The sequence below is a fragment of the Triturus cristatus genome, chromosome 6, assembly GCF_964204655.1.
Source record: "Triturus cristatus chromosome 6, aTriCri1.1, whole genome shotgun sequence".
Taxonomy (NCBI): domain Eukaryota; kingdom Metazoa; phylum Chordata; class Amphibia; order Caudata; family Salamandridae; genus Triturus; species Triturus cristatus.
In genome coordinates, this window is record NC_140589.1 from 1,379,962,884 (window position 1) to 1,380,539,599 (window position 576,716).

Below are 576,716 nucleotides of genomic sequence, written 5' to 3' on the forward strand. Positions count from 1 at the left end.
TTCCCGTCCAGGGAGGACCTGGCTTGGCAGATCAGGTTGAACTGTTCCCATGAGGCACAGGGTCAAGACTGATTTGCATATGGCTGGGTCTAAACTGGGGTGGCATGGTGAGCAAAAGAATGATGGATTTAACCCAGATCTCTTGACTGGGAGTGAATGTTTGATATGCTCTGCATTCCGTCCATCATCTGTGTGTCTTTTGCTTTCTCGCCCTTAGTGTAACGGGTATGCCCAGACATGGGTCCTGGGCTCACGGTGCCACTGGATTCAAGCTAGCTTGACTGATGGGGGGGTGATGCTCCAAAACCAGTCCCAGGATGCTTGTTTCCGGTCCAGGGAGGTACTGGCTTGGCAGTTCGGGCTGAACTGTTCCCATGAGGCACAGGGTCAAGACTGATTTGCATATGGCTGGGTCTAAACCGGGGTGGCATGGGGACCAAAAGAATGATGGATTTAACCCAGATCTCTTGACTGGGGGGTGAATGTTTGATATGCTCTGGATTCTGTCTATCATCTGTGTGTCTTTTACTTTTAAAAAGTTGGCATTTTCCTGTCCTTAGCCCTTTTGTACCTTTAGCGTAGCCTAGGTCACATGACTGGGTGTAACTGACAGTAAGACTTTGAGAATTCGCCCCAGACAGTCACGCAATAGAGGGATTAGATGTGCCTGAATGGGCTATCTGTTGGCAGGATCTGCCTCTCAACCTATCCCTTGGATTCAGAGCTTGATGTCCAGTCATATTTAGAGGCAGAATATCCACCGGCAGGTACCACCCACAGGATTATCTGTAATTATGTTAGGGACTGCTAAAGCAAAAGAAACCTAAAACATGTAACGTTGATCAATGATGATGTCAAAGCCATCACAATGGATAAAGTGCTTCATATGAAGGTGTATAATGAGGGGAGCATGGTTACGACTAAGATGGAGGCAGACATATCCGGGTAGAGCTCCGCCAAATGCTCCCCCAAACAGGCCCTGCACTCCGCATGTAGACACCCACGCAGGCTCTTGCCGGGTGCTACCTTAACAAGAACACAGCCCGGACCTCCGCTGCTGATTTTGTCCTGTCCGGGTTCTGCTCCGCGGACTTCGCCTGTGTGGACCGCCCGGTACACGATCCTTATGGCAGGCACGAACTAAACGAGCCCGGGGCTTGGCTCCGCCCACAAGGCCACAAAAGATGGTGTAGCAGAAAGGCCTCAACGGAGCTGGGCTGTGGCTACTCACCCTGCCGCCACCTCACTAAACATTTGCAGTCGGGTGGCGAGACGAGATCGAGACCCCCGCTGCATCGCCTACCTGCCTTCGCTGTGTGGGATCCCTGGATCGACTGTTGGCTGCTGGATCGAGCGGGGATGAAGCGTGGGCGGTGGCGCCGCCTGGACTGCCCACTTTGCCGTTGCCCTCACGGTGCATTTGTGATCTGTGAACCCCCCTGACAGAAAACACCTGAAGCTGCTCACCCTGCTGCTGAGGACAGACACACCGGCGAGCGGCTGAGCGGAGTTGATGCCCCTGCCGGGCCGTCTACACATATTCACTGCGCGGCACCCCTTGTGTCGACTACTGGTCGCCGTGGTGTGTGGGGCAGAGTGGCGGATGAGGTCGCTGCCTGGATAGCCAGAGCTACTCTCACACCCGCATTGCGGTGGAGGAGTCCCCGAGAACAGTAAGGAGCTGTGGTTGCCCGCCCTGCCGCCAATCTGATTGCTGCCTACCGCTGCATGATAAGACGTGGCCGGGGCTTCTACTGCTACTGCCCTGCCTATGAATGGCTGCAGCGTGAGACTCCCGGGAGGGCTGCTGGCTGATGCTCGAGCAGGGGGAGGTAGCGGGCGATGAAGCTGCCCGGATTGCTGCCACTGCAATTGACCTCATGGCATGACCTAATAAGGTGAGCCCCCACCACGGAGCTGCCTGCTGCGACCCACAGATCTGTTCTTGGCCCGCCAATGCCCCCATGATGCTACCTAAGAAATTGCTAACTACGGGGCAGATGTCTTTAACTACACTCATGGCTGTGTGATAGGGAGCGGACTGCTGGTGCCCCTGTGAGAGCTGTATGGCAGTGAATGGCAGAGGTTCGAGGCCGCCCTGTCTGATGCCCAAGAGTGACGGCGTTTGTGAATTTCCTGAGCTGCCGCAGTGCGGACACATAGGCGTCATCCTGGTATGTAACACACCCCAAGGCCTGTGTCGGCGAAGAGACACATACTGCTGCCCTGGCAATTATTGAACTGTTGGCGCGGGAGCATCTCTGCACTGGCGTTCCACACCTGAATGATCCGGTGCAGGTCGCCTGGGTGGTGTTCAGAGGTGAGTCTTGCTGGCGCCCACGGACAGTCACACCGTCGGCGCGGGCTGCACTTGCACCTTCCTGAGGCGAGGATCAATGCCGCCACCTGGGGCAACTCGAATGACTGCGAGATGTGGATAGAGACTGTGCTGCGGAGGTGATACCTGAGCGCTGCGGAGGTGCCCTGCCACTAAAGTCTCTGGCTATGAGATAGTTGCGGCTCATGACTCACCACCGTCGACGTGGGCCCCGCTGTGAAATATACGCCCTGGGATCATCGGCTTGGGAACCTGACATACACGGAGCGGGGTGCGGACTCAACGACTTATGTCGGGTGGCCCCCGAGCACGGACCGGAACGGGAGGAACACAGGCCCCACCGCTGCCGCCTAAGCCTAAATCAGACAAAATGGCGAAGCACGGACACACGGATCAAACTGTGAATAAACTGTATACGGTGCTAACTGCGATGGAGCGACTGGAAGAAACCGTTAATCAGACCCGCACCTCCTTGGAATCTAAAATCGATAAGGTGGCCATCAACCTCACTCATCTACATGCAGTTCACCGGAAGCTAACAGATCACACCACCGTTCTGGAGACCGCGCTTGCCGACATCAAACCGTTTCTGGAGGATAGGGCCGAAGATGCTGAAGGGCGGGCACGACGAAACAACGTGCGCATAGTGGGTGTGCCGGAATGCTGGGAAAGAAGGGAGCCCACCCTACGTATGGAAAACTGGCTCAGGGACCTACTACCGGAAGGAATCCTCTCACTTCACTTTGTCATAGAACGTGCACATAGAGTCCCCCTCCCACAGGATCGAACCCGCGGCCCATGCTCCTCTGACTTCTCAATTACCGAGATTCCATCCTACAGGAAACCAGAAAGCTGCAGGATATTCAAATAGACAATCATAAAATAATGTTATTCCCGGACTATACCATCCAGGTGCAGAGGCAAAGATTCTCAATTATGGCAGTTAAGAGGCGTCTTCGGCAACACAACCTGAAATATTCTCTGCTCTTCCCGGCGCACTTGCGGGTAGTTGCAAGTGATAAGACTCATTTCTTTGCCACACCAGAGTAGGCAGAGGACTGGCTGGACACCTTTACTTCTGCGGGACCTCTGCGACGACGACCCTACCGAAACTAAGAGGCCCCTTCCGCCACCGCCGGAGAGAGCGAAGATCGTCAGGGGCCCGGATGCCACCCTTGCCTGCAGTGGGACCACACACGGCTTTGATTCTTAGCTGACAGCGAGACACCCTGCAGGCGGTGGCAGAGATCAGTGGCTCTTTGGTGACTGAAGACGCATCTTACTCCAGCCAGCATGACCTACCCAGTGATGACGAGCGAATATATGGCCTGCAGAACTCACAGGACTCGACTGAGCAGCCAGATGTCACTCCGCAGACAGCCGACATAATAATATGAACATTGCGAGATTCTATCCTTGATTGGACTGCAACTTGAGGTATTGTGGGTTGTATGTGGGGGTATGCAGTCATCAATGATGTAGTCACGTGTAATAGACATTGCTGTGATTCCGAGTACCACATGGGACAGTGAGTGGCATCATGGTGTAGGAGAGGAGGGCAGGATTTGATCCCGCGTTTTGTTACTGCTGCGCAGGCACCGGCACGCTGTACGCCTGGCGGGTGTTCCTGAGCTGGGGCGCACAGATTGCTTTCATTATACTGTGCTATGCCTGAAGTCGGGGAGCCTCTGAAACACTGGACACACATATTGTAAGTTACCTGTACGTAATACGCAGCGCACCCCCCCCCCCCAGGTTGTTTTTGGCTGTTATCTCTATTGAGAGTTTGGGCGATTGCTGGATGCACTATCGCCCTTTTGGAATTCTTCATGTTTATGCCCTTGTTTTGGTTTTATTGTGAGATATCCTTTATTCTATACCGTTTCACACAACGTAAAATTTTGCTCCGAGTCGGTATGCTGGGGAAGTTGTACATTGCTGGGCCATCTGAGTTGCATGGGTTTGTTGGGCTGCTACAGATACATGGCCACTTAATACATTGTAAAAACTATGTCTGCACTTAAAATTGGTACATGGAATGTGCGGGGCATGCACTCACCGTCACATAGGTATCAGATATACTCATACCTCAAACGACATCACATACAAATAGCTCTTTTGCAAGAGACACACCTGGCCAAATCAGAAATTCAACGCTTGCAACGCCGCTGGCGGGGTCAACTGTATGCCACGGGATATTCAGCTTCTGCGCGAGGCGTGCTAATCTGGGTGCGACCAGGGGTCCCACTTAAAATCACACACTCACTGATAGACAAGGAGGGCAGATATGTTGTGGTTAAGGGCACTTTGGATGGCCGGCAGGTTGTAATTGCATCACTATATGCTCCCAACACAGACCAGGTTGATTTTTTCGACAATATGTCGCGCGTCCTGATGCCTTGGCATGATATACCTATGTTCTTGGGAGGAGATTACAACAGCGTACTTGACGTCTCACTGGACCGCTCCTTTCCACCCCTTCTGGGCACAAACACACACATTGCCATGAAGGCGTTAGCTAACTGGGCAACACAATGTCGTCTCAGAGACGTCTGGAGACACCGCAACCCCCACAACAGGGTATATTCCTACTACTCCAGTGCTGCTCCCACAAATAAATGCAGTCTATTATCTAGGCAGGACACATTCAGACCACAACCCGCATATATTGGAGCTGTCGTGGGAACACCCCCAGCCGCCGATTCCAACCTGGCGTTTGCAACCAGATATATTATTGAATGCACCCTTCCGAAGCCTACAAGCCACAAATATCACAAAATACTTTGAAGAAAATACTGGCACTGCCATGACGCCTCAGATAGAATGGGACGCGTTTAAACTAGTGGTTGGGGGGAATGCCTCTGTGTACAAGCGGGTATGCGGAGACAGCTGAAGGCTGAACTCACACATCTTGAAAATGAACTGCTCCAAGGGGAGGGAGAGGCACAAGAAGGCGACGATGGGTCCTTGCCGCGGAAAAGAGAGGAACATTCCAGACTGCTAGACATGCTCCGTAATTTGAACTATGCAGCACACTCGGCGCGCACCCACTACATGGGAGACAAACCTGGCAAGTTACTGTCGTGGCTGATATGACAGTATGCAGTCACCACGCCCGTGACGTCCATACAAAACGTACACGGCGACACAGTACATACCCAGAGTGACATACACAATGCCTTTGTAGAACACTATTCCACGATGTACAGGTCTTGCCTGCAAGCTATAGACGCGGTCATACGGGAGTTTCTTTCTACCCTGAGGCTGCCGCAACTGGCTAACCATCAGCAAGAGGAATTGGGTGCCCCTTTGCTGCCGGAAGAACTGGATAGTATTTTCTCTCTATCAAATGGCAAATCTCCGGGTCCAGACGGACTACCGGCTGAATTTTATAAAGCCTAGTCGGATATATTAATACCGGAATTGTTGCGGGTATACATAGCGGCTCTAGATGATTCGGCCCTCACACTCACGCAAAATGAGGTGACACTGATCTCCCTCTTAAAGCCGGGCAGAGACCCTGAACTCCTTGGCTCTTATCGTCCACTGGCTCTGCTGAACACGGACTATAAAATTCTTGCCTCCGCCCTAGCTAAACGAATAGCCCCATTTGTACCAGCTCTGGTCCATAACAATCAAAACGGATTTGTCCCTAACAGGAGCACCTCTCCTAATATACGCATATTATTTAGAGTTCAGAAATACGCAACGAAGAACTGGCCACAATCTGGATGCTTAGTGCTAGACCTAGAGAAGGTCTTTGATTCGTTGGAGTGGCCTTATCTCGCAGCGGTCCTGCGAAAGTACGAGCTAGGAGACGGGTACTTGCAACTGGTGCAATTACTGTACCAATGACCCACAGTATGAGCTTGCACAGGCAGGCTCATCTCTGACACAATTAGGGTCAGACGCGGAACTAGGCAGGGATGCCCATTGTCCCCAATGCTTTTCTCCTTTGCCATGGAACCTCTAGCGGCTCTGCTCCGAGAGGGTGGCACGGACTGGGGTATCCCCTTGGATGATGGCCTCCACATGGTGTCCCTATATGCTGACAACCTGTTGCTGTACATAAGAGACTTACATGCGGTACCGCCGGCCATATTCTGTAGTTTCGAGGAAGTGTCAGGCCTTAAGGTGAATTGGGCTAAATCGGGCGCCTATTCTTTCCACGAGGATGTGGTTGTGACAGACATAGTTTTCCATGGGACTGTGCTTACTTGGTACCCGACCACGTTCAGATACCTGGGCATATATATTTACAGATCCCGACAGACATACTGGAGGGTAACCTGGTGCGCGCCATCTCCTCCGTCAGGGCGCAGATACAATTCTGGAAGACTCTACCGCTCAATGTGATGAGCCGTATTACTTTAACCAAGATGATAGTATTACCAAGGCTGTTGTATTATTTTGCAAGCCTCCCGGTATATGTTCCGGTGCGACTGTTTCTGGAGCTAGAGGGATTAGTCAGAGGTCTAATTTGGAATGCGGGGCGGCCCAGGATAGCACTGCAGAAATTATATGCATCACCGGAGAGTGGGGGCTTAGCAGTTCCTCATTTGGAATTATATTACTTAGCTGCGCAGCTACAATGGGTCGCAAAGTGGCTGAGTGGCAAGAACCTGATGGATACGGCGACTGAGTCATCATCATGGACACAGACTCAAATCTATAGTTTGTTTCACCCACTGGCGAAACTTCCCCACCCGACACAGATACATATAGAATTGGCCCATAGATGCTACCGGAGGAGCCTTCAATTTACAAAAGACATAACCCCCTATGCCCCAATACTGCCACTTATCGGGACGCCCAGAGGTAGAGATTTTGTAACAGACGTAGTACTGATGCCCTGGTCAGAAGCAGGAGTGGAGACGCTAGGAGACCTATACGCGGACGGTGCCCTTTTGCCTTTTGCAACCCTGACGGCGGATACTGGTTTACCAGTGGGTGAGTTCCTCCTGCATGCAGCCATAATACGGACGCTGACACTAACATGGGGAGACTTGACAATTGAGCCACCGACACATCAGTTATTGCAGTATCTGCATGTGATGGGGGAGGGGTCACATGTAATCCACTGGCTAGTGCAGGCCCTGCTTACTCACGTGTTAAAATCACCACAGCGACTCCGTGCACGATAGACTGAGGATAGAGGCCGACCCTGGACCGATAAAGAATGGAGACGTGTCTTAGCCGGTGCCACACACATACCAAGCAATTCAAGATTTAAACTTATACAAACATACATATTGCACAGGGCGTATCTTTCGCCAGATAAGATCAAAAAATACTTTAACATCACCACCTCTGATTGTCCAAGATGCCATCTTCTAGACGCTGACCTACAGCATATGCTGTGGTCCTGCCCCTACTTCTGTCCTATTGGCACACGATAACAGAAACACTCACAAGCAGCACTAACACTGAGGTGCCTAACACATGGGAGGTTTGTATTCTGGGATTTTACAAACGAACAAAAGCTAACAAAGTCAGCTCTAGATTTCGTGACTTAGGCCTAATAACTGCGAAACGATTGATAACCAAGAGATGGAAGCACAAAGACCCTCCTTGTGGTTGAAATGTTAAAAATGAAGATATCTTGCAATTAGTTATGACACGCGCTTCTTATTGCCCATGCACCATTGATTATTGCGATCCTAAAGCTGAATTACGTATGGGCCATGCACCTCTGTAATAATCGGCATATCTGCATATGGACAATCATTGTTGTGAGTTGGTACATGTGATAAATGAGCCCTGCTCCTCAATTAGAGGTGACGGTATGCGTGGGCTGCAGACACCTATGCTAATCTGCAAATGAACATCAACTCCTGCGTTGCAGCTACTAATTGTGATGTGATTATCGGATAGAAATACCTAGATTTGAGTACCCAGTGGCAAAGCAGCAATGTTCTTTTAAAAAGTGCGGCATGTACCAATGCTTAGTTTATTTGTATCAGGAAAATGATGAAAAACGCAATAAAGATATTTTTTTTTTTTTAAAATGAAGGTGTATAATGAGTACATTCAAGCAGTAATGGTGGTCCACCAAGAAAATGGGGAGAGAAACATCCTGGAAAAAACTTGAACGAAACAGCCAAAAATAAGCTACAGGTCCTCAAGACTGTCAGATAAGTGCCATACATGTTCGAAGAAGGGCTCCTGATGAGAGCCAACAGTCTTGAAATGCCAATGTTTACAGACAGCCGAGTACACATTGCATAGATCATACATCTAGGGATCATGAATACTAAGATGATAATAATGTATGGATCTTAGAGGTATATAACATGGCAGTAAAAATGATCGCCAAGGCACTTGGCGATCATTTTTACTGCCATACCAGCTGCCAATCAAGGAAACAGAGTAGTATCTCTCACAATGGTGGGGAAACAGAATGAAACCGTGGAAGAAAGCCAGTGCAGATTTCTACAACACTCTTAATGGAAGATGAGATGAAGTATACTAAGATTATACCTTGAAAGTGGTAGGTGAATAGAGAAGTGAAATGCTTTCTATGTACAGGGAAAAAGACTCTTTGAATCCAAAGCAACAAATGATAAACACAATATGGTACTTATTTAGGGCACAGAGAGAATAAAAGAACGATCACACTTTCTACTTGGTAGGGGGGATCCTAGGCTGACCAACAGCTTGTAAATCAAAAATTCTAAACTTAAACACCTTCCATTAAAGTGGCAGCAGAGAAGAAGAGAAAGCACCACAGCAACATCCGCAAGGAAAAGAGTGAAACCATATGAAACTTAACCCAGAGATCAGATTTTGCATGTTGTTTAGGGGACAGTCACATAGAGGCAAGTTCGGCCCTTGGTCACTGTGCCACAAGAACCAAACTACACCCAACTGATGAGCCACAATCGGAGCTAAATCAATCTTTGGCTCCTTGTGTTCGGATTTTGGAGAGGACCTGGATTGCCATCTCAGGCTGGACTGTTCGTAATGGAGCAGGATCAGGATTAGCATATGCCTGAGTCTAATCTGAGGTTCTATGGTGGGCAATTGAACTATGGCTTGGAATACTACCCTGAGTTATTGTCAGTGGTTAGACAAATTGCATGCATTTCTCCTATCACTTTTTGTGTTTTCGATCTAACACCCTAAGTGCTCAAGGGTATGTTCAGACATGTGTTCCTTGCTCACTGTACCACTGAAGCCAAGCTACACCTGACTGGCTAGTCACAATCAGGGTGAAACCTGCCTTGAGTTGGTGGTGTTCAGGCTCGGAGAAGACCTGGCTTGGCAGTTTGGGCTGGACTGTTTCTATTGCAACAGGATCAAAACTGATTTGCATAAGTCTCTGTCTAATCTGAAGGTGTATGGTAGGCAACAGAACGTTGGTTTGGAATGCTACCCGAGAGATTGTCAGTGCTTAGACAAATTACAAGTTACTCTCCCACCATCTCTTGTGTATTTGATTTAACACCCTGAGTGGACAAAGATATACCCAGCCATGGCTCCCCTGCTCATTGTGTCACTACAGCAAATCTACACCGGACTGATGAGCTCCAATCAGGACAAAACCAATTTTGGGTTGCTTGTGTTTGGGTTCGGGGAGAACCTGGCTTGGCAGTTTGGTCTGAACTGTTCCTATTGGAGCAGGACCAAGGCTGATTTGCATATGGCTTGGTCTAATCTGAGGTGGTATGGTGGGCAAAAGAACAATGGGTTGGAATACTACGAGAGTGATTAATTAGACAAATTGCAAGCACTTCTCCCATCAACTGTTGCGTGTCTGATGAAATGCCCTAAGTGGATAAGAGTATGCCCAGATGGGGGTCTGTGCTTACTGTGCCACTGGAACCAAGTCACACCTGACCGCTAAGCCCCATTCAAGGCAAAACCGGTATTGAATTGCTTGACTTCTGGTCACAGTGGTCCTGTTTGGCTTGCACTGTTTTTATTGAAGCAGGACCAAGGCTGATTTGCATAGGGCTGGGTCTAATCTGAGGTAGCATGATGGGCAAAAGAACAATGGGTAGGATACTACCGCAAGCGATTGCCAGTGGTTAGACTTATTTCGAGGATTCCTTCCATCACCTTTAGTGTGTTAGATATTTCATAGGCCAGCATGGTGGAAAAAGCCATAAAGGCCCAAAAAACCTCTAGACAATTGGAGGACTGAAAAGGGAAAACAGAAGTTAAAGAAATACCAGACACTAAACTACTCTGCAACAATGTAGTGAAGGATCTGGAAGGATAGGTTGGCCTCAGAAGCATCCTGGAAAAATCCTGGAGCAAAAATAGGGACAAAAATCATGATCAAGGAGACAATGGATGCATAAATAAAAATGACTTTAAAAAGTGTTGCGACATATCTGTTCATTGGATGGATTCTCTGAAATAGGAAGAAACAGGATGTGACCTCAGTAGACAAAGGACAAACTCCATATTGGATTAGGAAAAAGAGGTTGGTTAAAAAAGAGGAAAAATAACTCTTTGAATGGGCAATATGTAAATAATAAGACGTATGTAGAAATGATCGATCTTTCACAAGCAGGATATAAGGTCTTCCTTTATTCATGTACATTAGTCCAGAATAATAAACCCCATCCATCAGTCAGCAACTCTTAGAAACTCTTCACTTCTAATAATACCATTCTTCCCTGGAGTCTTGATTACATAAACCTTCCAGAATGTTGTGGCAGGCATGCAAGGCCACCACAAAACCCATAGTATAGTATGGCACAGCAGACACCTCCCCCGTTACTTCAACAAACAGTAGCAGACACACACATAACTACTAAGATAAGACATCTGATACTCAACAACCCTATAAGCTGCAAGGGATGAAGAACATTATATACATTATATTTAAGAATAACATTACACAAAATCTTGGAGATGTGTAGGTCCCTACTAATATGTTGACTTTTCCTGTTGCTTGTTTCCATAATATTAGTAACACTGGAATGCAAAGAGTGCAGATCTTGCTGCCGTTTGGAAACAGAATTAAGACCAACCTCAGATTCAGGACTGATCCCAGAGTTGGCAGCAAGACCCTGTGACCCCGCTCCCTTCCACAATGCAATTCTACTCATTTCCAAATAATATGACCATCAGTCTTGATTGGATTCCTGAATAGTTTGGTAACCCACACGGATTGGAAGAACTTATCCAGCAACCCACCTTTCCTTGGTTTTTTTTATTTTTACCCAATCACCAACCTTAACGTTGGTACTCTTCACCACCATTCTTTTATCGAAATACTCCTTTCGCTTTCTCATAATCTCTTTCTCTCTGTTAGCTCTCAAACTTTCACACAAATCTTTACTTGATGGGAATAATTTGGTTCCAGGTGCTCTCACTTTCTTTATCCACGTCAGACCAACCAAATCCTTGGGAGACCTCTTCTGAAACAGTGCAAAAGGTGTAACTTCCGTAGAAGAATAGGGAGTCAACCTGTACATGCAAACTTTCTTTCTTAGTTTGTCCACCCAATTCATCCCATTCACTACTGCATGCTGGATCCACTCCCTAACTACCTTGTCGAAGCGCTCCATCAAACCGTTGGCAGCGGGATGATATAAGGACGTAGTCCTGTGCATGGTACCCCTTTCACACAAAAACTCCTCCATAATCCTCAATGTCAATTGTACTCCATTATCGGTTAACAAAGTGACTGGAAATCTTTCCATACCAAAGACTTCTTCTAAGAACAAAATCATATCCCGGGTCACTACACCATTGACCACTTGAAGTTCAGACCACCTAGAAAACATATCCATGCAAGTGATAACAAACGTATCACCACCTGAGATCCTGATAAGACCTACTATATCCAGGGCAACGCCAATCCAATGTCCAGTTACAGGATCCCTGATTAAGATAGGTTGGGTTCTGCATTTCAAGATCTTGTAGCTTTTACTGCACTCCATGCAATTACCTACCACTCTCTCAATTACCAAATCTATGTCCGTACACTAATAATTCATCCTTATTCTCACCTTTGTTTTGGAAATCGCTGTGTGGCTCTTATGGACATTCTCAATAAGTCTCACACTCACCTTCTCTAGAGGAATCAATCTTCCACCTCTCATTATTAGGCCATTCTCCAACGAAAGCTCATTTTTCATCTGCAAAAACCTTTGATACTTTCAGGTGCTTTAACCCCACCAGACCTACCATTTTCCAACCTGTGAAGTATGTCCTGCAACTGCACATCGTTCATCTGTTCTCTTCTTCACTCCTCTTCTTCACTCCTCTTCTTGAATGTATTGATCTCCTTGGTATTCATTCCATAATTCCCGTTCCCCTTCTCCTTTAATGTCAATCTCCCCAAAAATGTCTTGTTCTGTCAAGTTCAGTTTCCTCTCTCTGTATGTTACCTTTGAATCGCTCCCATCCCCCACCCGACCATTAAAGAACGGTATTTCAAGATCCTTGGCATATATTATTATCAATGCAGTCACTATGATTCTCGTAACTGGGGATAATATCGCCGGCAGCACCGCTGGCCACTTTCTTTTCTCTTTCTGTGTTCTTGGCATCTTGGTAGGCGTTTATGCAAATGTTCATTATGTCCAAAATTATTTCCCTAACCCTTTCTCTTCTTTCTTTGAACTGTCCCTAATTTTATTCTTCTTCCACTTGGACCTATGCTATCCTTTATGAAACACCTATATACATCTCACAGTTCAGCTGACGTCTTTTACAAGAACTGAGCAGTGACGCACTGTAAAATGTCAAGACAAGTTTGTACAATGTCTTGGGCCGGCGGTTGATATCCAAATGTCGGGAATGACAGATCTTGCAAAATCAAATTTCGCAAGCCACTCAAATGGGGGTTTGGTAAGTCAATATCAGTGGTCCAAATATTTCTACTCCAGGGACTAACAAATTGACCTGAATAATCAGTTCTGATTCTCTGTAAGCCACTCGTGCAGTTCTCAGCCTCCCGGACTTTAGAGTTCCTGGCATTTATAATCAGATATGTCTACTCCTGATTTAGCATACCCCTTTGAAGTTGAAAACTTTTGTAGCCTCTGTGCGAAGCTGTTTGATTTATGTATCTAACTAGCAGGTCCTGCACCCCTATTGATGTATTGGTGCTAGCGCCAGCAACACTTTAAAAGAAACCGTTGGTGCTCTTACTGTGTACCGTCAGAGGTTTACCAGCACATGACATCACTAGCACTTGAAGAAAATGTAGGGGTCCTTGGAAAGATGATATCCGGAGGCCTGGCCTGCTGTACGCAGCAGGGAACTGCCCCTGTGAAGTTTGTGCTTTCTGTTGGAGGCCTTGCCTGCAGTGAGCAGGGATCTGCCTCTTTTTAATCCTTCTTTGCTGGTTCTGGTCTGCTGGAGCGAAGATTGTACCTTCGGGGTACCTCAGATGCCACTGGTGATGCTGGTGGAACTTGCCCTCCTTGGTCCGGCCCTGCTGCTTTCTTGGTGTGCCAGCTGTTGATCCAGGATGTCAGCCCCTCACACTTTATGGCTGTTGCAGTCGACAGGAGAACCTGGTGAGGGCCTTTCCACCTTGGCTGGAGGCAGTGTCGTCTGGTGTGAGCTTTGACCCAGACCCAGTTGCCTTGCTGCAGGTCGTGTGGCGGTGGAGTTGCTGCTTCTGGAAGAGCCTACAGGACCTGGCGATAAAGATAACGCAATGTCTCCGTTAGTTTCTTACAATAGCACAAAAGCAAATCATCTGCTATTGACAGTGGAGCAGTTGACATGTGGCCTGCAATGTTCATGGGGCGGCCAAACAGAATTTCGTGAGGGCTTAGCTTGGTCACCCTATCTGGTGTGCTTCTCATTGCCAGCAGAGCTAGTGGCAGCGCGTCTACCCATTATAGTTCAGTTAATGCAAAAATGTTGCCAATTTTGTTTTTCAACACCCCATTCTTCCTTTCCGTAGCACCTGCTGCTGGTGGGTGATAGGCACAGTGCAGTTTTTGTGTGACCCCGAGCCCCTTGCATATTCCCCCTATTAGATGGTGAATGAATGGAGGTCCATTGTCTGACCTCAGAAGTGCTAGAATCCCAATTATTGGGATGAGATCTTTCAACAAGCATTTAGCAACAGTGTGTGCATCACAGCTCTTTGTTGGGTAAGCCTCAGTCCATTTGCCGAACATGAACACAATTACCAACACATGTGTGTACTTCTGTGTAGGAGGCATGCTGATGAAGTCTAGTTGGAGGCTTTCAAAAGGTCCGTGGGGTAGTGGAAAGTGGCCAGGTGCAGTTAGTGTACCCTTCCCAGTATTGTATTGCGCACAAACAGTACATTGCTTACAAAGTCTCTCTGCTATTTGATGGAACTTGCAGATTGTGAGAACAGCCTGATCATGCCGCCGCGGCCAACTTTTGAGGAACCATGAAAGAGACGTGCCATAGAAAAAAGCATTGATGAAGGTAAACAAATCTTTCCATTTGGCCCTGTCCATAACCCCTCCTTTGTTTGCACACACCCTCCCTTGGCCCACTCCTCCTTTTCATGTTTCTCAACCATTTCCTGAATGTGCATAGGAACAAAATGTAGTAAGTCATTCTTCACATGAATGTCTTTGTTCTTGTCAATCATTGGTACCATTGTTAACTAGCGCTATTCTCTTAGCTCCACCATTGATAAAAGCGTTGCCTTTTGACACATAATATTTTAAAGAGGTGTGTGCTCTACGTTTGATTATGGCTACTTTTAGCGGTAGTAACAATCCCTGGAGAAGGTCACTTATCAGTTGTGCATGCTGTATTTTCTGGCCTGTTGACGTGAGGAATTCCCTCATTGACCATAGCCGTAAACAGCGTTTACCATGCATGCGAGACAACGCATGCCATTACAACACGGCCATTACAACGACTGCTTTGTTACATCGCATACATTTGCAATGCAAGTCGGAACAACGACTTATGTTAGGCGGCAGAAGGTGTTGGATTTAAAATCCAACATCTTCCCTACTGTGGCACAGACTGGAGTTGGAATAGTAAATTATACTATTCCAACATCCAGCGCCCCCTACAGCAAGTCGTTGTTCCGACTTGCGTTGTAAAGGTATGTGATGTGACAACATGGTCGTTGTAACGACTGTGTAGTAATGGCATGCGTTGTAAACGCATGCAGACTAACGTGCCATATTCACCATAGCTGGCCGAAGTCGTGGACCATCCCAAAGGCATACTGGCTATATGTATATATGTTTACTCTTTTCCCCTTAACCAGTGCCACTAAATAGGCAGCTTGCGCACTTTTGGCCGCTGTCAACCTTCCCCCTTCCAACAACTTGTTAGCAGTGCCCACTGCATAGGATGCCTGCCGTGTTCCATTGTCATCCCTGAGGCATGATCCGTCTACAAACAAATCCCCTTGGGCATCTGGCAGTGGTGTGTTTTTCAAGTCTGGGTACACCTTTGTATTTCTGTCTATAGCCAGTGCACAATCATGAAATGCATCATCTGAAGTCAGATCATCTAGGTCATGCTCCATTGGCAAAAGGCATGCTGGATTCAGAGTGATGCACTTCTTGATGACAATGTGTGGCATTAGTAGTGTCAATTCATATCTGGTAAGACGTGCATTTGTCAGATGCTGGGTCTTGGTGGAAGGAAGAAGTGTGTCCACTGAGTGGGGAACGTGCAAGACCATGGCGTGTGCCAGTACTATATTCTCTGACTGCTCTACTGCCAGTGCTGCCGCCGCAACTGCTCTAAGGAAAGGCGGAAGCGCTGAAGCTACTGGATCTTAGGTGGCAGAGTAGTATGCCACTGGGGGGGTAGAAGGATCCATGCTTTTGTGTCAGTGAGAAATGGGTGATCCCATGCCAACAGTATGCCGCCACCCCCAGGAAAGCCTGAACCTCTTTTTCTGTGCGTGGTCGGGGAAAGTGGGTGATGGTGGATATTCTGTCAGGCAATAATTTTCTTGTTCCTTCAGACAATTCATGGCCCAAGTATTTCACAGTGGTGAGGCAAAACTGTAATTTCTTTGGGGAGACCTTGTCACCCTTGAGCGCTAGATGGCACAGGAGGGTAACAGTGTCCTTTGCGCAAGCGTCCCTGGACGGTGAAGTCATCTATGTACTGGATAAGGGTGGATAAGGGTGGAACCCTCCTTTAGTAATAGGGAGTCCATATCTGTCTTTAATGCATTTGTAAAGATGGAGGGGGACTCTCTGTAGCCCTGGGCAAGACGACGGAAAAGAAGGTACCACTATTTTTGTTGAATGCTCTTAGGTCTTGGGTAAAACGAAATACAGGGGCCCCGCCTGGGCCCTTGGAAGCCTTCTTTACAGAAAGTATCAGTGTGTTGTATGGGCTGGAACATATCTCTTTTATAATTCCATGCTGGAGGAGGTCTTTTATGACTGGTCCTATGCCCTCCTCCCCTTCCTTTGAAATATTGTACTGTGGCACTCTTGGGAGGGGGGCTCCTGGCTGTAATTTGATCTGCACTGGTGGATAGTTTAACACCTGTCCAACGTCATTGTTACTTCGGGCCCAGACCTGAGGTGGCATGCAATCGCGCAATTCTGGCAGTATGACGGGGTCTGTGCATGTCAGGAAAGCCTGCAACATCAAACCGTTTTCCCTGCTTTCTAGGAAAACCCCTGTTGGTGAACAGTGTATGGTGCATTGTAATTTACAAAGTAGATCCCTACCCAGTAAATTCATGGGGCAGTACCTGCTGAGGATGAACTGGTGGTTGACAGTGAAGGTGCCTACTACTAGTGTTAGTGGCTTTGTGAGATATTCATCTATTGGTTGTCCTGTCATCCCGACTGCCATTGGCATTGATCTTTCAGCTCCTGTGTCTACTAAGAATGGAACAGTTTTGTCCAGCACTGTTCCCTCCACATATGGGCCATATTGGACCACTGCTATTGCTGGGGCTATTAGGCAGTCTTCCACTCCCAGGCATCCCTAGAATGTGCCTTGAGGCAGTGGTGGGAAAGCACCATTGTCTCCTTGCACCCATTTGTCCCCTGCCACCCAATCATTCCTGTTCCTTCTATTCGGCGGTGGTGGAGGCATGTCATTTGATGCGTACCCTTGCTGAGCATCATTCCTGTAGTCTGCACCTTGGTATTGTTGTTGGCCCTGCACTCTATTCTGTGCTGGTCTTGTTCTATGATTCTTACTTTTTAGTATAGGGCAATCTGCTTTCCAGTGATTGAGGTCTTTACAATAGAAGCATGCAGTTCCCGGTGGGGGTAGGGACTTTGTTCCGTCATTTTGTTGTAGGCCTGTGCCCTTTCCTCTTCCTCTCCCCCATCCCCTACTTTGCTGGCTTGTGTAAAACCTCTCTTGGGCTACCATCAATCTGACTTTCTCTTTCTTTATTTTCTCTGTCTCCATTGTCTGTGCATGTGACTGGTAGTCAGCGCAGTATCTGGTGCTGCCAATACCTTTTCAATTAGCTCCTGTTGCCAGCACAAACATTATGTTTGCAGGTGTGCTTTAATAGGTGGCCTCTGCCCTTGAACAAAAGTAGTAACAAATGCAGGCATGGCATCTCCCATTGGATTCTTTAATCTGCTATTCTGCTGGTAGACTTGCAGAAAACGGTCAAAATATGAGTTCAGACTCTCATCTTTTTCCTGTTTTGTATGTGTTATCTTGTTGCAGTCTACCTTATCTTCTTGGACTTTTTCCTTCAAATATTTCACTACTTCCTGGTATTTCTCACCTAACTCTGCTCCTGGAATTCCTCCTTTGCCCCTGTCTGGCTCCCTCTTTGGCCAATCTACTTTTCTTTTGCAGTCTTCCCATAAGTCCTTTGGCACAAATATATCGAATAGGACAACAAAATCCCTCCATAACAGTCCCCCCAGAACAGCCATTCTGTCTAACTCTGTGTACCACCTCCTTGGTTCTTCTCTTAATTTAGGGAAATCTTAAGTGAAGCACATAATGTCTTGCCTGGACAATGGGACATGGACAAATGCTAATTCGTCATCGTTGCTTCCTGGTGGAGGAGGCACCTCTTGCAGAGGCATAGTCAATGCTGGTGCTGAGGAGGGGTTGCTATGCGGGATAAGTGCATGGACTTCCTCCAGGACTGCCATTCTGATTATTAATTGCTTCCACTGTTGTAATTTGTCTACTGCGTATTTTAAAGCCGCTGATATCTTGTCATCGTCCCATTGTTGCAGGTCTGAATCTGTGAAGCTAAATTTAGCTATATCCCAACCGAACTGTGGGGGCAGTAAGGGAGGGTCTTTTGTGTTGTCATTGCTTTGTTTCTTGGCCTGTTGTATAAACGCTTTGTGTGCTTGCGGGCCTGTATTCATTATATCTGCGCGTGCCAATGACAACACCTTATCCTGATAGGGTCTGCACTGTGCTGCTGTGAAGGAGTCTACCTGTAGCGTCCTCTCTACCATCTGGCGCAGTAGCTCCTGGCATTTAGTGGTGTCTGTTTTCAGCATTATTTTCCTCTTATTCACGGGTGATTGACCCGGGGACGATGTGGTGGAGTTTGGATTGCTTACACTGCCTTTTTGAGCCTGTGGCAGGGCTCTCTGTGTTCCTTCTATAGCCTGTTCTAAGGTGGTGATAACGTGGGCTGCCGGTGTTCGTATGTGCATATGTCCCATAATAACCCCCCCCCCCCCACTTTTCAATCGAAAACGTGTAATCCACTGATGTGTCATCAAAAAGTTGTTCCCACGTTTTATTTATATAACGTGGGACTGTTATCTTTTTTTCTGCGCATTTTGTTATCAACTACTGTTTCTTGTCACAGTGTTTTGAAGCTACGTGTACAGCTTCCTGTCTCATTACTGCTAATGAGGCAATGTCTGGGACGGCTGCCAAGTCCATTTTCGAAACGTCTTCGTTCAGAAGTTTGCGTATTTGAGCTATGCAAGCTGTTTGTTTCCTCTCTGACAGCTCAGTGTGTTGTGCTGTAGGGGGCGGAGGGTGTGACGGTATCGTCTGTTTTTGGAATGTGACGCTGTTGTGTACCTGTCATCCTCCCCATTAGTAGGTCTTCGAGGACTGTATCCTCCTCTCCCTCCCCCTCCTTTTTGAATCCTGTTTCACTGTCAACTGGAATGCGTGGAAAAACTCCTACTCCATCTAACTGTGTCTTTCTCCAGTTTTCACTTATCTTTTTCGTTGCCATCTCATTCAGCAGTTTGTTCTTAACTTCTAACAATTCCTTGTGCACCTAACTTTTCACATCGTTTTTTGCACACACATCACGCAGAACTAAATCCCACTCAAAAAACGTCTCCCACTCTGTGGGCCTTTTATTTTTTCCTTTCAACTTTAGCATCTGTCTCAAATATGACAATCTATTCAAGTTGTAAGTTTCGTTACACGGAAATTGCAAGTCTGGTCTCTTCGCTGTAAGGTCATGCCATTTATGTATAAAGAGTATGGAACCCAGTCCTTGACGTAGGGTCACGTGGTATGCTGGGGAGTCTTTTGGTGGAGCTGGCTGGCTGCTATTTAAATTGTTTTTACTCTGAGGATTGCCCATGGTGGAAATGATGGTGTGATGCAATGCTGCTCTGGTATGTGTTCCAGTCCCACTCACCTGAATCGCAGGTACTGTGGAAACGAAGAGAGTCCCATTCACCCACCCTGTACCTTGACCCTTCGTGCCCACAGAAAAGAAAAGCACGAGCGGACAACGCACCGGGGAAAGGTAGGAAGGAAAAGGAACCAAGGATGGGAGTAGAGACACTAGTCTGCTTTTCACAGGACTGTATCAGGATTTCAGGCACACCAGCAAATCCTAGAAAGGGTCACACTGCAGGGAAAGAAAGAACAAAGAACAGTAAGAATTATTCCCAAAAACACAGCAGTGTAAAACATAACACATAACCAATATAGAGGGTTCCCTGCTTACCCCTCCTTTGTTAGGTGCTGGCCTCCACATAGATCCAAGAAAAGATTTGTCCTTAACGGGGTGTTGAAGGCAAAAATACAGTGAAGCCCCTCAAAGTAGTTATGGTAAACAGACTGTTGTCAGAGGTAAAAACAGGGAATTACTGAACAAACGGGAAAAAGCATGTATTGCAAAAAACTCGTTCTTCGTTCTTTTCAAATATTGCAAGCATCAGGAGAAAGTCCATTCCAGTATAACGATGACCCTCCAGTGCACTGGGAAAACAAAACGAAGTTCACTGAGGTTAATAAGCACCTCGCAAACCTGATCACGTCTTGCCAGTCCCAATTTTCATACAAGTAAGGGTCAGCCCCAGCCGGAACCAATGTCTCCGCAAAGAACCGAAGAGGAATCCCAATCCAGGCTTCAGGAGCTCGGTAAACAACAAGGCGCCAGCAACGCCGGCAGCCAGAATCCTTCCGAGCCAGGAACCAGAAGGGAACCCAAGCAAGGAGGAGCAGGGAGGCGGCTCTCATATACTCCCCAGGCCCGCCTCCTGAACCCACCATGGCTGCGCTGTAAATAGAAAACAGCAAGACGCAGCACGCGGAAATAAACCAAAGAAAAGACCCCTCCCCTGCAAACGGAGTGAAAATAAATCGGAAAGGAAAGCACACGCAATCGCTGCAAGGCAGAGGGAAACCACGCACATGGGACAACAAACAAGGTCAGACCGTATCAGTATGCAAGCACTAACCCTTGCTGCTTTGTAACAAGAATTTCAGATATACCAGACACAGGGGGGCTTCCAAGGTCAAACAAGATTACTTTAGAAGCAATCCCAGAGTCATTGGATGATCATCCAACTACTCTAGAAGTCATTTTCACATCATCAGACATCATCAAGCTCTTGAAGTCATCAGCAGAGTTTAGAAACTTGAGCTCGATGACTTGTGGATGACTTGAAAATGAGCATCTGATGACTTCACAAGGTGTGACTATCCCTGATGACTTCAGGAGGATTTAAGAATGAGTATGCGATGACTTCACAAGGTGTGACTATTCCTGATGACTTCGGGAAGACTTAAGAATGAGTATGCGATGACTTCACAAGGTGTGACTATTCCTGATGACTTCAGGAGGATTTAAGAATGAGTATGTGATTACTTCATAAGATCCAATTGTGCTTGATGATTTGAAAATCGCTCTATAATGCAGAGAGATAACACAGTGGGTGAATGAATGTTATTATATGCTTTCAGCTAGCCTCCAGCGTTTGTGACAGCAGAGGAAGCCATTTGTCAGTCAAAGGACAGTTCAATCAGTACGAGTTCACCAAAGCATTCACAAGTGAGAGAGGAAATATATACATCGTGGGCGCTAGTGACATGGCGTTACTTGCCCCATCGATAGATAAGAAGGTGACAGTAGAGTAGGAAGAAAGAGTAGCATTTCCATCCCCTTGCAATCTTCTGGGGTCCCAAAAAGAGCAGGAGGGGCGGCTAGACGGAAATGGATACCCTTAGGACTATGCCGTGGTGGTCCAGGCATTCAAATAAACAGGGCAGAAGTGGTGAACTTCTCATGCAGTTGATACACACACATAAAACATAGAAGCAGTATTTGGCAACCCTGAGCTGCAGCTCTGTATTATGGGATGTTCTGCAAATTGGTGCAGTATGACTATGCTAGTCAAATAATAATAACAGGGGAAATAGGAAAAGTATTATTGGTACTTCAAAGGACATAAGAAGTAACATGCAAATGGGAGGTAAGGTACAGTATAGGGGAAATATTAATAGGTCTGCCAGCCAGTCCATTGTAAGTGGGCGGGAATATTAAGTGGCATTTTGTTAGGGTAGCAATAATTATTAAAGGGGTATTCAGTTTGATGCCAGCGAGGTAGCAGCGTATTAATGTCAGTCACGTAACATCTACAATACCCAAGTAAAATGATAGTCTGACAATTACTCTGGACACCCTACAACAATAGGAATGGTAGGTGCAACGCAAACAGTATTTGACCACAATATATGATAGGCACATAACAGTAATACAATAGAAAAATGCAATGAAACCCAAAATGATAGAGACTAAAATATTTCTAAATGTGATATGCTAAAATACTTACAGCTAAGCAGCATCCTGCTCTGTTCTCATATCTTTCTTGGGCATGCCTTGCGTTACAAAAGCAGCTTTAGTTGTAAGTAAGGAAATAACAAGCATCTATATAATGTTCCTCATGTCAACTTAACAGGGCCTGGAGCCTTAAGCATTTGGTATCACTAATAAAAGATGGTTTCCACACCGTTACATCTTCAGCAAAACTAGGAATAAACTTGCTGTAGCAATCTGTTGTTCCTAAAAATGTAACCAGCTCTTCCTTGGAAGTGAGACTTGGCATATCTCTTATAGATCTCACAAGTCTTGCCTTGAGACGAATCCCATCAGCAGTGATTAGGTGACCAAGGTACTCTTTCTGTCACTCCAAATCTACATTTCTCTAGCTTCAAAGTCAACCCACTGGTCTCCAATCTCTATCAATACCTCACATACTCTGCCACCATATTCCTTCTTGTTTTTACCATATACTAGTACATCCTCTTGATACATGTTTACACCATCAACACCTTTGAGAACACTCTCCGTGGCTGTATGACAAACTGCCAAAGCAGAAATTAAGCCAACATGCAACTGTATATACTTAGAGCTACTAAATGGTGTAATAAATGAGGTAAAGTCTTGGGATTGGGGATGCAAAGATATTTGATGGTATGCTGATGTGAGTTCCAATGAGGTGAATCGTTTGGCACCCCTCAGACAGTACAACATCTTTTTAATGTTAGGGAAGGGATAGCGGTCCGCAACTACTGTCTTGTTTAACTCTCTCATAGCCATGCAAAGTCTGGCCTCTCTGTTTGCGTTTCTTGCCATAACCACAGGGGACACCCATTCCCTCTCCTTTATCCTTTACCTCTTGAATCACTCCACTCTTCTGTAATTTCTTTATTGCTTCCCAAACTATCAGAGGAACGTTTCTCACTTTCCCCACTTTGGGAATAGTTCCCGGTTTCAGTTTTATGCGATGAACATAGTTCTTAAGATAACCTACCTCCTTTCCAAACACCTCAGGAAAACGTGCTTCAAATTCCTAGGGGAGTGCCGAACTTCCACCTCTGAGACCATGACTATTTTTCTTGCAACCCAGCCATCTCTTAGTTTCACTGATGGTACTTCGTTAGGATCTAAAAACACCAACAAATCTCTCTGGTGAAATCAGCTAATAAATGGATCACCTTTGTATCATACATATATTTTGGCAGAGATTATTCTCTCATAAAACTCAATCAATCCCCCAAAATAACTCATCAGCTTAATGGGCTGCCTACCATAAGCTTTAGGCTTGATATCCGGCTTCATTAACTTTACAGATTTTGTAGACATTCCTCATAGAACTTTCTGGGAATTAATGTTATTTTAGCTCCAGAATCAAATAACATTTTTACATTAAAGTTATCCACTCGGACCATCTCAACTGGTCCTTGGCATTCACTATCTCTTATCTGCAAAACAAATTCCTCAAATTCTGGGTCTGAGTCATATAACACTTCACTCACTTTCTTGCTTTTCACAGTTCTGCAACAGCATGTAAAGTGACCGTTTCTACCACATATATTGCATGTGGCCCTCCATCCTGGACTTTCCTTGAAGGTCACCACATGCCTAACATTGCCACATCTAAAGCACTTAAATACAGGCTTCTTTCCCATCCTTCCTTCTTGTTTACTCGAGACAGCGGGGAAGTGCTTAGATTTTACCACCTGCACCACTTATTTTTTTTCAACACTCGACTAACTGGCATCCACACATGCTAGGGAATACTCACAAATCTTGGCTGTTGTCAACACCTCAGTAAGAATGGGGATGTCTTTCAACCAGAGAGCTTCCCTAGCTTTGTCAAGCGTACCGCCAAGCATGAACTGATCCCGCAACCTTTAATCGTTCGCTGCGCCAAAATTACACGTGGCAGCTAAATTCCACAATGCAGGTATATAACTCTCGACTGACTCTCCCACATGTTGCATCCTATGTTTAAGGTGAAATTGCTCCATAACAGTGCTAATCTTGGGCAAATAATGTAGATCTAGTTTTGCCAGACATTCCTCATATTCATTGAGATCATTAGCCTCTTCTGCTGACAAGTCTGGCAGATACTCAAAGACTTCTTAATCCTCAGGGCAGGAGCAGTACATTAGCAATGACATATTTCTCTCCACCCCCAAAGAGGTTCCATATACTCTAGCATAGTGCATAAATTCTTCCTTCCATCTCTGCCACTGGAATATTGGCTCACGTGGAAATGAACAAAAGAAAGGTGGGGCTGTCACGTTCTGCATCTTAATAATAAGAAAAACAACTATCCATATCCTAAGCTGAAAATAAATGCTACTGGATTGTAAATGCAACTACCAAACCAGGATCACTCAAAGCGTTGTAGAAATAAGTAGGTTTACCTCGAATATGGGTATTATGGCAATATACAAAGTAAAATGATAATCACACACACAATCGCACACACAAGAATGCAAGAGAAATAAAAAGTAAAGAAATTGCCCCAAAATTGTTTCACCAGTACCCTGATAGGTACTCGAGTTACTTGTAGTTCTTGCCCTTGTTCAATGAGCAGTACCTAAAATAACTGGAATCCAAGATGAGAAAATAATGCTCATAAAAATAGAATAATCCAGATAAAAATGAGAAAGAAAATGAAAAATATTGTCGGCACATTCCAAACTTGCCCTCAGTGACGTTTCCAATAGTTTATCCTCTGATTTGTGGAAGTGTTTCAAATAATAAACACCATGTTTCTAGTGTATCAAAATGAGGTTAAGACCAAACTAAGATGGCCGCCAGTGATGCTGCAGTGTGAGTTAGGGTGTCAGAGGGCAAGGAATGCCAAACAAGGTGAAGAGCAGCTTTGTCATCAGATGGCTTCCACGCTCTGCACTCTCATGAAGCCTGCATCAGAATGCCTCACAAGAGTGCAGTGGCAGCAACAGAGGCCTTAAAAACAGTAAGAGCCACGCGCAGGTACTCGCCTTACATGTTCAGTTTCTCGTGCTCTTACAACGAAAATTGCGAGGAAAACAAAGTTTCACTAAGTTTCTGGCCAAAGTGGGCAATATTAAGCAAAATTACATGCAGCTTATGTGCCCATATGGCCTCACACGTGCAGCACTGCACTCTGGCATAGACGCTGATGGAAACTAAAAAACTGGCATGCAGGGTTAAGTAAAGATAATGTTTGCCCAGAGAGGTTACTCACGGAGGGCTAAAAGTCACCTGCCCCTTAGTAACAACAAGCGAACTGTAAAAAATATCTTTAATGTCCTTGTAGATGAATGTGTGTTCTTGAAGATGAAGCAATTGATGTTGGGGCTTGAAGCATGGATGACGTAGCCTAGTTGTCAGCAATGTAGAAATGATCAATATTCATCAAGCTTGATATAAAGTTTCCTTTATTCATGTTCGTAAGTCCAGAATAATAAAACCCATCCATCAGTCAGCAGCTACTGGAAACCAACTGCCTCTTCACTTCTAATAATACCATTCTTCCCTGAGCCTTCATTACAGAAACCTTCTAGAATTGTGGCAGGCTAGCAAGGCTACCACAAAATCCCTAGTATAGCATACCACACTGCTCTCATTAATAGAATCTTCTAGTCAGGATCTCTGCAGAGGAGAATAAGGGCTGTGTTCAAGTAAAATATTTAGGTGCCCAAATACACCATTCCAAATTTGTCCAATGTCTACCCTCAATTTAACCCAGATCTCTTAACTGGGGGTGAATGTTTTGATTTGTTCTGCATTCCGTCCATCAATTGTGTGTCTTTTGTTTCCTACCCTCAAGCAGCACAAGAACGTTAGTGCATTCTGCTACAGAAACACCTGAAACCCGATATCCGTTGACCTTAGAAGGTAATGGCAAATCACAGAAAAACTCAGTTTCTGAAGGTGAGGAAGACAGAAAGGCAGCAGAGAATGGCAGTGGGTGCTAAATCCAACACTCTCTAACAAGAACGAAGTATAGAAAAAGGATTCAATAAGGGTGAGAGCACTAAGGATGGCAATGGAAACGTGCTTGGATAAGCTAAATGGTGCAGAGTCTGCAAAATTTCTCTTGTTATGACATGCAACAGATTTGCTGGGAACCCATGTGGCGCAGGAGCACTGAGTGTCACACAATGTGAACTGTGAGTTGTATTACAAAATATCATCTACAAAAATAGTGTAATGCAGAAATATTGTTTAAAAAATATCAACAATAATATTGAGTTTACATAAATTGTATGTAAATTACAAAAATATATAAAATTATGCCTATAGTTAAAAAAACGTTTTTAATTATTTATGGAAATTAAAAATATATGTAAACAATATATATTTATAACATCTATACAGATATGTATACATATTTGAAAAAATACGTAAACAATACTTAAATAATTCAAACAAAATACATTATTAATAACAATAATTTAAATGTTACATTTAACAAACTTATATTTAAAAGCAACATATATCAAATTTAATTAAAAATAAAATACAAACACAAGAAAAAATACATTTAAATTTAACAAAAACAATTATTTATTTTTATAAATAATTTAGAAATTAAAATTCAAAAATAATAATAATAACAATCTACAATAAACAACAGTTGAGAAAGTGTTGGACTTTGAAGGAGACAAATACTATTCCAACTCCAGCATAAGCAAAAACATGGAAAATTCTGGACTTTGGAGAGGTTACATTTACTATTCCCTTACCACTCCAATTGGAGCAATCCGGGAAAGTGCTGGCCATTGGAGTGGTTAGCTTTACTATGCACACTTCAATCTTAGCAACAGTAGGAAAAGTGTTGGACTTTGGAGGGGTCAAATGTAATATTCCCACTTCAATGTAAATAAAAGCAGTGAAAGTATTGAACTTTTAAGGGCTTGGATTTATTATTCCCACCTCAATCTAAATAACAATAGGTAAAGTTTTGGACAGTGGAGGGGTTAGATTTCTTATTCCCACTCAAACATAAGGAAAAGCAAGGAAATTATTGGACTTTGGAAGGGTTTGATATACTATAACCACTCAGATATAAGCAACTGTAGGGAAAGTGTTGGACTGTGGAGGGGGTTAGATGTACTATTCCTAATCCAATTTTAGCAACAATAGGTAAAGTGTTGTAGTCTGGAGAGGTTTCAGATACAATTCCAATTCCTAAATGTTTTTAAAAGAAAAATATTTAAACATACCTAAAATAAAAACCATATAAATTAAATCTAAAAAATACAAATGTCATACTACAAAAGTAATTTAAAATATATGTGAAATTAAAAATATTTAAAAGAAAAACACTTTAAAAATGTTACAATTAATTAAAAGTAAATAGGCTAATCAACAAGTTTACAATTACCCAATAATGTGCTTCTAAATTTAATACAAAATAGTTACATTTAAATCAATTAAACTTAGATACTGAAAATTACACACTATACTAAAATAATTAAAATAACGTCCAATCAATTAAGTAATGTGCATAATTAATTAGCTAGTATTTCTTTAATTAACATACAAAAATAATACAAAAATATAAAACAATCATTTATATTTTATACAATTCACCACCATAATCTCCTACTAACCCAAGAACCTGCTACTAAATTAAATGAAATTAAAAATTACTAAATAATTAACATTCTAAAGTTTTCGGAGAAAATATAGTGCCTAAAAGATCAAAGCACTAACCATGGGTATCTGGTTGCGAGAGGACCGGGCACAGTCAAAGGTTTGGCTTCCCAAGGAGGATTGGGCCCAGTCTTGGCTTACATACTTAGAAGAAATGTCAAAGAAAATCTCCTGAGAAGATAAGGTTCAACGGGCAAAGGTATCGTAATCGGAGAGCTGCGGATGGAGTCACGGTGAAGATTTCTACTGTCAGACTTTGTCACTTTTTTGGACGTTTAAAATCTCTAGTCAGAAGCAGCACCTTTAAACCACCACCAAGAATCCAGCACTGGAGGGGCACAACTTGGGGTACAGGTCTTGCTTCAGCAGGGGCCATGTGCAGGGTTCAAGATCTCTGGTGCTTGTTATGTCACTGTAGCTCACACAGGAGGCCATCCAACTTGCCCTTCGAGTCACTCTCGTAGTCCTGGGTTCAAGAAGCAAGGCAGGCATCAAGCAGTTGAGCAGTCCTCTGGGGGTACAAGGCAAGCTTTAAGCAGCAGCACAGTTGTCTGGAAGCCATTGGGCTGAACTCTGGATACAAGGCAGGTGTCAAGCAACAGGGCAGTCCCCTTGGGGTACAAGGCAGTCCTTACGATGTCCTCCGCAGTTTCAGAAGTGTACTAAAGAGTTGGACTGAGGGTCCAATATTTATACCTGGTGCCAGCCTTTGAAGTGGGGTAATCTTCTAGCCTACTCCCAAATCTGGTTCTAGAAAGTCCCTTCTTTCCCCTGCCAAGGCTCCAAGAAGTGTTTTTTGTGTGGTGTAGACAGGCTCCTTTGAAGTGTAAATGAAGCAGGGAACAGCTCCACCCCCACCCATCCTGTCTGAAATGTTTAAGCCTAGCAAATTTGCCAAGTCAAACTGGCAGTTCAAAACTGCACCATATTTTGCAATGGCAGGCCTGCGACATGTTTTAAAGTTTAATGTGTTACTTTAGTGGGTGGTACAATGACTGTTGCAGACTCACTAGTAGCAATTTACAGTCCCTGGGTACATGTAGTACTATAAATTAGGTAGGGACTTATAAGTAAATTAAATGTGCTAATCAGGTGTAGGCCAATTTTACCATAATTTAGGGGAGGGAGCACAAGCACTTTTGCACTGGTTAGCAGTGGTAATGTGCACACAGTCCTAATGCCAACAAAAACAAATTTCAGAAAACAGGAAAGGTCACAGCAAAATGTTTGCGGATGACCCTACAGAGAGTGCCAAGTCCAACGCAAAGTCAACCTAGTTTGTCAGTGAAAGTAAAGCATGATATTACTTGAACTGCGCAAACTTTCCAGTGCTCAGTATGATGTTTGCATCTATTTTCTGATAGCAAGTCTTTTGAAAGGAACCTAACATTCAGACCTTATCTAAAATGAAACACTTAAGTGTGGACTTAGATATACCTGCATTACAAGAGCACACGAGTGCTGCAGTCCTCAATTGAACAATTCGTTAAAAGGGAGATCAAAATTTCCATCCTCAAAACAATGGCTACTAGGTGCACTGTGTGCCTTGAACACACGCAAGAGATGCGGGTGTCAAAAGCCATGATATGGTACAATGGTTACCACTTTTACCAAGGAAATACAATTAAAATAGTAATTGCATTTAAGCTCACACAGCATATGGGGATATGGGTCCGATGCTAAACAAAGGTAGTGTTCCTCAGACTTGCATTACCAAACACCTACCAACGTTCACAGGCACAGGACTAACCAGAAATGAAATCATGACAGACCACTTAGCACCTAAGCTCAGAGCTCTAAAATGTCGAGAATTCTTAAAAATGAAAACGAAAACTAATTAGCATGTTTCGAGGTATCTGGGTCATCACTAGACCAAGACCTAGTCCCAAGCTCACTTAAAACCAGGTAAATCACTCTAAAACAAATCTTGATCCTTTCAACTACTGCCCAGTCTCACATCTTTTGTGGCTAGGTACAAACAGAAAACTCTACAGTCAATCAACTAAACTCCTTCACAAAAACTGAAGGCCTGCTTGAAAATCACCAATCTTGCTTTTAGAACAGGCGACAAAACCAAAATAGCCATGGTGTAAATCCCAGATGAAATACATCACATTGTCTACAAAGTTGATACATGTCTACGCAAACTATAAGACTTTTCAGTCAACTTCAATACAATTGACCCAAACAGGCTACTACTGACACGTGAACAGAGAACGGGATTACGCTGGAAAGTTCGCCAATGGTTATCAATCTACCTAACCAACTGACACCTACTGGTAAAAATAGAAGATCTCATTTCAGCTATAGCTGATATAACGTGGTGTACCAAAAAAGTGCCACTGCTGCACCAACCTTCTTCATCCTGTACACAGAGCCCCTCAGCTTTATCCTAAAAGACTCCGGTATCACAAGTATCAAATTGCCATTGACAGACAACTATATCTGAAATACATCACAGAGGTAGACATGACCATACCAAGTAAATGCCTTTTACTACTAAAATGCAGAAATAACAACTTCTTGCTTCTCAACCCCAATTAGACACAATTCCTAATAATATTAATATCTAACAAGAACAATATTGAATCTTCAATTCTCAAAGCATTAAAGTTTAATAAATTCTCTCCATTTTCCTCTTCCTCTGTGAAGTCACTGGGATTCACGTTGGATCAGAAACCATTCTTCATTCTACATATAAATAACATTACCAGTGCAAGCAACTTTCACTTTAAAGAAATATCAAACAAATCATATTTTTTCTCTGCTGACCGAATGCAGCAACTAAACTTATCAGTGAACCTGTACTTCGATTCAGAAATCCATTTACATATCAGACCACCTTAAAATAGACACTCAGGCATTCCAAATCTCAAGAGTAGATTTCCGCAACACCTTTCGAGCAGGTTCTCCTACAAATCTGGCCCTCTCAAAGTTGTTGTGTTCTCACTCGTCAGGCTTAACACATCCAGAAAATAAATTATTATACCTATTTTGAGGATCCTCCACTTGCTTCCAATCAGAGCACAAACACAATACAAAATGTGCACAAAGTAATCCACAGTGCCTATTCACCATGCCTTGGCCTGATTACGAGTTTGGTGGTCCTCCTGTAGCACTGCCACTACTGCACTGCCAGGAGGACCGCCAAGCCCATGGTTCACCCGCCCGCCGGATTCCAAATTGAACCCAGGGCAGGCAGGGGGAGCTGCAGCATTCTCACGTTGGCAGCTGTGTTAGGCTCATAGAAGAGCCTTAACCGCAGACCGCTGCTGTGAGAGTGACTGCAGCACGTTCCTGCACAGTGTGACATATACCATGTTGTGCATGCCACATGGTGCAGGAACTAGGGTGCAACTCCAGGGGGTCACAAAATGTGCCCCCCGCATGCACTCCCAGGCCCAGAATTGGCAGGCTGCATCTCCGCCACTTGCCATGAAATGGGCGGTGGATATGCAAGTTGGAACATGCTCATCTGTGCCTCATCGGCACTGCCAGCATCTACCTGCCCCTTTCCTTACCACTACCGCCGTGGGATCCTGGATCCTGACTAATGTGGCGGTCTTAGCAAAACAACAAAATATACTCTACCCCTATGATTGAAAAATGTACAAAGTATCATCTATCTAACTCCAAAAAGGATGACACTCAAATTGGAAAAAGAAAATGTGGCATACAAACACATAAAGTCACCATAGAAAAGGATGTAGAGACAGCAAGACACAAAACGATCAATATAGCAAAAATATTATTTCCTTTTATTTGGGAATATAAATTTGTTTCATTTATTCATGTCACTTTATAATACATAGATGAAAAATCTTTTTAGTGGATGCTTCCACCGAAAACAATCACATTAAATCAATCATGTAATACAATAATACAGAAATGGAAAAATTCAATAGCGCACAGAAAATACTAAAAATTAGTACAGAAAGGGATATGACACAAAATGAAATGAAAGGAATGAATAAATAACAGGTTCCCAAACCAGGGGAGAGAGGAAAAGGGGACTGTTTTAGATCAAACATACATACACTCAAATGCAAACAGCTCACATTCATACAACATTACATAATTCATTCAAAAACGACCAAAGACACTCGTGGGCCCAATTCAAAAGCATGGAATGGATGATCCCAGGGTACTTTGATGATTGATCAAGATAGACGTAGAAACTCTTATCAAAGTATACAAATAGAATCAATGGGGGAATGACAGGCTCAATAAACAACGCCGACGCGTGTTTCGGTGAGACAACTCCTAATCAGCAGTACCACCTTCTTCAGGGCGTAACAGACCGACCCCCACAGGCTGGGACCTGTAGAGATAAGAAAAAAAGAAAAAAAGAAAATAAACTGTACAAATAGACAGAAAAATAAATAAATCAGATGTATGCATAGACAAAAAGAGAAAAGGCAGAGAAGAAAAAATATTCACTCACGGACATAATGCAAAGTGTATGCCACATAGCACAAAAACAAGGAATAAATAAACTCCAACCTGAGTGCCAAAAGCCTTAAAATGAATAGCTACAATTTTCTTTTTAGAGCTATTTAATTCAAACATAGACTAACAGATATGCAAAAATACAAATATACATATATACATACATACACACAGGCACCTGGAACAACAATAAGGAGAACTGCCAACAAGAAAGGGAAAGATGAAGAAATACCCAGAAAACGCAAATAAATCAAACAACCCATCAGTAAACCTTCTGCAGAAAATATACGCCCCAATAGAAAAACAATAGGACAAAAAGACAAAAAGACAAAAACACGCAGAAAGGTACACAGATAAGCGCTTACCTGCGTTGAGATCACGAGAAGAGGAGGCAAGATTTCCTAGCGGTAATATTCTAGAGCAGATTCCTCCAAATCCGAGTCGAGGAAAGACAAAAACAGATTTGATACCTAAGACAGAGTAGAGAGATAAAAGAAATGAGCGCCGGCCACTCAAATTCCACAAGAGTGGATCAGGGGATGCTATTCAAGAATTAATAGCTTAGTTTATCCTCACAACTCTGTTGGAGAGAGCAATATAGGTAAATAATATATCAGAATAGTTTACCTAGATTCCACGGGGGCTAAAACAGAGCGGGAATACATCCACCCGCTAGATATAAACAGAAAAGCGATTGGGTTCTGTCCCTATTACTCCCGTTTATATTTCCGGTTTAATCATCAAGGAAAGGTTCCAAAAGCGGTTCTCGTAGAACCTAAAAACAGAAAGCACACGAGGTGGAAATGTTAGAGAGGGTAGAAAGCACTGCAAGCCCCTTAAGAAGAATGTGATGTAATTCAAAAACGGTAAAACAAAACAGTGTGTTAAGGGTGGCTTCAAGTTCACTCCCAAACAGCACGCTGATACACTGCGGGACTTGCAATTCACAGCCGGTGTTGATAAAGATAACGCCTGATAGAGAGAGGTCAGCTCACCTGGGTCCAGAGGACCTTCCCGTGGAGCACACTCTAACAGACAAGCAAAATCAGGTTCTCAGAGGCGTTTTCAACGCAGCCAGACCAAGGTGGTCAGATCGCTAAAGAAAAATAGAGAAAGAATGAAAAACTAAAAATAGAATGACACCCAGAGCGGCAACCTGATACACAGAGCCACAAAAATTGCAAGCATAGAACAGATGCAAAGAGCCGCACTCGAGTCTCTCGAAAATTACCTTTATAATAAGGTCCGATGTCAGAGCTCGAATAGCCAAGGTCCAAATAGCACGAATATCGCGAGGATGATCGCAGGGGAAAACCATGTTGGAGATCAAAAATGTAAATCCTCCAAGTAGGATCCTCCCAGATTGTCAGCGAATCAAAGCGCGAGGCGAGGCAAATTTAGACCAATCAAAAATGCCAGAATATATAAACCAATAGGGAAGGCTGTACGCGGACCAAGACGGAATAAGGAGACATCTATTGGTGTACGGAAGACAAAACTGTAACATATAACTAATGACAAGTCAAAAAAAAATTTTTTAATATGTATATATAACGCAGGAATCAGCTAAACAAAGGGACAAAATAGCGGTCCTAAAAAGTATGGAAATGCCGAGGCAGAAAAGAATAAAGGAGCTCCAAATAGCCAAAGGCAGATAAGATGTACCACAGAAAAAGGCGAAAAAAGACCAAGGAAGAGAAATAGAGAAATAGACATTCCTTAATAAGAGAAAAGTTGAAACCATTAAAGAGCAGAAATATAGATAAGAAAAAAGAAAGGATGAAAAAGGTGAGAAAAGAAAACGACAAGCAGAGTAGAATAAAATAGAATAAAATAAAATGAAATAAAAAGGTCATCACCTGTTGAGTTCAGGGACGCAAGCAAGCAAAGAGCTCCTATAGGATGGCATTTTCCCATGGAAGGGATTCATTGAGGCCTCTGTTCTTCGTGTCAAGGACAAAAATCCAAAAAACCTTGCGGTTTTTACGCAGGTTATCTGCATTCGTGCCTTTTTGAGGTTGTACTCTCTCCAAGATAGTCCACCGTAGATCTTCCTCTTTGTGGTTCTTTTCCGCCCAGTGTCCCACCAAAGGAGCAGCATGCTTGAGTCGTCTGATATTAGATTTATGCTCACCAATGCGAACTCTAACCTCTCTCTCGAGGTTTCGCCGACATAGGTCAATGAGCAGGGACACTGGATCGCATAGACACAGTTAGGTGTCCTGCAGTTGGTCATCTCTTTGAGGACAGCAGTGAAACCATTTGCACAAAAAGAAATGTCAACTATGGCATTGGCACAAGCATGGCATGTGCCACATTTGTGGTTGCCCCTCACAGGGGAGGTTCCTTCGATCGACTTTTGTAGCCATGCTTTCTGGTCAGGGATCTTAGCTTTAACCAGAAGATTCCCAAGGTTCTTATTCCTGCGGAAAGCAAAAACTGGTTTGAGCATAGCCGATGATTGTTCGCCCAGGTTCAGAAGATGCCACTCAGAATTGACAATCTGTCTGATCTTGTTGTTGAAGGGAGAGTGTTTAGTGACACAGACAAGTTTGTCCACAGATTCCTGGCATTTACTTTGAAACATGGAATCTCGGTTGTAGAAACGAGCCCGTTTCATGGCATTCCTAACTAGCCTCGGAGGGTATCCTCTATCAATGAATTTTTGTTTCATATTTTCTGCATTACTGAGATAATCCTTGATGGAGGTACAGTTTCTGCGTAAACGCAGAAACTGACTGAAAGGAATCCCATCCTTCTGGCTCCTTGGGTGGAAGCTTTCAAAATGCAGGAGGGTGTTTTTGGCAGTCGGTTTCGTGTAGAGGGACACCATAAGTTTAGAATCATGGTGTTCCACCCAGACATCCAGAAATTCGAGCCTAGTAGTGCTGAAATGGGCAGTGAACTTGATGTTACAGTCAGCCGCATTAAGCCATTCAATATATTCCTTCAAGGAGTCCTGGTCGCCGGCCCAAATAAAAAAGGCATCATCGATGTATCGCGACCAGTGTCGCACATTCTCAAAAAATGGTGCGACCTCATTGAAGATGTTAGATTTCTCATAGTCACCCATATATAGGCAGGCAATGCTCGGTGCGCAGGCTGCCCCCATGCTAACACCTTGCACTTGTTGGTATAACTGCCCGTCAAACTCAAAGAAGTTCTCTTCCAAAACAATCTCCAGGCTTTTGATCATAAAGGTCTTATTCGATAATGATGGGTCAGACTGGATGATGTTGCTGACTACTCTGCCTGCCTCTGTCTGGGGAATATTAGAATACAAAGATTCAACGTCCAGAGTAACTAGGAATTCATGCTCACAGTTGTAATCGAGTCCCTCAATTTTAGAAATAAAATGCCCTGTGTCTTTTACATAAGATGGCAAATCGCCCACCAGGGGCTGAAGGAACCTGTCGAGATATTTCGATAGAGGCTCCGTAGCGGAGCCAATCGTTGAGACAATCGGTCTCAGAGGGGGATCAAATTGGTTCTTGTGGGTTTTAGGCAGGCCGTAAATAATAGGAATGCGGGTATAGGTAGGTGTAAGAAAGAGAGCTTCAGACGTACAGATGTCACCTCTTTCTACTCCTTGTTCTACCTCCTGCAGAATACGTCTTTTGATTCTCGATTCAGGGTTAAGCGTGATTTTGCAGTAATGTCTGGGGGAACCCAGTGGCTCAAGCATCTTTTCTTTATACCTTTTGGTGTCAAAAAAGACAATACCGCCACCCTTGTCGCACGGCTTGATGGTAAGGCTATTGTCGTTTTTAAGAGACATAAGGGCAGAGTTCTCATCCTTGGAGGTGTTAAAAGGGGGAGCAGGAACAAACTTAATAGATTTCTCAATTTTGCTGATAACAGCTTTCTCAAATAGGTGAACTTCCGTGCCCAGCATGTCCAGCCCCGGGGTGAAACTTGAGGGAGGTTTTAATCCCGATCGGTTTTCGTTATAGTTATTGGAGTCCTTATCCAAATAGAACTTTTTTAACCTTACTTTGCGGAAAAAGGCATGCATGTCCTGAAAGAGTTCAAATTTATTTATCCTTGTTGATGGAACAAATGATAAGCCCTTCGAAAGAAGTGAGACAACGGTGTGGTCCATAATATGAGTGGATAGATTGAAAATAGGAATAGTGTTCAAGTTCTCCAGTACTGCTGTTGACGGGTTTGGATGTACCTCTGTGGTTGTGCTGGGTCCTGGTATTGACCCCTCTGATGAAAGCCCTGAGAACGATTTTGGTACCTTGGACGATAATTGCCTCGGCGGTTCCCTAAAAAACGATTCTCTGGGGCAGACCGTTCAGAGAGGTGTCCCTGGGGTGGGTTGCTATAAGGGGAACCCTCACTGTCCGAATCTGTTGTGTCCGAGAAAGTAATGACCCGTTTGTTACCCCAATTAGAGTGGTTAATGTTGGGTTGGCCCTCGTTGTTATAGGTATAGAAGTTCTCTCCCAAGAATGGATAAACACGTTCTTGAGAGAAATTCCTAATATCTTTCCGGAGTTTATCCGTCTTTCTCTTTAGGAGATATTCACTAAAGGAATCAAGTTCAGAAGCAATATCCTCGAGCCTCTTTTTACATTCGTCAATAGGATTGGATTGTTTCAATTTGTCTTCTAAGTCCTGGATTTCTTTATTAAGGAGTTGGATGACCTCTCTAGCTGTTTCTATAATGAGGATCATCCAATCCCTAGAGCATCTGTTTGAAATGAGTGCCCATTTTTCCAAGAACTAATGTGGCGGTCTTGTCGTGGTCCGACCACCACACTCGGAATACTATAGGTGGAGCCACAGGGGTGGCAGTGGTCAGACCGACCAAGAATACAGCAGTCCCAGGACAGCCGTACTCGCAATAAGCCCCTTAATATTTCAGGAGGATTAAGAAGCCTGAGGAATTAGAGTTCTCATCTGAAAGTTCCTAACTTCAGGACCTCTACTGCTCTGAACAATAGGTCTAAGGAGCAGCCAGCTCCATGCGAACCCTCAACACCTAAGCTATGAACACTTTCATCTATAATGGCCTTCAGGTAACACCTCAAATCTCACTCATGCAGGCAAGTCCGAAAGAACAATAATCTATTCATGTTACTGTTACAAGCCCTCTTCAGACCTCCTTTATTGTTACAATGATTATGGCCTGATTTATATCTTGGTGCTATAGCGTCCGCCGAAATATAAATCTCATAGGATATAATAGGATTTATATTTCAGCAGACGGGATATCTGCTGTGACAGAGTAACCCATCCGCCAAGATCTAAATCAGGCCCGAAGTGTTGTATAATACTTCTCACTCACTTCCCCCCGATGTAGAAATGTTGTTCTGTGAGAGGCGTCCCAACACCCAAAGATCCAGGCGCACTATATAAATCTGCAAAATAAGTAATAAAAAATATTGATGACCTCAGAGGAAGTAATGCCTCACAAACGAAAACATCAGTGAAATCATATGTGCAAAATGAATGAAAGGCCGCCCTGACATGTTCTCTGGGTAATGTGGGACAAACTACTCCAGTTCTTTTCTTTGTATTCTGGGACATGTAGTATAACTTATCCTATTATAAATCCAGGACAACAAGACAGAGAATTCAAAGAAAAACACCTGGATTGAAGTTGTTAGTCATGCGTGAACCTGGGATATATGGCTATGGAAAGAATAATTGTGCATTGGCTAGATATATCATCGCAGGGGCATTTAATCAGTACGTTTGACCAATCATTAATGTTAGGAAAAGTGAATAGATGGTAAAAAATGCCTAATCTAAAATGCGTCAAAACGAACCTGTGATGACAATTCTCCACATAATTAAGATGTGGCTGGAGGCCGTCCGTGACAAGAATCATCTGTTTTTTTACAACACTGCTTGAGCAAAAACAGACTTTGTTTCTTTAGTCTGTTTCTACCAGCCGCGGCCGATGCAGGTAAGCTCAGTGGGGTGGCAGGGCAGGGCGGGAAGGGAGGGGGGAGTCGACAGACGATGGAATAGGGAAAAATTTAATAAATCCCATTCCGTCGTCTGTCAACTCCACAACACCCCGCACCGCGCCTACCTGTACCGGCCGTCGGTGGTTTCTACTGCTGGAGAGGAGTACAACAGGGTTCTCAACAGTGTGTTCACATGTCCATACATTGTATCATTATAAAATCGGCTTAATTCTAATCAGGTAAATTACAAATGAAAACCCAAGTTCAGTATAGCATGCAAAGGAGGGGCTAACTGTAAGGGACAGACAAAAGATTCCTAAAAAAAGCATCTTCTACTGTCTGGATCTGGTTGGTGTTGCTGTAGACCCAGATTCCCACCCCATATAGAACTGCCAACAAATTTTTGGCATTATATATAGTTAGCGTCTCCCTCACAGGCTTCTTGCTGAGCTTGATGGCAAATTTTAGCATTGCAGAAGTAGATTTATTAAAATGCAACTTCCTGTTATTTATGGCCAAATTCCATGAGCCTTGTGCCTCAAATAAAATACCCAGATAAGAGAAGGCTGGAGTGAGGCTTAACTTGACATTGCCAACCACAAAACACAACACTTCCTGACTTTTCTCGCACATTTCATTACAAAAGTGTTCCCTATATTAAAATTCAAGCCTAGGTCAAGCATGGGGTTGATGAAACAGGTGAGTAGCCGCTGCAAACCCAACGAGTTACAGCACACGACTATAACGTAATCGGCATAGAGTAGACATGGAATAGATCTATGACCAAACAGGGGGAGATTCCTGCAGTTTTTAGTCATAACAAAACAAAGGAAATTATTGTACAAGGTAAATAGGAAGGGCATGAGGATGCAGCCCTGTCTGACCGCTCTCTCAAGATCAAAAGTACGAGTGCTGGATCTGTACTCACCCTAGCCTTGCCCCCTGAATACATTTTTCTTAGGAGGGATATTATCGGGGGTTCAACCCCATGGTCAGATAAGGTTTCCCACAATTTATTGGTGAGGGCATAGTTGAATGTGCTCAACAAGTTGACAAAAGCTAAAAACAGCTGACTTTTTTTCATAAAAGTATATCTTCCAATTACCGAATTAAGATATAGCCCCTGTTTGATTGTCCCCAAACCTCAATGGAAGCCATATTGCAAGTCTGAAAGGATATCATTGTCCACAGCCCACTATTCTAATTTATTCAATAATATTTTCCCTGTGACCTTCACTAGAGAGTCAAGTAGCAATATTTTGCGATAAGAAGCAGGGTTTAAGCGTTCCCCTTTCTTATAGATAGGCACTATCACGGACTCTGACCAGGTCTTCAATATTCTGAAACCACAACAAGCCCCAAGCACCCTAGTCAAAATTTAGCCCCACAAAGGTACATTGGTTTTAAAAAGATGAATGGGAACGCCTCCTGGGCTAGGAGTTTTACCACCCTTACTGCCCGCAAGTGCAAGTTAATTTCATCCAGGGCAAAATATAGTTATTGGTGTCTGAAGCCAAGCCTTCAGCAGTTATAGGGCCTGACTAATGGATCTGAGCGCTAGAAATTGAATTGATCTTTGAAAAGTAGGCTACCCAATCAGACTCGTTAATGGCAACCTCAAGTCTGGGAGCACTATTGTCCTTAAGTAGAGGGCCGTTAATTACGTGCTAAAAGGCTGAGGGATCTTTGGTCAAACTAGCTTCAATCAGAGAGTCCCAGGCTGCGTTTTTTAGTTTTTTGTTCCTTATTGTCAGAATTGTAAAAACTCACTTCTGCGTGTTCTCACTTCCAAGGGGCAGCGCAGGATATTTTGAAGGGCAGCCATGAGAAGCTTGTGGACTTTGGAATAATTGCAATAAAACCAGCCTGGGCTATCGAAACTAGTCCGGGGCAAAGATCTAGTTAAGCTATCTTCAATGCATCTGGATATATTAAGGAAGGCTGCCTTGATATTGGCGTCTTTAGCGGCATCATCCAAACAAATGTCAAAAGTATTCCAGTGAACAATAACCAGTTTTTCAAGAAAGTGATGCATTATTATAAAAATTGCCAAGTATAAAATTTAAAAAACAAAAACTCAATAACAATAATTAGATACTAAGGAGAGCTTATCTCTGATTTAATCATGACATAAGCAAGTAAATTCGAAACAAAAATGGACAACCAGCCCTTGGCTCTACCAGCTTCAGAAAAAACTTCAGGATGGTGGAATATCTTGAATCCATTAATATGGATAGGTTCAAAGGCCCAGGTCTCCTGGAAACAAAGGATTTGTAATGTAGTCATAACATACATCCAGGGTGGAAGAAGCACCTTGGAGTGTAAACCTACTACGTTCCAAAATAACAGACTGCAATGTGGTTGGGATCCCTTGGACCTAAAACAAAGGGACTGAGGGAACATAGCTAGCCATGCTAGATAAAAGGCAAGGTTAGGAAAAACTTAGCGTTGTCTAGTGAACCTCAGAGTTGAATAAAGGTGACCCAATGCCCATAGACTTAGACAGGGGGTGGATCTGCTTGGGCCAGTTAAATGTCAGTCTATTCCATCCAACTCAGCCAAGGGAGTAAAACAACTGTGGGTAATGACTGTGGGATTAAATTCAAGGGAGTGTACAAGACCAGTGCTGGAAGCGTCACAAAGCCCACCATTAACATTTAGGGGCTGGTAAAGATATCCCAGTGGGAGAGTTATAATTTGATGAGAAGGAGCAGATTGTTAATTCATTCAGGTTCTATGTAGAATTAGCTCTACCAAACTGGGGGATTTAAAGGGCATGACTGACTACATGATCACAAGGTAAAGATTTATCGCCCCTAACAATCCAACTTACCCTTCTGACCATTTTATGTCATCAAAAAGATCTTTAATAAGTCCGGTTTTCCTGCCCACCGAGCAAATAGATTTGTTCTTAAAGCTTTCCCAGGTCTCAGAGTCAGATTGAGAAAGGGTCAGCAGATTCACCAGGATCACAACATAAGGAGTTGATTCAGGGTGGAGGTCATGAGCTGTGGAAGTACCCTCTATTACAGCGGAGCCAAGGGTGGTTTTAGTATTGTTGAGCTGCATATTAGTGAAGAGGGACAAATTGCCTATGTGATTGCCTATCTGATTAACAGCTGAGAGAGCATTAGCACACTTGAAAACAAGTTGGTACTGGAGGACTATAGGTGCAAGATAATGGATAAAGAGTTAGGGAAATAGAAGGTATAGCACTGGTCGAGTTTGAGTTCTGGTAGGAAGAGAGGAAGACTTTGGATTGCAAAATTTCCAAACAGCTAGCAGTTGTTTTTTCTACTAGGGATAACCTAGAAGAAAAATAATCTAAAAATGATTTAACTAGAGCTTCCAGAGCTTGGACTACAGTAAGTACACAATTAAAATCATCTGTATTTGCTACAGGGACTTATGTGCTTTTGCCCTTTTTAGTGGTAGACCTACAAGGCTTGACTACAGGGACTGACCCATCCTGAATGTTGGTGATTAGCAAGTCAAGGGAGGGACCAGGAATTTTCAAATGTTTGGGAGGCGGATAAGATATTGATTCAAATGGGGAGGTAGGAATAACACCATCTGAAATAGTCTGCACACACCCATTAAACACTGTGCCCAAGACAGACCTGTTCGGCCTCACATCACCACTAGTCAAAGCAATTAAAGGAAGATTACTTTCAATGCCCGTCAAAACGAGATGGCAAGTCACCAGTCTCTCATCCACAGTAGTAATCTCTTTTTCAAGTGCCTCCATTGCACTAGTCAAAAAGTTCATAATCGAAGAGGAAGAATTATCCTGAGGCTTAGGCAGAGGTCATTTTCTTTTCACCATGATGGAAACACACTTTAAAACAGAAAACCAAGAGGGTAGGCATAGTCCAGCCTCCTCCGGGCTCGGACAGGCACAGACTCTTGGGGGCCCATTAGCATGGCGGGCGGATCGCCACCGCCCGACCGGCGGTGGCGATCCGCCCGCCAAAACACCCCACCGGACGGCCTTTTACCCCCTGCCACATTAGCATGGCGGGGGGTACCGCGGCAGAACGAAAGGCCGTCCATATTAAGATGTTGGCGGTTTAATGCTTTTCCATGGCAGAGACTCCGCCACGGAAAGGCATGCATTGTTTACTTTGGGGGCCCCTTGCAGACCCCCAGGGTAGTGGAGGTGTGGGGGTATGCACTTGGGGGGTACACATGGTACCCCCTACATTGGCATACTCAAGGTGGCAGGCACCGCACAGTAGTCAACAACAAAAGGAGACACCCTACTTCAAAATAGGGACAGGGTGAATATAGTCTAAAAAACAAATGTGTCCCTACTAAAAGGTACAGTTTAACCAAAAATATATCATAAACCACATTGGAAATAAACTCATCAACAGTATCAAAAATAATACAAAGGGGATAATCCGAAAAATACTATAATAGTAAGGTACGTCAGGCAAACACACTAAAAATTCAGAAACAATTATTACATAAATGATAACAATCAGGAATTTTAAAAACAAATTTTATACATAAACAAACATATCATCATCATACTTTTACAAAACACAGTCGATGCAGCGTTTCGGTGAGTAGACAGATGTTCACCTTCTTCAGGACAGTTTTCTAAATAATAGAAACAATTTATTATTCATACAGTTTATGTTTTGCTGACCTACCTAATAAAGATGTTTAAAAATCATAATTATCCCTATTCACTCTATATTTACAATTATCTAATACAGTTTTTATAAAAACAAAGACTCCATATAACTTAATATTTGTTATGCAGTATACAATTAGTGTTTTGACATACAGCATTACCTTGGCAGAATACTCATGATACATCTCTTTTCATTCTGCACTATATATCACATAGATTATTATTAAAACATCAAGGTTGATATAAGTAATCCCTACCTCTAGTGTAGGGAGGACTGTTAGTCTTCCTTATTGATAATTATTTAGACAGGGAAAAAGGGATCTTGATGATGTCCTAAACTTTAACACCTATACATCATCCAAAGAGAAAACAAGAAGCATAGAGGTAGAAAAGTTATTTTGAAACTGCCCAGTTCTATCTATAAGGTATTATTTTGATTTTAAGAGGCTGTATAGTATTCACATACCGCTAGGTAAATGCCCATAGGGTATAGAAAATGTTCGTTGGAGCCACCGTCTAATTTTTTTTGTAAGACATGGATTCTCTAAACACAATAAACAAAGGATTATTCCTGTGTCATGAAACCAATCCCCCAATTATGCGTATTTTATATTGTATAATCACAAAAAGCATTTTATAATCTTACTATTCTGTGGTTAAAATTAATGGCCTGTCGTGGATCCTATGCAAGCCAGAATGATGAGTCGTGACTGAATGCAGACCCAAAGATATTATAGGTGACCCTAATGTAGGTTTTCACACTGTACAAAAAATTATATATATAGATTATATTCAACTTCAATTTACAGTTGTTTTCTTTATATCAATGTAATGTTGTTTTAAAAAATTACCTGAAAATGATTTGTCCTTTGGGCAAATCTAAAAGTTCATGGCAAGCCTGTAAAGGTAAAACATAGGTTTATATTAGCCTAACCGTTATTACCATTTCTGTCTGAGATTTTTCTTTTATTATTGGCCAATTTGCCCCAAATATCTGCCTCCTCTAATAAAATAATAAATGAGAATTATTAAATCAAGGACATAGCGTGTATAACAAAGGGAATCATTATCCACTGGACTAAAATTCTGTTGTTTCTCTCCCTGTGTTGATAAATTTAAGGTCACTACGTGCTTTATACGGTAACCTGTTTACATGTTACCTAAATACTAGGGCATGCCTTGCGTGATCCAAAGTAAAATTATTTTTAAAAAACCTTGTTTTTGCGTATTTCCACAACTTAATCACGGCAGTGTATTTTATGGGCTAAATATTGTGCAATTTATGTAGCGCCCCAGATTTTAATTTCTATATGCCTCTGACAGTCTGGGTTGTTAGATTAATCAAAGTAAAGCAGAGAGATTCTCGTTATCGCCAGACCGCTTCAAACATATTGCTTTCTTTTCAAGCACTTACAACACATTATTATCGTGCATATTATCCAGTCCTAATTTATTAATTTTAAATCATCGTTTAATAGTTTTATAATTTTAAACCCTCGTATCATTTTTCATTTGTTTTACCAAATTAGAGGGAAAATAGCCGAGTAGATAAGCTCTCCCTTCCCCGGGATAGCATCCCGCTCACCTGGTATTTAAAAAGCGGCCTCCCTGCATCCAACGAACAACACTTCCAGATTCCAAATGACCTTGTTGTTGTCATCGCGTCTATTTCAATGCGTTACGTACGGTTCAAAGGTCAATATCTACATCTAGTTACGGGACATTCATAGAATGAAGATAAAAACTAGAATGAATATCCAACTATTGTATCTATCGTAATGAAGTTATCTGTATTTGTCCACGAACAAATAATGACAATTCTCGAAAAACCCCACCACTAGTAATTGGGGGCAGAATACGATCTCATAAATGTGGTGGCCATCTTGGAATGGGATCATAATTACCGCGGTGGCCATTTTGAAATGGAGTAACATGACAGGATTGGCATTTTAATAAAATAAAAAATAAAATAAAATCTAGGTATTAACAATGTCAAGCACAGAAGCAATGTTCAAACTCAGGCTCAACATCCCTAAGATCTAAAAAAATCAAAAATGTATTTGATTAAAACGAAGTCTGCATATTCTACTGAGACGGGCATCTAATGACATAGGGACAAAGGCTATTTACATTGTGTAAAATTTTCTAAATAAGCTTTTCCCAATCTTCTCTGCTGTTTAATCCTTTGCGGAAGGTATTAAAACGGGACATATAAAATTGTTCCCGTTTCTTTCATTTTTACAGTGGGGTTACCTCCTCTGTGGTTCATGTGTATCACCTCGATCCCACACCATTTTAAATCATCCAGAACATGTTTCTCTTTGATCCAATGTTCTACCAGGGGGGCAGTTCTTTTGTTTGTTCTGATAGCTGACTTGTGTTCCAGAATCCTAGTTCTAATTTCTCTTGAAGTTTCCTCTATGTAACCAAAATGACAGGGACACATGATGAGGTATATCAGATTTTTTGTGCAGCAATTAATGAAATTGAGGAATTTGTGACTTTTTCCATTTAGAGTTATTGAAGGTCCTTTAATGATGTTTATGCAGATGCTGCAGCCGCAGCAAGCAAAAGTACCCGTTGGTAGTGGAGCATTGGAAATACATAGTTGTGTGTTTACTTTGACATCTCTATATGTATGCACCAAACACTTTCTAATGGTGGGGTTACGTCTGAAGGAGAACATCGGGTTCGGCAATGTCTCCTTTTTCTGATTAGTAATGAGGTGCCAATTTCTATTAACAATATTTTTGATTTTATTACTAATATTACTGTAATTAGTAACAAATATTAGAGGTAAATTTTCATTGGTACCTTTATTTGGTTTGTTCTTAAAAAAGGAATCTCTATTGAAATATTTCGCTCTCTTATATGCATGCCTAATCAGTCTTTTAGGGTAACCTCTAATTAAAATTTTTGGAGTCAGAATATCCGCATGTTTATCATAGTCTCTAGTGCTGGTACAGTTACGTTGTAGTCTCAAAAATTGTCCAAAAGGAATTTTATCCCTTTGGCACGCTGGATGATTGCTATTTTAATGCAACATTGAATTCCTATCGGTGGGTTTCGTAAACAATTCAACATTAAGGGGCCGATTCCGATCCGTTAAAAAAAATTTGCGTACGACTCGTATCCGTATATTTTTACGTACGATTCGTACAAGTGCCCTACAACCGGCGAAGTACGATTTGTACGTTAAAAATACATACGAATAGCATCGGGAAAAGTGTACGAGAGGGAGCCGGACATTTTTACGTGCAAATCGTAAACACAACCGCATGTAAAAGGCCCCGTACGGAGCGAACGCAGTAGCACACATGTACATGGGTAAACTTGTGCCCGGATACGAGTCGTACAGCCCCCCTGCCCCCGCATTTGTCAGCACCGTACCTCCGTATGTCAGCACCGTACCCCCCCCGTCCGCACCGTACCCCAGGCCCGTACCCCAGCCCCACACCTGTACGTGCCGCACCCCAGGCGCGTACCCCAGCCCCGTACCTGTACGCACCATACCCCAGGCCCGTACCCCAGCCCCGCACCTGTACGCGCCACACCCCAGGCACGTACCCCAGCCCCGTACCTGTACGCACCGTACCCCAGGACCGTACCCCAGCCCTGCACCTGTACGCGCCGCACCCCAGGCCCGTCTCCCAGCCCCATACCCGTACGCACCGTACCCCAGCCCCCCACCTGTACGTGCCGCACCCCAGGCATGTACCCCAGCCCTGTACCTGTACGCACCGTACCCCAGGACCGTACCCCAGCTCTGCACCTGTACGCGCCGCACCCCAGGCCCGTCTCCCAGCCCGTACCTGTACGCACCGTACCCCAGGACCGTACCCCAGGCCCATACCCCAGCCCCGTACCTGTACGCACTGTACCCCAGGCCCGTACCCCAGCCCCGCACCTGTACATGCCGCACCCCAGGCGCGTACCCCAGCCCCGTACGTGTACGCACCGTACCCCAGGACTGCACCCCAGCCCCGCACCTGTACGCGTCGGACCCCAGGTGCGTACCCCAGCCCCGTACCGGTACGCACCGTACCCCAGGCCCATACCCCAGCCCCGCACCTGTACGCACCGCACCCCAGGCACGTACCCCAGCCCCGTACCTGTACGCACCATACCCCAGGACCGTACCCCAGCACCTTCACCCAGCATCGCGTATGTACGGACCTTACCTACGCGAAAAAGACTTGTACAGAACCAGGACACTGTAAAACAGCACAAGGAGGGTCAATTCGACTCGCACAACACCACAAAGCACGTCTACATGACAAAATACATCTCAATGACTGACCTGGCACATCCAAACAAGCAAACAGAGGCCCAAAATCACAACCACCTCTTATAACACACCCACCAAAAATTCAAACCCAGCCATACCCACAAATGGATCAATAAAAAGAGCCCACACACACAACCCATGAGCCTTTGCAACAGACCCACTGCTGCCAGACCCCACAGACAAACAACTGCACCTTACTTACACCTTAACTACACCTTAACTTACACACCTTCACACAACCTCCTTCACAAACACCCCCTCTTCACATTCACACACACACCATCACATTCACACCCACACACCCACAACCATCCACACCCACACCCCACACCATGCCTACAGACAAGAATCCAAAGTTCACAAGGGTGGAGCTGGACCTCCTTGTCAACGAAGTCATCAGAGTCGAGCCACAGCTGTTTTGAACATTGGTCAGACAGACCAGCATAGCCCAAAAAACTAACCTGTGGCAGAGGATCATCGATAAGGTGAATGCTGTTGCGCCCATCCGAAGGACCAGGCATGAATGCCAAGCCAGGTGGTACGATCTGCGCAGGGCAGTCAAGCGGAAAATGAACGAGGAATACACCCAGAGCAACATCACTGGAGGTGGGCTGCCCCGCAGACCCATACATTACCATCCCTGGGAGGAGAAGGTGATGGCCCTGCTTCCGCCGGTGGGAGTACACGGAGTCGAAGGAGCCGCAGAGCCTGGTGAGTACACAAACTACTTACGTAACATGGGGGGAATGGCATCCACACCCCAAATACACCAAATGAACGCAACTACCCCCAAGCCCTCACCGGACACAACCACACTCAAAAAGCACGCTCATGCCACTAACATGTCCATGCCCCATTCACAAAGCAAGGCCATGCCATGTCCCAGGCTACACGAACCACAAACCCAAGACTGGATGTCCGGGATGCTGGGAGGGTGGGCCTCACAAAACACATTGTGACACTCAGAAGCAGACACCAATGCCCTCAGCCTATATGGCCTAGGTACATACCCATGCACCATGCCCAAGGCACAGGGACTGGCAAAGTACTGACAACGTAGCTGACACTTGGCCCTGCTGTATGCAGCACAAGGCCCTCCTGTGACCACTGTACACTCAAACACCAACTCCACTAGCTCAAATATCTAGCACAGGAACTCACACTCACTGTCATGCCAGCATGCACCATGAGGGGACAGACACATCACCTGGGAGACCCAATGACAAATCACACTACACACAACTGCAGGCCCGGTCACAACCCCCCCCCTTACACAAGCACACACCCCTGGGGCAGGCAACAGATTTATCCACTCTCACAATGGACATGTGACACAACAAGATCAATCCATAGACAAATAAGCATCCTAGCCACAATTCTACAGGTCAAACACTCAGGAGAACATATCAATCTGTCCCCCGCAACATACCCATCCACAAGTGGACATTGAGAGGAATGCTAGGCACATCCAACTACCTGGAGGAAATGTGCCAACTTGAATATGTATGAAACATGGATGTCGCATGAAACAGCATTGACATTGTCTCTCTCACACACAGGGCAACGTCATGGATCTCCCCCCAACAATGGGGGGGAACAATCACAGTCCCAGGCTCGGCGTGAAGATGATCCCACCGGCAGCGACGACTCTCACCACTCCGTGGATGACCCCGACCAACCTGGACCCTCTGGTGCCCAAGCCCCTGCAGCACCTGCTTCAGGTACATCTGTGCCAACCACCACCCCCATTCCTGCCACATCCCAGGAGACACCCAGGGGCCCTGCTCGCACTGAACAACAGAGCCAGTCTGACCAGGAGGGACAAGGTTCTCCGGGCACCCAGGAGGAGGCAGGCAACCCCGCAAATGCCATCCCTCAGGGGCCCGTAGACCCGATGTGCCCACAACGGCAGGCCAGGCTCGTGTGGGCAGGGGTGGTGGGAGTGGAGGCAGGCGGAGGCGCGAACCTGACCAGCCAGCTGAGGGAACCGGTATGTCACACATATGCCACATCCTGGACACATACCGACGTGACACCAGGGGCATCAGCCAGGTAGTGGGGAGCCTCATAGAGATGAAGGGGACCCTCGACGAGATGAAGAACCTGCAGGCCAAGCAACATGCCAGTCAACAACAACACCAAGGACGGATGGAGGCAAGACTGGCTGAGCTCCTGGCGGTGCAAAGGGACATAAGCCATTCACTCCATCGGATCGCCGACAACATGGGCAACCCTCCCTGTGACACCAGGCGCAGACCAGCACCAGCCACAGGGAGGGAGGAGGAGGAGGAGGATTCGTCCGAAGGAGCGTCCCAAACATCGTCAAGGCCTGCATCTGAGGGTCCCCGGAGGAAGGTTGGTCGCCACGGAAAAGACCGTGAGAGGCAGCGGACCATCCACATCTCCCAGGTCACCTGGCCTGGCACCTGGCCCTCTGGCGCAACAGCAGCACCACATCCAATGACATTCTCTGCCACATGGACTTGCTGGTCACAGTCTGACCAATGATGACCAACACTGTTGTCTGGACTCTGATGACTTCATATGCCAAGGATACCATCTCCCCCTGTAAACTTTGGATTCCATGCACCCGGTAGAGCACCTTATTTTATCTACCAAAACACGTACCCCACCGCAAATAAAAATATTTATTTTTTATTATGAGATGTTGCAGTCATTTTGCATTAGTCCACAACATATGTGTGTGTAAATGTCAAACTATGCCTGAGTGTTGAACTAACTTCACCCATCCATACCCTGGGATCTGAGTCTGGTACAGGACACACATGGGTCACAATGTATCATTCAATGCAGACATGGAGCACAATACTCACCTGTGATGGCCTCAAGCTGCTGAGGGGGGGCTTGCAATACTGTGCGGACAGACCTATTTGGAAGAGTATCATTAAGGCGTAGAGGTCATGGGTCATGAGTCCCAGGTATGTTTTGCCAGGTGGGAGAACTATGTCCTGCATGCTGGAGTACAGTGGATGTGAAGAATGGTGGCCAGGGCAAGGTTGGATGCACGGAGATGGCCCAACGGGGTCTCGGATGACAGTGGTACAAGGTTGGTTTGGGGGTCGGGGTTGTGGCCTGCCTCCTGAGTGTGGGTGGGGAGTCTGAAGGTGATCCTGCAGCACACAGTGATCCATTGCAGCTATCTCTGCTGGATGGTGATGTGGCTGGGGCGCAGGATGTTGAAGCTGAGGTGTGCAGATGCACCCTGGATGTGTACTAGTTTCCCGGGAGTTTGGATGTACTTGCTCCGTAGAGGGCAGGGCAGTATTTAACACGGATGTTGTCGTGGACCTGGGGGATGGTCTGTCTTTCCTTGGAGTGGATCTATCTGTGGATCATGTGCATAATGCAGAGGGTGTTGCAGCCTGAGGTACAGATGCTGGTGATTACCATGGCAAATGTGAGCGAGCAATACATGATGCACACCATCTTGTGTGCGTGCCCACTGGGTGCTTGTGCAGGGATCTTGCGGGTGGGACACAAGCAGTTGACCCAGCTGTAAGGGGACAATCCGCAGATGATTACCTCAGTCCTGTACAAGTCCAGCCTCAGGTGGCTGATGTTCAGCCATTCATCAATGGATCTCATGCATTCTTGAATATTGGAACTGGCAATGTCGGCGTCTTTGGTGATGGTAAGGAGCACCTGGCTGTCAATGGCATACGAGCTGATGATGAGGTGCTGTGCGCATGTGTGATGGTGGTGAGGGGGGTCCTGGACACATTGTAGATTGACACGCTGAGAGATGATACCTGTGCCATGTGCCAGACGACGACACCATACTACATGCAGAAGCCTTGAGTCCCACTCCCATGGCCTTGCTGGGGTACAGAGCCGGTGGGGAGTAGGAGGGACATGACCTGGTTGGTGTGACAGGGCCTGGAAGGCGTGGCAGCGCTGTGTAGGCAGTCGGAGTTGCACACTCATCATGCAAAGGTGTTGTGTGTGCGCTTAGTGTATGCCTGAGAGCAGGCGGTAGATATGCGGATGGACATTGCTTGGAGGGTGGCTGCAACATCAGACTGTAGTGTGATGTGGGTCATGCAAGGACATGAGGGTCGTGCAATGTGCACGTTGCATGTGCAGACGGTCCAGCCTTTGGCACCGCGTGGCTGCAACAGTTGCACAGACAAGCTAATGACAGCCAAATGAATGGGTGAAGAGAGGAAGGGAGGAGCATCTTTGAGGTGTGTGTGTTGCCAAATCCGGAAACTCTGTGTGCCCTTGCTGCAGCAGCAGGCGGCATGTCCTGGAAAATATGCCACAAGTTGCACACAAAGACAAGGATGTCAGAAAGGACAACTGCAACAGGCGTATGTAAAGGAAGGAGTGTCCGTTTTTCCATGGCACACCCAGAGACAATGGATGCACAATCACCAAAGATGACTGACACCGGATCAGGAAACTGAAGGCCGAGCTGTGCACAGGAAACACACCCTCAGCAGCTGTTGAGGGCCCATTATGGGGACCAACATGCCCAAATACATACACAACCATGGACTTCATGCACAATAGAGATTCTAATCCATGAAGAACAGCATGCATGTTGCTAATCTACACATAGACTCATATGCACAATCTTTGACAGAGATGCCGCATGCACAGTGGCAAGAGACCTGCATTGACAGAGATGAGGCACCTTGGAGGGTGAGGAACACCTTTATTACTCAGGCTCACACCTAGGGAAATGCATCAATATGAACAGACTCACAGGTCATTTGGCTGAACATGTGGGACCTACACTGGACACCCCCTTCACACCACAGATGCTGTAAATCCATTGAACTGGCACACAAGTGAAGGGGGTGAGCCAAACAACCCCTGCTGCACACGGAGAGCCTGCAATTCCCCATTGAGCCTCTTATGGGGATGTCCCACACTATGTCCACCCGTAGCCTCCCGTATGTTTCAGAGGGAAGTTTTACACACATTGATGCCTTCATCACAATCCACAATCCCATTACAGATGACTGTCACGTAGGGTGACCATCAATTCATGGGAGTCATGCTACATGTCATGTGCCCCATGGTGAGTCGACATGTATGCATAGTAACAAAACCTGCACAGGAGCAGTGCCCACACATTCCAAACAACTACCACACCCAAAATGCCTTGCTGCAATCCTTACCCAAAGGAGACTTTTCACCATGTCCGTGCATGTAACGCGGATTCAGCACACGTTGCAATACTCATGAGGAATAGCAGGAGCCCAACGATGCCACGAGCAGACAGCATGTGCAACTACCTGGGGATGACAGACACACAAGAAGTCACCGAAAAGATAGTCAACCGCATGCATGGTCATTTACTCTACAGGAATAAGGTTGTCACCATGCTAGTTTTAAATTTACTGTCTCAGCTACAATGTATGGAATGACATCATCACTCGAGTGACACATCAGAACACACCACTAAGTCACTTAGCATACAGTCAGCTGCAACACATGCCACACAAGGCTCAAAGCGTGCACACTCAGACCCAGGGACTCACCATTATGAGAAGAAGTTACGTATGAGCTGACTCCGGATGTCCTCCTCCTCCTCCTCCTCCTCCTCACTTGCCTCGTGACCAAGCCCTTCATCCTCCACGGGTGGATGTTCCTGCTCATCCGGATCCAGGATGAGTGGCACAGCTTTCTCCACTGCCATGTGGTGCAGCATGCAGCACACGATGAAGATTTTGCAGACCTTCACCGGTGCATATGGGAGGGATCCGCCTGTCTTGTGAAGGGACCGGAATCGGCTCTTCAGGAGGCCAAACGTCCTCTCAATCACTCGCCTGGTCTGCCCATGGGTGTTGTTGTAACGGTGATCTGCAGCTGTTCTGGGGTTGCGGAGAGGCGTCATCAGCCATGGTATGTTGGGATAGCCAGAGTCCCCTACATGGAAACCTCATGTAAAGAAGTGGGTCAGGAGATGCAGTAAGATACAAAGATACCGCTAAATACAGGACAAACAGAGTATACCCACCAACAAGACATGCTCGTTCGTTGTGCAGCCGCAGCATCATTTGTGGCACCCTGCTACGCCTCATGATGTAGGCATCGTGTGCTGACCCTGGAAAACGTGCACAGACATGCGAAATCAGCATGTTAGGTAGACACACCACAAGGGCATTAATGGAGTGATAATGTTTTTTTGGTTTCGATAGGCTACCTCCTGTGCCTGTGGTGGTACCAAAGCCACATGAGTCCCATCAATGGACCCAATTACATGGGGCATCCCTCCCAGGGCATAGAACTCACCCTTGACACCTGTCAACTGCTCACGAGTCGGAAAATGGATGAATTCATCCAGGTGCTCCAACATGACTTCTAAAACATCATGCAGGACACGGCTGAACATGGTCTGGGACATGCCACCAACATCAGCTATGGTGAATTGAAACGTACCGGTGGCAAAAAAATGTAGGGCTGCCATCACCTTCATCTTGGGGGTCAGCGCAGTAGGATACCTGTGTAGCGGTTGGAGGTGTGGTTCCAGCCGGGCGGTCAAGTACTCAATCAACTCTTGCGAGAAGCGGTAGCGTCTTATGCAGTCACGTTCCCTCATGGCACCCAAGTCTGGCATTGGTCGGGGGAGAGGCGGTGCCCTGCAGAAATTTGGAAGGAATAACGAAGAGTGAGTACATTACAACACCGATGTCAATAAAATGAGCACATGTTCAACAGCTAATACACATCTGCGAAATACAGAGTCTGGTCTGTGCAATACATCCAGGACACGTATGCCAGCCAGATGAGACTCCTACGAAGAGCCAGCTACAACCGTTGATTGTCAAGTTCTACATTACATGCCCTGAAACAAGCTGTGGGCCAGTGTAAGTGAACAGCCAGAGACATCACAGGAGTGACATACATCCACATATCTGCATTTGAAGGATGTCATCTCATTCAGACAGCTGGCGGCAAGCTAGACGCACAGGGCACATGTCATTAAAAATTAGCAGCTCACACACATTGCGATGAAGGGGTACACGTGAAAAAAGAAAACACAGACATGGAGACGACGCAGATATGTCCTCATGTCAAAAGAACATGTTCGAAGCATCCAGACACACGTAACGTGTGAATCCACATGTGGCATGGTGTGCGTATATGTGTGCCATGGCCATCTACGCACAGACACATGTTGGATGCAGCAACACCAACAGCAAGCTCATGGGAACACATGACACACACGACATAGTCACATCGGGCCACGCTGGTAGTGAGATGTCAGGTGTTAGTGTCCCTGTCCCTGGCATCAGGGGACAGTTGCAGGTGTTGGTGACTGTGCCATACCAGTGATGCAGTGCTTGACACGTTTGTACTACATGCACACATGTGCAAAATGGGAAGGGGAAGTGTGCCACATAGTGCCCCATCACACATGGCATGTGTACACAGGTCATCACACATCTATTGTGCAAAAACATGAGGAGACATGTGCCATATCACTGCCTGACACACATAGGCCCTGCACAAGAAGGACAGCAAACACAATGACTTGATGTACAGCCTTGTGCGAGTCTGAGACCTCCATTCCTTTCCTGTGCACCTCCTATCACCAGTGGAAGATGTGAAATGCACCGTACACACGCTCTGAGGGCGTGTGTACGGTACGTATCACTATATTGGTGTTGGCGTAGGAGTACGCATGTGTGTACGGACCGTACACACGTACGTGTACGACCAGTGTGTACACGTACGTGTACAACGGTAGTACACGGACGTGTACTATGGTAGTACACGTACGTGAACACACTGGTCGTACACGTACGTGTACACACTGGTCGAACACGTACGTGTACACACTGTTCGTACGTGTACGACCAGTGTGTAGACGTACCTGTACGGCCAGTGTGTACACGTACGTGTACTACGGTAGTACACGTACGTGTACACACTGGTGGTACATGTACGTGTACGACCAGTGTGTACACGTACGTGTCAAACGCACTGTGCAACTGGTGCCATAGGGGTACGTGTGAAACGCACCGTACCTGTATGTGGATTGTAAAATTACATAGGGGACACATGAGGGACAAGAATTATGGCCTAAATGCATGCTGGTTGTCATGGAGACCGAGTTTCCAGTTCAAATTTTTCCATCAGGTGGCCAGCAAAAGTCAGTTGGAGACAATATACAATGTTGCAAATTTTGAACCATGCAAAGGCACTCACTGGTGTATGTTTAAAGGGATTGGAGGAAACATAGGATGCCAATGAGTCTGACCAATCACTCTGTACTCCTGTAAATGAAACAGCCCAGCAAGGCAGATATAAGGCAGCCAGAACCCATGAGAGGGCACTTGCCTGCACAACACGTCATTGGACACCACTGATGCTGTCATTGCTTCCTCTGTCACCATGTCCAGGTCTGTGGAGAGGGCCCAGCCATTCACCCAGGAGGAGAATGAGGCGTTGCTGGACGTCATCCTCCCACAGTACCCCAGCCTGTATGGGAGACCAGGGGAGCAGGTGAGTGCTGACTCCACTAGCTTTGACTGTGCATCTTTTTTGTGACTGTCACTTCTGGCATTGTGTCCAGGTGTGACAGACATGTAATGTTGTTTAGAGTGGGTCCCAGGGGGGGGGGGGGGGGAATGCCTTATGATGTAGTTCATGTCTGCACTCCTCACTTGCATTGTGCTTACTGTGACAATCACTGCATGGTGCATGGCACATTCAGCCTGGCTAATCCTCTTGGGCATTTTTGTTCTATAGTCCTGATGTGATTCAGTGCTCCCCCCGGTGTGACAGGTGACTGTACCCACAGATGTGTGTGAGTTGAGTGGAGCTGTGGTGAGAGTGTCCAAATGATGTGTACGCCCCCTGGACATTGATGTGTGTGAATGTTCCTTGTCATGTGGGTGAGTGTCCATGTGGAGTGTTGCACCACAGCTGCATGGAGGAGGCAACTGCTCTACCCATCTGATGTGAGAAGGAAGCCGTGCTGTGTGTCTGACGTGCTGAGCTAGCCCCACACCTGTGACATCCCCAGGCAAGTGGCACATGTGCAGAGTGAGGTTTGTATCCGCTGTTGCCAATGACAGGTGATTGATCTGTGCCTGTGTGTGTCTGTGTACTCTGCTGAGGTTGCGTCAGTGGCCTGGGGCATGTGACTGCTTTGAGGTGCTGTCCATCAGTCTTGTGTTGCTTGTGATGCACAGTGTGAGCCATGATCAGGGAGTGTGTCGCACTCCTCATGCCATCTGTGTACTTTCAATGCCATGTAGTGCATTGGGGCTTCTGTCCCTATGACAAAGGTGCTATTAGTTGGCAGCATACTATGCCCTGTTCAAAAAAATCAAAGATGTTCAAATGTGTGTCTCTGTGACATGGAGCAGGTGTAGTGATGTTATCTCACTTTGTCATTCTCACAGGTAACCACCTACGAGAAGGGGAGAATTTGGAAGCGGGCCGTCAGGGCCGTGATGTCGGTGGAGGGTCACAGTTGGCGCCTACCTCAAGTGAGGAAATGCTGGCAGGACATCCGGTGCTGGACCAGGAGGATCGCCTGGGTCCTGCTGGGGGACTCACCTCCACGCCCCCACGACGGGCGTCGACGACTGACCCACCAGATGAAGCGTGTCCTGGTGGTGGTCTTCCCTGACATGGGTAGGCGGTTACAGGAGGGACAGCAGCAAGGAGGGGGTAGGTACATGTGTGTTTGTTGTGTGTCACCAGCTTTAGGAAGTGCTCAGTCGCATGGATACACTGCCAGGGTTTATATGTGCAGTGCATATCCTGTTGCCCCAAGTCAACCGGGGCTGTTCTTCCTTCCTTCCCCTCCTTGACACGTGTTCCCTGGTCTATGTGTAATCACTTGCACATGGTCATCTAGGCTGCCAGTTAATCCAAGTGCACAATGCTTGCTGCATTATGTGTGGGGGTGATCTGTGACATGTGTTGGTACCTTGCCTGTGCCCTGTCCTGTTCAGTAATTTGGGGGTCCATGATTGTTGGCACTGATGCTGAGTCTCAACATAGGAGTGTGAGGTTTAAAATGAACAGACTTGTAGCATGCATGACCGATGTTGTGGCCTCAGACATGATGTGCATGAGTGGGAGATATGCATAGTGCCGGGACGGTTGCTCATGTTACAGTCAGATCATTCCAGGACCATGGAGCTGTGTGCCCACTACAGTCCCCTGAGACACCTTTTCCTAGGAATCATGTGTGTCATCCAACACTGTGGCCACTCTCGGTGTGTTCAGCATAGGTTGGCCTCTGTGGCATTGTTCCCTGGCCTCATTTGTATTTATGTAAAGTGTGCTACATGTGTCCACTGGTCAGGGTGACCACATTTGGCTTGTGCATCCGCACTCTGGGCAGTGCCTGTGTGTCTATTTACAACTATCTGTTGATGGTTGTTTGTCACTAATATGTGTGGTCAGCCTCACAAGGTGATGTTTAGTACATTTAGGAGTTCTTGATGCACATTTTAGTAAACCCAGATTAAGAGGTGTAAGTACTTGCTCTGTCTCAATCACATTGTCTCAGGTAGGGGAGGTTTATGCGGGCAAGGCCTACATGTCCAAAACTTATGTCTCCTTGCCAGGTCTGACCTGTGTGTGATAATTGTCTGGACAGACACTCAACATGCAGTGACACAGTCATGTTGTGCAGGGTTTAATGTTTGTGCTTTGCAGCATGTGTCAAAAGTTAAAAGACATGGTTCCTGCTCATCCATTTTTGGCAACGGTGTGTGGTCCGGATGCTAAGTAGTTTGGTCTGTGTGTGCTGAAATCTGTGTGGACAATCTTGGTTCCCATGAGGGTGTCTCCTCAGTGCAGGTACTCCTTATTCCGACACAATTGCAGGGCCATTAGCTAATGCATTGTCCTGTGTTTGGACATCTGTGCCACTCCACATGACAGGTAGTGCTTCAGATGTGTTGCCAAATGTGTCATCATGGTACGGATGGCCATGTGACAGGTGGCATGATACAAGTTGTTAGTCAAGAAGTCTTGTACGTTGGCACTCACTACACTTGTTAACATGTCTCAATAGTCGATATGCATGACTTTGACGTTTTGTGGTGAATGACAATAATGTGCCCGCATGCAAGATGTCTCTTAAGGAAGTGCACAAGACACCACCTTTACACTTTTCTGGGACACGCTGGCACATTTAAAACAAAGGCACAGTTAGGAAAAGATTTGTTTAGAGATTATACATATCCATGTTCCCACAGTGTGTTTGTATTTGGGTAAGTCCTTGGTTGTTGCTGATACCAACTTACGAGTGTCAAGTCATCCTGACCACCGTGGTGCCATGTATATGTACTTACTGATACCACATTTCTTCTTTACAGTGGCTTATTTGATTTAGGCTGCCAGCTCATACAATGACTGTGTAAATGTAGTTTTGTGTGCACCTCCTTGTGTGACTTCTGTTATACAGGCACATGTGTGTTCTGATCAAAAAGTGGCACATTCACACATTCCAAACACGTCGATTGTGTAAAGTGTTGTGATTCCCAAGGGTTCACAATGTATTTCTTTTGGCTTTCCAAATTACTCACAGGTCTCTGAGTGTGGGGACACCTTCAGCATTGGCGTCTGTTATTTGCCCTTGGGTGCACCAATACTGTTTCTCTCACAGTGAACAAGAGGTGGCATGCCTTCATAGTCTGGCTGTGCTCAACAATTCCCAGACACCATATCCTCTGTATAAGTGGATATTGAGTTATTTGCTGTTGTGTCCTAATTTTCATTGTTTCCAAGTGGCATGATGGGTCAACCAACTGGGGAGTGCAGGGCTTACATATGTGCGGAGAATTCTAGATGTTACTCATGATGCATTTCCTGATATGCACTGTGACCTATTTTGTTTGGACTCATGTGTCATATGTATACAGGTGCCTGATTATTTTCTGTCTCTTCACCTTGCCCACAGCATCATCGGGGGACACTGAGGGAGAGACCGGCACGGACGTGGAGGAGGGATCCAGCACCGGTGCCACCAGTGCTGGCGAATCTGGCGCAGCAAGTGGCACGGAGGGCGAGGGGAGTCAGGCGGAGGACCTGTCTAGTACCAACACCGACTACGACGCTGACGGGTCCGAGGCTGAACTCCCAGAGGAGGCGGAGGCTGCTCCAACAGCTGGCAGCATCACTACATCTGTCACCGCCCCCTCCATTCCCATCACCGCCCTCCCAGTTGCTCCGGTCCCTTCTGTCCGTGTAGGGCAACAACATGTCTCCTTCGTGCCAGGCACCGCACCCCCTGCCCCTGTCTCCCCTGCTGCCCTCACTGCCGAGTCTGTGGACATTCAGCGGCAGTTGCAGGTTGGCCAGACATCGCTGCTGAGTGTCCTCCATGGTCACACCAGACTGCTGACACAGATGGTGTCATACATGGAGGGCATGTCATCAGCGATGTCTGACCAACGGATGTTGCTGAGGTCCATGGACTCGTCACTGACGGCAGCAGTGAGTCTCCTGCAGCGCTTCGTCCCCCCTACCCCTGCACCATCCACACTTCCCACTCCCATGCCTGTCCCAAGCACACCCAGACATTCCCAGGCACGCACCCCACCAGACACAGGCAGCACACCAACACGGAAGGGCAAGCGCACACCTCCTGTCACGCACACTCAGGGGGAAGAAGGCACACCCACTGGGTCTGGGGCACACAGGCAGACACGCAGCCACAGTCGGTGTCCACATTCCTCAGTCCCTCCAATGTCACTCCCCTCGGCTCCTCTGCCCCACAATCTGAGAAGGAGACCTACTTGGCTGTGCTGGGCCTCAGCCCCACTGGTTCACCAGCCCGCAAACGGGCAAGGCACTCCACGGGTAGGGGAGTTGAGTCCCCCCCCTGTCCACCACCTCCCCCAGTAGCGCTGCAACCCATCCCTCCGACCCCCCCCCCTCCATGGGGCCTGTGGTTTCTTCGGGTGCAGGGGAGACGCTGGACGAGCTTGCAGAAGTGTGCAGCGCCCTGCTAACCACCACCTTTGGTGCTGCGAGTCGTCCGTCCTTGCACCCACAACACCTACCCTTCCCCCTCCTGTCCCTGCGGTGCCTGGTCCTTCCCCACATGATGCCCCCCCCCAGTCGATGAACATGAAGTGTCTAATGTGCAGGCAAGCTAGGGGAGACGCGTGGCCATGTGTCCCCCCCCCCCAGGACTTCGCATCTGGACTGGCCTATGGCCTTTGTAAATAGTGTCCTTTTATACGTTTTAATTTAATGCTGAATAAAGCATTTTGGTTTTCCTTTGAACACTATTGCTTTTCTGGTATTGATGTTGGTGCTGATGCTCCATGAGTTGGGGTATTGATAATGTGTTAGGTGTCTGGGAAATGTTGTAGTCTGCTGCTCATGGGGTGGACCCTGGTATCTGCGTGCCATCACAAGGTCTCTGCAAAGATTCTTTGGTCGTGTATGCTCTTTGTGTTTGGAGACATTGTCCCAAGGAGTGTTCCTTCCTCTGTGGCACCTGACATCTTCCCTGCAGGGAGTTGCACAATTGTTGTGCTGACCTGTGTCTACATTTCCTTGGTGGGTGACGGATCCCTTCAACTATGGCCATGCCTGCTGAGCAATGTCTCCGCCTGCATCGTCTGTGCCATCCTTGGTAGTCACTGTACTTGTGTATAGAGTATGTTGCCATGCCTTCATGTAGAAGTTGTCCCTTTTACGCACTATGCATGTGTGTACTCCCAGCCTAGCACACATATGTTACTTGTTCTGCAGGGTATTTGGGCACATGACTCACAATTGTGGGCATTGTATCTGTGGGAACTCCACCCTATTCCTTCCATGGGAGACAACAACTTGGTGGCTGTCCCAGCACCTATACATTCCTATCAATCCTGGAATGTGCGTGACAGTGTGTGTTCCCTTTGGCTCTCTCCTAGTTTAGTAGGCTTTAACATGACTATACAGTCTTGTGGCATGATCTCAGTGTGTGTATTGTGCTGCATCCGCCAGGGGTGGGTATGCATGTGTCATGTGTCATCACACACACATGTGGTGTGTCATGCAGTGGGGGAAGGACATCCATCCTCATGGGAGTGGGACACTGCTGTCAGTGATGTGTTGTTATGGCACTCTCAACATAGCCGCACATTGGGGATGCGTTCATACACCCATGGAGTTGTGGTCATCTGAGGATGATGTACACACCCCCATGTCTCTGTCCACTGCTGGTATTCCTCTGCACCCACCCCACGTCTCTGTCCACTGCTGGAAGTGATAGGCACCCACCCCTCACATGTCTCTGTCCACTGCTGGGAGTGATAGGCACCCACCCCTCACATGTCTCTGTCCACTGCTGGGAGTGATGGACACCCACCCCCATGTCTCTGTCCACTGCTGGGAGTGATAGGCACCCACCCCTCACATGTCTCTGTCCACTGCTGGGAGTGATAGGCACCCACCCCTCACATGTCTCTTTCCACTGCCTGGAGTGATGGGCACCCATCCCTCACATGTCTCTGTCCACTGATGTGAATCCTAGGCAGACACCCACCCACCCGCCTGCACCCTTGGTGCAGTACACTGCTCTCCTGGGCATACACCCCCCCAATATACTGGTTAGATGCTGCACCAGGCCCTATGACAACATTTCGTGGCGTGTGTACGCCTTGTATCACTAATGTACTGGTGCCCTAGGGGTACGCGTGATGCGGTCCGTACCCACGCTCTCAGAGCTCTGAGGGCTTGGGTACGGGCCGTACCCCTGCGTCACCACAACAATGGTGGTTCGGCCCGTACCCACGCCCTCAGAGCGTGGGTACGGGCCGTACCCCTACGTCACCACAACAATGGTGGTACGGCCCGTACCCACGCCCTCAGAGCGCTGGTACGGGCCGTACCCCTACATCACCACAACAATGGTGGTACGGCCCGTACCCACACGTCACCACAACAATGGTGGTACGGCCCGTACCCACGCCCTCAGAGCGTGGGTACGGGTCGTACCACGCGTACCCCCACGTCACCCCAACAATGGTGGTACGGCCCGTACCCACGCTCTGGGGGTGTGGGTACGGGCCGTACCACCATTGTTGTGGTGACGTAGGGGTACGGCCCGTACCCACGCTCTGAGGGCGATGGTATGGGCCGTACCACCATTGTTGTGGTGACGTAGGGGTACGGCCCGTACCCACGCTCTGAGGGCATGGGTACAGGCCGTACCACCATTGTTGGGGTGACGTCGGGGTACGGCCCGTACCCAAGCTTTGAGGGCGTGGGTACGGGCCGTACCACCATTGTTGGGCTGACGTAGTGGTACGGTCCGTACCCACGCTCTGAGGGCATGGGTACGGGCCGTACCACCATTGTTGTGGTGACATAGAGGTACGGCCCGTACCCACGCTCTGAGGGCGTGGGTACGGGCCGTACCACCATTGTTGGGGTGACGTAGGGGTACGGCCCGTACCCACGCTCTGAGGGCGTGGGTACGGGCCGTACCACCATTGTTGGGGTGACGTAGGGGTACGGCCCGTACCCACGCTATGAGGGCGTGGGTACGGGCCGTACCACCATTGTTGGGGTGACGTAGGGGTATGCGTGGTACGACCCCTACCCACGCCCTCAGAGCGTGGGTACGGGCCGTACCACTACGTCACCCCAACAATGGTGGTACGACACGCGTACCCCTACATCACCCCAACAATGGTGGTACGGCCCGTACCCACGCCCTCAGAGCGTGGGTACGGGACGTACCACCATTGTTGTGGTGATGTAGGGGTACGCGTGGTACGGCCCGTACCCAAGCTCTGAGGGCGTGGGTACAGGCCGTACCACCATTGTTGTGGTGACGGGACGCGTCCACTTCCGTTGTGGCGGGACGCAGGGATTGGTGGACACGCCCCCCGAAGTGACCAGACCCTGGAGGTACTGTATGTACATGATATATGTGGTATAATTTGGGTAGGGGTTAAGTTTCATGCCCCTCGCCCCCCCCTTTGACCATGGGTGTTGTTCTGACATTCTGCGGTGTCTGCGTCGGTTTCTGTGCACCAGGTCGTAGGCTAGGAGGGCCGGGATTACATGTAGGATGGGGTACATGGCTGTCTGTCACGTACAGGTGCTCCTTCTTCGCGTCGTCCTCAATTTCCCGGCAGTTTTTGGCTGCCGTAAAAAATGAGCCGTGCGGAGTGACGTAGGCACGAATCGTACTTGCTGGTCCATAAAACGCTGCCTGACTCCGTCCGGACGTCACGTACGCGATGTCCCGGATCAGAATTGTGGGTATTTTTTAGCCACACGTAGTTTTGTACGAATCGTACGGAAATGGTATTTCTGTACGAATCGTACTTGCTGGTTTGTAAGGAGGATTTCCCGGGTACGAGTCGTACGGAGAATACGCTCCGTACGACCATTCGTACCCGGGTTTTACAGGATCGGAATCGGCACCTTAGTATACCGTCTACATTTTTTATTATGATGTCTAATAATTCACATTTCTTTCTGTTTACAGTTGATGTGAATTTCAGATTGACATCACCAAGGTTAAGCCATTCAATAAAATCTCTCACATATTCTTCAGTGCCAGTCCATATAAAAAACACGTCATCTATATATCGGCACCACTGCGATATATTTTCATAGAATGGTGCCAATGTGTTAAAAATATGTGTTTCCTCAAATTGAGCTACATATAGACAGGCCAGACTAGGGGCAAAGGTTTCTCCCATGCTGGTACCTTTGACCTGTCTATAAAAATCCTTTTCAAATAAAAAAACATTGTTTTTTAATATAATGGAGACACACTCGACAATAAAAGTTGCATGTGGAGAAAGATCTTCCTCATTCACTAAAAACATCTTCTTGATCATATCAATGGTACTGTCTTGAGGAATGTTTGTGTACAGTGCCTCGATATCCAAGGTCACAAGGAATTGTGTCTCCGAAAAAAATCTAGCCTTTCTATTTTCTGAATCATAGCGGTGGTGTCTTTAATATATGCTTTTTGTTGCATTACCATGGGCTGCAGAAAGACAACATATTTGCTGAGAGGTACCGTTAATGAATTGATACTAGAGACAATAGGTCTCATAGGGGGATCTTTCATACTTTTGTGAACTTTAGGGAGTCCATATAGTGCCGGAATGACAGGATTGTCATTATGCATAAAGTTGAATTCTTCAATGCAAATGATACCATCCTCTTTAGCAAAATTTAGTATATCTTTGATCTTATAAGTCAGAGTGATCCACTCTTCTCTATTGACCTGAGATAACGTTGGTCATTATTTAGCAGAGAACACATTCTGTTATTGTAGTTTGTGGTCTCCATCACCACAATACTACCCCCTTTATCTGCCGGTTTAATTGTCAGATTATGGTCTTGTTCTATGTTCTAAAGATTTAAGGGTCAGTTGTTCCTGTTTACTTAAATTGTTGTTTACCCAAATATTTTTATTGAACACTGCACAGTGCCTGTCATGTTGTGCATGCAAATGCACAACATGCATTTACTACATTGTGGCGGGTGCTGCTCACAGCTCCGCCCGCCACAATGTTGTATATGCGGGATGCGACCGCCACGGTGGCGGTCGCATACTAATTGGCAGTGCGGTACCGCCGCACCACTGGCAGCCGGTCCCAGCACCGCTAGGGTGGCGGGCAGACTGTAGTCCGTCCGCCATCCTAATAGACCCCTTGGTCTGGTCTTTGTCTGGGCCGTACCCGGTCACGTGACATGCGCACCCTGGGCCGCGGGGAAATGAGGGTCCTTAAGAGGTGCCCGTCTGGTGCGCTGATGATGAGCCTCACCTTCTGCTGAAAAAGAACTCTGGAGGCTGTATTGCTCACCCCCTACCAGCAACAGCACAAAGTGTCCCGAGATGAAAGGCCCAAGCGCCTGTCTGGCATGATGATGATGATGAGCCCAACCAACTGCAGGTAAAGAATTGACATTTACATATATCAAAAGTGGTAGGACACGGTGCCAATATGTCCACGAATCTTTCTGAAGAATAGCCTAAACGGGTTCACTGACAAAATATAAAAGTTCAAAATATAGAAGTAAAAAATATCGATGTAAAAATACAGAATGCAAAAATATTGACTCCCTATACTTAAACAGGTAAGTACAAAAATATCAGAAAAACAATATCGATGTAAAAAATATTGTTGTACAAAAAATTGAATTTTATATATATATATATTCACTGAAAAAACCATAGGTTTCACACATGTTATAGTTAGCTGGACATTTTACTGATAAAAAACCAATGAAATTCCCGCGTTATAGTTAGTGCAGGCAACTATAACTCACGCGACCGCAATCCTCTGCTGATGCTAATACTGTATTTAGACACTTAATTGCCTATGTCTTCTTCCATTAAATTTTAGCTATACATATATTACAAATATTTTTTTTTCATAAAGACACATATGTCATCAGCAGAGGATTGCGGTCGCGTGAGTTATAGTTGCCTGCACTAACTATAACGCGGGAATTTCATTGGTTTTTTATCAGTAAAATGTCCAGCTAACTATAACATGTGTGAAACCTATGGTTTTTTCAGTGAATTTGCAAGGTTTTTTAAATGCTAATTCCAAACTATAACGTGTGTGAAACCTATGGTTTTTTCAGTGAATTTGTACGTTTTTTTAAATGCTAAGTTACTTTACGCCATTCGTGGCGTGCGCGCCCACTTAACGCAGTTCGTTCCGTGCGCGCACAGTAAGCACGCGGTGCGCTTCGCGCACCGCGCGCCCACTTTACGCAGTTAGTGCCGTGGATGGGCCATGTACGCTCGATGCGCTTCGCGCACCGTGCGCACGTGGTGGACATATTATGCGCTTCGTTGTGAAAGATAAACATTTATATTCAGTTTAAATTATATATAATATGCCATGCACAAATGGTGCCCTACGGGCACCATTTGCACACGGGGTGGGGAGAGTGTGGATAATTTTTTTTTTTATTGATTTTTTTACCGTACGCGTACGGTAAGCGTAATCGGCAAATTTTCGTAAAAAAATAAAAATGAATTTTTGGCCTTGGGGGTTCTGTGGGGACACATTTAGCAAGCCGAGGTGGTTGGGAGCTGTCTAAACAGTCCCTTTACATGTTTATTCTCTTTGTTTTTCATCCCCCCCTCAGAGTCCGAGAGAGAAAATGGCGGCCGCCGCTTCCTGGTTTCGACCGATTCGAATGTTTACTAAGATCTAACAGCCAATCAGAATCGCGCTCGCGCACGTCACCGTACGCGTACGGTAAGCGCACCGTAAGCGCACCGTAAGCTGGCTCAGATATATATATTGATTTAAAGGCTATTTTCTCAGAATCTATTGAACAGATTTACACCAAACCTACAAAAGGCACTTCCTTGACCTGTAGACTACCTCTCTGCCAAATTTCAAGGAACTCTGTTCAGCCGTTCGGGCTGTAGCTGTGTCTAAAGGTCCTATGGAAAAATGCATGGGAAAAACGCGTTTTGGGACCCCCCTTTTATCTCAGCCCCTGCTTGACGAATCCCCTCGAGACTTTCAGGGTAGGAGCGGAGCTTAGCGCCCCACCTATTTTTAAAATTTCGCGAGGATTCGTCGACCGGCGCCAAAGTTATTCAAAATAGAATGTTGCGGTTTTCCTATGGAAACAGGGTCCTAACTATAACTACCTACTGGCGACCGCCAGTAGGTAATATATATATATATATATATATATATCACTCGATCTCGTGACACCTTCCCTCTGCTTCGCTAAATGACGTGTGCAGACCATCAATAGTGCAAATATTATTTTATTCCAGTATTCGTTGCCTTGACGCGTTTCAGCCGTTCAAGCGGCCTTGATCATATATATATATATATATATATATACTAAAATAATAAATATTAAATATGTTAAATAATAAAATTAATATAAAATAATCAAGTAGATTTAATATACATTTAAAAAAATATAATAAACTTAATAAAAGAAATTTTACACACATACATAATAATTCATATATATTTCCTTTAAAACAACTAATAAACTATTAATTTTAATTTACTTTATAATTTTAAAATTATATAAAAATTTACATATATATATATATACCAATAACATAAAGTCTAGAAACCGATTTTCCCCATTGAGTGATTTGGCTGAATTAGATTGACTGCCAACCAATGGGGGTAGGTTGGAGGAAAATATTCTTGATCCTCATAAAACTGGTGTAGGTGCTGCGGTATTAAATGCTAATTTTGGGCAACATCCTTCGAAGTCGAGTCAAGGGTTTGATAAACGCCCTTTATCCCAGCCACATAATATGAGTGAGAGTCTGGGAGGACTGGGTTTAATTACTCCCCCACCAATCAGGCCTAATGGACAAGCCATGCAAGCAACTTATTCCCAACGAAATTGTCACCAGCTACGCCTACTTTCCTGGAATGTAGCAGGGATTATTCCAAAGCTAACAGATGTGGTCTGGGTCCGGTACATTAAAACATTTGATATTATCTGTACCCAGGAAACATGGAGTAGAACGGACGTTAACATAGATGGATATTTGTTGCTAAATGTCTTAGCGGAACCATCACTGTCAGGTAGGGCAAGGGGGGGATTGGTAACCTTGATCTCAGTGGGGTATGAGGCTCTGGTACGAGCGCACTTAGCATCGAGATACATGGTGGCGTCACGGAAGATTTCTACGAAGCAAAAGAAGCACGGAGAGGATTAAATCTGGAAGAAATAGGAACAAGAGAAACACATTCTGAAACACAGACGCTGCCACACCAGAAACCATTTGCGGTTTGGAATTATCACCGCTTAATAAAATCAATTTACATACGGAATATAGCCTTGAGAAAGTCACGGGACGACATCCCCACTTTGCGACGAAACACGTGTTGGCTGTAGAGAATTACTGGGAAGATCTGTACGAAATAAAGAGAACAACAAAGATGAAGGAAGACTAATATTTGCGCATTAATTTGTCTAGTATTTGTGGAAACACGTTACATACTTATGTTATTTTAAAACTGTCACGTGTGCTAAGGAGTGTCATTTGTTACAGAAGGCTGAGGCCTATCCTGAGGAGTAGGGTGGTTCTCCTCACCTTATAGCACCGTCATATATTGGGTTCTTCATAATAATATGTGCAAATAGTCTATACGGCGCCTTTACCTAAATCAAATACCACTGTCTAGATTTATCTAATCAAAAAGGTAATTGACTCACCCTGGTACCAACTGATCATGTGTTTTAATTTGTTGGATGTAAGTTTACTATTAATCAATTGGTACTATAACATTTTCGATGAGCGAAGCACGGGGGTCATAAATGACCTACAAGATGAAATTGATAAAATAGCACAAAAATTCTCCCCTTAATGTATTATTTGGGTTGGAGATTTCAACTGTACTCTATGTCAGCAAAGTAGTAACAAAGCGTGCAGGTTGACTGATCTTGATGATTCACCGCCTGCCCATTTTAAACATACTCCCCAGGGGGACGCATTAAACTCAATTATTCTTGTTAACGACCTATCCCCGGCGAACAATCTAGTGGGCAGTTCGGTGGCATACTTACCGACATTTCAGGGCGGGGACAGAACCAGCACGATTGATTACTAGGAGGTATTCCGATTTCTTCGAAAATTTCCTGGTTGAACCAAACTCTGCCAGTGACCACAATCCTCTAACAGCCTCTCTAAAAATCAAGGCTCGGAAGGGGATGGCCGTGAACTGCCCTATAAAATATAATTGTAACCAAGGGGTAAGGTTGAAATGGAACACTTTGGATCATGTCAAATTTGAGCAGACTATAATTAAGTCCAACTTAACTGACGTGATGACTTGTTTAACCTAGTTAGCCCCCCCGGAATCCATTATAGGGAGTTTTGAAATCATATGTGAAGATGTGGCAAAGAATCTGCTTAAATCAGTAAAAAAAAATGAATCGCCCCGAATATAAATGGTTTGATTTGGAGTGCTCAGCGGCAAATAGAGCTTTAAAAACAGCATTAAGTACAGTGCCACGGGACAGGTCCTTGATTAAGGAAGCCAGACGGTCTTATAAAAATACAATAGAGCGTAGAAAAGAAGAATTGAGATGCCAGGCCTGGAAAGACTTAGAAAAGGCAGGAATGCTAAGAGATTCTAGGTCCTTCTGGGAGGTGATCAATCATCCACTTTTCACGGATGTAAGCAGGAACATGGAAACAAATATAACGGGTTTAGCTTGGGAGTTCCATTTTTCAAAGACTTTTAACCCAAACGATATCAGTCCACAGGACAGTCAGTCAGATATATTTTTTAATCCTGAATCTGCCCTGCAATTAAGTGTATCCCTAACTTTAGATGAAGTGGAGGAGGTCCTTAGAAAGGGCATTACCTCTAAAGCCCCAGGCCCAGATGGGGTAACTTTGGACCTCTTTAAAAGAAATCCGGCACTCTGGGGCCCCGTACTATTAAATGTTTTTAGAGCTGTTATAACGGGCCAGACCCCACAATCTTGGAAGAAAGTCGTGGTAGTGCCGATATTTAAAAAGGTTAAATAGAAACGATCCGACCTGTTACAGGCCGATTTCCCTCATAGATGCCACATGTAAGGTGATGGGAGGGTAATTCTGGCACTTCTGTAGTTATCCTTTATGATCCAGGGGGAGAGAAGACCGAGCCCATCGCTTTGACAGAGGTGGTCCAGCAAGGCTGCATTCTAGCCCCGTTTTTATTTTTGGTCTATACAAATAGGCTGGAGCAGTTTTTGTTAAACAAACACTTGGACTTCCCAAAAACAGTAGGTGACCAAGTACCTTTATTGTCGTATGCTGACGACACGGTTTTGATGGCCCTGACCGCCAATAGCCTTCAGGGATGTTTGGATGCTTTTACCGAATATATGACGTCACTAGACCTGAAGGTGAATTATAAGAAATCCTTTGTCATGGTTACCTGGGCCAAAATTAAGAAAAACACAAAAATACACAGTGAATGGGACAGTTATTGAGAAGGTAAATGTTTTTAGCTATTTGGGGAATGTGGGTCATTGAGGGGTTGTTTCGATTTGCGGCCAAACTTGGCCATAAGTCTGTTGCAGAGCTGATAACCCTGTACAAATCAAAATGTCTGTCAGGAGCAACTTACGGTGCAGGAGTGTGGGGATATCAAAAGAGTACCCAGATTCAAATATTTGAGAGCAAATTTTTGAAGAGACTCTTATTTATCCCGTCCAGCTCCCCTACATCATTTTGCCGCTTGGAGGTGGGTATGGATTATATTACAGACAGAATACACATGGCACCCCTGCTATTATGGGGGAAAATTTGGTCCTCAGAGGAACTTAATTTCTCCCGACTTATTTTAAAAGATTGCATGAATTTAGAAAATGCAATGGTGGTCCCCTGGTTACGGTACGTTAAACAAACTTTTTATAAGATAGGATTAGAAGATTTTTATGATAAGCCTGAGTGTATACCGCCAAACATGAAAATGTCCATAAAAGAAGCTTTTGGATCTGAGCTGAGTATATCATCTAGGCTTACAGATAGACCAGACCCCCCTTTCTTAAAACAGCAATGCACGTTTTTTAATGACAAGATTTTGCTTGGGCACACTGCACTTTCTTGTGGCCTTTCCAAAACAGGTGGGGTGGTGTGAGAGGCTACCCCTCTGTCCTTGTAATAACACAGCCCAACAAAATACTATGCACCTTATGCTATTTTGCACATTATGGTGCCGATTCCGATCCTGTAAAACCCGGGTACAAATGGTCGTACGGAGCGTTTTCTCCGTACGACTCGTACCCGGGAATTCCACCGTACAAACCAGCAAGTATGATTCGTACAGAAATACCATTTCCGTACGAATTGTAAAAAACACCGTACGGCTAAAAAATACATACAATTCCGATCCTGGACAGCGCGTACGCGACGTCCGCACGGAGTCAGGCAGCGTTTTACGGACCAGCAAGTATGAATTGTACCTACAGCACTCCGCACGGCTATATTTTTACGGGAGCCAAAAAGTGCCGAAAAAGCGAAGTACGCTGCGATGCACGAGGAAAAGGGGGCCCGCTACACGACATACACGCCATCACCCATATCGTACGTGTCATCATGTACGGTGCGTACCCCAACATGGCATATGTACGGCCCGTACCCCTCACCCCCGTATGTACGGCCTGTACCCCCCAGCCCCCGTATGTACGGCCCGTACACCCACCCGCGTATGTCCGCACCATACCCCAGGCGTACCCCAATCCTCGCGTATGTACGGTCCGTACATACGCGATGATTGGGGTACGCCTGGGGTACGGTGCGGACATGCGCGGGTGGGCGGTACGCCTGGGGTACGGTGCGGACATACGCGGGTGGGGGGTACGCGCCATACATACGGGGATGGGGGGTACGGGCCGTACATATGCCATGTTTGGGTACGCACCGTACATACGGGGGATGGGGGTACGCGCCATACATACGGGGGTGGGGGGTACGTTGTGGACGTACGCGGGAGGGGTGGGAGGCTGGGGGGCGTACGACTCGTACCCCGGGCACAAGTGTACTTGGGGTAGGGCTCGTACAAAGTTCGCTCCGTACGGAGCCTTTTCCATGCGCTTGTGTTTTCGGACGGGCGGTACGGATCGTACTTGCGCACTCGGACTTCAGTTTTACGATTTGTAAGTAAAACTGTCCGGGGACGTCTCGTGGACTTTTCCCGAGGCGATTCGTATGTATTTTCCACCTACGAATCGTACTTCACCGTTTGTACGGGACTTGTACGATTCGTACGTAAAAAAATACGGATACGAGTCGTACGGGAAAAAAAAAACCAGGATCGGAATCGACCCCTATATAAAGACCCCAGGGCGCGCTTTCTCAAACCAATTTTAAACGAAAACTGTTTCCGCTCCCATAAAGAGGGTTTCAATTATTTACACTCCCTAGCAAATGCTTCCATTTGCAGCTCTGTGCTTAGTTTTATAAAAATTGTTTTTATAATAAGGAAACAATATGCAATGTAAAAGTATGCAATTAGGTGTTTAACTGTCTCCGAAGATATTTTTTATGCTCTTTTTGTAAATATTGTCTTATTTTATGATTGTTTGTTTTCCTTGTGAACTTTTATGATTCATCTGGAATCAAATAAAGGTTTTTGACTGACTGACTGACTGACATAAAGTCTAATCAAAAAAAACATTCTGTTATAAATTAAAACATTAAATTATTTAAAAATCTTCAATCTTAAATTTTCACTCCAGTGAGTGCAACAGTAGGGAAAGTGTTGGATAGCGGATGGGTAAAAATTACTATTCCCACTCCAGTGAGTGCAACAGTAGGGAAAGTGCTGGATAGCGGAGGGGTAAAAAGTACTATTCCCACTCCAGTGAGTGCAACAGTAGGGAAAACTGGATAGCGGAGGGGTAAAAAGTACTATTCCCACTCCAGTGAGTGCAACAGTAGGGAAAGTGTTGGATAGAAGAGGGGTAAAAATTACTATTCCCACTCCAGTGAGTGCAACAGTAGGGAAGGTGTTGGATATCAGTGGAGTAACAATTAATATTTTCACTCAAGTCAGTTCAAAATGAAAAACAAACTAAATTTTAACAACAATAAAAATATTTCAAAAACAAAATGAATTAGAAAAGATATAAATATGTTAAAATTTCAAATACAAATATATTTAATATTAAATATATATATATATATATATACACATATATATATATATCCAAAACTCTCCGAAGGAGAAAATCAGGGTCGCACTCCACAAGATGAATTCAATTCTTTTATTTCTATTTAACCCAATTGCAATCACAGAGAAAATCCAAATTAAATCGACGCGTTTCGGTCTTGCCTCAAGACCTTGATCACGATACTGTTCACCCACTGAAACTCACACATATAACAGTATTCTTGGAGTCCCTGGCACTTCCTGTCATGTGCTAATCAGAGCATTGTGGGAGTTGTAGTTTGCAACCAACCAAAATAAATTGCATTGAAATCAAAACAATTAAACAGTACATCATGGTAAATACGTATAAATACTGATACTAATACAGTCCTGTGTTGCAAAACTATCCAAAATCGGTTCACTTGATTGATATTATACGATGTTATTAATGGTGCCCAACTAAGGAACGGTTCAAACTAGCATGAATTTCCTAGTATTGTTCCTCAGTGTATTGAAACCCCTCCAGTGGGGAGTTCAGATCTACCCTAGGGAACTGGCTCGTATCACTCAAATCCAATTCACATTAGGCACCTAATGAATTAATACGAGACAACTAAAAGAAAACAAAGAAATGGAAAATAAGGTTATCAACCCATGAACAACAACAAGTAAAGACAACAAATGTGTATCGAACTGTATGCGTCTAAGGCATCAGAGCTACATCAGGAAACCAGGATTATGACAATAATTAACTTCAGAGATGGCTGTATAGTTCCTCACTTTGGTTCAGGCCATAAGGTGTTAATGTCCTGAATTTAATAATGTAGCGAGACTCTTTCTGACGCAAAATGTTCTCTCTGTTCCCACCTCTGATGGTTAATGGGATTGATTCAATGCTGTAAAATTTCAAAAGTTTCCAATTGTTTGTATGGACTTGCTCCATGTGTTTAGCTACAGCATTAGTGGCATATTTATTGGTAACTGCTGGAGAGATAAATAGAAAAACATGAAGAAATAATAAGAAAAAGGAAACAAACTAAATTTATAAGGGATAAAAATGACTACACAGATGGACACATCTTTACTTTTGCCAGGAAATATGATTTTTTTAAACAGCAAATTAAGTTCTCAGATGCGACGGGGGCAATGAGCAGCTTATCCTCATTAACATCAACAGAGGCAAGCGACATTGAATCAGAAGAACCAATTGATCCCTCCAAATTGTCTTTTTTAGGGGATATGCACCTCGTCCTCCAGCAGAGGCAATGGGAGCAAAATCGGATAAGCCAACAAAGTTACAGGGGCAGAGGACGATTTTGGAAGCCCAGAAACCAAAGAGAAGAAACAAGAGAAGTAAGCGAAACAACAGAAAAGATAGGGGCCCAAACGAGAAGCATGCGACAGAGGAAGAATTTCTAACTTCCATAAACCCTGCGGATGAATTACAAATTGTGAACTTATCGCAAAGACAAATGACGGGTGCTGAGTTGTCTTTATTGAAACGAGGTATACATTTTTGCCCCATACAACCAACGAATATCTCGCAACTGAGAATTGATTTTTATAAATATGTTAGAAAAATTAAGCTGGCCAAAATCTTCCATGAAAATCAAGATACATGGAAAAATAAAAAAGAGAAAAGTGGGTCCAAAACAGTGTCTGACTTTTTGGCAAAAGATTCGGAAGGCTATGTGACCCTGTTGAACCTAAATGTGGAGAATGATGATGAGAATATTTCATTACAAGCAGCCTGCACCCAGATGGGAGCTGGGTTGAGCAGTAAAAAACCGAAATCTAAATATTATCCTCAACTAACGCCAGGAAACAAAGTGGATATTTTCCAGGAAGCAGTGGTGCAGGAAATATACAAAATGAAAATTTCGAAATACACGGATAATCTAACGAAAACAGAAAGAAAAGCACTTACAGACCTAGCGGAAGATAACCAAATTGAGATAAAAATTGCAGATAAGGGTGGCAATATAGTCATTTGGGACCGCAGTGCTTATGCCACAGAAGCGCATCGTCAACTAAAAAATGTTGAATACTATGAGAAATTAAAACTGAACCCAACAGCTGAGATAAAAAGATGCTTGGATCAAAAATTACTGATATGGTCTCAGAAAAAATTGTTGGATGAGGATGAAGTAAAATACTTAACTGTTCAATTTCCAATAATTGCGACCATTTATTTCCTTCCTAAGCTACATAAGGATTCCAAAAGACCACCAGGGAGACCAATCCTGTCCACAAAGGGAACCCTATTGGAACCTATAGCCAATTACATTGACTTTTTTCTAGCACCTTTTGTATGTAAATTGAGTTCGTACATAAAGGATACTACAAATCTCCTGAGAAATTTACAAGATACTCCTTGGCAGGATAGCTATCATCTTATCACTATGGATGTCATATCCTTATACACAAACATTGAGAACGAAATGGGCATGAAGGCTGTAGAATTTTTTCTAAAGGAAAGAAATATTCCCTACTGTGATCACAACAGCGTGTTGTTGGCAATGATATCCATATGCCTTACGAAAAACATCTTTGTATTTGGGGATGACATTTACCGCCAGAACATGGGTACGGCTATGGGTTTTTTCTTTAGCTCAAACTATGCCTGCCTAGTGATGGGATGGTGGGAGAAAGAAGTAGCCTGGCATCCACAACATGACTAGTACGTCAACAAGATCATTATGTGGAACCGCTTTATTGACGATTTGCTTATCATTTGGGACGGTACCAAAGCAGAATTTGATGAATACTTTCAGATTTTAAACTCAAGTATGGCTAAATTGAAATTTACCTTTGAGATAAGCAATGAGAAAGTAATTTTTCTGGATACAGAAATATATATCAAAAATGGCCAAATCGAGACTACGTTACACCGGAAAGTCACAGCTACCAATGCGACATTACAAGCAACCAGTTTCCACCAGTCATCACTCATTGCTAGTATACCCTACGGGGAATTTTTAAGAATCCGCAGGATATGCACAGAACAAGAGGAATGGAGAAATCAGAGCCTACTTACAGCAAAGAGATTTGAAATGAGGAAATACAACAAAACACTTATCAGAAAATGTTGGCAACGGGCAAATGATAAACCTAGAGAAGAATGTTTGAAGCCCAAACAAGAGATCAAATCCAATATTGAACCCATAAGAATGATCATGGATTTCTCAAATGATGCTAAAAAAATCAGTAAAATCTTGAGAAATAATTTGGAGATACTACAAATGGATGAAACTGTCAGAAAAATCATCAGTATTCACCCATTGATAACGTATCGTAGAGCTCGAAATCTCAAAGATCGCCTGGTCAACAGTCATTTTAAAGGGAAAAAGAATGTACATTGGCTAAAAAGTAACGGATTTTTCAAATGTCAGAAATGCAAGGTATGTGAAATTGCCAAACCTACAACGGAATTCAGTTTAGCAAATGGAAAAACTTGGCAATTCAAACAGCTTATCTCGTGTAAAAATCAATTTACAATTTACGTCATTGAATGCCCATGTGAGAATTAAAATACGTGGGCAGTACCACGTGTGAACTAAAAAAGCGTATCTTGGAACACACACGAGCAGTTACCAATAAAGATGCCACTAATGCTGTAGCTAAACACATGGAGCAAGTCCATACAAACAATTGGAAACTTTTGAAATTTTACGGCATTGAATCAATCCCATTAACCATCAGAGGTGGGAACAGAGAGAAACTTTTGCGTCAGAAAGAGTCTCGCTACATTATTACATTCAGGACATTAACACCTTATGGCCTGAACCAAAGTGAGGAACTATACAGCCATCTGTGAAGTTAATTATTGTCATAATCTTGGTTTCCTGATGTAGCTCTGATGCCTTAGACGCATACAGTTCGATACACATTTGTTGTCTTTACTTGTTGTTGTTCATGGGTTGATAACCTTATTTTCCATTTCTTTGTTTTCTTTTAGTGGTCTCGTATTAATTCATTAGGTGCCTAATGTGAATTGGATTTGAGTGATACGAGCCAGTTCCCTTGGGTAGATCTGAACTCCCCACTGGAGGGGTTTCAATACACTGAGGAACAATACTAGGAAATTCATGCTAGTTTGAACCGTTCCTTAGTTGGGCACCATAAATAACATCGTATAAAATCAATCAAGTGAACCGATTTTGGATAGTTTTGCAACACAGGACTGTATTAGTATCAGTATTTATACGTATTTACCATGATGTACTGTTTAATTGTTTTGATTTCAATGCAATTTATTTTGGTTGGATGCAAACTACAACTCCCACAATGCTCTGATTAGCACATGACAGGAAGTGCCAGGGACTCCAAGAATACTGTTATATGTGTGAGTTTCAGTGGGTGAACAGTATTGTGATCAAGGTCTTGAGGCAAGACCGAAACGCGTCGATTTAATTTGGATTTTCTCTGTGATTGCAATTGGGTTAAATAGAAATAAAAGAATTGAATTCATCTTGCAGAGTGCGACCCTGATTTTCTCCTTCGGTGAGTTTTGGATACATTGTAACGGTCTGGCTCGACCGTCAGGATACCGCACTGGTGTGCAGCGCCAAATTTCACGACGAAGGGAGCCGTCATGTTGGGATATATATATATATATATATATATATATATATATATATATATATATATATATATATATATATATAATGTTAAATGCATATAACAAATACCTACAAATATTATATTAAATAAAATAAAAACAATTTCCAAAAATATAAATATTTTTAATAAGAAATTATTTAGAAACAAAAACATTCATTATTACATAAATTTACTTTTATTTCCTACCCTATAACACTACACAATTCACAACACACATCTAAATTTAAAGAAATGTACTTCCTCAAATAACATAATTAATTACCGATTAAAGAAATACTATTAATTAAAAAAAACTTGTACACATTATTTAACTTCTAACACTTTACCCCTATAATCCCCACAACCCACAGTTAAAATTAAACTATACAAAAATTAATTACACAATTAAAACTTATTTTCAATTTAAAAACTAACAGTAATTAACAACTGATTATAAAGTAAGTAAAATAATGTTCTCCCCACACTGTACCCCTATAACAATAAAACCCCCCACACAAAAAATACAAATACCCTAATTAACTATAAATTAATTAATTAATATTAATGATCACTTCCCACCCTTTACTGCTATAAACCTCACAATCCACAACTAAAATGAATTAAACAAATTCCTAATTAAATTTTCAATGAATTAATTAATATGAATTAACTAATTATTAATTAGTGTAAACAGAACTCAAGCGGTAGGGATTGCAACACTAGCGCACTAGGCGTTTCCGTATATAACCAGATTTTTGTAATCAGGTGCTCACTTCTTGTGGTTTACCGCTAAACACCCACACAAGCTAATACTCAATTATAGGGAGAAGGAGCAACACAACTTAGATACAATAATATCAATATAATAATCAATTTCTCTGAACGAAAAAAGTCATTAGGCAGATGATTCTTGATTTGAATCCTTTCTTCTTTATTATAATTCAAACCAAGTTCTTTTCATAAAACTAGAATGGATATAGGCAGATATGTATGTATACACTAAGATGTTTTCTTTTTGTATTTTAAATTAAATAGTTACATTTGTTATTTCTATTATTTCAGCCCTGATGATGTCCTTTTAGGACGAAACGCGTTGGCTGATTTAATTCTTGCAACAAAGGATGATTTAATTTACGCAACAAAGCTACAAGTCCAAAATATGAAAAATCAAATGATTTTTTATGAAAAGAACTTGGTTTGAATTATAATAAAGAAGAAAGGATCCAAATCAAGAATCATCTGCCTAATGACTTTTTTCGTTCAGAGAAATTGATTATTATATTGATATTATTGTATCTAAATTGTGTTGCTCCTTCTCCCTATAATTGAGTAATTATTAATTAATTAAACATAAATTACTTCCCAACCTTTACCCCATAAACCCCACAAACTACACCTAAAAAAATCACACAAATACCATAATTAATTATCAATTAATTAGTTCATATAAATTAACAACTAATTAATAATTAATGTAACATACATTACTGCCCACCCTTTACCCCACAAACCGCACCTAAAATTAATTACACAATTTCCATAATACATTTTGCATCAATTAATTAATATTAATCAAGAACTAATTATTAATTAATTAAAAATAAATTACTTCCAACCCTTTACCCTATAACAATAAAATCCACACAACCTACACCTAAAACAATCACACAATTACCATAATTATCAATTAATTATTAATAAAAATGAACAACTAATTATTAATTAATCAAAAATAAATTATTTCCCACCCGTTACCCATATAAACCCCACAACCCGCACCTAAAAAAATTACACAATTACCATAAATAATTATCAATTAATTAATATTAATTAACAACCAATTAATTATTTATTACAAATAAATTACTTCCCACAATTAACGCTATAAAATCTAAATTAAATAAATAAAAAAGAACCATCAAATTATTATAATTAAATTACTTCCCACTCTATTCCCCTATAAACCCACAACCCGTTACGGAACTAAAAAATGCAAACTTTCATTAAAATAGAATTCATAACTACTAAAAATGTAACACATATATTAAAAAACATAAACAATACGTATACAAAAACATACATCAAATACATGTCAATAATAAACTAAAATACATAACACTAATTAAAAAGTCAATCAATATTTTAAACATCTATGTTTGTGTAAACAATATTAATGACTTCTATATTTTTTTTAACGATATTTCTTACCTCAAATTCAATATTCTTGACCACGATATTCTTGCTGTCAATATTTCTGACTCACAATATTTCCAACTCGATATTTGTGTAAGTCGACATTTCCAATTCGATATTTTGTCTCAGCACCGACATTCTAAACCTAGTTGCTAAGAATAGGAGTGCACATTAACAGTGGTTCCATCACCTCTGTTAGCAATGACATGAATTAAAATGTAAACAAGGTACATTCATTCATATCTAGTGACACTCTGATGTGTCAAAAGGGACTCTTTCTGTAAGGTGGTAACCTCACTCCCTGTTATCATTGACACATTTTCTGGCTTTTATCTGACAACTTAATGCATTCTAGATGTTGTAGCCTTGATGTGCATTGTTGGACTTGGCCCTTTTCGCAGAGTAATCCCCAGATTTTTGCCTTCTGCTGCTGAACCTGTTTTTGTTGGAATTAGGACTCTGTGCACTTTTTTCCTGCTAACCAGTGGTAAAGTGCTTGTGCCCTCTCCTTAAAACTATGGTACAATTGGCATATACCTGATTAGTACATTTAATTTACTTGTAAGTCCCTAGTAAATGGTATAACATGTACCCAGGGTCTGTACATTAAATGCTACTAGTTAGTATGACGGAGGGAGGAAAAGGAAGATGGTGGATTGACTCCACGCTAAAGGACGCCTCCTGTAGCTCTCCTTGTGGATCCCGGTGCAACCGCTGATACCCCTCTTGCTTCCTCCTAAAATAATCGATAACTACAATTCTTGAGGGGCTGTTATGCGTCAACGATTAAAAATTTGAAGCAAGCAAGTAGTGGTACTTACAATCAATGTGGGCCCGAAGCAGCAGGCGGAGACTGGCGGCGATGCTGGAGGTGGTCAAGAGGGAAGAATGGCACCGCAGCGTACCGCGAGGGGACGCAGCCGCACAGAAGCACCCGCTGAGGCCGGATCAGTCTTGGGGAGCTGGGATGATGCAGGAGGTAGTGGCGGCGCCAGGTCCGCGGATCTGCTGCCTGCTTCCGATGTAGCTCTCAGCTCTGGTTCCCAGCTGGGAAAACCGATCCTCTGGTTGCTGCGCTCTGGAAGAGCGGCTGGATTGCTCCGGTCCTTTGGGTCGGAGACCGCCATCCCGGGTCTTGAGATGGCAGAGGGTGCTCAATGCAGCAGTCCAAGGAAGATGAGGAAGGTTCTGTAAACTGTTCAGCTTTGTTATTGCCGTCCTTGGTCTCAGACCATCAAAAAGCCTGCAAAATAACTGAACTGGCTGTTAGGGATCAAGCTAAAAGTGCTAATAACATGTATAAAGATACTACTGTGGCAGGGGGACCCCTCTTATACTCCAGCACTTCGTGTACTTGGCTTTGATGTCCCCAAGGAAACTGTTGAAATCTCGACACAGCTGAAATATGGGTCAATCAACGTAGGTGCAGGGGATGGAAATGTTTCAAGCAATGACACAGTTGAATCATTGGAACAATCGATATTTGGTCCCATGAATACTCGGACCAACGATGCCTCAAATACTGAACAATCCTTAGACTGTACAGTCTGAACTTATTCGATGTGTGGAAAGTACACAGATGAGTCACCGGGCAGGGCATACACATCAGCGAATTATCCAGACTAACTGCACTGGCAAGGCAGGGGAGCCCAACACTCCGAAAATCAGAATCCCCGCTGGGGGGAAAGGTACAAAGGCGAAAAGCCCTAAAATCACTAGAGCTGCCAAAGGAGGCAAGGGCAGTGGTGGAGCTAAACCTCAAGTCACTGCCGCACTGGGACGGCTTAAGGACTCAGTGGCAAACAGCACAAAGACTGGCCCTGGGGTCAGCCCCCTGTGTAAATGGGTGGCTTCCAAGGGCGATGTTAAGGCCATCATCTCAAGGTGATCTAACCCCGGCAATATGGAAACTGTAATAACGGCGGATGGAGTCGGAGTTGAAGCTGAACATTCAGTACCTGTATCCAACCTCAGTGTTTCATCAACTCATACCGATGGCCCTGATGGCCCCGACGGGATATCAGGCAGATTAAATGGAGACTCTTACAGTCCCCTAGTTCTCCCTTCAGCCAGGTCTGCAGCACCAGCAGTAACACCTGTACTTGTGGTTCCCTCTAAATCTTTGAATCAGGCTTGTAGTTCAGTACCCTCACCCTTGGCCTCATTAGAATTGGGAAACTCTGCAAAGGGCCTGCAACCAGTTGATTGTGAGGAGCCATCACTGTCCACAATTCTGCAGGCGTTAGTTACTCAGAGAGCGGAGGCCCAAGAATACTACTTACAGGCTAAGACAGACAGCAGAGAGATAAAAACAAGCACTGACGGATGTCACCTCCAAGGTTACTCAGCTTTCCTCTGAGGTCACTGACTTACAGGAACGTGTTGCAGCAGTGCAAGAGGCTAATACGTACACTGTGAACTTGACTAAGGTATGGAAATCTCAAATGATGTGTATGCAGGCTAAGATTGAGTATCTTGAGAACCGTCAACGGCGCCAGAACCTAAGGATCTTCGGCATACCGGAAGGAAGGGAAGGCTTTGCTCACCGGGCCTATATTGTTAGCCTTTTTCAGCAAGCATTCCAGACCTAGCGGACTGGGATATGGACATACAGGTCCAGCGTGCGCATAGATTGCCCTTGATTATTTCTCGGGGGAACCAAGCCAAGTCAAATTTTTCACTGCCAATATTGGTGTTTTTGGGCAATTTTTTGCTACGTCAGGCAAGCTATTTAAAGGCGCATCCATCTGATCCTGTTAAGCTGGACACTATTTCTATATTTGCATGCTCTGACCAGTGCAAATCTACAAAGGACAAACGTTGGGGGCTACGTCAATTAATGGACCCTTTTAAGGCAGTGTGTTCACAAGTGTTTTTACAGGAGCCAGCTCGTCTTAAGATTATTAGAAGGAGGTGGGGTTTGGCGGAGCTTTGGGGCGCGGGGGGAGGGGGCGTCTTCTTAACGCTGTTAGTTAGGCACAGCAGAGGAAGGGGGTGATTCCTTTTCACAGGTACAGTGGGGGTTTAGAAAGGGTGGGCGATAGGCAGAGAATTGCAGCCGACTGCCATTGGTTGACCTGGTGGAGCGGCAGGAGGGGAGGGGATCAGGGAGGGAGGGGATTAAATAGCCACACTTTAGTTAAAGTATCACTGGTAGAGCAAAAGGGAAAGGAATACGGAATAAGGAGGGGAGATGACAGAATCAAGCTTATAGATACTGTTTAATGCCTGATTTTAAATATATGTGTGGGAATGTAGCGGGGCCCAATCAGTCCAGAAAGCGCCGCCTAGTAATGGAGGGGCTTCGCCTATTTAAACCTCATATATTGGGCCTTACTGAGGCACACTTAGCTTTCAAGGATAGATCTCAGTTAAAACAGCTTGGATTTGATTTACTTGTTTGTACCTCACAGGCGATCTCTATTCGAGGGGTAGCCATATTAAAATTTAAGAATTGTAGAGCAAAAGTTTTACGTACACTGGCTGACTCTAAAGGGAGATGGGCAATTGCCCAACTGTTGATTTTTGGGCGTAGGACTACAATATATTTGGTATATTGTCTACATACTGATTGCCCCAATGTCATCCTTCATCTATGCTCCAAACTATTGGAGTGGGCTGGTGAGTTGATAGTCATGGGGGATTTTAACTGTATCATTGACAAGAAGATTGACACCACTAACACTGCAACTCGGGCTAGAATGGGCAGGACTAGGGCCGCTATCCTAGAACTTCTCCATATACATCGATTGGAGGATGCTTGGAGGAGATTATTCCTAACTATTCCAGGGTACACGTTTTATTCATCCACGCATAAACAATATTCCCGAATCAACATGATTTTTATTAATAAAACTATGTTGTAAGAAGGGTCTATAGAGGATTGTCCTAAAATTACATCGGACCACAACCCAGTGATGTTAACTGTGCAGATCCAGCGGGGGATAGAGAACCATTTAGGGAATTTTCATTTCCTAGACAGCTCTTTAGTAATTTAGATTTTGTGAAATTCATGCAAGGAATATTAGGAGAATATCAATCGAATAATAGGGGCACTGCATCCACTGCAGTGGTATGGGATTGTTTGAAGGCCTATGTAAGAGGGGCTACGCTATGGTATATCTTAATGCAGAATCGCCATGTTGCTTAGCAGGTGGAGCAGGAACACAGGCTTTATTCAGATTTGGAGCAGCAACACGCAAGAACTATTGCTCTAAAAGATGCAGCAGAACAGCCAATATATCGGCGGCTTGTAGAATTAAGAGCTAAGCTTAGTAGAGGTTTAATGGATAAAGTAACTGCCAATTACCGCAAGTATAAATCTAAGCAATATGAATATGGGGAAAGGGTTGGCCATTTGGTAGCCACTCAGATCGCTGACCAAAGGGCTAGATCTTACATTAAATCAATAAAAGGGGCAGATGGTCTATCCTACACTTGATCAGTAGATATAGTTGAACAATTTATACTCTTTTATGCTGATTTATATGGCGAATCAACATCCTTTAGCCAACAAACCACCCTGGATTATATACAGGAGAGTGCGCTACCTGTTCCGAATCCATTGGACTATGAGTCTCTGCAAAAAGATATTGAACTCGGCGAGGTTGAGGAAGCGATCATCACCCTATCATCAGGCAAGGCTGTTGGTGAGGACACTATCCCGTTGGAATTCTATTAAAAAAATTAAGATATTTTGGCACCTGTCTTCTCTACACTATTTAATAATATTATTCAAGGGGAAGATGCCCCTTCCTCTTGGAATATCACTAACATTATAGTATTTCCTAAGAATGGGAAATCGGTAGAGGACATGAGCTCATATCGTCCTATATCATTGATTAATGCCGATGCTAATATTTTCTCTAAAATCCTTGCCTCTCGGCTGGCTTCTATTATTCATCAATTAGTCTTGGAACAGCACGTTTTTGTCCCAGGAAGAGACACGGCAGCCCATATTAATACAGCTACTTCTGCATTTGATGTCTATGGTCAATTAAATCAACATAAAGGAATGTTGATGCTGGACGCCGAGAAGGCCTTTGACCGAGTTGCCTGGGGAGCACTATGGCCGATTATGTCATCATTTGGCCTGGGTCAAAGGTTTATCTCTGCGGTTCAGAAATTGTATAGCAACACGACAGCAGCAGTTATGCTTAATGGCCTCTCTTCAGCCCATTTCGCTCTACGAAGGGGTACGCGGCAGGGTTGTCCGCTGTCCTGATTATTGTTCGCTCTCTATATTGAGCTTTTTTTAAGGTACTTGCTGCAAAACGTCAGGATTTCTCCAGTGTCTCTTAGTGGTCTGGAATTAAAATTAACTGCGAATGCGGAAGACATCGCTATTTTTTCCTCTAGCCCAGTAGATGCCATAGTCTAAATCAGGATTAACTGGATATTATAGACGCAGATGTAACATCTGTTAATTTGAAACTTCAACAACATAGGATAGTATTTATGCTGTATTATACTCCTGAGCTTATTTCCAAATGGGCTACGACACAATCCTGGTTAATGAGAGATAATGGATGATAATTTGAAACGAAAGTCGGATCCTTGTCTGGTTTTGGGCGAACAATAATAATGGCTTCTTTAAAAGAGCTGCCTACAGTAGAAGTTACCTGGAATTCAGTAATAACAAAAGGAGAAAGGCAAATGGGGGAGCGTTGTGTTTGAAAACATTTATAAAATTCTGCGGGAATACCATCTGGGCCAGGATATATGTTAGAGCTCAGTGCCTTGATTGGCAAATATATTTCTTGAATGACAATTGGGGTGTCAAGTTTGGGTCTATCACTAGAAGAAATTTGAGATAAATGGCAATCTGGTACAAAATTATAAATAATATCAATTATAGGGTTATCTGAAGGCCTGTTATAAAGGGAAGAGTAAATGCATAGGAAACTTTTATGCTATCTCTTCCAGTTTAAAAAGCAAAGAACAATAAGGTTGAGGAATAGCTTGTATTTGATTCTTATCTTTTTAACTATGTAAGTAATTTGCTAAGAATTACAAAGATTTATTGGAGTTAAAATGGTAATTTGGTTTGTCTTTAGATGCAAGTAAACCTGCCATTTTGGTTAGTAGAGTGATATATTCATATCTTCATTTTTTAAGTTTAGATTTATACTGATCATCACGTGAAGAGATAAAAAGTCTTTCTAAATCAGCTCATTTTTATTCAAGCATAGAGAGGGTAGCATAAATGGTTTTATTTTCATGAGCCATAAGGGCTATTGTGACTCCTCTTATATATGGGTTAAATGCATCCCAATTAATAATTTTAGAGGTGTATTCAGAGTTATTGTGTAAAAAATAGTCAATGGTGGGAGTTGAAAGTTTAGTGGAATTTGTTGGATTGAAAACAATGTCAGAGTTCATTCTCCATCGCTTTTTAGGCGACGTCTCGCTTAGTAGCAGGGAAAAGAAGATTAAAGCATGGTCAGAAATTGTAATAGGTTCAGTGGTTTAACTTGTAATCATATTACAAATTCAATCCTAGGTATTACATAAGTGTTTAGTATCCAAAAGATAGGCAATCCTAGAAAAAGTAGAATGTGCATTTGAATAAAAGGTAAAGTCCTTACTTGTAGGGTGTGCCAGTCTCCAAAAGTCAACCAATTTAGTGGTAGAGAAAAAAGACTTTAACATGTGAAGGATTTATTGGGTATAAATTTGAAGGTAGAGGAATGATCTAACTAGGATCATCTATCAAATTAAAGTCTCCTCCCTTATTCAGAGGGGTGTTATCTAATTTAACAATTTCCTTAGTGATAATTTTCCCAAAGGAAGGGTCATGTACTGTGAGAGCATACATTTTAACTAGATTAAGAATATGTTTATCAATTTTAATTTGGGCTTAAACAAATCTACCATCTGAGTCCTTACTGTGAGTCAACAATAGTGCATGAGATTTGTGTGAAGAAAGAATGGCAACTCTATTCTTGCATCCCATAGCCAGTGATGAGACAATGTCATGAATCTATCATTTGGACATTGAATGTAAAATTTTAATTTTAATATATCAGCATTGAATTTTTTAAAAGTATTCTGTTACCTTACACCTCTTGACTGGATGTCGGAAACCATTCACATTAAGAGACACAATATTTAGTTTCTGCTGATGAGCCATAAATTTAGATAGATGGTTACAAGAGAGAGAAGCAACACAGAATAAGAAACATAAAGTAGCCCATAAAAACTCAAGACGATATCCTGGTTGGGTAGGAAAGAGACAGATGCCAGATGGATACACACCATCCAGTGGGAAGGACAGAACCTCACCTCAGCGAGGGACATAGCCAATGCCTTCGCAGGATATTATGCCACACTTTACAAAGCCAAGAAACAGGTGGGAGATGCTCAGATCCAAGACTATCTTGACGGGGTGGTCCTACCAGTCGTGTCCCCTGAGCAATGGGAAGAATTAGAGGGAGAGCTAACGCTAGAAGAAGTAACAGAGACCATTTATAAACAGAAGTCAGGGAAAACCCCAGGACCCAATGGTCTACCCGCAGAATTATTTAAGGCTAAGTCTGCACTTTTGGGACCATACCTCCTTGAAATAGTCCAGGCGGCTCGGGAAGAAGGTACCCTACCACCTGACTTGCGAAATGCAACGGTAGTGGTGATCCATAAACCGGGAAGTCCGGCAACGGACTGTGGTGCATATTGGCCAATCTCTCTCGTAATGTGGAGGAGAAGATTTTGGCGTCCAATCTGGTGAATAGGCTGACTGCAGTGGTTACTTCACTTATACACGAAGATCAGTCGGGACGACTAGCAAATTGGATAAGTACGGTCCAAGACAGGCCGGAGACACACTTGCTGTTGTCGCTGGACGCAGAGAAAACATTTGATGCGGTCCACTGGCCTTTTATGTGGCAGATATTAAAGAGGTTGGCGTTTGGTCCGAAATGTATATCGTTGGTCCAGCTACTCTATAGGGCACTGAAGGCGAAGGTGCGGATTAATGGGACGATGTCAGAGTAGTTTGAAATATAGAGGGGAACTAGACAAGGGTGCCCACTATCCCCGATTCTCTTCGCTTTGACTTTGGAACCACTAGCACGCATGATATGCTCAAATCCAAAGGAAAAGGGATTCACAGCACACGGAATCGAAGAACGCATCTCATTGTATGCAGACGATGTTCTTCTGTACGTCACTGACCCCACATCTACGATTACAACCCTCTTCCAGGTACTAGAGAACTACGGAGAACATGCGGGCTATAAGACTAATTGGTGCAAATCAGTCCTCTATCAGGTTGGTGGGCTCCATGAGCTGTGCGACCGCCCCAGGGAACTGCAAGTACCTACGGAAGGGTTTAAGTATTTAGGGATGCATATATCCACAGACATCACGTGATGCCTAGCGCGAAATATCTGCAGAGTGGTTGCAGACTTCCATGCAGATGTGGAAGGATGGAGACATCTACCCCTAATATTGTTAGGCAGAGAGCGCAATGTACAAGATGATCATGCTCCCCAAGCTTTTATATATTCTACAGAACACACACTACAAAATTCCGGAGGACGTATTCGGAGCAATAGACAATGGGGTGCGCACACTCCTGTGGGATGGGGGCAACCAAGCATCGCACTTCGCTCCCTGCAGCGCAATCAATATAATGGGGTATAACCCTCCCAGACATTAAAGCATATTATCGAGCCATGCACCTCATAGTAATAAATGAGTGGGGACACCTGCCGAGAACACACCCGACAAACGCATTGGAGCAAGAACAATTTGAGGCACACTCCCAATCTACATTATATATATGGAGGGAGGGGAGTCAGACACCTGTTGCCCGCAACTCAGAGGGCATTGGAGGTGTGGAGGGCGGCAGAAAGGCAAATGGGATGGGACAAGAAGATAACAAGGCAGACCCCACTATGGGAAGGCACGCGTCTCACGGAAATCGGGAAGCTGGAAGGTTTCAAAGACTGGGACAGGATAGGAATTTCAAAGAGGGCTCACTGATCTCCTTTGAGGCCTTACAGCAAGAATTCCAAATGGGTGATAGGTAAAGGTATAAATATATGCAAATACAACACGCATGGACCTCAGAAGGAATAGATGTCGCAGGCACCCCTGAATTTGCGCCACTGGTGGGCAGACTCTTGCAAGAAAAATTATCAGAAAAGGCGGTATCCTGAACCTACAAGACACTTATTAATAACACCCCAGATAATCTGGTAGCTCTGAGGAGAAAGTGGGAGACTGCCTTAGGCAACCTGGAGCATATAGACTGGGAGGCGGCGCTAATGTACCTGAGAGAGATAGCCATCAAACTGAGATTACGGTTAATTCAATTTAAAATCCTCCATACAGCATACATTACAAGATCCCGTCTCTCTAAAATGGGGCGAGCGGAATCCCCGGACTGCCTCTGTTGTAAGACAAGACCGGCACGTTTGTACACACACTGTGGGAATGCGTGCATATACAAAGTTATTGGGACAAGATAATGGGAGAGTTAAGCGAGATACTCGGGTACCAGCTCCCGAAAGATACCAAATATGTGTTGCTCGGCATACCTTCGGACATAGACCTGCCCAGGAGGAGTCTTTTCTTATGTAACTTGGGGATGGCGGTAGCTAAGAGAGACATAGCCAAGAAATGTGGTGCCCAAGAAGTCCCTACGCTGACGGAATGGAGAGTAGGAATCGACATGTACATTGGGCTGTAGCGTGTAACATATAAAATGAGAGGATGCCCCCAAAAATGTTGCTAGGACATTATGGACTAGAGCTTGATGACCAAGATGGGTCTACAACTTTACACAGACCTCGGGAAGGGATAAATTCTAATGAACATATATCAGTGGGGGAGGAGGGACGATGTGCTTAGTGTGGACTTACTGCCATGATCTCAAATGTGTGTATATTGACGTTGCCAGAATCGCGAGAATTTTGTAAACAATGGAGAGATGTGAACTGTAAGGTGACTTTCTATGTGCCAAATGTTTATTTGATGTGTACTGAAATGGATTAAAAAAACACACAAAAAACACAAGACAGACAGGACGAATAAAAGAAAAAGAGGTCTTACAACAAGACCCCATATTAAATGGTGAGGTAGAGATGAAGTTGCGAAACAAGACAGAACCTACTGCGTGCACCTGCTATTTTGAACAAAAAGATATAATATGCTGTGAGTAATTCTATATTAACCAGCCATTCCTGAGGGCTGCAAATCGGATAGGATTATGTTGGTTTAGATACTTTTGCCAGGTCTGAGGAAGAGGAAAAGAATTTTGAAATACTGTTTTTCTAAATACACATTGTAGATAAATCAAAAAGTCCATATATATATCCTGTATCCTTCCGTCTGGGCCGTAGTTCCAAAAATTGCTGACAAAGTTTCACAGTCTTCTTCACAAAATCCTGGTGAATAAAAACCTTGTTGCCCTCATTAAGTAGTATTGGAATGTCTCTTGCTGCCTTTCTGATAAGGAGGAGATAATGATGTGGTAGAACTTTACATTTTTTTTGGCTGGGATTGGTTTGATGTGGTTTGCGGTAAAAAGGGATATGGTGAGCCTTATCAATTTCAAATCATTCTGGAAATTTTAAATCAAGCAGTTGATTAAATAGAGTCTACAGTTCTGGCCTTCAATATTTTCTGGAACATAAAATATCCATAGATTATATTGTTGGTTTGTGTTCTCCAGGTCCAGCAAAGCTGTTTGCGTAGAAGAAATCTGGTGAACCAAAGGAGCTATAGCTGTGATTGCTTTGGAATTATACTGTATGTTGATTCCATTATCTGATACCTTAATTGAAAGAGAATCAGGATATGTTTTATGTCTGAGCAAGATAGAGTGTGTACAGAGGTGAGCAGTTTGAGTTTCCTCTTAGATTTTTCTTAGTGATACTTTTTGTCATTCCACTACTCTAGACTTGGTAGGTGGAGGGGAACCAGTGTGTTTCCTTTTATTTGGATGAACTGATGAAGGTTTTGTTTCCATAGTGATTTTTGCTGGTATCTAAATTGAGCAACACAACAAAGTGAAAATCCATTTAAGGCTCAGATATGTCTAAATGAGACAACCCCTTTAAGAGGAACTCAGAATAGTGAGGAGGCAGGTGTGACCGAGAAACCTGAGTCTATAAACCACCCTCTTCATAGAAGGTGGGCCATTGTGTGAAGTGAGTAGCACCGAGGGAGTGTGTCAAAGGAATTACACAGCTCTCACAACAGAATAAGTAGAGTAAATCTCACCGCCCGATCCCAACAACTCCACGAAGCACCAGCTGGCAAAAGAAAGCGGGAAAATGTCTTGTCAAGCAACTTGGCTTCCAGCAGGTATGTGACGGGGCTCAAAGTGCAGCGGCCAGCTTGGTACGCATCTTCTTAACCTTCATTTTTAATACTTATTAGCCACCCCTAGGGTAAAAAGTAGAACATGTGTACTTACTTACATGTCCTGACAGTGAAAAGCTCCTAAAGCTGGTTTTCACTGTTGCAAGGCCTACCTCTCCAATTGAGTAACTAACAATGGGTTACCATATTACATTTAATATGTGCTACCTTTAAATTGGGAACAGATAGAATACTTATTGGTCTGTTTGGAAGTAAAATTTTACATCCTCTTAAAATGGTAAAGTCTTATTTTAAGTTACAATTACAAAAATGCCACTTTTTGAAAGTTGCCAATTTTGTGTCCTTACTAACTATGCCTTTCTGCTAGTGCCCTGTGTCACATGACTGTGAATGGCTCTGCTGTTGGGGTTTGTATATTACTTCCAGACAGTGACACAAAGGTGACTTAAGTGTGGACAGGGTGATCCATCCTGGTAGGATGGCTGGGAAAGTAGTTGTACTCAACCCCTATGATACTTTAAAGTGCTTTGCCGACACACACACAAAGGAACCTGACTCTAGGCCTGCCTTGACTTTTATCACCCCAGACAGTTTGAAGCTATGATCAGGAGAGAGAAAGGAACTTTTCAGAACCAGTGTTTGAGCTTGGACAGGGAGTCCACAAATGCTAGCACCAGGTATTAATATTAGCCCTAAAGAGACACTCAAAGGACACTCCTGGACCAGTGGAAGATTCAGAAGAAGGATTGCCCTGCTGCCAGAGGACTGCTGTCTTGAAGGACTAGCTTGCTGTCTGAGAAGGAAATCTTAACCTGCTTCTTTTCATCTCAAGCTACCTAGTGTGTCTCCAAGGGAAAGCTGGCTGACCTCCTGTGTGAGCTACAGGGACACACCTAGCTTCAGAGGCCACCCTGCAACTGCCCAGCTGCCCTGCTGCAACTGGACCTGCCTTTGCCCTCCTGCTGGCCTCTGCTGGAGTGAGCCCTGATCCTCAAGGGGTACCCCCAGGTCCTGGACCCTTTGCTGGCATTAGTGGAAGATCCTCCTGAAAGAAAAGGTAAACATCCTGACATTCTGGCTCCTTGTGAATGCAAACTGGCCCGTTCACACTGAAACTCTGTTGCCTACGACAACTGCCAACACAAAGCTCTGGTGAGATCTGCTCTTTGCACCAACAGTGATCATCCACGACAACCAGCAATGTGAGAACTGCACTTCTTATTTCAGCAACGATAGCCCACTGCGACGCCAACGTGAAGCTCCAGTGACAACCGGACCTTTACGCTACAGCAATGACATTCCTGACACTCGACCTACTCTTCGCGCTGAAAGCCTTGTGGCCTCCTGCAACGCGAATGGAACTCTTTGCACCAGACTTGAGAAGGTAACTTTTCAGCTGGACTAAACTGGTCCCTGTATCCGACCTGTGCTCCATCGTGGTTGACTTAAACTTGTGACTGTACCCCAGTATATTGCAACTAGATGGACGCGACTGGTGCTTTGTTCTTTTATGCGCTATTGTCACTAAAAACGTTATAACTGAATATTTCCAGTTCTACTGATTGGACTTTTGTTGTTCTGGTATCATTTTATTTATTATGATTTACTCTATTTTTCTAAATTGGTTAGGGATTTTTCTGGTGTTGTGTTTTCAATTTATTCCTGTTTGTGTGCTGCATAAACATATTGCCTCTACGTTAAGCCTGACTGCTTTTGTGCCAAGCTACCAGAGGGGTTAAGCACAGTTTAATTAAGTGACTTTTGTGGTTCACCCTGACAAGGATTGTGGATGTTACCTGATTGGGGCTTCCACCCCCCTCAACAAATAAACTTAATTCTTACATGCTTCCACTGAACTTATTAGACTAATACACCTTAGAAAATTCAAATACGCTGGAGTGGAAGCAGTATCTGTGATGACGTGTAGTGTTAGCAGAAGAGGTCTGTAGGAAAGCTTTCCCTGTGCTGGGATTGTTTCCTGCAATTAAAAAGGTCTCTATAGAATGCGGTAGTTGAACAGATAAGTTTAATCATACATGAAGGAGCCCACGACCAGTGCAGCATGTCAGTCGGATGTCCCAGATCAACTGTCAGAAGATAGCAGTTTACCTGCACCTCAGCAAGACACCTGTGTAAGTAGGTATTTACTTTTGCATTTACCTCGGGTGTACTTAGCTGTAACAGGATTCCATGTTTCAGTTCTAGTCTCCTGCGCATGATTGCGTGAATTGGTATCTTCTAGCAGTTGATCCTTGGCATCGAATAGACTGGCGGCACCCATCATCCGAGGCTCCCTCAAGTATGATCAAACTTACCTTTTCAACTACTGCATTCTGAGGAGACTATTTATTACCTCTATGTCTCTAGGCCCAGTCATTATATTTGAAATAATCCAACCTCCCAGACAGCAAAAAAGTTCAGGAGAATTCTGGAATGCAACCCCATCCACCCTTGTGGGTGCTATAATTCGACCAGCATTCCTAAAATCCTCCTTTTCATTTTTTCCTGTCTCCAGAGACGAGCACGGAGGGATGTGTAGCAGTTGTGGAAGCTACCTGGAAGGATTTCTTCCACCTGCCAGGCCATCAAGGGACCCTTACAACTTGCAGCAGTTTTGAACTTACTACATGGGGCAACGGTCTTCAGTTAATTTTGCCTGCAGCTCTTTTCTCTCCATCAGTCAGGAGACACCTGAGAACGTGAAGCAGGATTGAGCATGCGTGGCGGTTTGGGGAACCATGCATGAGTGAACTTTCGCTTTTGGTCCCTCGCTTCCATTTTCACTAATAAGGGAGAAGCTCAGGCAAGCGGCAATATTGTCATGCATGTATTGTGTTGGCGGCTTATTTTCTATTCTGTACTCCAGTGTTTTTGCTCATGAGGAAGCAGGCTTCTACAAGGAGATATATTTCACCTTCTCCTGGCTTTTCCAGCTGTTCATCTCCTTCGCCCAAGAAAATGAGGAAGGGGAGAAGAGAGACTGAGGACAAAAGGATTAGGAGGATTGTTTTGAGCACCTTAAAGGAATATCATAATGTGGAGTCCAAAACTTCTGACAAGGTGGCCTCAGACGTTTTGTTAGTCTCAGAGATATCATTGGATTCTGAGGTCTATTTTCCTGCACATGATTTGAAGGGAAAGTATATTTCAAAAGAGACTTTACCTGATGGTTTTGTCCATGTGACGGAGAATATGGGCTTAGACCCAATGGAGAAACCTTCCGCATCACAGGATTCTGTTTTGTGCCAATTTCAGAAACCTATTAACTCTGGGCTTCCTATCCATCAATTTGTACTTGAGGTCATTAAGCAGGAATGGAAGGATTCAGAGAAAATCACACTTCCAAATGATATCCTTTGGAGAAAATGGAAGCTATCCTGCCAGATAATATTCATTGACTCAGTGGTTGCCCGTCAGGTAGGCAGATCCTCGATGGTGAAGGATAACATCTTGAAAGATCCCACTGAAATAAGGTTGATTCTTCCTTTGAAAAGGTGTTTTCGGGTACCCACATGGGTATGAGAGCTGGCATTTATGGGTTGGCCAGAATTCAGAGGGAGAATGTAATTCCGATGGTTCACTTTTGGCTTCACCAATCACGGTTCTTGATTCTGAAATCCATATCCAAGGACCCTCCTTTGATTCTTCTTTTATTTCCTTCACCTCTCAGGACTCCCTCCTAAGTCTAAATCTGTCGGTGTGGAGGTTGAAAGGTTGAGTCTGGTGAGGAAGGGTTTTTCGGACACTTTAATTAGTGCACTTCAAAGTTCTAGAAGACCTTCTACTATCAAAGCTTACTCTAAACATTGGGCTTCTTGTACCCTGTTACATGTGCTCTGGTCATGCCTGCAGATCTGGTGACTTTGGTCAGGGATACAAAGTAGCATGTCACAGGTGGTAGGGGACACCCTGGTGCTCACTCCCGGGTTGGTGGCCCTGTAATCTGAGGAGGCAGGAAGCTGTCCCCAAAAGCACAGAAAAATATGGGGCCCCTGGCAAGAGAAAGCGATGTGTCATATGGTTTCTACGAATCAAGTAGGACTGTGTATCTTGACAAAATAACCATTAGAGTATGGGGACTGAGTCCACTCATACCATCAGAGTATTTTGGCCTATTTACTAGCTAGCTCACAGTGCGCCTTCTGAACCTCTAACCTTCCAGGGCAACAGATGGGATCTGCAATTTCAGAACATGACCACTCTAATTCCATAAGGAAATCGTGGAAACAAATCTAACCTTTTATTGTTACTCAGGCATGCCCAAGGTAGACACAAGAATAATACAAATTGGCTTTTCAAACATTTGTTGAAACAATTGTATTCTTGTGTAAAGACATTGAGCTGCAATTATGAATAAAATTAAACAAAGCCTTGTAAACATCATTACAAAAATGTTGAAAAAGATAAATAATTCAACCATTATAATGTTGCAGTGTGACTAGGATTATATTTATACTCCTACAAAATACTACCAACACTATTGAGAGCATAGTCAGAGTACACTCTACCAGATCTAATGGGACAACCCAACCCCCCCATACCTGTGTATGATGTATCAGGAAGCCAACATTGGTGTAGAGCAGGCTACCTTCCTTTGCAGGATGGAGATTAGAGTAATCAGGGCTGCATCTCAGGCACCACGTTCCAGGATAATCAGAAGTGCTCCTCTGCCCAATTTTGCTCAGATGTGTTTTATATAATAAAAACACTGTTCTAATCGCACTGTGTCAGAGAAGCAGTGGTGATGTGATTGTCTGTCTTGCGACTCAGAGCTGTCTACAATCGGACAACCAAATGCAAGGGCATCGCTTTCAGTGTTCCTTAGCCTTGGACAGAGTATACGAAAGACCTGATAAAATGCTTACTACGAAATGTGCTGGAAGCAAAATAATTTCTAAGTAAGTTATTGTGTACGTGCAAGACACGTAATAGTCACTGTTTTGAAAAAGATGCCAATGTTAAACATGTAACTAAAACGGAGGCTGCTGTGCAGGCCCTGTTGAACCTTAGAACAGACAACAAAGTGAGAAAGAATAATCATAACCCTAGAGATAGGGTTGCTGAGAGTCGCCCACCCACCCTCCAGTAACGAGGATAATAATAGTATTTCGGACATGGGAGACTTCTGTGGTTAGAGGCGCTGCAAACCTGTAGGTGCAAATGGAGGAGGGAGACTCCTTGAAATGTATCTGAATCAATCAATCAATAACTTTATTTCGATAACATGTATCATAAAAGTATTGTTTGACAAATGTACAATAAAATAAAAACATATATTCAATGATAGTGAGTCTTTCAGTACAGAGATTCGCTAAAGATATGTTGGCACAGCTTCTTTGGCGTTGTGCTATATTACAATACATAAAACAGATGTCATTAAAAACATTTACCTAAAAATTGTACATGCGAGTTACTTCAAATTCATGACATGTACACATTAGTTAAAAGGGAAGTATAAGAAATTATAAAAAAGAACACAGTCCATCACAGCAGCATTTATATAAAGTGCAGCTGCTGTGTCCATCTGAAGAGACATTCTAGGTTTGAGGTGACATCCCAATGTAAGCTATGATTTAATTAATGCAGCGTCACATAGCTTTTTGACTACCTCCGGTGTCACATAAGGCCTATGGTTGGGACACCCCTCGTAGGGCTTTGTACCTAACTAGCCACACGTGGCTTAGAAGCTTAGCTACTCCACAGGCGAACAAAACGCTTGGGTCGGATTTTAGGATGCGCAGGGCAACCCGGTGGTTGCGGGTGCCCATGTCACTACAAATTGGTTTCAGCCATTTGGACCTTGCGTTGTTGTAAGCTGGACAAGCAAACATGACATGGACAACACACTCCTTCACGGCTCTACAGCAAGGGCAACTTTCTGGTGTGTTCTCGGCTGGGTGCCACTTTGATGTTAGAGCATTGACAGGGAGTGAGCCAAACCTAAACTGAGTATACAAAGCCCTGTCCCGTGGGACCTGGATCATGTCTAGGTATGGCTCTAGACTTCTAGTCTGCTTAAACATGAGAAATTAATCTGTTAGTCTCCCCATGTTTGGCTTACTAAACTCCTGGCTATCAATCCAATCCCAGTAATGGCGTTTAAGTTCCACCTTGCTCGGAGGATTTTAGGTGTCTCACAAATCTTTAAGGCCAAGTAGTGACATAGTTTTCCTCACATGTGATATCCACTTGACCCTATGGACCACATCTGAGTTCATTACCTCCGTTAGGGCTGTAGCATAATTGGTGAGCTCTGTAGTGCACCTTATGCGAGCCCAAAAGAGCAATGGACGAAGCTTAGCAATGTCTCTGAATGGGCGCCTGCCCATATCGTACATAAGAGGTGTTAATGTGGTGTTACGGGGAAGCATCACCAGATCCCTCCAAAACGTATGCTCTGACCGACTGATTTTGTCTACATTCTCGAACCACCATAGCTCTGCTCCGTATAGAGCTGAGCTTACTGCTTTTGCGTCGTAAACTACGAGGGCCAGGGCAAATGGCCTGCTATACGAGGAGTGATGTTCTTTGGTTAGTGCCCCTGCCACGCGTTTATGATTCAAAAGCATTTTGCCTAAATGGGGCCTCCAAAGCATTTTTTCAGAGAGTCGGATGCCAAGGTATTCAAAGGTACAACTCTCTCCAGGGGGTACCATTCAGTGTTAGGTTGTTCTTAAAGGATTTGTGGGGGTTAAAAGCCATGAGTTTTGTTTTTGTGGTATTAATGACTAAGCCCCGGGAGTCACAGCAAGATTGGTATCTGTTTATTAATTTGTGTAGCCCAGCTGGGGTCTTTGACACCAGCAAGGTGTCGTCAGCGAACAGAAGGGTCGGCACTTTGTCGCTCGCCAGGATTGGGCGCTCAGCTGGGTCTTCTTGGAGAAACCTCACCAACCCGTTCACATATAAGGAGAACAGGGTGGGGGCCATGACGCAACCCTGGCGTACTCCCTCGCTAACGGGTATCTGCTCTGTCAGCTGACCTTGGGTTTCCCATCTCACATGGGCATAGTTTCCCTCATGGAGGCGAATCAATCATTTGAGAATTAGAAGGGAGATGCCCATATCTTTAAGGATCTGCCACAGTCTGGTCCTAGGTACCAGATCGAACGCAGTCTTCAAGTCTATAAATGCAAGGTAAAGGCTGCCCTTTCCAATTAGCACGACTTTCCAGTATATAAGCAATAGCCTAAATACCTGGTTGATCGTCCCAGTGCTGGCCCCAAAGCCAGCCTGGTATTGAGAAAGGACATCCTGCTCTTCGGACCATGATTGGATTCTCTGTAAAAGGACCCTGCCTAACACCTTTTCCATTACGTCAATCAAACTTATGGGCCTGTAGGTTGAGGGGTTTTCCCAATCACCTTTTTTGTAAATGGGGACCACTTCAGCGCCCTTCCAGGATTCTGGGACTGGGCAACCTGCGACTATGGCGTTGAACAATAGCTGAAAATAACGCGACCAACTACTGGGGTCAGACAGAAATAGATCTCCTGGCAGTCCGTCTGGTCCAGGAGCTTTGGCAGGGAGTAGTTTCTTAATTGCTGCCTCTATTTCGATCAACGAGAAGGGATCACTATCATTCCCTACTGGAGAGACGTCGGTGGAGCCGCATGGCTCCTCCAGACATCCGTCCTCTGAAGTGGAATATAGTTTCAAAAAGTGGTCATGCCATTCATGGCTGGTGATGTGGTTGGGCAGAGTGCCTAAATCTCTGTTGTTGCCTCACTAATGACCAAAAATGGTTCCTGTTCTTCCCAAGACTTGCATTCTTCAATTCCTGCCAGTGTAGTTCATCCCACTCAATCTTTGCTTTGTGCAAAGCAACCTTATATACCTTCCTGGCCGTTTTAACCGTGGGGCAGTTTTAAGTTCTAATTGCTAAAGTCAGCGCCTGTCTTTTGAGCTTGCAATTCTTGGTGTACCATGGGTGCTGGTTTTTTTAGGAACACGCAAATTGTTGTTCCTACAAGGTGCTTGAAAGTAAGAGCTCAATATATCTACAGTGTGGGAATGGATAACAGGGACTGCTTCCCAATCTGCTATATCCGCAACTGCGGCCTGAAGCTCTGCTGTTTTCTTAGATAAGGTCTTGCGGATAGCCGCTAAGTTGGAATCTTGCAAAGAGACCTTGTGCCACTTCAGGTGCCTTTTGCAATTGGAAGGGACAATATCAGTGATAAAGTTTGAATCCCGACTGAGCTGAGGGTGGGGAAATGAAACCCATGGGGTCTTCATTGTCATACATAGAGGGTTGTGATCGCTGTCAGTTGTGGTGCCCACAAACATGTTGGTCGTCTCGTCCCACAATTTCACGTCGACTAAAATGTAGTTGATGCGTGAGGGGCTGCTGACTCTCTTGAAGGTGTTCGCCCCCTGGGTGTCCGAAGGGGTTCTACCATTAACTGCCCTAAGGCCGAACTCTGTTGTTAATGCATTAAGTTGAATTGCTAAGTTGGTCCATTTTTTGATGGGGGGTATATTAAGTGGAGGGGCAGCCCATTTACTATTGACTAATTTGTGCTCCAGCATGTCATCTGGGCTCAAAGGTACAATTGAAGTCACCTGCAATCACGATTCAAGTACAAGGCGAGCAGCTGGATATAACTTGTTCTAAGAGCGTGATAGTTGGCGATGGGTTGCCTCCCTTAGTTCCTCTAATATAGACATTAAACAGGTCTAAGATATCCCCACCCCTAGGGCCCTTGATGGTGAGTCTAAGGATGTCGTGGCTTAGGATTGAGTGAGTATCAATACAGCAACCTTGAGCAATATTCACCCAGACAGTCAATCCCCCTGAGGGACGTCCTCTCCCCACAGTGGTAGCTGGGGTACAGAAGCAAGCATAGCCTGTTTTATGTAGTGGCACCAAACTCCATGTGTCCTGAACGATACAGATGTCAAATCCCTCTATGAGTTCATTCCAGTGCGGGAGTAGGAGTTTTTATATAGGCCTGCTACGTTCCATGAAATAATCTTTAGCTTAGTAAAAGTAGGGACTGAGGCTGGGTTAGCGTTTATCAGTGGTGATTTGTTTAACTGCATTTGAGGATCAAACAACTCAGCAAGATCTAATGGTATACATGGTCCTATCTTGTGTGTCCTCTGTGCTGTTTCAGAGTGATAACTTGGGCCCTTGTCCTCAGGAACGACCGTCACTAGCACTTGTGTGTCGGATAAGAGACTTTGAGTGTTACATGTGGTGCTCAAGATGGTAGTGCTTGGGTCCATGTTTGATTGGTGAGCTATTTGTAGTCAATCGACTGCTTTTAGGGATCTCCCTCGCTCTAAGATGACAGTTGTCCCACCCCCTGTGTATGCTTGTATGTGCCTAAACTGTATAGCTGAGGTGGGGGGGGGGGGTGGGGGGCAAGTTCGGTATTCTAAGGCAAGAAGATTCTCTGCCAGATCAGCGGTAGAGAGTGTAAGTTCAATGTAGTCATATAATTGCGCAGGGGACGAGCATCTCCGGGGGCTAATGATGTCCTCGCGTATCACCGAGCGGCAGCCCCCGATATGGCGAATCCAGTGAATGACTTTATTTGTTAAGGAGTCATAACTTTCATGGGCGTTCTTTGGGCTAAGCTTAGGAACATTGGCCATTATGATTTTTTGGCCTTGTGACAAGGGAGCCGCGTGACAGTAATGGATCGGCTGGGATGATTTTGCCAGAGTATTCGTTCCCATTAGGGTGCAACTGGAGCCTGTTTGGTCTAGCCGAGCTCTAGGGGCTGTTTGGTTAGGGCGATCTTTAGATGCATTGGCCTTTGGGATACCAGAATCTTTATTTGAGTTAGCCTTTACCTTATCATGGTGATCTGCTTTCGAAACTTGGGAAACAGAGTTTATGGGAAGGGATGAAGGAGAAGTGGCGGATCCGCTAGGTAAAGCCCTTTCAGTTGGAGGCATCCTATTTGTTAATACCTTTTTTTGGTTGTGAGGGAATGACTGGTTTGGATGCTGATAGCAAGGTGGGACAGTTGGTAGTACTGTTTTTACCAGTGCGGTGAGATCTTCAATCATTTGTCTCATGATTGCTATCTCAGACCTAAGGGTGTTGATAAGCTGAGAGGTGTCCTGCGTGGCAAGTATTTGTTCATCGCTGCCTTGTGCTTGTGATGTGCTAGGCAGCCGGTGTGCTTCATCTGTGATGGTGTTGTGCGTAGACAGTGGACCAAACTTATTTGAACGGGGAACTGCAGGGCAGGGTACAGACTTGTCAGCAATGGTGGAGGAATCTGGAAAGTTAATGTCCTCTGCCTGACCTTTTGCCTGTCCTTTTGCATGAGCAACTAGTGTGATAATGCTATGGTCGAGATTTCCCTTTCTAGAGTGTTTCTGGAACATTGTGGGGATGATTGGTGTGCAGGAAGAACTAGTGTGGTTGGTGGAGGATTGGCCATTAATGCGTGGTTCTGTTGGTTCTGATACTAAGATATCCTTGCACTCACTAATGAGGGTATCAATTCTATCAAGGACACAGTTACTAGCTGCATGCTTCTGGACTTTCCTTGCCTTTTTCCCCTAGCCTGCCCCACTATTGTTACTACTTCCCTCCATTGAGCCCTCCATAGTTTTCCGTTTGCCCATATTTCAAGATAAGATAGATTAAGCAATTCACAAATGATGGCCCAGCTCCAGTTATTTTATAAGGGTTGCCTTGTGAGATGTCGTCAAGAGCTCAAATAAAAATTAAGTCTATGGAACAAAGTTCAGGCACATTAGTGCTTAAAGAGTGTCTCACGCTGTATTAAGAGTCTCCATAAACAGAGGAAAAGTTAGGACAGTACCTTGTCTGGGTGTTGTAAGGCTGTGACAAACAGGGACTCAATCCAGCAGTTAGATGAAAGGGGGGTGGCCCTGCCCTGCCTCTTCCTGGCAATGACGGTCAAGGACGGGCCTGCCCTTAGCCCGGGCTTCACCCGCGCGTGTCCCGCGCCGCCGGATCTGGTCAGCCCCAATGATGGCACAGCTGACTCCTCCCTCTTAGCTGACTGTAGGCGGGACACATGCGTTGCACTCTGGGACTTGGAGTACCACCAGAGTGTGTGTCCAGGCGGTGGAACTTGCGATAGGGGAAAGGAAGCGCCCCTAGATTGACAGGGTTTGGAGGCACAAGATGGATGACAGCCCCCTCAGTGTACCAGCAAAAAACGCCAAGACTGCCCTGCAGATGGTTCGAATTTCCTATAATTTGTCCTTTTATGTGGATATATACTTCTGTAACAAAGTTTGCAGCGGCTACCAACAGGAGGGGATTGTATGTTCAATATGTTGCTGTGTTGCACAAATACCAAATTACAAAAAAAAAAAAAAACACTGGCCTTCTCTTGATAACTGGTGTTCTAAGCATGATCTTTCTCCACGCTCTTGTCCTATTGCCTCTGTGTTGAGGGTTTCCAGCTTGAACTTGCTATTTCTCACCTAAAAGTGCAATGGTTTGTAATTAAGGCTAATAGAGAATTTTCTGAACCCCAGCATGAGATCTTAGGGGCTTTTCTATATCTAGGCCTCTACTTCCTACTCGTGCTCCACTCTTGGTTCTTCCTTGTTCTTAAGGCCTTACAAGGTCCTCCCTTTGGGCCTTTAGAATCAATGGATTTGAACTGTCTTTCTTTAGAGCTGTTTTCTGGTGGCTAGTCCATCTAATTGAACACAAGGGTGTGCAGTTCCTGGACAGTAGGAGCAAGTGGTCAGGTCAGTGGAATAGCCTCCAATTAGAGAAGTATATGGGCTGTGATAAGTTGTGTAGTGAAGTGAAAGGGGTGGTTAAAATAGGTTTAGTGATGCTGGGTATTACTAAACTTTATTGGTGGAGATCACTAACCTAAATAAAATGGCCACACAACTTCACAACACGAACGTTCTATAGCTATTGCATCCCACACAAGCTACACTGACCTGACCACTTTCCCCTGTCCCAGGAACTGCACGCCCTTGTATTCAATTACTACAGAAGGGAGTAGGTGTGCTGGACCTAATCAAAAGCTCCAGTTTTCTCTTGTTTAGGTGGAAAGTCCATCTACCCATAACATTTGCAGATTATCAGCCTTGCTCTGTTGTCCTCCTTTTCTCAGATTCTTTAAGGGAGGATGTATTTTGAAGCTCAACCTTTCTTTTATTCTTAAAGTTAACTCTTACTTCCACACTTCACAAGAGGTGATTTTTCCTGCTTTCATTCTTTCACCTACCTCAGAGGTTGAATTCGCTTTGCAGAATCTGGATTTTAAAAGAGTGATTTCTATTTATCAGATCACAGGAGTTCAGACGCTCTCATCATGTCGTTGTGACTTTTGGTTCAGCAGGAAGGAGTAGGGAAACCACCAAGATGACTCTGAGAAAGTGGATAAAATCCACAATTGTTCAGTCAAATGAATTAAGTCCTAGCTCATGACTCTGTCCAATGCAGTTTTACAAGAGGTGTGGTGGCTTATTGGGCAGGAATTTAGGGAGTCTCCATCCAGGAGCTATTTAGAGCTGCATCTTGGGCACAAGACAATAGTGTTGTGAGACATTACAGGCTGAACAATGTGGTTTCAACTTGGGCGTAAGATAATACTTTTGTGATACATTACAGACTGAACAATGTGGTTTGATAATCGAATTTTGGTATTGGGTTTCTGAAATTAGCTATTAATTAGATCACTGTGTGATATTTATATTTTCATGTTAAGTGTGCATTAAATTATGGGTGTGCATTCTAACAGTTGACTTGTCTATTTGATCTAGTCAAAGGCTTTCTTTGGTATACCTCAAAGTTCTAGAAGACCTTCTACTATCAAAGCTTACTCTAAACATTGGGCTTCTTGTACCGTTACATATGCTCTGGTCATGCCTGCTGATCTGGTGATTTTGGTCAGGGATACAGAGTAGGCTGTCACGGGTGGTGGGGGACACCCGGTTGGTGGCCCTGTGAATCAGTGACGCTGGATAGATACACACTGACTCTTCTCTGTAACGCCGTATTAGCGGTGGCAAGGAGCGATGTGCGCCGATGGGAGACTGGACTTCTAACATGGAGTGGTGCGAACAGGCTGAGGAACCGAACCCCATGTAGTGACTGGGACAAGGATTTAGAGGTAATTCACTGATTACTTACTGGTACTTTTCATTACTCCTAGTCCCACTAGTCTTCGTCACAGTCATTAGAAGCCCTCCATTCTTAGCTTTTGACACAGCTTAGTTATTACAGAATTTGGAATGTCGCCCTAATTATAGCACCTGGTGAGATGGGGGGGTTGGGGGGGGGGGATACACTCCAGAATTCTCCTGCACTTTTTTCCTGTTTGGGAGGTAGTATCCCCTCAAATGTAATTATTGACGAGCACGGCTACGCGTAATGAAAATTACCGTAAGTAACAGGGGCATTACATTTCCTTAATCCTATAAACGAGGTGCAATCAAAATCTGGATAAAGTAACGTTAAATGTTAGGTTTTCGAGTAGACCTTCTTACTAGGTGCGGCAGTGACTTAATGTGATGGCTCAACGCACACTCAAAATGTGTCTTTCTTATTGGCAAAAAATTAACAGCTACGAAATCTTTATAATGCTGTTTGCTGATCATGGCAAATCTAGAAATTGCATTTCGGTGTATAGCAGAGTCAAAAACTATTCAAAATACCCGGTAAACGAGGGTGAGATTAAGTGTATACCACAAGGCATACATGCCAACATTTCAGAAGAGCAAAGTGGGAGATTTAAAAAAAAACAAAAAAACAAAATTGGGAGAATGGGGCCTTCGATCGGGTTTCTGTCATGTATGGACTTTGGAAGTGTGCTGCTGCAGGATCGGACATTTGAAAGCAAATTTACGTGTGTTTTTTTTAATCACCTTTCAGAAGCATGGAGCGCAATGGCAGGCAGAGAAAGAGGGGGATGCAAGAGCCGTGCACTGGCCTGGCAGGTTGCGGTCAGTGCATACACCCCCCCTCCCTCCCCCGTCAGCCCGGGCTGAAACAGCTTCAGGGCACACACACAGCCGCCCCTCCCCCCCAGTACTTCACAGGTGTTTAAAAGACCATTCGATTGTTAATGGGGCTTTGTTGGTTTTTCACCCCTTCTAGAGCCCCTGCATCGCCCCTCTGACTATTGCTGGAAGAATTAGCACGTTACACATTACCAAGCCCTGTCAGCTGAAAACCCGAGGAATCGGGTTTTTACTTGCAGGAATCGGGAGGCGGGAGACTAGCCTTCAAATCGGTAGTCTCACGCCTGAATCGGGAGTGTTGGCATGTATGCCACAAGGCTGCGTGCCAAAACACAAGCATTCGAGTCTGCTTATCTTAGGACAAGTGCACTGCACTATAAGCATAATTCGCGAAAGACGTCAGAAAGGGAAATCGAAAGAAAGACACCCCTCAACTCCCCCCCGCCTCAATGTTAACTCCTTCCTACGTTCCTTTGGTTCTGCTGAAAACATAGAAGAGGGACTTCATACACAAAACTATCACTCAGGGTTGAAACTACTAATGTGGCCATCTTAAAGACACGGCGTCATCAGATTCTTACTGATAATTGTCGGGTGAAGAAACGAAACACGTCTATATTTGCAAAATTGTTTCCCTTTCGTTATGCCCAACATCAGTACTTTGCTGTTAGATTTTATTGAATCATAAAGAATAAAAGTGACATACAGACAATATTCTTGTAATGTTCTAACTTGTGTGTTCCGTACATTGGAGTTTGAAAAATGCAAGAGTCCAGGATCCAATTTCCAAAATGTGTAAATAATCGTGCCTTTATAGTAAGACAGGTGTTCTAACCACTAGTCGCAAGGTTTCGTTTGTCCTTCTTCACTTTTCATGGCGGTGTCATGGCAGCCCCCAGTCGGTGTTGCTGCCGTGCCGGGATGTTGCTGTGGCTGCTGCAAAGAGGAGTGGGCGCGAGGGCACCTAGATACCGGGTGGGGAAGCGTGCCTCCGTGTTACTAAGTCAGTTAAGAAGCGCCCAGAGCGGAGCTTGGAGCAACAAACATGCTGCCAGTGTGGAGGTTGACGTGGGGGGAAGGTAAGGAGCAGCAGAGTAGACAACACACATGGGTCAACAAATGTGCTACGTGTAGGGCACAATTCCTAAAAATAGAAGTGGGGGGACTGACCAAGTCAGGTAGTATGCAAGTGAGGTGACATTATGACGCGTGCTATCAAGGCACATGACGTCACGACGCGTGACATTCCACGTAGTATCACAGGAAGTGACCACTGGAAGTGATGCTCTGATATGTGTATGTTATAACATATGCCAACTGAAAATGAAATAAAATGTTGTTTTTTATAGTTGTCTCCTGCAAAGCATATCATGTAACATGCAGATCACATATTTTTATTTTATGTAGATAGGTAAGTGGATTACTGCTATGAGCACAGAGATCCTTTTGTTACTTGCAGTTAATAAATAGTAATCCTTCTAGTAGACCACAGTGAACTATGAAGTATATTTGACTCCTTCACCTTGTAACCCATGACTGTCTCATGTAACACATCTTGAACATTCATTTACACACTTACTTGATTTTTTTGAAATGGTTAATGTGTATGTTATGTAAAGTGCTCTAACACTGCATTGGGATTGGTAGCACTATAAAAGAAATACCAAAAAGTGTTATTTAAATTGTTATTTGTGTAAATACTGAGACAGACCAACCCAGACCAATGCACTTATATGCAACTAAGTAACAAGCATTGACATAGCCAATAGGTCTCGCTTTTGGGACCTTATAAGTATTTAGTTATGTAGCACAATATCCTTGGTGCAACAACATTAACTGTTGCATGGTTAAACACTTATAAGGTCCCAAAGGCGAGGTCTATTGGCTATGCCAATGCTTGTTGTGTTTAGCAGCCTGCATGTGTTTATCCGTGTGCTGGGGAGTGCATGAGCATGTCTGTATGACTGTCTTTGTGTGCGTGCCTGCGACTGTGTGTGTGTATGTATGTTAGCTTGCATACCTGAGCTCGTGTTAAGGGTATGTGCTGACGGATAATTTGAAAGCCCAGGTACACCACTTCCAAAATCCACCAGCCGCCACTGCCACAACCTCTGGCATTCAGCCCTTCATTGAGGAGTGAGGCTTCCTTCTTGGAGGGCAGTGTGCTGGGGTGTGAGGGATGTAACACGCCCAAGGGATCCACAGATGGACAGAAAGTATACTCTGGTACTGTTCAGGGCAGATCCAGTTAGAGACGCAAATGTAACTAGTCCTGAAAGGTAGTTGTAGTCTGAAGGATGCAGGTGCGAGTAAACTATTGTATGCCACTTGTGTACTAAGGACCAGAATATTAAACATTAAAGTATAAAAAGTGCTTTCCTGGTCGTTGGGTGGGTGCTGTAGAGCATGTATATGCTTGTTGGCCCCCTCAGCACTTTTGATGTTCCTGTGATCTTTCGCTAACCTATCTCGGAGCCTTGATATTGCTGCTAGTCCTATGAGCTCCAGTATTCACATTTCTTATTTAAAAAAGATGTGATGAATGCCCATTGCGTGCTTGACAAAACTGTGACTGAATGTTCAAACTCGTCAGCGTAACAAAGGAAAGAAAAAACAAATAAAACCCCAGTTGCCTTGTTAATGTGGTGGCCAACTTTGAATGCTGGGTCTCATTGTATATAAAGTGGGGTTTATTTAGAAACTTCTGCACCTTTACTGGAACTCGGACTGTAATGATCGGTACCATTCTGAAAAGAAAAAAAAGTATGTAATGCTGCAGAATATCCCATAATCAATAGGAGGCGAAGTTTGTTTAGTGAAAGTAAGCACATATAAATCACAGAGAAATGCGATTCGCAAAAGAGCAGTGCTACGGAATGTCTGATTGTAGTGAACCACTTTCAACAGTGAGAGTAGAAAGGAGTGCAGCAAAATTTATTAATGTCTGCGTCTCAAACTTCTAACCACGACACTACCGCGTTTCAAAAAAATATTTTTTTGCAGTGCTGTTTAAGTTAAATACTCTGCTGATTTTCCGTATTGGTTTCCCATAGTAAAAATATACGGGACGGAATTCAAGTTGCTCACGTCAATGTTTTCCTTTGGGCTCTTTGTAGTAAAAGCGGTCCGCCTTGGCATAGACAGCGCTCGGCGTACTTGCTTCCTACATTTGAGATCCTTGAATTTTCTGCGTCCATAAACAGTGTAGGGATGGCACTGAAGAAAACAGATAACATTTATGCCAACTGATTATCAGGTGAAGCATATTCAAAACATATTAATAGCGGATATAGAAGGTTCTGCAGACGTGTTCAGCATTTTCGCATTCAGCTAAAGACCAAGACTGGTTGAATCACAAAGGATTCCCCTCCACACATTTTCTTCCCACTTTAAGTAATTCACGTCTAATTGTTTAGCATCAAGGTTGGCAAACCAATACAATAAATGGTAACAGCATTATTTCCTTTGTCCTGATGATGACCTCAAATGGCTGATGCAAGAGGTGCCATAGACCTAAACAGCTGGGAAAATGATACAAAATGATTTTAAAAACCATTGTACTGTTGGTTTACATAAGTCAAAGTGCTGTTGACACATAAATCAATGTCTTATTTGGTTTTTCTTGTGTTTTTTTTTTCCTCGAAGTTTTATATAGCGTGAACTTGACCCGAAATATAGGTATCCGAGCGCTTTACATGAGCACCAGTTGTGTTACATGAGGACACATTCATTTTTGGTAAGCACGGGGATATTAACTGACTTGCCCAGAATCATTGGATGTTGAGCGTCGTTGCCGAGACTCGAACCTGGTTCCCCAGATTTGTAGTCCACCGCCCTAACCGTTAGGCTACATCCTTTCCCCCCTTGTTGCTAAAAAGAAAATTGTTTATGAAACACAATTAGTCTTTAGAGGAAACAAATGTATCATTCTTACAATAACAGGTCAACTACCTTGATTTCATCATTTGTCGAACTTATTGTTGTGCACCAACATCATATTAACTTTTTTAAATGACTCCACTGGAAACATAGACCTTGCAAGATCCATCACACAGTGATAGCAGTGCCAAAACTGAGCCACTCAACTTTCCTCTGTCACAACGCCCCTTTAAAGATTGAGAGTAGTGCCAGAACTTACACAATACAAGCACCTTTGAACCTTGTGCCCCAAGGAGTGCAGGAGTATTGTACTGAGGAAGGTGCAGTACACAGCTTTTCACCACGATATATCATCGCAAAGTGACTGCAGTGCCAGAGTTGGTGCACTAAAGCTTTCTTCTAGCATAGTGCCTCACCACTCAGTAAAGGCAGTGCCACAGCTGTCATGGTACAGGCGCACACAGCTTGTTTGCACTTGGGTTTATGTACTAGAAGCATTATCATAAAAAAAGCACTGGCAAAGTCAACGGCCTTAGGAATCTAGTGACATGGCCATTTTTTTTATGCGAGCCTAGACCATAAAAAGAAAAGAAAAACAAAAAAAGGCCACAACCTAAATGTGGTGGACAAATGTTTGAAATAAAACATTCTAATTGAAACAACATTCACTTTTATGGTTGTTACATTTTCATGCTTTTAACTAAAAGCGTATGAATTTTATTGGGAGTATTGTCTTTTGAATGCGATGAGGTTAAATCACAACCTAACCAAGCACTCCATGTTCGAAGTTACAATGCTACACTGTAACCTAAACATTGTATAAAGGCAACTCCAACAAACACTGGCAAAGTCACTAGGTCTCACCTTTGTGACTTATTGGCTTTGACAATGGTTGAATACCACACTGTGCAGCATCATTGAAGCTGTGCAGCATGGCTGAAGTAAAACAAAAAAACTTTTACACAGCCGTCTGCATCCTCTCTACAAAAAGAGGAGTCAGATTTTTTTTTAGTTACTGTAGCAATTCAAATCAATAACTAAAAACAAAACCGTTTTTTTTAAGTGGGTGTAAATGGAGTGGAAGCAACAGGAGTAGAAGTAATGGGGTGAAGCAACAGGGGGATCAGACGCAATATGGGGGCTGGTGAGGTCACGGAAGCAACATGGGCAGGGCAGAGGGGCACGGAAGTAGCACAGGGAAGGCGGGGGACGTGGATTCAACAAGTGGAGGGTGAGACACAAGGAAGCAACACGCGGGAGGGCAGGGGGGCACAGAACGACAGGGGAGGGTGGAAGCAACATGGAGAAGTATACGGGCAAGCACAACATGGAAGGGGGTGGGGAGGCGCACACGGGAACAAGCAGCAGCACGAGAGGAGAGATACACAACGGAGAATGCTAAAACAAGGAACAATTCAGTCTTTCTGCAGCGGATAGCTGGAATGAAAGTCACATACTATAAATAACATTCTACAAATTAAATCAAAATATAAAGCAATCAGTGTCTTCAGTTCCCAAGCTCACAAAAAACAAGCATTGGCCGCTCGGCCGTGAAAGTGGCGCGGCCGTGAAAGTGAAACTGGCGTTCAGAACAAGCAGTAAATGCAACAGGGTCCTCTCCATTCACCACCTTTGATCGGTGTCTTTATTTTCCCATGGCAGTCATGTAAATAAACAAGTGATTGTAAATAGAGCCGAGGCTTGTTTCTGTGAAGCAGCCAACATGAGGAGCAGGATGGTGGAACTTCAGCAGGTCGCAGATTTCATGACTAGGCTGCAATGCCCAGATTGGGGGGAAGGGCCAGTGCGTGCTGTGCTCGAGGCTTCTCATAACAGAGACCGTGCAGTGCCCCAAGCTGCACATCCGACATTGTGCATTTCATTAAATTGCTAATCCCTGCATGTTGGTTTTACTGTGTTGTGTACTGCTATTTGCAGATGTCCCTTCCAGTCAAGTGATTGTAAGTAGAGCAAGGGGGGCTTTTACCTGAAGCAGCCTGCTGGAAGAGCCGGGGAGGCGGGCTTCGGCGGGAGGTGAATTCCACAAGTAGGGTGCAAAGGCCAGACCGGGAGGAGTTGCCATCGCGCGCTGTTCTCGAGGCTTCTCATGCTGGAGTCCTTGAATGCTGATAAGCAACCGTGGGGCTCGTTGCTGAGCTAATAAAAGGTGCGCAATGATGAACAATAAAAACGAGCCCTGTGACAAAAATTTACAGCCCTCAAAATTATGTGAAAGAGCAGCAGGGGAGGGGGCGGAGAGGAGACTCTGAGGGAGAGTGACGGCTAAAGGCCGAGAGGAAAGCCAGATGGCGGCTGCGCACATGCGTAACCGCAAGCTTGAGGCCTGCAAAAGCGTGTGGTAGGACTTTTAAAAGCCCACTCACTAAATGTCTCTCCAGAGCAGTGCATGCGCTGACTCAGGCGAGACCGAACAAGCATGCATCTCTTAAGTACCTGTGAAGAGATAACAAACTGTGTGCTTTTGTTTTCTACCCGGTGTGTTTGCATTTGTGAGGTTCCAGGACGCCTCCAGTCCCACACTCGATCAAAAGGAGGCCTGATGGCCCCTTAACTTCTGTCTTTATCATTGCCCAGCTGGAGGTGGAAATAAAAGACTCCTCTCTACCTGCATATTGCTGCTGGGAATCGAAAGCAGACAATGTGCAGGAGCTGATGAACGTGTCTCGGTGTTTCAAAATTACACTGGGACAAGTTCAACATATTTCTGTGGGGCCCAACTTCTTAGCTGAGGGGACGGCGTTCCTCCTGTGAAAAGAGTGGGTGGATGCTGTGTACCTGCGTGTACCCCCGACTCGTGCCCTGGCTACGTGTGTGCAGAGTGATATGGGGGTGGGGTAGATGAGAAGTACAGGACAATACTTGTGCTCTAAATGTGTGAGAGCAGCACTGTAGTAATGTGTAAAAACAGGCAAAAGAATCAACACGTGGGTAATTAATTGATCATTGGTATTGTAGGTTAGCGATAAAAATGAGGGACGAATGTCTTACTCCTCTTTTCTCATTGACATACCCAGACGTGATCTATGATAATATATATGTATGTATTGGATGCAGTTACAGCCTATCCCACCTTCCAGTGTGTGTTTGCTGCTGCCTATTTTTCATGTCAGTCCTTAACTCAACTATCAGAATTGTGATGTAGCTTCTTAGGATGATGGCCTCATGTATTTCCATTGTACCGCATGCCGCCCTCCAGAGGTGCCCCTTACAAGAGTACCTCGCAAGGTAACGGCCACAAATGGAGGGTTACTTGAAGATTAGTGCTGGTGAAGGCCCGCATTTATCGCTCTCTAGGTTGGTGGAACGGCAGCAACTTTTTGCAGGGCATCGCCTTTCTCAGACTCACTTCTTTAAGTGACCGTTACCCCGTATGCCTCCCTTATAGGCTGGGGAGCGCATCTCAGTGCACTTTCTGTGCAAGGGGTTTGGGTCCTTCAATACCGAAGTCACTGGATCAATTACCTAGACCTACTGGCCTATACGATAAGACCTCAAAGCCGCATTTCAGGTAATTCAGGGGAACGTAGGCCTTCACATGACTGAAAATACCACAGTCTGAGGAGGTTGAAGTTGTTGACGATGATGATGAGGGGTGAAAAGAAGTCTGGGATGTTGCTGGCAAAGTTGGTGTGGTGTCCTGGTGGTCTGTATAAGAAGGTTCTGCCCAGGGAGAAGTTGGCTGTGATGCCTATCTTGAATGGGAGGTGTTCCATGTAGCTGGTGGGGGTGTTCTTGTAGGTGGTGCAGCTGATGGTATCTTTGAATATGATGGCGGCTCCACCTCTGAACTTGTGCTGACAGTCTTGCCTGGTATTCTTCTTGCCGGCGGGGATGGCTGAAGAATCGGAATCAAATTGTTCAATTTAGCCATGTTTCTGTGAGGAAGAGCAGGTTTGGAGTGTGGGTGTGCAGTAAATCCCATACATCTGTGGTGTGTTTGGTGAGCGAGCAGGTGTTAAGCAAGTACTGTGCTGTGTGGATGGTTTTTGGTCTGTGTGAGTGGGGTGCTGTTGGCACAGAAATGTGGGTGTGCGAAAGTGCATGAGAACTTGCAGGAGGTGCATTTGAATACTCCTTCCGTCTTGTGCGGTGCAGCAGCAGTGCGGCAAGTGGGGACCAGGGTTGAGAGCACAGAGGAGCATTGCAGGGTAGTAGTGGGCAGGGTTCCTGGCATGGACGGGCTCTTCCACATCCATGTTGTAGCTGCCATTAAGTAGGTCCTGGGAGCGGGAGGAGCGCACAATGCCATGGGCAGGAAATCCAGTGATGTCACTTCCTGTGCAGATTGATGATGGGAATCCAGTGATGTCACTTCCTATGCTGATGGGTAACGAAGCCCCTCTTGCTTGGCCACTTCTTTTAAACACGATTTTTATGGAAACCAGTGATGTCATTTCCGGCACCGATAGATTACTTGAAATGCAGTGATATCACTTCCTATGCAGAAGGATAATGGGAGATCCAGTAATCTCAACCCCTGTACTGAAGGATGTGAGGCGAAGGCCAACAGCGGGGTCCAGACAGGTCGAGTTGCCACAAATCAGCTGGGTACTTCTAGGAAAAGGCCTACTGCAGCCTATTGTCTCCCTGTAGCCCCACAGAGCGTAAGCCAACTGACCCTTGTAAGCCACTCCTTTGTCCTAGGTACACAAGGTAGGAGGTCTGGTCCTTCAGGGCTTCTCTTTGGTCACAAACAGTCAGGCCAGTCCTCTTTTGATCGTCCACAGAGTCAGAAAGGGTTCCAAAGCTGGAGCCTGAGAATGCCAAATATATGCACAGCACCAGCTTGTGGGTAAGATTGTCTCCTACCCCTTCCTTAAACAATGGGGTAAAAGTTTCCAGGCCTATTCCTACTTACTTGTTCAGTAGTTCCTGTTTTCCTTACCGCAAACAGTCCCAAAATGCCACGAGATAGGGCCTTTTCAAGATGGCGAAAGGCAGTGTGTGGGGGTGTGTACTATGGTAATCCTAATGTCCTCTCAGATCTATCACTAAAATCCAGTTTGAGGCAGGCACTGTTCCCACAACAAACCCAGAGACAGAAGTCTGGTGCACAGAGTTCTAAAGCCAGCAAAAATATAGGGTCCAGCAAAAGGTGATAAAAATAGGGCGCCACACAAAAAAGGTGAGTTTCCTAAACAAACCTACTCAGCAGGACACTGAGGATTTCATACAGCTGAAGAGGAAGCATTCAGAGCACACACTATCTGGCACCCTAGAGAGTAAAACTAATGTGCATGAGTATTTTACATTGCAGTAAACTAACATTAATATATTGTCTTTTCTTTTTTTAGAAAGTTGGAAATTTCCTCTGGAAAATTAGCCAGATTTGCAGATGGATGTGCTGTAGTGCAGGTGAGCCTTTTTGTACTTAATGTACGAGTTAACATAAACGGACAACTGGACTAACCACAAAGAAAGTGTGATTTCATTATGTAAGACATTATAGCACACCATTTGTCTGTGTTTCATATTTGCATAATTCCTGGTATTCAAGATATAGTGCAAAAAAAATGCATGAGGGCATGGTTTTTGCTTATATTTCTGAAGTGGTAGCAGTGTTGTGGTTTTAGATTATCATATTTACAGATGGACAGAAAAAATATGTAAATAATGCAAATATGGTTTTAGTGCAGTAGCGCCTACAGATCAAACCGATGTTAGTTTGCAGCTATGATATACGTTTGAGGCCAAATAAGAATATAGTCATTAGCCTTAAAGAAACCACAATATAAAGGTTGATAAACATATATGTTAAATACAAAAATATATAATTAGGCAAAATAGAGAGAGGTTTGAAACAAAGTGTGCAAGATGTATCACCACTGCCCAGTTGTTGCAGCGTGCACAAGTCTCGCACATTAAGGGCAAACCTATTGGTGGAAAAAGGGGCTAAGTCTAAAATGGTGACTGTATATGGAGCATGTCTGCAATTCAGTGAGATGTGCACCCATGTTTGATCCCTGAGAGACAGGGATCTGTCCGGCTTAATTCTGCTTTGTAGCAGCCACTTAGATCCAGCCCTTACCTGAATGAGCGCCTTTGTAATAATCTTTGATTGTCTCTTATTTAAGTCTGGATTTTGATACAACAGCTGTTTAACAGATCCTTTATTGATACATTGAGTAGGATTTGGGTCCACCCCTTTGAAATGTTAATTCTTTTAACCAACCTCCTTCAGCTATTGGCTGGCTCGGCAAAGATGAATATTTCATCTTCCCCTAATGCTATAGGCTGTTTGTATCTTTTCAGCTCCACTTGAGTTTTTGCATTGTAATGTATTTGTGACTATTTTACCTATTTCTTTATTGGTACTTGCTTCTTTTCACCCCCTCCGGGGTTCTCGTGTCTCTTGGCTCCTTGTTCCTCAATTGCAACCCACTATCACCCTTCCCTCTTTCCCCATTGTGTACCCTTTCAGTATTTGCCCTGTCTTCCTCCTTGCTCACAAGCATTGCTGCTATGAGAACTTTTGGAGAAGAACTGGCAGGGCATGCAGCCAGTCATCTAAGGCCTCACGGTACATAAGTCCCTGCACAGACTGAGATCTACCTACCAGCAATTCTCTGTTCAAAAGAACTGTACTTTCTGAGAGAGGAGTTCACTATTTTACTCTGCTGCCAGGGATCCTTTTGTTTTCCTTCTAGATGCTACTTTTGACTGGATCTTTGAGTGCTCGGCTGCCTCAACATATTCCTTGTATTTGCCAACTCCCACTTGTGCGCAGCACAAAATAATCATAACAACTGCTGTGGAGAGGGCCTTTAGACAGCCCAGTGACTGTTACACCCACACAGCAGCAAAAGACACATTGCTTGTTGAACGTTTTGTGTGTTTCCAATCCACGTAATTTGCTATGATCAGACCACAGTATATCTGCATTATGTGTTCGTGACTTGAATTTCATTTAATGTTTGGATAGGAACCTCTTTCTTGTGATGTGAAATCTCATACAAAATATGTTTGACATACCGTGAAAAATCAGTCTGTCCTTTGTTTTCGATAATTAGCACGAAGACTCTTCAGATGCCTCTTCCCTGAGAGTTCATATAAGAATTGAATGCATCCCAACAGAATCACCATTCTATAATATTACATTAGATGCCCAGATTCAGAGGAATACATAGATACCCCTTAATTGCAACACTGCAGGCAACAGAGTTTGTAAAACGTGCAAATCATAGTGCCAATATCGGCAACAGTTGTCACAAAACACATAAGTACATAAATAAACCACACGACACTGTATTGTAAGTGGAGAAATATTGCTGCAGGTTTATTAGCATAACCAATATGCAAACATGGTGGGTTATCTTACGGGCGATCCCAGGGCAGGCCAGCCCCTATGCCGCCTGCCCGTCTGATAAGCCTAAAGTCACCATGGCAACGCCAAATGGTGTGTACCAAATATTGAGAGGGGCCACCCCTCCCATTCATGGACCCCCAGTCCACTTGCTTCACACGCCCCCCCCCCCCCGAGGGGTGGGCGGAGCATACATGGCAGCCCCCGGTTGCTCAGACCTACAACCGCCTGTCGGCTAAATCAGAGAGCCTGGAAAATGAGGTAGGTGGAGGAGCGGATGGGAGGGCTTGAGGCTGTGGGTTAACTGAGCATACTTCACTGCTTGCACGAATCAAATGAGTGGTCACGAGATACACAATATGCCCCCTGCATAAAAAACGTCTTATGTTTTTTAAGGGGTGAAATAGTCCCCACAGCCCCTCTGTCACAAGGAATCAACTTTTACGATATCTCTGGATGTTCCAGAAACCATAAAGGCAAGAGTAGGGGTTATACTGAATGTTTAATCCACTGGCAATACTGTGAAATTATGTTATTTTTTACACTAATTGAACTTTTGCCATAACTTATTGGCAATAACATTTTTTTGCGTTTGCTGGTAATATTCCCCGGAAAAATACCAATTTAATCTATAAAAGTGTTGTACCTAGAGGAAAGACACTAGAGCTACACAAGATAATAAATTACCTGCGTCCACATAATAAAGAATGCAGAGTTGCCTGGAGTTTTAATGGCCGCATGCATCTATCCTACAATCTTCTGCTATCCAGTGCCATCTTCGTTTCTAAAGCCTTTTGCATAGTGTCGTTACTGTTTACCATGCAGCCCTCAGATCATTGATTGTGTGGAAAAACTCACAGAAAATAAAAATTCCACCCTTAACGCTCACCTCGCCAAGAATCTACATGGCCGCGAAAATAAAGCCCCATAGTGAGGCTTTTTCTTGCGGCTGTCTTTCAACAGTTTGGCTATGCTTCATAAATTCTATCCCTGTGCGATCCTTTTTACTTTTAAGGTCTCACCTAAATATAGCTTTATCTGTTTGTTGGTCAAGTACCTATTGTCTTCAATACTAATAAACGAAGTGAGCTTTGGGTCAGCCCTTTGCTTGCTTCCTATCTGATGGTTTTCCGTACTCTTCGTGTGTTTGACCCTTCCCTGGAACATAGCTATTTCATCGTCCTTTTCATTGGATGGCTTGATTCCTTCCTCTGATTATACTTAGCGAACTATTATTTGTTTGTTTGTTGCTTTCAGCACCCTTTGGGTGTAGATGTTTTTTTTCTTGCTCCCTCTCCGCTTTGTGCTGCTTCCTTCATTACATCCCCGCCTCACCACCATGCTCTTCATATTGTTCACCCATCCCCCAGGCTCGTCCGATGATTCCCCCAACCCTTTCTGCCTGGCTTGCATTTTTTTTATACCCCTACCAAAACCCTCTTGCTCTCTCGCACCTTTATTACAACCCCACCTTTATCACAAGTTATTTTTCTGGTTTTATAAGAGAGCCCAGAAAATTCCGACCTGTACTCTCCTGTCCTAAATGGACTTTTGTATCCTTTTCATGATTTTTGTATTAACTCCTCCAAGATGGGTATCCTTCATGTTAGACAGTAAACAAAAAGAAAAAATTGGTGCTGTATGGGAGCGCATTTGTGATGAATGCTTGTGCTCACATACCCTTCATACCGGGGTTAAAAGCCAAAATGGCCACCACGTGATGATGAATGCTGGTGCATACGTCAGCATGTTGAGACTTTTTTGGGCAATTCTTTTCACAGTTGGTGCCTAGCACTGACCAGGCCTAAAGGTCAGGCAAGGCCTTTCAAAGGTAAGACCTATTGGCTATACTAGTGTTTGCTTTTATAGGAGACAAGTATACAAAATGTGGCTTCCTAAAATGTTTGATAGGTGTACTGTGAGCATGCCCGAGCCAGTGGCCATCAAAGAAAGAATAGAGCATTGTTCCTGATGGTGTGTGTTTTCCGTCGCATACGGAACCAGATTACTATATTCCGGCACCATATTTCTGTTACTGAAAAACTCACATCAGCTCACACCCTACAAAGCCAATTAACGAGCCATTCTGTTACCATCAGTCTTTTATAATGCACCCTCACTCACACTACCAATGCCATTCATTCGACCAGCTTCAACATCTTTTGGCCGATCACTCCACAGTTGAGCCAATGGCATGCTTGCATCATGACCCGTCTTATGCTGCTTGGTGGTTAGGTTTCACTTTTGATGTTTGCAGGACTCCGGTGGTAACCCGACTATACTGTTGTTGAAGATGTAGGCAATATCAGGATATCAAAGTAACAGTGTAGGGCAACCCTAAACATAACAGAAAGTAAATAACGCTACCAGCGAATCAGTGAAGAAAAGCAGTAGAGAAGATGATGAACATCCTGAAACATAACAGAAAGTATATTATGCCACCAGCGAATTGGTGAAGAAAGGTGGCAAAGAGGAGACCCCGGAGAAGCAAGAAATATAGAAGAGAAGAAGGATAGAGGGAGCCACAAATAATGGATAAAAACTTAGAACCCTTAAGCCCCCATGCCTTCACCATCCCCTATCCTCCCAATCTCTCCAAAAATACAGCAAAGAAGTTCAAGCACAGGCTAATGAAGACTCACCCTGAGACTCTTTTTAGATCCATACTTCTGCATCAGCAAAGGCATAATATCAATGACCTCATCTTCCACACAAAGAAACGTGCTCAATGGAGAAATATGTTCTATTCTATTCTCGGAATCTCCATTCTAAAAAAAAAAGAAAAACCCACATGCCATCAAACTGTCGGTAACCGCCTCGGACCTATGCTCTTCTAATGCTACAATTTCCATATACAACAATGGTAATATCCTCATACAAGCCTCTAATTCCAGTCACGATACCATAGACCAGATCTTCCCTACTCTCAAGAATGCAGTGAACAGCAAAAAATCACACCCCCAGCCACTACTCATCCCGGTTATCCAGATGAAACACCAACCCTACTACAAAATCCCATAACGATCTCAACTGAACCGAAATCTCCCCACCCCCCCAATTCATCCTACCCCCCCCCCCCGTTGTTTCGGTCCGATCCACACCTGGGTCCCCGGGCCCAGGAGGGACAGTAATACTCTTAGCTACTGGTCACCCCATTGCAGACACACCACTGATTTCCGAGATGTCCATGAGAAAATCCACCAATACGAACTCCACCCAAGTAATTCCTCTCTCCCCAACGTCAATTGAGCTGGCATGCAAAGCTCTCCATGACTTTCCGCATACTTCAATATCTGATGGGCTCCCTACACCCCTGATACTCACTCCACTCATCCAGACTCACCACTTAACGACCATACCCCTAGCACATGCATCAGCCCCTATCTCGCTGTCACATCTAAAGGCCATCCCCCACACTGACTCGGACCTTCAAACAACCCTTCATGATCAACCAACCCCATCGTCCCCTAATAAAGATATCCCCAGGCAAACAGACAATGAGATCATGCAACCAGACCCTCCTGCGGATCTCCCTCCTATAATAGAATACACACCTACACACACAACTATTTATCACAATTCTGATTAGATCACACGACTCAACACACTAGCCACCGGCCTATCTAACCTCAAGGTCGAGTTGCAAAACCTATCAACCATCCTAATCACACACAGAGCCACTAATGCCACCATGAACCGTATCAGTCACCAAACTAGAAGACACATCACCAAGAGCCCGCACCCTGTTCACACTAGGCAGAGTAAGATACCCTCCCCCAACGACCCATCACGCCCTAGGAGGGCAACTGCTGATCTAATCGACAACGACATAGATGACCTCCTCTTAACCTATACCAGTCCGACTGATAATAGTAAGACTCGATGTGAAACTATCCAATCCATTCAAACCAACCCCTTCAGAGAACCCACTCACAACTACAGATCCATTAATAGAGAAAACCTTACAAATATCAACTTAGTGCAGACTACCATCTCCCACTCGACTAGCAGGATAAAATGTGCACTCATCAATTGCAGATCCACCAGCAAACATGCCCCTGACATTTTCGACCTCATCCTCGCGAATGATCTACACATTATCGTCCTCACCGAAACATGGCTAAATAGTTACTCCTCTCCATCCTAGACCTTCTGGTACCCCCTAGTCACGACTTAATCCGCCTAGACAGAAATTTGAAACCCGGCGGCGGGCTAACATGCATTTATCGAAACACAATTTCAGTCAATTAAGCGGATTCCATCTCTTTATCCTCCTGCGAATATCTATGTATCAACATCTCCGATGACAAGCGCCTCGCCAGCAATCTTCACATTATCTACCACCCCTCGGGTGATAATCTGTTGTTCATCGATGAGATAGTGGAAGTCATCACATCCAATGACATCTCACAAGTGCCACAGATTTTCATGGACGACTTCAATCTCCACTGGAACAATACAAATGATCAGGTGTAAGCTGTCTTAAGTCTTTCCTGTCAGATCAGAATCCGTCCCAATTCTGTGACAGTCCAACACATAACAAGGGAGAGACATTAGACCTCCTCATAGCAAAAACGAGCACTGTATTACTAGAATCCATCACCCCATGTGACTCGACGGACCACTACAGCATTGTCTTCACTATCAATATTGAGATAGCTCCAAAGTCGGGCCAACCCACAAAAACAAAACAATGGAAAAGGAATTTACAAAATATTAACCCCAACGACCTGGTAAACCGTTGCAACTCCGCCCTAATCCCCACGACAGACATGAGTGACGTCCATGACCTCACAGTCTTTTCAATTCCACTATGCTTGAAATTCTTGATTCCACAGCGCCCCTAATAGAAAAAAAATGTTTTCTCCAAAATCTCCAAACCATGGTTCAATGAGAACCTGAATTCTGATAGGCGCAAGCTAAGATCAGCTGAGCGTCTATGGAAATCTGCACCCTCCACTGAGCACCTACAACACCTCAGAGTGCTGTGGAACTCATACAACAGAAAGATCCTAAAGGCCAAGGCAGACTTTAACCCAGCTAAACCAAGCCATTAACCACCCCAAAAAACTCTTTGAAATCTTCAAACAACAAGCGTGCAACACGCCGAAATCTTTGGAACTAAACGTTTCGGCTACACCTAACTGTGTTGAGCTGGCCCATTTCTTCCTAGAAAAGACAAAAACCATTGAACTCGACATCCAATCTAAGAAGGCCATTCCACAACCTATTGCTCATGATACTAAATTTTACTCTCAGATCAAGGCCCATTTTAGTACTCTGAAGGAAACCCCAAAAAACAATGCCTGTTGGCACTCCTCCTCGCCCACACCCGTACTAAAGAAATCCGACTCCCTCCCCTCAGACCTTAACAACTACCGCCCTATATCCAACATCCCCACCCTGGCGAAACTGCTGGGAAAATGTGTACAAACTCAATTATGTAACCACAATGAGAATTTCAACCTCCTAGACAAACACCAATCTGGCTTCCGTCAAGGTCACAGCACGGAGTCTTCACTCACCCACATAATGGATGACATACTGTTGGACCCGGCCTCGTGGCATGGTCCTTACCCCCGTGGATTGTGCCCGTTCCCCGCCCCGGCCTTCATGGGCCACCCTTCTGAACTGCACCGAGGCCCTTCATCCTGGGCTGCACGAGGTCGCATACCCCTCGTGGCTCCGCCATCTTGTTGGCACCCACGTGACTCTGTGCACCAGCCAGCGCGACCCCGCTCAACCCGGCCTCGACCCCAGCGAAGCCCCGACATCGAGGCACCACAAACTGGCCAGGGGGTGCCGCAGGAACCATTCATCGCCCCCGGCGGAGGACAGTATCGATGGGACCCCCAACTGTCCTCCCCTCTCGAGGTGTGATCGCCCTGCAACTCCCTTGGGCCTGGCGCCTCTCCTGCTGGGCGTCTGGCCACCTCCACCCGGCCTCTCCGCCCCCACCGGGCGCCTGGGTCCGGACATCAAAGGGCTCCAGACCTATATCTGGGGCGACCCCGCCACAGATCGGTAGTTGTATCCCGGAGTCGAGAGCCCTGCTGACTGCGTCGCGGCTCCTTCTTGTGAACCCTTTGAAGCCACCTGGAACATCGGAGCCCTGCTGACGCTGTCGCGGCCCAACCTCGCTGAAACCTCCCTCGGAGCCCTGCTGACGACGTCGCGGCTCGAGCTGAGCAGAAACCATCTTGAGAGCCCTGCTGATTGGATCGCGGCTCTCCACGAACTGTACGCCAGAGCCCTGCTGACGCCGTCGGGGCTCGACCCCTCCGAGATCCGGAGGTCCTCCAGCTTGAGGATAAGAACTGGGCCCCAGGTACCCTCGTACCGCACCCCTGCCGAAGACTGTCCCGCTACCCCTACGCTTCCAAAGAGACACTGAGACTTTTGGTGGATCCCTCGATCCCTTCGTGTAAATATTGACCTCGTAACCTTTTTATTGCTGATAAAGAATTGCTTATCTTGAGATAACCTCCTTGAGTCCTGTGTGGTGGTGTTACTGTGCTAGTACGTGATAGGAGAAGGATCTCTCAGGAGACTTCTCGGCAGCGCTCGGCTACTTCGTACAGTGGGAGGGCCCCCCTTGGTGGTCTCGCCGACTCCTCGGGGTCCGCCTTCCAACACATACTAAAAATGCTAGACCGCGACGAATCATGCCTATTGATACTTCTTGACTTATCCTCCGCTTTCGATACGGTCAAGCATAACAACCTATGATCCTTATGATCCTAACTGGAACATAGGATGGGCCTTACTGGCCCAGGGTTACAATGGTTCACCTCCTTTCTAAATAACAGAACACAAAGAATCAAGATGAAACATTCACTCTCTCATCCCTCCATGGTCACCATAGGGGTTCCACAGGGATCAGCACTCTCACCCATTCTTTTTAATCTACTCATGGATCCCCTGGCAAATGCATTGAACTCTGCGAACATTCTAGATCACCAGTATGCGGACGACACCCAACTGTATATGAAAATGTCCTCACCAGATGACCTCATCTCCCTCAACGCTATTCTACAGAATACTCAAAGCTGTCTCACCGGCAATCACCTCATGCTCAACACCAAAAAAAACTGAATTCGTGCTCATCTCCCCTCCCAACCACACACCCAAGATAGACATATGGTTGAAACATCTAACGTCCTTTGACTGTGCTCCCCACATCATCGACTCCGCGAAATCCTTGGGAGTCACCATAGACAAACACCTGAACATGCAGGTGCAAATCACTAATGCCACCAAGGGAGCCAATCACCAGATGAGTATACTAAGGAAACTTAAACCCTTTCTACCACAGACCGACTTAAAAATGGCAGTACAAGCCCTAGTGTTACCAAGATTGGACTATTGAAGCACCACTCTATGCGGTCTCCCCAAATACAAGCTGGCCCCACTGAGGGAATCGCTTAACGCTGCGGCCAGACTGGTCTCATGAAATAAAAGAAATAACCACATGTCTCCAACCTTGAAAGCTCTGAACTGGCTGCCATACAAGGAAAGAATATAACTAAAGATCGCCTGCATGACCCACAAAGCCCTGCATAGCAATACCCCCAGTTACTTAGCAGTAAACCTAGAGTGTTCGGGAGGATGCAGGGAATTGCGAAGTGCAAGTTCACTACTACTGAAACCACAATCCTTCCATAAAAAGAGAACTGGTTGCAGAGCTTTCTCAGGGATCGCACCGAAGATTTGGAACTCCCTACTGCCAGTGATACGTGGAATCCCCTCATTTACCTCCTTCAAAAAAGAACTAAAAGTGCTTCTAATGAACAAACTCACCTCCTAAGACTTTAATGCTAAGTCGTCTGCTAGTCACTTATGCTACCCATTTATTACTGTCTATCTCTTTTGTATTGATTGACGACTACCGAATGTACTTGTACTACCTCAACCTCCTAATGTTTAATAGCGGTGTGTTGATCATTCTTTATTGTCTATCAGTCACCCATGCTATCCATATATTACTATCTATCTCTATTGTACTGAATGGTGAATATCGAACGTATGTATATTACCTCAACCATATAACGTTTAATAACTGTATATTGTAAAGCGCTCCGATACCCTTGTGGGTCGTGTTAGCGCTATATAAAACTTTATAAATAAAATTGCTTTGCCATGTGAAAATATAGTCAATAATGAAGTTACATTATTGAGTGGGCGATGGAGTTTCTATTTAGAGGCAATGTTTCTTGGTTTCGGAGTCATGGAGATAGCCTCAGATCCAAGGCCTGACACTGTCTCATTTGTGCATCCACCCATACCACACCCAAAAATTGTAATTTTGAGTGAAGGTTTCTGATAGATTGAAAGAGAATGTGCGTCAGTGTAAATCCAATTGTTGTGTTTAGACGTTTCAAAATGCATTTTGTGCAGTACTTAATCTTTGACATGTGTTATACGTTTGCATTTCTCAATCAAGTTAGGTGATACTTCTGTCATGGTCACAGCCGTCAGCAGAACAAAGCCATCACCCTCTCAGTTCATGCCGTTAGTGGTAAGTCTTTGGCATGTGATATTTTGTTTTAAAAAGTTGAAGTGCTGCAATGGAGTACTTTCATACTTCCCTTTCCTTTTAGAAGCCAGGCATGCTGTTCAGCAATGTGTTTTTACTTGTGTTCTGTTGTATCAATGGTTATTTCTTCATCTAATTTGCAGTTTAAATACAGAAAATATTTTGTATAAGTAATGTAATTCCATGTTTTCAATATTTGTTTATTTACCCGGCTGTCTTCAAACATTTTTAAGAAAGCACTCCGTTTTTAAAACAATACACCTGACATTCTGCATTCCAATCATTACCATCCAATCGCTTGACTGAAAGTAGCCAGGAATATTACAACATATAAAAAGCTCCTTTGCCCTAAAAGGAGAACAGCAACATTAATAGAAAATGTCCAATATTAAATAAAAACATGATGTACCTATTGAAGAATCCTGCAAGTGCTAACACATACCTAATCTATGTTTACCCATCGTATCCTCAGGTTGACTATCGCCAGAAAGGAGCTGCAGCCGGAAGGATTCCAACAAATCATTTAAGGAGAGAGCTTGGCTCGACAGATAATGAAATTCTTACAGGCAGAATCATAGGTCAGGCTTATAATCCGACTTCTGCCTCATTCTGTAGTATTTCTTAGTATTGTATGCAAACTTAACTTCTTTAACTGTTTCCTTTCAGACCGTTCAATTAGGCCATTGTTTCCATCAGGATACTTTTACGACACACAGGTATGTATTTTCTCTGGAGTTATTTTCCTTTTGTATCCTGTAATTTTTTTTATGAAGGATGATGAGGTAGCAAATAACTGAACCTTTGTCCATACCTAAGCAAGTGTCATGTTTACAAAAAAAAAATCCTTTGTATTTTTTTAAACAATTGACACCATGCAACAAAGAAGCACATCAACAAGGTGCAGTGCAGTAGCATCAGAGCCACTCACCGCTCATGTTACTGTAGCAATTAAAGTAGCACGGCATAACAGGGGAGGCAAGTGCTGTATCCATTCTCTATAGTAAATAACACAAACCCAACTTTTTCAGATACCGCCACCCGCTCTCACCTATACACTGCCCCTCTATAATTACCCCTCTTTGTCCATGGATTCACTCTCCTAGGCTTCTCCCACCCGGTCCTGAAACTTTTGACATTGTATGCCGCAGATTTCCACAGCAATTATCTTGTTTATTCTACTGGAGGCTAACATTAGATTTTCTATTCATACCAAAATGGCCATCTGAAGCATAGTCATTTTAAGGCAGTTGTTACAGATTAATAAGTTGTCATCTCTGCTGATGTTGGGGGCATTTGGAAAACTTTTTTATTTCTGCAGTTTCCCTTTCAGACCACAGAATAGAAACATTGGAAAAAAGTGATTGGTGGGTGATGTTGCACAAGTGCTGGAAATGCTCTTTCGGGGCCTGATCTCAAAGGCTTTTGCACACTCAACCTATAATTTTCTCGGGTATTCCAGAATGCAGAATCAAGAGTGATGTGATTTTTAGGTCTCACTTAGGCAGCGCGCATGCGCTGCTCTAAGAGTTGACCTTTAGAAATTGGTCAGCTCTTTTTCAGCGCTCGTGCTTGTGCTGGCATCCACCTTGCGGGGTGAGCCGCGGCGTGCGTACTAATTGAAAAACACACATGGTCCGCGCGCCGCTGCTCGCTCTCGCAAGGGGTATGCTAGCACAAGCACGAGTGTGTAGCACTAGTGCTTAAAACTCGTTGTTTGTCTTATGGTACAGGGAGAGTTGCAGTTAAACGTTGCTACCTTTGTCAACTGTGACCCGGGTGGGCCGACTTTAGAAATAACAAAGAGCCACCCACCCGGGGCGCTGGTCCTCCTAGCTAGAGAGCACGTGTACAGTGCATCACAGCACTCCCTGGACGCTAACGGTGTATGCAGGCGCTATAATGGTGGCATCTCTGATATCTCGCGCTCCACGCTGGCCGCCACTGCTTTCTGTTGCGGGGGAGAGCAGGAAAGCATTGTTTTCCCGCGTGGCTACCGCTTCTCTCAGCAGCAGGCCCCGAGAGGGAATCACGGCGTTGTCTGCTGCCCTTGTTCACACTGTGCCTAGATCCAGAGGTAGCGCTCCCTGGTTTGCCATTCACTATCTCTAGTTCCATTGCTCGGCTCGTGCCTGAACATGCCTCTGGAGGCACGTCTGCTATTGTGTCTTTTGTTCCATTGTAAGCCAGGCCTGTAGGGCAGTAGCTTTAGTTCCCTTATTCTTCCAGTATCTGAAGCTGGCTCGGGAGTCGGGTCTACCGTGCAGTGGTTTTAGATCCCTTCTCCGAGACCTGCTGTGCAGTGGTCTTGGTTCCATTCCCTGAGACCTGTAGAGTGACTTTAGTTCCCTTTCTCAGCCTGTCCCTGGACATGCCTCCGTAGCCAGGCCTGCTGTGCACCGTCTTGGTTTCCTTTCTTCTGCATGTCCCCGGGCTTGGACCCTGGACAGCTGCGCAGAGTCTCTGGTTCCCCTGTCCAGACCAGCTGCGCGGTGTCTTTATTCCCCGGGCACTGGCTGTACCTGGACATGCCTGCGGGGCCAGGCCTGCCGTGCAGTGCCTTTCACTGGCTCATCTTGGACACAGTCAGCTCCTGCAGAGATAACAATGGCCCCTGTCGGATAATCCTGCCTCCCCCTTTGTGTAATGGCTTCGAGAGCAGAGGGAGGAAAGAGTTAACTCGCTCTTGTGGGGCACACAACTAATCCTGCGCCCTTTCTGTTTTGGGCGACTGCGTTTTGAATACTGTGCCATTTTTAAATGGCACAACTAATTACATGTACTACAATGCAGTGTGTGGTTGGAGGCGCTACCGCTGCTATCCCATGAGGCCCCACACTCGTCTTTAGTCGTTGCCCCAGTGAGACACCAGCGTGTCGGGTAGTTGAATATCCATAGAGAGGGGGTGCGTGTATTCGCATAATTAAGCATTTGGAATGACGTTATTCGCACATTGTAATTCAATCAAAGGTGAAGGGTTCTGGTGGCTAAATCTAGTATGGATACGCCCATCCAGACTCGCGTCAGACACCCCTGATTTAAGGCAAAGGATAGAAACGGAAATGTATACTGAGTCCCATCTATCAGTATCGCTCGGCTCTGTCTAGACCACCGCTCCCTGCCGCACTTGACTCCCCCTCATAAACAGTCCCCTCGCACGCCATTATGCAGATGATGCCGTTTCAGGCTCGCGAGACCCTCCCGCACCCCCGCGCACTTGAGGGGCAGGTGGTCAGTTGCCGCTGACAGCCTTTGTCCCATAAAACTTCCCAGAACCCTGGCTGCTGGCGGCAGACTGCTACGGAATACCCCCGCCCTGACCTGCCACAGATGTCCAGCCGCCTGTGTTGTCACAGACTTAAAAACACTTGTCGCCCCCCCACCCCCAAGTTCCCTCGGCTCGTGTCTTTTCTGCAAAAGGCCCTGCCCCACACTTCTATTTCTGAACCAGTATTTGTATTTTGTTCAGAAGGGGTCTGTGACAGTGCCCTGCTGTGCATTACAAACCAATAAAGTGTTCTAATAGTCCTGAATGAACGATATAAGTGTTGGTACGGTTCACTCCCACAGCATGCTTATTTCACATATTGCAGTGCATATGCCCTCGGTCGGGATGGGAGCATTGGACTTGCAAGTAATTTGGACTTGCTTCATGGCTATCATCTACTGAAAGAGTCACAACATCCTGAAAGTGAAAACTGGTAGGCCTTCCATTTGTCTGAACATCTTCTTGGTGGCCGGACGCTCTAGACCAATACCCTATTCGTTCCCAAATGGTGAAAAGTCTGTAGTCCATTTCGATGACAATTTATTTCAAGTGGCAAAGGATTCTGCCACATTCTTTTTTTTCACCTGAAGGTTTTGAATACAGTTCTTCCATTCCTACCTGACCATACTCACTTTAATATCCTTCAGGCTATGGCTAGCTCATTTCAGGGGTTATGACCTACAGGTATCGTTTCCTGCACTCACAGTTTTAACTGCTTCAAAATGCTGGACGTCACCTTCTGCTTCAACTTTCTTGGAAATCTTCTGTTTTCAAACATATCAGAAATCTCCACTGGCTGATTCACAAGTGGTCCTTGTTCAAGAGTCTGTGCATTTGCTGTAAGGCATTAAATAAACAAGCACTGGCATAGCCAATAGGTCTCGCCTTTGGGACCTTATAAGTGTTTGGTTATCCAGCGCAATATCCTTGGTGCAACAACATTAACTGTTGCATGGCTAAACACTTATAAGGTCCCAAAGGTGAGACCTATTGGCTATGCCAATGCTTTGTTCCCTTTCAGTTGGGATTTGGTATCGCAGAAATTCTGCCAACATGGTGGAATTTCCATTTGAGGAAAAATGCTCTTAGTAATGTGTATTCAACATAGGTGGATCCACTAGAAATAGGCTTTGCTGTGGTAATAAGGGGACACCACAAAAATGATGGCTTTACAGTGGAAGTGATTTCTCCAAGTAAAAAATAATTTCTTAGTAGAGAAAAAAGGCTTTCAATTGTAGTGGCACATTTGCTCCACTTTTCCATATGGAGAAATTGTCAACTCTCTTACATTCATGTATATATAAACACCTATGCACGTGCATACTCATGGTAATTCCTTAAAAGTCAGATTTCCTCCAAACTTAGCAGAAATCCTAATGGAGCTAATTGCTTTTTTAAAAATTTCCACCGGGCCTAGAGTCAGTATAAAATTTCACACTGGTGTTAATGGTATGCAGATATATTTAGGGAAAGGGATGCTCTGAAGAGAAATGTTGAAGTCATTGATGATTGAGTCATGTTAGCAGCCTTTTCTTGACCTGAGCAAACCAAGCATATTGGATTTATAAGAAGCAAAATAGGGATGTGTTAATGCCTAGTTTGGAACATGGTGTCTAATAAGTGTTAAATCCGCTAAAGGTCAGTAGTAATATTAATAGCTATTTAGTTTCGGATCTCATAAGAGTGTACAGTGCTAAGCCTAACTAGAATTACCTTGATGTTTAAGAGCGTTTAAACAGACTCATAAAATAAATATGGAGTATTCTTATCTCTGGTGAGAGATAGTGGCATGAAAGCAATTTTTGTTGGGGTTTCCTGTGAAAGTAGGGTTCAACTCTAGGGTTTCAAGGTTGGATTGCCCTTTTTGAGCCAGGCACCCTCTTGGTGGTGGAATCTAGTAATAGTTGTCTTGCAATACAGTGGAAACACTATAATGCTCCATTGTTACACAAGTTTATTTATTCTTTCACTGTCCTATTTCTTCTCATTTAACAGATACTTTGTAATATTTTAGCAGTCGATGGTGTCAATGAACCAGACATCCTTGCAATTAATGGAGGTAAGGAATGAAGATGTCTCGGACTCAACAAACACATGAAAACTTTATCAATATTAAATGAAAATGTGTGCATGTTGAGACATTTTCAATGTCATAATAAAAGGATTAGTCAAATGAGGGCTTGATTTGAGTAACGGAAAAAAATTGGAGGCTCTAAGCATGTGTGTTAGACTATGCTATGCTGCAGTTAGCCAATATATTTCATATATTTATAGAGGTCTCTGTTTTATAAATTAATGTTGCCCCTAACTGAGAGAACATTTAAATACAATCTTGTGTCGCTTGTCCAGAAATCTGTCTTTGAATTGTGAAACTTAAATAATTCCACGTTTCATTAAGAAAATGTAGTGTGCACATATCGTTGAAGGCACCATTATGCCCCTTTCCCTAAGCACCCATATAGATTTCAAAACATAGATTAGGACTGAGATTGTTACAGAGCCAGCTTTAATGTGAAGTTATATATGGATATTCACACTTTTGCCTAAAATAAAATGTTATTTTGATAGAGAGGACCCATCAAGTCTAAGCACAAGGCTTTGGTCAGGTGGCATGGAGCGCCCAGTGCCTTTACAATTCATTGACTACTGCATTCTTCAAATAATTCTGCAATAACTTCCTGGCCCATGACAGAGTGAAGTATTAATTGTTGCCATGGTGAACCTGCATGGGTAATTGGAAGTCAAAATGCCTGTAGTCTCAGATGGCCCCTCCTGACTGTTATGTAGTTGCTCTTAATGTCAAACAAACTAAACTTGACAGCTGTGAAGTGTCTATAGCCGTGTCTAGTCCGTAGGTTGACCTGTTGTGTCATTGACAAGTGCATCGGCCTCACGCAGTTGTAATGCTTCTTTGCTCCTTAAATCCTGTCCCAAATCCAGGCTTGGAGTGAAATGCGCTATTATAGAGTTCAGATATTGATATCACCATTCTGTTTCTTTCCACTAAACTATCCTTTCTTTGTCTTCCATTTTAACGCCTCGTGATGAATCATTACCTGTGGTCTAGTGATTCTTCTTCTACTCAGTTAGATTTGAGTCACAAAAGCTTTTGCGCAACTACATTTGATTTATATGGGATTAATGTATATCCCATAAAGTTCAGAAATCATACCCAACAGTAGGAGAAATCCTAGCATGACCAATTTCTGATTATTTTTATTTCCAGAAAGGATTTGGCAATCAAGCTTTCTTGTAGCTATTTTTCTGAATACTTAATTTGGATTTACAATGTAGGATGAACCTCTGAGTGTATAAGAATGGATTCTAATCACTACTTCAGTGTTGGAATGGATTAAAATCACTACTTCAGCGTGTTGCTCTTGATTAAGTAATTAAAGGGAAAGAAAAATATCAATTTTAATATTGAAGTGACTTGCCAACCATGGCAGAAAGGTGGTGCTTTTGATTTATCCTCAGGAGGAGTTCTGTTGGCAGGTATTTCCCGTGGTGTTTGCACACAAGACTTCACAAAAGCGCATGAAGATCAATACGTTTTTGATTCAAGTTAAGGTGGAAACAGTGCTTTATCTCCAAGGAGCCAGTACTTGTCTTCTGTGATTGAAAGTAACTCACCTTAAATAAATAGGACTCTTTGATGAAAACTTATCGCTGAATGTAACTAAATCTGAGAAAACCTATTTAAAAGATAATTATTCTTTAACAGTATATTTATGTTTGTCATTACTGCTAAGTTGCTATAAACGTAACAGTATTATAACATAAATATCTTAAATTATTTGTTCACCCATTGAAGCCTCAGAGTGCTCAGTGAAGCCCATCTGTCATAATACCCAAGAGAGAGACAACATAGTCTTATGATTCTCTAGCACTTTGTTAATGCATACTGTTGAAATGACTGGTCTTCATCATGAAGGATGTACGTGTCGCTTGTTTTGGCCAACCCTAACCACACTCAGTAGATTTCTCATAACAAGGCCTGCCAGAGACGCATGTATTTGAGTAGTTCCCCTCTCCCTTTTTTCCACACACAAGAAATCTGGGTACTGCGTATGAAACCTTATTTGAAGGTAGTCTAGTGTGGACTACAAATGAACAAAAAGTAAACCATACAAAATCAGCAGCATATTGCACTACTTGAATTCCCTTCTTGATAGCACTGACTACCCGCACAAGGGTTGCACTACATATGCAGCAAACATGAATGCTGAAGGCAGGCATCCTGTAGCCAACATGGTTAAGCTCTATCTATGAAAATTCAGTTTACATCCAAACTTCAACCCTGCTGGAGAAATAACAAGCATTCTAGAAATGCTTTTCTCTCGTTTAAGAGCCCTGAAGGCTCCATCTGTACAATGACTCTTGGAGAAATCGTGAGAAAGCGTCCCTGTGACCAGCGATGCAGAATGAAAAAACCTCCATGGGTATTCCCTTACAATATTATACATACATTGCTCTAGTTCTGTGTTAAAGCACTGCATGTTACATGAGTATACGACTTAAAATCACACAATCAAAATACATACCGCACATATTGCATACAATCATGTATGTAGAAAAAAACAAGTTGTAAATGAGAAGCAGCATCTGGTTCTTATAGGCCATAAAGAAGTTGGGTAGGTACACACTATGGAGGGCACCCAAGCCAACAATGCACAAACTTGGCATACTCTTTATCATTACCAGTATAAGACTTTATCTCAACAGCAAAACAACCACCTGTCAATTAATGTGGTTGGACAGGAAGGACGCTTGTGGTTGTCTGAGGTATTTGAATGAAATAATGTGCAGATTGGGCTATTATATACTGTCTGTTGGCCAGGGAACGAGCGATTATAATTGATATAATTGATAAATATGAATTTGGCCAGGTCCTAATTTTTGTGGTAGTGTAAGAAGTTGTATATGCAATCTGCTAGAAGACATTAGGATTCATGTGCAAAAGGTGGTCGGATCATTGACAAGCAGTGGGAGGCAGAAAGCTGTGTGTGGGAGATTTACCTTTTTTAACTCTTACCATCTTCTGTTTTTACTAGCATTTCTGTTCTAAATTGTCTTTTTGCATCAAAGGGTGGGAGGAGAGAAGGTGTCAGGTTAGCATAGTGTTACTTTGAAAAAAGAGAAAAGGATTTCACCTGCAGTGATATGAAGTTCTCAAATTATAATTGGGCACCCTAAGAAAATGGAATGAAAATGATTTTATATGAATATTTGACATAAGTGGAAGCTGCGTTAAATATATTGACTTGAACTCTTCTGTTCAAGTACTAGCCCTGCTATTGTGTTGAAAAGTAACCCACCTTCTGTGAGGTGGTTATGCTTCAAAAGTATTGAGAGGGTATTGGTTGATTGTACTGCTATTATGTCACTGTCATGCCACATAGATTGATTTACAACTGCAAGTCTTCTAGGTTAGGTTTTTACAACCATTGATAGAGATAACCAAACACAATTTCTAGGATTGTGGGAAAATATGTAGTAATCTTTAAGTCTTGTTAATGTGACAAGCGATGTTTAAGTAGCCACTGTACGTATTGTCAACTGTTACTTTTTCATTTTAACTTTCTACTGCAGTTGTGTGCATATTTTTAAAGGTGAATCCTTGTATGGCTTGGTAAGGGTTACTGAATATATTTCTTATCAAACTACATTATGTTTCTTAAATAAATGTGCCACCATTTAAATTCATAATGAACTTTATAATCTGCTGTTCATCTACAATCCTCAAAGTCTGGACTGAGCTATTTCTCTGACCCATCATTGGTCAAGTAGTCTCTTAAGATTTATTCATCATTCTCATGTAAACTTGAATTAAGCATCTTCTTCTATATATTTTTTTACAATATCACTCAAGGTCGCTATCAGAAACACTCGTACTTCACTCACCAACAAAACAAACTGAATTAATCAGTCTTCGCACAGAAAGCTTCAACAAAAACACAATTTCTTTGCCAAAAATGTCTTTCACTGCGACTTTGTAACTGATTGGAGAAGTAAAGATATAAATGGTCTCTTGAAACCGTTTCATCTCAACCTCTTACTTTGCTCATTGACCTGAAAACCTGTTGAGCAGACACCCCTCAGGCAGACTGTTCAAATGACCACCTTTTTCTTTAAGCATTCAGTGTGCTCACCGAAGACATCTGTTACAGTACTGCTTCCCCAAAACCTGTCAAATCCTTAAAGCTCTAAAAGTCTTTTCCCCCTCAGCTTTAAACAGCATCCATCACCTTTCCTACATCATTTCATGAGGAAGAGACCACAACAAGAACATTAGATACATAATGAACAAAGCCCACTCTGATCCGAAAAGCTAGTCTTCTTCCCCAAGCAACATCTAGTTCACAACTCCACGCAACCATGCAAGACATCCCCTAAGAAAAATAGATTGTCAGTAGAGAATAGAAAACTCTGCATACTCTTCTTGCTACTTTGAACAGCAAGAAAATAAATAATCACTGGTGTTACCAAAGCCAAATATTTCTTCTTTTAAAGTATATTGAAGCTTTGTTTCAAATCAAGAATGACAATGTCATATTCAGAATTATTAACAATCGGCATCCCCTTAAATAATGCACACATTTCTGTGGTCAAGCACCAACCCTCTTAAGGAGCATTGAACGTGGGGAGAAATTACAATAATTCTTCAAAGATAATCTCTTCAAAAACTCAGAACAACCTTAAACCAAAAGGCTATATTGTCCCTCCACCATGACCAAATCTTTTCCCTTTCTCCCCTGTTTGGTGCATGACTTCAAATAATACAGATTATTTTTAGTAGTGTAGAAAGCTGGCTCCTATTTAGCGCACCAAAGTGAGGTACACTGTGCGGAGAGTCCAGGCAAACCTCAAAGGAATTACAGAGGCACAAATGACATACCAAATGCTCTCTTTTGTGGTAGTGTGGACGAGCAGTTAGGCATATCAGAGCGTAGTTCTAAGCATTAAACACACACACAAATGCAGTAAAGGAGACACGCCCTCAATAAAGAAATCCGACACCATTTTATAAAAATGGCACATAATTTAATATAAATTTAGATACCAAGATCATCAGAATCAGGTAAGTACTTCTTGTGTTATGAATTTTTACAGTTTTCTGAAATGGACACTGCATTTTCTGTACTGACAATGTTTTCCTATGGAGGAAAAACATGTATTGCATTCGAGCACTTGTCAGCAACTTATGGGACTGTTCTTCTGGACTTGAGGTGAGTATGGGGCAAGGTTCAAGACCATACCAACAGCTTTCCTCAGGAGGCTGTGGGGCAACCGGGTGCAGAGGTGTGTCACTGCATCAGGTGTCCAATTCACTTCCACAGGTGGACGGTCCGGTCAGAAAGAGGGTTAAAGCAGGGAATGGGGCTTGAGTTTGGGGTAACGCACAAGGTGGCTTGACCCTTGAGATCCTCGGGCACACAGGCACACCCTTGGTCCACTTCTCCTGAGGCTGTGGGGCTTTAGTGCAGTGGTGTCTTTTGGGGTCGGATTCCAGTGGAAGAGTCTCTCCTAGTTGGAGGAGGCCAGCAGAAAGAGGCTGCAGACGGAGACTGGAAGTTCAGTCTGGGCAAACCCATGCGTGGGCTTGGCTCTTGTAGGTCTGGGGACCTCGTTTACACTGTCACCTTCCTTGGACTCGGGCTCTGGAGCGGCGGTGCATAGGTTCTTGGGTGGCAGAGGTCACAGACTCACGTTTTGACCTTTGGTTTGCAGAAGAGAGGCAAACAGGATAGCTGGGCCAATCACAAAGTGGGTCTTGCTGTCCCTGAAGTCCCATGACATGCAGGTTGGTATTCCTCGGCGTTGGTGTCAGGTCTGCCTTGGCTGCTGCGAGAGGTCCAGTACCCCAGGGATTTGCACTATGCACCACCAGTCGGTCCTGACGTCCCCACACTTGGAGGGAGGAGGAATCTGACCTGTGGGAGCACTGCTACATCTTCCTGGGTGGCTGCTGCGTCAGTAGTCCCCATAGACAGCAGGTCTGTGTTTCAGGTCTTGCTTCTTTGGTGCCTGCTGCTGCAGGGGAGTAGTTCATCTACTCTAAGGGAGACTCTTTGGCAATTTGTGAAGCACGGGCAGCCCTCTGGGTTTCTTGAGGTCTGTACAGCGGCAGGACGAATCTATAGCTCCAAGAGGGCTGGGTGCAGCAGACCGGCTGGCAGGGTTGGGGATAAATCAGTCGAGATCGTCGGCTCTTGGGTCAGCAGTCTTCATCTTTGTCCACTTCTTCTTTTAGTCCATCAAAATCTGAAGATCTGGTATGAGGGTGTCCCCTTAATACTCAATTTAGGGATGTTAAGGGGAGTGAGTGTGTGAGGAAACCAGCCCCGAACCCAGATATCACCAGAACGTCTCCACAACACTCAAGTCGAACGCCATAGCCACCGTAATCCCTATTAGAGACACAAAGAAAGAGCTAAATCAGAGAAGGGTACGAAGACAACCTATCAAAAACCGGCACTCGTTCTCTTTAAACAGGGAGGCGGGATGGCCGGTGGAGAAAGCTATTCCAGGCAGCCCAAGGGAGTAGGAAGGAGCCCATCATCCACCAGGAAGGAAGCGCAGGGAGGATGGAGACGCCAGAGGAAGCTGTCCGCCCAACGAAGAACCACCCGCCATTGGAAAAGCCTGCCAGGACGCCGGGCGAGGAGGAAAGTGCCAAGGCCTGGAGTGGGGAATGGTGGGCGCCCCCAGAGGATGCTATTGAGCTGCTGCAACTCAGGAGATTTGCTCCAAAGCGGCTTAGTCCCAAAGGGATGGAGTGGGCGGAGGGTCGGTTGGGTGGAGGCGAGAGTGAATCATGGGTGTTTCATTGTATTTTACTACATTGCACGCCATTATTGTCGACCGCATTACGAAACACGAAGAGTGTTTTCTTTTGGTGGAAATAACTTTGGACACAATTTTTTGGGTTTGAGAGGAATATATATTGCCAGTGACGGCGAGACATGGTTATATTTGGCATTGCCTAACAGTGAGGCGACCTGTGTAAAGTCACCTCCCTTATTGATTCCGTGCCAAGCAGGAGACACATTTTTTACCCTAAACTCAACTAGGAGACTGGCAACCTGGTCAGTTTATATCTGCAGCGGCATGATCCCGGTAGCAGAGTAGGGGCATGTATATTAGACCCCAGAAAGATATCCCTACCTGCCCCCTCACCCCAATTTCTAAGCACAATCGGGTACAGTGACGGTATACCTTACTTCCCTGTTCAACAATATACTCATCGCTATTCTTTTTTTCTCCGAGACTCTGGCCCAACCCCATCTTGAGGAAGATATCTACAGAAAGGAGACAAAAGGACAAACCTGCTGTTATAAATTGCCTACAACCTCATGTGTCTCATCACAGAGAATTATCCTCATCACATTTTTCTTTAATACTGTAAAACCAAATTAAAGCATCATTAAGACACAAATGCAGCCTCTTCTTCCAAACATCCACCCCTTACTCTTACAGAGGGATAGTAGCCAATGGGTTACTTAACCTTGGGGTCACTACGCCCCCTATATGACCACCTCTTGGTGGAAGTGGGCATAACCCTGTCCCAGAATCCCTAAGTTTGCCAACACAAAGATGGCTAACAAAGATTCACCCCTGAGCACTCATGAGTGCTCAGGGTTGAATCTTTTTATTGCTGTATCCCTTCTGTTGTGGGGATTAATGTGGTTGAATTGGTAGCAAACCTCTCTCCTTGGAGCACCAACCTGTACTAGTGCTGAATTGTTACACTGCCCTATATATCTGTTGAGCGCCCGGTCCTTCTTTTCCTTGCCTGGTTACCAATTTGCATTTGTCTTACAAAGATGGCTAACTCTGAAAAGTCATATCCACCTCAAATTAGGCCACCTTAGGTGTGATACTAGCCTGGGGGTGGGCACGACTGCCTGACTTGCTAATTGTCATGCCTGTCCAGGTGCCAAAGGGCTCTGGACAAAGGGGGTCTGCCTCCCCTCTTGTGAGGGAAGCCAGACTCGCATTTCAAAAACTGTAGCTTCTTTGAAGCTCTCCTTCCTTGAAATGCTAATCAGCAGGTCATCCTGTGGGAGGGAGTGTTATCACCCTCTTCCCGAGCAGGCTTTGTTACCCTTGGGGGGGGTCAGACTCTCATCTCTGGTGGCAGGCTGGCAGAAACCAGTCCGCCAACACACCAAGGGCTGGTAGGTTTTCAGGGGGCACCCCTAAGGTGCCCTCCGTGTGCTTGTATTAGTAAATCCAACACTGGCATCAATGTGGCTTAATTAATGCAAGATGTTTGATAACAAAAATCCCTATTTTCAGTGAAGCCATCATGTACCTGGGGAACACATTTTCACTGGTGTCCAGCATATGCTTTAAAATTGCTTCCCTGGTCACTTGCAATATCTAGTAATGGAACTAGACACCACAGGGGCACATCTGCTCATGCAGATCTGTTCTCACATAAAATATAATGCACCCTGCCTTTAGGCTTAAAGGCCTGCTGTGACTTACATATATTTGATGAAGTGACTTTGGCATGACACACAGCAGTGTGTCATGTCGGCTTTTCATTCATGTTTTGCACCATGCCACTCAGCCTGCAATGGTAGTCTGTGTGGAATCTGTATGTGGGTCCCTTAGAGTGGCATAAGATATTCAGCAGCCCTTAGGGACCCTCTTTAGTACTCATGCCCTAGATACCTAGAGTACCATGTTCTATGAACTTACAGAAGTGCTAAAGTCATTAGCCAATTGTAGCACAATTAGACTTTACCTTGTTTTAGGAAAGGAGCACTGACACTGAGGTCTTGTTAGCAGACCTCCGTGCACTGTCAGTCGAAAATCAGCATCTAGTAGCTAAAAAGGGGCAAAAAGGAGGGGGGGGGGGTTGAGGGAGAGCTGCAACCAAAGTCCAGTTCCCTATACATAGTTTCTTTCAAAATTGACCAGTGGGTACCACTCATCAAACAACCTCTACTCAGCCCAGAACTCATATCTAACTAGTGGTCTAAATTATATCTCAAGATTTATGAAAGGGTGTTAAAAAAAAGTTTATCCATCGAGCTCACCAATCTCCTTCAAGAAGCAACCCGTCTACCAATTGGGATGCCTTACAACACATATCGGATAATTGGTTTACCTGCCTGTTCACCTTTTTAGATATATTTGAGGTTTTCAATAGTATTGTTGTGGGGCAATGCTTTGGATGCTCTGTTCCCAAATGGACCTTTGTGGGAAAGTATTGGACTAGTATGTGTTCTTCCAACTTCACTATCACCCGATCACTAGGAGGACTTTTTAGTATTATTTGTGCAATGCAAAACATCCTACAGAACACATTAGAATGAACAAGTGCCACACATCCAACACAGCACAATTAATGCTACTATCACTGTACTCATACCATCATTTCACACATATGTTACACAGTTGTATGTGATATCATAGAAAGACGATTTCATGAAATACCATTACCGAGAAACCATTTCATCTAAACTATTTAATGGACATTTTCAGAATTAATGGCATTTACCTTTTTGTTGAAACCAATTCATAGAATGTCTTTTTGGTTGAAATTGACTTTCAAATGCTTATTTGTTGAGTGTAAATTTATTTATAAAGTTTTATATAGCACGAACTTGACCCTAAAGGGTATCAGAGCGCTTTACAGATTAGTTAAATAAGTAGAAAATAGATAACCAAGAAACATAAACAATGACGATGTCCGTTGCAATCAGGAGTGGGACAGTGAGTTATAAACCAGTACTTAGACGGCACGCAAGCCCTGGTTGGAGAACAGCTGGTCAGATCAGTATCCAGAGAATGAGTTTGTGGTTTCAGGGTAGAGATTTGTTCATTAAAAGCAGTTTGACTTCTTTTTAGGTCTCGCCTGACCCAGCGCATGCGCTGGTCTGGCAAAACTTATTGAGAGGGCTCCAAAAAGTGCTACCAGGCCAGCCTAGAGCTACAGTGCATGTGCGCGGGTGCGCGCGCTGCTTTTACCGCGATTACTTCCACTTTCGCGGCCATACGGCCACTTTGATGTTTGATCGCGATCACTTTCGTGGCCGCACGGCCGCTTGGCATAGCCAATAGGTCTCGCTTTTGGGACCTTATAAGTATTTAGTTATGCAAATGTTGCATGGCTAAACACTTATAAGGTCCCAAAGGCGAGACCTATTGGCTATGCCAATGCTTGTTTGAATGAAGTGATTGAAGGGATCAGTCTGATTTCAGGGGGCAGGGAGTTCCAGATTCTAGGGGCCAATCCAGAGAAGGCTCGGTTGTAGGTTTTCTTTTTTGAAATTTTTGAGGTTTCAACAGTAAAGTGCTGGTGCTTCTAGATGATCTGCCACCGCCGGACAGTTCCTGTTTGTCAGCTAGGTACTTCTGTGTATTGAAGTGTAGGGCTTTGTGGGTCATGCAAGCAATTTTCATCTGAATCCTTGCCTCATAAGGGAGCCAGTTTAGTGCCTTCAGATCTGGAGTGATGTGGCTGTACCTTTTCGATCCAGTGACAAGCCTTGCAGCAGAGTTAAGGGATGCCCTTTGTGGAGCCAACCTGGATCTTGGCAGACCACATAGGTTAGCACTCCCATATTCTAATCTGGGGATAACTAGCGCTTGCACCCCTGATTTAAGGTCATCGCAGGGGAGGAAGGGTTTTATTTTTCTTAGAATACTCCTTTGAGAGTTTGCTCCTCTGGTGGCTGAGCTGATGTGCTCTTGCATGTTGAGATTCTTGTCAAGTGTACTTCCTAGTGTCTCATATACAGGCAGCTCATGGAAGACTGCCGTAAACTATGGCAAACAATAGATACAGAACCCCCTACGCACCCGGTGATTCATGCAGTACTGCAGATGGGCCCCGGGCGCCACCTAGTTACATGGATATATAAAGCCATACGGACCCTTAAGCAACCTGCCCTTACACTCCTTCGGGAGAAGTGGGAGACGGCTTTTCGTAGGCCATTACACGATAGGGAGGGGACACGTGCATTGGCATTCACTAAAAAAGTGTCCCGGAACTATCGTTTTGAAAACATACAACTGCATATACTGCACCGAGCGTACCTTACACCGGAAAAGTTACAGAAGTATTTCCCCAGCAATTCCTTCACCTGTCCCAGGTGCCCGGGGCCTAATGCCTCCTTTTATCACATGCTATGGGATTGCCCGACACTCCACAGCTACTGGGACAAAGTTCACACCACACTTAGGACGGTCACGGGACTCCCAGACCTCTACACATGGGAGGCTAGTGCTCTTGGAATCTGCAAACGCCGCAAAAACATGAAAGTAGAACGCGCTTTGCGTCCTTGGTGCTCCTCCTGGCAAAACGGTGCATCACTATGCATTGGAAAGCACCGGGAGGCCCTCCCCTCGCTGCATGGGTGGGTGCTCTTAAGAAATGGGGCGCAGCCGAAGAGGGAATACTCCGCACGGAAGAGGTTAAAATTTTTTCGTAAACATCCCATTTCTATGCCTTGGGCCATACTACTCCACTCCTTCACACAAGAACCACTACCGACACGGGGATCTCAGTCTGCCGGTTCTCCGGGAGCGCTTGTGGTTCCTGCGGCTGCCCGGGGCGACTTGCGTAGGGACGGGTCACCCGACGGGTTGCGGCTGGCGGACGCTAGCGAGTCATAACTATGTCTCCATGGAGGTGCCTGCGGCACTATCCCTACCCCTTCTCCCCCCCTCCGCAAGCCTGCCTAGCTGCCTGCCCCAATGTACCGATCAGGCAATCACCCCCCATCTGCAGCAGTGTGCGACACAGTGTACCCCAGTTCTATACCCCGAGTTTAAGTTTATATTAAGACTGGCATATCACCATCCCTACGATATAGTGCTAACACAGAGAGCACGCCTTACACCCCAGCGTCCACCGAAGTCTGCCTTGCGTGGGTGCTGACACCACTCCACCGCTCATCCCTTAGACCCATCATTGACTCTGAGGCTATGGGAGAGATTATAGACCACGATGTTACCTACTCTCATGACAAAATGTTTCATGAATGTGAAATGTTTCGTGTCTACCAATGCCATTAATACTACTGTGATGTACGTGAATACAAAAAATGCCAATAAAATATGTCCCCCCCCAAAAAAGTGTTCTTCCTAGTGATCTTGTGGAATCTATAATGTGTGGAATGCAGTTGAAAACTGTTAGGTGTTTCATCCAATCTTCGATGTCGAGGGATCTTTTTGGTGGGGCAATTAAGAGGAATTCGATTTTGTGCGAGTTGAGTTTAAGGTGGTTTCTGGTTAGACATTTTTTTTTTTTTTTGGAGAGTTGGTTGAGTAGACGGATATCCTCAGGGGAGGAGATTTTAAGGTATATTGGGTGTCGTCTGCATACATGTGGTATTGTACATTGGAAAATTTCAGAATTTCGGTTAGAGGCTCCATGAACAGGGTAAAGAGAGTAGGTGATAAGGTGGACCCCTGGGGGACCCCTAAAGTGAAAGGGGTGGTAGTCGACAAGGATTGGTTAACCTTAATTCTTTGAGTTCTGTTGTGTAGAAATGAGGCAAACCAATTTAGGACAGCCCCTGATAATCCCATTCTGTGTTCAAGTAATTCAAGGAGTCTGTCATGTTTTACCGTGTCAAAGGCTGAGGATAGGTCTAGGAGGCAAGATTTGTTCTGATCTAGCATTTTAAGTGCGTCATCAACTATCTGGGTAAAGACTGTTTCCGTGCTGTGACCCGGACGGAAACCATATTGGAATTGGTCAATAAGGTGGAACTGATCAATGTGATTGCATAGCTGGGTATGTACGCATTTCTCAAGGAGCTTTGCCAGAGAGGGAATAGTGGAGATGGGACGGACGTTATTGGGGTTCGTATGATCCGCTGTTGGTTTTTTTTTAGAATGGGGGTTACATGCCATGATCTTAGGCAGTCTGGTAAAGCCCCTTGGAGTAGTGAAGCATTCACCATCTTAGTCCAGAGAGGGAGTAAAGAGGTTTTAATCTCATTGAAAATGTTAGCTGGTAGAGGGTCGCAGAAGTGGTTTGAAAGTTTAAGTGTTGTTAAGATATTAAGAATGGCATTTTCATCAAAGGTTTTGAAAGTGTCCCACGACACGTTGTTTTTGAGGGAAAGTCCATGTAGGTCTGGGTGCTGAACAATCATATGCTGGCCTGGGCTATTCGGGGGTATCATCGGGAGGAGCTCAATTGCTGTTTGGAGACAACTTTCAATCTTTTTAGACTTTTCAAGAAAGAAGGAGGCAAATATGCTGCAGTTTGGCAGCGGAAGGGATTCCATTGTGCAGGGGTAAGGTTTTTGAGTAGATTGATGTTTGGCTTTGTGTAGTTGAACTCTGAAGCAATTTGCTTTGGAGTTTCTCATGTGAATATTGTAGGTGTTCCTCAGTGATCGCAGGTGCTTGAGGTGTTCTAGGGACGGCGAGGATCTCCACACTCGTTCGGCTAGTCTCAAATTGTGCCTTTCTTCATTTAGGCTCCCATTGTACCATGGTTTGGAGTCTCAGGTGGACAGTCTTTTTAGCTGTAAGGGCGCAACTGTATCAAGAATGGTCGTCATGGAGTTTTTGTAGTGGTTTGTAGGGTCATTGACATCAGACATGTCAATGCAATTGTTCAGGTTTTACTTTCAGTTTTGTCCGATTTATTTATTTCAAGGCTTTACTTCTGGGGATATAATTTCATATTTTTATCTTTTACATTGTCATACATTTACTTTGGGTGCTTTTAATTCACTGACCCATCACCTCTTTTAAACACCATCCACCACTAGCCCCACTCAACCCCTAAACACCATTTATCCTTAATCCTTAAATCCTCTCATCACACCAAAACTACACTCATCCCTGAAACCTAAAAGCCCTTACAACCCAAAATTCCACCACCCCGAACAATAAAATGACTCACTACCTAACCCCACCCATTTCGGAACACTAAAAACCCCTTTCTATGCCTAAATCCCACCCATCCGATACCCCTTAAAACACCTCAGCACACCCAAACTCCACCCATCCCTGAACCCTAAAAAACCCTCACCGCCCGTAAACACCAGTAATGCATGACCCATAAGAACTCAACACCCTTAATTACTCCTCCCTGAACCCTAAAAACCCCTTTCTACATCTAAAGTCCACCCTTCCCTGAATCCGTAAGATCCCTCACCACTCTACAATCAACCCCATCCTGAACCCTAAAAACTCTTCACTACCCTAGTCGCTCCCCATAATTGAACCTTAAACACCCTCACCGCCCTAAACTCTGCCCTTCCATGAACCCTAACATCCCTCAACATCCTCACACTCAACCCTTCCCTGAAACCTAAACACACCTCATTCATCTAAACACCACTCACCCATTAACCCCCAAAAAACTCTCACCACCCCTACCCATCTCTGAATCCTAAGAACCTCTTACTGTCCCCAAACACCAATTATTCCTGACCCCTAAAAACCCCTGATCACCCTAAACTTTACCCATCCCTGAACCCAAGAACCCCACAATAGTTTAAAATCCGCCCAAGTTTAATATAATTTAGTTTTTTTCCTTAAAATGATCTTTCCTTTGAAATGTTTCCTTTAATTTTCGATTTTTTTGTTTCTCCTTAAAATTGTTTTTCATGATTTGGTTTCCTCCAATGTGGTTTCTCCGTTTCCTTTTTCTATTAATTCCCACACATCAATGTCACAGACTAACACTCACAGAACACATCATTAGTTGGAATGATTTAACATATATCCAAAATAGCCCAAATATGCAAAATAGTTGGCCATCAATGCTCTCAACAGCACTTGCCACAGACACACCTCCACCCACTGAGGTTTAGATATGTCTGTTGACTTGGAATATGCATTAGCAGTTGGTTAATCAGTCCCACATTTGCACATATGACACCATATTGTAAATTCATAGATCAGTGAATAAGACATAACTACCTACCATAGATTAACGCTAGAAAACAATACATATAACATTGTTGTTAGCTGTATCGGACTCCGGCCTGCACTGAAACCACAAAAACATAAGGAAGTCATCAGACTGTTGGAAACACTACAAGGCAGTTCCTTCTGAACTTCACTTTTGTGATGTATTTTTGATGTCAACATTGTGAAAGATTGGTGTTTTGCTTGATAATTTTATTAGTGGCTTTATTATTAGGTTTAAGGCATATTTATGCAGGACTTTTGTTTGCTATGGTTGTTACTGATCATTTGTAAGACATGACAGTGATGCTTATTTAAACCCATGATTTGTATGTTATAAATACTTTCTTTTTCACTTCATAGCTTCTGCCGCGCTTGCACTATCTGATATTCCATGGAATGGACCTATTGGTAAGTGGAAACAAACAGACTAGAATGCACATAAATAAGTCTTGCAAATTCAAAAACTCCATAACCCTGCTTATGAAGTGTCTTACTTTGGATTTACTGTGTGGGTCACTTTCTTGGTATGAAGGTTTTGTAGAACAAATAATCACAATTAGTCACATGGTCTAACGTTATAATGGCAATAGTCCATGATTATACGCAAATTGTTGGTGTACACAGTTTGGTTTCTATTCCATGTGTTTGTGCTGATTTCATTCGTCGAGCCCCTACAGTCAGTAAACTGGAAATGTTGGTACATTAAAAGATTGTATTCCCCAGTCTTTTTAAAATTATGTTTTTCGTGTAAACATCTCTTCCTTAGTTGATGGCTTTTATTCATACTTGTGTATGACTGTCAATTCATCACTCACATTTCCTCTTGATATCAACTGTATAGCCACAGATCTTGGAGTAGGTGTTCCACTGTGTTAGGACTTTAATACTATCATACTCTACCTTCTCTGCATGTTTTTTGTAAGTCTTCATCTTCGCTTTTCAGTGTTTCTAAACCATGTTGTTGTTTGAAGTGTACAATGCTGTAGCTCATTTGTATGTTTGTGTCCCCTTGGGTGCCATTTAGTTATCATTGGCAGTACAACAAATGTATGCTACGTGGGTACATTGCTCTGTCATACATTTTCTATCATGATGAACTTGTTGTATAAAATGATAATGTTGCTTAAGCGTTATATTGAGGGTGTATGTTCTTGTAGGGGGTTCACAACATTCCATGTAACATGTTGTAACATGTTAGATTCATTTGACTGCCCCTGAGAATCATGTGTGTTACCTATAGCAGTGTCCATATATAAAAGTACAATTCAGACCTTCTCAGAGTAATTATTTTTAAACTGGCAAGGAAATAAACATTGTGTTACCACAATGTGAAATGTCAGTAAATCCATCATAATCTGATTAAATTATGCAGTCCCTGAATTTTTGATATATCTAGAAAACTACATTTGGGAGCCCAAAAACCGTTTTCGCTTGCTGGATTACTTTAATTCCATTGACTTGTGGCATTATCTTGTAGTTCAAAGGTCACTCCTCTCTCAAGCTGTTCTCAAGACAGTTTGTTGACATTGTGAGTTTGCCCGATAGTATATAGTGCTGCAATGAAATTGAGAAATGAAAAAAAATATTTCTGATAGCACCTTATGAATTTCACAGATTGCTCACTTTATGACTATCACCAAACTAGTTCGAGAAAATGAAGGAAGGGAAAATTCTTCCCGTAAACAGCACCACTAGTTTCGCTGGTGTCAGTACGAGTTTATTCTCTGTATTACCGTTGTGGCTGATGAGCTCTTTGTTTTTATGTGTACACTGAATTCAAACTCTGTTGACAATGTCAAAGAAACTTCCCTACCGCATCTGAATGTCATGTGGGGCCTGCCCACGATCCTTCAGCTTGTGACTCCTTCACCTCCATAAACCTCAAATCTACTACGGAGAGGGAAATCAAACTATTTCTGGTTCAGGCTGGTAAGGACACTCTCAAACTAACCTCTTACCACTTTGACAGTACGCATTGCATATCTTCAGGACTGCTTCTTATCCTTCTGGGCTGCTTCTGGCTCCCAATAGTGGGTCATACCTCTGGGCTTAGTTATTCCAGCAGCCCCAATCCCAATGTCAGGTGTCTCAATGCTTCTACTGACTCTGATGCCACCTCCATGGTGAAAGTTGGTAGAAATCATTGGGGCGGTGTAAGAAATTGGGCTGTTGGTTGACTGGGTTGTGAGCCCGGGCCAAGCAGCAACCACAGTCCTTGTCTCAGTAAGGCACAAGCAAACCCCAGATTAACCTGTGCTCAACCACCTGGTAGCTTGGCACAGAGCAGTCAGGCTTAACTTGGAGGCAATGTGTAAAGTATTTGTGTAACACTTCAGACAGCAACACAGTGAAAACACACCAGAAAAGATCCCACAACAGAGTTAGAAAAATAGAGTTAGTTTTAATAAATAAAACCAGACCAAAACGATAAAGATCTAATCAGTAGAACCGGAGTTAGGAATTTTTAGAGAATAAACTGCAGTATAGCGCCTAAAATCATAAAGCGCCAACCACGGATATCTGGTCGTGCTGGACCGGGTCAAAGTCATAAGTTCAAGCCGACCGCGATCAAGCGTGGCTCTGATACATTTGCAGATTAGTCCAGCTGAAGGTTTACCATCTCAAGTTTTGTGGCAAGAGTTCCGTTCATGTGAAAGAAGGTCGCCGGGAGCAAGAAGAGTGTCTATGGCGGTGATCGGCGAGGATCAGGCCAGGCGTCCAGGATGGGCAGGCTGGTACTTCTCATTGGCGGTCGATGATTCCTGGGCGAAGAGATGGGCGGGCAGTGGCTCACGCTGATTTTAGGTGCAACGGCGTGGTTCTGGTGCAAATGGGCTCATTCGAAGTCACAAAGAAGCTTGAATTGAAGAGCTCCAGAGCCACACCACGTGTTCAGAAGCTGAGAGGCACCTCTTGGGGGCCAGGAACCTGCTGAAGAATGGTCCAGGAGCTGTGGGGCAGCCTGTTATGACCCTAAGGCTCAGATCAGGAGGCCAGCAGACTAGCCTTTAGAGTCACTCTGGGGGTCCTGGGTTCAAGATGGAGTTGCAGGCCCAGTACCTCTTCCCCAGGCAAGAGGGCAGCAGGCAACAGATCAGCAGGGCAGCAGTTTCTGTAGAGCTGCAGTCCAGCATAGTGGCAGTCCTTGTAGCAGCACTGAGCAGCCTTTCTTCCTGGCAGAGTATCCACAGGTTCAGAAGCGTATTGAATTGCTGGTGTTTGAGGTCCATCTTTTATATCCTGGTGCCCTGATTCTGGAAGGTGGAAGAAGCTTCCCAACAGTGGCTTTTGAGTGCAAGAAATTCTCTGCCTCCCCTGCTCTAGCGCCAAGCTGGCTAAAGTTGCAGTGCAGGGTCGTTATGTCCTTTGTGTAGGTACAGATCAAAGCCTATTCAGGTGTAAGTAGGCTGTACCCAGCTCCTCCCTCTCATATTGCCAGTGATGGCCCATCCAGTCACACCTAAGCTTGCATTGTGTGTTGCTGTGTAGGAGGAATACACGAATCCCAACTGCCGCCTACACTCAAATCATGTGACCTGAGACCGGTTTCAGCTACCAAACGTCTAAGGCAAGAAAATGACAACTTTCTAAAAGTGTCATTTTCAGAACTGCAATTTAAAATCCGACTTCAGCATAAGTTAGGATTTTAGATTGTGATTTCAGAGACACCAGACATGAACAAGTCATCTCTTCCCATTTAGAAATTACACTTATAAAATGTAATAAGGCAACTCCAAGATTATCCTATGGGCGAGATATGCCTTACAGTAGTAAAAAATGAATTGAAAGTTTTTCACTACCAGGACATGTAAAACTTAAAGTACATGTCTAACTTTTAAAATACATTGTACCTCCCCTCTGGGCTGTCCATGGTCTACTCTAGGGGTGAGTTATATGTATTAAAAAGTTTTATTTTGGCAGGTCAAAATGGCAGTTTAAAACTGCACACACAGGCTCTTCAATGGCAGGTCTGAGGTATGTCTAAATGGCTACTTAAGTGGGTGGCACAATCAGTGCTGCATACCCACTAATAGCATTTAATGTACAGGCCCTGGGTACTTGTAGTACCACTTTACTAGGGACTTATAAGTAAAGTATAAACTCCAATTGGTGATAAGCCAATATACCATGTTTTAAGAAGTGAGCACATGCACTTTAGCATTAGTTAGCAGTGATAAAGTGTGCAGAGTCCTAATGTCAGCACAATGAGATCAGACAAAATGGAGGAGAAAGGTAGAAAGGTTTTGGGGAAGACCACCATAAGGCTGACAGGTCTAACAGGTGACTAGAGGAAACGCGAGTGATTCCTTTGAGGAACAGCCTCTGGCTGACCCTCTTATCAGAGCCCAGAGGTTCGCATGCATTTAAGAACTCTCTGACATAGATTCAGATGCACTGGATATGCCTAATTTGGATTTTTGGCACAGAGTAGATGATGATTTGAATGCGAAGAACATCTACCTCCTTATTTCAGAAATGCTGGGCCCTGCCTCAATCTTCAGAATTCTAGTCAGCAGGATATATCTGCAGAAGGTGATATTGTCTATATCTCAGGCCCACCTCCTGAGGACGTTTGTTCCTTTATGCCTTTTGTATTTAGTGAGAATTTGGGTGCATTATATGGTATGACTGCAGGTGCCTTACTGTGGAATACACTTGCAAAATCACAAAAAGTACACAAACTTTTCAAAAGTTTGTGAAAATTAGCTCAGCTACTCTGGCCGGCTGGGGTGACAAAATCCGACAGGATGGGGGCAATGGAGTAGATTTGGACAGTTACCTGGCCACTAGCGCGTTTTCTAGTCCAGTTCAAGGCTTTATGGCATGACTATCATAAACTTTAATGGAGTGGACTTGATGACGCAGATACAGGAGGAAAAGATGCTCAAAGATGCTCAGATTATGGTGCAGTTGACAGATGTGCCTTTCTTGTGATTCCTCAGTCCACATGTCGTTTGGGGTGACTTTGGCCACAGACGTCTGGGTCGAAGTTCTCTTTGAGACCCTGGAAGGCCAGCTGCGGCTGGGACACCGGTCTCTGTACACCACAGTTTGGGCAAAATCCTTTATGGAGGCTAGTGTCCCTGTTGGACAACCAATCTGGACTCTGATGACACACCTGGGTCCAGGTGAATTGGGTACAACTTTTGGCTGTTTATGATCGATCTCATGGAGTTCCCAGCGGCAGTGAGCAGCGATTACCTGGAAGTGGCTACCAACTCGCTGGTTTGGGCTTCTTCAGCTTTAATGTCCCTGGTGCTGTTCCAGGGGGCCAGCCATCTGACCCTTGGAGTTACTGCTTCGGTGTAGGCCTGAGGAGAGACCTTTCCCCCAGCCAAGGGCCACAGGCACATTCCTAACTTTGCTAGCCCTAAAGTACTAGGGGCTTCGAATTATTTCAGTGCTTGCCACTTGGGCACTGCCAATTTGACATACACTTTGTAATGGGTAAGAACATGGACACTGAGGTCTGGTTAGCAGACCTCCATCCACTGAGTCAAAAAACCAGCAGCCAGTAGTCCAAATTCGGGCAAAAAGTGGGGTGAAACCTGCAAAAAAACGGTTTCCTTATGTAGTTGAAGCAGTGGAGGCACTTGAATTGCCATTGAGGTCCATGCTGTGCTAAAATCTAACAACCTTACGGGAATCCTACAGCCAGTTAATGAAGCATTATTGGTACCAGTGTTGGCTGCCTAGGAGAAATCCTTTTCAAGCCCAGCCGTTAGCAAGCCTGCACCATCTGACCCCCAATTCTTTTCAATGCATCCCTCTGAGAGTGGTTTAAGCATCTTCGTTTAAACTAAACCCTACTCTTTTTCTACAGTACCACTGGATTCCATGTGTCTTGATTCATGGTATATAAAGTCTTCTCTTTGGTCAGTCTGGCTCCAAGCATGGCTAAAGGCATGTTCCTCCATGGACAGTACATTATCTCTTGTGGGACATGGCAAATTTTGCTGCGATTAGCCTTACAGATCATATAAAGAAACTGCTCTCTGAACTGGTGAATAATAGTTATTATTATTATTTAAAAATATTTGTATTGCTTTCCAAAATGAAACCCAAAACAACCAAACATAACAGTAGGCAGGGTTGAAGCATGATACAGTAGCCACCAGAGGGTTTGCGCGATCAAAACAATCAGTTGGAAAAATCAGATGATAAACTTTGAGTTGCCCTTTATACCCTCTATCCTGGCAGTGGGCCAGGGCCCAACGTCCCTTCACATTAGCCCTCTGTAGTCCACCCATGTGGACCGCACTCTACCATTTTTTGTGGCAGCCCTTGCTTTGGTACGTTTTTCTGCCAATATGCATCAGTCCATATCATTCTTCCATCCATTCATACATCCCGGGGCTTGTCCTGCCCCCCATTTCCGAGCGATCTTCCTTTTGACTATTCCCAGTCCACGGGACAACCCCTGTCTGCTGCACCTGGGAGGGGGTTTGTTCCCTTAGATGTTCAACCAACCTCATTTAGCTGTATCAGGTATGAGGCATCATGTCGTGGCCCTCATTATCTCCCTGAGTTCATTCTTATATGTTTGTATCTTGGGACAGCTCCACACCACGTGGAGGAAGGTACCCACCTCTCTGCACCCTCTCTCACAGGTCTCCGCGGGGCACCTGCCCATGGCACAGAGGGCAGTATGGGAATAGTGGGAGTGGTGCAGTAAACCCGATTGCACCAGCCGAAACCCTGTTTTAATAGCAATTTCTTTGACGGCTCCCTTGGCCTCCTCCCGCTCCCCCTCTTCAAAGTTTCCCAGCTCCAATTCCCATTTAGCCTTAAGCTTTTGCAGGGTATCAGGAGCGTTGTTTACAAGCTTTCTATATATTAGTGAGATCGCTCCTTTATGCAACAGCTCTGATAGTGTGCGGTCCTCTAATTGAGAGGAGTCTTCAAGCACCGTATTCCTCAGGATTTGTGCCACCTGTGAGTGCCTGAACTGGATATATTTATAGTTCTACAAGTGAACCAGTGTCGTGGCTTGTTGTTGGTCCACCATATTTAGCTGGGTGGGCCCTAATTTGTTTGCTAGTCCTTTTTAAAGCTTAATGGGGAGTCCATTAGGCCCCATTGCCTTCCCCGAGTTTAGTGATCAGAGGGCTTGGTCAGTCTCATTGGAGTTGAATTCATCATCCAGCATTTGTCTGTTTTACTTCAGAGAGCCTAGGAGCTTTATCACGAAGGGCAGCTTGAATGTCATTTATCTCATATTGCCCCCTCGCTGAGTAAAGATCAGTGTAGTAATTGAAAAATTCTTTCACTGTTTCGTATGGGGTAGTTTTTGTCTCCCCCTTTATTAAGCACTCAGTTCTGAGCCTGGTCGCGCTTTTCCAACTACGCTAATAATTTCCCAGCCTGGTTCACTACGTCTTACAGTCTCCTCTGGTACATTATATAAGATGTCCTTGCTCTCTCTTCTGCTAGGTCCCTATATTCCCTTTGCTTCAGTCTAAGGTTATGTGTGTCGGCCTCAGTTTTGCTACTAGGGGCTATCTTGTCCAAGTCTGCAATTTCTTCCTCTAACTGGTCTAGATTTTTCCTTTCCTCCTTTTTCTTCCCCGCGATGAGGGAGTACGCATGGCCTCGGATCACTGTTCTATAGGTTTCCCGCAGCATCACCTCTGAGCGGGCTAGCCCCCCGTTTGTTTTGAGATGTGTTTCTGTCATTTGTCCCAGCGTGAATGACAGTCTTGATGCCTCTAAGCAATTTCTTAAATGTGACCTGGCCACGACTAACATGACGACTCATTCTATAGCTGTGCTGGTTACCTTCTCCAGACATGGCTGTATGCCTTTCAATGGCTTTTTGACGTATATCACGGCTGACTCAATGCAAAACCAGTTACGCTATGGCGTGCTTGCTGGGGCTAGTTTCCCCAGCCAAGCAGTTATTTCTACAAAATAGACACTTTTGCAGCATATTCAACCCTCCCAGCTGTTTCAGACTCCGCAGCAGTTCTTCCATTTCTTTTGAGGTAAGATGGATCTAAGGGATGTCATCAGCAGCTCCAGTCTCCCCCTTTCTCTGCTATTCCAAAACAAATTTAATTTGTTTTCCCTACACCATCTGCTTCAGGTTAGAGAACAGGTCCCCATTTCCTGGCTTGTTGGTAGTTTATTTATTTTTTTCTTCAAAAAGTATACAAGGGTCAATATGTTCACACAGCTTTTTGCCTACATCCCGGAGGTCGGCAGCTTATTACTATCAACAGCCTTATCGGCAGAACACAGCTTTTGTGCCTACAACCCAGCGGGCCGGCAGCGTTATAAGGTGTAAAGCATCCACTGTGTCCATACGTTATCCTTTAACAGCTGGTTACGCAAATGTGTATATTTGAAATCTAAACAAACCAACATCCCCCCCATCTGCCTTCTAGTGTGTTTCGACGCTACCGGCTTGTTGGTAGTTCATTGTAATGGACCAGTGTGTGTTCCAGATGTTTCGCAAGAACTACGCTCTTGCCTTTTTCTATCCACTCCTCTGGACTGCTTAATTTCTAGAAAGAAGTTCACCAGTGACGGTTCCTCGATCTTTTATGTCAAGGTTCTTACTTTGTTGCATTGAAGGGCCATAGAAGAGGTATCCTTTGAGGAGAGGGAATTTTACCCCCTTTACTTCCTGGGCCCCAAGAGGGACCGTTGAATTTCTTAGTTTGCTTGGAAAATTCACAATGTTATCCCAGAGACAAGTGCTTGTGACTGAAAGCACAGGCCTGGATGGTGTCCCTACATCTCCTGGACAGCTGTCTCCATCTTTAACGCTTAAAAGTTCAGAGGTTTATATGTCCTTCGCTGTGGGATTACAAAACTACCAAGTCATTGTACTACCTTTTGATCTATGTTCGCTCAACAAGCCCTCACCAAAGTGTTGGCTGAGGTGGCAGCCTCCCCCAGGAAGTTAGGAGCCCATGGTTTAATATACTTGGCAGGAATGGTCCGTGCAGGTAAGAGCGGTTGGGCAGGTAGGAAGTGGGGGAGTTGACAGAGGACGAGTAGGTAAAATAAAAAAGAAGAGAAAACCACTTACCTTGCGCTGTCGGCGATGCTGCGAGTGCAAGGTAAGTGATTTTCTTTATTTAAATTTCATTTTACCTTGTCTGTCGAATTTGCCCCCCCTATCTCCTGCACCGCCCCACCCCTCTTACCAGCACGGACCGCTCTTGATACTTGGATAATATTTCCATTAAGGAGGGGTCTCCAGTACTGTCCATGAATTGTTTGAAGCCCACTCACACCCTACTTCATCATCTGGGCTTCACCAACAGCCAGCACAACTCTGACCTAACCCCAATTGATATGGTTGCCTTCAGTGGAACAATCCTGGACAGCGCCTACATGAGGGCTTTTCCTCAAGTACATACGATTACAGATAATCTTGATATGATTCTACGGTTACTGTGCAGATGCAATCTAGGATCTGCTGTTTCTTCTCCTATTGGGCTAAATAGTCTTGTGCAGCCTGTTGTTATTGCATGTCAGCTGGTAAATAAGTTCTTTCAGTGGTGTTTCAACAGGCTGTGGCTTCGACATCTGATGAGTCTCTCTAATCTAATAGAGAACTTCCTCAGCTCTGTCATTCCAGACTTTGATTGATGGATATGCCCCTCTCACCAGATCGTGGGTCCCTCCTTCAGTCCTCCGCAGTTGCAGGACACCCTTATTCCGGAGGTTTCCTAATTGGTTTTGAGCACTCAGCTTCAGGAGATGATGGCACAAGGCAGAGGATGTTGTGCAGGTTTTTTTTGACAACTCTACCGCCATTCATGATCTCAACAGAGTGGAGTTGGTTCTTGGCCCGAGAGAGTGGGTTCCTGGTCCCTGTACTGGAAGGCTTTGTGCTTGTGGTGGTAGGTTCTGCAACAAAGTATTTTCCTGTAGCAGCTTATACAGGAGACGCTCTCAGTGTGAAAGCGATTGCATCGAGTCGCCTGTCCCTGGACGATCATGAATAGGAACTCCACCCTCAATTTGACAGGCATGATCATCTCCCACATAATTGTTCCATGCGTAGGCCTCTTTTCCACAGCTTCAAACAGAAAACAACCTCTGTTCTGTATCTTCCACACAGTTCCAGGAGGGGTGTTTTCAACTCACCTGCTCAAGAGCTACGAGTCCTGCATTCATTCTGATTCTCTTACTCTTATTATTCTTGAGGAATTTGCAGAAAGTGTGAGAGTAATATACGCAGCTGATCCTCATCCAAACCAGAATGCATGAGAATAATTTGGTATGCCAATCAATTGGCACTCAGCAGTAGGCCGCTCTTCTCCTCTCAAACAGAATATATCACCTTTTGCATCTGGATCATCGCTATTAGATACATTCTACTTGCCGTCAAAAGCTGCGAATGCCATCTTTACTACCCAGAAGCCAGCCACCATCTCTGTCTATGTAGGTTGCTGGAGTAAATTTATTTCTTGGTGTGGGGCTGTTAGGTTTGACTACTTTTCAAGCTTGCCTGTGCTGACACTCTGCCCGTTTACTTTTCTTGCTCAATAAAGGTCAGCGTTTCCCACTAGCAAAGGTGATCTGGCTGCTATATTTGCACTTTATGTCTCCTGATGAGTCATTTTTTTTCACATCACCTCTAGTGGTGTGTTTCTTGAAAGGCTTACTGTACATGTTTTTGTCCAAAGCCTTTGTTGTTCCATAGTATCTAAAACTTAGTTCTGCATTTTGTCACAGCATCGTGAACTGATGCACAGTTATTCACTTCGCCTTTTGACTCTTAAGACTGTCTCCTTGATGATGATTTATTTAATCTTTTGGGGTCAGGTAGTTGTAGGTCTTGTTAGGCCAACCACCGTTTTTTGTCAGAAATACTGATTATATGTACCAAAAGTAGTGTCAGCCGTCCACATGGTCCAGTCTATCGCTTTTACTATATTTCTCTTTCCTCATCCTTCCAGGGAAAATAAGTGGCTATACAGGCTGGAAGGTAGGCAATTTGTCTTGTGTTCATCAAACAAGGTCAAAATGTGGTGATCACCTTTTTTAATAGGTTTCACTGGTATCAGGAATGCCAAAGCAGTGACCAAACATACTGTCTCAGATTGGATCACTCTTGGCATTAACTGCGGCGCGAATTCCGCCGCGGTGCGGCGGTTTGAAAAAGTGGACGGGGCGCGTCGGCCAATGGATGTGCGCAGCACTAGCCAGGTAGTGCTTGCGACGACCGTTGGCCGACGGGAGCACGGAAGGGGTTAACAGCTGCTATTTCTTGGCTATAATTAAAAACGTCAGACTGGCAGTTCTGCATCCATTGAGTGCTGTGGCAGCTTCTACTGCTTTTTCCATAGTTGTCCTACTTGAAGATATTTGCCAGGTGGCCCCTTGGTCCTCTGTATATATATATTTGCCAATCACTGCTGTCTGTTGCAGTTTGGCCATGGGCTAATGGGTGTTATGCTAAGGCCGTTTTACATCTTTCCTTTGGTTCTTCAGCACTACTCAGACCTGCCTCCCAGTTGCCACTGCTTTGGGACTCATTCATAAGGTGAGGAATCCATGGGAATAATTATACATGTTTTAAGAACACTGAAATGTACATTGTTAGAATGTGGGTAATGTTTCACAAGGCACTGATGGTCTATTTGTATACTGCAGCTACCCCTGACGAAGGGCAAGGTTCCCGAAATGCATTGGGTGAGAGTGAATATACATATGGTAACCTAAGAATATTAAGTGGATTGTAACGAGTCTTTGGAAAAGGCGTGGATGGGCATTTCTTCTGCACTGAAAGTTTGGAACCAATTGGCCTCCATTAAAAAATTTGAGATTAATGTGGATTAAGGATTGAATAAAAATGGATTGGAACACAAAAATGGATTACAGTGGATTAATATAGTCCATTTGGAATTACGTCATGCTATGATGCATATTCGTATGGCTGTGCGGCTTGAGGCTGATCGCGATGGCGCAGCAGTTCAAGTTTGGATATTTTATTGTCCATGCTATGGACGGAGCATGAGTCAAGCCTTGCACGCCAAAAACTTGCCTTTGAGCAGTTTTCAACTAAAGTCGTTGCATAAAAAATGAATAACAAAATGAATTGAACAAAATAAGGAAAGGTGTGCATTCTATTATTTGTCTTTGAGGCTTCATTGTCAGTCAATCCCACATTTGAACACACATGGACTCAATTGGACTGCACCAACACTTTGGGAGTAAGAGTTTTTTTTTGTGTTGTTTTAAAAGGAGAGAAAATCTCCTAGTCCCAGATAAAAAGAAAAGTTAAGTCTTCAGTATCAGGAGCACAATTAGTACCCTACCATCTAACGAGGTCTACATGTTTCATCAGTCTACCGGAGCCTAGTGGGTCTTCGACTTTCTTCAGGACCAATTCTGTTTTTGGTGACTCAGTTTAATAATAATGGAAACATACCTATGTGTAAAGCCCACACCCCAAACACTCCTGGTCCCACACTCTCAATATGGTCCCGACCAGAACAGATTTCTCACACTTCCCTCACCGTAATCGATCCCCATTGGCCCTCTCACGCTCCAGGTGCTCTCTATCCCCTCACAGGGTACACTTTTCATGTCAAGCAGGCAGAAAGCTGGTGCTCCTGGCTGAGGGCAAATGGTCTTGACTTCCTGGGTGATGGCCCCTCACCCAGCAGGGAGGAGCAGACCTTGAATCCCCAGTCCTGGTTACAACAACTCAAAGTCTTGGTGATCTTCATTCCACGCTGAGGAACCGCTTGTGGGTCTCATACTCCCATTTTTATAGTCTACACCCAGACTGATGTGACTTAGTGTCTGGTCCTTTGAAATTCATGTTGTTGGTGTCATCTCCTTTGATGTGCCCTCTACTGTTATCTGTCCTTTGTCCTAGACATTTTTCACAGTAACAATGTCTTGTTAAAGTGGGAGGGGCACACTAATCACTACCTTAATAGTGGTAGAGGCTACTGCCCCTGCTAGGAGTTAAGTGACATAAGCGCAGTGGTTGCGGCATAACCATTTTGTATCTTGTAGTTATCAGTAGTGTTAATAGGCCTCTTTTTCTGAGTCACTGGAGAGATGCTTACCAACCCACTCATATAAAGTTCCATTGCTGTATACTTAACTCACCCTTAGCCAACATGATGAATATATGTAGTACCATGCAGCGTGTGATGCTTGCATGTGCGTGCCGTGTTGTGTTTACCTGTGCATGATGTATAGCATGGAGGCGTGTGGGTTCCATCTTGGAAGCCCTTTGCCTGGGAAGGCTAGTTGGAAGTGAGGACTGCAATCCCAGACAGGACATGCCGATTGCTGACATTCTAGAGCACCCTTTCTGCACATCAAAGGTCTCTTTGATTCAGAAGGAATTATTGGTCAGCGGGGCCTGGTCTCATTATCAGGAGAGATGGTGGGTTAGATAAGGTTAGCACTGTGGACCAGGGAGCCTTTGATCCTTTGTGGGGCTTATTTCAGGAGACAGATCTATCCTGTGCACTGACAAATGATAGGGGAAATTCTGCCATTTAATTCTAACTATTTTCTTGCAACTATTTTTCCATGCATTTCTCTTTGCCTTACTGTAAAATATCATAGAAGCCCCTATTTCAATATGGCAGGTCCCGTCTGTCACCAGGCACGATGTCTTCACCTCTTTAACCACCCCCTATTTAGATGAGCTCTCCTCCCACCTGACAGGATTCATACTATTTCTCTACCTCACTGTGTCTAGAACCTGGCTGTCTAGAAGGGTTTGGGAATTGAATAGGGTGAGCCCATCCTGACATCTCTAAGTGGAAATAATAAGTGTGTGTTTCTGTCCACTCCCAAATAGCTAATCCCTGCTAACTAATCAACAGTTAACTCCAGCCTGTCCTTCCTAAACTCAGAGGTTAGGCTGTTGTCTTCTGAACCAGGGTTATTAACTTTCCCAGCCAAGTATATATGTTCCATCGCTAGAGGTGTTATGAATAGCGGAACGAGTTGTAAGCCAGTTCTAGCTGAGGTATTTTTATAAAGATTATTTTCTCCTCAATGTATAAAAAAATCTTCTTTTGCCACTAAATCAGTTTTTACAGTATTAAGTAGGAATAACTTTAAATGACTTTGCAAGTATTTTCTCAGTTGGAGATCTAGAATTAAATGTAGCTGAACCTACACAGACAAATAGTGTTTAACGTTCAGTGACAATGTGGGCACAGCTTTTAAATCTAAAGTTTGGCACTTTTTATTTGGATGCACCCTGCCTTGTTAGCTCCTGAGGGGCACTTTAGGGGTTTCCATTACCAGATGGTACTGTTGCGCCTTTTTAAAACTGCAGTCAAGCCAGAGCACAGTGGTTCTCCTGTCAGATAATATTTTTGTTGTGTGTGTATGTGGTGTGGCGGTGTAAATACACCCTCCAGCCCACATCTGACATTTAACCTTTCAAGCCATTGAGGCATTTTCTGTGCCATCTATTATGGCCTTAGAGGAAAATTAAATAGAGCCAAGTGGGTGTAACCAATTTTACCTATAGCTGCTGAGTAGCAGTGTCACAGTGCACTGATTTCTAGTACCAGCAAAAATAGGGTACAGAAACAGGCAATAACATTTGAGATGCCCATGCAGAAAACACAAATTTGCTACAATACATATGTATAAAAGTTTGGCTACGGGAGCAGGATCCTCTGAGATGTGCGGACACGCCTTATTTTGTTAAACAAGAACCGAAATAAGGAAGAGGAGCATCACAGTGCACATGGCAGCCTCTTAGAGCTATGTTCTCTGTCTCTGACGCAGGAATGCCAGGAAGGATGGCAGTTGCTTAAGCGGACTGGGCTTTGGATGTGTTTGGCTGCTGTAGTAAAGTAAGTGGACAGAGCATTTGAGGAGGTTAAGTGTATGTGACCTGAGATAAAAGGTCTTCTCATTATGTGAGGGCTATAGTAGGTGAATCAGGTGTAAATACCAGTAATACCTGGCCAACATCCACCTTGTACTTGTTGAATTTCGGTATCACTTTGCTAAATAGTAGAAGAGACCTGTAAGATAACCACAACAACATTCTATCCGCTTATCAAAGCACATTCCCTACTGATACACCATTCAGGCAAATAATGATTAATGCAGCCTTAATGTGTACCTTTCTAAAAGGGACACTTTACAAAACAGCCATATAACAAGTTGAGTGCTTGGTGATGATGTTCACTTTGTTAGAACTGTTACTCTGCAGGATTTCCTCTTTCTATCATCAGGTGTTCTCCTTAAGTGAAAATGACCGCTCAGCAGACCTATGAGGAAGACTTCCAAATCAATGAAAGAATTGAGTGGATTTTCTAAGGAACCTATCCTCCTTGACCTTTCATTTGTTTTTTTTGTTGAAAATCTGTTTTATTATTTTCAAAAACAATTACAGAGATTCGGCTTACTTACATATGAGTTCCTTTGTCATAACACTCATTGTTAATAGTATTACATATCAAATATGAAAGGGACCTAGTTGCGTAATAGTTTGTAGAATGGTAACGCCATCCAGTTGTTCGGACCCCTTATATAGTGCAGCTCTTAAGCATTTCTGGGTACGGCCCACTACTCCCATATATGAGTACATCAAAATGTCCCATTGGGTCCCTCAGCCAAATCCATATCTACTTCCAACAGATAATAGTGAAACAAGACCCGTAAAACCTCAACCACCTCAATCTAGACCAGCTCCGTTATGCACATCCCTGTTCCCGCCACCCGTCTGTTCCCCTCCTCTCATGGTAGTGTGCAGTGACTAAGTTGTTACTCACAGTCTTGTGTCTAGATGCGTATTCTCACAACGCCTAGTCTAGGTGTAAGTCGTGCGTGGAACCCTACGAGGTCACTCCGGCGGATCCCCTGCTGCCTGTCCTGAAGTCGACCCCCCACCTGCTGGCTCACCCCCCCCCCTCCCACCACCCCACCCGTCCGCCTCCTCAACATGCCTGAGCGCCCGGAGCAAATCCTCCCACTGTGCAGCTATGGGCGTCTTCCTCAACCCTAATGTCTCTTCCCGTCTGATGGCAGTCCCCTCCGCTCCGGCCCATGCAGCAAGCGAGTGCCTCCATGCCTGCGGATGAGGCGAGTCTTGCGCCTTCCACCTCCTAGTTATGAGGCGCTTCGCGACCGCAAGTCCCAAATCCAGGAACCAAGACGTCACCTTAATTGTCGGTGTCCTGCGGAAGTGATGCAGCAGGTGGACCACCCAGTCAAAGGGTATGTCACGACTTGTTATAGTACGCAGGGACTCATGAATTGCATGCCAGTAGGAATGTAATTTGCAACAACCCCACAACATATGTATGAGGTCAGCCCCCGGCTCAGCACATCTAGGGCACCCTGCGTCAGTGCAGCGGAAGTAGCTATTAAGGGCCTCAGGGGTAAGGTACGCCCTGTGTATGACGAACAATTGTATCTGTCGGAGGCGCATGTTTCTAGGTATACGCACCGGGCCTTTCAATATGCGTTCCCAGTCTTTTTCTGCCAGCTGTCTCCCCAGGTCTAATTCCCACTTGTGCCTGAGCGGCTCTAGGGTGATCGCCGTATGTGTCCGTAACGACGCTGCAAACCAGCGAATCAGACGTCGGCCTCTCCCCATGACGTGTAGATACTGTATGGTGAGGTGCTGGCTGGGCTCCGCGGTCATGTCTCCCCACCTGGCAACCAAAGTCCTAACTAAGGAGTGATAAGTCAAGAATTGTCCCGGTGGTAGTCCCCCCTCTTCCACCAGCAAGTCACATGGGAGGAGCACTCCATCCCGGTACAGATCTCCCAGGGTCTGAATATCCGCCTCTCGCCACTGTGTAAGCGCAAGGGAGGTGAGCGGTCCTGTCCACTGGGGGTGCCCTCCAGTGGTAATGCCGGTGCATATGGGATCACGTGCCGAGTGAGGAATAGGCTCCTGCGGAAGCAGCGATATGCCACAGCAAGAAGGAGCGGGGTTGACACTGCAGCCCTAGAGGCTGGGTGGAAGAGCACTAGCAACTGCTCAAGCGAGTATGGCGGCAGCACAGACGCAGTATCCTCACGGCCCCTATCCGCCAACCAGCGATCTATCCACTGCAGTTCCTCCTTGACCTTTCATGCCCATAAGCATAGTTTTACGTTTGTGTCACACTTAATCAAGCAGGGGCAGACTATGTTTGATTCTTCTGTTAATGGCTGGACTGGTTTCTGTGCACTTCTAAACTCTTCCAGCTTCAGTACAACACAACAGTGACTTATCTGAAGTTGAATTCTGTTTAGTTTGTTTTTTTCCTTTTCTTCCTGCATTTCCCTGTGATGCTCCTGTAGTTTCATTTGTGTTTTTTTCCCAGGCAGCACTCGTCTCGCCGCCTTTGTACATTCTTATTGCCAGCAGGCCCACAAGCCAAGAAGTGAAACTCCACAGAGAATCTCCGTAGTTTTGCGCTCTTTCTGCTGCTGCAGCCTACCAGTAACCGTCTTGTCTCTTCAGTATGCGGGGCCATAAAATAAATCCCATGCCACTTTAGCTGGTTTCTGATGTCTTTTTGTGTTATTCATCTCACATGTACCAAGTGAATGGAAACTGTTTTGTGAGTTTTGTAGTAATGTCTCATCGCCTTAGAAAATGGTGGCCATCTTTGCCCATCTTGCATGCTGTAGTAGCCAACCCCTCTATAATACATTCAACTTAGATAACATATATTTCCAGTTATGCACAGTCATACAATACAAGACATCCTACTCCATCCATAAAACATGACTTCATATGACTTGTATCTTGGCCACACAACCTTTTTTCAGTGGAGACTTTTACTCCGTTAGATGATTCCCACTTAAGTCTCTGCCTCATTATTTGGAGCCCTGGTGGCTATAAGAATTCCATCAGCTGAAAATGTTTGGAGTAGTGGCTTTATATGAGTCTACAATAACATAACCTATAACATTAATTAAAATAAATGTTTTATTCCATTCACAGGTGGTTCTTAATCTGTGGTACATGATGCCTGCTCGAGGCGGGGGACGGGGTCTGCGACAGCTCTGAAAATTAAATAATAATAGAGTAATAAAATGTATATAAATAAAGTAGCAAATGTAAACTTGAAAATTCTAAAATGTTCTGTAAATGTGAAGGAATTTGAAACTTGAAGTTGAAAGTGTAGTTTGTGTCCTCAAATTCAGTCGTGGGAGCAGTGCAGGTTCATCAAACAGCATATAATTTGGGTAATGGGTGCCTCAATTGAAATTAGAAAAGCTCCGGTCTGATTTTGTTTAATTACATTAGTTTGAATTAGATGAATGATTGTGTCTGTATTTATTGTATTATTTTTGTCGTTCAAATCATAGATATTCATAAGATACGGGGTCTCTAGCTTCAAGTAACGACTCCATGTTGGTCCTCAGATTCCAAGAATGATTCAGTGGGGGGGTTCCAGATCCCAGTTATGGTTAATTGGGAGGTCCACAGATGTCAAAATATTAAGAACCAAAGCCATACACGATCAAACCCGTTTAGCAAGAAAATCTAGCCACAATAATGAGCAGCTGGCTCCCAGTCAGTGAGGTTTGTGTATATTTTGGGTGCATTTTTCCAGTAAGACAGGGAAGATGAAAGATTGTTAAACGTCCAGGTTTATTTGCCTTTCATGTAGAGTTTACAAGCTGTGAACTGACAGTTAAAGATTTGCCTCCATTTTGGGTTCATTAGGTCTCAGCTCGAAGGCTGCGCTTGCGCAGTCTCGCTCCGAGATCTAATGACTTGGAGAAGAGGGGCTTGAACCCGCCCCTCTTCTCCCCTCTTCTCCATTGGCTGGCCTCTTGAATGCTGGCCAGCCATTGGAGAAGAGGTTCGTCTCTCCGAACAGGCCCCGTTCTTTTCGGATTCGGGGGCGTGTTTTTTGCTACTTTTCTAATTATCTCCTCCAGCCAATGGCAAGAGGAGAACACGCCCCTGAATCCGAAAGCGCCGCTGCCTTTCTCCGAGGCATTTCTGCTTCGCCTCGGAGAAAGGCAGTGGTGTGTGTAGTATCGGGGTAGTGTGCTTGTTTTTCAATCCAACCAGGTCAGAGCCCCCCGCCCCCCACCTGAGATGTCAAATCTGCCCAGCTGTGTCCCTCGCAGGTTGCACCCCACCCTGTAACCCAGGCACCGTTGCCGGCCCTGTCTTCTTGCCAGCAAGAGCTGCGCCCTGTTGCCTTTGTATATTTTTCTCAGGGTTGATTTGCTTTTCCCTTATTTGATGTTTACTCGGCTGATTCGTTCTTTGATTGTTAGCTTACATTTCTTACCTGTTCATTTTACGCTCACGGGCTCGCTTTGTAATCTGAGCCGCAGCCAGACACGCATAGAATGGCCCCCGTGGTTATCATTTACAGTTACAGGTACCGCAGCCTACTTGTGGCCTGAGGGGGCGCTCTCGGCCCCGTGGCAGGGCGAGGGGCAAGTGTTCTGCTGTTCAATTGGCGTCGTGACGGCCCCGCTGGCCTCGTAGTGAGCGCCACAAGGGGCCTTCTGCCCATGTGGCAGGGAGAGTGCCCAGCTGTGCCCTCGGGAGGGGTGAGGGCCCAGCTGGCTTCGTGTCAAGGAGATGGGCGGGGGTTGGGGGCCTGCAAGGTCGGTGGGGGGCCCAGCGACCACTCGACATAGCAGTGGGACAAGAGGCCTCCTTGCCCTGTGCGAGGGCCAAAGAGAGGTGTGGGCGTGCCCTGCTATGTCCGTGGAGGGATGAGCGAGGGTAGGGGGTCTGCTGTCCCCGTGGCAGGGCGAGAGTCAAGTCTGTCATAAATTACACCTTTCGCTTATACGGTTTTATTTTTATCCAACTACGCAGTGCGTTCTGGGAGTTGTAGTTGCACTTTTCCTAATAAATTGTGGGTTTAAAAGTCCCTACAAATCCGACCGCGGAAAGTGGGCTAAAATGCCCCGACGGGCTGAGGGTGGCAAGTAAAAATGGCGCCGAGCTGGAGATAGCGCTAATACGTCACATTCATGGTGGAAGGCGCTACACGAGTGGTGATATCTTAACTCGGGGCTGCTTGGCAGTGAGAGCTCCGAGCAAGGATATGCGAGGGGAACCGAAGATCAGCGGCCGGATTACGTGGCTTGTCTGACACATAGCGCATGAGATGTGAAACTCGAAGCGCCTCTTGCTAATGGGAAGCGTCTGCAGGGCCAGGGAGGCCGCCAGGAACGCATTCATCGGGTCCCCGGGAACCAAAACCCAGAGCAAAATAATAAACCCGTCCCTTCCCTTCGCTGTTTGCAGTTGGAGGAATTTCACTGGGCGAGGGCGGGCGTCTAAACATTTCCAGATGGTGTCTGTAGGTTTCGGCTTTCCAAGCGGAGGGCGAGGCCTGGTGACCCGGGGTGGAAAGTGGGGACTTATTGAGCGGGAGGCGGTGGCACTGAAAGGGGGCGAGTGGAGGGGGGGGTGGGGGTTGGCTCTGCAGGATTGGGGGAGAGTGTATGGGGTGGGGGGAGCTATTGACTGTAGTGTTGAGCGAGAGGGGGGGTGGGTGGAGGGGAGGCATGATTTAAATGCAAGGGAGAATGATGTCAAGTGTGACCAGAAACGCCTAAATGGTGCCATTGCAACGTCACAGATTGCATTTTTATGACACTTACAAGCCCGCCCCCAGACGACAATATCGAATCAGATTTATTTTATAAATTCTGAGTGAAATGGACAGTTCAGCGGTGAACATCTTGTGAAGAATAGGCACAATAAAGCGCTTACAAATGAACGTTTTGAAGTGCTGCACGTCTGCTTCTAAGCGCTGTCTCCCTAGTGAAGGATGTCCAACGTGGGTTTCGGAAGGCCGCATCATGTCAGATTTTTACGTTAGATAATTGTGCAAACAATGGCCATACATTTTATATTTTATATAGTGAATGGTTATCACGATGTGTCATGAGCCCGTGGATGACACCATTCCATTATTTTGAGGTCATCAGACTGTGGATTACTTAATTCCCTAAATTCCGTAATGGCCAGAGCTGCTGACTTTGGATCTGGGGCATTGAGCGGGGCACGCTGCAGTAATCCCCCTCTGGCAGGGGGCGGGGAGATGCAGGCTTCTCCTCAACCGTCGTCTATTTGGGGTGGCTGCGTAAGTCTTCTAAGAAGGGGTCGGATGACGGGGGGTAGGCTCTGGGTAGTAGGGCTAGAATAAGCCACCTGTGGGGCAGGTGGAGAGAGCCCGAGGGTCGGCACATGGAGGAGGCGGGGCTTGCGAGAGAAGGACACTTGGGGCAATGGGAATCTGCAGCAGGAGGGAGGGATTAGTGAGAAAGCTTCCCCCGTGTAGTGCGTGCCCCATGTGGGCGGTGGCCACCTTTGGTGGGAGTGGTCATATAGAGGGATTGGGCCAGGGGAAGGTGGAGTTAGGGAGTAGGGCATCTAGGAAAGGTGGCACACGGATTCGGAGTGGGCTACCTGGAGGACAGAGAAAGATGAGCAGCAGAAACTACTTGGGACAATGCGTATGATGATGGGGGGGGTGTGGCTGATTGGGGACCAGGGCATCTGTGTGTGGATGATGGGGGACCAGGGCATCTGTGCGTGGCTATTGCAGCAGACTGTTGAAACCTCCTGCTTTTAAAGCCAGACGAGATAAACACTGCTTAGTTCGTGTGGTCTCTCTTCAGTGTTTAGTAGCCTGTGCAGGCCCCCATTGCCTACCTGTTGTGATGCTTGCATTTTAATATCCTTGGCAGAAAGGGCATGATGCTGAGGGTGTGTGGGACCTTTGGAGCTTTCACTGTGTGTATGTGGCTCTGTGTATGTGTGTGTGGCTCTGTGTATGTGTGTGTGGCTCTCTGTGTGTGGCTCTGTGTGTGGCTCTGTGTGGCTGTGTGTGTGTGTGGGTGGCTCTGTGGGTGGCTCTATTTGTGTGAAGGTTGCTCTATGTGTGTGGCTCTGTATGTGTGGGTGGCTTTGTGTGTGTGGCTCTGTGTGTGGGTGCAAATGCAATAGGTCTCGCATTGGAGAGTGATTAAGCTATTGACATTGTAAATAACAATGCAGTTTCTTCTAATGTTTTAAAAACAAAAACATAATCAAGAATAATGTCATGAACAATGCCAACAGCTCTAACTTTAACAATGCCGAGACCATTGCATTGTAAATGCTTGTTTTTCTAGTGAAACCAATTTTTTTTCCAGTAAGACAGGGTAGATGAAACAATGTTAACCATTAACGTTTTTTTGTGCCTTTTATGTGACTTTTACAAACTGTGAACTGACAGTTAAAAGTTTGCTCTGTGCTACTCTGATAAAAGCAGCCATTATACATGCATCAGACATCCCCTGCCTCCCACCACAAGAATCTTTTAAAATATCCCACATTGAATATAACCCGGCATAGATGATGAACTGTCCTTCTGTATGGGCATAACAACCCTGGCCCTTCCCATTGTAACTCTTCCATGTCCCCACTCTTTCGTACCTTGCCTGTGAAGCTAGTTAACCCCTAGAGGAAACAGCGGTGACAAATTTACAAAACAAGTAAGTGCCTTATAAGAATTCGTGTTTTGAGATGTTATTTGAAATACAGTGGCTAAAAGTAACTCAGTCAGTTTTGTCTGACAAAACTAGAAGTTGTCAGCTGTTAATAAACAAAGCGGTAGGTACCGTTGTGAGTATATCTTAGCTCCATAATTTACTATCTTTTGTTTTGTTATTTCCATGTTAAGACCTCTGGGTGTTATTATCTATTATAGGTGCTGTCAGGATAGGACTGGTCGATGGAGAATTTATTGTGAATCCAACCAGAAAAGAGATGACTTCAAGCACATTAAATCTAGTTGTCACCGGAGCTCCTCAAAGTCAGATTGGTAAGTGGGTGATCTCAGGCTTAGAGTATTAGGACATTTCTGGGTATGCCAATGTATTTTCAGTTTACTGTGTTTGTCTGCCTTGCACACACACTACTGTATTTTTTTACTTCACTTGATTCAGTGTCACAATTTGAAGTGGAAACGAAATTACACATGCTTGTAGCTTCAATTTGTGTTATGTAAATTGTGCCCCCCTCCCCAACTCTTAAACCCTATTTAATTGCACACAAGGTTCCAGCCATGTTGCTCTACTTGGCTCTGTTAGTTTTGTTTTCTCGGCCTCCCTTATGCTTGTACCGGACGCATGACCAAAATGGCAAACTATTATACGTTTACTTGCTTCTCTGAACACATAAATGCAAAGCCACTGTCGACTGCTTAGTAAAGAATAAAGTGGATACTATGATGCAGGAATGTAAATTAAATTAAATATGTTTGCAAACTAGTTTGGCATGGTTTGTGACTGCTTGAGTTCTCTACTGAGTTCATTTTCAGAGCGTCAGATGTAGTTAAATTTTCAGGGAGCAATTAAGGGCATTTAGCTTAAAGCGAGCCTGCACCCTGATAATCAACCTTATTTTATATTTGACATTTATCATGATGGTTTTGAAAGTATAATTGGACCTGAGGATATTTGGTTTGATGATAGTGATTTTTGGAGTGTGGGAGGGGGAGACTGGCCATAGAAGGCCTACTGCATGATGTGTAACATTTTGATAATAACTTATGGTTATTGAAATCTTACAGTAAAAACAGTTCGTAATCTAGGAGTTTTAATTGATGACAATCTCCAAATGGAGTCACAAGCTAACAAGATAATCAGTACCTGCTTCTTCTTGCTGAGAGCCCTGCGACAGATTCTCCCACTTTTACCTAGTGCAACTAGACCTTTAGTAGTGAGGAGTATTATTTTAAGTAGACTGGACTACTGCAACTCGTTATTTTTAGCAGCACCGCAGTCAGTGCTACTGAAATTGCAGAGGATCCAGCAGATCTTTTGGCATTGGCAGCGTAGGTCTTCATCTAGGGCAGCACTGAAGGATCTTCATTGGCTGCCCGTTAAGGAGAGAATACTGTTCAAATCCCTCTGTACTGTGTTTAAAGCTGTCCATGGTCTAGGCCCAATAGCCATGCAGGAAAAATTCACCTGGGCGAAATCTCCGCTCTTCCAACACATGCCTGGTAACCTTTGCCAGGTTTAAGAAGTCCAGGTCGGGCAGAAGAGCATTTGGGATAGTCGCATCACGAATGTGGAACACTCTCCCCCTGCATATTCGACAGATAAAGCTGCTGCTTCCATTCAGAAAGAGTCTAAAGACGTGGCTCTTCCCGAGGGATGAGTAATTCTGAGCTTCTGGAAAAGGTGTACAGGATATCTGTTTTGCCTAGTGTTATCAGAGCAAGGTGCAGCGTCAGGATACCCGCAGGGTGACAGCCGCGCTATATAAGTACATATACAATACAATACATAAACCAACTTTTATGTGCCCCTGTTATATCTTTCCACCTTCTCGGGAATCCAGTTCACTTTTGGATACAGAATTTGTATGGTTCAGCACACAGTCCTTCAAATAGTTTTTTTGCATAAGTGATTTTAAGGGCAGCGTAATGCCAGTGTACGTATTGGTATTCATCCAGAAGTATTTCTTCTGTCTGCAGGAGAACCATTTGTACATAATTTTTTATAATTTGGGATAAATGGGTCTTACATGCCAGTCATTTATTTATTTTTATTTATTTAAGCGATTTATAGATCGCGCAAATACCCGTGGGTGTCTCGGCGCTACGGACTGAAAAGGAGTAGTCGTTTAGTGGGATGCTCATTGATTGGAAAGCCAGGTCTTGATACGTTTCCTGAAGGCAGGTAGCGTTGGGCAGGCTTTAATGTGCTGATGGAGGGAGTTCCACAGTTTGGCAGTGGCGATAGTGAATCTCTTGTCACCCCAGGACGCCTTGTATGTGCAGGGAACCATCAGCAGGTTGGCGGTTGAAGAACGTAAGGTTCGACTAGGCACATGGGCACAGAAGGCTTTCTTCAGAAAGTCTGGTCCGGTATTGTGAATGGCCTTAAAGGCAATGCAGAGGGCCTTAAACTTGATGCGGCTTGTTATCGGTAGCCAGTGCAGACTCCGAACCACTGGGGAAATTGAATTGTACTTGGGGGTTCCTGTTATTAATCTGGCTGCGGCATTCTGCACCATCTGTAATTTGTTAGTAATCTTTTGCTGGGCATTAATGAGCAGGCCATTGCAGTAATCGATTTTAGACATTACTAGAGTACTGACCAGTGTTTTTCCTGCAATTAAGGGGAGGAAAGGTAACAGTTTTTTGATCATTCTGAGAGTGTAAAAAGATGATGAGACAATGGCGTTTGTGTGAGCTGAGAAGGTCAGTTTGTCATCGAATATGACCCCTAGGTTTCTTGCTTTAGGTACAGGGAGGGGTGGAGGTCCCAAGGTGGTCGGCCACCATGTAGGGGACTATGCTGGATGTAATTTGCCGAAGATCACTACATCCGTGTTGTCGGAGTTGAGCTTTAGACAATTCTTAGCCATCTAGGAACTGATGGCAAGCATGCCAGTTTGAAAACTGGCCGCAATTGCTCCTCCGTCGTTGTTGATTGCAAGGACCAGCTGTGTGTCGTCGGCGTAGGATGTCGGCCTCATCCCATGAGTCTTAATTACCTGGGCCAGGTCCGACACATAGATATTAAACAATGTCGGACTCAAGGATGATCCTTGTGGCACACCACAAGGGAAGGTAAATAGGGGAATTAAATTCTCCGAGACTCACTAGCTGAGTGCGGTTGGACAGGAAGGAGGCCAATAGTTCCTTGGCTTTAAGTTTGAGGCCTATGTTTGAGACCCGGTGATCAGAGTGGCGTGGTCGACCTTGTCAAAGGCCGCTGATAGATCCAGCAGTATCAAGACTGCTGATCCACCTTGGTCTCGGGTGGCTCTGATTTCATCTGCCGCCTTAATGAGGGTGGTTTCTGTCCCATGGCCTTTCCTGAAGCCAAATTGTGTCTCATCCAGGAGATTATTTTCTTCAATGTAGTGAGCTAGTTGCGTGTTCATTACATTTTCAAAGATTTTTGCAGGGAAGGGGAGGTTTGTAATGGGTCGATAGTTTTTTGTGTCTAGCGGGTCAAGATGATGCTTCTTCAGCAGAGGTTTAATAGTTGCCCTTTTCCAAGCTGTGGGGTAGATACCGGTGTCAAACATGGGGTTGCAGATGTCTGTGAGGTTAGGGGCTAGTAGATCAGGAATGAGTTTTAATACCGAGGGTGGACATGGGTCCGTTGGAGAGCCCGATTTTATGGTTAGGATGTGGTCTTTGATTTGTTTGGATGAGACTTGATGGAAATTCAGTAAGGAAGGAGAATTGTCATTATTGTCGGGGGAGGTTGGGTGATCATTTTTTGATTGCGTGGTGAAGTTATCATATATTTTGCTGACTTTGTCTTGGAATGCACTGGCCAAGGCATTGCATAGGTCCTTTGCTGGTGGGGGGTTTACTGTGGATCCTGACAGTTTGGAGACTACCCGAAAGAGTCGTTTAGTGGAGTCTTGGGCTGCTTCTATTTGATTGGTGTAATATTTGCTTTTCTCAGCAATCAAGAGCTGTTTATATTGGTAGATTGCGTCTTTATAGCGCGCTTTGTCGGTAGTGTTATAATCTCTGCCCCAATGTCTCTCGAGGTTCCTGCAGCGTTGTTTTTCTAATCTGAGGGCGTCTAAAAACCAAGGGGCTGATGGTGAGGTTCTGTTTTTAGAGAGATTTTTTATAGGTACCAGTGCTTTAAAGGCATTGTTCAGCCAATCTGAGTATTTGGAGGAGGCTAGTGTGGGATCCGCTGTGGGCTCGTAGTTGGATAATGATAATTGAGAGTTAAGGAGCTGCTGGTCTACTCGGCTCCAGGCTCTAAATTGTGTAGGCCTTATAGGTATGAGTGGGGGGAGGTTTTATTTGCCAGGATGTTGAATAACACTGGCCAGTCCAGGTCAGGGGTAGAGTTTTGATAAGAGATAGATTGGTATTATTTGTAAAAAGCCCGTCTAGCGTGTGACTGGCTCTATGTGTGGGGCTGGTAACCAATTGTCGGAGGTTGATAGCGTCTAGCTCTGTGAGTGGGGTGACGTATCCTTATCGTCAAGGTTTTCTAGATGGAAATTGAAATCACCTAGGATGGTGAAGTCCGCTTCCCCTGCTACGGGTTCCAGCAGGCTGACCGGGGTGGTGAGGAACCCCGCTCGCGGGCCTGGGGGGTGGTATAGGAGGGTCCCTTTGAAGGATTGAGAGTTGTTGAGTTTTATGGAGAATGTTATAGCTTCACAGGTCGTGCTAGGGATTGTCTCTGTCCTTACCAAGTATTTGTCTCGATGCATTATAGCCAGACCACCCCCCTTCTTATTATTTCTGTCCTGCCTAAATACACAAAAACCTTCTGGGGTTGCGGTACAGAAGTCCGGGCCAGATGAGGGGTCTCCCCATGTTTCCATTATAAATAAGATGTCTAAGTTATGGTTGGTTAGGAAGTCTGCTAATTCATATTTGTGTTTGGGGAGTGAGCGCGAGTTTACAAGTGCCGAATGTATGTCATCCTGTTTGGAGTGAATTTGTCGGGTCCGGGTGTCTCCTGAGATGTTATAGATGTCATTCACGTTAAGCCTAAAAGGGCATGCGGGACAACTGAAGGTTGTGTTGATTTCTAATGTCCAGGAGTGGAGGTGAAGGCAGGGGGGATGTTAGTGTAGTGGCCAATATTTTTTAGCTGGGTGCTAGAGTAGGATAAGTACTTCTTGGGCATGACTGGGTTATTTGGGCCAGGGTTCTTGGCCCTGGGCCCGGACGAGGCGCGGACGGGCGCAGACGGGCTTGCCTTAGGCGCACCCGCTGCGCGTCTGGGCGAGCATCCCTATTTATGCAGCCAACTCAACAACTAGACTGCTGATCGCCTGATGACTAATCTGTTGCTGGGATATGGATGTTGCACAAAATACATTGATAGACAACCCACATGAAACACAGAACTATGAAATATTTCACGGTTGTCTGTAAAATACAGATTTCATCATCATAATAACAGCCCAAACCACTCTGAAGATCTGTAACATTGTTAAGGGAGCTTGGAATATGTGCCATGGAGGACCAAATTGTGCAACACAGTTATCTGAATTACATAACAAAATATTCAAATTATGCAATACATTCTTTGGCAGTATTACGCATTCGAAACAACACTTATGGTGAAATCTACATTTAAAAAAAATTATGTGGCTAATATGATAAATCCATATTTATGTGATAAACGCTGCTGCCCCAGAATTGCCTCTATCTACTGACTCTCGACATTCCCCATTGTTTTATGAACACTTAATTTTAGAAAATAAAGTACATTCTAACTCCATTCAGTGCCCATTGCTTGCTACAAATTGGATAAAATAGCTTTTTCTAGCTAATTGCCCAAAGTAAATTGGTTATATAAAAATGCATAGCAAGTACCTTGTGGTTATGGTTCGCTTCATGATACCAGAACTCCTCAATGGGGGGTGTGGGGGGGGGATGTGTGTGCGTGTGCGTGTGTGTGTGTGTGCGCACACACGTACCTGTAGGAAATCCGCAACAGTGTATTTGGAATAACGTTGGCGCCGATTGACGAATCTTCGCGAAATTTTCCAAACTTTTGGCCAGCTACTCTCCTATCCTGAAAATTTCACGGAGATTCGTCAAGCGGGGGGGTCCCAAAACGCATTTTCCCATAGGACCTGTTGACGCAGTTACAGCCGGAACTGCTGAACTTAATTACACCAAATTTGGCAAAGAAGTAGTCCTCAGTTCAGACTCGTGCCTTTTGCTTAATGTCTGATAAAGCAACTATGCAGAAGATAAAGTGCAAGTGCATCTGTGCAAATGTCGCTTAGCATGTGCAAATAGCATAACATTCTAGCAGCAAGAATAATAAGTGCAAGTGCATCTGTGCAAATGAAGCATAACTGTGCAAATAGCATAACATTCTAGCAGAAAGAATAATAAGGAAACTAAAGAGGGGTTTATAACTAAGTAGAATTGGTAACATCCAGAGTTAAAACCTCACTAAAACCGGGGTTACCTGATAGAATACAAATGGAAGCACATATAGAATCATTCCAAAAAGAACCTATAACAAAAAGACCATAGTAAAAAACCAAAACCAGCCCAAAAGGGTACAGTTAGGTAAAAACCACAATCCAAGTAAAGGTAAAAAAATATAGGTAAAATCAAGTCTGCCAGGAGGACTAGTACCAAAAGTGCAATAAGAAATAGTGTTCAGAAACTGAGTCATCAGCTAGCACAGAGAAGCATTCATCTAAAACCTCTATTCATAGAAAATTATGCATGTCTTCCCCTGTGTTAAGGCCATTTGGCATCTTAGTGTCTAATAAGAGTATGTAATGGGTTTCTAATTGTCTGAGACGTTTTTCCCTGTTGCCCCCTCTTGGTAGTTTAGGTACTGCATCAATCACGAAGTACTTTAAATCATTCAAATTATTCTGATGAACTAATTTAAAATGACGGGCAACAGGGTAGCTGGAGTCAGAGTTAACAATAGCTCGTAAATGTTGTAAAATCCGTGCTGATGCCTGTAATTTAGTGCTGCCAATATACTTTAATTTGCAGGAGCATTCAAGTACGTATACTGCATGATCAGTTTTACACGTAAAGATACCTTTAACATTAATAGGAGTCTGATCAAATGCAATCATGAATTCACATGTATTAATACCAAACTTGCACGCTCGACACGAGCTACACTTAAAAAACTGACTGATTAAGTGTATCTTATTGAATACATGGCTAAGTGAGTAATGTTTAAATGTGTAAATACCTGTATCAGTCTCTCACTTTGTGTATAAGTGGCTGCATGGGTTGGTGAGCAGCAACATGAGTGTCTATATAGGTTATTAGTTGGTTTTTTGAGTATCAGTATGAGTGTCTGAGTGTCTGTATGGTTCAGTGGGGGGTATTACGTAGTGCATAAGTGCATGAATGAGTGACTCACTGTTTGTATGTGTTGAAGACAGCATATGTGCAGGACTGTATGGGTGGAAGAGTGTGTGTATGGGTGTGTTAGTGAGTGAATGGCTGTCTCAATAGTGTCTCTATGAGTAACTACATATGTTTTAAACTAGTATATGTGACTATTGGTGTATATAAGTGAGTGTATGTGAGAGTGAGAGATTGAAAGAGTTCCTGTATGAATAAGTATGTGTTTCTATAAGTGATTGTTTAAAAGACTAAGTATGTGTAAGTTTCCGTAGAAGTAAGTGTGGTGGTGTGTGTATAACTGTATATGCAAGTAAATGGATGTTTAATTCTTTATTAGCATGAGTAACTATGTGTGTGAGTAACTCTATGGATGAGTGGCATTGTGTTACAGGATGTATAGGTGTATGAGTACATATGATGTGTGAGTACACGAATGAGTGACTGTACAGGACTGTTGGTGAATAAGTGGATGTTTATGTGGATCTTAGAATTATTGAAGAGGTTGTTGTAATTGGTATTGGTATGTCCATTTTTTTGAAAATTTCAGTCTCTATTTTTGAATGTGTCTATCAAAGGTTATATTAGGGTGAGAGGAGGTCTGCCACTCTATCACATGGATGATGTCATCAGTGATGTCATCAGTGATGTCATTTGAGATGTCATCAGTGATGTCATGAGTGATGTCACTGACCATGTCATGAGTGATGTAATATGTGACGTCATCAGCAGTGCATTGCGGGCGCGCGAGTTATAGTTAGCTTAACTAACTATAACAGGGAAATTTCATTGGTTTTTTACGAGTGAAATGTGCAGCTAACTATAACATGTGTGAAACCTATGGTTTTTTCACTGAATTTGCAAGGTTTTTTAAATGCTAATTCCTAACTATAACGTGTGTGAAACCTATGTTTTTTTCACTGAATTTGCAAGGTTTTTTAAATGCTAATTCCTAACTATAACGTGTGTGAAACCTATGGTTTTTTCACTGAATTTGCAAGGTTTTTTAAATGCTAATTCCTAACTATAACATGTGTGAAACCTATGGTTATTTCAGTGAATTTGCAAGGTTTTTTAAATGCTAATTTCTAACTATAACGTGTGTGAAACCCATGGTTTTTTCAGTGAATTTGTATGGTTTTTTAAATGCTAATTCTTAGCTATAACATATGTGATTCCCATATTTTTTTATATTGATTTTTTATGATTTTTTTATTATAAATTCTTATATTAAATGTTTTTTTTTAAAAAAAAACAAGTTTTTTAAAAACTTTTTATTCTCTCAAAACTGTTTTTTTTCTAAAAAATCTGCAATATTTCAAGTTTTCTCTTTTTTTTTTTTTACCAAACAGGTAAGATATATTAGTATAACTTTGAAAATATATATATTTTTTTTTAGTGCGCGTACGGTAAGCGTACGGTTTACGCAATGTCCGTAATTTATCTACTCTGTTTGCGTATAGTTACGCAATTTGCGTAGCCGCGCGTACTGCGCACGTTACGCGGAAGTGTTGGGGAGTGACTGTTATGCGCATGCGCGCGAGCGCGTGTCTTTTTTACGCGCATGCGTACTTTTGACGTAAGCGCACCGTAAGCGTAACGTACGCGCACGGTGGGTCATGTGATCATGAAACACAACTTTTGATTGGTTGAAACTACTTTCAGTTCTAGAACTCTCCTACACCACACCCATTCCCCTCTTTTCTGCTTGTGATCCCTTAGGAGAAGGAGCTGGGGTGTCTTTGTGATACGATGGCAGAACAGCAGAGCTCTTCTGAGAGTGAGGCTAGCAGCACTACCTTGAGGCAGAGAAGGAGGAAAGAAAAGACCTCTTTCATATGGGAGTATTTTACTTTTCCAGAGGACAAGAAAAAGGTAAATGCACCCTTAGTGACTTGTAAGCTGTGTGGCCGTGTACTTTCAAGAGGGAATCCCAACAAGAAGTATTCCTTCGGGAATCACACCATGTTGAGACACCTTAAAGATGTACACAGAAGGACACATGCTCGACATACTGAAGGTAACCCTTCAGTAAGTCAACCAAGTACATCCACAGCAGCTCAGCCTGGTCCATCATCTGCAGGGCCGAGTCCATCTTCGGCAGGTCAGGTGAGCCCTTCATCTGTGGTGGGAGCATCTCCTTTTTCTTCTCCTCTGGAAACAAACCATCGGTTTGTGAGGGTTGAAATACGGTGCGCCACGTGTCCTGATCTAATTTGTCATAGGGAGACCAGTGTTTCCCTAGTGAACAATAAAATAGATCAGCACATTTGTCGTACCGACTAATATTCCCATTCTTTCTTTCCTCTGTCCCTGCATGAACACAACGGCTCTTGTAAGAGCCAACCTTACCTTTCATCTATTTTTTATATATGTTTTTAAAACTTTTTTTTGATTTTTTTTTTTACCGTACGCGTACGGTACCCGTAATTATTATTTTTTTTTTTTTAAAAACACTAAAAATCAATTATCACATTACAAGGTCCTTGAGAGACTACAATGAAAAACTGAAAATGTGATTGTGGAGAAGTGGAAAAAAGGGACCATGAAATTTTTGACTTACCATACCCACTCAAAAAAATATTTATTAATTTAAATTTAATTTTAATTGCTTTAAAAATGGTTCTAGTTTTCGAAAATTTTCTATCTCAATCTGAAAAAAAAGAAAAAAGTATTAATATTTAATAAAACATTTTATAATACAGTACACATATTTACATATTTTTCAAAAAATATTTTTGCCTTTTTTTTGCTGTTTTCAGAAAATATTGCATTTCACTATAAATTGTGAAAGCAATTGCATTCATCATTTAACAGCAGGCAAAAAAAAAATTAACAATCTCAAAGATTGTTTTAAAAAAGCCCACAATCTCTTTTTGCATAAACATAACTTTATAGAAATGCATAATATTCTTAAAAAATATCATCTAATATCAATACTTATTTCTTTAAAATACCGTCTGACATTTTTGTTTCAGAAGTATAATCACAAAAATATATCTCAAATAACTCCACAATACATCTGATTCCATTTCCTTTAGGCCAAATAGTAATTTTAAAATTCTTTTTTGATTAAATTTCCAATGGTAATCCAATAAAAATCTAAAGTTTAAATTGTACAGATCTCACCGATTGTCTGTAACATTTTGGTTTCCGAAAGATTAATTAAATAAGTCCACAATAGAATTGTTTACCTTTCCGCATGGCCAAATAGTAATTTTAAAAATCTTTTTGGAATAAATTTCCAATGGCAATCCAATAACATTCCAAAATTTAAATTGTGCAGATGTTACCGATTTTTTCTAAATTTTTGGTTTTCCAAAGTTTCATTAAAAATTGAAAAAGTCCACATTACAATTGGTTACCTTTCCATTAGGCCAAATGATAATTTGTAAAATCATTTTTTTTGAAAATTCCAATGGTAATCCAATAAAATGGTAAAATTGTTTTGTACAGATCTTGCCAAGTCTCTCTAAAATTTTGGTTTCAGGAAGATTAGATAGGAATTTGCTAAATCAAAAGACAAACGTTGCTTAAAAATCAATTGGGAATCATTACACAGTGTCCAGCCTTTTTCACATTTAAGATAAACTGTGTAATGACCAGAAGTTACAGTAGGTCCATCATGGAAAATTATTGCAACTGTTACAAAAGTTTTTCCTGAAATTGATAATTGCTGTCCTGTAAACTTCTTTATTAAAGTATCTAATTTTGAACCATCAGCTTTACAGCGTTGCATCATTAAAATTACATACTGTCCGTATTCCTTTAAAATTAACGTTGAAAACATGTCAGATTGACACTCACTGCATTCCATGCTATGATTAGCATCTTTAACTAATTTAGCAAAAGTGACTGTTTTACTTTCTGGCAATGTTAAATAAATAAACCTTTCAGAATCAACATTAGAGCCACATATATTATAACAGTTTTCACAACTATGTTCCCATTTATAAGAGAGACCAAATAAATTTTCAATGGGAACCCCTTCTTCTTCCAGTACCTGAAGAAAAAACATCAAGAATTCCTGTGCGTCTTGCTGTACATTTTGAGAAAACTGTGTTCGTCCTGAACATACATCTAAAAGTTTTCTAATTTCAGTAGCACTTTCTATTTGAGTTTTATCATTACTCAGCTTTTGAAAAAGGAGACTCAACTCAGAACAGAATCTTTTTCCCTGATTTACTATTATCTGCTCTTGCACACTTTCCAGATAAAATGCAACATTCAGCACTACATTAGCGTAGCAGTTGACACCAGAGCTATTTTCAAAATGACATCCTACAACCTGTTCTTCATTTTCCTTTTTCTTTTTTCTTGCAATTACATCACTCCTCTTTTTTTTCCTCCTCTCTACATCTTCATTACAGATATTCTCATTTCTCCTTTTACGAGAAACTACACGTTTCTCCAACACAGGATACTGACCTAAATGAGGAGCATAGCTTCTTCTTAATCTATTATACTCCTTTACACAATTTGTATCAGCACTAACTTTTGAGTCATCAAAGTCTATCATGAATAAACCTGATAATGTTTTCACTCGTGACAAAGCAACATATGCCATACCTTCTTTGAACACAGTTGAACCAATGTTCACAAATGCACAATCTACAGTCAATCCTTGAGACTTGTGAATAGTTACAGCATATGCTAGAGAAAACGGAAACTGCTTCCTACGTACATATAAGTCTTTCACAAGCATGAAACGAACTGAACAACGACAAATATCTTTAACTTCTTCTATCTGATCAAATTTTATTTTTAAACATTCAATTCCATCTTTTTTCTGATAATTAATAAAACCCACAACTCTTCCCATAGCTCCATTAACTAAACCTTTTTCAACATCCAAATTTCTCCTTAAAAATACTCTACAGTTCATGCAAACATATAGATTTTTTTCTAATCCAGCTGTTTTGGAAATGTTCTTCTCTAGTGAATCCAATTTATTTTTCAGTGTGCCTGTTAATGTGATAGTAATTCTTCCATCCTCAATTTTGTCCACTGCTTCCAATTTCCTGATATCTTCCTTTTCCAATTTCAAAAGCTCCTCATTGAATATTGAGCATTCACGTAGAGTTGGCATTAAGCAGATGACACTTTTCTTTTCTGCAATGTTCTTGTATATCTTCTCTGCAACTATTTCTTCCTTTGGAAATAAATTATGTAGCAACCGACTCTGTAATGCTTTTGTGCCAGCTTCAGTGAGTAGTCCAATTCTGATATCTTTCAGAATACTTCCATATTCTTCATCGTTTGCTTGCCTCATATTAGTAGTAAGTTCCTTGTACTCAAAGAAGGACCAAATATTTGCATTACCGATGCTTCCCAATGACTTCTTTGTGTCTTCATGTGTCACAGTATTAAACACTGGTTGTCCTTTAACTGGAGTAAGCTGTAGAAGATCCCCAAAAACTATGACATGTTTTACACCAAATAACACGTCATAGTCTGTCCTTCGAATTTGCTGCATTCTTAAATGCACAAAGGCAAGCATTAAGTTTGATACCATGCTCACCTCATCAATAATGAGAACTTGCATCTTCTTCAATACTCTTGAAACTTCCAAGCATGCTTCTCCAGTTAGCTTGTTGTATTGTATTTTGTTCTCATGCTCCACTGGTAACATTAGCAAACGATGTAAGGTGATTCCTTTTATGTTATATGCTGCTAACCCAGTTGGAGCAGTAACCACACAAGACAAAGTAGAATCCGTTTTTTGCTGTAGGTAGCTTCTGATGACTTCTATTAAGAAACTTTTTCCAGTTCCAGCTTGTCCACTTACATACATCCTGATTGGATGAAATGATGTGCATGAGCACTCTTTTTTTTCATGTAGCAATCCGTGATCAATTTTGTTTCTGATCTCTTCATAAATTTGTTGCTGCTCTTCGTTCAGTTGTCTTTCCAAATTTTGTAAGTCTATAAATTCTTCTTGAGCTTGATTCATAGCCGTTTCCACTTCATTCATGGCTATTGATGCTTCTTTTTCAATGATTGGTTGTCCTAGGGGATCTTGACTGAGTGTTCCTGAACTTTGGCTGTCCTGAGAACTGTCTCTAGCTACTTCTGCTGCAATTGTAGTTTCCTGTTCAATTTCTTCATTTAACATTTGCAGATAAGTTGAGAATGTACTGCATTGTATGCTGTCTTTGCAAGCATTAAAAGAATCTTCATAGCTTTGAAATTCTCCCAGTAGTTCATCCTCTGTACGCCATGGTTTAAACAGCTGTAAAAGAGCCAAGTAGTAAAATTCCTTTTTGTCAGCACTGTCGCAACTCAGCTTCCTGTGATTTATCAAACTTCCTTTTGTTTGCTTCACCAAACATCCTTCCTCACCAATGACTTTATATTTTCCATTGTTGATGTCTTCTGCGGCTTTCCGTGAATAAATGTAGTTCTGCAGCACTTCATACAGACACATGTTCTCCAGATGATGACTTCTCTTTGGGTAATATGTGTCCAACATGTTTGATTTCAAAATATCTGTACTTTCTGGGTCATTCTCGGCCAAATATTCAATTTCTCCAACAGATTTCAGTACCCGATTTCTCATTGCTGCAAGGCCTAAACTTGCCCAAATTATTCTTCTTGATTTCGAGTAGAGACTTGCAGAAGATAACCTATCTGAACATTCGTAGGATCCAATTTCTCGATGCGATAACATCTTTAAACTGAAACTGTACAGCTTCTTACTGACAGTCTTCTCGTGAGAAATCTCTTCCCACATTTCCTTCAATTCTGTTTTTTCTGATTTCGTAATGTAAGACGTTACATATCGAGCAACAGCAATGGAATTGTCAGCTAAATACTGTATATCCATGTTAGCATTCCACATGGATAAAATGACTGGGTTGTAGTCATTTATATTTTTTGATTCTTCTTTTCTTTTAAGGTTGTAGGTATTCTTAGGTGATTTTCTTGTGATAGTATGTCTCACAGATGACATAAAACTGTTTACTCTTCCATTTGAAAGAACAGGTCTAGGAAATTCAAATCGACATTTAGTGTAGTATTTATCTTTGCTCTTGTATTTCCGTCGACAGTATTTTCCACACCGATGACTTTGGAAACGTAAAACTTGCTCCTTTAACTTTTTCTCTTCTGTGCTTTTTGGTATAGCACATGTTGCATATTCTTCAATGTAAGATAACACTGCTTCATCAGCATCTGTTCCAAACTTTGGGGCATCCTTGATCCACAACAGCATATGAATATGAGGAGCACCTCTTGCCTGGTTCTCTTTTCTCCAAAAGAAATCCACTACTTCTCCTAGAGGTGGATTTTTTTTATTGCAGATGAAGGACATCATAGCCTCAAATCTATGATTGAAATATCTGCAAACATTAACCGGATCCAATGAGCACAGTTCTCCTGCTGTCTTGTATTCGATGTTTTTAATGTTTGAATTTGCCTCTCGTAGAAAATCCAGTAAATCATCCCAAGCGTACTCAGCACAGCTTAGGGTAAGGAACCATGTTGGTGTTTCTAAATTCCGTAACATGCATTTTAATTCACCATGGCGTCGGTACCAATATTCATTTGTCCCACGCTGACAAGCCATCAGATTGATCAGTTGTGTTTCCAAATGATCATCTCGGTGCTGCACTTTCTCCATAAAATCCTTAGCAGACACATTTTGTAAATGTACTCCACTTTTTAAAATGTGATTTACTGCATAAGACAGTGCAGACAAGTCGCTTTCAAATAAAAGATGGAACAAATAAGGAATACTTTGTCGAAATCTGGGATCTTCAGCATATAGTCTTGTAGTCCGATACTCAGAAGCTGGAATCTGTTCTGGACGTTCATCGTATCGTCCTCCTTTTCCTTTAGGAAACAGCTGGGGAAAACATCGAGCTTCCAAGCTCTCCTCCCATACACTCACGGGAGTTCCTTTTGCTTTCTTCATCTGAAACAGATCAATATTGTCTCCCATAACTTCTTTTGAATGAAGAGGATGTATGCTAAAATGTTCATAAATTTCTTCTTCCTTTGACTTGTCCACTTTTTCAATTTGTTCAGTTGGTGTTTCTGTGTCTTCTTGTAAATCTTCTTCTTCTTCTTCTATATAAATTGATTCATACCATTTGTTATTCCTTTTCAAATACAAATTTGCTCTTTGTACTTTCCGTACATCTACCAGCTCCTACCAAATCGTCTTATTCTTTGTAGGTACACCATTAACCAGAATAATTAATGGTTCAGTTTCCAAAGTATCCGCATCAATAGTTTCCATATTTTTTTTCAAATCCAAGGGCAAATACACCACTCTACCTTTTAAACCTCTCAGTAAATCTGAAGGAGGTAATTTACCAGTTTTGGGCTCCATACGTACTATGGTCTGGAACGGATGAACACATTGAATGAGTATAGACTCATATGTATTTAAATCAGAAAGTTCAGCAGGAATAGCATCCAATTCTAAATTATTATGTACAGCTCTGGTCGGCATTCTATTTTCCTCTAACTTGTTGTAACAGTATTTACAAATACGCTGATCTTCACCCAATTCAAAACAATTTTCAAGAAATATATATGTGGCAAAATCCTTCCACTTATAATTATCTTCATTTTCACTCTTTCTGTAGAGATCAACATTCCTAGTTTGTTTTCTATAATGAGTTCTGCGGCAACAAATACAAGTAATATTTGGTCTTTCATTAGAGATTATTGCAAATTTTGTTATGTGATCATTAAATGTCTTACTTACAGAGGGTTCTACATTCTCTTCCACTTCTTCCTCATTTACTGTGTCCTTTTCTGCACTGTTTTGTTCAGGACCAAAGTAACAAAACTGAATTTCATCAACAACCTTCTCTACATCTGATACCGATCCACGGAACAGAGCCCTATTCAATTCATCTAACTTTATTGCTGGACTTTTAGCAAAATACAACCGTCTCACAAACTTTCTCATTTCAGTATGATGAACAGCCAGCATTCTAAAATGATGGAAAACACTATTACACACTTTTCTAGATAGACAAGCCAGAGAATGACCCTGCAAACCAGTATTCTCTCTCACTCTGCATGGATCTAGACTTTGAAGCACCTTAATCTTCTGTTTTACACTTTTTTTACTATATTCTCTTAGAAACTCACGAAATTTATCAATAGATTCCTGACGCACAGTGCAAATACTACTACAATTCCAAGTGTACACTGGGGCTTTAGGACGTCTCCCCATAGCCTCATCCGCCATCACTTGTACCTCATCTCTTGGAACCATTATCTCCTTCTCCATTATGCAACCATTTTTCACTTCGTAAGCACGACCTCTGGTGTCAACTGCATGCAGCAAACTATTACTTTGAAAATAGCTCTCTTCATTAAAAAAAGGTTCACTACTTGAACTATGCATCCATTTTCCTAAAAACACTTTACAAAAGTTTGTTCTGTTCACTACTCTTTTCCTTTTGCTTTGTGATTTCAGTACATTAACCATTTTATCTAATGTACGCATCCTATTCAAAATTAAAATGAATAGTTTCCTTTTTAATTCTAATGCCTTTGCTGCAATGGCTTCAATTTCTTTTTTTCTCTTGTAAAATTTAGCCTTTTGCTTATATTTCTTCACATCCTTTATCAAATTGGACATAACTCTTCTCTGAAACATTTTTCTACGTATCTCTTTAAACGCTGTTTTTCTGTTTAAGTTAATCTTTTTAGTTGCAGAAGGTATATTTGCATTAACTAAATTCTCAATTTTTTCCTGTCCTTTTCTATTGAAAACATTCTTTCCAGTACAGACATTTTGTACATTTTTCCTTTTTTTGAATATGTTCTTTAAAAAATCTTTTGTCTGCTTACCAGAAGATTTTTTCTTTTTCCCAACATGAGCATCTCCAACTAACTTAGGTCCTCCAGTTGTCTTCAAATATAGGTTTTTTTGTGGTCTTTCTTTACTCTGGATTTTGTAGGCATCTTAAATTTTGTTCACTGCTCTTCAGCAATACCTGAAAAAAACAAAAAAAAAATTCCTTTATTTTATTTAAATATATTACTACATTTTTTATGTTCTTTAGAAATCTTAAAATACTATAAACCCCTTTCCTATAAATGAAAATCACAATAACACCTTCACAAATTAAATATCTAAAAATAATTCCTGTGTGCACACAAAGTCATGCTTTGAAATTAGACAGAAAACGAAATTTCTTTGCCAATTGCAAAGCATACTTTCTACTACTTTTTAGGCAAGTGAAAAGTACTTTTACAGACTGACACATTATGAATCCACTTTTCAGATTCTGATAAAAGCACATGTCCAAACAGCTTTTTCAGACCAGCACCATGTGTAACCTGGGTGACTGACTACACTCCAGCAAGGGCAACCAGCCTTAGTGATGCTGAATGTATTTGCATTACTGACTGAAACCTCAAACCCCACTCGCTTGTGAATACTGTGCATGATTCCACAGGGTAAGCAGCTGGGTGTGTGCTAAGAGTCTGCTTCTGCACCAAAAAATGGCTCCCCCTTTCCATCTAATGCAACTGTGAAATCACCAGAGCAATACGCAATAAATCTCTGCCTGTAATTCCTCTTTGCACACAGAGTCATGTTTTCATATTAGTCACAAAACGAAATTTCTTTGCCAATTTGAAAGCACACTTACTACTCTTTTTTTTTGGCAAGTGATAAACACTTTTACAGACTGACACATTTTGAATCCACTTTTCAGATTCTTAAAAAAGCACATGTCCAAACTGCTTTTTCAGACCAGCACCATGTGTAACCTGGGTGACTGACTACACTCCAGCAAGGGCAACCAGCCTTAGTGATGCTGAATGTTTTTGCATTACTGACTGAAACCTCAAACCCCACTCGCTTGTGAATACTGTGCATGATTCCACAGGGTAAGCAGCTGGGTGTGTGCTAAGAGTCTGCTTCTGCACAAAAAAATGGCTCCCCCTTTCCATCTAATGCAACTGTGAAATCACCAGAGCAATACGCAATAAATCTCTGCCTGTAATTCCTCTTTGCACACAGAGTCATGTTTTCATATTAGTCACAAAACGAAATTTCTTTGCCAATTTGAAAGCACACTTACTACTCTTTTTTTTGGCAAGTGATAAACACTTTTACAGACTGACACATTATGAATCCACTTTTCAGATTCTTAAAAAAGCACATGTCCAAACTGCTTTTTCAGACCAGCACCATGTGTAACCTGGGTGACTGACTACACTCCAGCAAGGGCAACCAGCCTTAGTGATGCTGAATGTTTTTGCATTACTGACTGAAACCTCAAACCCCACTCGCTTGTGAATACTGTGCATGATTCCACAGGGTAAGCAGCTGGGTGTGTGCTAAGAGTCTGCTTCTGCACCAAAAAATGGCTCCCCCTTTCCATCTAATGCAACTGTGAAATCACCAGAGCAATACGCAATAAATCTCTGCCTGTAATTCCTCTTTGCACACAGAGTCATGTTTTCATATTAGTCACAAAACGAAATTTCTTTGCCAATTTGAAAGCACACTTACTACTCTTTTTTTTGGCAAGTGATAAACACTTTTACAGACTGACACATTATGAATCCACTTTTCAGATTCTTAAAAAAGCACATGTCCAAACTGCTTTTTCAGACCAGCACCATGCGTAACCTGGGTGACTGACTACACTCCAGCAAGGGCAACCAGCCTTAGTGATGCTGAATGTTTTTGCATTACTGACTGAAACCTCAAACCCCACTCGCTTGTGAATACTGTGCATGATTCCACAGGGTAAGCAGCTGGGTGTGTGCTAAGAGTCTGCTTCTGCACCAAAAAATGGCTCCCCCTTTCCATCTAATGCAACTGTGAAATCACCAGAGCAATACGCAATACATCTCTGCCTGTAATTCCTCTTTGCACACAGAGTCATGTTTTCATATTAGTCACAAAACGAAATTTCTTTGCCAATTTGAAAGCACACTTACTACTCTTTTTTTTGGCAAGTGATAAACACTTTTACAGACTGACACATTATGAATCCACTTTTCAGATTCTTAAAAAAGCACATGTCCAAACTGCTTTTTCAGACCAGCACCATGTGTAACCTGGGTGACTGACTACACTCCAGCAAGGGCAACCAGCCTTAGTGATGCTGAATGTATTTGCATTACTGACTGAAACCTCAAACCCCACTCGCTTGTGAATACTGTGCATGATTCCACAGGGTAAGCAGCTGGGTGTGTGCTAAGAGTCTGCTTCTGCACCAAAAAATGGCTCCCCCTTTCCATCTAATGCAACTGTGAAATCACCAGAGCAATACGCAATAAATCTCTGCCTGTAATTTCTCTTTGCACACAGAGTCATGTTTTCATATTAGTCACAAAACGAAATTTCTTTGCCTATTTGAAAGCACACTTACTACTCTTTTTTTGGCAAGTGATAAACACTTTTACAGACTGACACATTTTGAATCCACTTTTTAGATTCTTAAAAAAGCACATGTCCAAACTGCTTTTTCAGACCAGCACCATGTGTAACCTGGGTGACTGCCTACACTCCAGCAAGGGCAACCAGCCTTACTGATGCTGTATGTATTTGCATTACTGAGTGCAACCTCAAACCCTTAAAGTATTCCTTATTTTTACCAGTACACCTTAATTTATCGTGAAAACATAGTCCATATTATTTTACATGTTCCTCACATTTAAATTTCTCCCAAAACAGAAAATGATAAACACAACTTCAACAAAAGGAATTCCATTTCTATTATTCATTTCTTAATTTACCATATACATCCCCTCTCAAACTCTAAACTCACCTTTAAAATTAGTTAGCTGTGAAAGAAATGTGGCACTCAAACAGAAGATTATCAGAGCCAGGATCTCTGTTCTTTACACCTCTCTCCTCTCAGCAGAACCAGATACTGGCAAACTTTCCCTCTCTTTTTCCACACATATACATGTTAATTTCAAATCTCAGTGCTTCCCCCTTTTTTTCAAATGTAATCACACATTTCTATTGGTTGAAAACCAACCCTTTTCCAAAAGTACCCTTCCCCCAACTTGACTTCTGCCTAGTACCCTTCCCCCAACTTGACTTCTGCCTGCTACCATAGCAACAGCTCATGGAACACTGCTGTGTGGAGTTAGGTCAGAAGTTCACCAAACAATGTTTCAATTCCACAGAGCAAGAGTGCTTGACTTTTCAAACCTAACAGCAAATCCATAGTACTGTTCTTTCTAATTTCTAATTCTAATTTAAAATACTTGTAAAGCGCAGCATACACCTTGCGGTTTCTTGGCGCTGGGGAGATCGGCAACTGAGGTGAAAACAAGGAGACCAGGGAAAGAAGAAGGGGAAATTTGAAGGGGTTTAAATGGGGAAGGCTTGGTTAAAAAGGAACGTTTTCAGATCTCTGCGAAAGGGGAGATACTGGGTGGCAGACCGGAGGTGGTCAGGGAGTGAGTTCCAGAAGGTTGGAGCTAGGGTGGAGAAATTAGCCCCGCCCCACTTTTTGCGAGTGAAGCGAGGGATCTGGAGGAGGGACCTGGAGGAAGATCGAAGTTCTCTTGTGGGTAAATAGGACTTGATTAGTGAGGAGATGAAGGCAGGGGCGGAGCCCTGGCGGGCCTGGAAGACCATGCACCCGATCTTGAATAGGGCCCGTTCCTTTATGGGGAGCCAGTGAAGCTCTCTAAGAAGGGGGGTGGAGTGGTGATAACGAGGGAGGCCGTACACAAGCCGAGCTGCTTGATTCTGAACGGTCTGGAGTCTACGCAAGCTGGAAGCGGGGATACCGTGATAAAGAGCGTTTGCGTAGTCCAATTTTGATATCACGAGTGCGGCCATAATAATCTTAAGTGCTTGGGGGGAAAAGAAGCGGGAGACAGTGCGGATAGTGCGAAGAGAAAGGAAGCAGGAGGACACCACAGAACTGATTTGTGAGTGGAGAGTGAGTTGGTTGTTTATTTTGACACCAAGTGTTTTGACTGTGGTGGAGGGGGTCGGTGCAGGGCCAAGAGAAGGGGGCCAGAAGAGAGAGTTCCAGGGACTGGATGAACCACCGGTGAGAACCAGCTCGGTTTTATCCGGGTTCAGCTTAAGGTGGTTGTGGTTCATCCAGTCACTGATGAATGTCAGGGTTGACTGGAAATTGGAGACCGAGAGAGGAGAGGGGGACAGATCAAAGATGAGCTGGAGGTCATCCGCGTAGTTATAGACGGTGACCTCCAGCTGCTGTAGTGCAAAGATGAGAGGAAAGATGTAAAGGTTGAAAAGTAAGGGGGAGAGCGAGGATCCCTGGGGAACACCGCAAGTGTTCCCCAGGGAACACATTTTTCTGTACCAATACAAAACATGCTTCTATTAATTTACACATACAGCCTAGTTTTTATTCTAGAATGGTATGAAACAGCCAATCAGTTCTTTTTTTTATAAAAAAAATATGTATGCCTCCATTTCCAAACTGTCTTTCATTTCTTTTTACCATTCTACTGAATTACACCGCCTGAGTGCATCCAGTTCTCCTTTGAAGATGTTCACAGTGTGGATTGTAGGGCACAGCTATGTCTTCTGGAGTGAAAAGTATGCAGAGAAAACAGGTATGGTGAGAGACCTTGCTTTGCCAAATGTAGACATTAAATGGATTGGTCAGAGAGGGTTAAAGTGGCACCAATTGATGCCATTGGTGAAATCCTTCATGCAAATCCAACACCCTGACCTCATAATAGTGCACTGTGGTTGTCAATGACCTAGGCACTTTGACTGGGGTAGGTCTGGAAATGCTTATGAAGGACACCTTTGCGCAACTGTTTTCACTTTTCCCTAAAACTGCCTTTGTGTTTTCTAACATATGCCAAAGGCAAAAATGGAACTGGTCCAATCATTTCTGCCCGCAGATTGACAAAGCAAGAAAGCACATCAACAAATCTGTTTCTGCTTTCCTCCGTGACTATGGTATGGGTTCCATTTACCACAACAACTTGCGTTACGACATGCAAGACATTTATAGAGGAGATGGTGTGCACTTCAATGATGAAGGGAACAGAGTCTTCCTCTTGAACCTTAGACTCTGCATCGGTACTTACTTGTAGGTACCACTAAAAAATCACTTCATAAACACAACGGCTCTTTTTAGAGCCCCCTAATATCTAAACTCTTAAATCTGCATTTCATTTCTTTTATTTTATTTTTTTTCTACCGTACGCGTACGTTGAGCTTACCGTACGCGTACCCCGCGATTTTTTTTTAAAATCAATAAATGTTTTCTTTGTACTTTTCTGTCCTTCTTTGACCCCCTTACAAATGTTAGGGGGTCTGTAACTCTCTCCCTTGCCCCTTTTCAAGATATCACTCTTTTTTTTCTGAGTGAAACACACGAAATGGCGGCCGCCGCTTCCTGGTTTCGACCGATTCGAATGTTTACTAAGATCTAAGGGCCAATCAGAATCGCGCTCGCGCACGCCACCGTACGCGTACGGTAAGCGCACCGTAAGCGCACCGTAAGCGCACCGTAAGCTGGCTCAGATATATATATTGATTTAAAGGCTATTTTCTCAGAATCTACTGAACAGATTTACACCAAACCTACAAAAGGCACTTCCTTGACCTGAGGACTACCTCTCTGCCAAATTTCAAGTAATTCTGTTCAGCCGTTCGGGCTGTAGCTGTGTCTAAAGGTCCTATGGAAAAATGCATGGGAAAAACGTGTTTTGGGACCCCCCTTTTATCTCAGCCCCCGCTTGACGAATCCCCCCGAGACTTTCAGGGTAGGAGCGGAGCGTAGCGCCCCACCTATTTTGAAAAATTCGCGAGGAATCGTCAACCGGCGCCAAAGTTATTCAAAATAGAATGGTGTGGATTTCCTATGGAAACGTGGTCCTAACTATAACTACCTACTGGCGACCGCCAGTAGGTTATATATATATATATATATATATATATATATCTATATCTATATCTATCATCTTTTTATTGAAGGAGAGGCGCTTTTTCTGTAGAGTTGCATATCATCAGTGTACATATGGTGGGAGATGTTGGATAGTTGGAGGATTTCAGCCAGGGGTTCCATGAGTAGGTTGAAAAGGATTGGGCAGAGAGAGGAGCCTTGGGGGACACCACTCGTGACTAGCATCAGGATGCAAAGAGTGGTCCAACATAACTCTTTGGGTTCTGTTGTGTAGGAATGAAGAGAACCATTGTAACATGATACCTGATAAACCCATCCTATTTTCCAGGAGGTTCTCATGTTTAACAGTTTCAAACGGAGCTGATACATCAAGCAGGATTAATAGGCAGGATTCATTCTGTTCTAGGAGTCTCAGGTCATCATCGACGATGTGGTTCAGGGCAGTTTCGGTACTGTGACTCGATCTGAAATCAGATTGGTAGTGGTCAAGGAGTTGGAATTGATTTATGTGGTTAGAAAGCTGTTGATGTATGCATTTTCCATGATCTTGGCTAGAGTTGGGATGTTGGTATTAGGACGGTAGTTGCTAGGTTCTGAGAGGTCAGCATTGAGTTTTTTTTAGTATGGGGTGAACTGGCCACTTTTTAGACAATCTGGTATAGAGCTTGAAGTTAGAGAGGCATTAATAATTGTGGTCCATAAAGTAAGCAGGGAGTGTTTGATCTTGTTGAGAAGTTTGAAGGAGTCAATATAATGGTTGAAGTTTTTCAGAGAGGATAGTAGATTTAGGAAGTTAGTTTCATTAAATGCCCTAAAGTTGGACCAAGAGGCGTCGTTTTTTGGTGTAGGGGATTGGCATTCAGAGTGGATTCCTTGAGAGACAGGGGGTTGAGGTGGCGTGTCGGTGATGGGTAGGAGCTTTAGAGCAGCTTTGACTTCCATGTCAATTTGTTTAATTTTTGCAAGGAAGAAGGAGGCAAAAATATCACAATTGGGTTGGGTTAAGTTCATAGAGGAAAAAAGGGGATGGAGTTTCCTATTGGTTTGATTTTGGAGAAGTTCAAACCTTCTTTTTAAGATGGTTTTTGGCTGTGTCAAGTTGTAGTTTGAAGACTGATGCTTGGGATCTTTTGATGTGCCTATTGTAGGCTTTCCTTTTTAGTTTCAGTAAACTGAGGTTAGTCAGAGAGGGAGAGAGTCCCCAAGTTCTTTTTCTCTTTAACCCCTTCAGTGCCCATGACGAGATGGTCTCGTCATGGGCCGCGTTTGCGCTGTGCCCATGACGAGACCATCTCGTCATGAACCCCGCCCGCTAATAGAAAGCCCGGCACAGGGCGGGGAAAGGGCGGGGCACGCAAGAGGTTAACCCAACGGAAGTGTGAGATGGTAGAGTTGTGGGTTCTTGTCATGGTTTAAGCTCATGATCAATAATTCTGATTTCCCCTGTTTTACTTTAAAACCCGTAACTTCACTATAATCTTGTTGGATGCTTAGGGCCCTTTTAATGAACTCAGTAGGGTCTGTGAAAATCAAGCATTGATTCAGCCATCCAACCTCCCAAAGTTATTTACAGGACTTGGGAATGACAGAAATGTTGTATTTGTATAAAAAAAATATTATTATTAAATATCAACACCCATCTCCACTATTCATTCGATATATGGCTGAGATCCACTTACTTAGCGGTTCTAATAGTGACTCTGCTGAAAGTGACTTTTCATGTCCCAACTTCATAAGTTCATTCAGCGATTAGTCAGTTACCTCTGCCCGCAATCGCATCATCCCTTCGACCACATCCATTCACCCACACTCCTCTGTTCACACATTCACCCACAGTCAACCATGCGTCCATCAACCTATGTTTATTCATTCACACTATTTTCTCAAAATATCCATTGTTCCAAGCTCACCCATTCTTCCTCGCTTATCTAGTCATCCATTAACATGCATTTATCTATGTGGCTGGGGAGGAGAGTTGGCAGTGAATTAGATCTCATATGAAGATTAGAAGGGGAGAGACTATCCACCCACACATTTGTTCAGGCATCTCTTTATAACACCCATGTATGCATTTACCAATGCAGTGGCTACCAGCATAGAAGGCTTGCATTTCATGAGCTAAAGTTTGTAACATACCGGATCATTGAAAATGAACAGTCCAAAGAGATGACCTTCTGGGGGGAGGGGTTACGGAGGGAAAGTAAACTGGCTTTTTTGGCACATTTCTGTGATCCTAAATTATGGAATTCTTTGAGTCAATAGGATGGCTATAAAAAACATAACTATAATAAAATAGCTAGGGAATAAAAGACAACCTTGTCCACCCAGGAAAGTTTTGAAAACAGTAGAAAATAATTATTCCGTGACTTATGTGCAGTGTCATAGGTTATTTATCTCTCTGCTCCTTCCATTTTTTTGTATTCCTTAAATGTATGGCAATGCACAAGGAAAGACCAGGTACATTACAAGGGCTATATACTCATTGTTGTTGTCCCCAAATGGTTACGCTGCTTCACTTCCACATGTGTATGACAGGTCATATATCCTCATCGGATTCCCACAAGCATTGTCATTCATTATTACTCTTGGAAAAGGTATTCAATTACTTTAAATAAAAGCTTCGGGCAAAGATACATTGGTATGTACATGCAAGAATTTCTTTTGGATGTAGCCGGTTGTTGTTGATAATCTCCTTAAGCCACAGTTGTTTTCTCCTGCCCCACCCACTCCAAGATTCCTTGGTATTGGGCATCTGCCATGTCTCTACCGTCAATTGTAGCCAAGTATCTGAAACTGTTGGCTGCTGCCCTCAGTGGGTGTGAAGTATTATTCCTAAAAATACCCAACAATGCATTTGGTAGTCTTTGTCCCTTCAGGGCCATTTAGGGACCCTACAGAGATGTGGGTCTTCTGGTCCTGCTTATGGGCCACTGCATGTAGAGTGATGTGAATGATATGGAAGAAGGCTATGGTTACTAGGAGATCTAATTCTACATTCCAATTGGAATACAGTAAGGCCCTCCAGTTTATTGTGGACAGTAGACATTATCATTATACACTTGGTTTCCAGAGTATTCATTAGGTTGATGATTGTATGATTGAGGGCTCTTCTAGGTACTATAAATACATTTACTTATAAACACCCGTAGTTGGACAGTTAGATGATCGAGGCATCTTCCCACCATGTTGGCCTCCTGTTCCTCTTACTGTGTACTGCACTATTGTTCCACCAGGTGCTGAATGTGGAAACGTTACCCATGTTCCAGTCCAGAAGTAATGGTTTGTTGTAGTTTTGATTGTAATAAAGCCAGGAAATGCTAAGAGAATGATGGCTATTCACATGACATTGAGTCATTGTTTTGTACTTAGGTGGTGACAGCAAGGTGGTTCTAGCCTTTGCACAGGTGGTCCCGCTAGCGAAGACCACTTACTAGCCGCTGGACTTCTCTCTAAAGTCACAAAATTGAGCCTTAACATTTTTTTGATTTCTATTTAAAGTGAGATCACATCTATCCTGTATGGGTGCGTTCCATGCAGAAAGTGCAGGTGGGTGCCAATTTTCTGATACCAGGCTTTTAGATCTCAATCACGATTGACTCATTTGAATTTCTACAGGGCTGTGGACCCTTTCAGTTCTACAATCTATGAACACGCCAGGATTAGTTGACTTGGCAATTTGGTTATTTCCAGTCTGGTCTGGATGAGGTCTACTTGGTTGCCAGGGGTGATGTGCAGACCACTTGCCCTTCCCCATCCGGAGATCAGAGTAATGATGCATGCATCGCTTCTGGGTTTGGTGGTGGAGGGGCTAACCTGGGAGAGGTGGCAAACAGAAGACTCTTGTCTGAATCTGCTGAAGCTGCAGGCCTTTTTTCTTGTCCTAAAGGCCTCCCTGGCATCCATCAATGTAGGTTTTCACAGACAACATCTCCACCATGTGGAACTGCGACAAGCAAGGGGAAATCGAGTCCTTAGTCCTGTGTCAGGAGGCTTTCCATCTATGAATGTGATTGGTGGACTCTTGGGGTGTATTCCTGATTGCAAATCACCTAGCAGGAGACGTCATCTGGCAAATCACAAGTGGCATCTGCATCCTGAGGTAGCACAGGGTGTCTTCCAACAGTGGAAAGAACCCAAGCTAGATCTCTTTGCCACCTTTGAGAATACTTAGTGTCAACTGTTTTGCATTTTGGAGTTTCCTCAAGAACACTCATTGGGATGAAACAAAGGACTCTTGTATGCCATCTCTCCTTATTGGGCCAGAAGAATGTGCTGGGAATTAGCATCTGTACTCCAGTCAGACCACCACTTGCAAAGACCTCTATCAGAATCTACACCTACATGCATGGAGGTTGAGCAGCGACTGTAGACTGCATTCAGTTTCCCACCTGAAGTGGTGAATGCGTCCTTTCCTCCAGAAACCCTTCAACAAAATCAATCTTAGCTGTGCACTGGAACAAATTTGTTACCTGGTATGGTGTTCACAGCACTGAACACTTACAGGTGAAGCTGTCAAATGTATTTTTTTTCTTTAGCCCAGCATGGCCTTGCAGTCAGCACTATAAAAGGTTATTTGTCAAATCTTTCAGCCTCTCTACATTTGCCCTCCTACCGTCGATCAAATCACCGGTTGTGATGAATGTTATTCCCTGCGAGCCGATGTATAGCTGCTCCAGTGTGATGCTCAAAAAGCTGGGAGCGAAACCCATTACCCTGCGTTCTAGGAGCTTGCAGTATAGTTCTTGGAAGTGTGTAGGGGAAATAGATTTCCTGGGTATGTTTGTCAGTTCTTCGCTGAAATGGGTGTTTCATGCAGACATATCCACCTTCATATGGTAAAAAAAAAAAGCAAAAAAACTTTTCCCTCCAATGTCCATTGTTCCTAAGTTGGTTCGCAATTGATTTGCAAGCTTATACTTCCCCTTCCATGAAGGAGTGTCCGCTTTCACAGATGGGATGCAAGGAGTGGTTCCACATAACTCAGTCGAATTTTGGACAATTAGTACCTGATGTTTTAGTCTACACACTTTTGGGCTACTGGCATGTCAGTATTAACTTTGTAGGGACAAATCTATTTTTTGCATATGGGACAATTTTCTAGTTAGACTTGTTTGCCCTTTGGATTTAATGCCACTTTGAGGCATCTCTGCAAACTGCAGAATGGAATGTGCTGCGGGTGTTTATGGTCCTCCACAAATATCTCCCATCTAATCAACATGTGTCTCAGTGTTCGATTAGTAGCATTTCTGCTTTTCTCTCCAGCTTTGAAATGTGTCCAATAACCTTGGCTAGGCACTTATCACTGTTCTTTAACAGTTCTGCTTTGAAATGCCTCTGACGTCTGTGAGTGCTGACAAGCACACTAAGTTATTTGGTCATTTGTTTTATGTACTCCGTGTTGTATTATATAAACACAACGCTTGGAATACTTAATGCTATGGTTTTCATTGTATTTTATTTTTGTTTTGGTAAGGATAAAATTGGTAAAGTATTTAAAAAGCATCTTTGGACTAATGATTCTTACACAGACTTAAGGGGAGCCTCTTTTTTCTCTTTGTACAAATTGAGGGACTTGTGTTTTTAAGTTGACTCTGAAAAGCAATGTTGTTACTTTCTTCATAACTATTATTAGCGTGAATGACTCGCTATTTATAGATAGCGTGAATGACTCGGTTGTATATGGTGAGATTGCAAGGCAAGTTTACACAGAAGGGGAAATTGTGAATTATGAGAGTGCAGTGAGTAAAATGACAATGTTCTGAGTGTGCACTCAAATCTATATTCACAAATATTCAAAGAATCATCTGTTTTTTTGTGCAGTCTTGGTGTATGCACCTTGGTGCTGTCTTGGTGTCCCAATTTGCACACCATGAAAACTGGAACTATCGCTGGTAGTGAGCCCACTTCCCAGTCCCAGCACACACAATAAATGTAACCCGTAGGTTCACTAAATCTTGTAGCAATTAATTAAAAAATGATATGCCAAACCATTTGCTGCTGTTGGTTATTCTTTTAATGACAGTTGCATTTCGTGGTATGCATCTCCATTAGCATTTAAATGCCATCTCTTACATACATTTACAATGCATTTATAGAATCCAATGATGTGATTTTTGTGTGAATTAAATCTGGTTGTGTGCTATTGATAGCTGTGTGTGTGATGCACAGTAGTTTTAAAGAGGATCTTTGGAGTCAGTGTAGACCCTTCAAAACTGGAGAGATGTGGGTTATTATATTGACATGTAGACATGGGCTTGCTGCTGAATTTTGGATTCTTTGTAGCCTTTTGATAGTTTATAGTGGATTGCTGTGGTATAGTCCATTAGCATACTCTAGTTTAGAGAGAATTAATTATGCTGTACCTTTTTGAAGAATGGCAAAATGTGGAAACATATGTCTAAGTGTTTGCATTGTGTAGAAAGTTGTTTGGGATAGATAGCCTGTCCACTTGAGTAATCACGGAAAGGCAGAGTTAGTCTGAAATGTTTCATAAATGTTGCTATTTTTAGAGGGAGGTACTAGTTAAACTTGCCAGAAAGATATAGGGTCATAATTTTTCCATTCACCTCGGATCACTGTTTCAGTTTTTGAAGCGTTCAACTTGAAGTTATTCTACGGCATCCATTGATCTATGGCTGTGAAGCAGGTGTTCAGATGTTCTTATGCCTTAGAATTTTCCAGTTTGAGAATTATCTGTGTATTGTATTCATAGGTGTTGCAGGTGAGTTTGAAGCTCATGATAAGATTTAGTTGTGGTTTCATGCATATGTTAAAAAGTAGAGGTGTGATGTTAGGTCCTTGTGACACCTTTTTTTCTGCAGCAAGGATTTGAAGAGAAAGGTGGTGTGTGAACCTGGCATGATCTGTTGTGTAAATAAGAGTAAATTCAGTTGAGAGTGATTCGATCTATCCCAACCTTTTTCATCCAAGAAGTAATGTGTCATGGTGTGTACTGTGTCAAAAGCTGCTGAAAGGCCCAAAAAAAGGAGCGTAACTATACCATCTTTGTCGACTGCTTTCGAGTCATCCCAAATTGTGGTTAGGGCAAATTTGGTTTGTCTGTCTGGGCAGAATCCTGTTTGCCAGTCTGAGAGTAGTTTGTTTTCTTATATGAATTCTGAAATCGGGCAAAAGACTGATCTTTCCATACTTTTGCTTTGGAATGGTATATTAGAGATTGGCGTGTTGCTGTTGGGTTCTTGAGGGTCCAGGTTGTTCTTCTTAAGTAGTGGGTATGTGTATGCCCTCTTTAATATCCCTGGGAAAGTTCCTGTTGTTAAGGAGTTAATGATAATATTTCTGACTAGAATAGATGCCGATGTTGACTGAAGGATCTTTCTGAAAATATGTGGAGGGCTGGGGTAGAGCTGCTAGCTTTTTGTATGTCTTCAAACTATGAGGTTGTAATTTCTTGAAAAGCTGATATAGATGGAGTTTGAATGTCTGCTGTGATTGTTTTTGACTGTATAACTAGGAAGCAGTTGTTGCTCCTGATTGTTACAAAAGATCCCAGTGTGTCTGCTTTGTTTAGATAATGGGATGCCAGTGTATTGCAACAGTCTTGTGAAAGTGGGGTGGAATTTGACAGCTGTCTGGATTACGAAGTTCTCTATGCAGTTGCTTGGCTGGGCATTTGGCATTGTTGATCCTACTTAACTACAAGTAGATATTAAGACTTAGATTTGTGGCATTATTCATTTTACTTGGGGTGTTCAGTTTAATTGTCCCACCTTTCCTCTACTGAACATAAATTGATTGTACTCCATCTCATTTTCTCTGATTCGATCAAACAAGTTAACTGTTATCTCACACTTGTGCAGAAACACAAAAGGTGATCTTTAGATCTCATGCTGGAGGTTTCTGCTAGTTATCTCAAAGGATCTTTGACCACCTGCAATTTTAGCATCTAGTGAAAGTGTTTGTTCCCTAAATAAACCCTTTCTTTTGTTCAGCAGCCCAGTAATGTTCCAGGACAAGTGACTCCTTTACAAAGAAAGCTTCATATTAAACCACAACGGTGTAGCTGTCTGAAATTATGCTTTCTTTTTTCATAGTCATGATAGAAGCTGGGGCAGAGAACGTGCTGCAGCAGGACTTCTGCCACGCGATCAAATTGGGGGTGAAGCACACACAGCAGATTATCCAAGGCATCCAACAGATGATAAGAGATTATGGACCAGAAAAAAGAGCTCTTCAGAAATCCTTTTGTGCCCCCCAACAGATTGTTGAATGTGCAAGACAGTGAGTACCAATATATGTATTTCATTGAGAATGGTGTTTACAAAACATATTCTAAAACACAGAGGAGCAACCTTTCTTGCATCACTTGGCCATACTGACACACTATTCATTATAGGCAAATTTGCTATTTTGTGGAGTTTGATCCTTTGTGCTTCGGAACAGATTGTTGACTGTGCAAGACAGTGAGTACCAATATATGTATTTCATTGAGAACGGTGTGTACAAAACATGTTCTAAAACTCAGAGAAGCAACCTTTCTTGTGTCACTGGGCCATACTGGCACACTATTCGTTATAGGCAGCATCATTACTTCAGGGAGTTTAGGGAGGGTCGATAAGGCCACATTCACAATTAAATGCAAATGCTTTTCAAAAATTAATATAGTACTATACAAGTCGTTAAATTCAAAAGGTAAAATTCAGGGTGAAAAATTAAAACCAAGTTCAAGGTCCTCAAAGAAAACAGACTCAGTATAGATGTGTTACCCTTTATAAACAGCCGAAACCCCAAACATTTGTAAACAACACCCGACTATCAAAGTCTAATCTTCTCTGTTCGTCTTCCCCTATTCTGTTGTCACTCTTGTTTGTTGTGTAATGTTCTTAAATGTGAACTCCTCCTCTGCTTATATGGCTTGGCACACACACTATTCTGTATATGTGATAAATAAAAATTTATAAAATGCTTAAGGAGTGCAGCTCAAGTACGTTATTCTCACTTTGTTTAAAAAAAAATATACCTGGCCGTTGAAATATTGACAGATGCTAAATTGAATGTCAAAACAAAGATGATATATAAATAATTTAATGTTACCATATCATTAGTTTGCGAACTACGTACAAAAAAGTAGCGCCCACATTCGAGAGCATTTATATCATGACTATAAGAAGCAAGTTTGTAATCACTCAATAGTTTATGAATCAAAAAGTTGAAGATGGCTAGAAGCAGTGCTTCATGTTCTCATGTGTTCCTCCCAAAAAACACTTTGTATAACATACATACATACATACCAAATTCAAGGAATACACTGCACTTTTAACCGTTTGCCATTTCAGAGTGCTGCGGTAGTTACAGAAGAGGGGTCTTTGCTGTCTTGGTCTCACAAGGCTCAATCAGCCTGCATTCTTTGCAGTTAGAATGATTCAGTGTCTTAGCGCCAGTGTACACCATACCATGTTAAATCATAAAGAGTTAAAGTATACTTTAAAGACATTTAATGTAACTAAGTTAAATGGCAATATATTATCATCACTTCATTCCATTGTATGTCTGCAGTATGTTAAATTGACAGAAATAATACCAAGTATCACATATATAAGTCACAGGAATCGATGTCCACAACCTGGCTTGGATGAATAGCACACTGTGTTTTTCAAGTGGAACACTATGCATAAAGTAGATTTGTCTTCAGCTTAATATGTCATAACTTAGTTAGTTAATACAAATCTGCCCTGCATTCCTATCCTTTAGCAAAAAACATTAGCCTTTATGAGTATCTTTCTCATCAAAATTGGCAGCTGCCTGTTAACAGGTCCGATAATACTGATAGATGTCAGACAGTTCAGCTCTGAGGAAATACCAATTTACAATTTTAGGGAAATTAACCACTGTTGTGCATGGTTAACGAAAAGCTGTGTTGCTTCAGCCCTCAGAAATGTTTCACCTCTGAGCCACAAAACCATTTAGTGGTTTGCAACAGTTTTATGTTTTAATGAGCACCTTTGTCAAGGCGTTAGTCAGACCCAGTTAAACCTTCTTCTGTACCACAAGTTAGTTTAAATTAAACTGTACATTTCCTTCAGCCAATAATCACCCGAAGAGGTTACTTTAGCCCCCCAAAAAATTATTTTTCTTCAACCCTGTCTGGTTTTAAGTTCATACGTTGAATTTAACTTTGTAATTCGTCATCCTACCAAGAGTTAGCAAATACTTCACCAGAGTTTGGGTGCTCTTAACTCCATTAATCATTTTAGAAATTGTTCACAATTAGTCAGTATTCCAATGGACAAATGAGAATCTTGCTTCAGGTTGGAACTTTTAAGACTGAAGAGCACCTTACCTGTTAAGACTTTTTTGAAAGGAAACTATTGCAAACATTAATTCAGGCTCCCACTATCGTTAATTGTTAGTACCAGGGATAACATCCACCTCCATGGCATACATGCTGCCTCTTCTGTCAGTGTCTTCTGATAATCTTCTATGGAATTAATTTGGATTGATGATACTTCAGCTGCATTCCTGTTATTGCAGGGTCCTTGGCACGCTACCACATATACGTAAGAGTTAACCGCTACCAAATCAAGTTTAAAAGTTCAGCATCTTGGGGCCGCTCTCATTGCTAAAATGGGATGGGTAGCGGGTAGGTTTTTGTATCAAAATCTACCATGAAACTTAAGGAATAAAGACTAGCTAGGAAACTTGGATGGACCGGTCCTTCCCAGTTTTCATCTCAGTTGCCTTCTTTCTCCACTCTCTTTTCCTGTCACACGGCGGTTTCTGTCCGCACCACCCTGTAAAGACATCACAGACTCAGCAGCTCTGACACTCAAACAATCTCTGAATGAAAGCATACATATCATCCACTGGACAGACCCCATTCGAAATGTAAACGTAAAAGTGTGGCACCTGCCATCTTTCATCACACAAAGCCTTACAGATCAGTAATCCGATTCAAAACATGCTAATTCCATAAAGCAAAAGTAAGGCACGTTCAGATGTGCCATCCAGAAATACAGTGTAACACAGAGACACCCCAAATAATCTGTTTTAGATTCACACACCAGACCTAGTTGTCAAGATCCCAATCAGAAAAAGCGGAGAAATGAAAACCAAGACAGTGTCAAAGTGACATCGATGATGGTGGGTAGTGTAAGCATAACAGAAGTAAAAGATGAAAACAATAGTACGTTGATAATTTCAAATGGTGATTGTCTTTGCAAATCCCTCAGACATAGTAACTACACAAACGCAAATAGATGAGAAGAGATGAAGGAGAGTAAAACAAGTGGACCGCATATGTTACGCCAGAAAACTGGTAATCTGCTATATGCTGTTTTGTCGCTGACAGTTTAGTACCAGATGATGTGCATTAGGCTGAACAATGCCAAGCTTGGAGCTGTGGCCGCAAGCACTATTGAAATATTGAAACTTCAGTAATGCCACTGTGAGATGTTCACAGGTCAGACTGGAAATTTTGGTCAATTGTACTTTAATCAATTTGCACAAAACCCTATCTTTTAAACAGTATAGATGCCTGCAGAACACTTCACACTCGAACTTTAACCAGATCATATTCTGCAGCCTTCATTAGAATAAAAGTGCCTGATGTGTTTGCCAGAAGGTGCAGCACTGTGATGAAAGGGACTAGCATAGGTTCCGCCAGTGCTGTATATGACTGTTGAATGGCAAGGAGGCATTCATGTTCCTTATTATTACAACTTTAACATTTGTCCAGGAAATAAGTGTGGTTGCGAAGAAATAATGTACGTTTCTCTTGTGTCACACCATTCAAATGAAAGTGACAGTGGGGCATTTCACCGTTTATACATTTCATTTCTTCCGCATCTGTAACACCTAGAATGTGGGAGAGCTGTCTGAATGTAAGCAACTTAATACATGAATGTAAGCAACTTAATACACAGGACAGGACTAGCTCTGTCAAGGAGTCCTAATCTTATAGCAAGTCTGACAAGGCCGTCATTAAGTGGAAATATATACCTGTTGCAGAAGAAAGCCTTCCATGTGGAATTCCAAGCATTAGGATGTTTTTTTGTGCTATCAAAATTGGTCAGACAAATTATCCAGATTACGTGCACAAGCTTGTTTTGTTTGAATCCTCTACCATTCTCTCCTCACTATTTTACTTCAAACCAGTGATTGAACACTCAGAGTCAATAAATAAGGCACACACTCGAGAATAAACCCGAAATGACAGGTATTTTATATATATTTTTAGACATAAAGAACTTCATGTCTTGGTAGGTACTTTTTGAGTTACCAATTTTTACAGTTAAGAAAAAATGACACACAAATACGTTTTTATGCGATGATGCTTTCTTACGGAGAAAGAAACTTATACTGCAAACAAGTATTTGAAATCGTATTTCAGAGGGTCCCCTTTAAGACTTAAGGTGCTAGAGGGTCAAGGTCACAAGATCTACCTGCAGTTTGGGTTTACTTGCCCTGGAGTGTCCGGGTGCAAAGGTGCTGGACGGGTTGGTATCCTAGCGTGCTACACAGTAGGCATAAAAGAGGGCCCACCTAGAAACAAGCTGCAGACAGGGGCTTTGGGACAAGACCGGGAGCTCCCAACAAGGGGCTCATTTTGTGAGGGTCTTGGGAGAAGGAGAGTGCAGTCGTTGTTCATGGACCTGGACCAGGGAGCTCAGGTACAGAGGGTTTTTGTCTGCTGTTACAGTGTGTCGAAGGCACTCACAGTTAACCTGCAGAGGGGGACAAAACAGGACAGCTGGGCTACTCTCTGTGCTGTCCTCTGCAATGCTGACGTTCCTCATTGGCTGGTCGGTCTTTGTGGTGACTGAGTCCGGATTGGACTTCAAACAAGCTTTGGTTGTTGCAAGGTGTTCAATACCCCGGGGTTTGTACAGGGCGGTTATGGGGGCCCTGGCGCCTCCTAACTTGGTGGGCCGATGGATCTAACCTCTAGGAGCATGGTAACCTTCTCCTGGGCAGCTGCTGCAATGGTGGGCCCGGTGGTCAGCAGTTCGGTGAACCGGACTTTGTGGTTGGTGCCTGCAGGCTGCAAGGAAGTGGCTCCTTTATTTCGAGGTTGATGGCTTGGTGAAGTGCTGATAGCCCTCCAAGGCTTTTGGAGGATGCAAAGCTCCAGGACGAGTCAGGTTTTCGCAATGTTCTGGACATGAGCAGGCAGGCAAGGTTTGGTGCCAGAGTCCACCGGTAGTCCACATTTCTCGCTTCTTCGGCTCTTTTTTGTCCTCCTTCTTCTTTTGTCAGGTGAATCAGAGTTCCTGGTGTCAGGGGACTACCTAAATACTACATTTAGGGGCATTAAGTGGAGTGAAAGGTAAAAGCCAATGGACTACTTACCCTTGGAGTCACTACCACCACTATATGACCACTTCCTGTGGGGAGTGGGCATAACCCTGTCCAAGAGTTCCTAATTCCACCACACTAAGAGGCTGGTAGTTTTCAGGAAGGCACCTCTAAGGTGCCCTCTGGGAGCATGTTTTAATAAATCTACTACTGCAATCAGTGTGGATTATTAAGACAAGGTGTTTGATACCAAACACCATAGGATTCAGTGAAGCCATCCTATAGCTGGGGAACTCATGATGACCAGTGCCCAGTACATATGTCTTGTAATTGAACAACACAGCAAAGGGGCATATCTACTAAGGCAGACATGCCCTCACATATAACATAATGCACCCTACCTTTGGACTATAAGGCCTGCTGTAGGGGTGACTTACATATATTGCATGCAGTATCTGAGCGGCACACAGGGTATGTACCATGTTGTGTTTTCACATTTATCTGCACCATTTCACGCAGCCAGCAATGGCAGTCTGCATGAGTTTGATGGTGGGTCCCTTAGGTTGGCACAATACATGCAGTAGCCCATAGGGGACCCTCTTTAGCATCCATGCCCTAGGTACCAGGGGTACCATTTACTAGGTACTGACAGAGGTGCTAAAGGTCTTGCTAATTGGGAAATAATTTAAAAGGTACCTTGTTTTAGGGAAAGATCACTGGCACTGGGAACCTGGTTAGCGGGAACCCAGTACACTTCGGTCAGAATGTCATCAGATACCAGGCAAAAAGTGGAGGTGACCATGTCAAAAAAGGAGCACTTTCCTACAATGGGTAAATAGTATTCTAGTGGAAAACTCTGCAAAATCTACAGCTTAGTAGAGTGACAAGGTAATCTACTAAAATACATAAGTAAACAGTTGACAATAAGAACACGTAACTAATTAAAAATACATAACATCACAATGGTAGCACATAATCACACAATATATATTTTAATATTTGCATATCACCATATTTAAAGGTATGCATATGTAAATATAATGTTTCTTCTTTGTCCAGGACCACATTTACACAACCAGCCACTTCTATGTCAGATGTATAAAATTTGAATGTGACAATTTTCTCTTATGATGCATTTTCCTTCTTGATAATTGTACAGTGTTAGGTTTTCATGTCTTATGTTGTCCCCTTTAGCTTCATAGTTCTTTTATTCTTCCTTTTTCTTCTTGTTGAAAGGCTTGCCACCCAGAAGATACATGCAGTGTTCTCGGATTATACACATGACAAAGTAAGTACCACACAGCAAACCTGCCACATATTTAGGAACCTGATCTCATTTTGCTTTGTAAATAGAAAGTATGTTTTTTTAGTGTACATTGATTTTCACCTACAACCTATTTCTTTCCTGATCTGTCCAATAATGTTTGAGTTATTTGGACCTTGAGAAAACGCCCTTGTTTTGATCTTAGTTGTCTTACTCCTCTAGCCAGCAGTGGTATTCCTGCCTGCACCCAAAAACTACAGAGGTTTTGCTGAGTCCACAATTGCAGGGCAGACTTTGCTTTGGAAGTATGTCACTATTAGACCGCGTTGGACCTTGTTAAACCCTCCTTCGTCTGACCCCTGGGTCAAAACCCATGTTCCAGTTTTGGACCATGCTTTTCCATCTCCACCTCCCCCACTCAGACCTCCATGGGTCATGTTTCCTCATTGTTTTGGCCTCTTCCACCTCCTCCCTAAGAGTCATTCCTTCACTGCCCATTACGTTGTGTTTTGTTTTATGATTTACAAACAACCCATGGTCCATTTTGGATGCCCTCCCACCTCAAGCTGCTTGCCATTTTTCAATTGTGAATCTAAACCCTACCAGAAAGAGGCCCTCTTTGCTAACGTCTTCCCTAATTATGCTCTGACCATTATCCATTTCCTTCTATATCCCTGGAAAACACCTCTTCAATTTACCCACCTGTGACCCACCCCATACAGCCAGGCCTTTATTCACATGTTCCTCACTGTCATCTGAATCTAATTCCACCTCTGTTAGCAAGTTCAAATTTGCACCAAACGCATCTGGTATAAATGTATCACATCTCGGTCTGGCCCATCTCTTGTATCTTTGATTGATTTTATGAACCCTGAAACTGCCATTCAATGCATTGACCCCCCCCCCCATTAACCTCCATTTCCTCTCCTGCAACCCTGAGTCTCTACTATCAGCCGCAACTTAACAATTGCAATGCACCGACTTCCCTTGAACAAGTGGTGAAATCCTGCACCTTTCCCCAGCTTATATGGGCTCCCTTTAAGACCTGCCCTAAACCAAACAGAATATACATTCTATCAGGACTTCATCCTATTTCTTCTCGCTCAAGTATGTCATAGAACCCTACATTTCCTCCACGCTCAACACCACTCCTCCTCTCAGCTCCTACTCTTCCCACGCCCCCTTCCTTCTCACCCCACTTGGCCTCTGTATACTCCCCCTGTCTGCCCAGCAAACCTCTTCCCCATTCTGAAAGGAGCCAAGACTTTGTGCACTCACTAAAATGGCTTACTCACCTTCAACTAAACATTCCTCTTTGGTACTTGACTTTCTTTTGCTAAACTTCTGCTAGTAAGTCCTTGTACGGGTAAGTGAGGGTGTTATCTGTGGACCTTTCGAGAAAAGCTGCTCACTCTCTGTATTCCCCTTCTTCCTAAAACAATTGAGTTCAGCTGTCTTCATTTCTCAACCAGCCACTTCTTGACCCTCCCACCAACCCCCCCCCCCCCCATTCGATATTCCGGAAACTATTCTCAACCGAAACCTCCTCTATTGCCATGTTTTCCAAGATCTGAATTCCACCTTTGGGATGCTTTTTTCTCCTTTTTTTTAAAGACATATTTGATTGGTTTTATCGCATTCAACAAATCTGCACCAACAGGTACCAAATTTCTCGCCACATTCCATCACGTCACAGTGAAGGTTAACGTTCCCCAGTAGTATCACCAAGTCGATAAGTCCAGTATACATCAATACAGTTGCATTATAGTACCAACCCGCCCTCACCCATTCCCAGTCTCCCAACTCTCACCACCAACATACTAGGACCAGTTCATGCCTCAGACTTGTTTGCAGATCCTTCATCCCTTGATGTGGAGACAGACTGTTCCCCCTCGGGACACATAAACCGATCCAATAATCCCACCCAGACCTCAATGTCCTCTTGCACCCTCTCATCACCTCCTCCTCAAACGAACCTCAGCCATGGCCCGTTCAGCCACATCCGCCACCCATCGTTCCTCACTCGGTCCATCTTGCACCATCCAGGTAATTGCTACCCATCTCTTGGCTGATAACAGCATCAGGTACAAGCACTTAAAGGCCTTTTTTTTGTCTCCTTGGGGTGCCTTACATTCTCCAACAAACTTATCATAGGGTCTACCTCCACAGTTATCTGTACCATGGTCCTCACACAGGTCTCAACATCCCACAGTAGTCATCCACTTCAGGGCAGGCCTGGTCAAGTGGAGTAAGGAAGCCGTTGGGGTATGAAATAAATCACTCTTACCAGGATCTATCCTATGTGAAGTATGTACAATGAAGGAAATGGAGTTTGAATCATGCGTTACTCAAGTTTACCAGTGCACACATCCGGTGACACAAGACCTCATCAATCAGAATCCCCAGGTCCTCCACACAGGCCCCATGGGCCGGGAAATGATTTAACCTACTGTCCTTCATCAAGGCCCCATAAAAGTGCATTATCAAGTGGCAGCTCCTGCCAAACTCGAACAGACACCTAAAAGTAAGTGAGGTAGTCGGGACCCCAGGAAACAAGAGCCATATATCTTGCACAATAGCCGCTGTACCCACATGCTGTAAAAATTGGCTTGACCCTACACCAACGCTCTCCTGTGCCGCCTCAAATGCAATACATTCCTCATTAGTAAAAAGGTCCCCCAAAGCTTCACAAACACCCGCCCTCCATGCAGTCAAGTCTACGGATGCCCCCAATAATATAAGGTCACGGAGATCCCAGAAGACCAAGTCACTAGCAAACAGTGCCCTACCCAGGACACTATTAACAGTATGTTCCCATGGGGGAGAAAAGTGTCTGACCAAATAAGGTATATACTCTTCATCTCTGCTCCCAGCCATCAAGAGCTGCAGTAGGGTTGATCATCACTGAAATCTCCCAACAATGATTTCTCCCTAGTGTCCTCCCCGACCATCCAGTGCACTGCATGCAAATAGTATTGCTCTAGGTCAGGCACCGCCAGACCACCTTCCTCCAACGGCAGCATCATATTTACCCTAGCCACTCTACTTTGTCCCCCCCCCGCCCAGATCAGAGACGTCAGAAGAGAGTTCAGCCTGCTAAAAAGCCCGGGCAGCACATCAAAGGAATGATGGATGACATAAAGGCACTGTAGCAAAAACACCATCTTCGCAACATCCACACGTCCCATGAGAGACGGTGGCAGGGAAGTCTAGAAGCGCACATCCATTCACTCATCCACAAAACCACTTACATACCCATTCACACATCAGTACATTCACTCACACGCCCACTCACTCATCTACACAGCCACTCACACAAATACTTACTGTGCCAAACAGCCACTACACACCCACTCACATACCCCAGCACCCAGTCAAACAGCCCCTCACTTACCCATACATCCACTTACACACTCAGTCATTTACCCATAGAGCCATTCCCACTGCCGCGCAGTCACAGAAACAGCCACTCACACACACACACAACCCATACAGTCTCTCTCAGTCACTCACTCACCCATACAGCCAGTCCCACACCCACTCCCACACTGATACAGTCACAGTGCTACTCAGATGACATATATTAGAAACATTATCACTCAGTAGTAGTGCACAAAGAATAGTAATGTAACTTATGAAGTACCTTAGTATTGATCTTTAACTCAGAAACATTTCCGAAACACACTCACTGGATGATGTCATCAGTGATGTCATTTGAGAGGAGAAATAGTTACATGGCTGTTGTTTAATGAAATACTTATCTCTAAATCACGTTTTCCATACTCATTGAAAAATCACTCTCAAAAGTACTACACACAACCTTCTCTCCCAGAACAATGACCCGTTATGGTTTTATTTTTGAGCATTTCTTTTTATGTGTTACCCTATTCTACCCACAGTGCACCTCAGGTTAGACTCCACCCTAAGCATATTAGCCTTGTCCTTGCTTCAGTAGGAACAGTCCAGAAAGAACCAGGTCCTCTTTACCCCAGATCACAAGCAACCCAAGACCAGTTTCAGTTTATTTGGGCCTCTTCGGTCCGATGCAGATTGGTTCCAATAGGACAGTGAGTGCGGGACCCACGTCTGGGCATACCCATCGCACTTCATGCCTCACAATGAGGAATACAAAAAAGTGGAATTCGTTCCGAGTAATCACCAGTGGCTGAGATGAATTGAAGTATTCCATTAATCAATTTTTTTTGTATTCTTCCTGTTTATGGAGCTGCACACCTTTATTGTGGTGTGTCTGGCATAAACAGGGACAGTGCACCCTGAGGGCAGATTGTTTAGTAGCTGTTTTAATCAGTTGCTCCATCTTTCACAGTGCAGATGGAACTCGGGCCGCACTTGAAAAGTGGGCATAGAAGGCCCCTTGCAGTTGGGTGTAGTGACTGCGCTTGCATGCAGGGAATGTATGGGAAAATCCATGAGGCCCTCCTTCACCCTTTAAGATGGCACCTTTGGGGTGCCATCTTAAAGGGTGCACCTTTGGGGGCACACTGAGTGTGCGTCACCTCTTTATGGTGCATTGTCAGTATGCCTCCCAAAAGCCCTTTGTCACTGCCTCCATGTCTATAATGCGAGGTCCGTAGAGGCAAGCTCATGGGACATGATGGAATCTCCCCTTAAGGTACCTCCAGTTCTGTTGTGACCCCTTGTGTATTCAGAGTCTGGGGGAGGTCAGAAAATAGGTGCACATGTATGTTCTGTCCCCAGGGCACTGTTTGTAATACGGCCCAGTATGTTTAACTCAAAATGGTAAACTTGGAGATAATGTTTATGGAGAGGACGTGTAGTCTTAAGTTCCCGCATTGCCGTTAACGTAGCAAAGAGGCTTTGTGTTTGGCCTTTATATTTTGTGCTAAAATAATAACCCCAATTTATCTCTTAGATTTCCAGAGATGAAGCTATTAACAAGATAAGACTTGAAACTGAAGAAACCTTGAAAGGTATTGTATATCTTGATAAGAAATATATGTACGCATCAGGAATGTACACTGGAAGTTTGCTTATAGTATGCTGACTATACCTATTGGCCAGTGAACATGCAGTTCCCGTAGAAATTAGAGTACAACTAGCCACCAGTGAGGAAACAAAAAAGCCACCCTCCAGCCTTAACAAAATGCCATTATTTTATTTATATATATATAACTCTCTCTATATATATTTTTTTCAATAAGCTATCCTACACATAGTGTGAGTTAAATTATTTTATTTGGTACACGATCTTTGACTGGTATATAATGTAGCAATGCATTTTAGCAACTATTGATCTCAATTATACACAATATTTAGCTAGTACATGTTTGCATGTTTGCTATAGGAGTGAACACTTATACTTAAGGTTTGGTTTCAGGTATCTATGTGTAAAAATGCTAGCCACAGTTGACCTCTCCAGAATGTATGTAATGGCTTTGGGGGGTTGATAAACTAATAGTAAAAAATAAGATGTTTTTTACATATCGTTTTACATTGTACTTGTGCATTTTCCAAGCCTTGTAAATATCAAGTGTTGTAAGATAGTGTTATTTGTGAGTTAATTCCCCAGATTCTGGGGGTGATTATTTGTTTTACAGGAGAAGCAATTCCTTAGCTCCTGCGATTCAATTTCCAATAATGAACCTATTATTGATGTCTCGTTACTATCTGATGCAACTCTAATATATGCAGTCTGCATACTTTGACCTCTAAGTTGCCTTCAGGCCCCTTCCCTGTTGATGTAGAAGGATTTTCATTGGCTATGCCTCATAATATTGTTACCTGGATTCCCTTCCTGCAGTACTTGTTTAATGATGCCAAAACTGCAAAAGCAGGGGCTTGTCACTGGTATCAAACAAACAAAGGTCTGTTAGAGGAGATGATCTAGTTCAGGTTTCGTTAGGGTGACCTAATCATTAAGCAGTTTCAAGATTACGTATTTCATTTTGTGTCCACCCCGCCCTTGCTGTTTTATATGTACTGGCGTTGGAGATGAAAAGAGTTAAAGATGGTCCATGTGTAGATGCCCAGTCCTCTCCCTATTAGTACATTTTGTTTAAACCATAGGGCTCACTAGCTTGATACTGAGGAGGATGACCCACCAAAGTAATTGCCTTATTTAAACCCATGGCAAACATCCGAGTTGTTAGAGGTGGAGCCCTTATATGGGACATTTTAAATGTTAGGGAGTTCCCTCCTGTCCACCAAGGCAACAATTCATGTCCACCATCAGAAGTTCAGGGTTGCCAGGCAGTCCTTCTGTTCTTTCTGTGTTGTTGATACACATTACCATCCTTATTCAGATGGACCACTAGACAATAATCTTTTTAATTAATAAAGGGGCATGGTTGGGGAGGGGTTAGTTGAATGGCAAAGCACAGCACATTCTCTATCCAGCGTAGGAAAACATCTACAGTACAAGTTGATTCCCAGAGGATTGCAATTCCAGAATGATATGCATTTTCTCCCTTGTGGTGGTCACATCATTTGCAGATACAGCAGTCCAGCCAGTACAAGAGGACTCAGGAAACCATTCATGCACCCCAAGTTTGTGTGAGAATTGGAACTAATGATGCAGTACATACATATGGATGCATGTATTTTTCCAACAAGGGACGTCAATGCGTGGTTTTGGCGCTGACTCGTTCGCCCTGGACACGGCCACTGGGAAATTCTGTGTCTTTCACTGGGAAAGTTGGGCATTATAATTCCCCTTTTTTTCAGTTTTGATGACAACGTGGGTTAAAATACTATAGAATAAAAAAGGAAAATAAAATGAGTTCCAGTATGCTTATTAAGTGATTTTTGCCAACATTAAAGTGGTGAACTTCCATGGTGGACGCTCAGAAAGCCTTTCCTGTACTTATGCAGGGAGATCATAATGGGTGCTCGTATATCATGCCTACCAGAATGGAAAATTTTAAACAAAATAAAACAAGTTGGCTGCCCCTAGAAAAAAATCTTATTGGAGTGAGGGATTAATACAATTGCGCTAATACTTTGTCCAGTTCATGATTTGTATCATACTTGTGACGTGGGGGACGCGCCCAGGTTTGTTCCTTCTTTGTCTGCAATTGTGTACATATAATCATGAACCTAGAGAAGTGTGGCTCAATGGTTAGAGCGGCAGACCCTGATGCAGAGGTCTGGCCCGGGACCAGGGTTCAATTCCCCGCCTCGGCGGGTCTTGGGCTCAAAAATTCCACGGACCTGATAATTCTCGCCTCGGTGCCTATTCCAGTCATGGAGTCCCACTCTGCAACTCTGGGCAATAGCTTGCTTAATCTCCACAATGGCCCCCACAACGCTAAGGATGCCTGGCCTCCACCTTGGGGGTGCCCAGGAGTGGACGCCTCACAGGGAAAGCCAGGATGGGTTCCACAGCGGTATTCGTACAAGCGCCTTGAGACCCTTGCGGGTGAGTAGTGCGCTATACAAGTGTCAATTTACATTTACATTTACATTACATCAACAAACAAAGTAGAAGGTAGTGGTTCTGAAGTTACTCACTGATTTGTGCTAGGGAGATTGAAGGATTCTGTAGATCGCATCCTAATCCATATCTGGTAAGCCCAGACCATGCTACCACCTCCACTTTCAGGTAGATTAATTTTTTGGTTGTAATATATTAGAAAAAATATGCTTGCATCTTAAAGTAAATATTTTATGGCAAGCGTTGATATGTGTTCTTACTCATTGTTTTATCTTTTGTTCAGAACAGTTTCCAGAGGCTGATCCATATGAAATAATGGAGTCATTCGGTACTATTTCAAAAGAAGTTTTCAGAAACATTGTATTGAATGAATATAGACGGTAAACATTTTTTAATGAATTAACTTTTTTTTCATAATGCTTCAGACTACTTCGAATTTTGATTTCATTTTGTTTTCATTTATAGATGCGATGGTAGAGATCTGACGGCACTTAGAGATATCAATTGTCAAGTTGATTTATTTAAACCCCTTCATGGATCAGGGTTGTTTCAGAGAGGCCAGACCCAGGTAATTTTCAAATTGTAAACCTTTCCTTTTAAGTTGTACTTAGGAGATGTGCTTTTCCAAAGTGGGGTTGTTTTCATTTTATCTATAACTTCCATTTAACATGTAAACACATTGTTTTTGGATTGGTTAATTAAATAAAAAATATTACATATATTTTTGTGAAATAATAGAGCAGTATTTTACATATAGTATTTTAAAAATATGAAACATTACAAAGATGTTTGAAGATAAAATGCAGCTAAAAGAAGGGGATGACAAGTTTGTCAGGGGTTGATATATTGGCATGGAACCGGAGACCACCTTCCACAATCTCTCTACCCTCCCCCCATGGTAGCTGAAGATTGTAACTGACTGAACTTGAATTGCATCACAAATAATTTCTGAAAGTCTTGAGAATTAATCCATAACCAATGCCATCATACTGCACATGTTGTTTACAGCACTTAGAAAATTAATTTGAATTATTATATAAAAAAACATATTTTTTGCACTAATGTTTCATCACGCCTCCTGCAGCCAATGGTAAACTGTACGTCCTGGCAACTATTTGTGCAAAGGTAAATCCTTGCTACCCTTTTTACTCAGAGACCTCAAACCATTAAAGGCTGTGCTTGTCCTGCTGCTGTAACTCAATAAGTTACAGACTGGTGTTGCCGAATGAGGGAGGGGACGGCAGTGAACCGCAAACTATACTACTTAAGTCTCAAAGGATATTCAGAATATTCAAAATGGTTTGCCCTGGCGGTTTTGAATTTTTTATTGCTTTTTCTCCACCCTATGCATGCTTGTTTTATCTCCGCTACATAATTGCAGATAGCTAACTAAAAGACATTGCAACACTTTAATACTACTAGTCAGACTTACCTTATGCTCCATCAGTGTCCTAGAAAAAGCTACTGACCACAAAAAGAAAACAACTACTTTATACATCATGATTCTGATGAAATTTGTGTGGCATGCTTCATCCTCTAGTCCACATCTGGTCATCTTGTACCCGTGTAATGGGTGGTGGGTAGGGGAGCTCCTTGATCTTAATGAATTTTCCGTGGACCACAGATAAAGTAGCTTCCAAGTAACTACAGATTACAACAACAAAAAAAGACATGTCTGGTAAATACTACTTAACTCACATCTATATAGGTCAACGTGTTTAAGCCAGATTTTTAATCGCCCAGCTTTCTTCAGGACCAGTGAGATCCCTATAAAAAGATTTGCTTGGATGTTGTTAGTAATTTGCAGGTGTTTCACACTCATTCTATGCAAAGTTCACTTGTCCATACAAATTGACTTTTTGTTTGGTATATCCTTTCAACTCATCCATACAAATTGACTTTTTGTTTGGTATATCCTTACAACTCATCGATACAAATCGACTTTTTGTTTGGTATTTCCTTTGAACCACTTGGGAACTGGCAGGCATTTCAGTCTGTAATGAAAAGAAACATCAAAATTCAGTAAGCTAGTTTCTGATGTGTGCCAAGGAGACCCTCGTGTTTTTCACTACACACCCATATTGTATTGTGTCTTGGTTCTGCTGCATTAGTGTTATCCATTTCAGTCATGCCAGACCAATAAACATTCAGTGGCGGTGCTTCCATTGGGGCGCTGAGGCGTTGCCCCACTAATGCACATGCCCCCATTTACAGTAAAGTAAACTCAACTTCATTCAAATAAATTTCTAAGCATTACTGGTTCTAAGTTATTTGACGTGAATTCCGGGCCAGCTGGTCACCGGGCCACACCCGAGCAATCAGGACGCTGAAGGGGGCGGGGCAGCACTCAGGGTTTCAGTGAGACAACATTTACAAGCAAGGGTGGTAACGTAGGGTCTAGCGCACTAAGCGCAGCAGTAATAGTGCGCATCTTCGGTTTTGGGCTGGTCATTTTCCCGACCAGCCCCAACTTGTGCACTAGCCTGCACATTAGGAGAGCGAGGGTTGCTTCATGCCGCAGCCCCCGGTCTCCTAATGAGCGGGGAGTATCCCCTGCTCAAGCTAATGCTGGCATTGCTGGAGCAGCATCTGGATTGGCTGAGAGGCACGCGTGCACCCGGCAGTCTGAGGCATAATAGGCATTGGGTGCCACGCGTGGGTGGCACTTGGTGAAAAAGTATGACCAATCACTGTGGCTTATGTGAAGCCATGCAGACAGTGATTGGCCATTTCGTTGATGATGACGACCGTGACGTTGTCGCAGTAGACCGTGCCCCCCACACAACACTCCTCGTGTTCAGTGCCTACTACTGCTCGTGGCTCGTGCTCGGACCACCTCTCAGCCTGCCTTGGTTCAGTTTGATTTTCTTTCTTTCGTCACCAAAAGATACTGTTCATCGACAGTGATAGACGAAAGTCAAAGTCTGTGATTATTTAAAACAATGTGAGAAGATTGGGGGGCAATCCACATGTAAAACGAAACCAACATTGAAACACCGCAGAGGCTGCAAGGCTGGGCTGGCCACGAACAGCTTGACTTTTCCCCCCCAGGTGATCGATGCCAGGGGCAGCCACCCCGCCGCCTCCAAGAGCACGAACGTGCACTGATTTTCAAGCTTTGAGGGGTCGATTGAAGCCATCAATTTACTCTTGAAGCCAAAAAATGACCGCCTTATGTCACCATGATTAAGGCAGTGTTTTACCTAAAATGAGAAGAAAATGCCCCTTTCTGCAAAAATATAGGCTTTTAATAACAGTGTCGCAAATTCAGGCGTCCTAGAAATTCACTTCAGCTTGGTGGCGCGGGTGAAAGGAAAATGCACTTTTTGCGTCGTATGCGCTGACACTATGTGGGCAGTCCTACGGCCACCATGTCACTGCGTCGTTCCCTTCCCTTCCTCTCAACCTCTCAGAGTGTGTGGAGTGATCGTTTATAGGAAAGTGTATATGTACCACCAGTTGAGCCAAAAGTCTATTAGAAAAGTGCATGACTGGCTGCCCCTGGTTTAGTTCGGGAGCTAACTAGGAGTACAATGGTGTCTCTTCCTAACTGTGCACATTAAGATGATTACAGAAAACTTGGTAACCGTACAGCAGTGGTGGTCAGAGACACTGTTAAGCCTAGAAATGAGAACCAAGTAAAAAGACTCGTGCTATAAAAACTTCCCAAAGAAGTAGTGTGCAGGGCATCTATAAATACATTTCACAGATATCCCGTCCTGACCTGTCCCAGGAGGGGCAGAAGGAAGAATGGTAATAAACATTCTTATCAAACCTCAGCCCCTATAAGCAGAATCCATTTAAGTAAATATGAGTTTTACACAGTCCGAAGTGGTATTAAATAAATGAAAATAAATAAAGGTCAAGAGAGAAGCATTGAGGCATGTTTGATGCTTTACTTTGATTTCTGTATTAATACCAACAAAGCTGTGTTTTCCTAAGTGAAAGGCCAGGAGTGCACCCCTCTTTCCAGGTCATTGGGCTACCTCAGAGGTGCTTCCATTTTGGATTTCAAATCTCTCCTCGTCCCTGCTAACTGGTCAGCGTGTTACAAATTTTGATCCGTTATGTTTCTAGTTCGCAACTAGACCAGGACTTATTTTACTTTTACTGTAAGCTTTAAATATCTTGGCTTGATGTTTTATAAACTGGACAATAATAAGCTTAACTAAAACGTGGAGCACCCTCTGTAGATGAGAATGTGGCTCAACAAATTTAGAGGTAAAATCAGCGAGCCAGCCGGGCACTTTGCTCTCTAGAAATTCTTAAAATGGTCTGCACAATGAATAACACGTTTTGTGTCAAATCTGGACCGTGGTAATTCATGGCGAACAGTGGTGGGCTGTACACCTAGTGCTGAAGAGCATCGGACCCCTCCACGGTCAGGCTGCATATAGGGCACTGGCGGCAGGGCTAGCTGAGGGGGTGATGTCGTGGGGACCCCAGGTTCCTGCGGACTAGCCTGGGCACCCCGCGCTCTCACAAAGCACCGTCCACTGACACAGCTCTACAGACAGTGTTGTGAGTTATCAGTTGGCTCAGCAGGATTTCCGGTCTACGACAATTCATTAACTATCAGAGAGCTTAGATCGTCGTATATATTGAGTCCCGTGTTTTCTTTGTAGTCAGGGACTTGTGATCCTGTTTTTATTACAAAAAACCCCGAAACCAGTTGAACCAGGGGTCTGTCGTCATAACATTATCACAGATCTTTCAGTGGCATGCCATTCTTACATCATAGGTGTTCATCGCAATCATTTCTTAGGTACTCTGTGAATTTGTGTCAGACCATGAATGTTACTCAACTATGGTATAATTGATGCAATCTGTCATTCCAGATACTGAGAAAGGAATTGGCTATGGCTTAATTTTATGCATGCATTTGATTATGAATCTCTGCTCGGAGAGTGCATGTTAATTCTTGTAGGCCTATGCCTCATTGGAGAATACAGTTGTGTGGACCCCTTCGTCACACTCTTTTGACGTTGTAACATGGAGGGAGAAAAGCAAGTCTATTATGGTGATCTGTAAAAAGTCCAATGAAAACACAGTCAGAATCGCTACACCCCTACTCCCTCTCTCCCCCACAAGCTAATTAAATAACACCACTTACTTCACCACAGAGTTCACCTGGCATCCCACCTACAGTTTGTCCTGGCAGCTCCGAATTTGTAACTCTCTTAGCCGCCTGCAGTGATTTTAAACTGCCCTCTCTGTATATGATGTGGCGTCAGTGCGTCATTACATAACGTAACATTGCAATGAGCCACGGTCCTGCAGGGTCATGGGAACTGTATTTTTCCCAGCTCTCTCTGTGTCAAAATAGGTTGTCATAAAAAAGTTACAAATCAGGGAATCGTACCCATCGAATCAAAGTTCCCGCCATCTGATTCACTGTTTCCATACGCCTGATGCCTTCATCCATTATCAGGATTTTCCTACCACAGTTTGAGCTGGCATGGTCCCTGCAAATACAGCAAACTTCTTCACAGCCAAATTGCAACCCCTGGCTTTTCCCTTGCGACCCCTGGCGCTGCCTGCACGATTCCTGGCCTCAAAGGTGGTAAAAACAGTCACAAAAACTGATGCTGAATAGGCTCCAACTGAGTGTTGAATACTTTCTTCTGCTTAGGCTGGGAACAAGGTCTATAAAATAAAGTCAACATAGCAATGCTCATAATTGTGAATAAATAAAAAGAACTATAAAAGCACATTGTTAAACAATTTATTTTTCATTATTGTGAGTATATTCAAAATGATCTGTAAGCAGCAGTGCCAGCATCTTTAAATTGATTATAATTCAAAATGTTTTAACAATGGTCAGAAATTCTGTAAGTCAGTAGCATAGTTCATATTCAGTATATGGCCCTTATAAGTTAATAAAGGTGGACAAAACAACTAAGTTTATCTTATTTGAAGCATTTTCTGTTGTGCGTTTCCTACATGGACATTGTTGTTTTACCTATGTTAACACAACAATGCACGTTGTAGGCCGCTTTTGCTTTGCACACGTTACCAAAACGCGCTCTTGTTTTTTTGCCACATTGTACTTTCACATATAGTCCACACATGTTTTTGTATTAAATCCTTTTCCTGGGATTTAGTCTACACAGCCTAGACAAGGTCAAACAACACTACTTCTTGTAATTGCACCTAGACCTAATAGAGACACCTAGCTGTTGTTTTTGCAAATACATGTTTTGTCATATAGCCCGGGATGTGTCCTTCCAAACACAAACAGCGGATACTTGCACACAGAGAAAAGGTCCTGAGACGAGAGAATAGCGTCAGCAAGGAGGTAGAACACCTATCTAAGGCATGCGGCACCGGTGGCTACTCCGCTAAGGTGGAGGAGAGTCGCCCCATTGCTTTTCAGCATTGCAAAAAAGGAACACAAAGTTATTATCATTTTAGTTTTCCTTGCTGAGGCAGTTTTACGGGGCAGGACTGGGCTGTTCACAGAGCAGGGGGAGGAGTGGTTGGGGCATTTTCTAAGTGCGCATGACGGTTTGGCTGGCTGTATTTGGTCGACTAAACAGTCATGCGCACTTAGCAAGTTCTCCACTCGGCTGTATTGCACAGCCTCGGTAGAGAACATGCACAGGCTGCCAGTGTCTGAGCGCCGAACAATGACACTCAGACCAATCACGATGCTGCTGTCAAGCTGGTGACAGCAGCATCGTGACTGGCTTAGAGAAGCTTGTTTGCTTCCTGCTTCTGTTCCTGGACTCTGCAGGAAGAGAAGCGGTGGAGAGACGTGGCCGTGAAGGGGTAAGTGTATTTTTTTTTTTCCATCCTCACCTCACCACCCCTGATCCTTGCCAGCCGTCACTGCTTTGGGGTACACCGCTAAGCCCAAAGATCTATAATCATTTAGCTTTCATAGTGAGGGTGGATTTAGGCAAATCTGTCAGGTAATATGACAGGGCTTTTTATTGTATACAGTCTCTTAACAATGCTAATGACATTATTGACTTGAATTTGTTTGCTAGTTGTGGCACAAATATTGCATATTAAAACACAATAGTTTAAACAAATGTTATAAACTTTCCTTGTGTCCCTTTTCTTTTTATTGTGAACAAGTATCAGGAGAAAGGTTAGGAGGGCTAGTGAGGCGCCATGAGCTAGTTGGATTCGGGCCCATAGATACTGATGTTGTATGGAGACTCAGCCCCTACATGTTGATGCTCTATGGTCCCTAGCATCGTTTTATTCTAGAGAAGAATCCCTGCAACATGTCCTATGGTGTATCATTACATCATGGGCATTTGTGGTCAAAATAAGTTTGGTTCCTAGTGTTTTTGTATGTTTTGTAGCACTATGTCCTCCAAATGAAAATAAATGCTTAATGTTTACTTGGCTTTTTATGTCAGGGTTCGTATTATAATACAGGTAGTCTGTAAAATAGACACCTTTTTGTGTTAGTAACTGCTATGTTATATTAAGTATGCACTTTCTGTGGGGTCAAATGTCATATTACATCATTTTCTGTGATGTCACTGAAGTTAAAGCATATGTGATGTCAAATCTGCAACCCGTGGAACTTTGGTTAATCTACGTTCATAGTTTTGCTCTCTTAGGAGGGATAGTATTTTGTGTTGCCAACTGTGATAAGTGTACATTTGTAATATTACTGTATGCCTGATGGTTGCTTATGCTCAACACAGTAGGACTGTGTTGGTTTTGGTGACGAGCCAAAAATGCCAGCAGGAATTCTGATTCATTCACTGGGGAAAGTTATGCCAGGTGCAATAAGTCTGGTCTGTTTACAATCTGTTAAAGTTTATGACATAGGCAGTAGAACTGGCGTAATTTTTGTGAAAAACATGGTAGAGCCAATAGGTCTGTAACAGCGGAATGTTATCAGACTGTTACAGACTGTAGACAGGTATTTTGTTTGTTACATGTAATCTCACAGATTACCATAGTAGGCTAGTGGTTTAGTGTTAGTCACCCACTCTAGCAAATCTGGGAGTAGAAGATTTTCACTGTCATGATTCGTTTTCTTTTTTTTTTTTAAACAAATTTTAGATGTACACACAGTCGACAATTGCAATAGAATCATGATCGAAGCAATAGCATCTAGTTTATCAGTGCTCCCAATCCCCACCCTCCCACTGTTACGTTCCTTGGGTCAGGACCCACCCTGGCTTCCTGCCTCTCCCATCCGGTCTCTAGTCCTCCACCCTCTAGCTCTCAAGTCCAATCGGTTCTTTCTCAATTGCCCAGTTTGTCTGTTTGTCACGTTGGTCAACATTCAATCTTTAACCACATTCATAGTGAGTTCTCCATTCTCTCCAAATCTTATTGAACATTAGGGGCATCCTCTGGCACTATAAAGTGCCCTTTCTGCCTCCATGCCTGCGATCCATTGTCTTTTCGTGGGCAGGTGTTGGCTGCCCCGGGTCACCGTAATATCTCTTTTCCCTTCCATGAAGCCCAAGTTACAGAATACCAACTGTGCACTTTCAAGGTCCATATTAAATGGGATTTGTAGAAGTAAGTATTATGGGCTGGCTGGGATGGTCACTGCCAGGACTACTTGTAGCTCCTCTTTAATGGCAATCCCGGAGAGTATGCAGGAAGGTGCCTCTTCAGACCCTCAGCTGAAACAGTGCAGGTCTACTGCCCGCCCATCTTTGTAGTAAGCTTCTATTATAATAGTCTATTAAGGATTTTCAATTGAAATAATCGAAGTTTGGATTAAGTATCCACTTCTCAGAGTGCATCATGGCTGCCTCCCAGTCCACATCCTCCATAGGCCACAGGCCTCTCTCCCAGGGTGACCGGAGGTTCCCATGGGTATCTGGCTTATTATTCAGTATGGGGCAATAGATCTGGGAGAATGCCTATGTGCCCAGTTCTTTACTGAAAACCCAGATCTCCGTGGTGGGGGGTGGGGGTTAGTGGGTAGGCTCAGTGATCGAGGCTCAGTCCAGCTGTTTGGTTTGCCTGCAGGGAGAGCCTTACTTCTAGATATTTATAGTGTTGTGTGGGATCGAGGTCATATTCACTTTGCAGGGCTTCAATTGATTTCAACCCCTCCATGGCTAAGACATCACCCACCTCAGAGATGCCGATGAGGTCGCACCGGTGGAATCCCTCAAGTCTCCCCCTCCCCCGGTAACATGTGCTCCTTCCACAGTGGTGTGCCCAGTGATTCAGCCATCCCAGCCCATATGTGGCTGCAACAGAAGTTTCCTCCTTTTCCGGTTGCCGTATAGATAATGCAAATATGGATGGTCTTCCAAAACTGACCTCCCCAGCCTAGATCCTGTGTCTATCCTCAGTGCAAACCCCCATTTATTAATGTATTTAAGTTGTATTGCCCACCAGTACACCCTGACATCCGGTAATGCAATACCACCACTGTACGTGAACTGTGTAAGGGCTTGTAAGGCTATTCGGGGGTGCCTCCATCCCACAGGAGCGTTCGTGTTGTTTTGTCTATTCTGTCTAAGTAGGAATCTAGAATGCGAAATGGGATGTTTTGCATGATTTAGAGGAACTGAGAGAGTATGACCATCTTGAATATGGCAACCCTTCCCAACAGTGACAATGGCAATCGCCTCCAATGATCCGGGTTCTATTTGGTATTCCTGGAGGGCCACTTTTAGGTTTCTATCTAGAAATTGCTGTTTATCTTTTGTTATTTCAATGCCAAAATATCGAAACCCATCCCTCCTCACCTTCAAGTTATAATAAAGAGTCCCCCATTAACTTCCAGGAGCCATTCACATATAATGTAGATATTCCCCAGTTTATCTTATACCCCGAGTACCTCTCAAAGGCCTGAAACTCCACAAGCGCTGTAGGAATTTAGATCCATTGGTCCGAAAGGTGTAGCAAGATATCATCTGCGGAGAGTGACCTATAAACTCTGAAAACCCCTCACAACCGCCCTCACTCAGCAGGCCAAAGGCTTTACATAACACGAAGAGGAGGGGTGAAAGCGGGCACCCCTGCCTTGTCCCATGGCCCTAGGGGAAGGAGGGCAACAATACCTTATTGACTTCGACCACCACTGTAGGTGCTTTATAGATGTGTGCTACCCATTTACAGAGGTTAGGGCCAAATCAAAAGACCTGCAGTGTCTGGTGAAGGTACAACCAGTTTTCAGAGACCAACGTTTTTTCAGCATCCAGTGACAAAATGGCTAGAGGCTTCGGTGTCTGCTCCACCACATCTAGCCAGTTATACAGTGTCCGTAAATTATGTTGGGTTGCCCTCCCTGGCTTGAAACCTGATTGATCAGCGTACCCTAGTAGGGAGATCATGCTCACCAAGCAGTTGGCCAGTATTTTAGTTAGCACTTTCACCTCTGTAGTACGAGCGAGGTGGGCCGATAGGCCCTACGCATGTGGTTCGGTTTGCCCGGCTTTGGTATTACCACAATATTGACGTGGCATAGGTCTGGGGGGAGTGTCCCCTATGTAAAGGCCTATTTAAGCACATTGAGCATAAGAGGACCAGTGATCGTCGAGAGTTGTTTATATAGTTCTGGCGGGAAGCGTGAGCTCCTCTTCAAGTGAAGCTCTGTCAGCACCTGTAGAAGCAATTCTGTTAGAAAGTCAATTATCCCCCTGCTTGTCAACACACTGACGTCCCTTGTATAACTCACAAAAATATCGGGCACATTTTTACTGTCTGTTTGGATAATCTCCCTCTCATCTGTCCACATTTCTCCTACCTATCTCGACGCTTGCCCTCTCTGACTCGACCAAGCCAGACTTGTCCCCTACTTAATACAGCCTCTGTTGTCACCACCCTAAAATCCTCTTTCCCTAATTCTAGGAGCCTCAAGTCTTCCTCCACTCTGGGCTTTAAATAACAAGTCTCCCTTTCTGCAATTTCTTTCTTCAGTTCCTCTAGGCTTTTCTTCTTTTCCCCCTGGGCTATTTGATCTTGGGTTCTGTCCCCCAGGAATGTTTTGTGCACCTCCCAGAGTGTCACTTGGGAAGTGACTGTTCCAGCGTCCTCTGTGAAGTACAGCTGATATGTCTCCCTCAGCTCCCCTTGTAATGTTGCATCCTGCTACTCTCCGGCACTAAGTCTCCAGCTCTCACCAACCCTCCCCTCACATCTCAGGGTAAGCTTTAAGGGAGAGTCATCCTATATTCCCCATGCCAGGTCTTCTGCTTCTTGCACTGCCCTTGCTTCGGTGGCTGGTACAAATGCATAATCTATCTGGGAAAGGATTTATGGGCTACTGAAAAGTGGGAGTATGCCCCTTTGCCAGTGAACAGGGAAGCCATCTTGAGTATATGGACTGGTCACTGATGATTACACGTTCCCCAGCTACATGATGGCTTCACTGAAATTGAAGATGTATGGTATCAAACATCTCGTATTACTAAACCCACACTGATTACAATGATGGAATTATTAATACATGCAAGTTTCAATCGAATAAAGTATCAATTGTCGGGGGGGGGGGCGCTAGAGGGCGCACGGCATGTTGGCCGCACCCTAGTGAGGCTCTGCCCGGCTGAGCGACAATCCGACAATTATCCGCCTGATACCTGCTACATCTGCTGTTAGGTGTTGTGAGGCCTTCCAGCACGAAATGGGAGTAGATGGGGCCTTTGAAATTCGCTTCTTGAGTGCCTTTGTGGTCTCTTACATCTGGACGGCGCCGTGGGGAAAATGGCGACCGCCATGAGGCTCTAAAGGTGATTCTCGCCCGCTACGATCAGAACTGTGGTGGGGAGTCCTGTGCTCCCAGAGCTTACTGTTCTATTATCTCAGGTACCACGCATTGCTGGGAGACGGTTCGCGCTCCGGTGGACGACTGCAGAGGGCTGACTATTGCCGAGGCCACACGCTAACTGGCGTTGCCGGGCCTTGAGGGAGAACGGAGCTGTCGCCTGCAGATTGCGGAACCCCGGCTGAACCTGCTGCTAACCTGCCTGCGGAGGAGACTGGTACTGCGTACAACTGCCGACGCTCACTGGCGCCGGCTGCAGTGAGTGGGGCGCGGCTCGGTCTAGATTGCCGAGGCGGGCGTGGGCCTGGGAAAGGGTCGCGGCCTGTGAGCTGTAGCGGGTGGCTAGTCGGCGCAAGGTGCGGAGGCCGTGGGTTCCAACCTCGCCTTGGAGTGGCGCTGGGTCTGCAGAGCTGGGACTGGTGCTGAACTGATTGCTGGGAGTCGATATATGTCGGTGCCCTACAGAGGGATTTCCTGCAGATGTGAGGCCTTCATAAGTGACTACCTTCTGAGCGCTGGTCGTCTTCCTCCCTGGTTGCCTGGTTCTCCTTGTGCTCCCCCTTGACCCGCTGTCTGCTGCCTCAGACACTTACCCCGCAAATGGTGGGGTGCGCTGCTTGGGTGTACGAGAGTATTCGGAGGTGCGTCATATAAAAAGATTACTGCTAGCCCTAGATGTTCGGCGCATGTCATATCTGTGGAGCCTGAATTGTGCATAAAGGCTAACGTTGTACGGTGGTGACATGGCTCAACCTTGACAAAACCCAGCTGATCATTGCTAGACGTTAACGGCCACCGGTTCCTAGGAGATTGACTGCACGCCCTGTGGGTAAATGTGCACGGGCCAGACGGCGAGGCAGTGTTTCTGTGCCTGGGGCTTCAACTGGATTTGTGACCCGCTGCAGGCTCCTTGAGACTCTACTTTCTCCCCCCTGACATCCCATACTCTACTATCCTCGATTATCATCTGACATAGGTGGAATATTCAGAGGGGGTAGACATGGGGAGAACTGATAAATCACAGCCTCGTCTCACTTTTGAGGCGCGCAAATCATTGAAAAATTTGCAGAAGTCAGCATCTGACTCGGAGGCGGATGCCCAAACTCACAACCCTCCCACTCTTGAATTCACGCTGCTGGCTATGCAACGCAGTCTTCAGTCCATAGAGGGTATGATGGCAGCAGTAAACCACCGACTTGACCATATGTCGTCACAGTTGGAAAAACAAAATGCTCGGATGGGGGAGGTGGAGCAGTAGGTGTCTACGGCGGAGGATGGCCTAAGTGATGTAACTGAGAAGACGTTTAATATGGAAAAAGTATTCGCCCTTATCCAGGCTAAGAATGAGGACTTAGAAGCGCGGTCCCGGCGCAATATTATTAGACTTACTGGACTGCCGGCATCCACCAATGTGGGAAAAATTGAGACTTTCATAGAAAACCTCATTAAAGAAATATTTGGCGCTGATCAAATGTTCATTGTTGAGCGTGCCCACCGCTCTCTTGCCGCTAAACCTGTCCCGGGGCCCCTTCCCGCTCTATCATAGCTCGACTTTTGAACTATAGGGACCGAGACACTATTTTGAGGATGGCGCAGGACAAAGGCAATATAGTACACCAGGGCAACTCACTGGCCTTCTTCCCTGACTTCACGGTGGCTGTGCAGGCAGCCGGACGAGAATTTGGCACTGTGAAAACATTTCTGCAAACGGAAGGGGTCCCATATGCAATGCTCTACCCTGCCCGCCTACGTATAGGCTCGGACGGGGATTGCAAAATCTTTTCAAATCCAAAAGCTGCTCTTGACCACGCTAAACAGTTAAAGCGTAGGAGACAGGAGGCCAGCGCTACACCGGATGAAAAGGAGCAGTAGAGAGATGTGTGAACTTGTTAGATAGTATACCCTCATGTACTCAGACTGCTCCTGGTACATCGTTACATTGGTGCTTACGGATCTGGGCGACTCTCGAACACACAATGCGGACTAGACATGGCCCATGAAGTAACGGACAAACTGAACTTTCTGTGTTTGCTGTTAGTTAACTATCTATGTCTAACTTCTTCATTTTGATTTTCCACTCCAGAATGTATCTTTTACAGGTTATGACGTGTCCTGTTAGGATGTGCCTTAATGGAGGTGTCTCACAACTCCAGGAGGCATTGCAATCTGTTATACTGTGTGCCAAGCGACTGAACTGTCTACATCCTGGCACAGACTTGGACCTGCTCGCCCACCTTCTACTAAGTGGGAGGCTAGTAGCACTCTGTGCCCCCGAATTGGGTGTACCCCAAATGCATATTGCTCTTTTATGGGTATGTTTCGGGGTGGGGGTTGTTACATTGGGATGACTTTGGCGAGTTGGGGATGCTAAAGTGGGTGGGGGTTTTGGGGATTTGTTTTGGGGAAGGCAGAATGACATTATGGCTGTGCTGGGCATCCTCTGTTCTGGAATATTATGGTACTTCAGACATGCATTGTATGCATTATTGTACAGGTGTTCAGTTAATGATGGCTTGAAAATATGAACAGTACAGTTAGGTTCCTCATCTGGAATGTATGTTGGCTCAATACTCCCAAAAAGATAAGATCGGTATTTGCATATTTGGATTGCATGAGAGTGCAAGTAGCCTTATTGCAAGAGACTCACCTAACTAGTGACTCAGCGAAAAAAGTGGGTGCGCACTGGGCAAGTGCTAGAGTTGCGTCTTCTTACTTTACCTACTCTAGGGGTGTGCTGACTCTTGTAAAGAAAGGTGTTCCGTCTACTATGGTTTGATCTGACACGGATGAGCATGGACGAGTGGTAATAATACATGGGCAATTAGGTGGCATGAGTGTACTGTTGGTGAATGTGTATGACCCAAACACGAATGATTCATCCTTTTACTCGGATGTGTGGTGCAGGATTTCTACATTCCCTCCGGCTGCAATCATCTGGGGAGGTGATTTTAATGTTTGTCTGGATGCTACCTTGGATAGAGTTGGCAGTAGTGAGGCGAGGCCTAAACAGGCTGCGGAAGAGCTAATGGGGTTATTAGATGCAGGACACTTGCATGATATCTGGCATCTTCGGCATCCCGCTGGTCGGGAGAGCACATTTATATCTTCTGTCCCTGGGTCCTGGTCCCGTATAGACTTCTGGCTTGTCTCAGAAGTGGTTTGTACTTGGGCAGTGAGGGTGAACCATGGGGCTCGCACACTTTGAGACCATTCCCCTGTAATCCTTGAATTACAGGTTCCCACCTGTGAGCGACCTACCTTCGCGTGGTGATTACAACCAACTAAGTTAACTAATCTAGTATTTAGACAGACAATTGCAGAGGCGATCAGAAACTTTTTTAGAGAGAATGAGGGGTCTGTGGACAGTGCTGGAGTGCTTTGGGAGGCGTTTAAAGTGACCATTAGGGGGACTTGCATAGGGGCACAGTCTGGTGTGTTGCGCGATATCCGATGTAGGATTAAAAAATTGGCGTCTGATATCTCCACGCTCGAACGGAGAACTGCTCGCTACTATGGTGAGGGAGACTGTCCCGGTCGCTCCCTAGCGCAAAAACTGGCAGCGCCGTGTAGTCAGGAGCATATAACGGAATTATTACATATGGACGGGGTTGCCCGCTACTCGACTCCAGAGATTTGTGATGCAGTTTTGCAATTTTACACGCGGCTTTACGCCGCTAAGTGTTCTCCGCCGCCTGAAGAGATTGACTCATACCTGGACGATGTTGCGTTAGGGTGGCTCTCTAATTCGCATCGTAAATACCTTATGCAACCGTTTGATGTAGAGCATGTTAAATTGGCCATAATGTCCCTATCGACCTGTAAGGCCGCAGGGATGAACGGGCTGCCCAGTGAATTCTATAAGACTTATGCGTCGGATCTTGCCCCCAGGCTCTTAGACGTCTATGCGGAGGCCTATGAGAAGGGAAAATGACTGCCTTCTCTCAAGGAGGCTTTGCTTGTAACGCTATTGAAACCAGATAAGCCTCCAAATCAGCCTCTCTCGATTATTGATATTGCCGCAAAGATCCTGGCAAAAATGATCGCCACCAGGATACAACCGCTGGTCCCTCTTCTGGTCCTGCCTGACCAGTCTTGGTTTGTCACTGCGCGCTCTACAACTCCCAACCTACGCGCGTTTTTCTCCACCATACACTATTTTGACTCTGACTTCCAAGCAGTTGCAGCGCTGCTAGATGCAGCGAAAGCTTTTGATTCTTTACAATGGTCTTACATGTTCCCAGTCTTGACCAGGATGGGGTTTCCTCCGTTTTTCTTCCAATGGCTTAGAGTGCTCTATGACAATCCGGTTGCTCGGGTGCGTGTTAATGGATGGTTGTCATCAACTTTCCCTATCGAAAGAGGCACGCGGCAGGGGTGCCCCTTGACACCAATGCTCTTCTCGATTGATTTGGAGCCCCTGGCCTGTAAACTCCGTCAGAAGCATGCAGCAGCTGTCTTGCGTTTTCGGCAGAGACCACTCGTAGTCTCCCTCTATGCTGACGACATGTTAATCTATGTCCGCGAGCCCGCCGTGTTTCTGCCTGAACTGCTCAGGGAATATGTAAAATTTGAAAGGTTCTCTGGTCTTGGGATCAACTGGTCAAAATCGGTGGTGTTTCCACTGACGGCGCATACGAAAGAGGTGGAGCTGGATTATCCACTAACCTGGACGTCCAATCCCGTGAAATATCTCGGGGTGTGGCTGCACAGGGATCCGGATGTGGTTGTATCAGAACTATGGTCGTACGGTCACACGTATCACTGAACTGGCTGAGCGGTGGGTGCATCTGCCCCTTTCATTGGCAGATAAGATAGCGGTTGTAAAGATGGCCTTCCTCCCCAAACTGCTCTATTTTTTTTGTCAACATTCCTATAAAACTGAATTTGGCGCGGTTTAAAACACTTCAATCATCACTGCTTACGTTTGTATGGGGCGGTAAGAAACCCAGATGAAGGTGGGATCTTCTGGTTCAGCTCTTTGACCGGGGCGGGTTTGATGCCCCGATCTCAGACTATAGTATCTGTGCGCTCAGGCGCAGTTTGCGCACTATTGGCATTTCACCCAGCGGTTTCAGCCTCATGTAGCTATTGAATCGGATGCTGTCCTTCCAATGCCGCAGCAGGCGGCGATCCTGTCGGGCGGCACAGGTGGCCCACGGACTGAAATAAACCCTGTACAATGCACAGCGTAGGCTTGGCGAATGCTTGCGAAACGGGCTCAGTTATCCTATTTATATGCTCCTTTGCTACCCTTGGCCTCGCACCCTGATATTTCTGCAGCACGAGAGAAGCCGGCCTTACGTGAGTTGGCTAAAGTGGGTATCTCCCGGATAGGGGATTTGTACACGCATGGTCAATTCTAAACATTGCAAGTGGCGCAAAACGGTACCAATTGTGGCTTTATGTTTGGCTTTACTTATGTCAGAGTTCGGCAAGCTATTAGGGCTGTCTATCCGGAATATCCAGCTTAACCCACAACTCTACAGGCATTGCAGGCGATGCTGGCGGGAGAGGGGCATAATGGCTTAATAACTAAACTTTACAACGCTTCCTTGCAAGAGCAAGAACAAGGCGATCACCCCTCCTGTCTCAGATGGCAGGCAGCATTGGGAAACACCCTCACGCCGGACGTTTGGAAGGCGTGCTGTGAACTTACTGGTCGGTTTACAGCGAACTGCAATCTCAGAATAATTCACTTCAAAGTTTTACACCAATTATATTATACCCCTTTACAACTCTGTAGTTATGGTTTGCGAGAGACCTCTAACTGCGCGCTGTGTGGGAGGGCGGATGCAGACTTCCTACATGTGGCATGGTTGTGTGCCGGTGTGCAATCAGCCTCTCAAGGTCAGAGGCTTCAAAGACTTTGCCACCTTTGCTATGCGTCCCCAGTATCCCTCAGAGCTGGGAGATGCCACTCCCTGCCCTGATGCCCATTTGGCAGCAGGATAGGCGGGGAAATTAGTATGTGAAGTAGGGGTGGAGCACACCCAGGACAGTCACACCCCTAAGGTGAGCTGGCTGTTGCGCCTCACTGTAGGAAAATTCTGCCATCTTGGTGACAGCAGAATTTAGGAAACTGGGACAGAGTTATGCAGACTTCCTACAGGAAGTGGTCATATAGGTGGCATAGTGAACCCAAGGTGACATAGCCCATTGGCTACTACGATCCAAGTCCCTAAAAGTAGTATTTATGGGGCTCCCTGAATCCAGAACTTCAGATTCCACTGGCTACAACGAAGAAGAGGATATTGAAGAGCCGAACCCGCAAGAACTGAAGACTGCTGTGGACCTTTGCCACCAAACCCTGACGGCCACACAAACTCGACAGTTGCAAAGACCCAACTCGCCTTGCAGCTTTCCATCCTCCACAAGCCCCGGGGGGTTGCCAGCACTTCGCCCATGGAGTAGAGCTACTCGCCTGCAGGTACCAGCCATGACATCCGGTTTAAAGAAGTTGCTGTCCACCAGGTCCACTGAGCAACAGTCGCCCAGGAGAAGGTTCTTCACACTCAGAGGTCAGATCTATCTTCCTGCCAAGCCTGAAGACGCCAGGACCTCCATGAGCTCTCCTACTTCAATACCCGGTGTTCTGGACCCTTGCCGCAACCAACATTTGTTAAAAATGTCAGTTCGGATTCCAACGACAGCACCGATGACCAACCACCGAGGGATGTCAGCACCACAGAGGACAGCATAGAGAGTGGCCCAGCTGTCCTGTTTTTGTCCCCTTTGCTGGTCCTGACCAACACAGTGAGCGCCTTGACGCAAAATAGCCAGTGGACCACAAACACTCTGCACCTAAGCTGCCAGGGCCTAAAGAAACCGATTGCTCCGCCATGCTTCCAAGACCCTCATGACCTGAGCCTGCCACTGGGAGCTCCTGGACTTGTTCCCAAGTCCCCCCTTGTAACCGATTTCTAGGTGTTCCCCTTCCTTTCTACTGCATAGTGTGGAAGGCAACCAACCCATCCAGCACCTCTGCACCAAAACTCACCATAGCAGATACAACAAATCTGCTGGTGGAACTTAGGACCTTCTACTCCTACCATCCCATGACCAAAGGGGTCCCACAGAAACGGCTCGCAAGTATATGTATGCAGTAAATGTTCTTTCCCCCATAGGAAAGGATTAGGCGTAAAAGCACACTGTTGGTTAACTGTGCTAAAAGTGTAAAAGGTGTATTGTGAAAAGGTACTTACCTGATAATGAAGTTCTTGGTTTCAAAATATACATAAAAATACCTGTTATTTTTCCAAATTGGTGTGGAGCTCCTTTTTGAGTGAGTGCATCATTGATTGGCTCTGTGTTTGCAAGAAATAACTAACACTCCTCTGATAAGCTTACGGCTGCTCGGCCACACTAACATAGATAGGGCCCCTTGGGATTGCTAGAGCAAGCCCCTATCCCCTCATAAGGGATACCTGAACTCTTTACACAGCATACCTCCTTTTGGTATACTATATAAATAGCTAGATTACTACACCTATCTCTCCACTTTTCCTGTGTTCCCAACTTCGGAAAGGTCTGTCGCCTACCCATTACCCTCCATCCCAAAAGTTCACACTGCACCAATGTTCTCCCTCAAACCAAAACTCCTCAAGTAACAATAAACTGAAAAACTAGAGTAGAGGATTGTTCGGGCCCCCTCTTGATGAAGGATACTGAATGTTTTATAGTGATGCAAAAGGAACGGGGTTTGGGGCAAGACAAAATTGCATCTATCCTTAGTGAATTTTTTATCTAAATAATCAAGGTGCTGCGGACCGAAGATCCAAAAACCCCTAAATCTCCTAAGACAAGAACTGTTTCAATTAACTATGAACAAAACACAATGGTCCAGCACTCAAATTTCAGTCAAGGTACACAGGAAGTATTTAAATTCTTGTTTACATTTGTAAATCACATTTCATCAGAGCAAATAGCAGTTCAGCAGAGTTGTTTTCATCAAATTCTTTATTCATAACTTCTTTTCAGCAAGATAAAAAGACCGTAGCCAATGCGTTTCATCCTCGCGGACTTTTACAGGGCAAAAAACACTTTTTCTTGCGGTCTGTGCTGAATTCATTCATGAATATGGTTTCTCCTTTTAAAATCTGATAAAATCTGAATGGATCTGAAGACTCAAATGCAGTATATGATGTTTATTATAAAATGTGATTGTTGAGTTCTCACAGTGGGGAGTTAGTCAGTATCAACCGTCCTCCATTCTATTTCCTGACTTGTTTTGAAGATCAGTCATCCGGCACGGTAGCGTGGCGTCAGTCAAGTTTACTGACCGATCTGTCATCAAAGAACTGAAATGCAGACGTCAAGTAAAGATTAGAGCGTATTGTTTTTCCCCCAGACTTTCATTATCCAAATGTTTCACAAAGGGTTCGTTTGGGTAGAAATCATTTCTGATTATTCAAGAGAACCCCCAACCATGGTGTTACATTTCAAATTCTGAGTTTGTGCTTCTCAAGACCAAGCCCCCCTAAACTATACTGCCTACCAGTATTGATGACATATAAATGCTACTCCTTGTAGTCCTCCGTCTTATGTAACGTGTCCTATACATTGAGTTACACATGATTGATTGTCTCTATAATGTGTGTGCAATGTAAAGTGCTCTGATACCCTTCACTTTTATGAGTGACACTATAAAACTAATTAAATGCATCTGAGAGAGAGTGGTTATGAAGACAGTTAACGGATGGTAGTGCGGATATCCATTGCGAAGGTGTTCATTGATGGAGGGGGGGGCCCCAAAAGTCATTGTTGCACAGGGCGCAACCAGTGCTAAAGCCGGTCCTGGTCCAGAGGCACGCAACCCCACTCCTGAGGAGGGCCTCCAATCCATGGGTGGGGGGGCCCTTCTCTTGTTTAAACCGGCCAGACTGTGGAATGTCCTTGAAGTCTCTGTGATACGGCCCTGAAACCCGTTCGGTGCCCAGTAAAAACTCAGGGCACATCATACTGACTGTCTGCGGTCAGCTTTCTCGGGGCCCAGACCTCCACCCTAGTGGCTGTTCTTTCTCGCGGCTACCGCAGGCCCCTGGGCAAGAAAAAGGCAGCCAGGCTTCCCACTTTTGATCTTTGGGAGAGTGCAACCTCAACCCCGTGGCCTCTTGGCCTGCATCTTCTCGGGCCCCAGCGCAGCCACAAGGCCCAAACACCACCGCAGCGGGCCCCAACCGTTGCTTTTCTCTCCTGCGGTTGCCGAGACATCACTCTATGCAGCCAAGGCGATCCGACCGCGGCCCGCCTCACTGCCAAAGCTTTGCGGCATCCCCCCAGGCCGGGGGCTCCTCCCCCGCTTCACTCGGTCTGGACCAAGGTACGCCCTTCGTCCAACTTCCCGGGCTGGGCAGGCCCACGGCAGGAGGAATATGGAGTATTCAGCTGGATTATGGAGGAAGCTGGAAGGCTCTATTCCAAAGCGACCACCATCTTGGTGAGGTCCACCATGCCCCCTTCATGATTCTTTTCTTCTATTAATCTTTTTATTGCAAGAAAAATAATAGAGTATGAACAGTACCATAGCAGCATCACAGCACAATTGAGTAGTAATATTAGTGCAGAAAATTGTGGCATTCCTTCACTCTTGCGCTCCCACCCTCCAGCCGGATCCTAGAGTCCCTCATCAGTGAACAGTCCCAAACGAAGGCCATTAGAATCAAGAGGAACAGTAGTTACCATATCCCACTCCCATTCCAGCTTCCCCAAATTTTGACCCATTTCTTGGTGCAGCCTCTTCCCTTTTATACTACCCTCTCTGCCAGCATGCACCAGTCTGTCTTTTTTTCCATGCACAAAGGTGGGGTGCCTGGGGGGCTCTCCCCATTCACGCCCAATGTTGCGCTTTGCCACTATCATTCCCACAGTCATAAAAATGTGGGCCATGCGGGTGAGATCTGTGGCCTCCCATATGTTAATTAGGCACCATTTCGCTGAGGCCTTTACGTCTCCTTCACACACCCTGTTTAAGCATGCAATCACAGTGGTCCAGTTGTTTTGACTGGCAGGGCAATCCCAGATCATATGGAAAAATATCCCTTCGTGGTTACAGCCACGGTGACACAATGAGTTTGATGCCTTGCCCATATGTGCCAACATGGTACAGGCGAAGTAGAACTGATGGAGGATTTTAAGCTGTACAGGGCGGAACCTGGCTCTCATGAACACCTCTCGTGGGATTGCCAGCGCCTCTAGCCGTTACTCCTCCTCAATCCCCCAAGTCCCTGCCCCACTGCTATCTCAACCTAGTCAAGGTCTCGGGCTGATTTTTAAGCAGCTTTTTATACCTAAGGGATATGGCTTTTCTGGGCATATGCTCATCAAGGAGATGGTCTTCCAGCAGGGAGGGTTCGGGCAGCTCCTCTCCCCTAGACACTGCCGTCTGAAGCACATGACGGATTTGTAAGTATCTGTATGAATTTGTGGGTGCCATTTGGTATTCCTGTTGCAGTTCCGCAAATGGGATGACCCCCGCCCCCCTGGTTTTCACAAGTCTCCAACCCTGGAGAGACAAATGAGGTCCCATTTATCAAAGCTCTGTGACTTCCCTAGCATCCATAACAATGCGTTATTCCAAAGGGTGGAGGCTAATATTAGCTTGCCCTTCCATCTAGGGGCCTGGTGTACCGAAGTCCCTAGGCTAAGTGTGGTTGCTGTGGGGATTGGAAAAGTTTTGGGACGCGAGGTATCATATGGCACCCCAAGGTATCATCTTGGGAGCATGGGCAGTCTGTCATGGCGGCAAGCAGGCTCTCCATCTGGGAGGGAGATGGGTCTGATTGTAGTAAGCTGCTCCACCTAGTTGTACTGTTGCATGTTCGGAAGGGCAATACGACTATCATACCATCCCCTTGTCAGTTAGTGGAGGGTATGCTCGCTGGACCCCGATCCCAGAGCAGTGTATGGAGTTCTCTGTAGATGGACTGAAAGTAGGAGGGGAAAACCAAGTAGGACGTGTTATGTTGTGGATAAAGACAGTGGGGTAGTACTATCATTTTAAACAGGGCACCTTTCCTCAGGAGGGACAAAGGCAGGGCCTTCCAGTGTTGTATGTCCATGCGGAATAACGATAAAGGCGGCTCCAGGTTTCTTGTGTAGAAATCTTCTGGGTCTGCAGTAATATAAATCCCAAAGTACCGAAAGCCTGTCAGTACAACCCTAGCCATGCAATCTTGGGGCAGTGGTGGAGCCTTCCCATGCAGGAGATAAATGAGGGATTTGTCCCAGTTGATGGTGTACCCTGAGTATTTGCGAAATAATGGGAGAAAGTGCATCACTCTGTGCAGGGTGGGTGCCGGGTCAGAGAGGAATAACAAAATGTCATCCGCCAATCTATAGAACTTCTAGTCTACTTTCCACAACCTGACTCAGTTGCGGAAAGGGCTCTTCATACCTTAGACATCAAACGAGCCCTAATGGACTACATAGAATGAAAACATTCTGAAAAACTAAGCAACTGTTTGTTGCTTTTTCTGAACCACAAAAAGGAAAGACCATTTTTCAAAATTAGGCATAGCCAGATGGCTTGTCAAATGCATCCAAACCTGTTATTTGAAAACTAAAAACCCCTAGAGCCTATTTCACCAAAAAGAATGGGGCCTCTATTGCCTTCATTGGGAACATCCTAATAGCTGACATTAAAGCACATACTTGGTCTACACCACACACAAAGCGCTACTGTGTAGATGTATTAACCGTCCAATAACCAAATGTCAGCCAGGCTCGAGCAGAAAACGTTACCCTGTCGGCATCTGTTCTTGGCATGCATGCTGTAAATTCACATACCCCCACCCTCTTTCCCAGACACCTTTGGTTGTAGCAGTTACCATTACTTTCTGCTTCCCTTTCATGGCCATCTCTCATTTTGGTCTCTTTCCTGTGTCATTCTGCTCCAGTCGTCTTGACCCATTGTACGGAAAAACTCAATGCTGCTCAATCCTGACTGGGGCAATGCCGGCTTTTGCACCATGTGAGGAGCCAGCTGGGGCCAGAAATGACTCTAAGGGCTAGTTTGCTGCCCTCCTGTTTAGAGCCACTGGGACATAACAGGCTCCTACCATCTTGAACCCGTACTTGGACCCTGCCTGAGTTAATACTGAACCCTCGAGACGTGTCCCATCAGTCCTTGGTTGTGGTGCTAAAGGTGCCCAGATAGCCAATTTCCAAAACCGAGAAATTTTGCCAAAAAGTGCTCTGAGAACCAGGAGATGACCGAAACCAATCTGCTCGCCTATCCCCTTGAAGTGCAACTTGGTGGCTTCTCCCGCTACGTTCTTCTATGTTGCAGCAAATCCATTGCAGCGGTCCTTTGACAAAATAGTATCTGACTGTGTGGAACTGCATTCGGCTACAGCCACGGCCTCTTCCCGCAGAAGTTTTTCGAATTCCATTTTGGCGATTAAGTCCGAACGTAGAAATCTTTACCTTGGCTTCAACTCAAGGCCATCTGACGATGAAGCGCCCTCCTCGGACACCTCCTGCAGCCTTGCCCCGCTGAACTTAACTTTACCTTCTCAGACATTTTTCTTCAAGAAATGTTCTAAGTCTGTTAGTCTGTTCTAAGTCTGAAGGTAAGCGCTGACCAGGCTCAGTCCTTTCCTTATATCCGAACAGCGCTCCAGCGTGGTTGGCCTTAACATTACACTTTGACGTGGTCTTGTGCGAATGAATGAATGGATGCATGAGTTAAAAAATGAGTGACCGAGTGCATGTAAGATGACTATTGAGGGCCTAAGCCAACAGTGACCCAAAAGGCACTTTCATTCATAAGCCAGATGTATTGACATTGCCAATGCTGGTTTAATTTAGGCTTCTGAAACATACCTTATTTAAGATTTTTGACCACATACAATCTTAGCTTTTTTTAAAGTTACTTCTTGACATTGAGGTTGTCTTAAAGATGTATGAAATCTTGGCTGAAGACCAACAGTGTGTATGTTGATTACCCCCTTTGTCCTAATAATGGAGGACCCACCATGCGAACATTGAATTTCATGTGTTGCAATCAGGCCCTGCCAAAGCATGTTTCTTTTAATGATCTGTGCACCCACCCCCCCAGCCGCGGCTCTCCCATTAAAGTGTGAATGTAAAGCCAAAAGACATACTCGTAGCGGGGAACCAGATTTACACCAGTGGAACAATTAGACTGCATTATCCCTCTTTTAAATTACCATGATTATTATAGGCAGATGAGATGAGGAAAATTCAAACTTAGATCAAACTGGTGGATTCAAATTCGACTTGGAGTCTCGGATTGGAGTGTGGTAGGTCTCTGTGTAATCCATTAATGAATGGGAGGTGCCTTCTTCCAGCATCCGCATACAATAACTTACATTTTGCTAAGACCATGTAGTCTTAATAGGAGACCTCCAATAGATGTCTGTACCAAATCAGACTTTTAGCGATTGGATTTTAAAACCTTTTCTTTTAACTCAAGACATGTCTTCATTTTTTATGCTTTTACTACAACATACTTTGACAAATGAAACGCCTTACACTCTGAAGTTTAATTCCGTTGTAGCAGAGGGCTCCACAATTGTAGGTCGCTGTGCACTAAAATGTGAAGAAAACTTTCTCAGTTGAAGAGTAACACAAAGGCACTTAGGTCATTTTCTCTGAAGAGACAGATAAAAGATTGCCATTAAGTTTTATAGGGCATTGCATAGTATTGGGCTTTCAAAATTTCAAACTAGGTTGACGTACCAGAGGCATATATGTGTTTTCTATGATTACCTAAAAAGAGCACTGGCAAAGCCACTATGACTAGCTTTAATATGCAAATAAAGGAAAACAAATGCAAGCCCAGATGATGTTTGCATGTATTACTTACATAAATGCTGTTTAGCGCATTAAAGCCTGTCCTATTGGATAGGCAATGCTAGGGAAAAAGTATAAGATGGGTTATTTTCAATGTATAATGTATGAAATAAATAATCTTCGAAATGTTTGTCTCATTAACTTGAGTGTACTTTTCATATGTGCAGCATTCCCTCATTCAGTCCTATGGAAGCAATTACAAGTCAGAGTGATACGTCTAACAAACATTAGTAGGAATTGAAAGGGAAATAATCCGCTGGGTGGAACCAAAGCTAACTCTATGGATTTATTAAAGAATCATTAACAATAGGTCTTGTAGACCGCTGTGCTTTCAGATTAGACCTACAAATTATACACACTTTATTAAAGGTAGAGGTACAACAGTATTGCTAGATGCTAAAGTTATTGGAACAGTGCTGATTGATTATGCACTGATTTCTCTTGGGCAATGACACTAAGTGAATTCATAAAAATGTTGACATTGATTAGGAGAAAGTGAATATTGATTAACTTTACTGAAAGTCCCTCACATTCCGTGCTAAGTGTGGGGCAATCCAATCTCCTCTCTGCCTTCTGTTAACTGTGACTTTCTTTCGATTTAGGTTCTTTGTACTGTTACATTTGACTCCCTCGAATCAAGTATGAAATCTGATCCTATCACTGCCGCTTTAAGGTAAGCATCTTTTCCTTGTTGATAATTTCTCAGCATCTCACTGAAAAACAATTATTTGGTATTTTCTTTTGTTTTCTTGCTGCCTGTTTTTGTGATTTTACTCAAGTGGAACACACATTGAATTATATTCTTTGCAGCAACTCTTAGGTTTGCGCAGAAACAACATTCCTGTAGAAAATATTTTACTAATAGCAATATTCCTTTTTGGAATTTTGCATGTTTTAAAGTATGTTTGAGATTTGTCCACTCTCCACTATGCCTTGAACATGGACCACTGGAACCTAAGAATTAAAAAGTAATTAGATTCCAAAGTTAAAGATGACCTTGCTCTTAATTTGTTTGCTGGATGAGAAGGAAGAGGTAATATCCATAAAACTATAAATAACAACTTTGCTAGAAGACTGGGCAGAAGACTGGTGCCAGAGTTAATATTAATATATAAAACTAAGTGCCTATCTACAGCAATGTACGGGGCGGGCATTTGGAGTTACACGGATGTGCAATCGATACAGCTAATAGAAAATGCATTTACAATTTTTTTATTGGCTGCCCTTGAAAGCACGGCCAATTGTATCTGTCATTCGGAACTAGGCTTGTCGTCTATTACAGATTTGATTAAAATTGAACTGTTGTTATTGTGGCACAAGGTATGGGCCTCTGAGGATACTAATTTTAATCGGTACGTTGTCAGGGACTGCTTGGGGATGTCTAGGGTGACCGCTATCCCGTGGTTAAAATATATAAAAAAGTTCACAAGTGACATCTGCCACCCTGAATATTTTGAAAGTCCTGACAGTATTGTTGCAATTCCAAGAAAGGAATTAAAAGCAATTTGTCTAGCACATCTACAAACCACTAGACTTACTCTGAAGATTGTTAAACCTACAGTACTGGACAATCAGCTAATGCTATCGTGTTATGCCACGCAGCCATATTTAGTTTGTGTACCGGGGAGCTATGATAGGATGCTCTTAACTCGATTTCGATTGGGGTCCTTTCACAGACTTATAAGCTTCCCTACAACTAATGATTGGTCCAAAAATGTGGGTGTTTGCCCGTGTGATAACTATATCGCAACAATCTACATTGCATATTACTTTATTCTGTAAGTTCTATTTGTACCCAAGAAAAACATTTTTAAAACCAATTTAAAAAAAAGAGGGGCTAGAGACAATGTCGCACAGCGTTCCTAGCGTTACAAATTTTAGATGATGAGCTGACCATGTTATCTGTTGCTTCTTATTTGAAAAATGTTATTAATTGCAGAAAATCTATGGGGGTATCTGAACACTGATTATTGTGTAATTTTTTCCCTGAAAAATGTTTTTTTAGAAATGTATTTTTAATGAATGTTTAAAACTGTGCTTTTATGATTGTTTTTAAATCGAATAAAGCTATTTTTGATTTATTGATTGACTATAAATGATGATCAACAGGATCTTACACAGAATCAATTCTAATGAAACCCAGCCATGCTGTTGCTCAGAACAGCCTTTGAGGAGTGTCTTTTTATTGGTTCTAGGGGTTTCTCAGAACTTCATTGCAGTTTATTTGATATGGTTGAGGAATTTGGTGCTGGCAGTATTCTAGGTCACAGTATCAGAGGAGAAGTAGCAACCTACAGATACAGGCCATAATGTTGATTGACACAATATTGTCAAAATAAGTGTCGACCTAATATTATAAACTCAAATTGAATGATTTCTGGGTGATTATGATGGTCTCGATATATCTCCAGGTATATATTTTGACTGCAATACTGTGGTACAGCACACCTGGAAACTAAGGAGTGGTGGAAGGGAATTGGTGGCTACAACGTTGTTTAATTGCTGAATTTCTATTTTTTAGTTAAGAAAATGTTTATACACTTTGTTTATATATAGTCTGTGCCTCAGACCAAAGTAATTTGACTATTGGCTTCAGAGCTTTTGACTAATACGTGACACTATTTCAAAAAGACTTGTTCGAGGCATATGAGCTGCAGATTGTACACTTTCGCATAGATCGCCATCTGCTGTTGGGCTCGGATGTTTGCACCTTGTTTTTGTCTTCGAAGAAGTCTTGTGGTCATGAGGTTGGTGACTCCTCCTTCAGTGGATAGTGCGCATGAGCATCAACTCCATCCGTGGATTGTTTTTGACCGCCATCGGGTTCGGATGTGACTTGCTGCGCTCCGGGTCGGTGTCGTTATCGAACCCTCCTTTTCAACAAGCAATCACTGGTAACCTACGGTATTGTCTCGATCGCGTACCCTTCGATGCGCACCCTCGACGAAAAGTTTTGAAAACTTTCGAACTTCAACGCGGGTCACTGGGCCTACCCGCGCCAGGAACCACGGAAGTCGATGTAACGAACTCCCTTTAAGAAATGTCCCCAGTGTGGTGCTAAATTCCCACTCTCAGACCTCCACTCAGTTTGTAATCTGTGCCTCTCTCCAGAACATCGAGAGGACATCTGTGATGCTTGTCTATCCTTCAAGTCAAGAAAACCACCCGTGATCTTCGGGCTCGACGCCACAAGATGTCCCGAGGCACCGGCTCCATTCCGGACATCTTCCATCCATGCCCCGACAGCCTTCTGGAACCAGAGGAAGAACCGGTCTCGGTCTCCGAAGCAGACGACTCCGCCGCCAAAGATAACGTCACCCCCATACCAAGGGCTCCGGTGACGCCTTTGCCTCCGGGCCCAGGTCCACACCGAACAAACATTTTGAGCGCCCCGGGTCCGGCTCCGAAAGACAAGGACAAGCCTTCCGGCTCCAATTCGAGCCAGCCACTCGGTCCCGAAAAACCGCCTTCGGCACCGAAACCTAAGTCTCCCGAGATGACGCACCTCCCTCCGTCGGCACCGGCAAAACATTCGCCACCAAAACCGCCAGAAGACCGCTCTGCACCGAAGGAGCCGGACAAGACTTCGGCACCGAAAACTTTGGAGCCAAAACTATCTAAGGAAAAGACTTCCATAACTAAGCCTCCTAAACAAAAACCTCCAGAGCCGAAACAATCCGCACTAAAGGTCTCGGAAAGCTTCTAAACCGGACACTGTTACTAAACAGCCAAGACCCGTTTCTGAAGAGAAATCTTCCACACCAAAGAAAACTATTGAATCCAAAGTACTTTTTCTCCCAGATCCAAAGCAAACCACCATCTTTATTCATCCAAAGACTGGTCATATAGTTACTACACTACCTGGAAAGTAAAAAACAGAACATTTACCACATTCACCAGTACCTCCAAAGAAAATACACAGGGCCATTAATACTTCACCACCTCCTTCACCCCCTCCACCAATTAACCCCTAATCTAATGATTTCTCCAGTACATTCTCCAGAACATACAGAGGATAGTGACGATGAACATGGAAAGGGGCAAGGAGATGACAGTATAGTCCCATTAGACACTGATGATACTGATGAGCCACCACAGGATCCAGACCCATGGCATGACTATAATATCGATCCTGACTTACATAATGATCCGAAACTCTACCCCTCAAAACCATCTCCGCCAGATGACAATGTGGGCTTCGTCCAATGATTAAATAGGGCCGCAACATACCATGGAGTCAATCTACACTCAGACCCTGTAGAAGAGGATTTTCTTCTAGAAACCTTTGACCAGCCACAAAAATCATCTCTGTCTTGCCAATGTTAAAAGGTCTTCTCAAACACGCTCCTGAAGTGTTCAAAGACCTAGTTAGAGCGAGGGTTCTTAACCCCAGAATAGATAAAAAATACAAGGCAGCTCCCACTGACCCCATATATATTAAGAGTCAACTCCCTTTAGATTCCCTGCTTGTAGCTAATGCATGCAAAAGGGCAAATTCTCAGGGGTCAGGTGACACCCCACCTCCTGACAAAGAATCTAAATTATTAGACGCATAAGGCAAACGTATGCCGTCTCAAGCTGCAAACTATTCTAAGATAGCCAACACTCAAGCCCTCTTTGCAAGGTATGACAGGGCTCACTATGATGAGCTGGAAAAGCTCATTCAACACCTACCTCAACAATATAAAGACAAAGCCAATGACCTTATACAGGAAGGCAAACTAATCACTAACACATCCATCAAATGCGCGCTGGACGCAGCGGACACCACGTCCCGCGCAGTGAATACTAGTGTTTTACTACGCAGACATGCCTGGCTCAGGATATCTGGCTTTAAACAAGAAGTGCAAAACAGTATACTTAATCAACCTTTTGACCATGAGCACCTCTTTGGTCCGGCAGTGGTCACATCGTTAGAAAAGATTAAAAAGTACACAGAGACTGCCAAGTCTAAGAGAAGCCTGCAGTCATCCTCTACTAGAGACTCCTTTCGACGCTCCTTCTACAGAGCAGGCTCAAAAACAAATACCCCAGAACACCTGTCCTCATCCAACCAAGGCTCCTTTTCCAGAGGATACTCTAGAGGAGGTTACAGGGGTAACAACAACAAGGGGTAATAACACCCGCAGCTCCCCTAACACCAAACAGTGACTTCCCTGCGCTTCCCCCCGATCATCCCGCTCCTGTCGGGGGACGACTCTCACAGTTCCTGCCTGTCTGGAATTCCACCACAACAGACAAGTGGGTAAGACAAATGATCCAGTATGGTTATTGTCTGGAACTCACTTCTACCCCTCCCAACATTCCTCCCAAACAGCGTCCAATGTCATCAGAACACCTGACGCTTCTAAAACAAGAGGTTCTTGCACTATTACAAAAACATGCAATAGAGCCAGTTCCCTTGCCTCATCAAGGCACAGGGGTCTATTCGCTCTATTTTCTGATTCTAAAAAAGGACGGCTCTCTCAGGCCAATACTGGACCTCAGACCACTCAACTTTTACATCCAATCAGACCACTTCCACATGGTCACTTTACAACAAGTGCTTCCACTACTTCAGCAAGGCGACTTTCTCTCCACTCTAGATCTAAAGGGCGCCTACTTCCACATTACCATTCATCCCGCTAACAGGAAATATCTCAGGTTTATGGTAGAAGGTCAACACTACCAATTCAAAGTTCTACCATTCGTGATCACCATGGCACCCAGAGTTTGCACCAAGTGCCTCGCAGTGGTTGCAGCCCATTTGAGAAGACAGCAGATTCATGTCTTCCCTTATCTGGACGACTGACTCATAAAAGCTAAATCCCACAACAGCTGTGTTCAACACACACTCAGTACAATACAACTGCTTCACAGTCTGGGATTCACAGTAAACCTGGGAAAATCCCACCTCCAACCGTCCAGAATACAACAATACCTAGGAGCTACAGTAAGCACTTCCACAGCCCTAGCATATCGCAACCCAGTCAGGATAACTGCTATACAAGCGCTAGTTCAAAGATTTCAGCCACAACACTCACTACCAGCACGAGTGTTCATGCAATTAATAGGGATGATGCCCTCTTGCATTTTTCTCATTCCTTATGCAAGACTCCAAATGCGTTCATTACAAGAGTGTTTGGCACGTCAGTGGAACCAGGCTCAAGGTCTGCTAACTGACCTGGTGTTGGTGTATGACCGCACCCATCGCTCTGTACAATGGTGGAACACACAGAAACTTTCCAACAGGCGGCCGTTCCTCGAGCCAGTCCCACAGACAGTGCTAACAATAGACTCATCACTCACCGGTTGGGGAGCTCATCTCCAAACTAATACCATTCAGGGTATCTGGACCCCCCAACAAAGACAACATCAACTACCTGGAATTGTTAGCAATCTTCCTAGCGTTGAAATCATTTCAACTAAACCTCGTAGGCAAAGTTGTCCTGATCCGTACAGACAACATGACAGCAATGTATTACATACAGAAGCAAGGGGACACACACTCCCTGCAGCTTTCACACCTAGCTCAAAGCATATGGAGATGGGCCATTCCGCAAAAGATATACCTCCTTGTAGAACATCTCTAGGGATACACAATCCGATTGCAGATCTGCTCGGCCGTCAAACACAGCAGATCCACGAATGGAAACTTCATCCTCAAGTTCTTCTTACATTCTTTCGCATGTGGGGACACCCAGAAATAGATCTGTTCACCACACACCAAAACCCAAAATGCCCAAACTTCGCATCCAGGTATCCACACCCATTGTCCAAAGGCAAAGCTCTATGGATGAATTGGTCTGGCAAATTTGCTTACGCTTTTCTGCCTCTCACACTCATTCCGTTTAGTGGTTCGGAAACTCAAACAACATTCCCTCACAATGATCCTAGTTGCTTCAACATGGACAAGGCAACCATGGTTCACAACTTTATTGGAACTATCAATAGTACCACATCAAAAGCTACGACTTTCACCCAAGCTTTTTACCCAGAACCATGGAGAGATAAGACACCCAGATCCCAATCAACTCAACCTTGCGATCTGGTACGATCTGGTACCCGAAATCTTAGAGTTCGCCTACCTCAATCTCCCACCAGAATGTATAAACATTATTAAAGTGGCTAGACGCCCTACAACAAGGGCATGCTATGTGGCAAAATGGAAATGATTCGTCATTTATTGCACGCATCAACATCAACTCACTAGATGCTTCCATTCAGAACATCATCTGTTACCTCTTGCATTTACAGCAATGTAACCTAGCATATACATCTATTAGATTACATCTAGCCGCCATAGCGGCCTATCTACAAAACAGACAACATTTGTCTTTGTTTCGAGTTCCTGCTATCAAAGATTTTAAGGAAGAATAATTCCACCATGAGCTCCACCCTCTCCGGTGTGGAACCTTAATGTAGTCCTTACCAGACTAATGGGTCCTCCTTATGAACCTCTCCACAGTTGCGAACTACAGTTCCTCACTTGGAAAACAGCCTTTTTAATTGCTATCACATCTCTCAGAAGAGTAAGTGAACTCCAGGCATTAACCATACAAGAACCATTTTTACAAATCCATCATAACAAAGTGGTTCTTAGGACTAACCACATTTTTTACCCAAAGTAGTATCTGCCTTCCATCTCAACCAGTCTGTTGAGCTTCCAGTGTTTTTTCCTCAACCAGACTCAGTGGCAGAATGGGCTCTACACACCTTAGATGTTAAAAGAGCAATACTCTACTACATTGAAAGAACAAAATCCTTTAGGAAAACCAAACCACTTTTTGTGGCTTTCTCCCCCCTCATAAAGGTAATCCTATATCCAAAACAGGAATTGCAAGGTGGATTGTGAAATGCATACAAATATGCTACGCCAAAGCCAAACACACATTGACCATTCCCCCTAGAGCTCACTCTACGCGCAAACTAGGGGCTTCTATGGCATTCTTAGGGAACATTCTCCTAGATGACATATGCAAAGCAGCAACTTGGGCTACACCATACACCTTATCAAAACACTACTGTGCAGATGTGTAGGCAAAACAACAAGCTAGTGTGGGCCAGGCTGTATTAAAAACACTATTTCAAACTACTGCAACAGATACAGGTAGCCACCGCTAATGAGGTAACTGCTGTATAGTCTATGCAAAAGTGTACAATCTGCAGCTCATATGCCTCGAACGGAAAATGCTACTTACCAGTATGCATCTGTTCTTGGCATGTAGAGCTGCAGAGTTTTACACGCCCACCCGCCTCCCCGGATACCTCTATCTGTTCCAGTATTATCTTACTTAGATACATTGCACATGGACATCTTTCTACTTCTCACTACTCCATCTAACCCTGCGTGGCAAAAACCATCTAAGTATGGAATCGATGCCCATGCGCTCTGTCCACCAAAGGAGGAGTCACCATCCTCGTGACTACAAGACTTCTTCGAAGACAAAAACAAGGTGCAAACATCCGAGCCCAACACCAGATGGCGATCTATGCAAAAGTGTACAACTCTGCAGCTCTACATGCCAAGAACAGATGCATATTGATAAGTAGCATTTTCCTTATGGCCATTGTTTCCAAAAAGATGATGTGTTCCTGTCGAAACCAAAACAATGCACGCAAAAAAAGAAAGAAACCCATTCCCCTCCTCCTGCCCTCATTTGCAAACTCCCCATACCCTCGACCTCTAATGTCTGTTGTTTGTTTTTCAGTGGCGTGAAGGACAAAAATTTCATGCTACATTATGAGGTAGGTTTACCTTCAGGTTGATTCCTGAATCACTACTGAAGTTCTAAAATGATACTAACCTTTTATAAGTGTTGGTAAGAAAGTGTTAGGAACATAGTCTTGTGAAAAGAAAAATGCCTGTGATCATTTTCAATATCAAATATGGATTAATCCAAAAGTGAGTGTGGATGGATCTGTTTTTTCCTTAGGGATCAGATAGCTGATGACTAGTGATGTAGAAGCAGCCTTCTGGTAGTTATGGCCTGTGGCTTTTCTCTGGGTTCACAATTAAAACTGAGGTTATTGATGGCTTGTTAACCCCTGCCTGCACCGGTCTTTCAACACCATCCTCGCTATATGGTCTAAATATGAATCTTAGTCAAGTTTTATAACAGCCTTAACTTACATCATCATAGTGTGCTTTCTGAGTTGAATTTATTAATTTGGAAATGTAATATGAAGTTTTAGGCATATGATATTGATTTGACATGGTTAGAACTAGCAAGTGTAAATGTGTACGAATTGTTGAACTAGAGACATCTTGTGTTTAAGGATCTGCCATACTAATCTCAGTAATCGTGTTCAACAAATCCACTCTTCTTCCTTCTGCAAAGAAGTATTTTTCATAAGTTTTGCACTTTGATGAATATCAAGGTTCTGGACTAACGTTTTAACAAAGAACCTGTTTGCTCTGAACTCATTACGTTAGCCGTTAGTACATTTTTCACACCACAAACGACCGCCCGCCATTAGGAGAATGGCTCTCCCTCTCCCATTCTATACTAGTCACAAGGCACAGATTGACTACTGAGGAAAATGTAATAGAATCATTGTTAACACACACAGGAGTTCATGTCACTGGCCTCAAAATAGTATAATTAACTATCAAAACCTACAATGACAACAGTTTAACATATCAGAGAGCTGTCCTATTTGACTTGTAGTATTTGTTAGCTTTAGTCTTGGTTCCCTAATGTTAAAATGCTGCTGGTGTTTTTAGTCGGCATTCATTGGACTGAATGGATATTTTGCTGGGTCACTGTAGGGAACTTGTACCCCAGTGACAACGGATCTGCACAATCACTTCTGCACTTTGTTTTTTTGCAATTTGTACAGCCCACCACGTAAGCACTCTCAAAACCCCCAGCTACGCATACTAAGACTTCAGTAGTGTAGGGTAGCCCTGCTTCACTTAGTTTCTAGGTTCGCACAAAACTTGTTATCATGTTTGCACTTTTCTGAAAGAAGCCATTCGGGTAGAAAAACCATGACAGGGTAAGTGTCTTGAGGTTACTACCCTGTTTTACACTCCTCGAATCATCTACTTGTTGTATGCATGTTGTAGGTTTTTAAAATGACTGAATACAAGGTGGTATGCATTAGAGGAGACCAACTTTTTGATCTACTTTACGCTTAAATAGATGTATGTGCTCCACTCATTCATAACCGATGGTGTAAAGTAGAGGTGACTCTCTCAACTGTCTGATAAGAGCAGTACATAGCAGATCCTTCTTGAGGTTTTTTGCTCCCATTTTCTTTCGCCCCCTGAACCTGTTATTTGCTGAAATATGGAGCTTTAAAATCATGCTAAATTCTATTCTTCTTTTAAACTAATTTGCTCAATTGCTCAATAGTTTTAAACTTTTACGTGCTATTATTGATTTGTATTGTATTCCTATTTACTTTTATTGCCTTTATTTGACCGAATAAATATTTGAACTTGAGCTGACAGGTGGAAAGCTATATGCATTTCACTCTTGCACTAAAAATATTCATTGAAAATGTACTGACATAACTCAAACTGCAGCAGCTAATACTGGCTGTGGGAGATGTCACTTCAGCACTTGACACCCACGTGCACACTGCCAATTAGTTATTGTTTTTGGCGTTACTGACGTGTATTTCAGTGAGTGTGGAAAGCAAAAAAAGGTTTGTTAAAATGGAAATGTAATTAGAGACCGCCAGTAAAAACTTGCAAGTCTCAAAAAGAAGCAGGCCAGTCCTGCCAATACCGCGCATCAGGTGATAGTCTAACGCATTTCAGCACGGTGTGCTGCATCACCGCACTGAAATACATTAGTCACGCGTTATAGCTCTGCTTAGCTGTCGATGCAGAGCGCTGCAATAATGCACCATGTCATGACTGTGTGAGCAGCAGTAGCGCTGTGCGCATTGCTCCTGGCAGGCTAAGGGGCTGGCAGCTCGCAGCTCTGCAAGTACTGCTCTCTCGCTCCAACAATGTATCCAAGTTAGACACCTCCACCCCTGACACACGAGCATAACTGATGTCCCAGTCGATGCGCGGCCAATCATGGCTTGTTAAAATTATAGGCTAAGGTCAGTGGGGGGATGAGAGTCAAATGCGGCGGGGAAAGGGGACTAGGCTGAAAGCCAGCTGCTCATCGCTGCCAGGGCTGGCGGTTGGAACGATGCGGATGGGATCCCTCCCTGGACGCCCAGCTTGACCCCAGGACACGTGCCTGCAACATCAGTAAGTGCCAGAGAGAGCGGTCGTATTTGTCCTCATAAAATAAACACTTGCCATGTCATCATTTAATTACTGTAGTGATTTCTGGTAAGTGTACCTATCAATTCGGCTGTGGTAGTAAGCAGGAGCCATAAGGGTGCTTGTGCCGTGCTCCCTTCCTCTGCAGCATCCCTGCTGTGCTGCTGTCCCCTGGCCCCCGTCTTTCCCCGTGGTCACGCCCTGCTTATCCGATGGAGTAGCTAGAAACGAAAGTTGCCAGTGAGTTCTCGGGAGGACCCGTTTTTTGACTGTGCGGCAGGTGCCTGATGGGTAGAGAGCTCTGCAACTCAATAATAGGTAGCCACACACCGGACCCCGGGGGCACTATTCAGCAATTGATTTAATTATACTGCTCAGTAAGCTAGCCCTTTCAGAGAAGTGTGCAACTACCGCAGGGGCAGAGGTTCAAAGAAATACTTTAAGCAGATGTTTTTGATGTATGTGTGGGAACAGGTGTTAGCTTTTAGAGTGTAACGGAAACTGCCCTGGGTTGTCAGTATCTGCTGGCAAAGATAGAGCGGCTGAAATAACAAAATCTGCTTTAATTCTGGATAATGCGATTAGTATTGCGAATGAGTAGGCAGCGATTGCCAGGTCCGAGCTTTCGGATGTGTTGCGCTTCTGGCTCAACAGAGGGAAAAGCTAGGTTATATTAGCTTTTGTGCCTGTGGTGGAGATATTTATTTATTTGCCAGTCACACTTGCAACTGCATAATTTTGAGCATAAAGTTGAATTTAAAAAGTACAATTCTTCCATGCAACTGGTCACATCCTATAGTCAGTTGAAGTTAAAGGCCGTTGCATATAACAATGAGTTCGGAAAACCTGACCAATACCTTGAAAATTAACAGCAGGCTACATCTGTGTGTTAGTGGGAGCCGCTCGGCGCATCTGAACTACCAAAACCTGAAACTTACAGAGCTAAGGGCCCTTCCGTTTCTGGTGCTTTGCAGCAGTTGTACGATCTTCTTAGAGCTTCTTGTTGCTCAAATAGGTGTTATTTCTGATATTTGTGTTTCCCTTGTCTTCATTGCTTGATTTTGCTTTGCTAAAAAGCGTCGCTCCTAGTTGTTGAAATGTCACTCATAATAGCACTGAAATTATGAAAATGTCACGCATAGCAGTCTGAAACCTTAGCAGCTATGACAGACACAGACATGCACTCCCACACACTTTAAGGCGTCAACCCAAGTAACCCTGTGTGCACCAACACCCTGCATAAGCGAGTAAGTGCCACGTGAGCAAAATCCTAGGTAAATAGAAAGTGAAACAAAACAAAACCCAAAAAGAGGCAGAGCATAGACATGCACGCCCATAGCTAAGGTTTGATGAACGAAGTATCTTCAAGTATTAAAATACTACACTATACTAAAAGATAAAAAGACAAACTCCAAGTAGAAGCAACATAATAATGCCCTGGAAAGACCTATTCCACTGACTTACAATTATGATCAAAAAAATATGAGTTAGAGCATATGTTTTGTGTTTGTTGCCTTCCACCTTACCAAGACAAAAGCCTAACGTGTGGTAAAGCAACTTACATTTTCAGCAATGCTCACTTGGTGCCTGTTTCGTACTACTAGTTGTGCTGCCCACGTAGTTGCAATGCTGCTTCTACTTTCTCTGTGCTATACACTGCTGTTGAATAGAGTCAAGTCAATGAGGTCACTGGCTCATGGCCTGCTTTGTAAGGGCTGCACGTGGGCAGTAAATCCAGAGCTGGACACAGGTTGCTTTTAGGTGAAGCTGAACCATCCCCAAACTGAGAATTGAGCACGAAATGTAAAACGACAATGAGAAATGTGCATAAAAACCGAGGGTCGCTAAAAGAAGAAATGTATTTGGCGCTTGGAAACCTCCCAGAGATGCATTTCTTCTTTTTCAGCTTTTTTTTCATATCAGCCCCACCCATTTCCTGCTGAATCCCCAATTCACTCTCATATGTCCACTACGCATGGTGCCAGACACTATGCGGAAATGAAAGCAGAAGGGGCTCTACAGCAGTCGCTGAAAACTGTTTTTGATTATTGGAGTGTTTGAGAAGGCTTTAGCTTAGGAGAACAGGCAACCCCAAAACTTGTAAAAGTTGCAGATTCCTTTGTTTGTTGTGCAGCTATAAAATATCTGCCTGTTAGTTTATGGATCCATAATTTTATGACAGATATCTACCAGAAATCAGATTGTTCCCATTGACTGATCCTCCGAGAATCTGCAAGTCTGTACTGGGGAAAAGAATGTGCCCTTGTCCAATCATATTTCTTTGTTTTTCAATTCCTAATTGACTTGGCAAATCCAAAATGGTGACCCAAATGTTTATCAATTTTCTTGACCTTATTTGGCCACTATTTTTTGGGCTATTTTCAAACCCAACCAAACGGATTTTCAACAATCCACAAAATGGATTTACATCAAACCACTAAATGATTGCTAGTTGGACCTGGCTGGTTCACCTTATATAAGTTTGGTAGCCAACTTTGCGTATTTCCTAAGCCCTAAACTGTGATTTTTTGGGGACAAAGGGACAACTGGAATATGTGTTGCAGTCCTCCTGCAGAGTTATGCCCATTAGAGAGGGCCTTAGAAGTAAGACAAGCCAGTAAAATAATTTCTCATCTGCAGGTGAAAATTGAGTCCCGCCCCTGAACCATGCCAGTATTGGTATTTTTCACCAGACTAAAATATATACCCACAGTGAAAACTTTACCATCATTTCTTAAAGACTCATCCGATTTTTTAAAACGTATTTATGATGTCAGATGGGAAAAAGAAATGGTTCTGGTAACGTTAGACGTTTCTACACTGTATACCGGCATCAGACATCAAGATGGACTTGGAGCCACAGAATATTTTTTACGGATGAAACCCAAGAAATACACTGAACACGACGACATGTTGTTAGACATGATGGAAGACTGTCTCACTAAGAACATTTTTCTGTTTGAAAATGAACTGTTTCAACAGGAACAAGGGACGGCTATGGGCACCCGCTTCACCCCCAGCTATGCCACTTTACATCTAGGCTGGTGGGAGGAGCAGGTGCTCGGGGGGCCTATGTTGAATCAATTAACTGATAAGATTCTTTTATGGCTAAGATACATCGACAATATCTTTGTGCTGTGGCGGGGCACAGAGACAGAAGTAGATGAATTTATCGATGATCTTAATGTGAATGATTTGAATTTACACTTTTTGGGACATAAAAGTACAACATCAATAGATTTTTTAGATGTACGGTTAGTGGTGGAGGGGGAAAAACTAGACAACTATTTTTAGAAAGAAGGCAGCTGGAAATACAATTTTACATGCGGAGTGCGCACCCAGCTTCTTTAATCATGAGTATTCCCTTTGGTGAATTTTATAGAGCAAGGAGAGCCTGTAGCTCACAGAGGGAATATGAAAAAATAGAGGAAAAAATGAAAATTCGATTTTTTCAAAGAAGATATGCACCCAAACTACTATAAATTGCATCTAAAAAATCTAGGAAAAAAAAGATAAAAGATACTCTTTGAACCATCCAATACTGTTAAGAAGAACAACGACAAAAAACAAAAGGTCACTCATAGATTTATTACAACATATAATAGGGAACACCAAAAAGTACGGCAAATCTTACAAAAGCACTGGCACTTTATCAGACATGACCCGATACTAGGACACCAGGTAGCTAGGAATCCACAGATCACTTACAGAAAATCTAAATCCTTGAGGGATTACCTAGTTAGAAGTGATAGTCTTCAAGTAAGACAACAACATACCTGGTTACAACAAAAAGAAGGTTTTAAAAAATGTCTAAAATGCAAGGCTTGTTTACATGGTGAAAATATTTCAACTTTTAAAACAGTTTTTAATAAAACTGTGAAAGTAAAGGGTCTTTTAACATGTAAATCAGATTTTGTTGGATATTTTAAAGTGTCCATGCAATAAAATCTATGTGGGTAGCACAACTCTCCCGGTGCATAAACAAATTTTACAGCATACGAGAGCAAATAATAAATAAAGATCGGAGTTACCCCATTGATAGACATTTTGAAAAAGAGCATTCTAGTGACCCAACTACACTAAAGTACAGCTGTATAGCACAAGCACCTAAAAGAAGACTGGGAGGAAACAGGGAATTAGAGTTAAGAAAACTTGAGACATATCTCATCCTATAGTTAGACAGTAAAGAACCCAATGGTTTTAATGTGGATGAAGAGATGTATACCTGTTTGTATTAAGCTTCCTGTAACCAGTTGAGAGCACTCGTCAGAAGAGCAAGAATTGAATGTAAATGAGTTTTATAGTTAGTGGATGACAGAGCACTTTCTATTATATTTGCACTGAAAAGGTATGGACTTTTGAACTAAGCACTTTATAGGATAACTAATTGCACTTTGTCAGCACTAAGTCATTTTTTTTTAGCACTATTTGCACTTTAATAAGACCCGTATGAAAGACAATGATGGAACAATACTAGGAGCCTTCGTATAAATATAAGATTGGATGATTGAATAACATAGGGCACTTGCCCAGTGAACTTGAATACCAACAGCAATACGAATACAGAGGAAAAAATTGTATTTGTGATATAAAGAATGTTAAAAGTTATATAAAACTTATATCAAGGTACTGACCTGTGATTGGAAATTCGCAGTGAGATAATTTTAAAAACATGTTTTAAGATGGCGTCCATGATATGTTTTGAAACTATTGCAATAGTGTTAACAGTCCACTTTCTAGTTTCATGATTGTAAAGCACATAAAAACAAAAAAAAGAAAATGCTCACCATCGTGAACAAGGCTGCGTGTAGCAGCTGGAACGCGTGGATATTTCATCGCTCTGTGTTGGAGAAATAAACAGCAGTGATACAATTACAGGAGTGCCGGAGTCATCGTTCTAAGTAGCTGAAGGTGGAAGTGTGTGTGTGTGTGTGTGTGTGTGTGTGTGTGTGTGTGTGTGTGTGTGTGTGTGTGTGTGTGTGTGTGTGTGTGTGTGTGTGTGTGTGTGTGTGTGTGTGTATGTATATTACCTACTGTGTGTGTGTGTGTGTGTGTGTGTGTGTGTGTGTGTGTGTGTGTGTGTATGTATGTATGTATGTATATTACCTACTGGCGGTCGCCAGTAGGTAGTTATAGTTAGGACCCCTTTTCCATAGGAAAACCTCAACATTCTATTTTGATTAACTTTGGCGCCGGTCGATGAATCCTCGCGAATTTCTCAAAATAGGTGGGGCGCTACGCTCCGCTCCTACCCTGAAAGTCCCGGGGGGATTCGTCAAGCGGGGGCTGAGATAAAAGGGGGGTCCCAAAACGCGTTTTTCCCATGCATTTTTCCATAGGACCTTTAGAACGAGCTACAGCCCGAACGGCTGAACAGAATTACTAGAAATTTGGCAGAGAGGTAGTCCCTAGGTCAAGGAAGTGCCTTTTGTAGGTTTGGTGTAAATCTGTTCAGTAGATTCTGAGAAAATAGCCTTTAAATCAATATATATATCTGAGCCCGCTTACGGTACGCTTACCGTACGCTTACCGTAAGCGTACGGTGGCGTGCGCGAGCGCAATTCTGATTGGCTCTTAGATCTTAGTAAACATTCGAATCGGCCGAAACCAGGAAGCGGCGGCCGCCATTTTGTCTCTCGCACTGAGTGTTGTTTATCAAACAAGATGGCCAAAAACATGTTACGGGGCTGTTTTGACAACTCCCTCCCACATAGTCATGTTGAGGGAGTCCCCAAACATCCCCCAAGAGCAAAAACGGTTTTATTTTTTTTTCGGCAATTTCGCCGAGTACGCTATCCACACTTACCCCACCCCCTGTGCTTTTGGTGGCCGTAGGCCACCAAATGTACAGGGCTTATTAATAGGTAAAAAAAACTAAATTTTGGCAACATGAAATTATAAAATCGAAATAAAAAAAACACTATCCACATTGACCCCACCCCCTGTGCTTTTGGTGGCCGAAGGCCACCAAATGTACAGGGCTTATTAAAGTTGATAAAAACCGTGCACGGAACGAACTGCGTTAAGTGGGCGCGCACGCCTCGAATGGCGTAAAGTAACTTAGCATTTAAAAAACCGTACAAATTCACTGAAAAAACCATAGGTTTCACACACGTTATAGTTAGGAATTAGCATTTAAAAAACCTTGCAAATTCACTGAAAAAACCATAGGTTTCACACATGTTATAGTTAGCGGAAATTTTACTGATAAAAAACCAGTGAAATTGCCCCGTTATAGTTAGTGCTGGCAACTATAACTCACGCGACCGCAATCTTCTGCTGATGACATATGTGTCTTTATGAAAAAAAAATATTTGTAATATATGTATAGCTAAAAATGTATGGAAGAAGACATGGGCAAATAAGTGTCTAAATACAGTATTAGCATCAGCAGAGGATTGCGGTCGCGTGAGTTATAGTTGCCAGCACTAACTATAACGGGGCAATTTCACTGGTTTTTTATCAGTAAAATTTCCGCTAACTATAACATGTGTGAAACCTATGGTTTTTTCAGTGAATATATATATATATATATATATCCCTCCAGAGTTTCCCAATGTTGACGCCGGCGCTTACTTTTAGGGCGGTGCAGTCCTTCCGACAGGGAACAGTCGGTTTAAATATTTATAAAGAACAAAGGCGCTGCCGGTCGACAGCACCCTTCGTAGTATAGGAATGCACTCACTCGTGTGCTTTAAATTCAAAGGCGCTTTATTTACAAAATCGCTCCTTCACCCAACGCGTTTCACCTCCACCTGAGGCTTGATCACGGGATGTTGTTTTTTCCACCCAGCCTTCCTTTATTTCCACTCGTTGTGCACACACCCTCTCACTGTCCAGTGGTGCATTGTGGTACTTGTAGTGTGCACGTTAATTCAGGTATTCTGTTTTATATTTTTTTTCGGTTTTTTTGTGCTCTAATGTGGTGTAATAGTGTCCCAAGGAAGTGCTTTCTCTTGGTTGTGATTACTTGTTGTCCGCGAGGCCAGTGAATCGGAAATCAGTATAACCATTCATGCTCTCTAGTGAGCTGTCTATTATGTTCACAGTTTCAGTTTTAACAGGTCTCCATCGGTCATTTCATCTCTCTGGTGAGTTATTATTTTTCATTTTTCACCTGGGCTGCATCTGCGCTCTCTGGTGAGGTGTATTTGCAGCTTTTCATCCTGTTGGTCGTTTTTTCTGTTGAGGAGTTTGTTAATGAGTTGTTATTTTCAGATGTGATTACAGATGTACATGTAATTCCTCATTTTGATTCAAACCTCTGGGGTCAAGGGTTCTGAAAGTTATGATATGGCGGGATTCTTTCTGTCTTAAGATCTTTATTCTATCACCTCCTCTTTCTGATTGTGATATTTGTTCCAGAGCCCAGAATTTTAATGACTCCCATTTGCCATCATGATGTTGAGACATATGTTTTTCTATGGCATTTGTTGAATCTTTGTGAGTTGTTGCTCGGGTGTGCTCCAGTATTCTCTTTTTAGCTTCAAAGATTGTGCTCCCGATATACCTTTTCTTGCAGGGGCATTCTATCATGTAGACCACATGAGTACTTTTGCATGTTAGATGTTGTTTAATTTGCCAAGTTTTGTTTTTCCCCATATCTACAGATTTTGTAGGTATTGCAATTTTGCAAACTTTGCATTGCTTGCAAGGCCAGAAGCCTATTCTTTGAAGCCAAGTTGTAATCGGGGCCTCTTGAAAGTGGCTGTGTATGATTTTATCACTTATATTGGTTGCTCGTCGATAAGTGATGTTGGGGTGGTCACCGATGATATTGGCCAAGGTTTGATCCAATTGAAGGATTCCCCAGTGTTTTTTGATTATTGCTGATAATTTGTTGTTTTCTGCACAAGGGTTCTGAAAGTTATGATATGGCGGGATTCTTTCTGTCTTAAGATCTTTATTCTATCACCTCCTCTTTCTGATTGTGATATTTGTTCCAGAGCCCAGAATTTTAATGACTCCCATTTGCTATCAGGATGTTGAGACATATGTTTTGCTATGGCATTTGTTGAATCTTTGTGAGACCAAACAGCATTGCAAGGCTTCAAAATGTAACAAAAAGGGCCCCTAATAATATCTTATCAAAGATATTTATACTAATTTCCTCTCTTTGAAGCAATAAAACTTTATTGTTTAGATAGCATTGCTATCAGCTCACGGCTTGGATAACAATACTTTCCAGAAGCTATAGTGATTTTAATCGAGTATAGCCTGGACAACTAAGTTAAACCAGCAAGGAAACAAACAAAAAATTGAGGGGATTTTGGGACTCGTGTGAATCAAAGGCGCCGACAAACAAAATAAAATAAAATACGATATAATAACAACAAATACAAATACGCTGACAATGGAACAACGCGAAGCCAAACGGAATGCGGAAATCTCCGATTTATTCACAGTAACAACTACAACAAGAACGGAGAGAGGAGAAATATTGATCAGATGTGATAATAAGGACAAACTAAGATATTGGGAAAGATTGTCTAAAAAAGAGATAAATAAATGGTGGGAGCTAATAACCCTGCAAAAATACATAGAGGTCAAAAGAATCCCAAGAGGCCTGCGCCTCATGCTCATGCCAAGTCATCAGGATACAAGCGGGGAACTCCTGCAAGAATGGGGGGAACATCTATTGGAGTCATCAATGGGACTAATACTGATCCTAGTAAAGCATATTGATAAAGCTTTAAAGGAAACGAGAAGTGAGCTAAAAAGCCTGGAGGAGGAAATAAACAAACTGACTTTGAGTGAGGAGCTTCAAAAGCTCAAGTCAGACATCCTGAAAAACTTAGAAAAGCACGAAGAGCGAGTGAAACTTTGCAAGCAACATAAATTCCTCCGAGATAAGATAGACTTTGAAGAAGGTAGAATCTTCACATTTGGCAGACAATATGAAGAACGCAAAGGAAGAACACAACTAGAAATGACAAATCAGCAGTCATCCAGCATAGACTCCCTAACCAGTACAGACATCAGTGATGCAGAAGACCCCCAGCAAACAACAAATCAGAGAAAAAAGACCAATTTTTTAACAGAAATGAGACTGGCTTTGGAGCAACAAAACAAAACCAATCAACCACGAAGAGGAGGAGCCAGAGGCCGTGTAAGAGGAGCGCAACGAGGAAGACAAGGAGAGGGCAGAGAGGAAAAGGAGGACCCACCACAACAAAAAACAGACACGTGGTCCAAGGACCGGTTGAGACAACCAAGGAAACAGAAATAAAGAATTCCCAAGAATTAAACGTAATCAACCTATCACAAAAAATCCTAACACCAACAGAGAGCGAGGTTCTAAAGAAAGGATTAAATTTCTGCCCCACATCACACCTCGATATCGCCCAAACAAGAATAGACCTTTACAAATATACACGAAAACTAAAATTGGAAAAAGTCTATGCAGAGAAAACCAGCAATAGAGAGCAACCCACCACAAGACAAATTGAGAGTAATCTTCAAGTAGAAGACCTAAAAAATTTAGAACTACTTGTGACAATGGGGGCAACTACGGAGTCCCAGGAGAGAGAAGCGATTGGGGAACTACAGGAACTGCAACTACTGGAAGGGGCAGGAGAGAGTGGCCTCAAAATGAAATCTAAATATTACCCTAACCTACCAGCCGGGAATAAGATTGACGTCTTCCATGAGGCAATAATAGAAGACCTATATAAAATGAACCACTGCAACAAGAAAAACAATCTCTCTAAAAAACAGAAGGATGCCCTGTTAAACTTACAAGAGGACAAAACAATCGAAATAAAACCCGCAGATAAAGGGGGAAACATTGTGATTTTAAATAAAAGAGATTACATATTGGAGGCAGAAAGGCAATTAACGGACCAATCATGTTATCAACAACTGAATAAAGACCCAACTAATGAAATCCAAAACCAACTAGAGGACAATCTACAGAAATGGTTTCAAAAGGGCCTACTGGATGCAGATGAATACCGTTATCTAAACAAAAAACATCCCACAATGGCAACCTTCTATTGTCTGCCCAAGATCCATAAGGACCAAACCAACCCCCCAGGAAGACCGATAGTTTCAGCAAATAATTCTTTACTGGAACCAATCTCGGAATATATAGACCACTTCCTGGCACCTCTTGTAACCAACTTGAGCTCCTTCTTAAGTGATACAATGGATCTTCTAAACAAACTGCAATCAATAAAATGGAACTCAACGTACAATCTAATAACTATGGATGTGGTCGCATTATATTCAAACATTGAGCACACCATAGGAATGGAAGCATGCAAATTTTTCCTGGGAAAAAGAAGCATTCATTACAAAGAGCATAATGTAATGCTGAATGAGATGATCTCCATGTGTCTACATAACAATATCTTCTTGTTCAAAAAACAAATCTTCAAACAGACAAAGGGATGTGCAATGGGCTTCTCTTTTTCGCCTAACTACGCGAACCTAACAATGGGGTGGTTTGAACAAAGAGAGGCATGGAACACGACTAATTATCAATTTCGACAAAAGATTGTACTATGGCTGCGCTTCATAGACAATCTTTTCATCATTTGGGATGGAACCTAACTGGAATTCGCGGCCTACTTTGAGAGATTAAACAACAGTCCAATGAAACTCAAATTCACATACAAATTCAGTGCTGAAAGAGTTGAATTCTTGGACACAGAAATCTACGTAGTAAATAACTCTCTCCAAACGACGCTACACCGGAAGAAAACTGCAACAAACGCAGTCTTACATGGAGAAAGCTTCCATAGAGAACCTCAAATGGAGCATCCCATATGGAGAGTTTTTAAGAATGCGGAGAAACTGTTCAGAAGATTGTGAATTCCAGAAACACAGTAAACCGGCGGAAGAACGATTCCTCAAACGGAAATACCCGAAGAATGTGGTGAAAAAAAGTCTGAACAGAGTATCAGCTTTAAATCGAACAGACATTCTACAGCCACAATCAAAATCAAAAGAAAAAGAAGGAACAACCATAAGGCTGATAACTACACAAAGTGCAGAAAACAACAAATTATCAGCAATAATCAAAAAACACTGGGGAATCCTTCAATTGGATCAAACCTTGGCCAATATCATCGGTGACCACCCCAACATCACTTATCGACGAGCAACCAATATAAGTGATAAAATCATACACAGCCACTTTCAAGAGGCCCCGATTACAACTTGGCTTCAAAGAATAGGCTTCTGGCCTTGCAAGCAATGCAAAGTTTGCAAAATTGCAATACCTACAAAATCTGTAGATATGGGGAAAAACAAAACTTGGCAAATTAAACAACATCTAACATGCAAAAGTACTCATGTGGTCTACATGATAGAATGCCCCTGCAAGAAAAGGTATATCGGGAGCACAATCTTTGAAGCTAAAAAGAGAATACTGGAGCACACCCGAGCAACAACTCACAAAGATTCAACAAATGCCATAGCAAAACATATGTCTCAACATCATGATGGCAAATGGGAGTCATTAAAATTCTGGGCTCTGGAACAAATATCACAATCAGAAAGAGGAGGTGATAGAATAAAGATCTTAAGACAGAAAGAATCCCGCCATATCATAACTTGCAGAACCCTTGACCCCAGAGGTTTGAATCAAAATGAGGAATTACATGTACATCTGTAATCACATCTGAAAATAACAACTCATTAACAAACTCCTCAACAGAAAAACCGACCAACAGGATGAAAAGCTGCAAATACACCTCACCAGAGAGCGCAGATGCAGCCCAGGTGAAAAATGAAAAATAATAACTCACCAGAGAGATGAAATGACCGATGGAGACCTGTTAAAACTGAAACTGTGAACATAATAGACAGCTCACTAGAGAGCATGAATGGTTATACTGATTTCCGATTCACTGGCCTCGCGGACAACAAGTAATCACAACCAAGAGAAAGCACTTCCTTGGGACACTATTACACCACATTAGAGCACAAAAAAAACGAAAAAAACTATAAAACAGAATACCTGAATTAACGTGCACACTACAAGTACCACAATGCACCACTGGACAGTGAGAGGGTGTGTGCACAACGAGTGGAAATAAAGGAAGGCTGGGTGGAAAAAACAACATCCCGTGATCAAGCCTCAGGTGGAGGTGAAACGCGTTGGGTGAAGGAGCGATTTTGTAAATAAAGCGCCTTTGAATTTAAAGCACACGAGTGAGTGCATTCCTATACTACGAAGGGTGCTGTCGACCGGCAGCGCCTTTGTTCTTTATAAATATATATATATATATATATATATATATATATATGTGTATATATATATATATATATATATATGTTATTTCCTTATAAATAGTATCAGTAACAATTGCCACCGTAATCATTAGAAACTCAGCAAATAATTTGAATGATACGGTGAACCCTAAATAGAGCCCAATCATATTTCATCATGCATCCCTAACCGATCGGCCTAATGTCTACCTTTATAAAAGCTATCCGATTAGAACTGTGTGCTTATGAATATCTACACTGAGTCATGTACAGCCCTCGTACCTTTATGCCATAAGACCTGAAACCTGAGATTGATCTGCCTTGTCGCTTCCAAATTACCATATCTTTTATACCTTTTTCTTATGCAGTAGCCTACCGAGTGAGTTGTCTTTTCATGCTCCACTCTTATTTCAATTATGCAGAATGATAAGCAATACTTTAGGTCACATTACAGGAAGTATAAGAAAGATGCTGCTGTTGTATCACTTAGTTCCTCCTATACATAAGCAAGGCATTTTATAGCAGCATTGCCACTGTAAGAGCAAGCTGCCACTGGGAATGGAAATATCCCTTTTCTGGCTTGTAAACTTAAGTTACAGAAAAATATGTGGCAATTAAGTACACATGATTTTAAAACGCCGAAAACCCCACTTTAGTATGACGTAGGCCTGTCATCCATGCCCTAAACAACTGCGATGCGCTTCAGTGTACTCTGTGCACGAGCACAGGCCCGGCTTTAGAGCTAATGGTGCCCATGTGTTTTTATGGCAACCCCCATCTTATGATCTCCTACTCCATGGGATTCCTCCACTACCAGCCTCCAACAGTGCCCCTCATCTCTCTATTCCCCACTGTCACATGAATTGTATTTGTTCTATAGCGCTACTCGTACTAGTGTATGGTGTCAGGGCACTTTGACTTGGGGGAAAAACATAACATTTTAATCTATACCTTGCAGTTTGCATCCAGCTATCTGATGACAGTTCATAGCTCACTCTGCTGGATTTATTAGCTACAATTAACAAAAGGGTCTCTGTGACAAAAGCAGTAACCCACTGAGCTATCTGCATAACATAAAGCTCTGTGATCTGCATGGTACATGCTCTTTACGGCACGCATATTAACCCTCTGCACTACCTTTTGATGAGTCAAAACTGCCACTAGGCTAAACTCTGATTTCAATCTAGCAGGAACATTAATCGCCTGAGTTATCTTGACATTTGTATTGTTGCCTGAAAACTCCTAGACACACAAGGATCTCTTCAGCAGATGTTTTTAAATACTGCGCAAGGTGCAGCAACACCGGTCGCACCACTCTTAAGCAGACCATGCACAAGCAAGTGTCATGTTACCATGCAGAAAAACTTGTGCTTAATGTAAATGTATATAAACTATGCTGTGTGTCGGTAGGTGCAACAGAACTTTTACTAGGACCTTTAACACTGGGGTCAATACTTTTAGGCACCCTCCACCCCAATAATTTTTGCCCCTCTTCACTGATCCTAACAACGTTTTCAAGGATTGAGTCCATGTGGGTGATTTAAACTTAAAGAAAGCTGTTTTATTTCATCAAATTACTCAAAACGTAATAACGTTTTTAAAAAGTGTCTTCCAATGAGGTGAATGATGTAGCTATATAACTACAGAGGCACATATTCTAACTCTACAGCGGTCCCTGGGGCCCTTCATTCATCTTTCTTCTGTTTCTAAGTGTTTGTGTTGAAACCCAGGCTAGTTTTGGCTCTGAGGATTCCTTCCCCACTAATTGCTTTTTCCTGAATATGAAGGGCATCAGCAATGGATTACATCACTAATAAGCTTGTCCATTCCATGTGGCAAAGGGATGAATGTATCTCAATTTTCCACATGAAATCAAATCTTTGCTCACAGTCTGTTCTGCAGATTAGTTTTCATCACCCAGCCTCATTTAGCAGAAATCATACTTTTGTACCTGCTGTAGGAAGAGGGTACACATTTCTGAAATAGGTTGTTAAAAGCATGCCTGTCAGAGTAGCAAAATGTCCCCAGCAACCACTCCCCTGTGTTCTTTTTTGGCCTTGCTACTGTGAGCCAAGGAGTGTTAATATGCTTTTTAGAAACTCATTATTTAGGGGTTGCACAATGTAGGTGTGAAACCATCCTTCAGAACCTTCTAGTTTTCAGCCTTGACCACCATTACTCATTCTTAACTTGTATAGCAACAGAAAATCAGCCATAAGTTAATTGACTTGTCTTCAACATTATTCAGGGTTTCCATCCTTGAGACTGTATAGAGATTATATTTTAATTACCAACACGTTTGTGACAACACTAAGACCAGCTCCTGCCCTAAAGTACACACCTTTGGCATATTAACTGTTTTCAGTGAAATCTCCAAAGTGGGACGATCTCATCCTAGGAGCCATTCTACACTTCAAAACACCAGAATTAATAATATGTCAGGCTCTGAAACAGTCATCCTAGGACATACTTCCAGACTCTGGAACTGTCTTACTCGTGAATAAAATTACAGATCTCAAACTAAACAGAAAAAGCTCAAAACATTCTTCTTTAGAAATTGTGTGATTTCATAATGACTCTTGGCTCACTCGTAGCTTTATATATGTTTCGAGATGTATGTCGCAAACATTAATAGTGGAGTTTTGCATCATATTTGCTCAACTGAAAATATTTTTTAAATGGGACCATTGTGTAAATGGAAGGGAAAAGGATCTCAAAACATTCCTACTTTTTAGGACAAGTTGTGAAAGCCGTTTCTCTATAAGGAAAAATAACTTTTCATGTATAGGAAACAAAATAATAAAAGCCTTAATCTGCCCAGGCACGTTTCCGCAACATTGTGCAGAATTTGATTCAAGTGGAAACTTACGGGAGTAAGAATTGTAGAGCAAGTGTACTCTATGAAATGTGTGACTGTTGTAGGTTACTGGTGTAACCCGTGAGACTTGTGAACCCCCAGAAGCTGTAACTTTTTTCAGTCACTTGTGAGCAATAGACTTTCTGGCTTTATTGAAAGTGTGAATTGAGCCTATAGGCACTGTGCAGGCTAATGAAAGCGTCAATGTGAAACACCCAATGTAGCCATATTTTGTAAAATGTTGTTTTCTTTTTAGTTCCCTCCGTTTGCAACAAATGAGATTGGGCGAGTTACTGGAATCAATAGAAGGGAACTTGGTCACGGTACGGAAAATATTGTTAGATATATTTTTATGTAATCATTGAACAATAATTACTTTAATAGTATATTGTATTTGTTAAATGTAGGTGCTCTTGCAGAGAAAGCATTGAAGCCAATTATTCCTAAAGATTTCCCCTTCACTATAAGAATAACGTCAGAAGTCCTGGAGTCCAATGGTATGTACTTATTTTGGTGCAATGCAATTTTTATTTGGGGCATATGGCCAATATCCTGCAGTGTGTAGTTTATTGCTTTGGTTGTAGGCCACATAAACTACTGTAAAGCCGAAAACCACCTTTTAACATGATTTTTATTATGTTATGTCTATACTTCCGAAATCCACACAAATGTTTCAAGAAATACTTTGGACAACAACTTAAAACCAAGTCTATCCTTGACCTCATGTCTAAACTAGGGGTCACGGAATTGGTGACATAATTTTTCCCTTGGGTTTTTTTGATGTGTGTGTTTTTCTTTTTTTAAATGCAGGTCATAATTCCGAGAGATGTAGTCCTATTTTAATTCAGTTGAACAAATTGAATTAAGGTTTGACATTATAGATGGTGTAATTAAAAAATGAACTGGAATATTGTGTCCTCGGTGTTTGGTAACCTTAAAGTAAATCGTTTTGAAGTTCAGGGAAGTCACAATAGAGCTTTATTAATGAGTTGGGGCTTCTGTTTTTGCCCTGTGTGTGACAGGGAACATTGATAATAATTTAAGAGCAAGTGTGATGCCATCAGAAGGGCCATTGCCAGAGGGCACTGGGCTGCTCAGATCTAAACCATATACAATGTTCTTGTGGACTTTGCAATGTCTACAGAGTACAACTTGATGTAGCTTTCAAAGCATGGCATGGTGGTGTCAAAAGGCAGTGTGATTTTAGGAGGTAGAGTAAGGAGCAGTAGGCAGTATATAGTTCTCTCCGCTTTTAGCCGCAAGCCTCTTCCGGACCATACCATAAAATTACAATGAGCTTAAAGGCTGCTCTTAGCTTACATTGGTTGTATTTCTTGTCGCTCTTATTTGCTTGGTTGCTATTTGATGACTTGCCTTTCTCTCCTTGGGTGTCCTTCCCCTGGAGCATAGCTTTTTACCAGGCTTTTCATTGGCTGACTTGTATCCTTCCAGTGGCCGCATTTAGTAAACCATTAGTTCGAGGTATGTGTGACTGTAGATACAAATGCTGTGCATACTCCTGCCATCTGGTGTTTCTTCTATAAAGTCTTTTGAGTCACGAGTTGACGCCTCCTCTTGCTGGAAAAGCATATGGTCATAGACTTCATTGTTAGATTTTTTTCCTTCCACCTTCGGGTTTGGACGTCTGCTTCTGATTGAGCAGAACGAGGCTGCAATCGACACCTGCCCTTGTTTCGGTCCCTTGACCCTCAAGCTCATTGCCTCAAGATGTTACTCAGGTGTGGCCACGACACTGCAGATCTCTTCGGTCCAGAGGACATCCAGGGGGGACATCATTCACATCTTTCTGCTTTAGAGGAAGAAGCGTTCTCCCCTGGAGATAGCTCTGGTTCCGAGCTGGAAATTGAGGATCTGGCCAACCCAACAGTCTGTGAGTACAGCACCTCCTCGCCACCACTCTCAAGTTGAGCAGTCCACCTCCAAGAGGCATACAGCCAGCCAGGCTTTCCGTCTGCCACTGCCTTCGGGCCATGATCAGCACCGACCACTTAATTTGGACTCTCTGCACTCAAAGCTGACTGCTTTGGCGACGGCTACGCAGACGCTGGCACCAAGCTGACCTTCGGCATCAAATGCATCTGCCTCGGAGCCAAAACCTGCGGCATCAACCACCAAATGCAACATCGGTGCCAGCACTATTTACCAGGTCTTCACAAGCCACAAGAGGAGATCGATGTAAGGCATAAACACCTGGTCATTCAGCCCCAAACGGTCCGGGCCCTTGCCCACCCTCTGGGATCTACTGCTGCTCCAGCACCCAAGCGCCAGCTGTCCATTGAGGAAGCTTTGGGCATTCCAGTCCCAGCAAAGCAGCACAAAAAGATGGATAAGACGACCAGTCCATCACTTCAGACAGTGGGTATTGGATATTATCCAACATGGTAATTATCTGGAGCTCCCTTCCATTCCTTCCACCTCGCAAATACACACTCTCTGTAGAACTCCTACAACTTCTCAAGAAGGAGATCCAACCACACCTTCTCAAATGGACTATAGAACCCATCCCCCACCATCAGCAGGGTACAGGACTGTACTTCCTGTATGTCTTAATTCCCCAAAATTACGGGTCCCTCAGAAACCTATTCTGGACCTCAGACCACTAAATGAATACATCCTATCGGAACAATTTCCTCTGGTCACCCTCCAGGATGTTATTCCGCTTCTTCAGCAGGATGAATTTGTGCCCTGAAGGCTAATTGTTGCCACATGCCAATACAACCGGCACATCACCGATATTTCAGGTTTGTGGTCAGCAAAAACACTATCAATTCAAAGTGTTCCACTTGGGAGTTCCCAGTACCTCTCGGGTATTTACGAAATGCCTTGCGGTGGTGGCCGCACACCTTCGTAGACAGGGCGTTCACATCTTCCCTTATCTGGATAACTGACGATCAAGAGTGCCACCTGCCAGCTATGTCATGAGCATAATCAAGTCATAATAGGTCTGCTCCACAGGTTAGGGTTTTCCCAGCCACATCAACAAGTCACAGTGGGAACAGTCTTGCACCTCCCAGGCATGATGATCTCCTGCATTGCCACAGTACCCCATGCCAGGTTACGCATGCATCCGTTGCAAGAATGCCTAGCGCAACGGTAGTCTCAAGTGGAGAGTCAATAAGACGATCTAGTGTTTCTTGGCTGCCGCACTTGTCGCTCTGTGCAGTGGTAGAACAGCAACAACCTGTTGCAGGTGTGGCCTTTCCTCAACCCTGTTCCACAGAGCCCTGTCACAATGGACGCCTCTCTTACGGGATGGGAGGCCCATTTACTGAATCTGACTGTTCAAGGCCGATGGGAGCCCGCACAACAGGGTCTCCATATCAAATACTTGGAACTTCTAGCCATCTTTCCAGCTTTGAAGTCTTTCCTACCTCGCCTGATAGGGAAAGTGGTCCTTGTCCACACAGACTATATGACAGCCATGTATTACCTTCAGACACAGGGGGCACATGTGCACGACAACTCTCACAGTTATCTCGGAGCATTTGGTGATGGGCTGTTAGTCACAAAATTCATTTGTTAGCCGAGTACCTTCCTAGGATGGACAACAACTTTGTTAACCTCCTCAGCAGGATGCGGCAACAAGTGTGAACTTCACCTGCATGTCCTCCTCCGCTACTTCCGCAGGTGAGGCTTTCCAGAATTAAACCTTTTTCGCAACCACAGAAAACACCAAGTGCCCAAACTTCTCCTCCAGGTTCCAACACCCACAATCTATGGGCAATGCACATAGATGACCAAGTCTGGGATATTTGCATGCGCTTTTCTGCCTTTTCCTCTCTTTCCGTTTGTGGTACGTAGACTTCGGCAGACATCCCTTGCGCTCATCCAGGTGGCTCCCACATGGGCTCACCTGCCATTGTTTACAACTCTGCTCAAACTCTCTCTGGTTCCACACGAGCGGCTCCCCAACAAATCGGACCTTCCCATAAAGAACCATGGAGAAATCAGGTACCTAGATCCTGGGATGCTCAACCTTGAGATCTGGCTCCTGAGGTCATAGAATTTGGATACCTCAGACTTCCTCAAAAATGTATGAGCAGCCTTAAGGAAGCGTGCAGACCTACCACTCGGGCCTGGTATGCGTAAAAGTGGAAAAGATTTGTACACTATTGTCCCTTAAAACATGTTGATGCAGGACATTGTTTGTTACGTATTACATCTGCAGTTTTCTGGTCTAGCCTTCACTTCCATATACCTACACTTGGCTACTGTGGCTGCCTACCTTTAGAAAAGACAGCACATGGGGGCGGAGCTAGTGCACGGCTATGATGGCTGCCTAAGTGAGCAGCTCCGCACGACCACGGCTAAATCCTTCACTTATCCGACATCAGAAGCGTGATTTGAACTCCTCTGGAGCAACATCCGTTTACTCTGGGGCCCTGGGCTAAAGAACGGTGATGGATTAAACCCAGATCAGTTGACTGGGGGTGAGTGCTTGCAATGTTCAACACTCCGTCCATCATTTCCTTTGGTTTTTGCTTTGTTCGCCATAAGTTGGCAGGGTATGCTCAGACGTGAGTCCCTTGCTCACTTTGCCACTGGATTCAAGCAAGCCTGGCTGAAGACGGCTGAAATGCCAGAAACGGCTGAAATGCCAGAAACCGGTCCTAGGAAGCTTGTTTCCGGTCCAGGGAAGACATGGCTTGGCAGTTCGGGCTGGACTGTTCCCATGAGGCACAGGGTCAGACTGATTTGCATATGGCCATGTCTGAACTGGGGTGGCTGAGTGGGCTAAAGAACGGTGATGGATTAAACCCAGATCAGTTGACTGGGGGTGAGTGCTTGCAATGTTCAACACTCCGTCCATCATTTCCTTTGGTTTTTGCTTTGTTCGCCATAAGTTGGCAGGGTATGCTCAGACGTGAGTCCCTTGCTCACTTTGCCACTGGATTCAAGCAAGCCTGGCTGAAGACGGCTGAAATGCGAGAAACCGGTCCTAGGAAGCTTGTTTCCGGTCCAGGGAAGACATGGCTTGGCAGTTCGGGCTGGACTGTTCCCATGAGGCACAGGGTCAGACTGATTTGCATATGGCCATGTCTGAACTGGGGTGGCAGAGTGGGCTAAAGAACGGTGATGGATTAAACCCAGATCAGTTGACTGGGGGGGGGAGTGCTTGCAATGTTCAACACTCCGTCCATCATTTCCTTTGGTTTTTACTGTGAGAATTGGACCTGGGAGGTGGCGCCCGGTGCTCTGTGTTAAACTCTGCGCAGTGCAACTAACAGGGCAGCCCCCCTCAACACTCCTGACGTTACTGGGACTGGAGGGATCGGCTGAGACAACGCAGTATACCTCGCAGGGCTTGGCGACCGCGCTTGATCCATTCGTATCCCTACCGCAGCAATGGGCAAAGTTGACCGCGCACAGCCAAAATTATAATTTGAGCAGCGGAAGCCTAGGGGTCGAGATCCTACACCAGATGAAGCAGATAATGTACAGGACCTTCCTCCGGAGACTGCGGATTGTGATATTCGGTCCCTGCTCGCCGCGATGGAAAAAGGCTTCCAAGGCCGCCTTTCAGTTCTCGGATCCAAAATAGACTCCCTTTCTTATCACATGGATAGGATGTCGGAGAGGCTACACAAGCATGCGGAAAGATTGCATATGTCAGAGCGCCGAGTTACGGAATTGGGGGAATCCCAGACTACGCTGGAGCATAAACAATTGGGAAGAGCAATGCAGATCTTTCAAGACAGAAGACCTGGAAGCGCGGTTTCAGCGCTGCAACCTGAGGATCATGTGGCTGCCAGAATCGACCCCGACTGGCAACATGGAACACTTCATGGAAAAACTGTTGGTCACTTTACTTGGTACGGAAACTTTTTTTCCCAGCTGTTCTTAGTGGAGAGGGCACACAGATCTCTGGGTCCACGTCCCCGAGACCCATCATAACCAAACTACTAAACTACCGTAACCGTGACACGGTGCTGAAAGTAGCCAGGAACAAGCATCCCCTGCAATTCGAGGGCTCCACCATCTCTCTGTTTCCAGACTTCACGCTGCAGGTTCAAGAGGCCCGTAGACAGTTTGCCCCCTTGAAGAAGCAGCTTAGGGACCAGGGTATCGACTATGCTATGTTATATCCAGCTATACTCCGAGTGAACCATCAGGGCCAGTCTAGGATCTTCAAGGACCCCAAGTTCCTCCAGAAAGCTTTAAAAGACTGGTCCAAGGACAAGCGACGCAGCCCGGAAAGACATTCCAGCGAGGGGGCACAAGGCGGACTCCTGAGTGATCAGGACTGAATGTTATGACCATCTTCCGTACAGATAAGTTTCATTCATATGATGTTATTTCAGTGTGGTTCCTTAGTATTGATGCTGAAGTTGGACAATTGCTATGTTTTTCCTTATTATTGCATGTACTGTCTAAATACGTTGCGTGTGGAGGTATGTGAGGACTTAGTAGGGGGTGATGGTAGATACTGAAAACTGGTCGAACTATTGATCTCTATTAAGATCTGAATTGTGGCCGCCGGGGAGGACCGGCGTTATTCTAATTGGGACACCAACGCTTACAAGCATACTGGTGGTGTGCGAAGCAGAGGACTGATTGATTTTTCCAGCTCGCTCACTTGTTCTGCGGTAGTGCGAACTACCTCCGTCCACGCGTGTTACACACACACTTGGGGGGGGGGGGTTCATTTAGGGGGTTGGGGGGGTGAATTTCATTTGATTTATTATGCATTGTATGCGTCTTAAGTTCCTTCAGCAGCTAGTTGGGGGGGGGGGGGGGGGCGGGTAGCCAATTGTCCAGGCGTAGTAGGGGATAGCCTGCCGTGGATGGGGGGTGGGTTGGGTAGGAGTATTGTTAGGATTATTACTTGCTGTAGACACTGTGCCGCACTCATGATGTATGCTCAGTCTGACAGATCTAATGGCAGACTTAAATAGATTGGTGGCGCCTTTGCCTGACCCAACAAATGGATTGTTTCATCTTACAACAGCACAGCCGACAATTTGCGCCCTCACGTGGAAGGTGAGAGGCCTTAACAACCATAGAAAATTGAGGAAAGTACTAGCGTATTTAACGAGACACAAAATTGACATTGCACTGCTACAGGAGAAACCTCCCCCTTGACAGTCCCATGCTACGTAACAGGGGTCTACAAGGCTCCATACATGCCGCAGGGTTCACGACACACGCCTGTGGGGTGATTACCTGGGTCAGACCTAGATCATCTCTCGCACTTACACCTCTCATCACTGAAGCTGACGGCCGATATGTTGTATCCTGATGTCGTGGATAAGGCCTAGATATTCTGCTTATTAACGTTTATGGCCCTAATTATGACAACCCTGACTTTTATGTTACACTGCACAATAGGATCACCAGCTGCGACATCGAACAACTCTGGGGTGGCGACCTTAACCTGGTTTTTGACCCAGCCCGGGACCGCTCGGGGGGGCCAGACAGACGACTTGCTGCTTCAGCGAAGGCACTAGTAGATATTATGACGCAAGAGGGTTTACACAATGTATGGAGGCAAAGGAGGATTCACACATTATTCAGCTTTTCCACGACTTGCATACACGCATAGACTACTGGTTTGCCTCAGGCCAATTGTCCTTCCAAATGCGGGCGTGTGAGGTCTTACCCCGTACACTCTCCGACCATTCCCCGGTTTTGTTGATCTTAGATGCACCCAAGAAGTTGATCCCCCATTTTGCTTGGAGGTTCCCTCCATACCCCCTGCTGGATCCACTATTTAGGGAAGAGCTAGCTGAAGCGACTTTCAAGGTCTATATACGGGGCGTTGCTATGTCTAAGCACTCTGGAGTCCTCAGAGCGTTGCGTAAGAAGCTTGCCGGTTTGGAGAAAGCTTTGGCTAGTTAAGAGCAACGCTTAATAGAGGGACACGATGAGGAGCTTATGCCGGAGTTCAAAACCCAGCTAGAGGAATACCATGATGCTGCGGATACCGAGGTCAAACATCTTGGTAAATACGCAATGGCTCGCTCCTACGGTGTGGGTGACCGCCCGGGGGATGTGCTATCCCGCCTATTGAGAAAGAGGCGGAACTATGCTGTTATATCTGAAATTAAAACTTTGGAGGGAGAAACGCTTACTACCAATACAGAAATAGCTGAGAGATTCAGGCAGTTTTACTCGTCCCTATACTCCTCTCGGAGCACAGGTATGGAAGATGATATATTGGACTACTTGTCCCACATCAAACTACCCTGGCTTACCAATACTCACCGTGAGTTCTTGATGCGCCCTATAGAGAAAGAGGAAATCACTTTAGCGTTAGCAAACGTGAAACCTAGTAGTGCCCCAGGAGCGGATGGCCTGACTGTCGCTTTTTACAAACTTACCTAGACTTGCTCTTGCCACACCTGTCCACCCTCTTTGACGATATGTGCATCACTGGCACGATGCCTCCGTCTATGAGAGAAGCGATAATAGTCACCATACTAAAGCCGAACAAACCCCCAGAAAAGTGCTCGTCTTACCGCCCTCTCCCTCTGCTTAACGTAGACACCAAAATGTATGCAAAGATCTTGGCTAACAGACTTCTTTTCTTAGATTCGACACTCATTGCTCCGGAACAGGCAGGGTTTGGCCCTGGCCGCAACCTTACTTAGAATATACGTACGGTATTTGGGACGCTACAACACACCAAGCCTGAAGTTCTGGTGGTCGCTGTCTTTCTAGATATGTACTACATTGATAGAACTAAACAATTAGAAAGAAACTGTAACTCTTTGTTTCTTTCTATAAGCCTCAAAAAGGGAAGGCTCCATCCAAGTAAGGCATTGCTGGATGGATCGTCAAATGCATCCAGACATACTATGCCAATTGTAAGAGGACTCTGCCCACTCTTCCTAGAGCCCACTCCACTCAGAAGAAGGAAGCCTCTATGGCCTTCCTGGAGAACATCCCAATAGCTGACATACATAAAGAAACTACCTGGTCTACACCTCACGCTTTCATGAAACATGACTGTGTGGATGTACTAGCTTGCTTTTTTTAGGGTCTGGCATTAGTCCTAGACCTTTTGCAAAAAAAAAGGGAGGATTACTTTTTTGGAGTGCCGGATTAACCTTTTTTTATTTAACTAAAAGTATATGTATATTATACATAGGAGCTTTCAACCAGCTCTCATGTAATTCACGTCTCCTTTGCTTCGACTACAGAATCGGTCAGCCTATTTGAGCTATTACTAACTCAACTGTGCATGCTTTCCTTTCACAGCAAGTACATCCAAACACAAAGCAGTGCTTTTAAATGCCAGGGACCACTATGGCAGTGTATGTTTTTTGACACCAAAAAGATATGTTCGAGGCATGTGAGCTGTAGATCACATGCTTTGCATACTCCTGCCATCTAGTGTTGGGTCCAGATGTTTGCAGTTTGTTTTTCTTCGAAGAAGTCTTTCTAGTGCGAGGTAAGGTGACTCCTCCTTTCGGTTAAAGGGCGCATGGGCATCGACTCCATTGTTAGATTGTTTTTTTCCGCCATCGGGTTCAGACATGAATTGCTGCGCTCCGGTCCAAAGCCGTTCATTGGGTTCCCCTCGGTGCACAATTCTCTATACCCACTTCGTTATTGTTTTGCATGCGTATCCCACTTCTCCTTGTATCGTATCGGTCAAAGGAAAACTTGTTTTCATTCGGAAGACTCGTGGAAGGCCGTCAGGGTCTAACTCCGTCGGTCCACCTCACAGTCGATGGATCATACTCTATTAAAAATCTGTCCTCGGTGCCACGCAAAGTATCCGCGCACCGACTCGCACGAAGTGTGCAACTTGTGCTTGTCTCCGGAGCACAAAGAAGAAGACTGCGACGCGTGCAGATCGTTTCGATCCAAGAAGACGCTCTGCGATCGTCGGGCTAGACGTCATGAAATGCAGAGCCAAAACATCTAATACACGCCGGACATCTTCGGTGAAGTATCCGAACATGAAGAATTCGAAGTAACAAGGGGCCGTAGAGGAATAGGAAGAGCAGCCCTTATCTGTACCTGAATACCCCTTGCCCCGAAATCCAATTCCACTTAAGCAAAAGACTCCGGTCTCACCTCCGCCTCCGGTCGACACCGAGACGATGTTTCCAACGCCCCGCCTCTTGACTCAGCACCGAAACCCATTGCCAAGCCTTCAGGCTCGGGATCAAGCGGGTCAAAGTCTGGCACCGAGCCAAAACCTTCGAGCTCAAAACCAAAGACTTCTTCGGAGACGAAACCCTCGACGCCAAAAAGCAAAACAGCTCCGGAGCCAAAACCCTCGATGCAGAAAAGCAAATCCGCTTTGGAGCCGAAACCTTCCAACCATTATTCCATCCCGGTACCGAAATCCTCGGTGCCGAAACCGAAAAATGCTCCTTTGAAGCCGCAGGATCCGATTCTTGACTTACCAGCCCCCAAATCAGATCCTTACCAAAAGGAACGTATACATTAATCCTGAAACAGGACATCTTACCAAACTGCCTCACAAACACAAACCTGAGTCAGAGGACATACTTCATAAGATTCCTTTAAAGAAGAGGAATGTCGGTACTAACCCTTCTCCTCCTCCTCTCCCACTACGTTCCCCTACACCTTCACCACCTTCTCCAGTATTGGAACATTTACTCATCACACCACACAATTCTCCACCCTCACAGTCTGATGATGATGATGGAGAGGATGGAGATATTCAGTTACCTGTAGATCCTTGGAAAGACTATACCATTGATCCACCTACGGATAACAATCCAGACCTTTACCCTGCAAAGCCTTCCCCTCCTGATGACAGTGTAGTTTATTTAGAGTTGCTTGCCAGGGCAGCACAATATTTATTTATTTATAACGTTTTATATAGCACGAACAAGATCCAGGGGATATCAGAATGCTTTACATTAGGATGGAAGGAAGGACATAAATGCAAAGTCGACAACAAGTAGTCGTAAAAAAAAAAAAAAAAATAACAAGCAGGAATTGTTACTAATTCAGGGGCAGTTGCACCATGGAGGGTCATACAGTAAACAAGTTTGTACAATGGAAGTAGGAATAATGCCTTCAAGTAGGTGAGCCCTGCCCAATCAGGGTAAGAATTTATTCATTAAGAGTCTTTTGGCTTCCAATTTGTACGCCGTCTTTGCAGAGATTCTGCGTACTTCTGGAGGAAGAGAGTTCCAAATCTTTATGGCGGCGCCGGAGAAGGCTCTGTGACAGGTTCTCTTTTTCTTAAGGATGCGTGGTTTCAAGAGGAAAGTATTGGTGCTCCTTGAGGCTCTTGCCCCCACAAGAAAGCTCAAGTTTTTGCGCTAGGTACCTGGGAGAATTGAAGTGAAGAGCTTTGTGTGTCAGAACAGCAATCTTAAACTGAAAACGAGCTTCAAAGGGCAGCCATTTGAGAGATTTTAGGACTGGGGATATGTGCTCATTTCTCTTTGAGCCTATAACAAGTCTAGCCGTGGAGTTCAGCGATACTCTTAGAGGAGCCAGAATGTATTTGGGTAGGCCGCAGAGGGTCGTCTCAGCAGGACAAGCTCTTGGACCACCTGTTTGAAATAGTTTTGTGGAAGAAAAGGTTTGATCTTCCCGAGTGTCCTCATCAAGTGATTGGCTCCCTTGCAGACCTTACTGATGTGATTTTTCATGTTCAGGTGCTTGTCCAGGGTGACTCCGAGCGATTTGGCTGAGTCTATGATAAGAGGAGTGCAGTTGAAGGCAGTGAGGTGATTCAACCAAAGGTCAAGCTTGGGGGTATGGTTCGGAGGGGACATGACCATGAATTCCGTTTTGGAGGTGTTGAGCAGGAGATGGTTCTCAGTTAACCAGTTTTGAGTAGAGCATAGGGTCGTGTTGAGAGAGATGAAATTTTCCGGGGAAGAGATTTTCACATAGATTTGCGTATCGTCCGCATGCGTATGAAAGAGAGTGTCCGTGGAGTTTACAGAGTTAGCTAATGGTACCAAGAACAGGTTGAAGAGGATAGGAGATAGGGCGATCCCTTGGGGCACCCCCATGTGAACTGGAGAGGGCTGGAATTGAGAGTGATTTGCCTTGACCCTTTGAGATCTGTGGTGGAGGACGGACGAGAACCATTGTAGCACCTGACCAGAAAAACCCATCCAGTTTTCCAGAATGGAAAGGAGGTTGTCATTATTAACCGTGTTGAATGCTGAGGAAAGGTCCAGGAGGATCAGGAGGCAGGATTCGTTTTGGTCAAGCATTTTTAAAATGTCATCTATAACGTGAATGAGCGCCGATTCGGTGCTATGCCCCTTCCTAAAGCCAGATTGATGCTGGTCAAGGAGTTGGTACTCCTCTGTGTGAGCACAAAGTTGGGATTGCACGCATTTTTCAATGAGTTTCGCTAGGGTGGGAATGTTGGAGATAGGATGGAAGTTATTGAGATCAGCTTTGTCTGCGTTGGGTTTTTTCAGTATAGGTGAAACCTGAGCTGCTTTTAAGCAATCTGGGATTGTGCCTTGAGAGAGTGAAGCGTTTGCAATCCTTGTCCAGGTGGGGATGAGAACATTCTTGATTTCTTTGAAGATGGCTGGTGGCAACAGATCATTGAAGTGGTTGGATGGGTTTATGTTATGAAGGATCTTGGTGATGTCTTTTTCACTAAATGGGGTAAAGGTGCTCCAGGACGCATTGTTCTTGATGTTCAGGTTAGTAGAACTGCGTTTTTCACAGAGGTCAAGAGGTGATCTGTCATTGGAGGAAGGCAATAGAGCCTTCTTAGAATGGTGATGAGTCTTGCTTTCTCAGTGAAGAAAGCAGCAAGTCCGTCGCAGGAGGGAGAGCTGCCACCAGCATCAGAGTGGTTTGGACCTACAACTGATTGCTGTTTGACCAATTCGAAGAGTTTCTTGGGGCGGTTTGCCGCTTGATCCAGTTGGTGTTTGAAATAGTCAGCCTTCGCGCTCTTAATTTGTTTGTTGTAAAGGCTTCTAGCATCTCTAAGGAGTTTTAGTTGGTCCACAGAGGGATTGGATCGCCAGGAACAATCAAGTGATCTCAGGTTGCGGCGTTCTATGTTTAAATTGTCATTATACCAGGGTTTGGATAATTTCGTTGAGGCATTTTTTTTTTATCATGGGGCGCAACTACATCAATCAATCAAACATTTGTAGAGCGCACTAATCACTCGTGAGGGTCTCACGGCGCTGAGGGGAGGAGGGGGTGCAGCTACTTCTCGATCAGCCAGGTCTTGAGATGTCTCCTGAAGGTCAGCAGGGTGTTCCATGTCTTGGCGGTGAGGTAGGAGAATGATCTGCCGCCGATGGTCGTCCTGTGGATGCGCTGAACGTTGGCGAGGGCGAGGTTGCCGGAGCGAAGCTGGTGGTTCAAGGTGTAGAAGGTGAGTCCTTGGTTGAGGTATACTGGTCCAGTGTTGTGGAGTGCCTTGTTAGCGTGGGTGAGGAGCTTGAAGGTGATCCTCATCTTGACTGGGAGCCAGTGCAAGTCTTTCAGGTGAGCTCTGATGTGGACGTGGCGGGGGATGTTGAGGATGAGGCATGCGGAGGCGTTCTGTATGCGTTGTAGTCTTTTCTGGAGTTTGGCAGTGGTTCCTACGTAGAGGGCGTTGCCGTAGTCCAGTCTGCTGCTGACGAGGGCCTGGGTGACTGTCCTTCTGGTTTCAGTGGGGATCCATCTGTAGATCTTGCGTAGCATGCGGAGGGTGTTGAAGCAGGAGGAGGAGATGGTGTTAACTTGCTGAGTCATTGAGAGCGATGAGTCCAGGATGAACCCCAGGTTGCGTACGTGGTTGGTTTGTGTCGGTGCGGATCCCAGTGTGGTCGGCCACCAAAAGTCGGCCCAGGTGGAAGGGGTGGAGCAGAGGATGAGGACCTCTGTCTTGTCCGAGTTCAGTTTCAGTCGACTGTTCTTCATCCAGTTGGCGACGGCCTTCATTCCTGGTTTTGGCGGTGGCGGGGTACTTGGTGAGGGAGAGGATCAGCTGGCTGTCATCGGCGTAAGAGATGATGTTGGCGAGCGGTGCAATGTAGACGTTAAAAAGGGTTGGGCTGAGGGATGATCCTTGGGGTACGCCGCAGGTGATGTTGGTGGTTGCGGATCGGAATGGAGGGAGGCGGACCCTCTAGGTTCTGTCGGTGAGGAAGGAGGTGATCCAGTCCAGGGCTTTGTCGCGGATCCCTGCGTTGTGGAGGCGTGTACGTAGGGTGTGGTGGCAGACCGTGTCGAAGGCAGCCGAGAGGTCCAGAAGGATGAGGGCCGCGGTTTCACCATTATCCAGCAGGGTCCTGATGTGGTCGTTGGCAGTGATGAGGGTGGTTTCGTGCTGTGGTTGCTGCTGAAACTGGATTGGGATGGGTCCAGGGTGTTGTTCTCCTTGAGGAAATGGGTCAGTTGCCTGTTGACGATCTTCTCAATGACTTTTGCCGGGAGCAGGGAGATGGGCCAGAAGTTCTTGAGGTCCTTTGGGTCTGCCTTGGGTTTCTTGAGAAGGGCGTTGATCTCGGCGTGTTTCCAGCTTTCCGGGAAGGTGGCGGTCTCGAAGGAGCTGTTGATGGTCTTCCGGAGTTGGGGTGCGATGATGGAGCTCCTTTATTGAAGATGTGATGAGGGCAGGGGTCCGATGGTGAGCCAGAATGGATGGTGTTCATGATTTTGATGGTGTCGTCATCATTGACGTGGGTCCAGGAGAGCAGGAGGTTGGTGTGGCTGGGGGGCGGTGAGTCTGCGGTGTCGGTGGCTGTCGGGAGGGTCTGGGTGTTGAAGCTGTCGTGGATGTCTGCGATTTTGCGGTGAAAGAAGGTGGCTAGGGAGTCTCATAGATCTTGCGACGGTGGGATGTCGTTGGAGCTGGAGCTGGGGTTGGAGAGTTCCTTCACGATGTTGTGATCGTTGTTGTCAATGCGTTCCTTGAAGGAGGTCTTTTTGTTGGCTCGAATGAGTTGGTGGTGATTGCGGCTGGCATTCTTGAGGACTGCGTGGTTGTCCTGTGTCTGTTCATGGCGCCACTTTTTCTCAAGTCTTCGGAAAGTCCGCTTGGATTCCTGGAGGTCTGTGGTGAACCAGCTGGCCTTTCTGTCAGTGCGTCTGGTTGAGGGTTTCTTGATCGGGGCAAGGGTGTTGGCGCAGTCCTCGATCCATTGCCTGAGGTTGCGGGCGGCTGTGTCGGTGGTGTCAGCTGGTGGGTCTCGGGCGAGTGTGGTGATTAGTTGGTCTTCGGTGACCTTGTTCCAGCTGCGGTGGGGGATCTTTTGCGGGCTGTGGTGCGTGGTGGGTTTCTTGAAGGTGAAGTAGACGCAGCGTTGGTCGGTCCAGTGGAGTTCGTTGGTGTGGCAGACGGTGACGTGGTTCCTGGCGGAAAAGATGGGTTCAAGCATGTGTCCGGCGGAGTGGGTGGGAGTCGCGACGAGCTGTTTGAGTCCGAGGTTGGCGAGGTTTTCAAGCAGGGTGATGGAGTTGCTGTCGTTGGCGTTCTCGAGGTGGAAGTTCAGGTCTCCGCGGAGAATGTAGTCTGTGGAGGCAAGGGCGTGTGTGCTGACTATGTCGGAGATGGCATCGCTGAACTGTGGTCAGGGTCCGGGGCGTTTGTAAACAAGGGTTCCTCTGAGGGTGGTGTTGAGGTCAGTGTGGATCTGGAAGTGCAGGTGTTCGGCGGCGCTGGAGGTGTCTTCAGTGCTGGTCGCGATTTAGAGGGTATTCCTGTGGTAAATGGCGATTCCTCCTCCTGGTCTGTTGGTGCCGTCCCTTCGAAGAGGACTTCTTGTTTGAAACCCTGTCTAGTACACACAGATGTAGTCAGACTCTTCCTATGCTCAAAGGCATGAAGAGACATGCCAATGACATTTTTAAAGACCCTGTTCGTACTTGTATTCTAACTCCCAGAATAGATACAAAAGTATAAGCCAGCTCCTTCTGATCCACTCTTCATTAAAGGACAGTTACCCCTAGACTCGTTGTCTCCAATGCCTGTAAACAGGCTAATTCACAAACCTTTGGGGACGCCCCCCTCCAGACAAAGAGTCAAAATTAATAGACTCCTCTGTCAAACAAATATCTGCCCAGGCAGCAAATCATTGGCGCATTGCTAACACCCAGGTCCTCTTAGTAAGGTATAATAGAGCCCACTGGGACGAGATGGAGCAATTGCTCCAATATCTCCCAGATGAGCACACAACTGAAGCCTAGGATTTAGTACAAGAGGGAAAGCTCATCTCCAATTCCTCTATTAGATGTGCTTTAGATGCTGCCGACACCGCAGCTCGAGAGGTTAATACTAGTCTGTTACTAAGGAGACACGCCTAGTTAAGGATTTCCGGATTCAAACCTGAAGTCCAGCAGTTCATCTTAAATACTCCATTTAATAAAGAGCATCTCTTCGGACCTGAAGTGGATCAGGCATTGGAGAAGATGAAAAAAGACACTGAGGTAGCTAAGTCTATGGGATCCCTACAGTCTCCTTCAAACTGGGGTTCTTTTCGTCGCTCCTTTTACCGTGGGGGGTCCAATACCACATCCTCAGACACCAATGTTTCCTCCTATAAAGGCAACAATCAATCTCCCTCCACAAGAGGTTTCTTTAGAGGGAACAATGGCAAAGGCAGAGTAAAGGGTTCCACACCCCGTAACTCCCCTTCCACTAACAAGCAGTGACTTACCTACTCTTCTCCCGATCATTTAACACCTGTCGGGGGACGTCTTCTACAATTCCTCCCTATTTGGCAATCTATAACAACAGACAAATGGGTGCTAGTAATTATCTAAAATGGGAATGTCCTGGAGCTTACTTCCAATCCTCCAAACATTCCAACTCGTTCTCACAAACTGTCACCAGAACATTTGCACCTCCTCAAACAGAAAGCCCAGTCTCTCTTGCTAAAAGGAGCCATAGAGCCGGTACTATTACAGTATCAAGGGTCCTCAACCTGATTCTGTGGCAGAACAAGCTCTACACACCCTTGATATTAGAAGAGCTCTCCTTTATTACGTTGAAAGAACAAAAGAATTTAGCAAAGCAAAGCAACTCTTTGTTGCCTTCTCTCCACCACACAAAGGCAATCCCATATCTTAATCAGGCATTGCAAGATGGATCGTAAAATGTATCCAACATGTTATATGAAAGCAAAAATAACTTAATACCCCCTAGAGCGCATTCCACTCGCAAAATAGGGGCTACTATGGCCTTCTTAGGGAATATTCCCCTAGCTGATATCTGTAAGGCAGCTGCAACATGGTCTAGTCCACACACATTCACCAAACAGCTGCAACATGGTCTAGTCCACACACATTCACCAAACACTATTGTGTAGATGTGTTAGCGAGGCAACAAGCTAATGTAGGCTAAGCAGTACTTAGAACACTGTTTCAGATGACTACAATAACTACAGGTTAGCCACCGCTTTGGGAGTATAATGCTGTATAGTCTATGCAAAGCATGTGATCTACAGCTCACATGCCTAGAACGGATAATGTTACTTACCGAGTAAGCATCCGTTCTTGGCATGTAGAGCTGTAGATTCACATGCACCCAACCACCTCCCCAGTCTCCTGTTGTTGTTGCAGTTTCTCAGTTTACATGCATACGCATGGACATATCTATTCTAGACTTACTAACACCATGCTCACCCTCTGTGGGAAACCAATCTAACAATGGAGTAGATGCCCATGCGCACTATCACCGAAAGGAGGAGTCACCTTACCTCGTGACTGGAAAGACTTCTTCGAAGAAAAACAACTTGCAAACATCTGGAACCAACTCTAGATGGCAGGAGTATGCAAAGCATGTGAATCTACAGCTCTACATGCCAAGAACAGATGCTTTCTGGGTAAGTAACCTTATCCTTCTGCTTTTAGTCGTTTTAGTTTTTTTTAGATTAATGAGTGGCCGGCAGCTGTCCCAAGAGTAAAGCATTGCAAAACAATGACTGCTTTATCTGTCCACAGCCTTTAGAGTGCTGCTTGCTACTACCACCTAGTCTTTATTTAAAGATGTTTACAACACTAGCCCGCATACAGCCACAAAACTGACCGCACCACAAAGTTGGTCCACACAGAGCCATAATGCCATCCACATTGATCTGTCAGACTGACATCTGGCACTACCAGATATCCCTATAGACCAGTCCAACCCTGGCCTTGATTAGTGTTGAGGAGTAGATTTGACAAAGTTAAACATGGCAACGGCTTCTAAATTTTTGGACAGATTGCTTTCTGTTTTTTCAGTTTAGCCTTGGAGACAGCTTTATATGTCTCCCCAGACTATTGTTTCACCATTAAATCAATGTAACATACTTACATAGAGGGGCTTTTGGTCAACAGGCTTCATCCCAAATGGGAGACTGGTAGACCTTGGTCCCTAATCCTGAGTCTAGCAGCAAGGACGTTTTGGTGATCTTCTTTCTCCTGATTATACAGTGCTGTTCAACAAAGTATGTGGCACAGACTCCCACCTATGTGATTTAATGTCTGGCCTTTGAAATTTGTGTTGGGGTGTCAGTTTCTTAGAAGTGCTCTTTCCTCTGCAATGCCCTTTATCACATGGAGAGTCTGCCACAGTAACAGTGGCTCCAATTCTGAATGACCCAGAACGCAGGCCAAGGGAGTAACTGGGGATCACACCTGGCTTTCAGCATTACTGAAATATAGCCAATTAAGGTTCAAAGGACTAAGCCTTCCTCCCTATTAGATTCCCTGTTAATGCCAGCCTTATCAGTCTCACCATCTCCCTGACAATGAGCTCAGGCCTCACTGACCAATAACTCTTCCGGGAATCAAAGAGCCCCTTGATGTGTACAGAAAATGGTCTGTTCCTCTCCCTTCATTGTGTGTGCTTGTCCATGTCCGTGTGCATGTTCCCCCATCAGGAATGTTAGAATTACACATCTCTTGGCTGGGTGTTGCAGTTCTCACCTCCCCAGCCTCTACATAACCTGTGCATCCAAAGTAGAATACACAGGCCTCTATGTTATGTACCAACCCAGCACACAAATGCAAGTATCACACAATGTATGGCACTGCACACAACCCATACAGGCAAAAGGTGAGTTAATTGCACAGAACTTTACACGAATGGCCCAGTAGCCCCACACCTGGGATACAGGCCTGTTCACATTACAGATTCTGCTGAACACAAAATGGGTATGATGCCACCACGGTGCATGTGACACTTAACTCCAGGTAAGGGCAGTAGCCCTCTACCTTCACAAGGGTACCACTTGGTGTACCCCCCTCCCCTCCTCCCCAAGTCTAAACAGATTGCATTACCTTTAGACAGTCGTGTGATCCGTGTTCACCCATGACCAAAAATCAGTACCAAGGATCCAGATATCGTTGCAGCGGGGGCACTCATTGTAGGGGTGCATGTCCATCATTGTGCAGGGGGCTTTTCTGTCCCAACAGCATCGTGCTGCAAACAGTCTCACCTTTTTTTGGTCTGAGGGATTCTGTAATCCCTTGCAGTACAAATAGACATTTTGCAAAGAGTTGAACCCCTTCGGAAACATTAATAGTAATGGAACTTGGCTTGTGAATCATTGCTAATAGTTGCTTCACCCCTTTCCTCACGCAACTTGACAGGGTTGGCAAAAATTTATTTGGGATTTATAATGACCACTACCATTGCTATTTTGTTCTTTACGAATTGGGACATCATTGTTCTGTGCTGCCTCTCTTTCTGAAGCCATATACCGGCACCTGTGTTTGTGAATGCATGAAATCCACCATACTCGTGTACTTTCTGTAATCACAGGTGCAATTTACAAGGGGAAGAACAGCCATCTGTAAATGTGTGATTAAGACTGTGGAATATACTCTCACAGATCTCTCCTTCTGCACACCTCAGTTGAACCTAATGGAATGAAAAAGCACAAAAATGGTATGGTCTTTTAAAATATGGTCAAATTGGCTAATTCCTAATTACAATACTTAACTTTCCTATAAGGCCATAGTATATGGTACTGAAATACACCCATGGTATAGAAGGGTAAATTCCGCTGCAGCACTTATCATGCCATCCACTTGTGTGAAAAAGAAAAACATGGCTTCTGGCCTACTATTGAAGCTTGATTGCTGTGGTTTATACCTGAAGTCCAGCGGACTCTTGCGGCAAGTTTATCCCACTTCAATGCAACCTTCCTGGAGACCGTCAAATGTAGAAATCTTGACTGGACGAAGGTATCTTTCCGACAAGAGGACTTCCCTGGGTGCATAATTTGGTTTTCTTCTGTTTGCAGCTTTTCCAAAACTAACAGCTTTAGCTGGACCTCCAACAATATCTATCTCTCTTCAAACAGACTTCGTCTTGCCTTGGTGGTGGCTTTTAACTTATGTTTCAAAGATTAAAACGGAAGGTAAAATCTTTGACTGGGATGACCCTTCTTGCTGTATCCAAACTGCTTTCCATTGCGATCAGCCTGACATTGTGCAAAAGCCCAGGTCAACCCCGACTAGTGGTTACTGATTGGCGCTTTTTGCCTTGAATCTTCATTTTCTTCATTTAATTTTTTTTCTCTATTTTTATGAACTGGAGTGGGATTTTTATTGTGTTGTGTTTTTAACTTTTTAACTGTGTTGGTACTTCTAAATACTTTACATATGTTCTCTAAATTATGTCTTGTCTGCTCCATGCCATAGCTACCAGGGGTTGAGTTCAAGTTTAACATTATTAAAACTTTATGTTGGGCCTAACAAGGTGGTGACTTTATTACTTTTGGTGGACTACCATCCACCCCCAAATAATAAATCACTTTCTTACCATTAGGACCTAATGTGCTGACTTAGTTACTTCAGGTTGCTAGGTATTAGGAAGTTCAGTCCAATCTAAGAGATGTTGTTGAGGCGAAAACTTTCCATTCATTCCAGTAAGTGTTTTTAAATACTTGGCAAATGGATATCCTTTCCTGTACCATGCTCTTTTTAGGGTCAGAGTAAATAAGAAATGCACTTGATATCAATTCACTTGAGTCCAAGGTCCTTGAGGAGAGATAAGAATAGCTCAGAGGAGCATCACTCTTCAAATAATCGTTCAAGTGATAGTTTGGAGATTCCAAGATGTGTGAAAGTATATGGTGACATATTAAACTCTCCCGTTCATGGTAAAAATGATCTAATTGGCTTATTTTATTCTATTGAGGATCGTCATCGATGGCTTCTGCATGCGGAGGAAGTTTGGCATTAATGGATGCAGGTAAAACACTACATTTTACTATTGAGCCTATTACATATCTCTGTTTACTGCCTTGCAAACATATTTTAAACAATACTTTTCATTGATGACATCACAAAGTGCAAGCCATTGCTGTTGAGGACTTGGGCAATGAGCAATATGAATGGTTCAGTGTATCAGTGCATTGCGAATGAGCAGTAAACGGTTCATTTAAGTGATGAATGGAAGAAAAAAGTTCGAATTTCTTTTCTTCATTATAGTCCAGGTGAAATAATGACTGTAGACTGTAAGATATCCTTTTCCCTCAGTCTGTTAATAGAATGAATTGCTAAGAATGCAGTCCCCTGTACTGTTTTTTGTTAAGTGGTTCAATTCTTGATATTTTCTGGACCTGGAACATGGTAGCGGGCTATGACCGGCTCAGACTTTTTTTCTTGTGGGTCTTATGTGGCAACAAGACATTTTATACAACCCCACAGTTATTTCATGTTCATTAGTTACAAGTGATGGAAATTATTTTTGGGAAGCATTAAAACTGGATTTTACCTCCCTATTGTGTACCTAGTCCTCTGAAAAACATGCTGGAGAGACTTTGGGATTATGATAAAAACCTTAATCATCTAAAATATGCCTTGTACGTTGAGTCATGCAACTATAACTCTCTCTTCACAATGCACTGTTTGATGAAAACACACATGATGTCACAAATGACATTGCTGATGATATCCCATGATTGAAATCACTCAGCGTCTCTGTTCCCTGTAGGCCTTTGGATGTACGGAATGGAATTTGACTGTTCTCAGTAATGTCTTGGTGGCCTGTGCGCCGTGCCCCTACAGACTGTGCAGGGCCTTCAGCTTTAGTGAAACATGCTCTTGGTGCAATGAGTGGCCTGCGGCCAGCCCTGCGTTAATCATCCTTTTCCTCCTGAGCCCACAAGGTTTGTCCTTTGGCTATACTCAAACTGTGGGCATAGGCCCTGGCCTTTGGCAGCACCCACCACAAGGAAGAACCTGCTATACCAAGACTCTAGTTATAACCAGGGTGGCAGAATTCAAAGGAAACAATGCTGCATTTACAGAACCAGCCTGCTCATGCAAAAAACAACCATATGCAACTTCAGTGATGTCATTGATGATGTATCTGATGTCATTAGTGACATTGTTTGTGAGTTTGAAAACATTGCACTGTGGAATCGTTTGGTTCTGTAGCTCAATAGAAGTGCTAACGTTTTATGTTTTGTTGTTCTTAGGTTGTGAATAGAAATTCTATTCAACTGAAGTATGTGTGTGTATATGTGTGTGTATGTTTGTGTATATATATATATATATATATATATATATATATATATATATATATATATATATATATATATATATATATATATATAATTTTTTTAATGAAAAGAGTTTGATGTTACATTTAGGTGAAAATTTCAGTCACAACTTTTTAACCATAAAAACTCCGGAGATTTTCCAATTAGTTATTTCAAGTAACTAAGGTAACTATAACTCTCGCTCCCACCATGCACAGTTTTTTCATCAATAATTTCATTGCAAATGTTGCAGTGATATTATCAATGTTGTCATAGAAGATCTCATGAGTAATGTAATTTGTGGAGTAATTAGCAGTGCTTGCCATGGGTGTGAGTTATAGTTACCTTAGGGCAGTTACTTGAGATACCTATAAATGGTAAATGTCAGTGTTTTTGTACATTCAAAATGTGACGTCACTGAAATTTTCACTTAACGTTACTTTAACCTTTGTTTTTTTTCAGTAAATTTCGAGGGTTTTTTAACTTAACGTAATATCTTATTATCAAACATAAAACCAACCCCCGTCGCTCACAGTGTTTGTCCATGCGTGCCAGGCCGCCCCTGCATCCATCTCCTTGCAGGCAGCCATACCACGCCACACACTGTCTACGCAGCCTTTTTTTTCTTTATTAAGTGAAGAGGGAGCACGTGCCCTCCGATCCACTGTGTTCCTGGGTACCCCATCCTCCAGAGTCAAAACATATTTGTGTAGTGGAGGGAGTGCGTGGTCCCCTACCTCGAGCCACAAGGGGCCCGGGAACCCCAACTTCAGGACCTTTAAGGTAAGAGGGTGCATGGCCCCTTACCTGAGCCAATAGTGGCCCCAGTAACCCATCCTCTGGGGCCAAAACAAATGTTAAGAGGAGGACCACCACGCGGCACCCGAGCCTCAATAAACCCCAGAGCTCCCTTCATCCAGGGCTGCAAATAACTTAAAGGGGAGAGGGAGTCGGCCCTCCTCCCCAAGCCTATTGTGAACGTGGGGACCCCATTCCCCCAAGGATTGTCTCACTATTAGGGTGGTGCCCACCCAGGGCACCCACCAAACAGCATGTTGTGGGCTGCAGCGGTGGGCCCAATGGTCCCAAATAGCCCCCCATATGTTGCAGGAGCCAGCAGTGCTCCAGTGCTACGGGAGCAGCTGTTCTTTTTGTTTGCTCCTGCCGGGTGGGAGAAATGTGTGTTTCCCTGCCCACAAGAGCACAGGCAGGGATACAAAAGTCAGTTTGTACCTGGCTGGAGCATTTTTGAAGCTCCCGCCTAGTAAGGGCAGTCATGCCTTCCCTGCTTGTATTCCTGCGGGCAGGGTAGACATGTCTGGTCCCACCCAGCGGGAGCTTTAAAAAGATATTCTATCAGGTGGGAGTAGACATATATAAACCGCCTCCATCAGAGACATTCAAAGACTCAATGATGTACTGAGAGATGCTTAACACTGGCTGTCATGTAATCACCTTAAACTAAACCCCGACAAAACCGAGGCACTCCTCATCTCGAACAAAGAGGAGAACCCCCAAATTGCTGAATGGCTAAGAGCCGTCGATGTGCTCAACGGGAATCTCATCCTGGCCGACTCTGTCAAATCACTAGGCATCACGCTAGACCCCAAACTGGACATGACCAGACACATCAAGAATTCGGCCAAGAGCGCTTTCCTTATCCTAAAGCTATTGAACAAAATAAAACCTTTCATTCCGCCCAGTGATCTCAAACAGGCCACCCAAGCTCTGGTGCTGTCAAGACTGGACTATGGTTACGCAGTCCTCTCAGGAATAGCAAAATCACATCTGGCTCCCCTCAAAACAACTCTCAATGCGGCAGCCAGAATGGTCCCTGGAATCAAGAAATTTGACAATATTTTCCTGCACTCAGAGAGCTTAAGTGGCTCCCAGTCAAAATGCGGGTTAGCTTCAGAACAGCCTGCCTCACACATGAAGCCCTGCACACCGGCAAACCCGAATATTTGGCGGCCACACTCAAAAAAGCCGGTCAGGCCAGGAACCTCAGAAGCTCAAACTCCCTCCTACTCATCCCACTAAAAACTCAAAAACAAAAAACTGTGGCACAATTCTTCGCCGGGAGCGCGCCTAAAATCTGGAACTCTATTCCCCCTCGCATCAGAACCATTCCCTCTTTTGTAAATTTCAAAAGCCAACTCAAAATCCTGTTCCTCGACAGCTCCCTAGGGAACCAATACTGAGGCTCAAGTGGGAGGGGTGGCACCGCCTCCCCTTTTTTGCAATGTTGGCCCCAGGTAAGGAGTCCCGGGGCCTAGTGAGAGTCAGGGAGGGGGGCGCTTGCCTCCTCTCCTTTTTTACGTTGTGGGCTCCAGGGGATGGGACCATATGCCCCTTTCCCTTCATTTTAAAGACAGCCCTAGCGGATGTGATCTTTGGTCCTCTCAGAGGCTTGGGGAGGGCGAGTTCCCCCTCAGCTCCCACCCCCGCCCTTCCACCACCACCACCATCTTTACCACCACCACCCCTGAGCCCTGGCCCACTTTGGGGTGTATTGTTAGCTTTACCCTGGGAGACTGCCCTTTTTTATTTTTATTTTTAAATTGCAGTGAATTTGAGATCCGTCGGATCTGCGGATCCTCTGTGGCGTGAAATATACAACATTTTTTAGCATTAATTGCTCAAAAACGCAATTTAGGCATCAGAGAAAAATCGTTCAGGTAAGTACGTTTTTAAATAGGAATTCTTTTCACTTTAAACATTGGAAACTGCAATTTCTGAGTTCTGTAATGTTATCGTATAGAAGGAATGGAAATTTCTGCAAACAGGTACAGTACATCGACTTACAGGACCAATCTCCAGGAGTTAAGGTGAGTGATGGGAAAGGCCTAAAGCAGCACCAACAGTACACTACCAGCGGCACGAAGGTGGCTGGGTACGCAGTGCAAATCAGGGTCGGGAGCCCAATGCGTTCAATGTGGATCCGTCTCTGGAAGAAAATGCTGCAGACTCTGGCTAGGAAGCCTGTTCAGCTGAACCAGCGAATGGGCTCAGGCCCTGCGATGCTCGGGGACACGTGGTCGCCTTTGGTCCTCTTCTCCAAGGCCCTGGGCCGACGGGTGCAAACGGGTCTTTAGGCGTTGGGTTTTTCTTACTGGAGCAGTCACAGTCAAGGGGACCTGCGTGCAGAGGCTGCAGGCGATGTTGGGCAGTCCAGGAGGGGTGAAGCCGCGATGGACTCGGGCTCTGGTGGGCTGGGGAACCTTGTTTGCACTCTTGGCCCACTTCAACTCGGGCCGGCGGCGACGGGTGCAGTGGTGGCTTCAGGTGTCTAGTTTTGGGGGTTCCAGAGGCCTCAGAGTCTCTTCTTTGTAGTTTCTTCTTGAACAGTCCACTGTTCTCTGGAGTATTGAGTTTTTGTTGAAGGCAAGCAATCCTCTCAGGTTTCTTGCATCTCAGCTGCAGGACGAGTCGACTTTGGTGCAGACAGGGCTGCAGACAGGCCAGCGGGGCTGGGGCCAAGTCAGGGGCTCGCTTCAGTCTTCTTCTGCTTTTGCGGCCCTTCAGTGTCCTCTCTCTTCCTAGGTCATCAGGATCTTCTTCTCTGGAGCCAGGGGCTCCCCTAAATACTGAAAACTAGGGGTGTTCAGGGAGTGTAGGGTAGTAGCCAATGGGCTACTGACCCTTGGGGCCACTACAGCCCCAATATGACCACTTCCTGTGGTAAGTAGGCATAACCCTATCCCAGAATTCCTGGGTATGCCATCACAAAGGTGGCTACCTCTGAAAAGTCGTTTCTACCCCGCAGTTAGACCACCTTAGGGGTGGTACTAGCCTGGGGGTGGCATGCCTACCTGAATACCTAATTTTCCCTCCTGTCCAGGTGCCAAGGGGGCTCTGGACATGGGGGTGGCTTCCTCTCCTGTGAGGGAAGCCAGATTGGCATTCCAAAGGCGGCGACTCCTTTGAAGCTCGCCAGCCCAGGGAGGCTAATCAGCAGGTCATCCTGTTTGAGGGGTGTTACACCCTCTTTCCGGACAGGCTTTTGTTCTTGACCTCCTAAGAGCTAAAGGCTCTGTCTCCAAGAGGTCAGAAACTTGTCTCGAGTGGCAGGCTATTAGAATCCAGTCAGCAAGCACCCCAGAGACTGGTAGGCTGGCATCAGTGTGGAGAGGTTTGATACCAAAGATCCCTATTTTCAGTGAAGGCAGCATGTAGCCGGGGAACTCATTTTCGCCATTGTCCACTACATGGTTTCGGATGGTTTCCCTGGACACTTGCCCTGGCTGAAATAGGGCTGACCAGCACAGGGGCACATCTGCTCACGCAGATATGTCCTCGCATATAATATTAAGCACCCTGCCTTAGGGCTGTCAGGCCTGCTGTAGGGGTGAGTTACAATACATATGCAGTGGTAGGGGACATAAGAGACAAGGATGTGTGATATGTCATGTTTTCTCTTTTGTCTGCACCAAGCCATGCAGCATGCAATGGCAGTAGTGCATGTGCTTGGAGAGAGGTCCCTTAGGGTAACAAAATTCGTGCTGCAACCCTTGGGGACCCTCTTTGTACCTCAGGCCCTAGGTAATCAGGGTACCATTTACTAGGGACGTACATTGAGTGCTAAAGGTTTGCCAATTAGGGAAACAACTGTACATTTTTTTTTTTTTTTTAAAGGAAAGAAAACTAGTATTGGGGACCTGGCTAGCAGGAACCTAGTACACTTCAGTCAAAGTTACATCTAATACCAGGCAATAAGTGTGGGGTACTGCAATAAAATCCAATGTCCCACATATACATATCTGTATGTGTGTGTGTGGGTATATATGGCTTAATTTTGTATTGTGATCGTATTTGCGGCAACTGCTTTTGAGAGATAACCAAACAGCCAGTTTTCTATGCACAGGGGTATATTGACGTGCAAGTTAGGAAATGTCAGAGGGAACCAATAAGTAAGGAACCACTAGAGCAACCCTACCTTCATTATAAATTAAACGCCATACCACTGTAGAAGCATTGTATTATATTTTTAGTTACACATTTAATAGGGTGACATGAAAAAGGGGCCCAACATTTCATTGGCTGAAAAATAAAACAGGACAAATCTGAAAGCAAAAAAAAATGAAAATGTCATGCAGGTATATTATGTTAGCAAGGGTGAGGGAAGATAATAGGAGTGAAATAGACATGGGTCTCCCTGTAAGTAAACTTAAAATAAAGTGGGAATTAGGGGGTGGGGGAGGATCATCCCCATAAATCACACAATAAATACATTAATAAGCATTGACAAAGTCAATAGGTCTCTGCTTTGAAAGGCTGAGCTGTTGACTTTGTCATTGCTTTTTTTCTTTGGTATTAACTAATGCCAAAATGGCTGTCAGAACATCATAACACATAAACAGGCATACATCCCGATTGTCAGTTATCTTGGAATGTTTTCTTATCAAAGAAAGGCCCTTCTAAAAGGCAGCACCTGTGTATATATTTGTTGTGATAGCTGCCCCTGCTTTCTGCCACATGCTTGCACACAAAGCCATTCCAAGATTGCTTACAATGATGAAGCTTGTGTGTTGTGATGCAGAGGTGGCCATTACCTATTCAACTGGTGTAAGAAGCTGGCTCTTTATATAGTGGACCAAAATGAGGTACACTGTGTAAATAGTCCAGGCAAACCCCAGTTTCTTTACAGAGGCACACATTATAACCCAAGTGCTCTTTCTTGTGGTTGTGTTGGCAAGCAGTTAGGCATATCAGAGGATAGTGCTAAGCATTTATTGTTCTTACATAGGTAATAAACGAAACACACTCAAGAATTAATCTGAGACCAATTTAGAAAAAATAAGTCATATTTTTATATAAATGTTTATACCAAGAACTTTGTTCTTGGTATAAACTAGTAAGTACTTTTGCAGATATTAATTTTTACAGATAAGTAAAAGTTCAATATCATGCGATTTTACACAGCACTGCTTACCTATGGAAGAATAGGCATATGTTCCATACAGTTTTTAGGGATCAGTTTCTGGGGGTCTCCTTCAGGACCTAAGGTAGTAGGGGGCCATGGTCCAAAGTACCATTAGCAGTTACTCGTTACCTGCCTTGGGGCGTCCGGTTGCAGAGGTGCTGGTCGGATTGGTAGCTGTGCGCGCTACGCCGAAGGAAAGTAGGGGGCCACCTAGAAGCAGGCTGCATAGGGGGACTCGGGGACAAGTAACGGAAGCTCCTACCATGGGGCTCGGCTCACAAGGTTTACTGGGGAGAAGGGGGCACAGCAGGTCTGTCAGAACCCGGGCTGGGGCGCTCGGGGCAGAGTAAAAAGGTCGGCTAGGCTCTGTGCGTCCTAGAGCCTTGCAGTTGTCGATCCCGCCGTGTGAGGGTGCAAAATCAGGACAGCTGGGCCACTCGGGAAGTAGGTGTCTGCAGTGCTGATGTCCCTCAATGGCTGCTCGGTCTCCATGTGGAGTCCAGATTGGATTCTCACAGTCTTTGTTGTAAGGGGTCCGGTACCCCAGGTATTGTTCCTGTGCTACACCAGTTGGTCCTGGGGTCATCTCACTAGGTGGGGGGACAGATCTGAACTTCAGGAGCACAGGGTCCTCTTCCTGGGGGGCTGCTACATTGGGCTGGCCAGGGAACAGCAACTTCAGTCGACCGGAGGTTGCGTTTCGGTGCTTGTGGACCGCAGATGAGTAGCTCCTCTACTTCAAGGGAGAATATTTAGCAATTTGCAAAGGCTGGAAGACTCCCGGGGTTCTTAGAAGCTGGTCAGCTGCAGGACGAGTAACTGGTCACGATTGTCCGTAATTGGTGCAGACAGGGTTTAGCTCCAAAAGTCCAGAGCTGTCTTCAGTTTGCGTTTTTTCTCGCGTCTCTTCTTTGACCTCTCCCCTTGATTTGTCAAATCTAAGTTCCTGGTGTCAGGAGTGCCACCTAAATACTGAATTTATGTGCGTTACGGGGAGTGACCGGTAGTAGCCAATTAGCTACTTATCTTTAGGGTGTCTACACCCTCTATATGACCTCTTCCTGTGGGAAGTGGGCATATCTCTGACCCAGAAAGCCTAATTCCTCCAAAACTAAGATGGTGGGATTCGAAAATTTGTGTTCACTTCACTTAGACCACTTTACGGGCGGTACTAGCCTGCGATGGGAACTTTCCTCCTGATAAGTTAATTTCCCCACTTGTCCTGGTGCCAAATGGCCCCGGAGTGGCAATTCCCATGTCTGGGGAAGCCTTGAGTCACATATCAAAGGTGGCAGAGACCTTTGAAGCCCCCTCTCTTAATATGCTGATTACTTAGCCATCCCCTTGGAAGAGGTGACAACACCTCCGGCCGGAGCAGGCATTGATTCTGCCGTCAGAAAGTGTGGGCTCTCACCTGCACAGGGTCAGAAACCTGTCTGTGGTGGCAGGCTGGTCTGCACCAGTCAGCCAATACACAAGTAGTTGGTAGGTTTTCAGGGGGCACCTCTAAAGTGTCCCCTGGGGGCATGCATTAATAACTCCATCACTTACATCAGTGTAGGCTTATGAATAGGAGATGTTTAATACCAAATATCTCTAGTTTCAGTGAAGCCATCATGTACCTGGGAAACTCTTAAACACCAGTGTCCAGCTCATGCACTCAAAATGGCCTTCCTATCTACTTGCAATACTTGCAATATCTAAAAATCGACTTCGACATCACAGGGGCATATCTGTTCATGCAGATATGTCAACACATGTAGTAAATGTTGGCCTAGAGCCCAGCTAGCTCACAGTGCCACCATAAGCCCCCCTAACCCAAACAAGGAGCGAATAGTTTCTATGTCAACATATACTACACAGGTGCGTTGAATCTGTCTGGGCACCTCACCCAAAGTTTATGTTGTCCACAAATGCGCAGGTCCTACGGATTAGTGGAAACTACATGACATGGCACTGCCAAGGTTGGTTGGGTTCTTATTTTACGGATCGTCTGAGTAGTTCTATCGTGCCTTCTCAGAGACTCCTACTCGCTTTCAAACCAGAGACGTCCTTGGTAGGGGAATCCCCCTCAGCTGACAAGGTAAAATCCTAAGTATTGGCTGTAGATTGTTCAAGCTGATGAGGAAGTAGAAGGGAAATTAAACATAGCAGAGAACTGCAGACACACAGTTACTCTCAGTTTATTAAACTTTGGTATCCTGGCTACGAGTGAAGACTTTACCTTCGTGGTAGAGGCTCACGGAGCATTCAAGACAGAGGTATTCTATTCCTGGGTTAAATTCCTAGCTGCAAATGATCGTACACAAATGTTTCATGCCTACTTTGAGAATAAAACACTGGAAGAATACACCTCAGATGAAGAACTAGAAATTCCTCTTCCTTATCAAAAGCACATAAATTGGTTTAAAAGCGCCCTCCCACACATTACAGAAAATGAGAGACTAGGTCCGCTCAGCAAAGAAGAAGCGGCACGGCCGTGTCTTAGCTGCATGCATGCTGCATCCAGACACTGCTAATTAAAGTGCAACAGAAATGCATACACTATACAGAGATTTAGTAAACATTTACAGAAATCTTACACAGTTCAGAATGCGCGCACTCACAGTTAACCCTGTGTGGACTGCTGAAGCCGCCCATCCACAATTGACCCCTACTACGGGTATCGGCCCACAAACCCTGAATGCTGTTGCGCAAAAGATTCCCACCAGTTGAGCGCCAATTCTGTTCTGGATGGCACAAAAAACAAGCCAGCTTGAGGCAGTATTTCCCCATATGGGCCCACAGGAGCAACACAGATTACTAACTATTTGTTGCCGATATGTATTGCTTCCCCAGTGGAAGATTGCGTCACTTGGGGTACAGTCTTCATTGCCCTTTATACCACAACTCAGGTACCCTTTCCCTGCCCTGGCCATTTTACCTGATGTATTGAAGCAAGTTACGAATGAGGACGGGGCAGCACCTGCCCTGGACTTAAGGATGAAACTGCTGAGCAGCTTCTGCAGTATTATGTTGAGTAACATAAAAGGGGAGGCAGCTGCTTTAGCTATATGCCAACGCTTGAGGAATTTCACTCCTGCACAACAGCAGCGATAATTATCTAAAATTTTCGAAGAAACCTATGCTATGCTAGGTAGAGATCATTTTGAAGCCAGACCTGGGAAACCACAACTTAAGAGTAATTCTGAAAAGGTTAACTCTGATCAACCACCGACTCTTCAACAAAGAAGAAGTGGGATAATAAACAAAATAATAAAGACAAACAAAGATCACAGGGTGGGTCTCCTCAGCGGGAAGCCACTGAAAAAAGATACAATCTTAGAAACTGTGATAACATTAGGAAGCCTGACTGGTATCAGGATACTGATACACCTTCCTCTTGTTCCATTCAGAAGTCATCCGCCACACGTTCGGAGAGAGGTGGACAGTCGGAGCGCAGACCGGATGAGCACGTGAATCCGAAGAAGGAATCACAATGCTCGTCTGACTACATCATTATTAAAGCAGATAAACTAAAGAATAGTACATCTCAATTCACAAAGAAAAAGATAGCAGTGTCTGCAGGTGTACCATTAACTAGGGACTTTCCAGGGGTTCTAAAGGTATTGGCAATTGGGGGAACAATTGTACAGTTTTAGGGAAAGAGATCTGGCAAATGGCTGAAAGAGGCTGGTCGAAGAAAGCCAATGTTTGAAAGGGGCACTCCCAAAGACCACTCTGTGTATGGTAAGCAGTAGGTATGTTTGACAGCTGGGGTCTCAACTCAGATGTAAAAAGTTCCCTCAAATTAGCAGTGGAAGTATACAACTCATTCAATGAGAACATTTAGAGACTGACATGCTCCTGGGCAGAACATACACAAGAAATCCATTGAATCAAGAGCAGAGACAAAGATAGAAAACAAAGCCATCCAACCATGAGCAGGCCGAAAGCCTACTCTGGCATGTGTTCTGTATTGGAAACAGTAGTCTGCAACAGGCAGCTAAAAATGTAGTCGTTCCCCAAAAAAATATTTACAAGTGCACAGCTCAGGAGATGTCCTACAATCTACAACTAAAAAAAACGAGAATTGAAACTGGAATTAAACTATGTGATTATTCTATTATTAATTCAGAAATAGTTAAAAACATACAGATCTGAAATTAATCACACCAAGTTAAATTTCCAGACATAAATTTTGAAGCAATTGATGGTCCACAGATTAACACTTAGAATAGTTTATTTAGTGCATACAATTATTTTTCAGTTGTCTGTTGTAAAATAATTTGTCACCTGGTACTTAAATGTGTTGTTTTTGTTATTCAACTCAGTGGTGTTTATTTTATCAAGCTCTGAAGAACAAGAAGCAGATTGGATACAACAAAATTTACATTTATTACCTGGTTTTTATGAACAGATTTCTCCACAGGATGCATTATTCCAATTAACGATTTACCAGTGAAAACCACTGGAATGATTACCTGTACAGGAAAAGTTTGTATTTGTATTTGACATTTCATTAAGGTGTATTGCTTTAACAGTTTTAATGCATTTTTAAATAGGTGTGCCAATTTCAGCACCAGTGGCAGGCGTTGCTGTGGGACTAGTTACCAAGTTCAATCCTGAAAAATATGGAGACATTGTAGATTATCGTTTGCTGACAGATATCCTGGTGAGTGTGTCCTGGAGTACGCCACTTCAGTAATTCTCATTCTTAGGATGTGACAACAATTTTGCCATCATTCTCTTGGTACCATGAGATCACAAGGATGTAGAACTGAGCATGGAAGAGATTGCTATTGGATGTGTAAAAGAGGGTCTCAGTGCCCTTTTGTGTTCAGAAGAAGCAATCGCCACATGCCTTTTATACATAGCTAGTTTTTGTTTATAAGCATGTTTCCCATAGGTGCTTTTGGTAATAATAACAGTTTATTAGAAGCATCTCTCACTGGTGTTTTCCTTAAAGGTTCCATCAGTGCTCCACCATTTTCATGGAACTATCATAGAGGATAAGTAGGGCAAACATTACCATAGACAGTTGCAGGAATAGCACCTCTTAGAAATATTCTACTTCTGTGGACCTAATCTAACCTATGTGTTTTATTGAAGAATGTCCGGCCTGACCATGTAAGATTAACTCTGCTGTCCAAGGCTTATCTGAGTGTTGTGTGAGGGAGGTCTTAACCCCCATGCTGCTTTTTAGAGCTGTTGTATAGTTTCCTCTAAAAGCATATTAAATGGGAAAATCCCATGCTGGTGAAGGAAGCGTTATTTTAATGAAAATTGGTTCTCCAGCATTGGTGCCGGTCCAAGAATTATTTGGGAATGGATGACCCTCTTATAAATTTCATAGGTGGAGATGTCAATATATTATACTGTAACTAAGAGAAATACATGAGTGCATTTCACTGAAGCACTCTTGTACGATGTGATGCCCTTAAGTGAGTGATACCTAGTTTGCTTTTGAGTGTTGCAATGAGTGTTTCCTTATGTCAGTTGTCAGGGATTCTCTAGTATGAGAAAAGAAAAATAATTAAATGTAATTCTTCTCATCTACTGATATGTATTATAAAAGCATATTCACTAAAAAGGATTGCATTCTGAAGATTTGTTGTTACAGGCAAGTCACGTTTCCCTTACAGGTTTGAGGTGTCTGGCAAGGAAAGAAAGAGTGGCAAAGGCTACCAGTAAATTTAGTTCACAGAAAAAAGAGTATGGCACTGCACAGACTGGCGCAAATGCTAAACATCCTCATTTACATGTTGCAAAAACATGCCATAGAGGAGTAATTAGTGAACTGCTGTATGAAATATAATGCATCCAAGTGTAAATTCGGGATATTGGTGGTGGCACAGGACGTTGAATACAGGCATGTCATCAAGACCAGTTAGCTGCATGCACGAGATCCATGCATCCACTTGGATGTAAGTAAAATCAAACAAGAACAATCATCCTGCCTTAATTGTCAAACTCCATTCAGTCCCCACACATGAGTACTGTCCTCACACTGGGCTTAATGCAGGTCTAGAGAAACATAGCTCAAAAATAAGGTGCAAACCAGCTTCTGGGCTTAGAGAGCTGGAAGAATTATATGGATTGGTGCATTGTGGCGGAAAAACAAACATATGAGGGATGGGGATGTCCCAAAAATTGGACAACTACCTGTCCGCAGGTGCAAAATTATAGAGGGAAATTGTGGGTGTTTTAGCATCTGCCAAGTCCAGAGGGAAAGTTCCTGGCTAAAAGACAGACCCGATACTGGACTGCCACAGAAATAAGGGGTAAAAAGCTGCACTGATCAAAACAAGACATAATATCCAAAGCTTTTCATCTTTCTTTTTGTTATCATCCAACAGGGAATCGAAGATTACAATGGTGACATGGACTTCAAAATGGCAGGGACTAGTAAAGGAATAACTGCATTACAGGTACTGGATTTTTAATGTTCTACTTTCCATGTCAATTGTCTGAATGCACGTAGAGGTATTCTGGACTTTGAACCTGGCTGGCAAGCACAGAAGCGCTCTCTGTAGGTTGCTGCACTTGTGCTGTATTTATGGAATCTTGTATCTGTTTAATTACAGGCAGACATCAAGATCCCAGGTCTTCCCCTAAAAATTGTGATGGAAGCCATCCAACAAGCCACAGGTAAGCGCTGGCAGTACCTATTAAATAATAGCCCGTACAACAAATAAGGATTGAATAGTAGAACACAAGGGGACTCCTATTCTGTCTCTGCCTATGCTACGGTAGACTTTCAGTTGAATCAGCAACTGCTGTTTTATAAGATTCCATGTTCAGTAGCTAGCAGTAACTCTTCTAATCACATCACCCATTGCAACCTCCTCCAAATGTGAGATCTTCTTAGGGTTATCATGTTAACCAATAGTTTGAAATCTTTGCCACTGACCCAAATGGCTCTCCTGTTTTGGGGTAAGAGGGCAAATGCATTCTCAATTAAAGATTATGATATCTAGTACTTTGCCCATGGACAATATTGGAAAGTTGTGCATCCAGTAAGCAAAATATCAGTATAGGAACGCTGACCTTGTACAAGGGAGTTGTTGAGAGCAGACCTTCACAAGCCAAGCATGCTCTGTCTTCTAGATATTAAAGCTGATCTGTGAAATATAAATATCAAAATAAGCAATAATCTTCTTAACCCCTTCGGTGCTCATGACGGAACGGTTCCGTCATGAGCCACGGTTGAGCTGTGCTCATGACGGAACCGTTCCGTCATGACCACGCCCGCGCAAGATTCCGTCAGCACAGCGGCGGAATCTGCGCAGCATGGAAGGGGTTAAACTACATTCGGAGGTGTAAGCACACAACTTCAATGTCTCTTTGAGAGAGAAATTCTGGCCAATTTAGGATCAGCCACACAACTGAATTGCCCCTTGAACAAACTATATAATCTTGCTCACCACCATAGGATCGATATATCTGGGAAACAAATAGCATTATCAAGTTTGAGGTGCGAATATTCAAAAACATTGCCCCTTGCCATTCAACATCCCCATGCGAACCCCGTCTTATGATAACTAAGACACTCAATTAGGCATGATCTGATGAAAGGCATTTTTCCGGGAAAGCCACTGGATATCCTGTGTCTCAGGGTTTTTTTAGGTCAAAGCCTACCAGACAACACAGCTGTCTGGATTGCTAACGACATCCTGGGGACATTCTAAAAGCTTCCCTGGGAATGCATTCCACCCATTGTTTACCATTTGCTTTGTGATGTGTTAGTCACATTTGCTTGTTTTTTATTTGCTGGCTCTATTTGCTTTAGCAACTCCAGCTCGAGTTCGCCCCTTCCCTTGCCCAAGCCCTTTATACTGTATTCCTCCACCTGTGCTCAATTTTTGTAAGCAGGCCTTTAAATCTTGTTCTTATCTTGTAACATTTGCTGTGCATTCAAAGACAGAGGTCAAATGTCAGGCTGTTTCTTCCAGGGAGCTTGTTGTTTACTTTTCTTACTCTGACTTCAAAGTGAGATTATTTATTTGACACAAGTTAATATTGGTAACCAGGTACTACTGTGTGGGCGCTCTACTCTTGTCAAGGGTTAAGTATACATTCAATGAAAAATCTAGGTGGTGCTCTGAAGGGAAACGATTGGTTACCAATTCAATCTTGTAGTGTCCTTCCTCTGAAGGGACTCTGAAAACATTCAAAAACCATCCCTGAGCACTCAATAGGTAAATTTAGTAGTCCGTAATATATTAAAAAAGTGTCCAACAGATTCTTGATCCAAGGTCAATGTCTTTCTTCAGTCCTTTCAATCCACAGTGTAGAACCAGAGCAAACTTTTCTAGGCACAGCTAGATGTTCAAATACACAGCGAAAAAACAGCCAACACGTATTTCGTCATGCAATATAATGCACTTATGACTTCTTCAGGGCTGAAATCCCAAGAAGAAACACAAATTATTTAACCATTCTATATCTATTTGTCCTGGTTCTACACTGTGGATTGGAAGGATTGAATAAAGACATTGACCTTGGATCAAGAATCTGTTGGACACTTTTTAAATATATTATGGACTACTAAATATTATGGACTACTAAATTTACCTATTGAGTGCTCTGGGATGGTTTTTGAAGATTTATGTGACAATCATGCTGGCTTCGTGAAGTGCGTGATGGAGGCTATACAATGTTGTTGTTTTTCTAGCACACAATAAAATGTAAATGTCTTTAAATGAAGTGTGCAGATACTTTAGAATTAGAAAAGCCCCAATGAAACATTTTTGGGTAATTATGAATTGTGGTGGAAACAAATATTTTTAAACGATCAAAACAAATCAATACACAAGGTGATGACATTTCCACACATTATCGTTTGTCCGCTGTATACTTTTATCAGTGACATTCTGTGTGAAAACGGAATGGTTATTTCAATAGAATATGTGTTGTCTGTAATGGAAGTGTGCAACCACACAATGTATATTCCACTCTATGCCATTCCACTCTACTCTGCACCACTCCACCTTATACCATGACACTGTATTCTAGGCTACTGACTCGATGCCACTCTACCCTGTCCCACTGTACCCTGTCCCACTGTACCCTGTCCCACTCTACCCTGCCCCACTCTACCCTGCCCCACTCTACCCTGCCCCACTCTACCCTGCCCCACTCTACCCTGCCCCACTCTACCCTGCCCCACTGCTCTCTGCCCCACTGCACCGTGCCCCACTGCACACTATTCTGCACGACTCCATTCCATGCCATTTAATTCTACACCTCTCTACTCTATTTTGCACCACTCTATGCCAATGCACTCTATGCCACTCTGCTCTTTGCCACTGCACTCTTTGACCGCTACACTCTTTGCCACTGCACTGTACACTACTCCAGTCTCGGCCACTTCACTCTACGCCACTGCACTCTATGCCAATACACTCTAAGCCAAAGCACTCTTCTCTTTACCACCCCACTCTATGCCCCTGCACTCTACGCCAATCCACTTTATGGCACTCTAATCTGCTCTGCACAACTGCACGCTGCACCACTTTACGCCCTTACTCTGTGCCACTCTACTCTACTGCACTCGACCATGCACCCCTCCTCTCTACGCCACCTCACTACCCTGCACCACTCCTCTATGCCACTGCACTTTATTTTGAAACAATCTTCCCTAACACCTTGCAACTTACGCCACTCTGCACCACTTCACTCTGCACCACAATGCACTCTGTCACTGCACTCTACTCTTCATCAGTGTAGTCTGTGCTACAGCTCTCTACGCCACTCTAAGCCACTGCACTCTACGACACTCAACACTACACTCTCCGCCACCGAACTCTCCGCTACTCTGCAGCATGCCAACCTATGCCATTGCACTCTGCATCACTACACTCTGTCACTATACTCTGCACCCCTGTATGCCAATGCACACTATGCCACTCTACTCTGCACCACTCTACGCCACTTCTCTCTATGCCACTATCCTCTAGTCTGCACCACTCTACACCACTGTACACTTTCCCACTCTACACCACTGTACCTGCACCACTGCCCTCCACACCACTGTATTCTATGCCACTGTATTCTATTCCACTGCACTCTACGCAGCTGCACTCTGTGCCAGTCTACTCTGCACCACTGCACTGGACGTCACTGAACTCTAGTATGCACCATTCTAATATACACCACTGCACTCTATGCCACTATACTGTAGTCTGCACCACTGCACTCACACTCTACTCTGCATCACTCTACCTACTGCACTCTATGCCACTCTGCACCACTGCACTCTACGTCACTGCACTCTATTTACCACTCTCATGTACGCCACTGTATTCTACAACACTGCATTGTATGCCACTGAATTCTATGCCACTGAACTCTACGCCCCTGTACTCTGCAACACTCTACACCAATGCATTCTACACCAGCCCACTCTACGACACTCCACTCTATGCCACGTGACTCCACTCTATGCCATTCTAATACACAACACTCTGTGCCACTCCATTCTATGACACTCTATTCTTCGCCATTCGATTCTATGGCACTAACATTTAGCCATGCTAAACAGCAGCCACGCTGATGAATAATATTGCTGAAAAAATTGGCAAAGCAATAGCTCTATTGACCTATTGACTTTGCCAAAGCTTGTTTTTTGGGAAAGCAAATGTGATACCCTATGTCTCAAACAGGATCACACCATATTCCTTTTATGCTAGAGGATTAATCTTCTGATTATCCAGAAAATGTGTTGAATTTCTACGACCACGACCATGTCAGAAATGTGTAGTCAGCCTTTAGTTCCTGTCTGTATACCACTTTGTACATAAATTCAAGCCACCCACACCGATCTCTTCTGATGCCACTTGATGTGCAGTCCACAGCTTCCAGCTAACCAGTCCAATTTCATAAATATTTCAAACATTCCCATTTCAGTCCAAGGTTAGGATCTGTGTTGCAATTCTGCGCTCTTATTGTACACACTTTCTCTTTGTACTTCCTTCCGACCTCACATTTCCAACTCGGAGCAGGACCTATTCAAATCCTAGCTATGATGTTCAGGAAAACCATTGCATTACATTTTCTGGTTATTTTACCAGCATTACTACAAACTAAAACCTCTATTTCAACATCTGTAGTACTGTATTGAGATAGATTCATACTCCTACCAGGTTAATCCCAAAAGGAAAATGGAAAAAGTTTTTAAAAAACAGCATCCCTTCTTTACAGCCCTTCTCTGAACAAACAAATGAAGCCACAATTTTGTTTGTTTTACTGTACCACCAATGCATCTCATCTGTCATATGTGTAGATGTTGACTCCAATAACTTATTCCTCACAAGAATGCCGTTTAACTGTTAGTTTGTGCAGGGAAAGTATGTACAATCAGTTTTACACAAACATCACATTTGTATGTGTGTTTTCACAGGACATGTAGCGAAAGTACTAGAAAAACATCCACGATTTTGCTTCATAAAGTTTTCTCACACTCAAATATAAAAAAAATACTGTTGTGTACCTTCATTTTTAGGTTGAGCCTAGCAGCAGTGCTCTTGCGCTGCTCGCTCTGCGAGGCATGCAGTAGTCGAGTATGCTGTGAAAGCCTCGCCTTCTCTCTGCCCATATTTTTGATTGGCTACTGTCATTGTCCTTGGTAAATGCTGGCTTCCGATTGATAATTAGGCCTCTTAGTACCTTCTTGTTACCACCCTGTCACCATTTAAAATCTCCCATGAGGACTGGGTCTTTTACTTGTGGCGTTACACGGTTTCCGTATACAGCCCTTGAATGGCCCAGGGTACCGACGGACAGAGCGGGGCCTCACGTCCTGAGCTGTCTCCGGGTGAGGTGAGACTGTTTTCTCGTAACTCACGGGTGTTATTAACACATTGTAATCAACTGAGACCCGAGACAGCAAGTTTTGTAGGTGACCCGAGACAGCAAGTTTTGTAGGTTGTATATGTACCAACCAACAAGTTTTGATAAACACTTCACTGATTCATAAATATGCAGTAGCATAATACATCTAGGTCCTGAGGAAGGCCACGATCCCACAGTGATCACAATGGCCGAAATATATAGACATTATTTCCGGACAAATGCAGTCAATATTTCATAACTGCATCTGCACTGTTTTTAAATCTTGACATCAGGAGATAATGAATACAAGTTTTTTCCTCTCCTGTTAGCCAATTTTAGATTGCATATCACTTTCCACATTAGTGCACTGCGCCCATCACTCTTAAAAATGAGAACTCTTCACATCTGACTCATTTTAGGAAATCCTACTACTGAATAACATCATAAAAACATCCCTGAGATCCTCCCTCACAGTGAGGGGGTTGTAGCTCTTGGCTGTGCTAGGTTTTGCAACCAAGAGTAGATCCCAGATGATGAAGCATGCCACTCCGGTGGGTGATGGGATTCCGTCCTTTTTAAAGGATTTCCCCTAATTACAGGTCTCTGCTTGTGCTACATGTCTCTAGAGCTTTAGTAGGCTTGTCAGACCAGCGGATATTTTGTTGTGTTGTAATAGTTACACGGTCTTCTTCATAAATGGGTAAGCACTATTTATTTTTATGTGCAGCGTGGTCCGCTTTCACTTTAGCGGCTGCGCTTGTTTATTTAATTAATTTGCCGTGCGGGCCGAAAGTGAGCGTTTCTACTCACTAATCTAACAAGCATTTGCAATGCAATAGGTCTCGCATTTACGCAAGTTTGAGCTATTGGCATTGCAAATAACAATGCCTTTTATTTTTGTTTTCATTTTTAAAACATAAATACAAGGCATCGTCATTTACAATGCCAATAGCTTAAACTCGCATAAATGCGAGACCTATTGCATTGCAAATGCTTGTTACCTATACATTTGCTGTGGTGATTAAGGCATTCTTGAAGTGTGCAGAAATATGTATGCCCATCTGCTCCTCACCTATTTAATAAATTACCAAGCAGTACTTCACTTGGAGGTGGTGCTTGAAGGCACGGCCACACAAAGAAGTCCTGGAGGACAGAATGAGCAAAATGGCGTACTGTCACAATTCTGAATCTAAGTAGTAGTGTTTAGAAAAAGTATAAAGTGACAGTCATGTTGCTGCTTTACAGATTTGGGCCACATGAACTCTGCTTGCTAGTACTGAGGTTGAAGATGTGGCCATGGTGAAATGGGCCCACGTGTCTCCAATGGTTTTTTGCATGCAAGGGCATAGCACATCTTGATGTGTAGAATAATACCCCTCGATAAAGCTCTAAATAAAGTTATACGGTACAAAATGACATTTCTTCATTTTAGTAGGAGACAATTTTATGAAGCCAAATCGTGGATTTCTTCTAGTGCTGGGGCTTCACATCCTGTGCAAATAGTGAAAATTGGTTAACATTTTCCCTGCACGTACTAGCACATAATTTGCATTCTTTTCAGGTAGTAAGTTATTTGCTCTAACACAGGGGTCTCCAACCTTTTCTGTAGTGAGAGCTACTTCTGCTCAAAGAGTCTTCCTGAGCTACTAGCCAATTTTATAACTGTAAAACAGTGACTGCACTATGACCACCCTAAGCAGGATTATCAGTAGTTATCACCCAAGTATTCCAGGTGCGGTTACCATCAGAAATGCTAAGAAAACGTTCATCAATATAAAAGGCATCCACCTGACTTATGAAGTAACATTCAAATCTTGACATGCACTGCGGCACAAAGGACATAAGTACAACAGTAGGTCTCCCCAGCTTAACTTGAATTTTCATTCATCAGTTTAGTTTCTGAAAATGCCCGTTTTTCTATCAAATACCACTTTCAACTTTGGGCAAACAAACTCAATTTTCCCAAAGAAAAGTCAGAAACCATATATCAGTTATGACCATTAATATTCCAGGAATAGGTAAATATAGGCCAGTCATGCTCCTAGTATGTAAATGATGGCTGCCAGTATACCACGACTTGACCAAAAATACCCAAAATAGTAAAGGATGACCATTATTATGCCATTGGCACTATTATGCCAGGAACGGACACAATTATATCAGAGATAACACCCTTATAATGGGGGCTAGCATACACATTTGCTGGGGCTTGACACCAGGCGTAGCTTTCAGGAAACAATAGTGTTTATTATGAACGCACATAAATGCTGATGAGTCTCTTGATTTTCTCTGGTCTGGATTATGCCCTGTTCTTCTCCGGGTCTTGAGCTGATCATGCACCCAACTGTCACATTTTCACTCTGACTCCTGCAGTCCCACACTTTGGTGGGTCAGCACTGATTATTGCGCATGCTACTCCTGCCTACTTCTTTCATGGTCCACTGTTTACACACATGTTGTGATTGATAAAGCAGGGACTAGAACATAGTCAATCTCCTTGTGGCTTAGTTATATTGAGATTGGATACAGAGTATCAAGTGGCAGGTTCTATACGCCGATACAGTGTGTGTTTGAGTGTTAGTATGAGTTACTGCCATAGGTTTTGGTGGCTGTCACTCTAAGGGTCTTGAGATGAGCAGTGCTGCCTTCTTTAATAGGCACCTACTCTCTGAATTTTATACTGGGCTTGACTTCACCTCTGAGAGCTACTTTGAAGGTACTGGCGAGCTACCAGTAGCTCCTGAGCTACTCGTTGGAGACCCCTGCTCTAACATGTACACAGTGACTGATCTGCTGTACTTTAGTATAGTTGACCAAACTACACTGTGGCTTCATTTGTTTCCTGTAAGAGGGGCTCTAATAAAGTGGTGCTTTTTTAATTTTTTTATTTGGTATCATTTTCAGTTTCCTTTTGTATTAATCCTTATAGGACTACAGATTAATCTCAGCAAAGTGTAACACATACTTTAATCAGAGGTCCCATTCTTATGTTTACTTAGAATACTCCATTGGTGCCAGACTGGATCTGAAAAACTCTATCCACAGCAGTGCTCCTGTGTGCCACCAGGTTATGCCCTGCGACTCTGCGTTGTCTCCATAGTGCTCTGAAAGTGATGGAGCAGAGCCACATACAAGTGCCACCTCTACGGGTAATTACCCATTCTGTAGTAGGGGAATCTGTGTGATAGTCCTAATCATCTGAATAGTCCCGCCCATGTGCGTGGACCCCGGAGCACTTCATTAGATAATATCTTCTTAAGTTGTCATCTTCTGCAGTCCTGCATAGAGACTTAAGAGATAAAAAGACAATAATGCAGCCTAACTAGCTAGGCTACACTGGCCATTACTTCATCCTGAAGTGAAAAAAGATAGCCTGTTAAATGTAACCATTTTACTGAGTTTCACACATAGAAAAACTCCCCTTCACAAAACCTTCTTTTTCATGATAGAGATGAAGGGTTGGACAGACAAGCCCCATAGGCTGTTATTATATGTCTGTAAATGGATACCGTGCCTTTAAGAATCCCTCCAGAGACCCCCGGTATCCCATGATGCACAGCGAAAAGCCAGTTACTTTCAGTTCTTTTTTCTGGCTCCTGCTAGCAGGACCCTGGAGCATTGAGCTCTACCTTTATGGTATTTTTTCAATATTTCTAGCTTTAAAATGAGGATTTTTTTTACTTCACTCTCAGTCTTTGACCTTTCTCTCTCTTCTGCTGTACTTTTTGGGCAGAAATTCCACAGTTTGCTTGTCACAATGCCATCCTTATTTGACAAGTGCCCTGACTGTGGGAGGAAAAAGGCAAAGTCTGATTCACACAGAGTGTGTATTCTGTGTCTGCCTGCCTCTCATATCCCTGATACCTGCGCCATTTGCAAGACCTTTTCCAGGGGCACCCTTTGTGACAGGGAGAAAATTCGACTTCAGGGAATGGAGCAGAGATGACAGGCAACTTCTGCAGGGACCTCTGGGCAAGGAGAGGGTAAGTCCTCTACCACGTCCCATGTGCCGGCCTCTGGGGGGTTCCCCAGTCGAAAACAGGCTGAAAAACGGTGCCGGTCCCCTTCAACGTCGAAAACTGCTACGACGACGTCGAGAGCAGGTATGACGACGATCTGCTCCCCGTCGACCCAGGGCTCTGGATCGAGGCAACGTCAATGATCCGCGTCGAGGGGAAGGACGGCGAGATCTCGGCTGAGGTCGCCATCGAGGTATCGATCGACGTCGAGGCATCATCACCGTCGATTGAGTTCAAGGCATCTGCACTCGCCGTCGAGGCGACACCGCCAATCACCGTCAACGTCGACAAGGAGATCGCCGTCGAAAAGGAGATCAGCGTCGAGGAGACGCTCAGGGTTGAGGAGAAGGAAGTCCACTTGAGGTTCGACGTCGTGAAGTCATCAATGAAGCTCCACGTCGAGGTATCACTCCCGAACACGCTCAACTGTGAGCCTGTCATCGTCGACAGTGAGTTCGAGACTACGCCGACGCTCGCCGCCCAGCAGTCCATCGAGGTTGAGGAGGAAGTCTAGGGCACAAAAAAGAAGGGTGGCTGCTTCTTCAAACTCTGAGTACTCACGTACTTATTCTCCTTTGAGGAAACCTCAGCATACAACACCGCCTCCACCATCCCCTTCTCTGCCTCCTCTGCCTACTCCTCCTCCTCCTGCTCCTCCTCCTCTGCCTCCTCCTCCTCCAGTGTTACCTCCGTCTCTGCCTGTACCTGAGCCGACAGCACCTTTGCCAGTGCCTCGCACGGAGCCCAGCAGATGAAGATCAAGACCTCGTCCGAGACATCGTTCTTGTGAACGTCACTGTTCTTCCACGCCCTCTCGTCAGTGCCACAGTCATGGGAGATCACGCTCCTGGTATAATAGGGACACATCTTCTACGAGTACAGGCCAGTACTCTCCAACGCTAACTGACTCTCCTCCTCATAGAGTGTCACCTTTTGATGATGTCACCACCTTTCAGGAGGTGTTGGTCAGTGGGGCTACTAAACTCAATATCCCGTTGTCGGCTCCAGTACCTTCAACTTCTGTAATATTTGAAACACTCCAGCAGAGGCAGTCATCTCGCCCCTGACTTTCACTGGTACCTGGCTTGCTGAAACCAGCTATGGAACTGTTCCTGACGCCTTCTTCGGTAAAATCTGAGCCTTCCCGGCTCCAGATGAAGTACAAAGCACCGAGTCGGATCCTGTCTTCCTCCGGATGGACCCCACCCCGGACTCTGTCATTGTGGTGGCAGCAAAAAAGCAGCATGCTACGACTCCTGCATCTTCTGTACCACCGGACAAGGAAAGCCATAAGCTGGATTCGGTGGGGAGGAAAGTCTGCAGCCCGGCAGCCACATCAATGAAGGCGGCTGCTCGACTGCCTTTCCGGGAAGGTACGACCGCTCCCTGTGGGAATCGCTCCACCAATTGGTAGATCTCCTACCCAGGGACAAGCGGGAGGACTTTCAGGAAATACTGAACGAGGGACTGAGGGTCTCTAACCAGGTAATTAGTGCGGCGGCGGACACGTCACTCTTGTCGGCCCACGAGTATTGTCACGGCGTGGCTCTTCGAAGGCATTCCTGGCTTCACCTTACCTCTTTAAAACCGGAGGCTCAGCAGCGCATTGCGAACTTACCATTCTCTAGCTCGACTCTCTTCGGTTCACATGCAGATGAAGAGATGGCACAGATGAAATCAGAGAGGGAAAACTTGAAGGCTGTCAGATTGGAGAAACCCAAAGAGCAGCGTAAGACCTTCCACCCGTTCCAACGGCGTTACTCCTCCCAGAGGTTCCAGCATGGGCAAGGCCGTCTGTATGGTCAACAACAACCGCAACAGTTTCAGCAACAACCGTTTCAAAAACAACAGTCACGAGGACGGTCCAACCAGCAGTCTACAGGGAACAAGGCCCCTGCTGGTCCTAAGCCCTGAAGGGTTACTTCCCCCTCTTCTATTACCCACTCAGGTGGGGAAAAGCATTCACAATTTCCTGGCAGAGTGGCAGAACATAACTCAGGACAATTGGGTGCTGAATATTGTTCACAATGGATACTCTCTATGTTTCATCAGCCCTCCTCCGTCCATCCCTCCGACTCACTCCCGCTACATGCTACGCGAGTTACAGGTGGAGGCAAACATCTTGTTGGAGAAAAGGGCGATAGAGCCAGTTCCTCTTGCACAAAAGGGAACAGAACTGTATTCAAGATTCTTTCTTGTCCGAAAGAAAGACAAGAACTAGTTCAGGCCCATCCTTGACTTGCGACAGGCAAACAAGTGGATTCACAGGGAGAAGTTCTGCATGTTATCCTTACATCAAATCTACCCTCAGCTCCATCAGGGAGATTGGTTATGCGCAATAGATCTGCAAGACGCATACTTTCCCGTGCCCATAGCGAAGAAACATCGCAATTTCCTGCGATTCACTGTTGGAAACAATCATTAATAGTATGCAGTACTTCCCTTCGGCCTGAAGTCAGCGCCCAGGACGTTTTCCAAATGCATGGCTGTAGTAGCAGCGCACTAAAGGAGAGACAGGGTGTTAGTCAACCCATATCTGGACGACTGGTTGATCAAGGCAGCGATGTTTCAAGAAGCGCAACAACATTTTAATCAAATTTCTGCTCTACTTCGGCGTTTGGGCCTTCACGTCAACATCACGAAGTCTGTCTCGACTCCTGTACAGTTCCTGCAGTATCTGGGAGCCACCATCGATACTCGCAAGGCAAGCGTGTGTCCTTCGGAGGAGAGACGCTTATCAATCCTTCGGAAGGCTCAGGTTCTCATGACCGTCTCTGACAACCATACTCTTCAGGTAGCGCTTGGACGCCTCAGGGCAGCAATTCGCGCTTTATAAATCTACGTTTCATTTCATTTCATTTCACCATACCCTCCCCGACGGTGAGGAAGGTGGCCTCTCCTGGGTTCCATGGCGTCTTGTATCTTCCCCACTCCAAATGCACACCTCCACATGCGGCCTCTTTAAGAATGTCTGGAGGATCAGTGGGACCAGAGACGGGGGATTGGGAGGACAGGATTCAGCTGTCGCAGCAAGCCCTCCAGTCCATCAAGTGGTGGTGTTCGCCTCACAATCTCCTCCGAGGGATTCCGTTCCACAAGGAGATACCGACACAGACCATTGTGACAGATACTTCTCTCCAAGGCTGGGGTGCGCATTCGGCCCACCTTCAGATACAGGGCACGTGGTCCCAGAAGAGGCCACGTACCAGATCAACTTCCTGGAACTCCGAGCGGTTCATTTGGCGCTGAAAGCCTTCCAGCCTTCCTTTTCGAACCAGTTCCCTGCTTGTCCAGTCGGACAACACAACAACTATGTACTATCTCAACAAGCAGGGGGGCTTAAGATCTCACCCGTTTTCATGGGAAGCACAGACAATCTGGAATTGGCTGCTGGCCAGGGACCTGACCATAACAGCAACTCACCTTCCGGGTGTGCAGAATGCTCAGGCAGACGCTCTCAGCTGACTCATTCAAGAAAATCACAATTGGGACTTAAACGACGAGGTGGTGCGAGACATCTTCAGAAGATGGGGTACTCCAGAGGTCGATCTGTTTGCCACCGCAGAAAACAGCAAATGCCGCAACTTCGCCTCCAGGTTTTACCAACCAGGGACGCTGGGGAATGCACTATGGATCAATTGGTCGAACAGCTTTCTATATGCTTTTCCTCCGATTCCCCTGATCCCTACAGTGCTGATCAAGCTCTCTCAATCGAGAGCCAAAATGATCCTCATCACTCCGGAGTGGCCCCGTCAGTGGTGGTTCACAGACCTACTCCACCGGTCTCTTCTGCCGCATCTCCGCCTTCCGTGCTGGCCGGACCTTCTCACAAAGTTCGGAGGACAGATGGTGCATCCCAATCTCTCGTCATTGAATTTGGCGGCTTGGCTCCTGAGTTAGTACAGTATGGGCACTTGAATCTCCCTCAGGACTGTATGGAGATCTTGAAGGAGGCTAAACGACCATCTACACGGACTTCCTATGCATATAAATGGAAGAGATTCTGCATCTGGTGTGGGTCTAAGAACGCAGATCCTACTTCCTGTCAGGAAGATGTCATCCTTCCTTACTTGCTACATTTGGCTCGATCTGGCCTCCAATTTCCTTTTATTAAAGTTCACCTGGCAGCCTTAACTGCCTATAGGAAATGCCCTCCGCAAACTTCCTTTTTCAAAATCCCAGTCATCAGAGATTTTTTGGAGGGTTTGAAGGTGTTTCCTCCCATAAGGCGTCCTTCACCCCCGTGAGAGCTTAATGTAGTGTTTTCTCGTCTGATGTAGGGCCTGTTGAACCCATTCATAAGGCCTCTCTCCAGTATCTGTCCTGGAAGGCAGCTTTCCTTGTAGCCATAACTTCGGCTCGCAGGGTGAGTGAGATTCAGGCACTCTGTTGTCAAGAGCCTTACACAGTGTTTCATTCTTCTAAGGTAGTTATGAGGACTCACCCTAAATGTCTTCCAAAGGTGGTGTCAGAATTTCATGTAAATCAAACAATTTCATTGCCTACATTCTTTCAGCATCCTTCCTCACCTGCTGAGAGATCCCTTCACTCGCTCTATGTTAGAATGGTGTTGAAGTTCTACTTAGATAAGACTAAAGAGATCCGTAGATCAGATCAGTTGTTTGTGAACTATGGCGCTGTCAGGACTGGTCTTGCTACCTCCAAGCAATCCATCTCCAGGTGAATTGTGTCCTGTATTCAGTTGTGTTATCAGAAAGCCAACAAGACTCTAGTTAGTAAGCCTAGGGCTCACTCTACCAGAGGTAAAGCTGCTTCAGCGGCTTTACTCCGTAATGTCCCTATTGCAGAAATCTGGAGGGCTGCCACTTGGAAGTCGGTCCATACCTTTACTAAACACTACTGCCTGGATACTGATGCCAGGGCAGATGCTTAGGTTGGGCAGGCTTCACTGAGGAATTTATTTGCACAATAGTGGGTCTGTCTGTTTCTTCCACCGCTGTGGTTCTTTTTTCAGGGGTAGGCTTGCTATTCTATTCAGGTGATTATGACTATACACAGAGATCCCCTACTACAGAAGGAGTAGTTTCTTACCTGTAACTCCAGTTCTGTAGTAGGGGTATCTCTCTGATAGTCATAAGCAACACGCCCTCCGCCCCGGTGGCTGAAACAGTGGTACCCAGAATTCAGCAGGCCTTGCTGTCTAAAGCCTTCAAAAAGAACTGAAAGTAACTGGCCTTTGGCTGTGCATCATGGGATTCCGGGGGTCTCTGGAGGGATTCTTAAAGGCACGGTATCCATTTACAGACATATAATGGCAGCCTATGGGGCTTGTCTGTCCAACCCTTCATCTCTATCATGAAAAAGGAGGTTTTGTGAAGGGGACTTTTTCTGTGTGTGAAACTCAGTAAAATGGTTACATTTAACAGTTAACTGGCTATCTTTTTTCACTTCAGGATGAAGTAATGGCCAGTGCAGCCTAGTTAGTTAGGCTGCATTATTGTCTTTTTATCTCTTAAGTGTTTATGCAGGACTGCGAACAATGACCACTTAAGAAGATATTATCTAATGAAGTGCTCCAGGGTCCACACACATGGGCGGGACTATGATTATGACTATCACAGAGATACCCCTACTACAGAACTGAAATTACAGGTAAGAAACTACTCCTTACTACGGAGGCTTTACTCCGCATACCATTACTTCGCAAGCGTTACAAAGCATGGGAAGTAACAACGCGTAGCCTTTACTACGCAAGTTGTTACATCGCATGCGTTGTAACTACGCATGCGATGTTATGGGTAAACAATGGCGCTAAAACGGATGAAGCAGAACTCCTCCCAGGAAGCGAGGCTGACCGGATGAGCGCACACAGGAAGGTGCGCAATGACAACTGCATGGTGATGTCACAGGGTGTGAAGGAAGCAGAGCTGGAGATATCTGCTGCTGAATCCAGAACCCACTAAGGTACCACCGCGACCCCGTGCACTTCAACTCTAAGATTTACATCGACTCACTCGCCCGACGAGACTCTGACGCTCAGGCCTCGTACCCACATTCCCGAGGGCTTCTACTTACTCCTGGTTTGTTCTTTTATTTGAACTGCCTTGGATTGTTTTACGTTAGTGTGTCTGCTACTAGGAATTCCCCATTTCCACTCTGATTCATTTAACCTATATTACATGGGATAATTCTTTGCTGCTTCTGTGTTTTAATTGTGTTGATCAATTTGGACTTTTCTCTCTCCTGAATTTCTTCTCACTGTAAGTCAAGCCCTTTAACTTTTGCTCATGTGTATTCCTCTGTGACATATCAACCTCTTCGTTGGTGCCACTTGTAGCGTGTTTCTTATTCCTCTGATTTAAGGCGTTAAGGGAGTTAGTTGATCCTCGGTCCGTTAAGGATCAGTATTTGTCCTGCGCATTGGAAGTTTAAGAGTTTGGAGGCAATTAAGTAGTGCAAGAATGAATGCAGACAACTTACTCCTCCCAGGAGGAAGTGGCAGAGGGAGGTGACATGGAGCGGCTGAAAAGGGATAGGGAGAGCAGTACCAGTCGTAATGGAGTGAGGGGGCCATGGGCGCACCGGAGTCACGCATAGGTTTCCTCACCTATGAGGAGGACGTCAGGAGAGGTAAGCCGGGGGCGTTGTCCTAGGGGGACGGTTGTGCAGGGGGTTGTTTTTTTGGTTTTAGGGTAGTGTAGTTGTGTTTGTGTAGTGTAGAGTAGTGTATTTGGGTTTAGGGTAGTGTCGGGGGTCGTCATGGGTAGTGTTTGGGAGTAGGGACAGGACTGGGGGTAGGGGCAGGGGCAGGGCCGCGCTGGGGGTAGTGTTTTAGGGTTTAGGGTAGTGTTGTGGTGTTAGTGTAGAGCAGTGTATTTGGGTTTAGGATAGTGTCGGGGGTCGTGAAGGGTAGTGTTTGGGAGTAGGGACAGGACTGGGGGTAGGGGCAGGGTCGTGCTGAGGGTAGTGTTTTAGGTTTTAGGGTAGTGTAGTTGTGTTTGTGTAGTTTAGAGTAGTGTATTTTGGTTTAGGGTAGTGTCGGGGGTCGTGAAGGGTAGTGTTTGGGAGTAGGGACAGGACTGGGGGTAGGGGCAGGGTCGTGCTGGGGGTAGTGTTTTAGGGTTTAGGGTAGTGTTGTGGTGTTAGTGTAGTGTAGAGCAGTGTATTTGGGTTTAGGATAGTGTCGGGGGTCGTGAAGGGTAGTGTTTGGGAGTAGGTACAGGACTGGGGGTAGGGGCAGGGTCGTGCTGAGAGTAGTGTTTTAGGTTTTAGGGTAGTGTAGTTGTGTTTGTGTAGTGTAGAGTAGTGTATTTTGGTTTAGGGTAGTGTCGGGGGTCGTGAAGGGTAGTGTTTGGGAGTAGGGACAGGACTGGGGTAGGGGCAGTGTCGTGCTGGGGGTAGTGTTGTGGTTTTAGGGTAGGGTAGTGTTTTAGGGTTTAGGGTAGTGTTGGGGTGTCGTGCAGGGTAGAGTTTCGGTGTAGGGACAGGACTGGGGGTCGGGGGAGGGTTGTGCAGGGGGTAGTGTTTTAGGGGTTAGGGTAGTGTTGGGGGGTTCTGCAGGGTAGTGTTTGACTGTAGGAGCAAGCTGGGTGAAGGGGGAGGGTCTTGTAGGGGGTAGTGGTTTAGGGTAGTGTGTGTGTAGTGTATGGTAGTGTAGTGTTTGGGGGATTGGGTAGTGTTTTAGAGTTTATGTGTAGGGTAGTGTATTTGTAGTTAGTTTAGTGATGAGGTAAATGTCTGTTTTTATTACTAGACAAGTTTTTAGTTCGCATACATTAACAATGTAAAGGTATGCGAACTAAAAACTTGTGTAGTACCGGTAATTGTTAAGTAAAAACTTCGTAGTAAAAAGCAGCGAAGGAATGGTATGCTAAATAACGAGTCATATTCACCTCTACGTGCTAACAGATTTGGAGCTCTGCTCCCAACTTTGTTGATCTTTAGACTCCTAAAAGCATGTCACCAGTGTGCTAGAGTTGACGTCTTCAACCATAATGACAGGTTTCAAGCCATGCCTTGACTGCAGAAACCAATGTCGGTCATGGACCTGCACGACGTGTGTCTTTGGTATTGGGATCAGGGCCTAAGTTGATCTGGCACCGAGATGCAAAGCTATTTGTCACAGAACATTAGAAGTTGCAGCCTTCTTAAGGTCCGCACCCGATCAAAGTCATGGGTATTATGAGTACAGGTCTTGAGGCTGGCTGTTCCAGCGAACGTTTAACTTCATGCTTGAAGTCCTCCAGTAAGTCCAAGCAGAAGCATGAAAAAGCAAAGTGGGATTCGACGCCAACTGACACTTTTGCCAATGCGATTCCAAACAGCGGGCACAAGTGTGTCACAGTGGCAGTTGCACTCTATCAAGGTCTCTGGCCACAAAGCCAGTTCTTTAGCTTGTCCCAATGCAGACTAAATTCTTACCCAACGCCTTTGCTTCCTGATTTTAATCTGAAATTATATCCATCGGGAACATATTCTGCACCTCCCAAGGTCCATCCCCACCCTCATACTCCGCAACACATCCTTTTGTCTATGCTTCATGTATCCAATTCTTCACTTTGACTTCTGTTACAGAACTAATACCTGTGGTTCGCAGTGTCAAGCTTTTCTGTGCCTTCTCTGACCCTTTCTACCCCTTCATTGTTAAATCACTACCCTTACCACCAAGGGACCTTTTGTTTTTTGCTAGAATCTACACAGAATACTAAAATCCAAAGTTGCTGGCGTCGAGCCTAGCAGCCTCTAATATGGGAGTGTTCTCGGGAACTCTCTAGGGCTCTAGCTTTGGGGCCGTGTACAGCTTCCCTGCTCCTGAGTTGCACTCCCTGTTTGTTAGGCGGCAGGGACTGAGTGCCGAGATTAAATAGTGATGTGGTTTTCTGCACCTAAGAGCCACCGTGGGCCTGTGAATCCATGGAGAGCATGCCACTGAGGCATTCCAAATGGCAAAATTGGATGTGAATGACCCAGCTCATCAGGCCCACCAAGAGCACACTGCAGACTGAAGAACACAAATGTTAGGGTGTGCATGATGATCCCCTCCTGGAAGATGTGGTTCAGAAAGGCCCCCTGGAGAGCAGACGCGATATTGCACTGAATGAGTGAGCAGATGGATATGAAGAGGTGGTTGAGAGCCTCTTACAGAAACGGGGCTCCTGTACATAATGATGGGTTGAGGACCTTCTTGTGCTAGCAGAAGTAATGAGCTCTAAGGAGATATAGAAACTTTGCCTTCCTCTTGAACCATGGACGCTTTAGGCTCTTAAAACGCAGAGTTAATACACCAGTTGAGTGACGCTCACTATTTGGACATTCACCAGTGTATATAAAATAGCCTTAGACAATGTTCCACTTATTTATTAAACTTATTTAATTGATAGTTTCTTACCCAATACCATACGATTTCAGAATGTTTTGATAGACATTAAACAGTAACCTAACACTTAAACAATGGGTTGGCAAATACATGGGCTTGGAATGTGCAGGATCAAGTGTGTTCCATATATAATACTGGGAGAGGTAAGAGGAAGAAAAAAACAAACCGTGTAAATCGAGTTATGATGGGTCGTAGATTAGGTAATGATAGTAGACAGTGGTGGTTGGGTAATGAGGAAGTAGAAACATCTTTATCATTGGGGGACAGTTAGAGTGGAGGGGGTCACATATCCATTGATGTGACTCAATAAACAAACCAGCATTCAAGGGTTTGTTTAAAGAGCTGTATGTAGAGCAGCAGTTAGAGTGCCATGTAGTCCAAGAATGATCGTTCAGCTGCCTGTTATCTGCTAATGATTGCCTTGTAAAATCAAGGTGCAATTCAACATGGAATGCTGAATTATTAAAATTAACTTTATTTCCACAGTGGCAAAGAAAGAAATATTACAGATTATGAACAAAACTATTGCAAAACCCAGACCAAGCAGAAAAGAGAATGGGCCAGTTGTAGGTAAGGTATACCATTGCAGGTTGTAGCACCTGCAGTTGTTTGCGGTTATATGAACAAGTTATGTGCCTCAGTGCATGCATATTTCTTATGTTGCAAAGCAGTTGATTAGCTCTGTGTACTAAGCCAGCACGCCCCTTTTGGTTATGTGATTTTTCAGCAAACATGGTATTGTGGCTTTATCACCACAATAACATTTGAGCCATGCTTTCACATACACAAGATTACTAAAACCCTTTTTCTGTGGTTATAACTTCATAGGTTTCAAATAAGAGGGATAAAGGGGGCGTTTTGCACTCACACAAGGGAGTGGGAGGTCCAGACAGGTAAAGTGCCCCAACAGTAAGACTATCAAGAAGGATGTTACCAGTTGTTCCTCAATGGAAAGAGAAGATTGGAGGTGAATCAATAAGAGAGCCTAATAGGGCTACATGTGCGCTATGTGTGAAGTGGGTAATCCTTTTGTTGGATATTAATGCCCTCACACACCCTTTCAGGTGTCATGCTTCATCATCTGGGCTGCTCCTCGTCGGGCCGGCGGTGCAATGCCCAACGGGCTCCCTAAAAGGGGCACTTTATCGGAGTTCTTTTAATCCAACAGCCGTTTGGTGAAGTGCGGGTGTGGGGGCCTGATTATTGTAGATACGAAAAAGTGATTTAAAACAGGGTCGAGAGTACCAGTGTGGGAATTCAATTTTATTCTAAAGGTCTCCTTCCCTGATTAAAAGGTGTGTGTGGCACTCGGTAGAGTGTAATGTCTCTAATTAGAGTGCTTGAAATTGGTGGTCAACATGTTTCTCGCTCAGAGCTCGTGCGCTCGCGATTCTTCAGGACCTATAAAACTATCTACAAAAAGGGGGGACTATACAGAATATTAGTCTCCTAGTCACAATAAGTAATGTGAAAAAATCATTTGGCTAGAATACCTGTCATGGTCTGGTGCTACCTGTAAAAGAGGGAGGACGGTAGGTTAAACAGATCATTGTTAAGACATATATGACCACAGGTAATAGATAAATGAATAACAAACAAGAAAGGCTTTCAAGGTGATTCATCTCCGTCAAATTTTAAAGGGATCAGTGGTGACTACTGATGCATGAGCGTCAAAAAAAACGCTCGTATAAAGTGGTGTACCATCAAAGTGAACTACAGTGACTATTCACCTATGTGGAACAAATAAAAAATAAATAAAAGCGGCAGAAAATATCGTTGGACTCACCCTATTCAGTAGGACTGCGGACCACAACAGTACTTGGTGGACTCAGCATGAGCCAAAGGACCTCTAAAAGTAGGTCTAGACCAAAGGGTAGTAACGAACTTAATGGTGTAGAACAGGGGAGGGAAAGTCACAAGTCACGGCAGATAGACATGAGAACACATGGAGCAGTAATAATACAGATAGTAAATAATTAATTAACCACGTAGACAGGCTGTGATCCAAACGGTGCAAAATGGATACAAGGTAAAGGCCCTTTTAAACAAAGGCTGTCATCCAGCGAGGCTATAGGAATCTGTATTAGGGACAGTTTCTAAGGTCTAATGTGTGTGAACGCTATCCCACATGCTCGCAATAAGCGTGGTGTTCCTTGCTGGTAGACCAAATAAATAAAGAGCTACGAGTCAGAATTGGAAGTTAAAAGGCTAGCAAAACCGCCGGTGCTTCACAAGTAATGGAGAGCCTGGCGTTAGAAGGAAACCTTTAAGATGGCGCTAGCGGTGGTGTTGCTTAATTATTATGTGGTCTAACAAGTATATGTAGTGGTATCAGGATTAGGAAAAAACCAGACCCAGGACACCCACAACATCAACTTCCTCATCACTCTAGATGTTGAAGCCCTGTATACAAACATCCCACAAAGGGCAACCCTTGAAGTGATTGAGGAAGTACTTGGACGTGAACCTTGGGAATCGCCAACTCCAGTGTCCTTCATCATTGAGTGTGCTACCTTAGCCCTGACAGAGAACTTTTTTGAGTTCAAAGGCCAATTATATCACCAGACCCAAGGTACTTCCATGGGAAGTACCTTTGCTCCGAGTCTGGCCTGTTTATACATGGCCTGGTTTGAGGAGATACATACTTTCTGTGATACGAATCCATATCGTCATAACATTCTACTATGGAGACGATTCATAGATGACATCTTGATTTTTTGGACAGGAGATTCTACGAGCTATGAAGCATTTTTTACATGGCTCAATCATCTGAATCCCCACCTTAACTTCACAATCACAGCATCCCCCTCCCATATTGCATTCCTCGATTTAACCATCAGGTTAACCGAGGGCATTCTCTCCACGACTCTCTACAGGAAAAGCACTGATCGCAACAGCCTGCTACATTTCACCAGCCATCATCCCAGAGCTCTCAAATGAATTTACCCTTTGGGCAGTTTCTCAGATTGAGGAGGAACTGCAGTACAATTGATGCTTTCAAAAGTGAAGCAGAAATTCTTTCCCGTAATCTAAGGGAAAGACAATACCCACTGAAGAGTATCACTCAGTCCAAAAAACGGGCCAGGAATAATAACAGAGAAGCCCTTTTGGAACCTAGAGAAAACACCACAACTATCTCCGACATCCTTACCTGTGTCACAACTTTCTCACCCAACACCAATCAAGTGACCAAGGTTTTAAAGAAACATTGGAACATCCTTAATACTGGAGCGATGAATCTTGAACCACCCAGGTTTGCATACAGACGCTCCAAAAATATTAAGGATCTGGTTATTCAAACCAGACCCAGATCCAAAACCAAACCTACACAGAGCACACTATGGCAATTACCTGCAGTAAAAGGACACTTTCCGTGTGGTATGTGTACTGCCTGCACGTTTACATCTATACATAAAACCGTCACCCTCAACACTACTTTCACCTGGGAATTGAGGTCACATACAAACTGCAATACCAACAATTGCATATACCTCATAACATGCCCCTGCAACTTGTATTACATAGGGATGACGACCAGACCGATAAAATTGCGAATCTCAGAACATCGCAGCAATTTTCGGTGCCATAAACAGAACACCAAGATCAGTGCCCACTTCTTAGAGAAGCAACACTCACCAGATTCTGTTAAATGGCTTATTCTAGAAGCCAACCCTCATTTATCTCAACACAATCTTTTTAAGAAAGAACAGAGATGGATACACCGTCTGTCTTCTAATGTCATTGGGCTCAATGACGATATTCCTTGGGGGTCACTCAAGCTCTAGATTGACAGATCTCAGCAGACCTTTCAATTTTTTCCTTCATTTATCCTGCCACCTTTGCCCTAAATCTAAAGAATACTTGCTGAAATTATTTGCCTCTCTCAATGATTTTATAGGCATCGTGGTACCAACCCTTTCCCTTGCCACCTCCTATTTAGGTTACTATTACCTCTTTTTTCAACTTTTTTGAGTTTCTGCCACTTATGACAGTGACGATTAACTTTATTTATTAACTTTATTTACAACCACATCTCCCAATCCAAGATGGCCGACACTGTTGTCCTTCCTTCTTTACCGGAGTGAAACTAATTTATTTTATGAGACTCCGAGGATGATTCATTGAACGGCGCATCTTCACTTTGAACTCACAGATAACTCCTGTTTTTACACGCTTAATTCGTTTCTTGTCCGTGGTTTAGTTGCGATCACGTGACATAATCACGTGACGTGACCGGATGCTCAAAATCTCCACGCAGCTTCCCGGACGCTACCTCTCAGACTCGGTGGCTCGGGTAGGTCTAGAAACACAGCGTGAGCGGGGCAGACGTGAGTACAGCATACGTTTTTTTCCTAATCCGGATACCACTACATATACTTGTTAGACCACGTAATAATTAAGCAACACCACCGCTAGCGCCATCTTAAAGGTTTCCTTCTAACGCCAGGCTCTCCATTACTTGTGAAGCACCGGCGGTTTTGCTAGCCTTTTAACTTCCAATTCTGACTCGTAGCTCTTTATTTATTTGGTCTACCAGCAAGGAACACCACGCTTATTGCGAGCATGTGGGATAGCGTTCACACACATTAGACCTTAGAAACTGTCCCTAATACAGATTCCAATAGCCTCGCTGGATGACAGCCTTTGTTTAAAAGGGCCTTTACCTTGTATCCATTTTGCACCGTTTGGATCACAGCCTGTCTACGTGGTTAATTAATTATTTACTATCTGTATTATTACTGCTCTATGTGTTCTCATGTCTATCTGCTGTGACTTGTGACTTTCCATCCCCTGTTCTACACCATTAAGTTCGTTACTACCCTTTGGTCTAGACCTACTTTTAGAGGTCCTTTGGCTCATGCTGAGTCCACCAAGTACTGTTGTGGTCCGCAGTCCTACTGAATAGGGTGAGTCCAACGATATTTTCTGCCGCTTTTATTTATTTTTTATTTGTTCCACATAGGTGAATAGTCACTGTAATTCACATTGATGGTACACCACTTTATATGAGCGGTTTTTTTGACGCTCATGCATCAGTAGTCACCACTGATCCCTTTAAAATTTGACGGAGATGAATCACCTTGAAAGCCTTTCTTGTTTGTTATTCATTTATCTATTACCTGTGGTCATATATGTCTTAACAATGATCTGTTTAACCTACCGTCCTCCCTCTTTTACAGGTAGCACCAGACCATGACAGGTATTCTAGCCAAATGATTTTTTCACATTACTTATTGTGACTAGGAGACTAATATTCTGTATAGTCCCCCCTTTTTGTAGATAGTTTTATAGGTCCTGAAGAATCGCGAGCGCACGAGCTCTGAGCGAGAAACATGTTGACCACCAATTTCAAGCACTCTAATTAGAGACATTACTCTCTACCGAGTGCCACACACACCTTTTAATCAGGGAAGGAGACCTTTAGAATAAAATTGAATTCCCACACTGGTACTCTCGACCCTGTTTTAAATCACTTTTTCGTATCTACAATAATCAGGCCCCCACACCCGCACTTCACCAAACGGCTGTTGGATTAAAAGAACTCCGATAAAGTGCCCCTTTTAGGGAGCCCGTTGGGCATTGCACCGCCGGCCCGACGAGGAGCAGCCCAGATGATGAAGCATGACACCTGAAAGGGTGTGTGAGGGCATTAATATCCAACAAAAGGATTACCCACTTCACACATAGCGCACATGTAGTCCTATTAGGCTCTCTTATTGATTCACCTCCAATCTTCTCTTTCCATTGAGGAACAACTGGTAACATCCTTCTTGATAGTTATAACTTCATAGACATAATTTGAGAACAAAGCTTTGGTTGAGGACCTGGAGTACATGAACACCATATATAAAGAGGCACTCCTTTTGCAACACACACAAGGCATATTCCATTGACTTTTCCATCCCACGCTTTATGTCCAACATGGCAGCCATGCTTTAACGCCTCAGTACAGGAGGGATTACAAAATGCACCTTTTGTAGCTTTTCAACTACTGTATTGTGTACCTTTTTGTTGCATATGATTTATGGATACACTACTTGATATTATTGCATTTTCCTCAGTTAGTCAATCATCGTTTTCCAAGGCTACCTATAAGAATTTGAAGAGTGCACCATATTAAGTGGATATTGCAAAGTTGATCTTTTGAATTCTAAGATCCAAAGTAAAAGATCTGAAAGCTTTGCAGTCATACTGGCCTTTTGCAATTCTTAGACTTGGGTGAGTTGGCAGAAACATTATTTTGAGGGAAAGCACCTACATTTGAAAAGAGATGTATTCAAGTTTCTACAAGCTATGTCTTAATCAATCAATCAAAACAATTTATAAAGTGCGCTACTCACCCGCTAGGGTCTCAAGGCGCTGGGGGGGAGGGGTCCGTTACTGCTCGAAAAGCCAGGTCTTGAGTTGCTTCCTGAAGGAGAGATGGTCCTGGGTCAGCCGTAGGTGGATGGGGTGGGAGTTCCATGTCTTGGCCGCCAGGTAGGAGAAGGGTGCTCAGTGGCTGTACAGCTCTCCTTAGATAGGCAGTGTTATTTGGCCTGCTTGAGAGTGCTTAACATTTCTTAGCAGATAACTTCTGTTTTCTAGATGGGTCCCACATAGTGACTCAACCCTTGAAGGCTGTGAGCATTTTTTTCAGGAGTCCCATTGGGCTCAGATTGTGTCAAACAGAACTTTTTATCACTAATTTCCTGGAGTTTACCTTTATTTATGAGCTCAATGCTAAGCACCAAGTAAACCATTTAGCAGCTTATCCTCATGGTAGCAATGTTGAACAGTCCAAGACTTACTCAGTGAGGTGATGCGGGATCAGAGACTCAGAATTCAATGCACCAGCTACTTCAAGTTAATAATTCAATGTGCAGCTAGTGCTTAGTCTTTGAAAATGAAGAGAAATTTACTTACAAAAATACAACATAATAGTGCATTTAATGTTTTTCAGGGGAGAGAGGAAAGGAATGGGGAGGCGAGCAAAGAACGAAGGAGGGAAGAGGTGGGGGGTAGGAGACACAACGAGTACGTGTAAGTTCTGTGGGTAGAGGTGATAGTGATACATACTGCTTTACTATGGTACTGTAGGACTCCCGCTTCGGCTGTAGGGAATGATTCAAGCATGTGATTCTATGGAAGATACCAATACTGGAGAACTACATGTACAGGTAAGTAACTCATTTTCTTCTTTTTCACAAGTGATCATTTTGGCACAACCTTTTTCAGTATTCTGTCTTTCAGTTAAAGGCAATGTTAGGCAGATATAATAGTGCTACACACCTCCTCGTTTCCTTTTGGTATTGATGGGAATTCTTATTTCTTTCTTAAGAAGAATTTGTGTTTTATGCGGGATTAGAAATGTGATATTCATCAGCAATAAATATCTAATTTTGTTTAATAATATACATATATTGTTTTTTACCTTGTGTGCGTTTCAGAGACTGTTCAGGTACCCTTATCCAAAAGGATGCGATTTGTGGGTCCTGGTGGTTATAACTTAAAAAAACTTCAAGCTGGAACAGGTGAGCATATTTATGCATTCATGGAGTAAGATTATTTTTTTCAGTACTGGAGCAGTGCTTTATGTCGAGACAGCTTTATACATTTCTGCTGATTATTTTGAGCTTTGTGACAGTATGTCAGTTTTACAGGTACAATTCAACTAAAGTTACAACATTATTTCCTATTCAAGTTTACTGTATCTTGTGTGTGAGGAGTTCACTGGCAGGATTTAGGCAGACAGGAAGAAAAAACTAGTTATCCCCATATTTTTGAACTGCACACCTGTATGGTTATGTATATGGAAAATACCATTGAGGCCATTAATGCACTTCCTTAGAAGAATGCCCAGGTGAATATTACACTGGCAGAAATGTTGCTATAATAACTTGGGCTAACTTATTGTGTGGTGAGATTGCTTGGTCTATTGTTGAAATGATATTTCAATATTTTAGTAAATGCAAATAGTACTTTGCAATCGGAATTAAGTTATGAATATTAGTGCTGCATCCAGAAGTTATGCTACCTTCCTTTATAGTTAATTGAATATTTTAGGATCTGCAGTACTATTTATGGATAAAGGAATGCAGTATTAAGACAAGATTGTTCAAGAGATTTATTGTCACGAAGGTGAAAGTCTTCTTACAAGCAATATTGTCTGTCTTTCGGTTTGCATGGTATGATAGGCTATTTAGATTATGTTAATTTGCCTTATACTATGAAGAGATTTACTTAGTTTAGTTTCACTCATACTAACACCTTGAAGAGTATGAGGAAGTGAATGTGAAGGGCGCTACAGCCAAGTGCTGATAGCACCCATCCTATGCAAGCAGTGTAAAGAGATGCAGGAAGGAACAAGAACCTGCCCTTGGGCCTACCATAGGGGTGACTAACATGAAGTTAAGGGAAGGTTTAGGGACTGGCAAGTGTGTGCACTTGCCCAGTCAGCATGTCAGTACCAGACTGCACGCAGGTTCTGCAATGGCAGACCTAGACACATTTTACCCGGCCGCTTCTGTGGGTGGCACAACCAGTGCTGCAAGCCCACCAGCGGCATTTGTATTTACACGCCCTGGCACTCCTGGTGTGCTTTACTGGGGTCTGATAGTAAACCAAATATGCCAATCATGGAATCCAACCAACATATACATTTTACATAGGGAGCACTTGCACTGTGGCACTGGTTGGCAGTGGCACAGTGCTCTTAGCGGCCAACACCATGAAAACACACGAGGCACAGCCACAAAAAGTGGAAGGGAGACTCACGCCAAGGTGCCAGGTCTAACAGTGCTGATAGCACCCATCCTGGTTATTTGCGTGTAAAGGTGGGCCAAATGGTCCCCACTACATTTCATAATGTTCCCTCTTTGTGGCTTTGATCAGACCCCAAACTTCACTATGCAAGCAGTGTAAAGAGATGCAGGAAGGAACAAGAACCTGCCCTTGGGCCTACCATAGGGGTGACTAACATGAAGTTAAGGGAAGGTTTAGGGACTGGTAAGTGTGTGCACTTGCCCAGTCAGCATGTCAGTACCAGACTGCACGCAGGTTCTGCAATGGCAGACCTAGACACATTTTACCCGGCTGCTTCTGTGGGTGGCACAACCAGTGCTGCAAGCCCACCAGCGGCATTTGTATTTACACGCCCTGGCACTCCTGGTGCGCTTTACTGGGGTCTGATAGTAAACCAAATAAGCCAATCATGGAGTCCAACCAACATATACATTTTACATAGGGAGCACTTGCACTGTGGCACTGGTTGGCAGTGGCACAGTGCTCTGAGCGGCCAACACCATAAAAACACATGAGGCACAGCGACAAAGTGGAAGGGAGACTCACGCCAAGGTGCCAGGTCTAACAGTGCTGATAGCACCCATCCTAGTTATTTGCGTGTAAAGGTGGGCCAAATGGTCTCCACTACATTTCATAATGTTCCCTCTTTGTGGTTTTGATCAGACCCCAAGCTTCACTATGCAAGCAGTGTAAAGAGATGCAGGAAGGAACAAGAACCTTGCAATATAGTCAAGAGATAAGACTCATAAGGTCAGGGCAAAGATGCATCAAAGTAGTCAGAACTAAGTAACTACATTCAAATGAATTGAAAACGGTGAAAAGTAGATTAACGGTTTAACTATAAATGGACAAAATTTTAAAGCATAATAAAAGTGAAAGACCTGGTATCAGCGTTTCTGTTCCCAAAACCCATTCCCCTCTATGTTAGAAGTATTGGTGTCGAAAGTAGGCATGCACAAAGGGAAGACGGATACATCTGTTTGTCTAAAATTATTACGTTTGGATTACTATTCAAATATCAGTGATTCTGGGACAGAGAATGAAGAAGCAGACAGTCTGAAATTAACTTTCAACTGATATCAATATTTGTTTTAGGTTCCATCACTTGGATGCTCTACTGATAGCAATAAAAAACCTAGCAGATGAAGTATGTTCCCAGTGAGTCAACTTATAGGCTTGCCATACAGATACATAGAGATTGTACTACTTTTAAAAGAAGATGACGTTCTGGAATTAAGTCTAGGCTGGCTTATACATTAAACAAATATAAACAATATGTGTCATTGAATTTTTGGATCATTACATCTTTAAGATTTTAAGACCCTGTAAGCTATTGATACAAATATAGAGTTTGATAAAGAATTCAATAGCTCTGCCATAAACCATCCTTTCAAATATTAAAGTATGTCATCAAGTGGGGGAAAATTATTCTAAAGTTGCAAACTTATATTGTGGTTGAGAAGATTCTTCCTGCCTCCAGAAAGTGTTTACTCGTAAAAAAAAAAACACATTCTTTTAATTTGACTGCAAAAAGGACTGATCATTTACACGGAGACTACATCAGTACATCCAAAGTCAGTGGATGCAACACCTTTGTGTACAATGCACAATACAATTTAATGTGATTGCTAACAGATCGCCAGAATATGATTCACCAGTCATATAGAGGAATTTGGAACAAGTTGTCTCTAAACAGAAAATCTAAATACATTTTTTTTTTCATTAAATATAAATTTGCTTGATGTGCCAGGTGTAGGATTGCCATACACTGGTTATAAAAGGAAGGACCATCAATTTTAGAAGTAGTTCAGGGATATTTTTCAATATTCAATAATTGAAGAGCTTCACATGCTTGAAAAATGATCTGATCATGAAGGTGCCAAGTAAGTAACCATATGGAGATAAATGACATTCTATGTTTATTTGATGATTTGCCACCATATATAGTGTGATTACTTTCACTACTACTTGAGTTTATTGATGAATATTGCTGTTTTGATGTTCAAGGAGTGGGGTAGTGCCACTCACTAAAGAATTAGGATGTTGACATGAGAATAACACTTTATGAATTAAATGACCTAACTATGAACTAAACGCTTTTTATTGTGACTTGAAAATTCCAATTAAAACATCCAAAATCAATAACGACACATAAAAACTATTAAAATAAGATACTGTGAACAAACCTGTAAGAGTAGTATAAAAAGAATGAGTTAGAGAGCGTAATTTTTTGCGTAATTAGACTAGCACTAAAAATATAGTAAAATAATCACTCCTGTGAGGTGCATCATGAGAATACAGCCTTACTGGCCTCCCCAGTGTCGAGGCTTAAGGATAGGGGTTCCTAACGTTTTTTGTTTGTTTTGATTATGGTCAGGAGGGTAACCAGTATGCTGAAAAACCTTTTAAATTAACATAGTGAATATGGTATTCATTTATTTACCACCTAGCATCCCAGTTGCTAGGTATAGTATCAATGGCTAATAAGAATTCAATGATAAGGTTAAAGGATTCTTTTAACACTTTAAAGAAATGGGGGCAATTGTAATCTAATTCAAGAGCCTAAACCTGCTATTTTATTATTGCAAGAAAAAATATACAGTAAGGCAGTCTTGCTTAAAACATATTGGGGCTGGTCATGGCACTCTCCACGTGAGAAACTACAATTAGGAGGACAGTGATTTAAGTGTAATAATCTGCCCTGTTCTCTGTGGTAAATTGACATGGTGGGGAATGGATAGGTGATACTCTACAAATAGAGAATAGAGTGATATTGCATGACATCAATAGAAAGCTAAATATAGGTGATGCTGTGACATTCTAATAGTTAGAAATTGTGTTAGCTCAGCCCATCCGTGTTTTAAAAATAAGTAACACTTGTCCTGAGACAGAACCAATCTGTAGTTATTTATTGCTGTTTATGATGTATTAGCATGCATTTGTTTGTGAGATGTATTGGTTTACTGATTTTGCTGGATGTGATTATGTATTCTATGGTTTTAACGTGAACCGAATAGAGTTAATTGAACTGAGCTAGCGCAGATGTGATTGCTATCTGGGCATTTGGAATGTTAATTAGGCCGATCCAGGAAAAGGTGGTCTACTCCAAGATCGAGCTCTGTTAAGCCGTCAGCACTCTCATGCTTAATATGGAGAGAGAGAGATATATATATATATATATATATATATATATATATATATATATATATATATATATATATATATATATATATATATATATATATATATATATATATATATATATATATATATATATATATATATATATATATATATATATATATATATATATATATATATATATATATATATATATATATATATATTCCACAAACGCTTCTTCCGGACAGCTGGCCCCCTTGGAAAGTGGCGTACACGCCGGCGAAGCAACCGGCAAAATTATCACCAAATACAAAGATACGTGCGCTCTCAGGTTAGTAAACGACACATCCAGGTTATAGTAGTGATCAGGTTTATTCCATAACGCGTTTCGACTGCGTCCGCAGCCTTGCTCACATGGAACCGTGTACTGGAAAACTTTATGCAAATATATACAAAGGACACAACCTAAAGGGCAGTGGAGTCAAAATAGGACTAAGAGAAAGAAAGCGTCCGCCATCTTGGAAAGGTCAACATTGGTGAACATAGTGAAAGGCAAAATGCAATGCAAATTCACAATATCGTAATGCAAAAACGACCAACAGTACAGTTGAACGAAAAAACATGCCCCACTGTTACATTTGTGATAGATCGAATGACCGCAAAAAGTGTATGGCTCGAAAAGCAATAGCATAACGGAGCACTTGCAGATGACTCACAGTTAACTTATCGTAAATTGAATACCTAGTGGACTGCGAGCATCGTGAATCTGCGTCTTACAAAATTGGGAACACTAGGCCAGTGTGGAAGCACTGCAAAGTAATAAACATCCGCTCTGCATAGGATGGTGGCTAAGTAGCCAGAAAAAGGGGGGAACTGGACCCCTTACGAGTTAATACAATAAAGGATGTTATGGTGACAAGAAAGAGTCAGTGATGATATTGACAACTGAGCAATGGTTGAATAGTACAGACCAATGTCACGTCTAGTGCTCGTTGCACGAAGTGCAAAGTTAACCCTAACATAGTTCATGGGTAAATAAATCCATGATCTGAAGTACATGCATAGTGCTCATACAGTGCAAGACACCAGGTCTTTCAAATCAAAAGGAATGAAATAAGCAGTGTGCCAAGATAAGAAACAAGTTAAAAAACATGTTAGAAAAACAGTGATGAGCAAGTGCCCTGGGTCAATCGATAACCAAAAATTCACTTATCCTGTTGCTCTCAAGGCCCTTCTTGAAGTGTCCAGTAGTAAATCAAGTGCCCCAATTCTCTAAGTGAAGGTGAAGACGTGACTCCGAAGAAAAGGTTAGGCACCTGTGTAGTGATTAGGTGCCTTCCTTATCTCCTGCAATTAAAAAACATGAGATAAACATTAGCTGACAAGTCAGAGAAACATGTAAAAAACCAAGACAAAATAAAACACAAGTAGGTACATCATGGGTACTACAAGATATCCCCTGTAAACTGTCAGAACGTAAAGAATTACTCTTTTTTCAGATGTATTGACAGTTCCTCGTCCTGGTTCATACCGCCAGGGGCCTTAGTTTGGAGATCTACAATGTATTTTGACTCTCTCTGTCTGAGTTTGAGTGTCCTGTTACCCCCTCTGTGATCTAACCGGACTTGTTCCAAAATAAAATACTTCAGTAGTGAGGAGTCGGAATAGTGTCGTTCTTGAAAATGTCTCGCCACCGGGTATTTTGGGTCTTTATTGGTGATGGCCCGCTTATGTTCGAGTACCCTTTTCTTGGCCATCAGGGTAGTGCTGCCTATATAGTAAAGTCCACATGGGCATTCTATCACATATATAACGAATGTGGTACTGCATGTGAGGAACTGGGTAATTGCTCTCTGATTGTGACCTTGTTCGTATGTTTTACGTGATGTACTGGCCGAACAAGCTTTGCAGTGACCACATGGGAAGAAGCCTCTGAGGTTCTGGATACCTCTGTCTTGAGTCAGAGTGATGTCGCTGTGTACTAGTATATCCCTAAGGTTTCTTCCTCGCCTATATGTGATATTGGGTCTGTCCTTGAAAGTGTGTCCTATGCTGTTGTCATTTTTTAGTGTGTTCCAATTTTTTGACAGGATATGTCTGATGCCATCAGACTCCGTATTGTAGGTCATGATCACCCGGGTTTCTGCATCCCCAGTATCCTCCATCACTGTGGTCTCATCCCTGAGTATGTCTTTTCTATCCACGGACTCTACTCTGCAGATCGCTTTCTTAAGGACCCAATTGGGGTAGCCTCGAAGTTTGAATCTTTCAATCATCACTTTGCTTTCTTTCTCGAATGCTTCACTGCTGCTACAATTTCTTTTTGCCCTCAGCAGTTCACCAAAGGGGATACTCCATTTAAGGGTGTCCGGGTGGCTGCTGAGGGCATGTAGGATACTATTGCCTGCTGTACTCTTGCGGTATAATGAGGTATGTAGTGTGTTGGATCTAACCTCTACCTTCACATCTAAGTATTCGACCATGTTGTCACTAATGCACCCAGTGAGATGTATGTTACGGTCATTGCAGTTGAGTTCTTGTATGAGATCTAGGGCCTCTGTCCGACTACCTTTCCATATAATGAAAAGGTCGTCAATGTATCTGAGCCAAAGAGCTACTTTGCTCAAATTCTTGATGGCAATCTTTTCTGAAAAAATCTCCTCCTCCCAGAGGCCCATGAAGAGATTGGCAAAACTCGGTGCCAGACAAGAACCCATCGCGGTACCAATCAGCTGTTTATGGATGGTACCGTTGAAGATGAAGATGTTATTGGTGAGGCAGAATTCCGTCATTTCAATGATCATGTCATTGTGTTCCAAATATTTGATCTCTCTTTGGTTAAGGAAGTGCCTGCACGCATCTAATCCCTGTTGATGGTCGATTATGGTATACAGGGATTGTACATCTAGTGTGATGAGGAGTAGGCCATTCTCCCATTTGATCTTTTCTAGTTTCCCCAGGAAATCTTTAGTATCCCTCACATAACTTGGGAGCTTGATGACAAATTCCCTGAGAAAATGGTCCACATATTTGGATATGTGCTCTGCTACACTTCCTATGGAGGACACTATGGGACGGCCAGGTGGAGATGTGGCACTCTTGTGGACCTTGGGTAGAAGGTAAAGCACCGGTATCTTTGGAAAATCCCTCTTGAGATAACAGTATTCTTCCCACTCAAGGATCCCTTTGTCTCTCCAAGTGATGAGTTTGTCCCATATCAAAATGACACTCTCATTGTACACCTCCCTAGTGATCTGCGTGTAGGAATTGGTGTCCCCTAGTTGTCTGAGGGCCTCAGCAATGTATTGTTCTCTGTCCAGAATTACGACATTGCCACCTTTGTCTGCTGGTCGGATGACTATGTCTGTGTCCTCGGCTAGTGATTTGAGAATTTGTCTCTGGTTAAATGACAGATTGTTTTTAGACTTGTTACCATAGTGTGATTTGTTTCTAAGATCTATGAGGGCCTTGGTGACATTATCGTGGAATGTGTCAATGCCGTCGTGAGGTAGTGTGGGTAAAAAAGTCGAAGGCGGTTTAAAACCAGTAGTGGCAGCTGAGTTATGGGTAATGTCCATGGCATCCAAGATGTCAGTTACCTCCATGGTCTGACTGTCCCTATTCGTGTCGTTATTGAGTTCGAATAGGGTGGTAAGAGAATTAAGATCCCCTATCGCTAGGTTCGCTTCATGTTCCTCCTGTGTGCTAGTGTCAGTGGCTACTCTGGGCTGTTGGCGACGTAATATATGCCACTTCTTTAGCTTAAGCTTTCTGACATATTTGAAGAGGTCAATTCTTGTTTCAACATAGTTAAAACTGGAAGAGGGGCAAAATGACAGACCTAAGCATAATGTGTGCTTCTCCACATCACTCAAGTGTCTTTTAGACAGATTAATAATAGTTTTATTAACCATGTTGTAGTCCATCAATATGTTCTGTTGGAGCGCGTCTTGTTGCTTCCCATACGCCCCCTTCCTCTGCCTCTTCTGCCACTGTTGTCTGATTCGTTGCCGTGTGTTCCTCCGTCTACTCGGCCTCTTCCTCGTGCCCGTCCTCTCTGGCCCCTCGATCTCGGTGTTGTTGTGTCTCTCGTACTCTGTCGTGTTTGTCGCATTGTCCGGTATTCGTCTAAAAAAGTGATGGTGCGGGTACTGCGTTCCTCGCCTGAAGTTTCCCCTTTGGATACGTCCGATTCCGTATCGCTAGCAGTGGATATCTCTGAGGGTACTTCTTCCACCGGAATAGCCTTCTCTGTTGTTGGTGTTTCTTTGTCCTTGTAGAGATGATCATATTTTCGGCTAAAAGTTAGTATTCTTCCGCTGTCGTAGTCTCCATAGTCTCTGTTAAGTTTCCTCTGTTTTCGCCCCTTGATGTCCTCCTCGTGTTTTACCAGTCTCTCTTTCATATTCTCCATTGCCTTGTTGTAGGTCTCAATACTCATGTTTTTAGTGAGGTCTTCTTGAAGATCTTTAATTTCTTTCAATAGTGCATCGCGGTCGATCCAGGCGTACTTTATCAATATCTCCAGCATGCGTCTGGAGCTGAGTGCCGAGTTCTGGGACCATTCTTTGAGCATTTCGGGGTTTGGTTTTTCATACGAGGGTGTAATGAAAATCCTCAGGCCTCTCGGAGCCATCTCTTGTTCCACGTAGTTTTGTAGTGAGATGGCCTCCCACCATTTCGATATCTCTGCTCTCTTGGTTTTCTCCAGTTTCCTCAATTTGTCCTCTGTTGTGCGTGTTTCAGGATTGGTGGCCTCTTTATGATTCTTCGGTCCCGGTTTCCTCGTGAATAAAGTGAGAGCAGCCGCTCTTCTTTCAGCCTCATCCTCCATGATGCACTGATCTGATCACTCAATTCTGTCCAAAACTGTAAGTGCGTTTACTGCCCCCCTCTTATCATAGTAGAGGGTTCTTTCTGCCGTGGTATAAGGTATGTGTATTAACACAGTCAATCTTCTGATGCACGAAAATGAACTGTTGTGCAGCGGGTCATAAGAAAATGATGATCTATTCCCACAGTACACACGGAGAGAAGCGGGGTAACGGGCAGGGAGTAACTGATCCTTCTCACGTCTCCTTCCCCACTAAACCTCCGTAAGTTTGTCACTCAAATCGCGTGTGTATCGCTAGTGTGGTATGGTACCACACTAGCGATACACACGCGATTTGAGTGACAAACTTACGGAGGTTTAGTGGGGAAGGAGACGTGAGAAGGATCAGTTACTCCCTGCCCGTTACCCCGCTTCTCTCCGTGTGTACTGTGGGAATAGATCATCATTTTCTTATGACCCGCTGCACAACAGTTCATTTTCGTGCATCAGAAGATTGACTGTGTTAATACACATACCTTATACCACGGCAGAAAGAACCCTCTACTATGATAAGAGGGGGGCAGTAAACGCACTTACAGTTTTGGACAGAATTGAGTGATCAGATCAGTGCATCATGGAGGATGAGGCTGAAAGAAGAGCGGCTGCTCTCACTTTATTCACGAGGAAACCGGGACCGAAGAATCATAAAGAGGCCACCAATCCTGAAACACGCACAACAGAGGACAAATTGAGGAAACTGGAGAAAACCAAGAGAGCAGAGATATCGAAATGGTGGGAGGCCATCTCACTACAAAACTACGTGGAACAAGAGATGGCTCCGAGAGGCCTGAGGATTTTCATTACACCCTCGTATGAAAAACCAAACCCCGAAATGCTCAAAGAATGGTCCCAGAACTCGGCACTCAGCTCCAGACGCATGCTGGAGATATTGATAAAGTACGCCTGGATCGACCGCGATGCACTATTGAAAGAAATTAAAGATCTTCAAGAAGACCTCACTAAAAACATGAGTATTGAGACCTACAACAAGGCAATGGAGAATATGAAAGAGAGACTGGTAAAACACGAGGAGGACATCAAGGGGCGAAAACAGAGGAAACTTAACAGAGACTATGGAGACTACGACAGCGGAAGAATACTAACTTTTAGCCGAAAATATGATCATCTCTACAAGGACAAAGAAACACCAACAACAGAGAAGGCTATTCCGGTGGAAGAAGTACCCTCAGAGATATCCACTGCTAGCGATACGGAATCGGACGTATCCAAAGGGGAAACTTCAGGCGAGGAACGCAGTACCCGCACCATCACTTTTTTAGACGAATACCGGACAATGCGACAAACACGACAGAGTACGAGAGACACAACAACACCGAGATCGAGGGGCCAGAGAGGACGAGCACGAGGAAGAGGCCGAGTAGACGGAGGAACAGACGGCAACGAATCAGACAACAGTGGCAGAAGAGGCAGAGGAAGGGGGCGTATGGGAAGCAACAAGACGCGCTCCAACAGAACATATTGATGGACTACAACATGGTTAATAAAACTATTATTAATCTGTCTAAAAGACACTTGAGTGATGTGGAGAAGCACACATTATGCTTAGGTCTGTCATTTTGCCCCTCTTCCAGTTTTAACTATGTTGAAACAAGAATTGACCTCTTCAAATATGTCAGAAAGCTTAAGCTAAAGAAGTGGCATATATTACGTCGCCAACAGCCCAGAGTAGCCACTGACACTAGCACACAGGAGGAACATGAAGCGAACCTAGCGATAGGGGATCTTAATTCTCTTACCACCCTATTCGAACTCAATAACGACACGAATAGGGACAGTCAGACCATGGAGGTAACTGACATCTTGGATGCCATGGACATTACCCATAACTCAGCCGCCACTACTGGTTTTAAACCGCCTTCGACTTTTTTACCCACACTACCTCACGACGGCATTGACACATTCCACGATAATGTCACCAAGGCCCTCATAGATCTTAGAAACAAATCACACTATGGTAACAAGTCTAAAAACAATCTGTCATTTAACCAGAGACAAATTCTCAAATCACTAGCCGAGGACACAGACATAGTCATCCGACCAGCAGACAAAGGTGGCAATGTCGTAATTCTGGACAGAGAACAATACATTGCTGAGGCCCTCAGACAACTAGGGGACACCAATTCCTACATGCAGATCACTAGGGAGGTGTACAATGAGAGTGTCATTTTGATATGGGACAAACTCATCACTTGGAGAGACAAAGGGATCCTTGAGTGGGAAGAATACTGTTATCTCAAGAGGGATTTTCCAAAGATACCGGTGCTTTACCTTCTACCCAAGGTCCACAAGAGTGCCACATCTCCACCTGGCCGTCCCATAGTGTCCTCCATAGGAAGTGTAGCAGAGCACATATCCAAATATGTGGACCATTTTCTCAGGGAATTTGTCATCAAGCTCCCAAGTTATGTGAGGGATACTAAAGATTTCCTGGGGAAACTAGAAAAGATCAAATGGGAGAATGGCCTACTCCTCATCACACTAGATGTACAATCCCTGTACACCATAATCGACCATCAACAGGGATTAGATGCGTGCAGGCACTTCCTTAACCAAAGAGAGATCAAATATTTGGAACACAATGACATGATCATTGAAATGACGGAATTCTGCCTCACCAATAACATCTTCATCTTCAACGGTACCATCCATAAACAGCTGATTGGTACCGCGATGGGTTCTTGTCTGGCACCGAGTTTTGCCAATCTCTTCATGGGCCTCTGGGAGGAGGAGATTTTTTCAGAAAAGATTGCCATCAAGAATTTGAGCAAAGTAGCTCTTTGGCTCAGATACATTGACGACCTTTTCATTATATGGAAAGGTAGTCGGACAGAGGCCCTAGATCTCATACAAGAACTCAACTGCAATGACCGTAACATACATCTCACTGGGTGCATTAGTGACAACATGGTCGAATACTTAGATGTGAAGGTAGAGGTTAGATCCAACACACTACATACCTCATTATACCGCAAGAGTACAGCAGGCAATAGTATCCTACATGCCCTCAGCAGCCACCCGGACACCCTTAAATGGAGTATCCCCTTTGGTGAACTGCTGAGGGCAAAAAGAAATTGTAGCAGAAGTGAAGCATTCGAGAAAGAAAGCAAAGTGATGATTGAAAGATTCAAACTTCGAGGCTACCCCAATTGGGTCCTTAAGAAAGCGATCTGCAGAGTAGAGTCCGTGGATAGAAAAGACATACTCAGGGATGAGACCACAGTGATGGAGGATACTGGGGATGCAGAAACCAGGGTGATCATGACCTACAATACGGAGTCTGATGGCATCAGACATATCCTGTCAAAAAATTGGAACACACTAAAAAATGACAACAGCATAGGACACACTTTCAAGGACAGACCCAATATCACATATAGGCGAGGAAGAAACCTTAGGGATATACTAGTACACAGCGACATCACTCTGACTCAAGACAGAGGTATCCAGAACCTCAGAGGCTTCTTCCCATGTGGTCACTGCAAAGCTTGTTCGGCCAGTACATCACGTAAAACATACGAACAAGGTCACAATCAGAGAGCAATTACCCAGTTCCTCACATGCAGTACCACATTCGTTATATATGTGATAGAATGCCCATGTGGACTTTACTATATAGGCAGCACTACCCTGATGGCCAAGAAAAGGGTACTCGAACATAAGCGGGCCATCACCAATAAAGACCCAAAATACCCGGTGGCGAGACATTTTCAAGAACGACACTATTCCGACTCCTCACTACTGAAGTATTTTATTTTGGAACAAGTCCGGTTAGATCACAGAGGGGGTAACAGGACACTCAAACTCAGACAGAGAGAGTCAAAATACATTGTAGATCTCCAAACTAAGGCCCCTGGCGGTATGAACCAGGACGAGGAACTGTCAATACATCTGAAAAAAGAGTAATTCTTTACGTTCTGACAGTTTACAGGGGATATCTTGTAGTACCCATGATGTACCTACTTGTGTTTTATTTTGTCTTGGTTTTTTACATGTTTCTCTGACTTGTCAGCTAATGTTTATCTCATGTTTTTTAATTGCAGGAGATAAGGAAGGCACCTAATCACTACACAGGTGCCTAACCTTTTCTTCGGAGTCACGTCTTCACCTTCACTTAGAGAATTGGGGCACTTGATTTACTACTGGACACTTCAAGAAGGGCCTTGAGAGCAACAGGATAAGTGAATTTTTGGTTATCGATTGACCCAGGGCACTTGCTCATCACTGTTTTTCTAACATGTTTTTTAACTTGTTTCTTATCTTGGCACACTGCTTATTTCATTCCTTTTGATTTGAAAGACCTGGTGTCTTGCACTGTATGAGCACTATGCATGTACTTCAGATCATGGATTTATTTACCCATGAACTATGTTAGGGTTAACTTTGCACTTCGTGCAACGAGCACTAGACGTGACATTGGTCTGTACTATTCAACCATTGCTCAGTTGTCAATATCATCACTGACTCTTTCTTGTCACCATAACATCCTTTATTGTATTAACTCGTAAGGGGTCCAGTTCCCCCCTTTTTCTGGCTACTTAGCCACCATCCTATGCAGAGCGGATGTTTATTACTTTGCAGTGCTTCCACACTGGCCTAGTGTTCCCAATTTTGTAAGACGCAGATTCACGATGCTCGCAGTCCACTAGGTATTCAATTTACGATAAGTTAACTGTGAGTCATCTGCAAGTGCTCCGTTATGCTATTGCTTTTCGAGCCATACACTTTTTGCGGTCATTCGATCTATCACAAATGTAACAGTGGGGCATGTTTTTTCGTTCAAGTGTAATGTTGGTCGTTTTTGCATTACGTTATTGTGAATTTGCATTGCATTTTGCCTTTCACTATGTTCACCAATGTTGACCTTTCCAAGATGGCGGACGCTTTCTTTCTCTTAGTCCTATTTTGACTCCACTGCCCTTTAGGTTGTGTCCTTTGTATATATTTGCATAAAGTTTTCCAGTACACGGTTCCATGTGAGCAAGGCTGCGGACGCAGTCGAAACGCGTTATGGAATAAACCTGATCACTACTATAACCTGGATGTGTCGTTTACTTACCTGAGAGCGCACGTATCTTTGTACTTTGGTGATATATATATATATATATATATATATATATATATATAATTTAATAAGAATTCACTGGTTAACCAGCATATACTTTTTTTCCGGCTCAACTAGGTCTAATTTGCTTTCACGTCTAGACTGTTTTTAGCATTTAATTCACGTATCGAAAAGCCAGCAATAATTTCTGTTGTACCCAGACATTTTGCCAACCATTTAGTGATACCTATGAAATTAACTTGTATAAAATATGAGATCTTATTAATGAATTTTCCATTCTTTAAAAGTGGAAGGATCACACACGAGCAGAAATTGATTTCTGATATCGAGAGGTGGCAGACTGAAATTCAGAAAGCGACACAGAAAGCAGTGAGAAAGATCTAAGAGATAGTTGACTTTTGTACAGAAAGCAATCATACAGAGGAAATTGCAGCTACTTAAAAAATTAGGTTGAATTTTGTGTAAAAGTGTGAGGCTGTTTGCCTCGCAAATGACGATAAAAGAGAAACACAATCCTATCCACAAGATTATTACTCATACACACTCTGACTAGTAGAGAAGGTGTTCACAAACTAGTTTTCATCTCTTCATGCTAACCCTAATGACAGTGAATCTTACCCTTGGCTGAAGTTTAGCTCTGAATTAATACTTTCTCTGATGAATACTTTAGACAAGGCAGACCTTCGTCTTTAATAACCAAACTGAGAATAAAAACTGCATTTCAGATGCTAAAGAGTAGTAAAGCCTCAGACCCTGGTGGTTTTCCGCCGCAACTTTATCTTGTTTTACAACCCATGCCATTTCTTAGATCTTTCTGAAATGCTCAATTCCTGGCAACAGGCCTCCATTGTGTTATTTTGCAAACCATGCAGTGAGCAATCTTTTTGTGTTATCATTCAGACCAACGTCAAAATAGCTAAATCACATTTTATGCTGGAAGCATTGGAGATCATACCTAAAGAAAATAGTAAACTGGAAGCGCCAGATTATGAATTGTACTTTTTAGCAACTGAGATTCAGTGGCTCTAGTAATGGCTGGATAAATTCAATCTCTCTGAAATAATTGGACTCCGGAACCATGAAACTGAAAGATCCCTGGTAGCACTGGTGTTAAAAAGAAAGCAAATCATAGCTTGCTGCTCAGACAAATGAGTGTAATAATAAGATTTTGGCACTGATGTGTGTATAGGACTAGGAACACACTGCTGTACTCGCCCCCCCCAATACCACAATGCAAGTTATTGCAACCAGTGGGCCTTATGTCATTGGAACATGTGCACAGTTGGGTAGCAGCATGTGTATAAAGTGCTGGAGATTGATAAAAAGAGGAGAGGCTATAGTCCTTTGAGAAAATTATGGGTGACACTGGGCTCCCAACTGGGCAGCTTTTAGTTTATGGGAGAGTGGTGAGTTTTCAGGGCGCTTTGGGGGCTGGGTAGTGTAGAACCACCCATACATGAACTTCTGCAGTTACCTTTAACAATGGGGGTGAGTCGGAGGCTGGTATCATGGTTTTGTAAGTCTCTTTTAAGTCTTCATCTTACACTCCAGCGTTTGTGGCATAATTGGGAATCATACATTAATAGGATCCTAATGGAAAAGGACTGGACAAGGGCACTGGACTGTTTACTCAGGGGGTAACAGGAATGTGTGACTAGAATACACACATTTTAATTATTTACGCACTAGACACTATCTACCTGATACTCAAGCACTCCAGTGGTATATTCTCATTCGTCACGCACAGATACCAGAGATGTGATCACTGTGACACAGACTTCTACCACATGGTCCGAAACTGTGTGGAAGTGGCATCAAATTGGAGAAGTGGTCAGGGGAGTCCTGTGTGCCTGCTACATCTGTTTGTCCGCACCATGGGGAGTAGGGACAGCAATAAATCTATTGACCTTCAGGCCTTGGGAAACCTGCTCAACCACTCACTCTGACAAGTCAGATTTTATCTGGGCGATATATTTTTAGTGCCTAGTGGCCCAGTCTGGTGAGAGAGCTCAAGCTGGCAAAGAACAGGTATTCTGCTCATTCAGAAAGCGAATGAGCAATATAGATGCCTTGTAAAGAATCTTGTTTTTATCTTGTCCCATTTGCTCTAGTTTCAAAGTCAGAGGTCAAATGACAGCTTATGCCTTCTTACAATTTGCTGTTCTGTATTCTTGGGATTCGCGATAACTTAATCCTTTAACTTTATAGAGAAAGAAAAGTAAAGTGAACTGTCTGACAATCGTCCTGGGGTATAGGACATAAGAAATAAAAGGCTGTAGGGTGTCAGTTTTTTTCTAACACAACATTTAAATAGCTTGTAAATATACTGTACAAACATTTCAAAAATAATTCAGTAGTGAAGAAATCACTTTTCTATAATTCTGAAGTGTGATGGGAACAAAGATTTTAATAGGATCAAAGCAAATCAAAACACTTTACTTGGTGTTGATCAAATGATAAATATTTAATGATACCCGATTTCCACTCATGCAGTATAACCGCCTGTCAATGAGAAACGTTGTTGCCATTTCAGTGGAAATTTGCTGTCTGTAAATGACAGCATGCTTCCACATTAAGCTTTGGTAATGTATTTATTAAAAGTGAGAGTTTTTAAACATGAACTGAGAAACATTCCTGCCCCTGCCCTGCTGGCAATGCTATCAGTGAACGGAGATGTAATTCAGGGGCCCTGTGTACTCTACATGTTGGCCGGATTTTAATTATACATGGAGCAAACGTACAGTCTGTTAAACCAAGCAAAAGAGGTTTTGTACAGAAAACATGCGGAACTCACATGATTGAAGGTGCTCTCATATGTTATAATGGTGAAATCAACCCCCTCCTCAAATAGCCCAAGGCGGACCCCAAGGACCTCAAGAACTTCCGAACCATCTCCCTGCTCTCGTTCCCGGCAAAGGTCATCGAAAAAATCGTCAACATTCAACTGACCCGCCCCCTCGAAGACAACAACATCCTGGACCCGTCCCAATCCGGATTCAGACGAAACCACAGCACCGAGACAGCCCTCATCGCCGCCACAGACGACATCAGACGCCAACTGGACAACGGCGAAACATCATTCCTCGTCCTCCTGGACCTGTCAGCCGCATTCGACACGGTCTGCCACCGTACCCTAAAGACACGCCTCCAAGAAGCCGGAATCCAAGAGAAGGCCCTTGACTGGACCACGTTCTTCCTCTCTGGCAGAACCCAGAGCGTCCGCCTCCCACCGTTCCGGTTAGAAGCCACCGACATCATCTGCGGCGTCCCCCAGGGCTCATCCCTCAGCCCGACGCTGTTCAACATCTACATGGCCCCCCTTGCACAAGTAGCCCGCCACCACAACCTCAACATCATCTTCTACGCCGACGACACCCAGCTCATCCTCTCCCTCACCAAGGACCCCCACACCACTAAAACCAACATTCACGAGGACATGAAGGCCATCGCCGACTGGATGAGGAGCAGCCATCTGAAACTGAACTCGGACAAGACGGAGGTCCTCATCCTCGGACCCACCCCCTCAGCCTGGGACGACTCCTGGTGGCCGACCGCCCTAGGGACAGCACCGACACCAACCGACCACGCACGCAACCTAGGATTCATCCTTGACTCCTCCCTCTCCATGTCCAAGCAAGTCAACGCCGTCTCCTCCTCCTGCTACAACACCCTACGCTTGCTCCGCCGGATCTACAAATGGATCCCGACCGAAACAAGAAGAACAGTGACACAGGCCCTCGTCAGCAGCAGACTGGACTACGGCAACGCACTCTACGCAGGAATCCCAGCCAAACACCAACGGCGGCTACAACGCATACAAAACGCCTCTGCCCGACTGATCGTCAACTGATCGTCAACGCCCCCCGCCGCAGCCACATCACCCCCCTCCTGAGATACCTGCACTAGTTCCCCATCAACAAGATGATCACCTTCAAGCTCCTCACCCACGCACACAAAGCACTCCACAACGCCAGACCAGCCTACCTGAACAGCAGACTCAGCTTCTACACCCCCACCTGCCAGCTCCGTTCTGCCAGCCTCCCCCTCGCAGATGTCCCCCGCATCCAACGTATGACCGCCGGCGCCAGATCCTTCTCTTACCTCGCTGCCAAAACCTGGAACACCCTCCCAACCCACCTACGACAGACCCAAGACCTACTCGCCTTCAGAAGTCTCCACAAGACCTGGCTCTTCGAGCAGTAGCGGCACCACCCCCCCCCCCCCCCCCCCCCCCCTCAACCCTTCAGCCCTCAACCCTTGAGACCCTCACGGGCAAGTAGCGCGCTTTACAAGTACCTTGATTGATTGATTGTTATTACTAGCTGTAGGTACCTACCTGCACCTACTAATAAACCACCGTCCAACATTACCCCATTAGACTAGATACTTAGAGGTGTTGCTGTGCGATGCAAAGCAAAGTTATTTTGGTTAAATTACTTGAAACACTGGATTGAAATTCGAAAAAACAACTTCTCTCTGATAGTCAGCTCTTGCCAGTTTAATTATTGGGCTAAAAAAATTATATAAAGATTGTGGACTTTCCTAAATTTCTATTCTTTTTTCAGCAATGATATATTTACATTATTCCTACATTTTGTTTTTAGACTACTTCTACTGATAGCTTTATCGAAAAATAGATCTGAAAGAGACACATTAGTGATAGATTCCTTACCTTAGAATTACCCCCAGGCGTCAGACTGGATCCAGAAAGTTTTTGTCAGCAGTACCCCTGCGCGTCGGAAGGTGGCGTCATGCGGATCCGCGTCCGTCGTAGGCGTCGTGATCGCCAGGATGATGTCACGGCAGCTAGCCGCCCTCGCACGCTTAAGTCAGTTCTTTCTTTTTCCACGCCAGCAAGCGCAGATCTGGAGAGAGCAGTACCCCCAGTCAGTTTTTGACTGAGTTTTAGGGACTTTTGTCTCTGTCTTTTTTTAGTCTATCGACTCCTGGTGCAGTAGGGATGCCCGGTTTTAAATCTTGCAGTTTGTACCCGCATGATGTCGGTGACGGACCCGCACCGCGAGTGTCTCTACTGCCTGGGGCGCGACCATGGCCCCACGTCGTGCCCCAAATGTCGGGCCATGGCTCCGAAAACTTTGGGGGTTCGGTCCCGAAAGCTGCTTGAGGCCAGGGAGTCGGCTCCGCGCCGTTCAAGGTCCCAGTCCCGTGGGAGGTCGAGGGACCGGTCACGGAGCCGCCATCATCGTTCGACGAAGTCTTCGCACTCGGGATCAGGTAAGACGAAGCACAAGAAGTCGAAAAAGCGCCATCGCTCTTCGCCTTCCCCTAGCCTGTCGCGCGACATGGATGAGGGTGCGGGTGGTGTCGCCCCCGCAGCTCTGGCAGAGCCTATGCAGTTGCCGACGACCTACCCGCCTTTCCCGGGTCCGTCTGCGACTCCGGCCCCTCTGCAGGACTTCCTGTCAGCCATGGCTCGCCTATTTGGCTCGTCGGGCCACGCCGGCGCACCTTCTGGCCCTGCGGGTTTGACTAGGGGTCCTCACCCTTCTTCGTCATCGGTACCGGCCCCGACGTCGTCGACGGCTCAGGCCTCGGCGCAGCGAGACCCCTATGGATCACAGCCGACGTCGGTTGACCTCGTACGTCCTCCACCGACGTTTACGGCACCGCCACCGGCATCGGCCAGCCATCCAGCCGATGTCGTCCCCGGCTTCCACCCCGACATAGAGACGGTGCCAGACCGGTGCCGATCGACGCCGAAGGGGAATTTCTATCCCTTTCTCCTTCCTCCTCCTCCTTTTCCGACCTGCCCAGCAGGTTACGAAGGACGGGGAAGACTGGGAGGGGTCTGAAGACCCTCTCGCAGCCCAATGCGAGTTAGACCAGGACTGGGCAGAGGATTTGGAGGACCCAGGTGGGCTGGATTTTTCTCCAGAACCTGGCGCACTGTCTCCTTCAACCGTGGCTACGGAGGTGGGTGGTACTTATTCAGTGGTGTTGCGTAGGGCAGCCGAGGCTCTCCACCTCAAGCTCCCTACAGTGGCCGTCAGGACTAACCTCCTGACAGAAGTGCTTCGGCTGGCGGCTTCCTCTGCGGAGCCACTGCTGCCCTTCAATGATGCATTTTCAGACGTTCTTTTGGGCACCTGGTTCCGGCCCAGCACAGGGGCTCCTGAGGATACGAACGTGGTCCGATGCCATCGCCCGGCCCCGGGGGACCCCATTTTTCTCTCCCAACACCCTACCCATGGGAGCTTGGTTGTCCAAGCCTCTGCATCCCTGAGCGCATTCCCTTCCGCACCTCCGGACAGGGAATCCAAAAAACTGGAGGAGTTTGGGAAGAAGATTTTCTCTTCCACCAGTTCAGGGTTGCGGTCTGTGAACACCGCATGCCTCTTGCGCCGTTATTCCCACTCTGTGTGGGATACGGTGGCGCACGTGCTGCCTCAGTGTCCGGAGGAGGCCTGGACGGTGCTCTCCCAAGCTATTGCTGAAGGGAGAGATACAGCCAAGTTCACGATTTGTTGTGGTCTTGACACCGCCGACTCGCAGGGCAGATCGATTTCCACGACAGTGGCGTTACGCCGTCCCGCCTGTCTGAGGACAACTGGCTATCCTGGATGTCCAGAACACTCTGATGGACATGCCTTTTGATGGCACTAGCCTTTTTGGAGACAAGGCAGATAGTGTGTTGGAGCGCTTTAAGGACTCGCGGGCTACGCCAAGTCCCTGGGCCTTTCGGCCACGCGCACTCCTTCGGCTTCTGCGTTTCGCTCCTTTCGTTGCCAAGGAAGAGGCGCCCAAACAAGTTTGTTTCAGAGCCACAGGCCTGCGCAGCAACAGTCTCAGCGCAGCCGCGGACGTGGGTCCAGCCGAGGTGGGTCACGGGGATAGCGTGCGGGTCAGTCCACAACCACCCCTGCCACCACTGCCTCCAAACCTTCCTAGTCCGGTGTTTCAGGCCCATCAAATTCCAGTGGGCGGCAGTATTCGCCATCACCTTCCCCACTGGCGCACCATCACTTTGGACAGGTGGGTTTTATAGATAGTCCGAAGGGGCTACTCCCTCCCCTTCGAGTCTACCCCTCCAGTCATGCCACCTCAATTCCACCGCATGTCGGGAGATCACTTGACACGTCTCCAGCAGGAAGTTGCGACCCTCTTGGCCAAGGGGGCCATCAAGCGCGTTCCGATGCCAGAAGTGGGGCGTTGTTGTTATTCCTTCTACTTCCTGGTTCCAAAGAAGGACAAGGGCCTACGTCCTATCTTAGACCTTCAGAACGTTAATCGCTTCCTCCGGAAGGAGAAGTTCAAGATGCCCACACTTGCTCAAGTCTTGTCTGCCCTAGACCCGTAAGACTGGATGGTGGCGTTGGACTTGCAGGACGCTTACTTTCCTATCCCCGTCCTGCTGGCCCACCTGCGTTACCTGCTGTTCACAGTAGGCCGCGAGCACTTTCAGTTCACCGTGCTCCCTTTTGGCCTTACCAGCGCCCCTCGGGTGTTCACGAAAGTGATGGCGGTGGTCGCAGCTCATCTGCGCAGATCAGGGGTTTCAGTCTTCCCCAATCTCGACGACAGGTTGTTGAAGGCGGGCTCGCCCCAGGCAGTCGTCTCTCACCTCCAGACTACGGCTGACCACCTGCATTTGCTGGGGTTCTCCATCAATGTGCCGAAGCCACACCTGATTTCCTCTCAGAAGCTCCTCTTCATTGGAGCGGTTCTGGACACGGCACAGTTTCGGGTTTATCCTCCCGAACAGCAAGTCAGGGACATTCGATCTTTCGGCCCTTGTCCTGGGTTTCAGTCAGGATGACCTTGAGGCTGCTGGGCCTCATGGCCTCCTGCATCCTGCTGACCAATCATGCCAGATGGCATATCCTGGCTCTGCAGTGGGACCTGAAGTTCCAGTGGGCGCAGCATCAGGGGAACCTGGCCGAGTACGTCCAGATCTCGTAGGGCACTGCACAACAATTGCAGTGATGGCTCACAAACCAGCATTGGGTCAGCGGCAGATCACTCTCCCTTCCCCAACCGGAGCACACAGTGGTGACGGATGCGTCCCTCCTGGGGTGGGGCGGCCACACGAGAGAGGGGGAGATCAGAGGCCTCTGGTCTTCGGCGAGTCCGGGCTCCATATCAACCTTCTGGAGCTCCGGGCGATCCTACTTGCACTGAAAGCATTCCTTTCCTCTGTCAAGGGGAGAGTAGTGCAGGTGTTCACGGACAACACCACCGCCATGTGGTACTGCAACAAGCAAGGCGAGGTGGGGCCGTGGACCCTTTGTCAGGAGGTTCTGCGTCTCTGGGCATGGCTGGAACATCAAGGCATTTCCTTGGTGGTTCAACACTTGGCAGGTTCTTTGAACGCCAGGGCGGACGAACTCAGCAGCAGGTGCATGATGGATCACGAATGGTGTCTTCACTTTAAGGTGGCGCAAGGTCTCTTTCAACAGTGGGGAGAGCCTTAGTTAGATCTATTCGCCACCGAAGAGCACACGCAATGTCAGCAGTTCTGCGCGTTGGAATTTCCAAGGCGGCACTCGCTCTGTGATGCTTTTCGTCACGAGTGGAGTTGCGGTCTGTTGTACGCCTTTCCGCCTATACCACTTCTACCCAGAGTGCTGAAGACGATCAAGCACGACAGGGCCCAAGTCATTCTTGAGGCCCTGGACTGGGCTCGAAGAATTTGGAATCCCGAGCTACTCAGTATGAGCGTAGATCCCCCGATCCGACTGCTGCTTCGGGAGGATCTTCTGTCGCAGCAGCAGGGAACGGTCCTCCACCAGAACCTCTCCAGCCTCCACCTCCTTGCATGGAGATTGAGTGGCGGCAGTTGATTCCATTTGACTTGCCTCCTGAAGTCTGTGATATCGTTCTGGCAGCCAGGCGTCCCTCCACTAAATCCGTATACGCCTGCAGGTGGAACAAATTTGTGGCATGGTGCACAGCAAAGGCTGAGGATCCCCTTTCTGCCCCTCTTTCAGAAGTCCTTTTGTTCCTTCTTTCTTTGGCCCGGAAGTGCTCTGCTCTTGGCACTATTCAGGGCTACCTTTCTGCAATTTCAGCTTTTCTCAGGCTCCCTGATCAGCCCTCTCATTTCAAGTCCCCTGTTTTAAATAGATTTCTCAAAGGCATTACTTACCTTTTCCCTCCTATTCCTTTTGTGATGCCGCAGTGGGACTTGAATCTGGTTCTTACCTATTTGATGTGCGCTCCCTTTGAGCCGCTGCACAACTGTCCTCTTCGTTTATTGACTTTGAAGACTGCTTTCCTGGTTGTCATCACCTCCACTAGGCGCGCGAGTGAGCTCCAGGCTCTTTCCTGTAAACCTCCTTTTCTGTCTGTTCATCCGGACAAAAATTGTACTCCGCACTTGTCCCTCCTTTTTGCCAAAGGTTGTTACTGCCTTCCATATCAGGCAGTCTATCACCTTGTCCCTTTTCTTTCCGCCTCCGCACTCTTCCAGAGAGGAAGAGAGGCTCCCACCACTCTGGACGCCAAACGTGCGCTCTCATTTTACCTGAATCGCACACAACAGTGGATGACCAGCTCTTTGTTCGTTATGTAGGCACCAGGAAAGGCCGGGCTGTACACAAGAGAACTATCTGCCGTTGGGTCGTCTTGTGTATAAAAGCCTGTTATTCTCTGTCTAAAAAGGAGCTTCCGATGGGGCTGCGCTCCCATTCCACCAGGGCGACAGCAGCTACTACCGCATTGGGACGTGGTGTCCCCCTGCAAGTCATCTGTCAGGAAGCCATGTGGGCCCCGCTGTGTTGCAGGGATTCTGCTTATACACAGAACTATGCGTAGAACCCCAGGACCTCAGTGAATTGTGGTGTACCAGAAACTCACCTCAGAACCCAGAACCCAGTATCCGGCTAGCATAAGTGTCCCATTCGTTATCCGAGATTTAGCTCGGCGGTCCCAATGAAAAGACAACCCAGAACAAGCGACTCAGTATACTCTCAGTAATGGTGGGAATCGGAAATACATGTTCGTATATTATTCTCACATCAGTCCACAACAAGAATCAACAGAGACACGGTGAAAATAAAAAGAGTTTATTTTTATAGACCACGTGTCCTAAGATGCAGTACTTTGGCTAATACAAGCAGACAAATGATTAAAATCAAAACCATCAACATCGTTACAATTCCATAGAATATAAAAGGGGTGATCATGTTATAATGACAGTGGATACTACCACCTTCCCTTTACTAAGAAGCTAATATTATTATTAGACTAACAGAAGGTCTCTTAGGCTTGAATAGGGGACCCCATACCTCAAAGATCATCTTAGTGAAATCACATCACAGGAGCATCAGGAGTCTTCTCGCAGGAAGGCTCGTCTTCGGTCTGACTAATAAACATGATGTCTGTGATATTAAAAGCGCCAACTTTCAGGTATTTGCAGCTGCTCGTGTGTTATGACTAAATAGTGGGTCGATCAACCTAGAGTGGAAAACATGCATTGTCTAACAACTCAGACTGTTTGTCACATCGTGTGCAGACCAAGGTCGCTGCGCAGAGCTCGGGATGGTAACAACAGATTGCTCTCGTGTGAGGCAAAACTCGAGTCAGCAGTTCGTTTAAGCAATAACATGTGAACGCAGTGTCGTGTGCAAAAGCAGCAAGATGGCTTTCTAACCTCTAACGTGTTTATGCTAACTTAACAATGTATGTACGTATTAAGGGAGTCCTTACTACATGCCCCCTTGATCGAAGCACTACTTAGTATGCAAGAAAAGAGAGAACGCAGAGTTCAAACGCGACAGAGCAGAACAAGGCGTATCCAATTTAAATAACACTGGTCAGTTCAGGCAAAGTCCGAGTAGGAAAAAACCAAAAGTGGAAAGAAAAAACAAAAAACCACAAACGTGCCGTGGGGGGTGAAAAAATGAAAAAACGCCTCACCGGGCAGAAGTGCAGACGCACAGGGACAGTTCAAGACACGTGAGGAAAACACAGTGGACGATAGTTCACTCAATCCATGAAAGTATATGCAGCATATGTGGCCACTGCTTCCAGCAGAAAATCATTGGCACGGCCACTGAAGGTTTCAGCCATCCAGTTAATCAAAGGAAAGGAACATACATGTTCTTCCATTAGCGGAGCCTCTAGCACCATCAGCGGGCAACCAGCGTGTACTTCCAAATAACTCATATCCAAGAAGTCATATGCCGCTCTCGCGATGTCCCAATTACCCAGGATACCATGCGCCGCACCGCAGGCCATAATCCGAACACCAGAACAGGCGGACTCGTGAGACACTAAGGGCCTCATCAGTCGATCATAATCCGGGTCCGGAGACACCATGTTGGTTAAGCACAAATCCATACTAATGTATGTGAACTGCCAAACGAGGGGGTGGGACAGTGTTCCCACTGGGTAAAATTTACAAAATTTCTAAACGTATTCGCTTTATGCAGGAAGTGATTGCCATAATGTTGAAAACAATACTGTTCTGCATAATTAGCCGCATTTTCATACAAATCCTCAGCATCAAAAGCGGCATACTATTTCAAATCTGAAAACAGTGCCTCAATGGCATGTACATCCCAATCATCAGAACGTATGTTCTGTTTAACTACATCACCCATAGAAACACGAAATACATTAGGCACATTAATGACCTCTGTAGGCCCATGAATTTGAAATTTAACTGCATCCCATGCGATTCCATCCATGACGGGCCAGGCAGTAATATTCACAAAAGTCTGGTCCCTTTTCATGATGTGGGATGAGGAGTGGGGGGCCAAAGTTCCATTGATAAGTCTAATTGCCGATCTCTCTTTGAGATAATGGCCATCCACCAAACGGAAAAAAACTATAACAAATCCAATGGACATAAACAAAAAAATACTGAAAAGCAGCAACCAGATGTATGTCCAAGGGGCTATCAAAAAATGTCTCTTTAACCAACTTACAAAAACAGCAATGTTCGATGGGGGAGTTGAGGGCAAAGAGTTAGTGTCAAAGGAAAAACTGGACTGGCCAAGTGCTGTAGATTGTAAAACAGGCGAGGGTCCACGTGTAGGATAAGCATACTCAGTCTCTTCGGGCAAACCACCAGCCGGTGGTATCAGCAAGGGATCAGTAACTGAATGCATCTCGATGGCAACATCAGACAAGGTGTTAGAAGCAGGAACCAACATTGAATTTCTTTGCATTGTCTGGCATGAAACTGCCGGAGTCATACTAAGAAGTATCGGCCACTCGCTGAAGTTTGACATTGTCAATAGAGATGTACCTGTTTTCTTTGCGACCAGGAAGTGGAGGTAAAATGACTGTTCTTGTACCCTGCACTCCAAGCACTGGAACTGGTGCACGATAAGAGGGGCCGAACTCCTTCTTGTTCTCCACCTTCTCACGGACCAGATCTCCAACTCGGGGTAGCCAGCCGACTACCGTAATCTGAACCTCAGCTTCAGACGTGGAGGGCAAATGTTCTTTCGAAAGAGAGTCTCTGGCTTCTTGTAGAGTCTGCAAAGCAGCACAGTGATCATCTACGTCAAAGGGTGCGGTCGACGCCGCAATGTCTAGACCATCAAGGTCTGGAACAAACATTCTGATTCCGAAGAGCATCATGTACGGGGTCCGCCCACCCAGAGACCTTCTAGGGAGATTATTAAGTGCACGTTGGACGTTATACAAATGGGCTAGCCAGTTCCGGCCTGTGCCTAAGACACGTGCTGTCAATGATTGCTTTAAGTCACGGTTCATTCGCTCCACCACACTATTACCCTCGGGTCGGTAGGGGGACGAAAATTTGACTAGGACCCCCAAATTTCTCATAGCCTCCTTGTAAGCCTTAGAGGCGAACGCAGGGCCCTGATCAGAATGGAAGGTACCACACGCAAAAGTTCCCACAAAGACACGCAAATCCCTGATGACAGTCCGCGAGTCAGCACTCCTTTGTGGCCATACCCATAGAAAACGTGTGCACGAATCCACTGCAACCAAGATACACTTGTACGCAGTATCAGAAGAAAAAGGACCGCAGTGATCTAAATAAACACAACCAAATGGCTTATTAGAGATGTACAGCTGTGTCTGTGGTGGGCGCGCAACAGTAGAAGGTTTAATATGTTGGCAAATGTCACAATCAAGAACATATGCGCGCGCTTGTTTATATAAACCAAACCACCAGTAACGTTGTTGTAGCAGAGATATTGTAGCCGACACACCGGCATGGGCTGACGCCAACCCCTCGTGCGCAGCTAGGATCAGTGCTGGTCTGCAGTCCGCGTTGGGAATAATTCTGTCACCAACGTCGTTAATCCTCACTAATGGGACGTTATCAGGACTTAAATGATAAATATAACGAGAGGGAAAACCCTTCGGGTAATCACCTCCCTTCTCTGTAGCAGCAATAGCCGCCAAGATGTCATCATCAATCTTACTCTTGGATCTTGTAACTGCTGCCACTAAGTATGTAGCCACTGCTGTTTTCGCTGCCTCGTCAGCTAAGCTGTTGCCGACAGCATGGACACCAAGCCGCTGGTGACCAAGAGTGTGAATAACACTCACGAGAGGGAGACGTTCTTTAAAGTCTGCCACTCGAACCCAAAGCGTTTTATGCTTAATTGTGCTACCTTTAGTGTTGCGATAATCATTCTGAGACCAGAAGTGTAAATTGTCATTGTAGGACTGGACACAGTAGAAGGAGTCACTCACTATAAGAGTAGTGACTCGGGGATCAGCAAACTCCAGTGCAAGCACCAGAGCCCGAAGCTCCGCTAATTGCGCAGTACAATCACCCAATGACTGCGTATGCACTGCATCAGATTGGAATTCACCATTTACGAATGTACCTACGACAATTGCGCAAGCCGCTGAATAAGCGTGCTTTGATCCAATTGCGGGCTGCGCAGACCCGTCAGTGTATATGACACAATGGTATTCTTCGAGCGGGCGCAAAGACAGAGGTGCCGGATGAACGAATTCATACTGCAAGTACTCTTGAGTCTGTAATGAGGCATCAAAGATGTAAGTGACATCTGGCGACGTCAGTGTTGTGGCCCATTGTATCCACCGTGGATGCAAAGCTTTAGAATTTGGTACACTTGCTTTAGTCACTGCCTCTAAGGCAGGATATGGTGTTACGACCATAATCTGTTTCCCATGCGACAGTGCACGTTCCTTGAGGATCGCCATCTGCACAGCAGTCAGAACTTTTTCGACCGTGGAAAAACGTAATTCAGCAGAGGTGTACAAGTGGGATTTGTACTCAATGGGGACAGTATCGCCCTCATTAAACGTCAAATACGTGAACCCCACGGCGCCTGGTACTATTCTTATTACCAGGTTAGTGCGGTTATCACGTGTCAGCAAGTATTGTGAAGCAAGAAGGTCAGCCTGTAAAGACTGTAAAATTGCAGAGTGTTCTAGCTGCCAGCTAGACTTCGAAAACGAAGGTTGTACCAAGGCGTAAAGCGGCTTGATACGCTGGGCATAATCAGGAATGTACGTACGGCCGAAATTCAGAAAGCCCAGCAGAGATTGTAATTTCTTCAGTGTCGTAGGAGCACTTAAGCGTGCACACTTCTCCAGAAAGTGGGGGGCTAACCCCTTACCTTCATTGTTGAGCTCGTAGCCCAAAAACAACACCGTATATTCTGCGATGTGAGACTTCGCAAAATTGAATTTGTAGCCATAGTCAGCAAAACTCACGATAATATTGTCGACTCGAGACAGATGTGGCATCAGCTCATCATCCGTAAGATAGATATCGTCAACATAGGAGTATGCGTCTGGGTCTATTCTTTCTAAGAGAGAAACCACGCGAGCAGAAAAGACGCCAGGGCTATTTTTGTAACCCATGGCCAATCTTGTAAACTGTTTTTGTTTGCCGCCCGAAGTAAACGCCGTCCACTGGCTACTCAGTGTGGACAGGTTGTGGCTAAAAAAGCCATTGGAAATGTCAAGTGTCGTTTTAAACCTTTTACGCACGAGACTGTCGACCAAAGCCGAGCTATGTGTATTTTGTACCGTGCAGGTCCGGCAATGGGAGTTTAGGTGCCGGTAATCCAAAACTAAACGGTACGAGCCGTCAGGCTTCGTTACAGTGAATAAAGGGTTATTCATAGGGGACACACATGTTTCAATAACACCCTGATATTCCAATTGTTCAAGGATTGCCGCGACGTGGGGTCTCGCTTCACGACGCATGGGATATTGAGGTTGAGGCTGGGGCATAGACCGCAATGGAATCTCATGGCAGGGGGACAATCGGTCCCATCCCACCTGAGTACGATACACCGCCGGCGCAAGCGCCCACTCCCCAGAATACACTTCAGCTTGGTCCTTAGGCACTGTGTGCGCAAAGGACTGGAGGATTACTTCCTCCCCTCTAGGAGCCTCTAAAATGAACGCCGGAGGCCAATCTGCCTCCGCTAGGAGGATATCTTAGGTAGTGGTCAGATTATCCCAAAAAATCCTTTTTATTGTACGTTGTATGTCACCCTCAATTAATAAGACTATTTCATAAAGTCTGTCAGGGGGAGCCACTCTGGTGTCAGCTGTTTCAACAGTAACCGATATATCAGTTGCTGTCACCGCCAGAAATGGACGCAGAGCTTGACGGACTATGGTAATTTCCGCTGCGCTGTCCAGTAGCGTCAGCGCCCATGTCCGGTTCCGAAGCTGTGTCCGCACTATCTGAGGCATACCTTGCCGTCAGAGCCGCCACTTTCTTCTTCTGAAACGGGGGTCTTTGTCGTGCAAATTCGTCCTGCTTGCCTTTACCCTCAGTCTGTCGGGGTTGGTCACGCTGTTGTGGAGCACCCCGACCTTTGCCACCGCCTCCGCCACCGGACTGTGTAGCCGATGTTTCCTGTGAAGAACGAGGAGAGCGCTGTTCAGAAACCTGAAATCTATCAGGAGACTTTATAGTAGCACGATTGCGCAGATCATAAGTGCGTTCACTACTTGACTGTACGGGAGAGGCAGGCCGAGAGCCCTGTTTCTGTTGCTGCTGCTTTCCCTGTTGTTTAAACCGCCAATTTTGTTTTGGAAAACTTGGTCGGTCGTCCTTACCAGAGGTTTCTGCCTTACCCTGCTGTTTAAGATCGGGATTCTTTATTACAGGCTTAACTCCTAAAGAGCTACGACCCAAATCCCGGTATGCCTCTGCGATTATTTTCGCAAATTCCTGCGGTTTGTCCTCCTCAGCAACTCGCTTCAGTTCATTACGAACCTGGAAATGCAAAGCATCACCCTTAAGGTTTCCCATTATCATGGTAGCCACCAGGTCAAATTGACCGAGGAGCCGCATCCCTAATTCTATCGCAGACTCCGCACCATGGTTCTCTTGAACTCGTTTGATAACGGAGGGCAGCTGCAACATAGACGGAGTGCCAAAGCACTGCGCGTACGTCGCTGCAAAGACCTTGCCCCAATTTACACAATCATCTATGTGGGGGACCAAGTCTTTAGGCAAACTAATGGTGAGGATCCTGTGTTTCTCCACAGGAGATGTATTCGGGTATACCGCTTCTATTTGGTCAAATTTTTCAGCAAGCCAAAAGGGGAAATCATCCCTAGTTTGGGGGCGCTTGCCCATAACAGAATTAACCATAACAGGACTAATGACCACCGCGTGGTGATCAGTAGGCTGCCCCGCAACAGCAGGTGCCCCCGCCTGCACATTGCGCGACACGTACTGCACTAACGCCCTATATACCGTAATTAGGGCAGTGTGCAGTACACGCAACTCAGCCACCGTCACCGTGAGGTAACGGGGATGAGGCGTAAATCCGGCTAGTACCGGCCAAGTGGCTCCTGCAATTGATAAAGGGCCCATTCTTGGCGGTATAACCACATGGGGAAGGGCGCCATTAAACCAAATAAGATGCTGCCAAGCAGATATTGGTATTTCTTGTGTCCTATACGGCGTATAGTTCGCTGGCACGGCAGCGGCAGTGTAAGAATGAAAGGTATTATCATCCTCACTTACCGCCGGAATCGTCACCCAAGAGTAGAACAACTCATAGGGATGAGCCGCATCGGCTCCCACCACAAAGATGACGTTCATACCAGTGTCCGGCACCCCATACTGCGTCAAATGACGTTTCAGAGCTGCACGGCTATGCGCCGCAATATCCACCGACATTAGGACAACACACACTCGAAACTATCAGTAGCACAAGGGTTCAATAACCTTTTTAATGATCAAGCTTGAAGGAACCTATATCAATAGACCTAGGTAGGTTTAAATCCGTCAGACTTGTTATCCGGAAACAAGAATGAGGGTGTTGTGGACAAATGCGAGCACTACTAAGGCGTTTCAACTCATAGACCAAACGTTAGGTGCGCCATGTTGCAGGGATTCTGCTTATACACAGAACTATGCGTAGAACCCCAGGACCTCAGTGAATTGTGGTGTACCAGAAACTCACCTCAGAACCCAGAACCCAGTATCCGGCTAGCATAAGTGTCCCATTCGTTATCCGAGATTTAGCTCGGCGGTCCCAATGAAAAGACAACCCAGAACAAGCGACTCAGTATACTCTCAGTAATGGTGGGAATCGGAAATACCTGTTTGTATATTATTCTCACATCAGTCCACAACAAGAATCAACAGAGACACGGTGAAAATAAAAAGAGTTTATTTTTATAGACCACGTGTCCTAAGATGCAGTACTTTGGCTAATACAAGCAGACAAATGATTAAAATCAAAACCATCAACATCGTTACAATTCCATAGAATATAAAAGGGGTGATCATGTTATAATGACAGTGGATACTACCACCTTCCATTTACTAAGAAGCTAATATTATTATTAGACTAACAGAAGGTCTCTTAGGCTTGAATAGGGGACCCCATACCTCAAAGATCAGCTTAGTGAAATCACATCACAGGAGCATCAGGTGTCTTCTCACAGGAAGGCTCGTCTTCGGTCTGACTAATAAACATGATGTCTGTGATATTAAAAGCACCAACTTTCAGGTATTTGCAGCTGCTCGTGTGTTATGACTAAATAGTGGGTCGATCAACCTAGAGTGGAAAACATGCATTGTCTAACAACTCAGACTGTTTGTCACATCGTGTGCAGACCAAGGTCGCTGCGCAGAGCTCGGGATGGTAACAACAGATTGCTCTCGTGTGAGGCAAAACTCGAGTCAGCAGTTCGTTTAAGCAATAACATGTGAACGCAGTGTCGTGTGCAAAAGCAGCAAGATGGCTATCTAACCTCTAACGTGTTTATGCTAACTTAACAATGTATGTACGTATTAAGGGAGTCCTTACTACAGCTGCACACTTTTACTAAGCTTTATTGCCTTGACAGCCTAGTCCGGAGAGACGGCTTCTTTGGCCGTTCTGTTCTCCGTGACTTTCTGGTGCGATCTTAGTTCGCAGACCCACCACCGGGGTTGGTATCGCTGGGGTATCTATTCTAAGATAATGAATCTGTCACTAACGTCTCTCTTTCAGATGCACAAGTTACTTATCTACGGAAACAATATATCTGTAAGAGACTTTAGTTAGTGATAGATTCCTTACCTCCCACCCATCCTCTCCGTTCTACGAACTGATTTCTTGGGTTACGGTCATCCCTTTCAGGGCCCTAGTTTTAATGCACCAGTGGTCAGTATCTTGCATGGCTCTACGTTCCTGGTGCGGAAAGTCGTGTACAGAACTGACGTCAGCGCGCGAGGGCGGCGTCTAAGTAGCTGCCGCGACGTCATTCCGGTGATCACGATGCCTACGATGGATGCGGAGCTGCACAACGCCAGCTTCCGACGCGCAGGGGTACTGCTGACGAAAACTTTCCAGATCCAGTCTGACGCCTGGGGGTAATTCTAAGGTAAAGACTCTATCACTAACTAATGTCTCTTACAGATATATCGTTACCGAAGGCAAGTAACTTATGCATATATGCTAATGGTAGCTGGCCTTACCTTCTCAGATTTTAGGAAGTATTATTTGACTGCCAAAAGTCAGTTTATTTTGTCAGATAATAGTAATTTTTTATACGTTTTTCTTCATTTATGCATTTATTTTCCCCTAAAGTGCCAAGGGATATTTCAGAAAGTTGGATAGTCCCAAATTTTTTTTTAAAATTGTTTTGCATACAGTAAACATCTAAGTAGGCATTCAGTGCTATCTAAGGTTTCCTAAATTTACAAGAATTCCTGTCCTATAAGGATATATATGGCACTCAGTAAATTTGTCGTTTACTAGTTCTTGAAGCTAACCAGCAGGTGTTTCTTTTGCACAGTGAGATTACATCCATAGTTAATCCTTAATGAGTGGTTGTCCCGAACACCCTCTTTTTCAATATCATTTTTGCATTTGGATAGACAACCCAAATTGCTTCTTGGTTCTATAGTAAACTCCAAATGTATACAATGCAATGAGAACAAGAATTAGTTGATAAATGAAGTCTTGTGAGAAAATGCAGTTAAATGAGAACTCAGCATAATTATTATTTCTTACTAAGTATGCATTCACAAATGTTTAGTATAGTCTGCAGTGTTGTATGCCTATCACATATATTTAACCACCTATTGTGCAGGATATACCCACACGCTATTCTACCTGCCCGAGTTGCAGTTTAATAAATACTATTCATATCCTTGTTTTTTTGTGTCCTGTTACATAATCTTGGACCAAAATTTTAATCTACTTAAATATTAGAATGGTAGGCCCAATTAATTGTGATGCAAGTCTGGCTTTGTTGGTTGTAACTCACACTAAAGGTTCCCTACAAAAGGTGTTAGAACACTTATTATGTCTATCTTTAGGTATTGCCAAACTAGTGCTAGCTAAGCCTCTCAAGTGTGAGTTGTGGTTGAGCACATAGGGTATTTATTTTAGCAACAAAGTTTTGTATTGAGAAGATAATACTAGTTGGCCCTCCATTCGGGAAAGTTTGTATAATAACTTAATCTACTAATTTTGACAAAATGTCGGAATTGTCTTGCCCAGTGTACTCACTTTTTATTTGCTTTTCTTTATATTGGAGGATAGCTTTCTCTCTGTCTTTACTCTGTGTTTGCTCCTAAATTCATGTTGCTGTCAGAGGTCACATTATCACCAGAATAATATTATTGTTATACTAGTTAGGTATTACTTATTGCTCTGACCTTGTTCGAGTATGCTTGTGTTTTTCAAAAGCTAAAGCAATTGTTGCCGATTGATGATTGTCAGAACCCCTTACAGAGGGACACAGGGCATGCAGGGGCTATTGGCCCCAACCATGGGGGTTGAGACCTTATACTCCAGATGTCCCAGGACCCATCCTACTATACATTGTGAGCAGCTGGTCCAAGAATACCCCTTCTGCACTTAACTCTCAGTGGTATATGTGGTCGAGCAGTCCGAGGCTTCCTTGGGAGGGTATGTGGATTCAGGTTAGTGAACACAGGCTCACAACTTCAAAAGGTGCGCAGGAGCAGCACTAAAACAATGTCAGACAAATAGTCACTTTTATGAAGAAAAAGAGGTATTTTATCTCTACCGCTAACCACACAAAGGAAAAATACGGCATTCACAAACAATAACAGTTTCCTTTGACGTCGCGGCTCTAGTATTTCAGTGGCCATTTTCTGTCCCTCTCCCTTCTCATGTTAGTGATAGGGGTTATTCCCCATTCACTGTTGTCAACATCCAGGGAATACCCTACTTGCAGTCTGTGTCTCAGTAGTCCACTCTGACTCCTAAATTAGTGTCAAAAGTGTCCTAGCGCCACAGTACTCTCAGCAGCAGGCTCCCCCAGAGTCGTTAGGGCCTGAAACAAGTTTTAACTACAGTGGTGGGAGTGAGGCGTGCAAAGTCCTGAAGTGCACCAGTCTGTGGGCGCTTGCAGTGGCTCTGGTCCCGATCAGGAGAGTCAGCTGCACACAAGCTTAGCGACTGCACTCGACAGGTGCAGGCTTTCTTCCTTGTGAACTCGCTCCAGCAGCGATCTGAGGTTTCCAGCTTTACTGCGGGGTAAGTGAACCAACACTCTCAATTGGAGGGGGGCAGGATGAATCCCACACTCCGATCCTGGATCCCAAACTTGAGTTACGATGCTACTATGGCTTCCTCACTTGCTCACGGGGTTAAACCAGTACCTTCCAGTGAGCAACTTCTCACCACTTCTCGCAGTCTATGGTCTCTGGCTTGTTCAACACGGCACAAGTATTCCCAGCAGGCCCCTCCTGGCATAAGGGGTTGCCGCAAAGCTGCCACATAAGGCTTCGTCCCTTACCGCACAGCAGTCTGTACCACAGTCTCCCCTCCTGGCTTATGGGTTTGCCACAACGTTATAGTGCAGGCTTCAGCTCTTACCGCATGGCACTCTTTTCCAATGCTATCTTCACGGCAGCCCTGCAGTTTGGCAGTGACCCGACTGGTGCAGCAGCACCTGTTTCCTCACACCTTGCACAGGGAGTCTACTCGATGCGGCTACCCTCTGGACCATGCTCCCTCCAGCACTCGCCTCTTCCTCACAGGGCCCACAGGTCTTGGCAAGCAGGTAGGTACTGGTGTTCAGGACAGGTGGTCTTGAATTCCCTGGGTGATGCCCCTCACCCACCAGGGAGACTAGCAGGCCTTGGCCCCAGTCCTAGTCACAGGAAGAAGTCTTGCCAAGCTTCCACTCCTCCCACAGCACCTCTGGCTGCTTGGCAGGTGGACATTTTTGGGGTCTCAACCTGCCCTTCTTATAGCTCATTTCCAGACACCAGATTTGATTTAGGATCTGAATCGTTGAAATTTTATGTTGGGTTCTTCTTCTTTGACGTGCATACTCCTCTGCTCCCGCTTGAAAAACATCTGTCACAGCAGGGATATCTCCGAAACTGATAGTCCTACAACACATGCCACAGGAGTGACTAGGGTTCACAGCTGGATGTGAGCCACTATGATACATGCATCAAAAGGTTAGCCCAGGGTTTCCAACCCTACACTCTATGATTCTCTTATCAGTCCCATCTCCTCACTGAGATGTTCCCATGCCCCTTCCTTGTGACCTCTCACTTAAACAACAATCACCCTTTGAAGTGTACAGTAGAGGCCTGGACCTCCCCTGTCCAGTGTGGGTCCCACCAAGCTTACAAGAGTGCAGAAATCAACAAAGCTGTCTGGGGGTGGGGGGGGCGGGGGTCTCTGTAACACTAATCCATGTTTCACCATGCAGGCATGGGTCTCCCAAAATGGAACCCAGGTCCCTTCATGTATTATACCATCCACAGGCACACATACATCCAGAGCATTCATGCACTGCACAGTATTGTATCCTTCATGTACTGGACCACTCTCAGGCACACATGCATCCAGTTTATGCATTTAACATGCACGCACTGCCCAGCACTGTATCCTTTACGTACTGTGCAAACACAACAAGATGATGGACAGAGTGCTGAAACCTTTCAACCACTCACCCAAGTCAACAGAACTGGGTTGAATCCATCGTTCTTAGGCTCACTATGCCACCCCAGTTGGGACCCAGCCATGTGAAAATCAGTTTTGACCCTGCTCCTTATGGGAACACTTCAGCCTAAACTGCCAGGCCGCTGGATTCATGCTAGCTTGGCTGATGAGGGGTGATACCTCGAAACCGGTCCCAGGATGCTTGTTTCAGGCACAGGGAGGACCTGGCTTGGCAGTTCGGGCTGGAATGTTCCTACAAGGAGCAAGTTCAATTCTGATTTGAATATGTCTAGGTCTAAACTGGGGTAGCATGGTGAGCAAAAGAACAATGGATTTAACCCAGATCTCTTGACTGGGGAGAATGTATGATTTGTTCTGCATTCCATCCTTCATTTTTGTGTATTTTCCTTTACCTACTGTTACACTCACCGGTACACTTACATCCAGCATGTGCATTTAACATGCATGCAGTGCACCCTTCATGGATTACACCATTCACAGGTACACATACAACCAGCACACAAACTGCACAGCATTCCATCCTTCAGGTTCTGTACTACTCGTAGGTGCATGCACCTCCAGCACATGCATACACTACTTAGTATTTCGTGATCCCTGTATGGTACCCTCTCCAGGCACACATACACCCAGAACAGGTACACCATTTCTGCACAGCACTGCATAGCACTTCACAGCAACCTAATATAGGCCAAGGTTGAGTTAAGAACACAGCACCTGAACCTATTAAAACTGAGTGAGCCTGTAGCCCTCAGTCCAGTGACACAGGTTAAAAAGACCTTCACTCCTTCTGATGGCTACAGGGTATGCTGCTGCCACCACGCTCTTTAACTCCTGGCAAAGACAGTAATGTTCTGACAATATGAGGGTATCACTTTGGGCGCCCATCCCGGTCCAACAAGACCACACTTCGTGAGACAGGCTATGTCATGGCAAACATGTATGATGCTTGTTTGCCTGTGACAACAAAATCAGCATTCGGGATCCAGACATCAGTACAATTGGGCACTCAGTACAGGGGTGCTCGTCCATTACCATGAAGAGGACTTTTTCATCCCAACAATGATCATTGATTGACTTACTAGCTTCTGTGGACAAAAGTATGAACAGAAAATTGGTGATCTAGCTGCAAACAAATTGCCCCTTTGCAGGGCTTGAAAAATCCACGAGCTATTTTTAGGGCCTACTCGCTCGTTCTTGCTCACAAAGTGCATGAGCAATATAGATGCCTTTAAATCTTGTTATTTTCACACATCTGCTTGGCTTTCAGGGCCCGAGGTCAAAAGTAATTTTTTCTTCCTACATTTACTTTTCCTTCTGTGACTGAAGTCAGAGGATTTTGTAAAGTGAACTGTGTGACAATCGAGCTGTGCAAAGCATGTGAAATGAAAGTCTGTAGGAGTCCAGGCTTTTTTTCTAACACAACACTGAAATAGCCAATATGTGAACTGTTTAAACATTTCAAATATATTTCACTAGTTATGAAGACACATTTTTGTAATTCTGTGTTGAAAAAAACGATATTCAGAGGATTAAAACTAATCAGGACACTTTATTTGATGATGTGAAATTTTAAATATTTTTGCTGAAATCCAATTTCCAAAGATTGTTTATGCGCTATATAGTTTTATCAGTAAAACTACATGTTACTGGGAAAGTTTTGTGGCCATTTCAATGGAAAATCTGTAGATGGCAGTGCACTACCACATCAAGCTTTAGTAATATATTTATGAAAAGTGAGTTTTTAAACATGAACTAGGAAATATTCCTGCTCCTGCCTGGGTGATAATGCTATTAGTGAACTTGGAGACAAGCCAGGGATCATGTGTACCCTATATGTGGGCTCGATTCTTATTATATATGGAGCAAATGTTTAGTCTAGTAAGTAAAGAGATTTTTTGTACTGCAGAAATAGTGAGCTCGCATATTTGAAGGTGCTCTCTTGTGCGATCACGAAGAAAAAGGCGACTTCATAAGAGAATATATTTGCAGAGGATCACACAATTTGAGACGAGTTCACAGGTCAAGTAAGTTACAATCTGAAAGAGACAGTTATGGATTCCTCACCCTAGAAATAGCCCCAGGCGTCAGACTGAATCCGGAGATTTTTTTCCTCAACCGTCCCTCTGGGTGTTGATAGGTGGCATCGGTCAACTCCGCGTTCGTTGGTGACGTCGTGGTCGCCGGAATGACGTTGCGGTATCTACTCAGACGCCGCCCTCGCGCGCTGACGTCAGTTCTTTCTTTTTCTGTGCTAGCCAGCGCAGATCCGGAGAGAGTGGTACCTCGAGTCACTTTTTGACTCTGTTTTTTTGACTTTTGTTGACACCTTTTTTGAGTCAATCTACTGCTGGTCCTCGATGAGGACACGGAGCCGGACTGACGTCGGGACCAGCGCTGGCCGGTACTTTTGTACCCCTGTTCTCCCCTGATGTTTCCTACCACCCTGAGTGGCTACCAGGCGAGGGTGAAGAGGACTGGGAGGGGTTTGTGGACCCTCTTGCAGACCAGTTATAGGAACCGGACTGGAGAGAGGAGTTGGGTGATGCCAGTGGTCTGGACACCTCCCCAGACCTTGGCATGCTTTCTCTCCCTACCGTGGCTACAGAGGAGGGTGCATCTTATGCAGTGGGGCGGCTGAGGCCGTAAACCTCGAGCTTCCTAGAGTGGCGGTTAGGACTAACCTCCTGACCAAGGTGCAGAGCCCCTGCAGCCGTTCAATGAGGCCCTCACGGACATCCTTTTGGGCATGTGGTCCAAGCCCAACACAGGGGCTCCTGTGGATAGGATGATTGCCAGACGCCACCGCCGGCCTCCGGGCAACCTCATTTTCCTCTCCCAACACCCCACCCCTGAGAGCTTGGTGGTCCAAGCCTCAACCTCCAAAGGCGCATTCCCTAACGCACCACCTGATAGGGAATCCAAGAAGCTGAACAACCTTGGGAAGAAGATGTTTTCTTCCTCCAGCTTGGGACTGTGATCGGTGAACACCGCATGTCTATTGGGCCGTTACTCCCACTCAGTGTGGGATATGGTTGCGCAGGTGCTGCCACAATGCCCGGAGAGGCCCGGACCATGCTGTCCCGTGCAGTTGCTAAAGCGAGAGACGCAGCGAAGTTCGCCATCCGATGTGGGCTGGACACCGCCGACTCACTAGGCACAATGATTTCCACGTTGGTAACCCTTAGACGCTATGCCGGGTTGAGGTCTACTGGCTTTTCAGGTGATGTCCAAGTGACACTTTTGGACATGCCCTTTGATGGCCGTTGCTTGTTTGGTGACAAGGCGGACAACACGCTTGAGACCTTTAAGGACTCCAGGCCTGCGGCCAGGTCCTTGGGCCTCGCATTTACCTCCCACCCAGCGCAGTCTGCCTTTCGTGGCTACGGAAGGGGTGCCCCACCACATCCTGCCCAGAGCCACAGGCCTGTGCAAGCTGTCCAGCCACTGCGCAGCTGGGGACGTGGGACCTACCGTTGTGGGTCTGGGGGCCAGCGGGCAGGCCAGTCCACCAGCGCCCCCTCTGCAGCAGCCTCCAAGCCCTCCTAGTCCGACCTTTCAGGGCCACCTTTTGCCAGTGGGCCGCAGGATTCACCATCACCTCCCCCACTGGCTCAACATCACGTCGGACAGGTGAGTTTTGCAGATAGTCCAAAGGGGCACTCCCTTACCCCTCCATCCATGCCACCTCAGACCCATCGCATGTCGGATCACTGGGCCCTTCTCCAAAAGGAAGTTACGGCTCTCTTGGCCAAGGGAGCCATTGAGCGAGTTCCTGCCCCAGAAGTAGGTCGTGGTGGTTTTATTCCCACTACTTTCTGGTGCCCAAGAAGGACAAGGGCATGCGTCCTATCTTGGATCTCCGGAACCTCAACCGCTTCCTTCGTAAGGAGAAGTTCAAAATGTTGACACTGGTTCAGGTCCTGTCTGCTCTCGACCCTGGATGGTGGTGTTGGACTAGCAGGACGCTTATTTTCACATCCCCGTCCTGCCGGCCCATCGGCGTTACCTACGGTTCACGATAGGCCACGAGCACTTTCAGTTTACCGTGCTCCCCTTCGGCCTTACCAGCGCCCCTCGGGTGTTCACGAAAGTGATGGCGGAGGTAGCAGCTCATCTGTGCAGATCAGGGGTTCCAGTCTTCCCCCTATCTCGACGACTGGATGTTGAAGGTGGGCTCGCCCCAAGGCTTTCATCTCCCACCTCCAGACTACAGCCGATTTCCTGCATTCGCTGGGGTTCACCATCAATGTGCCGAAGTCACACCTGATTCCTTCTCAGAAGCTCCTTTTCATCGGAGCGGTTCTGGACACAGCGCAATTTCGGGCTTATCCTCCCGAGCAGCAAGTCCAGTATATTCGGGCTATGATTCCCATCTTTCAGCCTCTGTCCCAGGTTTCAGTCAGAATGACTGAGGCTACTGGGCCTCATGGCCTCCTGCAGGTGGACTATGCCAGGTGGCATATGCGGGCTCTGTAGTGGGACCTGAAGTTCCAGTGAGCACAGCATCAAGGGAATCTTTCCGATTGCATCCAGATCTCTGAGGGCACTGCACATCAATTGCAGTGGTGGCTTACGAACCGGGATTGGGTCAACTGCAGATCCCTCTCCCTTCCCCAACCAGAGTTCACAGTGGTGACAAATACATCACTGCTGGGGTGGGGCGGCCACATGGGAGAGGCGGAGATCAGAGACCTCTGATGGAGTCCGGACTCCATATCAACCTTCTCGAGCTGCGGACGATTTGTCTTGCACTAAAGGCATACCTTTTCTCTGTCAGGGGAAGAGTAGTGCAGGTGTTCACAGACAACACCACTGCCATGTGGTACTGCAAAAAATAAGGCGGGAATGGGGTCGTGGACCTATGTCAGGACATGGCTGGAACATCAGGGCATATCTATGGTGGTTCAACACCTGGCAGATTCTCTGAACGCCAGGGCGGAGGAACTCAGCCACAGGTGCATGATGGATCACGAATGGCATCTTCACTCAGAGGTGGTGCAAGGTCTCTTTCAGCAGTTGGGAGAGCCTTGGTTAGATCTATTCGCCACTGAAGAGAACGCGCAATGTCAGCAGTTCTGCGCCCTGGAATTTCCAAGGCGGCACTCACTAGGCAACACTTTTCGTCGCAAGTAGAGTTGCAGTCTTCTATACGCCTTTTTGCCTATACCACTTCTGCCCAGAGTGCATAAGATCAAGCGCGACCGGGCCTAAGTCATTCTGGTGGGTCAGGATTGGGCACGGAGAGTCTGGTATTATGAGCTCTTGAGTATGGCCTTTGATCCTCCACTCCGACTGCCTTTTCGGGAGGATCTTCTGTCGCAGCTGCAGGGGCTGGTCCTCCTCCCTAACCTGTCCAGCCTCCACCTCCTTGCGTGGAGATTGAGCAGCGACAGTTGTCAGCTTTCGACCTTCCTCCCGAAGTCTGTAATGTTATCTTGGCAACCAGGCATTCCTCTACCAAAACAGCATATGCCTGTAGATGGAACAAGTTTGTGGCATGGTGCGCATCAAAGGTCCCCTTTCTGCCCCTCTTACAGAGGTTCTCCTCTCCATTCTTTCTTTGGCCCAGCTCTGCTCTGGGCACTCTCAAAGGCTATCTTTTGGACGTTTTGGCCTTCCTTCGGCTGCCTGACCAGCCTTCTCTTTTCAAGTCCCCTATTGTTAATCTCTTCCTTAAGGGCATTACTCACTTGTTTTCTCCAACTCCTTTCGTGATGCCCCAGTGGGACTTGAACCTGGTTCTTACTTATCTTATGTGTGCTCCTTTTGAGCCGCTACATAACTGTCCTCTCAGGCTCCTGACTCTTAAAACTGCATTTATGGTTGCCATCACCTCTGCTCACAGGGTGAGTGAGCTACAAGCCCTTTCTTCTAAGCCTCCTTTCCTGGCTGTTCATCTGAACAAAGTTGTCCTCCGCACTAGGCCTTCTTTCCTTCCCAAAGTGGTTACCTCTTTCCATATAGGACAGACCATCACTTTGCCCACCTTCTTTCTGCCTCCGCATCCTTCTAAAGAGAAAGAGATGCTCCACCGTCTGGATCCAAAACATGCGCTTTCATTCTAGCTGGATCGCACAAAACAATTCCGGGTGGATGACCAACTCTTTGTTGGTTATGTGGGCCCCAAGAAAGGTCGGGCCGTGCATAAACAAACCATCTCCCAATGGGCCGTTCTTTGCATCAAAATCTGCTATTCCATAGCTAAAGAGGAACCACAATGTCATCATGGCGACCCCGACGCCAACTACGATTGCGGAGTCGACCAACGCCACCTATCGACGCACAGAGCTACTGCTGAGGAAAGAATTCTCTGGATCAAGTCTGACACCTGGGGGTAATTCTAAGGTGAGGAATCCATAACTAAACTATGTCTCTTACAGATATATCGTTACCGAAAGTAAGTAACTTGTCGAGTAGATAATTCATGTCACTAGACCTATAGGTCAGGTAACATGTTTATGATGTTTCAAACCCTGCCTTAACAACAAGTGATGGTTTAAGTGGAAGTGGTAGATGGGCTCTCTAGTTGGCAGTGTTTTGCACCCTGTCCAAGTAGAGACCCTCACTCTATTCAGGGTAAGGAAGTCACACAGCTAAAATAACCCAGCTTCACCCCATTGGTAGCTTGGCATGAGCAGTCAGGCTTATCTCAGAAGCAATGTGTAAAGCATTTGTACATAAACACACAGGTACACAGTAAAAACACTACCAAAGAAGTCCACACCAGTTTAGAAAAATAGCCAATATTTATCTGAATAAAACAAGACCAAAATGGCAATAATCAATAATCCAACATAAACAAGTAAAGATATCACTTTTCAAAGATTCAGCAAATGTAGCCCATAGGAATCTATGTATCCGTCCCTTTAAGCACAAAGTACCTGGGATTCATCAAAATTCTAAGATGAAAACAGGCACAGGAGATGTGGGGCTTCGGAAAAACAAAGCGATGCATCAGTTTCTTACTCCCAGGGGACGTGCTTTGTCTGTTTCATACTGCCAGGGGAGGTGATGCCTCGATTCCTTACAGTCAGGGAAGGTGATGCGTCGGTTCCTTACTGGAAGGAGAGGTGATGCGCCAATCTCTGGACACATGGCCTTGGTTCCTTACTGCTGAGCAACGCCGATGAAGAGACAGCGTCAAAGTACGTGAAAAAATCCAGACGCACTGTGTCGATGTGGCGCTGCGTCGATTCTTCAGCTGAGTCTGAGCAGGGTGCCATGGACGTCGGTGACACGGTGCTCGGGACTCAGGCTGCAGTGATTTTTTCCGCTGCACAGCAGGCGCTTCATTGATTCTTTAGCCACACAATGGTGATGCATCGATTTTTCAGCCGCACATCAGTGCTGTATTGAGAAAACGGGCACTGAGAGTTGATGCGTGGATTTTCACATCACTTTGCACTTCCAAGGGCCCAGGAACTAGATTTGGCACCACTTGGCAAGTCGGGGCTCTCAGCAGAAGAGCCCAGGCACTTGTAGGTGAAGTCTTTGATGGCCCTGAGACTTCTTAACAGAAGGCAAGCAAGCAGAAGCCCCTAGAGAACCCTGGAAGCAGGATGTAGAAAGCAAAGTCCAGTCCTTTCACTCCCAGGACAGAAGCAGCAGGCCAGCACAACAAAGCTACAGACAGAGTGGCAGTCCTTCCTACAGCATCGAGCTCTTCTTCTGGCAGAATGTCCTTTACTCCAGAAGTGTTCTAATTTGAGAGAATCAGAGGTCCAATACGTATACTCCTTACTGCCTTTGAAGCAGGCACACTTCAAAGGTAAGTCTTTGCAGTGCACAGGACCCTGCCTTTCACTGACCTGGCTCTAGACACACTACAAAGGGGTGGAGACAGCATTGTGTGAGGACAGGCACAACCATATTCAGGTGTCAGTGACAACTCCTCCCACTGTAGCTGAGGAAGGTCCATCAGCCTGGTGATGGCCCATCTGGATATGCAAGGCACACCTCAGCTCCCATTGTATGACTGTCTAGAGTGAATGCACAAGAGCCCAACTGTCATCCTAACCCAGACATGGATTCTATAGACAGGCAGAGGCACAGAATGGTTAAGCAAGAAAATGCCCACTTTCTAAAAGTGCCATTTTCAAACTCGCAATTTAAAAACCATCTGCACAAAAAGATATTTCAAGGCAATCCATATGGGAGAGATAGTCCTTGCAATAGTGAAAAAAGAAATCAGCAATATTTCACTATCCGGACATGTAAAACACAACAGCAGATGTTCTTCCTTTTAAATACACTGCACCCTGCCGATGGGGCTACCTTGAGCCTAATTTAGTGGTGCCTTACATGTAGTAAAAGGGAAGGTCTGGGCCTGGCAAGTGGGTGCACTTGCCAGGTGGAAATGGCAGTTTAAAACTGCACACAGAAACTGCAGTGGCAGGTCTAAGACATGTTTGCAGGGCTACTTAATGTGAGTGGCACAATCAGTGCTGCAGGACCACTAGTAGCTTTTGGGGGCCTTTGCTAGGGACTCAGTAGTAAATCAGATATGCCGTTATGGATAAACCAATCATTAGTACAATGAAGACGGAGAGCATATGCACTTTAGCACTGATTAGCAGTAGTAAAAGTGCCCAGAGTCCTAAAACCAACAAGAACAGGTCAGAAATAATTAGAAGAAAGAAGGCAATACGTTTGAGGATAACCCTGCAGAAAGGGCCAGGCCCAACAGTAAGGATTAAACCAAACCATTGATTTGATCCCTAAATGTGGATATTGCAGTAACACCTCTCCAGCACTGTGGTTGTTGAAAATGGCTATCTGACTAATTAGAAATATTTTTACAAAGTTGTCCTAAAAAATTAAAAATTACTAGTGGATATAAGTCCTCAAATATGCGGATAAGGCTGAGCTCATGCCTGCCACCAGTTATAGACCTGAAACCCTAAGAAAGGTTCTAGGCTCTCTGGCAATGAAATCATACACTTAAATATTCTTAAACCATGCCACTAAATGACAGTCCTGCACTGTACTTGTCCTTGCACCAATGGGTTTGGTGCAAGCTTCCATCTTCTGCAGACTGAAGCAACTACTCAGTTTCAAGTAGCTTTTCTGTTGCTTTCCTCTGAAAACATCGCCCTTTGACCCAGTGATTTGTGTTTTTGTAAGCCGGAGGGTCTGGGCTGGGGAACAGGGTGGGGTGTTCAGTATATGTAAAGAATATCCCTAATGGGAAACAATTATTATGTATGCTTTTTTTATTTTTTTTAATAGACTAGAAAACTTGGTCCACATATTTGAAACCTGTCTCCGTTTCTGTATACTAGTTCTGCACAATTATTTTTTTGATAAACAATTTTATTGATTTTAGGCAAAGGTAAACAGACCAGCAATACAGTACATTTCCGCAATGATAAGAAGTTCTACATTTGCTTGGATACCAAACCATGGCAGCTCATGACCCCAAGGGGTCCCATGTGATACAGTCAATCAAGGAAAGTTTATCTAGTCCATCTGACCCAACCATTTGTCCCAAACCTTACGATGTTTAGTCGTACAACCCCGGGCTTCGTATAGGGGTTGCTCTGGTCTTACACCTCAGTCCACTCCCTTGCGCCACTTCGCAACACTAGGTGGATTGGGGAGCTTCCAGTTAGCAGCTATATCTCTTTTGGCTAGGATCATAGCCGTATTAAAGAACAGTTTGTCTTGGACCCGTCCAAGCCATCCGTAATCCACAGGAGCGTGTGTAGCGGGCTGTGTGGAATCTCTCAACCTAAGACCTCTGTGAGCTCTTGTTCTATGCATTCCCAATACCGCCCTAGGAGGGGACAGGTCCAGACCATGTGGAAGAAGTCTGCGTGATCTTGGAGTTCTGGACAATATTATGTCAAATAAGCGTGGATGTGGCCTGCCGGGTACCTTTCTTCATATCTTATGGGAATGTTCGGTGGTTGTGCGATTTTGGAACGGTATCCACACCGTAATGGAGGAGGTCACGCACGTTGCTCTGTTGCCAGAGGCTAGGAGGTGTTTGTTGAATGTCTGGGAACCGAATGATTATGATGCGGCACAAACGCAGTGGGTGACTTTGGGGTACATGGTGGCTAAGCGTAACATTGCACAGCTATGGGGCTCCCCGAGGCCGCCCACGATCGAGGTATGGAAGGAGAATATGGACTGGTGTATGTTTAGGGAAAAGACGGTGTATGTGGCGAGAGGCAAGCCAGGGAAATGGACTAAGGTATGGGGTCCATGGAATTTATATCGTGGACGTATCTGCACCCCGCCTCTGCCATTAGAGGTCGATATTGCTTTGTCCCCCTAGCCACACATTCTGCGGGATGGGGTATGGTGTGTTCCATGCTTTGTCTTCCCGTTGCCCCCCACTACCGCTTCCAGACAAGAACTGCTTTGGACACTGTACGTTGTTCCCCGTCCTGGGTAGAGCAAGCTGCTATTTCGGACTCTCATTGCCTTGAGTGTGTTTTATATTTAATAGAAAATGAAACTGTTTTTTCCGATTGCTCCTGGCCTATGGCCACGGCCTGTTACATGTGCTTACGAACTGCCGGGAGCTTTGCTTCTGGTTCATTTGAATGTGTGGCATTGCACTGCGGGCCCTCGGGCTCTATAGCGGCCGGCCCTGGTGGTTGTAGGCCCTTGTCTGTATTTTATCGTGTACCAACGGTTTCTAATAAAAAAAAATGTAAAAAAAAATAAATAAATTATGTCAAATGTCTACTGGGGTACTTTTTGCTTAACCTTGTAGAGCTGAATAATAGAAATGTATGAATTCTGTAGGTTTCACCCTCTCAACAAAGAACACCTGTAGTAGTGAAAGCAATAGAGAAATCTCTGATTAAAGTACTCTCTCAGTGGCATGCAGGAAATAGTTACCTTAGAATTTCCTCTAACCTTAGGACAAGCGATCTAAAGAAGAGAACTTCCCAGTAGGAATTTTGCCTTGGACAGATTAATTGCCCACACCTATTTTCTGTCCACAAGACAGGCTTGCTCTCTATGCCTTTCTCTTGCTTCACTTATGGGAAAATGCCCTGCTCTATAATAACTGTGTTTGTGTGAGAGACCGACTCCGTCCTGCCAACCAGAAGAGTGCTTTCAAAGAGTAAGATTTTTTTGTTTACGCTTTCCATGCTTCGGTAACTCTACATTCAGACAGCATACAATAAATAAAACATTGTGTGAAATGATTGTATGGGGCTAGGCACAAATTTTACTCATTAGCGTGTATGTGTGATGAGGAAAATAGAGAATGATCCGTAGGCAGCTTGTTTTTTGTTCTTGATGACTGCATGATCTTGCTGCAAAACGCAGTACATCATGGGGCTTTTCAGCTTTCCAGACTTTGCACTTGTACACTGAAGTGATTTATAACATGATAGCCAGCAGTTTATTGTGTGATGTTACACATTAAAAGATATGTAATTCAGCATGGCACTGTGAAATGTCTTTATGTTTGGGCAAGTGGTGATTAAATGTAATGCTAGCCTCTGCTCCAGACTTCGAATGGACTTTCAAGCGATTGTGCAGTCCCTTTGTCACTTTTCTATCATCTGCTTACCCTCATTCTCTTTAGGGGTGACTGTAAGTCAACTAGATGAAGAGACATTTTCTGTATTTGCTCCAACTCCTGCTGCCATGCACGAAGCTCAAGAGTTCATCAGTGAAGCTTGCAAAGATGATGTGAGTTAGAAGATTCGTTTTGGGTCTCATTGAGTTACATTGAGTTTTACGTTTCTCAGGTGACCATGCTTCCTTTTTGTAATGTCGTGTTTTCTTCTGCAGCAAGATCATCAGTTGGAGTTTGGAGCAGTTTATACAGCTACCATCACCGAAATCAGGTAGGTCTTTGGGCACTTAACTTTTCGAATGTACTGTGTGGTCTTGCATTTTGCCTAATTCCAGAAGCAACAATACCTTTTAATTCCCAGAGAAAGTGTATGCAAATTTGGGGGGGGTTTGGGATTAGAACTATATAAATGTGTTAATCGAGGCAGTGCACAGAGCGCGTTGCTACAAATGGCTGCCCGTTATTGTCTCTGCATGGTATTTTATGTTACCCCTTGAGCCCTGGTGACCTGAAACTCACTTAAATAATGCCTCCTGCTCAAAGTAAAACTCCCTTTTCCTTATGGTTTCCCACTTTGCACAATGTGAGTGTGGGTTCCTTTTTTTGTAATATGCCTAGAGTTGATTTATCGATCAATAGCTAATTAAATAGCATCTTTTACCTTTTACGTAATGCAATCTTTGCAACCAATTACGGGGAAAGGCCTGAAGACATCTGCCTCAATTGTAAATAAAATCACTCCAATCAGGTTTTTGGACATAGTTATTCAACTTCTAAGCACATTTGTGCTGTTTTGTTCACCAATTTATGGTGAGGAGCTGAGTGGGTAAAAACAGTGTTCAGAAACTTCACAACATATGTGAGGCTGCATTCTTGCATCGCAAGTAACTTCCTTCTATTCATAGGTAATACTTGGGCTGTGCTCCCAAGCCTGCCTTTTGAATGTTAATAGGGGAAGTGGCCAATCCACCAATTCCCAAACATGATTCATATGAAACAGAGATTCTTTCTGCCGTTTTTGAGGCATGTGTTCGGAAACAAGGTCATGTTTCCACATATACGCATTTAACCTGCACTGGGATCTCAGTCTCTAGCCTAGAAAAGACAGTCTCTACTCTAGCCCAGAAATTGACATGTCCTCACAAAAGGGCAGGACAGTGGGGAGAACCGGGTTAATCCTTACTCTGTTTGAGGTCATCAGGATGTTTTATCCTAGTTTAAAAGGAGCTGAGGAACAATGTGAGAACTGGGGACCATCTGGTGTATGTTGCCAACAATAAATATGGGTTAGAAAAACGCAATGAACACGCTGTTTTTTGCAAGCAAAAATCTCAAAAACATGTATTTTTGTTTTCTTCACCTTGCAGAGATATTGGAGTTATGCTGAAACTATATCCAAACATGACTCCAGTGCTACTTCATAATTCGCAGCTGGATCATAGAAGGGTAATGAGCATGTTTTTGACATTTCAATAAGTGTTATTGGTTCACTTTTCAATGTTAGCCTGCAATTGAGTGATTATACCAGCTTATAGCAATATTAGTTTTTAGGTCTCACTACAGAAATCTTTAGTTATTTACAAGACTGCATGTTAAGACTATCTTTCAAAAATGTGTGTTTTAGAGGGAGTACAGAGAAAAGTAGGCTTTAGGTCAGCCGAATCAGCCACTGGCTTTCAAGGGTTTTTCATTGGTTGCCATTGCTTGGAAGGGCGGTCTGTCAATGACATAGCATTTTGTCGATGTTTGACCAAATGTTGGTGCACCAATATTGTATCTGCATTTTTACTACTATAGGTGCAGTAAATGTGGAATAAATAATCATTCACATGTGTTCTTATTTGTATTTATTAAAAGATTCATATTCCCATATAGTCATTCTTAGAGATGCCAACACTTACTTTTGCAGTGGCTTCATCAGGACAGTCTCACTTTGAATCATTGGTTATTTGATAATTTGCAATTATATGCTGTTAGGATATATTAAACTTTCTTAAACATCTTCATTCATAAATGCGTTATTTGGAATCTAAAAACTTGCCAAGAAGTGACTGAGCTTCTTCGCTTCCCTAAATCTGTTTTACAGTTTTTTTCTGTGTATTGCAAATGTCTGGAACTTACGATGATTGAAAGTTTTCTTAGATAGTTTAGAAAAATATTTCCTCAGTCAACAAAGATTCTCAACTTTGTACTGAATTTTGGTTTGAATGGATTGGTTGGATGGATCCCATTTGAAGTAACCCATGAGTAGGATCGCCAAAACCTATCTTAGAAGGTTGCTTTCTAAGTAGTTATGATTACAGCCAAGTGGGCAAGTGACTGTATTGTTCCCATTATGCATTTCCTAAGGACCCATATGTCCTTTCTTTCAAAAGCCTTTTCGAATTTTCACATTAGTCAAACTGTTTTATAGTCAACCTTCTTTCTAAACTATTCCACTTTAGCAGTGAGGTTCTCACACATCCTGGATGTTGAAGGGGCCCTAATGATATTTTAGACAGGCCTGATGGCAAAGGCCAGCCCAAGCAACCTTTTGTAAATAATAGAGCTGTTTTGTAAATGTTTGGTTTCCTCCAAATAGTCTATTACTAGGTGGATAGTTGCTTGCCAAGAGACGTAGAGTAAACCCAGTGCTCACTCCACTGTGAGGAATGCTGACACTGAGGTTTGTGCAAGGAATATACTAATGAATGACATTTATAGGGCTGACATCTGTAGATAAGTTAATACCTTTACTAAATATTAGTACATAGATACTGACTGAAGAAGAGATACTCTAACGTGTCAGTCATCCCGGTCCAAACTTAGTGCTTGATTTTCTCACTCTGTCATCATTCTCCCACCTCAAAAATCACCTTAAAGCTTGCTATTGTACCCTACTTTTTATCAATATTGGAGAACATGTTGTGATAGAAAAAGAAACATTTTGTGATTTTAATCGTGATTCTTTTCACCATGGGTATTTTCTTGTTAACATCTTGCAGGCCTCCTCAAGGATTGGGGTCATAGTCTTAAATATGGTCTTGATAGATCATTTTTAAACTGATCCCCAAATTGATCTGCCTCACTGACTGTCCTACGCAAAATGGGACAGTGCAGCATACTTCGTGACAGCGTGCATATTCTCCTATGACATAGCCTATGCATTGGAGCAACATGTATTGTTTTTTTTATATATACAATATCTGTAAGAAGAGGTGTTTATCATGACTACATTGTTTTAATTGACTAATTGTATTCTGTTTTGTAGAGGCAGAACATGTTGCCCTCTAAGGGCATGTTTTATTTGTATTCCTTTAAAATTAAATAATATTTTTTTAATTTGCTAGGATGCCACACATGCACAGAGCTATTCTATTGTTCTTGAATTCCCAGTGAAAACCCACAATTGTCAGTTAAGATTACTAATAAGTAACCTTTTCAGCCTTGTTTTGTTTTCCAGATTAAGCATCCCAGTGCTCTAGGACTAGAAATTGGCCAACAAATCCAGGTATTTATCCACACTATGTATTGGTTGTATGTTGGTTATGTATTTGTGTTGCACACATGTGAGTTGTATAAACTTCAAATCGGAGAGTTTTTAAAGCCTAGATGTAGCTGAACAACAGCTTAGACGTTTGACTAACAATAGGCGTCTAAGCCCTCCCTCCCACCCACTTCTCTCATAAAAACTTGTCCTGTGCCTACTTTTAGTATCCTTATTTGAAGTGCTGAAGGACTGGTGCTGCACAATGTAAAACTAGATTATATGTTTGATCCATGGGCAGAGAATTTTCATTAAAGAGATAAACAACAAATCTTCTCTGCATATATTTCACAGGGACTGTTTATGCTGCTACTAGAGTAACTTGTCACCCCGAAAACCATTCATGTTTATGGCTTTGGAACTAGTTCACAACCTTAAATGAACTCTGGATCCAGTTTGTTTTTGTTTTCTGCTGTGCCAGTCTCCCTATAGCTACAGATGTCTGCCAAGTAAGTCTGACATTTGGCACCTTGAGGAAGCCCTGGTTTTGTAGCCAGCATCACTATCAGGGTCTTGATATTTTTTTTTCCGTTACAATTACGAGAGTACAACATTTTAATTTCACCCGTGGAATGATTGAAAATATTTTATACAAAAGTTCTTCTGCAAACTGATAGTTAGCAGTTTCAAAAATGTCTTAACAACTCCTAAGGATGTTTCACTTATTTTGGAGGGTGTTGAAGATGGAATGTCCCCTGCATGGTGAACAGGCAGTGAAAGTTGAATTTAATTGAAACACTGGCCTTCTAATATTTGTCTTCAAGAACCTTCTGAGACTTGAGTTTATATTTTTTATGGAGTCAGATAAATCAATTGTATTCTTATTACCCAAAGACAAAATAATTAAGATTCAGTTAATCACATTGTCTCTCTCATACAAACTTTTCAAGAAACTTTGTCCCATCAGCAATTGTTTACAGTGTTGAAAGATTTTGCACATACATTAGTACAAGAAGGACCCATGACGTGGGCCAAGATATTTTCCACAGTATTTAAATATTGTTTATCTAAAACAAATCTGAAACAGGAGATTATGGCCTTATTGAGCTTTTCGATTTTCCAAAAAATGTTTTGCGAAAATCATCTTAAAATACTGATAAAACCTACTCTAGTGACAGACCTGATCCCTTTCCAGCAAGGCACTTATACACATGTCAGTGTGTTACCACTGATAATGTATTGATATTATGTTTCATCTTAGAGAAATGCAAAGATGGGAAATCAGAAGATATTTGCTGCATTTATCAACTTCTCAAGTGCGTTTGTTTGTATGCTAATTGTCCTTCATTCAGTTTGAAAACTGAGTAACTGGGGCATTCTAATTGATTTGCAGTATATAAAAATTATTTTTCCATACAGACAATTGACTCAAGTTAATGATCAGCCAAGATAATGAAATTACTATTAGCGTAAAACAGTAGTAGTGTGTATATACTTTTGATTGCCTTTTACTTGGTACTCTATAAGATCCTTCCCTCTGGGAAATGATGAAACACCAAGACCTTTGATCATGTACGCTGATGATCTCTTCATTCCTGATTGAACCATATCCACCTTCAAAGACAACTATCTATGTAAGATCTAGAGATGCTCTAGAATGCTTAAATATAGTAGGTTTGAGCTATAAAAGGCGTTCTTGCCCATGTGTCAGGTTATCTCAATCAATGGCAATTACTTGGACATTGGCTCGGCTTGAATAAAACTCTGAGCAAGTGCATAAATAATACGCTTTTGGTATACACTAAAACTTGCCCCACTGAAATTATGAAGTATATTCATTTTGTGGAATCGTCCACAGATTTATTGGAAGGCTACAGTTTTACCAAGTTGTTGAAACTGCCTCCATCTGGAGGTACTTGCTTTTGAAACAAGCGCACAATTACAACCAAAATGCCAATTATTTTGAATTTGTTTTGTCTCACATTGCATGCTGACAGAGTACTATTGCAAAGCCCACTGCCCCTTAAATGTGATATTCAGTGTCTGATGCAATTTCTGTAATCGTATAATTTTGAAAATGTATTCTACAGACTTTTAAAAACGTGTACTTTTTTTCTTTATGGTGAAATATGTTTGTCTTTAAGTGTTTTTCCAAGGAACTCTTCCAATATAGATTACTGAGTTTAAAACCTATTGAAGACAAGCATTTGTAATACAGTAGGTCCCGCATTTACGTGAGTTTGAGCTATTAGCACTGTAAATGACAATGCCTTTTATTTATCTTTTGATTTTTTAAACATAAATAAAAGGCATTGTCATTTACAATGCGAATAACTTAAACTCTCGCAAATGCGAGACCAAAGTCAGGCGATGCACTGAGCTCCGGAGTTGGCCTGGCTGTTGCTGCTCTGCTGCTGGCTCTTCGCCCAGGCGCCATCCCTGCCTCACAGCTCCTTCTTCCAGCCCGCTCTGCTCTGTTATTGCCGCTGCTGCCCTCCATGATTTCACCCAATGCAAAGAGTCGGCGGCATCGCTCCCTGCAACATCGTGAAAAAACATCACGTGGTTATTGTACGATGTCGCTGGGAGCGATGCTGCAAACACTCTGGTTTGGGTGAAATCATGAACGGGAGACAGGCATGCGACTGCCATGATTTTTTGTTTAAAAAATAAAGAGTTGGGCAAGCTGCGCACAACAAGACGCTCAGGGGCCATGATTTAATGTAGAAATGCATTTTTTTTAAACGAGTTAAGCGAGCTGTGCGGCCGCCCTGCGAGTGGTGGGTGTGGCCCCATTGTGTAAGTGAAAGCGCGCATAGCGCAGTGCAAACCTAAACAAAAAGCAGCCCCCATTGCTAAAGCTTGCATTCCACCAGTTGTGTTTACATTAATTGAGCAAAGAGTTCTTACTTTGTACTAATACAAGCAATACAGTAAGGACACGGTAAAAGGTCAAGTCCAGCTGGGAGGTTACAAATAAAGACAAGGCGGCATTAAGGAGGGACTAACAAGCCTATTAACGAATCAGAAGCCAGCGTTTACGAGGGACTATGACACAAGCCAATGAAAAATATGGCCAGAGTCGGCGAGGCTTCAAATCCATACTCCAATACATCATGCATCGCAGAGCAGCGTTTGCGCTGCCCAGGCTTGACGGAAAAAAATATTATTTGTTCTGTTATAGGGCTTTAAAAGGGTTGTGTGCCTAAAGGAAGGTATACATTTCTAAATTATAGGTATGAGTTTTGTAATGAAAAGTGAGCCTATGAAAGAAAATGTATACGAATCAGCTTGCATGCTTAGTTGAAAACAGACTTAGAAGCAAAAAGCGTTTATATGCGGCTGACACGGTACACAGGAAAAAAATCAAAGTTCCTGTTTTGTCAGTCAGTAAAGTAGAAACATGGGAAACTGATTTTTGTTAGAAGCAAAAATAAAATACAAACCCGATAGGCATCCGATGGAGAGGCCCTCGTGTTGGTTCATTCAGGGAATACGAAGGCAGGAACAAAGCAAGGAACAGGCCCCGACTTGAAGAGGTGAGGGCGGAGCAGGGATGAAAAGGGAATTGAATGTGTTGTCCTCTCTCTGAATGTATCTTTAGTCAAAATAGCATTAAAACCTAAAGTGACGAGCAGGATTGCCATCTGCTATATAAAACATAAAAAAGCTGTTTAGTCAGTAGTGAATTTTGACTAAAAACATTAATGTTGCGTTTTTATAGATGGATCATTATCAGCTGGTATATTGTTAATACTACAAAGTGATGTTGGCTGAATGGCCGTCACAGGTTACATGAGGTCACCTCTATGGTATGGTCCTTCCTTTTTCCAGGTCCTCTAAAACTCAAAAGTGTTCTGGTGAAGGATGAAGAGTGTATGATAGTTTTGTTTCTCTGTGAGTAACACTTTGATGGGCAGGGGCACAGTTACATCACAGATGACTGTAGTAAGAATCATGTGCTGCCTAAATTCAATAGCAAAATGAAAAATTAATGGGCAGAATGAATGAAAAATGTCATACGTTCACCCCAGTACAGAGATCTGGGCATAAATCCATCTTTTTTTGCTCCCCATGCCATTCCAGTTTGAACCCCGCCATATACAAATCAGTCTTGACCCTGCACCCAATAGGAACAGTCGAGACCTAATTGCCAGGACAGGTCCTGCCTGGACCGCAAACAAGCACGCTAGGACCTGTTTCGGGGTTTCACCCCTCATCAGCCAGGATAGCACTAAATTCAATAGCACAGCGAATGGAGGCTGAAAGGAAACCGGTTTCACGTTGTCCTTCCTGTGACCCAAATGTGCCACTGAAAGTTCCCTAAGGACTACTTCTCTTACTATTGCAGAGTTCGGCTGGACTGCACCAGCTTTTTCTTTGCCTCAATAATCATGTCTTTATGCCTCTTTAGAATAGTTACTGCAGCTTAACTATCTCTGTGCTGCCGATTAGTTGGATGGATATTCAGGCAATCCCCTGCATTGCATTACTGTGTGGCTCTGTTCTATGAGTCCCTTCCTAATGAATATCCAATAACTGGTTGTAGAGGCAAACTGCATCAGGGCTGGTTATCTTGTTTAATTCCACAGCTCCTCTTCCCCAGCGCCTCAACAAGCTATTTTCTTGACATTGACAAGGGTCATTTTTTTGACAGTGTGGCTGTCTGCAGTAACTATTGTTATCAATTCTTTAAAAATATACAGTGTGGGCCTTGTCTCCACCCAGAGTCTCTCACTTCATGCTATTACATATTTATCATTTCCTTCTGCCTCCTGTGGAGTGCTTGAATTACAGTGCACGAGGGACTATTTTACATCCGGAAAGGAAAATCTAATTGTTTTAGGGCATAGATGCATTCTATACAGAAAACACCCTTTTCTGTGTACTTGTTTCTTTACAGTACGCTTTTTAAAAAATGTTTTACTCAGGACATAAAATGCAAGCCAGGCTTTTTGGCTTTGGCAGGCATGCCAATCCAGGACCACTTGGGTATTTGCAGCTGTAATGTAGCCCATTAATAGGTGAGAGAGAGGCAGCAGCCTTTGTAGCCTGTGTTTTTCTGTGATCTGGTGTCCCATAATAAAGCAAAAATGTACTGGTGGTGATAAGTTACTGTAGCTGGTAAAGGAAGTACTAATCCTGCAGCTTCAGCCCTGGAGGGTGTTGAATAGTCCTAAAATTCGGCGTTCCGCAGCTTCGTGGAATTTTTTGCTTGTTCGCGTTCTCAACATGCGTGTTTGTGAGATATTTCCCCCCGAGCACGCAAACGGCGTTCGCGAACAGGAAAAAATCATCGCGAAGAAGCGATTCCGTGTGTTCGTGGAATTTCTGCGTGCTCGCAGAGATTTTTTACCGTTTTGCGGAGCTTTGCGTATCACGACCACGCAAATTCCCCCACCCCTATTGTATAGTCTCTGTGCCACTACAGAGCTATCCCAATTTTAATGTGTATCTCATGCTTGGAAGGCAGCATCCATGAATCAAATAAGAAGACACACTTTAAAAAATGTACAGTAATTCTTTGCTGTGGATGTGAATGAGAGCAAAGGTCCTAACAAATCTCCTGGCACCGCTAACTGGCACAATCCACTGGCAAATATTCCATTGTTTGAGGTGAACATCAGGAGCTTAAGAAACGTGTCACAGACACGATCTACCTCGTACACTTTTGGTACTTCCTTTACCTTTACAGCTTGAAAAGCAGCCTCTGTTGCTTATTGAAAGGCGATTTGGGGCACATAAAAACTATTTATCCTATAAAATTGTATCTGCAATAAATTGAGACTTTTTTGAAATTTATTTCGCCAACAGAAATATTGGAAAGAATGCCCACCTTTCAAGAAAAAACTGACACTGTTATTACTATTTTGTTTAAACTATACACATTAATTTTACTCTACCCAGTACTCCCTATTTTGCTCAATTAGGATAACTTCGGCTCAGATGTGTACCCGAGACCACTTGATCGTCTGCACTTCCAAAACATATCTGAATTAGATGATCCTCCTGTATATCTTAAGATCCTCTTCGAGCAATAGCAGACAGTAGCTGCCCTTGTTTCTGAAGTTTACTACTTGAGCACTTAATAGTTCACTAACTATTGGCACAGTTCCAGATAAACGTAAAACTACAATTGTGACTCCTTTTAAAGAAGCTAAATTTAAATCCTGGAATTATGAATTACTATCGCCCTATTGTCAGATTACCATGGCTGGCACACATTGTAGAGGAAGTGGCCTGCAGTCAGCCTCAAATTGTTCTGGAAAAAACATACCATTTTTTTTTAGCAATTCCAGACTGGTTTTAGACCAAGTTAGACATGTTATGTATGAGGACAGCAGTGGAGGACATCAAGGACAACAAGCAAACCACCTCAGATGTAGGGGTTCTTCGCTTTGGATAATGCTAGACTTTTCATTGACTTACAGCACTAGTGAGTTTTATTCATTTAGAAACAATGTTGAGGGCATTAAATAATCCACCTGCTGGGTTACTTCATTTCTTCAGGCTATGGGGCAAATATATGAATCTTTTACATATGTCTAATGCATCAATGCATCACGGTTGACCGTGAAGTTTTCTAGGGTTCAGCCCTGTTTGCCCTTACCATTTAATATCTATCTTTGACAACTGCTCTATCTGATCTGCCACAAGGGCTTTCACTCCTACGCTGTCGATACCGAGCTCGATCTATGGTTAGATGGGCCCCTTGATGACTTTATAACATAAATATTAATGTTCACAAAGTTGCTGACTCTGAGTGTTAATGGTCTAAAATGAATGCTTAGAAAACTGAAGTAATGTTAGCAGGAACCAAACACATTTTCCTTGTCACCTTAAGGCTGCCTATGAAGTTAAAAAAAAAAATTGTTTTAAAAAACTAAATTCTATTTGGGGCACTAGCATGAAAGGTATTATTTCACAGTCCAAGCGAACCACATAAACTGCAGTAGGAACCCTAATAGATTGAAAGTTTGGACAACGGAAATGCCATATTTGAGTTGTGGGGGCTTCCTCAATCTCAACTGGGTCATTTGCAGCAATTCCAAAATGTGGAATACCTTCAGACTCCACAAAACAATCTCAGTCTCACAGCGGTGGAATTCAACTTGTTGGTCACCTATTAGAGCTAGAGTCACATTTAAAATCTTCCCACTGTACAACAAATGTCTCTGTGGTATGGTTTCGTGTGTATCTCGGACACAAAAAAATGATGTCCCCTTGAGGCCTCTGGGATTAGTTGTCCACTTGCTCCTTACATTTCCAAGGACAAAATGGAAATGCTGTAGTGATCGGAAATGTATTGTGATCGAACCCAGATTATGAATGTACCTTTCAGGGGAGTACCTCTGGAAGGTTATGGAGGCCAGTGGCTTGGGTGGGCCCAATTACATATAATCGGAGGTGAGTTGGATCCTTTTCTGATAGACAGGGGAACGAGGCAGGGCTGCCTGGCCTCACCTCTGTTATTTGCTTTATACATTGATCCCCTCCTTAGGAGACTGGAAGCGTCACTGGATATCTTGCCCATCTGTCTGTAGGGCTGGGATACAAAATACTGGCCTCTGCTGATGATGTGGCAATCGTTACCAGTGATCCAGACAGGGCTGTCCGCTCCATAGAAAGGATAACAGAGGAATTTGGGACTTACTCAGGGTTTTTGTTAAATAAAGCAAAAACGCAGTTAGTGATAAATGGACATGCGCTTACCAATGATAGCAGGGTAGTAGAGGAAGCTACCTATCTGGAGTCAGGATTACAGCAGAAGTGGAGCACTGAGTCGAAATTATTCTTATCTCTATTATTGAAAAAACTAAGAAGGATTTTAGCCGATGAGATCATTTGAATCTCTCAATAATGAGGAGATGTAACCTTGTCAAAATGATATCTTCCAAAATTATTGTATGTGTTTCGTACATTTCCACTGGAAGTTGTTAATGCATGGTTTACAGTAATGGAAAAAATGGTGGCCAGATTTATCTGGGCATATGGGAAGACTAGGAGGGCAAATACATTTTTGTGTTTACCCGGGAACCGGTGGGTATCCCCAACTTTAAACTACATTATCTAGCAGCAGCTTTTCAATTTTATTACCCTTTATTTAATAATAAAGCAACTGAAGTGGGGAATGCAAGTTATGTTCCTTCAATTTATGAGTTATTGATCGGGGCAGCTGCCAAGGGCTGTCTACTGAAGTTTTTTGAGCTGAGATATTTAAAAAAGACACAGTTTAAGACTCTGATTGCTGCATTCCGGAACTGGACGGGCATTTGAAAAATATTGGGGGTTGGCAGGTATAGCTGGTATACTCCGCTGCTTCGGAATAATCAACTTCTCTGAATATTCCATGACAACTGTTTAGCCAGATGGGAACAAGGAGGCATCGGTAGGATCGGGGCATCTACTCCTGGGGAATCATATTGCATTGGTTGAAGAGGTTAGTGACAGATTTAACATCGGGCCTCTGGATTTTTAAAAATGTTTACAGCTGAGGAATTTCCTATTGAGAAAGGTTGGGGGATATTCTGGCTTTGCCGGGATCCCCCTGATAGAGATGTTAACGAAAGGCACTAGCTATTCAATCTCACAAATATACAGGTGCGTGTTGGAAGGGGTCCCAGATGATTTGGAAAAATATGATGAAAAATGGTGGGCAAGGTTAGACTTGGCGAATTCTGGCTTTTCGAAATCACTTGAGCTTGGTGGGTCGATTTCATGTTCATCAAACCTACAAACACAACACTATAAAACGATTTTCGATTTTTATATAACATCTGCCAAAATCGCTAAATGGGGGGTTGACCGCGGCCAGGTGTCCTTGATGCCATGTATTCGATGCAGACCTGCATAAAAACAATTAGTTTGAAAAAAGCAGGTTTTTATGCAACGTCCTCAAGGTGAATATATTCCCGTCACCCCAGCTCATGTTTTTGGGTGTGGATGAATTAAATACAGGTGATGGGGTTGAGTTCATTTTTATAGCTATGGCGGTTTTTAAGTCTCGCCTGCGAACGCAGCGCGCATGCGTTGCTTCGCCTTGGCGAGATCTATTGTCGTCGCTTTTGTGTCCGGCTTCTCTGGAAGCGGGGTTGGTGTCCGCCCTGTCGGCATTAGGCCCCGCCCACCCCGACTCGGGCTTTTAATGAGGCATTCTCGGCATTACAGCATTCTCGGCGGACGCACTTTTCAGGGAGCATTCTTGCCGTTTTTTTCATGAGGCATTCCCACCCCGACTCCAGACACATCGCCTGCTTTTGCGGCTGTCGTGCAGACATTTCTTATCAGCTTGTTTATTTAACAAGCTGATAAGGAATGTCTTCACAAGAGCCGGGCGGCGCACAGGCATTCCGAGGGTGTCTTTTCCGAGCACTTCCCACTCGCCTCCATCATTTCAGTAACAGTGCTTCTGATGGATACATTGGCCAGTGGATTCCTCACCTTGTGAATATCCCCTGTGCCAGCAACATTCGGAAACTTTTGTAGCAGTCCACGCTGATGAGGTCGAAGACGACGTCACAGAGTCACGGCTCCGCTCGCGACTCCGCTGACGTCACCGGATCCATAAGAAGACCTCGTCAGCATGATGACGTCAGTTCCCTTTTTTCCACGCCGTCGACGCTAACGGTTTTCGGGACTCTCTTTGTAGCTGTGTTTGATACTTTGTTTTCTGCTGGTATCTCTCTCTTCTTGTCTGCAGCTGAAGATGTCGACGAAGTCCGGGTTTAAGCCTTGCCGAGAGTGCGGTAAGCACATGTCAATAACGGATCTGCATGAAGACTGCGTCTGGTGCCTTTCATCGGACCACGATGTTGAAGGCTGTTCTTGCTGTCGCAAGATGAGCTCAAAGGCTCTGAAGGAGCCAAGTTATTCATCGCCAGGATGAAAAAGGAGAAAAGAGGTCGGAGAAGGTCGAGGTTGAAGTCGATGGATCTCGACATCGCTCGGACAGGGATGCAGCTCCGAGATCGACGTCGTAAGGACACTGTATCTCCTTCGCCTGTTCCTGATTCTCCTGTTGGCTTGTCATCGCCTGTGGCTTCACCAGAGCATTCTCCGGCACCGGCTCCATCTCCGACGCTGGCTCCATCTCCGACTCCGGCTTCGTCTCCGGTTCCGATTGAAGAGCTTCCAGCTCTGGACGAGCCTTCGGCTCCGCAGATTCCACAGTCAGCGCCGATCGGCCCGAGTCCGGTGATGCCTCAGCCTGAGCCATATCCATCGTTCCCAGGCCCAGGTCAAGATCCGATGCATTATCTTAATGCTATGTATGGGGTCTTCTCCAGAGCCTTGTACCCCTCTGGTGCACCTTCGGGTCCTATGGGCTTCAGTTTGGGAGTTCCCCAAGCTTATCCTCAGTCTCCCTTCATGCCATTTTTTCCAGCGACGCCGTCTTGGCATCTACTGGCGCCGAGGACATCGACGCCGCTTCCTTCTTCACTGGCGCCGACTCGACCTCGTTCTACGCCGGCTGGATCCACGCTCGACGCCGGCGCCGTCACGGCACCGCCGACTCGTGCTGTGAGGATCAGATCTAGGAGGGAGGCCCAAAGGGTACTAGAGGAACAGAGATACCAGATGGAGGAAGTGGAAGAAGGTGAGTTGATGGAGTCGGACGATCGGTTTGAAGAATTGAAGGAGGCTAGTGGCCTGGATTTGTCGCCTGAATGGGAGATTACCCCTCCTGCTGATGCTCCTTCAAAGGATGTGGCTCCCTACCACTCTGTTATTAAGAAGGCGGCTGCGCTTCTGGATCTGCAGTTGCCATCTGCAGAGTTTAAACCAAACATCCTGACAGAGGTTCTACATTCTCCTTCCGCATCGGAGCCTTTGCTCCCTTTTAATGACGCCATTATTGAGCCGGTAATGGAGGTATGGCGTAAGCCCTTCCCTGCTCCTGCAGTTTCTAAGGCTATTGCTAGGAGGTATAGGGCGTGTGAGAAGTTGGCCTGATGTATGATGTCACTAGTTCTAGTGTACACCCTATATCAGTCCAAACAACCCTTATGGTGATTGGTTGTAAAGTCAACCTTATAGACCAGCTATCCTAGTGGTAGCATGGACAAGAGCAGCCTTAGGCTAAACTCTGAATGGCATGTGAAGCCAGCTGTGATACCATATATAATCCCTTGAATACCAAATGAAAGGACACCACAACAGATATATATATATATATATATATAATAAAGTGTATTTATTCTAGTCAAACCCTCAGCACTCTTTATGAGATTCGAGGTAAGTACAACACAGTCTTATTCAAGCATACATTAAGTCACATAGGTAAGTAATACAGTTAGGCCCTAGGGGCCACGCAAACCATATACTAAAGAAGTGGTATAAGGACCACTGTCACGGAAATAGAATAGGCCTAGGCCTAGGGAATTTTTTTAGCAATTCCAGACTGGTTTTAGACCAAGTTAGACATGTTATGTATGAGGACAGCAGTGGAGGACATCAAGGACAACAAGCAAACCACCTCAGATGTAGGGGTTCTTCGCTTTGGATAATGCTAGACTTTTCATTGACTTACAGCACTAGTGAGTTTTATTCATTTAGAAACAATGTTGAGGGCATTAAATAATCCACCTGCTGGGTTACTTCATTTCTTCAGGCTATGGGGCAAATATATGAATCTTTTACATATGTCTAATGCATCAATGCATCACGGTTGACCGTGAAGTTTTCTAGGGTTCAGCCCTGTTTGCCCTTACCATTTAATATCTATCTTTGACAACTGCTCTATCTGATCTGCCACAAGGGCTTTCACTCCTACGCTGTCGATACCGAGCTCGATCTATGGTTAGATGGGCCCCTTGATGACTTTATAACATAAATATTAATGTTCACAAAGTTGCTGACTCTGAGTGTTAATGGTCTAAAATGAATGCTTAGAAAACTGAAGTAATGTTAGCAGGAACCAAACACATTTTCCTTGTCACCTTAAGGCTGCCTATGAAGTTAAAAAAAAAAATTGTTTTAAAAAACTAAATTCTATTTGGGGCACTAGCATGAAAGGTATTATTTCACAGTCCAAGCGAACCACATAAACTGCAGTAGGAACCCTAATAGATTGAAAGTTTGGACAACGGAAATGCCATATTTGAGTTGTGGGGGCTTCCTCAATCTCAACTGGGTCATTTGCAGCAATTCCAAAATGTGGAATACCTTCAGACTCCACAAAACAATCTCAGTCTCACAGCGGTGGAATTCAACTTGTTGGTCACCTATTAGAGCTAGAGTCACATTTAAAATCTTCCCACTGTACAACAAATGTCTCTGTGGTATGGTTTCGTGTGTATCTCGGACACAAAAAAATGATGTCCCCTTGAGGCCTCTGGGATTAGTTGTCCACTTGCTCCTTACATTTCCAAGGACAAAATGGAAATGCTGTAGTGATCGGAAATGTATTGTGATCGAACCCAGATTATGAATGTACCTTTCAGGGGAGTACCTCTGGAAGGTTATGGAGGCCAGTGGCTTGGGTGGGCCCAATTACATATAATCGGAGGTGAGTTGGATCCTTTTCTGATAGACAGGGGAACGAGGCAGGGCTGCCTGGCCTCACCTCTGTTATTTGCTTTATACATTGATCCCCTCCTTAGGAGACTGGAAGCGTCACTGGATATCTTGCCCATCTGTCTGTAGGGCTGGGATACAAAATACTGGCCTCTGCTGATGATGTGGCAATCGTTACCAGTGATCCAGACAGGGCTGTCCGCTCCATAGAAAGGATAACAGAGGAATTTGGGACTTACTCAGGGTTTTTGTTAAATAAAGCAAAAACGCAGTTAGTGATAAATGGACATGCGCTTACCAATGATAGCAGGGTAGTAGAGGAAGCTACCTATCTGGAGTCAGGATTACAGCAGAAGTGGAGCACTGAGTCGAAATTATTCTTATCTCTATTATTGAAAAAACTAAGAAGGATTTTAGCCGATGAGATCATTTGAATCTCTCAATAATGAGGAGATGTAACCTTGTCAAAATGATATCTTCCAAAATTATTGTATGTGTTTCGTACATTTCCACTGGAAGTTGTTAATGCATGGTTTACAGTAATGGAAAAAATGGTGGCCAGATTTATCTGGGCATATGGGAAGACTAGGAGGGCAAATACATTTTTGTGTTTACCCGGGAACCGGTGGGTATCCCCAACTTTAAACTACATTATCTAGCAGCAGCTTTTCAATTTTATTACCCTTTATTTAATAATAAAGCAACTGAAGTGGGGAATGCAAGTTATGTTCCTTCAATTTATGAGTTATTGATCGGGGCAGCTGCCAAGGGCTGTCTACTGAAGTTTTTTGAGCTGAGATATTTAAAAAAGACACAGTTTAAGACTCTGATTGCTGCATTCCGGAACTGGACGGGCATTTGAAAAATATTGGGGGTTGGCAGGTATAGCTGGTATACTCCGCTGCTTCGGAATAATCAACTTCTCTGAATATTCCATGACAACTGTTTAGCCAGATGGGAACAAGGAGGCATCGGTAGGATCGGGGCATCTACTCCTGGGGAATCATATTGCATTGGTTGAAGAGGTTAGTGACAGATTTAACATCGGGCCTCTGGATTTTTAAAAATGTTTACAGCTGAGGAATTTCCTATTGAGAAAGGTTGGGGGATATTCTGGCTTTGCCGGGATCCCCCTGATAGAGATGTTAACGAAAGGCACTAGCTATTCAATCTCACAAATATACAGGTGCGTGTTGGAAGGGGTCCCAGATGATTTGGAAAAATATGATGAAAAATGGTGGGCAAGGTTAGACTTGGCGAATTCTGGCTTTTCGAAATCACTTGAGCTTGGTGGGTCGATTTCATGTTCATCAAACCTACAAACACAACACTATAAAACGATTTTCGATTTTTATATAACATCTGCCAAAATCGCTAAATGGGGGGTTGACCGCGGCCAGGTGTCCTTGATGCCATGTATTCGATGCAGACCTGCATAAAAACAATTAGTTTGAAAAAAGCAGGTTTTTATGCAACGTCCTCAAGGTGAATATATTCCCGTCACCCCAGCTCATGTTTTTGGGTGTGGATGAATTAAATACAGGTGATGGGGTTGAGTTCATTTTTATAGCTATGGCGGTTTTTAAGTCTCGCCTGCGAACGCAGCGCGCATGCGTTGCTTCGCCTTGGCGAGATCTATTGTCGTCGCTTTTGTGTCCGGCTTCTCTGGAAGCGGGGTTGGTGTCCGCCCTGTCGGCATTAGGCCCCGCCCACCCCGACTCGGGCTTTTAATGAGGCATTCTCGGCATTACAGCATTCTCGGCGGACGCACTTTTCAGGGAGCATTCTTGCCGTTTTTTTCATGAGGCATTCCCACCCCGACTCCAGACACATCGCCTGCTTTTGCGGCTGTCGTGCAGACATTTCTTATCAGCTTGTTTATTTAACAAGCTGATAAGGAATGTCTTCACAAGAGCCGGGCGGCGCACAGGCATTCCGAGGGTGTCTTTTCCGAGCACTTCCCACTCGCCTCCATCATTTCAGTAACAGTGCTTCTGATGGATACATTGGCCAGTGGATTCCTCACCTTGTGAATATCCCCTGTGCCAGCAACATTCGGAAACTTTTGTAGCAGTCCACGCTGATGAGGTCGAAGACGACGTCACAGAGTCACGGCTCCGCTCGCGACTCCGCTGACGTCACCGGATCCATAAGAAGACCTCGTCAGCATGATGACGTCAGTTCCCTTTTTTCCACGCCGTCGACGCTAACGGTTTTCGGGACTCTCTTTGTAGCTGTGTTTGATACTTTGTTTTCTGCTGGTATCTCTCTCTTCTTGTCTGCAGCTGAAGATGTCGACGAAGTCCGGGTTTAAGCCTTGCCGAGAGTGCGGTAAGCACATGTCAATAACGGATCTGCATGAAGACTGCGTCTGGTGCCTTTCATCGGACCACGATGTTGAAGGCTGTTCTTGCTGTCGCAAGATGAGCTCAAAGGCTCTGAAGGAGCCAAGTTATTCATCGCCAGGATGAAAAAGGAGAAAAGAGGTCGGAGAAGGTCGAGGTTGAAGTCGATGGATCTCGACATCGCTCGGACAGGGATGCAGCTCCGAGATCGACGTCGTAAGGACACTGTATCTCCTTCGCCTGTTCCTGATTCTCCTGTTGGCTTGTCATCGCCTGTGGCTTCACCAGAGCATTCTCCGGCACCGGCTCCATCTCCGACGCTGGCTCCATCTCCGACTCCGGCTTCGTCTCCGGTTCCGATTGAAGAGCTTCCAGCTCTGGACGAGCCTTCGGCTCCGCAGATTCCACAGTCAGCGCCGATCGGCCCGAGTCCGGTGATGCCTCAGCCTGAGCCATATCCATCGTTCCCAGGCCCAGGTCAAGATCCGATGCATTATCTTAATGCTATGTATGGGGTCTTCTCCAGAGCCTTGTACCCCTCTGGTGCACCTTCGGGTCCTATGGGCTTCAGTTTGGGAGTTCCCCAAGCTTATCCTCAGTCTCCCTTCATGCCATTTTTTCCAGCGACGCCGTCTTGGCATCTACTGGCGCCGAGGACATCGACGCCGCTTCCTTCTTCACTGGCGCCGACTCGACCTCGTTCTACGCCGGCTGGATCCACGCTCGACGCCGGCGCCGTCACGGCACCGCCGACTCGTGCTGTGAGGATCAGATCTAGGAGGGAGGCCCAAAGGGTACTAGAGGAACAGAGATACCAGATGGAGGAAGTGGAAGAAGGTGAGTTGATGGAGTCGGACGATCGGTTTGAAGAATTGAAGGAGGCTAGTGGCCTGGATTTGTCGCCTGAATGGGAGATTACCCCTCCTGCTGATGCTCCTTCAAAGGATGTGGCTCCCTACCACTCTGTTATTAAGAAGGCGGCTGCGCTTCTGGATCTGCAGTTGCCATCTGCAGAGTTTAAACCAAACATCCTGACAGAGGTTCTACATTCTCCTTCCGCATCGGAGCCTTTGCTCCCTTTTAATGACGCCATTATTGAGCCGGTAATGGAGGTATGGCGTAAGCCCTTCCCTGCTCCTGCAGTTTCTAAGGCTATTGCTAGGAGGTATAGGGCGTGTGAGAAGTTGGCCTGATGTATGATGTCACTAGTTCTAGTGTACACCCTATATCAGTCCAAACAACCCTTATGGTGATTGGTTGTAAAGTCAACCTTATAGACCAGCTATCCTAGTGGTAGCATGGACAAGAGCAGCCTTAGGCTAAACTCTGAATGGCATGTGAAGCCAGCTGTGATACCATATATAATCCCTTGAATACCAAATGAAAGGACACCACAACAGATATATATATATATATATATATAATAAAGTGTATTTATTCTAGTCAAACCCTCAGCACTCTTTATGAGATTCGAGGTAAGTACAACACAGTCTTATTCAAGCATACATTAAGTCACATAGGTAAGTAATACAGTTAGGCCCTAGGGGCCACGCAAACCATATACTAAAGAAGTGGTATAAGGACCACTGTCACGGAAATAGAATAGGCCTAGGCCTAGGGAATTTTTTTAGCAATTCCAGACTGGTTTTAGACCAAGTTAGACATGTTATGTATGAGGACAGCAGTGGAGGACATCAAGGACAACAAGCAAACCACCTCAGATGTAGGGGTTCTTCGCTTTGGATAATGCTAGACTTTTCATTGACTTACAGCACTAGTGAGTTTTATTCATTTAGAAACAATGTTGAGGGCATTAAATAATCCACCTGCTGGGTTACTTCATTTCTTCAGGCTATGGGGCAAATATATGAATCTTTTACATATGTCTAATGCATCAATGCATCACGGTTGACCGTGAAGTTTTCTAGGGTTCAGCCCTGTTTGCCCTTACCATTTAATATCTATCTTTGACAACTGCTCTATCTGATCTGCCACAAGGGCTTTCACTCCTACGCTGTCGATACCGAGCTCGATCTATGGTTAGATGGGCCCCTTGATGACTTTATAACATAAATATTAATGTTCACAAAGTTGCTGACTCTGAGTGTTAATGGTCTAAAATGAATGCTTAGAAAACTGAAGTAATGTTAGCAGGAACCAAACACATTTTCCTTGTCACCTTAAGGCTGCCTATGAAGTTAAAAAAAAAAATTGTTTTAAAAAACTAAATTCTATTTGGGGCACTAGCATGAAAGGTATTATTTCACAGTCCAAGCGAACCACATAAACTGCAGTAGGAACCCTAATAGATTGAAAGTTTGGACAACGGAAATGCCATATTTGAGTTGTGGGGGCTTCCTCAATCTCAACTGGGTCATTTGCAGCAATTCCAAAATGTGGAATACCTTCAGACTCCACAAAACAATCTCAGTCTCACAGCGGTGGAATTCAACTTGTTGGTCACCTATTAGAGCTAGAGTCACATTTAAAATCTTCCCACTGTACAACAAATGTCTCTGTGGTATGGTTTCGTGTGTATCTCGGACACAAAAAAATGATGTCCCCTTGAGGCCTCTGGGATTAGTTGTCCACTTGCTCCTTACATTTCCAAGGACAAAATGGAAATGCTGTAGTGATCGGAAATGTATTGTGATCGAACCCAGATTATGAATGTACCTTTCAGGGGAGTACCTCTGGAAGGTTATGGAGGCCAGTGGCTTGGGTGGGCCCAATTACATATAATCGGAGGTGAGTTGGATCCTTTTCTGATAGACAGGGGAACGAGGCAGGGCTGCCTGGCCTCACCTCTGTTATTTGCTTTATACATTGATCCCCTCCTTAGGAGACTGGAAGCGTCACTGGATATCTTGCCCATCTGTCTGTAGGGCTGGGATACAAAATACTGGCCTCTGCTGATGATGTGGCAATCGTTACCAGTGATCCAGACAGGGCTGTCCGCTCCATAGAAAGGATAACAGAGGAATTTGGGACTTACTCAGGGTTTTTGTTAAATAAAGCAAAAACGCAGTTAGTGATAAATGGACATGCGCTTACCAATGATAGCAGGGTAGTAGAGGAAGCTACCTATCTGGAGTCAGGATTACAGCAGAAGTGGAGCACTGAGTCGAAATTATTCTTATCTCTATTATTGAAAAAACTAAGAAGGATTTTAGCCGATGAGATCATTTGAATCTCTCAATAATGAGGAGATGTAACCTTGTCAAAATGATATCTTCCAAAATTATTGTATGTGTTTCGTACATTTCCACTGGAAGTTGTTAATGCATGGTTTACAGTAATGGAAAAAATGGTGGCCAGATTTATCTGGGCATATGGGAAGACTAGGAGGGCAAATACATTTTTGTGTTTACCCGGGAACCGGTGGGTATCCCCAACTTTAAACTACATTATCTAGCAGCAGCTTTTCAATTTTATTACCCTTTATTTAATAATAAAGCAACTGAAGTGGGGAATGCAAGTTATGTTCCTTCAATTTATGAGTTATTGATCGGGGCAGCTGCCAAGGGCTGTCTACTGAAGTTTTTTGAGCTGAGATATTTAAAAAAGACACAGTTTAAGACTCTGATTGCTGCATTCCGGAACTGGACGGGCATTTGAAAAATATTGGGGGTTGGCAGGTATAGCTGGTATACTCCGCTGCTTCGGAATAATCAACTTCTCTGAATATTCCATGACAACTGTTTAGCCAGATGGGAACAAGGAGGCATCGGTAGGATCGGGGCATCTACTCCTGGGGAATCATATTGCATTGGTTGAAGAGGTTAGTGACAGATTTAACATCGGGCCTCTGGATTTTTAAAAATGTTTACAGCTGAGGAATTTCCTATTGAGAAAGGTTGGGGGATATTCTGGCTTTGCCGGGATCCCCCTGATAGAGATGTTAACGAAAGGCACTAGCTATTCAATCTCACAAATATACAGGTGCGTGTTGGAAGGGGTCCCAGATGATTTGGAAAAATATGATGAAAAATGGTGGGCAAGGTTAGACTTGGCGAATTCTGGCTTTTCGAAATCACTTGAGCTTGGTGGGTCGATTTCATGTTCATCAAACCTACAAACACAACACTATAAAACGATTTTCGATTTTTATATAACATCTGCCAAAATCGCTAAATGGGGGGTTGACCGCGGCCAGGTGTCCTTGATGCCATGTATTCGATGCAGACCTGCATAAAAACAATTAGTTTGAAAAAAGCAGGTTTTTATGCAACGTCCTCAAGGTGAATATATTCCCGTCACCCCAGCTCATGTTTTTGGGTGTGGATGAATTAAATACAGGTGATGGGGTTGAGTTCATTTTTATAGCTATGGCGGTTTTTAAGTCTCGCCTGCGAACGCAGCGCGCATGCGTTGCTTCGCCTTGGCGAGATCTATTGTCGTCGCTTTTGTGTCCGGCTTCTCTGGAAGCGGGGTTGGTGTCCGCCCTGTCGGCATTAGGCCCCGCCCACCCCGACTCGGGCTTTTAATGAGGCATTCTCGGCATTACAGCATTCTCGGCGGACGCACTTTTCAGGGAGCATTCTTGCCGTTTTTTTCATGAGGCATTCCCACCCCGACTCCAGACACATCGCCTGCTTTTGCGGCTGTCGTGCAGACATTTCTTATCAGCTTGTTTATTTAACAAGCTGATAAGGAATGTCTTCACAAGAGCCGGGCGGCGCACAGGCATTCCGAGGGTGTCTTTTCCGAGCACTTCCCACTCGCCTCCATCATTTCAGTAACAGTGCTTCTGATGGATACATTGGCCAGTGGATTCCTCACCTTGTGAATATCCCCTGTGCCAGCAACATTCGGAAACTTTTGTAGCAGTCCACGCTGATGAGGTCGAAGACGACGTCACAGAGTCACGGCTCCGCTCGCGACTCCGCTGACGTCACCGGATCCATAAGAAGACCTCGTCAGCATGATGACGTCAGTTCCCTTTTTTCCACGCCGTCGACGCTAACGGTTTTCGGGACTCTCTTTGTAGCTGTGTTTGATACTTTGTTTTCTGCTGGTATCTCTCTCTTCTTGTCTGCAGCTGAAGATGTCGACGAAGTCCGGGTTTAAGCCTTGCCGAGAGTGCGGTAAGCACATGTCAATAACGGATCTGCATGAAGACTGCGTCTGGTGCCTTTCATCGGACCACGATGTTGAAGGCTGTTCTTGCTGTCGCAAGATGAGCTCAAAGGCTCTGAAGGAGCCAAGTTATTCATCGCCAGGATGAAAAAGGAGAAAAGAGGTCGGAGAAGGTCGAGGTTGAAGTCGATGGATCTCGACATCGCTCGGACAGGGATGCAGCTCCGAGATCGACGTCGTAAGGACACTGTATCTCCTTCGCCTGTTCCTGATTCTCCTGTTGGCTTGTCATCGCCTGTGGCTTCACCAGAGCATTCTCCGGCACCGGCTCCATCTCCGACGCTGGCTCCATCTCCGACTCCGGCTTCGTCTCCGGTTCCGATTGAAGAGCTTCCAGCTCTGGACGAGCCTTCGGCTCCGCAGATTCCACAGTCAGCGCCGATCGGCCCGAGTCCGGTGATGCCTCAGCCTGAGCCATATCCATCGTTCCCAGGCCCAGGTCAAGATCCGATGCATTATCTTAATGCTATGTATGGGGTCTTCTCCAGAGCCTTGTACCCCTCTGGTGCACCTTCGGGTCCTATGGGCTTCAGTTTGGGAGTTCCCCAAGCTTATCCTCAGTCTCCCTTCATGCCATTTTTTCCAGCGACGCCGTCTTGGCATCTACTGGCGCCGAGGACATCGACGCCGCTTCCTTCTTCACTGGCGCCGACTCGACCTCGTTCTACGCCGGCTGGATCCACGCTCGACGCCGGCGCCGTCACGGCACCGCCGACTCGTGCTGTGAGGATCAGATCTAGGAGGGAGGCCCAAAGGGTACTAGAGGAACAGAGATACCAGATGGAGGAAGTGGAAGAAGGTGAGTTGATGGAGTCGGACGATCGGTTTGAAGAATTGAAGGAGGCTAGTGGCCTGGATTTGTCGCCTGAATGGGAGATTACCCCTCCTGCTGATGCTCCTTCAAAGGATGTGGCTCCCTACCACTCTGTTATTAAGAAGGCGGCTGCGCTTCTGGATCTGCAGTTGCCATCTGCAGAGTTTAAACCAAACATCCTGACAGAGGTTCTACATTCTCCTTCCGCATCGGAGCCTTTGCTCCCTTTTAATGACGCCATTATTGAGCCGGTAATGGAGGTATGGCGTAAGCCCTTCCCTGCTCCTGCAGTTTCTAAGGCTATTGCTAGGAGGTATAGGGCGTGTGAGAAGTTGGCCTGATGTATGATGTCACTAGTTCTAGTGTACACCCTATATCAGTCCAAACAACCCTTATGGTGATTGGTTGTAAAGTCAACCTTATAGACCAGCTATCCTAGTGGTAGCATGGACAAGAGCAGCCTTAGGCTAAACTCTGAATGGCATGTGAAGCCAGCTGTGATACCATATATAATCCCTTGAATACCAAATGAAAGGACACCACAACAGATATATATATATATATATATATAATAAAGTGTATTTATTCTAGTCAAACCCTCAGCACTCTTTATGAGATTCGAGGTAAGTACAACACAGTCTTATTCAAGCATACATTAAGTCACATAGGTAAGTAATACAGTTAGGCCCTAGGGGCCACGCAAACCATATACTAAAGAAGTGGTATAAGGACCACTGTCACGGAAATAGAATAGGCCTAGGCCTAGGGAATCGCTGGGGCTACACTACACTACCAACAGTTAGGAAGTGGGAGGCCCACGGGATTCAGGTGCAGAGTGGAAACACTCACGCGTAATGCGTATAATCGATAGAAATAGTACAGTTCTGAAATAAGCAGTTTTAGGACACTTCTGGTGCAACTAGAAAGTTGAGACTCGGAAACTAGACCCTAGGATAGTCACTACCCTTGTGAGCACCGAAGTACCCAAGTTACCTAGCCCACAGGCTGCGGGTGCATAGGTGTGAACTTGTGTCGGGTTTCGTCGTGGACTTCTATGGATGCCTGAAGGAAAGTTGCTGACAGGCAGTCAGTGCAGAGTGTCCGGTGGATCCCAAGGCCGGGATCAAGAAGGAAGGGTACCTGCAAGCAGAAGGGACAGAGTCAAGGTCACTAGCCAGTGACCACGTGGAACCAGGAATGAACCAGGCGATGTCGTGAAGATTGCAGGTGAAGGGTGAAGCTTGTCGCAGCAGCCACGGGTACCAGGAGGCGTCGAGGACGACCAAGGCCAGGAGGCGAGCTGTCCCACGAAGGCTCTTGCTGTCGGCGGCGTCGAAGTCGAACTAGGACTCACCAAGCCTTGGCAAGCGGAACCCACGAAGAACGGAGGACTTGCTTCTGGTGCAGACCAGGAAGGTCTGGGGTGCTTCTCTTTTGCAAAGAAGCGGGAGCCAGTCTGGAGGAGCCAAACCAGCAGTGAAGATTTAAAGGTGTGTCATTACAGAGGCCGCTAGCCAACGGGTAAGCAACCGGACAGACGCGGCAAGCAGGAAAATGCGGAAGGGCCCCACGCAGGACTCGTGGAGTGTGGGGGGGCTGATCTTCGGTGCAGATGGTGCTTGGGGTTGGGGCTGCTCAATCCCCGGTGCACAACTTCGAGGGTACCTCAGAAGCTGCGCTGGAAGATACTCGCCACTTTTCCCAGGTAGCCGGTCCCACGTCTCTCGTCGCCTCCACAGATCTCAGCTCGGCTGTGGATGTGGATCAGGGTCGGAGAAGTCTGGAAGTCAAGGCTCTGGTCGGGCTCTGCAGTCGGTCCCTCGTAGAACTTAAGCAAAGCAAAGGGTAAGTCTCTTGATGGTGCCTGTTTGCACAGGGTAGCCACTCCTTGGCCACAAGGGAGATTCTTCAGTCTTCTTCTTTCGTCGAATGTCGAAGGTCCAGAGTTTCTGTTCAAGTTGCAGGTTCAGGATAATCCAATCTCCTGGGGCCCAGCTACTACACTTATACTAATCTGGGGGGCTGGGTTGCCTGCTAGGTCACGCCTTATGGGTGGGACCTGGGAGGGGGGTGGTTACACCCCCTTCCCTTTGTCCAGTTTCGCGCCAGGACTGGGGCTGGAGTGCCCCAGCACCGGTTTGAACTGGACTATGCATGGGACACCTTGTGTGCCCCAGGCAGTGTCTCGTTTCTTTCATCCCTCCCTGCCCCAATACACTAAGGCCTGTCTGGGGTGGTGCTCGCACCTCCCAAGGCAGGAAACCTATTGTCCAAGCCTCCCGTGCCGGGATCACTCCCAGCAGCAGGAGGTCAGACTTGTGTCGTGGCAGCAGCATCCATTTTGTGATGCTGGGGCTCTGGTTAACTTTAACCGGGTAAGTAGGTTACAACATGTCTTCTCCCTCTAGAAGGGAGGGATAATATCCTCATCCCCAGAAATGGGATGGGGGTATTATTCCAAAGTGTTCGACACCTTACACAACATGTTTTGATAAAGCCAAACCATAGTTACCATAACCGTTTAAGATTATAAGGCACTTTAAGAGTATATGGTAGGCTATATCATAGAACAGCTATAAGGACATGGTTCCGAAAGCTGCAGACAGGCTCAGCTCAGCCTAGAGCACCATCTCGCATGTTACCAAGCACTCTGCCTCCAGGATTGTTAAGGCCTGCCATAGGAGTGGCTGATAGGTACACATGTGTCTATATATAAGGTAGGTATAGGAATACTACACCTAAGCAAGGGGTGATTACACGACCTTGCCCCAGCTGAGTGATCAGCCAGTTGTGTCATAATGGAAGGCCAGGCCAGGGGTGGCATAATACATGCTGCAGCCCCTGGTAGGCCTAGGGTACACCTATGCCCTGGGTACCTAAGGTACACGGTACAGGGGCCAATAAGGTGATCCTATCCAAATGGGTTATGCACCTAAAGTACATAGTATTAATTTAGAGAGAGAACAGCAGGGCTGTGGGTCTGATTAGCAGGCCCACAGCCACATCTAAGTCGAAAACCAGTAAAGCAAAAAGCAAAAAGTGGGGGTGAACATAGAAAGCAGACCCTACTCTCCTACAGGGCGGTTCCAGGGGACCCAGACTTTTTAACATCTCATCCTTCTCCGGAGATCCTGGTGGTTCAAGCTGCCTGTTCCAAGAGATCTACAGGTGCTTTTCCCCAAGTCCCGAGTGACAGGGATGCGAAGAAGTTAGACCAGTCGGCTAAGAAAGTCTTCTCTTCTGCCAGTATGGCTTTAAAATTGACGAATGCCACCTGTCTTTTGGGCCGATATATCCATGCCCTTATGGATTCAGCTAAACAAATGGCCCCAAAACTGTCGGAAGAAGATAGACTGAACTTTAATGAGGTTCTGGCGGATACCCAAGCGGCTGCACGTCAGGTAATCCAAAGTGGCTTGGATACAGCTGATTCTGTCGCAAGGATTATGGGTTCTTCTGTTGCCACAAGGAGGAGTGCGTGGCTCAAGTCATCCGAGTTCTCCCCTGATGGGCAGGCGATGCTCCTGGACTTGCCTTTTGATGGCTCTGGTCTTTTTGGCAAAAAAGCGGATGCTGCGCTCGAAAGATTTAAGGAAAGTAAGGCCACGGCTAAGTCTTTGGGCCTTCAAACTCAGCCTAGGGGTTCGTTCAGGAGGTACAGGGGTTTTGGAAGGTCATCCTTTCGTTCATACAGACAGCCCCAGCAGCAGCAGCAGCAACAGCAGCAGAACACTCTGTATAAGAGCTGCAGAGTCAGAGGTCGTACTCGAGGTCGACAGCTCTCCTCCTCCTCCTCTTCCTCCTCCTCAGCCCCTCCCACCACTGCAAAGCAGCCCTAGATCCACCATTCTGGATCATGCTGGTCCTGTGGGGGCCCTGCTTACCCATTTTCTACAAGATTGGGAATCGGTTACTACAGATCTTTGGGTTCTAGATCATGTAGAAAATGGGTACGCCCTTCCCTTTCGGGAATTCTCTCCAAATTACCCTCCTTGCCAAGGTGCTTGTTCGGAAGACCACATTCTTCTCCTGCAGGAGGAAGTCCTGACATTACTAAAAAAAAATGGTGCGATAGAGATGGTTCCAGAGCGGGAAAAGGATCAGGGATGCTACTCCCGGTATTTCTTGATTCCGAAAAAGGACGGCAGATTGCGTCCAATCCTGGACCTCCGGATCTTGAATCTTTTTCTGATGCAAGAGAAGTTCAAGATGCTCACCCTTGCGCAGGTTCTTCAAGCGCTGCAACAGGAGGACTGGATGGTGTTGATCGACTTGCAGGATGCGTATTTCCACATCCCCATCCTGAAGTCGCACAGGAAGTATCTCCGGTTTAGGGTAGGGTCGCAGCATTATCAGTTTGCGGTCCTTCGGTTTGGTCTTACTACTGCACCTCGAGTCTTCACCTAGGTGATGGCAGTGGTGGCAGCCCATCTCAGAAAGTCGGGGATTTCAGTTTTCCCCTATCTGGACGACTGGCTGATCAAAGCAGAGTCGCCAGAGAAGGTGCTTCATCAACTGCAGGTTACAACTCAGCTGTTGTACAAATTGGGTTTCTCGATAAACTTGCCCAAATCTCACCTGGTTCCCTCTCAGTGCATCCTGTTCATAGGGGCGGTAATGGATACTACTGTGTGTCGGGCATTCGACACACAGGGTGTCGGGTGGAGAAGTGTGGCTCAATGATTGGAGTGGCAGACCCTGATGCAGAGGTCTAGCCCGGGACCAGGGTTCAATTCCCCGCCTCGGCGGGTCTTGGGCTCAAAAATTCCACGGACATGATAATTCTCGCCTTGGTGCCTATTCCAATCATGGAGTCCCACTCTGCAACTCTGGGCAATAGCTTGCTTAGTCTCCACAACGGTCCCCACAACGCTAAGGATGCCTGGCCTCCACCTTGGGGGTGCCCAGGAGTGGACGCCTCACAGGGAAAGCCAGGATGGGTTCCACAGTGGTATTCGTACAAGTGCCTTGAGACCCTTGCGGGTGAGTAGTGCGCTATACAAGTATCAATTTACAATTCCCACCTCCACAAAGGATTCTCGACATACAGGAAATGGTTCCCTTGTTTTACAATGGAGCGGTCATTCCAGTCCTGAAGGTCCTTTGTCTGCTCGGTCTGTTCGCCTCCTGCATTCTGTTGGTCAACCATGCACGCTGGCACATGAGGGCACTCCAGCGGTGCCTCCGCAGGCAGTGGTATCAGCACAAGGGAGATCTCGGGGAGTCTGTGAGGATCTCCAGAGAAGCTGCAGCGGATTTGTCTTGGTGGAGTGTGGAGGGCAATCTGTCGCAAGGAAAGCCCTTTCATCTACCTCCATCGGTGGCCACGGTAATAACGGATGCATCCACTTTAGGGTGGAGTGCTCATCTGGGGGATCTGGAGATCAAGGGTCTTTGGTCTCCAGAGGAAAGGTTGCTTCACATCAACCTTCTGGAATTACGGGCGATACGTTTGGCGCTCAAGGCCTTCCTCCCTTCGCCGTCAGTCAGTTCAAGTCCTGACGGACAACACTACCACGATGTGGTATGTCAACAAGCAGGGAGGAGTGGGGTCGCATTGTCTCTGCAGAGAGGCTATGCGTCTCTGGTCCTGGGCTCAGGATCAGCAGATTTGTCTGATGGCAAATCATTTGGCCGGGGTTTGAACGTTCGTGCGGACAGTCTGTCGGCAGTTCTCCGCTGACCACGAGTGGAGGCTTCATCCAGAGGTGGTTCGTCACATTTTCCGGACGTGGGGAACTCCTCGGGTGGACCTGTTTGCCACTCACGAGAACGCTCACTGTCCGTCATTCTGCAGTCTCCAGTATCCGATGCAGGGAGCATTGGGGGACGCGTTTCAGTTGAGTTGGGGCACTCAACTCCTTTACGCGTTTCCTCCCATACCCTTGATTCCTCGGGTTCTGAGGAAGATTCGCCAAGACCGGGCCCAAGTCATATTGATCGCCCCGGATTGGCCAAGAAGGGGGTGGTATACAGATCGTCTCCACCTCTCCTCGTGCCCTCCGCTCTGTCTCCCTCTCAGGGCAGACCTCTCGCAGTCGGAGGGGCAGGTTCTACACCCCCACCTCCAGAGCTTACACCTTCATGCCTGGAGATTGAACGGGCAACCTGAATTCTTTTTCTCTCCCGCCAGATGTGGTAGATGTAATTTTGTCTGCCAGACGTCATTCTACCAAATCTATCTATTCCTATAGGTGGTCTAAATTTGTTCTTTGGTGTGGAGAGAAGTCTATTGACCCTTTGAGGGCTCGTTTATCTGACATTCTTCAGTTTGCCTTGTCTCTTGCTCAGCAAGGCTTTGCTATTGCCACGGTAAAGGGATATCTTTCGTCTTTGTCGGCTTTCCTTTGTTTGCCGGATCAGCCGTCATTGTTCAAATTTCCTATTGTTTTACGATTTTTGAAAGGTCTTACAAACAAGTTTCTTCCGACTCCTTTTATTGTGCCTCAATGGGACTTGAATCTTGTATTAACTTACCTGATGGGTTCTACCTCCGAGCCCTAACACAAGTGTCCCTTGAGACTGTTGTCTTTCAAAAAGTTTTTTCTCATTGCGATCACCTCGGCAAAACCCCCGTTCTTGACCATTCATGCTGAAAGAATGGTACTCAGGACCAGGGCTGCTTTTCTGCCTAAGGTGGTAACTCCTTTCCATCTGGGGCAATCCATTACCCTTCCTACCTTTTATCCTCCCCCTCACCCTTCCAAGGAGGAGGATAGACTTCATCGCTTGGACCCTAAGAGGGCGATGAGCTTCTACCTTGATAGGACTTGAGACTTTCGAGTGGACGACCAGCTCTTTGTGGGCTTTGTTGGCTGCAGGAAAGGCAGAGCGGTGCACAAGCGCACCCTTTCCAGATGGATTGTCTTGTGCATTAAGATATGCTACTGTTTTTTTTTTTTAAGCAGAGTTTTATATAGCGCGAACATCCAATCCAATCCAATCAGGTATCAGAGCGCTTTATATAGCACCAGTTACGTTACATGAGGACACACATTCATTTTTTTGTTTTTTTTGTTAGGCACGGGGAGATTAAGTGATTTGCCCAGAATCATAGGAGGTTTAACGTCGTTACCGAGACTCGAACCCAGTTCCCCCAGGTCCGAGGTCAAGCGCCCTAACCGTTAGGCCAACTCCTCTCTTTGGCCGGTAAGCAACCTCCAGAGGGTTTAAGGGCTCATTCTACTAGAGCTAAGTCTTCTACGTCTGCTTTGTCTAGAGGTGTTCCTGTGGAGGACATTTGTAGGGCGGCAACTTGGGCCTTCCTTCACACTTTTGCAAAGCATTACTGCTTGGATTCCGAGGTGAGGAGGGACGGACATTTTGCTTGTTCCGTCCTTCAGGGTTTTTTGGTATAGAAGGGTGGACACCCTCCTCTGGGAGTGGGACTGCTGTGGGAATCTTTTCACAAGGTGAGAAATCCACTGGCCGATGTATCCATCAGAAGAACAAGTTACTTACCTTTGGTAATGCTTTTTCTGGTGGGTACAGTATCTGCCTGTGGATTCCTCACTGACCCACCCGCCTCCCCGTTGTCCACCCTTGTATACCTACAATTCTAATAATGGTGTTTCAAAATGTATTTGTTACTGTCAAAGGCAGTGTTATTTCTTTTGCGTTCCTATATTATCTCCACACTGTGTGTGTTGCTTTGTATATTATGTAGTGTGTATACTGTGTATATATTGCGGTCAGTCTGTCCGTGTGCTTCGAAGGCACGGAAAAAAGGGCAGAACTGACGTCATCACGCCGACGAGGTCTTCATATGGATCCGGTGACGTCAGCGGAGTCGCGAGCGGAGCCTTGTCTCTGTGACGTCGTCTTCGACCTCATCGGCGTGGACTGGTACAAAAGTTTCCGAATGTTGCTGGCGCAGGGGATATTCACAAGGTGAGGAATCCGCAGGTAGATACTGTATCCACCAGAAAAAGCGTTACCTAAGGTAAGTAACTTGTTCATCAAGGAATACTTGTTGGTGGTGGGTTAACTGTTAATAGGAGGGTCACTAGGCTTCTGCTGACAAGGACCTGGTCTCCGGGCTGCACAGGAACTTTCATTAATACCCTTCCATCCCTCCCCTGAGAAGAAGCTACGATGCTTTGTGCAAGCCTGGAACTTGGCGTCTCTCGCTACATAAAAGAGCTCACATAGAGGCAGCTCCGGTCCCAGAATGCTGCTGCCAACTCCGGCATGCGGTGCACCACTGCTCCTGCTTTCCGCTTGCTGCCTCGGAGCCTGTAGAGATAAGAAGCATCCAATTCCCCTGCCACTGAGCACACGCTCCTCCCGCACTGGATAGGCGCCTTCAGTGCACGCGCACTCCAACACTACAATGCACCTCTGTCTGTCGTGCTGCCCTGCATCCTGCACCGGGACTAGGACACCCATGGGTAGCGCTCCTTACAGCAAGCACCAAAACCGAAAAGGCAGTCCATCTCTTCTTGGTTTAGGGAGTATTTTTTAGGTCTCGCCTGAGCCAGCGCTTTAGCGCTGCTCTGGCGAGACTTATAGTAAGCGAGTTTTGGAAGTGCAAACAGTGGCTTTTCAGGCCTCCAAATACCGTGCATGTGCGCCGTCCGGGCGCGCGCACCATTTGGAGGCCTGAAAGCACTCGTTTGCTTTCGCTTTCGCCTGCCACACGGCCGCGCTTTGAAGTGTGATCGCGATTGCGATCACTTACATTTCGCGGGCGCTTTGATGTTTTCAGTGAGCCGCGCGGCCACTGAGGACATCAAAGCGCCCGTGAACACCATTTGCCACCCCCTTCCTGCTCTAATATGACACACGCATATGTGCTCAGAGCGTTGCAAAACATCTCAATTTTCACTTGCACGCTGTCTCAAAGATCATTTTTGAAGATCGCTTCCGTGTCTCGTGTTTCAACATATCTTTGATTGCTTGTCCAGGTGCAGTCTATTATTTGCTTTATAAAAATGCAAGCAAATATACAGAAACATTTCGAAACAATTACGTTAATTTGCATGTGTCCACATCCATGTAAAAAAAACGATAAATTACCCACACTTCAAAGATCCATCATATTTACTGTGTCAAGTAATATTTCAAAATATACGTTCAACAAAGGAATCGCTTTTCTTTCAGAGTAGCTCATAGGAACATCAAAAATAATGTAACCTGTCTTACAGGGCCGACACGTCTGAGTTCTTAGAAAACTTTGCGCTCGCCCATCTGACTCAACCTTTCGCCCGGTAAAAGCCGATAAACAGAATGCTATTAGAAGTAAAACTGTATTGCACAGCGCTTCGAAGCAGCGATAGAAAGAGCTACAGATAATAAGTTGTTCATTTTATTGCTATTTAGTGACCAATGTAAATATACCAAACAACGGTTTCTTCTTCAAAGACTCACCGGCCCCAAATACACCAATCAGTAAAGCCCCCCCCCCAATCCCATTTTTATGTTCCCTTCGTGAGTGCAAGTCAAATCAGGGAAAAATTTGCACTCGATTCTGAACTTAACCGCAGACACTATGATGTTAAATGGTATTTAAGGGACTGCGAGGCTGGTATTTAGAGCGCCACAGGTGTCAGCGCAGCCCCAGTGACGAGCATCAAAGGGAAACTTCTGTTCCGCTGATGACTCGTAGTAGAAATAAAAGAAAGCCAGGAATCACCGTAACTTGGCTTAATGCGTCATCGACCCACGCAAAATCGATATAAAGTCCCATTTTATAAACGGATCTCCTTCCGACAACAGCCCGTGCAGATAAAGCAAAATGTAGGTTTGTAAGATCGAATTTACTGTAAAATCCCACTCTTAAAAACAAGCATTGGCATAGCCAATAGGTCTCGCTTTTGGGACCTTATAAGTGTTTAACTATGCAACAGTTGCATAACTAAATACTTATAAGGTCCCAAAAGCGAGACCTATTGGCTATGCCAATGCTTGTTTTTTATAAGCGCCCCATTACAGTCCCCGTAATACTTGCATGCCAATAACACCCCTCACGCCTCCCAAACAGGATCGAGTCAAACATCAACCAGCAGCGATGCCGTAGCTGGTTTCACTTTCTTTGTTCTCTATTTCCGAGCTCCTCCCTCCCAATCAGTCATGGGGCTCCAGCAGAGCAGCGGAGCCAGGGACGGAGAAGGCGGGTTATGCTGCAGCCTGCCTCGGAGCATCGGACACTCGTCTTTGCCTGCTCCTCGCAGCTCACCTGGCTGTGGGCTTATGTATCTTGGCCTTTTTAAGTTTTCTTGTGCTGCCACGATAAGTTAGGAGTGAGGTGCCTCCTAAGAGCAGTGTGTGGGGTCAAAGCTGCAGGTACACTGGGACGCTATGTGATGGAATGGCAGATGTGATGTAAGTTAGGAAGGAGGTGCATTGTAGGAGCAGCGTGTGGTGTCAGAGCTGCAGGTAGACTGGGGGAGCTGTAGCAGCGTGTGGTCTCAAAGCTGCAGGTAGGTAGGGAGAGCTGTATTTAATCTAGGTGGAATATCGGTGGTGTAAGTTGCGAGTGAGGTGCATTGGAAGAGCAGCATGTGGGTTCAGAGCTGCAGGTAGACTGGGGGAGCTGTAGCAGCGTGTGGTCTCAGCGCTGCAGGTAGGCTGGGGGAGCTGTAGCAGCGTGTGGTTACAAAGCTGCAGGTAGACTGGGGGAGCTGTATTTCATCTAGGTGGAATAGGTGTGGTGTAAGTTACGAGTGAGGTGCATTAGAAGAGCAGCATGTGGGTTCAGAGCTGAAGGTACACTTGGGGAGCTATATATAATAGAACGTCAGGGGTGTACGTTTTGGAAGGAGGTGCATTAGAAGAACCGTGTGTGGTCTCAGAGCTGGAATCAAATGGGGGGGCTGCAGTCCAGAATTGATTGAGATACACTGGGACAGCTGTGTGTGAGTCTTTGTGGCATAGCAGGGGTGGCGCAAATCACGGTTCAGTCACACTGGCAGAGCTGTGAAATAGCCTCACAAGTACAATAGCAAGGCTCAGGATTGAGGGGCACTGGCAGAGCACACAGTGGGTCTTCAGCACTGGGATAGTAAGGTGTTCTTGTTTCATTACTGGAATTGTAGGAGTGTTGCAAGTGTGAACTCAGGTGCTCGTTCGAGTACAACAATAATAGGGTAACATCGAGGCGCACTGGCGGAGCTCTACGTGTCTCTCTCCTGCAATGGAATTTAGCTACTGGCATTGTAAATAACAAACCTTTTATCTATGTCTTGGTTTTAAAAACAGATAAATAAAAGGCATTGCCATTTACAATGCATTTTACAATGCCATTTACAATGGCAATAGCTTACAACTTTGCAAATGCGAGACCTATTGCATTGCAAATGCTTGTTAGGCTTTGTGTTGCCTCTGCTTGGCTTGATCCTTTACCCACGACATTTCAGCAATGGAAGGGACGTTTTGTATATGTTTATAATTTAGAAAAAGCCCTTTATGAGCAAAAGGATAAGAGGGCGAAAACTAAAGGGAGGAGGATCTGTGGGCTTTTTTTGAGCTGGGTATCTTTAGTATAAATAAATAATAGCTGCTTGATTTAAAGGATGAAAGGGTTTGGGGTTGGGGTATTTGGTTAAGGATATGTATGGCAATTTTGGCAAGCTGCTGTGCTTTGATGCCCCTAATGTATTATTAAGTTGCACTGATTACTTGACGAATTCTGTCTATGATCTAATTGCCAGATAGGTTCGTATTTAATGTAGTAAAGTAATGTTGCTGCAACAGTTTTGCTAATATATTTATATTTTTAATTATAAAGGAAATTACATTAATGTACCATTCGGAAGGGTGACTCGTCATTTTAATTCCAGAAAACGCTAAAACATGTTTTTATTACATGGTTAATTCGCGTGGCTGTGCTTTCATACTCTTAGTGCTACAGTTGCTGCTTTCTCCAGTTCTCAGATATGATGCAGTCCAGACTGCTAGGTATAAAATAATAAACATAAATAAAACATGATAGGAATTTGCAAGTCTCTTTATTCATGCCAACTATAAAGTAACAATAAGAATAATGAATTAAGAAAGGAGTGTGCAACCCAGAACTGAATTAGATCAGGTCAGTTGAGGACTGTGTTGGGAAAAGAGTTGTGTGTTGTGTGAAGCCACTCTCGTATATGAACGGCACGCTTCTAAACAAACAAACAGTTCTCTTGAAAAGGAATTTTGATCTCTGTAGTATCTTCTAAACGTACATTTATATTCAACAAGGTATATAATGAGCTCTGTCCTGGCAGAGGCATCCAGAAGCAAGGAAACCTGCCAGAGAGACACTCTTGTTATAAGCACTGAATACGAGTGTTTGCATTTGCATAAACACTGTATAAAGCATTGGATATCTTTACATAAACTTGTATGCTTGGTTTGGAATTACATATTAGCCCATTAACTCTTTCCACAGACCGATTTCAGGTCATTCAATGAAGAAAGTTTATATAAGCCATTTCTACTGCCTTTAATTTTGCTATTTATTACACAACTCAAAATAATGTTTGTTGAAAAAATATTGTACATGAATTTACTGAATTCTAGACTGGGATGTAGCAATTTGAGGTTCCCTTTATGTGAGGGAGTTCTTAATGGCACTTAGAACCTTAATTGGAAATCTTTCAATTTTCTACTGTATAACTACCTATTTTAGTAATTGATGACATCACAGATCACATCATCATTGACCCAAACAGTGACATCATTGAAGGTGTTCACACCCCAGAAACTCCTGAGCTCCTCCTTTAGCCCTATAAAGCATGCTCCGTGAAATCATTGTGCTGACTTCTTTGCCCCAGAGCTACTTGCATTGTCCCTTCTCCTGGATAAACATGTTTTTGACAACCTAAGTATAAAAAGGATTTCCAATTATTTGCACAGCTTACTCAAACCAGATGAAACACATCACACAACTACTCACTTTTGACATGTTTCAATGATTACTGCCATTATCTACTCCTCTGGGCTATGTCCCTGTGCTTCCTGAGATGGCTTGTGCATACCTTGCTCCCACATTGCCCCAGCAATTTTTTTTATTCGCACTAAGGTTCGTGACCCAGGAGAACTACTTTGTGAACTGAGAAATAGCAGAGGAAACTTCAAATTGTCATCTAGGTTGATTTAGTCAATGTTCTAATTGTGGCTTCAAACACCATCAATGTGATATCCACTATAGTTTGCTTCTTCATTTTCTCGAAACTACTGAACAGATTTACACCAAATAAATCCAAGAAAATAAGTTGGATCAACTGTATCTTTTGATCCAAATTAAATGTAATCTGCCTTTTGGTTTTTGCTATGACTTAGCAAAAGTTCCTATGGGATTGCAACATTTGGGACACACTAAAAAAACACCCTTCTCCCTTCACCATTCTGCAGTATCAATCTTATGTATGTACACCTTTTAATAAGTGTTTACTGGTGATTCATCAAATGGGGCCAGTGTTCCTTTCAATCAAAATTCATTTCCTTATGGAATAACCAACTTAACTAAAACTTCAGATAGTATTGGGGACTCAATCATATAAATCACTGAGAAAATTGAATGAGGGGTGTCCTTGTTCTCTAAGAGCAGATATTAACATTTAGATGATTTTTTCTTCTTCAAGTATTTCCGATTAGCCGATAAAACTTCAATTGGAAGGATGTTATTGTGGCAGTCAACTGTAAGAACCCACTGAAATTCTCCCTGCTATGTATAGCTACTTAACCATAACCCTCTGCCTGTGCTCATCTCCTGACCTCGCACATGGCATCACAGAGAAGGTGCATATTGCAGAAATAAGATTCATGGGGCTAAAGTTGGATTCTCTGACCCAACTACCTAGTATTTTTATTTTCACTCACATAAACAGCACATGTTCAACATCTCTGCGGGGCAACCCCAGTATAGGGAGGGGTGTGGATTGTGTGAGCATTGCTTAGGACCTGTGGCAAACTTTTAAAAGGTCTGCAGACCTAGGTCTATTTCCATATGGTTTTTAAGTTCTGGCTTGACAGCAAACCTATCGCCAAACAATTATGTGAGAATCACAAGGAGAGGCTTTGGCTCATCTACATTTTAGGAGTCAGGAGTGCCTTTTTTGATAGGGCAGACGTTGTGTGCTTCCACAATAAAGTGCTTACCCTCTACGCAGCTGTCATTTTGTTTATCCAGTTTCCTGAGCTTGAACTTCCAAGGGCACACACATGACATTGTAATGCTAAAGTGTCTTAGATAACTTGATCATTTATGGTATTTTTCGATGGAAGCAGCACAGATGGGAGGAGGGCAGTCATTAATCTATATGAATGTTTGGGTCTAGCCAGATAGTGTAACTGTCACCTGACCTTTAAACCTCAGCCAGTACTATACTACAGTCCACTGAAATACATATTCTGTAAAATTGGGTTGTTAGTTGAGAGGGGTGGAAGACCCACTCAGGTAACAACCACATTCCTTGTCAGGGTGAACCAAAGAAAACACTAAATGAACCTGGGATTAACCATCTGGTAGCTTGGCACAAAAACCGTCAGGCTTAACTTTGAGGAACTTTGTGAAGTATTTGTGCATCACACAAGCAGCAATAAAGTGAAAATATCACAAAAGAAAAATCTCAAATCAATTTAGAAAAATAGAGTAAACTTTATTAAGTAAAATAATGCCAAAATTAGTAGAACCGGAAATAGAAGCAGAAAGCGCCAGTCGCAATTATCTGGTCATACTGGACTGGGGGAAGTCATAAGGTCACGATGGAGTGGCGGTCAGATACTGGGCCCAGGCTAGTCCCGCTGAAGAGTTACCTTGTCAAATCTGGCGCAAAGAGTTCCTTTCGTGTTGGAAGAGGCTGCGAGGAGAAGACTTTTGGCATGAAGAGCAGGTTGAGCGTCACAGATGGTTTTTGCTGTAGCATAGAGATGGTCGTTGCTGGGGATTCGCTTTGGTTTATCGTTGTATTGTGTCCCTGTTGGCGCGAAGTGCAAGTCTTGTGTTGCCAGTCATCTCAGTCGCTGTCGGCGCTAAAAGCAGGTCCCCCCAGAGTTTATGTTGGCGGTCATGGCGAGTGTCTGAGTTTTGGCGTGGACAGGCCCTTTGTGGTCGTGAAGAGCTATACTTCAGGATTGTCACCTTTTGCTTGTGGAAGAGCTCTCACTGATGTCACCAAAGGGTCCAAGACCTAGGGGGGACCGCGTGAGGATTAAGACTCACTCCAATAGGGGCAGCAGCAGGGCTCAGGCAGATCTAGTTATTTATTTATTTATTTGTTTATTTTGGGGGTTTTATACAGCGCGAACCAGACCCTTGCGGGTATCAGAGCGCTTTACAGGGTAGAGTCTTAGTTACATTGACACAACGTAAATAGCATAGAGATCACAGATAGACAGTGCTAGTATAATCCTTCTATCGTTGACACACGGTATATGATACATAACAAAAACATTCAATGAGATTCAAGCATAATATAGATAAATATCTAGGGTCTCTGGCTGGGCAGAGAACATTGTAAAGTTCCGAGTAGAGGATACATTGGGTCGCAGAATAACAGTAGTCCCTGTTCAAGTGAGTTTAGCCATGAGAAGCGCCCTCACTTCGTTTTTTGAAAGATGCAGAAGAGGGATTAAGTCTGGCTTCTGGGGGTAGAGCATTCCAAATTCTGGACGCCAACCCTGAAAACGTTCAGGTGTATGTTTTCTTCTTGTTGAATCTTTGCGGTTTCAGTAGAAGGTTGATGGTACTTCTTGAGGATCTGATACCACAAGATGGCACCAGTTTCTGTGCCAGATAGCTGGGTGTATTGTGATGAATGGCTTTGAGTCATACAAGCTATTTTCAGATGAATTCTGGATTCAAAGGGTAGCCAATTAAGGGATTTTAGGTCAGGGGATATATGGGAGCTTCTTTTGGAGCCAGTGATAAGTCTCGCTGCGGGGTTGATTGAGGCTCTCAGAGGGGCCGATGCAGCTCTGGGTAGGCCACAGAGAGCAACACTTCCGTAATCCACTCTTGGGATGGGTAGAGCTTGTACTGCCAGCTTGAAGTCTTTTTCCGGCAGGAAAGGTTTCAATTTTCTCAAAGTATTTATCTGAAAGTTTGCTCCCTTTGTTGCGTTGCTGATGTGTTTTTGCATATTGAGGTGTCTGTCCAGTGATATTCCCAACGATTTTGCTGAATCAACGATGAGAGGTTGACAATTGAGGGCGGTAAGGTGTTTGATCCAGTCTTGCAATATGGGTACTTGGGCGGAGGGAGCGATGAGGAGGAATTCGGTTTTAAGGGCATTGAGTTTTAGATGATTTTCTGCCAGCCATGTTTGAGTTTTCCCGAGAGTGGTGTTGAGCGATTTGATGTCTTCACAAAGGGTGTGGATCTTGAGATATAGTTGTTTGTCGTCAGCGTACATGTGATATTGCACGTTAGACGAGTAGAGAATTTCAATGAGGGGTTCCATGAAAAGATTGAACCGTGTCGGAGATAATGCCGATCCTTGTGGGACTCCTAAAGTGACCGGGACGGGTTTGGACAGGGAGTGATTGACCTTGAATCGTTGTGATCTATCTTGGAGGAATGAAGTAAACCAGCTTAGAACTGAACTGGCTAATCCCATTCTGTGTTTGAGAAGTTTAATCAGGTTATCGTGTTTGACAGTATCGAAGGCCGCGGACAGGTCTAGCAAGATGAGTAAGCATGCTCCGTTTTGATCTTGGATTTGTAGGGCGTCGTCAATTATGTGGGTCATGGCCCATTCAGTGCTGTGACCTGCACGGAAACATGATAGGTATTTGTTAAGTAGGTTAAACTGATCAATATGTCTTAGCAGCTGGAGGTGAACACATTTTTCTAGGAGTTTGACCAAGGTAGGGATGTTGGATATAGGACAGTAGTTATTTAAGTCCACAGTGTCAGCCATAGGTTTCTTTAGAATGGGAGATACCTGCCCAGCTTTGTGGGTGTCAGGGATGCAACCTTGGCATACGGAATTATTTATGATCTTCCTCCAGAGAGGCAGCAGCAGCTGGGTGAAGTCTTTTGCAAAGTTTGCTGGAAGAGGGTCAGCGAAGTGATTGCCAGGATTTAAGGTAGTAAGCATTTTGAGAATTGATTCCTCACTGTAGGTAGTGAAGGATGACCATGATGCGTTATTTTTTAGGTCGATCTTTGAAGAGATTCGATGTGGGGAATTTAGAGGGGAAGATGAGGGGTTCGTATGTGCGGCAGAGTGTGTGATAAGATCGTTGAGAAGCTCCTTCTTTATGATATCGGTCTTCTGAGTGCAGAAGGAAGCAAATTCATCACCGTTAGGTCGTGGTCTGTTAGTTCTGGGAAGTTGCGATGAGACCTCAGGAAGCTTTTTGTTTCCCTGTAGCTCCCAGAGGTGGTCAGCCAACTGGCCCTTGGAGACACCATGAGTAGCCTGAGATCAAGGCAATCAGCAGAGTAGTGCTTCTGGCAACAGGAAAATCCATCTTCTGAATTTTCCACAGGTCCATGAGTGAGAGGTTCTGAATCCTTGATTTATATACCTGGCGCCATTCTTATTGTGAGCGAATTCTCTGACCTACTTTCATAACTGGTTCTGATCAGTTGATTCCCGTTCCCTGGTCCTGCTCCAAACTGTCTAGGGTGACAAAAGGCAGGGCAGGACTGGTGTCGGGTTCCTTTGTGCGTGCTGCAGGCAGGACTCTTTGAACTCTAAATAGGGCAGATCCTCCCCAGACATCCTGTCAGGAAGACCATCTACCTTCACACCTAGGCGTCCTTTGTCTCGCTGTCTTGAAGCAATACACAAACTCCAACAGCAGAGACATTTGCATTCATGTTACCCAGGACACTGGCAGAAAGGCACGCTTGGTTGAGACAAGAAAATGCCAACTTTCTAAAAGTTACATTTTGAAAATTGTAACACAAAATCTGACTTCACCATTAAAGATGGTTTTGAATTCAAATTCATTTGAGTGATAGCAGCATATGTGGATCTGCTCCCAATCTGAAGTTAGCACTTAAGTATAATATGGCAACCTTGGGTTAGTCTATGAGAGAGATAGCTTTACAATAGTGAAAAACGTCAGGCATTTTTCATTGCCAGGACATTTAAAGGCTTAATACTTTCCTGCTGTTTAAATGCTAATCACCATGCCATAGGGGTGATTAGGGCCAACCTTCAGTAAGTAATTTTAAGACTTGTATAACCCAGGTGGGTATCCAGGCGCTGAAGATTCTTGCTGTGGAGGCTGTCGAACAGTCAGCTCTTGAGTCCTTGCCTGAATTCCTGCAGAGATGGTGAGGCCTGGAGGTGAAGAGAGAAGTCGTTCCAGGACTTGGACACACGATAGGAGAAGGAACGACCTCCACTGTAGCTTCGACGTATGCGACGGGTGTGAGCAGGGTACAGGGAGGTGGAGTGCTGGTGTCTGGAGGGTTGGTGAAAATTCAGGCTATGGTTGATGTATGTTGGTCCTTGTTTGTGCCGGGCCTTGTAAGTGTGGATCGGCACCTTGAAATGGCGTCTCTTCTGAATGGGGAGCCAGTGAAGTTTCCTGAGGTGGGGGTGATGGAGGTCCTCTTGGGTAGGTCAAGGATGAGTCTTACCGCAGAATTCTGTTTGACCTGTAGTCTCTTCAGGAGGTGCGAGGTGATGCCTGCTGGTAACTAGGGCTTGGGTGACGGATCGTCTGGTGTTGACCGGGAGCCATTTGAAGATTTTGCTGAGCATGTTAAGAATGAGGAAGCGGGGAGGGGGGGAGACTGCGTTGTTTTGATTTTTCATGGTGAGCTTGTTGTCCAGGATGTATCAGAGGTTGCAGGAATGGTCTGTCAGTGTGGGTGAGGGTCCTAGTTTGGAAGGCCACCAGGAGTCGTTCCTCTGGAGTTTTTGTTCCAGAAGATCAGCACTAAGGTTTTGTCTGTGTTGAGTTTTAGGCAATTGTCTTTCATCCAGTCGGTGATGCTCGCCATGCACTTGTGGATGTTGGCCCTCGAGTGGAGGGCTCTTCTGACAGCGAGAGGATGAGCTGGGTGTTGCCGGTGTAGGAAATGTTTAGTCCATGTGTTCTGATGTTGGCCAGGGTAGTCATGTAGGTGTTGAACAGGGTGGGGCTGAGGAATGAGCCTTGAAGGACGCCATTGATGATGCTCTTGTGTTCGGAAGTGAACGGAGGAAGGCAGATTCTCTGTGTTCTTCTAGTGAGGAAGGAGGCGATCCATCTGAGGGCATCTCCTTGATTCCCATGTGGTTGAGCCTCTTGATTAGGGGTGTGGTAGGATACAGTGTCGAATGCTGCTAAAAGGTCGAGGAGGATCAGAGCTGCCATTTCTCTTTGGTCAAGGAGGGCTTTGATGTTGTTAGTTGCAGCGATCAGGGCGGTTTGGGGCTGTGGTTGATACGGAATCCAGACTGGGAAAAGTCTAGAAGATTGCTGTTCTCCAAGTGCTCCGTGAGTTGCCAATTGATGGCTCTCTCGAGGACTTTGGCGGGAAAGGGAAGTAGAGAGATGGGACGGAAATTCTTGAGTTCACTGGGGTTTTGTGGATGGTTTCTTGAGGAGGGGTTTAACTTCAGCATGTTTTCATTCGTTGGGGAAGGTAGCAGTGGTGATGGATGCGTTCAAGATGATGGTGAGTTCTGTACTGATTGACTTGCTTCCCAGGTTGCAAATGTGGTGGGTTTGGGGTCCGTAGGTGCTCCTGAGTGGAGGGAGTTCATGAAGGCAGTGGTGTTTTGAGTGGTGAGCTCGTCCCAGGTGGTTAGCAGGTGGTCAGTGTTTGATTCTGTGGGAGCAATGAGGCTGAGGATGTCGGTGGCAATGGGTTAGGGTTGAAGTTTTTGTAGTGTTGTAGATGTCACAGATCTTGTCATGGAAGAATTCTGCCAGGGTGTCACAGAGTTCTTACTGGTGACTTATACGTTTTAAGAAGGAAGGGTTAGACCTAGAAAAAGGTAGAAATGTAATTTTTATAATGGCACTACAGGCTGCACTGGTAGTCCTGAGACATGTTTTACAGTGCTACTTTAGTGGGAGGCACAATGCACTACTGCCTACTTGCAGCATTTAATTTACAAGCCCTGGTTACAGGTAGTACGATTTACTAGGGTATTACAAGTAAATTAAATGTGCCAACTAGGTGTAGGCCAATTTTACAATGTTCCAAGGAAAGAGCACAAGCAATTTAGCACTGATTAGCAGGGGTAAATTTCACAGAGTCCTAATGCCAACTAATCACAATCAGGGCGTGAAGGCAAAACGAATTTCAGGGAATACCACGCCAAGGATGTCAGGTATAACACATATCCATTCCCATGTCATCTACTTGTAATACTTTACATTACCAGACACCATTCCTTGTAAGCCAGACCTACTGGCATTTCCAGTGCTTGTTAGAGTCTTTAACTTGCTAATTGCATTGGCTATCGCTGTGAAATGCTCCCCAATCAACCTTTTTTTATTTTCACTGTCTATACTTTGTATATTGAGTTGTCGTGGTTTCTGTTCACCTGGGATACACTGCAAAATTCGTATGTTATTGTCATTTTATAAACTGGAGTTTTTCTTGAAAGGAGTGAAGGTTAATTAATTTCATTAATCGAGACCAGTAATTATTGCTGATGAATCATGATTTGAAGATAAATGGCTCCAGTGAGAACCAATGCTTTCTGTAATAACTTTTTCAAACAAGGCTTAAATTGCGAGTTTTTCACAAAGCACATTTTCAGTGGATAAAAAACAATTTTAATTCTAACTAACTTTACAAGATTGTACTTGAGTGGATATGTTCTACTAAGTTATAAGTAATCCATAAACATATTTCTCAGAGTGGCGCATGTAACCACATCTGCGTTTCAGAATTTACATTGTCCCACTGTTTTCTGCTTTTTTTTTTGGTGGCAAAGCTTTACATTTTACAAATGTCTAATAAAAGTTAAAGATCATAAAATATTTCCTTGCACTATTAATCGGCCCAAGATTTCTTGTTTAATTGTAGATGAGTGAGATTTAACAAGCAGTTTCTTCGTAAATGCATGCCCAGTGTACCTTATCCAGTATTGGGGTATATTTCATAAATTCACATGCTTGGATCATCTCGACGAAGGGGAATGATTCTTGCATGTGAATCTATGCAGCTATCCAATACTGGATAGCTGCAGTTACAGGTAAGTAACTTATTTTCTTATCCTGTATTGGTGTATCTTTCATAGAATCACATGCTTGAATCCTTCCCCGTCGTCGAAATGATTTAAGCATGTGAATCTATGAAAGATACCAATACTGGATAACTGCAGTTACAGGTAAGTAACTTATTTTCTTTAAGCTCCTAAATTATATTTTGTAAAGTCATCTTTTGTAGAGCTGCAACAATTAAATATAATCCCTAGAATACAGTCTCTTGTTACATTGAGGTCAAGGATTGATGTTCTTGAACTTTTTTGTCCATTTCAGGTGAAATACTTTGGCCGTGATCCGACAGATGGCAGGATGAGACTTTCACGCAAAGTGCTTCAATCCCCAGCCGCAACAGTTGTTAAAACCTTAACAGACAGGAACAGTATTGTACTGGGAAGCTCCAGCCCTGTAACTGCAACCTCCTCTTCTACTGGAACAGTAGACTAAGAGACCTTGGTTCATTCCAAATGGATGCACATCATTACAACAGGCTGGCATCATAATGTTTGTTGTATATTCTGTAGATATATTTTAATGTGTATAAAAAAAATATTTTCATCTATGTGCTTGTCTCTTGTTTTACACTGGTCTACCAAAGGATTCCCCTATCTTGAGTGTGTACATAATATGAGGGATAAAGAACCTCCTGCCCTACATCATAGGGATATTGCAAGTCATTGAGGAGTTCCATAACCATATTGAGGAACGAGGTAAGAGGCCGAGTTATTTTATACGGTTATAGAACTCTGATTTGACATGCAATATCCTTATTATCCTTATCATTTGTGCCAAGGAAACTTTATCCCATATAATACATGGTCACACCATCACCTTTCCCACAAACCACTTAAAACTTTGGATCTGAAAGAGACACGTTAGTGATAGATTCCTTACCTTAGAATATCCCCAGGCGTCAGACTGGACCCAGAAAGTTTTTTCGTTAGCAGTACCCCTGCGCGTCACTAGGTGGCGTTGTGCGGCTCCGCGTCTGTCGCTGGCGTCGTATGCGCCGAGATGACGTCACGGAGACTACTTAGGCGCCACCCATGCACGCTGACATCAGTTCTTTCTTTTTCTGCGCCAGTAAGCGCAGATCCGGTTAGAGCACGTAACTCAATCACTTTTTGACTATCTTTTGAGGCTTTTTGTCTCCTGTAAGTTGTCTACTCTGGTGCACGTAGGGATGCCTGGTTTTAAGTCTTGTGTGGTCTGCCGTCGCGATATGTCGGTGGCGGACCCCCACGACGTCTGTTTCTACTGCCTGGAGAGCCACCACGACTCCCGGGCCTGTTTGGCCATGGCCCCAAAGGCCTTGCGGGAGCGGCGCCGGAAGCTGTTTGAGGTCCGGCACTCGTCCCCGTGCCGCTCGCGGTCCAGGGGCCGCTCCAGAGAACGCTTGCATCATCGTTCCTCGGGCTCCAAGTCTTCACCCTCGGATTCGGGTAAAAGCCGACACAAAAAGAAGTCGAAGAAGCGTTGTCGCTCTCCGAAGTCCCCCCGTTGGTCCCCGGATGCGGAAGAGGGGGACAGGGGTGCTGCCCCTGCGGCTCCTTCGGAGCCCGGGAGTCCCGCGGCCTACCCATCTTACCCGGGTCCGTCGGCGACTCCTGCTCAGGTGCAAGAGTTTCTTGCCACCTTGGACCGCCTGTTTAGGCCTCGGGCTCCCGCCGGCGCGCCCTTGGGCCCCGCGGTCCCGTGTCAGGATCCTGTCTGGCCGTTGGCGGCTCCGGCCTCGGCGCCGCAGATTCCTGCGCCGCTGGCTCCGGCCACGGCACCACAAGGTCCCGCGCTGCCGGCTCCCACACCAGCGCCTCCCTCAGCTCCGCCTCCGGCGCCGCAGTGGATACCATTTGTTCCGCCCCTGCCCAGGTTCTCAGACAATTTTGTTCCTACCTGGGATCCGCACTGGGACGCGGCGCCGGTTCGGCCCCGCCCGGCGCCATTCCCGGCGCTGTTTGTTCCTTCCCCGGTCCTTGCCCTGCCGCCGCAGCCTGTCCCACATACGGCAGAGGTGGAGGATGACTGGGAGGGGTCTGAGGACCCTCTTGCTCATCAGTGTGACTCCGTGCAGGACAGGGCGGATGAGCTAGAGGAGGCCGGCGGCCTCGATCTCTCCGCTGACCCGGGGTTTGTCTCTCCTCCGCCTACCATGGAGGAGGGTGCTTCATACACGATGGTGCTTCGTCGGCCCGCTGAGGTCCTCCACCTTGATCTCCCAACGGTGGCCCTAAAGACTAACCTCCTCACTGAGGTGCTCCAGATGGCGTCCACTTAGTCGGAGCCCCTGCTGCCATTTAACAACGCCCTCACTGACGTCTTAGTGGGCACTTGGTTGCGGCCTGCCACGAGGGCCCCGGTGGATAAGAATGTCGCCAGGCGTCATCGCCCGGCTCCGGGTGATCCTGCCTTTCTGACTACTCATCCTACGCCCGAGAGCCTGGTCATCCAAGCTTCGACGTCCCAGAGTGCCTTTCCCACGGCTCCGCCGTATAAGGACTCTAAGAAGCTGGAGCAGTTTGGCAAGCGGTTGTTTTCTTCGGCCAGCTTAGGGCTGCAGTCGGTGAACACCGCTTGCCTCTTGGGCCGCTATTCCCAGGCGGTGTGGGATGCTCTTGCACAGGTGTTGCCTCAGTGTCCTAAAGAGGCCCAAGCTGTGATGTCTCAAGCTGTTGCCGAGGGTAAGGATGCGGCTAAGTTCGCCATTCGGTGTGGTTTGGACACCCCGGACTCCCTGGGTAGGGCCATTTCTACGACTGTGGTGCTTCGTCGCCACGTCTGGTTGAGATCTACCAGGTTCTCGCCAGATGTACAAAGCTCACTCATGGACATGCCCTTTGATGGCACCTGTCTGTTTGGCGATAAGGCCGACAGTGCGCTGGAGCATTTTAAAGACTCGCAGGCTACGGCCAAGTCCTTGGGTCTTTCCACGAAAAGCCCAGCCACTCCTGGTTTTCGTTCCTTTCCTGGCCAAGGCAGTGGCGCCCAGGCACGTTCCTTCAGCAAGCCTGTACAGAACCAGCCTCAGCGCATCCGCGCTGATGCGGCTACCGCAGGAGCGGGTCTGGGAATCAGCGTGGGGTCAGTCCACCTCCGCCCCCACTGCTTATACCTCCAAACCTTCCTAATCCGAGCTTTGGGGGGCACCCCAAGCCAGTGGGTGGCAGGATCCGCTATCACCTCTCCCACTGGCACGCTATCACATCGGACAAGTGGGTGTTGCAGATCATCCGCAGGGGTTACTCCCTTCCCTTTCAATCCACCCCTCCAGCCATGCCACCTCAATGCCACCGCATGTCGGGGGAACACTTGGCAATTCTCCAGCAGGAAGTCATGACCCTCTTGGCCAAGGGGGCCATTGAGTGCGTTCCTGGGCCAGAAGTAGGGAGTGCTGGTTGTTCCCACTACTTTCTGGTCCCCAAGAAGGACAAAGGGGGTCTGCGTCCCATCTTGGACCTCTGGAACGTCAACCGCTTCTTCCGGAAGGAGAAGTTCAAAATGCTGACTCTGGCTCAGGTCTTGGCTGCCCTTGACCCTGGTGACTGGATGGTAGCGTTGGACTTGCAGGACGCATATTTTCACATCCCCATCCTGCCGGCCCACCAGCGTTACCTGCAGTTCACGGTAGGCCAGGAGCATTTTCAGTTTGCCGTGCTCCCCTACGGCCTTACCAGCCCCTCTCGGGTGTTCACAAAGGTGATGGCGGTGGTCGCAGCTCACCTGCGCAGATCAGGGGTGTCAGTCGTCCCTTACCTCGACGGCTGGTTGCTGAAGGCGGGCTCACCCCAGGCAGTCGTAAACCACCTTCAGACTATGGCCGACCTCCTGCATTTGCTGGGGTTCTCCATCAACGTGCCGAAGTCGCACCTGAGTCCCTCTCAGAAGCTCCCCTTCATCGGAGCCGTTCTGGATTCGACGCTGTTTCAGGTTTATCCTCCCAAGCATCTAGTCCGGGATATTCGGGCTATGATTCCGATCTTTCAGCCTCTATCCCGGGTTTCAGTCAAGATGACCCTCCGGCTTCTGGGCCTGATGGCATCCTGCTGGTGCCACATGCCAGATGGCATATGCGGGCTCTGCAGTGGGACCTGAAGTTCCAGTGGGCGCAGCATCAGGGCAACCTGTCCGATCATGTCCAGATCTTGGAAGGCGCTGCGCGACAATTGCAGTGGTGGCTCACGAATCGCGATTGGGTCAGTGGCAGATCCCTCTCCCTTCCCCAGCCGGAGCACACAGTGGTGACGGATGCATCCCTCCTGGGATGGGGTGGCCACTTGGGAGAGGCAGAGATCAGAGGCCTCTGGTCTCCGGCGGAGTCCCGGCTCCATATCAATCTGTTGGAGCTTCGGGCGATCCGACTTGCACTGACGGTATTTCTTCCCTCTGTCCGGGGAACTGAGGTGCAGGTGTTCACGGACCACACCAACGCCATGGGACATTGCAACAAACAGGGTGGGGTGGGGTCCTGGACCCTATGTCAGGAGGCTCTGCGCCTCTGGACATGGCTGGAACATAAGGCATTACCTTGGTGGTTCAACACCTGGCAGGTTCTCTGAACGCCAGGGCGGACGAACTCAGCCGCCGGTGCTTGATGGATCACGAATGGTGTCTGAAATCGGACGTGGTGCAAGGTCTCTTTCAGCAGTGGGGAGAGCCTTGGTTAGATCTATTCCCCACCGAAGAGAACTTGCAATGTCATCAGTTCTGCGCGTTGGAATTTCCAAGGCGGCACTCGCTAGGCAACGCTTTTCGTCATGAGTGGAGTTGCGGTTTATTGTATGCCTTTCTGTCTATACCACTTCTGCCCAGAGTGCTGAAGAAGATTCGGCGCGACCGGGCCCAAGTCATCATTGTGGCTCCGGATTGGGCACGAAGATACTGGTATCCTGAGCTACTCAGGATGGCTATCGATCCCCCAATCCGACTGCCTCTTCGGGAGGATCTTCTGTCGCAGCAGCAGGGCACGGTCCTCCACCGGAACCTGTCCAGCCTCCACCTCCATGCGTGGAGATTGAGCGGCGACAGTTGACCGCTTTCGATCTTCCTCCTGAAGTCTGTGATGTCATTCTGGCAGCCATTGTGGCATGGTGCACAGCTAAGGCTGTGGATCCCCTTTCTGCCCCTCTTTCCGAAGTCCTTCTGTTCCTTCTTTCTATGGCCCAGCAGGGCTCTTCTCTGGGCACTATCAAAGGTTATCTTTTGGTCATCTCCCCCTTTTTACGGCTTCTAGATCAGCCTTCTCTTTTTAAGTCCCCGGTTGTTAACTGCTTCCTAAAAGGCATTACGCACACGTTTCCTCCCATGCTGTTCATAATGCCTCAATGGGACTTAAACCTTGTCTTGACATATCTGATGTGCGCTCCCTTCGAGCCCCTTCATACCTGTCCCTTGCGTCTCCTCACTCTCAAGACGGCTTTCCTGGTAGCTATCACCTCTGCCAGAAGAGTGAGGGAGCTCCAGGCTCTTTCTTCCACACCTCCTTTCCTTTCTGTTCATCCGGACAAGGTGGTTTTAAGGACCCGTCCTTCTTTCTTGCCAAAGGTTGTCACGCCCTTCCACATCGGGCAGACCATCACTTTGCCCACCTTCTTTCCGCCTCCTTCAAAACGTGCGCTCTCGTTCTACCTGCAGCGCACACGACAGTTCCGGGTGGATGACCAGCTCTTTGTTGGCTACGTGGGCGCCAAAAGTGTTCGGGCTGTGCACAAGCGGACCATCTCTCGGTGGGTCGTTCTCTGCATCAAGGCCTGTTACTCATCAGCTAAGAAGGAGCCTCCTTTGGGGCTGCATGCCCATTCTACCAGGGCAACGGCAGCCACTACTGCCTTGGGACGCGGCGTCCCCTTGCAGGACATTTGTCATGCAGCTACGTGGGCCTCACTGCACTCGTTTACCAAGCATTACTGCCTTGACAGTCAGGTCCGGAGGGATGGCTTCTTTGGCCGTTCTGTTCTCCGTGACTTTCTGGTGTAATCTATTCGCAGACCCACCACCGGGGTAGGTATTGCTGGGGAATCTATTCTAAGGTAAGGAATCTATCACTAACGTGTCTCTTTCAGATGCACAAGTTACTACTTGTGTAACGATATATTTGTAAGAGACATTAGTTAGTGATAGTTTCTTTACCGCCCCACCCATCCTCCCCGTTCTGCGAACTGATTTCTAGGGTTAAGGTCATCTCCTGTCAGGGCCCTAGTTTTATGGCACTAGTGGTCAGTTTTTGCATGGCTCTGCGTTCCTGGCGCGGAAAGTCGTGTACAGAACTGACGTCAGCGTGCATGGGTGATGCCTAAGTAGTCTCCGTGACGTCATCTCAGCGCATAGGATGCCAGCGACGGACGCGAAGCTACACGAGGCCACCTACTGACGCGCAGGGGTACTGCTAACGAAAAAACTTTCCGGATCCAGTCTGACGCCTGGGGATATTCTAAGGTAAGGAATCTATCACTAACTAATGTCTCGTACAGATATATTGTTACACAAGTAGTAACTTGTGCTGCACAGCTCTTTCATATGAAAGAGCGAGCATGTTTGCAAACATGAAGAATAAATATAAAACCTCTAGTGAAAAATTAAACACGTCAAAAACCTGTTGATATTTGTTGCAAGCAGATATTGGAAACAGTTCAATACAAGTCAGTTTGAAAATGAATAAAAGCTGCAGTAGCTCAGAACACGTAGGAACATGCAGAAAGATTCTAGATTTTCTCTGTCTATGGAGTGCACAAAATTAAAATATTCTCTCTTCTTGTCATTGCAAGCTATTAAAATAGAGCAGAAGAAACAAAAGTGATGCTCCATTTGTTGCTTTTAACAGCTGCTTTAATTATGCTCCATGACCTGACCTGCCTTTCACCTCGGCTGCTGGCTGGAGGCATTGTGTCGTCAGAACTCGACTCTAATAACGTTATAATAGTCGAGTTCTGGCATCTTTTCTTTATAATCGGCAACTTGGTGGTCACAAGTCACCAATTATATAGAAATTAGTGACTACCATTTATACAGGGATTACAGAATCCCATGTATTATAAAGCATTAATTATGTTGACTACAGCGTCAGTGAAATCCCATAGATTTAACTCTTTCAGTGCATTAGTGGATCTCAGAAAAGAATATTTTCTTATCTCAAAGAATAGCTTTTTAGTTTCCAAACAAAGGTTTGGAATCTGGGAATTAAATCAGATACCACCATCCATACACAGTGCCATGTGTTCATCTCCTTCACAGTTGCAATATTAGATTTATAATCAAATTCATGTTCTTTTCCATACTTAATGGTTCCAATTTCTATATTTCCAAAATCACTGCTAGCTTGCACTACACCACAAACACTCGTTAATAGTGTCAAACCTCAACTGATTTTTACAAGAGATGTTTGGTCCCTTCTGTAGCGTCCTGTGTAGTCATTCATGTATTTGCTTTTTGCATGTTGGTTCCCTTTTTTTTTATCCCCATGCATTTTTTGTACTCGTTAAATCCCGGAGTTACGCCTGAGTTTAGCCCGTCTGCGACCGTCCGCTCTCGGTCGGGCTCCGGACTACGGCCATCCGCTCTACGACAGGTATTTTCGGCCACAGAACTGCGTCGTTTACATAGTGATAAGCAGAGGCTAGATCCCACCATCATATCTAGGCTAGGGGATTTGAATCTCCTCCGATTCCCCAGTGGGAGGTGTGGGACGGACCCACCTCCATTAAAGCTGACTAGTTTGAATACTAGGTCGCTTCACAAGCATTATCTCGAAATCTTTACACTCCTTCAGGATGAGGAGATTGATGTCTTAACTCTTACGGAGACATGGCTGGGTGATGATTCTTTACCTGATATCATAGCCACCCTCCCCGATGAATACGATGCGGTTTGGCACAATCGCGCCGATAATGCCAGGGGTGGGGGGGTTGCAATCCTCTATAAAAAACATCTAAAGGTCGTTAAAATAGTGTCCGAGACCGTAGATATATCCGATATTGTTGGAGTGAAGTTTATCTTGAATAACTCATGCCTTGTGATTCTCACAGTTTATCGTCCCCCAAATTCTACGTCAGCATTTAACAATCTATTTGCTTCTTTGATGTCTGACCTTTGCACAAGATATCAAAAAATAGTGATAACAGGGGACTTTAATATGCACTGGGATAAAGGCCATAAAGATTTGGCATCTCGGAATTTGCAGAACACTATGTCCTCATTTGGCATTAAACAGCTTGTAGATGCCCCTACGCATATTAAAGGGCATATTCTTGACCTCATTTGGACTTCAGATCCCAAGGTATATCTGGTGAATATTTTACCCTGTGTCTGGTCGGATCACCACATGGTGAACTGTAAGATTCCCATTATTGGGTATCTGGCCCAAAAACCTTTAAAAGTGAAAACAGTTCGTCGGTGGACAAGAGTTGATTCGCAATCTTTAACTAGCATCCTTCCTGATTATGCTCAATTATTGGTGCCTAGTGGAGATCTAGATCAGGATTATAAGAATATAACGCCGACTCTGAGTCAAGTAATAGATCAGATAGCACCAGAGAAATTACAAAAAGTAAAAAGAGTAGGAAAAGGGGCCCCGTGGTTTACTCCGCTTCTGAGGGACCATAAAAAAAAGCTCCGTCATTTAGAAAGGAAGTGGAGGAGAACAAAGGAGGGTACAGATCGGGAACAATACAAAAATTCACTCAACTTATATAAAAAGTTGATTATGGCAACAAAAGCAGCCTTTTATGAAACCCGTATAAATCAGGCCGAGAATACTCAGAAGGAAACGTTTAAAATCCTAACTGAGTTGAGCAAAAAAACTGAAACGATTGAAACCACAATAAATGTGGACATTTTTCAACACTTCTTTCTAGAGAAGGTGGAAACCATTCTTTCTGAGATTAAGAATAGTACTTTGAATGGACCGCCTTTAGTACAGGAAGCTCAAACTCCTTTGGAAGTATCTATCTCAAGGTTTCCGGAAATAGGTGCCCTAACCCTTGAACAGCTTATGAGTAGAATCAAGTCAGGATCTCCAGCGGACCCGTGTCCCCCTAGGGTTTTCCGTTTGGCGTGTCCCATTTTAGTAGATCATATCATCTCCCTCCTTAATAGTTCGTTGGAGTCTGGCCTCCTACCACCGAGTCTTAAGGAGGCCCGGGTCAAACCACTATTAAAGAAGCCAGGAGCCGATCCGACCATCCTGAAAAATTATAGGCCGATCTCTCAATTGCCTTTTTTGTCCAAAGTTTTGGAGCAACATGTGCTGAAGTCCCTCTCTTTATTCCTGGAGTCACACCATCTACTCCAGGAGCGCCAGGCAGGCTTTCGGGCACATCACAGCACCGAGTTGGTGATGCTCTCGGTGCTGGATGATCTTAGAGGCATGGCTGACAGTAAGAAACCAAGCACCCTGATACTTTTAGATCTATCAGCGGCGTTTGATACTGTCAGCCATTCCCTGCTATTGGACAGATTGGCCCGTTTTGGGATTAGGGACCTGGCTTTTAAATGGCTACAGTCCTTTTTGAAGGGAAGGTCGCAGAGGATTCAACTGGGAGATTGTATCTCTGAGGTAGGTTTTCTGGAGTGCGGAGTCCCACTACTTTTTAACCTGTACCTGCAACCTTTGATTAACTCTCTAGCCAATATGGGTTGTCGTGTGTTTAACTACGCCGATGATACTCATTTATTACTGAGTATCGATAATACGGCTATAGCACAAACCAACGCTCAAAATATTCTTAGACACACGGTCAGCTGGATGACGACAAATTTGTTGAAAATAAAGCCAGACAAAACAGAGATACTAGTAGTCTCGACCACAGTTTCACCTTGGAGTGACCTATATTGGCCCCAGGAATTAGGTTCTACGCCGATACCAAGCGATAAAGTAAAAAGTGTTGGTATCAAGATTGACAATGAGCTGTCAATGGCCAGTCAGATCTCTTCTGTTGTAGGGATCTGTACTGGTTTGATTAGACAGTTGCGCAAGCTAGTTCCTTTTTTCTCCCTTCCTATGCTTCGTACAGTTGTCTCTGCTACAATTATTTCGAGGTTGGATTATGGGAATGCCCTCTACTTAGGTTTGCCCAAGTCTTTGACCAACAGATTGCAGGTTGTTCTTAATGATGCGGCGCGATTGATTTTTAAGCTCCCTAGAAGAACTCAAGCCTCATCTTTACTGCTCAAGTTACACTGGCTCCCTATTGAGCAGAGAGTGGAGTTCAAGAGCCTATGTACGGCCCATAAGGCAATCTATGGACAGGCTCCTATATACATTAAAGAACGTTTGGAGCTCTATAAACCGAAATGAACTCTTAGATCTTGCGACGCTCAGTTGTTGGCCTGTCCTCGATATAAGTTGTCAACTAAAGGAGGAAGATCCTTTTCGGTCTTGGCTCCACAGTTATGGAATAGGTTACCAGAACCTCTTCGGAGAGAAGGAAATCTCCTTTGTTTCAGGAAACAGTTAAAAACACTTCTTTTTAAGGAAGCTTTCGGCCTACCTAAATAGCTTTTTTAACATGTCTTTCCATTGCCTTTTTTTTTTTTAAACATCTCTGTTGGTTATTGGTCTAAGCGCCTAGAGACCTGTAGGTGAGTTGGCGCTATATAAACTGAAGTTAACATAACATAACATCTGTTTCTTTTTCCAAGCACAGCATCTAGACAACAAATATTGTCCTCTCAGACTCTATTTCTTTAACAGTATCCCTCCAGTGTGTCATGGAGAGTTCTAGTGGCTAAGCATCTGAGGGGTGAGAGGGGAAGTATACGTCTTAAGTTGAAATGTAGCGTCTGTCTTTGGGAAAAGCATTAACACAAGCCCAAACATCTGGTTCATTACACGTGATTAGCGTTTTCTCAATTATGCCAGTCCTATCAAAAAAGTATGTATCCATCAGATTCCAGCAAATATGTCTAAGCACATGCCTACTGGAATGTAACCTTGTTGGCTGTGATCACCATCCTTTTTACGGTGATCAGAGAAGGTGGGTTAGTTGTCAAGGAAACCAAGCTCCAATTGAAAAACGTAGCTCTCCTAAGATAACTTTCTTGTTTTCACTGTTAGCCCCCAGCATGCCTGTGGGCACGTCATAGATAGGAAAGTGAGTGTCCCTTTTCAAAATAAATCTAGTTTTGCAGCCCCACACATTTCTTTCTTAGGATTTGTGTATGCCGGCTAGGAATACGTTGCTAGTGTTGGAAAACTGGTACGAACAACAAAGTGATGGAAGGAATTCTTGAAATAATCGTAAGTCACGGACAATCGCTCAGGACATATTTCAGTCCTTTCTAGGTTGAAGCATACCAGACAGCGCAGCTGTCTGGTTGCGAAAATACTTCTTGTGGGCATTCTGAAAGATTCCCTTGGAATGCATTCCACCCATTGCTTACCATTGGCTTTGTGGTTTGTTACTCATATTTTCTGACTTTCTATTTGCTAGCTTTATTTGTTTTAGGCTGTCCAGCTTGAGTTAGACGCTCCCGAGGAGAAAACCCTATTTACTAAGTCCTTCCGAGTACTGGCTTTCTGTAAACAGGCCTATAAAGTTTGTTCTTATTTGGTCACATTTTCTGTGCGTTCAAAGACAGAGGTCAAATGTCAGACTCTGTCTGCCAAGGAAGCTTTGTATTTACTTTTCTTTCTAAATGCAAAGTGAGATGATGTATGTGACAATCTTGCTGAGGTTGTGGCTTTTTTCTAGCACACTACAAAATGTATATGTCTGTAAATGAACTGTACAGATATTTCAGAATATATCTGAATTAAAAAAACAAATGAAGCACTTTTTTGTTGATTTTGAAGTGTGGTGGAAACAAATCTTATAATATGATCAAAACAAATCAATACACTAGGTGATGCCATTTTCACACACTATTGTTTTTTGCGCTGTATTGTTTTATTAGTAAACTGTATGCTTGTGCAAATGTAATGGTCATTTCAATTGGAAATATGTTGTTTGTAATGGCAGTGCTCTTACACATCATGCATACTCCACTTTACGCCAGTCCATTCTACTCTGTACCACTCCGCTTTATGCAACTTCACTCTGAAACTCCATTCTGTGCCACTGAACTCTATGCCATTCCACGCCGCTCTACTTTACTCTATGCCAATGCACTTCCACTCTACTCTGTAGCACTGCACTCTACACCATTCCAGGCCACTCCACTCTGTACCACTGAATTCTATGCCACTTTACTCTGCAACAGTGAACTCTGTACCAATGCAGTCTACTCTGTACCACTCAACTCTACGCCACTCTAATATAATCTGCTCTGCACAACTGCACACACTGCCACTGCACTCTACACCACTACACTCTATGCTGCGCCACTGCACTCTACGGTATTCTGCTTGAAACCATTGCACTTTACACCACTCTACTCTACATCACTCTATCTATGCCACTCTACACCATTGCACTGTACGTCACTCTATTCTACTCTGCACCACACCTCTGCACTATGAGACTCTACTCCAGTGAATTCTACAACACTCTACTCTGCATCAGTGCACTCTTGCCCCTGAACTCTATGCCACTCTACTCTGTACCACTGCACTCTGCTCTGCACCATTCTATGCCACTGCACTCTACACCAATCTACTGCACTCTATGCTGCATACTTTTTTTTTAACAATATATTATTGGCTTTTTAGACAGCATCAATATACATGAATATTCTCAGTTTCGTATCTAGCGTTTATTGTACATGGCATTCTGCTTTCATTCTCTGGTGCATTTTCTTCAACCTCCCAGTTTTAAACAAAACCTTCCCCCCTCCCCCCTTTAGTTGCGCTTATGTAAACATGCGAGTGTTTCTGCGTGTTGTTGAGTTCTCGTGCATCGATCTCCTAGATTCCTTGCATTGTAGCGTAGCGCTGTACCGTCAGACTACTTTAGGCTGAATGTCCCTCCTGCCCATTTTCCCTTTCTGGCTCTGCCAACCTCGGGGTGCTTGCCCCACAATTGTTGTCTTGCCCGTTTGCCACCAACTCGCACGCTAGGCTTTCCCATGCCTCTATGCCGTGTACTTTATTCCACTGGACTCTATGCCTCTTTACACTGCATCACTGCACTCTACCCGATGGGCTTGAGTTTCCCTGGGAGTGAGGGACCAAATCATGCACTGCCGCAGTTCCTCCTTCCGAAGCCAGCGCCCTGGACAAGATGGCAGCCCTGCTTTGTTCATGGTGGCCGCAGTAGTATTGCTGCGGCAGTGGTAACCCATGGGGGGAGCATACCCTTCCAACTTGGGCCTTGAGGTTGCCTGCGGACTTCAGACAACCCCCAGCGAATTTCATACATGGCCTGCAACAGCGCGCGGATCATCAGATTGCAGGATCCGGCCACGGGCCGCAAGCAGGGATGCAGCACCGCCCTCTCTTAGGCTCCCATCCGGCTTCCCAGCGACGGTTTGTACTGCAGGCCTAGTGCCCTCTTTCCTTACTAATAGAGCCCTGGGGCTCACTCATACTACTGCTAGACCCCCTCTCAGTTCCCGCAGAGGCGATTTATTGTATGCCGGCTGCCACTGTGGTGAGGTTCTGCTGGACGTGTGCTCCCTTCCTAATTTTGCTAGGGGGTGTCCGTGACCTGGCTGTCCCGCCTCCCCCGCCCTACTGCCCTGAGAGCCCCTGTGCTTTTATGTTTGGGTACTGGCCCCACTACTACTGGACTGCTGGAGCAAACTGCATTTTGGGGAGCCACAGCCCTACACCGCCACCTTGAGGTGGGGACACATTTGGATGCAGAGACTTTTGTGCAGACTTTCCCAGGCCCACCCACTTACTCGTTTTTTAGCCCAGGGTACTGCCTGATTTGGGCCCCCCTGCTCCCTTTGGGAACTCCAATCTCTTGTTGATTCATCCTCCCCTTGTGCCATCGAAGGAGTTGTTGACCATGCTCATGGCTCTGCCTCTGACGTTCCTTGAGAACCCTTGCTCTTTCTGGGTGCCATTATGGGGAGCACTCAACGCACTAAGGACGATGCAGCTACAGGTGCCCTCCCTGTAGGGGATCAAGCGGGGCACTGGTAGCGGAGACATAGCATATATGGATGAAAAATTTGATAAACTCCTGGCTGCCATAGATGCTTCTGGGGAACAGATGGAGGGCAATTTTGACTCCCTTTCCATCAAGCGGGGTCTTATCCCTGTGGATTCGCAAAAGTTTTCTGAGAAGGTCACTGCACTGGAGGCCACGATACAGACCCTGATGTTAGCGGTTCAGTCGGTGGGCCATCGCATCTTGGCTCTTGAGGAGCAGACTGTGCGTCAGGACACCCGTCTGTACGACCAGGAGGGACAGGGTAGGCATGATAACATCTGTATTGTGGTACTGCCCAAGCGTGCTTAGTCGGACTTGCTGTTGGCTTTTCTTGAGACCTGGCTCCAGGAGGATGCGGCCTGAGGGTCTTTCTAACTTATATGCTCTGGAACACGTGCACAGGATGCCATCACCAGAGCCTCACCATGGAGCACCACCCCGCCCAGTGGTGGCCCGCCTCCTGCATTTCAGGGACGAGGACCATCTCCTGCAATAGGCCCGTGCTCACAGCCCATTTGTGGTGGACAATGTCAAGGCTGTAGCCTGATTTTACTCTCCAGGTTCACATGCAGAGGGCATACTTCATGGCAGTAAAGAAGCTGCGGGATTTGGGGCTGCTATATTCCTTGCTCATCTGCAGGTCCAGTCAGAGGATAAGGTATATTTCTTGAACAACCCATCTGCGGCTTGGGACTGGATTGAGCTCTACGTCAAGAGCTCGGTGCATCTTGAGATATCTGGACCTACTTGCTCCTCGCACCCTAAGCACCAGGGTTTCCAGCGTCGAGGGGCAGCCCGTCCTTCTAGAACGCAGGTTGCACTGGAGCAGTCAAGGGCGGTCGAGGTGGCTGCCACTACGGGTTCTAGTGGGGACTCCCTGTGACCCGCATCTTGTGGTAAATAAAATTCTTTACCGGGACTTAATTTGATACAGAAACATAATAAAATAGCTCAGTAAAATAAGAGGCAGAATCCGTGGTATTAGAGGTTCGGAATGGGCTTTATTCCAATGATCGATTATAATCGGTTGCTCCAAGTTCCATCACCACGGAGGTTCAGGAAGTGAAGTACATACTTTATTGACAAGAAAATCAGTTTTATAGGAAATGCATTACAGTGAAACAGATGCAGGAGGCGTAACAGCTGATAATACAGATAAAATATGCATACGTAACTAAAAAGGCGGACATATAGGCGTAACTTAGATAACGTCATTATACATGATGTCACAAGTGGGTGGATCCATAAGAGAATCCTGCAATGTCAGCAGAAATATTTGGCAGAGATGCGCGCGCAGCCGCATGACGTGTGATTGACGTGCAACTAGAGGGTGAAGGGGACTTGACATTTAGCTCTACATGTGGAGACAGAAGTCTGGGGGGTCATGTCAACCTAATCCCAAATCATATCTAATATCCTATGTTTAAAGAACTGTGTTATCCAAAAGAAAAGGTCTCTAGGATAGAATCTATTCTATACTGACTGTTAGTGCGTTGTACAAGCGTCTAAGTGTCTACACTAAATGCGAGGGGGTAGGAATATTCCATGGTAACAGGACTATGAATTACTTGCATAAAGACAGAGAAGCCGGGCCTTTTGCTCGGTAGCTGGAAGAATGTTTACTTAAACTACTAGGCAGGAATGCATTGGCTGAGGGGGAAGCAGATAATTCGAAGGTGAAATACAGTTCTTGGCAGAGAATAGGCTGATGTCAGGCTTCGTGAGCCGCGCAGAGAATGAGACAAAGTTCATGGTCACAGATGCAGGTTCAGACTGGAGTTTTCAGAGGCAGAAGGCAAGAAGAGTTTGATGACAGAATCAGGGCCTACTTGCCTGGACTGTAAAATGGCATAAGTGAACCATATAAAGCCGGTGGCCTTTCGTACTTAGGAATGGAATATCCGGCCTATTCATGGCGGATCTGACAGAGGACATGTTGACGGTGGACGCACATGTGTTTGCGTCTTCATAACTGGAACTGGAGGGAACATACATGTACTTGTAACATGCACATAGAACCGTTGGGGTCCAAGATAGGGGACATAACTGACCAGAAAAATCCATATTTCCACATTCCCTCCTTGTCCCCTACTTGCCCGTCAAGAGATATCAATCTTCATTAATCCATTGATCTGTTCATATAGCATCATTTGTTCTTCTTTCTTCTTCCGGGATCTTGAATGAAAATCTTGATGTGGAATGCACGATGTGGCACACAGACCACAAATCGCTGGTCCACATTGTAGACATAGACAGCAACTGAATAGTATGAGAAGGCCAATACCTAGGAAGGATAGAACTCTCCATCCCCAGGCTGATATCACGCTCCAAAACCAACCGGACCAAGTCCAGATGCCTGGATTCTGGTGTATCTGGCTTACAATCTTATGAAGGCGAGTTATAGCTTTATATACAGATGGCGAATTTTCTGGTATGAAAATGCAACAGCTTGATCCGATGACCCTACAAGCTCCGCCCCTATCAGCCAGGATGACGTCAAGGACAAGACGATTTTGAAGCACAACAATCCGCATAGCAGACTGCTCTTCTGTTAAATTGCCTAAGGCGGAAATAGTTTCATTCACTACTGCTTCAAGGGTTCTAGTTAATCTACGTATCAGCTTACTATTGGTAACAGTACCTATATAGGGAAAGATGCCTTTATTGAAATCTGTGTATTTTTCCCATGCTGTTTCAGTGTAATCGACTATCGGGAGATCTCTTCGCTCTCTGTTGTGTACTAAATGAATATTTCTATAATAATCAGGAGGAGCTAGGAAAACAGGTGGCAAAAGAAATGCAATGTAGCAGGTACCATCCCAATCTAGAGGTAGACGCATATATGCAGTCTGACCACATATAAAGTAGGAGTGGCGATAAGCTCTAAATGAAGATTTGCCTTGATCACTGAATTCTACTATAGTAGTGCATTTACTATGGCCCATATGTATCGAACCAACTTTTCTTACACACAATTCACCTTTTGCTGGGAATACTGACATGGTGGGTAAAACTAGTTCAACTTCGGATTCGACATTTAGAATCATGAGATTAGGTGTAAAATTACCTAATCCATATACTTCATTTTCTAGGTCAGTTCCTGTTCCTTTGGGGCGACCCTCCTTGTCAGGGTAACAGACTTTGAATAAAACTAGGTTCAGATTTCCCCATACCCAATGGTCTTGATAAACTGCTGTGTCTGAGTCTATGGAATTGATTAAACTAAACCATGCTCCACAGGAGCCATTATGTGTAAACGGATGTGGGAAGAAAGGCAGGACTCCTTCATAATTCTGATAGGGAGGGAGCCGGCCACACACCCAACAATTAGTTGCATTACTAGTCTGATGGGAATGATGTAACATACTAATGAAAGTGTTATTGCGCAGCGCAAGTCTATAAGACAATTCGTGCGGGGGTAAGTCACTAAAAGAATGTTCGGCAGTAACATTGTAAACATTTCTGGCAATAGGGTAATATATGTGCAACAATATACTTGCAGTAATTATTAAAAGACTTAAGAAAAACAAGATTAATAATGTCACTATGCAATGGCTACGCAGTGATTTACAATACGCCTGTCGTTTCATCATTTTTCGCGACTGTCCATGATTCAGGTCTAGGGGATACATGTCGGAGACAGATTCAACCGCTTCACCTAGGAGAGGACTTAAACAATCAAATCGTCCGACGGTTTGGGTCTAAGTTTCAGCTTATAAAGTTCCTTACTGGTGGCTTCAGCCAAAGGTAGTTTTGAGTCAATGGGTGAGGACACACGAGGTGGGCTGTTTACATCTGAAGGAAGTCCATGAAATTTCTTGATATGACTTGAATGCACCCATCCTTTCCTGCCCTCGATCTTCACGGCTGTCCTTGTGGTCAGCAGGACCAACTGGGGTGTCTTCCACCTGGGCTCCAGCTGAGTCTTTCGGTCGAAATTTCTCACAAGTACAAGGTCCCCCGGAACTACGTCATGGGGTTTCACCTCAGTGTTGTCGGGAAAGGCTGCAGCTACCTGTGAACGACAAGATTGTAGTGCAGACATCAAGGAAGCCAAGTAATCTGTCAGCATATTACAGTCAATATCAGTTATTTTGCGTGGCATAGGCGTCCCCCACATATTTGGTGGTCTGCCGAAGATCACTTCATACGGGGATAGCCCTGTTCGAGAGTGTGCTACCATTCTTGTGTAAAAGAGTGCGACTGGTAATGCTACTACCCAGTCGACACCTTTCTCTCTGCATATTTTGGACAATCTAATTTTCAGGGTCTGATTATGTCTTTCTACGAGACCTGCTGCTTCGGGGTGTCGGACACAGTGGAATTTCCACTGATATCCTAACAGAAGTGAAACATGTTTCATTAATTCGGATGAGAACGGCTGGCCGTTATCTGAATAAACAACACGTGGTAAACCGTATCGTGGGAAGAATTCTCGAACTAACTGTTTGGCAGTAGTCGGGGCAGTGTAATCTGAAACCGGGTATGCCTCCGTCCAACGGGACAGAGCGCAGACAACTACGAGAACATATTTGAATCCTCGACATCGTTCCATCTGGACATAATTCATCTGGAGTACTTCAAAAGGGTGATTAGGAGGATGAAATCCACCCTGTTCTACGGGAACGCTTTTTCCTGGGTTGAACTGGCAACAGATCATACAGGTACGGACCTTTTGTTTGGCTGCTGTTCGTAAATGTTTATTGAACCAAATGTGTTGAATGCTGTCTAGCATAGCTTTTTCTCCTAGATGTGCTGGACTATGTATAGTGTTAATTATAACTTGGACCATTGAATCAGGAAGGAACCACACAGATTTTTCCTTCATCATCCATCCTTGGTCCGTTTGGATCCCTCCTAATTCAGTCCATTTCTTTATTTCGTCTGGTGTAGCATGTGTCTGTATGTCAATTACGTCAAGAGTAGGATCTTTAACTGTCATACAATGTGTCGGCATCGGGACTATTGTCTTTGTCATGTCGGAAGTTTGAGCTTGAGCAGTCTGTTTAGCTGTTCTATCGGCTAGGTCATTGCCTTGAGAAATGATATCAGTAATTTTCGTATGAGCCTTACATTTCATAATTGATATTGCAGTGGGTAGATGTATTGCATCTAATAAGGCATGAATGAGGGGTCCGTGCTGAATGTGGGCACCGTGGGAAGTTAAATAACCTCTCTCTCGCCATAGCACGCCGAAGTCATGTACAACTCCGAATGCATAACGTGAATCAGTGTATATGTTGACTTTTTTACTTGTGGCTTGAATACAGGCTTGTGTCAGAGCGATGAGCTCTGCGGCTTGAGCTGACAAAGTATTTATACGATTTGTTTCAATGACTTCAGTATCTGTTGTGACTGCGTAAGCAGCCACTAACTCTCCTGTATTTGTTCTCATACATGAACCATCTACATACAATGTCAGGTCTGGATCGGACAATGGGACATCGGTTAAGTCTTGTCTGGGTTTCGTCGTTATAGTAATAACTTCAATACAATCATGGGATAGTGGGTCTGTTCCGGTTACTGGCAAAAGTGTGGCAGGATTCAATGTGTTACAGCGTCTGATTTCTATATGTGGCTGAAACAATGTAAGCTCGTACCCTGTAAGTCGCGCTATAGTCAAGTGTTGTGTTTGCGTTCTATTTACAAGAACCTCTACTGCGTGTGGTACTTGAACTGTCAAGGGATGTCCTAACACTATGGCGTCGCTCTGTCTTATTGCTAAAGCTGTTGCTGCCACTGATTTTAGGCATGCAGGCAAAACCTGAGCTACGGGATCTAATGTACTAGAAAAATAAGCACATGGTTTGTGTGCTCCTGCTTGTTCCTGTGTGAGTACTGACAAGGCAGTACCTTCGCGTTCTGTAACAAAAAGTGTAAACTGTTTTCTGTAACATGGCGTTGCTAAAACAGGTGCTTGACATAAAGCTTTCTTTAGGCTTTCAAAAGCTTGCGTATGTTCCTGAGTCCAAGGGAGAACAGTCGATGTGGCTGCCTCCTGTGTTGTCAACTGAATGAGTGGTTTTGCTAGAAATGCATACTGAGGGATCCACTGCCTGCAATATGAAGTGAGGCCTATGAAAGCCCGCACCTCCTTTTGTGTCTTGGGTATTGGCATGTTAGCTATTAACTGAATGCGATCGGGTGTAAGCTGCCTTCCCTCCTTGGACAGCGAGTGTCCAAGATAAACAACTCGCTGGACACAGAATTGCAGCTTAGAAGGGGACACCTTGTGCCCCTTTTCGGCTAGAAATTGTAAAACTGTCAGTGATGCTTTTTCACATTCCGGTTCGCTTCTCGCGGTGATCAACAGATCATCGACGTATTGAAGCAGAGCAGTGTTAACTGGCATGTGGATACTGTCGAGTTCTCGTTTCAGTGCTTGGCTATAGATGCTGGGACTTTCTGTAAATCCTTGAGGTGCGCGTGAGAATTTAAAGCTACGTCCATTTAAACTAAATCCAAACAAATATTGGCTTTCCGGATCTATTGGGACGCTGAAAAAGGCATTCTTGAGATCTATTACAGTAAAGAATGTTGCTTCGGAATCAATAGCTGTCAGTAATGACGAGATATCTGGGACCACAGGAAATTGTGGCACAATGCATTTGTTTAATTCACGCAGATCAATAACCAATCGATATACTGGCGGGGCCTTTGGATCCGTTCGTTTAAGAATCGGAATTATCGGTGAATTACATACATTGGAGTCTGTTTCTACAACTACTCCTTGGGTAATGAGCTCGTCAATGATTTGTAGTAAAGCCACTACAGCATCTGGTGGTAACTTGTATTGTCGCATTCGTGGTAGCACCACTCCTGCCTTTAATGTGACTCGATATGGTGTAATATTCATGCATCCAACATCAGTAGGGCCTTGTGCCCATAGATGTGTAGGTAAAGTCTGCAGTCGGGGATCCATGTCTCTAGACACATAGTGACCTTTAAAATCACGTAAAAACAATCTTACTCCTTCAGGAGAACAACATATTATGGCTCCTAGAGCTTTCAGTGTTTTTATTCCTAACAGATTTTCTGGACATGATTTAGTAAGCAATAAATCTGTAGTTCGGGTCAGAGGTCCTATCGTAAGTGGAAGAGGCTGTGATACGTCATTAACAATAGGTTTTCCTGAAAAACCAAGGGAAATATTCTGAGAGCCTGAGAGGGGTGCCCCTGGAACTTCACTACGTTTTATGGTTGTTCGACTTGCCCCTGTATCGAGTAAAAATTTTCTGTCTTGGCCTAATAATTCACTATGTACATAAGGTCCTTCTTGATCTACAGGAATCTCGATAAGGGGTAAGTCAACTTCCCTCTCTAGGCTGGTTCATGCGTATCGTTGGTAATCAGGGTAGTCGTACTGTGCGGTCTGGTACAGTTGTCGTGTCGTGGTTTGTGTGGCAGCCACAGGCAGCGCTGGTGCAGCTGGCACAAACTGTATAGACTGTGGTGGAGCTGGCATGGCCTGTGCATGCTGCGGAGCTCCTTGTTCATTCTGGTCCTGTCTAGGTGGCCGTGGTCTTTCTTGTGTTTTACCTATGCTGATATTATGTTTCAAAACTGGACAATCGTGTACGTAATGACCTGGCTTTTTACAATAATTGCATGTCCCTTTTACAGGTCCTGCTGAATCACCGGAATGTGTCATACCCTTCTTATGTCCTTCAGCTGGAACTGTCTGAGAAACTAGCATTTTCATTTTCGTGTCTTTCATGCGTCTGTGTTCATGTTCTTGTTCCTCTCTAATTCTATTGTGATGGTACTGTAACATTTGTAACATTTGTGATGGAGTGTTACCTTGCCAGGTACTCTCGAATTTTAATACTCTATTCTTTACTTGGGGCAGGGCATTTTCTACTAATTTTGTTACAAACAGATGCGGGTATGATTCGCTACTTGCTTTTATGCCACTATTTATACCAAAACATTTTTCAAATCGGGCATAGTAATCACTAGTGTCTTCATCTTGCTTCTGTTTACAGGCTGAAATTGTACCCCAATCTTCCTTTTTCGTAGTTAATAAACGTGGCAGTACCTGTACTAGTAAACCTGGTAGTGCTTTAGTTTTATCCCCAAGTCCTGCTCCTGCAGTTCGGGCTTTTTCTTCTGCTTCTAATACTGACCATTCTATCTTTTGGTCTCCCACCTCCCACTCTTTTTCCCTGAGTTTTTCATAAATGCCAGCAGGCATCAATACCTTTAATATTGTCATAATGTCGGGATAGGTATACTCTCCCATGAGTAACATGTCTTTAATTTCTCGGTGAAAACCCGCTGGATCTTTGTCATGACTGGGTACCACTTTCTTCATTTCTAACAATTCTATTTTCGATATGGGCGTATATACAAATACGCGCTTAAACTCGTTGTCCTCGCCTTTTATTGGGTGTACTTCTCGTAAAGGATTCTGTCTATCCATGTAATACGTGGTTCTTTCCTTGATGGGCAATGAGACACGGTCTGAACATACAAAAAGAATATACTGCTTTCTTGATTCTAGAATTTCTTTAATTAATTTAGTACCTGAACCTCTCCATCTATTCATGAGCAATTCAGTCAATATGTCAGGCAAGGGACCAGGGTCCGAATGCTGACTCTGATATAATATAATGAGTTGTTGAATCATATAAATCCCAGCTAACCGCTGTTCATCTGGGGTGAGATTCAAAAATGTGCGTGCTACTGTATCATCACTATATTTTCCGGGACTGTCCACCCAATGGACAGCTGCCCTAGCTAAATCTTGTTCATCCATAGAATCGAGGAAATGATAACCCCTTCGTTCCCGGAGTAGTTTGTCGGCGGCTTGGAACGAATGCTCGTTAGACCTGATGTTAATTATAGGTATTTGGAAATTCCTGTTATTATCTGGACATATCGGACGTATGGGGTTAATAGGACATTTATTACTATTACAAGATCTTCCTCTACCTACATAGGCTACGGTGTCTGACTGTCCTGCGGGCAGTCCAGACCCTTCCTCCTCGTTTTGTTCGAACTCGTCTACCGCTAATCTTTCTTCGTGTAGGCGTTCTATTTCTTTACGGATCTTTCGGCACATGGCTATTATACAATTTTGTTTATCATGTCTACCTTCTGATATATTCTGGCTCCATCTAGTAAGAATTTGCATTGCTTCCGGGTCTACCCCCGGTCGGTCTTCATTTCTGATCACACAATTTATGAGGAAACGTAACAGTTCTCCCTGTATCTCCACTTTCTGGTGTTCCATAGCTCTGTTAATACATTCTGGATCTCGCCCTGTTTGGACAAAATGGTATATATTATCTAGATGCGCAGTCATTCCTGGTAACTTCCCTAAATACACTGCGGCTCGTCTGATACGCAATGATGCCATGATCATTTCGTCCTCTTTGCCGGGCACAGGGTCATATCTACAATCTATAAGAAGTTCCTTAAGCGTACGGGCATTTATGAGTTTGGGGGTACGTGAATGTGCTGACTCTTGAAACGTAAGTTTATTTATTCTGGGTGGCGTAGAAAAAATGTTACTAGCACCTCCCGCAGCCCCATCTGGGGTGTCGGGTGTGAAAGGATTCGTTGAACGTGATACGGCAACTATAGGTGTGGACACAGCTATAGAAGTAGCTGTAGGAACGGATGTAGAAACAGATGTGCTTGCCGGAACTTGTGACACGATCTGTTGCTGTAGGGATACTGGTACTGGGTCTTGGCGTTGAACCTCCCTGGTATGCGGTCTATGTGGGACGGAATTAGCATACTCGGGAGCTGCGTCATCTAAATATGAGGAAAGAAAGACATCTTCTGCGGTTCTAGGATGCCCCTTAGGATGTACCTTTATTGGAAATAATGGGGTTGGCAAGTCTTTCGGTATCTCTGGAGTAGCCTTAGGTAATCCTTCGGCCAGAAGGGGATACATACCATTCATAAGGGCATTTCTTTGTCTGTCTACTTGTTCTGATTTCACTCGGATACCTTCCTCAATTAATAGATTTTCTCGAACTTTATTGGAATTCTCTTTACTCTTCTCTTCCTGTCTACGTGCTTTTTCTGTACGTCTATGAGATTCTTTACGCCATAACTCAACGGCGTCTTTCTGTGACTGTCTGACTTTCCTTTTCCATAACTCTTCTTCTACTTTCATGATGCACTCTGCATCCCAGGTTCCCGCTGTGGGCCACCTCTGACTTTCTGGTAATTCCTTGGTGTAGTCTACCCATAAATCAAGAAATAATATAGCGTCTAAGCCATGTTTATGATACATGAAGTACCCTGGAGTGTCCCTAGGAGGAATAGGAACGGCTTCTTCGAGTACCCCTTTTCTTGTAGTGATCTGTCTTAGTTTCGAGAAGAGCGGCATATTGGGAACTGATCTGATACTTAATCTTGAACACACTTAGTACAAAAGCACAATAATGAACAACCATTCATATCATTCATACCACAATATGCAGGACGTTTAACACATCAAACATTAAACATTAAACATTTTTTTAACCTTTAAAATAACCAACAATGATGATCGTCTGCATAACTAATCACCAAGCATAATTCTTGACAATAACTAGATACTTCGGAATACTTGATATACTGCTAAACAGTACAGATACACTGCTGAAACAGTGCAGACCGGATTTGTGTACCCAAACCCGTCTTGACCGGCACAACCTATGTGCACGTCAGAAATGCCTCCCCAGTAATGGTACTCACCGGGTAGCTTCGGAAACGGAAGGCCTCGGAAACTGAACTTGGACCGGACTGGACTCGACTCGACTCGTCGGAAACTGGACTCGACTTCGAACTGGTGGGTCTCTGTATACCTCGGATCTTGCTCTCTCAGCTAGGCTCTGGTCGGGATACTTCGCACTTCTCACCGCCTCGTCTGGGTGTTGATCGCAGCCTCAGTCGCCCCCGCTTGACCGGAGGGAGATACAGGAAATCCTGCTGGTAAGCGTTATTGTCCGTCCAGCTGTGGCAGGAGACCGGGCCTGCAACTCACCGCCGGCGCGTGAGATGAGAAAGTGTCCCTGTTCGGGCGCCATTCATGTGGTAAATAAAATTCTTTACCGGGACTTAATTTGATACAGAAACATAATAAAATAGCTCAGTAAAATAAGAGGCAGAATCCGTGGTATTAGAGGTTCGGAATGGGCTTTATTCCAATGATCGATTATAATCGGTTGCTCCAAGTTCCATCACCACGGAGGTTCAGGAAGTGAAGTACATACTTTATTGACAAGAAAATCAGTTTTTTAGGAAATGCATTACAGTGAAACAGATGCAGGAGGCGTAACAGCTGATAATACAGATAAAATATGCATACGTAACTAAAAAGGCGGACATATAGGCGTAACTTAGATAACGTCATTATACATGATGTCACAAGTGGGTGGATCCATAAGAGAATCCTGCAATGTCAGCAGAAATATTTGGCAGAGATGCGCGCGCAGCCGCATGACGTGTGATTGACGTGCAACTAGAGGGTGAAGGGGACTTGACATTTAGCTCTACATGTGGAGACAGAAGTCTGGGGGGTCATGTCAACCTAATCCCAAATCATATCTAATATCCTATGTTTAAAGAACTGTGTTATCCAAAAGAAAAGGTCTCTAGGATAGAATCTATTCTATACTGACTGTTAGTGCGTTGTACAAGCGTCTAAGTGTCTACACTAAATGCGAGGGGGTAGGAATATTCCATGGTAACAGGACTATGAATTACTTGCATAAAGACAGAGAAGCCGGGCCTTTTGCTCGGTAGCTGGAAGAATGTTTACTTAAACTACTAGGCAGGAATGCATTGGCTGAGGGGGAAGCAGATAATTCGAAGGTGAAATACAGTTCTTGGCAGAGAATAGGCTGATGTCAGGCTTCGTGAGCCGCGCAGAGAATGAGACAAAGTTCATGGTCACAGATGCAGGTTCAGACTGGAGTTTTCAGAGGCAGAAGGCAAGAAGAGTTTGATGACAGAATCAGGGCCTACTTGCCTGGACTGTAAAATGGCATAAGTGAACCATATAAAGCCGGTGGCCTTTCGTACTTAGGAATGGAATATCCGGCCTATTCATGGCGGATCTGACAGAGGACATGTTGACGGTGGACGCACATGTGTTTGCGTCTTCATAACTGGAACTGGAGGGAACATACATGTACTTGTAACATGCACATAGAACCGTTGGGGTCCAAGATAGGGGACATAACTGACCAGAAAAATCCATATTTCCACAATCTCCAGAGTGTCATTCTTCTGCTTCGGACTCTGAGGACTCCACAACACCTGGTCTTGAGGTCACTTTACCTGGGGTCACCCCGGGGTAATTGGACTAATTATTTGTATTTCTTCTTTTATTTATAAAGTTTTATATAGCACGGACTTAACCCTAGTAGGGTATCAGAGTGCTTTACAATTGGTTAGGCAAGACAAAAATATGACAACCAAGCAACAAATGCTGACAATACCCATTGCAGATCGAGAGGAGATCCATGAGCTAACCACCCTGCCGACGAACAGCAGGTGTGAGCCCAGGTTGTGACATTGTGTCAGTTACATTCTATAGGAAGCTGGCGGTGTATATACAGTATCCACATACGGTATGGTGTGCACAGAGCCCAGGGAGTCCCCAGAGGTATAGCAGTGGCTAAATTAGGTAAGTACTGACAGCTCTCTTTGTGGTTGTGTGGGCGAGCAGTTATGCTTATCCAGAGGATGTGTTGAGCATTTATTCTATTCACTCAATCAAGACTGATGCACACACTCAGAGACTGAATCCAGACCAATTAATTAAGTATGAAAAAAGGAATACTTGTATTTTATTTCTAGAACTAAACAGGACTTGGTACAGGTAGGTAAAATATACTTGCAATTGTAAACCTTCACACAGAAATGCAATTGAGGATGGATTTGCAATTGTTACAGGTTATTATTGATTCAAAGCGCTGTTTATATTACACAATTACTTTTAGAATACTTTTCAGTTACTTTTAGATTACTTTGATTACTGGGGGCGGAATGCCTAGATACCACACCTAAGAATCTCACAATACAAAGTAAGTAAGACTTTACTTGGCTTGAATTATAGTTACTATTTTCTCCATACAAAACAACAGTTCCTCACTTGAAACATTTTAGGCCCAACATCTCATAACATGGGTTCCTATGGGAAAAAATGGTTATTGGTTTCACAGGTAAGTAAACGTGTTACAAGTGGGAGTTTTGGGGGTTAGGACCAAGGTTCCCCTATGTCTAGGCAGGCACACAAGTTGCACCACCAGCGGCACTCAGGCGGCCGGGTGCAGAGTGCAGGGGCACAATGTTAGCCAATGGGGCTAAGGGGTCCTTTGGTTAGGGACGTCTTACGAGCAGGACACTCGGGTGTGTGACCAAAGCTCCTGGGGTTAAGGTCAGCACTGCAGGGGCCAACTACCAGCACCACCAGCGGCACTGGGTCGGCTGGGTGATGTCCGGGAACCTGCCTTCTCAATGGAAACCTTTGGTTTGGTAAAGTTGCTGCAGGCTTGGACAGGGAGGCTTCCTGAAGGCGACCGCTGGCTGGAGAGGTAAGTTGGGATCTTGGGGGATGCCTCGACACCGTCAGTAGGGGCCACCCAAGGCAGTGGGGCATCTGGTTTTCTTACCAGGTCGCAGTCAGGAGTACCCATCAGGTTGAGGCTGCAGGTGTTGATTTGAAGCTTGAGGGAGGTCGGGGAACACCAGATCCCAGGTCAGGATCACTGGGGAGATCTCATCGTTGTGTTGAGCCACTCAAATTCAGGCCGTGGGTGTCGGGTGCAGAGTGGGGCAGAAACGCAGAGTCGCCGGAATCCGTATTCTTGTCTGGGAGTCTTTGTTGAACAAATCTGGTACTCACGAGAGACAGTGTCTGTAAGGTGAGTGCAGGGCAGGTCCTCCGGGCTCTGGGGGGCTGCTGAACATTTTCTTCTCTGTAGGCAGGTCGGAGATGGGAAAGGCCGGTAGGTCTTTCTTCCACGAATCTGAGGAGTCAAGGTTCAGGGTTACCCCTAAATACTGCATTTAGTGGCGTTAAAGGGGTGTGCAGGGCGAGACCAATGGGTTCCTTCCTTGTGATGGGCACACCCCCTATTATGGCACCCTCCAGTGGTAGGGGGCAGGATCATCTCCCTGATTGGCTGAGTCCCCCCAAATTCAAGATGGAGGGGATAGATGTGTTTTTCACCTCGCCTCCCCCACCTGAGGAGTTGGGGTGGGGTTGGCAAAGGTGGGCACACCTCTCTGCATAGCCTGGTTTTCCTGCCAATTCTCCTGCCCAAAGTGGGGGCCAGAACTGGTGGGAGCCAGTTGCTGGGTGCAGCAAAAGGCAGGGACAACTTCCAAAGGTGGCATGCCTTTGAAGCTTCCCCTTCGTGGACCCAGCCCATCCTGGGGGAGGAGATATGACACCTCTGCCCAGGATGGGCTTTGTTTCTGGACCCGGAGAGCAGAGGCTGTCTACCCAGGGGTCCAGAAACCTGTCTGGTGGTGGCAAATGGCGGGCAGCCATTCAGGATTCACACCAGGGCTGGTCGATTTTTAGTGGGTATCTCTAAGATGCATCCCAAACTGGAATCAGAGTGGGTTTAATGTGCTGAGAAGTTTGCTATCAAACTTCCCAGTTTTTAGCAAAGCCACTATGGAGCTGTGTAGTTCTAATGACCAACTTCCAGACCATATACTCTTTATGGCTCTACTACACTTACAATGTCTGAGAATGGGCTCTGACACTGTGGGGGCACAGGGCTCATGCCACTGTACCCTGACCTGAGGGCTAGTGCACCCTGTTAGAGGGGTGACTTACCTAGGCCTCAGGCAGTAGTTTACAGGCATGGCACACAGGGATGTGTGCCATGTCGACTCTTCACTTTTCTCTGCACCAAAACATGCAGCCTGAAATAGCAGTGTGTGGATATTAAGGTACAGGGTCTCTAAGGGTGACACAATAGGTGCTGCAGCCCTTGGAGGCCTTGCCTGGTCACAGTGCCCCTGGTACCCATGGTACATTTTACAAGGGGCTTACCTGCGGCCAGAAATGTGCCAATTGTAGGTACAAAGGTACAGTTTTAAGAAGGAACACAGGTCCTGTGAACCTGGTTGACAGGTACCCAGGGCACATCAAGTCAGGTTGCACCAGATGTCAGGCAAAAAGTGGGGGGTAACCATGCAAAAGGGGGCACTTTCCTACACATTCCATATGCTGAGTCAGAGAGTTCTAGTGTAGATATGTGTTCATCAGAAACAGTTTGACTTCTTTTTTGAATGAAGTGATTGATGGAGTCAGTCTGATATCAGGGGAAAGGGAGTTCTAGATTCTGGGGGCCATTCTGGAGAAGGTTTGGTTGTAGGGTTTTTTCCCTGAAATTTCTGTGGTTTTAACAGTAAGGTGATGGCACTCCTATAGGATCTTCAGCTGTTGGACTCTTCAATTTTGTCAGCTAGGTACTTCGGTGTATTAAAGTGTAGTGCTTTATGTGTCAGGCAAGCAGTTTTCAGCTGTATCTATGCCTCATAATGGAGCCAGTTTTAGTGTCTTCAGATCGGGAGTGATGTGGTTGTTTTTCTTGGATCCAGTGATGAGTCTTGCAGTAGAATTTAGGAACGCCTTTAATGGAGCCAGTTTGTATCTAGGCATACCATATAAGGTAGTACTTCCATATTCTAACCTGTGTATTACTAGTGCCTGTACATCTGCTTTGAGGTCGATGAAGGGAAGGAAAGGTTTCATTCTTCTTAGAATGCTGATTTGAAGGTTGGCTCCTTTGATGGCTGTGCTGATGTGTTCTTGCATGTTGAGATTCTTGTTGAGTGTAATTCCCTGGGATCTCGTGGAATCTAACTTGTGGAAGGCAATTGAAGACTGTTAGATGTTTCATCCAATCTTTGATGTTGAGGGATCCCTTTGGTGGGGTGATTAAGAGGAATTCTGTTTTGAGTGAGTTGAGGTGGCTTCTTGGCATCCAATTTTTTTTTTTTTGAAGAGTTGTGTTGAGTAGACGGATGTTTTCCAGGTAGGAGATTTGTAGGTCCTGTTGGGTGTCATCTGCATACATTTGGTATTTGACATTGGAGAATTTCAGCATATCTGTTAGGAGCTCCATGAAGAGGTTGAAGAGAGTAGGTGATAGGGTGACTGGAGTGAAATTGGACAGAGTTTAGCTAACCATGATTCTCTGAGTTCGGTTATGAAGAAACGAGGCGAACCAGTTTAGAAGAATCCCTGATAACTCCATCCTACATTCTAGTAAGTCAAGTAGGCTGTCATGTTTGACCGTAACCAAGAGTGAGGAGAGGTCCAGAAGAATGAGGAGGCAAGATTCATTCTGATCCAGCATTTTAAGGGTGTCGTCAACTACGTGTGTTAGGGCCGTTTCCGTGCTGTGGGCCAGACGGAAGCCGTATTGGTATTGGTCAGTAAGGTGGAACTGGTTTATGTGATTGCATAGTTGAGTATGGAGGCATTTCTCCAAGAGCTTTGCCAGACAAGGAATGGTGGAGATAGGTCGGCAGTTATTTGGTTTCAAATGATCTGCTGAGGGTTTTTTTTTTAGAATGGGGGTGGTTACTTGTCCTGTTTTTAGGCAATCTGGTATAACCTCCTTGAAGTAGTGAAGCATTCACAATTTTGGTCCAGAGTGGAAGTAAAGATGTTTTAAGCGCCTTGAAGAGGTTAGATGGTTGTGGTATGAAGGTTTTAGTGTTGTTTAGAATGGCATTTTCATCGACTGGTTTAAATGTGTTCCACAATGTGTTGTTTTTAAGGGTGAGATCTGTGAAGTCCAAGGGCTGAGCGATCAGAGTTGGGTGGGGGCTATTTGTGGGTATCATTGGGAGGAGATCAAGCGCCGTCTAGAGATCAGTTTTAATCTTTGTTGTCTTGTTGAGGAAGGAAGCGATACCAAAGGGGATGATGGTATCGCTTTGTTGAGAAAGGAGGTGGCAAATTCATTGCAGTTTGGCTGCCGGTCTGAATCAGTTGAGAGGGGGTTACATTTTTCACTGGATTGTTGTTTGACAATCTCAAACAGTTTTTTGGGACGCTTTCTGGCCATGTCAAGTTGAGTTCTCAAGAAATGTGCTTTTGAGTTTCTGATGTGCTGCTTGTAGGTGCTTCTCAGCGCACTCAGGTGTTTAAGGTATTCTAGGGACAGTGAGGATCTCCACACTCATTCGGCTATTCTCATATTGATTCGTTTTGCGTTTAGACTCTCATTAAACCAACTTTTGGATTGGAGAGTCGTTTTAGTTGTAGGGGTGCAATAGTGTCAAGAATGGTAGTCATGGAGTTGTTGTAGTGGTTTGTCAAGCCATGGACATGCGACATGACTACTGGAGGAGGCAAGATGATATTGCTGAGATATGTCAGATCGTGGTGTGTGTCCCTAGTGTTCCTTTTCCAATGTTTAGGTTTGGTTTGAAGGGCCCCATTGGGCTTCTCTTGAGTGTTTTACCTTGTATATGTATACAATTTTTGTAAGGCGGGTTGGTTTACTGGCTGTTTATTAATATATGTTTGCTTTTCTCCTTCCTGAGGGGTTTAGGGGGGTCCAGTTGGGGAAGGGAGGTGCTTGCTCGAGGCATTCTATTACACTGTTTTCTCTCCTGATTGTTGACTTTTCACGTGTCGCCGCTGGTGACTCCATCCCCACATGCTAATTTCCATTATGGAAATAGCTGGCCTTTTGGCCTTTAGTTGGGCCCTCTCTGTAGCCCTTGAGTGGTGTTGTTTGGACAAGATGACTGTAGTCCTTGGGAGGAGTGGGGGGAAATGTTGGGGCTTTGTTTTGGTTTTCGTTGTATGTCTCTTTCTTCTCCAGCGGTGGTACGTATGGGGCTGTGGTACAGTGAGTTTGGCACAGTGGGGCTGGCTTGGTTTTGGTGCTCCTGATGATGGTTGCATGGCTAGGTAGTCCTTTCTCTTCCTTGTCTCCCTTTTATGGCTACGCAAATTAAGTTACTTACATGGAATTACGGGGGCCTCTCTTCGTCCTCTAAGTGTTACAATGTGTTATCTCACTTGAAACGTTGGAGGGTCCATGTTGTGTTCCTCCAGAAGACTCGCCTTATGGAGGCTGAGGGCCTTACCCTTCAGCGACTCTGGCGGGACCAGCCCTATGTACTTTTTATTCTGCCTTTTCACGGGGTGCTCTCATTTGGTTTAGGCCTGGAGTCCCTTTCCGCTTGCACAGGGTGATTACAGACCCAAGAGCCGCTATGCCCTAGTGCTGGGGAGACTGGATGGCTGTGATGTTGCCTTCTTAAATATTTATGCTCAGAATGTTGATAAGGCCTTATTCCTTGCTCTCCCTTATGGTCCCTTACTGGATAGTAGTGGAGGGTGATTTTAACTGTGTCGAGGACTCAAGTCTTGATTGGTCCCATCCATCCTTACGTGGTGTGCCTACTGGTCGGCTGACTGCAGCAGCCCGTTTGTGGTGGGGCCAGTGGGATTTAATAGATTGTTGGCAGGTTCATTCCCCGGAGGCTCAGGTATCCTTCTACTGCTATGGATTGCATGATCCTGAGCTTTGATTTGATAGGCTATATACGTGCAGAACACTTTACAGTCTGGTGGTGGGGCTGGAATACCTGGCAAAAACGTATTATGATCATGCTCCCGTACTGGGCACATTCTAGTGATGTTCCTTTAGTCTTCATGTGCCTACCTGGTGCTTTGATCCAGCACTACTGGATGATAAAGCCTTTCGGGGCTTATTGGGAGAGCATGTTTCTCAGTTCCGGGATAACGCTGGTACGGACTCTTCAGTAGGGATGGAGTAGGGAGCTATGTGGTGGTGCTTCGGAGGTATTGTGTCTCTAATAGAGTGGTGGTTCATACTCGGCTTCTCTGATATTCATCGGCAGGAGGCGGCAGTGGATGGTCTCCCACGGGAGATGGAGGGGCCACAGAGGGCAGGGGATGCCTGTTGGAGGATCGAGAGAGGCTGTGGAATGCCTTTGCCATCTTGATTATAAACATATGCAGCCAGGGCTCATGCGAAGCAGGATAAGTCGGGCAGGAAGTTGGCATAGCTTTTACGGGATGCTCGGGGAGGGCATACTATACTTAAGTTAAGTGACCCCTCTGCGTGTCATTGGTTCACACGAGATCATCAATAACGTCCCCCTACAGCACTATCGTAAACTCTACTCCTCAAGGGAGGGGAAGGGGGCGGGTGATGAGAGAAACATGTTGGAATATATCATAGATGCCTTGCCAGTATCCCTTGAATTGACATCGGCAGATCAAGTGGGTGGGGATAATACTGAACAGGAGGTGCAGGAGTGACTAAAGACATGCCAAGGGGTAAGGTACCTGGCCATGTTGAGTTTCCGATTTCTATGTGGCCTTCACAGCGGTACTTGGTCCTAGATTTGTAGCACTTTTCAATGACTTCTGACAGTGTGGCTGGCTCCTGCCTTCGCTAAGGGAGGCAGCCGTTGTGTCGCTACCTAAGAAAGAAAAGGACCCTTTTCTTCTTGGCTCTTACCGCCCCCTTTCCATGCTTAATGCAGAAGGTAAGATTCTGAGTAAAATTTTGGCTACTCTGTTACTTCCACATATGTGCTGTCTCATCCATCCGGATCAAACGGGCTTAATTCCTACGCATAGCATCATGCCTAATATTCAGCAATTGTTTCTGGCCTTAGAACTTCGGGAACGATTCCCGTTGGAGGCTCTCAGTGGACAATAGAAAGGAGTTTGACCCGCTTGGCTGGGAGTTCCTATATGCTATTATGCTTGGCATGGGCCAGCTCTTCGTCAGGTGGATGCAACTGCTTTACACTGACTCGCTGGCCAGGATTTGAACTGGGCCTTTGATTTCAGAAGCCTTTCCGGTGGAGAGGGTAACTTGGCCAGGTTGCCCCTTGCACCCTTACTCTATGCACTGGCCATGGAGCCTTTCGCCTGCACCGTTCGCCGGGAATTACCCTATCAGGCCCTAAACCTCTCTCAGTAGGCAGACAATATGTTATTGTATCTTAGTGGAAGGGATACTGACCTTCTTGAGGTAGTAGCAGCATTATCGTACTTTGGTGGTCACTCGGGACTAGAGGTCAACTGGAACAACTCATGTGTTTATTCCTTGAGGGGGTATGCCCTTGTGCTTGGTCCTCTCACTACTGAGTTGAGATGGGAACGTGATACGGTCCAATACTTGGGGGTGGCTTTCTACCGTTCCCCAGAAGCACTGTATGACAGCAACTTTGGACGAGTTCTGGCTGGGCTGCGCCACCCCATTGCCTTCTGGTCTACAATTCCTTCATCAGTGAATGGCTGCGTGGCCGTATTCAACATGATTATACTGCAGCGTCTTCTTTATTTGTTTGCAGCTCTCCCGCTGGAGTTGCCTCAGAAATTCTTTAGGGAGCTGGATGGTTTACTCCTTTCGCTTTACTGGAGTGCCCCGTGCCGCAGTGTAGCCCTCTGGAAATTGCATTTACCTGTGGCTGAAGGGGGCCTCGCTGCTCCCAACATGGAGTTATATTACCTAGCAGTGCAGATTCAGTGGGTCAATCACTGGCAGGCCATTCTATGGGCGGGTGTGGGAGTTGCTGAATGTGGCTCCCCTTCCAAAGAATGCCTCTTGGGTTTCCTTCTGAAACCGACACCTGCTTCCAGGGTGCAGACCTCGAATATCCCGATTATGACAGCGCATTATGTTTGGGCTCGTGCTTTACGATGGACTCGGTCGCCAACCCCGTACACCCGTGAACTCCGCCTTCTGGTAATCCGGCATTGGAGCAGCCCAAGGTGGTGGACTTCGTGAATGGCCAGCAGTGGGATTGATGCCCTGGGTGACCTTCTTACAGGGAGCGAATTATGCCCTTTACCCGATCTCCAGGAGTCCTATGATCTCCCGGTAGACCATTTCATACTTCATGGAGCCCTGACGCCCAAAATACGGGACTGGTGGGGTACCGTTGTTGAAGAGCCCTCGGAGCATGACTTCATGCGCCTTCTCTTCCTCATAACGCGTCGAACAAAAGTGGTCCCGTCACATTATCGGGCTTTGTTAGCAGAAGCATGGCTGGATCTTTTGACCCTTTGGTCACGCTGGGAGGCAGACCTAGGGGTGCCTCTCTCTGACTCCTGGAGGAAGATCTTAGAATCCAGCTCTAAAGTATCTAGAAATGCTGGGATTAAACTCATTCAATTCTTTTATTTTCATCGGGCCTATCTGACTCCCAACGTGTACATGCTGTTCCCAACCGCGACCTCAGAATGCACCAGGTTCACCATTGAAGAGGCATATTTTTCCACATGAACTGGTCTTGCCCACGCTTGTTGCTCTATTGGTCGATGGTCCTCCAGGTTGTTTTATGGGGGAGGGGGGCACAGATAGGGAATCACTTCTGAGGCTCAGTTATGCTTGCTAAGCCATCATGAACAGTCAGCAGCTAGAAAGGCTACTTTTTATGGTCTGTCCTTGATCCTCATCCGCAAACAACTGACTATGAGTTAAAAGTCTGCCAGGTGCCCCGATATATACCACTGGTGGTTAGAGCTGACGAAGTGGGTGAACTGCGAGCAGGAGGCGATTTGCAGGGAAGAAGCTCAGGGACTTAGGAAGACTGGTATTTTGTCCACATGGGACACAATTTTGTTGTCTTGCCCGCTTATTGATCGTGAGGGCCAGGTGGTGGAGCATGATTCTTCATCTAATGACTCCATGTTGGCCTGGGATAGTAGAGCGGTGAATCCGACCTCGTGTGGCGTCCCCTAGTGGCCCCTAGATCTCCCTGTCTCCATACTCTATTACGTTGCACTATGCTGGATGGGGTCTTTTGTGGCTTGAACAAGATGGGTGGGATGTGAGGGGGTGGCACTATTAGTCTACGTCTATGGTATGTATGTTATATCTGTGTGTTCTGAGGGCGGCTTTTTAAGGGAATACACTTTCTTTGCTGTATGTATTGACTCCATTATCCCCACCATTAGTACCTCCATTATGCTAACTGTTTACTTCTGACTTGTCTCTGACCTCTGCCTGCATCTTTTTTGTACCTGTATGTATTGCTATGTGGTGATTTATTGTAAAACCTTAATAAAAATATAGAGTAATTGTGCCATCGAGATGGACCAGCACCTGGTGTGCATATTAAGTTAGCTGACCCCAGACACCTTGGAGAAGCAGCTGATGAGTGGGTAAGGACTTGGCTTTTTAACCACTTCCAGGGGGAGGGAGGGTGCAGGAAAGGGCTCACAGGCCAGGCCTGCACCAGAGAAAGGAGGGGAGTAACAAGTCTCAAAGAAAACTCCTTAGAGCCCCAAACTTCTGAAAAGGGGAAATATTCCCAAACCACTTCTGAAAAGCAGGGAAGTGAGAACCCTGCGGGAAGGGACCCCTTTGAGGGAGTTAGGAGCTTAGATTCCCTGCAGCCAGTGCACAGAAATGAAGATTCCTTATGCTCCAAGACAAAGGCTAACACTAGTTGGCTCTTCACAGGGGTGAATAGTGTAGCTTTGGATTATTCAGAGGAGGTCAAAGTAGCCCTTAGAAGGGAGACAGACATAGAAGGTAATCAGGTGATCCTTGAGAGTTCAAGAAAGTACTTCCTCAGGATCACAAAGAATGGGGTCACTTTCACTGCTCTTTGAGATCCCTGTGCCTGCCACACCATTATGTGGTGGAAAAGATTGTTCCCTCAGAACACGGGTACTCATAGTAAGGCCCGCGGGCCGCCAGCGGCCCTTGCAGACATTGTACCTGTGTTTTGGCAAACACAGACTCTGCTCTGTGGGGGCCGGACGATTCCAGCGATAGTCAGAGTGGAGCTGCAGGGGCGCTAAGAAGAGGTGAAATACAACAAACCCTCATTAACAAGTAAGTGGTCTTTTAAAGACCTGTGACGTACTCGGCTGTGTGTGTGTGCCCGGGAAGCTGTCTCAGCCCGGGCTGCCACACAAGCGGGGTGAGGTGACAGAGGGCAGCAGGGAGTGAGAGCCAGGTGAGATGACAGAGAGTTGCAGGGAGTGAGAGCCGGGTGAGGTGACAGAGGGCAGTAGGGAGTGAGAGCCGGGTGAGGTGTGCGTTAAGATACGTGATGTGATGTTTCCTGCCAGCTTGTGGTCAGAGGGTTGAGCCAAGGCCATGGGAGCTCAGGCCTGGTCTCCACTCTCGCAGCACAGCGCACAAATGCTCGCCCCCCAGTTGGTGCTATATATAATTGATGCATGCATACCTACATGGACGGGTGACTGGCGCCAAAGGGGGGCTTTGATCAGCCAGCTCGGGGGTGAGAGTCAGAACTAAAGCCACCGACAGATCTGACCCCAGGCCCAGTGGTGGGACACAAATCCCGCAAAGCAGAAAATTCAGAGAGAAAACGAGCTGGCTTTTACATTACACAGGGAGAGGGGGGGGGGGCTGTCTCTGGGCTGTGGACGGGGACGTGTAGATACAGTACGTGTGCACTGCCCAAGGCACAGAGACAGAAACAGACAGAGATAGACAGCGACAGACAGGGACAGACTGACAGATAGAGACAGAATCAGATAGAGACAGAGACAGATAGAGGCAGAGGCAGATAGAGACAGAGACAGCTAGAGACATATAGAGACAGCCAGATAGAGGCAGAGGCAGGGGCAAACAGAGCTAGATAGAGGCCGAGACAGACTGACAGAGGCAGAGACAGTTAGAGGCAGAGACAGATAGAGACAGAGACAGACAGCGATAGAGACCGAGAGAGAGACAGACAGACATAGAGGCAGAGACAGATAGAGGCAGAGACAGACAGAGATAGAGACAGAGGCAGGGACAGACATAGACAGTTAGAGATAGAGACAGACAGAGAGGCAGGGACAGGGGCAGACAGACAGAGGCAGAGACAGACAGAGGCAGAGACAGATCAGAGACAGATAGAGGCAGAGACAGTTAGAGATAGAGACAGACAGAGGCAGGGACAGGGGCAGACAGAGACGGAGAGGGAGACAGGGACAGACAGAGGCAGAGAAAAGGACAGGGGCAGACAGAGGCAGAGACAGACAGAGGCAGAGAGGGAGACAGAGGGAGGGAGACAGGGACAGACAGAGACAGTTAGAGGAAGAGACAGGGACAGACAGATGGAGGCAGAGACGGAGAGGGAGGGAGGGAGGGAGAGAGGGAGACGGAGGGAGAGAGGGAGAGAGGGAGACGGAGGGAGACAGAGAGAGAGGGAGACAGAGGGAGGGAGTCAGGGGGAGACAGAGGGAGGGGGAGACAGACAGAGGGAGATTGGGGGAGGGAGACAGAGGGACGGAGACAGAGGGACGGAGACAGAGGGACGGAGACAGAGGGACGGAGGGAGGGAGACGGAGGGAGGGAGACGGAGGGAGGGAGACGGAGGGAGGGAGACGGAGGGAGGGAGACGGAGGGAGGGAGACAGAGAGGGATACAGAGAGAGGGTGACAGAGAAAGACAGAGGGAGAGGGAGGGAGACAGTGGGAGGGAGACGGAGAGAGGGTGACAGAGGGCGACAGACAGAGGGAGACAGACAGAGGGAGAAGGGCGACAGACAGAGGGAGACAGACAGAGACAGAGGGAGGGAGACAGAGAGAGAGAGAGAGAGGGGGAGACAGAGAGACAGAGAGGGAGGGGGGAGACCGAGAGAGAGGGGGGAGACTGAGAGAGAGAGAGAAATGTGTGTATGCCGGGTCTGGTGGCTCAGTGGACGAAGGCGTCTGCTGCAGGGGCCTGTGTTCCACCTCATGGTCACAGTTGTTTTTTTGCTGTAGGCCTGCCCCTCCCCCACTGACCCCGCCCCCAACGGTGCGGCCATCGGCCACAAACCACACTGTAAATTTGGCCCCCGAGAGAAAGTTTGTGAGTACCCATGCCCCGGAATATTATATGCCAGGGCAGGTTTACAGGGTCAGGCATGTCCATGAAGGGGAACCTGTCCACCATGTGACCCTGGTATCCTTAGAATGAGAGGGGGTACCTGCCCAGAGACGGGTAATTGTCAGTCTCTATATGCCCTTAGCCTGCATCCTTCACTGGGAGTTCTCGAAGGCAAGAACAAAGCCAGGAAAGCTAGCTGCCCTTGTTGCCTCTAAAACACAGGTTTATGAAGGTACTCTCCATAAGCGTAGGGTACACAGGCCAAGTGGTGGGAATTGAATGAAATGAAAATGAAATGAAAACCAATTTGTTAAGTGTAAATGTTATGTTATGTTTGTTATGCTATGTTATGCTATGTTTATTTGTATAGCGCACATCACCCAGGAGGATATCCTAGCGCTGAAAGCTGGAGCTGCATTAGCAGAGCCAAGGCCAGGGCTAGGTAAAGACCCAGGTCTTTAGTTCCTTGTAGAATTCAATAACTGAGTAGGTGGCTCTGATGTGTAGGGGCAGGTCATTCCAGACTTGAGGAGAGAGGTAGGAAAAGGCACTACTGCTGAATCTAGTTATGCGTATGCCGAGTGTGTGTGCGAGTATGAGTCCAGATGAGAGTAGGTGTCTGGCAGGTTTGTGGAAGTTTATGTGGTTGCTGAGGTACATTGGACAAATGTTGTGTAAGGCTTTGTGTGCGTGAGGAGTTTTAAAAGTGCTTGTTTATGGACTGGGAGCCAGTGGAACTCTTATCGGTTGCAGACTGATGCGATTTTGTGGGTGGGAGGTTGAAGGTAAGTATGGCTGCGGAGCTTTGTATAGCCTGGAGTCCTCTTGTCAGTTAAGCATTGATTTTGGCATGGAGTGAGTTGCTGTAGTCCACTTTGCTGTAAATGAGGTTTTGGTTGACGGTTCTGCTAGTGTTGCTGGTCGTCATTTGATGATTTTCTTGAGCATCTTAAGTGTGTGGAATCAGGAGACCGCCACCGCATCTACTTGCCCAGTCATGATGAGTTGGTTGTCCACTACCATTCCGAGGTTCTTTGCATGAGTTGCCAGGAAGGGTGTGAGTTCGGCAGGCCACCAGGTAGAGCCCAGGAGTGATGCATCTTTTCAAATATTTCTACTTCCTTCTGGTCTGTGTTGAGCTTGAGGCAGTTGGTAATTCATCCATCTGGTGACTTCAGTCACGCAGGTAGAGAATTGGTCTGTTGTTTGGCGTCTTGTCAGCAAAGAAGAGTGTGAGCTGGGTGTCGTCAGCGTAGGATATGTTGTTGATTCTGTAGCCACGGATGATGCTGACAAGTGTGGTCATATAGGCACTGAACAAGGTGGGGCTGAGTGAGGATCCTTGTGGAACTCTGTAGATGAGAATGATGGAGTCCGTGGTGAAGGGGCCCAGGTAGGAGCAAATCCAGCAAACTGTTGGTTCTTTGCTGCTGGTTTGTGCAGCCGTTGGATAAGAATTGGGTGGGAAACGGTATCAAAGGCTGTGAAACGATCCTGTAAGATGAGGGCCACATTGTCATCTCTGTCCATGATCATCCAGGTGTTGACCATGGCAGAAATGAGGGAGATCTGTACTGTCTTTTGGCCTAAATCTGGATGGAGTGGTGTTCAAGGAGATGGTTGTTGTTGAGGTGGATAGCTAGGTGTTTATTATCTTTTCTATTACTTTTGCTGGGTAGGTTAGCAGGAGATAGTCCAGGAATTGCATAGCGTCTTCGGGTATGCTGAGGCTTTCTTGTAGAAGAGTAGTACTTTGACATGTTTCCAGGGGTCCAAGTAGGAGGCTGGGATGATGAATTGTTCAGAATCAAAGTGAGGACTGTGCTGATGGGGTCCAGTCCTTAGCTGAAGACTTGGTGAGGGCAGGGGTTTGAGAGTGCTCCGGAGTGTATGGACTGCATGATTGTTACAGTTTCTTGAGTGGTTATGGTGTGCCAGGCAGTTAGGGTGTCCCTCTGGATGTTGATTGAGATGGGCCGGAGGGCTATGAGGGTGTGAGGGCAAAGTTGTCATAGATGCTAGTGATCTTGTTGCTGGAGAATGGGGAAAGCTGGGTCCAGAGGTCCTAAGAGGGGGTTACGCTGGTGGCCCTTGGCGCTGCTGGTGCTGCTTTTGATGTGGTTGGTGAGTGTGGAACTTTTGTGACTCTTAATTGCTGATGGTAGTGTCTGAGGGTGAATTTGTAGGTGCTCTTGTCAGTGTCGTCCTGACTTGGTCTTCACCTGTTTCAAGTTGCATTGGTGAGCCTGAGCTCTTCCATGTACTGGGTGGCTTGCAGTCTGTTTCTTGTGGCTGTGTTTGGTTTTGAGAGGAGTTAGTGTCTGTGCAGGTGGTGATCGAGGTGTTGAAGTTGGGGATTGATTTGGAAAGGATTTTGTTATGTTAAGGCCGTAATGTGGGAGTTTCAAAGACTCGGATGTTTCTGAGATCCTGTTCAAGTTCCATTGTGAAGATTTGTTGATGGTGTTTCTGCAGTGGTGTGAGATGGGTATGCTGAAGCTGATGAGTGCCTGGTTTGACCAGGTGATCTGTATGGTCTTGTCTGCTGTGATGTCGCTGAAGATGGGATCCTGTAGGTGACATGCAGTGTGTGTGGGGCCTTGCACTCACTGGGTGAGTGAGATTTAACAGGTCCTTGAGGAGGTTAGTTTTGTTGGTATCAGTGCGGTCTTTCATTTTGTTTTTGAGGTGCTGGAGTCAAGGATCAAGGGGGCGACAAAGTCTGCAATGGTGCTGACAAAGTTGGTACGTGGTCAAGGGAGCGGGATAAACAAGGGTGACACTCAGAGTGTAGCTGGCAGTGATGAAGAGTTTGAAGGCCAAGGCTTACATGTTGCGGTTTGTGATTTCCGATGTGGTGGCGCATTTGATGAATTCTTTGAAGATGATGGTGATTCCTGGTCTGTTTGTCCTGTCTTGTTATCTTGTATCTGAGGGGGATTGCTATGATGAGGACAGGGGCCAGTGAGGGAGTGAGACAGGTTTTGGTCAGGAAGCGCTGATGCGGGCAGCAGTCCTGCTGCAAATCCCAAATTTCAGCGAGGGAGGGAGTGTTGGGGAGTATGCAGGACAGGGAGGGGTACGGTGTAGTAGGGGTCGAGTCTGTGTGGCCATGTGGGTTATATGTGTTGGTTGTGAGAGGGGCAGGGGAATGAGGTGGCTGTGGAAGAGCGCATGTGAAATGGCAGGTGGCGCAGGAAAATGCACTTATTTGACGATGAGCCATGGCAGAAGCACTGGCGAGGAGCGATCAGGGTTCAGGGCATGGAGGGTTGTGGTGGTGTAGCACCCCAGGGGAAGTGGATGAGAGGCAGATCTGGGACTGTTGCGCTAGGTGCGGGCAGTGTGCGGATGGGCACAGAAAGTCTTTCCTTTGGGTGCCAGCGGCACTTCCACTGCGCTTCAGCATTGCGGCCGTCATTAAGTGAAGCCAATTTTGGCAGGAGACCAGTGATGTCACTCTCTGTGCAGATGGGTGATGGGAAATGAGTCCTCTTGCTTGGCTTCTTCTTTTAAAGACAGTTTCACCTGGAAACCAGTGATGCTACTTCCTGTTCAGATGGATAAAGGGAAATTTAGTGATGTCAATTCCTGTACAGTTGAATGATGGCAAATTCAGTGATGCCACTTCCTTCGCAGATGGACGATGGGACGTGAGTTCTCTAGCTTGGCTTCTTCTTTTAATGACAATTTTTGCGGTATGCCATCCACAGTAATGATACCAGAGGGCCAGGGGCTACCTGTTCTGACAGGAGAGGAACCCAAGACTGGCAGTAGTAATCCCACTTCTGGCATGGAGGTGCTCCCTGCACCAGTGCCCAATTTGAGTTAATGGTTTCCAGTGCTTTTTGCAGCGTTGGCAAAGGGCAATAGGTTGTTCAAGCTTCAATGGCCTCCTGATGAGGGCCCTGGTACTTATTTATTTGTTTGTTACAAATTAAGCACTGCCCTTTACTGTGATGGCAACAGGTGACCAGGGTCAGACAGACTCCTACAAGACACAGAGTGTCACCCTTGAGGAGGACTCAGTGTCCACCCTAGAAATCCTGGACTACCAGGCAGGTATTCAATCTCAGGGTACAGACCCTGAAATGGCAGGACTGATAGTGCGAGGACGGTGCCACAACCTGAGGTTGTAGTTCCTCACTCTGAAAAATACTAAGCAGCCAAAAGGACCTCAGGAGCAAGTGGGAGATTCTTTGCCAGCCCAACAAGTGGATGTGAGAGGCCTACTCCAGGCACCAGACTGTCAGCGGATGGCTACGGGCCCGCTTCCTGACACTGATAGCTGTCACTGGCCTCTGTTGGTTTCTTGCCTTTTGGGCAGAGCTAGTTCTCACTTGGGGACAGAAGCTTGACCTAGGAGGAAGGATGAGCCACATCACCTTGTTGAATGCTGGTCCTCACTTGCTGTGGGGTGGGGGATCTGAGGGTAACCTAGTGCTGGCTCTATCCCAGGGAGGGATCTGCAGTTGAGAAAGTTTCACCATGAACCAGGGTGTAGGGGCTGGGACTGAGCTTAGCAGCAGCAGTAGTACTGTCAAAGGCAAAAGTTGAGGGTAGAACCAAAAGGTTTAAGGTGCTCCTTTTTATTACAGTACATGAACTTCACAGTGGAACACAGTCCTGGGGTTTACCTCACCAATGCAGATGGCTGTTCTATGTTTATCTGCTTAAAATGATGAGAACTGCCAGGGGGCTGGCTAGTTGCTCCTCACTTTTAATCTGGAGGGGTACGTGCTGCAAACTGATCCCTTTTTGGGTGGTCACTCCAGGTTTTTCATTTTATTTGGTGCTCACCCACTGGTAATCTCATGACACACCTATACAGTGCCCGGTATGCTTACTCTGATCCCTACAACATGTAGAAAATGGCCTGAACCCTGAACGGGACATTTAACTTTCCTACACAGCCAGAGTAATAGGTGCAAAAATATACCTATGGCGAGGAAAGTTAAATGCCACTTGTGTACTGCAGACCTGTTGTGCCATCAACTCTAGTGACAGTAACAAAGAAACAAGAAGACTTCAGGCCTATCCTTTGTAGCCTGACAGCAACAGACCTGTCAAAATCACCCTTTTGACAGGTAGGGAAATCTGATTTCAGATATTAAATAAGTGTCTCTTAAGCGCACCTTGCTGTCCACAAAGTAGAGTGTCTATTATTTAAGGATGGAGCATATATACAGGTTCTCCCACTGACTAGGCTCAAAATGACATTACCACTGGTTAGGATGTAGCTGAGACATGGGGAAAGTCAAAATAGCTATTATATCCTTTAATCAATAGTTTTTGACCTCTACCAACAACTGACTCCATTCAAAGACTTATTTTTATATTTAATAATAATCCAATATAATGAAGAAGTTTGTATTTTTATTAAATCTATTGGAAATTGTCGTTTTGGAAAGTTGCCTATACCCATCCTGAGGCTACTGGAGGCTAATCTACATCAGATCTCCTGCAGCTGTCCAGTCTGTCCTTAGTCCAAATTAGGTGTAAAAGAGGTGTAAGAACTGCTCCCAGAACAGAGACAATGGCGTGGGACTGTGGAGGTATTTTCTTCCCCTTGCAGGAAGACCGTTTGGGGTGGGCCCAGGAACTTAATTAACTTCAAAGGAATGTGCGCTCTCACAAGCAAACGTTAGGTGACACTGGGAATGCCCCAGCTTTTGTCCCGCTAGTCAGGCTGACACCACACCCAGTGCTAGGAGAGCTACCCCCAATACCTGTTTTGAGTGATCACAGAGAAGGGGCATGCTCATTACCCGGGTGTCACACAGAACTGTCCCCAGAGACAAGCAGGAAGAGACGGATGAGATGCACTGGCATGCTCCTAACATTGCCAATCATCTTCTCTGATTCCAGCATGTCCCGAGAAGGGCCAGAAATGAGTTAGAATGCCCCCTCTATCCGGACCAGGAGGGCTCGGACTTTGTAGACTGTGGACCTTTTAACTGGCAGGAACTTTGCAACCATGTGACATCTATGGAAAGCATAATTCACGCTCTTGGACCAGTAAGGGTGTAGACGAAGTGTGTGACGAGCACGGAGAAGCCAGTGCATGGAAGGGGGCATCGGAATAAGGACTCTGTAGGAGAGTAGGGTCTGCTTTCTATGTTCACCCCCACCTTTTGCTTTTGCTTCACTGGTTTTCGACTTAGATGTGGCTGTGGGCCTGCTAATCAGACCCACAGCCCAGCTGTTCTCTCTCTAAACTGATACTATGTACTTTAGGTGCATAACCCAATTGGATAGGATCACCTTATTGGCCCCTGTACAGTGTACCTTAGCTACCCAGGGCATAGGTGTACCCTAGGCCTACCAGAGGCTGCAGCATGTATTATGCCACCCCTGGCCTGGCCTTCCATTATGACACAACTGGCTGATCACTCCGCTGGGGCAAGGTCGTGTAATCACCCCTTGCTTAGGTGTAGTATTCCTATACCTACCTTATATATAGACACATGTGTACCTATCAGTCACTCCTATGGCAGGCCTTAACAATCCTGGAGGCAGAGTGCTTTGTAACATGTGAGATGGTGCTCTAGCATGAGCTGAGCCTGTCTGCAGCTTTCGGAACCATGTCCTTATAGCTGTTCTATGATATAGCCTACCATATACTCTTAAAGTACCTTATAATCTTATAAAACGGTTATGGTAACTATGGTTTGGCTTTATCGAAACATGTCGTGTAAGGTGTCTAACACTTTGGAATAATACCCCCATACCATTTCTGGCAATGAGGATATTATTCCCCCCTTCTAGAGGGAGAAGACATGTTGAAACCTACTTACCCGGTTAAAGTTAACCAGAGCCCCAGCATCACAAAATGGATGCTGCTGCCACAAACACAAGTCTGACCTCCTGCTGCTGGGAGTCCTTCCAGCGAGGGAGGCTTGGACAATAGGTTTCCTGCCTCGGGAGGTGCGAGCACCACCCTAGACAGGATTTAGTGTATTGGGGCAGGGAGGGTTGAATGAAACGAGACACTGCCTGGGGCACACAAGGTGTCCCATGCATAGTCCAGTTCAAACCGGTGCTGGGGCACTCCAGCTCCAGCTCTGGCGCGAAACTGGACAAAGGAAAGGGGGTGTAGCCACTCCCCTTCCTGGTCCCACCCATAGGAGGGACCTTGCAGGTAGCCCAGCCCACTAGCCCAGTATATTAGTAGCTAGTTGGGCCCTGCTAAATTAGATTAACCTGAATCTGCAACTTGAACAGAAACTCTGGACCTTCGACATTCGACCTCAGGAAGAAGACTGAAGAAATCTCCCTTGTGGCCAAGGAGTGACCACCCTGGGCAACCAGGCACCATCCAGCGACCGCTGCTTGCTTTGCGACTGAATCCTATGAGGGACGACTGCTGAGACTGACCAGCGCCGAGACTTCCAGACACCTCTGAACCAGATCCACATCTCCAGCGAAGCTGAGACCCGTGGAGGCGACGAGGGACGTGGGACTGGCGACTTGGGAAAAGTGGCTAGTAACTGACTAGCGCGACTTCTGAGGCTTCCTCGAGGCTGTGCTTGGGGAATTGAGAAGCCCCACTCCCGAGCACCATCTGCAAAGAAGATCAGCTCCCCACACTTCACGTGTTCTGCGTGGGGCCCTTCTGCACCTGTGTTGCTTGACGTGTTGTCCGGTTGCTGGCCCATTGGCTGGTAGCCTCCGTGACGACGAACCTTTACTTTCAACTGGCTGGTCCGGCTCCTCCAGACTGGCACCCGCTCCTCTGTGAAAGAGAAGCACCCCAGACCTTCCTGGTCTGCACCAGAAGCAAGTCCTCCATCCTGCGTGGGTTCCGCTTGCCAAGGCTTGTTGGGTCCTGACTCGACTTCGACGCCGCCGACAGTAAGAGCCTTCGTGGGACAGCTCACCTCCTGGTCCTGGTCGTCCTCGACGTCTCCTGGTACCCGTGGCTGCTGAGACAAGCTTCACCTCTTCACCTGCATCTTCACGACATCGCCTGGTTCCTTCCCGGCTCCTGGCTGGTGACCTAGACTCTGTCCCTTCTGCTTGCAGGTTCCTTCGTTCTTGATCCCCACCTTGGGATCCACCGGACACTCTTCACTGACTGCCTGTCAGCAACTTTCTTTCAGGCATCCATAGAAGTCCATGACGAAACCCGACGCAAGTTCACACCTATGCACCCACAGCCCGTGGGCTAGGTAACTTGGGTACTTCGGTGCTCACAAGGGTATTGACTATCCTAGGGTCTAGTTACCGAGTCTCGACTTTCTAGCTATACCAGAAGTGTCCTAAAACTGCTTATTTCTAACTGCTAGTGATTCTATCGACTTTTACGCATTACGCGTGAGTGTTTCCACTCTGCACCTGAATCCCGTGGGCCTCCCACTTCCTAACTGTTGGTAGTATAGTGTAGCCCCAGCGATTCCCATGGCCTAGGCCTATCCCGTGTTCGTGACAGTGGTCCTTATACCACTTACTTAGTATATGGTTTGCGTGGCCCCTAGGGCCTAACTGTATTGACTTAATGTATGCTTAAATAAGACTGTGTTGTACTTACCTTGAATCTCATAAAGAGTGCTGAGGGTTTGCCTAGAATAAATACATTCTATTTTTATATATATCTGGTGTCCTTTCATTTGGTATTCAAGGGATTACATATGGTATAACAGCTGGCTTCACATGCCATTCAGAGTTTAGCCTAAGACTGCTCTTGTCCATGCTACCACTAGGATAGCTGGTCTATAAGGTTGCCTTTACAACCATTCACCATAAGGGTTGTTTGGACTGATACAAGGTGTACACTAGAACTAGTGACATCATATATCAGGCCAACTTCTCATAGACTCCAGGTACCAAAAACCAACGAGAAACGTCCCCGGGGTCAGAAAGCCAAGAGGAGCATAGACGCGATTCACCCAGAGTGGAGAAAGTGTCAAGACTCTAGGAGACTTTGAGGACAGCAGGAAGCCACTGTACCCTCGACCTGCTGTGCCACGCTCTTGGAGGAGCATGGCTTGCCCAGCTACATGCACGCGCGGGAGGAGGGGAGGCCAAGCAGAGAGAACTTATCTGGGGAAGGCGGTGTTGTGTCTATTGACCCCGTAAAGTGCTTGGCACGCTCTAGTACATGGTATGAGGTCTGACATATACACGGGCAAGAACTCATCTTACATTTAAATACGGAGCGTTTTTTGTTTATTGTTTAGGTGGAGCTAATACCCTATTAGTGAAGTTTAACTAAGAAGACACAAATGTGGTGATGAGGTTATGATGGAGTAGTGCTCTCCCTCACACCCCTCCCTTGCAGTAAAAGTGTGAACAAGACACCTTTGACACTTTTCTTCATTTTGAGGGGCAACTGAGGCATCCTTGGTGGTCCTCGACAGCAGCAACCTAGGGGAAGAAAGAAGAAGGAATTGTTATTTTTGTTGAATTCCTACCTTAATAAAGCGCCACAGAACCTGAATACACAGGTGTCTGACTATTGTGTCCCGCCCATCTTACACTTGGCCACACCTCTGGATGGGCGCACACACACTGCACATGCGAAAATGGGTTTTCCAGCTTGGATCTTGTGAGTGAAGGGCACTGTGAGATTGTTTGAGGTAAGAGAAACAAAAACTACCGAAAAAGTGGGTAGGATTTCCCCTGAAAACTTTTACCCCACTGGTTAGAAATTGCCCAGGAATCTCACCCATACAGAGGCTGGCGGACCCTACAAAGCTGGACCCTCACCCAGCCTTCCTCCGAACACTTTCTGGATCTGCAGAAGAGGGCTGGTCCTGCTGTCTGTGACCTAAGAGGAGCCCTGAAGAACACGGCATGCTCTCCCTTCTACACAGGTCACAACATCGCCCCCCCCCCCCAATTTCAGTTTGGCGGCTGAACTCCTGTGTGGCTACAGGGACACAACAAGCTGCAAGATGCATTTTTCTAGAAATGCCCAGCTGACCAGTAGCAACTGGACCTGGACTGGACTTTACAGTTGCCTCTGTCTGACACCCTGAGAGTCTGTAGGTGCACTCCTCTAAGCTTCTGGAGGCCTTAGCAGTGTACTCCTGTTTTTGGATGGGCACCAAACTGGAAACTGAAAAACATTTCTTCCTGAGCTTCAGGGGGAGCTACGGGAAAAATAAACCAAACAGTTCCATGGCATTGGATTGAATTTCAGTATTGTCACGTTAAGACTCCACACAGCTGAGAAAAAATGACTAGTGTTCCATTCAGCACTGGGACTTAGAAGATTTTCAGTAAGAAATGTCCACCCAGGATGCACTTTCGATGCTGCAAGATATCCCATTGCAGAGGCTCTCCGACGATGAACGACTCGACCTAGAAAAAGACTTAGAAGCCTCGGAGGTTGAGAAAGCTATCCAGGACCTGCCTGGCGGTAAGGCCTCCGGCCTAAATGGCCTGCCGGTTGAATTGTACAAGCTCGCCCCTAGTAAAATCGCACCATATCTTGCAAACATGTTTCATGAAAGCCGAGAGGCAGGATCGCTCCCACTGGACCAAAGATTGGCCACTATTGTGGTTATCCACAAGGAAGGGAAACCCAAAGACCTCTGCTCCTCCTACAGGCCGATCTCACTGCTAAACGCAGAAGCCAAGATACTGGCCAAACTACTTGCCACCCGTTTGTTAACAGTAATCACCAAGTTAGTACACCCCGATCAGTCTGGCTTTATGCCAGCCAGAAATACACCTCTCAACCCACGGAGACTGCACAGGGTGCTTGACCAGATCAACACAATACGAGAAGATGCGGTGCTGGTATTGCTTGATGCGGCCCTGGCATTCGACACAATCAAATGGCCATACATGTTTGCAGTATTGAGGAAACTAGGGTTCGGCCCTGACTTCCTGCGTTGGATACACCTCCTATATGCGGCTCCGTTGGCTCAGATAGTGGTCAACAATCGTGTGTCCTCAACATTTGTGCTCGAAAGGGGCACTCAGCAGGGTTGCCCCCTCTCCCCATTGCTTTTTGCCCTCATGTTGGAACCACTGGCGATGTGGATAAGAAAGGACCAGATAATTAGAGGGCTGAGATGGTCTGAAGACTGGGAAGACCGAATATCGCTCTATGCCGACGATATCTTATTATACCTGGCGTTGCCGGCAGCCTCCCTGAATCAAGCACTCCACATTTTTATTGTCTTTGCTGAATTTTCCGGTTACACAATTAACTGGTCTAAGTCTGTTCTCTATGTTCTCAGCGGTAAGTCGCCAACCCTACCCAAGGGTTTTACTATTACCGCAGCCCCAACGGGCTTTAAATACCTGGGGATACATGTATCCAAAGACCCTACGCTTTTTCATGACCAAAATCTCCTCCCCCCGTTGCAACGACTCAGAAGCGATGTCATACACTGGAAGAAGCTCCCACTGTCCTTACTGGGGCGGGCAGCCCTATTCAAAATGATGTCCCTTCCCCGTTTCCTATAAGCCCTGCAGAATACGCCACTCCCTGTGAAAACAGAATATTTAAAATCTGGAATCGGTATTCACCAAAAATGATGCTTCCTGGGGGGAGATTCAGCCCTCGTTGGCTGCTTCATTTACTAGAATCCTGATATGGTTGAGCAGACATTCCGTTGAATCAGTATCTATCTTCCTGTAGTATTTGGTGTTGCTGAGTTGTGCTGTACACTCCTGCTCGTAGTCCAGTAAAAGAAACCTTGGGATGTGAAGACGTTAAAAACGTATGGTTCTGATATATTTCCATATGATGCCTGTGACCAAAAGAGAGGTGGCTTAAACCGGCATTTCACTTGCAGTTCCTTTCCAAAATGCATTGCACCCAGATACCTGCCTGTGGGCACCCTGAACACATTAAAAACCTATCCCTGTCTGCAAGCATGCTCAGAAAATGAAGAAGGGGTATATGCTACTTCCTTAGGGGTACTAGAGCGAATTACCATGTTTTTGAAGACAATTGCTAAGACTCACAAATGTCTTGTTCAGCGTGTACGACTGGCCAGCCAGTGAGGACAAGTGTACAAAAATGCCTCTTTTGTATGATCACCCCCCCCCTCCAAAATGTTTGTACTGATGCTGCAGGTATTTCGAGACACTGAAGTGCACTGGACACCGCTGACCAGGCCCCAGTGCATGTGCTCTGACCCCTCAAACTGTTTGTGCAGCTGTATAATACCCAATTGGCATATTTAACTTACCTATAAATCCCTAAAATATGGTACAAAGTTTAACCAGGGCTGGTAAGTTAAATGTCACTAGTGGACTGCACCACTTTATTGTGCCACTGCTAGGACATTTCTCTGGCATGTCCTGACAGTCAAAACATCCCATTGTCGTTTTCACTGTAGCAAGGTTGGTAGTCCCATTAGCTAACATGGGCTTACACTAGCCAACCGCTAAGTGCTAACTTCCATTTAGGATCACTAAATATGGTACTTCAAGATATCAAATGAAATGTGACATTAAATGGTGTCTTTCTATCAGGGTTCTAGTTTCTAGAGATATATGGCCGCTGTTTTGAGCCTGATTCATGCCCTGCACGTTGGAGTTTTCTCCGCGCATTTTCAATTTGAATTCCTCCAGGCAAGGCAGATTAAGCACTGCTGATTGGCATCCTGAAATTGACTTGTGTTTTTAAATGCGCCCTGCGTGCTTTTCTTTTGTTACTTTGTAACTGCATGCAGTGGAGGTGTGCTGTTTGTTGGTGCTCCTGCTGTTTATTGCTGGTTCCGATTGATGACTTCTTGGCTGCTCTGATAAGGAAGAAATCAGCTAAGAGGCATAATAAAGAGGATGATTCCTCTTCTGGCTCTTGCTCTCCTCCTCCCCAAAAACTTTGCAGGGACAAAATCAGGCACATTCTTCTGGAGGCTATGTCGGATGGTGGTGTCGGCCTTCCAAGCCTAAGGATTCGTCACCTCTTTCTTCTTCTGACTCTGATTCAGAGGAGAAGTCATACAAATCTCCTCTGAGATTAAGGGAGAAATCTATTAATAAGGAGACTCTGCCTGATATCCTTTCCAGAATCCGCTCTTATATGGGCTTTGCTATGGAAGAGGAGCCTTCAAGATCTAAAAATAAGGTTCTCAGTCAGTTTGTCGAATCTCCTTCCATGGGCTAGCCTCTCTATCAGCATGTTTTTCTGAGCATTCCTCAGCTTTTAGACACCCTTCGACGCCTTTTAAATATCATACACAAATCACTGAAAGAATTTGGAACATTGGAGTGAGTTGATCTCTGTTTCTTCTGTAGCCTGTGCCATTGCTTCAATCTTGTAGTTCTTTCAGGGTGGTATTGGCAAGAACTTGCCAAGTCCAATGTGTGGCCATTATGGCTTCCAGAACTGCTGATGGGTTCGTTCTTCGAAATGAAGACTTAGTAGTTAGAATTTTGATTGCTTCTCAGTTTCTAAACCTGTGATCTGCCTTTGGTTTTAAAGGCGTTCCAGGGGGTTCTGTTTGAACCATTTACCACAGTGGTCCTCAAGTACCTGACGATGAAGGTGGTATTTCTGGTGGTAATAACTTCCACTACAGGAGTTGGGGGGTTGGCGTTTAACTATCTAAACTTCCTTCTCTTCGAATCATGGAGGATGAGATGATCCTGAATGCAAATCCTGCCTTTTTTCTAAAGGTTCTTTCAAAATTTCATGCCCAGCAAAAAGGTGATGTTGCCTACATTTTTCCCCCCAAATCCTTCTTCTAAGGAGGAAGAGTTGTGGCATCTGTTAGATCTTAAGAAAGATTTGTGTTTATTTAGACAGATCCAGCAGCTTCAGAAATACAGACCATTTGTTTGTAACCTTTGGTACCAAAGACCAAGGTCAGAAGGCTTCTAATGTTTCCATCATCAGATGGATTTGTGATACAATATCTTTTGTCTACTAATTATAAGATGTACCTATTCCTGAGGGCATACAGGGAAGGTCTACCAGGACTGTTTCAGTTTCATTGGCCTACTACAAGGCATAACGCTGAATGACATTTGTAGGGCAACTGTTTGGGCCTCTACACATACTTTTATTAATCACTATAGGATTCTAGGCGTTGGTTTGGGTGAGAAACTGTATTTTTGGAAGGTCTTGGCCTCAGTTTTGAATAAATAAATATAGGTAATTTGTTTCTGCAGAATTACCTGTGTGGGGATATTATTTATTCATATTGTGCTATGTGAAGGCAAGGTACAGCTTTGGTATGCCTCATGTTTAATGACTGATATGAGGAAGTAGGGATAATGCTTGGTTACTTACTGGTAATTTTTTCATTATCCTTAGTTTGCTATGTCCTTGTCACAGACATTTCAACCTGCATACCGTTCTTGCATTTACTGACCTTCAGAAGCTTGGTATTTATATGAAGTGCAATTAGGCATTCTAGACTTAAATGGATAGAGGTGGGTGGATCCATCATGTCGGAGGTGGGAATCCCCTCATGTTTAATGACTGTGACAAGCATGTAACAGACTAAGGATGACGAAAATTATATTAATTAGTCAATTCGCTGGAACTACTGGCTGTCTCATGGTTTTGCACATGATTATTTCATGCGGAGACAATCCAGTCTTTCTATCTGGAATACTTCTCATACTCATCAGAACTAGGGGTAGTGCATCTGGCCATTTCGGTGCAGTGGATGCACACACCTTTGCAAATCTTGATTTGATTGTTCCATTGACCTGTTTGACCACACCTGATGTGTTAGACCCGGCCTCGTGGCATGGCCATCCCTGTCCCCGCACCACATAACCTGACCCATGCACCTCATGCAGCCCCCGAGCACACGGCCTAGCCGATCCTTCCCACCAGACCACACACACACCCGACCGGACTTCCCCGTCCGTGGCCTTCCTCCTTTCGGCCACACCGGGCCCGCGTGCCCACTCCATGCACCATGATGGCCGCCCGGCCCCAGTGCGACCCTGGCCTAGAGGCGCCACTCCGGCTGGAGGACATCGCGCTCCCATTGGGATGAGAGAGGGAGGAGCAGTTTCCATCGCACCTCTGAGCTCCCCTGGGAAGGTGGGTTTCGATCGGCCCTCCGGCCTCCCCGAGGGCTGGCTCCATGCCTGCTGGGTGTCTGGGACTCCTCCCGACCCGGCCCTGAAAGGATCAAAAGACAATGGCAGGAAACCCCGACAAGCGACCCCCAGGTGACAAGACCCCTGCCTGCACAGACTCCGGACATCAAAGAGGAGTCGACCTATAATAAGGGGTGCTCTGGGACTATCCGGCAGATTCGCCTTTGGAAACACCTGAGCCCTGCTGAGTGACTCGCGGCTCCCTGAAGATCGTAATACCTCCGAACTTGTGCTTGAGCCCTGCTGAGTGACTCGCGGCTCCCTGAAGATCGTAAGACCTCCGAACTTGTGCTTGAGCCCTGCTGAGTGACTCGCGGCTCCCTGAAGATCGTAAGACCTCCGAACTTGTGCTTGAGCCCTGCTGAGTGACTCGCGGCTCCCACAGACGCTCCTGGTCCCGCCGGACCCCGACGACGACAAGCGTATCCCCCAGCTCGAGGATTGTGAGCTGCGCGCCGGGTATGCCCCTGCGTTTGATCCATATCCCCAAAGACTGCCCCGCTACCTCCTACCCCCCCGAGACTCTGTGAGCCCGTGCTCTACTTGTATATACTTGCCGTGCTGATCATAAAGATCCTACGACTCCGATCTGATAAAGATTTGTTCTTAAGAACTCACGGTGTGGTGTCTCTTTGTCGTGTGGTGCCGAGTGTACGATCCTAGATACGAGATTCCTCCCCTGAGGAGTCTCCCGCCAGTGCCCGGCTACGATACCTCGAGGGTTGGTCTCAGGATAGTCAGGGCCCCCTCCGGGCTCCTCTGAGGTCGCCTTCTAACATTTGTGGCAAGCGACAGGATTCGGGCCCATAATCTAGAGATCGTACCGTGAACGGCTGACGCACTACCGACAAAGATGGCAGAAGGAAACTCCGTGATTCTCACAGAAAACGACACCAGTACCGTGTTCCAGGCGGAACAACTGGAAGAGTACACACACAGAGAACTGAAGCAATTCTGCAAAGAACTAAAAATCGCTACCACTGGTCTCAACACCAAAGAAGATATGCAGAAGGCACTGAAAGCTTGGGTGGATTCTGGAGCCCCCCGCCCAGAAGGAGCGGTGGAGCCCCACGACGAAACTGGACCCTCCCAAGGAGAACGCCGCAGCAACCAGGTGCGAAGCTTCGTGCCAGACGGGGGCCTATCCCCGGAGGAACTCGCAGACAGAGAAAGAAGTCGCCATCACGAACTCGAATTGGCCAAACTTAAAATCGAGGGCGAGTTGAAATTAGCCGAGAAAAAGCTAGCAGTGGAACAGATGCGAGTGCAAGGAGAACTAGAAGAGAAGAAACTCCAACGGGAACACGAAGGAAGGAGACTTCAACTGGAGCACGAACGCAGCTTGAAGGAAATCGAGCTAAAAGCAAAAAGCAAAGAAGCGCTGCCCCCGGGTAACCGAGAGGCGGCCTCCCCGGCGGAGCAGAAGATCCACATTCCCAAGGATGTGGTCAAAGAATATTACAAAAACGATGACATCCAACAGTGGTTCAGGGCATACGAGGTCGCCATGACCTCCCATCGGGTCCCGCAGAAGGATTGGGGGGCCGGGTTGTGGGGACGGTTTCTGAGCGAAGGGAGAGACACCCTGCTCGACCTACCAACCTCCATGCAGACCTCCTACAACCACATGAAAGAGGCCCTCCTCACAAGGTACGGCCTCACCCCAGAGATGTACCGCCAGCGGTTCCGGGACTGCAGGAAGATCCCGGGCACCACCTGGGTGGAGTATGTAAACTTCTTCAGCCGTGCATTCGATGGGTGGATCAAGGGCAGCAAGGTAACCACCCTAGAAGAACTAACCGACCTCATGTTGTGGGAACACCTGGCTGCGAACTGCTTTGTGGAACTGCGCCAGCATCTGCTCGACAGCAAGCTCACGGATCTGAGAAAGCTAGCTGTCGAGGCGGATCGCTGGACCAACACCCGGGTCTCCCGGGGCCCCGTAGGAGAGTACCCCCGAGCCAGTCAGGGACCACCCCGCCAGAGAGGGGGGGGGACCAGGGAGGGCAGAGAGAGTCCCAGCCCAGTCCCCCGAAAACCCAACCTCCGCCTTTCCCGGCACCCCCACCAGCTGTATCCGGCCCCCCCCGTGAGACGGGGGCACCGGGTGACTATCACTTGTTTCCGTTGTCAGAAGCCCGGGCATTACGCCAACGACCCTGAATGCCCCATGGCCCCACACATCACCCCGACAGCACCCCCGCTAGACAGATAGCCAATGTAGCACTGGGGAAGGAGGTTGAGGAGACCGTAAAGTGGGAACCCGCCGCCATGGCCCTAGTATCATTAGGAGATAGAGAAATGGTCCCTGGAAGCCTCCTGCCCTCCAACACGAAGAAATATGGGCAGCTCGTAACGATCAATGGCCACCAAGTAGAGGCCCTTCGTGACACCGGGGCCAGCATCACCGGTGTCCTCAGTCATTTAGTCAACGAAGACCAGGTCCTCCCCAACGTCTTTTGCCCGGTAATTTCCGCTGACAATACGGAAAGTCTGTGTAAGGTAGCCCTGGGGCCTTTTGAATGGGGAGGGGTGGTCGGTAAACTGAAAGTCGCAGTGAGAACCTCCCAGCCAGTCGACTGTCTCCTGGGGAACGACCTGGAAAGTTCCCCCTGGAAACAAGTCGAGCGCAAGACCCACCTAGGGATGATGGGTCTCCCTGAGTGGGTGTGCGCCACCACCCGATCCATGGCAGCCCGACTGACCCCCCTTGGGGAAATCGAAGACGCCCCGACCACAGAAGACAGGATGGTCCCTGCCGAGGGTCCCCACATCCCCCCACAAGGAGGGTCGGTCGCCAGCGACGAACCCCCACCTTCCGACTCCGCACCGGTCACCGAGGTAGGCGATCTGCCCGAGTTGGCCCAGTGGCGCCACGAGGGGGGCCCCTCCCGAGAGGAGTTCTACCGGGAGCAAGCTACCTGTCCTTCCCTGGTCGGGCCCCGGCAACAAGCAGCGGCCCAGGCCGCAGGCGACCAAACTGGAACGCACCGGGTGTATTGGGAGAATGACCTTTTGTACAGCGAGCAGAAGTCGGTGGAGCTAGGATCCGCACGGGTGCTGGTGGTACCCCTACGCTTCCGAGACCTCCTCCTGGGCTTGGCCCACGACGTCCCCCTCGCAGGCCACTTGGGCCAGGACAAAACCTACAGTCGCCTCGTGACTCACTTCTACTGGCCCAGAATGAAAGCGGATGTAGAAGCCCACTGCAAGTCCTGTCCCACGTGCCAGGCTAGTGGGAAGAGCGGAGGAAAGCGCAAAGCTCCCCTCCAACCCTTCCCTGTCGTCAGTACCCCTTTTGAACGGGTCGGGATTGACATCGTGGGCCCCCTGGACCCCCCAACCTCCCAAGGTCACCGCTTTATCCTCGTCCTGGTGGATCACGCCACCCGATACCCTGAAGCCATACCCCTGCGCACCGTCACAGCCCCCGTGGTGGGCCGGGCGTTGATGGGAATCTTTTCCCGTATGGGTTTTCCCCGCGAGGTCGTGAGCGATCGCGGTACGAACTTCATCTCCAAGTACATGACGTCCCTGTGGCAACAATGTGGAGTGTCCTATAAGTTCACCACCCCGTACCACCCCCAAAGAAATGGCCTGATAGAGCGGTTTAACCGGACTCTGAAGGGGATGATCGCGGGCCTGGAAGAGCCCCTCCGGCGTAAGTGGGACGTCCTGCTCCCCTGCCTCCTGTTCGCCTACCGGGAAGTTCCCCAGAAATCCTTGGGGTTCAGCCCCTTTGAGTTACTCTACGGGCACCCCGTCCGGGGACCCTCAGCCTGGTCAAGGAAGGGTGGGAGGCGGCGCCCCGAGACCCCCCCCCGAGATGTGTTCCGATACGTCCTGACCCTCCGAAACCAGACTAGGAAGTTCCGAGAGCTGGCCGAGGCCAACCTGGAGGCGAGCCAGGAAGAGATGAAGCGCTGGTACGACCAGAATGCCACTCTGGTCGAGTTCCAGCCGGGCCAGCAGGTATGGGTCATGGCCCCCGTGAAACCTTGCGCCCTCCAGGATAAATGGACCGGGCCCTTCAAGGTGATTGAGCGGAAGAGCCAGGTCACGTACTTGGTGGACGTCCGGTCACCGCGGGACCCCCTACGGGTCCTCCACGTGAACCGCCTCAAGCCTCACTTTGTGTGGACGGAACTGAGCCTCCTGCTGGCCACCGATGATGGAGTCTGATCCCCTCCCTGATCTCCTGTATACCAAAGAGAAGGATGGCTCCGTAGAGGGAGTGAACCTCTCCCCATCCCTCACTTCCCAGCAACGTGAGGATTGCCGCCAGCTCCTAGGGCAGTTTTCCGACCTATTCTCTCTGGTCCCCCAAGTCATCGACTGGTGTGTCCACGACGTGGACACAGGAGACAGCCCACCGGTGAAACACCGAGCCTACCGAGTCCCTGATCGGGTCTGGTCCTGCATTCAAGCCGAGGTCTCGAAGATGTTGACCTTGGGAGTGATCGAACCCTCAGACAGTTCCTGGGCCAGCCCCGTGGTCCTGGTCCCGAAAGCAGCTGCCCCCGGTGTCGCCCCAGAACTCCGCTTCTGCGTGGGCTACCGGGGACTCAATGAAGTCACCCGAGCCGATGCCCACCCCATTCCCCGAGCCGACGAGCTCATTGACCGACTTGGGGCTGCTCGGTTCCTCAGCACCTTCGATCTCACCTGCGGCTACTGGCAAATTGCGTTCACAGAAGGAGCCAAGGAGCGGTCCGCCTTCTCCACCCCGGATGGGCACTATTGCTTTCGCGTGATGCCCTTCGGGATGAAAAATGCCCCGGCCACCTTCCAGCGACTGGTAAATAGAGTCCTGGCCGGGCTGGAAAAGTTCAGCGCTGCCTATCTAGACGATATCGCAGTTTTCAGTTCCGAATGGAGTGAGCACCTCCGGAGGGTGCTAACCGCCCTGCGCCAGGCAGGCCTCACCGTGAAAGCCAGCAAGTGCCAAATTGGGCAAGGTTCGGTAGTCTACCTGGGGCACCAGGTCGGAAGCGGCCAGGTCGCCCCCCTACAGCCCAAGATCGACACCATCCTAGCCTGGGAACCCCCCACTACCCAAACGGAGGTCCGAGCCTTTCTGGGCCTCACGGGCTACTACCGGAGATTCATCCGGGGGTACGGCAGCCTAGTCAGTCCCCTCACGGAACTCACGTCCAAGAAACAACCCAAGAAAGTGCAGTGGACCTCTGCCTGCCAAGAGGTGTTCGATGCCCTGAAAGCGGCCATGTGCACTGCCCCCGTCCTCCAGGCCCCCGACTACTCCAAGGAGTTTGTGGTACAAACGGACGCCTCCGAGCATGGAATTGGGGCCGTCCTGTCCCAGGTGAATGACCAAGGCCTAGACCAGCCCGTAGCCTTCCTCAGCCGAAGGCTGTTGCCCAGAGAACAGAGATGGAGCACCATCGAGCGCGAGGCGTTTGCCGTAGTCTGGGCCCTCAAGAAGTTACGCCCCTATCTGTTCAGCACCCATTTCAAAGTCCAAACCAACCATCGCCCCTTGCGATGGCTCATGCAGATGCGAGGAGAAAACCCCAAACTACTGCGGTGGTCAATCCCCCTCCAGGGGATGGATTTCACCGTGGAACATCGCCCTGGTACTGACCACGCCAACGCCAATGGCCTCTCCCGGTTCTTCCGCCTCAGCGAAGAGAACCCCCAAGACGATGGGTAGTTCTCTCCGGCTTTCAGCTGGGGGGGACGCGTGTTAGACCCAGCCTCGTGGCATGGCCATCCTTGTCCCTGCACCACATAACCTGACCCACGCACCTCATGCAGCCCCCGAGCACACGGCCTAGCCGATCCTTCCCACCAGACCACACACACACCCGACCGGACTTCCCCGTCCGTGGCCTTCCTCCTTCCGGCCACACCGGGCCCGCGTGCCCACTCCATGCACCATGATGGCCGCCCGGCCCCAGCGCGACCCTGGCCTAGAGGCGCCACTCCGGCTGGAGGACATCGCGCTCCCATTGGGATGAGAGAGGGAGGAGCAGTTTCCATCGCACCTCTGAGCTCCCCTGGGAAGGTGGGTTTCGATCGGCCCTCCGGCCTCCCCGAGGGCTGGCTCCACGCCTGCTGGGTGTCTGGGACTCCTCCCGACCCGGCCCTGAAAGGATAAAAAGACAATGGCAGGAAACCCCGACAAGCGACCCCCAGGTGACAAGACCCCTGCCTGCACAGACTCCGGACATCAAAGAGGAGTCGACCTATAATAAGGGGTGCTCTAGGACTATCCGGCAGATTCGCCTTTGGAAACACCCGAGCCCTGCTGAGTGACTCGCGGCTCCCTGAAGATCGTAATACCTCCGAACTTGTGCTTGAGCCCTGCTGAGTGACTCGCGGCTCCCTGAAGATCGTAAGACCTCCGAACTTGAACTTGTGCTTGAGCCCTGCTGAGTGACTCGCGGCTCCCACAGACGCTCCTGGTCCCGCCGGACCCCGACGTCGACAAGCGTATCCCCCAGCTCGAGGATTGTGAGCTGCGCGCCGGGTACGCCCCCGCGTTTGATCCATATCCCCAAAGACTGCCCCGCTACCTCCTACCCCCCCGAGACTCTGTGAGCCCGTGCTCTACTTGTATATACTTGCCGTGCTGATCATAAAGATCCTACGACTCCGATCTGATAAAGATTTGTTCTTAAGAACTCACGGTGTGGTGTCTCTTTGTCGTGTGGTGCCGAGTGTACGATCCTAGATACGAGATTCCTCCCCTGAGTAGTCTCCCGCCAGTGCCCGGCTACGATACCTCGAGGGTTGGTCTCAGGATAGTCAGGGCCCCCTCCGGGCTCCTCTGAGGTCGCCTTCTAACATGATGCTTCTGGTCGATAGGCACAATGTCACTTTTGTTCAATTTGTAATGCCGAACAAATCCTCCAAATTATTTCCTTATTGAAATGTGTTCCCCTATCAGATTCTAAAGAGACTGGAAATCTAAATCTGGGGATGGTCTCTCCAAGAAGCAATTTAGAAACTGTTAGACTATCATTCCATCTCGTTGGGTAGGCTTCCACCCATAGTGAAAACAGACAGACAATCACCAGAACATATTTTAGTCCATTACATCTGGGCAACTCAATAAAATCAGCTTGTAATTAAGTATAAGGAGCTGCTGCTATTCCAATTCATCCCCAACTGACAACTGTATTTTTCCCTGCATTTTGTTGCTGACAAATCACACACCTTTGGCAAAGACTTTTTGCAATGACCCTGAATTTAGGGTTAAACCAGGACTCTTTGAACATTCTATTCATAGCATCTCTACCAACGTGGTAAAAGCTTGCCATTTGGGACAACAAACTGTCTGGCATTATTGGTCTTCCATCATGATAAATCCACGCCTCATCTTTTTCCCTGAGTGAACAACCTGCCTTGATTTTAATCTCTTTTTCTTCTGCACCTGCCTCTTCTTGCAATTGTTAAAGCTCCTCCCATGTTTCAACAGATTAGAACATCAAATTGAATTCTTTTTATCAAATGTCTGTATCTTTTTAATTATTGAAACCGAATTTAGAGCACAAAAACGTGCAACTTCATCAGCATTCCTGTTTCCAGCAGTGATATAATCACTGCCAGATTTGTGTGCTGAACATTTCACATTTCACAACCCCAATTTCTTTGGGTAATTGTAATGCCAACAACAGTTTTTACAAATTCTCCATTTCGAATTGGTGAACCTGATGAGGTCAGGAGACCACAATTGTCCAAAATCATGAGCAACCCCAAAACCATATTGACTATCATTAAATATGGTTACTCTCCAATGTTTTCCAAAATAACATGCTTTGGTCAGAGCAACTAGCTCCGAAATTTGGGCAGATTTTATTCCTTTCAAGCATGAAGCTTCAATGACATTAGCTACTGTACAAATTGCTTAGGAAGTTCGAAGAGATACCCGTTTCATCTCTCAGACAAGATCCATCCACAAACATCACACAATCTGATTCAGATAACGGGGTATCTTTAATGTCAGATCTTGGTTTTGGGGGACAACGTTCAGAAGCAGACAAGCGTGATTTGAGCGCAGAGCAGCACCTACCTGGCTCTTGGGGCACTTACCACCATCCTTAACATCGTGTGGACGCCCGGTCCCCCTGCCGCTGCCGCCTCGCGCCACCTGAGGCTGCCGCAGGGTTGAACCACAACCCCCAGCATTCCCCTTTGCCCCGCCCACTCACGCAGGACGACGCGCCCGGAGGCGCTACTTGGTCAGAGGCTCCCTCCGCGTCGCGGGATCGCGCGCGGGTCGGCGCCGGGAGAAGCCCGGGACAAGGGCGGGACCGTCTGTGGCCGTCCGGGGCCGGAAGGGGCCGGGCTGGGCCACCCCTCTAATAGCTACTACCATTGAAGGTGATTAGTGTGATTGTGGATAATTGGTAACTAAAATGGTGAAAGGAAAAAGCACCAGATCAAAAACACCCGCTGGTGCTACACTAGACTCATTTTTGGTTAGGGCAACGACTCTGCTTGCACACGAAATAGAGTTGACCGAAAGGAGACTGTCCTTGGAACCTGGATGTCCCCCACTGAGATGCCAGGGTTCGCCCGCCCATTCAAACTCCCAAATTAGCAATCAAGCCTCCCCAGGTATTCCACGAGATCTAGTTGGCATTGAAGATCCTAATCCACATCCGACCCTAAGTGTTGGAGACTGTGATAGAACAACTGACATTCATCCAAGTCCACCGATCTCTATTGAGTCTTTAATATCACCGCCTAAGCTAAGAGAGACCAGAACCAGGAATACGTTGACCGTCCATAACCCTAGGGTCCTCAAAGCGACTTGTGCTACGAAAAAGAATGCTCTGCAAAAAAAACCTACCAAAAAGCATCATCAGCCTAAAGAAACCCTTTCAACATCCAATCTACCTGTCCCTTATGTCATTGACCAAACCTCAATTTGGGACGACCTACTTAAGAAATTAGACTCTATTATAGACCCGATAATCGACAAATTGGCAAGCATCGAAGTAAGGATCTCCAAGTTGGAGTCACGATTTGATAATTTTCCAGCAATAGCACAGAATAATGTTATCCTTGATGGTCACCTACATGGGCCTCAGCCAACTTCAATAGAAAATACTCCTATGCCAGAGTCTCAAGCCGCCCAACCTGCGACCATAACAGCCCTATCCGTAGTGCAACCAGAAATTACTAGGAGCTCACAACATCCCAATGCTCCCCAAATTAGAACTGAAGGGCCCTGTGCACTACCCCAGCCGGAAACATCTAAAGCTATACTTACTACGATAAATACAACACAAGTACAACCAACATTCCATTTATCTCCTCTAGCGGCTCCTTTGGCGTTGGTTCTGGCACAGGTACCCCCGTTATCACCTAATCAAAGAGAGACTACTATCCATCTAATGGAAAAAAGTGCACACTGGATATCGTCAAATCTCAGTGCCCCTGAATGGGTATGCCAATCACTCGTAAGAAAGATTATCATGGCGAGAAGAGTTGACTGGGTGGGCTCTCAGGAGAAGAAGCTAAAAGGGGACTGTGTTATTGTGCACTTTTCGAGCACTAATGTTTTGCCTGTACTTCTTAGAAATTTTTTCCCCCCTCAAAGGAGATCATTTGAAATAGTGCCTCTAACATATGATTACTTCTATAACAAACGTCAATTCAAAATCCCAAGCCTGACCAGGGTAAAAAGCTCTATGGTACAGTCTAGTGCCCCCACCATTGTCAGCTTACCCTGTGTTAATACAGTATCATTGTCCAATAAATTCTAAGCACTTTCTAATCTGGAAGAATGTGATTGACTCGGGAACAATTTTTTACCTTTTACACAAATCCCAAACAAACACATGAAAGTACATGCTAATGTTATTGGACCGTGTTTTAACCTAGATATTCCAACCCATTTGTCAACTTATTGTGTATTGCCTAGTTTTAATGAACCAGACGTAAGCGAAGAAGCCAGTAACTCAGCTAATGTGGAGACTCCTTGTACCGAACGCCAACCAATCATAGCCTCCCCTCAGATCTTAAAATCAGGATTCTATCATGGAATATCGCTGGTATAAATTCAAAGATAGACAACCCAGAGTGGTCTAAGTTTATATCAGAATATGATGTCGTACTATTGCAGGAGACCTGGTCGCTTGTGCCTACCCAGCTCTCCGGGTTTTCTGCACATACTGTAGTAGCGACCAAGGGGAAGAGGGGTAGACCTTATGGGGGCCTCTCCATATGGGTCGCAACTCATTTAGACTGCACTATCTCTGAACTAGATCTGTTCTCAGTAGATCTTCAAGGTCTGGCTCTTTTATTCAAACCCAATTTTAAACTAATTCTTATTAACGTTTACTCACGTCCATCTAGCCTATCTCAAGATTCTCCGATTTTTGACTTATTATCTACTAGTATACCAGACCTACCTAAACATGACAGATTGATAATTGCGGGTGACTTTAATTGTCGATACGAACCGCTAGTGGATCTCCCATATATATTAGAAAACGAGGAAGATAATTGTAATTTAATACCAGATCCCCAAATCCAGAAGGTAAAGGCTTGGACCCCATTAGTTATGCAAATTAATGCATTTGTCCTTACGCATTCATTGAGGGCCTGTAATGGTCGTTTAAAATCAGACCAGCCAGGGAAACCTACCTTTAAAAGGGACAATTATTCATCCCTAATAGACTATATTCTGGTGGAGGTATCTTCTTGGAATAGCATTGTAGACTTTACTGTCATCTCTAGATTTGACAGTGACCACGATGCGTTGTTGCTTGAGCTATTAATCCCTGTCTCTCAAGCATCTTCTACTACTGGCCCAATGCCCGACCGGAACCTTTCTCTGGTCAATAATAAAAGAAGAATCAGATGGGATGCAGTTAAACGCACCCCGGACAAAATTTTAGAACTTTATGGGCTGATTCTCCCAGCACTTCTGGAAACGGAAAGGTTATTTACCCCACTACCAAGCGACTGGGACTTACAAGCGGTAGAATCAACTTACCTGCAACTAACCTTGGCTCTTAAAATATTCTTTAATCCCCCATCAACGAAGCCCAGGCTAAATCACTTTTTTAATTCCTGGTACACTAAAGAATGTAGGCAGGCAAAATCTGCTCTTATTAATGCAATAAAAACAAAAAATAAGGCTGTATTGAAGCCTTCTAGAAAGCTTTATTATGAGACTATAAAAATTGCAAAAAAGTCATGGGAGTTTGAGAAATGGGAGGCCCTCAAAATTGCCCTATCTAATAAGGACATGAGGGGATTTTGGAAAATTATCGCCAACTCGGGTAATAAGGACGAACGATCCCCAACTCTACCGAATATTGCAGCATCTGCCTGGGAAGCCCATTTTAAGTCATTGTACTCAACTGGAGATGATCTGATCCCTATGGAGGGTCCTCTTCAGCTAGCACAATTTGACTCTTTAAATGAAATCACGGCCCAAGAAGTTGAGGGTGCTATCAAAACCCTCTCTACATCTAAAGCACCTGGCCTAGATAAAATCCCCGGGGACCTGTATAAAGAAGAACCCTTGATCTGGGTTCCTTACTTATGGACCTTATTTAACGCCATCATGAAAGGTATGAATATCCCAGATACATGGCTAGGAGCTGAAATATTCCCCATTTATAAAAAAGGATCACCGTTGCTTCCTGCAAATTACAGGCCAATCAGCCTAATAGATGTAGCACAAAAGCTGTTTGCTAGAATTTTACTTAATCGTCTGCATTCCTGGATGGAAGAGACGAATATCTTGAGTGATTTACAGGCAGGATTTAGGAAAAGGGTGTCAACTGTTGACCAGCTCTTAAGGCTGCAATTATTATTCTGGAAGACAGTATCAATGGAGGGTGGCAGCCTCTATTTGATATTTGTCGACCTGAAAGCAGCTTTTGATATGGTCCCAAGGGATAAGCTCTGGGTGGTACTGCACAAGCTGGGAGTCCCCTTGGACCTACTAGCTATGATCATAAGACTGCACACTGGCAACTATGCGCAGGTCCGATATGGTAAGGCAGGCCAATTAACCGCACGCTTTCCAGTCAATAGAGGAGTCAGGCAGGGATGCGTGCTAGCCCCTACCCTGTTCTGTCTTTATGTTAACGCTTTGGTTAATCATATTAATAAAACGGACCGTGGTGACTCCCCTAGACTTAATGGTAGAAAGGTTCCAGTCATGCTATTTGCAGACGACACCCTTCTGCTATCTAAATCCCCGATGGGCGTTCAACGTGTTTTAGATAGTTTTTTAGCTTTTTGCATCGACCATGGGCTCGAAATAAATATTTCGAAAACTAAATACATGGTTTTTAATCCAGCTAATACAACTCGGCCTAATCCCACACTCAATGGAACAACTCTAGAAAGGGTCTCACTATTCGATTACCTAGGGATCACACTTTCTGAGTCCTTTTCCTGGGCTCCTCAACTAGACAAAGCAGCTATGCGGCTTGCCCAACTATCTGGCGCGATATTAAGAATGGCTAAATATACCACACACAGGGCCCCTGGCCCCGCAGCAGAAATCTATAAAGTGCAAGTAAGAAATGCAGCCCTATATGGGGCAGAGTTGTGGGGCCATTCTCAGTTGAAAGGTCTCTCTCTATTAGAGAACAAGTTTATTAGACTTCTATTGGGCTTACCGCAAAGCACCCCTCTAGTACCGCTACGCCTTGACCTGGCAATACGACCAATAGATGAAGAAGCTGGCCTACGTCCTTTAACATACTGGCGAAGACTTTGGCTGACAGATGAGCTAGGGTCCTATTGTCGTGATCTTAGTTCAATAATTTCACTTAGCACTTCTAAGAAGTTTCCCTGGCTTGTCTATATTAAGGAGATGTGCTACAGGATTGGTTTGCCCGAACTCTGGACTAGCCCTGGGGTATTCTGTTTGACGCTCTCTCGTGTCAAACTGGTCCAGGTATATAGGCAGCATAAACTAAGTGCGTTACAACAAAACACAACGCTTGGCAGTCTTTCGAGACAGTTTTTGTTAAATAAAGACCAGTATATCTTTGAATCATTCCTGAATGAAGTGCATCCATCTCTGGCAAGGAAACTATATATCCAATTTAGGCTGGGCACCTTACCTCTTAGGGACTTTACTAAGAACTGGTCCAAACAAAATGAAAAAAATTGCCCAGCCTGTGGAAGGTCGCCTGAGACAATAATCCATGTATTGTTTCTTTGCATTGCATATAGAGCCCCCAGGAAGTATTGGCTCATTCCTTTATGTAGGAATCTAGGATTTACAAGATGTACCGAAGCCTACCGCATCTTAGCCACTGACACAAGTACTGTTGTAGTGTTTGCTGTTTCACGTTTTTTACATGCAATGTGGATTAAGCGTCTTAAGTACTAAAAAATTGTATGCTGCTATGTATATTTTCCATGGTCTATTTTAAAAAAAATCAATTTTTTAATCCTTTTTATTATGCTCAAGTTTGCCTTTTATATGTATTTTATGCAACTTTTATGATCTTTTTGATCGAAATAAAGTTTACAAATGGAATGGTTTTGTACACAATTCAGTTACATCCAGACAATCATGATCTACTTCATCAACCACCATTTCACAATCTGGATTTGGCAACAAGGTCGCTGGATTCAGATTCGTACATCTTGTCACTGTCACATTTTCAGCTCCCAGTATCACTCGTTCATATTTTGTTAACCGACTACTCGTAAGATGCTGTGTTAGAGTTAGTGTTACCAAATCTCAACAGAACACTCTCAATGGATGTCCCATCACAATTGCCTCACTGTGTTCCAAACTTACACAAGTAGCAGCAACTGCTTATAGACAACCCGGTAAAGCTGCAGCTACACAATCCAGTGTTGCTGAAAAATATGCTGCAGGATGATGTGCAGTTTGATGCATTTACGTTAGAACTGAAAGTACACAACCGTCTCTTTCGTACCCGAACAATGCAAATTTGTTATTAAAATCTGGCATTCTTAATGCTGGTGCTCGACAAAGGCTGTCTCACAACTCAACAAATGCTCTTATACTTTCTTCATCCCATTATATCAGGTCTGACACATCTTTGTGATTCAGTTTCTGTAATGGCTTTGCTATCAATGCAAATCCATTGATTCACTGTCTGGAGTATCCAACCATACCCAAAACATTGAATTTCTTTCTGTGTTTTTGGAGGTTTCATTTGTAAAATCGCATTTGTACAATCTTGTGACACTTTTCTGGCTCCTTTTTCAATTTTATGCCCCAAATATATTATGTCTTTTTGGCAAAAATTAAATTTTTACTGGTGACCCGTTATGCCCACCTACTGCCAAATGGTTCAGTAGAGCAATGGTATATGTCACACAAGCTTTTCTTGTATTTGATGCAACAAGCAAATCGTCTATATACTGAGTTATGGGCCTTACCCATCACTCTAAGCACCTTTTTTAAAATCTGATTGAAAATTGAAGGGCTTCAAGTCTACCCTTGTGAAACTCGGCCCCATGCCAAGACACTGTCTCCAAACCGGAATGCAAATAAATATTGACTATCCAGATGTAAGGGTATCGAGAAAAATGCTTGACACATATCGATCACTGTGAACCACTCTGCATCACATGGAATTTGATAGAGAATTGCTGCTGGGTTTGGCACTATTGGACAACAAGGTACCACTATTTGATTTATTTTCCTTAAATCCTGAGCAATTCAATACTTTCCGCTTGGTTTCTTAGTTCCCATAATAATCGAATTACAAGGACTGCTTAGTATTACTTTTAAAATACCTTGTTCAATCATCATTTCAATTGCAGGCGTTACTCCTACAATTGTTTCAGGACTCATTTTGTAAGGTGTATTTTTGCAAATTCTGCATCTTGTCTCACTGTGATTTGAATAGGGTCAACTCATCTCTTCAATCCAAAGTCTTTCCCTGTAAGTCCCACACATCATTCAACACAGTTTCTCTCAATTCAACAGACAAATCCTTCACTGTAAGTAAAGGATACAAATCATTCACTTCTGTCCCTTGTCTTGCGATCTTAAAGACGACATCCTCGTATTTGGTTTGGAATACTATTCCATTTACTGTACAATAAATGGTACAATTCATTTTGCACAATAAGTCTCTACCTAAAAGGTTAACTGGACTTATATAACACACCACAAGTCTGTGTATATCTCTGAAGATTCCTATCTGTACTTTCATTGGTTTTGTTACTGGAGTTTTGATCAATTGATTTGAAACTCCTACAACTTGGATATTTTATTCAGAGAGGGGTAGGTTAGGAATTTCCACAGCTCTTACAGTGGAATTCAAGTAGAGTGTCAAAGAAAGAGCTCACACAAAGGCCTCAGATAGATCTAACACCAACACTCCCTCTCAGCGGAATCTATCACTAATAATTATACCATAATGTTAATCAGTTCAGGCTTATTCTTGTAGTAAAATCCAGAAAACTCTTTCTCTGATTGGTAGCATAGGGTGTTAAGTCACACCACTTCCGTCGCTCTTTCCTTTCAAACGTCCATTGTTTTAGTTTCATGCTGTCATCGTCCTTCAGCAGAGAAAATCAAATCTTCTCTTTCCTCGACACACGCATTTTCGGATGCACCTTTGAAACATTTACCAATACAGTTTATCACAGGAATACACTTTTCCTTGGACAGTAGGAAGCGCCGTAGATACACTAGACACGTAGCAGTCACCCGAGAATAAGGAACACAATACACAGCTCTGAAGAATAAAACGTATTTCTGCATTTCTACATTTAAAAAATAAAAATGAACCCTAGCGCCAATGTTGAGACTTTCTTGTAAAACGTGCAGTTTTCTCTAGGAAAAATAAACCATTTTTATTATTAGTTCAAAAATAAAGCTCCATTTCATAACTTCATTTCAATCTTTCATTAGTCTAATATAAACTCAATCATTTTAAGCTAATATTCTGTAATGAATATTTGCTTAGTTATATTAATAAACAATAAACATTCTTTTTCGTATTTTTGCTCATGGTACAGAAATCTTTTGTGGCCTTCTTAAGCACAGTGTCATTTTCCCACACCTTTCTTATTTCTTTTCACTACAGCATGTTAATTATTTCCGATTAATTTCAATCTTTGTTAATAACTTTACACCGTGGATGGTTTAATCCAAGCAGGTTTTATTTACGGAAAACCCTGCTCCTTCAACAGCATGCAGTTCGCTTATGCTTTTGAGTGCTGCACGGCGCTGGTGTTGCGGTCTAGCGGTGAAGTGTTAGGCGACAAGGGTCATGAGTACAGGTAGGAATGAGCCTCCCTGTGGGAGATTGCAGCCCGGTGAAGAATTGGGAGGCAATCTGGTGCAGTTGGGCAATTCTAAGCCCTGGTGTAAAGTGAACGCCATCCTGCACTATTCCTGAAGAGCGAGTCACGTGAGGCCACAAACTACATAGGACCCCCAGCGCTGAAATCGACGCAGGAACCTTGAGTCAGTGGCAGTCTAATCCTTCTTTGAAAGCTGCTTTGTGGTATGCCGGGCAGAGTAAAGCCCAGACGAGAGGGAGACCCTTCCAGGAATAACCCCTAAAAGAGTGTGGCATTTACCACACAATTGATTGCGATCACAACTTGTTGACACCGTTATATGCTGATTCAATCTACAGAATATCCACTTTAGGTATGAACTTCTTCTTTCAGCATTCGGGTAAGACGTCTGACAACTTGCAGTAAAAAGATTATTACTCACTCTGCCTTAAGAGACAACGTGTGTGTACTTACCTGAATGGGCCACCATACTGCACAACCGGCGGTTACAATTGATAATAGCAGTGCATATTAATGTTGAAGTCCCGGTTGAATTTCTAGGAAGTGAACTAAGTGAAAAACGCAGCATTGCTATTTTAACTTTTTGAATTAACTTATTATTTTAATCTTTTCTGTTAGCTTGTTTTTGTAGATTGTTATTTTTAATTGGGTTACAGGTGCTTTATGATGGCAGCTGCCATCATGTCTCAACCACCACAATTCTTATCAGAAAGTGGGAAACCTTTGTTGTTAGGGGAAAAGTGGATACAATTATTTGACTCATATTTGATTGCCATTGGGGGCGAAAAAATGTCCTGTGCCTGAAAACAGGGGTTTTTAATTCACAACTTGGAAATTGAAGGTCGTGACATTTATCAGAATCTCAATCCTGTGACCATTGGCAATGGTGATGGGAAATCCAGAATTCTCTAGGAGATGTCTTTAGTGGTGATAGAGAAACATTTTGGGCCCTGTATAAATGTCATTATGGAAAGATGCTAATTCTTCATGAGAGTCCAAGCCAGGGAGAGAGGGTAGGGAAGTATGTAGCCTCCTTAAAAACCCTTGCTCAATTGTATTTATATATATAGCGCAAACATTACCCAAGAGGGTATCAGCGTGCTTTACAAGTGCTCAGGAAGGAAGAAACAGTAAAAGAAACAACTAAATTAAGAGCAAAACAGGATGCGGTGAGTCCCAAAATGATTCAGGAGGCCACCATAGGGACCAAGCTGCCCACAAAATAAACATGATCATAAAAGTCCAATACTTTACATGAGTTTAGCAAATGTGGGCTAATGTGGTAGGCTACTAAAGTGCATGAACCTTAGAGCAAGAACTTGTTCATTAGTACCACGTTGACTTTCTTTTTAAATGATAGGGGTGAAGGGTTCAGTGTGATTTCAGGGGACAGGGTGTTCCAGATTCGCGGGGTAATGCCAGAGAAAACTTGGTTATAAGTATTCTTTTTACAGAGTTTCAACAATAAGCTGTTGGAGCTTCTAGAAGATCTACAGCCACCAGATCACTCCAATTTTTGTGCTTGGTACAAAGGGGTGTTAAGATGTAGGGTTTTATGGGTCATACATGTGATTTTTAACTCAACTCTTGCTTCAAATGGGAGCCAATTTAGAGCCTGTAGATCAGGAGTGATGTGGTTGTATCTTTTAGATCCTGTGATGAGCCTTGCAGCAGAGTTAAGAGAGGCCCTTAAATAGACCAACGTTGATCTAGGTAGGCCACAGAGGGTTGCGCTTCCATAGTACAACCTGGAAATCACTAGGGCTTGAACCACTGATTTGAAGTCGGCGAGTGGAAGGAAGGGTTTAATTTTCCTTAGGATGTTCATTTGGAAGTTAGCTCATTTAGTGGTAGAAGTGATGTGCTCCTGCACTTTCAGGTTCTTGTCCAGGGTTATTCCAAGTGATCTTGTGAAATCTGTAATATATGGAAGGCAACAAGAGCTGTTAGTTGCTTCATCCATTCTTCGATATCCAAGGACTGTTTGGGTGGAATTCCGTTTTATGAACATTTAATTTGAAGTGGCTGCTTGTAAACCAGTTTTGAGTTTTTTGGAGACCAGTGTTACGAAATCGTATATCTTCAGGGGAAGAGATTTTCAAGTACAATTGGGTGTCGTCCGCTGTTGGAAACGGGGGTCTCTAGTTGGCAGAGGTAGGTACATTTTTCCAAGAAGGGATCTTTTCTTGCTAGTCAGGGCAAGGGCGTTACACTCCTAAAATAGCCCCATCTCAACCCCTTGGTAGCATGGCACAAGCAGTTAGGCTTATCTCAGAGGCAGTGTATGAAGCATTTGCACATAACCAACAGTAATACAGTGAAAACACTACAAAAGGACACCACACCAGCTTTAGAAAAATAAATAATTTTTATCTGTAACATCAAGACCAAAAATAATAAAAAATAAATCCACCATATATTTCTCAGTATTCTCAATAATCAAAAAATACAGTTCCTTGAAGTCAATAGCTCTGTCCGGGGGTATCACGGCATCGTGAACAACAAATCCAAACATTTCTGGCTGACCGCAGCATCGCGGGATAGCCACTGTGTCAGAAAGGCCTGCAAAACAGTACCTTTTAGAAATGTAGGGCGCTGACAACCTCTCGTTGAGCCCCAAAGAGCCGGCGTCCGCAGGCGTCTGTGCAGGAGACATGCTTTGCAGATCGAAAGCCTCGCGGTAGAAGTCGGGAGCACTGGTGTCAGGGCTACGGTGCGAAGTGCAGCGGTGCGACATGCAGTGCCCTCAAGTCACAGTGCAGGCAGCGGCTCGGTGACAGTCGTCTAGTGTTGTTGGTGAGACTAGGGCTGCTGTGCGAAGTGATGCAGTGATTGTTGCGGTGCTGGCTGGTCACGGTGCAAGCAGCGGCGTCGTCGTTGCTGAAGTGTTGTCATCGGCTGACGAATTGGAGTCGGTTGCGCTGCCGTCGGTAGCCTGCCGTGTGGGATGAGGGTGGTGCGCGGTGTAACTTACGAGCGCTGCCCTCGAACCCTGGTGCAAGCAGCGGTGCTGATGTCAGTGGGGAGGGACCTTGTTGGTGATACGAGGGCAGTTGCGTGAAGCGAGGTGGTGCGGTGCCCACAAGTCACGGTACAAGCAGTGGCGGCGTCAGTTTACATCGCTGGTGAGACCAGGTTAACGGTGTAAGGTGCGGCGGTGCCCTCTGCGGTGCCTTCAGGACACGGAGTTGGCAGCGGTGTCGTTGACGGCGTCGGTTACCAAAACTAATTCTGGCCTCTCTGGTGCAGCTTCCTGGCAGGAGGTGGAGACAGCATTGTTCAAGGCAGACAGGGCCTGTTCAGGTGTAAGGGAAATCTCCTCCCACCACTCTGAATGCAGCCCAGGTCTATTCAGCCCAGCCCTGTCTCATTCAGGAAAGGCAGGACACACATCAGCCCCCCCTGTAGACCCTGAGAGAATGCACATCCCCAGCCCCTGTCACTCCAAAGCCAGACAGTCAATACATAAACCAGCAGAGGCACACAGGATGGCTAAGCAAGAAAATACCCACTTTCTAAAAGTGGTATTTTAAAACACGCAATATAACAATCATCTTTACTAAAAGATGCATTTTTATATTCTGAGTTCAGGCATACTAAACTGAACCTTTCGATATTGTCCAAATTGGAAGTAATATGTATAAGATGTATTAAATTAACTCCAATTCTATCCTAAGGGACAGATAGCCTTTCAATAGTGAAAAACTAAATTGGCCGTATTTCACTATCAGGACATGCCACACACCTCAGTACATGTCCAACCTTTCACATTCACTGCACCCTGCCCAGGGGGCTACCTTGGTACCTTGGGCCTACCTTTGGGGTGACTCACATATAAGGAAAGGGAAAGTTAGGGCCTGGCACTGGGTGCACTTGCCAGGTCAACATGGAAGTTGCAAACTGCGCGCAGACACTGCAGTGGCAGGTCTGAGTCACATTTACAGGCTGCTCTTGTGGGTGGCACAATCAGTGCTGCAAGCCCACTAGCAGCATTTGATTTATAGGCCCTGTACTAGGGACTTACCAGGAAATCTAATATGCATGGAAGCACCAATCCATAACATAATTTACATGGAGAGCATATGCACTTTAGCACTGAATAGCAGTGGTAAAGTGTCCAGAGTCCTGAAACCAACAAAAACAGGGTCAAAAAGCAAAAAGTCTGGGGGTAAACCCGCTGAAAAAGCCAAGTCTAACATCGGCGTACATCTGATAGTGGATGTTGGACAGTTCAGAATTTCAGTTAGTAGCTCCATGAACGAGGGTGGGTGAGAGCGTTGATTCCTGTGAAACCCCCAGTCTGACAGGTGAAGAATTGGAGAGGTACTGGTTAATCTTGATTCTTTGGGATCTGTTGTGGAGGAAGGAGGTGAACCAATTAAATATGGACCCCGAAAGCCCCATCATCCATTCCAAAAGTTCAAGGAGGCTGTCATGTTTAACTGTGTCTAAAGCTGGCGATAGGCCAAGGAGAATTAGTAGGCAGGATTCATTTTGATCCAGCATTTTTCGTGCATCTTCTACTATGTGTGTTAGACCTGATTCAGTGCTGTGTCCTTGGCGGAAGCCAATTTGGAATTGGTGTAACTGTTGGAATTGTTTTATGTGGTTGCCTAGTTGGATGTGAACTCATTTCTCCAGGAGCTTAGTCAGGGTCGGTATGTTAGTGATAGGGCAGAAGTTGTTTAGGTCTGTATGATCTGCCATGGGATTCTTCACAGAATAGGAGTTTCCTGACCGGACTTTGTGCAATATGGGATAGTGCCTTGATGTAATGAAGCATTTACTATCTTGGTCCAGAGCGGTAGTAAGGACAATTTGAAATCATTAAGGAAATTAGATGGCGAAGGGTCTTTGAAGTAGCTTGAGGGTTTCAGAGCTGTGATCATTTTGAGAATGTCATTTTCTTGATAATCTTTGAATGAGTTCCACACAGCAATCGAGGGTGGGGAGAGGCTGGGATGTGGAGATTTCAGAAGGTGCTCCATTGCTGTCATTAGCTCAATTTCAATTTTTTGTATCTTTACCAGGGAGAAGGAGGCAAAATCCTCACAGTTTGATTGCAGACTTGATCCAGTAGGAGTAGGATTGGGATAACTATTTGATTGAAGTTTGACCACTTCAAATAGTTTTTTAAGTTGTTTCTAGCTTTATCAAGCTGATTTCTGAAGAAGTTTGTTTTTGAGCTTCTGGTGTTTTTGATATTGATGTGCCTAAGTGATCTCAGCTGATCAGGTGATCAAGGGACAGAGAGAATCTCCACTTACATTCAGCTAGTCTCAAATTACATCTTTCTGCATTAATGCTATAATTGTACCATGGTTTAGAGTTTTTGGTGGATAGTCTTTTTAGCTGAAGAGGTACAGTTAAGTCTAGGATGTTTGTCATGGAAATTTTATAATGGTCTGTGAGTTTGTGGACATTCTACCAATCTGCTGAACAGGGTAAGATGTTTTTGCTGATGGCTGTCAGATCATTCGAATTTACATTTCTTAAGCTCCTTTTCCAGTGTTTAGGTTTGTTTGGTTGGGCCTTATTAGATATCAACAATTCTGTGATGAGGAAGATGAAGCAGTGGTGGTCTGTCCAATCACAGGGGACTATAGATTAGAGTAGAATGGAACTGGGCTTGGCTAGGATTAGATCTACCGTTGCACCCTTGTTATGAGTATCACTGTAGCAAATCTGGATCAGATTGAGGTCATAAAAGAGGTTGAAATCTCCAAGGAAGATCGAGATGCAGTGCTGTCCCACATTGGAAGAGATGATTTACATGATTTGTTCTAAGAACTGAAGTTTATCTCCTGGTGGATGATAGTTTGCATGCAGTTTGCATAGTGGTCTGTTGTCACGTGCAATGTCGATGCAAAGGTAATCGCATGAGGAAAGAGCAACGGTTTGTGACTGTTTCACTGCAAGATTGTTGCAGTGAATGCAGGCAATATCTCCCCCTGTTCTGTCAGTTTTATCCAATCTAAAGATGTCATAACCCGGAGTAACAAGAAGGTCAGTGAAATGTGAGGAGGAATTAATTGTTAAACTATGGTTCAGTGAGAATTATGAGGTCAAGATCATTTGTAAGGATGAAGTCAACAATATCCGCTGTGTGTTTAACAACTGATCTGCAATTGAGTAAGATGCATTTCAGATGAGATATAGTATCAACTGAGGTAGACTAAGTGAGGGAGATGTTTGTGAGGTTTGTGTTGTTAATAGCTCTGCAGTTTGTCCTAGGTTCCCTGAGTAGGTTCGAAGGCGTTTATTTGGATTAGTTCCAGAGTGTCTATGTGGTCTGAAGATGTTGAGTTATAGGGGTAGAGGAGAGCGTAAAGGTCTTTGTCAGAAAGTGGTATTAAGGTCCACCGGGTCTAGTGGGGTCATTAGGATATGGAGTGGTTTTCCATCTTAGGTGAGGAGCAATAGGGATTGTGGAGCTCAAGTTGGTAGGGAGTGTGAAGCTGTGGAAGTTGGTAGATTGGGCATGGTTGTTCTTGATCTTCCCAGGATTCCTGTTGGGCCAATTATTATTCACCAGCTCTAGGGTGATGTTAATAAGGCTGTGTAAGTCATCCTTAGGTTGTTGCAGGTCCCGTGAGATCTCAGAGAGTCTGGATTCAAGTGTTGTGTGGGAAAGGGATGTTGTTGTTTTTAACTTTGAGCCCAGAGGATTGATGCCCAAGAGTGTTGTGTTGGTATAACACTGGTCATGGAGAGCCAACTGAGAGGTGGATAAGTTGGCGATAGGGTAGAGCTCAAAGGCTGGCTGTGTAAGAGCGCTGGATTCGTATAGGTCATGTTGTTCTTGAGAGATGCTGGTTCAGTCTCCGAAGGTTATCATTGAGTGGTTCATGGGAATGTCAAAGGGAAGCTAGTAGTATCAATATAGGAGTGTTTGGCGGATGTTGGACTAGTGGGGGGTCATGGTGTTACTAGTGTGGTCGAGTATCACTGCGATTGTTTATGTGGGTGAGAAGTATGGGTGCAACTCAATTTGGTGATTCCCAGAGGGAGCCTATGCTTCACTGTAGGAGGTGAGGTGTTGGTGTTATGTATGTTGGTCGCCATGGTGGGAAGAGGAGGTGAGAGGTGTGGAGCGCTGAAAGTAGTGCACATAAGCGGGGACAGTACTTGTGAATTGTGTGTGTAATCTGGTGGACGAGGACCGACTTGGGAGGGGGCATATTGATTGTTGATCATCGCATTTTTGATGTTAGAGAAAATTTCATTGAATAGTTCAAGGTTGTAGTCTAAGAACTTGATGAGGATAATTCAATGTTTATAAAGGTAGATGGTTGCATCTGCTCTGTAAGTGGGAGAGGGGGCTACATAATGTTTTACGCTGTGGGAGAAATTAATACAAAGAGTTCCTCCATTGTGCTCGTCTTTTAATTTAAAGGATAAGATCGCTCATAGTAGTTCCTTTTTTCAAGCAGAACTAAGGATCAGAAATTAGAGTTTCTGGGCACACTTTTAGGTGTTTGTGTTTTCAGCTTTTGGATGCATTCTTCATTTGATGTGGAGGGTATATGATTTTGTAGGCTTGGTGGCCACCCAACTCCAGTTTTGTGTCCAATTTTCTTAGATGATTACACTCCATGTCGGAGAGATCAGCGAAACAACCAGATAGGGAAGTGGACTGTGTGAGTAAGATAGGTAAACAAGTCGTCATCTGGCGTTTATCGTGATAGAAATGATCCTGTAACTGGATCATAATTAAAGCCACTGTGAATCGTTCATAATGCAGACCTTCATCCTACACTAATTGTATTGTGGTCAGTGATGAGATTCTGAGGGGGTCATGGGGTGGGAGTGAGGAGAGGGTGTGGCCTTATGGTTAGTGTGGTCGACCTCTAAGCTGGGGAACCGGGTTCAAGTCTCGGCAGGGATGCTCAACTTCCTGTGATTCTGGGCAAATCACTTAATCTCCCCATGCCCAACAAAAAAAAATCAATGTGTCTATCTGTAACGCAACTGGTGCTCGTGTAAAGCGCTCTGATACCTTTGGGTCAAGTTCATGCTATATAAAACACTGAGAAAAACAAATAGAAAGTCAGATAGCTGTCTATAGAGTTTCCCTCCTCCCTAAAGGTTTTGTATAATTTTTGGCTGCAAAGGCTTCAGCTTCCCTCAAAATGATAAATATAAGAGTGTCTTTGAAACCAGCAGGTTTGTTAATTTGCCTCATGCAATATGGCCGCCTCGATTAGCAGCAGAGAATTAGTAGGAAGAGAGAGTTTGCAGATCTCATCAGATTGGTCGCACACTGCCACACCTACCAGTCGTGTTCCCCCAATGAAAATGGTCCCTGAAGGTCAGCGTCGGCGGATACACCTATGCTCAAGAGTGCGTGCAAGTATGCGTGGCGTGTGCCATCCCTGGACACGTGTTTCGAGGTAGTTGCCTCTCGTCAGCAGGGAGTAGGAAAATGAGAGTGGGGTTGCTGTGTAAGCTGCTAAAAACATAATCAGGTCTAGTACCTCTCTTAGCGCGCAGGTGCGTAACCATGAGTCCGTCGACTCGACCGGCTCAAGGGAGCCTGAATATAAAGTTACATCAGATTGGTCGCACACTGCTACACCTACCAGTCGTGTTCCCCCAATGAAAATGGTCCCTGAAGGTCAGCGTCGGCGGATACACCTATGCTCAAGAGTGCGTGCAAGTATGCGTGGCGTGTGCCATCCCTGGACACGTGTTTCGAGGTAGTTGCCTCTCGTCAGCAGGGAGTAGCAAAATGAGAGTGGGGTTGCTGTGTAAGCTGCTAAAAACATAATCAGGTCTAGTACCTCTCTTAGCACGCAGGTGCGTAACCATGAGTCCGTCGACTCCACCGGCTCAAGGGAGCCTGAATATAAAGTTACATCAGATTGGTCGCACACTGCTACACCTACCAGTCGTGTTCCCCCAATGAAAATGGTCCCTGAAGGTCAGCGTCGGCGGATACACCTATGCTCAAGAGTGCGTGCAAGTATGCGTGGCGTGTGCCATCCCTGGACACGTGTTTCGAGGTAGTTGCCTCTCGTCAGCAGGGAGTAGGAAAATGAGAGTGGGGTTGCTGTGTAAGCTGCTAAAAACATAATCAGGTCTAGTACCTCTCTTAGCGCGCAGGTGCGTAACCATGAGTCCGTCGACTCCACCGGCTCAAGGGAGCCTGAATATAAAGTTACATCAGATTGGTCGCACACTGCTACACCTACCAGTCGTGTTCCCCCAATGAAAATGGTCCCTGAAGGTCAGCGTCGGCGGATACACCTATGCTCAAGAGTGCGTGCAAGTATGCGTGGCGTGTGCCATCCCTGGACACGTGTTTCGAGGTAGTTGCCCCTCGTCAGCAGGGAGTAGGAAAATGAGAGTGGGGTTGCTGTGTAAGCTGCTAAAAACATAATCAGGTCTAGTACCTCTCTTAGCGCGCAGGTTCGTAACCATGAGTCCGTCGACTCCACCGGCTCAAGGGAGCCTGAATATAAAGTTACATCAGATTGGTCGCACACTGCTACACCTACCAGTCGTGTTCCCCCAATGAAAATGGTCCCTGAAGGTCAGCGTCGGCGGATACACCTATGCTCAAGAGTGCGTGCAAGTATGCGTGGCGTGTGCCATCCCTGGACACGTGTTTCGAGGTAGTTGCCCCTCGTCAGCAGGGAGTAGGAAAATGAGAGTGGGGTTGCTGTGTAAGCTGCTAAAAACATAATCAGGTCTAGTACCTCTCTTAGCGCGCAGGTGCGTAACCATGAGTCCGTCGACTCCACCGGCTCAAGGGAGCCTGAATATAAAGTTACATCAGATTGGTCGCACACTGCTACACCCACCAGTCGTGTTCCCCCAATGAAAATGGTCCCTGAAGGTCAGCGTCGGCGGATACACCTATGCTCAAGAGTGCGTGCAAGTATGCGTGGCGTGTGCCATCCCTGGACACGTGTTTCGAGGTAGTTGCCTCTCGTCAGCAGGGAGTAGGAAAATGAGAGTGGGGTTGCTGTGTAAGCTGCTAAAAACATAATCAGGTCTAGTACCTCTCTTAGCGCGCAGGTGCGTAACCATGAGTCCGTCGACTCCACCGGCTCAAGGGAGCCTGAATATAAAGTTACATCAGATTGGTCGCACACTGCTACACCTACCAGTCGTGTTCCCCCAATGAAAATGGTCCCTGAAGGTCAGCGTCGGCGGATACACCTATGCTCAAGAGTGCGTGCAAGTATGCGTGGCGTGTGCCATCCCTGGACACGTGTTTCGAAGTAGTTGCCTCTCGTCAGCAGGGAGTAGGAAAATGAGAGTGGGGTTGCTGTGTAAGCTGCTAAAAACATAATCAGGTCTAGTACCTCTCTTAGCGCGCAGGTGCGTAACCATGAGTCCGTCGACTCCACCGGCTCAAGGGAGCCTGAATATAAAGTTACATCAGATTGGTCGCACACTGCTACACCCACCAGTCGTGTTCCCCCAATGAAAATGGTCCCTGAAGGTCAGCGTCGGCGGATACACCTATGCTCAAGAGTGCGTGCAAGTATGCGTGGCGTGTGCCATCCCTGGACACGTGTTTCGAGGTAGTTGCCTCTCGTCAGCAGGGAGTAGGAAAATGAGAGTGGGGTTGCTGTGTAAGCTGCTAAAAACATAATCAGGTCTAGTACCTCTCTTAGCGCGCAGGTGCGTAACCATGAGTCCGTCGACTCCACCGGCTCAAGGGAGCCTGAATATAAAGTTACATCAGATTGGTCGCACACTGCTACACCTACCAGTCGTGTTCCCCCAATGAAAATGGTCCCTGAAGGTCAGCGTCGGCGGATACACCTATGCTCAAGAGTGCGTGCAAGTATGCGTGGCGTGTGCCATCCCTGGACACGTGTTTCGAAGTAGTTGCCTCTCGTCAGCAGGGAGTAGGAAAATGAGAGTGGGGTTGCTGTGTAAGCTGCTAAAAACATAATCAGGTCTAGTACCTCTCTTAGCGCGCAGGTGCGTAACCATGAGTCCGTCGACTCCACCGGCTCAAGGGAGCCTGAATATAAAGTTACATCAGATTGGTCGCACACTGCTACACCTACCAGTGTAGCAGTGTACCAATGAAAATGGTCCCTGAAGGTCAGAGTTTGCAGATCTCACCGCCTCTCTAATCAGAGACCAGTTGGTGAATTGCACCAATAATCCAAGTGTACAGGAGAAGTTGTTAGCCAAAAATCCTACTCTAGAGATGCTTTAGCCATTGTGGAGAGCATGGAACATACATGATTGGTTAAGCAAATGCATGATGTTTCAACTCCCACCCTTGCCAGAGTGGCTACAGATATGACCGACAATAAGAGCCTATATGGAGAAATGGGAGTGATACAGAAAGTGACTGACTGAGCAACTTAAGGTTGGTGATGATGGACAAAAGGACTCAAAAGCTAAATGTTATAAATGTGGTAGTCCCACCCAACCATCTAACAATCCAAACTGTTTTGCACACAATGCCAACTGTAGGAATTGCAGCAGGAAGGGTCACTTTGCCAGAGCCTGTAGAAGCCCCGTGATTAACAATGTGGTCATGTCTTCTGAAGTAAATCAAGATGCATTTTGCACATCAGCACTTCCGACCGTGAAATTAAACAAGTGGGTGGTGGTATTGACCGGTGATGTATAGTCATGTCTAAATGTGACATTGAAATTGGTGGGAGAATTGTACCAGTTTTGGCTGACTCAGGCTCTTCGTTTACATTAATTGGAGACAAGATTTAAGACCAAATATTTGTAAAGGAGAGCATTAGCCTTTTGCTGCCTTATAATAATTAGGAGGGATATTGGGGGGCAGAAAATGGGTTTGTTTAGCTACACTGGAATGACCATCAACTTCAAGGGACGTGAAACCATTGGTAAGGTCAAATAGCCAAAGGAGGTGATAGTCTCTCAGGGTGATGCTACCAAAGCCATCACTTTAAACTCCAACTCACCTGATCAGGTACTTTTAGTAACACATGTCAGCGATTATGTAGACATTGTTGAGGAGTTTCTGAAAGGGTTTACAGAGAAACTTGGCTAGTTGAAAGATTTCAAGCACAAGTATATTTTAACATCCACTGACAAACCAGTTGTGCACAAGGTCAGAAAAGCACTCCACCTTATGTTAAGACCTTTACAGGAAGAACTAGATAAACTGCTTTGTCTGGGTGTAATGGTAGAGATTGAAGGTTCTGAGTGGTTGGTCCTAGCCCCAAAGAACAATGGCATGAAGCTGAAAATGTGTGTATACTTTAGGGGTTTGAACCAGGGTATTTAAGTGGACCGCCAACCTTTGCCCAACATTAGTGAGGCCTTGACCATGCTAGGAGAAGCAAAGATATTTAGTGTCATGGACCTTTCAGCAGCTTCCCATCAGGTGTTGCAGGATTTCAGGGCACTTACCTCTTTCATCACGCCTTTGGGTGCTTTCCGGTTAATCAGAATGCCTTTTGGGTTGGTGTTAGAACTGGGGGTCTCTAGTTGGCAGAGGTAGGTACCTTTGACCAAATAGGGACCCTTGCTTCTAAGTCAGGGAAAAGGGATTACACTACTGGATAACCCGTGCTCACCCCCTTGGTAGCTTGGCACGAGCAGACAGGCTTATCTCAGAGGCATTGTGTTAAGCATTTGTGAACACATACAGTAATACAGTGAAAACACTACAGATGGACACCACATAGGTTTTATAAAAATAAGTAGTCTTTATATAGACTTAACACAAGATCACAAATGACAAAAATCCACAATACTGTACTCAAAATTGACTTAAAGATGGTAGAATTAACTTAGTTCACATTGATGGTAAATGCGACACAGTTCTCACAAAAGTACCTGGATGCATAACTCAAAATAAACAAAAAGCTTGCAGCGTTGGAGATGTGTTGGTTCCTTGCTTCAGGAGAGACGATGCATCACGCCTCAATGCGCAGAGTAGGGGATGCGTCTTGATCCTTACCGGAGAGGAGGTGATGCGTAGATTCTCGTTTTGCGGGCCGATTGTGATGCGGCAAGATGGCGCCTCGATGTGATGCGACAATCTGGTGCGATGTGATAAGATGGCGCCCTTGATGCGACGATGTGAAGACAATGCGTGCACGCCCTGGCAACCGTGCAGTGAACTCTGTACTTTGGAATTAGTAGGAAGAGAGAGTTTTCAGATCTCAATGCCTCTCTAATCAGAGACCAGTTGGTGAATTGCACCAATAATCCAAGTGTACAGGAGAAGTTGTTGGCCAAAAATCCTACTCTAGAGATGCTTTAGACTGGCAAGTGGGTGCACTTACCAAGTCGACATGGTAGTCACAGACTGCACACAGGCTCTGCAATGGCAGGCCTGAGACACACTTTACAAGCTGCTTCTGTGGGTGGCACAACCAGTGCTGCAAGCCCACCAGCAGCATTTGATTTACAAGCCCTGGGCACACATGGTGCACTGTACTAGGGTCTGACAAGTAAATCAAATAACCCAATCATGGAGTCACTAATCAATACATCAATTTAACATAGGGAGAGCATATGCAGTTTAGCACTGATTAGCAGTGGTAAAGTGCCCAGAGTCATAAAACAGCCAATAAGAGGTCAGAAAAAATACAGGAGGGAGGCAAAAAGTTTCAGGGATGACCCTGCAAAAAGGGCCAAGTCCAACAGTTGGCCTCGGCCGCTGCTTGCTTTCAGAGGGTGATGAAAGAGGTGCTAAAAGGCATCAGATCTGTGATGTTAATCCAGGACAATATTTTAATTTACGGAGATTACAAATGGAGTCATGATGCCATGTTGAAGGAGGTCTTGGTAGACTAAATAACAGTAGATTCACCCTGAAAAGAGAGAAATGTACATTTAGGGTGAGCACTGTTTCCTATTTAAGACACACAATTTCTGGAGATGGAATTAGTCCCAAGTTGGATTTGGCCAGCTCCTTTAGAGCAGCACCAACGCCATGTTACAGGGAACAAGAGAGGTCATTCTTAGGACGTGCAGAATACTATTAGAAGGTCATACCCAACTTTGCGAGTGTGGTTCAGCCCTTAAGACTGCTCTTGAAAAAGGGTGCAGGTTTGGGTGGTTTCAAGGATGTGAAAGAGCCTTGGGGGAGGTCAAGGATAAGATTGCGGAAATGCCTACTTTAGAACATTTTGATGCAAGAAGAAGAAGCATAATCACCACCGATGCCAGCAAGAAAGGGTTGGGTGTAGTCCTGTCTCTGGTAGTAGACAGGGAGGAGAAAGTTGTGGCTTTTGCCTCGCGGTCACTGAAAGGGGCTGAAGAACGCTATTCTGTTATTGAATGGGAGGCACTCACATGCATGTGGGCTGTGAACCATTTATGGTTTAAATCTTATTATTCACTTTTTAACTGATCACATCAGCAGCCACCTACATCCACAGGCCAGTGGGATGAATAACTGTAGCAATCAACATTCAAAAATATAAGGAAAGAAAACAAAATTATAAAAAGAGAAAGGGAGAAAGAAAGGAGGGGGCGTCCGACAGCCAGTTGAGATCTCTAACCCTGTTGCTCAATTTGGATGTGTATCATAGGAGTCTAGCGGATGGATCATCCCTCCGCGTGAACTGCCTGTGTTAGGCGTAGTACCCGCAAATATACCGGGCACGTCAATTCCAAAAATTCGTTGGAAAGGAACTTAATAGTAGAGCCCCATGTTTTATCAAAGCGCTGTAGCATGCCTTTGGCTCCCGCTGTCAGGCTTTCCATACACACAAGGTCCCATATTTTATGTAACCAATCCAAGTGGGTCAGGACCCCAGTCATGCCCCATCTAGGTAGGAGAGTTTGTTTAGCTGCACCCAAGGCCAGAGCAATGGCTCTTCCACGGCAGGATCGGAGGGGGAAGGTCAGTGTGTTGGGAAGGCCCAATATTTCATTGCTTGGGAATCTGGGTAGTTCAGGGTCATAAATAGTAACTATGTCCGACAGAATTGTTGGATCTTTGGGCAATCCCAGAGTAAATGTATCAAGGTGCGTTCCTGCCGACACAGTGTCCAGTACTGTGTCCCCTCCCACCCTCCACTTTGCAATTCTCACTCTAGTATAGTCCCAGTTTATTTCTTTGCCTTCTGTGCTACATGAGGACGCCCTTGCTCTATGTATTATGTCCTGCCAGTCCTTGACGGAGAATTCCCGTTCACACTCATTCTCCCACCTACGCTGCGCTGGTGATTTAGGCTTCTGTTGAGGTGCCACAAGGAAGGAGTATATATCCAAGAGCAGTTTCTTATCTGATTGGCGGGTAATAAACCACTTCTCAAATGCCGTTAAGGAGCGGCTGGCATGTGGGTGCATGTGGGGCTGTGTGACCCAGTGTCGCAGCGCAATGTATTGCCATTGGGTGTCTGAGGGTAGGCCGTAATAGGCATGCAGTTTTGCAAATCCCATCACTCCCTCCTCGTCAAAAAGGTCCCCTAGCCTTTTACAATTAGCTTACTGCCATTTGATATAGCCCTACCTGGTTGCCACTGGGGGAAATTCCGGATGCCCTATAAAGGGAGTCGGGGGATGTTGGATGCCATATAAAGGGAGTCGGGGGGATGTTGGAGTGCAGAGAAGTCTTTTCTTTTGTACCTTGCCCCACGCTCCCATCGTTGCCCTAATGGCTGGCGAGATGTCCATTCCAATAGGTCGGATTTTCTTTGACATTCCCATGGATAACCTTCGGAGACTGAACCCGGATTTTCTTTTGGCGCACCAATGCTTCTCTGACTCCATTATATACCACTCTATCATATATCGAAGTTGGGCCGCCTGGTAGTACTTTTGTAGGTCGGGAATACCAAGTCCTCCATATTTCTGCTTCAAGTAGGTCTGGTTTCGGGCCATGTGTGCTTTCTTCCTGCCCCATATGAAGTCACTAATAAGATGTTGTAATTTAGATATCACCATGGCAGGGTGTTGTAAAGGGAGTGTTTGCATGATGTATAAAATCCGGGGAAGTAGCTTCATTTTGACCGTCACTAGTCTACCCAACCAAGATAGTGTATTTGCTTTCCCTTTCAATAGTTCAGATCTAGTCATGGTGAGTACAGCAGCATAATTTTATTTCGCTGTGCGTTCAGTTGAGGGGAGGGTATGCTCAAATATGTTAGCCCCTCAGGGGCCCATTCAAAAGGGAACATGTTCACCAACGGTATTCGATCTGCTCTGGTGATTGTCAGGCTAAGAGCTTGTGTTTTCTGTAAGTTAACTTTGAATCCCGAGACCTGGCCAAAATTTGTCATCTCTTGTATGAGGTGTGGTAGGGAAGTAAATGGTTGCGTCAAAATCAGAAGTACATCATCCACGTATAGCGAAATCTTAAGTTCCCTGTCGCCCATGAGCAGACCCTCAATGCCAGCGTGCTGGCGGATACGCTCCGCAAATGGCTCCATGTACAATGCAAATAATAAAGGGGACAGGGGGCAACCCCGTCTTGTCCCCCGTGAGATTCCAAAGGGTTGGGATGCTATTCCATTTACCTTAACTTTAGCCTCCGGAGAAGTATAATTACACTGGACCCAGCGCCGGAAACCTCTCCCCAAATCTGAATCTAGTGAGTACCTCTTGCAGATATGGCCAGTGTACCCTGTCAAAAGCTTTTTCTGCGTCCACTGACAAAACCATGGTCGGTGTCCCTGTACGCTGCAATTTTTCTAAGAAATTACAGTCTCTTGGTTCCATCACTGCAGTTCCTCTCCGGGATGAACCCCGTTTGATCCGGGTCTATGAGTCCCTGCATGTGTGGGGCCAGTCGCGCCTACACACTAGTAAAAAATTTCAGGTCAACATTTAACAAAGATATGGGCCTATAGAAAGCACATTTCTTGGGGTTTTTGTCTGGCTTTGAGAGAACTATAATGGAGGCCATTTGCATAGTAGGGGCGAGGCTACCAGTCTCACTAAAAGAATTGTAAAGGCGAACAAGGATAGGAATAAGGTCCAGCGGAAGGTTTTATACAATTCCGGGGCAAGGCCATCTTCCTCAGGAGCGTTGCACAAGGGCAGGTTCCGGATCGCCTGAGTTATCTATTCCCGGGTGATATCTACATCCATTGTGGACGCCTTCAGCGTTGGAAGCTGTGTCACAGGGGCGCCGGCCACATAGTCCATCGCTGCCACCCCATCCAGCGGTTCCGCTGTGTAGAGGGTGGAATAAAAGTGCTTGAATTCGCCCGCTATGAGGTCATCTGCCCGCAACCGCTCACCCTCTGAATTCTAAATTTCCACAACTCGGTACTGTGCAACCTGGGAGCGCAGTTTATGTGCTAATAGTCTACCCCCCTTATTCCCTCCCTCATAGTACGTCTGTTTTGTGCACACCAAAGCATATTCGGCCCGATCTGTGTCTAGCGCTTTTAATTGTTTCCACGTCATGGTAAGTTGATGTCTCCTTCGGACCGCTCCAGTAAGTTGGTGGAATTCTTCTAGTTCTTAATCCTTGCCCTCTTAGGCCTCCTGTTTAGCCCACCTTTCTTTGTTAACGGTCGCCGAGATAGCCCACAATTGGCCCCTGAGGACTACCTTGAGAATGTCCCTGAGCAGTGCGATTGGAGTCGAGCCGTCATCATTTGTTTCCAGGAAGTCTTGGATGGACTTCCAGATCTGCTCTACATTATGTTCATATGCGAGTATCCTACTATTCAGTCGCCACCGCCTCTGAGGGGCAGGCTCCCAGGCAACTTCAGTAATAACATAATGGATGAATGATCTGACTTTGCTGCTGCCCCTATTGCCACTGCTATCGTAGCTTGGGTTATGCAAGTAGAGGTTAGGATGAAATCGAGGCACGTGTAGGTCTGGTGGACTGCGGAAAAGAAGGTATATTCTCTTGCCACTGGGTTGCGCTCGCACCACACATCCACCAGTCCCACTTCCGCTAGCCAATTCCTTGTAATGTCCGAAAGCGCCCCTGATCTACCAGTCCTAGAGACAGATCTATCCATCTGGGAGTCTTGCACTATATTATAATTAGGGCTCCCGTTTTTCTGTTTAAACGGATTTTTACAAATAAATACAGACGGAAAACAAGTTTTCCTTTATCTGTATTTATATATAAAAACAGTAAAATACTAGTACATTTTGCCGCCCTGCCGTGCTCCAGCAGACCCGCCTACAGTAACACAAAACGCTTTTGTTGATGCCCCAGCCATTTCCCGGGGCTCCGCTCTTTGAGTAAGGTCTTCATTTACATCAATAGAATCACACCCCCAATCATCTGGTGTCTCCCCCTCCTTAGAGGGTTATGAGGTGTCAGCCCGGGCAGAGACAGCTTCCCGGGCACATACACAGCCGCACCCGAGTACTTCACAGGTCTTTGAAAGACCATTTACTTGTTAATGAGGCTTTTCTCTAAGAGTCTATCCTCTCACCTCTCTAAGTATTTTTCAGTGACTTGATACTCAGACGTGCAGCACATCTGCTGCAAACAGCTCGTTCATAAGTACAGATAAATCCCTGCACAAAACACACAATGCACGTTATTCTGAAGCCCTAGAACTCTTCTATCTGGATAAGGAAGGGAAAAAAATACCCGTGCACATAGCAGGGCAATACAAATCAACAAATAAAGAGACAACAGCATAAACACAGAGGAACTTGAATGACAAATTTAGACACAGCTGCGTGTGGACGCTCTTGACTTTGGGACTTGGGAGCCAGGTTCGAATCTCGGCGTCGGGTCAACTTCCTGTGATTTTGTGTAAGTCATTTAATCTCTCAGTGCCCGCAAAATGAATGTGTTCTTGTCTAATGTAACTGGTGCTTATGTTAAGCGCTCCAGTATTTTCGGGTCCAGTTCGTGCTACATAAAACTGCCCAAATAATGAGCTGTGAGAAATAGTACTGCTGGGAGCTGTTCCATTCAGCAGGGTGCCCCCTTCATTTTAGAGTTACGCCACTGCTGTTCCTATCCAGGTGCCCTTTGTCGTGTTCCCCTGTGGCACCCCCGCAATGACGACAGACACAGGTCGTTCACGGAGGTTTCTTTATTACGTCTTCATACCTCGGCGTCCCTACTCTAACCGACTATCCCTTTCCTGGCACCTCCTCTTCCCCTGCTCCTCCCACGCTCCGCCCTTCCCACTACTAGACCGCACACCAGTACATCTCCCCCTTTGTTAACAGAACAAACTCACAAATAATTTACATCTCCTCAATTAGCCGACGTGGCTGGCGAATTGTCTGTCGTGGTCTGAGAGACCGGCCTTCTGCTACTGCAGTGAGGCCAGGGGCAGTTTCGCGTCGCTGCTCAGTCTGTTCAGTTCTCGGTGGCTCTAGCCGCGACTCCAGCGCATCCTGCAGAGCCGAGCTACATCTTTGAAAATGAGACACATTTCGAGTGATGCGCCTACTGTCTGATTCTGCCGTCAGCATGGTTCCCTTTTGTCGGGTGACCGTCAGGGGCTCTGCTCGAAACCTACTGTCCGTTTTCTTACATTGCTCCTGCTTAACCACCACACAGTCCCCTTCTCGGAAAGAGAGCGATCGAGCTCGTCTCCGGCCATCAGCATACGTTTTCATGCCCTCTTTGCGAGCCCGATCGGTAGCCACCATTTCTCGATGGATGCGACTTGGGGACACGGGTCGTAGAGCTCCTTCCCAGGTGGGTATCCGTGTCCGAACGGGGCGCCCCAGCATGAGCGTCGCCGGACATTTGCCTGTGGTGGCATGAGGTGTCGTTCGGTATGAGCGGAGCACGTCATTGAGGGCTGATTGCATGTCCCTTCTGTCAAGCACTGCCTGCTGGAATGTTTTCTTGAGGGTGGCCATGAATCTCTCGACAGTGCCGTTGGCCTGTGGCCATAGCGGTGTTATCCGCCGGTGTCGAATGTCCATTAACTTCATGAAGTCACTGAACTCCTGCCCATTGAACGGAGGACCATTGTCCGTCTTCACTACTTTGGGTACTCCCCAAGCTGCGAACACTTCGTCTAGGACGGCAAGCGTGGCAGCTGCTCCGGTGGAAGGGACGAATCGGGCAATGGGGAATCTCGAGTACTCATCGACAATCACCAGCACATACTTGCCCGACTGCATTGGGCCGTAGAAATCCATGGCTAGTTCCTGCCACACTCCCGATGGTAATGGTGTCATTTGAAGCGGGGCTGGGGGATCACCGCGCCCCACCACTTGGCACTGCGGACAGTCTTTAAGGGTAATTTCTACCATTTTGTCAAGAAACGGGAACCAGACACGCTCGCGAAGGGCTCTCTTGGTCGCAACCACGCCTCGATGGCTTTCATGGGCCAGGTTGATGACTCCCTGGCGCAGTTGCTGTGGGATGACGATCCCCCTTGTTGAGGTCTAGTTTGGAAAACACTCGCGCACCATTTAGTGCGGCTATCATGTCACTCAAGTGGGGTCCTGGGTGGCGTTCTCTCTCGATGGCTGTGTTGGGCATGCACATGTCCACGCAGAGTCGGACTTTCCCTGGAGTTCCTTTCTTCGGGACAATCACCACTGGCGACACCCACGGCGTGGGGCCCTCTGTACGCTCGATGATGTCGGCTGTCAGGAGGTCTTGTAGTTCATCTTCCACAGCCTGCTGAAGGTGAAAAGGAACCTTCCGGGGATGCTGGGCAACCGGTCGAACCTGTTCATCGATATGCAGGCGGATCTGGCCTCTATTCATTTTCCCAAGTCCTGTGAACAGTTTCGGGAACTTGTGGATGGTGTCAATGTCATTGGTGACGCGATAGAGAATTTCAACCAGTCTTAAACGTTCGGCCGTCGGCAGGCTGAGGAGACAGTCCGCTTCCGGCCCCTCTATGACATGTATCACCGCTGGGACTGATGTCGTTTGGTGCCTCAGTACGGTTGGAAACTTTCCAAGACACGGAAGTGGTTCCCTGGACATCCAGGTGTAGACACGGACGTGCGCAGGGCTCAGTCGGGGGCGAGGGTTCATCTTCCTGTATTCTGTCACTGGGATGTAGTTCAGCGACGCCCCGCTGTCCATCACGAACTTCGTGTTATGGCCACCAACACTGATGTCCAACCGGGGATATTTTTTGAGTTGGTCTGGGTCAGCGATCATGTTCGCGTACTCCACCGAGTACTCTTGTTCGCCTGATGTTGACCCTGATTCTCGAGATGGAGATCTCCTTGACCACCTGGACGACCGCGACTCCCTGCTGGAATGGGAGGACCTTGATGATGACTTCTGGCGGTCATGTACTGCTCGCACATGGTGTCGGCGGGTGTCTCTTCTCGATGACTCAGGTGCATTCTTGTCTTTCTCACGGCGGTACTCCCCGAACATAGCTTCAAAGTGATGGCTCCGGCCACACTTGCGGCACTGTTGTCCCATGGCCGGGCATGCTCCGCTGTGTGGAAAGTCATATCCACATCTGTAGCATCGTCTCGCAGCCGCCTTCTTTGTGTGATCATGCCGCCTGCTCCTCCTCCCCGAGTCAGCTCGCCGAAGTTCTGGGTAGCGGCGGCGCGAAGATGGTCGGGCGTGTCGCTCGCGCTCTTTCGACCCTCGGCGGGGACGACTGGTGCGCACTTGACATACAAGCTCCTTGCGCTCCGTGCACCCTGACTCCATGGACTTGGCCTGTTCCTCGGCCTGGTCATGCACTCTCGTTAGTTCTTCGATTTCGTCCAGGGTGTGGCTCTTCTTTAGTAGTTTTCTTCGAAGGGTCTCCGACTGACAGCCGTCGATTACGCGCAAGCGTATGGCGTCATCCGTCGAAAATGATTCAAAGTTGCAGTGTCGCGCTAACCGCCGAAGTCGCGTTATGTAGGCGCCCATTATTTCATCTTTCTCTTGGCGCGCCCGCTGGAACACATACCTCTCATAGTCCACATTCTTCTTGTGTATGAACTTTTTATCTAGGGCTTCACGTACCTTGGCGTACGTTCCTGCATCCGCAGCGGGAATTTCCTTGATCATCTTGCTGACATCCTTCCCCACAAGATTGCGGAGCGCGATTAGCTGATCCTCATCTCCGAGTACCTTGGAGCCTTTGATGTAGTCCTCAAAGTCCTCGATCCATTCTTCCCAGCGAGGGCCCATACTGCTACCGACGACGAGCGCCAGAGGCTCCGGAGGGCGCAGATGTGATAGCCCCATGACGATGGGTTTCGCTTCCTGACGTGTCGGTGATCCGTGGTTCGACATCGTGTGTTCGGTTCAGCTCCCTTCTGTCGGCTCACGTGCTTTCACAAATTCGTCGTGACTTTGCTCGTGCTTGTTTGTGTTTCTCGCTTGCTTTTGCCCGTGTCTGTTACGACCTTTTCCTTGAGTTTGCTTGTGCTCGTTTATTTCCTTGTCTTGGTTTCGCTCGTGCTTGTTTACTTCGCATTCACTTTGGCTTGTGCTTGTTTATTTTCACCTTTGCTTTTGCTTGTGCTTGTTTATGGTCACATTTGCTTTTGCTTGTGCTTGTTTGGAACTTGCCTTGAGTTTGCTTGTGCTTGTTTGTTCCCTTGTCTTTGTTTGCTCGTGCTTGTTTACTTCGCATTTACTTTGGCTTGTGCTTGTTTATTTTCACCTTTGCTTTTGCTTGTGCTTGTTTGTGGTCACATTTGCTTTTGCTTGTGCTTGTTTAGTTCCACCTTTGCTTTTGCTTGTTGGGAACTTGTCTGGGCGCCTGACTTCAAAATGGCCGCCAATTCACTTCAGTGGGGGTGTCCCTCAGAGGTTGCCTGGTTTTAAGATGGCCGCCGGGTCACTACACACACAGGGCCTCACACGAGGCTCGACCGTTGCTTCCTGCTTGCCGCAGCGCTAGTTGTGGAGCTTCACTCACCCACTCCGTGAGGCTGCCGCTGGCACCAGGTAGGTAGGCCTCACCGCTGCAGCCGCTGCTCAGGCCCACGCGCGCATCTTCCCTTTTATGCGCGGGGGGGGCTCTCATGTGGTGAGGTCGCTTCTGCGGAGCACTTGTCTCGCGGGGGGGGGGGAACCCTCGAGCAGCATTTGGGTTTCCCCTTCTCACCCGCGTTCTCCTTTTCTGCCTGCAGGCTCCGGGTGCACCGCGCGCGCGTCAGCACTCTGGCCGTCTCCTGCAGCCACTCGTTCTCCGGCGGGTTCGTTCACTCGTTGGGTCCGGGAGAGCCTGCTGCTCATCCCATCCTCGTCGCCAGCTGTCGTGTTCCCCTGTGGCACCCCCGCAATGACGACAGACGCAGGTCGTTCATGGAGGTTTCTTTATTACGTCTTCATACCTCGGCGTCCCTACTCTAACCGACTTTCCCTTTCCTGGCACCTCCTCTTCCCCTGCTCCTCCCACGCTCCGCCCTTCCCACTACTAGACAGCACACCAGTACACCCTTCACCAGCCGGGCGAACAGACGAGTTCCAAAACTTTGCCTTAAAGCCAATTTCTTGAGGTGCGCCAGAAGCGGGATTTTAAATGTTATAAAAACCGCCCTGGTCTGAACGCGGTATAATTAACGGTTTCCACAGAATGCCCCGATTCTGGGACTGCCACTGTGGAGGGGCACGGCAGGTGAACAATGATCGCCTGCGTGCGTCATTGTAATTTATGTTTTTATGGTTCTTATTGGGCAATTTATTATGCAAGAGTTATTTCCTGGACAAGAAACAGGTAGACGGGTTAAACGGCTTACAAATGGGCAAATGCTTCCAAAGTGAGAAAACAAGGCGCATTGCGAGCCCTGCAGAGCTAGAGAGAGAGAGAAAAAAACATACCTCACACTTCATCCAAAAACCTTTCTTACCTTTCTCTGATTCAGACACAGTACCTAGGTATGGCTGGTCACTGGTGGTCTGTGCAGATACTGTACCGAAGGACGGCCGGTGCTCGGTGTCTGTGCAGACACAGTGCCGAAGCAAGGCTGGTGCTCTCTTTGCAGACACAGTACTGGGTGGTACCTGGTCCATTGCTTGATGCTGCTCCATATATCTACACAGAGTTAGGTATTTTTGTTTATTTGGACACGTTGTTGCATGCAGATGCAGTGCTGGTGCTGACACTTGGATGCCTCTCGACTCGCTTCTAGGTGCTTCTCTGCAGAACACACGCTTTTCCTTCTACGTACATTTCATAGTTACTTATTTTGCATCCTGAGTCCTCCAATGTTGCCTTCGAACTCCAATGTTGGCAGTTGTATAATTGGAGCAGAGGGAGGCAAAAACATACCTCTTGGCACTCTTACGAGGTCTGTGGTGCTATATTATTTAAGGCTCATACTGGGTGGTCATGTCAGTGGGGGATAATGTACTGCATTACTAAACACTTATAAGGTCCCAAAGGCGAGATCTATTGGCTATGCCAATGCTTGTTCTCTGTCCTGTCGTCTACATCCTTTCTTTCTATCATTTCTCTTCTTATTGCTTTCTTCTTCACATCATGTCTGCTTTCTCTTTGTCTCTGATTTGCTCTCCTGGTTTTTTCTACTTTGCTCCATTTTAGCTCTCTCCTCTCTTGTTGTTTAGTTCTCCTCTTTACTCTTGCTCTCTCTCATCTAGAACACTGCTGCTGTCATCCCTGTCTCCAACCTGTACATGTCCCTGCTATTGTGAACACCGTGTTTTCTTGTTGTCAGTCCTAAAGAAGAAGGAGTTGACCAATAACAACCGAGCGCATGTGTGCATTGTCAATTTAAATAAATGTGGAAAAACACTAGCTGTAGCGTCATCTCTTGCTTGTGGCAAAAATAAATGTGGATAAATACAGACGGAAATGGCAAAGTAATAAATACCATAAAACCGGGAGCCCTAATTATAATCCCCTCCTATCATTAAATCCTCATCCGGGTATGTCAGAACCTCCAACAGGACCTGTCTAATAAATGTCTCTTGGGCATCATTGGGGCGTATGTGGTGGCTAAAGTGTAGATGTGGCTCCCGGCCTCTACCCGCTAGGACACCAATCTACCTGGGATTTCAGTTTTTACAGAAAGGACCCTCCCGGAGAAGTGAGTTCCAAATAGGATTGCCACCCCGCCCATTTCCCATGTGTGGATGAGAACCACTGTCGGTCGAACCACCTTGATCTGAGCCCCGCCAATCTGCTCGTACTAGGTGTATTTCCTATAAGAGACATACATTAGGCCTCTAACATTGAGGCTCAGTATCTTAATGGTGTGGATCTTGCATCCCCTTGTTGTGTGTAAACATGCTGCATGTGGGGCAGTAAGCGCAACCAGGACATCAAAACCATGTAGGCAGCCTGAAAATCCAAGTATAGATAGAGGGATTGGGCCGTCGGGCCAGAGAGAGGGGACTCGCTCATTGGGATTTGCTGTATTGTACAAACCCCTGAAGGATCCATGGGGGGACCATTCCACCCACCCACACGAGTGTCTGGATCACTAAGCTTTGGGTAAAGTATGTGAGCCTGACCTCCCACTGGAGTGCCAAATAGTGCACAGACCAAATGTATCTAGGAAGATATGGCCCCTTCTGGAAGGAGCTCCGACCCTTTCTCCTCCACACCCGCTTTGGAACCCGCATTGCCCCTTTGAATCTTGTTTCCATCGGGTCTAGTGACTGATTCCCGCATAGGTAAGACAAAGAGAGAGTGAAAAATCACAGGATTAGAGACAACAACAAACATATCAATCAACAAACTGAATTCTCTTAATAATAAAAGAATATCACAAATCACAGTGGGTCCATGAGCTTGGCGCTTAACTGTCTCTATGTTTCAGGCCTGACGTGGAAGGAGAAGAGGGGGTTTCCGCCGGGCGAGACCGGCACCACCGAAACACTCCAGTTTCTCGATCATCTCAGCAACTTGGGGAGTCCTGGGGTTAGAGCTCCTTGGTTTTACGACACCCCATCCTTGGTCTCGGCGTCGCAATGCTGATGTTGCCGAATAAGTGCTTCCCTTTCTTTAGCGCTTTCAGCTTCTGATAGTTTCATTGCGAGTTCTTTCCCTATTCAGCGCCTACGTCTCGATCTGCTCCCAGCTCGCTCCTTCTGTGACTTTTGCGGGTGCTCAAGATCTCCCTCCTGGGTTTCCTCCAGACCCAAGACCGATCTTGCCTCCTCAAAGGTACGAACTGCATGTGTTTCTTGCTGCCAGATGAAGATCAACCTGAAAGGATGTCCCCATCTGTAACAGATTCCTTTCTCCCTCAGAAGGGTAGTTGCCGGCCACAGCACTCTGCGTCTTTGGAGGGTGGCCGGGGAGAGATCCTGAAATATGCCTACCTGCATACCCTCGAACTATATTACTGCAGTATCTCTTGTTGCCGACATGATCTTCTCCTTTTGTGCATAGGAGTGGAGGCATGTGAGAATGTCCTGAGGTCGGCCTAGCCCCGATGCCGGGCGTCCCGCTCTGTGGGTGTGGTCCAGAAGGATATCCTTATCGTTTAATTGGGGAGTTAATCGCTTGAAGAGCCGTACCGCTAACTCCTCCAAGTTCCCGGACTCTGCCTGAAGCGGCACTCCCTTAATTTGTTTGGTGGAGCACCGCCATCTGTTCTCCAAATCTTCTAGGCGGTAGCGCAGCTCCTCGTTCTTCTCTCTCAGCTCCAAGAGCTCTCGGGCATGCTCATGCAGTTCTTCTTCTCTGCTGTCTCCTGTAGGTCGAGGGCATCCACCCTATCCCCTATTTCTGTCAGGTCAAATTTGAGGGATCTAATATCTGTGGTCACCTCTTGTCGCAGAGTTGCTTAGTCATCTCTTAATGTGCCGAACAGTTGTTCCATAAAGCGGCATGTGACCGGTTCTGCCGTACTGTCCATCTCTGTGCTGGGGGCTGTCTCGCTTGTGGTTCTAGAGGGAAAGTCTGCACGTGCTTTAGCTATTTTGGCCCCTGGCTTTCCCAACATGTCTTTAATGGAGCCATCCTTTTTTTGTTCGGCCCAAAGCCATCTTGGGTGGGGGGGGAGCGGCAGAGCTCTGGTACTACTCCAATACCCAGCTATTTGGCCCGATACAGGATGAATGTAGGCCCTGCTAGAAGCGGGCCCCAGCCGCCGCCACCACCCGGGCTGTCTCACCTTCAGATATGACCAAGCTTCCTTTGTCTGTTGTGCCCGGCCTCCGCTGCTCAGTACTCGTTGCCCCTGCACGTGGGGTCCCTGTCACTGTCCACTCCCTGCCTGCCGCACTACCGGGGTGTTCCACCTGTGAGCACCATGGCCTTGTGATCTCTCCCCGCCCTACACTTCACACTTCGGGCCGTTCACGCTGCTATGGGGGTCCCGTGCTGCAATATCAGTCCACGACCCTCAGGGGTGGGGCCGCAAGCCGCCATCTTAAATCTATTTGTACCTCTACCGTTCTGCCTCTGCCTCGTGATTCCCACTGCGCAGCAGGTGGGAGCAGCATCTCCATGGGGGTGCTTCTTCGCTGCAATCACAGTCTGCTGCAGTTCCTGCTTTCGGCCTTCTCTATGGGAGTCCCTTCCGGGGGACTCCAGGCCAGGCATCACACGACCGGGCAGTTGGGACCGGGCCTTCTTCCCTTGAGGATCCACCAACACCAGCCGAGGTAGGACGCCACCTCACTCCCCCCCCACTCCGCTCCAGGGGTTGTGAGTTTCGCGTGTGCGCATTCACGCACTCCTTTTCCCGGCCTCCGGCACCGCCCGCTCTTCGTCTTGGGCGCCGTCTTGCCTCCGCTGCTCTGGATCGAGACGGTGTAGCTTCTACGGTGTAGAGCTGTGTTTCTGCAGACCCCTTTGCCGGTCTGACAGGTTCTTCCGGCTCCGGAGGGGGAATTTCTGCCCTAAAAGGCCAGATACCCTTCTAATTTGGGCCTCACCCGGCAAAGCTCCAGCGCCGAGCTGTTACTCCGTCGCCATCTTGGCCACGCCCCCCTGTGCACCATTTAAAATAATTTTTGTGGGATTTACCATTTGTTGTGAGGAGTGATCATAGACCGCTTGTCTTATGAAGTTCCATTTTCTTTTTAAATACTTACCTGGAAAGAAACATGTACCTGCAGACTATCTAGGCTACCTCGTGACAGGGGTGACGCATTGAAGCAGAGTCTTTGGTGTTGTGAGTGAAGGAATCAGCCTTGAATAAACCTGAGTGGAAGTCAGGTGTCTGATTATGAGATTAAGGGTTTTCCCAAATTGAGTATGGTGTCTGAAGCTGCAATGGCATTCTGGAATGTGAGGGAATAGTTAGGTATAGAAGGAGGTGAGCTTTACCGAGGTAAGAGACTGATTTACCCGGTGGTGTTGTACCGCAAAAGTGTCAATCTAGCACTCAAAGGACATTAGGGTAGAAGTCTTACCAAAGCCCAAGCAAGGGAGTGTTGTTGGTGGCCTGGCCTAGATAGGAAGGTGGAAGAAGTGGTGAGAGACTGTCTGCAGTGTGCAGGGAATGATAGACCCAAATCTGTCAGAACAGCTCCCTTATCTCTTGTACCAGTTCCTGATGAACCTTGTTGCAAGCTCGGTCTAGGTTTGGTGGGATCTTTTGATTTACTATAGCCCAGTGAGAGGTTTGTTCTAGTTTTGGTATATTACACTTCTAAGTGGGTCACAGCATGTTGTGTAAATTCGGTTACCAGAAAAAGTGTATTGGAATTTTTAAAGGATGATTTTGCATGCAAAGGGATTCCTAAAACCATTGTGACAGACAGTGAGTTCCAATTTGTCTCAAAGGGGATGAGAGACTTCCTCAGTGACTTGTGCATTTTCCATTTCCAAACTGTCCAATGTGCACCTCAAGTTAATGTCTTGGTAGAAAAAATGAATCCACTGGTGAAGGCTAGTGTCCAAACCACTTTAGACAACAGGGTGCCACTCAAAGTAGTACTACGGGAGAAGCTGTGAGCACATCGCAATACACACAGTGGTGTAACAGGATTTCCCCCTTTCCAGTCCTTAAAAGGGAGAGTGGCGGGGACTAAATTAAATCCGTTGTTGGTAAGCGCATGGAAGCGGATAGAATCCACCACTTCAAGTAAGGTGAGGGCTCACCAGGACAGGTACAAAAAATGCTTTGATGACAAACTCTGTGTACGTCAGAGCAAGTGGGGAGTTGGTAAGTTGGTTCTTGTCAAGAGACCAGGTTGGTGCCCGAAACGTGAGTCCAAATTTATGGGACCCAAGAGGATACAAGAAGTCAAAAGGAATGTGGTCGAGTTGGGCGGTGGGGAAGTGTGGAGTATGTCACAGTTGGCGAAGTATACTGAGGGTGGCAACAAAATCTGTGGTGAAGGGAATAGAGAACCTGAGTGCAAACATAGTCTCAGGGGGGTGCATGGTCCAAGGTGTGGCCAGCTCGTTTCAGAGCTTATGATCTAACATGTTAAGCATTTACTTTGATGGTGGTGCTATACTTCTGGGTACTGGTCATTGTGGTTCATGTTGAGTAGCCTCGAGCCTAGACTAGGTTATGTGTGTTCTTTACAATATTTTTTAAACAAAATGAATAATTTCTGTTATGTGCCTATTGTTTTTCTTAGTTATCAGCATTAAAAATGTGGATAATGCATGTATAATATTTTCCTGATTCTTTTTATACCTTGTCCTATTTTTCCTTAGTCGTGTTTCTTTACAGTTTTTATATTGTCTGATATTTGTTGTTCTTTTCTTTTGTTATTGAAGGGGAGATGTGTTGTAATTTGCTTAATGCTGTCCCTTTAACTATTGTGTTCATTAGGTAGTAGAACCTTGGTCACCAGGGCTTCTGGATGGCAGGTAGAAATGTGGGTTTGATCTTTAAAGCTGTGTTGTAAGGGTGGCCTGGGACGATGCAATAAAGAGTTCAAGACTACAACGTCTGGAGGATTTCTTAACACCTTCCTCTCGTTGCCGGGATGCAGAAATACATTTTGGTCCCAAAATTTGCCGTGAGACCCTCCACAGCCTCTTGAGCTATTGCCGTTGCTCGAGCTGCGTCCTTGGTAACGACGCTTCGTGCAGAATATTTCATTAGTTGGTTCTACACTGGAACAGCCATCATGTGTTTTACGCCAGATCGGACATTTTGAATCGTGTTTGCATACTGGAACCCGTGTTGCTTATTACGCTCTCTTCTCCGTATGTGGCAGCCATCTTAGTTGGAATTTCCTTGTTGTTTTGCATATATTGATGCACTGCACTGGTCGTAGGATGTTTCATTTGATTACTTAAACTGGATCAATCTGCTCCTCAGTATTTTCACTCAGTGGTTGGCATATTTCTCCCCATTTCCGGTATTTCACAGGTACTGTTTATTCAGCATTGTTTGTTTTTTTCTTTCATTTACTAGTCTGCCTTTTGGTGGCTCATCGGGGGAACTTCACATTCCTTCTATATTATGGCTACTCATCAATATCATGTGCAGATGACGCCATTTTTACAGAATCCATCTTCAAAAATTGCTTTGTTGCCATTGATGCCACTAAGATTCAACCAATGAGAAAAGCAGTATTATTTTTCAGTCATGGGCCAAGAGGGGTGTAAGAAATGGGCTCTCTGTATAGTGTAATAAAATCAAGTACACTGTGCAGAGAGTTCAGTGGATCCCTTACTGGTACACAGAGGTTAAAGTAGATAATACTAATGTTCTTATTGTGGAAGTGTAGGCAAACAGGCTTATCAGAGGGTAGTGCTAAGCATTTGTTGTACTCACAGAGGCAATAAACGAGACACACACTCAAGAATAAATCTGAAACCAATTTATAAAAATAGTATCGATTTTTATGTATATTTTAAGACCGAGAACTTTGATCTACAATAAGTACTTTGAAAGTTACAAGTTTTAAGCGTTTGGAAAATATATCACTTTTCTGCGCAGTTACAGACTATTGAAGTCAATGGGGAAAAGCAGAAAATGCATATAAAATCGGGCAACGCTTTCACAAAGTTCACCTTCTCATTTTAGGTCAATAGCAGGACCAGGTCCAAAGTTCCCGCAGGAGAAGATCAGAGCATCCCGGATTCAGCTGGGACCATGGTGCTAAAGGTGTTAGTATAGTGGATAATAACTTCCTAGGCAATCACATAAGGATGAATATCACAATGAATGTATTTTTCAAAAAGCAGAACCCAAAATTATCTAATAAAGCACAGTGTACCACTTAATGATTATAAATAAACTGTTTTCTTTATTATAAAGAAAAAATTATTTGTTATATAAAAAAACATTAGACCATTTACAATCACAGATTAAAAGAAGGAACACATTTTTCCAATACAACAAATAAATAAATCTGATTTTCTCTGGTTATTTCCTAAATTGTTAAATTCATACACCATATAATTTGTGTATAATAACCACAAAAAATGAAATACTTACACAATAAAGCAAAATAAATCAACAATTCATTAAAATACAATGCGGCAGTGGATTATCTTCGACGCGCGTTTCGGCGCACTGGCGCCTTCGTCAGGAAAGCCACACAATTTTTCCTGAAATTAAGAGGTACACTGGATTTATATTTACATTACCATAGTCTTTTGATTTACAACAACATATTTAAGATAAAATCAGCTCTTCCAAGAGTAACAACCACAATTTTCAACTAAATCTGAAGATGATAAGGTGAAAGGAATAAAAAGAGAAGATAATGGCCTCTACAGTAGACCTATACCATAGAAAAAATATATATAAAAAATATATAGACCCTTTAAATAAGAATTAACAAGAACCATCTATACACCGTGGAGAAAAAAAAGGGAGGGGAGAGGAAAAAAGAGGGGGGATTTTTTCAAATGAAAAGTGAAAAGCAGAAATACCCAAGAAAGATATAATGAAACAAAAATTAAAGGAAAAGAAGTGAAGAATAAAGATTAAACACCTAGAAAATTAAACACAAATGATTCATAAACTTACTGATAACTGAGGAGTAAGTACTTGTGTTTATGAAGAATTCTATTAAAAGAATGTGTATAATCACTAGGAAGAAAAAAGAAGAAAAGAACAAAAAGAATAAATTGATGAATATGATTTATAGGTTCATAAAATTAAGGCTTCCAAATAGATACTTTATGATAGCGTAATTATTTGCCGATCATCCTTGGCGTGTACGATTTTATATTTATAGAGGGAACCGATGAGGCGGCGAAAAAAACCAATATTGTCTAAAAATTATACATATAATATATAAGTAACTTGAAAAAAGTGTTATTCATTTTATTGGTCATCATCAGAAATTTTATTTAATCCATGGAATTCAAACTGATAAAGAGGACACAATATTACCTACCTAACTATAATATAAATGGATGTGACATAAATTCATATTAATCTTTTCTTGAATTGATGGGAGATCAATGTTTATTCTTTTCCACAATTTAAATCTGTAGGTTATAAAACAGAAAAGCAGCATGTGAATTTCGAAATTATAAATTACGATTAGTTTAAAGGCAAATTACAAAGACTTTCAGCTCAGGTGAACAATTACATGAGCAGATTCCTAGTATATTGGCTGTGAAGTTTAAAACCTTTTTCACTGGTGAATTCAGTCAAGTTATTCCCTACACCTAAACACGTCTCAAAGTCTCAGAACGTGGTGAGCAAGCATAATTAAATGCATCGTTAGTGCAATACTAAAGGGTAACAGTTCGTATTTTACCAACCTAATGATGAAAGACCATCGTACGGAAAAGGCGCGCCTCAATGTTCTCTTCTGTGCCTGAAAGATATCCTCAAAACGTTGTAACCCGCGCTACCGTGTGGATTTAAATCATTATGTGCGTGCGTAAAACAGTCATGTGTTACTACGCGATGATGCAAATACGTATGGAAAGGCATAACGTAATTGACGCGCATCACGTGTTGCTATGCTGACGTGAAGGGAAGATATTTCACGTAAGGGTGAAGCTTTTTTTATGTGTATCCAAATAGAACTTTATTGTTTTACTCCTGCAAATATGAGAGTTTTATATACTGAAAATATTGAAAATCTCCCTTTATATATGTTAAAGAGAGTATATTAAAATAAAAATAAAAGGATTGTTTTACTGCTATAGGCTTGAATTCTTTGTATTGACATTATTAAGAGCCTCCCCTTATAAATTCCAAAAAGGAAAATATAAACTCACATATTTCAAGACCCATTCATATCCATATGTAGTGGATGTTTTTCTTTTAAAGTATATCATTTCTGAATCCATAATGTCCACCGATATTTATTTATGTGATGTGGTTATAATAAGAAATATATGTATGGGTCCTGAAAAGATGTATATCTTCTTCTTACAGATGGCATATCAGATAGCATTCTCCCATGGCAGTTCGTTGTTTAGCCCACAGTGGAATGTGTTAAGGACAAAAATCCAGAAAACTTCTCTTTTTTTGCGGACTTTACAGCCGCCATTATTTTCTGCAATATGGATTTTCTCAAGAACGCGCCACTGGATATCTTCTGGCTTGTGCCCCACATCCAAATAATGTTTAACTAGAGGTGCGGACATTTTTGCCATGCGAATGGCGGAGCGATGTTCTGCCATTCGAGTATGTACTGCTCTAGATGTCTCGCCAACATACCCTAATTTGCATGGACACAAGATAAGATAGATAACGTTCTGTGTCTTGCAATTCCATAGTTGTTGCGCTTGGATAGTGTAGCCATTATGTATAAGGGTTTCACCTTCTAAAACTTGAACACATAATTTACAAGTAGAACATCTAACCGTACCCTTAATGGGCTTTGCGCCATCAATGTTTTTTTGGATAAAACAAACATCAGATTTAAACCTCGAATGGACTATCATGTCTTTCAAATTTTTGTTCCTGCGGTGAGCAAATAGTGGTCTAGCTATTTTATTTTCCGCTTCTGAATGACTATTTAAGATGTGCCAATTAGCATTGACTATTTGTTTCACTGTAGCGTTCAAAGTAGAATGTCTGGTAACGCAAACCAATTGATCTGTACTTCTACGTGTATTGTTAGTAAGAAGGTGGTCCCTATCGTAATAGCGTGCCCGTTTATATGATTCTCTAACTAGTCTGCGCGGATAACCACGTAATAGAAATTTTTCTTTCATTTTTTCAGCTTGAAGATCAAAGTCTGACAATTTTGTTAGTAGCTGGTGTGCTACGATGAAGAAGACCACATGGAAGACACTGCACAGGAGGATTGAGAGGCAAGTACGGTAGATCCCACTGGAGGGAGGAAGTCGCCGGGATTGCAGGACTGTGGAAGCATGGCTGGGTCTTCGATACCTGGGCTGGTGGGTCCAGGTGCAGAGCAGATAGGTCAGATGGGAGTCGTGCTTTGAGAAATCCTCACGGCACTCAGGAGGTAGGTCTCAGGGGTCTCGACGTCCCTCGACAGGTGCCTGCTTCTGGTGTTGTTGGAGTCCGGCACAGACTCTTCCTCCTGCTGTTTGGTGTCCTGTACCACAGGTATTTGTACAGTGTGTCTTCTGTAAATCTTGGTGTCTCAAAACCTGGAGGCACCAAGATCTACAGGAGACAGACCTCACCCTGAAGAGACAGACCTGACCCTCTGGAGCAGGTGTACCTCTTTTGGTATGGATGCTGCATCAAAGTTATCGGGGGGCAGCATGACGACAAACCGGAGTCAGCAGGATCTGTGCCAGGGGTGTGCGGGGGAGTGATACCTTCTCTCCAAGTGAGGGTCTTGGCGACTTTTGCGAAGACTGGAGGAGCTCCGGTGTTCTTTGAGTCTTCACAGTTGCAGGACGTCACGGCACACCAAAGTCCTAGAGGAAGCGGGCAGGGTTTGACACCAATTTTCGTCTGCAGCAGTGAGATGGCATGACACACAGGGATGTGTGCCATGTCGACTTTTTTGTTTTCTCTGCACCAAGACAGGCAGTTTACAGTGGCAGTTTGCATGGTCTTGGTGAGTGGTCCCTGGGTGGCACAATTTGTGCTGCAGCCCCAGGGGGCCTTCTTCAATACCCATGCCCTAGGTACCAAGGGGTCCATTTACTAGGGACTTACAAGGGTGGCTGATGTTGTGCCAATGATGGTAAAGTTTTGGGAAAGAGATCTGGCACTGGGAACCTGGCTAGCAGGGACCCAGTACACTTACAGTTCGAAATCACATCAAGCATCAAGCAAAAAGTAGGGGATAAGCACATTAGAAGAGGCACTTTCCTACAAGACCACCCCAAACAAAAGAGAATGAAACTAACCTTCCCCTAGGAAGTCTTCATCTTCTAAGTGGAAGAACCTGGAAAGGCCATCTGGACTGGCATGGTGAGTTGCAGGTCTGTGTTCCACTGTAAAGTCCGTTCCCTGTAGGGATGGAGACCACCGTAACAATTTGTGGTTTTCTCCTTTCATCTGCATGAGCCATCTGAGAAGTCTCTGGTCAGTTTGGACAAGGAAGTGAGAAACAAATAGGTATGGTCTTAGCTTCTTCAGGGACCAAACAACAGCAAATGCTTCCCTCTCTATGGTACCCCAATGCTGCTCTCTGGGGAGCAGCCTTCTGCCTATGAAAGCAACAGATTGGTCATGACCATCATCATTGTTCTGGAATAGTACCATTCCTATCCCATGTTCAGAGGCATCTGCCTGCGCTATGAACAGTTTGTTATAATCTGGTGCTTTTAGAATGATGGGTGCTAAGCACATTGCTTCTTTCAGGGAGTCAAAAGCCTTTTGTTGGCTCCCTGTCCAGTTAACCTTTTTGGGCATTTTCTTGGAGGTCAGTTCTGTGAGGGTGGCCGTAATGGTCCCATTCCCATGCACAAACCTCCTGTAGTACCCAGTCAAGCTAAGGAATGCCCTGACTTGGGTCTGAGTGGTTGGATCTTCCCAATTCAGAATATTCTGGATTTTGGGTTTTAGTGGCTGAACTTGTCCTCCACCCACAAGGTGCCCAAGTACACACCTTGCAGTGCCCTATCTGCTGCTTACATGCCTTGCTAGTGAGGCCTGCATTCTGCAGTGCCCTCAGCATCTTTTGGAGGTTGAGTAGGTGATCCTGCCAGGTGTAGCTTAAGACTGCAATATCATCTATATAAGCTGCACTAAACTATTCCAATCTAGCAAGGACTTTTCACCCACCTCTGAAAGATGGCAGGGGCATTCTTTAATCCAAAAGGCATCACAGTAAACTGAAAGTGTCCATCTGGTATTGAGAATGCTGAGTTCTGTTTTTCTCCAGGGGTCAGACCTATCTGCCAGTACCCTGATGTCAGTGATCAATGGCACTCAGATATTTGGCTGCCCCAACCTGTCAATCAGTTCATCATCCCTAGGAATTGGATGTGCATCAGTTTTTGTGACTGCATTGAGGCCCCTATAGCCCACACAAAAACCTCATTTATTTTGTTCCACTCTGGGAATGAGGCTTGGGGACTGAAACAACTGGGCGGGCCCAGGGGCTCTCTGAGGGTTCAATGACACCTAATTCCAGCATCTTGCTTACTTCAGCTTTGATGCTTTTTTGACATGATCAGTCTGCCTGTAGATTTTGTGTTTGTCAGGTAGGCTGTCACCAATGTACATATCATGGGTACACCAGCTAGACGGACCAGGGGTTAAAGAAAAGAACTCAGCAAGCTGATTTAGGGCTTGCCTGCAATCAGGTTGCTGTTTGTCAGTGAGGGTGTATGAGAAGACCCCTCCTTCTACTGAGCCATCTTTAGGGTTGTGATAGAGGAGGTCAGGGAAAAGTTCACTCTGTGCTTCCTGATCCTCATCATTGACCATGAGCATGGTCATGTCAGCCCTGTCATTATAAGAGTTTCAAGCGATCTACATGTATGACCCTCTTGGGGTTCCTCTATGTGCCAAGGTCCACCAGATAGCAGACCTCCCCTTTTCTTTCAAGGATAGGGTAGGGCCCTTGGTACCAGGCTCTAAAACCCATTCCCTTTGCTCTGGTTGGACATCCACCATGACAGCCTTTTGGTTATCCCAGAGCTTCTGGAGCTCTTGGCTGGTCTCAAGATTTTTGTTGGCTTTTTTCATATACTCAGCCATCCTAGAATGAAGGCCAAGCACATAATAATCTACAATATCTTGCATAGGCTGTTTGAGAAGTTGGTCCCATCCTTCCTTTACAAGACAAAGTGGTCCCCTTATAGGGTGCCTAAACAAAAGTTCAAAGGGTAAAAGCCCCACTTCCTTTTGCGGCACCTCTCTGTAAGCATCCCATCTCCTTCCGAGTTTTTCAGGGAGTCCACCATTCAGACCTTTTAGGGTCTTGTTAAATCTTTCAACAAGCCCATTTGTCTGCAGATGGTATGGTAGAGGGAAACTTTAGGTCACCCCACACTTTGTCCACTTATGTTCCAATTGTGCCGACATGAGGTTTTCAACTCTGTCTGATACTATATTTTTAGGAAACCCAATACTACTAAAAATACCAAGGGGAGCTTTGGCCAGTGCAGCGGCAGTGGTTGTCCATAGGGGAATTGCCTCAGGATACCTAGTGGCTTGATCCACTACCACTAATATAAACCGGTTTCCTGAAGCTGTTTAAGGGGACCAACAATGTCAACCCCAACCCTCTCAAAGGATACCCCAACCACTGGAAGTGGAATTAAGGGGGGCTTTAGGTGGCTACCTGTTTTGCCACTGGCTTTACACATGGCACAGGGGTTGCAAACCCCCTTCACCTTCTGGGACATTCCTGGCCAGTAGAAGTGGTTGACTAAGCTTCTCCAGGTTTTTGTCTGGCCAAGATGCCCAGCTAGGAGAATGTCATGGGTCAGTAATAAGAGAAACTCTCTAAACTGCTGAGGCACTACCACTCTCCTAGTGGCACCAGGTTTGGGGTCTCTGGCCTCAGTGTATAGGAATCCCTCCTCCCGATAGGTCCTGTGGGAACCACCAACAATTCCCATTTGCTGATCAGCAGCTTGTTGCCTCAGGCTTTCAAGAATGGGACAAGTTCTCTGTCCCAGGCACAGATATTCCACAGAGGTCCCCCTGGGCAAAGATCTCTGATGTGTTAGGCCTAAGCTTCTGGGGCTCAGTTCCCTCTGGGGCTGACAAGTCTTCTCCCTGAGGAGAGTGGACTTGATCCAGTTTCTGTATAGAAGCTGGCCACCCAGACTTCTTGTCCTCTCTCCTGGAAGGTTGGTCCATAATTTCAGGTTCCAGCACTTCTTTTTCAACCTGGGTTCTACTCTGTGCTCTGGTTTTCACGCACACCCATTCAGGTATTCTCAGCGTTGCTGCATTGGTTTTCTTTTCTATCTCAGCTAAGCAGACACTGTACAGGGATAGCAGAAGACATGACTACTTTTTTTAGGCCACTAACCCGCCCCAAACTAAGGTCACCAAAGCCATTGGATGCACCTTAGCCTGGATGTCAGCGTAGAGGACTGTATAGGTCTCTCCAAACATATATTGATCTTAGGACACCAGTTGCTCAGTCAACATGGAGAAACTAGCACCTGTGTCTCTCAGGTGTGCTAGAGGCATTATTTTTGTTTTTACAGCTAGGGTCTCCAGTTCGGTGTCCAGTTGTCTTGCAATCAAAACACCAAGCCTTCTTGGGATCCCAGTTTTTAGCTTGGTACCCACCTTTGGACAGGGAAGAGTTTCTTGGCCCACCCTCATGAGCAGGTTTTTGGGGGCCTGAAGAAGACACATTTTTATTTTTATCTTTGTGATCACTATCTTTCCCTTGGTGGTTCTTTTTGACCTCTTTCTTTTTGCCACCCCCACCAGTGGTAGTTTTGGTCCCCCTTGTTTTGATTCAGTGGTATGCCTTCGTTCCCAACTCTAGAGGAGAAAATGGACCTAGGTGTACCTGATGCTGATGTAACTTCTCATTGTAACAGTTACTTAAATGATGCTCTTTCACAATCAAATTGTACAGCCCTTTAGTCATGCACATTGTTACCTGTCAGTCAAATACTTAGTGTTTTCTCTGAAAAGTCAACAAATTCCATCCACGACTGCCTCTGGATTTTTCACATCTCCCTGAATTCTATTCTGTATTCTTCAGTGGTGAGTCCAACGGCCTCAATCAGGGTACCCTTCAAGAGGTCATAAGACTCTGCATCTTTCTCATTCAAGGTCAGGAGTCTATCCCTGCATTTTCCTGAGAATTAGTTGCAACAAGATAGGAGCTAGGTTTCTTCTGGCTCCCCTTCTAGCTAGGTAGGCCCTCTCAAAAGCAGTGAACCATTTGGTGGTGTCACCACCCTCTGAGTATTTAGGGATAATCCCTTTAGGAAGTTTGGAATCAAAGGAGATCTCTCTCTCCAGTTATAAACATGCTACAACTAGATATAAGTCAGAGTTCCATCTATTTTCTTTATCTTCTATGTCCAGGAGTTGAGCTTCAAAGTTCAACCTCCTGGTCATTCTTTCTAGCATGCGGGCCTCCTCTGAGGGACTCTCATCTGGTTCTGAGTGGATGGACTCAGCCACCTCCTCAACTTGATCTTCAGCGTCATCCTCTGCAGTCTCATCTTCAACAGATTGAGCCACTACTTCTAGATGATCTCTTTCATACTCTGCTAAAAGCCTTCTAAGCGTGTCTTTTTTAGAATGTTTGCCAGTATTGATACCCTAACCCTTACAGAGGGCCCTTAGCCTGGCATAGGACAGGCCCATGTAAGGGGTCAGGTCGAGCTCCTGAGCCTGGTTAGCGGTATCAGACATCATTTTACTAAAGTTGGGAACTTTAAAAAAAAATCTTTTTATTAAAACATAAAACATCTGTACAACAAAAGGCATTAAAGGTACAATCACAGGCATTCTTGTGACTTTGGTAATAACCTCGTCTTGTACACCATTGATGATAATTGCTACTATTGGACCAAGTGGCCCCATCCCAATTTTCCTTGTGTCCTCCTTTATAGACCCGATACGTCTGCCAGTTTGGAACTTTTAAAAAAGTTAAAAAGACTCTAACACCAAATATTTTGTCCTAACTATAGCAAGGGACTTGGCGAAGGCCCTAGCAGTTAGTTTGAGAAATAATAGACCAGTTGAAAAATACAATTAGACGCAAGACAAATGTTGGATTTACTCATGTGTCACTTATTGACAAAGTGGTTCCAGGAAATGCATCTGATAGCGACATCTAGCCGCAGATTCATTAACTTGGGTATTCTCCTCAGGCATCTCACTGGATTGAGAAAACTTTTCTCTGCAGCGCTGCATGGCTCCGTATGACATTTGCTCCGGATATGACGTCAGTGGAGCCATATAAGTCTCCTCTGGCACGCTGACGTCAGTTTATTTTTTTTCCACGTTTCACACAGATCCAAAGTAGCGTATTTCTGGCCGTTTTTTGGCCTTCTATGATGATTTTCTCATCTGAAACAGTGTGCTAAATTCCTATGCCCTCTGGGTTTAAGTCCTATGGGTCCTGTACTTGCCAGATGTCGGGTACGGACCCACATTCTATCTGTATGTTGGGCTTGGGCCAGCATCAAGATGCCGATGATTTTGACGCCTGCCAGTGGTTGAAGCCGCAAGGCGCTGTGAGAGCGGCGCATGAAGCCTCTGACGGCATGGTTGTCACAGGCCTCCAGCTCCTCGTGGCATCGGTCATCCTCCCGGTCCAGAGGTAATTCCTGTGAGAGCCCCTCTTCACCTCGTGGGAAAATGGCAGCAGTCCCATTCTCCAGCTACATCTCATGGTAAGCGGCATCTCAAGAGATTGAAGTCCCGGCCCTCTGGGACTCCTTCAACTCACGATGTGGGTCGCGGAGACTCCTCAACTTCTGCTCCGGCGTCGCTCCTGGGCCTCCCAGCTTTCACTGGACCTGGGGCGACGTGAAGGAACCGAATGTAGGAGAAGTACAAGGCTCTCCATCTTTTCTTTGGGCCCTAGTCTTCTTCTGGAGTGCCTGCGGGCCCCGAGGAGGTCATAGGTGCAGTAACTGCATCATCGCCACCGGGTTCACCCTTGGCGGTAGTTCCAGTCTCGGACACAAAGGCGTCAGTGTATTGTCCTTTGAGGCTTCCACTAGTGATGTTGGTTGACCCGACGTGAAGCCAGTCATCCCCCCAGTGCCTATTTCTACGCACCGGAGGACTCCGAGTCGGAGCCCGGTTGCGACACGACTGAGTGTTTCGTAGAGTCGGCTTCACCTTGGCTCCTTGCATCTGCGCCATCGACCGATGCCTTCCCATGCAGACATTGGTATGGCGCCATGTCGGCACCATTCAACATTATTTATGGAGTTGTTTTGGGTAAAGATGGTTTCTGTGGATTTTTCACAGGACCAGTTGGGGAAAGAACATGAGGAGACAAGTCCCTTGGAGCAGCCAATGCTTGTGGCTCATACTATGTTGGACAGCTGGATTGCTGAGTTGGGTGAAGCGAGCGGGCTAGATTCATCCCCTGCTTCCTCTTTTATCGCCTCCTTGCCTTGCCTCATAAGCCAGTTCTTCTTTGACAGAAGTTTTGAAAAGAGTGGCTTATGTTTTACATCTAACTCTACCTACAGTGGAGAAGGCTTCAGACCCTCTTATTGAGGTCCTTCATCCCTGCTATTCGGGGCTTAAACCAGTACTCCCCTTTTCTGTGGCACTTTCTGATATTTTAATGGGAGCCTGGTCAACACCTGAGTCAGGTGTTACAGTGGATCGTACTATTGCCCACAAATATCTGCCTGCCCCAGGAGACCCAGCTTGCATTATTCGACATTCGACCCACCGCAGCTCCGTGGTCCAGGCTATTACAGCGTCCCCTGAGCTGGAGAACCTTCCCCATTCCCCCCTTGACAAAGAGTCTTCCTCTAGTGCGGCATTACGCACGATTTGCGTTCTCCAAGCCGTGTGGGACTTCTTGTGAAAAAACAATGGGGTAACCCTGTGTACCTCAGAACCTGGGTACTTATACAAAAAAGCTACAGTGGTTCTGTCGGGTAAAGGAAATTGTTTTACATTTTACATACTTCATTCAAGAAGTGATTTAAACATCAAAATTGCAAAGAAAACGTAGCTGAAACACACCAAGAGCCAATGATAAATGTAAAGTCATGAATCTTTTATTTTCTCAAAAAGACTTAGGATAATTCATATGGCTGTTTTAGGCTTTGAAAAACATTTTTCTGAAGTGGCAGTATATACAAGTGACGTTAGTGCTCAAGTGACATTGGTGAATGGGTGCTTTATATACAGGTGAAGAAGACAGGACAACGTAATATATACAAAACTTAAAAAAGGCATATTTCTTTAATGATCCCAGTATACTAGCACATCAATATCTCTATAGGGGTATCAACATTGATTATAACTTCAGCTTAGAGACTCGATGGAACTGGCCCGATATTGATCGTTGATGTTTTGACCCTGAATTAAGCGCAGCTAGTGGGGCGTCATGGTGGGTCTTCTTCAGGACAGAAAAACAGCTAAATGGGTTGTCACTGATTAGACCAAGGAGTAAGGCACTGTGTAGTATGTATCATGTGCCTAGTTATTTGGGAGAAGGATGTACGTCTGGAAGCGCCCAGCAATGACCAGATTACATGGGTAGTGGTGATGAGGTGAAAAAATCTGTGAAAACAGGTGAAACTATCAAATTTCAAAGAAGGGTGGAGAACTTGCGGCAACAAGTAATTGCCGTTATTTAATGTGCAAAACACGATGCAATCGGCAGAAACAGGTGAAACTCAACTTATTTAGAGGTTATTCATTCACCCAGGAGAAACGCGTAGTCGTTTTCCTGATTCGGAGGAGCCGTTCAGGGACCTCACCAGCAGACTTCTGTGGGACTTCTTGGCACAACCTTTACCATTGTTCCCTGGGGCTGAAGCTGAGTTGAACCAGTTGATTTTAGATGGTCGACAGGCGGTCACATTGCTCATCAGGTGCTGAATGGACTCCACCAATTCCATTGGTCTGCTATGACATTGTGCCTGCATGTCTGGCTTCAGGCGTCTGGATTTTCAGAAGCTGTCCAGTCAGCCTTGCTTGACATGCCATTTGATGGGGTCCATCTTTTTGGCGCCCAAGCAAATGCGGCCTTACATAGGTTTTGTCTAGTCGGGGAGGGCCAGACCCTTAACTTGCCCCCTCTCCTTATTTCTCTTGTTATTGCAATGCTGTTATGTGCGAAAGAGCCATCAGTCGCCAGATCAGTGTTTCTGCCCTGGTCTTCTGGTGCTGCTGGCTAGCTGCCTGTCTTGAGACTCTGCATGGGATCTTCCCCTACTGGCCGGCTTTGCCTACTGGCTGGTGGGGTTCTTTGGATTCGCCAGTTGGGTGAATCCTTTATCACCAGATTTCCTTTATCCTTATGTGATATTGGCCACTTGGGCTTATTGCCCTTACTTCTGTTCTTTGACTGTGGCTCAGGACTTGCTACCCTACCCTGTTATTGCGTTGGAAGGCTTGTTTCTTGGTTGCAGTTCCTTTGGCAGCCCCTTATCTCCCTTTGGGTTTCTATCACGTCTCAATGTTACATAGTTTTTGCTCTACACTCCTTTGGAATTGTTTTCTTCTACTCTTCGATTGTTAGAATGGCAACGTTTTTTCTTGAGGAGGTTTTCCGTATTACCTTCGCCCTTTCATTGATTGTGTTTTCCCTGTTGACTGTTTCCACCTTGTGGCTTTGGTCGCGCAGACCAGTATTTCGCTATGCCACCTCTCCTGGCTAGAGGTTGGATTGGTGATATTCGTGCAAACTTGTTGTCCCTAAGCTTTGCGATTCAATTGTGCTGGCTTGTGCCTCCGGTGGTACACCCCCAAGCCAGAGGTTCAAATTCCACTAAGATTGGGAAATATACGTCATGCCCCAGATATTTGACTGTCCTCACCACTGCAGATGCTTAGCACTGTCGATGCATGACCTGTTATCCTTGCCTCCCTGCCGTTGGGTGATCTGTTCTCCTTCCCTCACAGCTCTTGAGTGGTCCTTGTATGAACCTGTGTTCTATATGTATATCATGTTCCATGGTTGCCCTTCCGGTGGGGATTGCTTCCCTCATCTGTCTTGTGGGGGTCTTTCTCCTGGATATCCCGTGATTCTGGAATACTCAGAATTTCTTGTTGCCCTCCTAGGTTTAGAAATTGATACGCGCATTTTGAAAAGCACACTCTTTCATGTTTTACCCTTGGGGAGGAAGGGCCTGTTGCAATTCTTTGAGCAGGCAATGTTGTCTTTTCCCTTCCGATCGCTTGTACTCGGGGTGTTCTCGGCATGCCTTTGAGCATTGCCATGTGTTATCAGGCTGCGGCATAAATTACCTGCATAAGTATATTGCTTGGACGGTGTTCAGTTTTATCATATATCCATTTATGCCCTCTGGATATATTTTGTAATGTGGGCCTTTCGGCAGTGCAGTGTTCATCCTTTTCGGTCTCCTTTTTAAAAAACTAATAACCTGAAAAAAAGGAAAGCGGAAAGGGAGAAAAGAACACAGGATGGAGCATTTTCCATGATAGAACTCCTGCTTCTTCGTTTGGTGTATGCCTCATTTTCTAGGAACTTCCCCTGCTTGGGTTAAGGTGTTTGTGTCTGTAGGTCCTTCTTCTGTTGCTCTGATTAGGGCAGGAGCTTCATGTGTTCTTTTGTACCCATCTTTAGTGTACCTTGGAGGTTCATAGAATGCATTCTGACTGTTGTCAGGTGATTTTGTGTAGGATTTCACCTCTTTTTTTCTAAGGCTGGCTTTTCCTTGCTTGGGTTATCTGAGCCTCTTTTTTGGCCCTTGGTCTTTCTTTCCCACCTAGCAGTGGGGGACTTAATTCATTTTGTTGTGCTTAGCTGGGTCCATTCACACTTTTGTTAACATCTTAGAATCTCTTTTTCACTTAGTGGTTTTCTTTGGCTCCTCTGATGGCCACGTTCTTTCATCTAAGATAGATGCCATCCTATGTTTAGTCGTACTGGTGGCTCAGCCTTCAAATAGATGCATTGCAGAGTCCTCTGCCCCTTCTAGTGGTCATGCGCCCACGTTCCAGTGGGGCCAATCAGACTTTCGTTCGATTGGATCCAAGCTTATCTTCCTTAGAGTTGGGTTACAATGGGCATCTGTACTTGGGTACCTGTGACGGGGAGACGGGATCATCGAGGACTCGGTGCCCCGGTGGTATGGAACTCACGTATTCTAGCGTTTTGTTCCTGGACAACCCGGAAGTGGATGTGCGCCCCGGGAGGGGAAGAAGAAGAGCGACGGGAGAGGAAGATGACGGGAGAGGGTGGAACTCAGGACGAGAAGGGTTGGAAGACGAGGGGGCATAGACAGTACCAGACAGCAGCAATGAAGTCCACGCGGAAGCTAGAAGCCCCGCAACGGACCGAGTGAAAGGTGCGGGGGTAGAATCCAGAACCGAAGGGGAGGATCGGACCACTAATAAAGACCAAGAGAATCCGAGGGAAAGCATAGCGGACGGAGCTGCCGTGACTCCTGTCGGGAGTCATGGCCTAAGGCAAGTATTGTACACGAGTGAGTGGCTACAAAGGATGGGGCTCATGTTTTTGGTTCTCGGGTCACTGTGTGAAAGAGCACATGTGGGGTGAAACACAGGGCTCACTAAAAGAGAAGTCGAAGGGAACTGTAAGCGTACCAAGTTATTTCTTTCCCATTTCTCCTACAGACCAAGGGTGTACCAGGGTCTGATAAAGAGGACAAAAGAACACAGAACTAGGGTCTTTTTTGTTGCGCAAGTGGTGACTGGTGAAGGGCTACTCACTAAGAGAACTTCATTACTAATGGCCGCCTACCTGTTTATGTTTCCTGAGGGTACTTGGAAAGAAGGCGGACGAGGGATGAGAGAAGACGGAACAAAAGACTGAGGTCATAGCAAAAGGAGTGCTGTTAACTCTTTTGATACTTACTCTTGAAACTGAAGACCTATACAAAGGGTCCACTAACCAAATAAAACAGCCATAGTGATAAGCCATAATTGGTCATCGTGTTTCTTGTCCTGTCACAGTGGTGTCCGAAGTGAGATCAGTATCCCCTGACAGAAAGGAAGATTACTCAACCCATAACCATGAATGATATGATTAAGCAGCTGGAGGAGGGTCAGCAACACCTGCAACTGGTGATGGAAGGACAGGGGACCATAGACCAGAAAGACTGCGAGAACCTACAGGATGCTCTTCAGGCCCAGGCTGGAGTGAACTAACAACCAGGTAGTACAAGACACCGCCATTCAGTGACTAACGGATAGATTAGCCAATAGCAGGGTCCACCCTAACGTACTGAGTTCCGTTTTACAAAAGTTTCAACCAGGGAAATACCCAGATTTCATTTTCACCAACTTCAAGTGGGTGAATGCTACTGCATCCTGGCCACCTGCAAGATGGGGACTGTACATTGGTCCATTATTGTCTGGGGAGTTACAGTCGGCCTGTCAACCAGCAAACCCGGCAGGGATAACTCCTTATCTCGAAATTAAGAGAATTGTCCTGGAAAGACTAGGATATATCTTACGAATATTATCGTTCCAAATGACGTAGGGCACTCATGACAATCCAAGAGCACTCTTTTACCGGGTACAAGACCTAGGTAATCACTGGCTTCAGCCCTCTACAATGAGCTTGGAGGAGGTGCTAGATAAAGTTCATTTGGAACAATACTTGGATGCGCTTCCTAACCCACCAGAGCCTGGATTAAGCAACATCTAAATGTTACCGTTAATTCCGCTATTGACTTAGTGTGTGCATATCATAGGGCTATCGACCTTAGACCCCCACACTCTCGACCCTCTGAAGTAAGACCGTCACAACCTAGGATGCCTACTCCAGTGGCCCTACGATGAAGATTCTCCTCCCCTTCTGTATCCCCTAGACCCTCCATAGAGAACAGACCTTTGCCACGATATCCCCCCAGAGAGACAGGAACTGGTCCTCAATGTTTTCACTGCAGGGAGTGGGGACACATTGTTAGGAATTGTCCACAGAAGACAACTGCAGTAGAACCCATGGAGGTAGGCTATCTACAAGGGCAGGTGTTGTGGGCAGGAAGCAAAGTATCACCAGTGGATGTTGGTCAATCATGTACTTACGAAGGTCCTACTGGACTCTGGGTGTCGACATTCTGTAATAAGTGCAAACAAAGTGCGTACAGGACTATGGCTAACTTATGAAGAAGTGTGGATCACTTGTGTGCATGGGGACAGCAAACCATACAACCTAAATAAGAAACAGATAAACTGGGACAGACATCAAGAGGACATATGGGTGGCGGGTATACCCAATATGGTGGAAGAAATGATTCTAGGCACAGACTATGTGGGTTTTCCTCGGATCCTATCAAAGGTTATTAAGGGGAGTGGATGTAGCCATATGGCTAGAGCAGTCGACTTCGAAGCTGGGGAACCTGGTTCGAGTCTCGGCTGTCGGGCCGTGCGGCTCGGGCAGCGCGGCTCATGGCCAACCTGGGATTCACGCCCGCTGCCGCTGACAAAGGCCCCGTCTACCTTCTCCCGCCAACTGGTGGAGGCGGTTCATGAGGCCTTTAAAAGGAGGGGTCTGCATCAGAAATGCGCTTCGTGTTCCTGATCGGACCCTGCCGAGCCTCCAGCGCGCTTTCACTCTGCCGACTCCTTACCTGCTGCTACTCTAGTTCCCTGACAGAGAGGAGTTTCATTTTTTGTGTTCCTCTCCGGGCGTTCTTCTCTGTTTTCGACGTCTTGGCGTCTTGGCTTGATGTTTCTTCCGGGTCAGGAGATTGCTGGGAGCTGCTGAGACAGCTCGCAACATTGTTTCTCCCTAAGCAGTGCAGAGTAGTTAACTCTTTGCTGCCTTGTGTTCAGTCCCTGTAAGAAAAGGAAAGTAAGGTGGTTTAAAGTATCTTTGTTTTGGTAGTGGTAGGGTGTGCTACATTCTGTTTTCGGAACATTCCACCTATACTTATCTGATTGTTTGGCTCCGTTGTCATTTTGAGGAGGGTTTGTTTCACCCGGCTGTGGCTTCTTGTTTTGTTTTCCTCCTTGGGCATCCATATTCAGACCTGTGATATATACACAGAGACCACGAGTATTAGTTACATTATGGACCCAGCATTATTTTTTCTTTTCCCTCGCATATTTTGTATTCTGTTTTCTCCTGATCAGGGAAATTAGTTTTTTGTTTTTTTCCTGGTTCAGGTAAACAAGAATACAATTGTTTGGGTCTATTGATATTTGATGATGTTTTAATGGAGGTTGGTAAACTTTCTTTATATCATTGTTTTTGGTTAAACTCCTGCAGTCCTTATGAATAATAAGTGCACCTTTATTTTTCTAGATGCCTTATGAGAATCCCATGTCCTAGTGCTTTATACATTTTGTATGTGATTACGACAAATCCTTCCACAGGTATAAAAGCAGAAATAGTAATAGCTATATTACAGCTTGCTAGTGTATAATATATACTTACCCTTGTGTCTTCTTCTTAGGGTGCCCTGGTGAAACAGCATTGGACGAGCCAGCGGATTCAACCCCTTCTCCCTTTCCTTGTTTTGTCTCCCTTTCTTCCCCACCTTCCCTCTTATGCTTTGACTGTGTTGGGCAAAGGAGGTGGGTGAGGGAAGTTGGGATCTAGCATCAGTTCCTTTCATTTTGCTCCTACAGAATACCCAGGTGAGCCTTACAACGACAACGACGCTCAACGTCCTGTGATTCTGGGCAAATCATTTAATCTCCCTGTGCCTAACAAAAATGAATGTGTCCACCTGTAATGAAACAGGTGCTCATGTAAAGTGCTCTGATACCCGATTTCGCAAGTCTAGTTCACGCTATATAAAACTCCCAAAATGTGTTAAAAGGAGAGGCAGGAAGCGATTCACATAACAGACGGTTTGTTCTTTCCGGTGGTTCTGACAACCCTTCTACTTCTCTTTCCTCTCCTACAGATGGGGGGCCGGTAATGGCCTGCAGCTTTAGAGCAGCGCAGAAAGAGGACCGCAATTTGGAACGGGCTTGGGCCCAAGCAGTCGAAGGAGAGGATGGGCAGGTAGTAACCTATTTCCATGTCTCCAGGGGTTTATTGTTTCGGAAAGTGAAAAAACACAATGAATTGGTTTCCCAGCTATTGGTGCCCCTACCCTTTAGGGAACAGGTGCTACACCTGGCCCACCAATAAATGGGTGGGGTCATTATGGGAGAGACAAGACAGATGAATATCTGTTGAGACGGTTTTATTGGCCGGGTTTTATTTCTGATATCAGAAGGTTCTGTGCCGCATGTGACAGGTGTGAGACAGTGAATCCTCCTCAGATAGCAAAATCCCCATTGTAGCCTTTACCTATCATAGCGATTCCCTTTTTCCGCATTGGTATGGATCTGGCGGGACCTTTAGTAGCGTCCACAAGAGGTTATCAATACATCTTGGTGTTAGATGATAACGCCATGTTAGACCTGGTACTATTGGCGTGAGTCTCCCTTCCATTTTTCACTGATTGCCTCCTCTGTTTTTTTTTTGTTTTTTTTTGCTGGTTTAGATGCTTTGGGCACTGTGCCACTGCTAATCAGTGCCACAGTGCAAGTGTTCCCTATGTTAAATTGATGTATTAATTAGTGATTCCATGATTGGCTTATTTGATTTACTTGTCAGACCCTAGTATAGTGCACCTTGTGTGCCCAGGGCCTGTAAATCAAATGCTGCTGGTGGGCTTGCAGCACTGATTGTGCCACCCACAGAAGCAGCTGATAAAGTGTGTCTCAGGCCTGCCATTGCAGAGCCTGTGTGCAGTCTAGTACTGCTATGTCGACTTGGCAAGTGCACCCACTTCCCAGTCCCTAAACCTTCCCTTTTCTACATGTTAGCCACCCCTAAGGTAGGCCCCAGATCAGGGTGCATTGTAAGTATAAGGTAGGACATGCCCTGATGTGTGTTGCGTGTCCTGATAGTGAACTACGGCCATTTTCATTTTTCACTATTGCAAGGCTACCTGTCCCCATTTGCCAGAATAGGCAGTTTGATTATAACATCTTATAATCCTAACTGACCCAGGGAACATGGTAGAAATTCGAGTTTAGTATGCATGAACTCAAAATGATAAGATACATCTTTTAGTGAAGTTGGTTTTAACATTCAGTGTTTGAAAATACCACTTTTAGAAAGTAGGTATTTTCTTACCTAACCATCCAACCTGCCTCTGCTAGCTTGTGTATTGTATGTCTGGTTTGTGAGTGACTGCGACTGGGGGGGCTCTAGGAGACAGGGTGCGTCAGCACAGGGCTGAATTGACCTATCTGCATGAAGGGTGGTGGGAGGAGTACCACCTGGGCCTGAATAGGGCTGTGCCTGCCTTCCACAATGCTGGCTTCACCTCCTGTGGTGCGTCTGATGTCCCTGGCCCACTCCAACAAAGGAAGAAGGGGTACACTGGCAGAATGCACCCAGAACTGGTTTGGACTAGGTACAGGACCCTCTGCCTTCAGAGGACAAAGGATTTATGAGTATAAATACTGGGGCCCAGACCCCAAGACTTGAGATCACTTCTGGGAAAACAAGAAAAACCTTTGCTGAAGAGAAGAACCAAGGAAGCTGCAGGAGTTTGGACTGCCCCCCTGCCAGTGTGCTGTGTGGCTGGGTTGGCCTGCAGTGGTTTCTTCATTGCCAATGAAAGGAGAAAGAACTTTTAAAGAACTTTCATCATCTTGCAGAATATTTCTCCAAGTGCTTGAATTTGAGCTTGTCTCCTGCCTGAAGTCTCAGGGATACAAGACTTCACCCCTTCTGTTTGCCTGCATCTGGAACTTGCTGTTGCTAGTTGCTAGAGAAGGAAATTGTAACACCGACGCTGGTGAGCGACGCCGTAATCTGCATCGAAGCCGTGAGCGCTGCTTCGACTTACAACGTAGACCCGCCGCCGGCCGCCGTGCCACATCGACGCCAGCGAGCGACATCGCAACCTGCCATAAGCCGTCAGCGCTGCTTCGACTTTGCGATGTAGGCCCGACGCCTGCTGCCGTGCCGCATCGACTCCGAAGCCGACATCATCGCGGAGTCGATCCTCGACGTGGGTGGTCAAGAATCCATCGACATCGTGACATCGTAGGGAACTGTAGTTTCGGCGCCATCGTGACATCACCTCCTCTCCGGTAAGGAAACAACGCCTCCCCTGCTTTGCGCAAGCATCGAGGACCCGACGCATCGCCCCCCCGAAGCAAGGAACCGACGCCGCACAGCGCCAACGACACCGCATCTCCCCGACGCCGAGAGGTACTGCTCTTTGTGGGTCTGTTTTGACTCCGGGCCCGACGCTGCGCACCTTGCGGTCGGCGCCATACTTTGGGATGTTTTTTACCTTGACGTCTTGATAACTCCAGTTGGGGTTATCTGTTGCTAAAGACTGCTTTTAAGTGAATAACCTATTTTTGAACTATTTCTACCAACTTGAAGTATTATTTGCGATTACAGTTTTGTGGATTTTTGTCGTTTGAGGTCTTGTGTTAAGTCTATATAAAGAATACTTATTTTTACACAACCCGGCGTTGGAGCCACACGGGGCTCTGAAAGTAAATAATGTTCCCAGACAATAAAAGCATGGGCCCCTCTGGGCCTTCCTAAATAATTATGGCCATCGTTGGAGCCACCTAGGCTCTAAAAATAAACATGTCCCCTTCGTTGGAGCCACAGGGGGCTCTGAAGATTATGGGGCCAAACATGGGAGCCACGTAGGCTCTGGAAATAACTATGCCCCCGTTGGAGCCATCTGGCTCTGACAATAAGTAGGTCCTCTGGAGCGCACTGGCTCCGTAAATAAATATGGCCCCCAGCGTTGGAGCCACTCGGGGCTCTAGAATAATAATGCCCACGTTGGGGCGACCCGCTATCAGACGGGGCCGCCCAAGAACCCTAAACACAGTGCCTTCACTGGCACTTAAAACAGTTATCTGCTCCCTCCTAGGCGGGAGCGAAATGCGACCAGGTCCCCCTCGGAGCCCTCACTCACCGGCGCTGGGGGTGAAGGCTCCTCTTCACCCGGTCCCTCTTCTGGGACCGGGGCTTTTTTCCAGCGCTGCACGTCTCGCTCTTCCCCCGGGGCTCCCGAGGCTCCCAGCCGCTCAAGGGAGCCCTGCTGGGAAGCGAGGCACTTCCACCGGTCCTGCCACCTCCTTCTTTTCACCCGGGCCCCCTCCTGGGACCCGGGGCTTCCCTCCATCCAGCTGCCACCGCGGGGCTCTACCCTCAGCATGGGAGCCCCGCGTCAGTGTTGCGCCGGCTACTTCCGTTTCCGTCCGGCGGCCCCGCCCACAACCAGGCGGGCTGCGGACGGCGGCGTTGATCTCGGGGGAAATGAGGGGTAGGCTCTCTCAGTACGTAACAAGAAAAAAATAGCAAGGGGGGTGGGCACCCGCTCAATCTAAGATAAAAATAAGCGGGGTGGGCACTCGCGAGTCGAAGTCAAAGGCACCAGTAGGTGGGGTGGGCACCCGCAGTATTAGAGAAACGCGGGGTGGGCACCCGCAGTAAATATAACAAGCATTGGCATAGCCAATAGGTCTAGCTTTTTGGGCCGTATAAGTATTTAGTTATGCAGCAGAATATCCTTGGTGCAACAACACCAACTGTTGCATGGCTAAACACTTATAAGGTCCCAAATATGAGACCTATTGGCTATGCCAATGCTTGTTAAAACATGTAACTCACCCCTAGGCTAGGCCCTAAACTGCGCATGGGGCAGTGTGCACTGTATTTTACCAGAGCACTGGTCCAACATGCACAGAGGAAGGCAACCTCTCGGTTGAGAGCAGCACTGAGTTAAGTGGCGTGGTATTGTGCCTGTGACCCTGGAGCACTTCACAAACAGACAGAGACTCGGTATATGCTGTATCTGACTTTGCCCCTGCGCAAGACTACGGTGCACTTTTATTGTTTAAGTGGCATCACAATGGAGCATACTATCACTCCACACCCTGCGGGTGCATCCTCACTAAACACCAAGACACAAATCAGACCGGTTATTAATTCAACAAGCATTGGCATAGCCAATAGGATTCTCCTTTGGGACCTTATAAGTGTTTAACCATGCAACAGTTGATGTTGTTGCACCAAGGATATTGTGCTGGATAACTAAACACTTATAAGATCCCAAAAGCGAGACCTATTGGCTATGCCAATGCTTGTTCAGTTTGCCCGCAGTGCTCTTCGGGGTTTGGAGTGCCATCCAGTGCATGCAGTGGATTTCCGATGCAAATAGTTTCTTAAAATCTTTTTCCAAGTAAGAAGAACCTCATTACAACTTTAACAGCCATGCTTTTTCCCAGACCCGATACTTAAGTAGCTATGTAGTTCACGGATTAGTAACCCATTTACTGTAGCATGGTTTTATCTGTTGTGTAGTAAACATTTCATGTAAGGTACGGGGCTTACAATGTGCGCATTTACTTTAATGTTTTGGGGAGAGGCATGTATATGTGATGTATGGCTTATAATGCTATGCGTATGCTTATCACCATAAGGATTTCACGCAGTTATTGTGCCGATGATTAGTGTTCATTCTTCTGCACTCGCATGCTGTCGTCACCAGCATAGCCTTACTCACAAGAAAGACTTCTGAAAACAGTTTTCGAAGCGGAAGTATGGAGAGCAGGCATGTGTGTCATGAAAACAGCAGAGTTAGCCAGGGAGTGCGGGAACCGGCTCTTCGTCAGGGAGGATGGGAAGTGAGCACGCGCTTAAATGCCTGGAGTGTATGTGAACAGTAGCAGGGTTGTCGACCGGCAGAGAAACTCTGTAAAGAAATTAAAGTTCATCTCGTCCCTAATGAAAGCAAGCTTGCGCGGCAGCAGGGGGAGGCGCGCGCGCTCCTCGCGCGGAAGCAGGGGGCCTACGCGATTCACTTGTGGGAGCGATAATTGCTACCATATGGTGGCGCTCGCTCCCGCAAGTGAATCTCCACACGTGCACGCGTTGCCATTGAAGGCAATGGAAAGCGTGCACGGTTGTGGGTGAAAAAGGGGACCGATGGCTAAAGGTCTTCTCCTACGCAGCGCATGCGCGCTGCGTAGGCGAGACCTAAAAATAATGGGATTCCCTCTCTCGCTCTTCGTGCAGTGCCGTGCTGCGAGGCCCACGCGCTCCCTGGGCGCTTGGCAGGCTGTAACAAGCCTTGGTAAAGGAAAAGCAACCAAAAAGGTCCAAGAAGTCCTGAGCATCTCAAGATGGAGCAAAGCAGCTCCCAGCAAGGGAAAGTCCTCCAGGTATCCAGGGGCAGGGCCGGGCCCAGGGAGGCAAGCCTTCCCCTGGGCCCCAGCAGCAGCACGCCCCTGGTAGTTTCAAGTCCACAAACAAGAACATCTTCATGGGGTCACAGCCCCTCTATTTATATCAGCAAAACCTTTGTTTTACACTGTAGGGCAAGGGGAGAAGCAGATACAACTGGTTCAGGAGCACTTTGTTTTGCTCAGCTCCCCTCTTTATTCACAGGACAGGCTAGGGACATCAGACGCACCACAGGAGGTGGAGCCAGCATTGTGAAGGGAAGGCCCAGTCCCATTCAGGTCCCAGGTGCAACTCCTCCCCCCCCATCTACATGCAGAGCTCTCCATTCACCATCGGGCAGACTCACCCTGGCTCCTGGAATTCCCCAGCCCTCCCAGCTCCTGACAAACACAAGCCAGACAGGCAATTCACATCACACAGCACACAGACATGCCTACTTCTAGAAGTGGCACTTCTCCACCAGTCACAATAAATCCGCGCACACCATTGCGCAGCATTTATTCTCACGAGTTCGCACATGCCAAACTCGCCCTGCACTCCTCTCACATCAGGAACTACCATGGACACACATATCCCCCATGCATTCCTATGGGAGGGCAGGCCAGTCTCACAAAATGTCACACAGAGCGCACGCACTTTACACTGGGACACAGTGCTAAAGTGCCTAGAGGCCTAAACTACTAACACTACATAGGGAAAAAGGCCAGGATAAATGCAAAAAGTTTAGGGGTGAACCTGCCAAAAGGGCCAGGTCCAACACACTGCCTCTGAGATAAACCTGTCCGCTCGTGCCAAGCTACCAAGGGGGTGAGCAGGGGTTATCCAGGAGTGTTATTCCCTTTCCCTGACTAGAAGCAAGGGTCCCTATTTGGTCAAAGGTGCAAGCCATTGCCAACTAGAGACCCCCAGTTCTAACAGGCCACAAGATATTTAGAGGCTATTCCCTCGACCAGTATGACTACAACTGCTGTGGCCCAAGCAATGATTGGGTTTTTCTGTTGAGTCGGTTTTCCCAATGAACTCTTGACAGATCAAGGAACCCCTTTTCTGTCCCGATTAATGGCTTAAATTTGTAAGGTGTTGAGAGTGAAACAGATTACAACATCGGTATATCACCCACAAACCAATGAACTTGTGGAACGCTATAACCGCACCATCAAGACAATGCTAAAAAAGATGGTAACAGAAACTGGTAAAGACTGGAATAGGCAACTCCCGTTGGTGCTCTTTGCCATACATACACACGTACAGTGCTCTACCGGCTACTGCCCTTTTTAATTGGTTTTGGTAGAAACCCCTGTACTCTGTTAGACATGACAGCCGAGCGATGAGAGGATCAAGAAGATGAAGGGTTGGATCTTCCTGCTTACACCTCAAGATTGAGACAGAAAGTAGTTACCTAATGGGAAGAAACCCGACAAAACCTAGAAAAAGCTCAGCTGAAACAGAAAAAGACCTATGATTTTAACACCAAGCTGAGGGAGTTGGCGGTTGACGAAAAGGTCCTAATCCTTCTCTCTTTATCAGATAACAAACTGTTGGCCAAGTGGCAGGGGCCCTACAAGGTCTTAACCAAAATCACCCCCATAACATACAGGATAGCCATACCACCACGAGGGAGACAAGGACAGATCTACCACATCAATTTGTAAAAAGAAATGGGTAGAAAAAGAAAACATTGCACTGTACACAACTAACTCCAACCCTCTCAAGATAACGTTTCCCGACCATAACACCAACAAAGAAGTAGGCGAGGTACCAATGGGTCCTGACCTTTCCAGTATACAACAAGAGTCCCTCATTGATCTAGTGGGAAAGTATAGCGACAACTTTTCATTGCATCCTGTGAAAACACTACATAAGGACTGAAGGAGTAAGAACCATCCGCCTTCGTCCTTACCAAATATCAGAGGTAAGAAGGCAAGCAGTGAGACAGAAAGTGGAAGACATGCTAAGGGAAGGCATCATCGAGCCTTCATGTCGTCCTTGGTGTTTTCCAGTGGTATTAGTTCCTATACCTAATGGGTACATACGTTTTTGCATCGACTTTCGCCAATTGAACGAGTTTTCACAGTTTGACACATATCCTATGCCTAGGGATGATGAGATGATTGAGAGTTTAGGCACTACACGCTACATGACCATTTTAGATCTCATGAAGGGTTACTGGCAGATACCCCTACGGCGACAGCAAGAGAAAAAATAGCATTTTTTACTCCATCAGGCATATACCAGGTCCGTGTACTACCCTTTGGTCTACATGGTGCACCCGCTACATTTTAAAAGCTAATTGATCTCATAAAAAATCAGGAATACGCTGTGATATATTTGGATGACATAGTGATTTTCAGTCAGACCTGGGAACAACATCTTCAACATATGGAGGCAGTACTGCTCGCCCTCAGAAAGACAGGCCTAACGGCTAACCCCGAAAATTGTCTGTTAGCCACCAACTCTGTCCATTTTTTGGGGTATTACATCCAAGGAGGTCGACTCCGTCCAAAGGTGGACAAGGTAAAGGCGATCAAGGACTTGCCCCATCCCACAATCAAGAAGGTCAGGTCTTTCCTGGGATTGATTGGTTACTACAGACGTTTTCTTCCCCGTTTCTGTGATATAGCAGCTCCTATGACTGACTTATTGACCAAGAAATTCCCATCCCGGTTATAGAGGTGGCTCTACCTGAAGAGAATTTATGCGGGGAACCTGTATTGGCTTGTCCGGATTTCACTAAACAGCTCATCCTGTAGGCAGACACCTCTGATAATGGCTTGGAATCTGTGCTATTCCAACCGGATAATGCAGGGTTGTTACACCCTGTAGTCTATCTCAGCAGGACGTTGTTGCACAGGGAGTCCCGATATCCCATTATTGAAAAGGAGTGTCCGGTGATCAAGTGGGCCATGGAGCCCTGCCAATTCTATCTGTTGCAAAAAGAACAATTGATGGACAGAATGCAAAACAATGTCATACATTCACACCAGTACAGAGATCTGGGCCTAAATCCATTGGTTTTTTTCTCAGCATGCCATTCCAGTTTGAACCCAGCCATATGCAAATCAGTCTTGACCCTGTGCCTCATGGGAACAGTCCAGCCTGAACTACCAGGCCAGGTCCTCCCTGGACTGGAACCAAGCTTCCTAGGACAGGTTTCGGGGTTTCCCCCCTCAACTGCCTTTATAGCTTGACTCCAGTGGCATGGAGAGCACGGGACCTACGTCTGGGCATACCCATCCCACTCGAGCTGACCAATGCAAAAAGAACAATTGATGGACAGAATGCAGAACAATGTCATTTAATTACCCAGTACAGAGATCTGGGCCTAAATCCATCGTTTTTTGCTCAACATACCATTCCAGTTTGAACCTAGCCATAAGCAAATTAGTTTTGGACCCTGTGCCTCATTGGAACAGTCTAGCCCGAACTGCCAGGCCAGGTACTCACTGTGCCACTGGATTCTAGCTATCCTGGCTGATGAGGGGTGAAGCTCCGAAACCGGTCCTAGGATGCTTGTTTCCGGTCCAGGGAGGACCTGCCTTGGCAGTTTAGGCTGGACTGTTCCCATGTGGCACTGGGTCAAGACTGATTTGCATATGGCCAGGTCTAAACTGGGGTGGCATGGTGAGCAAAGGAATGATGGATTTAACCCAGATCTCTTGCCTGGGGGGTGAATGTTTTGATATGTTCTGTATTCCGCCCATCAATTGTGTGTCTTTTGTTTTCTCGCCCTAAGTGCACGGGGTATGCCCAGACGTGGGTCCCGTGCTCACTGTGCCACTGGGTTCAAGCTATCCTGGCTGATGAGAGGTGAAACCCTGAAACCGGTCCTAGGATGCATGTTTCTGGTCCAGGGAGGACCTGGCTTGGCAGTTCGGGCTATACTGTTCCCATGTGGCACAGGGTCAAGACTGATTTGCATATGGCCAGGTTTAAACTAGGGTGGCTTGGTGAGCAAAAGAATGATGGGTTTAACCCAGATCTCTTGACTGGGGGTGAATGTTATGATTTGTTCTGCATTCCATCCATCAATTGTGTGTTTTTTGCTTTCTCACCCTAAGTGCACCGGGTATGCCCAGACGTGGGTTCCGAGCTCACTGTGCCACTGGATTCAAGCTATCCTGGCTGATGAGGGGTGAAACCCCGAAACCGATCCTAAGACGTTTGTTTCCGGTCCAGGGAGGACCTGGCTTGGCAGTTCGGGCTGGACTGTTCCCATGTGGCACAGGGTCAAGACTGATTTACATACGGTCTAAACTGGGGTAGCATGGTGAGCAAAAGAATGATGGATTTAACCCAGATCTCTTGACTGGGGGTGAATGTTTTGATTTGTTTGGCATTCTGTCCATCAATTGTGTGTCTTTTGAATACTATATGTTGGGTTGCTCTTTTGTACTGCTCACTGATCATGCCCCCTTAGTTTGGTTGTCTAGGTATAACACAGCCAGTTTCTATGTGTCTGTGCGTTCCGCGCGGAAAGTTTCACAGAAGAGGCTGAGGTCAGTGCGCCGGAGGGGACTTATATGGCTCCACTGACATCTCATCCGGACCCGATGCCGTACAGAGCGATGTGGCGCCCCCCCCACCCCCCCCCCCCCCGCTTACAGAGGTACTGCTGAGAAAAAGTTTCAGGATGCAGTCTTACGCCTGGGGAGAATTCACAAGTTAAAGTATCTGAGGCTAGACTATGTCTCTATGTCTCTACCAGATACATTGTTACTGAAGGTAACAGTAAGTAACTTGTTCTTCTATCCCACCTCTGAACTACCAATGTAGGAAGCTGGCTCTCTATATAGTGTACTAAAACAAAGTACACTGTGCAGAGAGTCCAGTGGATGCCTTACTCTTGTACATAGAGGTTAAAGTAGATAATACTTAGACTCTTTTTGTGTTAGTGTGGGCGAGCAGTTAGGCTTATTAGAGAGTAGTGCTAAGCTTTTGCTGTACTCACAGAGGCAATAAATGAGGCACGCTCAAGAATACATTTGAGACCAATTTATAAATATAGTATCAATTTGTATGTATATTTTAAGACCGAGAATTTCGATCTACAGTAAGTACTTTAGAAGTTACGATTTTTAAGAGTTCAGAAAATATATCATTTTTGGGTGTAATTCTGCACCAAGGAAGTCAACGGAGACGAGCAGAAATATGCATCTAAAATCCGGCAATGCTTTTGCAAAGTTCACCTTTCTCCTTTTAGGTTGATAGCAGGACCGGGTCCACAGTTCTAGCAGGAGAAGATCGGAAGTATCCCGGATTCGGCTGGGACAGCAAGGTGCTGAAGGTGTTGGTAGATGATGAACTATGACGAAGGGGGTCACCTGGAAAAACACTGCACAGGAGGACTTAGAGGTAAGTACGGTGGGGTCCCACTGGAGGGAGGTCACAAGGGTCGCAAGACCATGGGAGCACAGCTGGTTCTTCATTACCAGGGCCGGTGGGGCCAGATGCAGAGCAGATAGGTCAACCGGGTGTCGTGCGTCGAAGTCCTTGTTGTCTGGAGCAGGCAATGTGGAGAGGGAATTTCGGGACAGCTGGGCCTCCTCAGGATGTGAGTCTCAGGGGTCTCGACATCCCTTGATTGGTGCATGCTTCTAGTGTTGTGGAGTCCAGCACGGACTCTTTCTCTCGCTTTTTGCTGTTGGGGGTCCAGTACCCCAGGTATTAGTACGGGGCGGCTCAAGTCGGTCCTGGTTTCTCCAAACTTGGTGACCCTCCAGAGCTGGTGTACTTCTTTTGGTGCAAGTGCTGTGTCAAAGTCGTCAGGGGGCAGCACGTCGGCAAACAGGGCTCAGCGGGATCAGTGCCTGCAGTATACAGGGGAGGGATACCTTCACTCCAAGGGAGGTTCTTGGCAATTTTACAAAGGCTGGAAGAGCTCCAGGGTTCTTGGAGTCTTCACAGGTTCAGAATGACACAGCACACCATGATTGTGGAAGTCCTAGAGGCAGCAGGCAGGGTTTGGTGCCAATTTTCTTCCACAGCAGGACTTCACTTCTTGGGCATCAGGTTTTCTTTGTCCTGGTCTTCTTGTCCGTCGAATCTAAGTTACAGGTCTAGGGATGATACCTAAATACAGAATTTAGGTGCGTTACAGGGAGGAGACAGGTAGTAGCCAATGGGCTACCTACCTTCATGGGCCAACATCCTCTAAGTGACAACTTACTGTGGAAAGAGGCACTACCCTTGTACTGATAGGTTGTTAATCCACAATCCCAGGATGGTGAATTTTCAGGACAGGGGCTCACATCGCCTGCCTCACCCCAGAGGTGGTGCTGGCTGAATGTGGACACCTCTTCATCTAACTAATTTTCCCGCCTGTCCTCCCACCAAATGTCGAGCAGGAGAGGGGGGTTGGCATCCCCCACTATCTGGGGAAGCCTGGGCTGAACTTCGAAGGCAGCAATTCCTTTGAAGCTTTCTGCTCTGGAAAGCCATTCCGGCCTGGAGGAGGTGTGAAGCACCTCCTCCCAGAGCCGGCTTTGTTTCTGGCCTCTGAGAGCACAGGCTCTCACACCATGAGGTCAAGAACATGTCTGGTGGTGGCAGACTTATGCTGATCAGAGATCACACCAGTGCTTTGTAGGTTTTCAGGGGACCCTCAAAAGGGTCTCCTGTGTGCATTTATTAATTAATCTCTCACTGGCTTCAGTTAGGGTTTATTAAGACAAGATGCTTGGTACCAAACATCTTAGGGTATAGTGAAGCCATCATGGAGCTAGGAAACTCATAATGACAAATATCCAACCCATGTACTCTTTATGTCTTCCCTTTGCACTCACAATAATCAAGAATTGCTCAGATATTGTAGGGTCATATGTGCTTGTGCAGATATGCCCACTCATGGGATATAGTGCACCCTGCCTTAGGGCTGTAAGGCCTGCTGTAAGGGTAACTAACCTATATCTCCTGCTTTGTGTGTGGGCATGGTACACAGGGCTGTGTGTTATGTTGACTCTTTGGTTTTCTTTGTACCAAGACACACAGCCTGCAGTGGCAGTTTTGGTGAGGGGTCCCTGGGTTAACACAATTTGTGCTGCAGCCCCAGTGGACCCTCTTCAGTACTCATGCCCAAGGTACCAGGGGTTCCATTTACTAGGGACTCTCAAGGGTGGCTGAAGTTGTGCCAATCATGGTACATTTATGGGAACGAGATCTGGCACTGGGAACCTGGTCAGCAGGGACCCAGTGCACTTACAGTTAGAAATCACATCAAGCATCAAGCAAAAAGTGGGGGCTCACCATGTCTAAAGAGACACTTTCCTACATGGGGCAACAGGTATTTGATAATGTATATGTCTTGGCTGCACTTGGAGGTGATGATGAAGGTTGGGATGTCTATGTAGAAGCCGCATCACGCCTACGGAATGCATTTTCTGAACAACTCAGCAACATTTTTGAAAGATGTAATTTCTTTGAAAGGAAGCAATTGGCTGATAAAAGCTCTGAGGAATTTATTTCTGGTCTCATATTTCTGGCTTCTACTTGTAACTTTGTTGATTCGCTAGACGTTAACATTTAACATCAGCTTATCTTCACTTGCTATTTTAAGAAGATTCAGGAGCGACTAATAATTTGCAAAAACCCCACTCACATTGAAGTAATTCCTGTTGCCAAGGCCATTTAAGATATCTATGGTTTCGAGCAACCTCATGGTAGGGGGACATTCGAATAGTTCACATGTTAATTCTTATTCATGTTCTGATGCACAACCTGTAAATGTCCTATCTATAAAAGACAAGTCTGCTAAGAATGTGACTACAAAAGTTTGTTGCAGATGTAGTTCAAAATCCTATTTAGGGAACCATGTAAATTGTCCGGCTATGGGCAGATGTTGTAACAAATGTAAAAAGGTTGAGCACTTTCAGGCTGTTGGCAAGGGTGGCAAGACATCTTTTAAAATTAATGGCGTGCATGTTGAGGTGGATGATTGTATCTTTGATTTCTCTAAACTACTTCTTCATGTTGACACCAATTCTTTTTCAGGTGACTGTGATATCATTAGTGTGAGTGGTAATGTTAAAGGACCTTGGTGTAGGTTCATGATTGGTAAAACCTTCCTCAACATAATGGCTGACTCAGGGGCCCCTATCACAATTTTATTTGTTGTTTGTTTTTATCAATACTGGAATAACGACATGCCTATTCAAGAACCTGATGTGCATCATAAGGCTTTTGGGGAACACGATATTGATTTGCTGGTGTACTTCCTTGAGTCTATCACCTGTCTTTGGAGAATGACTGTTATCAAGGTGTATGTTGCTTTGAAAGGTAGGAACTTGGTCGGGTGGTTAAATTTGGCCAAAATGGGTCTTATGTTAATTACTGGCTCTGAAACATCAGTGGTGGCAGTTAATAAATTTTTTGCTAATTCAGGATTGAGCCTTTACCAACTGATATGTCACTTTCCCTAGTTTATACTCCATTGGTAGGGACTGTAGGCTCTTTGCCTTCAACTGATTCTGTTCCAGTGAGAACTCTAACTGAAGTCCTACAGAAAGTTCTGGAAGTTTTTTAGGACAACATTGGGTCAAAGAGTTTGAGCATAAAATTAAACTGAAATGCAAGGCAGTGCCCATGGTTCACAAGTCAGACCGGTTCCCTTAAGTGTTCGGCATGATCTAAAAAAAACTGCTACATAAATTGGTATCTAAAAGAGTTATTAAGGCAACTGATCTGGCAGAATGGGTGAGTCCCATTGTCGTAGTTCAAAAAAAATCTGGAGAAATTTGCTTGTGTGCAGATCTTTGCAAATTGAAAACATTGTTGTGGATTGCTACCCCCTTCTTAAGGTGCATGAATTGCCACCCAATTCAGGGCAAGGCAGATTAATTGTGCTTATTGATTTACGGTCAGCCTACCACCAAATTACATTAGCAGAGAAGTATCAGAATTTTACCACTTTTGTAATACCTTTTGGTGCATTCAAGTTCCTGTGTCTTCCTTTTCACCTAGCTTCTGCTGCCAGTGTGTTTCAGAGACTAATGTATATTATCTTTAAGGGCTTTACTGGTGTGCAGGCCTTCCAGGATGATGATCAGATTTTTGCTGGAAATGTTCAGAAACACAATGAAATTTTAGAAAGTGTCCTGAAATGTATTCGATGATGTTGGAATCACTTTGAAGAGTGATAAATGTAAGTGTTTTTATTACAAGAGCTGGGTTATTTAGGCCATCATATCACAATTGAGGGATTAAACCTATTTTTTTCCCTGGTGCAGGCTATTCAGAATGCAGTCCTTCCCACAGATAAAGATACTTGTCGGTCCTTCTTGGGACTTAGTGAGTACTATTGTAGGTTTATAGAGACATATGCTTTTATTGTTCAACTGCTATGCTGTTTACTAAAGAAAGGTGTTAAGCATATCTGGAACAAAACTGCAGATGATTCATTTTCAAAAGTAAAGTCATCAATCACTTCTGCTCCTGCGGTGGCTTCATTTGATTCAGGAAAAATGTTTTGTGACTGTAGAGGCCAGTAAAATTGGTTTGGGGGTAGTTCTCTCACAATGGGTGAATGGTAAGTAATGGGTTGTGGCTTTTGCATCTCGAAGTTTAAAGCAGCCTGAGACCAACTATAGCACAAAGGAGCATGAGGCTCTTGTGTGCTGCTGGGTTGTGGAGAAACTCAGAACCTTTTTGTGGGGTACTGGTTTTGAGATTTATACAGATCATAAGCCTTTGGTTTACTTATTGAATGGCAATGGCAAAGCATCATTAGGATGGTGATGTTATTGGTACGGTGCCAGTAATTTTCAATTACTCTCAAATATATCCCAGGAGGTAGAATCATCAGGGCTGATTGTTTATCTAAAATGCCTTTGGAGTCTGGAATGTTGACTGATCAAGAGGAGAATGTTGATTGTGTTGTGGCTTCAGTGGATGACATATTGGAGGATAAAAGGAGTGGTTTCTATATCTAAATGGTTACATGGTTACAAGCTTTAGAATCAGATCGGGACTTGAAGAAAGTGACGAGGTATATCAGGGATGGTGTGCCTCAAGTGAGGAATTTGGATGTTAGCATTAAACCTTTTACCAAGGTTTCTGAAGAGTTATCAATTGTAAATAGTTGTTTAATGTGTCAGGGTCTGTGCATCCCCCCAACTGCTCTTAGGGCAATGCTAATTATTTGAGCACATGAGGGAAATTTAGGCATCAGTGGTACGTGCAAGAATCTAAAACACTCACGGTGGCCATCAATTGATAGTAAAGTAGTTAAATGGATGAATTCTTGTAACATGTATCTTCGTTCTGATAACCATTGGAAGACTTATTAACCACCTTTGCATGTTGTTTCTTTACCTGAAAATCCTTGGGACAAGTTTACTTTGGATTTTGCAGGACCATTTGAAAATTTGCTTGCTTAGAAAATAATTCTCCTTAGCTATTGCGGATTACTTTTCCAAGTGGGTGTAATTTGAGTTTGTGGCTAATCCCAATACCATTACGGTGATTGTTTTTGAAGAAAATGTGTCAAACAGAAGGTGCTCTCTCAGTTCTTGTCACAGACAATGTAACATATTTTACTTCAATGCTGATCGCCCAGTTCATTGATTTGCACCATGTCACTCATCTTCGAATGGCTTTGTATTCTCTAACATCTAATGGTCTTGTGGAAAGAATGAATAGGTTTTTGAAAGAGGGAATTCAGACTGCTTTGACAACTAGCATTCATATAGAGGTTTTCGTAAGGCATATGTTTTGGGCTTACCAAAGTAGCTCCATAGCACTACAGGAGTTTATCTTAAACTATTGAGAATAGAAATCATAGATCATATTTGTGTCCTGACTGGTTGAAGCACAATGTTACTGTGAGTACCAATGAAGGTGAGCTTTGGAAAAGAGTAACAGACACTGTTCAGTCTTGGCAAAGTTATTCCCAAGAGTGTTTTGATAAGAAACAATGTCAAAGAGGTGATTTTGAAAGTTGGTGATTGGGTATTTCTGAACAAACCTTACAAAGTCAGGAAAGGGGAGTCCCAGTTTATGTCTCCTAGAAGAGTTGTAAAGATTTCTAACTTGAGATCTGACTTGATTGATGGAAAAGGGTGGTGGAGCAGGTAACACTTGGCGAAGTCGTCATCTGAGCAGGCTAACATTTTATTGACTTCTAGACTTGTGGAGATCAGGGTTTCATGAACAGTTTGATGGTTCTTGGTGGATTTACACTTCTGATAAAAATGATGATTCTTCTTTGGTAGAAATGTCTGCTGCTTCAGAGTTGAGGTCTGCAGTGAATATTAATAGGACTTTACATACGGATCCTGTACTTACAAAGCCTAACAGTAATGAATTGGATGATGGTCACAGGTCTAACGCTGTGATTTCTAGACCTGTGCACAAAACTAATCTACCTATCAGATTTAAGGATGTTTGCCTGCATTACCATTTTCTCCTTGTATTTGTTTTGTATTTTAGTTGCTGTTTTTGTTTGTTTTGTAAGGAGGAAGGTGATGGACCAATATAACAGTTAAATTGTGCTTGTGCCATGTATGGTCTTTGTGAGTAAGATGTATGTCCTCTTAGAATGTTGTTACTTGAAGCTTACCTGGAATTCCATGTTCTCAGCTGGCGTTCTGAGGCCTCTTAGTTCCACGGTGATTCAGTTGGACCTGGGTATCCTTAGCGTCGACGGCACTTGATGTGGGCATACATGCAAACATTTTAAAACAGGCACTTTTGAAATTTAAAAAAAATAGTCGGGAGAATGTATTTTCCCCACTGACTTCTATTGAAGCAGAGGCTAGCTGGCAGATCGGAACAATTGGTATGTATTAGAAATTGGGTAACTAGTTGACTGCAGTATGAGCCCTGATCAAGCAGCAACAACATTCCTAGTCAAGGTAGGAGGTAGAAAAACCCTAAATTAACCTGTGATCACACTCTGGTAGCTTGGAACAGAGCAGTCAGCTAATTTGGAAGGCAATGTCTAAAGTATTTGTCCAACAGTTCAAACTGTAACAACGGTGAAAACACCACACACAAAGATCCCACACCACGGAAAATAGAGTACCTTTTAATAAATAAAACAAGACCAAAACGACAAAAATCCATTCATGGACACTGGAGATATTGAGTTTCATAGTTTTAGGTTAAAATTAAGCCAAAAAGCACAAAGAGCCAACAAGGAATCAGATTGCGCCAAACTGGGATAAAGTTCCAAGTTCTGACCGACTGCGATGGAATGCAGGCCAGCTACAATGACCAGGTTAGGCGCACAGAACAAAGTACCTTCAATCCTGGTTGCTGAGCATTGCTAGGATCAGCTATGAAGAAGCGCTGCGCAGTTGAAGCGTTGCTTCGGTTCCGAGGTGCGTCAAGTGGTCCTGTTGCGTTGAGGATTCTGTTGATGGGGCTTGTGATGCGACATTTGGGCATCGAGGATGAGGGGCGCAGCTGAGGCGATGCGTCAGTTCCAAGGATTTTTTTTGTTTCAAATTTTTTTATTTGGTTTTCACATTTCCACACATTGAGTAAATCAACAATAGAAATCATTGCATCTTACAAGCACGTAGATCTTTGACTATTATTCGGCGAGAAATCACAATTAAGAAGAAACAGAAAATCTCTGGCGCATGTTTTTACATTTCGGATACAACATAATAGATGCCGCAGGAGCTATCTCATAACCGACCTCAGGTAAGGTGAAAAAGACATGTATATGTCTTCGTCTGCATACATTAGAGATCGGGTCCGAGACTTGCCTGTGTCCCTAGTGTGTTTCCTCGTGGTGTGCTCTCGCTGGGTGTTTTAGTATTCGTTTTTCCGACAAGATGTAATCGAATTCTAGATCTTCGGTGTGGTGGGGAAACCTTTAACCATGGGGGAAAACTGGGGGGTGAACTGGGGGTTTCCGGTGCGGAGCTACTGGTGGATGGTAGTTGATTGTGAGTATAACACGCGGTACTGTATCGGCCCCTGGGGTAGGGACCGTGGAAATCATGCTGCATGCATTCTGTCTGGGCCGTGCCCATCCCACTATGTTGCTTGTCGTATGTGTCCCTATCTGGGCCTATGTTCTTGCCTGTCTGGCTTTGAGTGGATAGCTGTGTAGATTGCGAGGGGGATGGTGTCGTTGAGGGTGGTTGTGTGGTGTCATGAGTAAAGCGGCGCATCAGTTGCGCCCATTCTAGGGAGATGGGGTGCTTTCGCGTTCCTCTCACTTCTTCTTCCTGCAGCGCCTCTTCCTCCGCTGCGCCCCATTTCTTCATGGCCCCTATCCAAGCTGCCTCTGGGGGTCCTGCTGGGGCCCGTCAGTGCATGGCTATGCCTCTTTTTGCTAAGAGAATGGCTAAGGAAACAAAGCGGTACTGCACCTTCTCGGTTTTCCGTCTGCAGAACATACAGAGGGCACTAGCTTCCCATGAGGAGAGGCTTAGATTGTTTATCTCCCGGAGTGTGTGGTGTACCCGGTCCCACTAGTGGTGAAGTACTGGGCAATCCCAAAACATGTGCTTCAGGGTTCTGGCATCCAGGGCAGGCAAAGTGTGTGTCCGGGTAGAAGCGTTGGAGGCGTTTTGGGGTGAGGTATGCCCTATGAAGAATGTTGAATTGGATGTTCCTGAAGCGTGCGTTTCTGGAGACTTTCTTGGGTACTCTAAGGCTTTTTCCCATTCCTTATCATTGAATATGCAACCTATTTCGTACGCCGTAGTGTGTCCAGTGGGCAGAGGGTCAGCTCCCTAACAGCTTTGTATAGCCAGGTCACCAAGTGTCTGCCCACCCCCATATGAAGTATGGTATGTATGACAGGGTGTATAGGGGGTTCTCCTACCTGTGGATCCCAAAAATGGGAACTGTCGTTTATGAGCTGCCGGTGTAGAAGGAACTGCCCTGGAGGGAGGTCATACAATTCCGTCAAGCGGGTATATGTCATTAACTGTCCGTCCTCATACAGGGATTCCATTTCTGTGATAGAGGAATCAGTCCATATTTGTAAGGCGTGGGCTGTGTAATATTTGTCAGCACGTGGGAATCCCACCAGCGGGAGTAGGGGTGAGTATGGGGGCTGCCCTTTGGACATGCAATGTATCTTCAGCATACAGGAGCGTGCTGTTGTCACCTGTAGAGGATAAGTGCGAAGGGGTTTGGTGCCCGGGAGCAGCAGTCTCCGTATGGCTGGGATGGGGATCCGTCCCTGCTCTGTAATTGTCTCCCCGGTGTATCGCTCTGCTGTCCAGTACGACAACCATCGGAGTTGCGCCACCAGGAAGTATGCTTCGAATGATGGGGCGCCTAGCCCTCCCTGTGTTGTGGGCAGGTAGAGCATGGTTAATGCTACCCTATGTCTTCCTCCACCCTAGATCAAAGTGGTCAGGATCACGTCGAGCTCTTTGAAGAAGGAGCGTGGTGGTCTCACCGGGAGGTTGGTGAAGTGGTAAAGGAGCCTTGGGAGCATGATTATCTTTGCGAGGGCCACTCGACCGATGGGGGCTAGAGGTAGTGTCTTCCAGAAGTTTACTGATGCGCGTAGTCCGGCTACTATCTTGCGGTGATTTCCCTCATACAGATCTGTGGGAGAGTGAAACAGTTGCACCCCGAGGTATCGTGGCACTGTGGTGCTCCAGGTGAGGGTGTGGGCTCATATCATTATGTCTCGTGGGGGCGTATGTGGGTTCAGTGGACTTGGCCAAATTAACCTTGAGGCCTGATGCTACCGCGAAGTCGTTCAGTGCCGACCAGATGGGGCTGAGGTCACTGTTGATATCCCTGACATAGATCAGGAGGTCGTCGGCGTACAAGGACACACAATGCATTGTGTCCACTAGTGGTATACCCCACGCCCCGCCATCCTGCAGTAGACGTATTGCCAGGGGTTCTACCGCTAGGGCGAAGAGGAGGGGGGATAGGGGGCACCCCTGTCTGGTGCCCCTTTCTACTGGGAAGGGAGCGGAGATGTATTTGCCTATTCTCACTCTGGACGTTAGGCCCTTGTAGAGAAGCTTTGTGTATTCCATCAGTGTGGGGCCCACCCTAATCCTACGAAGCACAGCAAATAGGTACGGCCATAATAGGGTATCGAAGGCTTTTTCGAGGTCCAAAATCAGGCATGCTGCATTCGGGAAGTGCGCTCGTGCTCTGTCTTGGACCTTGGAATAACCTACATAAGTTAAGCGAGGTGTTACGCCTTGGTATAAAACCATTTTGGTCCGGGTGTACCAGCGGTGTTAGGATCTGATTGTATCGGTCCGCTAGAAGCTTCCCCAACAGTGCGTCGGTTCCAAGGATCTGCGAGACTGCAATGCGTAGGCTGGCGTCGTCGAGCTGCCGTTGACGAGGGATGTAAGGACCTTGGTTGGAGATGCGCCACACTGTCAGCAATACATAGGTTCTGGAGATGCAAACTTGATGCAGACTTTCTATGCTGGGCCCAATACATGCAGTAATGGCGATGCGTCAGTTCTGCTCGAGGATGCACTGCTCAGCTGAGGAGATGCGTCCGATCTGAGGTCCTGTACTTAAACCCAGTGGAGACTTTGAAGTGGGGAGACATCAAAGAGATGCGTTTGAAGTCACAGATGTCCTCCCTTCCTGCCATGGCTCAAACCTCACAACAGGAGGGTATGCAGCCCTTTGTGTGTGGACAGGTCAAAGCCTATTGAAGTGTAAGTGAGGCTGTGACTCGCTCCTCCCACCGATCCTGTCAGGATGACCCATCAAGTCACACCTAAGCTCCCATTGTGTGTGGCTGTCTGGGTGAAATACACAAAGCCCAACTGCCAACTACATCCAAACATGTGATCAGAGACAGGCTGCAGGCACGAAATGGCTAAGGCAAGAAAATGCCCACTTTCTAAAGGTGGCAGTTTCAGAACTGTAATTTGAAATCCGACTTCATCATAAGTTATGATGTTAAATTAGGATTCTAGAGACACCAAACACGATCCAGTTATACCTTCCCATTTGTAAATTACACTTATAAAATATAATAATGTAATCCCAATTTCATCCTACAGGAGCTATAGGTCTTGCTGTAGTGAAAAACTAATTTAACAGTTTTTCTCTAGCAGGACATGTAGAAAAAAAAAAAATCTATGTTCTGCTTTTTTAAAATATATTGCACCCTTCCTTCCAATGTTACCATGTTTTAGGGAAAGACCTCAAGCACTTTATCACTGGTCAGCAGTAAAGCACGTAGAATTCTAGGTCCAGCAAAAACTAAGTCAGCAGAAATAGGAGGTCTGAAAGCAAAAAAGTTGGAGGAAACCACGCTAATGTTACCAGGTCTAACACGTGCCCACCCCAGCTGAAAATCTGGAGACCTACCCAACTCCTTGGGAGTTCTCTTCACTAAGGCAGAAGATCCAGGAAAGACCATCAGCATTAGCGTGGTCTGTTCCAGGTCGAAGTTCCACTGTAAAGTCCATCATTCCCTGTATGGAGGTGGACCACCTCAACAGTTTGGGATTCTTGCCCCTTATCTGCCTGAAGGAAGTGACCCATTTAGGGCCATGCGGTCACTTATGGCCACCTCATAGTTTTCCAAAACAAGTGAAGAGTCGGTCAGACAGTAGAGAATACAAACAATCATTTATTAATAAAATACACTGCAGCGGAGCCCAATCTGACCAGCACCTAGAGATGGCTATCGAGGGGGCTGGCTCCCCAACACTTGGTAACGCATAATCATTCTTCTGACAACCCCAACCACGACCCCAGTGGAAAGGTACCGGCCTGAGCCGTACATGACCAAAGAAGGTACAGAAGGATGGGCTGCCACCTGCGTGATGGGTACACACTATTACTATCTCAAGGTTGCCTTGCTAGGCTCGGCTCCTCCTAACGTGGGAGCAGAGCTACGAAGAAGGATAGGCATGCAGAGGCAGAAAGGCATATTCATTAGTAAGTCGGAATTTAACCTTGAAAAAACAAGGAGAGGGGCTCATAAACGTCCAAAGAGACAGAGCACCAGACACTATATAGTGAAAAAGATTTTTCCCTTTGGACTACACAAATGAATTAAATATCACTCAACTACTCCCACCAGTCAGTCACATTCAGACACACCCAACTGGTGTATGTAGCCACTCGCTCCAGATGGAATGTGGAAAGTCTACCTTTGGAAAAATATATTAACAATTATTAAAATTCTCACATTAGTTTATTAACACATTAAAAAGTCTTATATCGACCATAGGTCATACAGAAAAATACAATATCAAGCAAAAAAATGGTAAAAATGATTTGTCAGTGTGCACCAGACAAATACATCTTTAAACAAAACATAACATTTAAAATTTCATACATGAATAGCAATGGAACATCATATGGAAGAAAAAATATAACAACTGACACAACAATTGTGTCTTGACAATGTTAATTCGTGTACACTGTGGACAAGAGGAAGCTAGGAATAGATCACCCTAGTCTTTGTGGTTCCTCTCCTAGAACAAATTAAACCCAATCAATATGCGTTGACGCGTTTCGGTGGAATATATTAATAAACACCACCTTCTTCATGACTAACAATGTTTTTCCTCCAAATTTCAAAGTTTAATGCCCGTTCCTTAAATCTTGTCGTAAGTACAAGTACTAGCCGCTATCATCTGGACTTATTAAAGTAACCGATGTCACGTTGCTGATGTGTATCTTTCTTGGTCCTATGGTGGGATCACACTTCGTATACTTGTTTATTGGGTTGAAAAGGTCCAAAAGGTAACATAATCAATAATTTATAAAACCATCATTCTTAATTGTGACTATGGTTATTCGTTATTCGTCATCCAATAAAAATGTATCATACAGCCACTAATGGATCACTTATCCCCAGTCAGTTTGTTCAGTAGGCTCAATAGCTCTACCCGGATGTATCTAAGGCTGCCGTACGATGTGTTCCAACAACATTCACCGACGTGGCTACATACACCAGTTGGGTGTGTCTGAATGTGACTGACTGGTGGGTGTAGTTGAGTGATATTTTATTCATTTGTGTAGTCCAAAGGGAAAAATCTTTTTCACTATATGGAATTTAACCTTGAACACAAAGAAAAAATAGCTGAGACACGGCCTTTCACTGAAGCAAGAAATACAAATAATTGGGGCTTGAATCAGTCACCACCTAACATGGCCTATGAACTACAAAATGGAGCCGCAAAGGCTAACTTAAGCTCATATTATAAGAATAGCGCAGTGGGGTACATTTAGGCGTAGCGGCTAGTACTAATCATAGCCTTCTAAATGCTAACATAACATAGCGTAAAACAAGTTCATGTACGTGCATAAATTGTCAAATTCTAACAGACCCTCCTTTTAGCATATAGAAGGCTAACTTTATTAGTGCTATCAGGTAAGGGTCTTTACAGTTCTAAGCAGAAAGGCATAATCACAATTTGTATTTTCTCATTTACTAATAGGGCTAGATAATTATGTCATCACGAAACATATTCAGTATTCAAAAATGCCCTCATCAATTTTCATCATATCCTGGACATCTTGCATCATCATAATGGTGGCTTTAGCATCGGGTCCCGCTGTTTTAGGTGTAGGTGTCAGCTTACTAACACAGTATGAACAACAGTCTGGAAGACAGTTAATACATAAGCAGCACATAAAAATGACACCTGCAATGACCACTAAGAAAAGAAGTATTTTCCAGCCCCTGGTAGTCATCAAGTCCCAGAACCACTCGGATAGGGACCAGGTCCCATTTTCCTAGTGAATATCAGAAGCGAGCCTGTGCAACTTCTGTATGGCTGCATAAACATTCGGGCGTGATCCGGTATATACATGCAACAAGTACTGCCGATGATGCAACAAACTCCTCCCCTATCTGCAAGTATGATGTCTAACACCATCCGGTTTTGAAGAGCAACAAGTCTGGTAGCCTGAAGCTCGGCTGTAATATTGGTCAGAATTCCTGCTGTGGTATTAATGACCCCTTCCACTACGCTGGTGAGGTGACGAATACTACCACTATTGAACATGGGACCCCAGAAGGGCAAGATACCCTTCATTGCATCAGTGAATTGCTGCAGAGTTGTGTCGGTTTGGTCTATAGCTTCAGTATAAATGACCCTTTTCACCCGGGGCAGGAGTGTACTCCTACGTTGTAGCCTATGGTCTTTGTGATAATTAGATGGTGCAATATATACGGGTGGCAGCAGGAGGGAGATGTAACATATGCCAGACAAGCCCCTAGGGAGCCATATATAAGCCTGAGATCCACAGACAAAATACACATTATGGGGCAAGAGTGAGGGTGGACTACTTGTTGTATTCAAGTGATATGTGTAGTTGCAATTACTTTTTCCTACTGGGACATTTCCAGAACCCTGAACACCAAAACTGGCTGTAATGTTTACTACCGGTACAGGCATTGCTCTGTCTTGGGTAATGTTACGTGAATTGAAAGCTTTAAAGCACTCAGTGACATTAAATCCCTGAAAATCCATCATCTCGTTCTGGAGCCATGTGGCATTTTTATTGCGTTCATAGACATTCATGCAAGCATCTGGGTGTAAAGTACCCTGTTCCCCTCCTTCTCCCGGAGTAAATCCTTGATGTTCCACTATATATTCTAACACGGTCTCATAGAAAGATGGGGTCATATTCATAGCATCGGCATAGTAATGAATATACACCCTCGAAAGCAACTGGAACTAGGACTCACAACTACTCAAAAATGACATGGGTAATGACACCAATAAATCATTTTTATGCATAACAGAAGGGAGTAACCCACACACCCAGCAATCAGTAACATTGGACGTCTGATGTGCTTGATGGAACATCTGAAGGAAAACATTATCCACATATGTCTGTCTGTGCATTTCTTTATGCGGGGCCAAGGTGACAAAGATATGCTCAGGAGGGACAAGAGTTGTTCCCAGCAGGGTATGCATGGGATGCTTTTCTTCTAAATACCACACCACCCCAGACACTACTATTAATACTACAAAAATAAACACTACTGCTACTATCCTACTTTTAGTGGACCAGCTAGACCAACCAGGACTACTCTGCTCTACTAGAGGGACCGCTAAGGGCTGCTCTTCTTCCATAATGGGGCGACCAAAGGGGTACATTTTTTAAGATGATAAGTAATTCGCAACCGCCTGAGGAAATCCGTATACTGGAGCCAGCAATAGTATATAATAAGCAAAAAGGGCACAAGTCACCCAGCGTACTTCAGAGCCTCACTGGTAGACTCCTATTCTTCATCTACGGTGTGCGCTCGTCGGTGGAGCTGCGTGGTCGCAGCCCTTACGGAAAGATGAGTCCTCTTCTTTCAGGATAGGGCACCTTCCCTCCTAGGAGAACACCCTCAACTGATCCTGTCCAGGGTAGTGCACCTCTCTTCTGCTGACCCTTGTGCTATCACCGGTACCTTAGGCAGGATACCAGCACCCTATTCTTCAGCCACGAAGTCCTTCCCTATTCTTCTAACTTTCCCTCCTGTGCACTGTCCTTTCGTCGTGGATGCAAATTGTATCGAGCTACTCCAGGCACAGTATCATCATGAAAAAGAACCTGAAACTTAGGAGCCGGGGGAGACTGAGACTCAATTGCTAGTAAGCTAAGCAATGTTTGCTCTTGGGAAGCTCTGATCGCTGGAGGTATAGCTTCCTGCAAAACGGCATCACTCTCCTCCTCCGTCTGCGCCCAACTTATTCGGGCATCAGAGAAGGAAGCGAAATGAGGCACTCTGTTTGTTTCCTGGTCTCCGATGTCTTCACGCACCCAACGGTCATAGGGAAGCGGAAGGGGGATCCTGCGGGAGTGCGAAGCATGGACCCAATGCTTCCACCTGTCTACTTTGATTGCCATCCGAGTTGCAAGGAAGACCTGTAAAGGTCCCTTCCAGCAAGGCTCCAGACAACTCTTCCTCTGGAAGTTGCGGATTAGCACAAAGTCACCAGGCTGTATCTGATGCCCAGGCCCCTCCAGTACTGGTCATGTTGTCTCCAGAACCTGTTGTTGGATAGAACGTAAGTCTTTAGTCAATTCATAAAGATAATCCACAAGCATGGGGTATTATATTTCGGACAAACGTCTGGGCGTGGAACGCCCATACATTCGCAGGGCTTTTAAAACCACCTTGTATGGGGACAACCCTGTTCTAGAATGCGCTGTTGCCCTGGTGAATAACGAAGCTAAGGGTAGAGCATCTGGCTACTGCATTCCTGTACTTTCTTTTACTTTTGCTATCTTCAGTTTGAGAGTACCATTGTACTTCTCAACCAAACCTGCTGACTGATGGAGATTTGCTGCATGGAACTTTTGTTTAATGTGTAGACCATCACACACCAGTTGGATGACTTTTGAATTTAAGTGACTTCCATTGTCACTCCAGATCAAACGTGGCAAACCAAACCGCGGGAAGAACTCCTTCAAGAGTGCCTTCGCCGTCGCCAATGCTGTATTCTCCTTAGTGGGGTAGGCGTCGATCTATTTACTAATGCGCAAACCACCACCAATACATATTTCAAATTATTCGCTCGTTCAATTTCGACGAAATGCATTTGGAGAACCTCGAAAGGGAAGGAAGGCGGTGCAAAATTACCAGTGGGGGTTGGGGTGCCCTTTCCAGGATTGTGCATCATGCAAATCATACAAAGTTTTATCAGGTGGGCGGCTACCTTGGGGTTATTGTCATTCTGCCATACGAGATCTAGCACCTTACATATTCCCTTTGCGCTAATGTGGGCTGGGCCATGTGCCATAGTGACAACAGGAAGCACATATGCATTGGGCAACATCCATCTTTGTTCTTCTGAAAGATCAGTCCAGCACCCGTCCTCATCTAGATGCCCTGTACTCTCCTGCCATATTGCCAATTCGTCCAGCGTCGCCTCACTCTTATTTCCTTAACATTGTCTAGTGTGTCCTCAAACATCCCATTTTCTGGCACCCATCTAGCCGGGCCTGCTACAAACATTTTTTATCTAGCTGTCTCTTTCGCTGTCTGGTCTGCAAACGCATTTCCTCTCCCAACATCATCAGTACTCGCCTTGTGTGCACTGCACTTCACTATTGCTACTCTTTTTGGAAGTGTCAGAGCCGACAAAAGTCTATGTATCAGCGGGCCATTCTGTATTCGTAAACCATGTGAGGTCAGAAACCCTCTCTCCGCCCAGAGGCGCCCAAAGTTATGGGCTACCCTGAAAGTGTACTGGCTGTCAGTATCAATATTGACATCCAGTCCTTCACTTAACTTACAAGCCCGGAGATGGGCAATAAGCTCTGCAGCTTGGGCCGACACGTGATGTCTCAACAACAGTAGGCAGCGTTATCGCATACGCAGTAGTAGTAGTCCCATCCGGTAACTTAAAACGAGAGCCATCGACATATAGTTCCCCTTGTGGGTCAGATAGAGGAACATCAGTCAAGTCGACCCGTCCCTTCGTCTATTCCTTAGTACGATATACACAATTGTGTACATCTGCATCTCCGTTCACCGAAGGGAGGGGTAGTAACGTGGGTGGATTCAGGGTGGCACATCTTTTGATGGCAATGTGTGGTGCAAATAATGTTAGTTCATAGCCAGTCAAACATGCACTAGTAAGGTGCTGTGTCTTTGTTTTGTTCAGAAGTGTATCCACAGCATAAGGTACCATCACCGTGAGATCAGTATCAAGAACAAGCTCTGCGATTGCCTGGTAGAGACGGCCATGGCGGCAGCGGCTCTTAGACAGCTCAGGAGGGCTCTGGCTACGTTATCCAGGATAGCAGAAAAGTAAGTGCAAGGCCTTTGCTTACCTCCAAAGGCCTGTGTTAAGACAGAGAGCGCATAACCGGTCGTCTCATGTACATAGAGCACTAACGGCTTCTGGTAATCAGGTGTACCAAGCACAGGTGCAGAGCAAAGCACAACATTTAATTGCTCAAAAGTTTGCTTGGATGCAGGCGTCCAAGACAGGGGTTCGTGCACATCTTTGGTGGTTAGTTGGAGTAGGGGTCTTGTTAGTAGGGAATAATTAGGGATCCTGTGACGGCAGTACGAAGTAATGCCAATAAACGCACGCACATCATGCTGGGTTTTAGGGACAGGCATGTTAGTTATAGCAGCAATGCTCTCAGACGTTATCCTATGTACCTACTTCGACAGTAGGTGACCTAAGTAGGTGACCTTATGTCGACAATATCGGAATTTAGAAAGAGACACCTTATGTCCGTGATGTGCCAGATGTCCTCAGTGTCAGAGGCCACTAAGAGGTCGTCGACATACTGAAATAAGACATTTCCAGAGGGGAGTGTTAACGAATCCAATTGTCCTTTCAAAGCTTGACTATATATTCTAGGGCTTTCAGTATAGCCCTGAGGAGCACGACAGAATTGAAAGCTCCTACCAGCTAGGGAAAACCCAAACAGATATCTGCTATTTGGATGGATTGGAATGCTAAAGAAAGCATTTTTCAAATCAATCACAGAGAAGAATTTAGCTGAGTGAGGAATAATTGTTAACAATGTAGTAATGCCAGGAACCACAGGATATTGAGGTATAACAATCTTGTTTATCGCGCGCAGATCAATAACGAAACGGTAAACATCAGAGGGTACCTTCTTAAGGATGGGAAGATTAGGACTATACTGGGGAATGCGCGGTAATACAGCATTATCTTTGATCTTGATAGAAACCGGTGAGATCCGTAACAACCCCACATCCGTATCACCTCTAGCCAATTAAGTACGTGGCACATCTTTGAATTCCACAGGGAAGGGAATATCTTTATTAAAACACTGTTTTGTACTAACCACCTTCGGACCAATGGTCATGTAAACACCATCTTGTGAACAGAATATTGTCGCATGTAGCTTCTACAATAAACCTAGTCCTATCAAATTTTCCCCACAATTTGTTGTCAGTAAAAATGGGGAGTCGACCGTGAAAGGGCCAATAGTCAAAGCAAGGGGCTTGGAAATGGGGCTCACAACCGGCACGCCTGAAAAACCTACCGAAACATTATGTTGGCCAGACAGAGCTGCCCCTTGGACTACCGAACAAGAAACTGAGCTATTCATAGTACCCGTATCAATCAGGAATGCCTTGACCCTACAATGTGGCTCCGCAGTGACATAAGGTCCGCGCTGATCTACAGGCACTGAAACTGGTCCCTCACCCTGTCCCTGGAATTCCTAGCTATAAGACATTCCTGTCTCCTCATCCATATCATAATCATCATGATAATATTGCCCTCCTCAAGCATCATCAAAATAGTTCTTATTCTGACGACCAAAGGACAAATCCTCCTTCTGAATCTCATCACGTCCACCTCCATCACGACCACGTCCTCTATAACCCCGAACTCGTGGAGCCGCAACTTTGTGTAACAGCTCCGGACACTCACTTCGTCAATGTTCCTCCATTTTACAATACGCACATTGGTTCGGTCCAACAGGCGCACTTGCAGTACTGTTCCTGTTTGTTCGAAGCAGCTGCTGGACCGATCCCGAACCACCTCTTCTTCTTCCAGTGCCCCTAGTTGCTTGCTGCATTAACACCTTTGTCTTTAAATCCTTAGTCTTTTTCTCCGCTTCCTCCTTCTCCTCATTCTCTCTATGCTTGTAATACTGTGCCATACTCAATATTACTGAGGGGGAAGAAGTAGTCCAAGTACTCTCCGAAGCCTGCAGCCGAGTCGCGATCTCGGGAAGCAGGTTCATAACAAATCTGTTAACGAACAATCGAATACCACCCTCCACCGATACATCTTGGCCGCTAAAATCCAAGAACACACCTTCAAACCTGGTGAAAAAATCCGTCACACTTTCGTCCTTCTTCTGACGACATGCTGCTAACTTGTCCCAATCTACTTGTCTAGGTGGAATAAGGGAATGCATATAGGTAATGATGCAACCCGGTTAAGCTGATATTTCTGCCCTCGGCTTCTTGCCAGGCTTTCGGTCCTTATCCCGCGCCCTTATATCGTTCCACGTTCCACGTCCCCCGTGACTCCACTGCATGGTCCTGCATATGCATCTGCCTCCATATATCCACCGGTACCAATAATCCGAAAAACAGCTCAATATCAGCTAGACATTACTGTAGAGGAAGCCGCCTCCGTCAGATCCTTATAGTACACAGTTGGATTCTTCCTATGGTCTGGCAACTGACTTTTGAGGGATAGTACCTCACTCCTCTTCCAAGGAGTGTAGACCCACTGTTCCTGGAAATGGGCCTCTACCCTTTGCTGAATCACGACGTTCGCTGCATTACGCTGTTCTGGAATCTCGGGATGGTAAATGGGATGTTCCTTCCTCATAGGGAACTGCGCACCCAGCGTTGGGGTCTTCTGATGTAGTCTACTACGATAACCAACCAGTGTTGCAACATTACTAAAAACGTCATTGGGTGACAAGTCAGTAGCATATACACGATCCCGAATATCATATATGATCTGTGGTGCAACACCATTAAAACACTGTTCCCACAACCCTATTAGCATGGCCGACATGTGTTTGAGAGCATGCTGCTGCACAAACGGCGCATAATCTTTCATCACACTCCATACATCTTCCACATTGTAAATCGGGTTCCGAGCCCACTGCGCAGCCTGGTCAGACACTATTCTTTTCTCCTCATTTCCCACATCAGATCTCATCAATGCCTTCCTCATTCGCTCTCACGCTGCTGCCCAATTCCCCTCAACCTCTCCACGCACAGGAGTCCCAGCGTTCAGCAACACCGGAGACAAAACATTTGTTTGAGGGGGTCAGAACAGAGGAAGAAACAGGTATCAACGTTAGCAGTGATTGCGAAGAAGGGATGAGAGAAGGGGAGACAACAGGTAAAGGGGCATCCAGCCGAGTGGGAGAGCTGGCGGCCCCCGCACCTGCAGCGGACAGAGACAGAGAGGAAGGAGGCGGCGCCGAGGCCAGAGCAGTCGAGCCAGAGACAGGAAGACCAGTAGTAGCAAGTGCAGGGTCTGGAGGCTGAGACTCCATAACAGCAGGGTACACCCTCTGCGGGGCATAAGGGGGTGGGGGTCAGGTATCTAATAGCTCTTCCACAAAAACATCACCTTCTTCCCAAGCAACATAGCATTTATCACTCTATAAGCGAAACTTCCGATCTGCACATTCTATACTCAGTTCTCTCTCTATCATAAGCCATGGCTTCCTGTTCTCTCTCTATCATAAGCCACGGCTTTCTGAGTCACTGTCTGCACCTTGCCCGTTTGGCCCTCCTTCTCTGCCCTCATACACCGCAGCTTCGCTTCCTTCTGCCACACCTGGAGATTGTCAAACATCGACTGTGTACTTCTTTTAGCAAACAATTTATCTTGCAGGAAATTCCATTTTTGTTCATCGAATGTACCTGTGAGTGCCCACTGCAAGTCGGCATTGTCCCTCATATACTTATGCCAGAGCATGCTAAACATAATAGGGCCAATACCTTACTTGACGTATACTTTGGTGAAATTTGGGGTACCCTTCGGAGACGCAGGCTACCTCTCCTCCAATAGGGCTTCGGTAGAACAACACCAGCATACAAAACACCCCAATTTACTCAAACAAGGCATCTTAATATAAGACATGTTCACTGCCCACACCAAACAAATACCATACCAAACAACACAAACCAAGACGGTTCGAAAACCGTACCAGGCAGTCCGCAGACTGTACCAGACAAGAGGATAAGCTCTCGCCCCAGGCCTTTTCAAGAGTAAACCGAATTTCCAAGTGGCCTGGCAGAGCATTCGCAAACACTCTGTACCTCAAGGGTCCGCAGACCCACAAAGTTCGAACAAACTAGAACTCAAAATGGCACCATATTTATCACAAGACAAAACCAACTCACCTGGTGCACACAGGTCAAGCAAAGTTATTCTTCACTGCCGACTCTTCGGACCAAACCGTCAAATCCAAGGGTTTTGCCTTCTCAGGACCCCAGCCCGGGTGACCACTAGATGAGGAGCCGCCCGACCAGAGAGGTGGGCAGCTGCGAGTGCAAAGCTCTATCGTGCAGGGTACCCTGATCCGCCCATCCGACCAGACATAACCCCGTCCTCCTTACACCCGATACCAGGCGAGGTTGGGGCACCCGATGGAGAAGTCCCTGTTCGGGCGCCAACTGAAGGAAGTGACCCTATTACGACCACCTCATAGCCTTCCAAAGCAAGTGAAGAGTCACAGTAGAGTCACACAGTAGAGAATAAAAACAATCATTTATTAGTAGAATACACTGCAGCGCAGTCCAATCTGACCAGCACCCGGAGATAGCTGTCGAGGGAACTAGCTCCCCAACACTTGGTAACGCATAATCATTCTTCTGACAACACCAACTACGCCCCCAGTGGAAAGTTACCGGCCAGAGCCGTACATGAACAAAGAAGGCACAGAAGGATGGGCTGCCACCTGTGTGCTGGGTACACACTATCACTAACTCAAGGTTGCCTTGCTGGGCTCGGCTCCTCCTAACGTGGGAGTAGAGCTACAAAGCAGGATAGGCATGCAGAGGCAGAATGGCCTATTCATTAGTAAGTCGGAATCTAACCTTGAACACAAAGAAAAAATCGCTGAGACGCAGTCTTTCGTTGAAGCAAGAAATACAAATAATTGGTCAGTCACCCCCTAACATGGCCTATGAACTACAAAATAGAGCCGCAAAGGCTAACTTAAGCTTGTGTTATAAGAATAGCGCAGTGGGGTACATTTAGGCGTAACGGCTACAACTAATCATAGCCTTCTAAATGCTAACATAACATAGCGTAAAACAAGTCCATGTACGTGCATAAATTGTCAAATTCTAACATGCCTTAACCACCTGAGGATTCTGTGATCTGTCTGAGCTCTTAAGTGAGTACCAAACAGGTATAGTCTCAGCTCCTTCAGTGCCCAGACCACAGCAAAGGCTTTCCTCTCTATTGCACTCCACCTCTGTTCACTAGGAAGCAGCCTCCTACTGATGAAGGCTGCAGGCTGATCCAGGCCCTCCTCATTTAGGTGTGAGAATATGGCCCCTATGCCATGCTCTGAGGTGTCTGTCTGCACAATGAATTCTTGAGTGAAGTCAGGGGCTTTGAGCACAGGTGCCTCCTTCAGGGCATCACAAGCTTTCTGGCACACCTCTGTCCAGATCACCTGACATGGCTGCTTGGTACAAGTAAGTAAAATATACTCTCAAATGTAGGACTTCCGAAGGAAATGCAGTTGTTGAATTTGCAAAAGTTACAGGTTGGCATTGATTCATAAAAAAAAGTTTACATTACACAATAATTACTTTAAGAATACCTAGATTACTTTGAGTACAGGGGTGATGTGCCTAGATACCACACATAAGGATCTCACAATACAAGGTAAGTGAGACTCTTCTTGGCTTGGACTATAGTTACTGCTTTCCCCATTAAAAACACAGTTCAGCACAGAACATTTTAGGTCCAAAATCTCATAACCTAGGTTCCTATAGGAGAAAATTGTTTATTGGTTTCACAGGTAAGTAAACGTCTTACAAGTGGGTGTTTTGGGAGTTAGGACCCTGGAGCGGCCGGGTGCAGAGTACAGGGACTCAATGTTCGCCAATGGGGCTAAGTGGGCCTTCGGTTAGGGGCTGCTTACGAGCAGAATACTCGGTGTGGGAGCAAAGATCCTGTGGTTAAGGTCAGCACTGCATGGGCCAACAAAAAACCCTATGCTTCTCAATGGAGACCTTTGGTTTGGCAAAGGTGCTGCAAACATGGGCAAGGAGGCTTCCTGAAGGTGACCACCAGCTGGAGTGGTAAGTTGGACTCTTGGGGGATGCCTGGATACTGTTGGTTGGGCCACCCAAGGCCGTCGGGCGTCAGGTGCAGGGTTGTCTTCTGGCGTCGGGCTTTCTAACCAGCTCCGGTCATGGTAGGGGGGACACTCCAGGTTGAGGTTGCAGGCGTCGTCTTGAGGCTTGAGATAGGTCAGGGATCACCAGATCCCAGGTCAGGATTGCTAGGGAGACCTCCTTGTGGTTTTGGACCACTCAAGCTCGTGCCGTGGCCATCGAGTGCAGGGTGGTGTAGAATAGCCGAGTCGCTGGAATTCAGATTCTGGTCTTTGTTGAGCACATCTGGTGCTCACAGGAATTTGAATTGGAATTTTTTACAAAATTTGTAAAGCGCACGTTCACAATGCAGTTTCATGGCGCTAGAGGGATTCCTGGGCAAGAAGAGTACAGAGGACTATAAACTGAAGGCCTGCTTGAACAGGAAAGTCTTGAGAACCTTACGGAACTCCATATAGGAAGGGGAGAGTCTGATATGGAGAGGGAGGGTGTTCCAGAAAGTGGGCGCAAGCACCGCAAATTTCTGGCCTCCTGATCTATGTTTCTTGAAACGAGGAATGACTAATTGGGATTTGGTGGATGAACGAAGAACTCTGGAAGGACAGTAGTTGATAATAACGGAATTTATAAAGGCAGGGGCCATGCCCATCCGGGCTTGGAAGGTAAGGCAGCCAAGTTTGAACAAGGCCCGTTGCTTAATGGGGAGCCAATGAAGGGCGATGAGAAGGGGTGACGAATGGTGAAATTTAGGTAAGCCGTGTATCAGACGAGCTGCCTGGTTCTGCACCAGCTGAAGACGCTGAAGTACGTAGCCGGGGGCACCATTATAAATAATGTTCCCATAATCGATCATGGACAAAACCATGGCCATTACAATCAGTTTAAGTGCAGAGAAAGAGAAAAACCGGGATACTTTCCTAATGATACGCAATGTAAAGGAGCAGGAAGAAACAACCGAGCTAATGTGAGAGTGGAGTGTCAGATGATGGTTAAGTGTGATGCCAAGGGTCTTGACTGAATGGGAGGGTGTGGGAGGTGAGCCAAGGGAAAGGGACCAAAAGGAAGAAGACCAAGGGTTGCCACTGCCACCCGTCAGAATCAACTCTGTTTTGTCCGGGTTGAGTTTGAGATGGTTCGCATTCATCCAATCTCGGATAAACAGCATGACGGACTGGAAGGCAGTAACAGCTAGTGAGGGGGAGGAGAAATTGAAAATGAGTTGGAGGTCATCAGCATAATTGTAGACTGTGACCTCCATTTGTTGCAGTGCGAAGATAAGGGGGAAAATATAAAGATTGAATAATAAGGGGGAGAGAGAGGAGCCCTGAGGGACACCACATTGGACCCTGCGGGGTGGAACGGAAAATTCGGCCAAATGGACGGCCTGAGTGCGGTCAGCCAGGAAGAAGCCTGTCCAGGCTAGTGCTTGTCCCCCTATGCCTGCCGCCTCGACACGGGACAAGAGAATAGAATGGTCCACCGTGTCAAAAGCGGCGGACAAATCCAGGAGGACCAAGGCTTGAGGAGTGCTGGTATCAAGACCCTCCCTGAGTTGATCCATGACCGAAATAACCACCTTCTCGGTGGAATGGCGGGGGCGGAAACCCGCCTGGCAGGGTGCAAGATAATTACTGTCCTCAATAAAGGTGGTAAGTGTCTGGGTGACGTGGGACTCAACTATCTTGCTCAGGTAGGGGAGAAGGGATATCGGACGGTAGTTTATCGTGGAAGAGGGATCTGCCCCCGGTTTTTTTAGTATGGGGAAAATTATAGCTGTCTTAAAACGGACGGGGATGAGACCATGCATAAAGCAATCATTAAGGAGGGTAAGGACCGGGGATGGGCATTCGGCAAAGATCTGACGGAGAATACGTGCCGGGCAAACGTCAACTGGAGAGCCTGACTTAACACGGCTAAGCAAGGGAAGCAGGGATTCTCTAGTAAGTGCGGGGAAGGAAGTAAGGGACAAAGCATTGCCTAAAGGGAGGGGGTGGGAGAAAATGAGCGAAGGGGTGGGAATATTTGCTTTAATACAAGCTATTTTGTCAATGAAAAATTCATTAAGCGAATCACATAGCTCCTGAGAAGGAAGGATCTTGGGCAGAGTTCTGTCCGAAGATGCCAACTCGTGGACGGTGGCAAAGATCTCCCGTGGCTGACTTTCTGCAGCTAAAATACGCTCCAAAAAGTATTCTGTTTTAGCTGCCAGAATGGCTTGTTTGTATTCGCTAAGAATGGTGATGTAGTATTGTTTCCGGGTTGGGCAGTATTCTCTTCTCCAGGCTCGTTCGGCCGGCCGTAACTCCAATTTTTTGGCTTTGAGGCCAGGGCTGAACCACTTGTTGGCATTGTGGGTGCGGTTGATAGTAATCCGCTTCAGGGGGGCCACTGCATCGCAGGCTTAAATGAGCCAGCGATCTAGAGTGGTAGTCTGGGAGTGGGGGGTCAGGCCCGATAAGTCTGGGCAGGTAGTGATTAACGAATTGCACAGGGAAGGAATATCGACTCGATTCCAGTTCCTTGTCCGACTGATTTTTGGGCAGGAAGGAGTTGTTTTAGAGCTCCAATCCAAGAAATAGGCGAGCATGGAGTGGTCAGACCATGAGCAGGGGGAAATAGTCGGGACTGACATTGGGATGTTTAGTGTCCATATCTGATCAAGAATGTGGCCCTGAGTATGAGTAGGGCCTTGAACATGCGGGATAAAATTGAGGCTGAGGAGCAGTTGTGTGAAGTCCTTAGATTTGGTATCCTCAGCAGGGTCGGTAGGCCAAAAGTTAAAGTCTCCCAGGACAAGAATGGAGGCGTTATTGACCACTAAGGTGGCCAATAGGTCCTGGAAGGCAGGGAGAAAGCCTGGAGATGATTGGGGTGGCCAATATGTTAATACGCAAGTAATTGGAATCTTAAAAGAGGTAGAACGAGCTACAAGACAATCGGCTGCTGGAATCATGGATGAGGCAAGTGCCTGAAAATGAAGGTCTTTGCGGGCAATTAAGGCTACCCCGCCGCCTGCTTTGTTCTCCGAGCGGTCTGCGCGGAGCATGGAATAGTGAGGCGGGAGGGCTGCCAGAATGCTGGGTAGGGAATCCGACCTGTACCATGTTTCAGTTAAAAATAATAGGTCAGGGGAGTTGGAGTCTAATAAGTCAAATATTTCAGTCTGATGTTTGATGGCTGACCTCGTATTCAGAAGGAGGGCAGCGGTAGAAGAGGAAAGAGGAGGTGCGGGTGGAGTGGACCTAGGCAAGGCAATGCCAAGAAGTTGAACATAAGACAGTGTTGCGACATTCAATGGCCACTTTTTGTTGAGAGCGCACAGTTGTTCAGGAGTATATATTATGAATTGCGCATAGTGGCCTGCCCCTTGTCCCGGTCGGTCGCGGACGGGCGCAGACGGGCTTGCATTTGGCGCGCAGGCGGCGCGCCCGCTGCGCGGTCGGGGGAAGTACATTATAAGTAGTGAGGGAAACGGAAGGGGCGTGGCCTGAAGTGATGGGCGTGGCCAATGGCCTCCGGGGAATGGCGGCGGCAATGTGAGGCTCCGCAAGAGCGATAGGATCAGCTGTGCGGGGCTGCCAAGAGCGTGGAAGAGCTCAGGAGGAGCGAGTAAGCAGGTAAAAGCAACAATTTCCTAACAATAGCAATTAAAAACAGTTCTAGCGTTCTCCCGGCTTTTCGCCTCAGGAGATGGTGTAACCTCTGGCTGGCGCGCTAGCAGTCAGCGCTTTAAGAGCCTGCGGCGGGGGGGCGGGGCCTGAAGTGGTGGGCGTGGCCAATGGCCTCCGGGGAATGGCGGCGGCAATGTGAGGCTCCGCAAGAGCGATAGGATCAGCTGTGCGGGGCTGCCAAGAGCGAGGAAGAGCTCAGGAGGAGCGAGTAAGCAGGTAAAATCAACAATTTCCTAACAATAGCAATTAAAAACAGTTCTAGCGTTCTCCCGGCTTTTCGCCTCAGGAGATGGTGTAACAGGAGACAGAGTCTGTAAGGTTAGTGTGCAGGGAAGGTCCTCTGGGCTCTAGGGGGCTGCTGGACATGCTGGGTTCTTCGAGGTAGGCAGGTCAGAGGCGGACAGGCTGGTAGGGCTGGAGCCAAAGCAGTAGGCATCCTCTTTTTCCTGGGTCAGCATGGCTCTACGGCCTTTCTTCTTTCTTCCTCGAATCTGAGGAGGCAAGGTTCAGGGCGGTCCCTAAATACTAGATTTAGGGGCATTAAAAGGGGTTTGCAGGTGAGGACCAGTGGGTCCCATTGTGCCACCCTCCAGTGAATCCGGATGAGCCTCTTCCTGATTGATTGGGTCCCCTCATCTTCAAGATGGAGGGGACTGAATTGTGTGCTTCCCCTCGCCTCCCCCACCTGAGGGGTGGGGTTGGCAAAGGTAGGTACACCTCTCCTCATAGCTTGGTTTTCCTACCGATTCTCCGGCCCAAAGTGGGGGGCAGAACCGGTGAGAGCCAGTTGCTGGAGGCCTCAAAATGCAGGGACAGCTCATGTAGGCAGCAGGCCTTTAGAGCTTTCCCTTCGTAGACCCAGCCCATCCTGGGGGAGGAGCCATGATATCTCTGCCCAGGATGGCCTTGTTTCCGGACCCAGAGAGGGGAGGTTCTCTACCCAGAGGTCCAGAAACCTGACTGGTGGTGGCAAATGGCAGGCAGCCATTCAGGAACCTCACCTGGGCTGGTCGTTTTTTAGGGGGCATCTCTAAGATGCCCTCTGAGTGGATTTTGCGTTAAATCCCACACTGGCATCTGTGTGGGTTTAATGTGCTGAGAAGTTTGCTACCAAACTTCACAGGTTTTAGTAAAGCCATTATGGAGCTGTGGAGTTCGTAATAACCAGCTCCCAAACCATGTACTCTGTATGGCTTTACTACACTTACAATGTCTAAGAATTGACTTGGACATTGTAGGGGTGCAGGGCTCATGCCACTGTACTCTCAGCTGACGCTGCTAGAGGGGTGGCTTACCTAGGCCACAGGCAGTGGGTTGTAGGCATGTCACACAGGGATGTGTGCAATGTCGACTCTTCACTTTTCTCTGCACCAAAACATGCAGCCTCCAGATTGTGGGTGTTTAGGCACAGGCCCTCTATGGCTGGCACAATAGGTGCTGCAGCCCTCAGAGGCCTTCCCTGGTCATAGTGCCCTTGTTACCTATGGTACCTTTTACCTAGGGGCTTACCTGTGGCCAGAGATGTGCAGATTGTGGGTACAAAGGTACAGTTTTGGGATAGAACACAGGCCCTGGGAGCCTGATTGGCAGGGACCCAGGCCACATCAAGTCAGGTTGCATCGGATGTCAGGCAAAAATTGAGCGGGGAAAC

At 45.2% G+C, this 576,716-nt stretch overlaps 1 protein-coding gene across 1 annotated transcript; it reads left to right on the forward strand.

The window, feature by feature from the left end:
• Positions 1-105,674: 105,674 nt before the first annotated feature.
• PNPT1 (polyribonucleotide nucleotidyltransferase 1) lies at positions 105,675-419,301 on the forward strand. Its single transcript, XM_085612380.1, has 28 exons — positions 105,675-105,895; positions 114,011-114,071; positions 124,463-124,537; positions 125,028-125,133; positions 125,222-125,271; positions 129,816-129,879; positions 145,083-145,130; positions 167,369-167,482; positions 198,414-198,600; positions 204,850-204,901; positions 209,772-209,829; positions 212,575-212,671; positions 212,757-212,859; positions 238,416-238,486; positions 246,504-246,540; positions 264,355-264,421; positions 264,506-264,595; positions 285,166-285,219; positions 296,981-297,090; positions 298,775-298,846; positions 299,003-299,066; positions 318,093-318,176; positions 325,037-325,120; positions 373,373-373,479; positions 373,582-373,637; positions 374,734-374,812; positions 376,809-376,856; positions 419,016-419,301. The coding sequence occupies exons 1-28, from the start codon at positions 105,702-105,704 to the stop codon at positions 419,184-419,186; spliced, it is 2,403 nt and encodes an 800-aa protein (XP_085468506.1). The 5' UTR covers positions 105,675-105,701; the 3' UTR covers positions 419,187-419,301.
• The last annotated feature ends 157,415 nt before the right edge of the window (positions 419,302-576,716 follow it).

Bases quoted from the DNA above. Each gene is read 5' to 3' on its own strand.
- PNPT1 (XM_085612380.1), top strand. From the start codon at position 105,702: ATGGCAGCCCCCAGTCGGTGTTGCTGCCGTGCCGGGATGTTGCTGTGG. The intron at 264,422-264,505 runs GTACGGAAAATA...TGTTAAATGTAG, and splicing joins TAGAAGGGAACTTGGTCACG to GTGCTCTTGCAGAGAAAGCA. The intron at 299,067-318,092 runs GTAAGCGCTGGC...TTATTTCCACAG, and splicing joins AGCCATCCAACAAGCCACAG to TGGCAAAGAAAGAAATATTA.